General features: G+C 40.4%; 1 protein-coding gene across 1 annotated transcript; it reads left to right on the top strand.

Moving 5' to 3' along the window:
* The first annotated feature begins 103,553 nt into the window (after positions 1 to 103,553).
* Positions 103,554 to 407,561, top strand: LOC137661900 (VPS10 domain-containing receptor SorCS1-like). Its single transcript, XM_068397663.1, has 28 exons — positions 103,554 to 104,198; positions 199,541 to 199,608; positions 238,951 to 239,050; positions 289,895 to 290,053; positions 305,047 to 305,120; positions 321,282 to 321,346; positions 330,765 to 330,883; positions 333,816 to 333,905; positions 338,928 to 339,107; positions 343,556 to 343,702; positions 350,231 to 350,333; positions 350,807 to 350,883; positions 352,114 to 352,205; positions 353,189 to 353,296; positions 354,321 to 354,438; positions 356,221 to 356,351; positions 365,036 to 365,149; positions 366,168 to 366,339; positions 378,088 to 378,274; positions 383,024 to 383,157; positions 385,077 to 385,200; positions 386,192 to 386,304; positions 389,435 to 389,566; positions 400,019 to 400,118; positions 404,272 to 404,377; positions 404,552 to 404,712; positions 406,048 to 406,166; positions 407,485 to 407,561. The coding sequence occupies exons 1-28, from the start codon at positions 103,554 to 103,556 to the stop codon at positions 407,539 to 407,541; spliced, it is 3,795 nt and encodes a 1,264-aa protein (XP_068253764.1). The 3' UTR covers positions 407,542 to 407,561.
* Positions 407,562 to 576,716: the final 169,155 nt, after the last annotated feature.

Genomic DNA, 576,716 nt, shown 5'->3' with positions numbered 1-576,716 from the left:
ATGCAGCTGGGGAATGGCTGGCCAAGAGATGGGAGACCTGAGGCTTGGATCTTCGTGTCTAGGCTAAGGATTTCTGTGACCTGAGTGTGGAAAAGTTGTTCCCACAAGTTGAACGTTGAAGTACATAAAATTGAGCAGATGGTTTCAGCCCTCACCTACATCACAGATCTCTGTGTCTGAGAACAGCCACCATTTCTGGCACTTATTGCAGAATGCCCCAAGAGAGCCCAGAGTGGGCAAAGAGAACAAATTACTTCCTCACTTACAGAAGTGGTCCTTAAAGTTCAGTGTTAAGAAGTGAATGGGGAAGCATCATAGGAGAGATTTTGCTGCTCCTGTCTATAATAAGGTTAAAAGGTAACTTGCTCACATTCTTTAAGTATCTCCGGTGGGGATATCTAGTATATAGTGCAGACGTAGGAGAGTGCTCATTAATTTTAGACAAAGTCATAACAAGAAACAGTAGCTGGAAATTGAAACTAGATGAATTAAAAATGAAAGTAAGATCTTTTTTATTTCTGATTTATTTATTTTCTTAACAGCAAAGATAATTAACAACCCTGTCTGACTGCTCAGAGGAAAAGGAAGGTTTTCCATTGCTTTCAATTTTTAAATTGCAATGAGATTTCTTTCTAAGATGGGAGTTTTAACCACTCCAGAAGTTATTGAGCTGAGTAGGGGAATTCCTAGGTGAAGTGTTGCCGTTAATATTGTCGAGACTTTGAGGCTGCAGGACCACCATGGGTCTTTTTGGCCTTCAAAAAATCTATAAACAGCTGTGCATAATATAACCTTTCAAAGCCATTTTGCTGAATATTTGAGTTTTTATGACATTTTACCTGCACATTTCTGTATACATGTACACCTCTTTCAGGCTATTTGTGCAGTGCTCTTAAGACCAGTTTTAACTGTACCATAAACTACATTCTCCTTAACACCGCTGCTGGAAATGAGTAAAATAGAGGGAAAAGCACAGATTGTTGTGGCTCTGATTGTAATTTCTCCTCAGACCTCTCTCTGAGACTGTTTGAACTCCTCCCTAACACATAGCAATGTGTCTTAAACCCAGTTCTTTGTAGGAAGATAGCATTCAAGTCTCTGGGGCTTTTCTTAGCCTGTCCTTATTGTCCTTGTAATTCCTAGACTTTCCTTGTATTGTCCTCTCCCTGTAAATCTACAGGCTCTTTCAATTACTTTTTCCATTCTCCATGGGCTCATATTTCCAGCCTCGGTCCAGTGAAGATCTAAATGATGTCCTTGCACATGAATCAACTGTCCTCACTTGATATCATCTGCAGGTGGTTCTGGCTTGCTGCAGAGGATGAGCAGAGCAAAGAGCTCGCTAGGGCTGGAAAAGGGAGATGAGATAAAACAAGGGATCTATTTAGCACCCATATCAGGCATCAACACTCATTTTCATAATGAATTTGCCTGTGTTCATCATCACTGCAGCCTTTCATTAGGAGGATGACATTTGAGATTTTTGTATCTGCTATTTCTGTTACCCCAAGCAGTAGGTTGCTCAAGGAAAGATCTCTTACTTTAATCACTGAAGCACTGGGTTATGAGTGGGACGGACTCTTTCTGGCAAGACAAGGAAGGGGAGAGAATTAAAGGAAAGCTTGCTCTGCCTACAACTTGTCAGCTTAGCACTAATATATGTGCTCCTGAACTCTTCTTAACTCACTTCTTTATTGATTTATTTGTATATGTGGTACTTCATGATGAAGGAATACTGTCCACCCTCCCTTCTGAAATATGGTTGCCTCTGCAGTGGAGCGTGACAGGTATTTAGCACCAACCAGACAACATGGCATTTCAGAAGCAGAGGAAGGGGAAAACAACAGATTTGGCCGAAGTATAGGGAAAACTGAGGAAGTAGAAACATTGCAACACCATTTGTGGAGCCCATCTAAACAGCATATAAACACGGGTACCATCACGTGGCCCAAAAGGTTTTATATGTGTCTAGCTTAGGGAAGTACCAATCTAGGCTTTTTAGCCACATGCTTCAAGATTTTGATATTCCCAATTTACAGGAAAGAATTCTTCTTTCAGGAAGGGTGGTGGGAGAACCTGCTAGGCTGTGTCAACAACTGGCTTGCCTGCAAGTGCTGTCCCTTGGCAGCTGCCACAGGACTATAAGTAATCGAAGTGAAGGAACAAAGAAGTGCAATTGTTTTTCCTTGCTGGATGGGACCTATCTGATGAATCTTTGATCATCTGCTTTGTAGCATGAAGAGTTAAGAGTGGAAAAAAATGGTGGTTATATGTAGACAGAAGCTTCTAGCAGTGACTTAAGACACATGCATGCACACAGTGTGGCTTGACTGGAGGTGAAGAAGCACTGAGGCTCTGCTTCGTACACTTCAATTTTTCCTGCCTTTGCAGGCGTAAGTACCATAGGAGGTCTCATGTAAATTGGAGACAGAGAAATGATTATCTGTTTATCTTGCTTTCCTTTCAGAGTGGTAAAATGAAATCAGCAGAACTCTCCCTGCCCCCTCCTCCTCTCTTCCTAGCGAATAAACCTTGTTTTAGAAAAATTATAATGCATTGTGGATAAAGGAAGGTGACCCTAGGTATTGGATCAGTTTCCTTCATTAGCAGCAAATCGGCATGTAGTGATTGCTGCTTCTAGTATCAATGCTGGAGCATTTAACTAGTCAGAAGAATTTACAGATGCCAGAAGAAAAAGCCAGCCATGCATATAATACATTGCTGGAATCATAAATAGCTGAGACAAGGGATGGTTATTGCTTAGTTCAATATTGTTGTTTAATAGCAACTCTAAATACACTCTGCTGGGTTTAAATATTGTACTATTAACTCAAGAGATAATGATCTTCCCAGATTGAATGAGGGACAATCATATTATGGCGTGATGCATTTCTTTGAGCTCCCCATATGTGAGCAGGGTAATTGAGGGGACTAGCAATTCAGTAAGCCATCCTGAGGGTCAAATTGTCTCCTTGTACAGTCTGCCCATTCCTAGAGAGGGCAGAAGGACTTACTCCATGAACACAAAAGCATTAGATGACTCTGCTTTGTATATTTGTAAAGCACCCATTAACCCAGTGTCCCAGCCTGTGGATATTATCAATCTCTAACTAATTATATCTGTTCCACAGTAGTAGCTTCAAAGGTAAAAATTTATCCAGGCATTTCCCTCATCCTTTCTTAGAGGTAACTCAATGAAGAAATGAGTTGTCTTCATGTTGATCTTTTTCTTTCATGAGAGAGAGAGAAGAAAAATGAAAAAGGACTCAGCAGAGAAAGGAGCTCTGTTTCTTAAAGAGCAGTGATGTCCCTAGAAAATGTCCTGCCCTTAAACCCAGCTGAATAGTTCAGTGAGAGCATAGATCACATAGACAGTTGGAGTGGAAGTTTTTGTGATATTTTAGGAATACATTCTTAGCTGGCCAAACAAAAGAGGAATCTGGAAGATGAAAGAAATGCCCACAGTTTACCTTTGCTTGCCACAGCCTATTCACTTTACTTATGCTGTACACTTGATATTAGTGTCCCTCGTTTTCTGTTTCTCATGTTCTCAGTTCTTTTGTTCAGTGCTGTATTTAAATGTTTCATTTGAAGGACTCAAAGTTATTGAGGAGAGGAAATTACATATATTTATATACATATATATATGTATGCATACGCATGCACCTGTATATGTATATACACATACAAAGTTCTCAGTAACAAGGCCAAATATTATGTAAACTTTTCTGTTCCCTTCTGAGATTTAACCCTTCACCTTCATTACTCTTCTGCTTTAAATTCAGAACCTTTAGAGAGCAGCCTGATGTTATCTAAACCCACACAGGCTACCAAAGTCTGGCATCAGCAGTCAGGAGAGATGTGCACCTCAGTTCTGTTCTCTTTCCTCCAAATGACCATTTTAATTTGCATGATAGACACTTAAGATCTGCAGAAACTCCACACAGACATATTGCAAGAGGATTGTGCTGGTAAGTTATGTGAACCATTTTAAAACATTTTGTTTTAAACCCCAGAACTCTGTGAATCTCTCCACATCACAATTAAATGTAATTTACCTTAGCTGTTTCATGCTCTCCTGGGTAACGGTGGCAAATCAGGAACTATCCAGCAAGGACTATAAACAGTTGTTTAAAGCTTAATTTATACTAATCTATCTGTAGAACGACCTCTGCAAGTCTTGCTTATTGGGGGCATTCTGCACTTGTACCTATTCACAGGTTTTGGTTTTTTTCTCACTTTGAAGGTCATTTTCAAGGCAGGTTATCTTTTAGGCCTCCTCCTTCATGGAGATGAGGATTTACTTTTACTGCTTTCAAAAACAGTTCAGATGCTTCTGATTTTCTTGCTGGTATCTTTTTAGTTTCATCATGGGAGTCTTGCCACTGGATGGATGCGCTGTGATTTTGAGTCTTAATTTTATTGTCTAGGTAAAATGAAGGAGAAATTTGAAATGTTTTCCACTTGAAGTGCAAGGGCACTTTTGATTCACAAGCCTGTTGCTGCCTGTGAAGTTATTTGCAAAGTAATGACTGCTAAGCTCTGGTGGATATATCCGTGTGTAACTGTTGGGTATGTAAATCTTCACATGATCATCAGCTATAGGATATTTTATGATACAATAGGAGAGGAACATTAAAAGTATAGGAATGTTGGTGTGTGAATGGGAAGGTTGAGAGATTCAAAATGAGTGGCTTCTTTGCAATCACTTACGAATTCTTATTGAGATTCCATTGTTCTTATAACATAATTTTTTTAATTCAGTAGTTTTTAGATTTGTCTTGATTCCCAGATTGAAGAATGGCTGTTGGTCTGGGATTTTGGTTTATTCTACTGAAATCCTAAATAGAATAATAGAATGTAAAATAATAATAGAAATAAAACACAAATAAAAACTTATACTATTGCCTCATTATAATGTTTTTGAGGGAAAAATGAAATCGGTCAGATCATTGGAGGCTATATTAATTTGCCCTAATTCAAGACCCTAGTCATCTGTGTCTTCTTTGCTTTGAATTTCTTTTTCCTTGGAAAAATCTGTCCTTTTCCCCCAAAAGCAGAAAGAGACTGAAATTCCCCAAGGCAGTATAGTTCATAGCAGAGACCAGGGAGATACTCTAAACTACTTGCATACCTTTTTTTTTTTTTATAAAAAAGAAAGACTTGTTCTTTATTGAATAACTATAACATAGCATAATATACAGGATCATAACGTGAAGTGACATCAACCATCCTCATAACACATAAAACAGAAATTATGGGAAGTTACTGAAATTGCCATAGAACGTATACTCCTTTTTATGAATGGCATAACCATTTACACTGAAAGATATGTCTGCCTTCCTGAACTGACATCATAAGGTTACATGCCAAACTGTTTTGTTAAATTTTTTACCAGAAATAAAGCAGCACATTGTTTTGGAAATGTCTTAGTTGTAGGATTCATTAATTTTTGTGCTTGAAGAAACCTTATCCTGCCTGTCTCTAAGAAGTAAGGATTTATCTCTGGTTTTTGAGGGGGAAGGAGGAAAAAACTGAGAGCGCAGTGTTGGGGACATAAGATAAAAGTTCGCAGTTATTGGGTTAAAATAAGGGTGTATTGAAAAGAGGAGGGTACAACTATGTATCAGATATTTATCTGCCATGAAATGATGCAGTGTCACCGAGAGCAGAGTACCAACAGCAGCACAAAATGACAGGTTTACCTTGAGACCAGCTGCAGGATGCAGCTGCAACGTATGATATGGAAAAACAATGAAACATTCTCGAGTCATTTTAATACAAGAATCAAGAAGCAACAAATGGAGCCAGAGCTGGGTCTATTTGTTGGTGGAGTAGTCGGTTGTCTAGTAAGGCCAAAACCTCTGGTGAGGGCAATTATAGATATGATGTGGAGAAGAGAAGATGTTCTATTGTATTTAAAACTAGAAGAAAAAAAGATATTCTGAGCAAGTGTACTTCCATTGGTCTGATCCCAGCTGTGCATACAGGTTTAGAACATATTTGGAGGAAAAATCAAATAAAGGGCAGGATTTAAATAGAAATCAGGGCAACGAACAACCTAGGTTTGCTAAAAGTTGGTCATACTAAGCAAAGGTAATTTTTTTTTTTTTTTTAATAAACGTTCCTCTATAGAAGGAAAAAGCAGATCCTCTAATTTTCCTTCTTCAGTAAAGAATTTGATGCAGGTTTACATGAAGAGTTGTGAATTAAAAAGAAGAAGATAGGGCTGAAAAATTAAGAACTGGATAAAAGAGAATATTAAATGGGGAAAGCTTGGACTGGAAGTAGGCTCCTAGCCAAGTTACCTAAGGATTGTTCTTCGGCTCAGTTTTGTGTAATATTCTCATTAGGGACTTCGGTACTGTAGGAATTTGTTGATGAAATTTGCTGATGGTACAAAATTTTAAGATAGTACAGAGGAGTGTTGGGATATTCTTCAAATGAACTCTGTGACCTTCAAGGGGAAGCAATAGAAATTGAATTAAATTCAAGCTAACAAAGGGCAAGTTCATACACTTTGGGATTAATCATAAGATTTTTCTCATTTAGGTTGGGAACTCTGCAGTGGAAATGACAGAGGAGGAAAGGGAAATGGATTAGTTGAGCATAGGATGACTGTAAGCCCTCATCTTGCAGTACTTCGGAAAAGACAAATAGGACCCTTCAACATATCAAGATAAGTAATATCCAATGGAGACAGAAAAATCTGAATTCCATGGCACAAGGCAGTGTACAAAGCAAATCACTACAGAGTATAAAGTGATGGTGATACTTTATCTGGAATAGCATGCTGAGCCCTGGTGGCTCCTAGAGGAGAAAGCCACAAGGGCTGGAACAGCTGCAGGTAAGGTCTGACAGGAGGGTGAGTTAGGGAAAAGTGACATAGGCTGGTTTGGCAGCCATGGTGGAGGCTGAGGAAGACCTGTGTACATGGGAGGAGGTCAGGAAAACTTGTTCAGGATGGACTTGCCCTGTGTGAAGGGCACATGGACCAGAGCTGTTGAAGTTAATGGATTTTTCTATCCATCTGAGTACAAATATACTGCCGTGCACCTGCATAGCGGATCCAACAGACAACAGCGGCAGGAAACGCACACCCTGCTGGGGTGAGACTGGGGTGTGCTCTCTGCTTTCCTCTGATCCAGGTTGAGTAATTCTCCCATCTGGATGAGTAGGGCTACTACAAGCACATTGTACACCAGGAGACAGCGTTCGTGCCAACTGCTGCACTGAGTGATGTTAGGCTTGGATCTGCTCCTATAATATGCCATTCCAACTGCTGGGTTTTTTTTTTTCCCAGTGGTTTATGCTATTAACTTTCATCCTTGGGGCTAATCATGGTTCTGCTCTAAACTTCTGCCTCCAACATGATAAGTCTCTGGGTGCATGCTGGACTCAATATCATATTTCTGGTCAACTGTCAGACTGTGGCTGGACTCAGACACCACATATGAACATTTATACACCTGGAAAAAGCCTGGTTTTGTGTTTAACTACACTTTTGAACACCATGAGTCAGCTCTGTTTTGGGCTAGCTGGCACCTCCTAAGGTGTCACAGCACTATGTCAAACGTTTCAATTAGGGACAACATAATCTCAGTCTAAGTCACCTCTACTGCTAAAAGTAATTAAACATTATCAAATTAGTCACAGCTTGATGACTATCAGCCTCTTGCTATAATTAAGATACAAGAATTACATGAAAGTTTCTGCCTACTGGGTAGGCAAAATTTACTGCCACTTGATCTTTTTTTGGATTAATCGTTTAGACTTAATAATAGGATAGAATGCAGTGAAGAGAGGTGTCAAGCATGGTATATACGAGAAATTCAGTTGCACAAACACAACAGAAGGACTGTCTGCCTCCACAACTGTACTTCTAGAAAGAATATAAAATGGGGTTATAGAATAGGGCTCAGCAATACAAACTGTGGGGGGAAAAAAATCATATTCTCTTCATGAACAGCAGCTTGATGCAGAAGACATGAAGGATAATTATGCATTTTCCTCTGGCTCTTTGAAGGCTTCAGACTATAGAAAAACCATTGTATGATAGTTTAAGTTGAAATAGGCCTCTGGAAGTGATGTCTTGTATTAAGTTCTTGGTACTAGATATTAAGAATCACGCAATAGGAGCAAGTTCTGGAGGAGAACTGCCCAACAGGAAGTAAGAAAGAACTGTGAAAAACGGTTCAAAATGTGGGTTTGTCCTGTCTGGAAAAGAAGAGACTGAAGGGGACATTATTAAAGATTTGGGAAATAAATGGATTGTTATAAAACTGATTGTTGTTATATTGACGTATATATGTATATATACTGATTGTTGCCCAGAGACTGTTGGACAAGAAGCAGTTGGCTGAAATAGCAGGAAGGGAGATTAGAGATGTATATTAAGCTATGAATTAAGAATATATTATTAGACAAATGTATTTCCAGGGTAGTCCAGGTAAACCCTACCGTGCCTCAAAGCAGGGAAGAAGGACTTCTACTCAGAGAATTTTAGGATTCAGAGCAATTTGCAAAAATGAAGGACATGGCCAATAAAGTAATGAGACTGACATGTATACTGAAAATGTTATACGACCATAGGAAACTTGAATGATTTCATTGCTTTCAAATGCAATGGAATTCACAAAGCCTGGCAGAGACTCTGATCATGAAGGATTTTGGATCTTTTTTACTTGGAAAATTGTTTGTGTCCTTTCTGTTGTTCATTAGGTAGGAAGCTTGGTGCTCTAATGCATGAAACAAACATGCAGACAGAGATCAAGTGTAAAAATCTATTTCCAAAATGGGGAAGTATCTCATTGATTATCAAGTACTGTGTGTTAGCTGAATTAGGATGAAATACAGCTGCAAATAGTTCAGGAAGGATAATTGTCTGATGAAATCAACAGAAGCTCCCACCTTAGGTAACTCTGTTTCTAGTAACTTAGTCTTTCAGGCTGCTGTAAATCTTCAGGAGAATTCTGCATCTTTGGCAAAAGTCAAGGGAATGAAAACACTGTGCACAAGAGTGTATGCCTTACTAGTTCACTGAATCAAGTCTTAGAGCTATTACAAAAGACTCCATAGCTTAAAGAAAATGCCACTGTTTTGATTGCTTGCTTTATTCTTGGAGGACTTGTCTTCACTAGAAATCTGTTATAAATTCATCACATCTAACTACAAGGGAAAAAGACATAAACAAACCATTTTTTCCACCAGGTGAAATTCCTTTTTAACTTGGGGGAGAGAAGTTAACGGGTATGACAGCTAACTGTGGATGAGAAAACTGTTTATGGCATCTTCTTTGTGGCAGAGGTTTTTTTTCTAATAGGTCTAGAAGTTCCCTTACAATTAACTTGTGGCAGATGACTAACTCCCACAGACTGCATCCAACATGTCCCTCTGCTTTTCCAGGTGAAGGTGCAAAGGATTTTTTTTTCTGATCTTTTATTTTTCTCCTGTGGATATCTATATTTGATATCTGCAGTGCTTAATTCACTTGGGAAATTTGTGCAGTAACTCAAATCACACCCTGAGCTTACAAATGGCCAGTGTTCCTCTGGCAGAGCCAGATACGCAGTGCCTGCTCCTCTAACTATTTATTGTAGCACTCTGTGGCACATAAAGCCAGAGAGGGGAGGTTTGGCTGCATACAGATTAGGTTTTCTCCCATTTTTCTGCAAATGTCTGAGGGGAAAGTGCGTGTCAGTGTTTGCCCAAATGTTTAGAGATGGTTGATTCAGATTCATCCCAGTACGTCAGGGCACATGGAGCAGGGTGGGAGGGTGACGGCGGTGCCTTGCGGAGTGACTCCCAAACAACACAACCGGGCTTCCAGACCAGCCAGCCAGTGCTGACAAATCCTGAAGGCGACCTAATGATTTTTGTTAGGGAAGGGGCTGTTGAATAATGGATTTGAAACTGGACCTCCCATCTGTTCCAGATTCATCTTCCACTGAAGCTATAGAATGAGAATGAGCAACTGGGCAAAAGCTTCATCCAGCCGTCTGGAGATCATGTCACCAAGCCAGACGGCAGTAATTTAACTTTTCTCTCTCTTAAGACCAGTATATACTGGCAGAAATTTATTGCTTCTTCATTACTAAGGATTTACTGTATGCTTCGTTGTACTTGTGGGGGAGGCAATATTTCCTGCTTTGTAAATGTGACCTTTCCTTTCTAGGTATTTTCTAGCCAGCTATATTTTGCTTGTATGAGATAAATGTGTGGAGCATTACAGAGAGGACAAAGTCCCAGTGGAGGATTAATAAGGATTGTCCCGCATGGTGAGGAATACTTAGCTGTGTTATTATCTAAATCTTCATATAGAATACTTTCGTAGGGCTGTGATACAGCACCAAATGGCTGTAGAAAATCACCAGATTGAATTGGGGGGAGGGAGGGTTGGAAAGCAATGAATTTTAGGAAAAAAATAGACGAGATACTTAATGATTAAATTAGTGATGCTTGCTTGGAGATAATGACACTTATATCCACAGAAGTTCTGGCCACGGCAACTGTAGCCGGGGACCTGGGGCTGCGGGAGCACAGACCCCAGCATGACATGGAGCGTGTACCAAAGACCAGTCTGTTTTCAAGTGATGTGAGCACTTCTTGTTTTGCAAAAGGGCAAATCTGCACTAGATTAGCTCTAATTAGCCTCCTGTCTCTATGGTTGCAACTGAGTGATGTGGGTTTTTTATGCTGTAAATCTCTTTTTAGTCTGTAAAAAGTCTGTCATTTATTTTCAAAGCAGCTGTGCTTTTCTGATAGATAGAGAGACATCTGTTCTGGTTATTGTATCAGTCTAACACATTCATGATGGCTTTTTCCACCACCTCACTATGCTATCACCTCCTTTCCTCGTGAAAGGAAGCAAGAGGGAAGGCATCTTTGATCTTTGGAACCTGTTAAGGCTAGGGATGCTACATGTATGTTCGCTATCTGAATTAGGTGAAAATACAAAACACCATTTTATGAAACACTTTAATAACTTTATTGTCTGGAAACAAACAGGCTCCCTACGACATTCAAAGAAGTAGGCTAGGAAAAAAATTTCAAATGAAGCTTATGTAGAGTGAACAAGTTACTTATTGGAAAATTGCTCTCACAGAGTGCCTGATAATGGTTCCTAATCAAATTGGAAGGATATGTTATATTGGGTGCACAGGGAGCTGCCTTAGGACCGGTACTAATAATTATTTTATTAATAATTTATTCATAAATTAAAATTAATAATTATTTTATTAGCATCTTCTGTGATGGAGGCAGTATAGATTACTGATGGTATGAAACCTGGGAGGTCTGCAGATGCCACAGACACTGAGAAGAATTCAAAATGAACTTCATAAATTCTGCGTGCAAGAAAAACATCTGTGATTCAGTAAGAGCAAATGCAAAGTATCCCATACAAGTCAAGGATTACCTGGCTCAGCAGGCTTTCTGCAGAAGTAGATCTAAGGCTTCTATGAGGTTACAAAAAAGCAAGCACCAGGAATATCATGCCAGTGCAGAAACCCCAGAGAGCTTTTACCTAAATGTAGAGGAAGGAGTGTTGTGAGCGACATGCATTTAAAAAACTCAGCTGCAATTCTTCCTTGGCTTTTGGGCTCTACACTTTGAGAAAAACAAGGGAAAACTGAAAACAGTTTTATGCATAGTCATAGAAATGATCCCAGCATCTAAAAAGAGCCAGACATACGGATTATGGAAACTTCACTGAAGTTCTAAAACACAGCACTAAAGAAGAGGTTAGAAAATTCAGAATAGATGTAAATATAGTAATTTTCCAATACGATCGAGAAACAGACCAACTGATCTCTCAAAGTTGTGTTCAGCCATACTACCTCTAGGTCAATGATTTTCTGGTTTTTTTCTATGTAACTCGAATTTTCCCCACCTTAAAAGAAAATCAGGATTAATTTTTTGTGCTTGAATTTAGAGTAAAAAAATTGTGTCTTTCTGTGAATGAAAATTAGCTAACAATCCTAAAAACTATTTTGATCAGAAAACTGGAAGAAAACCATACAGCATTTTAGAAAGTATCTATACCATCGATAGAATAACACAGGATGAGAGTGACTGATACCCAAACTTCAGGAATTAAAATGTCAAACCACACCCAGTGTGCATCATGTTATTTGTAGCACAGTGACACCAAGAAAATGAAGAAAAATCATGTCACTAAAACACAAGGAACTGTAGAAACCAGGTTCGAATGAAACCTCTTGGCCATAGAGTAAAGGAAGTCCAGTGTGAAGGAGGAGAAACCATGATTAGACCAGCAAGCTCAGCAGTGCACAAAACAACGTGAAGTGATCTGTCCCTCTGCTTGCCTTGATGGATGTGTCCGTTTGGCCTTTGCATTTGGAGCAACATCTGCAGGTGAAGCTGCTGCAGTGCGGGCTATCAATCACACCCCAAAGCTGCTTCAAATATTCAGCACAGTCTCAGCTTTTGGGGTTTTCTAATGTCTTGCTATGCTCTTGGAGAAAAGACGATAAGATAAATTAATTTCCAACGTATTGCTTGAAGCTACATTTTTTATCAAATAACTTTTTGCTGTCTATAGCTGCTCTTCCTACCTTCACCTATAGAGGCTCAGTATGATTGTGATGCTGAGACAATTTTGTGCCAGCCGACGCAGGAATCGCTTCACTCCTTTCATTACCAACACAGCGGCATCTGTTTTTCAGACCTGACGCCAGAAGAGAAATGTATTCCTCTACTTAGGTATCCTGCAGCACCAAGATCAATTATACAAAATCCATGCTCTTGGGCTTTAAAGACTGTAGATCGTGGGGATTTTGGAAACTAGATTGAAGCAGTTAAGTGTTGCAAATTTCCCCTCTTAAGCGTCTGTGCCTTGATATGGCTGCTTAAAGGATTCTTTGGCAAATGGATTGCATTTCCTAGTGGGATTTATGCTGTGAATAAATAAGTTTCTATAATCAACTACTGATTCTTCTGCAGTCTTCATAGCCTGCCTTTCAACTAAATGCACATGTATATAAAATTTCTTGTCCATTTAAAATCAACTAAGGCATCGAACTGGAATGAAAACCCCACACCTAGTTAAAAAATTCATCAATTTTTTTACTTTGCTTTGTAAATGTGTGAATTTTGTTAGTGCCTTGGCCTGTTTAATGCTAACTAGGTGTCAATCAAGTTCAGAGCTGACTTGCCAGTGGGAGTGCTCTGGAAGTGAGAGGTAGTATCTTGGAGCATCTTGCATTTAAAGAGTCCCATCAGCTTTCCAAAGATGTCTAACTTCCTTTTAAACTGATTCTGTCACAAATCCAAACAGCTCTCTTGTTCCAAACAGAAGCAGAACTAGGGAATGCCAGCCTGGAGGGAAGGGAGCTTGAGGGAGGGAACTCCCCAGGCTAGACAATGAAAGATCTTTAGGCATTTTGTTTAGGTTTAAGTTGATAGTCGAGCTTCCAGAATACTGATAGGTTTGGCTTCGGTTTTGGCACGCCTTTCAGGGGTTTTTGTGGTTTTGTTTTCTCCGACTTTTGGAAGACCTTGACACTTTATATGCGCCCTAATAAAAAGGAACAGAAAATCTGGTCTCTTATTTGGTCCTGAAATGGAACGAAAACTCTTCTGAAAATATTGTTTTCATAGTAGCAGGTGGTACCAAGCTTAGGGCTGGGGAACCTCCGCAGTTACAGTTTCGAGTCTTAATAGCTGTCATGGTTTAAACCCAGCTGGCAGCTAAGCACCACACAGCTGCTTACTCATTCCCCTCACAGTGGGATAAGGGAGAGAATCAGAAGAGTAAAAGTGAGAAAACTTGTGGGTTGAGATAAGACAGTTTAATAAGTGGAGTTATTAGGTACCAAAGCCAGTGCAGGTTCGGTCACTGTTGCACTTGCACTGCTTCTTGTAAGGCTTGTACTCCATTGGTTCAGGTGGTTCCTGCTATTGTAATTCCTATAATCTATAACTCAAATAATGAGTTACAACAATTTAAAGTTGTTTCCATTACCATCTCCACCCTTGGTGTCTTTGGACCAGACCATAGGGTTTACATTGCAATGAACTCCTTCCGTTGCCCCTGCTCTGGCTTGGACTTATGCACAGACTGCAATCCCTTAGGGGTGTACCTGCTCCAAGTGGAACCTTATCTATGAGCCACAGTCTCTCCAGGGGTACACCTGCTGCAGCATAGACTTATCCACAGCCACAGTTACTTTGAGGTGCAACTATTCCAGTGTGGCCCTCTCCATGGGCCACAATGCCTTCAGAGATATATCTGCTCCAGCATGGCCTTACCGATAGCCGCAGTCTTTCCAGTGGTATACCTGCTCTGTCGTGGGCTTATCCATGACCACATGCTTTGGGGTGCTCCGGCATGACCTCATGCACAGCCACTGATTTAAGGTGTGCCTGCTGCAGCATGGACTTACCCACAGCCATAGATGCTTCCAGGTGTACCTTATCCAGTGTGGACTTATCCATGGGCCACAATCCCTTCAGAGGTAATACCTGCTGCAGCACAGACATAACCATGGTCACAGATGCTTCATGGTGTCCTGCTCCTGCGTGGACTCATCCACAGGTCATAGTCCCTTCGACTCAAGTTCACACTGGAGTTCCAGCCTGTCCAGTATAGCAGCATACAAGCAGCAGCAATGCCCTGGCCATCTGCCAGCCCAGGGGCATGGCCAATGCTTCCAGGCACAGCAGAGTAAGGCCTTGACTCTGTGTAAGCACTGCTGAGCAATAACTGAAACATCTCTGTATTATCAACACTGTTTCCAGCACAAATCCAAAACATAGCCCATACTAGCTATTATGAAGAAAATTAACTCTATCCCAGCCAAAAGCAGCACAATAGCTTCTGACAATAGGACTGTCTGTGAGAAATACTTCCGCAGGTTGCATGCTGTGCACAGTTGATGATGCACAACATTGTGACTGCACCACTACTCTTCCTTAAATTACCACCTTACCACTCTTTGAGTCTTAGCCTAGTGATGCCAGTGCTTCTGTCAGCTTGGGGAGTTCAGTGCTTGCCAATGAGAGAATTATCTGTGAGCTCGTTAGTGCTAGTTCTTTGAACATCTTGCTCTTGAACTGCCAGTTGTTACAGGATCCGCTCTGTTTTCTTGACAAAGTTGGAGTAAATAAATAAATACCCCATCCCTGGCAAATACATACTCACACTTGATATCTGCTATTTTCCATAGAAATTTTTGTTCTTTTACTTGTTTACTTTTCTTGTTTTCCATCCTCTTCCCAATCCCTCCAAATATCAATTTCACCTAGAAATAAAGCTTTATAGATACATTTTCCTAGGTGCATCTCCACTTTGAAGAAGTGAATGTTATTTTCTTCTTCTTCTTTCAGAAAATGAAGCATCCACTTTCAGTTGTACCACTGTGCTATGACCACATGCACCAGGTGGTGTTGAAACTTCCAAGCTTAAACCAAGATAAAGTAAGGGACACAAACTGATCTGCCAGCTCAGAGCCCAAGAACAAGATTGGTATTCAGTTCTGGTCCTGGCAAACAGACTGTTGCCATTTCTGATGGGAGCAGGATCAAGACAGAAAATAAAGGGTTTTCATTCCATTGGAAAGGGATATAATTATACAAAGATGGGAACTTAATTCTCCTCTGTTTTATCTCCACTGACTTTGGGTTGATAGGCTGGCTTTGTCTTGCTTTTGCCTCTGAATGTTTTGGCAGCAAAGATCTCATTCTAAGCCCCTCCATGTAACCACAATACTTCTGTTTCCCCAAATGGTCTATTACATTAGTAGAAGATAACTACTCCTTTTTCATTAACTCACTTAATACTGCACTTGATTAAGCACAAAGTGCCTGGAGCTTACACACACACACACACACACACACAAGTGTATATATAATCAGCTCAAGAAACCTGATCTTCACACAACATTTTCTATTTGACTTTCATTAACAGAGACTGAGGCATTTTAAAAGGCAGGGAATTATCAGTTGTCACTACTCTCTCATAGTAATTTAGGAGCCACGTAGCAGAGCTCAGGATCCCTTCTGCAGTGAAATCCAAGCTGTGTTGCCAACTCCTAGGGTAAACTTTTAATGGGGAAATGGTAGGAGAACAGCACAGAGGTTGCAAGTAAGACAGAAGAGTTTGAGCAAGGAAAGGAATATCTCAGTTCACTGTCTGAGCCACCTGACAAGGGGAGTTACTCCCTTCCCTTTGCATCCCTTCTATTAATACAACCCCTTAGCAGCTCTTCTCTGTCAGTTTCCACAGAAAATCTTAAAGCTTCTGCCTACTTTCATTCTAGTCCTTGCTTACATCTTCATATGGTTGCCATCTTTAATGGAGCCAACTCTCACAATATTATCACAAGCCTGTGCAATTTAGAGTTTGTCTTAAGTCCTCAGCTGGAGTCCAAGGTTCTGGGAGCAGTTTTAGTTGTATAAAATTGGTCTAATTTGGTTCACACTTTAGAGCTTGTGCAAAGTGTGCTGTGCAAAGTTTTACAGAGCTCCAACAACTCGGAAATGATCAGGCTTCATGTAACTCCTTTGAAAGATGGGAATAATGTAGCTTGGCGAGACAAGTTCAAAAGCAGATGGCTGTTTTCAGACAGAAGATGAACTGAGGAGACTGATTTTTATGGAGTGTGATGGAAGCTTCCTCTGTCCTGTATCTGCTTATGAGGATCTTTCATCAAGTCTGGAAAGTAGATGAATGGTATTGCCTAAGTAGAAGTGGTCTGAAAGCTGAGTTTCAAATACCTGAGACAACCTATGACCTGTTGTATACCCTGATGAGTCACCAGCCCACCTTTCCTTCGCATAACAAGAGGGTTTGGGGTGGGTGTGTCTTTGTCCAGCTAGTGTTGTCTGCAAATGAATTCCTGAACTCCTTGTTGCAAGCAAGGTGTGATTAGGTGGTTGAGTTGGCATTGGCACATCTAGCTGGCATGCCTGTTTAAATCCAATCTGCTTTGGCAGCAGTACCCCAGCTACTGATGCCAAAGAGGTGGTGAAAGAAGCCTTGAGACTCAAGAGGCCAATGGTGGAGGAGGAGCATCAGGTGCCAGGAAAAAGAAAAAATAGGAACAATAACATCAATGAATTCTTGATGGCAGTACTTTGTGTTCAGTGATTAATGTAGCAAGTACTGCACAATTGGCATGGACAGGAAGAAAGTCACAAATAACATTTTTGACAAATTAAACTCAATTTTCCCCAAGTGTCTGCACTCATTTACAGTCCCAGGAACTGCTCTCGTGCAAATAGCTTCCTTCTTTTTTTAACAGGGTAGATTCGATCAGCATGTCTGCTCTTGAAAGATAGTTATTAGGGCTGGCTTCCCCATCCCAGTGAACCTGTAATTTCACAAATAACACCTATTGCAGCTTCATCTTAGGAAAAAAAGGGAGAAAGAAAAAGGAGCTGGAAGAGGGCAGGGAAGTAATTTCTATCAAACAATGATTCTGGGCCAAATTCTGAGCTACTGAAAAACAACATAGTAGCCAAGGGATGGCACTGTTGCTGGCTGTTTCTGTGTCTTTTTCCTTCACTGAGGCAATAGGTGCTATGATTTGTCCAAGCTACAGACAATGACTCCAGACTGGTCCTCAAGTGTCAGTCAGGAGCACTTGAATTTGTCAGAAGAGATGATTCTCCATCCTTGGATTATTTTGTGTTACCTAGTTATTTCTTCAGGTGGCAAATCAAGCTAGGTTGGATTTACTGAAACGTGTTAATGCTAAGCGCTGTCTGGATGGTCATGAGGTGGAAAAAATCAATGTCTAGCAAATGAATTCCTTCCAGCTTCCTACAACTGGAAGGGGAAACTGCTAAAACAGACCTTGGAGTGGAAGATTTTTCTTTTCTTTTTTTTTTCTTTTGCCATATCTACTCTCCATCTCAACTCTATCAGAGGAACAACAGAATACAACTGCCACAGACACAGGAGGAGCATCTCTGAATCTGATCTTGTCTGTACAAGCAAGGTGGGAGATACAGGTTTGGACACTCTCTGCATTCGTACCTTTGCTCTTCACATCTGTGTTCACAGTAGTTTTTGATGAAAACAACATCATGTCCCTCAGGTAGTGACATTATATCCTGAGGTAGTGGGATTAGTTAATGCACAAGTTTTGGTTTTTTTCTTTCCTTTCCCACACTTTTTTTTCCTGCTGTTTGGACTATACTAACCCCCGCAAACCTGCATGGCTTCTATTCCGAAGCTGCCTTGAGCCCAAACAACTCAACTCATACGTGGAGCTGGCTTATGGTCATGCAAACCTATCTTTACTTCCCCTGTGATCTTACATACACTATACACTCTATTTCATGGCTATAATTTGTGCCCGTGTGTTGTAGTCATACTGCCTAGGAGACTAAGGCTTGTTAGAGTTGTATTATGTGTTTGAAATCACTGTAACTGGCTAAGAAGGATCTCAAAGCACATATCTAGTTCCCATCCATAATATATCCTGGCCTGTTTCTCTGATATCTCTCAGCCTGATGGGCATATCCTAACCTCCAAGGTAAGTTTTGCTTTACAGACACTGTCTGTAAAATAAGGTATTGCCATAGGAAGGTATAAAACCAGGACCAGAAGAGACTTTTATGTCACTCAGTGCTGTCCCCTGTTATCACAGGCAGCCATACCATTTAATTTATTTCATAAACTTATCAAGGGTTTTCATCCTGAAAGTAGTTTGGCCTTTCTGGGAGACCCAAAAGGGATTTGAAAGGGCAAAGTATATCCAGAGCATTTGATGATAGTGACCACACAGGCTTTAGAAAGCCACAATGTGTATGCTGTTTGGCTTTGCTCCTGTGCCTTGAATGCAGCTGGATATCTTCCCATTAGAAACAATAAAATTAGGGCTTTAGCGGGAAAATCCCCCAACTTTTCAAAAACTTTGTATCATTCCTCTCTTCTCCCAAACATACAATATTAATAGAGATTTTTTCCAATGGATGCTTGTATGTTTTGACCTCCATGGAAGGACCTCCAAAATAAGAGCTCTTTCTCCTCCCTTCCCCCCATAGTTAAAACTTTTATTTGACAAAGAACACCAATGAGTTCCAGAAAAAAAAAGACAGGCGTAAAATAGCCTCTGGGACATAAAGGAGAAACTCGTTTTGCTTGGAGCAATTTTTTGGGTTGAGTAATAAAGAGGAACATGGAAATGTTGACGAAACAAGAAGTAAAATAGTATTCAGTAGTGTTGCCATCACAAATTCTCAGCATGAGCAAGCTGATGTCGTCTGCTATTTACAGGAAATTCAGAAAACAAAATGCTGAAATTATTCCTAATGTGCATTTTTAAAAACATCAACAGACTCTTGCATGGCCGCTAGTTGAAGGCAGTGTCATGACACACAATTTCCTTCTTCACGATGTTTTCCTTTTCTTTTTGAGTTGTTCCGTCCTTGTTTCATATCTTAGCATAGATGCTGATTCCAGATTTTATGCTGCTCCACCTTTTGGTCTAGTTTTACTTGAAAGGAGGAGAGTGGAACTTCTTACCAAGTGTAGGTTTGATTTTAAATATCATGGAAGTCTGTTTTTTGCCTATGATGCTGGGAGGGATGGGGAAGTTGTATGTGGTATATGAGAGCTAAGGAACACATAGACATCATTTAATCATCAGCATCCATCTTCCAATCAGTTGGTCTAGCCATGGTTTTGTATGCACACAAAATTTGTGCTGAAGTCAGGCATGAACATTAAGAGAGATTCCCCAGCTTGTTCCGTGAATATGAAACGTTTATATGGGTTAAAGGGATGCTTTTAGCTAATCCCTCTCCTCTCCATGCCTACAGGAAGCAGCATATGGAAGAAGTCTGTTGCGTCAGCGTTAAGCTGTTAGTAGAGTTATGAATTTTTGGTACCTTTTACCTTTTTAGTTCACAAGATGACTGTAGTGCCTAGTTCTTTAATTTTCATAAGGAATCAAATCCCAGGAGCCTTAAAGCCTGGGATGACAGGCAAAAAGGCCTCAGTCCTTTAATTTGTTGCCCTTCAATTTTCAGACAGAAGTAGGGGAAAATTCAACTCTGGTTTACCTGAGGGGGAACCTTCCTGCTTTGCTCAAAAATGCTGAGAAGGAAATATTAGAACAGCTCAAAAATGCAAGTGTTTATATGAATAATTAGTTTCATTCTTGTCACATCCACTCCCTTGGCAGACCTCATGAGATACCCTCTAGTTGTGAAGCTCTACTGTTCAGATCTCCCTTTGGCAATGTGTGGCCTTATCAGAGAAAATGTAGTTTTGAAGAAGTTGAGACTATTCAAGACACTACTGTGATTGAGAATATTTACAAACACGCTTTTGATATGATTGCTCATAACTAGGGATTATAAATATGCCCCTTTCGTCCCTCTGTCCTCTTCTACCCCCACACTGGGGGCTGTTGCCAAGTCTCACACTGTATAGCACCATAAATATATTTAAGGCTTTCTTTCTTTGGGTTTGTGGGCGTTTTTTGCAGGTTTTTTTTGTTGTTATTGTTCTTTATTTTTTCTGAGTGAAAAGACAACAAGCACTGGAACCTCTTCTGATAATTAGGTCTGGAGAGCCAGCCCATCTGTTTCTGTTTATATGCTACCCAAAAAATGTCTGTTTTAGCAACACTAATCGCCAGCAAGGTCCAGAAGTCCTTTTTAGTAATTACATACTTTCAGTCTTTAGAAAACACATTTAGTAGCCAGCTGACCCTAGTGGAATACCATGTTATAGAGGAGATCTTTGCTAGCAGTAATTGGCCTGCTGGAAATTTCCCTTGGGCAAGTTTAAAACACATCTTCTTTATCTACAATGGAAAAGAAGTTTGTCCTATTATCCTCCCAGACATAAAGATGTACTTTAGCCTCACAGAGAACTTTGAAAACATTTCCATTAGAGAGAGCTCTGCTTATGTATGGGAGGGCTCAATATGTTTAGTAAGTATTACACAGAGTGCATTTGCAGAAAAATGGGAATTTTGTGGCTTGGCAGTTCATGTATTTCTCAGTCAGATCTGCCATTTGCTGTTAAATGTCTAGACTCTTTGCAGCATTTTAGTAAATAATTAAAATACTGGGTCTGACTCTCCACTCTATTTCCAGCCTTTATAGCGGTGAAACTTTATTTAGAATCACAATTACGTATATCTGTCGCTTCCTGGAGGAGGGGGTAAAGCACAGAGAGGATCTGGCTGGTAAGTCAAACATTGCTAAAGAAAGTTCTGGATGGGAATAATAATTTTTAGTGTTCGGACAAAATTACGGTGAAGAGGCAGAAAAAATTTCCTCATCAGCTCAAGGGTAAATGATAATATCAGAAGTGAAACCAAGTTACTCTAATTTTCAGCATCAGATTTTAATGAAAAGAGTATTCTTTCCTTCTGGTATTGTCACAATTAGTTTCTAGGGGGATAATTAGAATCAAACATGATTGATTTCAGGTAGGAAAGCAAGCAGCAGGGACAGATGAACTTCTGAGCCACAAAGCTCTTTTTTTTTCTTTCTAATACCATTAAGAATAATAATTAAAAGGACGCATAGCTCAGCCTCCTTCAAGATATGATATTTCAGCAGAAGTGTCCCTAAAATTAATGTTGTACAAGTTTTCCACCAAGTCTCAGCAGCTATTAACTTATGATCTCTCTTTTTTGTGCTGGCAACCAAATGTGTGATACCTCCATTAACAGTAAGACCATCCATAAGAACGACTGGGGCAGACAGGCGTAGGGAAGCCTACTAGGACAGGGAACGTTCTTGCTGATCGGCTATTTCTCTCTATTCCTCTCACATCACTCATCTGAATGCAGGTTGGGGTCTGCTCTGATGGAGGGGTGGGATGGAGACACAGGTCTGAATGCTGAGGACCTGCCCTGTTTGATTTTCTCACACTGCCTGGCAGATGCAACAAAATCTTTCAGTCATGACACTGCTGGCCCTTCAAATGCCCGTGGGATGAGAGCTGCTCTGGCACTGCCTCAAGAACAAGTTATTGTCAGCCAACATAGTTCCAGCATTTTCATCCAGACTAGCATCCATAACAAATCTAACCCATTTTAGCTTATGAGTCACTCATGAACTCATCTTCCTGATGGCAAATGCACACATTTTCCCTAAGCATCTGCGAAAGAAATGACCTGTCTACGGGATATTTCCATAAAACTCCCTGCTGCTATTTTGCGATTGACTCTCTAAGTAATGAACTATAGTTCTGCTCCTTGGTAGGATGACTGAACACAACACAAATAACGCATTGCTGGTGAGAAATTAGTTTGAAAACGTCATTTGAAAGATGTCAGACAGACATTTTTTTTGGAGTTTTTTTTTGGTCACTTAGGGTGGCTGAAATCTTTTCTTGGGGAAATGTTACAGTGCTTTGTTGTGACACAGCATCTTGCTCTGAATTTTTTTTTCTGATGCCTTTTGCCTTGCCCAAATATTGTCCTAACTTGTCATCACATATGTGTTAATAACACGGTCAAGAAGGTTTTCATGTCATACGAAATGTTACAGCTATTTACCTCTTTTTTTTTTTATCATTGCTTTTGAAATAAAACCTTTTGCTTTCAGTTTTTCAAAAGAAAACCTTTCTTCCGTTATTTTACTTCACTTAATGAAAAATGTTGAAATATTGTTATACTGCTCTGATTCAGAACTGAACTGATTCAGGAATCTTCCATACACATAGACACCCATGACAAAATGGGAATTCAGTTGTTTTAATAGCACTCTTGCTCTGCTTCTTGCCTAGCATGCACCGTCTTTCAGTGGTATAATATTCAAGAAAACATGTCAGAGAAGCTGTTCACTAGGAAGTAGTGTGCTGCAAGAAGGGTGCATCTGTAGAGGGAAATGGTGCTGAAAAAGTATATAGATCTTGCAGGTATTTCAGGGAGTTTTACCTTGCATCAACTTTAACAGTGCCCCATGAGCTGAAGGCTTATTACCAGCTGGAGTGGCTTGGTTTCATGCTAAAGGAGTCTAGTTCACATGCTCCAAGGCTATGTGGTGATGTAAATCAACCTCTAAGTGGGGCTGATCAGGAGATTAACTCTGTTTTAACAAGTTATTGCAGATGCAGTCTTAGATACTGCCTTCTAGCGACAGACCACTGCTGTGGACACTTAGTCTTCTCTTAATGTTTTACTGCCTGAAAATGTTCTTTGCAAACTTTGACCTTCCGGTTATACAGAGCTTGGTAATAAAGGGTGTCCTATCATGCTTTCGTAATGATCTTGCATTTGTCACACAGAAAGAAAAAAAATCACCATTTATTGTTATTAATAGCAACTGTTGACTGTGCAATGACAATTGCAATGTGAATTACTACGAAAGAGGGGATATCCATTATGGTAATTGTTTAGAAAACTGTAACATGATGGAAGCTTTTGTTAAATAACTCTGAAGGCAAGTTTAGAGAGTTTTATCTTGCTATTTTTAATCTAAATAAGTGTAATTTCAAGATCAGAGACCAAAAATCATACCATTAAATTCCAGAAACACAAATTGTTTTGTCAAGTTATTAGCAGAACTAACAATTTGATATTTTTTTTGTAAATGCTGACATGATGTTTACATACTTAAGTGATTTTACTCTGCAGGAAGTAGTTTAATTCAAACTCTTTTTAGCCCCACAAACTGTCATCTTAGCGAGATGGTTTATTAAATTTACCTGAACATGAAATGAAAATGTGATTGATGTGTTCTTATTTGATGTATGTATAATTTCGTGATGCTGGTGAGAACTGTGTATTTTGAACATCATGTACAATGAGAATTCAGTTGCAATTAAGTTAAATAGAGGATGAGGAAGCAGTTGATACAGTAGATATTTCATTACTAGTTAGCGCTTATAATCTCAGAAATGGTAATTAACCTGTGAGGAGCTGAGATATCTCTAGCTATTGAAATTGAACTGTCTTTAGGGAGAGTAAAAGAGAATTTATCCTTGGAGGGCAGTTTCTGAAGACATTGACTTTCTGCCATTTCTTCAGAGAAGTCTCTTCACATTTACAGTACTGCCTTGTGCTTTTATGATCCCAAAAGTCTACTAGAAGAAAATTTTAATTGGAGCTTACCAGATCCTTCTAATTTTATGGAAATATTGGCAATACTAGCCTGATAATGTCCAGAAGCAAGGCCAAAGATAGGGTAGTAAAGTTCAGCTCTACTGAACTAAAACTGATGCTGCAGGTTCATCTCAGAATTAATCCTTATTTCAGTACTTAAACACATGTCCCTTTCATTTCCTTGATGGCTGAGAAGAGATTGTAAGTCACTACTCAGTTGCGTTGAAGACATTTACAAATTAAAGTCTTCTAGATAAATCTTGTAGGGAAAAGGATTTAATTTCAATATAAATGACAGAAATGAAGGAATTAATGATTTGCACAACTTCTTAAATAGTTAATGCAAAAACTTCCTGTAATGCAATGTTCTGGCTGAAAATTAACATGCAGAAATCCAAGACAATTTAAAGCAATAGTTCCCATAGCTACTGTAGCTCATCCAGCAATCCAGTTAGGCAGTCCTTGATAAAAGTGCATCTGTCTGTGTCTAATTTGGAGTTTTGGAAATGGGCGTGTTAACCCCTCAGTGGGATAAAGGTAGATACATAACTTGGGACATTAGTTGCCCACACACTCCTTCAAAAACCATGGAAGTGACTCAGCTAAATTGTACCATAAAGGTAAAATTCTATCATCACCTGGACACATTATTGCAGAAGAAAAGGCTTCTCACTTCAAATGAAGGAATCTCATTGGCTGCAGTGAGTTTGGGGAGGGACCCAGAGATGCAGTGGGGATTTGCATGCTGCAAGTGGGCACATACTGTGAAGACCTTCTTCTAACCACAAACATCCTTTCTCTTGGGCAACCTGATAACACAAGAGTGAATAAACACCAGTTAACATTTCCCTGCCTGTGATCAGAGAAAGCCATCAATTCAAAACCAACTAACTGCAGCAGTACTGGAAAAAAAAGAATTAACTGTTAGATGTGTGTGTTTTCAGCAAAGGCATCTTGTGAGCATTTGGAGACAAAATAAATCTTACTATCCTGATGATAGTCTCTGAAAGTCTCTGAAATTTGGTGGTCTAGATAGTCCAGGGGAAATGGAATCTTGTATATTTGACAGCATAATTATTATGCTCTGTCAGATTTATACAGCTCTTTCATAAGAAACACTTAATACTTCATATGAATATTACTTTTCCCATCAAATATCACTTTAGAAAAAGTTAATAATTTAGGGCTTTTATATTAAAAAATGGCTAATTCAACAGATGCATCTGATACCATCATCAGACATTGCATGAAGGGCACTAAAACTTTTCCCTTTTGCCTTGAAGTGAACCTGGTGTTTATGCCAAACTCTCCCAAGCTTGATGATCCTGGATTTCAAGTGGTAGTTTAAAGCTACCCTACAGAGGATAGATGGTTACTCCCTTCAGTATCATTCAGCCCTGAGATTCATGGCCAGTTTACTCTCTTTACACTTCCTTTGCCCTGCTGTATCTCTGACCTCATTAGAAAAAAACCTATTCTATTTATCCTTCTCTTCAAGTTTTGATTTTCAGGTTTATCCCAATATTATTGGCACAAAAAATCATGTGTAATGTGGGTCACACCGTCAATACGTCTATTACTTGGAGAAGTAATAAAATCAACCTCTAATATAGTTCTTTTAAAAACTGGAAAGAAGTGTGGGTTTCACTGTGAACATGACAAAGTTTCTTTAACTAGTTCAAAGACTGAGTATTTTCCTGATTTAGAAGCAACAAATAATTCAGGCTACATAGCATAAAATGGAAGACTTGTGGAAAAAAAAAAAAGAATTAAAATCTTTACAGATATAATTTGATTTTTTTTCATTCCTAAATGCATGCTGGGTAGAAGCCTGGATGGAACTCCTTTCTTAGAGACAAATATAAATTAAGATGCATATGTTTTACTGTGCATACATATACACACATGTATTTTCTTAAGCCAAAATGTATATATGTGTAATATGCCTGTACATCAGCTGCTTTTCACCTGATTTATCAGTCATCCTGAAGAAAACAAAGTGCTGTGAAGCCTTGCTGTTGTGGGACCAGATTTGGAGGGAAGAAATATCCAACAAGTAGTGTTTTAGGACATCACTTGGGTTCAAATCTCAGTCTGTGAAGTCAGAGGGAAATCTGGATAAGACTGAGTAAATAAAAGATTGTTTCTGAAGTGCCTTCCATGGGAGCTTAAATATTTCATGCCTGACTTTGCAAATGTTCTTACTCCATCAGGGACACCATTGCCAAGGTAGTCTCATTGATTCTCAAGGAAAAAAACTGCAACACCACTTCATTTTTCACTAATCTATGGAAGATTACAACAGACCCACTGCAGCACATTAACTGGAATTAAGGGTTGCATGTAGCATCTTTCTACAGCAGTTCCTGAGACACCCATCAATCTGTGTCTTCTGCTTTGCACAGGAGATGATAGACTAATACAATACAGAAGCTGTGCTGTTGTCTGCCTCAAGCTGAATGCCACCAATAGCCAAACGGACTAATTTGATCAGCCTGGGGCAGGGGGTTGTTGCTGCTTTTGAAAAATCTAAGTGTTTTGCATGACAGGCTCATATTTCTGCATGCTTGTCTCTTTGAATCTCAGAAGGAGGCAATGTAAATAACACATCACACAAAAGGTAAGCACAGATAGCTGTGGGAAGTAGTAGGTTTTGGTAGACAAGACTTCAAGAGGTATTTGAAAGTGTTTCTCTCTGTCTACCAGGTAGGGAGTTTAGGCACTTACTTTCAGAGTACCTTGCTCGGTACTTAAAATTATGTGCAACTTGAATTTTGCTGTGCTTTTTTAGGATTCATCAGCTGATACAACAATGGAGTACAATGTCTAAAATTCGTAGGGGTATGAATCACCTCTCTGGAGATAGCTCGCTTTTAATTCAGGAGTAAGGAATAACTTAGAATAAGGATCTTATCTGCCTGTGGCGAGTGAGGTGACTTTCCCACTTCTGTCCTATTTGCTGTTAGCACAGAAACCAGCACAGAAAGCTGAACTTTGGTAGCTGCTGATATATAAGCATAGGGAAATCTGGTTCCAGGTGAAGTGAAACTCAAGGAAAGAGACGTTGTCAGCTCGTAGAGGCAGTATTTGCCATTACAACTGTGTGCATGCATGCTGGTTCTTATCTATACGGGACGAGTGGCAAGCCTGCCTTTGGAGTACACTAACCTCCCATCCACCCCACAGTGGGCACTGCCGGTTTATGCCCCTCCAGAGACATGCTGGATCTTTCAGCATATTACAGTGCATTTCTTATTGCATTGCTTCACTCCAATTAGAAAAAGGATAGTAGCTGTGAACAATCAGAAGCATCTGGGCAAACATAACATGCAAATCCTTAGAGAAAATTGCTTGCCTGAGTTGGAGTTGAGGGAGATGGCACTGACCTTGCTATGTATCCTTTTAAAGATAGGGGATCATCAAATATATAGGTTTGCTTCAGATACCAGCAGTAAAAAAGAGACATTCTTCCAGAGCTATGAAACACATTTGCCAGGAGACTAAGCAGCACATCAGCCCTTGAAATATGTGGTCTAGTGAGTTTCTTAAGGATATTTGGTCCACACAGAAAACATTCAGTCATCCTAATCTTCAAGGATTGAGGAAAATAACTGTCAACATGTTGAGGAAAACTGCAGAGTGAATTGAGCCCATCCTTCTACCTTCTGCCTTGGTTGGACAGAAAACCGCTATTAAGAAGAGTCAGAGAGGCAAGTGCTGATGCCAGTAGAGGGTCTTTGCCACTGAATCCTAACCTGGGATACATCTTTACTAGATGGTGTTTTGCTTTGCCAGGCCAACGGTTAAATCCACGTCACTGATAATAAAGAAATTTCTATAAATATGCAATCATTATTGCTATGCTGACAACTCTTTTAATATCCTGTTATGGTTAACTGAAATGCTTGTCTAACACTTGCTACATATCTGCTTTAAACATTTAATTCCTTTACTTTGTATCTGTTTCTTGATCGTGCGATGCATAGGTGAGGCAAAGGATTAAGCAAATGCTGTTATTCTGGAAATCAAAAGCTTTCACCTCTTCCTTCCCCCTCTCTCCCAAACCATAGGCAGGTATATAAGGGTTTTATGTTACTCCATAGATACAGTTTCTAACACAGAGAAATCAAATGTTGTGCTGATAAAAAATGTGATCTTCCAGAGCACAGCTTAAGCATCAGTGTGTTTCAGTAAAGGAACATCAGTTTCTACAGCCAGGGGTACCCGTGTGTGTCACAGAGACAACACATCACTGGAGTGTCTCTGTTGTCCAGCTGACTGACTGGGATTGCTCTTTTGGGGAGGAGGAAGGAAGGACAGAAGAAGTAATAGGTAACAGCCAAAGTGGAGACTTAGAATGGGCATTTCTAGTAATGAAGTATACCTTTTTGTTGTCAAGAAAATAACTTTATTGGATGGCAAAACAAATGCTTAGCTAGCATCCAGCTACACCAGTTCAAATAGAAAAAAAATATTTACAATATCTGGGAGGCATGGAATAAGTGAGGTTTTGGAATATTATAGTAAAATCCTTTTTTCTTAATCTTCCTTGGTATAACACTTCTACTTTATACTGCAACTTTTTATATTTTCATATTTTTATTATGATTGTCTGTATTATAAATCTACAAGGGGACTCATAAGGGTTTGTCTGTACTTGAACTTGCTTCATGCTAATACACAAGGTGAGCTGGCACTTTTTCTTGTCTGCTTCTAACATCTGAGCATATGAAAACACTTGTAGTTCAGCACATTGCAGTGTTATGTCGATATAACACAGACTTTGGTTGTGGTGACCTGCTTACACATTACCTTCAAGTAACGGAGCAAACTCAGTATGGTTATACTTTTGTCAGGAAAAACAATCACAGTTGCACTTAGACTAATACCACAAAGTTACAGGGAAGTACTTTTCTGCTGTATATTGGATCTGTAACCAAAAGCTTTCACTGCTTCCTGAATGCAGAGTACCGTGTTGCACAGACACTCTCAATTAAATGTATGCATTGGGTAGTTTTCTCCTGAAATACCGTACCGGTTCTTGCCATATGATTCCTTGGTAAGCCTTCTGTGAGACTGTCCATTTAATGGGTTTGTGCAGTTAAAGCTTGTTTCCTTTAGACCAAAGCAAATGTTATAACAAGCAATGCCAGACTGACAGTGAGTTCTGGTCTGGAACTGTTTTTTCAGCGATTGCAAGTTACTGGCTGATACTGGTCTAAACTACTTCTGGTCAAAGAACCAAGGGGTAGTGTGAAATCATCAAGCAACTAACCATGTACGGCTACTGATTTTCTCTTTTTGATTTTCCCTTTTCTTTTCCCCCTCTGGTTCAATAGCTTTGGATCTGCTCAGGGACAGTGTGACTTCATGGAGGAAGGGAACATGCCAAACCAAAAGAAAACAAGAACTACCGTGGAGATCAGTGCAGAACTCCCCTGGGTTTTATTAACTAAGTAAATGACTTGCATGCCAGCAGCCAAAAGGTAAATTCTCAAGTCAGAGATGACTCAAAAAAAAAAAAAAAAAGAAAAAACTAAAAAACCACACAGGAATGAATAATCGAAATTTTGCAACAGGCAGATGAAAAACTGGATTCTAGATTAACTCCATTGGCTGCAAGTTTGGAAAGCAGCTTAATATAGATAACAGCAGAGTAAAAAAGATGCAGCAATGTGAAAAAAAAGGTATATTTCAGAAGAGAAGATGTTGAAAGCTGCATACTGAAAAGGAAAGAGACATGGGAGTTTAACTGAAGGTAAAAAATAAAGTAAAAACATAAAAAGCCACCCTGTGTTCAGGTGCATTTCAGGATACCATAAGTATTTTAAGTAGTCTTGTAAGAGAAATGTGGTATAAATCAAAGGAGATAGTGTTATTGCTAGAAGGCTTGGGGAATGAAGACCTTGCTCACAGCAGAGTGTACAGATTTGGTGACTAAAATTGAGAAAACATTTAATCGCTGTTGAAGGGAAAGCAGTACTGAGCAATCACAGATTAGTCCTGATTTCTAAGATTCAACCACACTAAAAAGAGTCAGACTTATTTCTCCCTGCTAAAGATAAGAAAGACCTCCATGGGGACCTACATATTTCTGATAGAATCACCAAAGAAGCCTGAGAAAATGTGATCCAATTACATTATTTAAATAACCTGCAAGTGGGAACATTTGACCAGATGTGTGGAGGAAGGGAATTTCAAGTGAAAGCCTTGGATTTCAGAATTAAATTGACAAAACCAGAAAATTATTTTTTGATGGGGAGGGTCAGAGAGAGAAAGAGATCAATGAATCTCAAGAGTAAAAATGAACAAGTCTTCCTCAGTCTAATAAACTCTTACTTATCGTCCATAAAACCACACAAATTCTCTTTCCTAAAGCTGAATGATTTCTTTTCCTTACTGTAGGATTCTGGGAGCTGAGATCAACTCCACGAGGGACAATGGCTCAATACTTGTACTGCAATAATTGATAAATGCTTGAATCTAATATTGGTCTCTATGATGCCAAGTCGTGTACAGGGCAAAAAAGGATTTTTCCCTCTCCTAAAGGTTTTATGAGCCACAAAATCAGAAGTTTATTCTCAAAAGGAATTTGTTCCTATATCCCAAATTATTCTGCTTAAGGATTTAGGCTGAACTTCTCATACACTTGGAGCATCATCCAGTGCTTCTAAGATACCATAAAAACATGATAGAAATACTGTAAAATGACTGCTAAATGCAAAGACATCATGTCTGTCATTGGATCTGCAAATTGTTAAAAGCTGGGAGCTTATAAAAACAGAATACTGTTCTTATATTGTCTGCTTATACTCTGTTATAGAGACCAGGTTGTTATTGGAAACACAACACTCTGCAAGATGAACCTTTGCTCCCAACCAATACAGATGCTCTTGTGCTAAGCTTGATGTATATGAAGAAACTTCCTGATCATTTTGAACTCTCCAAGGTGGTGAGTTCTTAGTTTTTCCACAGTCCTTATTGTGCCCTAATTCACCATCTGGTGCTAAGTATAATGATACTTTTATCATTTTCTGGTTTGCACAGGTAAAGAAACAGCTATGCTATAAGAGGTCTTTTTCTATGCTTCTTTAACATAAAATGTATGAGCTTTGTAAACTCTTCAGTTTGGAAGAAACTTCCCCTTCATATGGGAAGGAAATTTGGCACAGGATTCTGCATGGTTCTGTGGAAGTCCATGATAACTTCTCTGCTTTAAGCTAATGTGGATTGCATTTGTGCTGGTTTCGGTGCAAAGGGAAGAGGTATTCTGATAAGGAAGGAATGATGAGGGTGATCCAATAATACATGTGAAGAGGCTAAATTTTGTTAAGATAATTTTTACTTAGGAGGCTGGTTAATGGACAAAAGCTTGTCCCTAATGGTATTCTGGTCTGTGATTTACCCTTTTTCTTTATGAGTGACTGAGGGAGAGTAAGGAGCTATGTTCCTAGGCTACAATTGGCTTACAGCTGTCTTCAACCCCCTCACATGGCATCTTCTTTGGTGTATATGCAGAGCCCAGAGAAAGCCTGATACTGGTGGTCCTTTCAGAACCATGTCAAATACCTGACACCTTAAAAGTCAATGTCTTTGATAACTTCTCTTGGAGAATGTCTAGGAAAGTGTCAGTGAAGAGGATTACCACCAATCCGCTGTGGGGTCTCATCCAGAACTGAAATCCGGTTAAAAAGTTGAAAGACCAAAGTTGAGATGTGAACTTCTGATCCAGACCTACCGCTTTTCTTGGTGCCAATCTCCATTTCAGCTCAGGTTTGTTTGAAATCAGTCCTCACACATTTTGAATGTGACCTGAATATAGACGTTCATCACTTCGTGTATTACACATTTGAAATGTATTGTTACGAGTTTTGCACTATTTGTTACTTCATGTGATAAGTTTCCCCTTCAGTGGTCTTTACTAGTAACTTTAAAGCAGTAGGGTCTAGTAAATGTTTGCAATCCAGAGTATCAGTATTGGTTTCCAGTTAGGAGGGTGCTCTGTTCTGAAAATTTTGGTTTGAGCACTCCTGGTGATCATTTCCCCAAGGATACATCATCTCTTTTTTTCTTTTTTTCTTTTTTCTTTTTTTCTTTCTTTTTATCTTTTGTCTTTTTCTCTTTTTTCTTATTTTTTCATTTTATTTTCTTATTTTCTTTTTTCTTTCTTTTTATCTTTTTTCTTTTTCTCTTTTTTCTTATTTTTTCTTTTTTATTTTCTTTTTTTGGGTGTGTGTGTGGACATCTATAGCTCAGTACGAGTGTGGAGGGAGTGGAGGATAGAAATGTAATCTGGAAGGAGCTGTGAGGGCATGAAGAGCCTGGTGAGAAGTGACTGGTATCATCTGTTGTTGTTGTTTCAAGCAGCCATAGCGTAAGTGACTTGTGTTTCTTCTGAAAAAGTTCCTCTTGTCCCATCTGTTGGCCATATGGGTGAAAAAACATGGTTTTCAGCATGCACACACCTACTCACTGGCTAACAAGCTGTCCTGGCCTAAACACTGCTGCTTACTGTGCCATAGCAAATTGTTCTTCTGAGGAACAACTGAGGGAATCTCTGCCTGTGAGGTGGGCTTTAGGAAAAATCTGATAAAAATGAACATATGCATCAATCTGTTTTGAGCAGGTGGGATCCTTTAGCTTGCCTCATTGCTCTTTCAGGGGATAGAGAGAGGAATTGTGCTGGATTTTCAGCCAACTGGATCAATTGAAGTAGTTTTCTGAGAAGTGTCTGTCCAAAGTCTTGGTATAAACTAGGCTGGCCACATTCCACGTTAGAAGAAACCAAAAATGGGTCATCTCAGAATTTACACTGGATCCATATACATTGATTTAGTGCACTGGAGATGTTGCTTTTAGGTGGGAGTTTTCTTTGTGTTTATACTTGGAGCCTTTTGATATGCACTTGAGTTCAGTGCCAGTGCCCTCAGAGTGGTTTTCTTCCTGGTTGAGCTAAACTTGAAGCCCATGCTTAAGCGCTATCAGAAGCCCTGTGCGTGCCAGGTGGATCCATGCCCTCCATCAATTAGCTCTCTACACATGCATACTGCACACCTGGGAAAAGCAACTGGCAGAAACTTCACTGCAATAAGCACAATGCAGACATACAATCCAGAATCATAATGGATTTCAGCAAATTAAACTCTGGTCCTTCCTTCTTTCCATTTCACCAGGCAGAAGACGTACCCACTGAGACCAGGGCTTTCTGGAAGAGTGTGTGGCAATTCATATGCCTCAGAGACAACAACCACAATCCCTAATTGTGTGCCTAATGAATGAATCTGAAGACCTGATCCAAGTGTTATGGAAGTACTAGGGGAAAAGCGTTTTAAAAAGTTCTCACTAACTTGGCTGGGTTTTGCTCTTGAGGTTTGACCTTGACCTAATTTAGTGGTGTCACTTTTCTCCTAAGTATCAAATAGTGCTTTTCACAACTGATATTCTTTGCTTATTCTTTCAGTCCAGACAAAGAGTATATTCTCATTTATAGGGGAAAAGTTTGCACTCTCCTAATAGTGACTTTTTATAATTATCATGTATGGGTGTAATGTTTTTAGGTAAGTTGTTCTCACAATATGATAATGTCATGGTGGTGGCCTTCAGAAACATCGCAATTTTAAGCTTGGGACTCACTAAGTCATTCCATTCTTTACATTCTGCAAGTCAGTGGGAAAATTTTTTCTGGTGTCATGCATCCAAAAGCAACAAAGACTGAGAACAGAGTCTAAAATCTAAAATTTGATAGTGCTTGGAACACGAACAACACAGCTTGAATATGAGGTTTGGGGCCCAGCAAAACCTTGACTATAATGATGTTAGCTTGCTTCAAAAGCTGTGGGAATCAAGAAAGACTTCCAGCATGAAAAGTGGTTAATGAGGAAGAAGATTCTTCAGCTGATGCCTGTTTTGAGAGTGGGAGTCTACTAATTCTCTCCCTGACTTTCTTCAGCTGTTTCTATCTGTGTTTTGGAGTGTGTTTTCTTGCTGCATCCCTCAGGTACACTGCTGCTTTTTTTCGAGAGAAAGAAAAGCAAAGTATCAGTCTTAGACTTTGCAGTATGCTCCTTACTCCACAAAATTACATATGGAGGCAAGACCTGGAAGGCCCTGGATGGTAAGTAGTCCGAATCATTCGTTATTCTCTTAAGCATAGGTGCAAACTGCAGGTGCCTGAATCCAGCAAAAGGTGCACTCATGTATACTTTAAATACAGCTCTAAGTTGCTATAAAATGTTAATGTTCCATACCAAGGAAGTATGGAATAACATATGAGATAGAATAACACTTTGGTGACTCTACTTATCTCTGGGCTTCAAGTGCTAGCTTTTACTGGGTTACATGAAATTTCTTGTGTGATTAGGAATCTATCTGTTACTGTTGGAAGCCATTGTTTTGCTGAGCCTATGTGCATTAAGTTGTTTTCCTTGCTCCTTTTTAGTATGTGCAGAAGTCTCTTGCTAGGACAAAGGGAATGTTGCTTATCATCTGCATTATTTCCAATAAATCCAGAGTTCCTGTTTGCTTCCAGTCATCCTCCAGCACTGTGTAGGTAGGTTGATACTTTGGATACACCTGAACATTCCTCTTAGAAAGCAAGGTGTCTTGAAAATCCCAACTATCAAAGGTGGGTGAAAGAACAATGTGCTCAGCTAGCAAAGAAAGTCTTCATAATATTCCCCTGTTAATGACTTTCTGTGAGTTGTATCTTGGGAGTGTTCCTTCAGCCTTTCATTATCTGCCCGTAGCAGAACAAATAAATTGTTCTAAAAGCTCAACTTAAAACCACGCGAGAGAAGGAGGAAGATGAACACCACCACACCCTGGCATTGTCTCTTGGTCTGGATTTTCATATTGAAAATCACCAAGCTACTTTTTCTAAGAGAAAAGTTATCATTTTCAGAGTCCTAATGACAGTCTGTAGGCTGACATGACTGCATTGAGAGGTCATAGCAAAATCTGGGATGGGTTATGGTTATTGGTTTCTAAAAGAGAGGAAACCAAAATCCATTTCAGGACGCACAGGAGCTCTGGCCAAAAGGCATTTTTTACGCTCTGGTTACACTGCAGACTAGTGCATTCTTCACAACGAGGGAAAACATTTTTCTAGGTTGTTAACCAATATTATGAACGTATTTCCTTTTGGTGGAACGTGAGTTTTTATTGCTATTACTCCCTAACGCACAAACAAGACTAAGAAGGAAAAAAAAAAATCCCATCATAATAAAACAGATTTATTAAACTGGGGCTATTTGCTTACAGACTGCTGTTGAAATTAGAAAAGGCCTTGTTTCCTCAGATAAACTGGTTCTGAGACATACCTTTTATTAAAACTTAACACCCACACAATCCCCTCTTGCAGTGGCATACAGAAAAAAAAGAAAAAAAAAAGAAACAAAGAAACTATTTAAAGTGAAAGTAACTATGGCTTGCACACTACCTTATCATACTGAGAGGAGGACTTTCATGGTAGAAGAATCAATTAATGGCCGTCTTTGATTACCTGCCCTCGTTGTTTCTTTGCAGTCCTGTGTCCTAGTATGCTCTAATGTGGCTGAGATGTTCTGTGTGGGTATACTGCGATATTTCCGTTTAGCATATATAGTCCCCAACTAAGAAAACATTAAAAGTCTGTGAATGTCCTGCCACTTCTACATGATCTTGAGCAAACCTGTCTGTATTTTTTTTCCTAACTTACCCCTCTTGTGTGCCTGGTCTCTTCCATCTCCCATGTCCTCTGGAGGCTAGAAAAGAAGTTTTTGTAAAGCACTTTTCTTACTTTATTCAGTTCTGAACTTATTTCATGCCAAATTTTTGTCTGGTGGTTAGTTACAAAATTAGGTATTTGTTCTTGATTTAGAAAGTCTTTGCATGATGAAAGTTTTGTCCTTGTGTTGTGGGTGCTTCCTGGTGGCAGAGATACCCTATGCATGTATTTGGAGAAAGATTTGGGATTTATGAGTCCAGTTTCATTCTTTGTAACCGAACAAGTTAGCATCTACAATGGGCTGCATAGATGACAGCTGATGTGGCCTGGGTCCAAAGGCAACCTGTGTCTGTCTTATGCCTTTTTGCCCCTAAAAGTTCATCAAAGTTGGAGGCAACTGATGTATGTACTTTAGGGGCTCTCCAAATCTCTACCCAAGCCACCTAATTGAAACTTAACACAGGTGAGCACATGCTCTTTTCTTTCCAAAATCCAGATGCTTCTGCTTGGGTTGCATGGTGTTAACTATCAGAGTTATCTCTTTAGTGAACTAGATACTGCAGGGCCCTACAGGACAGCAGAGGTGTCATCCAGGGATGTTAAAGGGTTAGAGGGGGATCTATAGAGTGAGAGGGTGAGGCTAAGATTTGTCCTTATGTTTGGGGAATGCCAGGAGCACATCATACTTTTGTTTAGGAGATGACAAAGACCACAGAATTTGCAAAGTGCTTCCCCATAGCAAGAAGGAAGGAAAAGCATGAACACAGGTTAGTATATGTGATCTACCAAGGAACTAGACAGTAGACATGCGAGAGAGGACACATCTTTGTGACTAGCTTGTGCCCTGGGGAGACCAAGACGTTTAGGACAGTGGGAGACTCTTTGTAAGAGGCTTTAAGAGAAAACATGTGCTCTTATAATAGCTGAGCCAAAGAAAGGCCACTTGATGAACTGATCCCATGATCCTTTCTAAATTCAGACAATTTTAGGAAACAATCTTTCACCTGTCTTTGCAAGTAATTACTGTGAACTCCTAATGGCTATTCTGGCTCACCTGCAGATTAAAAGCTAAACATAATCATGATATTTTAGGTGAAATTGTTTATTTGCCTTGAAGTGAAACCTTGACAAACTTTGTCTTTCTTTTGAGATGGGCACTGAGTGTCTTGTAGTGTTTATGACAGGTACATGCTTTCCAACTAAGAAAACAGGCAACAGGCTCCTTCATATATTCATGTGCTTCACAATTTTAGTGGCACTTATCAGAAAGCAGTGCACAGAAAGCCCAGTAACAGATGACAGCAAAAAATCTCACTGCTGAGTTAAATACCTCTCTACCATCTGGAAAGACACAACAATAGCATGTCAGTGTTGACTCTTTATGTGCTTATGTGTGTTGTGTCACAGACACTGACAGCAGGTCTCTTCCAGGTGGAGATTCCCAGCAGAAGTGTCCTGAAGTTGGGGAAATTGTACTCGGATAAAACAGGTCTGAGAGAGAGCACAGGGGTGATGTGGGAATGTGATAGCAGACATGATATGTACTGAAGGTTGAACTCCAGCACTGCTCCTTTCACACCTGGATGGCCCTTTTTAAGGTCACTGACTGACTCCTTTTGGTTTATCTATTAGTACCTATTTTATTTATTTCTTCTCCACTTACATAGTGTGGCACACTTTAAAAATAACAGAGTGACTGGGTCAGGTGGAGGCACCTTGGGGGAAGGAAACTGCTCCGTCCCTCAGGAGCAGTTGAAAGGTAGTCACAGACTTCATAGCAGGGCAGGAAGAAGAGACGCCCTCAAGCAGCTGCAGAGCCAGGAGTGCTACTCAGCAGTGAGGAGAAGTGGGCATGGACCTACAGACAAACATCTGTGGTTACAGAAGGAGAACCCTCCCAGGGAGCAGACAGGACTGCTATAAGTTCATTGTGCCTCAGAGAGCCACTGAGCTGACAGCAGCCATACCAGCAATTGGCTTTGACCTGCCCTCCAGCATGTGAAACCTTCCAGTCTGTAAAACTTTCTACCACTCCTTTCTCATCAAGTCACCTTGAGTTGCCTCTTCTTTACAAAATTAATTGCTCTAATAAAACCTGTTTTTTTGGTTTAAAAGCATTTAGAGGTACTCATGAAGAAAAGAGTGAGGTGGTTTGGTTGATGGGATGCTCTGCGGCTCCACTTGGTACTGAGGGGATTTTGGGTAGGGGTGGTGGAAGGGAAGGAAAGCTAAATGTTTCACTGGAGGGCTGAAGAAGGCATCTGTGAGCTGCAGCTCCGCATTGGCAAACCACAGGATCCTGCTGCAGTCATGGGGAATCACAAAAGTTATTCAGAAACTTTCTCACATGGATGACTCCTGGTTGCTTTTCTTAAAATGTGAGTCATAAAGTCCTTCTTGAGATAGGTACCAATCACCATAAAGAATGTCAAGAGGGTGCAGGGAAATATTGAGATCACTAGGCAAAGAAAAAACAAACTTAGCTTTTTTGAATCATACACAGTCCTGCCTGTCTTCAGATCCAGGTGATTTTTATTCAGTTAGAGATGCAGAGGGGAAACGGGGGAGAGAGAGCGCTAAGAAGATTTTGGCATGGATTTGGATCGTCTGTCTCTAGTTTCCAGCAGTGTGTTGTCACAGATGCTATTTTATCACTCTATAAGGCAAAACAAAGACAGGCCGCCTTTCCTCCCCCGCCCCACCTAATTTTCAGCAACAGTTGCTGTGCTTGAATCCTGCTCCCATTTTTATGACAGTGAAATTTCCTACCTCCTTCTGGCTAATTGGTGCTCTAGCAGCAGGAGATCATGTGTGGAGGCAGCAGAATTCCCTGCCTGTTCAGCATCTGTAGTCTGCTCACATATGTCTGCTCACATATTCAACATGAAGTTTAAATGTTATAAAAATGAGTCTAGATAGTAACTGGTTGAAACACGCACAGGGATATCAAAGCTTGTATAGTTTCATGGTTTCACTTAAAGTTGCCAGCCTCTTAGAAACAACCATGAGGAACATGCTTAAAAGAAAGTCCCTTAAAAATGTATGTTTAAATTTCAAGGTTGATAACTGTTGATACATCACTGAGACAAACACCATGCTCTCTGAGAGGCTATTTCCCAAATGAAGTGTTATGTAATTCCAGCTTAACAAATACATATATGTATTCACACTGTCCAGAAACTTTCTGTCTTTTAGTGTAAGCTCAAGAATTGCTTTTTATCATCTTTTCTGTGTAATGTGTTCTTAGGATCCTGCAGATATTGAGGACTGACTAGGTAGGCCATCATAGCAACCAAGCAATCTCCTTCCTTTCTTCATGAAACTGCTTCTTCCTGGGCCCCAGGCTGAGTGTTGTATGCAAGAGAAACTGGGGAATCCAGGGTTTCAGTCTGAAATCATATTTCACCTCTGATTTGTAACCCCCTCAGCTACATCCTCAGTGCACCGAGATCCACCAGGAACATCCTCTCAACCCCCTGTCACCTTTTCTCCTATTAATGGGGAAGGAGCCATGACAGGGGACAAAGTGGATTCGAAAGCTGTGCTTGTGGGAATGGTTTATAGACAAGGTGATGGATGTCATCTAATCACCCCACAATAAATTCCTGCCTGCTTCATACTGTGTTGTTCTATTGCTGTCCTCTCTCATTCAATCCCATTATCACCCAGGGCATCCCTTTCCCCTTCTCCTGCTCTCCCTGCTCCTGAAACCCCAATCTGCATTTAGTAAATAAAGGGCAAAATGAGTTCTCATCCACCCGGCTGATACTTTGGGTCTGAAATGAGAAAGCCTCTGTTGATGATGCAGCGCCCAATTTAAAGCAATATCACCTGTCAGTTTGATAAAAGGCATGGAGAAAATATCCCATCTCTGCCAAAGGGGGAAAAAAGTGTCATCTGCAATAAATGTTAACCTTAGAAAAAAAAATACACAAACAAATGGCTAGGAATTGTTTTTATGGTTCTATTTGCTGGGGCTAGTCCTCAAAACATAAATTACTGCTTATTTATGACTCAGAATGGTCAGGAATGAAGATTGCAGGCCAGCAAAGATGCAAACTTGCTGGTGGTGCTTTTTTATCATTGCCACTGAAATGTGTGGTGTGAAAGGTGCATTTGCAGAACCTTGGGCTCAGCTCTCTTGGCCCTCTGATCTTTCCTTCTGCCAGAAAATGAGTCAGTATATTTATCTTTTATCCTTGCCTTCCTGAGCTTTTCCTCATGTTTCAGCCTATAGAAATGCAAAGTGTCCTGCTTGTTTGTTTTTTAAATAAGCATTTTGCTTAATGCTTCAGCTCTTTTACTGCATGTGGTGCTGCAGCAGAGCTGCTTTAAGGAGAATGAACGTGGGTCTGGAGTTGGTGCTGTTGGTTTATGAATACCCTTTTCACTTTCAGTTGCAGATTATGATACAAAAGGCTTTACTATTTGAAGACGGTTCACTATCCCATTTGAAATGCCATCCATCAATGATTGCTATCCCATTCCTACAGTTTGGAGGGTTTTCCATCCAGATGACCAGCAGCACTTTCCCTGGCCAGCAGAGCTGCAAGAGACTTGTCTGTGGATGGCAGAAGGGGGGTGAATGCTGGTGAAGGTGATGTTGTATAGCAGGACGTCCATCACGGAGCTGACTCTCCTGGTCTGGGCCCAACTGACCTGTTCATTTAGCCAGAGTGTGCAGCCAGGGCAAGAGAAGCACAAAAAGGTTCTGGGACTTGTCAGCTACAGCAGGATTTAGTCAGGCCTCCACTACTTGGCTTGGCCAGACTGTTGCAACAGAAGGCAAAGTATCTATGAGATATAAAAAGAAGTATGTGGTGTTCTGCGGTATATGAAATCATCAGCCAGGAGGTTGTCATCTCCCTTGAGCTGACTAAGAAAAAGATTGCAACAGCTATGCGTAAGAAAACGTGTATCAATTGGAAGGTGAAACAGTGAATTTCATCCTAACAGGTGACAAATAAATGTGTTTCTACCGAAGGATGTTAAAGGATTGAATGGGAAAGAGATCCAGTCTATGTGCCCTCTAAAGAGAGGATAATTCAACCTAGAGTAATCCCAAGTGTATTGGCAAGGCTGTTTTGGACTCAGGCACTGAAATAATTCTTATTACTATTTTCTTAGCTATTAGACTGCAGTGAGGGCAATCTAGAAGCTTTTACCAATATGAAATGGATTGGAAACTGGACAGAAAACCTTGTTATATTTTAATGACAACATCTTTAGGAACATTTTGTAATCTGGAAATAGTCAAGTTCTGTACAAACATTTAAGTATGAGGAAAACAAAATGACACTTTACTTCCAAACCCTGTGGGAATTTTTCAAAGAATAGAATGAGTATGGAAATAAGCACATATTTCTTCTTCCAGAAGGATGCTGTAATGAAACAATTCTCCTATGATTTTGAGGTAGGCTTTGGAGCCATCAGTGAAGAATCTTTCCTCAAGATATCTAGCACAGGATTTGCATTTGGCCCAGGATATTATAAGCCCAATATGCTGGTGTTCTTAAAAGTTTATGGATACAATCAAAAGCTTATATTTTGCTGTCTTTTGGTAGTCTAAACCTAGTTTTCATTTGCCTCTTTGCACCATCACAGAAGGGTGTAAATATAATCCGTTTTATAATCGGAGTTTGATCCTTCTGGTAGCTCAGTGCAGGATTATCTAAAAGTTCAGACATTATGCTAGATGTAAGCCAGCCAAACTCCCGTTTGTGACTTCCAGTAATTCTTCTTAGCCTGGATTCACTATCAGTTGTGCTGCACCAATTGCCATTGCAGAACCTGATCCAGATTTCACTGAAATCAGTAGGAGTCTTCAAGATTCAAAGAGCTTTGAATCAGATCCTTGTTGTAGGTACAACTAAGTTACATTAAACATTTTACTTCAGCTTCAGTGCATAAGCCATTTTCACATTTGCCTTCACTGGGTCATGTGTTTTCTGTTTTAATTCCTCAAAAGTCAGGATTTGGCCAGTAAGGAGGGGCAAATTTTTCCTGTTAAAGAAGTGTGGCAGCCTGAGGTTGTCGCACCCTGAGGAGCTAAAAAACTGATGCTGGAGAACACTGTTAAGACATCTGTGAGATGCTGGGCAACATATCAAGGAGCAGTAAAGACCATATTGAGGTCAATAACACCTGTGAAGATAGGCTGAAAGTCATGCAGCTCATGGGAATGCCTCACAAAGTAAGTTGCCTGGTGTGGGGAGGGACCTGTGGAACCTGCGAATCACAGGGAAGTGTTAAATATATTCATGGCACTCTTACCCTCAGGCTTTAAGTTTTGTTCCAAAGTCAGTTTGAATCTGATTTCATATGAAGGCTTTTACTCAATCTGTAATGCATTGTGATATCCAGCAGGTAGAACTCATTGAGGAAAATTGCTTCCCGCAATGATATATGATTCATTCAGTCACATCTCTGAGCTATTTAGGGGAAATTATCCATGGGATTGTATCATTAGTTTAAAAAAGCTGCCTCAATTGTTTTTCTGTCAGGATAATTTTAAGTCACACAAGACTATTAGTTGAAAAAACATATTTGAAAAGGAGTCTAACTCCTTCCATATTGCTCAAATCTGGTTTCCAGGTAATATTTTCCACTTCATTTGTAACCACTCTGTTCTCCATCCCTCAATAGAGTTCTGTCTCTGGGTTGGCCAGTGACTTTGTCTCTGGATACAGCTACCCTCTGTTAATTAGGTACTCAACTTTCATGGGCTTGTGCTTCAGCCACTGGCCTTGTCTTGCCCTTGTTACATCAAAAGAAACACAGCTTTGAAAATTTCCAACCACAGTCCTAACTAACAGCAAAATCCGCGAAATAACAAAGTGCTAGCAAAGAAAAGCACTTGTTTCCATTAATCAGTAATGTGAGCTGTTTTCAGGGGAGTTTGTTTAATCAGAAGTCTCTAGAGAGAGTCAGAAAGGAAATTTAGACTAAACGATGAAACTACTCAAAACTAGAGATACTGAACAACAGATATGATTGTTGGCGCATTGACCAGTTGAAAGTTGGTGGAAATACCTAGTTAGAAAGCAAATGGAACTTTCTCCTAGTGAAAAGTTCTGTACATCAAAGAGAAAAACTGAATTAATAATAATGGTAAATAGCAATGTGACCCAAAGACTGAAGGAAAGGCAATGCAGGCAGACATGAAGGCATGAGGGGAATTCCTGGGCTACCTTTGGCAAGATGCTTTAGCTTCTAGCAATAAAATGAGGTAGTATGGCTATGTTGCTCAACTGGGGTATAAGGGAAAAGACACAATGAGTTTGAAGGATATAAGTACTCTGACAGTAAGTGCTCTCTGCTGCATCTCAGAATGTAGATTCTGTCTTTAGCTCCAGACTGTTTATTGAGCCTTTCATGGTGTGTTTTTTCCCTTGAAATTTGGATGCATGCTAAGACAACACAGCCAAGCATTTTGCATGCTTGCTTAATCACAGTGATCTTGAGGCACGTGGCAGGACCTGTAGCCTTAGCAATGCAAAAATGTTTTATGGTAACTGCTGTAAGGGCAGATATTGAAGAGGGATCCCTTTATTTCATCCATAGCAAAGCAGGATTTAACTTTTCTTGTGATAGGCCAACTGTGTACACTTGCTCTTTTATGAGCAACAGTTCTTGCTGAGTGTCTTCAGGTAAACAGAAATAATTCCAACATTTCTAGTCCCAAAATTGCTCTTTCAGTTTGAATTATAAATTAGATTTTTCCATCTGAATCCATAAGAATGATCCAAAGTGGTGTGGTGTATATTCAGTTAGCAGAAAGATGTAGCTACAGGTATCATCATAGACCACGTTTATCACAAAGCAAGAAACAGAGCTTTTGGGGTTTGCTTGGTCTCACTCACTTTCCACCAGAGGGAAGATAAGACACTGTCATGCACAACTGGCACTATGAATGCTTCTTGAATGAAGTTTGTGGTAGAACTGCAGCACTGATGTGGAGTTTGAAACACACCCTAGGAGTAAGTAACTGATGCAAGGAGCATTTTCTTGTGCTTTTTTAATTTTTCAGCAAAAGATACTCAATAGTTAATAGAAATGCATTCTTCTCACCCTAAAAGAATTCTATGTAATCAGACCACAAAAGATAGACTGTATTTTAAAAATTTATGCAGGCAAAAGTGACGGGCTTGCAAGATGGTGGTTTATTTTCTGGGAGGAGTCTGGAAATGAACCATTAACATCCTCCTCCTTTCTGTCCTCTAATGTAATCCCTCAGCATTTAGGAGGATCAAAAAAGCATTGATCATATAGGAAATGTCTTTCTGAAATTGGTGCCATCAATCAGAGAAATATCCAGTGACAAAACGTTTGAAAGCATTAAATTTATATGACCCAATGGGCACATTTGTAGAACTATACACGAGAAAGATTTCCAGAGCTAACTCCAAGGTGTGTTTCAAACCACTGTAAGTTGCCAAACAAATATTTGGATGTAAATAATACCAAGGAATGGTTAGAGTCTGGAGAGACTCTGAGACCAGAGACTGTGGAATCTATTTTATTAAAGGACTTCTCCAAATCTCTGGATTTTTTGGATTTGAGTTAAATTTAATTTTTGCAACTTAGGATCTTCTCTGATTAGAAGCGACGGGATGTAAATGCTGTCTGTTCAAAGTTTGGATGTTATGCAGCTGGAAAGGAAGGTTATCCAGGATATCTCCTTCCCTAGACTTCCCTCTCTCCTGTTGCCACTTAGCATTACAGTAACCTTAGATGGGACTCAGTTGCCTAAACAAGTACATTGTGTCATTTTAGATGTCCTAGGACATCCTACCTACTTTCCAACTGCCAGAAAAACACATGTCTAACCGATGAGAAAATCATACCTGACAGTCCTGTGTATGCTTAGCACATCAGCATTTGGGCAACTAATTCTTAACTCCTCTGTCAGTGCTGTTGGAATTAAATCCTGTCCCTCCACATACAAAACCTACAGATCCTGATAAAAGCACAGTTCCCTGTCCCCATAGCTGGTGGTGTTAGTCAGTAAATAGCAAGCTGTTACAAGGGAAAAAGTCCTGCCCACAGACAGAGAGATATTACAAACACTAAATCAGAACGTCCCTTAAATAGATGCTCTGAGTAAAAAAAGCAAAAAATGTCAAGACATACCCAAATCTGTGCAACCTGGATGTTACCAGTCACATCAGAGTTCAGTTCAGCTCATTCAGGCTTTTTGGCAGCCTTGGGAAATTTCAGCAGAATAGGAAAGCTTACAGAGAAAGCACCAAAGCACAAAGCATATTTTAGTGGGGTGCATTTCAAAAAGAAGTAGATGAAGTTTCTGCATAGTTAAGAGAAAAAGGGAAAGTCTTCGCAACAACAAAATGTTATCAGAGGACAAACAATCATGCATTATATTCCTGTTCTTTGTTGTATTCCTCGCAAATCAAACTTATCTGTCGGTCTATTGTGTCCCATCCTGGTCACTAATGTTGTAAAAAATTTCAGTAGAAATAATTCTATAGGAAGAACTGTCCACAAAAAGAGGCCATTTTTCAAGCTCGTTGTTGGGACAGACTTTGGGGAGGGCTGGCTATTTCACATACGCTGTCTGTGAGCTCATTGAAGAATAGGTACTGGGAGCCTGATTAATATATGTTTTATGCATTACTAACAACTGTCTGCTGTAGATTTTGCCTCTAAAAACCATGATACATTATTTTTGTGTTAAACTAAAAAAGCTTAAGCACCATTAAGTAGTGATGTGCCTGGTGATCTTGAATACAAGGATATTTGGCATATAGTACTGATGGAGAACAAACCCCATCATCTTTCCATGACTTGTAATTATCCCTTTTCAATGATTTTCCTGACTGCATGGCTTTGTGAAAAGTTATCCACCCACAGCTCAAAAAGGCAATCCCCATTTCATCCTGCAGAGGTAAAATCCTCCTCAAGAGATCAGGACTCCACCTTGGTTGGGGTACCTTTGCATTAGCAAGAAGAGTGTGCTTTGCACAACTGCCTACTTTGCTGCATCTCAAAAGGCACAAACGTAAACAGTAATTATATGTATTCAGAGACAAAAATTATCCACCATGAACATTACTGTTTATGAGAAAAGATGAATCTCTGATTCAGAATTAAATGTAATATGAGTCTGACTAATTGAAACCCATGTGTTTCTAATAATCATACCTTCCCACTTTCTGAAATCAACATTGGAGTTTTTCATTCTTATTGTAAATCTAATTGGGCCTTTGTAAATAATTACAGAGTTCATGCTATACTTTGTAAGCGACACTTATTCAATGTTCAGTCATGGTGGCAGTTTGGGATGAGAAAATGGCTTCTGAAAAATGGTGTAGCTTACATGAAAGACATTACCATAGTAAAAGTAACTCTCAGAAGTGCTTGACAGAGTGCGGATGACTTATATGTTTGGAAGATGCAAGATGTATAGTGACTGACTTGGCAGGACCCAAGGAAAAACGTGATAAGTGAACACCAAATACCCAGAGATGCTACAAGTGTTGAGTGATAGCAACATTTCAGAACAATCCTTCTCAGGAATGGTGTCATATCCTCTGATATATACTGAGCTGGTGTCTGGCTTTGCTCTATACCACAGAAAATATGCAGACAATAAGAGAAAATATTAGTGTGTGTGCATGCATGTGTGAGAGAGAGCGAGAGAGGGAATACAAACCACTGACCTTTAATGGATGGGGTCAGAAGCAATCAACTTCACATCATAAGATCAACTGAATGTCAGAAGCTTTTCAGAGTGGCAACACCGTTGGAAATTCCCCTTTAGCTCAATTTTTTGAGCTTCATAAGTAGAATGACTTCTACATCACACCAATATTTCTTCAAAGTTCCTGTGAATCATAACATGAAACACAACGGTAAAGTTCCTAGAAAATGGTGGCTTTGTTCCAGAATGTTTGTATCTGGAGAATTTACAAATATCAATCTCATTTTAACAAAATGGAGATAAAATTCTTTTTTTTCTTTGGTATCACTAAAATTCAGAGATCTCCTCCTCCCATCTTTGAGGAAACAAATTGCCTATGGGCCACATTTAGTTATCTTGTATTATGACTAGTTTTCAGTAGAAGTAAGGTGTTTCATGTTTCTTATACACAACAGAAGTCTGTAAACGTACAAATGTTTGTCCAGTCCTTCTTGTTCCATTTCACTTTCTTCCTCTCCTAGGATCTGATGTTCTTGTATTTCCAATGCTTCCAAGACATTTGTTTCACAATGCATTTGTTTTTAGACTCTCAGTTATTTTTTCTTTTTACATTTTTTTTTTTTTTTTAACATAGGAATTGTTGAGTAAACTATTTGAAATTCTGGGCTAGGCAATACCAAAACAGAACAAAATGGTATCACCAGCTTTTCGCACTCTGGGTCTTGCAGGACTAAATATGCCTCTCTACCCTTTTTTCATCAGAACCACCTTCAATTCTGGAAAAACTGCTGCTGTGGGACCAACTAGGTACTGCTGAAGTATTTTCGTAATGGAAAAGTTTTCTGTGAGGAAATGGGGATCTGACTAAGCTACTGTATTTCGCAGACAAATCTTGATTGCATGGAACTTCTCTGTGCTTCATTTCTGAGAGGCTTGGGAGCAGTGCTTCAGCTTCACAATATAATAACATGCAATTCAGTTAGCACAGTCTAATCCAATCCATTGCAAGCACTTTTACAAAGGCATTGTGGTATCACCTAGAAGTTTTAAACTTCTGCTTTCTGGAAAACCTCAAAGCTTTAACCTTTTGGTCAATTTCAAACCCAAATGTTTGAAATTCTGAGTTTTAGTTAGTTGTGACATGGGTGGATGAATAGTATGCTGAGGTTAAGTGAAATTCTGGTGCCTTTAGAGTTTATTTACAATCTGTTGGTTACTAATTCAACACTGAATTTTAGAATCATAGAAATTGCCACTTGGACTGAAGGGAGATATAGTTAGGTTTATGATGCAGGTTTAAAAAAAGAAGGAAAAGAAAAAAGAATGATTGAGATACGATGTACCACAGGTCAGACTGACATCTCCTATTGTCGTTGTCAGTTTATTAGATCATTTGCAGCTGGAGGAACCTGGGAGCCATACCAATGTCTGATGAATATTTAAGGAATCCCAGCAGCTCTCTCAGCTCTCTTGCTACTCTCTTGTATTTGCCTCAATTGCTGCTTACAATTATTGCTAGCAATTGCTCCATGGGGAGAAGAGGAATCAGTGCAAAAAGAGGTTGGAGAGCTGAGAAAGGAGCTAACAGGCAAACGATCTTGCTCTTTTGTATGTGATGGTGGTGTGATCCTGCACACCAGTTAATTCTTGGCTGGATTTTCGGCTGGGCTGCAGTTTCTCTGGGCTGGTTCTCGTGATGCTAGAAAGCTCCTTTCTTCCTTTTTTTCAGTATATTTGTCTGCAATTGGAGCTGGAGCTCAATGTGCAGGTTCAGAGAGAAACAAAGGGATTTTTTCCTGTGTTAGTGTCTGTTCAAAGTATCTTCTTGGGGAGGCATAAAAAGTCAAGGTGTCTGGAAGAGTTTTTCTCATTGGTTGGGCTGCAGATTCAAGACAGTTAAACAGCCTTGAATTAAAGACATTCTGTGAATTTTCCAAGGGCAGGGTCCTGAGCTCCCAATATACATCATTTATCTGTATTTTGGGACCCAAGAATGCTTCTGATTTTGATGACTTCTATCCAAATTGCAGTGTGCCCTGAACATGCATTGTTTCTCCATACATGATGTGCATGACATGTTGGTTTCCATAGGAAGGAAGTTCACACATGGGGATCAGAAAGGAGCCAGAATTATCTTCCTTCAGCTCCCCTGCCTGGAGCATCAGGGGGCTACACTCTCAGTGTGTGCCCAGGTTTACTTTTTTATTTAGATGTAGCTATGATTTCTCAAAATTAATCCCTGGAAATTTTTGTCACAAATCTACTTTTGATAATCCTTCTATTCATTTTAAACAGAATCAAGTCATGATCACATGCATCACAGCTTTATCATGCAATGGCTGCTTCTATAATCTACAAAAACCTCAGTCTTCTATAAGCTCTAAAGACCTCAATGTTTAGCACTGTTTACGTTATACAACCTGCTCTTCCTCCACAGCAGAGCTGGACTACTCCCTCCAGAAATTTGCTAAGCGCTCTGTGCAATACCAAGCAGCTTCTGGCCAGAACATGTTCCTTTTTAACACTCAGGTCATAAAGTGCATATTAAAAGGACATTAAATCCAAAGAAATCTATCCAAAGCCTCAAACAAGCACTGGATAAGGCCCACACTAGAGAATATGCTATATAAGCATGCTCATAAATTATTAAAATTAAGATAGGATCTATCATTAATAAGTAAAGTTCAAGGACAGCCTTTATCTTGTTAAATTATCCAAATTTTGCTGTCTATTAGCATACCATTTAGAATGTAAGAATGGCTGTAGGGCTTTTTTTCACCCTTCTTGGTAATGACATGTTATGCAGAATAAAAAGCCTTAGCAGCTCTTGTAAGATGCCATAATAATGCTGGAATTATTCTTTGGGGGAGGTGGTTGTATTAAGCAGCAAGTAATTAATGGTAAATTGCACTGGAAATTCTTGGAAAAAAGACAAATTACATACACTCTTGTACTCATACCCAGCAAGTCCCATGTAATTAACAATATTAAGATAAATACGAGAGGAATTATTAATGATGAGATTAACTTCACATCATAGTACAAACAGATGTATTTCATCTATGCATGTGGTAGGAATTGAGAGTTAGTTGTAATTGCTAAAAACATCTGACATTATTGCTTCATGGAAATTCACCACATAACTATTTATTATTATGCAATCCCTGACTTTTGTATTGTGACTTCTGTCCACACAGATCTCGAGTCACAAGATCAGTTTTACAGGGTGGATTGAGGGGTATTTTGTTGAAGCTGCAACTGCTTGAGAATGTGAAACACTCATTCTAGATAATGTGGATCAGACCCTTAGTAGGCATGAAGTTGCAGTGACCAGGCAATACATTATAAATTACGAGCAGAGAAGGGAGACAACCCACTTAGCACTATATTCACCCCAGGTTCATGAGTTAACTCACCATTAAAAAACAAGAATAAGTAGGGAATTGCCAGAGAAGACAAGGCAGTACATAACAACAGAAGGCAATGATTTCAAGTGGGAAGTGAAGAAGGGTAGTGTACCCAGATGAAATTTCAAAGGCAAGAGATGCAAACAGCAGAACAGTTTCCTCATTTGAATTTGTCTTCAATAGTGGTAATACTTGTTCTAGTGCATTTGTTCTGTGTATATGGGATCTTTTAGACATAGGAGGAAATCTGCAGATTATTCTTAAATTCAGAAAACCCATTTTCAATTTCTAGCTCTAGTTCAGTTTCTTTGTGCCTCAGTTTTCCCACCTATTACCAACTAAAAGCTTGATATCCATCCTCAAGCACTTCAAAGTATGTTGAAAATATGGACTAAGGTACATGGTTTTATTCTTGTTTCCAGGAAGAATCATATCTGCTAATACCAGCTGAAGGGCTATTGCCTCAAGGGAAGGTCCCTGTCTCTCAAATCACTAAGACCATTTCTTCTGTGACCTTCCTGGCCCATGATTTTCCTGCCTCCCTAAGGATCTGCTTGAATTCTATTTAATTCTGGGATCTGAGCAGCTATTACAGTAGACTTCACCTGTGTCCACCTTGAAGCAGGCCCTTCACATATGGGTTTTTAATTTGAAGATGAACAGGACATCACTTTGGTGCCAACTGAGAACATTTTGCTTGGTAAAACCGTTGCCAGGAAGCAAGAGAATCGTGTCTGCTTTAGCACAAAGGCATAGGTGGAATGCTTATAAATCCTGCCTCATTTGACCTCACTGGCACATACAGAGGAGCAATCACCAGAGCTTCTAGGTTAATTAGTCAAGGCTCTCAGAAATGCAGATTCTTAATAGCTTCAGGTGCCTTTTGCCCTTCCTGTACGTCCTGGTTTGAATCCAGCTCAAATCAGTAGGGATGGAGGGATGCAAGTGACTTCTGCCTGCTTTGTTCAGCAGTGGCAAAAACTGGTGACCTCAGCTGAGCCTCCATTTCATTAGGCACTTACAGGTTTAATATCAGAGTAGTAATTAGCCTTCTCGGTGGGCAGGCTTGGACTGAACGTGTGTGGAAACACAGATACTCAGATACTAGATGGACCCCTTTAGGTCATGCTGGAGGGACTCTGGTCCATGATTGACTGGACACTTCAGGTGTCACAGTGTGCTCTGTACTTGCTCTCATTTTCCATTGCTTGCTGTCTTGCATGTTCCCTCTCTGAGGGAAAGGGGAATTAAAGGATATCATTTTCTCTGTCAATCAAGTAGACTGGTGTCTCTCGTGAGAACCCAACTGCACTCAAAGTTATTCAGCTTGTTTTCTAGACATAATAATAGAAAATTGTTCTACTCTTTAATTATATTTCCCTTTGACTTATTTTTTGGGGGGGGGGGGGGGGGGGGGGGTGTAAATATAAAGACACTTTGATGCTTTTTTCAAGGTAAAATAATTATCTCCTGAAGGTAGAGGTGCTAGACTGTATGTCTCTCCATGGATTTTTAAAGCTTTGTTATGGGGTATGTATTTTCTGATATATCTGTGCAGTGCCTGACACGAAAAGATGCTGCTCTTGGTTAGGGTCCACAAATTGGTCTTTGAAGGGAGCATAAGGGTACTGTATCATCACTTAATGCAATTTTACATATTTTCATGTGTGTACACTGCACTTCTGTCAAACTACAGCCCTTTATTAGGATTTGACAATTCTTTACGCAACCTGAGACAAGGCGGGCACAGAGGTAGGGAACTATTAGAGGAAACAGTGAAGACCATGGGAGGTAAGAGGAAGCAAACTTATTAGAGAAGAAAGGACCTTTGGGATACATTTTCTGTTATTCTTCTCTTACAGTATTGAATTAAGTTGTTAAAACCTATAACTTGAAGGTTATAGGGAGGAAGGCATGCTCCCTGAGATTGTTTAATGCAGTTTTTCACCGGTTTGATTTGGAAACAAGATGATTTTTCAGCTCTCTCTGGTGGTTACCTCTCACATTTCTTTGCTGCCCAAGATGGTGCTTTGTTTTCTGTTAGGTTGTGGATTTCCATGAATATTTTTAGTTTCTAATGTGCCTGACAACATAAAAATGAAAGAGTTTGGGAACCTCCACATAAATAACTGACCCCTAGCATTCTTTTGGGAACTCAAAAGGTTTAGACTTAAAAGCCCCCAGGAAATACAGAATTATTCATGTATGACCTCCACAGTGCATTGAACTCTTGAATGCTTACATCCCTCAAGCCTGGCTTGATGTCCTCATCGGTAATAATGACTGAGAAGATGCCGAGAATAATGATTTTTTACTGTGTCCACAAAAGTGCTGCTTTAGCAACTGTAACTTCTACTTTAAAAGAGGATGTCATCAAGGCAAAGGGCAGCTCTATATTTTTCTGTGACTATAGCAGTACCATTACTGTCCAGAAAAATGACACAGGAATGGATTTACTGTTTTAAGGGCTCCTCAGTAAGTCATTGGTTTCAGTGGAGAAGTGTTTGCCTAATTTATTGAGGAAGCAATCAGTCACCAGAAAATACATCCCGTACATTAAGGTAAGGCTTTGGGTCTCTGCCCAGCTCAACCAACTGTCCTGACAGGTCTCTGTAAGGGTAACCCAGACTACTAGTCCATGACATTAGGTGGGATTTTTTTGGTTAGCGGCTTCAGAAGCAGCATGGAAATGCTAGCGTGGGAAAGACACAAGCCTTGAGAGACATCTGAGAGCACCATGCACAGAGAAAGGGATTTGATAGGTGTGTCTGCTGTGGAGAGGACAAGGAGTTGTGGGCTTACATTGCAGAGAGAGAGATCCAGGTTAGGCTTTAGAAAAAACTATATAACAGGAAGGATCACTACGGTTTTGAAATATATTATCTAAGTATACTAAGTATAGTTTAGTCAGTCACTGGAAGTTTTAAGACCAGGCAGGATGAGGTATGCCTGTGGTATGCCATTATGGTAGCTTGAGAAGGATATCACTATGTCAAGCTTTTTACACACCTTAAATAAACATCCAGAGAGAAGGAGGATGCCGCTTGTCTCTACCAGATGTCATCATTCACTGTAGTGAATCCATAGTTAAGGCCACACAGGGCATCCTATGATCCCTGCAAGACTTGTTACTGAGGTTTGTCCTAACTGGCTCCCATGGCTGCTTTGCAGCTCTCTCTCCTTGGTGTCAGCATTTCTCCGTCCATTCATTTGCCATAAGTGGTAGGTTCAGGAATCATAAACAGTCTTGAGTCCTTTCAAATATTTTCTGGAGGGCAGGATTTGGGTATAGGTACTAGATGGTGAATTTAACTACAGGAGATGAAGAAAAGTTAGTGCACACTGACCTGATCCTGCTCTGTTGTTCTTGCCCAGCAATATGTCAGACCACCAGAGAAATGTACTCCTTGCCCTTGGTCTGAGGGGAACAAACAGAACAGCTACTAGCAAGTGACTGGTGCAGAGTGCTTGCCACCAATCCCGCAGCATGCTCAAGAACAATAGAGTTTACTGCAAACTGATCAGCTCTACAGTGATCATTTCGTAGGTGACCTCTGCTCTTATGAGAGCTATTTACTTCTCATTCAAAAAAAGGCTTAACTGCAGCAGAATAAATAATAGGATAAATAGCTTTATAGGCTATAATAACAATCTGATGAAAACATTTCCAAGGTTGAACATTACTGCTTCATATGTGCCTTTTTGATTGAATGTCCTGAATTTGTACTTTAACAGACAATAGTAGAAGAGGAAAGAATGGAGTAATAGATATTCAGTATTGCAAACTTAACTTCTTTCACTTCACTGATTTTGATATTTTTAACAGTCATCTCTGAAATATTGTTATGACTAACATCAGCTTTCATTAAAAAGAAAAGTTGATTTTGACCCCTCATAGTCACAATGAAAAGGGAACTTGTGAGCTGTGAGCAAAAAGCTACAAGGCACATTCTTTTTTTAAAAAAAACACCCAAACAAAAACCAAAACACCAAACTGAAAACCATATTTTTCTTTAACATTCCTCCTTTTAAACTCATGTCATGATTTTGAGACACATGATTCCTTGTTGCTGAAAACATTAGATTAAAAATACTGTCTATGTCAGCAGGCAAAGAGGTATCACTTCTAACTGTCAGGTCTGTTCTGCAAGGGTGTTGTCACACTATCGATTTCTTTTGAAGTCGGCATCTTTACTATCAACTTTCCTAGCAGTGGAGATATTTCCTGTATTTTTTGTATCCATCCTGCTGGGATCTGGAGCAGCAGCCACAAGCACAAGCCCTTACCCTTTTTATTTGTATTCATGTGCTGTACAGCAGCTATATAGCTGGTTGAACAATTTCTGTAAAAAATGGAAAAAAGGACATTTTTAAACTAAAAACTCAGTTTTCAGTTAAATGCTACATTCCTGTCAGGAAATGCATCTGCTAAGTTGGGAAAATGTAATCTCTTGGTCAAAACATTTAAAGTTCAAAGTCTTAAATAGTTAAACCAAGAAACTGTGTTGCCCTGTGTGCAGAGCCTCCAACATGTCTTTCTCTTCTCCAGGGTGTGTCTCCACCACTTGCTCATCTCCAGTAACTGTTCCTGCTCTCATGAGCACCTGATAGATCGTTTCCTTTCCAGAGAAGCACTGATGGTGCATCATAGAAAATGCATTATCCTCAAGATGCTTCATTTACAAAGGCATTTGAGGCATTTCAGCTACAAGTCCCATGAGGTACCATGAAAGAGCTCGATATCCTTCCCAGTACTTTCTGTAATGGTTCCATGGTGCACACTAATCCTTCCAAGTAGGTGTCTTCAGTCCTGGGATTTTCTTTCTCATTCTATTGATCTCATAAAGTTATTTTTCAAGCTTCCTTGACATATTGTAAACCTTATCTACTCTTTCAGGCTGTTGCTGGAGGCCAGAAGTTTGAGAATGGTGAATTTCATTTTACAGGTGTGAGGGAATTTATTCGAACTGATTCTTACTCAATTTTGTGTCTTGTTAATTGATGTTTTATCATTCTTGTACATGCATCCGGAGGGGATCTGCATTGGATCCACTTTTTGTGGTATGAAAAATAAATAAAATGACAAAGAGTCCCTGAGGACTCTTTCATCCCTTTCAACAATGGAATCTTCTGTAAAAAATGGTGTGGATTCTTCAGGGGTCACTAATTTTTGCAGAGGTCTGGTGGAGATCCCAGGAGAGACCTCACCTTGTCAGATACATCAGGTGTTAGTTTGACCCTGGGCACATACCCTTCGTATATGGATGTCCTAGTAGTATTTAACATTTTCTAGTGCCATCTCTGGGTGGGCAGAAGCAGAACTGTGAGGGAGAGTCTAAGAACATTTTTCTTGGAAACAGCAAGATGTCATTTCACGGCTTCTCATGATGGGCCGTACATTGTGGGACTTCTTTAGAGGAACTTGTGGTTGCTTTCTTTAAAGAAAAATATTGAGTGGTAAGAGGGCACAGATTTGGTTACAGAGCACATGCTTTGTAGTATTTAAAATTTTTCCTCCATGGCAGCAATAGTGTTACGAAGCTATGGATTTGCCATAACCAGACAGCTTAATTAGCAGGACTTTACTTCGATCTGAATCTAACTATGAAGGGTCAGGTCTCCATAAATACACTTTAAAAAAATCATACTGATGCTGATAGAAGCAAGTATCTGCTAGACACAGTCTCCATCCTCCTAAATGACATCAGTTCATATCATGCATGTAACTAAGTGTTAAGATACCTCTCAAGTATTTTATGGCCAAAGAGACCGTTACAATTGATGATTTATGCTGTCAGTAAGCATATGTATTTCAGTAAGCTCACCACATCCCTTTCAGAAACATTTTAGACAGTTGCTGCTTATTATGAGTTGTTTTTACTATTATTAAACCATTTATAATGTGGGGGTGAGTAGGAACTCAGTATGGACCTTTTCCTTGAAAGCTTTTCTTAAGGGATCATTCATAGTGTGTACATACAGTGCCATTTAGTAAAGGTTCAGTTTAAACTAATATTAAACTCCACGCTTCTTTTTAACTAGTCAACTGAGAAAGGAATTTTACACAGATTTTGCAGATGACTGAGGTTTTTATTTCCACAGCATGTTTTCTCCATTTTCAACTCCATTTTTTCTGTTTTATTTACTGGAACGTATTTGCCTAGTCAAATCCTAGACTGGGTATAGAAATCTCTTGCTGAATCCCCAAAGAGCTGATTGGTGTGAGGATGCTTTTGTTTGAATAAGCACCATGTGTAAAATAAAAGCTTTCAGTAGTAATTTCCCTTTTGTGATTCCAGTTGATATGACCAGCACAGCCTTATATTGTGCACATTGTGAATATTTCTGAGAATTTTTACAAAAATACGCTTTGTTTGAATGCATCCAGGGCTCGTCATTTTTTCATTTATTTCTCATTTTCCTCTGACTTGTTTCTGACTTCTGATTTCACTCCTCAAGTTCCTTACTTTCTTTTCCATGTTGATAGAGGCTTCTTATGAATTTCTATTCCTTCCACATTCCTTCCTTCCTTCCTGCTCCCCCCAGCTCCAGGTTCCTTTTCTCCTCTTTAGTTCTTTGATTGCTGCAGGGGGCTAAGGTTATAATTTAGTCAGCTTGTTCTGCTCTGCTGCCTAAAAAAATCCTCTCTCTTCCTAGACAGTAAATAATTCTTGAGCTTGCCTGCCTGCCTTTTAGCTTACTCTTTTTTATTATTATTATTGTTCTGGAGTCTTGTCCTGCTGCTACATTGTCCTTTCATCGTTCAGTGGAAATGCCCGCCTTAATGCCCGCCTTCTTCTGACCTCCTTGCTTTCCCTGCTTCATGACTTACACTTCTGGGTTGTATGTGACGCAATAGAGTGAGATGTCTATTGTTAGGCATTGCGAAGAGATGATCAACCCCAGGGCCATCTCTTCAGCAGCTCTATAGACAGTGATACCTTCTCTACATTTCCTGTGTCTCTAGCTATAATTTGAAAGTCTGAATTCTCATTTAAAACCTCAAGACCCTGCAGAATGATAGCTGTAGTAAATCAAATGTTGACTTGTTTTAATGAAACGTAAATGAGAGCCAGTAATGGGCTAAAAACAACACGGGAGATGGAATGTGCATGAGCAACAAAGGACCATCTGAGCAGTGGGTCTGCGCCACTGAAAGATTATTGCAGTTATGGGTTAATTGATCCTTTGATCATGTACCCTAGTGGACATTTTTCTGGTGAATCACCATGCAGTAAGTTTGTTTTCAGGATGCCCATTACAGACGCTTTTAAAAATGCTTTTGCAATTAAGGGCAACAGATCAGTGCTCAATTCCTGAGTCTGACATAGATACCTCGTAGGGTGCTCAGCAACTCGTTTAAAATCTTTATACTTTAGTTCTATAAAATGGCAATGGCACTAACCTTTTTGCTGACCTTGACCATTTAGATTGTGAAGCTTAGGAGCTGTCTGATTGAACAGTACTTAGGCAACAGACCTCCTGGTGCAGAAACTGCACAAAACCTTGAATGCAGAATCTGAATGCCTCTTTTGGTTCGTGACTTCACAGTGTGAAGAATCATTGAATCAAAACCTCTAGTTCTGCAGTAGAGATTTTCATGCTCTGCATTTTAGCTGGAACTCAGATTGGGATTTTAATCTTGCCGTTGAGACTCGCCTGGAGTCCTCATGCCAAAAGTAACTTCACTGATACACACAAGACACTGCTGGGGAGCAAGGACTTGAGAGCAAATGTGAAAAACTTAACTCCAGGATGCAATAACCATCAAGCAATTTTTTACACTTACAATTAAAAGGTACATCTTCTATCCCCATTTTTTATAAAGAAACATAATTATCCACATGTACCTCTATACCTCTTCTTACCATCCTAAGGAGAGACACTGCTTATTCATTAATAAAAAGTATCCTCAGCCCAGAAGCAATAAGGAAACTAAAACTGAAAGAAGAAATCTTTGCACATCATAGAGAACATGTTAAAATTCATAAACCTAGAAGTTATACAAATTGCAGAAAGAATGGATATGAATGTGGAGTCATCAGCGTCTTCCTTCTATGAACAGGTTTGGGAGTCTCAGGAGCATTTCTAATATCAAGAAACTCATGTTTCCAAAACTGTACCTGGCACTAGATGGCTGTCTGGTTGCCACAACTGTAAGAGCAAATTTCAAAAGTGTGAAGCACAAATGCAGGCATAGCCTGGGGAATCTGATTGACTTGAGCAATGTAGGCAGTCTGCTCTTCTTTCACACTTCACTTTACCTGACCTAGCTGCTTCTCCAGAATTACAGTTGCTTTTAATTCAAGAAAGTGCAGCAGAGGCATAAAGTGGAGTTTGTTTCAACCAAGCCTTCAGTAAAAAAAACTTTATCCTCTCCAACTTCAGGGAATAAAAAATATTTTATAATTCCCAATTTTTAGTGAGGGTAAGTACTACTTCTTATCTACTCACTGCTCCCCATTCTTTATGCAACAAAAAAGGTATCCATTCACTGTAGTTGTCCCAGCCTTATTAGGACATCAGCCTGACTCTTTGCCTAGTGATATTTAGAAAATTAATCTTTTCCTTGCCAATATCTAGTACAGAATTTTAGTATTTCCCAAATAATCACCAAGGCTTTGTATGAGAAAATCTGAACTCATACAGAAATACATTATCTTTCACACATTTATGTAACCCACTGACAGTGTGCGTAAGACCTACTCTGGTATTACCGGTTCTTATAATACTGAGTTCAATGTCTGGCTTTTGCTATTTAGTGTTGTGCTTCTAGCTCTTGAGGTTGTTAGTTCAAATTTTTTTTCATGCTGTATAAGATGGCACCATCATAGATTTGTGCACACACATTTCTGTTTGCATACATGTAAAGAACTTTTTCTCTAATATATAGTGTACTAAAGAATAAAGAATATACTTTATTAAGGCATATGTCCTCCTTTTACATACTTACATAGACATACAGAGCCACACATGCACACACTCTCCTATTGTTAATGTGTTTAAGAAAAAAAATCTTTGTGCCATTCACTACTATTTGGTACCTCTTGATATTTTTTAGCCTTTTCAAAAATCCCAGGTGAAAAAGAGTAGAGATGGAGGTTTTTCTTTTAAGATAATAATAAAAAGTGGAAGAGATTGGAACAATGTAGCATAAGCATTTCTTATTTCATTCTCTCTTGTTTTCTTTGTAAGACTCATTCAAAACTGAACCATTGATGGGTAAGTTAACATGGGTAGAAATGGATTTTAAAATGGATTAAATACCAATTTGAAGTTAACAACCTAAGAATCAGCCAAATCCACAGAGATTATTGAAACAAACATCAAAAGACACATTTCAGGACAGATAGTGCTAGGAATTAAAAAGAGAATTTGTTATTGATTCTGGGCTGCCTTCTGTGGGAGTCCCATTATTGCTCAAGTATGAGTGACTTGAGATTTTCCTCACACTGCTTTCTTCATGTGTTGTATCTTCACAGTCCTCTTATTGCTCCTTCCTATTTCTTTCTCAAAAATGTTGATGTTTTCTGGTGGGTAGACTGCAGTGGAAAATTTCTGGGAACCCTCTAGAGAAGGCCTGATCAGCCCAACTGGCAAGCTCAGCTGAAAAAATATCTCAATCCAGGTCAATAGTTTTTATGAATTTATCCTAGACAAGATATGAAAGACTTCCACATGATGGACTATGAACTTCCCAGAGCTGATGAGTGAAGCAGAACTGTTTAGGCTTCAAAGTCAACAGACAAGCACTGGGCATTGGCCTTTTTGGGGGCTTCATTTGCACAGTACTGTGTGTTTTAGATGACTCATAGACCTTGCAGTAGTGTCACCAGAGAAGAAAGAGTGATGAGTCTTCTTCCTAGGTTTCAAAAGACAGAAAACAGAAGGGAGAAGATTTTGGAAAGTGATTGCTGGCTAAGTAGGGAGTTCTGTAAAACTTGCGCTGTGCTTTTTTGTTAGCAGCCACCATTTTTTCATCATCTCCTCCTATCTCAGTAAATGGGGAAATGATCTTCTAAAGGTTGTCATGCTGGCCAGGCTGATTAGGAACAGACTGAAGAAACAACATAGAAGGAGGGAAAAGTTCAAAGATGCATTGTTTTGACACAAAATTAAGATATTAAGAAAACAAAAATAAAACACAAAGAGAATTAAAAAAGACTGGACTGTGTAATTATCCATACTCCAGTACTGGGAACTTTGGTAACAAAGAAATGTAATTTTCCATTTATGAACCCAAATTTGTTAAGAGTGTTTACATGCTGAAATTATGAAAATCACTATTTATAACCAGTTTAGGAAGGCTGAAATTGGCAAAGTTGACTTTCTCAAGAATATCATCATCTGTGCCATTGACAGCTTTGAGAATGATCTTTTATATTTACAGATCATATTAAAATACTCAAAGAATAAGACGGACATTTGTTGCTGCTATCGACTGCCAATCACAAAACCACAAGAGAACAATGTAAATGCTTCCTTAAAGATCTCTGTACGGGGTGGAAATTGTTATGGGAAGACCAGCATGTTCAAAGTTTTACACTGATAGTACTAAAATATCCTTTGTAGCACACAACAATTATACTGCATTCCACACTGGGGAATTCTGTATTACTCTTTATATTCACAGTCAAAGAGAAACTGATCTGGGAACCATGAGTGAGGTGTGTGTGATCATGTCTTCAATGCAAACAGAATAAATTCAAAATCATTTATATTTATACCTTGTGCTTTAAAAAGGTCAGATTCTCGGAGACAGAAACAATTATGAGTTAAATCTGCAGGGAGAAAGCATTTAAATGGAAAAATGTAAAAAATAATTGGGACTTGTTTACAAGCATTTTACTAAATGCCAAAAAGTCACAATCACGTACTTTGAGGAAAACACTACGTTGCTTAAAAAAGTCCCTGAGTCTGCTTAGAATGAAAAGGAAAATAGTCAAATATGAATGTGTGTGTATACATATATGTATACACGAGTGACAAACAGAAGGAAAAAGACACATGTAGAAACTTGTAGTCTGCAGATGTAAAGATAACACCAGCATTTTAATATTTTTTTAAGTATGTCAAAAACATGAGAAACATAACAATAGCATTGTTACATTTCTGGGATTTCTCATTAATACTGGAATAAAGTTTAGTAAGATTTGCTATTCCAGGTCTCAGAGTCAATGAATATTAACACCAGAAGACAACCACAATGAAGAAATAATTTCAACTTGAACAAAAATCTAGGTTAGTGTCAAACAGAACTTTTAAAACCAGCAGATACAGATAGCTTGCAGCTAAGAAAAAGAAAAGCAGTAATCAATGACCGTTAATATTGATTGATTCTAGGAAGGCAGAGAGTATCCCAGAAAACTTGAATAAAATCACCACAATATCAATACTTGAAAAAAGAAAACAAGTTAGTTGAGGTAATTACAAGTTTGTCAACCCGCCATCAGTTCTGGGCAAAATAAAGGCATGTCTGAGACATGATTCTAGTAATAAAAGAGTTAATAAGGGGGAAGTAACAAATGCCAATTGAGGTTTTTATGAAAAAGGGTCTTGTTTAACTGAATTAATATTATTTTTGAAAATGAAATTTCATGTCTGTTTTATCAATGTAATATTGTTTATACAGTAGACTTCTCTCAGACATTTGGAATGATACTCCCATGATATATTGATTTGTAAGCTAGAGTGACACAAAATCAATGGAGCACACATTGAATGCATTGAAACCTTTTTAAATAATGGATCTCAAAATCTAATTACACAAAGAGAATTTTTGTCAAATGTCTGTTTCCCACAGGGATCTGCTCAGACCTACACTGTTTAACAAATATATCAACAACTTGGAAATAAAAATTAGAATGTAATTATGGTTTAAGTCTATAAATAAGACAGGCTTAGGGGACCATGGAAGGGAACAGATTGCTGAGCGATCTGGCAGTTTGAAGATATCAAGAAAATAGTAATTTTATATGTCTGAAAAATAAAAATATAGGATATGCACATAGCATGGAAGACTTCTGAAAGCAATGGCAGAAAAGAAGTCATGGGGGTCATAGTCTTCACACCCACTGAGCATGGTTCAAAAAGCTAGTGCAATCCTTGAATGTTTAAATGTGAGAGAACTCAGTAGGAGTATTGAGGTTAAATTAACTCTGCATTTGGCACTGGTGAGATTGCTGCTGGAATACTATTTGGTTCTGATGTCTACACTTCAGATAGATATTGATGAAATGGAAGGGATTCAGAGAAGAGCCACATGAATGCTTACAGGCTTGGGAAACGTGCCTTGTTGTGAAAGACTCGAGCAACTCTATTTAGTTATCAAAGAAGGCTTAGAGGGTGACCTGATTGCAGTATAAATATATCTGCAGGGGGAAGGGAAAGGGCAGAAGGAATAAATTTGATAAGGCTCTGCACTGTAACAAACAGAGGTGAAACAATGACTTGTAGTTCAAACAAGACAAATTCCAACTAAAAATGAAGTACGAATTTGAATAGTGAGCAAACTAACCACTGGAACAACTTGCTAAGAGCTGCAGTAGATTTCCTGTCACTGGAAGTTTTCAATTCAACAGTGGATTTATCTTTCCTAAAAAAGAAAAGAAAAACCCAAGAAAAAAGCGCTCTGGTTCATGGATTTGGAATTAAAATGAATAGAGTGAAGACCTACGCCTTGTGTTACACATGTTATGCTAGACAATCACTGGGGTCCTTTCTGCTCTTAAAGAAAAAAACCTATGAATCTTTTTCTCCATACTGACTTCAGGGGATGAAATTGAGTGAAGAGAAATAGAGCCAGAATATAAAGTAAAACCCTCTAGCAGTGAGTTCCATTGATTTCGGGAACGGTCTCCCAAGAGGAGAAGTGGGCAAGGGGCTTACTAGCGTATTTAAAAGGAAGTTGGTAAATATAAAGGAAGAAATATCTCTACATTGAGACAGTAACCAGGGTAATAAGCTCAGGCATCTTTTCTTCGCCTGTTTTTTACACTGTTGAGTATTTAACTGAGCCACAGGTGGAAATGTAACATAGCATCTTCAAAATCTGCTGTATTCCCCAAAGCTGTCAGTCCTAGATGTTTGTCTGTCATGATAGGAGAAAAGCCCACCTTTCAGGGCTCTAGTGGTGACCACTGTCCTCATCACTAATTTATAGCTTAAATTGAGAACTGAAAGGTGGAGTTGGTCAAACACCTCCCTAACAGAAATATGAGCAGCCATGGAAGAGACACGAGGACACTGAGAGTGTTTCTCTGCCCTGTGTTGACTGGGGGTTTGTTTGAAACCTCTCCCTCTCGTCATGCTCCTGGTAAATCTTCACATCCCACCCTGTCCCAACCTGTTCCTTTTAGCATTTTTTTCCATGTGCTGCCATCTCTTACTTTCTGAGGACAGCCTGACTTTTAGGGGGACACTAAAGCAATGTCTGAAGTGTGTTGCTCTCAGTTTATATCTCAATAGGTAAACATGAAGGAAGACAGGCTATTTCAGTTAAAAGTAAATATTCCCGCAAAAAGAAATGGATATAAATTTTCTACAGCCAACTTTCTGTAGTGGACTTGCATAATCTAGAAGAGGGAAAAGCCTAAATGGCTTTAAGATAGATCCTGATATTTTTATTACCTACAGTATCAAAGAACTGATGTGGCTGAGATTCTTTCAGTTTGTACATTTCTGTGAAACTTACTTCCATTTCTAACTTTACATTACATATTCCTCTACATCAGGGGGTCTCTAGTGGCTGTGTATTTCTTATACAGTATAAATCCATAAGTCTAATGCTCTCTGTCATATTTAGAAACTCACCACTCTCATATTCATGACATGCAAGCATCTGTCGCTCCAACCCGCTCATAAATCCAAGTTCACTAATAGGACTCCTGCATGTTCCTATTTATCAAGGAGCAGAATGGTGACCCTGGTCATAGAAGTAAATGGCAGTGATGATGCAGTTGCAGCTTATAAAGTGGTAAAAATTCTGGTGTACCAGAAAGCTGAAATTTCAAAATTAATAAAAACTCCCCAAACCATGCATGTTAAAGGTATTCTTTTGCAGTGAGAGGAAAATTAATTTCCCTAAAAATATTGATGAAGAAACAAACATATCTCTTTTCCCAAACCCAGTTTATGACCTCAAAGCCTGAAAACATGTTCAGTTTTTATAATCCCCACAATATAAATTGCCAGACCTTCAGCTTTCTGACTGCTAGTTTTTCTCTTGGAGGAGAAAAAAAAAGAACAAAATTATGTGTTAGACTAAAAGGCCATTTTTCTCTGGAAAAAAAAAAAAATCAGTGTTGTTATAATCCATGTTCAGGCTTTGACAGTTGTCTGAATTTTAGGGATTCTGAGTGTTGGTGGCTCCCTTCAAAAGCAACAGGACACCTGTGAGTAGGGACTTGAGATTTTACCTAGGACTGAGATTTCCTGAATGAAATTTATTAATGAAGTGCTGAGCAATATTTGCTATGTCACCAATACTGGTATTCTTTAACCCTGGTCTCTTGAGCTTGCTGAGCTTCTGCTGGCTTGTGCTCCAGGGGAAGTTACAGTGTTTTTAGTTCTGCAGCTAATTGACTGAGGCTACAGTATTAACTTGCTGTTGATGAGGTTTAATTGAAAGTGCAGGGCTTGCTGCATTAATACCATGTTCTGAGCATAAGCAGAGTGCTCACCACAGCCGACTGCATTGTGGGCTGATGCCAGCTCTCCTTCTATCCCAAGCTAAAAACACATGGTTTTTATGAACAACAAGGAAACCCAAATAACACTGAGTAATATGTCAAGGGAGGAAAAAAAAGTAAAGGCTTATAGTCTTTGTATGTGTGAATAATTATTTTCTTCCTTTCAGAGCATGTTTAAGTCACTTCAGTGTGGCAGGTTAGTGGGTCACCTTGTTCACTAGACCCCAGCATTTGGACTGGGTTTGGCTTCTGCCGAGAATCAGTGTAACACAATACCCAGCAGACAGTGGTGGCACTTAGGTGTGGTCTTGAATATTTTTCCATCCCTTTTCTGAAGAAAAGTGAGGCTTTACGTACCAACAGGCCTGCAACAGTCAGCTTAGGAGCATGGCTGGTTTCAGGCTGCCTGCCCAGGAGGTCTGTTCTGTGGGGACATATTGGTTTTGCTGCATGGTAACTCAGGAGCTTCTGCCCTGTGCAGTTAAAATGTATGTGATTTGCATCATCTCAGTGAGAGTTAAGCTCCTCAGGGAGTAGGGTGTTGCAATGTGGAGTGCAGCAATGCCAAAATATTTTAAAAGTCTGAGCTTTAGCCAATTAATTTTCAAGGACAGGGTAGTCTTGACTAGCTCCCAGTGTCTCTGCAGCAAGCACATCGCTGACTCATCAAAATCTTCCCAAAGCCAAATTGATTTCTTTTTTGTCACTTTTTTTTCTTTCTCTTTGGCCACCGAAGTCAAACAAACAAGCAAGATTTGCCCTCACAGCAGGCAGCTTATGGTGGCTGTGCGGCAGCGCCATGGTTTGGAAGGTGACTTTCCTCTAAGGTGGCTTTTCTCCATAATGCCATGGACAAGCTTTGCAGAGCTTCCCCAGGGCACCCAGGACAGTTAGAGCAGAGCCAGGAAAGATTCCCTTTGATCACTCACCTCGGTCTCTTGTTGCTAAGTGTTTTGTGTGATGCACATCCATCCTGAGTCTTGCCCCTCATGTCCTGGCACCTCTGGTGATGTTTTGGGGATAGATCTAAATGTAGCCCTCTCAGCCTTAATCCTCATATTTTCTGGAGTGATACAGTGAAAAGCTGACAGCTTATGGTAAGCCATACTGTGTTTTACCACCCTTGTTGACTGCAAAGAAAAGGAAATTAAGGCACTGATCATATCAGAGCTTGCACCCTTCTCTTTGTCCTTTTTCACAGGGTATCCCACCCTTATTAAGTTTGACTTCTTGGAAGTTATTCTGTGATTCAGTCTGGACCCTGAGCATGCTTAGAGGCAGGTGCCTACCACAAACCTTAGAAGCAGACCTGGAGTTTAAAGCTTGTACATAAGAAATATGTCTCTGTTGAGCCCAGTTCCAAGGATGTGAGACACTTTCAAAGCACGCATTACATTTAGATTCATATTAAAATATGTTCGTGTACTAAATATTTTCCTTTACACTTAGTATCTATGCACTATATATAGTTCAAAGACTGTCTGCATAATTATGTACAATTATGTACAATTCTATTTTTAGCTCAGGAAAACTTATGTTTCTGTTTTCCTGATTACGCCAGCACTTATCACAAATCTGCTTCACGATATGCTTAAAGTGATACTGTGCTCCAGTTTCTGGACAGTAAGAAAATGCTCAAAACATTAATGCCTCAGAGACTAAAGCATGGGAAGGATCATGGAGGTAAGGATGGGAAGATAAGGATAAGGAGACTAAGGATGGGAAGAGTCATGGAGATAAAATTTTGTTAATAGTCCTAAAAAGCAGGTCCCTTCCAAACAAGAGTGAAGAACACTGCTATTGAGAGGAACCTGCCCTCCCTTTTTCCATCTATTTTCCAGGTGGCAGATTGATAGAGGTGTTCATCCTCCAGCTGTAAATCTGAAGTCATATCCTAGTGCACACTCACACAAAAATCACTTAAAAAGAAAATAATAATAATCCTATTTGCTGGATGATTAACAGTGAGCAATATCATTCTGTGCTTTATATTTTCATTGAAATTCTTTATCTCATAGCAGTAGGGACAGAAAATATATTTCAATTATACAGCTATGCATGTCTTTTTTATTAGGTGGAAATGTTTTAATAGATGTTTCAATTATCCATTTATTGATCTTAATGTATTTTTAATATGCAGGCACCAGTCTCTGTTAACTGAGATATATCTGCTTTTCCCTAGCTGAGTTCTACAAATTAAAAATAATTCTTTCTCTGTTCCAATAGGTAGTATATGGTGGGCTTCTGTCTTGTGGGCAATATCTGCTGTGAGCTGCCTTTTAATTTATGAGATTAATCTATGCTCACAAAGGGAGATCTGAATGTGTGAGTAGCAGAACTTGGCTATACACTGCAGGAGAAACAAGATCAGAGAAAAATGTTGACCTAGGACTTTTTGCTCTTTCATGAACTATGTGAGCCCTGGTTTTGGCAGAGAGATGTCCAAAATGGAAAACAGTTTTTTTAAATAAAAGCGTTGTTCGCTACTTGTGCCCCCAAAGGAGATTTCCCAGAGAGTTTTAAAGAAAAGAAAAAAAAAAGAGTAAATTAACCTTTGAGAATCTGGGATGGACCTCCTTTGTTGTGGTCTCTATAGGAGGCCACAATCGTCTATAGGATCTCTAAAGATCTATCTGAAGATCCTTACTTGGGAACAGTGACATCCTATGTTTGGACTTTTTCGAATAACAACACTTTTCAGTGTTTGTGATTACACATACTTAATTTAGATAGCTGAATGTGGGAGGATTTGCTTCTCATCCTTTCCAAGTGTGCTTTCTCCACCTGTGGGGCCTCACTGATTCCCGATTTCAAATGCTTTGTATCCCAACAATTCCACAGCGAATGGCCTCTGGACCAAAATACACCTCCCATGAAGCACTAGACATCTACCTGCTACAAGCATATCTAGTCATTTGCAAAAGGATTAAAAATCAGTGAGGAATTTTCTCTTAGCCTTCTACATTATTTTTCAATGTAGATATTTTGGTCATTTGAGCACTGGGATAACAGGGAACCTTCACCCTGTGATGACCTGGCTTTACTCCAGCAGTTGCTATTACATTTTGTGTCTTGTTCTCTTTGCTGGTCAATGGGACTCATAATTCCTGTTTTGTAAAGTGTTTTCAGATCACCAGCTCTGTGAAAGGGCTATAGATTGATTGTGGTTATTTCCTGTGGTAGGGAATATCCTTTGTGCTGGTGAAACTGGGACCTGATTGTGTTGAAATATCTTTGAAAAGATCATTTTTGATAGTAGGGGTAAGGACATATTTCCAGGAGTCCCAACATGGGACACTAACAATGAAAACAAAAATGTAATGAGATTTGATGCACAAAGGCAAAACACAACAAGAAAACCATCCAAAGACGGTATTAATTTATTCACACAGGAGTCAGGAATCACAAGCAACAGTAACAATAAAGAAAATAGTGAAAGGAACATGGCTGTGCATCTTCCACTTTCACCTTGGCAGACAGTGAGCAATGAGTGGAGCCAAGGAGGAAATGAAGGAAATTGTAGGTGCAAATGACAAACTCAATATCAGAATAAATATTGGAGATGTTAGAAGCGCTGAGCATGAAGCTGGAGGGTGGTAAAAGACATTAAAGGTCCTTTGAATGGCACAGCAACCAACACAGTAGTAATTGTGACATTTTTGAGTGTGGTGAATTTGCTTAAGTAGATGGAGAAATTGTTTCTTGTTATTACTTTTTGTCCCCTTCTTTTCACTTTCCAGAATAATGAGGACAAAAAACTTGGGGGAAAAAACTTCTCATCATAGAGAAAAGAGATGTCCCTTATCTTTCATCTGCTCAGTTCCAGCCTGGAGGTTGCTGTCAAGTATTTTTGGTCTCTAGTTACGCCTCTTTAAACAGGGAGTGATTCATCAGGAGAGCAGGGTGGCTGTAACCATCCTTTGCCCTGTGTGAATCCACTGGATAACCACCATGACACTGGGAACTACGAGTCCATCATTAGGGGGTAGCATTATACCCAGAGGGGCTCCAGAGAAATGAGAGATCTTCCATTTGCAACCCAGAGCACTCAGGAAGCTGAGGGAAATGACATATTTTTCATTCCCATCAACTCAGTACTGTTAAGTTGATACACCTGTCATCTATCCTAGCAGCAGGATACTGCAACCAGTTTTCTTTCCTAAGCCTGTCATCTCCCAGTTTGTATCAGTTTCAGTTGTATGCTGATTATTATTATAGGGCAGAGTTTATTCTTCCCCATGCTGATATTTTATGGAGCGTTGACATGCTTTGCCACCTCAGTGCAGGACTGGCTCATGAGGCAGGGAGTTAATATCCTCATTTATACTTACATGAAGCTGGGGACACATTTCTCTTCACGGAAATATGCCAGCAGGGTATAAAAATGATAATTTTCCTACACAGTATAAAAATGATCTTTCATTGTTCCGTGAACTTGGGGTTCTGGATGTAGAATGCGAGAGCGTGTTCTTGCAAATTGAAAAAAAACAAGCTCCAGAGAACTTGCTCTCATCTCATACTAGGGAGAAATAAGAGCTAGTGCCCCTTATATAATTAGTTGACCCACAAGTGCAAGGCAAAAGGTGAGAGCACCAATACATGCATCTATAAAACAGACTGTTTTATTAGTGAACTGTCATAGTAGCGGTCATAAAGATGTTTGCAGAGGGGAAAAAACATGTTGCACTTGATAATACACTAAATTAAGAACCGAGAAACATGCAATCCATTCCTAACTTTCAATTTGTGTGGCTTTGGCAAATTTGCTTCCTTTCTTTTAACCTGTGTCCATCTATCTCTGCAAGTTCCTTTGTAATCTCCAGGTTCACCAAACAAAAAATGAAAAATATACAATTTCATTGATGATCTCTACATTATGCTATGATATACATAATAATGCATTTGAAAGGATAATCATGCCTTTGTGTTAATCCTCTTGTAAGAAAAACTTGTAATCTCTCAGAACAGAACATATAGGCTATTAACTTGTTCCTACATCAGTCTTTTGACAGCAGGCCATGAAGCATTAACAAATAGATATATTTCTCATGGTTTTGTGATTAGTTTTCCCAAACTTATTAAAAAAATGTATCTTCATGAGAAGAGGTGAAAGTTTTAAAACAATAAAACTTTCAGATCTATAAAAATGACATGTATAATTGAATATTTTTAGGGCTCCTTTATTATGTAGGCATTATAAAGATGACAAGATATAATGTCTGTATATAGTGGTGGAAGCATTTGTGTATGTATCTGTGTGTATGTTAAGCATACTAGTGCTTTTCTAGAGGGTGGCAACACTGTGCCGTTAGATCTCCAGCAATTAGCTAGAAGGGGCTCTTAAAAGTGACAGCAGTGATTCACACAGAGTAGACAGCAAGAGCAGAAAAACTCCAGGATTCAGCTAATTATAAACAAATAAATAAAAATTACAGACTGAGGAGAGAGGTGAAAGTTTCAGAAAGACCTCAGAGACAGACACCAACCAGAGATACCGAGCCTGTTGCTGCATCATGCATTTACAGAGGAAACTGGTGGATATCTTCTGCTGAAGCTCTGCCCAGATGGAGGGATGGGTGTGAATAAGGGAAACATCCTCACTGTGCCTGTGAGTGCCTTGTGGATTTAGGCATGCTAGCTGGCACTGGAGTGAGCCTCTGAAGAAGGACACTTCAGGTCTAGAAAGAAGATAGGATCTCACTGATTGTGGAGGACAATCTTAAAATAAGCTTATAAGTGTTTAAGCACTACTGAGACCAACTTCTAACCATTGCTAGATGAAAAATTGAAATGGCCTCTTTTGGCACAGTCAGAACCTGACAGAAGGGTTCTCTATTTCTGTGCCACTTAAAAAGCTGCCTTTGCCCAGGACAGGAAGACATTTTTGATGAGTGCTTTTAATGAGTAGAGTTAGAAGGAATAATTAAAAGTGAGGACCCTTTACCTTCTGCAGAGTTATGAACTCGCTTTGTATTTTGACGATACTTGCAATGTCATTGTCTGTACTTTGAATATCAGTTGTTCACTGTGAGTTAATCTTAACATCATTGTCACTTCTGCCAGCACCTCCTTATCTTTGGGAGAGTGCTAGAAACCAAACTGCCTACTGCTAGCACTTCTTCCAGAAGACCAAACTCTTTCTCCTGAATAGGAAATTAATGTCTGTATTTTCCTTTCCAAGACAAATGTATGTCAAACTGGCGATCTAAGAAAGAAGTCCATTGAATTCTCACTGAAATCCATGCCTCTGCATCTAATGATGTTTGGAAGAATGTCACCTTGCTAGAATTGGCTCTGTGTTGACTTTTTCCTTTCTATTGGGAATGGGCTGCATCCTAATTTAAGAACCTCTATAATTGCCTTAGCTGTCATCCCAAATGGTCTCTTTCAAATTCTATGATCAATGTGAACCTCCTATTTCCAATAAAGGAAGTTCTGAACTCAAGAGTGCCAACCAGAATGGATGAGCAAGAAATCACAAAGCACTGAAAAAAAAACAAAAACCAAAAGCCAAAAGCAAAGGAAAAGCCCATGTTATTATACAGCTACAGTAATCTGTGGCACGTGTGGTCTCTTCTAATTACTAACTAACATAGAAGCTTGTTTATGGAGGGACTGCAGACAGCAGTTGCTTACTGTCAATGCCTTAGCAATTGTAAAACTAATTATACCCCTCCCTAAATGCAAATAATTAACAGCAAGTATCTTCTCGGCCTTTTATTCATCTGTTTATCATTTTGGAAATAACAGGCATATGCACATCTGAGCAGGAAAACCAGGCAATAATTACAGAAATCACAGATGTTCCAAACAGTCTGCGCCAGGGGAATTTCTCCCTGGAAGTCTGCAGAGGTTTTGCCCCTATTTTTTACAGCATCTGTTAGAACAGTTGGATTTCCCAGGCATAATGCCCATTGCAAGGTCTCTGGAAGTATTATGTTCCTGGGATAGGATTCAGTTCCATATTAAGACACATTCATTTAGGTGTCTGCGTATCTAGATGTTCACTGGGTGTCTCTGCAGCCAGTGGAGATGTAGTCACTACAGGGAGTGAAGAGAGCTGTTCAGCTGACTGAATATAGGTGTAAACTTCAGATGGAGCTGAGCACCTTTCCATACTCAACAGATGTTATTGGCTAGATTCCCATCAACTCTAATGGAAATATATGCTCTTGACTCATACGTCAATCCAGTTCTGTTGGAAATACAAGCTTTGAGATGTTAGTGTATTCAAGACATCCACATGCAGCTGGTACAAATCCAGACCTGCACCATCCTGGAGCAGCAGCAGGAGTCCAGGAATGATAGCACAGCACAGCTGAAATTACTCCACCTGGTACCAAATTCCACCTCTAATCTGGAACCGAATACCTCATCTAGGGTTTTACCATCATGGCCTTGGCTCAAAACACTTGAAATGGTATTCATCTAAATACCTACACTGTAGATGTCTGCCTCTTAAACTGGACATCCTCTGCTCCCTCTGGAGTCCATGGACAGAAGGGGGTACTTTGAGAATAAGTTTTATACATCCTACTCTGAAGGAATATTTTAAAATAAAATAAATCATAATCTGGAAGTACCTGTTTCTCTCCAGGGTTTATAAACAGAGTCAGTTTGAAAGCCAAGATGATTTTCATCGCACCAGCTTAATGAAGCATTTATAACTGCACTCAGTGCCTAGGTTCCCATTAAATCAGTGGCACTCTTCTAAGTGCAGTCAGTCGGGTGTGATCCATCAATTCATCCACAAATTAAGAGAGGTGTCCACTCAGAATGCAGCAAATAATTTCCCAAACTCCAGGGGTGATACTGAGCATTTAATTGGTTATAAAGAGAGGAGAAGGTCTCTCACATTGTACAAACTGTGCTGTCTTATGAATTTTGTTACTGTCCTGGTTTGGCCTAAACCAGGCCGATTTTCCTTTCAGTGATTTTTACTTTCAGCTAAGTCTCCTCTAACTAACTGCATGTTTTTGCAGACAGTGTCTGCTTCCAGGACTGATAACGCTCGAAGTTTGTAGTTATCACTGAGGCACCGGTAGGGATGTTGTGCAGAAAGGCTCTTGCTGTACTTATTCTTGAGAGAAACCAAGGTCACTGCTGAATTCCTCATTGCTTACGAGTGAAGAGCCGAAGGGGGGTCGCAGCTGCAGTGGGGAGCAGACAGGGCAGGTGACCCAAAATTGACCAACGAGGGTATTCCATCCCATACACGTCATTCTCGGTATAAAGTGGGGGATCACGAGGGTCTCGCTCTCTTTCTGCTATGGCCGGTGTCCAGGGAGGACTCCGTCTGTTTTCCTGCTGCCCCCGATCCCGATCCGTGCGTTCCTGAATCCAGCTCTCGACCGTCGCTAGGCCCAGGCTGGGCCTTCCCGGAGCCTGCCCTGCAGTGCCGGTGGTGACGTGGCTGACTTCAGGGGAGCTCAATCTTGGTTTTGTATATATATTTGTATATATTTGATTATTTCTATTATTATTATTATACTTTTTTTTCATTATTATAGTTTATTAAAACTGTTTTAATTTTCCAACCCAGAAGTCTCTCTCCCTTTTCCCTTTCCCTTTCCCTCTGGGGGGAGGGGGGGGATAACAGAGGGCATCTGCCGCAGGTTTAATCGCCAGCCCAGCTTTAAACCGTGACAGTTACACAAGATCTTCTTGAGCAACTAAGTTTCACTCATGTCACTGGAAGTTTTAATACTCTTAAGCAGATGTTAGGAGCCTAAATACTCTGTACTAGGGTGAGCTGGAGGGTGCATCTCCAGTCTCTGCCATTAATCACCAAATTGCAATGGCTTAGAGAATGAATCCCTTAACTTAAACAAGACCAGAATAAGGAAAACCTTCAGATCCCTACCTATCCAGTAAAATATATATGCTCTTCTCCCTCTTCCCTCTTCCCTCTTCCCTCTTCCCTCTTCCCTCTTCCCTCTTCCCTCTTCCCTCTTCCCTCTTCCCTCTTCCCTCTTCCCTCTTCCCTCTTCCCTCTTCCCTCTTCCCTCTTCCCTCTTCCCTCTTCCCTCTTCCCTCTTCCCTCTTCTTTTCTTTTTTTATCTTTTCTTTTCGGTGGATTTTTTTTTTTGTTAGGATCAAATACTCTTTGGAATCAGAGGCTTCAAGAAGGCATAAAATTGAAAAACAACAGGTTTTTAACCTTCTGGTCAAAGCACTTAGATTGCAAGAGATTTCCACTGTATATTTTCTTGTGGAGAAACAAACATTTGTTGAAACTTTTGTTGTGGTTCATCAGGGCTGAGCACCTTAAATGATTATGTTTGCATTTGAAGAGTAATGCATGTTTGAGTGGGTCTTCACAAGCAACTCACACAGGAGCATAGGTAGGATATTGTTGAAGAGGGAGGACTATCTGTGCCACTTGTGAAGAAGGAAAGGGTTAGATGAGAAGGTGCTGCTGGATTTCTCCTGTAGGTTTTGGATTGCATGGAGGGTTTTCCAGCTTGTCGGGCAGGCAGCCCACACCTGACTGGGTTCACCAAACACAGAATGCTGCAGTGAAAAGCTGCACAGGATGCCTGCACGAGTGGCTCTAAGGTGCTTGCAGCTGCAGGAGCTCTTTGAGAAGCCTTTGAAGTCAGAGTTTAGAAAGAAGTGGTCTGTCTGCCCACTGCTTTTGCCTATGGGAAGGAAACGTTTAAACCAGCCCGGGTGTATGGCCATGGAGGAGCAGGAGATGCCCGATCGCTGTCTGCCGTAATATCTTTATAAGTGTGTATTCCTGTAATCTTTTAAATAATGTATGTATGTAAGGAAACCTGAAAAGTGTGCTCTCAAAAAATTTCACTTAATGGTCAGAAGGAATCATTCTAATGTCCATCCTGTTTGCACCAATTTTATCACTGTAGGGCATAGCAGTTTTGCAAAATATATACTTCACTGTATAAGTCATTGGGAATTTTTCAGTTCTTCAATGACTTCAGTATTGCAAGGCTTTTTCTTGGATAGTATTCTACTGGCACAAGATTTAGTTTAGTTACAGGTAGAATCCATTACACTGTTCTCTCTCTTTCTCTCTGGCCGTGTCCCCCTCTGTATTGCCCTGTATTCCTTCATCTTATTATACCGAGGCTTGATTAACAGCAGTGATGTTAATGTACTTACATATTTACGGTCTATGCCAAACTTATACGTTAAATACACAGCATAAAAGAAGGAATCTTGAGGATGAACAGTAAGTATGTTGCTTCTGGGAAGGGAGTAAGACTGGTTTGGAAAGTTGTCCAACAGGACACTGGGGACAGAGCACATTAAAAAACACCAGGGGTGTTTGAAGGGGAATGGAAAAATAACTGATTTTTTTAAAGAGCTGACTACTTGCCCCATGAAAAGATTTGATGCTTTCAGCTGGCATCCTCATCTTCTAAAAATATGTTCCAATTGGTGATGCGTAGTTGGACAATTTGCTCTGAAAATTAGGAAGTATCATGTGCAATAGTAAATTGCAATCATGATCCCTGCAAATTAACAGTGACTCAGAATTCATCAGGTGGCCATCAGTGATAGGTACCAATTCCATCCAATCCTGGAGTCAGTGTTGTGTCCTTTTTTTCCTGTGCTGCTAATTTAGATTAATGCTTTTTATTGTGATACAAAAATCGGAGATCTCCAAACCCCCTTGCTTTCTAACTTTCCTCACCGAAGTGGGAAGCTAGGTGCGGCTGGGTAAGGAGTCCGAAAGAAAACTCAATAACACCAGAGTGTGTTATTAAGCGGGCATTCTTTATTGCAGCGCTGGGCAGCACTGGGGATTATCCACCATGAGTGCTCCACCGGTTTGGCAAATTTTCAGAGAATATATACCATAAAGTTATACATAGTCATAGGATTTCTGAGAACTCATTTACATAACCATGAGATACGCAAATGTCCATTCGCATGCGCAGTCGTTTTCTCTGGTGGTCGTCAGGAGTCTTCAGATGAAGGCCGGTGGATCAGGTAGGCCACATCCTTTGAGGTTGCAAATTCCCTTATCTCTGTCTTCCTGTGCATCCGCTCATCCCAAGGCCCAGCCATCTGAAGTGAGACTATCCTGGAGCCTCCTTATCTTACAGCCATTACCACTCTTCAAATTGTAAAAGCTTCCCTTTGTTTTGTATATCTATGTTAATCGAGTGTCTAAGGTATTTTCAACATCCCTTGCTCTGGGGACCCCAACTGTTTCAATTGTTGGTTGTCAGCTTTGACTGAATGAACAGTAAAGTTACATTTCGTTTCCCCTCTTTCATTATGGCACTTGGTGAGGGAAAATATAAATTAATTTGCATGTTTTATTGGAGCATAGAAGTATTTTTTTGGCTCTGGTTTCAAGAACAAGCATAGAGAGCTGTGTAAAAGCACTGATTGGCTAGTGATTGTGTTAGTGTAAATTCTCTAATTGTCTGTTCTTTCTGTCTGTGGTGAGTAGTTCAGACAGAAGGTGTTTTTCATTGCCAGTTTATCACTTTCTAGGATTCTGTAAACATCTGCAGAAAGAACAGTCACATTCCTGCAAATAGATCTTTTTCACTACCTCAGCTTCAGTTCTCGCTCTGGATTAATTTCTCTCTTCTGTATAATCTTGATCTTATTCTTCCTGACCTACCCACAGAGAAGGGAAGAAAGCCTGAGTAAGAGGACAGGTATAAGAAGTCAGTGCATGTGCAAATTTAATTGGCTACAAGGAAGAATGTCAGTCCTAGTAGCTGATCAATCCATCAGTGCTGGCAAATACCCTCATGGACTTCTATAAAGAATGAAAAATGGACAGCACAGGAATGTCCTTTCTAGGCTTTTTCTAGCTGAGCAGGGAAACAGTTTCCCCCTTCTCTCCTGCACCTCAAAATGTCATTCTGGTAGACATTGTAATGCTGAAGGACAGCAGCAGTGTTTGATGTGGTCAGTCAGAGACTCCTGGATGCTACGGGGAGTCAAGTTCAGTGGAAAAGCCAGTTAAACTGCTTGAAGTAATGCAAGAGCTTCAGACCCTGAAATCACTGTCCCTAGCAGTGAGCTGTAGGTAAGTCAGAATAAATTAATTGGAGAGATGTGTACTTTCTGCAGAAAGAGTGGAAAAGATATTTCAGGTCTGCAGGCTGTAGAGCTTAGGAAAACAGAAAGCTAAGAAGAGGACTAGCAAGCAGATAGTAAGAGGAAATTTGGGGGGGATAAAAACTATAAACTGACAGGCTTTCTGATTTCTGGTAGTGATTTTTGACCAAAGACACTACTTACTTTTGCTTATTGCTACACTGCTCAGGAAAAACAGAGACTGGGTGCATGCTGTTTAGAATAGAAGAGTATACACTGAAGACAATACCAGTCTCATATCTCTGGTGATTTTCTTTTTCTCTCAGTGCAAATGAACCTCCAGCACACCAGATAATGGATCACAGTCCAAAACACAAGGAAAATAGATCTGGCTTGAGCAGATTCATTCTCATTAAGCTATTTTTTCAAGATGCCAAATGCCTTCAAAAGGAGCCCATCCCCTGATCATCTTGAAGTACTGGAGGCCAGGGTTAATATCTATGCTGATCTAACCTGAGTGTTCCTAAATCCCATTTTAAAAAGTGTTTTCTTAAAAAAAATGTATTGTAGCTCTCTCATTTTCAAAAAAAAAACACTAGACATTGTGTCCAACAATATTGCCTGACCAGATCTGGACAGTCCTGCAATGGAGACACTGCTAATCATTGCCTACTCTGCACTCCTTGAGAGCCCTCGCGCTAGCAGCGCTAGACATACCTGAAATGCTAAATTAGCAGATTTCCTCACTTTGTGGTAACCTACTTTCTGTGAACTCTTTCCATTTGTTTCCTGTTCCCTGAAACAAATTAAGTGTTGGTAAACATCGCTGTAACAGACAAGGTGACAAAATGCAGATGTCTGTTGTGTCTAAGCACATGAGATGCTCTGCTAATTATACAGGGCTGTGCAGTAATTCTATAAATGGCTGTAAGGGCAGATTTAGGGTTATTGGGTGTTGAAGCCAAAAGTGAAGCGATGAGCCTGTGAGTGCTGTCTATGGGACAGGCAATGAGACATGGCATGATGTGGCATATACTCCTCCCTCTTTTAGGGTCCGAAGAACTAAGAGTGATTTCAGAGAGTTAAAATGTCTTCTTTCCTTGCTGTAGAAGTGCAGAAAAATCTATTGCAGCCCTTAAAGGAAAAGCAGCATGTTCCCATCTACTTCAACCAATTGATGAGGAGTCTGCAAGACAGGGAGGGATATATCCAGGAAGAGTTCAAAGTCCCAACTACTTTCTCCAGTGCATTTATTAAATCTCCTTAGAAGACAGTTTCTTAGTCACTTTGGGATTTTTCTCTGCAATCAGGTCACTTTTGTCTCTGGTCAATGAGTTTTGTTGTTACTGGAATGCAAGCCATCAAACCTGTCTGGTCTCTTTTCTCTATAAAAAGTGAGCCTGTGCTTTTCAAAGTACAAACCATCAGCCTTAAATCAGTACTTTGCTAAAAGTCCACTGGCAAGAGCATTCTGGAAAGTTTAGAGATGAAAATGGGAGCTACTTATAAAGTTATTTCGTGAACTCAAGTTGATATAAGGCAAATAATTCAGGAAAGGATTAGGTACTTACATGAATATGAATAACATCAGCAATTGCACTGGTACAGAGAAAATTTACAGGGGTTATCAATCCTTATGCTTCAGAGCATGGGGCCATTTCTGGGAAGAAATATTTTCTTGCCTATACAGCCCTTAATCCTCAGAGGTCTCAATGTATGACACCAGCCTTTAAAGCATCTCTGAGTGCTTTAAGGAAGGAGAGGGTCACAACAAAACTAAGGGTGAGGTGGAATGGGTTTCTTTAAGAGGTTAGAAAGGCAGAAGGGCTGGCAATTCCCACTGATCTCCACTAGTCCTGAAGCAGGGACTTAACAGTTTGACTGTTTTTCTAGGAAACACTGAAGTGTGAATTGTTGCCAACTGAAGGGCAATAACTCTTTTCCTAGTGTGGTGAAGGTCTCTGCCAGGTTTCCCTTAGAGTTAAATACAGGAAATATTTTCACTTCCCACCTTTGTCCTGGTGAGTATTTTACTGAGTCACCACTAAATCATGAAGCATTGGGAAGGAATCCTCCCTTTCTCCAGCTGTACACACCACCACCTGAATTACGAGCTCCACATCCAGATAGTGGCTCCTTCTGTCCTCTTCCCCCTACAAGGCTACACTCCCTGGGGAAACAAAGAGTCACTAACAGTTTTCACAACTGTGGTGTTAAATCAGTACAGCAAAATTTATGGAAAGACTTAGAGAAGCAAGTTTGTACTTTAATGCCACTCTAAATAGTAATTTTCTATTGCCTTTCTCAGAAGGGAGAGAAGAAGGATTTATCTTGGGTGTAACTGCCAAGCTATGTAGTGCTGCGTTGGGAATTCGTCCCTTGAGATATTGTCTCTACTTGACTGAGGGGGTCTTATCTTCAAATTGCTTGAAGTACTTGTTCCCCAGCCCAAATGATAAAGTAGAGCTTTAGGCTCTGGATGTCTTCCAGGTTTTCCAGTAGGAGTATTTCATTGCCAAAAATACAATCCAACCTCATGCTTGCCAACCCTCATTTGCCTTGATGTCTCAAATGCAATATCCTAGATTTCATCAGGAGATTCCTATCTGATATGGGAGACAGTGAAGCCAAGGGAATTGTTTTGAATTCAAACCCTCTTAAGCATAGCATCATATCATGGTGAAACCACCAGTTGAAATGAAGACTGACAGTTTAATTTCTTGAAGTACTGGAAAGAAAAGACATCTGCCATGATGGTTACTGGCTTCCACAAGCTGATGGTAATAGACTGTGAGGCCCTTTACAGCTAAAGGAATTAATCCTTTTTTTTTCCCCTAATATATCCATCATTTTCTGTATGAGAAAGTGTGGTTTTTTTACAGCCTACAGCATGGCTATTTTGTCTCCCTATCCCTTCTCTGTCTGCCTCTAGCCTCTGCTTTCCACGGATTTTACAAGTTTGCCAGTCTAGTCTATCTTGTGATGAGGCAGAAGTGGCTTTGGCTAACGACAAAAAAAACTTGAAAAGTTTTGCTCAAAACTTTGTTTTATTTTGTTTTGCTTTGTTTTAAATAATCATGTCTTAGTTGAATATGAACAGGAGACTTCTAAATAATAATTTTAAAATAATAATAATAAAACAATAATAATCCTTCTCCATACGACATGGCATGTCATAAATGGCTGTTTTCTTCCTTGACTCAATGAAAAATTCTGGTATCTTGAATCTGTGACAGAAAATCACCTGAAAGGTAAACAAAGGGGGGATGAAATTTGGGATCAGAAAAAGTAACTGAGAATTTCATAAGCAGCAGAGATTTTGCAGTGAGGTTATGTGTGCATTTGCAGTTATTGACTCTTCCACCAGAACAGCAGCAGCCCCCTTTACCCACCCCGGTCCTCTGGGTGCCTGTGGCTTCCTTGGGCCCCTGCCCATGCTACCTTGCCAGCCCTCCTTCCCAGCCAGGCTGTGCAGCAGCTGGGTGCTCCTTGCCACTCTTCGGATGCAACCGGTCCTTGACGTCTCACGTCTTGGCCCAGGCAGTTCAGTGAAACTTATAAAACTTTACTGTTCCTGGCACTTATCTCCCTCTTTCAAATGTGGTTGAAATTGGCAAGTGTGTTCAAAAGTAATTAAGGGAGGAATGACGGACAGTTTGACAAGTTACCTTATTTCCTTAGGAAATCAGGCTAAAAAAATAAAGAGGGGATTGTCATGTAAAAATTATAAATTTTTCCAAAACAAAAACTTCCTTTGTTCCCTTGAGCATCAAAGATTAGCAAAAGCTGGAGGAATTTTAAACTCCAATTTAAACTTCAGTGCTTGCGCTAGTGGTTTACTATTGAATTGTCAATTATCTTGGTCTTTTTAATTAACTCTGCTTTTGGGCTCTGGTACAATATTTATTTACTCCGTTTTTAAAGAAAAAAAGGGGACATAGGACTTAATGGAAATAAAACTGTCTTTCCATGAAGGGAAAAAACCCATAAACGTAATTTCATCCAACATTTGAAGTTTGTTTTTTTTTTAAGGTTTTCCATTAGTGTGGTCTGGGAAATTATGGGAAAGTGATTGTTTTCTAATATATGCTGTAGGGTTGTTCCTTCCCGATCAATACATTATTTGTAGGCTTTTCTATCAAACTTATTTGTATGGTGTTTTTATTCTTGTTTAGTGAAAAACAGAAGGTGCAAAGAGAAGCGTCTGAGACAGCCCATGGTAGGTGTGTGTAATTCTTCAGATGGATGTAAGGTCCAAAAACAAAGTCACAACAGTCCTCAGACAGAGGGCAGAAGAAAAGACTTTGCTGTTTAAAGGTTTGACTGCAGGACAGAAGACCTTAGTATGATAGTATATAAAATGCAACAAACATTGATGAATTATCACACTCCCTGTCCATGCAAATGCAGAAGTATAGAGGTTGCAAGTTGGTCATAAAGTGCAAGAGAGACAGAATAAAGGAGCTCTCTTCTCCTTTGGCTTCAGCTACAGAGTTTGCAGGGTCATCTTTCCCACAATACTTTTGTAACACAGTGAATGTGAGTACTTGACTTACATGCTGGGAATTGGATTGGAGAGCTACAGAGGTACAGATTGATCTGAGAAGCAGAGCATCTGTGTATTGAGGCTATAACCTTTCATGTTCTTTATGGATTGAGAGAACAGGATTTTCAAGTACGCTGTTTACAGGGTTACATGCAGAATACTTAAGCAGAGACTGAGACCAGTACTGCATGAAATTGCACACAGATAAAATTAGACTTTATGCTAGAACATATCTGCCTGAGATTTTCTTTCCCCATACCAAAACAGTTGAATGTTTGCCTGGAATACTGGAGAAGTGGGATCTCTCTCAGAAATTCCTCATGAACTTTCTGATACGCTAAGATGAAAACTCAAAAAATCTAGTGTTGAGATGAGATTTTGCAGAATTAGAGCCAACAAAACCAACATTTTGGCTGCAGCATAGGACCTTTGAGATGTTTTATTTAGTAATTCTGTGAAACTGGATTCCCAAAGGTTTGTTTATTTTTTTCCTCTCACTGTATGATTTGCAACAGTATTTTAAAATGTTCTGTTATGAAAAAGCAATATTAAGAAAACATTCTGCTTGTACTACATTTCAAAACTTTTGACCACTTCTTAATTTTTGGACTCTTTTCTGGATATTGTTCTTTTTAAAGTTCCTAGGGATGAAAAAATAGCAAGCAGTATCTTGAACTATTTTAATAATATATGACTGATGACTAGACACATAGAGCCTTTTGTAGCTCTTTAATTGAATTTTTTTTTTAATTAGACCATGTCTTTGAACAATATCCCAAATCACAGCTTTAATCTTTACCAAGAGACAATTTCCTCTCCTTGCACTGTGTTAGTGTCTTTCTGTCACCAGCAATAAATAAGTAAATATCAGTAACCTAACTTTTTATCATCTTGCAGTGGTCCACTGAAATCAGAACATCCTAGAGCCATGAAGCTAACTGGTTTATCAAAGAACATTTGCAGAGGGCAGTCAGGTTCCAGCATTTTCTTCTGTGTCTCTTCCCTTCCATATGGAAATTTATCTATAGTCAAGCTGCCTCCAACATAATTTTGTAAGGAAACAGACAAGTCAAACCCATGCCTGTAGGGTTCTTGATAGAAATTATGACGTGCCTGCTGGGACTCCTGTTACAAAGAAGGAAGAAGGAGAAACTCTTATCTTTTTCTTTCATAATGAGTCCTTATTGGATCATAAGCAAAATTGAATTCAAGATCTTCAACTACGGAATTAGAGGTATAATTATTAAGGTACAAACAGCTGTAAACTCACGCATATGTCTTATATAGACTAATGTTTGGGAAGGTGGAATGCCTAATATTCAAAAATAGCCATTTTCACATCTCCTAACTGCTGTTATCAGCGAAAAGAGTGATAACATTGAAAAACTGGAGAACCAGGGGAGTCATTAACATAAATATACTTTATATATCAACATGCACGGGGTGTGTGTATTTACATCTATACATAACATATGTCTGTGGGGTTTATATGTATATATATGCACACATAATGCTCAAAAAAGTGATGTAGATGTTGTGCTATGGAAATTTAGGAGTCTGGGTATGAAGTCTATATCTTCAGATGGACCAATGAGATTTTCTTGTTCACTTTGACCTCTGTACATCTGTATAACTGGGCTTCTACTGTGTTGCATCAAAATGTGTGTCCTTATGAGCTGGTGAAAAATTGTGACCTCCATGGAAATGCTAATGGCACACACGCAATGTACAGCACTGGAGATAAAATCTGCAGAGAGGGGACCTTCAAAAGGCAGGGTGGAATAGGGTGGGGAAGAGGAAACACTTGCTATAGATTTGCACTTTGTTTCAGAGTTGAAACATTTTTGAAAGGTCAAACTGTGAGAAAGGACAGAGTCACCAAAGTGAATTATGAAATGATCATCATGACTGTGCTTTTCATTGCATCCATGGATCGTCTTCCAGTTTATATCTGAAAGCTTCAGCCACTCTGAACTGAATGGTAAAACAAACAGTTAAGTGCTCAAATCTCCTTGTAGAGCTGTAAAAAGCATGACGGTGTTTCTGTCCTCAGGAAGTAGAAGTGAAGAGTAAAAATGTCTTAAAGTAAGAATTGCTTGCAGTCAGTATAGTTTGATATCAAGCTGCAATAATTGCAAAGGCTTTCTCAGGAACAGACAGGTCTTTAGCATTTGTCTGTGCTGCCTTCCCAGGCTCTTTTGACCATTTTTTTGGAGCGAAATGCCTACATGACTGTGCTGTGTTTGAGTTGCTTTGGTAGCAATATGGGATCCAGCTACCCTGCTTCAGGGTGACCAAAATCACCTTTTAGAGAGAAAGAACTTCTATTACAGTGATTTTCAACATTTCCTTGAGAAAACTATTTCCTTGTCCCTACTTTCACTTAGAATTGCTGAACTTCCAAGTCTCCACATCTGCTTCCCACAAAGCTGGGATCAATATGCGATTGCTACTGCTGGTTCTGGCCACTGTCAATGAACCAAAGACCTAGAAGACTTCTTTTTTCCTCTCAGTTATTTTTACTGTCTCCTTTTTCAGATAAATAGCAGTGGTAGCAGGAGAAGGACTATTTTGAGAAGCAGTTGGCTAATGGTTTAAATATTTGTCTGCACCATGTCCCAGGATATCATCTGTGTACTTTCTCCCTGTCCTTACTCAGATTTGCAATGTTCTCGTAGCAGGTGAAGTGCTGCTTTGGAGGTTGCCAGTCCCTGAAATGGCTAAATCAAAATGCTCTAGTGCATTGAATTTTGGCATTATTATTCGGTAAATCATGTATCTTCCCCTCATCTGCTCCCTCTTGATACATCTTGTTATTAAACAGCCGTTGCCTCTGACACCAGATAAATGCAGCCCGGATATCCAGGCAGAGTGAAGCTCACCCAGGAACAGAGGTTGCTCTGGAGGTAACCCTCACCAAGCATGTGTCTCCAGACACATTAACAACACTGCACCCAGAGTTTATCAAGTGCCAGAAGTGGCTCCTGAAGTGCTATCAGATATGTTTCTAACTCCATTAGACTGTAAAGCAGAGAAAGAGCCAAATCCTGGCAGCTGTAGCAAGTGGGCTGGGAGAGCAAAGGCAACACAAGCTAGAGATTAAATCCAGTAGTTATACACCAATGCAAAATCCCCTTAGCTTTTCAGTGAATAATCCTCTGGTCTGCAATATTAATTCACCCGTTTGGAGAACCAACCAACAAGGATCATTCAATCTACTCATGTGTTTCTTCAAAGCTTGGATCTGATTTTGGATTGGGGCATTGTTAACTTCCTATAACAAACCCATGGTATTTACAGAACTATTTTATTTTGGTTGGGTCAACCTGTGCCATGTCTGGAGAGGTCCCCTCACCTCGGCAGAAAAAATACTTCATCCTTTAATATTTTTCAGAAAGGAAGGACCTGCTGTGAACCTAATGGTTGTTCAGTCAGTTTGGGTTCTTTTACTCCATTTCTTTTGATGGTTAACTCAGCTCTGCCATGTCCTTTCACTCTGCAACCTAAAGCATGCTTTGCTTAAGAGCCGTGGCTGTGTTACCCTTTCAGAGCAAGCTATGATGCTTGTGAAAGTTTTTCAATCATGCTCCAAAGTCCTTCGGGACAGGTAACATTGGTTTATTAAGCAGTTTTCTGATAATTACTTCATTTTTACATCTCTGTGACTAACAACACACCTTGATGAGCTCAATGTCAGAATTAGTGGGGAAAGGCCTATGCTCAATACAATTTGGCCCATTTTAAAAATAAAATTGCTGCCCTTCATGAAAAGCTGTTTGTTGCTTGCAGTTGCTTCTCGCAAACACTGACAAGTTGGTGGGATTAGTGGGATGGTTTTGGCAAGGTAGCTCACTTCTTCAGGGTCTCCCACCCCTTATCTGTCAATTTCAGCAAGTTTTGCTAAACTGGCAGCATTTAAAAAAATAATTTAAAAAAGGGGAAAATCCAGTGTTCAGAGGCAGCGAAGCAGAAAGCTGAAATGCAATGGCTTTTAATTTTTTGTCAAATTTAAGATCTATTATTAAGGGTAAAAAACACAAACAATGACTGCCCAAAAAGGAGGAAGAAAAATAAAAAGGAAAAAGCTTTCCTTGTCTTAAATGTACCTGTGTCAGTCTTCCAACCTGCGAAACTAAGAGTCAAACTGTGCATTGAGAATAGCAAAACAGGCCAGCAAAAGAGAAAATCTTTGGCAAAAGACTTTGCTGAGTTCTACACAGCACTGATTTGGAGAGATACAAGGACATGGGAGATGATGTTTTAAGACATATGGACAATTTTCTGGTGACAGTGTCCCCAGGTACCATGAGGCTTAGTGATCCAGCTGTCTACTACCTCTCCGTGCTTCTCCAGTTTCTCCTGGAATAAATGGAGGCAGGTTTTGCTCAAAAGTTTCATGCTGTTGAATTGGTGTAGCACCTCAGAAAGGATGACCATGCCAGAGTCCTTGAGCTCTGTCAGATCTACAGTTCATCCTCAATGCCTGCAGCTGCACCAGACTGTGTATGACACAGGTACAACTCTGGAGGGTTTAGATCCGATGGAGTGGAAGATGAAGCCAGTGATGGATCCCAAATTACGTCCTGTACCCAAAGCCTCCAATGCATACTGTGAGTATAACCCTCATACAAACACGGCTTTGGGTCCATATTCAGAGGAACCAACTTGCTGGTAAAACAGGCTAGGGAGATCATTCAGCCTGATGGTGCAGGTTTCACAGGTGGTACCCAAATGCCACCAGCTTGGACATCGGTGTAAAACTCCATCCTGATTTCACCTCCTCGTTTCTCATTCCATCCTGATAACTGGCATATGTTCTGTTTATCTACAATAACAGACAATTTCTTCATCTGTTGCCCTTTTGGTGTGCGATGGCTATAAACCACTGGTTACAAAGCCTGAACGTTTCAGAATCTAGTGACATTTAAGGAAAAAGATTGCCAAGCCCTTGAAAGAAACACACCACTGAAATACACAAAGAAGCAAGCGCAACTTCCTTGCTGTTAAAGCGATAAAGAAATTAACAGCACACCAGGTTCCAAAATCCCACTGCTGTTTGGAGATATCTCCCTTTTTCTCTTTTTTTTTAAACTCTTCTCTCCATCCACAATGTATAAAGGTAGCTGCAGCTAAAGGGATGGCAAGATGCAGAAAAGATATTGCTTCCCCTGAGTTGAATGAAGCGGATATTAATCTTTTATTTCATAAACTTCAGGCCTGTTATTACCCTAAAAGCGTGTTCCATGGCATTTAATGTGACACTGATGAGAATACAAATAAGGGGAAGTGAGGGAGATGGAGGACAGGGAGAGAAGAATCAAATGACGTTAAATGTGAGGACCTGAACAGTGCTTCCATATCCATTGCCATTGAGGAGAGTTTAAAAGGGCCATGAAACCGCAGAGCATCTGAATTGTGTTTGGGGGCAGTAAATCAATTTAAGCTTCAGCAGTGAGGGAAAACATACCATCTGAGGAAGGTGAGAAAAGAAATTCAGGTTATGGAGGCATGAAGGCTTGAGTGTGAGCTAATGAGGCATGCTTTAGCTGAGTGTTGTGTGGAAAGTCAAGGTATAAATGCCCTTGAAATTGGGATGATTTGGAGTGAAAAAAAAATGCTTCAGATTTTCTAAACTTTCACCTGGAAGTGTATGAAATGCCAATTAGTTTTATATCATGTTTATCCAGTGCTTGGCCAGATTCTAGCAGACGTGCATAACTTTAAGTAGAGAAATGTTCTTGGTCCTGAGTAGTGAGAAAAGGTTGGGTCACTTGTTTTGTTTCTTCTCTGATACGTGAGTAGCCAACAATTGGCACATTCGAAAGAAACCAAAAGAGGTAATTCCTTGTACAGGGTGTGGCTATGAAATTCCTTGCTGCAGGACATTGGGGATATGTAGAGTTTGCACAGATTCAAGCAGAGACTCAACAAGTTCATGAAGGGATTCTTACACGTATAAGAACAATGTTTGGTTTGGGAAGCCCTTGAGCTGTAAAGTGCTGGAGGTAGGAGAGTATTTTGAAGAAATATTACTACATGACTGTCCAAGGCTTATATTCCTTCTTCAGCATCTGCTTTTTTTTTGCTTTCAGGCATGCAATCCCAGGTGGCCTTGACTCACTATGTTCATTGTGAAGACTACCAGCTTCAAGACTGGAGTCACCATGATTTTGGGCATGATTAGAGATTATTCTTTGGAGCATGAGGGACCCCATCAGTTTACCCTGCCACATGCACACCCCAAGATGATTTTTGCATATTGCTTGGAAGCTGTCAACCTTCCTCCTTAGGCCACAGGAGGCAGCTCCACAGGCAGAAGCCAGAATGGGAGAGCAGGGCCTGCCAACATCATGGTCTTTCTGGAGACCATTCTTTCATTGTAGTAGATATTTATGTGAGGCCTTGTTCAGTACTAGGCTGAGCCAAGGCCAAGTGTGGTTTTTTGCAGTACCGGAGCTGGACTCTTAGATGACTTTCATGAGGCTATGTCCCAGGGGAAAACCAGAGTGGCCCCACTGGAGTCAGTCTTGAGCTATCTCAGCTGAAGATGGGACCTACGATGCTGTTGACACAGATGGGCTCTGTATCCTGCACGATCACTGCTGTAGTGATTGCACAGGATAAATAATCCAGCTGCAGTGCCACAGGGTAACAAGCTGAGCATTCAGCTAGCTCATGAAGTCACTTCTTTCTCCAAGCTACAGCCTCAAACTTTATTGCTGTGAGGAAGTTTACAGGACCACAGAGACAGAAGAAAGTAACCATCTCTGAACTGAACATGGAGGAGAAGTAGTGGACCCAGACTTGAATGCAGTCAGAGCAATAATGTCTTTCTGTTCATCACATTTTTCCAATGTGATGTAACATCAGCTCTTGAGAGAGTAGCTGAGGAATCCGAGAAGTCAATTCAACAGTCTTTTGAGAAATCTGTTTTAGCACTTTCGAGAAGAGCTGCTGTGAACAGGATGTAGCTGAAATGGTGATAAATTACCTGATACTGCCGTAGGAAACAACACTGCAGGCATCCTCTTGACAGCCCTTCCAGACTCCTTAGATGTTCCATAAATATATTAATTTTTTGAATTAATTGCACCATATGTGATACGTATTATCAGTTCTTAGTTCATAATTTCAGCTCAGGTACCCTGTGCTTAATTTGTGTACATGAGCATATGAGGGAAAATAATCTCATTTTCAGTTTATTATTCCAAATAAGGATTCAGAATGCGCGCATGAAGATTGTATGTGATTTTCCACAGGCATGACACTTTTGATATAGTTCAATATATATTTTGATATGAAACAAACTATTACAACAACTCAACATTTGTCAAAAAAAAAGCTATAATACTGTCTAGAAATGAGAAAACAGTGATATAAATTGCAGCAGTCAGGGTATCTATGTTTTGATTTTTGATGAGATGCAAAATTGGCTGAAGTTATTTCAGATTTCTGCAAAAGATGACTGTCTTGAAATGTCAGTATATGATGAGAGTTTTCAATAGCTCTTCAAGTGACACAAAGTACTCTCATGTCAACCCTAGAAACTCCAACCTATGCAGCTGTTCCTACGTAAGGAATTTCCTTCACAAAGATAATTCATAGCTGAGGACCAAAACAGTTCTTCAGGACTGTTAGAAAGAGAGAACAAGTTTCAGGAGATATCACAAGTCTGCAAAGCAATGCCTTTCTCAGGTCTTTTCCTAACTGAATGCTCAGTGGAGGAAGAGGGGATATCTGTTGCCATGTTTTGAAAACAACCAACATTAACAATGTAATCTGAAGGCTTAATCCTATAACTTTTTGGCATGAAGTTTTGCCCCAGCCATGTAATTTACACTGATTTACTGTGGGACAGCTTTCAAATCCTCTGTATACAGGCGAACATCTCTTAACACTTGGATAACTTGGACTGTAACTTTTTGTGGGAAGGCACTGAGGTCTTTGTTCAATGCTCAGTTTGGAGCTCCTTAAGGATTTCAAGAAGCACAATAATAAATTGGAAAAAATGGTACTTTATGATGTTCAGGCACACTGTTGGTTTTGTGGGGAGCTATTCTTGAGAAGTGAAACAGTCATGGAAGCAGTTTACTCAGTGCCAAAGTGGCACATGGGCAGCGAATGAGTTCCTTCCAGATTTGTGATTATTTGCAGTTTTGGTACATCACATACAGTAGAAAAATCTTCCCATGTATCTATGCACCCACATTTAATCTTGTGCTTAGGATGTCAGATTTTTGAACAGTAAAAACCATCAATTCCCAAATAAGAAGAGCCATCCCAACACTTGCAAATCATTCCACAAAAGCCCAAGTTGTCTGTTTTTTCCCCTGAAAAGCATTCCAACAGTGGAAAAAGACTGAAGAATTCCATACTTTTTTTTTTCCAGATTCAGGAAGAAAACATCCTGAAATTCTCTACAAAAGCTTGTCTTTTGACCATTTCAAGCAAAGGCAGGAAGATCACCAGAAGTGTCCTGGTTGTGTAAAGAACAGCTGTAATGACAGCATCAGTAAGTCACTCTGCCTCTCTCTCCTTTAGTGGATGGTGTTTCTGTTTGCCTGACAAACTTTCTCCTTCCCTCATCTATTCTTCATTCCCTTACATTATCCAGGGAGCAGACCCATTTTCCTTAGAGGAGAAGATGACTTGTAAGCTAGTAGCAGGACAGAGAGAGATGGACCAGGACATGATGTAATTATCTCCATACTGACAGTGATCAGCACTAACCTCCTCGATGGCAGAGGTAAGAATTCCCTGGGTGTATACTGGTACGACTTAGACCGGTCTCCCCTTCTCATCTTGACATCTGATAGTTAAAGGCCTGAGATGTAAGCCTTAAAAGTCTTTGCAAAAATTGTTTTAGAGGTATGTGTTGCAAGTTTTAAGCCTATATATATATATTGTCAGCAGGGCTATACACACTAACTGAGTTCTCAGCTTCCTGTGGCCATGAGTTCCATGGTGCCATTCAGCAAGAAAAGGAGTGAAATGTATGCTGGGTGTGACTTTGGGTGTCTGTGATTTATACTGTGTGCTCATGAGAGCAGGAATTGATTTATGCCATCAAAGCTAATAAAAAAAAAACCCACCACTTGCTTGTGGGATGATTCTGCCAGCGCTCAACAGGTGGCAGAACAATTTTCACATAACTGAGATAGTATCTTTAAAAAAGATTCTTCAGGAAATAGAAACAATTTTATTTTATTACTTAAAACTTGATTCTGCTGAATACTAAAAGACCTATCTAATAGCAATACATTTTTAAAATAATGAAATATTTACAGCTGGAGCCTTCAGCTGAGGAACAGTAGAGTACGTTTATTTTGGAGCTCAGTAAATTATATATATGTACCAAGAATCAAATTGATGCTTTCAGTTGATCATGCTAATCCAAACAGGCTTTCTTTATGCTTTTTAATCTGGAGAATTTGTTTTCCATTCCTATGCACATAATTATCAAAGCATCTATTAGACACTATTAATAAATCCAGGCCCTAAAATTTGTCTCCAGACTCTAAATACATAGTATGACTGCAGAACATATCATTTCTCTGCAGAAGCTTGTGGTTTTTTCACTCTCCCTGGGACCTTGCTAGACCCTTAAAGGAAAACTGCAGTGATAGCTAAATAAATATTTGCTAAATAAGAACATATATTTTGAAATTTATGCAAAAATGTTGAGAAACATCTGGCAAAATTTCCATCTCTGTACAGTAGTAACGGGCATTTGAATTTTTCCATAAGCTTTGCCAAGTCCAGGATGGAGAAGAGCAGGATTCAGTTTCAACACTTGTTTCCATAACTTGTATACAGGGTCAAGTCCCAATGTGGACTTTCTACAGCCAGATTCCCCTGAGCATTTGGGAGGAGAGGGACAAATTATATGGAAATACAGTGGGTGCTGTTGGCCAGACAAGCTCTGCTGCTGCTTGAGCTCAGTAGAGTTCATGCTAGCATAACTTAATAATTTGAAAAGGGCAACTTGCAAGAAAGAAAAATAAAAATTCAGAAAGCTTAGAAGATTTGAAAACTCAGATAAAACCTCAGAAGCCTGTTAAAAAATAAGGATCTCTATTTATCTGATTATATGTTTACCTGTGTGTGCACATATTTTCTCAGAAATGTGGTAATTTCTCTGCTTCCCATCAGCTTTCCTATTATCAGTGCTCGTTGCTGTGGGTATGTAGCATGAGCCGCAGGATCTAACACTTGCTGGGTCTCACAGGAGAGCCAGTGGCATGACCCTGAGATGCCTGTTGGATTTCTGCTGAAGGCTACTCCTGGTTACATCATTCCGATGTAGCTGTTCAGCCAATGGTCACTAAGGGGGACTTGAGGGTGGCTGGATGTGATGGTACCATTTTCACTCATTGTTTGCTGTTGAATCTGGTGAACCTCAAATATGCTAAGCCATAAGAAGGAAGAGGCATGGACATTATGACAGACAAAATAAAAAAGAAAAGTGGAAAGACAAGGGTGACTCAGCCAGAATCAAACTACCAGTTGTCACCAGTCCCAACCAGAATCCCAGACCTGCTCTAGGATTTATGGACAAGCATCCTTATCACCAATACTGCATTCAGATAGCTTTCCTCTCTCACACTTTCCTCCAGCACTGGAGCAGGGGCAGCCTTTATTAGATGCACATGCTTTCTGCTTCAGCATGAACTGTTGGATCCTCACCACAAATACTTCATAGTCACCCCAGTAGAGTCCACAACAAGTTAATTCCCATTAGCCAAAGAAATGGCCTGAGTTGTTATTAGGGTCTTTCGTAAGAAGTTAAATGAGAAAAAATATCACTAGAAAAAGTGCAGAAAGCCAAAAGCTTGGTATTGCTTAGCTGGTTCTTTCCAGCTGGATTGTTCGCTAATGCTGAACGTTAATTGGAAAATAACAGCATTCCTGCCTGCTTTTAGAAAATCAATATGCATTTTTTCTGTCCCACTCTCCCTATTCAGGTTAATTCATTACCGGGATATTTTTAGACAACTGAATAAATAAAACCAACCTTTTTTCTGTCAAAAATTAACAGCTATAACCAGCCAGAAAGACCTCCCTAGTGCAGTCCTTTCCCTGCCTTCAGTGTTGCTCACTGTTGTCCATGCCAATCGCCTGCCCCAAATCACTTGTCACCGCTTCCACAAAACTAGATATGCATCCTATGTTCCTTTGAACTGGCACAAGCTGGAGGATCAATGGCTCTGTTTGGCAGGGGCTGAGCTGCTGGACATTTTACATCAGCCACAGCTTGGCAGCGATGCTTCAGTACACAGATGTTAATGCCAGTTCACCATTCCCCATCAACCAAGTGAAAGAGCAAGGAGGGAGAAGAGAGGACCAAACTGGGAATGCAAAGAGGCGACGTCATATTTCACGGACGATACCTCACAACATAAACAAACAATAATTCTAGCAACATTGTTTTGCCTTTTTTTAATACATAGTCCTGCTCAAATCCCCCTGGATCTAATTAAAACTTTGTTGGCCACCCACCAATCAAGATAATTACGTTGTCTGGCAAAAACAACAGCAACAAAGACAAAACAAGATTGTGCAGAGAGATGTACCTATGTGGCAAAACAAAACAAAAACCAGGAAAACAGTTCAGGCCCCATGCCTTGTTTGTTTACGTTTTCCTCTCTTGGAAACTGCAAAAAGAACCAAACTATATAAAAGATGCTGAGTTTGCACCTCAAAGAGTCCTTCATCAGATGTTCAAGACAGCAAAATGCCCAGAGTGTGTCAATGAGGATTTGAAATCATGATAAGAGAATCTTGTAGGAGACTGAGGCACCATATTAAATATTAAGATGAGCTGACTGCTGGGAGAGACTGAATCAGAAAAGAAGCTCTTACTGCAGTGAAGGGGGAGATGCTCAAGATGTGTTATACAGAGCAGTTGCCACTAATAAACCAGGACTTGCTTAAGTTCCTCCCAAACAAGATCTGAGATCCTGGATTTATTTCTTATTCTCTCAAGTTCCCTGGCTAATAGTTGGCTTATTCCATGACAGCAAAGTTATGCTGCGAATGAACCTGATCCAAATCCCATTGAAATCAACGAAGAGACTCCCACTGATTGCAATCAGACTTAAATGAACTGAAAAGTACACGAAGACTTGGCCAGACTGGAAAACAGAAACCATTTTAAAACAGGATATCAAGGAGTCTTGATAAAAATGTTAAAAATGACTTTGGATTGAATGAAGACAAAAGTGAAACACACTTAATATCTTTTGAACAAACATTGTTTCAGACAGAGGAGAAAATCAGAGTGATTTGGACTTGGACTAACACATGCATTTGGAGGGCTCCAAACGTGGGCAAGCACAGTTTTGGCTTGCACAAACTCATAATTATTACTAGTTGCATGAAAATACATCCAAATGGAGTTTTTCCCCTTTGCTTCTTGATATGAGAATAGATATTAAACACACGGAGCCATCCCCATGCATACACTCCCGCAAATACATGGAATCTCAGGGAATGCTTGCAACGAAATCGGCAGAAGCACCCTTATTTCATAAATCTGATTTTTCTAGAAGAAAGTATTTTGAATGAAGATGAGGGGATTTCTTTTTTTTTTTCCTAAGGGATTCATTGAAAACTGAAATAATTTAAATTAATTTTGAAATTTTTTTCATAGAGTCCCTTTATACATATTATCAACTTTAATCCTAAAATAAGTTAGCATTATCAGGATCCTGTTTATCAGTAACAAAGATCTGTATATGAGTTTTATACAGTTTAATCTTCCAGGTGTTACACCCACTGATGTCCCAGATAAATTACTAAGAGCATTGGGCAAGAAACGAACCCAGTACCATATTTATAGAAAGAAATTATTTTATGTTGCAAGGTATTCTGGCAAATGTCTCAAGTAATTAAAGCCATGTGAATAACTGATTTTTTTAATTCCCTGGCCAAACAGAATTAAAAAAAGGGGACAAAAGAGATTCAGAAATCAAAGATTCATTTCAAGATGAATGCAAGTTTGTTCAGCTTGCAAAAAAGTATCTCCTTTTATGTGTGTGTGTATATATATGTACATATATATTTAAAATATACTTTTTTTTTAAAATCTTGCAAGTAAAATTAGCTCCAGAATACCATTTTTAGGAAAAAAAAAAAAGCAAAACCCTTCTTTTTTCAAAGTGCTCAAATGGGATATTTGAATTTGACTGCTTTGGCTCTGTATTTTGTGTTGGAACACTTCAGATTAGATTTTGAGCCAGTTGGAGCCTTGTCTTCATACTGTTCTCCATAGTTAAGAGGACTAGTCTTTTTTTCTTTTTTTTTCTTTTTAAGAAAGGAAAGAAAACAAAGGAAGAGAGTTGATAATCTCATATAAACCCATGACATCAGGAGCTCGCAATTCACTACATGATTCAAAATGAGAAGATTGACAACACAGAAATATAGATTTCCTTTTCTCCTGATTTTCCACTCCAAATCCTTCCTTCTGATGCTTTAGTCAGAATACAGGAGTTTCTCACCAAATGTGGGACTGACGTGCTGTCTACCATGACTACTTCTTCTGTCCTCATTAGAGGGTGTATTCTCTCTGTCCCCTGAAGCTACAAAATAGTAGATGGATGCCACAGATCTGAGAAGCTGTTGAAGAAGCTCTCAGGCTGGAGGGAGAAAAGGTCAGAGGAAGTTTTCCTCTCTTCATCTGCCTTTGTTTCTGGCCAGGTGGATCCTACGAAACCATTAACCTTCGAAACAGCTGCCCCAATGAGCAAGGTGTCTCCGACTATGCATTGTAATGTTCAGATGTGGATGTCTGTTGGAAAGTATCATGCTGGTTATCAACTAGTAGAAAAACTCATGTGAGTATCCTCTAACTTGTTTTAGGCTGAAATGAGTTGGTTTAGTAAAAACAGTTTTAACTGATGGCCAGATCTATCTCTCTTGATTTTGTGCCATGGGAGTGTGTGTATGAAAAGCTCTGCTGGTTGATCTGTGAGTGATGCAGCTGTCTCCAGAAAAGCGTTCTGACCATGACTTAAGAAATGATGCATCAGTGAAGCAGGACAGAGTTGCCTCATAGAAATTTTTGCCTGGTAATTTTTTCAGTTCTGAAATAAAATACTGTCAATGAGCAAGCTCATATCTTCAACCAGCCTCAAGAGTTCTTGTTTTTTCATTTTTTTTATTTTTCTTGCAGTAAAAAGGCAGGACAGAAGAATAATCTTTTTCCTCTGTCTTCTCTTACGGCAGAAATTTTATCTTCAGCTGTACCTGGAACTTCTACTTTATCAACACTGCTGGCTAAGAGAAATCAAGCAAGGTGCACAAGCAAGAAAACACCATCTGTAACGATGACAAACTATAAACAGCATTCACAGGCCATTAGGTTTGTAATCTTTTTCTCTTCATCATTATTCTCTTACCTCCATTAAATTCTTCCACAACCAAGTGAAGAAGCCAAAGGTGACAGTGGTAGAATGATAGACAAGAATTTTTATTGTCCTGTCGATACAGATAAACCCAGAGCTGATAGAATGTCAGGCAAACTTCCCCAGTGATGACTAAAGTTCAGTAATCTCTGAAAAAGGGAGAAAATACAAATTACTTTTACGCCTGTTAGGCTTTTAAGAAGATTTATGTTACTGAAGTACCCTGACTCTATGGAAGACTTTTGAATGATATTTATTGTTCACAGGAAACTGTTACCTGCACTTGATCAGTCTGCTTCAAATCACAGATTTTCAAGGTTGCAGGACAACCAGAGGCACCCCACAGTCATGATTCTCTTGAGGAACTGGAAGGGCCCAGAAGATGGGAGAATGAAAATGACTCAATGGACACAGCTAAGCAACTTGCAACTAATTTTGAATAGCTGCAAAGACTCTCTGTTGGTCATGGAAAGGAAGGTTTGCATCTCCACACAAGATAAAGAAGAGAAAGGAACAGGCTGAAAGCCAGATATAGAACAGATACATGTCCAGTGGAAAATCAGAGAGAGTAAGGTAAAGCCCAAGTTTTTTAGTATGGCCAATTCTAGCATGTTATAGTGCAACAGTTCCCGATTGTTGTTTGCCAATGGATACCACCACCGGTAGTAGCACTACATCAGACCTAGAACTCCAGTTTATCCCACTCTCAAATAAATGCTGGGAGTCCTGTAGGACTCTGCAAAGGTTTGGCAACAATACTTGGCAACAATACTTACGGTAGGTGGGATGAGACCCAAGAGGATGAAATTGTCTGAGTCCCCACTGGTTTGTTAAATTAGTGCTGGAGATACAGGCACCTAATGAAAGGAGAACTGGACTGGTCTCTGGAGGAATCTGAATTTCACCGTAGGATGGTATCTAAACTCATGCTGAACCTGGGAAGCATACATCATTGGAACAGGTTACTGGCTTTATCTTGGGGAGAGATGGGATTTATTCCTGCCTTTAGCTGTAGACATGTCTTCTTCTTGAGCTTTTTACCTCTCAGGGATTCAAACATTCAAAGAAAAGTTGGTTGGGAGAGACCAACCTCCCACTTGATGCCAGGCTGATATCATTACTAGATCAGGTTGGTCATAGCTCTGTCTTCCTGCGGGAGATTCTGCAAATTAAAGAACTTGTCCTGGAGTGGCACTGTCTTCCTGGGTGAGCTTTTCCTAATTTTCAGTCTGAACATTTTAAACACCAATTTTGTCTTCTCTTTGTTTTAGCATCTGCCACAACCAAGAAGAGTTTGGCTTCTTCATCTTGTAGCTCCCTCTCAAGTAGCTGTAGGCTAATATTTGATTGTCTCTTAGCCTCCTCTTCTCCAGGCTAAACAAGCTCAGCTCTCAATCTCTCCTTGTAGGTTGTGTGCTCACCACCTTGGTAGCTCTCCACTTGGTAACCTTCCTCAGTTTCTCCATCGCCCTCTTGAACTGGGGGCTCACACCAGAAACAGTGTTCTATGTTCAGCTTCCCCAGTGCTAAGAAGGAGGAGATTACAATTTCCCCTGATCTCCTGATGATGCTTTGCCAAAGGCAGATGAATACGCAGTTTGCCTTATTTGCAAAGAGAGACCCCAGTGCAATCCCCTGACCTTTTCCAGTCGGTTGATTCTCAACCTTTGAGATTAGTCATCCAGACAACTTTCAAACGTTTGTCAATTGCTTTGACCTGCCCATACTTCCTCAGTTTACCATGAGACTGATGTGGGAGCCAGTGTTACAATAATCAGCTATACAGTAACAGAAGACAATCAGGTTGGTCAAGCATCATTTGCTTTTGCTAAAGCCGTTTTCCTTTTTCCTGGTTACGTTCTTGCCTTTCATGTGGTTGGAAATGTCCACAGCGTACATTTCAGTTGTTGATGGCAAAAACCTTCTGGGTATTATGGGGTTGCTTTAAAACAGTCTGGATGAAATGTGACAATTGCTGGGTCATCCCTGTGGTTATCATTCAAACTGGTGGTAGTGAATGGCTTCGCTATGAGATATACCTCAGGCTTCCTCCTGCCAATGTTTACTAGTCTAAAAGTTGTTATAATAAAGCTCATTCTAGCTCTGAGCTCCAGCTCAGTTTTTTCCTTAGCTGCAAGCTCTGAGCACTAGCTGGGTACGTGCAGTCCTGATATAAGTGCAGTCCTTGCAATTTCACTTTACACTCAACTAAACTATGAAACCCAGCAGAATCTAAGACCAGCTTTTCAGGGCAGCTTTCCAGGTTTCTTAGGCTTCAAAAGCTGATCAAGAGAGAATGCCAGCTGGGAATTTCAAGCAGAAGATTTTCTGATCAACTGTCTTCTGTGGCTTGGGGTGTTTTCAGCTCCTAAATCCCATGGTCATCCCTGACAGGGAAGCAGCACTCAGAAGCACAGAGTGGGAATGGGTTGATGTCTCCAGATCACAAGGGGAGAGGATCACTGGACCAGTGAAATGCAAGACCAGCACAGAGGAGCAGATGTCACTAGAGAAGAAACGGCATAGGTGGGATTAAATCCCAGGATTTATAGGCATAGTGGCAAAGAGGGCTGGGTTCAATGTCAGTGTGGATGCAGTAATTGTGCAGCCACACGGGTATTGCTTCAGCACATGATTGGGAGTATAAGCTTATTTGGGGAGGTCACATGCTCCCTTCCTCCCACGGCAGATCCACTCTTGGTTTACCCCTGAAATCATCATGCAAAGCTGGCCCAGAAAGTCTCTGCAGCTGGAAGAGTGTGAAGGAGGTCTGGACCCAAAAAGCAAAATGCAGTCTCACGCCATGGGTATGAGCTTTGCTGTCTGTGGTGGGAGGGTGTGAAAACCCTTTGGATCCAGAAGTGGAAGTGAAACAGAGGAGCCAACATGAGAGATTTTCCAGAGAACAAAGATCCAGACAACTCCTATTGTCCCCAGAGAGAGCTGCTGACTGATAAGCATCACTAGATATTTCAGTATATATTTCGGTATAAACAGTGCTTTAAGGAAAACTGGCACCAGGTATGGGTGCTGAATAGCTTCCTACACTTCGAGGCAATCGCACTGATCGAATCTGCTCGCCACCCAGCTCTCCTCGCCAGATAAATTGCTATCTGAAATCTCCATTTGAGGATTTAGCAAAGTGAAATTGCTCTTTAAATTACAAAGTGGCAAAGTCTTGCACTTTTTTGAGATTACTTTAAACCTCAGTCTTTGCAACAGGCTGCAGCAAGAGGGAGTAAAAGAACAAAAAGCCCTTGCTGTTAATATTTATGGCAACTAAAGCAAAATCGCATCACATTTGCAGATGAATGGGAGCCCCTGTTAAAAGCTGCAGCAGCTTAATTTTGGGATGGCACTGGTTTGGGGCTTGATTGTCTGGAATAACAAAGGAGAGCTTTCATGTTTATTAATTTAGAGGAATTATTAGTGTTAAAAATAAATAGTTCAATCACCTTTCCAAAAATAATCTAAGTGAGGGAAATTAAATTCAGTGGAAAGAAGATACAGATTTTACTTCAGTTCCAGATTTTTTTCAAATAATTTTTGTGTGCCAAATGCATTGCCCCTATAGGAGGTCCTAGGATTTACTTCTGGTAATACCTATGTGACAATTATCTAAATATTATTACTAAACAAGCCACATAGTAAAGCCAATTATAGGTGAATAATTTTCACTTGGTCAGTGAAATAAGAGGCACTTGGCAACAGTTGTTTTGATATATATAATTAGTCTCTATTTTATTTAAAGAATGAAGCATCCAGAACCTATTTAGAAAAAAAAAAATCTCTTTGTGATATTTACAGTTGAGAGCCATAATTTTTTTTTCTAAGGGAAACTGCAACAAGCCTTATTGTTTCCTGATTTGTAATTATTTTTTTTCAAACAGAGATTCCTTTTGGAGGAATTATGCATAATGTCGAACTACAGTATTCATCACTCAACGTGGCTTGATAGGAATCAATGGAGCAGTGTTCTTGGGCCCCCTTCATTACACAGTCTTTACAGAGAAAACTGATGATTTAAAATGAGTGTAGATTCACAAATCCTGATTATACAAATTTATATAATTTATATAATTATACTAGGGAAAGATTATCCTGCTTAGCCTAAAAGACATTCGAGTGCAAGGTAGACCAGGCTATGTTATGCCCCTGCCCTATATTGAAAACTCAGGTGGTTAAGCCCGCCCAAATCTGTTTCTTTCTCTCCATCCTCTTTGATTCCTCTTTCTCCCTTTCTGCTCCATCAAAGTGCAGGCAATGTTGTCAGTAGTCCCTGAGGTGCTTCCATCATGCAGGGTGCATTGTCTAGCACGTTTCAGGAGACAGGAATCCTGTGGAGCCAGGAAGTCTCTCAGGGCTACATTTTTACAAGTAGTCTCTGATTGAGAGTGTGAAACACTCCGGAGGAAAGGAGTGTTTCTGCAGCTGGCAGATTATTGCAATCATTGTCATAAGGATGTATGTCCTTGACCAAACCCATATTTCCACCTGACTCTGAACCTGCCCAGTCCCAAGGGAAGGCCTGTGTACTCATCTGCATTTCATTCTGTCCCTGCTTCTCTTCCCAAGGCTATATAAATCCTTAGGAAGATGCTTGCTCCACTGCAACAGCTACCCAGAACTGGTATCTACTTCCTTCACTAGATTTCTGCTTGTGCTTCCTGACCCCAAAAGTGAGAACCTCCTCAAACCCTCTCATGTCTGTGCAGATCTCTGCCTTGTCAGTAGTTCCTTCCTGGCAAAGAGGAACACTCCCTGCCACTGCTTATCCTGATAAAGGCAGAGGCTGAAGAGGCCAGCTGAGACCTGAATTTTTTGTTTGCTCTCATAGCATCATGTTTTATAGATTGTCTCCTGTTCCATGGAGGGATTCACTCCTCTCCCCTCCCTCAAGCAATGTTGGTCACGTGAAAGAGAAGAGCAGTCTCCTGATCAGGTAATGAAGCAGCTCTGATGGAAAACACATTCTCATCAGGGGCTGGAGCTGGACATGTGGTGTAGTCTGCTATTGAAACGTCAGAGCAGGTGTAACCTCAGGTCACGATGCCTACGAGTGCAGCCTTTCCTTTTTCGTGAGCATGGCCATGGAGTTTGTTCACTACGCACCAGGTCTTCTTTTTGGCTGAGTATGTGAATTCAGCCCCTCTCCAATGACAGCACAGGGCTTACTGTAGCTCTCAAGTCAGAAAGCTATCCCTTACATCAAAAGACAGAGGATTATTCTTTTGTGCCAAAGACTCTGGCTTCTTATCTCTGATGACTCAATCATCACATCACCTGTGGCAGAAAGGTGGCTCGCAACAAGATTAGATTATGGCGATTTAAAATGTCTCTCTCACATAAGTGCAGACTATGAGTATTCAAAAGCACACATAATCAGATTGTAAAATTGACTACCACAGCATGCCTCAGACACCAAGAGTATAAATAAGGATTAGACAAATTTAGGGAAGACGGGTCCATCTGTAGCTATTAAACATAACGGATCAGGTGCAGTTTCTGCTGCTGAAATCTCCTAAACTGATGATTCCTGGAAATAGGCATCAGGGAAAGGCTCGTACTGTACGTCTCTGTCTTATATCCACCCACAACAAAGGTTATGATGGAAAAAATGTTTGTGGTCCTCAGGTTGGACCCAGCATTTTCTCTCCATGACTCTTGTGTGCATTTGCTGAAGAGCTCTGCAGGTGTAGTGTGCTCACAGTGTATAAGGTGTGCTCTACCAGGCACATCCATATCACTCACTGGTCACTCATCACAATCCAGAGATAATCATCTGACGAAGTGCCTAAGCTAGATTGTTTCTCTCATTAGCCTTAGCCACTCATTGGCATGCAAATCTCTATTACAATCCCAGGAGAAATTTCCTCTGACCTCTTATTAATTTCCTTCTTCCAAGTTCTTTTTTTTTGCCTCGCCCACTCATCCCTTTGAATTTCATCCCTTTAGATTAAGGCCTCTTTAAGAGACTTGCCCTAGGAAGGTGTCACTCTTTAGTGCGTCCTTTGGGATAGACCCATCTGGTCAATCTATTGTATAGAAGACAAAGGACCAGGTTGATAACAAGGTAGCTCCATCTCCAATCCTTGCTGCTTTGCTGATCGCACCGTGACTTAGTTTCTCCCATTTATACAACAAGAGTAAAATTCAATGGCCTTTATGAAGAACTTTGGGCTTAGTAAAGAAAAGGAGTTAAGTGCACAGTGTTAATTATTATTACAGACAGCCTGTAACTAATAGTAACCATTTAGCTGGGAGATAAGGAAACAGGTATGCAGTTAATTGGTTTACAGTGGATTTAGCTGAGGTCTGGTGGTTACATTGCAGACAATCCATCATTGTTGTAAGCAGCATGAAGTTATGCCCAGCCTCTATTATTGTGAGTCTCCCTTTGCCTGTGGTCTTGTGCTAATATCCTCAAGACGTGTCACCAGTGAGCATGTGAGTAAAATCTCTAGAAGAATGTGGAACAAATCTGTAAATCTCTTTCTAAAATGCCCTGCCAAAAATACAATAAAGTCTTCCATGTGAGGAAGGAAACGTTAAAAACATTAATTAAAAAACAAACTCTCCTCGAAATCAAATGGGAATGACTGAGAGCAGGAAGACAGGGATGGAATAAAATTCCAGTAGAAGAGCCTTTAATTCCTTCCAGTCTTAAAGCCTGTGGGCATTTGCAAATGCCTGTTAAAGCTCGGGCCCCTGTCCTGCTGCATGGGCAGTCACCAGCGGTGCTGCCTGCAGTAAGGGACCAGTGGCTCCCATGGCCAGCAGACACCAGCCTCTGCAATCAGTGTTTGGTGATCTCCTCTGGCCACCACTAGTGACTGCTCCCTGGGGAGGAGATCTAGTGAGAGAGGAGCACAGCTCCGGGGGGAGAAATTGCTGGTCCTGAAAACGTGAGATGGCTAGAGCAGAAATGGCTTTTTTTCTGCTCATAAACCAGTGGTGGTGAATCTCTCAATCCCCCTCTCCCAACACCAACTGCTGTAATTTTATTTCCAAAAGCTTGTCCCTGTCTCCATCAGCATTTCTGTGACTACATCTCTGCCATGCCTGAGTGATTTATCTAAACATCAGCAGCTACTGTAAATGACGGTACAGCGAAGCAAAGGCAGAGGAGGGAACCGAGGGCTGGAAATGCGACTTTCCCTCTGCAAAATCAAGCACAGGTACCTATTTCCAGCAACTCCAGTGCATTTACATCAGTCACAGGGGGAGAGAAAGAAAGGGACATTTCAGAGCCTACTCAGACACTTAAGGCCATTTAATTAATCGAATTAAAATATTGCCTCTGGAAAGAACTATAACACATGTATGTATGCTTATATGTATGTATTGCTCCTTCACTTTGCATATTTGCTTCCAGTCCCCGTGCGGTGGTTTTAGTATGTTGGGGCTCGGAAGCAGGTTTTAGGGGTTTGAGCTGATGGGAAGCGCAAGGGAGGAAGGGATCAGATGGTGTAAGTTTAAAAGTTAGGGTAAGTCCTTCTTGGAGTGCGTGTGTATGCTGTGGGTGCGTGGGAGAGTGGGAGTGAGTAACCCATCACTCACGAAACACACGCGGGGGGTCCTGGCGGGGCGGCTGCGGGAGGAGTGTGATGCAGAGAAGCGAAGTGAGAGGGAGCGAGAGCGAGCGAGCGGGAGAGGAGCGAGCTGCGACTTCCACAGAGGCAGCCGGGAGAAATCACCAGCCAGGATTTGCTCCTCTCTCTCTCTGATTTCTATTCAGCTCCTCCCCCGTGTGGTTGTGGCTTTGCCTTCCATCAAAAGCCTGATCAGCAACGCCAGTCTTGGGGGGAAAAAAATAAAAAGAAAAAAAGAGGAAAAAAAAAAGAGGAAAAAAGGAAAAAGTGCAAAAGAAGGAAAAGAAAACAAGGAGAAAAAAAAAAGAAGGAGAAGGAAAGGAATCTCCCCTACCCCCCGGCTGCGTCTAATACAGCAGAGCCTGAAACTTTATGGAGTTCTCGCTGTGTTTACCCCGCGGCGGGTAAATCGGCAGCATCCGCTGCTCTCTCGCTCCTGCTCTTTCTCCCTCGCACTCATCAGCAGTCAGCAGCGATGGAAAAAGTTGTTGGCTGGTACCCAGCCTGGCACGTTGCGCTCCTGTACTGGACATGGCTTTTCCTCTTCACTTTCGGCTTTACCGGTGCAGAAATAACTTGCAGATCCTGCCATTCCCAGGTGAAGCCGCAGGAGCAGCATCCGCAGCAGGGATTATTAATGCATTTGAGGACCGACAGAGGAGAAAAGGAGCAGAGGAGGTTCCCCGGGGAGAAGGGAGGTGAGAGAGGGCAAAGGGCCGGGATGGAGGCGGAGGATGCCGGGCTGCAAGCGACCCTCGCCCCTGCTCCCGCGGGGCAGAAATCCAGCGGCTGGGAGACCCGGAGATTGACGCGGGAGCCCGAGAAAGCGGCCGGGGAGAGCCGGCCAGGAGCGGCGGCGGCGGCTCCTGCCAAGGACCATCCTCTCCGGGGCCAGGGGCCCACTCCGGCGGGCGGCCGGCCGGGGTCGGGCCGGCGGCGGCGGGGCCGCAGCCCGCGGGGCGCCGCGGGACCGGGCGGCGCCGCGGGGCGGGAGCCGGGGGACGGCGGCGCCGCCCGCTTCGGGCTTGAGGAGCTGCGGCTGGGCAGCACCACCTTCGCCCTCGCCGGAGACTCGGCGCACAACCAAGCCATGGTGCACTGGTCGGGGCACAACAGCAGCGTGAGTACCGCCGGCGGGGCGGGGGCGGGGGGTTTGCTTTTGTCCTTGTTTGCTTTTTTTTTTTCTTTTTTTTTTCCCCCTTTTTTGGGGGGGTTGGGATAGGGGGGTGGGGGATGTTGGGTTTTTCTTCTTCGAAGGGGGGATTTTGCGCCTCCGGGCGCCGCGTATTGGCTTCGCTTAGCAGTGTGCAGTGGGGCAGAAGTGCTTCAAAAGGGCCATTCTTCTGGAGCAAAAAAACTTTCGCCGCCTGCTAGCTGAGCACAGCCCCCTCCAGCCCCCTTCCCCCTTACCCTGGAGGCACAGAGGGATAAACCAGAGCACAGCCCCCTGCACCCTCATCCTGGAGGCAGAGAGGGATAAACCCCTGCCACCGCCCCCGGCGGGAAGGGGAAGGGTCGGTCTGGGGGGGATCTGCCCTTGCACTCATGCCTTCCCCCCAGAGTAATCCCCGCCGGGAGCCTGGGAGGCTCAGCTGCAAGCAAGGCCTGGGAAAGCCCCTCTGGTGCTGCTCCTCCTCCTCCCAGCCCTGGGGACCCACGTCAGCCCAAGGGCTCATCCCCAGGCCCTGCTGATGGGGAGATACTGGAGGGCTTCAGGACTTCATCTCCGAGGTGCCTCTGTGCAGGGGCTAAAGCTGCTTTTTGCTTTTCGTCACCAAGGTGTTAAAATGAGTCAGTTCTTGTCTCTTCCCCGTAACCTGAACCATTCTCATGAATAGCAATAGAATGGCTCAGACATGAGCCAAGCAGAACAAAACCAGCCAGAGAAGTAGGTGACTGGTTTCCAGGCTGGAGCAATAGTCATGGCATCAAAATTACCAAGTTAACTTGAGTTCTGTATGCCTCTAGCTTCTGCTGCAGTGGTAACCTGGAGCCAGAGGGCTGAGGCCTGGGGAAGGCAGAGTGAGTTGCCCGACGGGCTTTCTGCCTGCCGTTAACTCTGCTTATGGACTAGCAGAAGTGGGGGGATCTGTCTGTCTGAATGCTCCAACTTCTGTCACTTTGCCTCTTAGAGACAGCAAGCAGAATGCTAATAAAAGAGAGAGGGATGCCGGCACGACGTGGTCATTGCCCATACAACTCCGCAGGAGAAAGGGGGACTTGGGCTCTTCTCCTCTAAGGTGTCTGCAGCTGTAATGTCAGAAGGCTTCTGGCTGCTTGGCAGAAATCCTTGGTCTCCCTTTCAGTTTTTAGTACTAGGAGCCTGGTAAAATGAAACAATTGTCTAATCATTATGAATTCCTTTTGGTATAGATCGTATTGAGGTATATCACAGCCACTCAATTTAGAATTACAGTGGATGTCATAAGCACCTCACTGTGGGGTTCAGCCTTAGTTAATTGGGACATGATTTTATGGTCTCATCAGGAGGTTTTTAATCAATTAATTGACAGAGGAATACTTGTCATCTTTGTTTTGAAGGACTTTCCCCTTTCTTCGTAACTCAGTTAGACTGTCTCTTACGTAGCTGTGCTAACAGAAGCTGCCTTGTAGGAACTCAAGTCTGTTCATACAAATTGAATGGAGGCTGACACTGGTTTAAAGTGACCCATTTGCTAAGAAAAGGCTTCTGATATAAAAAGTCATCCAGCAGGCATCAGTTTTACTGGTCTATCACTGCAATTATGTTTCATCTGTACATTTATCAAGACACATATATTGTTATTATTTATGTGTTTTATTATACATGTGCTTAGGTAAACATATACATGTGTGTATGTTTCTGCCCACTGTGGTAGTAGGGACTATTAATGCTAGGGACTGATTACTTTCTGAGTGTCTTGGTGTACAAATGTATTCAGGGAGCTGTGGGGAAATAATTTGCTGCTGTCCTTCCCAAAGAGCTGCGGGTTACTTTGTGTACGAGGAGATTATGCTCCCATCTTGTTGCTGGGGGCTCTGGCACTGCTGGGCTATCTTGTGCTGTGATTGCATCTGCTTCAAAACACTAAAAGAAGCTGGGCCCCAGCAGGACTTGGATACATGACAGGCTTGTCTGGGCTCAGCTGAAGCAATGGTGTGTGTTCAGTGGGTAGCCCAAAGTGGCACCGACCCAATGTCTCTGCATGGAGGCTTTGGGCACTCATCTGTGAAGGAGCTGGGAGTGGGAGGGGGTTGGGGTGAAATGCTTCCTTTAGGGTACAACATATGTAGTTCTGCCTGCACGGGGATCGCGGAGGATCCCATGGTGCTGCTTGCGAGGGATGCTGTGTAACCCCAGTGCCCTGGCTGTGCTCCAGCAGCGGTAGCTGCCGGCTTCCTGCCTGTGTTTCCCTGCCGTGCCAGGGGGATGAAACACACCTCTTCACATTTTCATTCTTATGTGCTCTGTAAGTGCTGCTGTTAAATGGCTTTTGCCTTTCACCCAGGCACAGGGGCACTATGAAGATGGTCGTAGTTTGAAGCATCTGTGTGAGTACAGGAAGAATCCAAAGCAAAGCTCAAAATATTTGAGATCCCTTTAGACGGAAAAGCTGGAAAAATAAAGTACTGTCACCACCATTTTTCTTTTGCAATGTACCTTATTCTGACAGCCTCAGTGTGGTTCCCTGTATCCTTATTTTGGTAGTAGTTTGAATATAATTGCAATGCTTCTGACGGAGGAGAAAGGACCCCTGAATGGATTCCTGATTTCTGTAAGGGATTGTTCTCGGTGTTTGCAGCCTCTCTCAGGCTTGGCTGTGATTTCATGTTGAGTGTGTGCACCATCTAACTGACGGCATTCTGCTCTGAGGATGGACTCACTGTATGCTTGGCCACAGCTACAATAAGAATAATAAATAATAGTCCAAGTCATCCAGGTGTAACTCCACCAACATAAATTGTCTTACACCAGGGATTATTTTGGCCCATCAATGACTTTAGGTACTCCCTGGACAGCTTACACTCCAGCACAATATACATAGCTGGACGTTTGGAGTGTACCCAGCTCGTATCTGTAGAGACATGTTTCACATGTGCACTAATCAATCCCTCCTGTCTGCCTTGGCTTTTTCACCAGTGGAGTCAGCAGGAGCTCCCCAGAGGACAGCATAGGTGTATGGAGTCTGGATTGTCAGGTAACCGATGAGGATGAAATTGGGAGTGTATCCAGTGTTGTAATAAAATAGAGGTGAGCCTCAGGCTTTCTCTGACTCCAGTGGAGGTGAGCAGGGCTACCCAAGGCTGTCTGGCATCTCCACAATTCTGAGCTCTTTCAGTCTGCAAAACAGAGAAGAGCAGCTGCAGCTAAATTGGGCACTGGAAGTGGTCTTTGGCTTGTACTAAGTCCGAGACTGTTTGGGAATGGTCCAGGAAGGTGTTAATTGGTCCGTGCCAGCACCCTGCCTAGAACCATTTTGACAGTATAGTAACAGTATAGACTATTGAGTCTGTGAATGGGTCCTGGTATTGCTTAATTTACCTGAGTTTGATACATCCTGAGAGTCTTTCCACTGGCCTCTGTAGAAACTGGAGTAAAAGATCCTATGAGATAGTCTTCCTCAGCTTTCTGCTACAAGACACACAAGTGAGATCTCCTGCCTTCTTGCACTACTGAGAAATTTCATCATCGGTGTGGAAGTTGGCAGGTTTCCTAGCTCACAGAGTTATCAAACATGCTTCCTGAGGTGGTGTATCCAAACACTGTAGATGTGGAATCTCCATAGCTCCCTTAATGCTCTGCCATAGACTAGGAGAAAACAGCTAGGAAAGATTTGTGCATGGAGCTAAAAGAGAGACTTGGTTTTAATGGAGAGAAACAAATCTCTAGGAGACATCCTTTATGAGTTTTTGGGATACAGATGGTTCTCAGAGTTTACAAGAAACCAAGACCGCTTCTGTCCTGGGTTGGCTTGGAGTGAGGTTAGTGCCTTACTTGTTCCTTTGAAAGTACCCTGGAGAAACAGCAAAAAAATTGGAGGAGGTCAGGAGGTAAGGGAGTCTGAGCAAGAGCCTTGAAGCTATAGCCTGTGCTATAATGCGGTGGTGTGAAGAAAAGCAGCATGGGTTTCACATGCACTTAATAAGGCAGTTTACTTTTGCCTTGCTCTGGACAGAGTGCTCTCCTGGGCTGGATTTTGTTGTAGATCTCAAAGTGTTTGGCAAAGAATTTGAGCATGTACCATGCTGTACACCTGGGGATTGGCTTTTACACGGCCATGATACCTTTAAACAGGTGGTTCAAACTTCTGTGATTTACATGGCTGGAAAGACAAAGCTGAGCTTCTCCTAGGTCCTCCACAACAGAAGATCCTCAACAGATGGATGGAGATGGAGTCTCCATGCAAACAGTCATGGCCAGACAGGTTTTATGGCCAGACAGGTTTTTTTCTACATCCATAGTAGAAAATCAATACAACTGATGGGTCCAGTGCAGGATAAAGCCTGCAAAGTCATAATTGCTGTTGTCAGGTGATTACATGAGACAACAGGGGAAGAGTTAAGTCTCTTATGGGAGAGCTTTTAGGCAAGATGAGACTCTACATTAGGTATTACTTGGAAGATTTTACTTCATGTTACTGGCAGGACAGACTGAGCACAGGTAATGCAGAATGCACCTATATATTTTGAACGCACTGTATTTCCTCCCTGTATTTCCTCCTGGACAAAGAAATTGTGAATAAACTGTTGTTGGATTTTCAGTTGAAGCATTCAAACCTACTTTATAAATTAGGAGCTTCAAGAAGGGTACAGGGCTGCAGCAGGTACTGCATCCTACAGCCACAAACTGATCAAACTGCATCTTAAAAACAGTTGGGTTTCTTTCAACCCACCCTCCTATTGCATTCTTCCTTTCTGGATAGCTGTTCCAAGCCTTAGTCTTCTGGTTGTTGGAAACTTCTATCTGATTTGTGTTCTAACATTGCCATTGGGCAATTTAGATTAATTTTTTTTTTTCATTTGTGCATGTGCCTTTTAATTAAAGTTATTTTCCCTCCCTGGCACTTACGCCCCCTGGAATTATTTTACAGGCTGTGATCTTCAGCCTCTGGTTTGCTAAATCAAGCAAGCGATGTTCTTTCTGTATCCGCTCATAAGACAGCTTGTGGAAAGTGAACTGTGAATTTCTAGGAGTCAGGTTCCCAAGAGCTCGAATTTGAATCAGATTTTTGCTTTTGATGAACACAATTCCATGCAGATGATAACGCATGCATTCCCTTTTACAAGAGAGACAGTAAAGGCATGGCAAAAGTATCTTCAATTGCCAGTGTTCCTCTGTTCAGACCAGAATGGGGATCAAAATCAAAATGTCACTTTTCACATCTTCTCTGAAGCTTCTTTGCTCAGATGCTGTGTTCATGCAACTGGCTGTAGTTGTTACCCTCTGTCCTTCCCTTGCTGGCAGAGCTGCGGCTCCAATGTAAAACTGCTAGGGACGGATGAAGAACCTGTCAACATCATCCTGTGAGTGACCAATATCACATTGTATGACACTGCACCCATTGCTCCTTTCCTTCCACAGCAATTGCATTATTGTAAAGGGGGAGTTTTAAGGAAATGATTATGGCTGTGGGGCCCACAGCCAGCTGCATGGTGAGACCCATGGTGAGGAATGACCCCACTGTCATCTGCTTTGCATTTGGATTGGTTCCCAAGGTGCAGGAAACAGGTCCCAAAAAAGATTCATCTGAAGAGGATGCCTGCATTAAAATGCTTCAGTGAGATGTAGTATGTATTGCTTACATATTACAATATATAATAGTATTAATAGTGTAATGCACCAGATGCTGAGACTGTTTCAGGCTAATCTCTTGCTAGAGCTAATGAGAATATATTTAGGAAGGGCTGAGTAAAAAGTAAGGAAACAAAAATTGGGATTTAAACCAGAAAAAAATCAAGTCAAATTAAAGTATTACTAAAAGTCCCCTGTATTTCAAATTTTGGTCTTCTGAACTAGATTTGCTACTGTGTAGATCACAAAATACTTTACATCCATTCTAGATATGAAGCCTCCTTTAAAAATAAGTCTTCAGTGAGAGAAAACACCGGAAAATTTCCTGTAACTTTGAGTAGGACTTTATTTCTTGAACCAGAAAGTTTTGAGGGTTTTTGCATGTGTGTATGATTTGGCAAAAATGAGTCAATAGCTGTAGTATTTCTTCTGTGTTACAATCCATCTCTAGATATATTTCTTGGCTGGCTAAAATGTAGGCTTTTCATATACAGAGTATGAAATGGGATACGTGGGAAATTGTTAATAAGAATAGCTGTGCACTGAGAAAAAGCAGTGGGTGAAAGAGAATCCGTGAGGAGTAGGAGAAAGGCTCGTCGTTGTGTGAATCTGGTCTCTGTGCACGTGTTTGGGAGATGGTGAGGAGCTTCCACCCCGGGGCTGACAGGTGGGATAAGCAAATCCCATCACGAGGGGAGATTAAGGAGAATAATGGAAGAGCTCTGACAGTTGCAACCGGCATTCATGCAATATCGAGAGGCCATAAACTGTATAAAGCAATAGGGTTATAGTTTTCAATCTTCTTAATACTGTACTTTATAATAGAAAAGTGTTTTCTCCCTTTTCTCTTGACTTCAAATAAGACTTTTGTATTTCTCTGACCTGGCAATCATGACGAGGTCTGTCCAGAAGGGGAAGCAAGGAGGTCAGAAGTCCTCAACTCATTCTGGAGAGGTTAGAGACCATTCTGACCCGTTCTGTTGTGCTATGGCTTTACATATGAAGGGCGGCAAGATGAGCGTTGGCCTTGGACAATCTTGCATCCTCTGGGCCTTTCTTACTACGCGAGACTGAATACAACCCTCACATTGCGCAGAGCTCCAGTGAGGCAAGTGAAACTGCCCCATCAAAGACCTCTTCCGCTGGAAAATGCTGTTGTAGCTTGGACAGAGCATTTCATACGTTCACACTTTTGATACCAAGGCTCCTGAGAAACAGCTCCAAAGAAGTCAAAATCTTGAAAATTTAAATGTAACATTTTTTCATTGTTTTGTTTCAAGGCAGCATTTTTTGAATGGATTTCCAGTTCTTTTATTATATATTTAGAAATGATCCAGTAACACAAAAACCTTGATTCAGTGTCCCACACAGAGGCATCTAGTGCCATTTGACATGGTCTGGCCTCTAGCTGCTGCTTCACAGGGCAAGGGCATCGTGTGGGTCCTGTGTCCTACCTGACACCCAGGCCTGGGAATGGTAGAGCATCTCAAACGATATTTTCCTATATTTGGGCAACTGATATTATCATAAAATCTATTTGTACTGGATCCTATTCATCCAGAACCAAAGCTACATTCAGGTTTTCATTTCACAGGAGAAGAAAAAAATCAGACTGACACAAGGCACTTCTTTTCCCTAATTTTGTTTTCTGTCTGGCCAGCAAACCAAAAAACCAATGACTCCCACAGCTCTAATTGACATTTCTACATTAAATGAAAATGGGCCTTGACTCGAATTCAAATGGCAGCATTGGGTGATGGACTAATTATTTTGGAATTTTAAATGCGTATAAAGTTGATGCAGTAAAATGATTTTTGTGCCACTTGCAATTTTTTTGTCTGTCTCTTAAATCAAACAACGGTTAATATGAGAGCCCTTAATCCCTAATTCTCAGTGCTGGTAACATAATAACACTTCTACTTGGTACCGCACTTTTTCTTCTTGGGGAACATAAAAGGAAAGTACTTTGAGAAAGAACAGGTTATTTTAGGATGTGTCCTAAAACGTAATTCCTTTCTTTTAGAAGGTCTCCAAGCACTTAATTTAACGTCTCATCCCTAAATAGGGGAGTGATGTTCTCCTGTGATAGCACACCGGGACTCAAAGCTGCCTCTGAACTTCTCCCCTGCGTGCTGCCATGCCGGGGACATGGTCAGGGCAGGCTGTGCTGAGGTGCCTCCGACATAGGCGAGCAGGGAGAAGGCTGAGAAAAGAGATGGAGATTTAGGTGGTACGAGGGAAGAAGGTGGGATGTTGGACCTATTTCTGCTGCTATGGAGGGATGTGAATGCCAAGTATCCCCACCATGAGCAGCCCATGCTGGGGCAGGGCCTCCAGTGCTCTCCCTTGGGACGTTGGACCTATTTCTGCAGCTATGGAGGGATGTCAATGCCAAGTATCCCCACCATGAGCAGCCCGTGCTGGGGCAGGGTCTCCAGTGCTCTCTCCCTGTGCTGTGGTTAGGGGCAGAACCACTTCTGTAGGGGCAGGAAGATGAAGGGAGTCAGAGGCCTTGTGATGTCTCTTTTCCTGGAGGGAAAACTCAGAGATAACCCAGATGAGACAAAGCCCACCTCAAGTGAGTGGCTCTGGCAGGATGAAGGGATTGACCCATGCTGTGCTTCTGGGAAGTGTGGCTGAGGAACCTTAGGGCAGGGTGAGGAGACCACAAAGTGTACATAAGGCAGCTAATTACATGATAACAGCAAACACTACCTACATTTACTCCTAGAGAGACTGCCCTCATTTTTTTTAAAAAATAAGGCAGCTCCCCCCCTTCCCCCCTGCCACCCTCCGCCTAGATTATTGCATTCCCTAACGCAGAAGCAGCAAGGTAGGGAAGATACTCTTGGACTGTCTGGGCTGGCAAAAATACTGGAGTGCATCTAGTACATAAAGATATGGCTGGTGTTCAGAGAGGGTGTCTGAAATTCATTCATCAAGACAATTTTCAGACTGCCACCAGGAATACTCCCCCCGGGCCCTGTGTATCGCTTCCTGCTGCCCCTTGGAACCTACGAGCCCATTTGCAGTCTTCCATGCTTTGCACAAATATGTTAAATCAAGAGATGAAGGAGAAGAGATGGAAGGGGATGATTTGCAACTGCCATTTCAAGGCAAACATGTTCCCAAGGCGTGGAAGGTCTGGGGGATTTTTGTGTGGAGAGTGTTCAGCTACACATGGGAAGCTCTTGATCCCTTACAGCACGGGGGTCCCAACTCAGTGTCAGTGCTCACATCCTATTTGTATTAGATTTTATATCACCTTTGCTGGTGATTATTTAAGGACAGCAGTGCCATGAGCTCTTGCAGCTCATTTTCATGCAGGCCTTCAGGAAGAAGTGAAGGGCTCTTTAGAAAAAATCAGGCTATTTAGATAACCCAACAGAGACATCCTATGTCTTTCGCTAGATGTTTCCCTTCCTCCCTCATGCTCACCTACCCCACTACATTTAAGGTTGAGAAAATAACTCAAGGGAAATATTTTATATAACAAATGTAGGCTTGTTTTTGTCTTCATAAATTGTCCCTGCTCAATATGTGATTTTCTCAGGTGCACTTTTTTTGGGGGGGGGGCTGTAGTAATCGTAAAATTCCTGATTCAGAAATCAGTGGGAAATTCCTCAGTAATGTGGGAATGGACCCCATTTAATCATTTGGAATAGACTTTGCATGGAAGATTTTTATTTTAAAACCAAGGTATATTTTCAGTAGATGAAAGAGGTCGTATGCTCCATTTTTGTGTGTATGACTGCGTCAGTATAAACCTTTAGAAAAAGCTTAATGTTCCCTGTCTTGGCCAAGAATGTTATCAGTACTGTTCACTGAATATTCTCTGAAAACAGGCCTAGAAGCGAATTCCACTGAATATTCAAATGAATATTCGAGGACCTTATTTTTCTGAAGAATAAACTTATGTATAAGTGTAAATATATTTTTCTGGTTAAAAATCATACTTTTTGATGAAAATCAAGCTCAATATGTCAAAGAATATGATGTGGAAAATTAATTTGCTTTCTGTTGAGTTTTAGTTCAGGTTTCCAAGAAAAAAAGTACTTTTCTATAGACGAAAGATAAAAGCTTTAAATTGATAATTTTTGGAAACAAAATCAAATTTTGGGAATGGTTTTCTGGAAATCAAAGTCAGATCTTACTTTGATTATATGAAACTTAATAGATCTTTTTTTAATAGGAGAGGGTAAACAGATAAATAAAAGATACACTAGCAGAATAGCAGGTGCATTAAACTTAATGCCGAAATGCATAGGTCTGTGGTGAAATGTCACTAGTTAGAGGAGTTCTGAGGATATTTATTCCCTGAGATGGTATTCTGGCTGAGGATTGCACCATGGAAAGGGACCGCACTACACCTCCTCCACTTCATTTATGTGCATAGTTCCAGCTCCCGTAAATACATTAAGCAGGACAGAGCCTGGGCCAGAGATATGGAGAATATAGATCTGGGCTTAGCCTGGATCCAGTGCCCTAGCATCTCTACAGTAGAGCAGCTGAAGTTTAGTAATAATATTTAGGTTATTGTAACCCAAAGATGCTTTGATGCAGAACTGCAGTGTTTGGGCAGGTGCATCTGTTTCTCCTTTTCTGTTTGTTTATATGACAAATGACCGTTTAATTGTGTATCTCTTGGAAAACAAAATGAAACAAACCAAACCAAAACATTCTCCAGCTCATCTTTTGGATGAAAAGCTCCAAGTTCAGTGTTGCCTTCCTTTTTATTTTCAACTTTTATAAGTTGACACTTGGTCTTTCTTTTTTCTTCAGAAACTTCTCATCCACTCCCAAACAACTCATTTTAAAGCTGTTAAAGGAATAAATGTGGTTGATTCCAGCTGTCTCTCACTGCAGTCTGTGCCCGTGGCTGTGAGCTGGGCTGGATAGCAGTGCCCTGCCATCCCACCTGTGATGGAGGGACCTGGACCATGGACACCTACGGGAGCTGGAGCAAGGACCCCAGCTCTGTGTTACTGGGCTGTTGGCCAGGGTCCTGCCATCTTTTCTTCCACCACCAAAACACTGGGTTCTGCAATCACTGAAATCCCTGTTATTTTCATCATGCTACAGGCTGGGATCCCATCAGAAAGACTCAGCAGCTCCCGTGCCTCCCTCTCCCGTGGGAGCGTGAGTTCTTCTTCCTCCCTGCAAACCCTGGTGTGCTCCATCCTCCTCCTCCTCACCAGCCACGCACGGCCCTGCCTGTTGATGCTGTTGCCTGGCGACCGCTCTGTGACAGACAGCTTGGAAGGAAGCGATGATTAAACAACCTGAACTGGCTTCTGAAAGCAGCGATCGTTATTGTAATGTGACAAGCAGTGACAGCTGAGACAGCAACACATTGGGAGTGTGATTCCTAAAAAACCAAAAAACAATAAACACACCAGGAGAGTGCCACACACACCTGTGTGTGTAGGTGTGTGAGTACTGATGCCTTCCCTTGATGCAGAAGGGCCAGGGAAGGCATGTGTTTATTAATGAAAGGTGAGCATAAACCTAATAATTTTCATGATGAACAGGCCAGCCCATGAGCCAATGCAGCTTGTGTCAACACTGTCAAACATCTCAGCTACTCTGGCAGGCCAAGGCCGCGGTTTAATGGGATGCTGCAGCTGCAGGTGTTAGCAAGGGGTGTGCAGAGCCAGCAGCCCCTTGATGACTGCCAGCAGGAACATCCTCTGCACAGGGAGGAATGTGTTGAAGCTTCAGTGTGACGGTGGTGGTCCTGCTGGGTCCACCTGCCATTTCTCCTCCTGCCTTCCAGATGGACAAGACCAATATACGCACAAGGATGCAGGGTGGACTCAGCCCTGACAGGAAACGAATGTAGCTGTACAATCACAGTGTCCAGCTTGGGGTATTGTGCATCACATCTTCCAGCATCAACTGCGAGGCTCCTGCCCTGTCAGCCTTACTTCAAATCTAAGTGACACCAAATTTTGTCCTTGCAGAACAAATCTGAAAACAAGACCAGGTGCACCTTAGACTGGGTAAACCAGGACACTGAGAAGAAATGGATCACTACTAGTTGAGAAATCGTAAGAAAGCCCCACTCATGAATTAAGAGAATGAAAGTTGTGGGGTTTGGGTTTTGGTTTTTTTTTTGCAACATCTGGATTGGGGCTCTGTGGACTTAGTCATTAAAGTTTCCTTAAGACACAGGTTCCTATAGTCTCTTCCCTCTTACACTGTCAAAAACTTCCTGAAAAACTTCTGTAGAAAGCATATTTTTTCTCTTTTTCCTCAGCTTCCTTTGACTTAATTCCTTGTAATGCAGCTCAGAATTAGACAAGGAGCTGGGATTGCAATAGGCCACTTGGATAGCTGAGGAGCTGCTGGACAGGATCATAGCTGAGGTCTAACAAAATTCAGCATCCCCATGCTACAGAGACGTGAGCCAGTTTTGCCACCATTTGTCTGAAGCCCAGAAATAGTAGATTTACATCCCTTCCAAATTTTTTTCTCGTTCTTAAGTGTAACAGGCTCTAGAGGACTTAAGTGCTGTCACTGTCCAGGACTCATAATTTAAAGCTTGTCTTTATGATTTTACCATGCACACAAGATACAGGTACACACAAGAACCAGTGGAGCAAATAACATATTCATGCTGATGGTTTGTCTGATTTGTGCATGGATTTGGAGGAAGAAAGTGAATGTTCCTGTTGCTTCCCACTTGCTTCTCAATCTCCCCTTTTAGTTTTATCTGAAGTTAGAATTGATTGCATTTCTGCTGTTCTCACGTCCTATTTGGTTACTGGTCCCTTTCAGCCCTCCTCAGGGAAATAGCACTGTCTTAGCAGGTTCATTACATCTGTATTTTCACCACAAAGAACAGCGGGGGTAAGGTACAGCTTCCATGCAGGTGAATATCAGCTTTCTCTTAAAGCACAGTTAACCAAAGATATTCTGATGTTTCTTTGAACTTCTAAAGTGATGTTCAGTGTAGCAAGTATTTCCAGGAAATGTTTGTGCTCTGGATTATCTGCCTATGCTTTGATGGCTGCTCATGTCCTCTTAAAATTGCTCTCAATGTGTGTGCTTAGTACAGCATCACTGATTTTCTTCAGTGCTATTCAGGTTCTTAAGGCAGGTTTATCAGTGAAGCATCTGAGTGATGGCTTTAAAGAGAAATAAGAAATCAAACCCCAAACTACTTTACAAAGATCCTTCAAAAAAGAGTTAAATCACCAGTTCTCCTGTCAGATTGAAAGAGGAAGAAACACACACAAAGAGAAGAAACTTTCATTGCTTTAGTTGCTCTATTCTTTCCATCTCTCCATTGTGTCTGGCACCATCTCAGAATGAAATAGTTGAGGAGGAATGTTGAGTCTGTGTCTGCGCTCCTTTTCTGCTCGTGTAAATCAGGATTCACTTAGATGAAGCCAAGAACTGCTTTGTGGCAAGCAGAAGGAGAATCTGTCTCTATTCCTTCCTAATGCTGAGGTATTGAAAGACCAGGCAGAAGGAATCATTTCTGGGAAATCTTCTGTTTGTCAAGGTGGGTTTTGTTGAGAAACAAAGCTTTATGAGCAACTAAGGGAAGAGATACCCTGAGAAATTTTATGAGGAGCGGAGAATATAGTACAAAGGAATCAACATCTCATAAAATGTTACTCAGGAAAACTGTACTTAATCCTTTATATAGAGAGCATTTTGTTTAAATAAGGACATACTGTATAATTAAACAGATGGAGATCTTCACTGGAGAGAGTTCAGAGAAAAGGAAAGAGGTCTGTAATTTAGTGCTCCTGCTTAAATATATGGAATTGCGTGGTTGACATTTGAACTTGGATGGTATGATATGAATTATACGTTAAGCCATTAGTAAATCTGTCCTTCTAACAAACTACTCAGATGATCCAGAAATACGTTATGCGGTAGCAGCTGCTAGAAGATGAAAATATTTCATCATAGAAATACATGGTATAATGAAGTATGGGAAATGAATGCAGTATCACAATAAGGACAAAAGGAGATAGATGACATACAGTTCTAAACATTCACCTTCTGTGTTGAGTTTACAAAGTACAGATGACATCAGTAAATTAAAAATGCCACTGAGACACATAAATCATTAAACATGAATATTAGAGCCTCTTGGGAAAAGAAAGTTGTCAGAAGAATTTTCCATTAGAAAATATAGTTTAGGCAAAATCAGAAAATTCCTTGGGGGTATGTCATTTTCAGTGACATTTGCTGTTCTAAAATATCAACCAAAATTGCCTGCATTCTGATAGTGTCAAAAACCGTAGTGAGAAACATTCCCATTTGGCTTTTGCTTTGGCACCAAGATTAATACAAGATACTAACGCTATATCATGGACACATCTTTTATACTGAATATATGAGAATATGTGGAGTATACGGGACACTACATAATACATCATCTTATTCTCAGGAGGTGTAAAAGTTTGTTGCTCCCCCATCCTCTTCCACCTTCCCTTCTGGGAATGGGCCCTATGAACAAGCTCTATTCTTTCTCCCTCCTGGAGAGATTTTGTTTCCAACTGTTTCCTCTTTGCTACTTCTCTGTAGTCGCATGGTGGGTGCCACCAAAGGATTTTTGCTGAAGGTAACAAGTTCTTTGGGCAGTGAAGCTCCTGCAGGGAGGCAAGTCCGTGGGTGGTCTCAAAGGCAGTACAATGTTCTCCTTTCTGAGCCAGTACTTGTGGGGATTTTATCACTGACACCCCTGGAGTGGCAGGAAGCAGATCTCTATATATGTTTTAATTAAAGTTTAATGGTATGACATTATCAAAAGGAAATGCTTTGATGCTATTGATTATGAGATGAAAAATGTTTACCAATACTCATTTTCATGGTCTTGCCTTTCCTTCTTGGGACTGAAACCAAACTTCAGCCTGTCTGAATCCCTTACAGAACAGAAATGGTGGCTTCTGACACATTCAGATAGAGAATATAGCTTGGAAAGTGGTTTTTAAATGAATCTCAGCAATTTTTGCTTTCTGTAAAATGATCCTCATTGGCTGCTATAAAGTTAAGGTGAAGTTACCTTGAATATTAAATACTTCTTTTTGTTCCTGAAACAGTCTCATCTTTACTAAGGATAGCTCTGTGGAAAGTCGGAAGTGTGGCAGCTTTGCCATTTCTTAACTAGCCAGAAACTCAAGGGGAGAATAGATTGCAAGAGGAACATTTGAAAACCCAAAAAGCTATTTTGTACTGTTCTGACCCCTTTCACTGCTGAGCAGATTGACAGCTGAGATCCTAAGGTATGCGATTTCCACCCAAGCAGGAGCCTCCTAAAGGTGTTAATTGCTGACATTGTTTTAGTGCAGAACAGAGAGAGGTCTTCTCCCTGATAACTACAGATCCTGTACAGCCTTCCTTTTACAGCAATGAAATGCTTTAAAGACAAATATTTGATTCCTGGCTCAAAGAACTGACAGTTTCAGTTAACCATGATCTGGGAGGCAGATACAGCCACTCCACTGCAGAAACAGTTACAAGGAATGCTCTGCGTTGTTTTATGTAGCACTCAGATAACTTGATTGCAATGGTCTCTTCCTTAGGCAGGAGGTAGACTAGATAATTGGTTCTTCCTTAAATGCGTGAACAGGCAACAAGAAGCAGCAGAAACATGAGGTTAACAAATGCATCGATAATGTGATTGCTCGATTCAGCCCAGTAAAGTTTTTTTGTTATTTGGATAATTAACTTCTAAAGGAATATAATCAGGAAGATACAGACAGTCACAAACACACAAGAGATGAGCCTTGATTTTACGGTGTGGTGAGAAGCAGCAGAAGGCAATTTGAAGGAAGCTCAGGGTGTAAATTGTCCCTTGAAAGGCAGGGCACCCAGCTGGCTCTAATTCCCTGTCTTCCCAGGTGGAAGGAATAAGTGATTAAGGAGGAGGAAGATATATGAGAGGTAAGAGGAGAAGGGTGAGGGTCTTTTGTAGGATTGTATGAAGTCGTAAGTAGTCTGTTGAAGAACACCTTTTCTAGTAGAGAAGCTGACCTGTAGTTCTTGCTAAGCTTTGGAAAAAGATGATATTGAGTGACCTCAACAACTGAAGAAAAACACTGTGGTCTGAAGTGTTTTCTAGCAGTGGAGAGGTGCCAAGGAAGAAATGTGACCTAAGCAGGTAGGAAGCCTCTCTGTTGGGGGTGGGGGGGGGGGGGCAGGTTTGTGGGACATAGCCTTGAGAAGTGAAAGACTAGGCAATAGAAAAAGTAGAGACAAGGTGAGGTTTGTGGACTGGGGTAATGTAATCAGAACAATCTGTTTTAAGGGTGGTTTTAGCTCCAGAATTGGCTAAAAAGAGACTTTAAAGAGGAAAGAGCATTTCACTAGTCAAGATGCAGACAGCTGTATTGATTTCATTCAAAAAGAGGAGCATGAGCTTTTTAAGAAGTGTGGATTTTCTGTTGGGAATTTTGGACTTAAGTGATGTAGAAGCACTGACTAGTAACAAAGAGGCAGAAAGAGGATAAGAGCCAGGATAAAAGCAAAGAAGCTTGATTATACACTGGTGAATGTTGTGATGTTGGTGAAACAGCTTGGAGGAGGAGATAAGGTGATAAATTGGCAGATATTAACATTGATAGCCAAAATTTAATACTCAGTGGGCAGAGGCAGTTGCTGGAGGGTGGGATATAGATGGAAAAGTTTACCTAAATGTAGTTTTCCATGCTGTGACTTTCCCTGCACACACTGTGCTGTTTGTTCTCTGTGTCTCTGAATGAAAGTCATCTCTCTCAGTTACCACCTGTGGATGTTTGACATGAGCCAGCCAGCAAGTTGTCTGATGCATCTAGTTTAATTGTATTTCAATTCCTAGAGTCAGAGCTATAATATGTGAACAAGGCCCTCTTAAGGGACGTAGGTAATTACACAAATTGGTGTGGAGACATTTTGCCAGAAGAGATGTATTTTGTTTACCTTGTTGAATTTGGCAGGGAATGGCCTTGCTGTTTGTAGAGGTACAAGTTCTTACAGGTGGAGAGCTGCTGTCTGGGCTCAGAAGGGAGTGAATAATTGGGGACTACAAAACCCTGTAGCCTAGTAGCTTATGTTTTTAGAAGGATGATGCAAGCAAAACCAGAGGCCTTTATACCCTCCTATGTCTTTGTGACAAAAGGTAATACAGACAAGGGATTGCCCTGGTCTCAGTGGGGAATTTTTGCCTTTTGAGAATGCAGCCTTAGTAACAAGCTCTCCTGTGGCTTATGGTGCAATCACAGCAGAGTGTTTGTAGCCTAGCTTGGATTTGAGGCTTAGACTCGAGGTGCAGTAGGCTGTCACAGTTGGTCCAAGGAGGGGCAATGTCATACGTGGCTCTTAGCTTGCAGCAAGTTACCTGAAGTGTACCTGTATTTACCTTAGCTCATGCTGAGAGGCATTTAAACTGAATTGTCTTTTAAGATGAGGAGCCCTCACGTGGACAGTTATCACAGATGGGCTAATGTGTGGCAACTCCTTGAGTTGTAGTAGTGTGAGATACTTCATTTCAATCCTCAGATTTTTGCAGCTGAAGCTTTTGCATGTCTGCCCGCAGAGCCTTGCACTATGGCATTGCTTCTTGTTTTATTTTAAGCTGGTGTTGGCAGCCTGTGGCAAAGGGTTGATCTTAAATGGGTTGGTATGTTATAAAAGGCACAAAGAGGCAGCTTCTAGCACCTGATATCCTGCAGTATATCATCTCAAGGGGGCTGGGAGTCTCTGGCCTCACTAAAAATCACAACCCCCCTTATCAGCTGCTGACTCCCTTTGGCTTCTTTCAAAGATAGTTTCTCCCATTCCCATTGATTCCCTGTGCTGCCCCACCCTGCCCCAGTCATTCCAACTTCTTTAACTTGTGAAAGTGAAGCACAGCTTGGCTTGTTTCTCTTGAAGATCTGCCAACACCCACATTAACCCACAAGTATCTTCTTTCTAGACAGTGTTTTGGCAGGAGACCTTCTGTCTTCATACTGCATAGTTCCTTCCAGAGAGCAGAAGGGACAGATCTTGCACTGCTGTTCATAGGTTTACTTAGAAGATTTTCAAATATGTGCCTTGAGGTCAAAAGATTTTTGAATTTTCTACATGATTTCTATTGTATGAGATGTGAAAACAAATCTGTACTTAGATGGACCACTCTTCTTGTTGACCTTTACTAAGGATGTGTTTAGCTAAACCTGTAGTCTAGTCCTTGGCATGTTTGTGTGCACTGAAAGGCGGTGGGGATGGCTACTTCCATTGTTGAATGATAATGGATGGATGATAGCATCCCAACTGCCCCTTTTTCCACCTATTACACCAGCACCACTGCTGTCGATGCCACAAGACAAATGGTATTACCAACCCCATATGTAAGAAAATGATAAATTGTGCCTTCCCAGAAGGTGATGTAGCTGTTGACCTACCAAGGTTAAGGCATAGCAGTTGCATGGGCCAAAGTGTCATGCAGCCAATGTTGCAGTTACTCCAGATACCTCAGTCACAATAATAATCTGTCTGCTTATTGCTGATCTGCTGGGAGAGCTTATTGTATAGAGCTGTGCTCTGCTGATATAACAGGGCACAGTAGCTGCTCAGCTGGCATAAGCTATTGGACTAACTGGAAGTCACTTTCAGAAATCAATTGATTTGGGTCGTCTTAATTTGCTTCTGGGCTTTGAGTTTTTAGGCTTTCTGTTACTTTTTGAGAATGAGTAGATCTAATTTTTTTTTTTTTGGTTCTGATTGTGTTGAAAGGGACCATCTTGATGGAGCTCTGGGATGATATCTTGTGCTGCATTTCCATTGAGGTGCCAGGCTTTCCTTGCCATCCTCTTCAGGTTGGGAACTGACTTGTTCAAGACAGGACTTAGCACTTGTCCTACCTTTTAATCCAATTCAGCGTACCTCTGACTTCTAAAATAAATCTGAATTGTTCACTTTGGAATAGAAAAACAGTATTTTAAGGTGTGTGGGAGAAGTGCTTATTCCCAGCTCAGTCCTATTATCAGAAGTTAAATGTTCCAGCAATCCCATCCATTATGCAAAAGTGGGACATCACAAGAACCATGCAGCAGTCTTGACAAGACTCTTCCAGCTGATGGTATCCATTGCCACTGAACAGTGTTTTGCCTAGCACATGCATAAGCAGAATGCAGGTCTGTCCACATAGGCACAGCTAGCTGCAACCTGCTGTTGATGCCACTTTTGTTCCTTCACACAGAAGGTGAATTGTAGCCAGGTTAAAATATTTCACTAATTAAAAAACATTAAATGATCTCCGTCTACCTTCTCCCCAATGAACAATGCAACTGAATTATCATTAGAACTTGTACAGAACTTTTGATAACAATGGAGCCATTTATATTAAATTCAGCCTTAGTTTTCTTATTCCACCAAGTCCTATGATTGCATTCATTGTATTTTGAAGTCATAGCAAGCTTCCCTCTCCTGCTATTCACCTGATTTATTTCAGCCCCAACACACAGCTCCTAAATTCTTGTTAAATTTGTTTCTGAACAAAAGGGCTAAAATCAAAGTCTCTTTTAAATGAAAGACATGAGGCAGTTATGGTTCCATTCATTTGCTTGTATCTGCTGTATCTAGAGAGCTATTGTTATGCATGCAGTACTGGAAAATAATAATACTAATAAAAAATAATAATTCTCCCACGGTTTGCTGTCAATAGCAACAATCTAAAGAGAACTAAAGCCTAGAGAGTGAAGGATGATATTTCAGTTCTGCTGCTAAACTTTAATGCTTTCTGGATGCAAAAAGAGGCTGAAGACAGATGGGAACTAGAGGGATCTGCTCTGTCTCTGAAGCCAGGTCCTCAGAGTGGTGTGAATGGGGTCATTCAGCTCCACCCTGGACCCTTTCAAAGGGGATATGCCAGCTGCTCCATGATGTATGACTTAAAGAGCTGCTCTAAAGGGGTGGTAACTTATGTGGGGACTCTGCCTCCTCATGGCCCTACTGTCTTTCTACTCTTTCCCCAGGAAACCCTTTTCTGACTTGGGGAGATGCAACAGCTGAAGTTCTATCTCTGTCTTGAGCAGGGCTTGAGCAGGAGTTCAAGAGCTTAGAGAGAAGTCTGAGTGAACTCAGTGTGTGTGAAAGGGTTTATAAAGCTGCTGGAGGGTCACCTGTGACTCTGGCAACTGTGTGTGGATGATGCTGAGTGTACAGGAGGATGTTACTGCTGCCTTTATTCCTTCCACATATCACAGATTTGACTGGCTTCTGAGAACTGACCTTCCCCAAAGAAGAAATTAAAAGTCTTGCTGTTGGCACCCACTTTGAGTCAGATCAGGGTCAGCAGTGGTGATGGACATTGCCTTGTAGGAGTTGTGCTTGTCTAGGCTAGGTGGTTGGCTTCACTCTTGGGAGCATTTTTATCAACTGAGATAAGTAAAAACCTATGGAATCCCAGGTTCAGTGAAAAGCGTTGTTATTTAAAACCTACTACCTCTGTGTTAGTCTCCTCTGAAAACAGAGAACAAAAAAGCTGGGCAGGTGGGATTAGTTTTCTTTCTCTGATAAAAGCAGATTAATTTTAATGCTGGCTAAAATTGCATCCATTTTTTCTTGGTAAATGAACCATAAGACATATTGTCAGAAGTGAGCCTTCCATAATGACTGTGGTTAATATTTTAGAGCCATTTTCTCTGTGGATCAGAGCTTAGACTCAAGCATGTGAGAATCAGCAATATATGCTGTACATTAGCTTGATTTCTATTCATTTGCAGCTCAAGAGTATTCTTCCCTTCCCCCATGCTAATTTTGGAATCCCTCTGAGTTCTGTTCTGTAGAGCAAGGGATTTATGGCTGATTTCATACCCAGGTATATGTGTATTTACTTTGGGAGAGCTGGCTTGTAGGCAGAAGGGAGGGAGGTAGGACAGTTCATGTGCTTGTGGATCTAGGCTGAGGATTGGGAAATCTTGGATCAGTTATCTGCTCTGCTGCAGAGTTCCTATGTGTTTTCCAGAAAATCCCTGTAGCTGGTGGTGACTCAGTTTCCTATATTGTAGCATGCTTATTACTCCTTGCCCTGCTTCCCATGGGACCCATGAATCTAAATCTCTTCAAAGGCTGTGGTGCACTAAAATACCCTGTTAATAAGCTGCAAAGGTAGAGGGTGAAGATCTCCTAGTGCTCATTGGCAAAGCACCTCTTCTAGTTGTATGTAATTCTTTCCAAAGGCTCATGTTTGATGTTGCTTCTGCTCACTTGATTTTTGCTCTCTGAGCATGACAATCTGCTTGAACAGAGCTCAGCAAGAAGCATTAATTTTAATTTATGGAAAGTGTCCACTGAATTAGATAAGGACCATTTCTGCAGTGGTTAGTTTCATGAAGCTCATCTAAGCAATTGCTACTCCTGTCCTGACCTGGTCCTGTCCCCTCCTGGTGCAAGGAAGGGATGAGGATTGTGTTTTGGGAGCAATAGGGAAAGTTGGACCTCAGCAGGGGATGAGGTGGCTGAGGCTGCCACAGGACCATGACTGTGGGTTGATGTGGCTGGTTAAGTTTCACAGCCTGAGTATTGCCTGTGGGAGTGGGAAGAGACTAGTAAGAGGAGGTTATTGTGCACAGCAGTTCCAGGAGTGTATTTTTCTCCAGACTTGGATCTTGTGGAGTATTTAATAAAGTAGTAGCCTTACTTGCTGAAGGACAGCTGGTTGTGTTGTGCAAATGCGAATTCCTGTGGTATGAGGAATACTGCATGTACCAAGGCACGTGCCCTGACTGTCTGGGTCTACTGGTCTTCTGTGTTTTTTTCCCCAACATTTGTTCCATACTGCACAGTACAGGGAACACTGGGACCAGCTACGAAGTGCTCAGAACGTTCATATGGGGTAGGGAAGACCAGCTGTGTATCTCAAGACAATACCCCTTCCTGAAGTGCCAGGCAAAGGATGGCTTTTGTCTCATGTTTTGCTCCTGTGCTCGCCATTTTCTGCAAAGAGAGCCTTTGGCCAGATGCCTCTGGTATTGTCCATGAGTACTGCTTCATCTGGAGAGAACACGGATGACTGAATGCAGTTTCCATTTGCTGTGTGCTCCCCAGGGATGTCTTCTGCCTGATTTCTGCTCTCACTTTCCTGGAAGAAAGCATTACATTTCAGACCATGGCACCTCTGCTGTTAAAACCCCATCTGTGTCTGACTCCCTGGGTTTCCCATGACTTTCTAGTCCTAATGCATAAACCAGTGCAGCCAAGTAAACTATATAGTGCTTAAAAATGACTTGACCCTGTCATTTGTTCTTAACATCTGCTTCTGCACTACTTGAGGTCTGGAACAAGTGCATAGCCCTTGGGGCTGACAAAGCTGTAGTTGAGAAAATACAGCAGGAATATTAAAGTTTTAAGACAGCCACTTGGGAATGTAAGTTGAGACAAATGATGCTGTGGATGTAGGATAATGGCCTGAGCCTAGGATGAGAAGTTGTAGGACAAATGCAACAGTTCTGGTGTGCTAAAAAAAAAAATAAAAATAATTGGAATCAGCCAAGATAATAGTTTTCCTAAGAGCTCTTGAAACAACTGTAATTGTTAACATGGCAATTATTCTCAATAAAGTAGTTTTCTTCTACTTGCACATTCTGTTGTTTTGCTTTTTGCCTAAATTAGGGAAGTGAATTTCTTTCTTAATTATCCAGTTCTCAAGCCCTGATGTAGATTTCAAACACTTTGAGGTATATTTAACCAGATCCTTGTTTATGAAGTTGATGGGGAAAAAAACAAACAGGGAAAACTGGAAAATATTTTTAACTCCAACAAGTCCTTAGTGAAAGCATACTGTTCTACTGATTGATCACCAGTAATGCTAAGCAGCTGTTGTTCCTACAACTTGGGTGTTGTATTCATTCCAGAGGAGTGACAGAAGATGAAAGCTGTTATTTCTGCTGCTGTTCCTTGATAAGCCAGTATGCTTTTCCCTGAAAGCCTTTACCAGTTTAACACTTTTCATCCTTACTCCCATAAGGAAAAGGGTGCTGCAAAGAGTCAGGAAAGGTTTCAGGAACTTAACGCTTAACGAAAGGAAACTGGAAAGCACCAGCACTGTGGTTGGGGTGAGCCAGAATTCTCATTTCACATCTTTATTATGGGAATCCCTAGGGCTCCTACAGGGACTCTGCTCTTTCCTTTCTCTGCCCTATTTCACAGCTCTCTCACTGCAGTATTGCCACAAAAGAAGCCCACCTTTTTTATTTACTAATATCTGAGAAATTATCAGCACCATCTATTGGGGAAACAGAAGTATTGGTTTCTTCACTGATTTGAATATGCAAAAGCTTGTGGTTTTTTGCTTGCTTTTTTGATTTCTAGCTATAGTTTAAAGTGAAAATATGCCTAGACAGCCTGCTTGGTTTTTAACTTATAGCAGCCTGGAGCCTGTGCTTGGGGGATTGTGCCTTGTTTCAAAAGGTACCTTCAAGAAATGCAGTGAACCATTTAAAAGGGGGCAATCAGACAAAGATTCAATTGTCAAAATGGTACCTTGGCTGTGGGAGGTTCTGTCACATCAATAGGACATGGGCAACAGCCAAGAAACAATTTGCAGCTGAGGAGATAAGCATGTCTAGTGCCTTGAGTCAATCTAGACTAGCATGTCTGAGAAATTTGGGTGAAGAATGGGATATTTGACCTTCCAGATCTTTTAAGACAAAGAAAACTCTATACTTGAAGCAAAGGCAGAGGAATTATTGTTAGCAGAAGACTGTCTTCAAGGCACATCTCAGAGTTGGAGAGTAGTCATGATCCGAAGTAATTTCAGGACAAGCATGGTTTGATCAGTGCTGACTCCTGATCAGATTAGTGGCCTCCCTAGCATGTTTCAGGAAATTTGCAAGTGTAAAGCCTATTGAGGCATCTAGTGTGAAATTATTTCCTAACTCACTTATTCTGCTACATTATTGGCTTCTCCCTGTTTCTCCGGTACTCCCACCCACTGCATTTTTGTGCTGTTCCTGTAACCATACATCAGCGGTGCTTTTGCCTTCCCTGCGCTTCTCTTGCAATAAATAATTTCTTGCTAGGCGCACTGTGCCTGCAGGCCAAGGTTCAAATCCCACTATTGATAAGCAATGATAATGCAAGAATATAGTACGTAATTGTCTCTTAAGTCAACAAGATCTGATCCCTGCTGCTCTGGGAAACACTTAGCCCCTGCGCTGATAGACCAAGGTCTGTTTTACTGCTGGTTTTAAATGGTTTGCCCTACAATATTTGTTGGAGAAGACTTAAATCTTTCTGATCTGTCCACTGAAAAAAATCTTTCCTTAATGCCCAGCGTAATTATATTTAGATTTTGTTTATCCATTTGCTGTTCTGACAACAGAGTCTTTTAATTTTCACTCTGTGATATTTACACTGCTGTCTTCTATTTAGAAACAAAAGTCCTATCCTTTTATAGTCTCTATTTTGCTTGGTAAACAAGCAAAGGTCTTTTATGGCATGGCCAAATGATTGCAGCAACTGAATTAGCATTTTAAGAAGTTGAGGTCCCACGGGTAACTCAATCAGTAAAAGTTTAGCTTTTTAAAAATTGGACAGTTATTATTCTGGACTCTCAGGATAGCTATTGGAGAGACCTAAGTACTTTCTATCTTAAATTCTTGTTTCAGTAGTGTCACGGTTTAAAGCTGGGCTGGCGATTAAACCTGCAGCAGACGCTCTCTGTTAACCCTCCTCCCGCACCCGAAGGGAAAGGGAAAGGGAAAAGGGAGAGAGACTTACGGGTTGGAAAGTTAAAACAGTTTTAATAAACCTATAATAATGAAAAAAAAAAGAGTATAATAATAATATTGGAATAATCAAATATCTATCAGTGATAGCTGATAAGACAGCTAGATTTCAGATAATTAACACCCTAATATTCAATGACTGTTAGCTAGATGAATGCCATTCTGAGAGTATGGGAGGATTAAATAGAAGAGGAGGGAGAAAATAGAGCTGTATTACCTTTGGGAATGTGGACTTGTTATAGATATGAAAGTTAAGACCTCTGCAGGTAGTGTAAACTGGACAGTTTAGGCTTTGATCCCACAGGCTAGAGGGAATTGCAGTTCTCCTGAAATGCAAACTGCAGAATTGCTTATGCAGTGACAACCTCCAGAGCTCCTTCACTCCAGTTTCAAGTGATCCCAGTGACAGGTTTCCACACGTGCTTCCCTTAAGAGGTGTGTGCTTGGTCTAATTGATTGACCTATTAGCAAAGCAAATTTCTCTTGCTATTCAGCCAAAATTTTCCTTCTGCTTAGTTTCAGCCCATCACTCCTAGTTATGCCCCCTGTGAGCCTGCATGACATGGCTCTGCCATCTTATAACTTTATTGATCTTGGCTTTGTCCAAGTAATTCTTAACTGTCTGAACTTACTACTGGCAGTACTAGGGCAGTGATGGCACTGGGGAGAGCTCATTTCTTGGCTGTCTTTTATCCATGGGGCTGGAAGAGAGGAATGCAGTGAAAGAGTTTGGTGTTGCTCAGTGAACTTTATTAATGGCCATATGGAGTGGTGAAAAGTGATTTCTGAGTTTCTCCAAGTCTTCAGATGTTTGAGTTTGCACAGATCTGGGGGGATATTGTGTGCAAATATCCAGGCCACTGGATGACAGAGCAGGTGTCCTGAAATCAGAAGCTACCTCATAAGTATTTGGCATCTGGAAGATCTCTCATGGGTAATCTGCTGTAAGTCTAAGTCAGTGTGTGAGTGTGTTTTGTGGGGACAAGGGAAGGATAATGTCTGGGGAAAGTGCTTTTCTGCAAGTGTTTAGCTGAGGGAACCTGTCACCATGTGGAAAAGAGGCATTGTGACCCCCAAACTTTGTACCCTATGATCTCTTCATTTCAATGTCTGGTCTGGGTTACATATTCCAGAAGCACGCTCAAGTCCCCATGAACTGGCAGGGACAATCACCGCTGGACTTGCTCACACCCTGTTTGGATCTACCTCGTACTGGGTAGATCTCTACCTCACCATAAGCTTTGTGCGGGTGAGTTTATTCTGCTTGTGGGGGTGCTGGTCAGCTGAGTGGCTGAGCAGGAAAAGGATCAATGGTGCTGCTGGATTACCAAGTTTTCATGAGCATACCCTTTCTGTGCCTCAGGTTCCTCATGGATGCAACAAGATAGATCTATTTCCCAGAGGTACCAGAGTGGAAAGGGAGAGAGTAGTATTTTGGTGGGATTTAATTTGAAGGCAAGATGTTTTGGGCAGCCTGCTTGTGCTATTGTGAAAACTGCTTGTACATACTTCTCTGTACTCATAGAAAAATAGATCAACAGGGTAGTTAGAGGGGCACTATTAATTAGAATTTTAAAACCAAAACCACTGATGAAATTCTTTCCCATGTAGGTGAAAGTAGGGAGCATGTGTGGGTTTGTATACACTGGGAAATACAGCCATTCTGTGGAAAAACAGCATACTTGTCTGTACTGTTACTTCTCCATCGAGTCTGAAACACAAGCACAAAACCGTAGTTCTCAAGCCTTAGGCACTACACAGTATTTAAAAGCTGAGGTATCAAACACCCTGTTTTAGGATACGAACCCCCTATCAATGCAAGGAGAAGAGCTAAGCCCAGCAAATTGCAGCAGCCTGCTGCTGAAATGCTAGTGGACGCTCTGAGCCACCCACACACCGCTGTGTGTTCCCAGAGGCTGGCTGTGCAAGTGTATTAATAAATGTGAGCTGTGCACCTTTCCGCTGTGACTGCAGAAGCAAAGCCAAGCCAATTATTTGCCCATCAGAGCGAGGTTACAGCAGCCCTTCTTCCCTTTTCTTTGTCTATTCTTTTGGTTTTATATTGTTTTGCTGAGACTGTGAATGCAGAGATGATTAATTGCTTAGCTGACCTGATTCTGTCTATATGTGGGATCTGCTTATATCAAAATGCACTGGCCCAAATGACTACAGTGTGTCAAAGTGTGGTGATTAAAGAATTATAAAATACTTTCTGAACATCCTATTCTCAACTCATTGTGACTTTGGACAGAAGCCCAGACAAGGGGGAGAGAGAAGGGAGAAAAATAAATAAAAAATTCTGCGAGAGGGGCTTCTGCAATATTTTGCTCCTATTTTATTGAGGAGAGAAGATTGATAACAAACATTAGTGAGACAAAATTACGGTGATTTGTATAGATTCCCAGGTGGACAAGTTTAACATTAATAAATTATTATAGCCTGCTCTATCACAGAACTATTGTGCTGATCATAAAATGAAAGGGCTTTATATATAGGCAGGGGAGTGTGTGTGTGCTCTTATAATATGGATGAAAGCATCTAATTTTCCACTAATGGTTCAAAATCCTGTGTTGGGCTGGAATAGTGAAGTGTTTAACTTTGTGCTAATGCTGTGGATGATTAATGTGGGAGAGGATGCACCTGGCAAACTCTTATTTCAGGTGCCAAAGCAAACCCATTGGATCTTGCTGAAATGACCCCTAAGCCACCAGTGCCTTAAACCCAGCAGCTCAGGTGCCCTGTCTGTTCCTGTTGAGGTTGTCAGCAAGCTGTGCACTCCTGTGGCTCTTGTAGGTGTAAGTGTGGCACTGCACATCAGAGTTGACAGTTTAAGTGCTTTCTCCCTGCTGCTATGGAGTCTGTGCTGGGAACCAAGCAAAAACAAAAACGAACTAAATGGAAATAAACATTTCAGGATGAGAATCTTTTATATGGTGTTCTTAAAATGTTTCTTTGGGGTTTCTGTAATGCCTGGTTTTGTTGTATTACAGATGATGGTGTGTGATAGGCCGGGTAATACTGCCTTGTGCTGGCTTCTTACCAGCTGTCATCTGTCTCTGCTATGGTGGGAGAGGAGCTGATGCTCCCTACTGATCCTGGGACTTTTTTTTTAATGATTGCTCTAGTTTACAGCAAATATCTCCTGGTTTTGTGGCCCTAAAATGGTAAAGGAAAAGCGGAGATTAATTTCACCATGATGCAGCACCATCCCCTGCTGCCTCTGGCCAAATTGCCACTCAGGTAAAGGGAATCTACTTCCATGCTTAGGCCTCCTGTATACTTCAATGCACTCATTAATCTCCTCAAACTTAGTGTATTTAACTTGTCACCAAGGTAAAAGGGAAGGCAGATTTCTGGTAATGGTATTTACCCAATAAATTCCTGTTGGCTTCATGTTTCATTCTCCAGTGTTATAAACTAATGTGGCATACTGGACATCTGCTTTTCCTTTAAACCCTGTAGAACAGATGAACTGCTGTTTTAATTAATTCTAGGGGTTTAAAAATGATTAATTTTTTCTTCCAATATTAAATATTTCAAATGCTAATGTTATTTGAAGTAAAGATAACATTTACTGCAAAATCTTATTTGTTCTGACAGCATTGTATGTTTTAGTCATGTGAGATGAAGAAAACACTTAAACACTATTTTCTTCATTTTATTTTGGCTAAAACTCCTGTTTCTGGTTTCAATTAAAAACCAGTATCATCCTAACCCTGTTATTCTTTTTGGATTTTTGCCCCTATGCTTTTCCAGTTTTTCTACTGTAAATATTTAAGAAACAGAAAATGCAACAGCAGTCCATATTCCCCTTTCTCTGTGCTTTCCACATATACTCTAAATGCTATTTTGAAATGCGATGTAAAGAAACATTCTTTTTTTCAAACAAGGTCAAAGGAAAACTCAGTCTAGAAATCAAATAAATCAAAATTCAATCAAGAAATTTCAATAAACATTTTCAGAGAAGGATTATTTTTCTCTGTGATGTGTTTTCCTGGGAAAAAAAGCCATTCTCATTACTAATAACAAAAGGGACTATCAGAAGGGAAAGTGATATTGATACTTCACTTAATTTCTACTTTTTTTGTTTGTCCTTTGAGTCAGATGGTTGATTGATGCATCCAAGGGCTGGAACTCTAGATGCTTTGGTTCAATTTCCTGTCCCATCATAGCATTTCTGTTTGGGATCAAACAAATTAATTTCTCAAGCTGGGATATATTTTAACCCAGGCTTATCCTGCAGCCAACACACTTTCCTTACTGTGCTTCAGGTTTTTGAATCCTATGGAGAACAGTGCAGCATCTGGCTCTGGCAGAATATATTTATCTTTTTTGGTCCTTTCTCATAAACTATTCTTTGCTTGCTGTGTGTTCTCTTATGCTTGAGTTCACTATAATATATGGGTGTCTTTTGTCATGTGTTGTGGACCAAAGAAAGTCAACTGAGAAAGGATGTTGAAGGAGTATGTGTCTGTGTACACTTCCAGCTTTTCCTGAGCATGAACTATGGGCTGCAGCGTTGGGGGGGTGTGGGGAGGGTTGTTCAGTCCTGCCCATGCGCAGGATTGGACAGAGTCTAAGAAACTATTGAAGAGAATCTCAGCAGCAGGGGAAAATCTACACAAGCATTCAGATTTGAAACAATAGCTCTCATTACATCCTTCAGGTTTTTTTCCTCTGCCAGGTAATCTCTATTCTAGCAGACCAAGTGATCATGTATTTCTGATTCCCTGTATGCTGAGGGAACTGATCTCTCTTGGTTAGAAACCAAGAATGGAATTAGGGCACCTGGTTTGGCTCATAGCTTGCTGACCCTGTTGGGCAGCCTCTGGCAAGTTGCTTCACTGGTGTACATTTGTACTGCCAGTTCTTTGAGGCAACAGCTTTCCATGGGATGGCTATGTTTATTTTGGAGTCTCTGGGTCAGTGGTTTGCATGCCTTGCTGATCACTAGGTAAAAATACAGAGCATGTAGTACTCTGGACTGGCTGAATCTTTTCCTTCCTCCCAAGGCAGGCATGACTGCTTCATGTGGCCTCTGTGTGGTATACCAGTCTCCAGGAGCCAGAAGTTGGGTACCACTGCTTTAGGTGCTGCTGTTAGGCATCCATCATCCCCAATTTTGAGTGCTATCTGTGCACATTCCTTTAAAAAGAAAGGGAGGCTGTGATGGGCGAATGAGCTCTGTAAAGCCATTATTTCCCCCAAGAAGTAAAGATTAATGTTTCTGCATAGCCTTTGTTTTTATTCAGGCAGCTTTAGAACAGCTGTGCTAAAAGTGAAACAATGGGTTGTCACTTCTAAAATGCTGATGCTGTAAAGACAAGGAAGGAAAGGAATGGCAGGTGTTTATCTCCATGTTTATACCAAGTTTTAGTGTATCAATCACTTGGTGCTATCAAGACTTGTGGAGGAAAGATAATAAGATTTATTGGTGGTTGTTGGGATAATCCACCTGGTGCATAAATATGTTAGTAAAACTCCAGGGAGTCTTGGTCTATCAAAATGAAATAGGCAGAAAGGAGCACAGGCCTCCCAGCTATGGAGCAGCTGAGCTCTTAGTGGGAGGTCAGTTCTTCATAATCAATATGAATTACACAATGCTCTTGGTGGCTTTTTTTTTTCCCCACATTCAGTGAAGGACTGAGAGGCATAATTAAGGAAGCAGAGATGTGCAGTGGAGGGGGAGTAAAAGGCAAGGAATAAGATGTGGTTTGCACATTTTCCATCCTCTGGTGTTAAGTCATCAATGTGACCATGGCAGTTGGATGTGCAGCAAGCTGCTTGGGTGATGGTGGAAAGGGGAAGTAGGGGTTGTGACAGAGAAAAGACTCTGCTGAAGAACTGAAGTAACCTATGAGCTGTTGAATAATAAGAAAACAGCTTGACTTGGATTATTTACTACTCTTTAATTATCAGTAGAAGCAGATGATTCAGAGCATCTTAGGAAAGGACAGCTGGGTTTTCCCTTGCTTCACTCCAGAGAAAGAGGAGTGCTGTTTCCAGCTAACTTAGTTTTGTTTCCTTTGCACTGATTGGCCACTTCTGATGCTGTTGGTGTAATTTTGAAATGAAACACAAGCTATGATCATGATGTGTGTATGTAGTTACTAGCTATACAGGTGTTGGTCGCTTGGACAATTGATTCTGCTTCAAAGTTACCTGTCATTTTTGGCTGACATAGTTTTGCGTTTTGTATGATTCAGAGCTGAGTGATAAGCACTCATCACAAAATTGGTCTGGAACCAAGCCCAGTTATCTCATGATATGCAGCACTCTGGGATTCATGGAAAAACAAATCCCAAAGAATGACTTGAGCATCTGTGGACCAGGCAGAACAAAGACAAGGCAGGCTAACGCAGGGGCTGGTCCTTGTTACAGGCAGATACAAGTGTGGACTCGGTGCTGCAGGCTTACTCCTGCACTGTAGGAAGCAAAACATGCAACAGTTTCAGCTATGCTAAAATGAAAACTACATAGAAAACAGCTTCCCTTTCTGGTGTATGGATGGAGATGCATGCATGCCTACCTGTCCAGGCAGATAAAACTCTGCGTCCAAGAAATAGCCAGAAGTCCATGAGTTAAGCCACCAGCATACATATACAACCCAAGAGAGGCCCCTGAGGCTTGAGTTTTATACTCACACCTTTGAACTGGGACAGCCTGCTTCATAGCAGAGTGCCCCAAAAACCCCATATTCAGAGCAGGAGGAACCTCAGGAAATCTCCAGTCTAATCTCCCACTCAAAGCAGGACAGTTTGAGGTCCAGCCAAGTAGATCAGAGCTGTTCCCAGTTGGATCTTGAAAACCTCCCGAGATGGAGACTGCATAACTTCTGTGGGCAACCTGTCCCACTGCCTGACTGTCCTTGCAGGGGAAATGCTTTTCTCTTGTGTCCAGGCTAAACCTCTCGTGTTTCAACTTACTCCTGTTCTCTGGTCCTCCCACTGTGCCCCACGGTGACGAGCCTGCCTCCTCTTCTTGGTGCGCTCCCTGTTGGCTCTGGGGGTGACTCTTGAGCCCCCCAAAGCCATCTCCTCTCCACGCTGAACAGGGCCTGCTCCTGTAGCCTTTCTGCAGAGGTGCTTCAGCCCCACTGTCCAGGCAGCTCTGCCCTGAGCTTGCTCCACTTTATTGAAGGCTTCCATGCACTAGGGGTCCCAAAACTGTACATGGTATCTAACAAGTGTTGATCAGAGGAAGTAATCACTTCCCTCGATTGCTGGCTGGGCTCCTGTTTCTACACCCCGGGAGGCTGCCAGCCACCTTTGCTGCCAGGGCATGGGACTGGCTTGTGCTCTCCTTGCTGTCTGCCAGGACCCCTGTGCAGACCCCAGCCGCTGAGAATTCAGACTCTTTTTACAAGAAGCAGATCATAAACACAGTGTGGTTCCTGAACTTGCTCATGTTAACATGTGTCCAGAAGATGAGGTTGCCTTCAGGCACCCTGATGCAGAAGATGACTCTTTTTGTGCACTTAGCAACTTGCCACTGTTTGAAGCACAAGTGTGGTTTAATAAAAAACAAAAGACCCCTCTTAACAGCCCTGAGTGAAACGTTCAGTGCTTGGAGTCAGTTCCAGTCTAGGGAGTTTTTTATTCACCTCTTTTCTCCTCTTGAACAGGATGTCTTTAAGAACACATTTGATAATCCCGGAGATGTCTCTGAGTCTTAAACAGCAGCTACTCAATGGGATTGTGTATTTGCTTCAACATAATAAGAAATTCTCTTTTGCATCCACTTGTTACTGACATTGCTTAGAAGTGACACTGCATGTGCTTCCTTCCTTTTCTCAAAGATGCTGTAAAATTCTCTAAGTTAAAAAACAATCTTCCCCTTAACTTCTGAATGGCTGAGCTAGGTGAGGATTGGCTGCAGCGAAGCCATCATCCCTCATGCTTAATTGAACCAGTGCATTAGACTGAACAAATTTCACTTCAGTAGTGTTAAAGCTCCATGGGTATGTTAACTAGGGTTTATCCAACTGGGGTTTTATTACTTTGTAATTAATTTTTATTAATGCTTTAATAAAAAAAATACAAGACTCGGAATGGGCTTGATGTGGTGTGTTGGTTGTTGTTTTTTTTTTTTTTTTTTTTAAACACTGGCTTGCTGCAGTTGCCCTGCTACAGCATTAGCAATGATCTCTTCCCATCAGAAGAGACTCTCCTTCCTGTCATGAGACCAGATAATGAAGGTGATGTGCTCTGCTTTGCCTTTGGGTGAATGGATGTGTCTATAGCTCCATATCTGTGTGCAGGGTTGGAACTCAGCAGTTCAGTTCTCTGGTGGGCTACAGAAGCTCTATAGCCTCACAGAGCAGAAATATTTAAATAGCTTGACAAGAGCCTGTTCTCTGCTGTCAGTCATCCAATAGTTTGCTTAGTCCAGCTATAGATGACTCCATTTTCAGTGACTAATTTATTCAGTCTAATAGAATCAAAATGTATTTCTTCTCTTTTGTTTTCTGATCTGTTTCATCTTTATAATTTGTCTGGCTCCCCGTATTTACTCATTACACAGGTCCTTTCCTTTCTTTAATTTCATCCTTTAGCTATTTGTATACCATGCTGTTTTCTTTGCTAAAACTATTATTTAACCATAGTGATGGTACCAGCAGTACTACTTTAATGAACAATAGATTTCATGGCTGGAGGTGTGTCCTTCTATAGTTCTGATTTCTCATGGGGACTGAAATTATTCCATGCAAGACATATCTGGTATCTTGTTTTAGTTATGCACAATCCAGCTTTCCAGCTGCTGGGAGAAGCAGATTGTGACTAACATTTAACATCTTTTATAGCACTGGGAGATGTAGTTAGGAAGATACGGTTTTAGGGGGTTTTTTTGAGTGCTCTGGAGCTCAGAAAAATCGTGGGGCTGGAAACTGAAAAGAAAACCATAATTTGGCAATATAGACCTGATATGATGGAATTAATTAAAATGAAAATGAAGTCCTAATTATTAGGGACAGCTGATTGAAAGATGGAGCATCTTTTTTTTGTTACCACTTTCCTGGACATCTGCAGAAGGAACTCCATCTGCTCTGAGTTTCAGGACTGCATCCAAGGTCAGACTTGCTGCCCTTATGCACAGCAAGTCAGAAGGCCCTGCAGGCTGCTTTCCAGATCTTGGGCATGGGGTGGCTGAAGCTAGCCTGCCAGTCACTGCCTTCGGAGTAAAAGGTGGGTGAGCTGCTGAGTGCCTGATGTTTACAAGTGCTCTTGCACCCAGCTATAAAGTCTAGCCTAGATGTTGCTGTGGTCAAGAGAGGTTCTCCTCCCCCTCTACTCTGCCCTGGTGAGGCCGCATCTGGAATATTGTGTCCAGTTCTGGGCCCCTCAGTTCAAGAAAGACAGGGAACTGCTAGAGAGAGTCCAGCGCAGAGCCACGAAGATGATTAAGGGAGTGGAACATCTCCCTTATGAGGAGAGGCTGAGGGAGCTGGGTCTCTTTAGCTTGGAGAAGAGGAGACTGAGGGGTGACCTCATTAATGTTTATAAATATGTAAAGGGCAAGTGTCATGAGGATGGAGCCAGGCTCTTCTCAGTGACATCCCTTGACAGGACAAGGGGCAATGGGTGCAAGCTGGAACACAGGAGGTTCCACATAAATATGAGGAAAAACTTCTTTACGGTGAGGGTAACCGAACACTGGAACAGGCTGGCCAGAGAGGTTGTGGAGTCTCCTTCTCTGGAGACATTCAAAACCCGCCTGGACGCGTTCCTGTGTGATATGGTCTAGGTAATCCTGCTCCGTCAGGGGGATTGGACTAGATGATCTTTTGAGGTCCCTTCCAATCCCTAACATTCTGTGATTCTGTGAAAACCAGAGCAGAGGTACAGCTGAGTGAATGTGCTGTGTGACACAGTGGTCTTCAGATTGAGCCAAAGCAGGAGGAGGTTCAGGACAAGTCAGGACTTGGCAGTTTCATCACAGCGTGCCAACTGACCTCCTGTGCAGATGGGGATATCTGGGTTTTGTGCTGTGAGACTCCTGTAAAGACCTGCAAATGTGAATCAAATTGAGTGCCTTTATTAGAGAAAAAGACCACAAAGTCAGCACTCATGGGTTCCCTTGCCTCTCCTCCTGTGTGGTCATGGGTAATGCAATTAACTGCTCAGTGCTTCAGTGCAAGCCATCTGTAACATAAGCATCATGATACTTACCTGCCTCTGAGGGCCATTTACTTAATTAAATTGCTGAGATCCTCAGGTAAAAGATAGTTTAAACAAGCAGTTTTGTGTGCAGTAGAAGTAATGGAGCTTGGTTTCCAATGGCTTTGTCTTGTGGTTCATTGCCAGCTCTGATTGAAACATTCCCCCTGGGCCAGGACTTCATGAGGGTTTTCTTTCTCTTTCTAATTCTCTCTCCAGGCTTCACAGATGTTCAATAAGAGGTAAGCTTGGCCTTTCCTGTAGAAAGGGCACTCCCAGGGGATGTTTCATGAATGTCTCTTTTCTGCCCAGCTGCCTGCGTTTTTTAAAAATTTTTCTGTGTTACTGCAGCTGTAAAACTTCCTCCAAGTCAGCCAGTAGGTTCAAGTGGTGCAGCAGGAGGGGAGGTTTGCAGACACACTCACATGCACACTCATGGGGCAGCTTGCAAAAGCCTTGCTTGCTTTGGAGAGCATGTGGAAACCAGAGCATGATAGTGCAGGCCTATTGCTTAGAAATGGTGGAAGAGCCGAGACAGGCAGTGGGGTTCAAGTGTCCCTCTTGGGCACTGTTAGAAAGAGGTGTTGTGATCAAGGCTCCTAAATCACTTGGACACTTTGCTTATCTGCTCCAGTGTGATGCTGTCCTAAGGATGCCCACATTCCTTTCTCCTTTTTAGCCATTCCCTTTGCATCCAGACACTTTCCTGTAAGGAAAGTGTGGTTTATGGGTTTTCCTCAGTGCTTAAGGCCAAAGAGAGCCTGTCAAAACCAGTTAGCTGATCCCAGGTTTCTTGTGCTGATAGCTCTGCTGTAACTCCCCTTGCTGTAATTCTTTCCTGCTGACAGGCTGCCTGTTTGAGAGGAATTTTGTAGGATTTTTTCAGCTGTTCTAGCTTTTGTGCACACTGCTTTCTGGGGCTCCCACAAACAGACTGGAGATAATGCAGATGCACCTTGGCACCCCACTTTAAATTAGGCTGGTGAATGCATTGCAAGTCTAGGAGAGCAGCTGAGGAATTGCTCACTGCAAAGAAGGGTGGCTGAAGAGAGGGCTTGAGATGGGGATCAGGGAATTGGGAATTTATCTGGTGGCCTCTATTTGAATGTGAATGTGTGTTGAATACACATCACTACATCTGCACCTTTAGGCAGTACTCCTGCTGTGGTTAAGATTGTTATCAAGTCAGCTCAGGCGTTCACACTCTGCCTGTTACAATCATAGTCTGGGTGAAGCACAGTGAGAAACTCGTCTGAGCTACATTTTGTTTCCTTGGCTCCTGCTCAGCTCAAGCTGGGAATAAACTGACTCTAGGGTGTAAATGTGGAGTAACGTCACTTACTGGTGGAGGAGTCCATGGGTGCAGGAATTACACTGCAGATGCAGAGCCTGGCTTTTGGGCTTGCAGCTGCAGAGAAAATGAGCAATGAATAGGCAGTTAATTGAAAACTAAAGTAGCTATTTACTGACAGTATAGTCTTGCCTTTTCTCCTATGTGTAATCTGCGTGCGAATCACTCAAAGTCAGCCTCTTTGACCCAACTTGTTTCCAATATTTGTTTGTTTTCCCTTTTCCAGCCGAATTTATATGCCATGTTTTGCCTTTTTTTTTTTTTAACGCCAGCTCCTTGTCTTGCTGATCCTCGCTGTTAAACTGCTGCTATGCATCAGTGGAGTAAAACTGATTCTTTCACTGAGCCAGTTAAATTCTGCTAATCTTTGCTCAACAAGGAATTGCAACTTTAGAGAATAGGGATGCAGGAAGGACTACTTGGATAAAGAAGGATTTACAGGTCTGTGCAAAAGGAATTTTAAAATTCTTTTGGGATACCTAGAGTAAAGGTTGAGTCAGGAAAAGAGGTAAATATTTGTGGCATCTCATTGACTGAATGGGGCTACTTAAGTCTGCTTAAATTCTTTGCAGGGCTGAGGGGTTTATTCCTTGAAAGAATAATGTGGTTAATAATAATGCTCCTACTGGCTGAGTCACTGACTGGTAGTTTGTACCTGCTCAGCTTTTTCATATTTAAATACATGGTCTTATGGATATGTAGTGTCAGTGCTTTCATTTAGAAAATCACCTTGGTCAAAAACGTAGAACAGGAAAGCATTTTACTGAGAAGACGAAGTTTTCTCATGTGGGAGATTACAGAAAACAGCACAATAACACTTTAGTATTCTGATGATGTAGCTGCTGATGGCCTCTGTCTCTAAAAGCACCCTATAAGCTAATGCAGAATGTGATTATCGAGCAGAAGCCCTGACAATTGGTTTGTGTGTGGATACGGTATTGACAATATCCTGAACACAGCCAATATAGGAACTGCTTGGGATCGTTGCCAGTAGAGCTGACTGTAATTTCTTTCATTAATATTAAAATGATTAGCAGTATGTGAAAAGGTGTTTTCCAAAGGGTTAAAAAAATTGGGGGAGAACTGAAATGAAATATAGCTCTTTGCTGCTTACTTAGAAGCTTCATGCCTCATTCTCAATCTGTCTACAGACAGAAAGTGAGGTCGAGAAGAGCCTTCCAGCCAAGTTGCCAGAGATGGAGGCAGGCAGGGCTGTTGCCACAGAAATCCATGAGTGTACTTAAAAGAAGTTGTGTGGCTGAGAGGAAGAAATTGGGGCACTCTACTTCCATCAGCCTGCTTGGATGCCACTTGTCAGCTTCACTATGCAGGTGCTGGTTTGACTTCCCCCCCCCCCCCCCCCCCCCCCCCCCCCCAGTAGAAAATCCCTTTTAGATGCAGAAAGGAGAGAAGGAAGAGGATCTGAAAATGATCTATGGAAAACTCATTTTAAGAGTGTTTCCACGTGCAAATTATTCTGACACAAAATTCCCAACCAGTTAGTAATTTTCTTCAAATATTTGAAGAGCAGTCAATCACAAAGTATCTTAGGGAAGGGTTAGCTTTAATGAGGCTCAAAGTACATGATGAGGAAGCTTAGAACAGCTCTTTAACTGCTTAATATCTGGACACCATGCTAATGAACACTTCAGGAATGCCAGAAGCACAGCATAGACTTCCATTGGTATTAACATTGAAGAAGTATCCAGGTCTTAATACAAGGACCCAATGTGGTAGATGCTAGGCAAGGGGTGGTTTATACTTGCAAGGTACTCATGGTTGTAAGTAAAGAAATGAGGATGTAAAGGGAAGTGAGCTGGGAGCTAATGTGGGCAGGGTGACTGATGTGTACTGGGAAAATGGCTGTTGAGCCCAAGGAATCCCAGATGATGCTCCAGGTAAGGGGGGAGAGGTGAGACAAAGTGTCAAGATGTTCACAAAAATGCTGGAAACCTGACAGCAAAACAAGACAGAGATGGGCTATTTAAAGTAGTTCTAAAAATGGATCCAGTGATGTTTATGGCAGCAATTTCATTGCTTGGAAACACAGGCTTTTAGTATCTAAGCTTTGTGCAATATATGCAGTTGCGTCTCCAGGGACTTAAAAGCAGCAAGAATTATTTGGATTGCCTGCATATATTTGTATTGCTGTTCAGAAGCTGACTTTCCTTTTGTTTGTGTCGTTTTGATTAATTTCCTCGATTGAAACTGCACATGAAAAATGTTTCAAGCCATTTAAGGGGCAGGCTTTTATTTGGTAGAAGCATTTTGCAATTGGTTATTAAATCCCTTTGCTGTCTTAGAGCTGAGCCTCCCTTTGGCTCTGCAGGCTGGACAGCTGGATTGGAGAGTGCCAGATTGCTCACCAAGTCTGGAAAGATGAATGGGGAAAAAAGTTTTCCTTGTGAATGAACCCAGTAACTTGGCACAAAACTTTCCCTTCTGACTTGCTTGCAATGTCTCTGCCTTAGAAGCAGTAGAAACTGCTTTGTATTAATTTGAATTTGGTTATACTTGGAGCAGGAATAGCTGCATTTAGCAGTGGTGTTTATGTCAGAGAAATAACCAGAAGCCTCAGAACAGGTCTCTGCTGTGCTCAGAGCTGTACATTTACGTGGGAGTTTTTTCTCCAAATTCAGTAGCCTTTAGATTGTCTGGCTGTGTTAAGATAATTGCTGAACCCTGCTTCGTGCACGTATCCCGGTTTGGCAATGGATGTCTGAGCTGGTGGCCCTTGGGAGATGTAGCCCCAGTCTGCACTCCAGGGTGATGCAGGTTATCTGCAGATAATTTGGTCATTGTGTTTAATCTAATTGCTCTGTGCCATAAGTGAGATTACTTTGAGCCTTTGTCTCAGAAGAACCATGCATCTTTACTTTGCAAGGAAGAAAGCTGGAAGAGGTCAGGTCTCTGCTGGTGACAGTGCCTGACTTTTCTTTCTAGACAAACCAGTTTTTCTCACGTGGTAAATTGCCTTATCTTCTAGGTCAGAGGGTGGTTACCCTACAAAACAGTGGACTTCTAGCAGTGGGAAGCGGGCATTGACTGCTGTGTCTGTCCTGAGAAATACCTTGTGGAGCAGAGATTGCCCAGGCTGGCAATCTTAGTGAGGTTCAGTACAGACCCGCTTGGGTCTGCTTGCAGGGATGAGCCCTGCCCTGCATCCCAGAGAGGAAAACAGCACTCAGAGGCTAGTCTAGAGCTACACTGCTTCTTACCTGTGTGTGCTGCTGTGGCAGGAGTCAGCAGGGAGTGGGGAGCTTGGACTACCCGGACTGCCCTGACTGCCCTGTGTTTCTCAGATGTTCCTCATGAGCTTGGTCTTGCCCATGCTGCTGAGTCCTTCCCATGTTGTTCCTTTCAGCTGTGTCCTGAGTGGGACCCCTTTCAGTAGGTTTAACCATCCTGCAGGTAAGTCTGTTTTGATGGTCTGAATTTGTCTGACTCTGCCAGAGCTCAGCCTCGTGCATTTCAGCACAGAACTGCCATTACCCAGGCACCTGGGATCTGCTGACCTGCTCTAACTGGAGCAGCTAATCTCATTGTGGGGGGAAAAAGGCCACAGATGTGCACTAGAAACTTAACATAAAGCAGTAGCTTTTATTAAAGTCTGGTCTTGCCATGGACTCTTGGTTACCAGGTGGCCCACCACTCTGTCATGTACTCATCACGTAGCTGCTGTGTGGGATCTTGCACATAGGGAAGGGAAATACTTTTGGAGAGCTTATGAGTATCTAGTAGAACATGGTATTGGGCAAAAGTCTGGCCAGCTTTCATTTTCTTTATTGTGGCAACTTGAGAGAGAGACTAGGATGGCTCATCCTGCCCAAGATGGGGGAAATGAAGTGCTCTGTTCTCTTATTAAAATAAGACCTCTGGAAAGTTGAAGTGATGCAGCATTTTCTAAAGATGAGTGCTTCTTGACATAGTATACAAAATAATTAAAACCTCAGCCAGTTAAATTAAAAACCAACCCCTAATTATTCACCAGTGTTCTAACAAAGAAATGAAGGTCAGTTGTGAGGAAGTCAAGACCACTTGACAGCTTGGTAAAGCTTCTGCTGCACTCTGGTAGAAGAAATGCCTCATTCTCTAAGAACACATTTTTATTTTTTTTTTTCTTTCTGGAGAATATACTTTCTTCTCCATAGCTCCAACTGGATGGAGCTCTATTGTAGGGCTCAGAGAACCTGAGTTCCAGTTCTGCATGTCTGATGGCAGAAAAGAAGCTGGTTTGTCTTTGTGCCTTGGTTTTCTATCTATGGCAAAAGGCCATGACCCAGCCTGGAATTATGTTGGGACTCCCGCTGGAGAGCTGTGTTTAGGAACAGAACAGGGTGCTTATTTTACTGTGTATCTTAAAATGAACTTAGTATTTGTAAAAGTGCTCAAGCTTGGCTAGTTTGGTCCTCTTCAGGGACTGAGTTGTACCCTTGGGGGAGGACCACTGCTAAGGTCTTGCCAGGCCAATATTGGCCCCCATGGCCTCACATATCAGGAGACATCTTCATACAGGTAACACCACTGTGACAATATCAGTGGGGTAGAAGGCTCAGTGGGAGCTCCTGGAGGTATGTGCCATCCTGAAGCTGGTTTGAGCATTCAGTGGCCCATCAGACGTTCATCCATAACGGTGGTCCCTGCAAGGTGGGTGGGAAGGAGAGTGGTTTAAGGAAGCAGTGTATTGCATTGTCAGAGGAGGAGCTAGGTTACTTGGCTTGACACCTCACACTGAAGAGAGCTCTGCTGTTATGGTGATGTCTTCCACAGCCACCTATGGGTCAGAATAGGCAATGCTGTATCATCTGTCCCTTTGGGTAGCCATGCAAATTTAATACGAGTGCTGATCATCCCCAGCCTGAAGAGCTAGGATTTGCAGTTTTGGTTTGAGAATCTGACATGTCCCCTTGAGTTCCAGTGCTTCCAAATCTAAACCTTGTTCATTCAAACTAAACCTTCGAATTGTTGATCCTAAGCTGCTACAAATCCCACCTCTGTTGATGGGGAGCTGGCTTGGCTCTGGCAGATTTGGCCTTAGTTTTGGATTCTGTTCACACGTGTGCAGCATTAACAGCTTCAATCAATGGAACAGCTGAGGAGCAGAGGTTACTGTTTCAGCTGTCTTGCAAATCCTATATCCAAAGCATGTAATGTGGTGCTACAGCAGCATTTGTGCGTGGTTTTTTTTTTTTTGCCTGGAAAGTACAACCTACTTCACAAAATGTTACCAACAAAACAACTGCTCAGAAAATTGGCCTGTAAATATCACCTACTGAATGTGACAAGGAATTTGTAGATGCTGCCTGTGATATGTACACCTTTCCTGTGTAAGATGGGACTTCAGCTTGCTGCAGGTAAGCTGCTGTAGCCATTTAAAAGGAAGGTTGGCAATAAAACAGGAGCAGTCTGTACAGTGGGAGCACGATCTCTGGAGACTCATGGCCTGGTTGTGCTTTGCCCACAGGCCTTTGGATTGTAAATATCACCACACAGAACCACCAAAATAAACTTTGGAACTGAAGGGATGTGTGGCCCAGGTGTGTGCAGAAGACAAGGGGATGTGCAGGGGGGTGATCTGCAGAAGGAAGAGGAAAGGGGATGTTTGGACAGAGGAGCAAAAAGTTTGGCAGAATGAGCAGAGCGGGTGAAATTTCAAAGAAAAGGAGAGATCCAAACCCTGAGATTTATACCATTTAATAGAGATTGTTTCCACTGTACCCCAAGGATTGGCTGGTAGGGTTTTAAACTCCTTGGGGGGAGTCAGATTAGACACTGGAACAATTCCTTTAGGTGATGAAAATCCACAGACCAGGCAACCTGTCCCCAGAGGGCTTGCATTAAGATGAGATCAAGAAAAGCAGTGCAGTGTGGGGAAAGTGATGTACCCAAGTTACTAGCAGAGTTGTGAGCAGTCCCTGACTCCCTGGCTGTCCCATTCTGCACCCAGTCCACCCTGCTTGTGAGGCAACTCTTTGAATTCACCACTGTAGCACTGAATGCTCTTTCTGAACTCTTGGCAGAAAAAAAAAAAAAACAAACAAAAAACCAAAAAAACCACAAACTAAAATCTATTTTGCTATTTTAAAAGAAAAAAACAATCTTGCTTCTGAAGCTGTTCAAGCGTTCATTTTCTGAAGATACAAGCAGCCTGTTTGTTTAAAAACAGAATGAACCCCCCACTCTCTTCTTTTGTTAAATGGAAACCAAATAGCAGCGCAGTACAAATCCAGCAGCACTTCATGGTAAGAAAGGGCAGCTCAGTGCGAGGTGCTGAATAACGCTAAAACAGCAAATAAGTGAGCTGAAAATAGTAAGCCCAGAGAATGCATCATGTGTTGGACTTTTCTCTTGCTGGAGAAGGACTAATTATGTGGGGAAATGTGCAAAAAGGTATTTGTGCATATTTGAGGAGCGCTGCTTAGTAAATGGTTTTGAACCAGGTCTGCCTCACTATTGGGGCTGTAGGGAACTCAGTACAGTGATGGAGGGACCCAGACTGGATGTTTGTCAAAGCCATTTTTAACTGCGTTTTGTTCTCTCCATGTATGTGAAAAGTGCTAAGTTTCCAAAGAAAAATGTAGTGCTTAATAAAACAAAAAATGGGGAAAAACACCCCCAAACATAACTAGAAATAAATGCCCTCAAAATTTAAATTTTTGGCAGAAATGGTTCAATTTGAAAGAATGCCAAATTACTCCTTGAACTTTGTAGTTCTTGTGCCTTAAGATCCCCTTCTCCTGAGGTCTGTAGTCATCACCCCTAGGATGGGCTTGTGAGCTGGCCTTCCATCTGTTATCACACTTCCTACCATTACATGGGGCTAACCTTGTTATGGCACATAGCTGTTATGCTTTATGATGATGCCAGCGTTTTTAAAGTCAGTTACCTCTTTTGCCACAATGCTTATGTTGAGTATTGCCAATAGCTGTTTTTCCACAAAGATATCTGAAGTTCAAGTGAGGAACAAACATCCTTTGAAATTCAGTCCTCATTGAAAAGAGTATAAACTTTACTGTTGATGCTGACGGCAATGTGGTTTTCCACTTGCTAATCTGAAAGTATGGCACCAAAAGAAATTATTGCTTTCTCAAAGAGCCTGATACAAAGCTCACAAAGATTGTTGGAATTATTCTTGTCTCCTAGTGAGCTTTAGCTCAGGCCTTCATTAGGTTAAGAGACTGAATGAAACATTGCTGAGTCTGCTTCTCACTTGAAACTTTCTTGAAATACAATAGGAAGTTCTCCACACTTCTGTTTGTCAAGAAGATGGACCCAACCCAGGCTACTTCCTTAAATTTATCATTGGCAATATGTTCTAAGTTCTTGGTGGAAAGTCTAAATTACCTTTGATTATGGTAAGATTTTTTTTCAGCATTAATTAAATATGGATGGAAGTTCTTCCTTAGTAATTATTCCTTGGGAGAATTATTTTAGAGTTGATACATTTCACAAGAAATGTTTCTAAGGGGTTCAGTCTTGGCAGAGGCAGGAGTGATGAGAGCAAAGAGGGACAAAAAGTAATTTTATCACTTGATAATAAAAAGCTTTGTCTAATTTTCAGAGTTAAACTTGCTGTGTTCTTAGATACTGCTGAATTAAGTGTTTCTGAATTAAATATTCACACAAAACACTTGGGTTTTGAGGAGCTTCTAAGTAAGTTCAGTGCACAAAAGGCCCCTATTTGGATTTGTTCTTTGCATTGTGACTGTGGTCCAGGCTTTGTGTCCTGGGCTTTGCAGATACCAGAGTCAGACCCTGTCTTCCAGGAGTGTGTAGTGTTCAGAAAAAAAAAAAAAGATGCACCTTCACTGTTCATTTTTTTGGCAAGAAAATGAGTTCACATGGAGTTGTGGGTAGTCATAGGTAGATTGCAATGAGTATCCAAGTTCATGTGAAATTAGGCTAATCATTGTTATCATCCTCTGTAGTGTGGATAACACAAAGGCAGTGCTGTCATCTTTCCTGGAGAATTACAGGGAAACTAGATGGACTAGGCTTTGACAAAAAAAAGCTTGTTGCCAAATAGAGAATAGAGGAAAGTTCTTCAGAATATGTAGTATTTGATTTAACAACAGGCCTCGCTTCTCTTTCTATTGTTTCTCTAAGTGTCTTCTGTTCTCCTTTTCTGTCTTCTGTGAAGGTTAGTGTGCATGGCACTTATTTTAGTAATCCAATGGGAGGTTGTTTTTTCCTGTTCTTAAGTCTTCTCTGATAAGTTACAACTGTGTCAAATAAGGCTGCTTCTGCTTGGCCTTTATTGTATTCTAACGGCACAGAACAGCATTCAACTTCATGATAAAGAGCAATTAATGACTCCACACAGCTCCCTAAAAAGCATGAAGTAAATGTAACTGTCCTCATTATGTTGATTGCAAAGCTAAAGGTATATCAAAACTTTCTAGTTGAGGTAATGAGGCCTTAATATCACTCTGAGCAGTTATGGGCTGAAGGAAGAGTTAACCTTTTAAGAGAAGTTTCTTGCTAACATCAGTGGGAACTGGGAATTCTTTTCAAACTTAGCTTCTGTATGTTTACGTTTCATTGACTCTGCTCTTGCTGCAGTGTTGATATTGCTGAATTGTCCAAGGCTGTGAGAAAGGCAAGCTGAGATCAAATCCAGAGAGTCTGTTTCCTTGTCCTGTGCTGGGGTCTTGCTCTTTCTTGACCTCAAACCATTTTATTGATCTTCGAGTACTGTTGTTGCTAGACCAAACTCTATATTTAAGCTGCTGCCTTCTGCTGATGTGCAACTGGTTTAGAGTTTCACGTAGTGTGGGTTGAAGTAGTAATCCTAGAACAGGGAAACCTATCAAGTGCAACTATCAGATATAAATATCCAGCAATGGCTCTGCAATGCAAAAGTGGTAATGTTTTTTGTTTAGAAATATTCCATTTAGTATTTAATATCAGTCTGTATTCAGCTGGGATATGTGAGATTTAGCTAGCTGCAGGTTGGACATGGAGTCTGTTACAGACACTACGCCAACAGACGAGTGAGAGCGCCCTTTGGAGCTGCTTGTCTTTCTGCCATGAGTGTGACGAGTGTCTGTGCAATGAGTTCAGGCTGGACAATGAGCATTTAGAGAACTAAAATGATCTCGGATGAATTCTTTCTTAAGTAACAAGTAGCATCTACTGTGGAAAATGAGTAGTGACTTCTACACTCCAAATGACCCGAGATCTCTTGGAGATCATATCCACACAGATCTTCCCTGAACTGCTGACATGATCCTTGGAGACAGACTGTTACCAGTGATTCTGTTAACCGTGAATTTTCACATGCTCTTTTGTTTCTTCCTGAATGTAAAGTGCAGGGGAGACTTCTTTCTTAAAATCTGCAGGTATGGTGGTTTTCACATAGATAACATTTTTGTGTGGCAGTTTGATCTGGAAACTGAGGATAATGTTTTCATACTATCACAAAAAGCTCATGAACAGTTAAAAGGCTGTGCAGACTGCAGACCTATTCTTGCCACATCTCTCTTGACAGGTGAGATGTACTTCCTTTTTGACCAGCTGTTTCAAAGGTTTTTATTCACATAGTGAATAGCTGAGGAAAATCAACTGCATAAAAGACAGAAAGAGTTTGACTTCACTCTTTGATCAGGAAGAGAAAGGGCCCTTCAGTCACCATCATATCTAGATCCTTGGAGATCTTTCTGTAACAGAGTCCAACTTAAATCACCCGCTTACATGAGGAGTCGGAAGAGAGGGGTCATCAAAGATCTGCCACCTTACTGAGGTTTTCTGTTCCTATTCTCATTATTGAGGCTGACAGCAGTCCAAAAGCAGGCTATACATCTTCAGGCTAGGGATGGTACTTTTCCAGCATCCCATAACACTGCCATGTAAAGGTAAATATTAAAGATATTTGAAATAGAGTCGGCACTTGTTATGAATAAGCGGTTTTGCTCATTTTTTAAAAGCAAATCCATGCTTGAGGTGACCTGTGATAGACTTGCTTGATACTGAATCAAAAAATCCTCTCTGCTGAAAAACTGGAGCTATCATAAACCTTGTCACAAGTGTCAGACTTTTTTTTTTAAAAAAAAAAAAGGCAGCAAAAACTTGTTGTGCTAACCCTGCTGTTTACTCTGTTAGTACATGGTTACCTAGCAAAAATGTGCCCCAGGTAAGGTGGTTTTTAATGCAGCACTAATCCAGACTTGTAATATTCCATGTATTTAAAAAAAAGATTGTATTTGATATCTGAAGCATGCAACTGTATGCTTGTAAAAATTAACTTATCAATGACATATTCTTTCTAAATATTTTTTTTAATTTTAAAAAAACAGCCTTCACTGCCTGAAATAAAAATACAGTACCTGCTAGTCAGGACTTACAAAGTAAATTAAACCTGGCATTGGGTCAAAAAACATCACCCTGGACTGATAAATTCTTCAAATTCAGGTTCTTTTATTTCTAGACATAGTAATCAGAAGGCATCTGTACTAATGTAGCACAGTTTCATAGATATATTGGAATGAGATATACAAGTAAAATATACCCTTATGCTGAGTTGTAATAACATCCACGGGGAGTTTCTTGCTTTAGATATATTGATTTATAAACATAATTATAATGATATGATATGTGTAGAGGAGACCTTGGAGTTGTGTTTATGTAGCCAAGGGTATGGAGACATACCATAGGACACACCTGTCCAATCAGAAGAACTCAGGCTTTGATTATCTTATATAAATCACATGGTAACAATTTGCAGGTGAAGGATGCCTGGCTACTTGGTGAATGCATTGCAAACTATCTGAAAAAGCTGTTCTGCTCAAATTGTTGAGAAGGTGAGATGGAGATCACCTTGGGGAAGGCCCATGACAAGTGTTTTGCCGATAAATACTTAATGTGCCAACTGAGTGCTACAGTCTCTGGTGCTGCTCTGTCTGCTTAGCCCCAAAGCAGAGAGGTAAGTACTATGGAAGAGCTTTCAGCAGTTGCAAGGAAACCATTTTAAGCAAAGCAATATCTCTTTCCCTTCCTATCAACCTCACTTCACTCTGAGTACTTGGAAGAGCAAATTAAATTCACTGTAGTTAAATTCTCCTTTTGTAGCAGGGTCAAGAAGGGGTTTGGGACTTCATATTCATGTTTGTTTTAATTGCCAAAATGTCTTCTGTACAAATCTATTTGTGGGAGATGAGGAAAAGGTGAATAAGGTGGTGATGTCCATGTGAATTGAGGTTCACAATCCTGTAGCTCTTACTGTCATAACCAAAACTTAGTGAAAAACCCATCAGAACCAATGGGCCATTGTGACTCAAAGAATTTTCTGAACCCTCAGAGTTTTTTCAGATATACTAGTACCTTTTCCCTGTTATTAGTAAAACATAATTATGGTAAAACCAGACACCTTTACATTATGATCACAAATGTATGCCTTTTCACCTGAGTACTGAAAACTGTCAGTTTTCCATGCTCTTGTCTGACCAGGAATAGCACTACAAGGCCAATATTGAGCTCAGAGTAACTGCTTCTGTTAAGAGACTCTCTTGAGTGTGCAGAAAATGTCGTGGAAAAAAGGGGCATTGTTTTGGGAAATCTTAACTGTCTTCTTTCAAGGTATCGCCAAAACAAGAAAGTCTACTTTTATCATTTCCTATTGAAATAACTCACTTAAGTTGCTAATGGGACTTGTTTTGAAATATGTTCTAACAGACTTCTCTAAAGGCTCTGCTTCCAACTTAAATACTGCTCCAAAGCCTTGTTTGGTGTGACAGTAAGCTGACCGGCCAGCAGGAAACAAAGGGTTTATCTGGCATGGATTATGTGAGGGGCATTTTGTGGCATACGTTCTTGGGGATGAGGAAGAAATATATCCTGAACACGCTTCATATTTTCATTGATTAGTTTTATTGGTCTCAGAGGCAGGTAGCAACATGAAAGAACTGCTGTTTATTAAAATGCCTGTAGCAGTATTGCACTTTCTAGCAGTACTGAGGCACAGCTCTTGATTTGTAGGCTGGATTAGGGTGTCTCTTTTGCAAACTGCATTATGCCAACAAAATGTTTACCAGGCAGAGAAATGCTGGGGGAGAATGATTTTCCATTCTGGTGTAGAAATTTGTAGCTGCAATTTAATTTTTCAAAAGCAAAGGCTGGAAGTACAGAAGGAACTATCTCGAAGCCGTGTGACTTTCAGGAGGTATGAGCGCCTGCCCTTTTTCAAGGCCAGTCCTTTTCAGGCCTCACTGAGGTGGGTAGCCAGGATCACTGAAGACTTCTGAGTCTTGAACTATGCACAGGGTATGCAAATGTGGCTTCTGTGTTACTGAAGATTTCAGGTGACTACTCTAGGGCTTCTCTCTCTCTTTTTTTTTTTCTTTTTTTTTTTTTTCCCCAAGAAAGAAACAAGGGAAAACCAAATCAAACAGTCCTGCTCATCTCAAATGAGGCAATAGTGCTAATTACAGTTTGCAAGGTACTATTTTCTTGGAATATAGGGTCTGAATTCATACCAGTTAGCAGCAGTATCTTTTTGGTGACACTAGTATAAATAAAGCAGTACCACTAGAGCCCTAGAGTTTCCAAGGGTCTGACCAGCAGAGTTGAGGGGGGAAGGGATAATGTCTGACATACAAGGAATTGAATCAAAGTTCTTTATATTCAGAATTTCAAGCCTGAAACATACATAGGTTTTTCATAAAAATATCAGATCCAGTGTATTTGTTATCAGAGGCAAGCTGCAATATATCACCCTCTTAGTGAGATGCTGTTAGCCAGATCTCAGTGTATCTATGTTTTCTTTCCAATCATCTTTGACTTTCCCTGTTTTTTTTTTTTTTTTCTGAACTGACAGTTCTGTCCACCAATTCTATAATTACTGTCTATCATTTTAAGTGATGGGCTAAGGGCCAGTATCTAAGGTCAGGGCCATGAACATCTGACTTCCCTTGAGAGTAGAACTGGTTGAGTAGGAAGAATATTGATTCACTGAGTAGATCAACCAAAAAGAAGGAAATTTTTCAAATGCTTTTGACCTAATAGTGTCTAACCATCTCTACTTGAGGCAAGTTAATGAAGGGGTAAATCACATCTTGTATGAATCATGCATCAAAATACAAAATGAGAAACTTTGAAAAAGCAGCCCAGAGGCTAGCTGCAGACAGCTGAGAGCGTGTCTTAGCCAGAGGTTGGACTAGATTTATAGAAAACTTCTAGATGTATAGAAAATGCAGAAATGAGTGAATTTGACTCCTAGTTCAGAGTGGAAACTGATTCACCTCTGTGGCTACTTTAATGGATCTACGTCTTAAATAGGAGCATATAAGTGAAAGCAGAACACACTGTTTTACCTAAAAATGTATGATCTAATTCACATACAGGGAAATCTGTAATTTATTCTTCCCTCAAATGGTATCTTTTAAGAAAAAATTATCATAGTTCATTTCCAGTTATTCCTTCCTCCTTTCCCCCACATGTGTAACCCTGAGCAACTGAGGCTATTACCCAATGGTTAAAAGTATAAATACAAAATATTAAAAACTTCCCAAGCTACCCAAAGAACATTGCAGATGATGAAAAAAGCACCCCTTCCTACCCCCTAAAAACAAAACCAAAGATGGTTCCATCATGCCACTTGTGACTGGCATTTAAGAAGGTCCTAAGAGAGTTCAAGTGCCTGTCTCCCATCTGGTGGAAATCCTAGTCTGGATTTGATTTTTCTGTGTTTATCTGAAATCAGTGTTTCATTATCTGAAACCCTTGTATTCTGTATTTGTGTCCCTGATCTGAATGAATGATGTGGAAATGTCAAAGCAGCTTTTTGTATGATGAACAGTAATAGGGAAAGAAGAAAAACAGTGATCCAAAAAGACCTTTAGATGTCTTGTCTGAGTTTAACTTTCTTGGCAAATCTTAGCTACAAATAACATAAACAGTCTGCCCTCCAGAAGGAAAAAAGTACCATGCAAGAAATGTCCTAATCTTCTGGGTTATCCAATCTCATACTTTTATCCTTGAACATGAATAATTTATACTCAAGAAGTTGGTTTCACTGTGACAGGCAAGCATTTGTTGAGAAAACTTGGTATTGGTCCTTTCAGAGGTAGCTGAGTGCTTCCTGTTGCCATTTTAGAGAAGAAATAGATGGAAAATGAAGAAAAGCTCAGGCTTTTGTAAGAGAGTCTAACAGAAATGCTTCTACTTTCTTTGATTTTTTTCATTTTTTTTTTTTTAAACTCTGTTAGGAAGCTCATGAATTGCTGTCCACACTTAACCCTTTCAAGATAGATGAGCCAAAAAAGTGTTAGTCTGGAAGGGTTAGAAATAAACACTGATCTTGTCTTTGCATACACTGAGTGGTTTTATCATTTCCAGTTTTCTCTCTTAGTACCTCTTTATCTCCTGTTGTCTGTCCTCTCTTTCTCACATTTGTAGCACACCATCTTTTTAATGAGCTAGTGTGGAGCAGACAAAGGGGTCGAAGGCCAAATCTTAGTCTTCAGCTTGGGTGGAAAAGGGAATAATGAATCCTGAAAAGGTGAAGCAGTCAGGTGCCCTGGAAATGAGGTCAGAAGGATAATGAACAAAGTGAGGGCAGTTTTGATAAACCTCTCTAGGAGAGGCTTCTGACAGCCAAAGCCACTTTTCCAGTGTGGCATGGCATGGCTGTGCTTTTACACACCACTGACTGAGGGGAGTGTACAAAACATCTTGAGCAAGGCTGCATCCAGTTTTCTTTGTCTGCTCAGGTTGGATGTTGTGTGGAGAGAGTGAGCACATACCTTAAAAGGCAATGTACAAAATGCTGGTTTTCTGCATCATAGAAATAGATGAATTAGAGGGTTTTGTGCTTTATTTCACTCATGCTCCTGGAAGAGGAGAATGCCACAGAAATATTTTAACACTTTGAATGGCTCCTGTTATATGGTCAGGCAGTACAGGAGGAAGCTAGGCCATGATTAGGATGGGATTTTCAGTAGCTGTGTGTGCAGGGGAAAACAGAAGTGGGCTGTGACACAAAAACTGCTGCAGATAACATTTCCCAAATGATATCAGACTTGGGGTACACTCAATAGCTCAAGCGCAGGGCTGCCATTCAGAGGGGGACCTAGACAGGCTGGAGGAGTGGATGAACAGCAAACTGATGAAACTGAGTGAGAGCAAATATGAAGTCCTGAGCCTGGGATGGAAAAAACCCTGCAGTAATATGGGCTGAGGACAGCCTGGCTAGGGAGCAGGTCTGCTGAGAAGGACCTGGGATTCTTGGATGACAATGAGCTGAATGTAAGCCAGACATGTGCCATGGTAATGAGGATGGCCAACAGCATCCTGGGGTGTATTAACAGGAGCACAGTCAGCAGATCCAGGGAAGGGGGTACCTTCCTCTCTTCAGAAATCAGATACTGAGGTTGGCCAGGGTTTTCAGAGGGAAGTACTAGAGGAAGAGCTTGTGAGTGATATGTTTTTAAACATTTAGCCCTGACCAGTGTGAAGGGCCACTTCCATTATCTTGGCAGAAGCACTTTGGTAGAGGAAATGGAGATGATCAATGGGTGCAAGACTGGGTGCAGCTGGGAAAGGCTGCTCTAGATCCTCAGAATGAAGGATAATCTGCTGGCTGAGCTGCAGAGCCCTCAAGGGAAAGAGGAGGAGCTGCTATAGGAGGGGTCAGGCACATAAATTAAGAGAATCACTGGCTGGTAACTGGCCATGGTAGTGTTTTTTTATTTGCAGAGCTGCCCCACAAAGTGGAGTAGGTCAGATACCTCCTGGTCGTGCCCCTCGCAGAGGTGCCTGAGCAAATGTAAAAGGAGCTGTACATACTCAATAGGGGAAAGAAAATTGACTCCAGCTGCTTCTTGGGACTGTCCATACTGGTTTGAGGGTTGTCTTGACTCTGATGCTAACTCCTCACTATGTCTTTGGGCAGCAGGAAGGATGCTTGGAAAAGAGGACAGAATCATATACCTGCTTGATTAGGCTTGTCTCTATATCTCTCTTCCTAGGGAAGTGGAGAGGTTTAAGGGAGATCCTCAACTGCTGAAAAACTTGAAGGTTTAGACTAGCTGGATTAAGACCTGCTAGTGTTCACAACCAACCAAAGGCTGTAGCTAGCACTTGCTAACCAGTCATTTCTGACTCACTGGCATGAAAAAGGTCAGGTTATAGGTAAATCTATAGGGTCGCTTTTATCCTGACTAGAATTAGGTAAAATTCATCTCCCCAGATCCAAAGGATGATGTAACAACCCAATTGGCATCATCATATGCTGTCAGCATGAGCGTTAAAAATGAAACTAGCCAAAGCCCTTATGGCATAGGTCTTAAAATACTTAATCTATAACAACAGAGAGCAAATGTGGAAGGACTAGCAATAAGGAAGGAAATCAACTTTCTGAAAAGGATCTAGCAATTCGCTGGCGTCAGTATATTACAGGCACAACTCTGGTAAGAGCACAGCTGTCCAGCTCTTGAGGTATGCATACCGCAGTGCCAAGCAGAGGTACCTGGAGGTAAAGTGCCCTTTGTAGCATGATACTGAAATTACACTAATTATTTCTGCTTCTTGAAAGGGCTAATTAGCTCAAGAGTAGTGTTATGCAGAAGGGCTGGACAGCTAGCTGCATCTTTAGTGGGAGATGTTTTGTCTTTGCTAATTCCCAGCTGGAAAGACTATACAGTGAGCAGTTATCTTTGCTCATATTGTGTATTGTTGGTTATTTATTTTAATTTTTGGGGGTGATAATGGCCTGTTTCTGCATACAGGTGTATGGTTTCCTGGGAAAAGCAAAAATCATATTGGCTGTTTAGGTAAATTAGAAACAAGTTTAACAGTATGGCTAAGTAAGCATTAGAACAAGTTATCTAAGGATATGGCTCACGGAGCCTTCATTAAGATTGGTACTTTTCTACAGGAGATTTTCCAGCCCAAAGGAGCTGTTGGGTTTAATGTGAGAGTCTGAAGGATGATCTTTCATCTGCATTATAGAAAAAGCAGATACCACAGTTACAATAACCTTAAAGGCTATGAGTCTGATTAAATTGCAATGGTTCAGTAGACAGTGAGAATCTCAGTAGTCTCCTGTCTGTCCAGTGCTGGTACAACTGAGGGCTTGGCTAAGGGACTGTGCAGGCTTCTGGAACAATCAGCTCTAATCTAAAAAAAGAAATAATGTTAGATGAGAGCTGAAAGTTTTACATGGTTTTTTTTCAATTTCTTTTTCTCTCATGGCTATCAAATGTGAACTCTTATGCTTTTCCTTCTCTGTCTTTGCTATGGTGGTCTGTTGCTCCTGGATAACTCTTTCCTGAGTGGCTTTTGCTGTCTACGTCATTACCATGTCACGATGTTGCATTTTGACAACACGTGATTGTGGAGGGAGAAAGGTGAGACCTTGGGAAGGATGGAGTAGGTTAGGGAAAGAAATAGGGGGCAGGGGGACAATAAAGAAATGTAATGAAATATGAAGCTTCACAATGATAATTGTTTTCTACCTTCAGATTTTGCATGTACTTGAACCAGATGTTTAGTGATTTTTTTGCTAGCTTATGGGCTTCAGATAGTGATTTTGAAGGGGTATAGGGACACTGGCTGTGGAGCTGAGGTGACGGCCTTTGAGCTCCAGGGCTGATGAACAGTGATCAGTGGCTTCATTCCCTATTTTATTAACTTTTTTAATGCCTTAAAACCTTACCTCATGTTTTAAATGACAGGAAAAAAAAAAATTGTTCTTTGTGCTGATGTTTTCCTGTAAATTCTGATTGAAAGTACTAACCAGAAGGCAAAAATGTTATGTTGCATAAACCAGTAAGAAATACGGGTTTTAGATGTTTTATGTATGATTTAATTAAGACAAGTATAGATATTTTCATGAACGGAAACAGCGAAGAGCTCTGTTTTGGAAAAGATATGACAACTTAAAACTTTTAAATTTCTCTTCTTAAAAAATATGGAATCGTAGAAAAGTAGGTCTGGAAGAGCTCACGAGAGATCATGTATCTCATCTCTGCCCTGTGGCAAGAGCAACTCAACCTGAACTGTTTCTGACAGATGTGCATCCAGCCTCTTCTTAAAGATGGCCAGGCTACTGAGAATAGATGCTCCACAGAAAGTCTCAATAACCTATTCTCATGCCTCATTGCTATTGCTGTAAGGAAAATTTCTCTTAATATTTAGCTTGCATTTTCTTTATAAGTATTGCAGGTTATGATTCCTCTTGTGCCCCCCATGAACCTGGAGAACAGCTTGTTCCCTCTTTGAAACAGTCCTCCTCAAACCTGGCCTAGACAGGGTTAGGATAATGCATTAGCATGGTTTTAAACACTTAAATTCACATTCTTAAAAAGATGTAGTATGAGAGAAGAAAGAAAAACACCAAGAAATGAGCTGGCTTGTATAGGTCAACAAAGCCAAAAGTACAGACCAACCCTACTGACTCCAGATTTGATTCCTTGCCTGTTGCACATGTCTGTCTTCCTTACCTAAAAAGTCCTGAGGCACGCATGAGGGATGCTTGTCACCTAAAGCAACCTATTTTAGGGACAGTCCATTGGTCAGTTTTGAATCCAGGTGCTGGTGGTTCTATGCAAGCCAGATTGCATGAGATTTCAGCAAGTGCCCTTTGTTGCAATAACTGATAGATGGGATATGGAAGGAGGCATGTAGCCTATATATGGTGAAGAGAAGCACTGAAAAGAGAGGCTGCTAAAAACCTGAAAGCTGTCTCTGAAATCCCATCATTTTTTATTGCATAATTAAGCACTATGCTGACACATCCTCCCTTATGATTCCCTTTAAGTTGGAGCATCTGGCCCAGTGTTGCACAAGAGCTTGGTTTTCTTCTCCCTATACAACGGAGTTTTGATTAATTCATCATTGCTTCTGTTTGAATAATACATTAAAGATGCACTTGAGTGTTCTAGGAAAAAAGTAAAAAAAAAAAAAAAAACCAAAACAAACTCAAAAGGAACTACTGCTCTGGCTTGTGAAAGGACATGCTCTTCAAATAGCAAGAAAGGTAAATGTGTTCCTGATCAGCCTGTATTTCTCTTCCTGATTGTTTATTTTCTGTGCATTTGACTTGGTGACAATCACTTGCATCAGCAGGCTGTTAAGGCACAAAAATGTGAACTTTAATACAATAATATTAGAGTGGTATCTATGATTAATAAACTTTTTGAGTCAGTGTTTTGCTCTACTTAAAAAAAAAAAGAAGGAATCATGAAACTTGCATATTGTTCGCTGCTGTCCATGATTATTTGTGGCTTCACAATACCTGCTTTGTGCTGATATGCTCACAACAAGTTGAGTAGTTGTCCTCTTAAAAATCCTACTGTAGTTTCAAAAGTGCAGGGTTTGTGTTTGCTCAGCACTGAACCTGCTGCTTCACAGCAGCTATTGCTGGTCCCATGTTTCTGTAGGGACCTTAATTCTACCTTGTGCATATCCTCCACAATCTGGAGGCAACAAGGCAAAGCTTCTGAAAGCACAGAGCGAAACTGCTTTGTATCTCAAGGCCAGGCTTTCCTGGCATTGTGCTCCTTTCCCGATATCTAACCGTGGTTGGGATTTTCCAACGAAGACATCATCCAGCAGTTGTTATCATACTGCGTGTAGTCTTTAACATGGATTCTCAGTTCTTGAAAATCTGGATGTTAACACTTGGGCCGGGATTTTTCAGAAATGTGCAGGGTTGGCCTAAGCTTGCCTTAAAATAATTTGAGCTTTCTGGAGTTGCTTGGTGTTTTCTGTAGAAAACCAGAGAAGCAGCATGTTGATGTTGGGTCTGGCACGTTCTGTGTATCTGATAAGCATGACTTTCTGCAGTCCTGTTGTATTGACGCTTTTTAAAGAAGTCTTAGTAGCATTAAGGGCAGAAGATATCACATAGTGCTGAGTGCTGAAATGAGAGCCAGTGCCTGGGTAATTCTGATTGCTGGAGAACTGGGGTGTGGGAAGAGGTCACTTACAAAAGCCTGGCTATGCAAAGCCGAGGTGGCCCCTGTACCTAACCTCGAGAGGCGATGTTCCCTTCTCCCTTAGGGAAGGACCATGGCGAAACTGGGACCCAAGGCAAAACTAATGCCACTGTTCCTGTGTGTCTCACACGTGGTGACAGTAGCATGGTACAGGATATGGCTGTGGGCCCCATTTGGATCTGCCTTCCTAGGTGACTGCACAGGAGATCTTTCCAGTATTTGCATAGACCCACTCCTGCTGTTGGATGTGATGCTCTGCCAAAAGCCCCTACTCTGAAAGCCAACAAAGTCGAGCCCAAATGACCATTGTGATCTCACTAGATGGAGCGGAGGCACTGCTGGATTTTACCCACAGAGGCTCTTGCAAGAGCTTTGCTCCCCCTCCGCCCCCTTTAATCCATTTTCAAGCCTAGCAGTGCCTCATGTTTACCCAGCAGGCCTGTGTGGAAAGGTCAGTTTTATTTCTTTGACCTTTTTCAGCTCAGTAAACATTGGCAGCTGGGGGTCCTTGCTGTAGACATGTCAGCTGCAGTGAAATGGTGTTGCAGGTAATGACATGCATACAGAGCATCTCTGACCTCTGATGTTTGCCCATCAACACAGTAGTCATCCAAAAATCTTAGCCCCTGCAAAAGCATCAAGACTGATTTTCTTTCAAAAAACTTGAGTGGGTTTTCTTTCCCTTTCCCTTCAGCATTGTTTTGGTTTATCCCCTTTTTGAGTTAAGATCTTAAATATTCATAATCTTAAAATCATAGGTGAACTGGTTTCCACCAGCGTGTAGCCCTGGGTTTTATCTCCGATGTGTTAGTGCCAGTTTAAGAACGTTTCCCACCGCCCCCTCCCCCCCCCCGACAATTAACGTTTTCCTTGCTTAATTTCTTTCTTAACTTTTTCTCTGAACTGAGAGACTGTGTCTGGCACCTGCACAGACTAATGTTTTGGTGAGGGTGGAGGGGAAAGAGAAGAACAAGGTACCCACTGAAACTTGGACTGTGACCTTATAACCAGCATCAGCCAGAACCAATTATTGAAATTAATGCTACTGCTGTGGAAGTACAGAGGTAGTATGAGCACCATCAGTAGTGGAGTTTTGTCCCACTTCAGTTTCAGAAGTTAGGCTCCAGCATCTCTGGTCCCTCATTGGACCTTCTTTCTAAAATGAAAGTTAAACCGGTACCTGTGCCTCTGATGCCAAGCTTAATCCATGGCCATGCATTACCATCCGCCACTGCTACAAATCCTGTATTCACAGAATCACAGAATGTTAGGGATTGGAAGGGACCTCGAAAGATCATCTAGTCCAATCCCCCTGCCGGGGCAGGATTGCCTAGACCATATCACACAGGAACGCGTCCAGGCGGGTTTTGAATGTCTCCAGAGAAGGAGACTCCACAGCCTCTCTGGCCAGCCTGTTCCAGTGTTCAGTCACCCTCACCGTAAAGAAGTTTTTCCTCATATTTAAGTGGAACCTCCTGTGCTCCAGCTTGCACCCATTGCCCCTTGTCCTGTCAAGGGATGTCACTGAGAAGAGCCTGGCTCCATCCTCATGACACTTGCCCTTTACATATTTATAAACATTAATGAGGTCACCCCTCAGTCTCCTCTTCTCTAAGCTAAAGAGACCCAGCTCCCTCAGCCTCTCCTCATAAGGGAGATGTTCCACTCCCTTAATCATCTTCGTGGCTCTGCGCTGGACTCTCTCTAGCAGTTCCCTGTCTTTCTTGAACTGAGGGGCCCAGAACTGGACACAATATTCCAGATGCAGCCTCACCAGGGCAGAGTAGAGGGGGAGGAGAACCTCTCTTGACCTGCTGACCACACCCCTTCTAATACACCCCAGGATGCCATTGGCCTTCTTGGCCACAAGGGCACACTGCTGGCTCATGGTCATCCTGCTGTCCACTAGGACCCCCAGGTCCCTTTCCCCTACGCTGCTCTCCAACAGGTCTGCCCCCAACTTGTACTGGTACATGGGGTTGTTCTTGCCCAGATGCAGGACTCTACACTTGCCCTTGTTATATTTCATTAAATTTCTCCCCGCCCAACTCTCCAGCCTGTCCAGGTCTCTCTGAATGGCTGCGCAGCCTTCCGGTGCGTCAGCCACTCCTCCCAGTTTTGTGTCATCAGCGAACTTGCTGACAGCGCACTCTATTCCCTCATCCAAGTCATTAATGAATATATTGAATAGAACTGGTCCCAGAACCGACCCTTGCGGAACTCCGCTAGACACAGACCTCCAACTGGACTCTGTCCCGCTGACCACTACTCTCTGGCTTCTTTCCTTCAGCCAGTTCACAATCCACCTCACTACCCGATCATCCAGACCACACTTCCCCAGTTTAGCTGCGAGGATGCTGTGGGAGACCGTGTCAAACGCTTTACTGAAATCGAGATAGACCACATCCACAGCTTTACCATCATCTATCCACCGGGTAACATCCTCATAAAAGGCTATCAAGTTGTTTGAGCAAGACTTCCCGTTGGTGAAGCCATGCTGAGTGCCCCTAATGATCCCCCTATCCTTGATGTGCCTAGAGACAGCACCAAGAACAAGTTGCTCCATCACCTTTCCGGGGATGGAGGTGAGGCTGACTGGTCTATAGTTACCCGGGTCCTCCTTCCTGCCCTTTTTGAAGACTGGAGTGACATTCGCTTTCCTCCAGTCCTCAGGCACCTCTCCCGTTGCCCACGACTTAGCAAAGATGATGGAGAGTGGCCTAGCAATGACTTCCGCCAGCTCCCTCAGCACCCGTGGGTGCATCCCATCAGGGCCCATGGATTTATGGACGTCCACGTTGCTTAATTGGTCCCTGACCCAGACCTCATCAACCAAGACAGATTCCTCCTCTATCCTGACTTCTTCTGAGGCCTCAGGGGTCCGGGGCTCCTCAGGACAGCCTCCAATAGTATAGACAGAGGCAAAGAAGGCATTCAGTAACTCCGCCTTCTTTTTATCCTCTGTCTCCAGGACCCCCACCTCATTCATCAGGGGGCCTACATTGCCTCTAGTGTTGGCTTTACCTGCAATGTATTTGAAGAAGCCCTTTCTGTTGTCCTTGACCTCTCTTGCAAGGTTTAATTCCATGGAGGCCTTAGCTTTCCTAGTTGCCTCCCTACATCCTCTGACAACAGACTTATATTCCTCCCAAGTGGCCAGCCCCTCCTTCCACGATCTGTACACCCTCTTCTTCCACTTGAGTTTGCCCAGCAGTTCCCTGTTCAACCATGCAGGTCTCCTGGTACCCTTCCTTGACTTCCTACCTGTTGGGATGCTCTGATCTTGAGCTCGGAAGAAGCAGTCCTTGAATGCTAACCAACTATCTTGGGCCCCCTTACCTTCTAGTACCCTGTCCCATGGGATTTCCCCTAGCAATTGCTTGAAAAGGCCAAAGTTGGCCCTCCTGAAGTCCAGGGTTGTGATTCTGCTAGCTATTCTGTTCCTGCCACATGAGATCCTGAACTCTACCATCTCATGGCCGCTACAACCAAGGCTGCCCTCAACCTTCACCTCTTCAACCAGACCCTCCTTGTTAGTGAGGATCAGATCCAGCAGCGCTCCTCTCCTAGTTGTCTCATCCACCATTTGCATCAGAAAGTTATCATCAATGCACTGGAGGAACCTCCTGGACTGGGGATGGCTGGCCGAGTAGGCCTCCCAGCAAATATCAGGGTAGTTGAAATCCCCCACAACAACCAGGCCCTGTAATTGTGAGACTGCTCTCAGCTGCCTGTAGAAGGCCTCATCACCCTCCTCATCCTGATCCGGTGGCCTGTAATAGACACCCACAACAGTATCACCCCTGCCAGCCTGCCCCTTAATTCGCACCCACAAACTCTCAACTCGCTCCTGATCCGCCCCTGGACAGAACTCAATACATTCTAGCTGCTCACTCACATAAAGAGCAACTCCATCACCTCTCCTTAGCGGCCTGTCTTTCCTGAACAGGACATAGCCATCCATGACCACATTCCAGTCATGCGAGGCATCCCACCAAGTCTCTGTAATTGCCACTAGATCATAGCCCCCCGACCGAACACGGATTTCTAACTCCTCCTGCTTATTCCCCATGCTGCGTGCATTGGTGTACAGGCATTTCAGGGAGCGAGCTGGGCACACCGATTTCATCCCAGATTCACCCCCATCATCAGCGGGAATGCTCATGGGAACTGATGAAAAGCAAGTTGTTGTGTTGCGTTCAAATTGGAAGTGCTTCTAGATGGAATGATAGTTACACAGTTCCCAGTAGACAAGTGATGTTTTTCTACCCATCCCATGCAAAGCTGAACCTTACTTACTGCCTTTGATTTCTGATGAACATGAATATCTTTACTGACTGAATTATATCCAATGTTCAGTCTACAGAGTGGTTTTCATCTTATGGAATGTTGTGAAGAATTTGTTTTGATACATTTTGATAAAATGTTGACAAATTTTATAGCTAGATTGGTACTGCAAAAAATGTAGGAGTCAGTGTGTTTCTGGGTGAAAGCCTCGTCTCTGTATCAAATTACTGATCTGTTACTAAACTTTCAAAAAGCTCAATAACCTAAAAAGTAACTTCTGGGTAATGAGAGGAAAACTCCTGGGTACTCTGAGTCCTTTTGTCCCTTGTTAATACCTCATTCTGATTGTTGCATTTTTAATATTTGGATTAAGACAGTGACATGCTCTGATCATTTCTGTTGAATGCATGAACATCTGTGTTTTGCTGTGGTTTTGTGTTGTTTGCTGTTGGGGATGAAAGGAGAGATCAAATGGTTTGAAGTTGGCTTTTTCTGGTTTTCAAAGTTGCCTTTGTTCATAAGCTACAACTCAGGAATGGAGCAGCAGTTCTAATTGTGACTGACAAGCGATGATGGGAAGGAGAATAACGTGAGTGATGATATGTTAGCTGTGCTAGCTCAGCAGTGAGGGGGGAAAAAAGGTCTTATGATTGCTCCTTAAAAATGTCCATGCTTTACCTAATGGAGGGATGAGGTTGCAAAAAGAAGGAACTTCGTTATGCACTGAGCAATCTGAATATGCTGCGTGCAGATTAGAGTGCGCAGATATTTGGCATCTGCAGCCTGGTGACCCGAGGGTGAGGACGTGGGTTCTCTGACCTGTGCCAGCTCGAAGTGGTAAAAAGTGAAACCCCTGTGCCTGTGGATTATTGAAACCTGAACAGAAGCCAACATCCTTTTAACAGGTCACAGTTTGTAGGCTTCCTCCCTTGCCCCTTCTCTCTTCTCTGAATATTTTGGGATTTCATATAGTAACTTGATGGTTATTACCTTGTGCCATTAAACAATAATGTCAAGGAAAGGCTGTTCCACCCTGTGTATGTAATGATATATGTTTGAAGATGAATAGCTGGCAAGTATCAGTGTCTAGGGAGAACTTGGAAAGCTCAGGGTACCGAAATGGGTGATTAAATCATCTGAAAGTATGTACAATTGATTGCTTGCTCTGTGAGTGAAATACTTTTGCAAGCCTGATGAATATTGTTTCATGCAATGTGCTGTGTGCAGCTGTCTAAAGGTTTCTTCAAATACTTCTCACATCTCTCATGCTTGTTGGAGGGACTGTGCTGTCAGCTCTGGAGAATGGAAAGATAAATCTCTGCTACACTTGCTCTGAACAAATACCCTTTTAAAAGAAAATACCTCTCCTGTGTTTCAAGTTAGGCAAGAAAAATCTGCCCTACTGTAAAACCTAGTGCCTGAGCTCCTGCTGGGCAGAGAGGAGATGATACAACTTCCAAAGGATGAGCCAGAAAATGTCTTAAATGTTTTTGTAAGAAGGGATGATTTTTCCCTCTAGAAGTGCCTCTCTTAGCATTGTTCAGAGAAAGTGTCAGGATGACCAATTTAAATTAAGTTTAACTTAATTTCCAAGAGATTAAGTCTACCCTTAGTGAATAACAACCTTCCTGGACGTATAATAATTTCACTTAAAAACTAGATTGAAGGAGAGGAGATGGTAAGTACGCTGTCTCCCTAAGTCTTGAAGCTGGGGGTTTGGTGCCAGAGTCCTGCACAATGCAGAGACTGGTGTCTGCCTGCCCAATCTGCCAATCCCTCCTCATCAAAGAGGTTGCTTCTGTGGTCTGCTTGTTAAAAGTCACGTTGGTCTCCATTTTTTTCCCTTCTCATGCTTAAGGAGATTCTGACTTAACGTTGTATAATGTGTCTCAGCTTACTTAGGAAATTCTTAGCACTAAGATGATAATCACTCTAGGTGTTCACAAAAGACCTCTTTTCACTCTGCACATGTTGTTGCACCATCCACTGCTGAAATGACGTAGCGCAATGCTGCTGCTGCTAAAAGAGGCATGAATATGCTCTGTCCCAGTGCAACAAGCCCAGAACCTGGGGGAAGAATGGGATAAAGATGCTGGTGGTGTTACATAGGGATAAATTTGATCTGCTTAGGCCCTGTTAAAACAAAGGGAGGAATTTGTAGAGGCAAATAGCAATTACCTCAATGGGAATATGGCCAGAGCATTGGGATTAACATTAATGAAAAAAAATGCAGTAGGATGGATCTTTAATGATTCTTGGGGTTAGGAGCTTGGCTTTACATCTGACCTGAAAGGTAACAATTCCTGAAGCATGACACAAGATAGCTTTGCTTCAGTATTAGATGAAAAATGCTGCCCTGTTATTTTGCAAATAAAAAAATTCTGCTGGCTTGACCCTACACTGCAGAGTACTGGAAGGGTACACAAAGTGATTTACTGCCATACCTTCTTTGACCTATTCTTGTCCCAGCTGAGAGCAGGACATATATAGTGCCTTTGCTCTGTCCTGGGCTCACAGTTGCGCTGTGTTCTTATGGCAATGTTCCCTATGGGCCTGTTTCTAAATACTGTAACACGGCCAAATCTGGTCACACTTGTGGATGTGTAATTCATTAGCCTTTGTCTGTGCTCAGTGGCTGTAGAGATGACTTTTACCACCATATCATCAGTATAAAACCTATTTTGCTCCCACTGTCCACCCGCTACAGAGATATACCAGTTACATTGCACTGTACTGGGATCCTGCTGTTGCAATTTTCCAGACCTCTGTGGGGAAAAACAAACTTGCGAAGGAGCTTATTTTTCACACAGGGAAGTTCCCATTTAATATCTTTAAGAAGGTAATGTGTAGAAGAGCCTCAGCTTCACTAAGCATTGAACTACAAAACCTTCTCTATTGAAGGCTTCCTTGGACTTGATCAATTAATTTGTGACCTCTCTAAGCATGAATATAAATGTTGCTCAACTGATTAGCCTGTTTAGAGCACTTCAAAAGCCTTGATAAAACTGGTCAATGCAATAAATACCTAATGAGCACTGAGCCTCCTTCCTTGGCAAATAAATAAAGCATAGCACAACCTCTAGGTAATGCTTTCAATCAATCAGCATAAATCCTTCTTTGGCTGCAAAAATGAAGCCCAAGATGATAAAATACAGTGGCTTTGGGTGTGCTACACTGATTATATTATTTCTTTTCCCCCACAGTAATAAGGACAAACAAGTCACTTTCTTTCCTCTTCCAGTTTAAATGCAGTCTGCTGGTAGGTTCACATCCTCTTCTAGTTTGTAGTACTTGCAGCATTGCTATTTTAATATTTTAAAGGAACGTGGCCTGCTGGTACTGAGTTTATTGGACTATATCACTTTCACAAGGTACAGTCAGTGATGGATGTCGAGACTCCAAAAAGGAAGCCTTTTATTTGCTTGTGATCCTGTTGCCATTCCTTGACTCACACCCCCACAGCCACTTACACAAGTGATCTTGTTGGTACTACCAGGTTTATTCTTGAAACACTTATTTAGAGGAGTAATATATCAAAGTGTCATGTCAGCAGAGGATGCTGTCTTGATAATGCTGTAGGAAAATATTTAAGAGAATGCTGAAGAGTATTGTTGGAGAATGAAGAGTATACCTTAATATTCATCATCCCCCTGGTCTTGTCTTAATATGGCTAGGAATGACCACTATGGTGGAGGTAATCTAGAAGCAATAAAGGGTTCTCAGCATGGTTCATAAGTGATCCATGGTACTTCCTATTCCTTGTATTGACCTTCCTTGGTCATTGCAACATGCACTGATGCATTTTGTTCTTTCATAGCAGCTCAGGCTTATGGATGGTTTATTGAAATCTGGTGTGTGTTAAAATTAAACCACCATAAAAGTAGCTGTGACCATTCCTGCTGGTGATCTGAAAGATCTCTCTGCGTTGGTCCAGCTGTTAAGGACTCTAGCAGTGAGAATAAAAGGATTTGGTTTTGAGCCAAGTGTTTTATATCCCATGCTTGTTTTGCTTGTGTTTCTCTAAATTCTTATTTTAGGGTGTCTGCAGCACACTGGCTCAGTCCTCGATATTCCTGTGACAACAGCAAAAATGTGGAAGTTTTTAGGTATATACCTAAGGTTAGACCGCAGCCTCAGCCTGTTCCCCTGCAGCCACCTGTACATTCACAGTGGCACAAGCAGCAGTAAAAAAAACTCCGCAGTTCCACGGAATGTGATTGAATAAGATGTTTGTGAAAGCAATGAAGTCATCCTTTGGATTTTTTGATGCCTAATATTGACTGTGAACCACTTGTTTTTCATAAGCACAGAATTTGGCTTTTCTCTTTTTCAGATCCTACTGAAAATTCACTTCTAACATGCCTCTTCCTTTGCTAAATTTAACTAAAATTAACAAATGTTTTCTCAGACAAGTAGGTCCTGTTTCAGGTATAGGAGCCTCTTAAAGATTGCAGGTAATGTCTTGAGTTTTACTCAGCATCATAATATATGGACTATGAATGTCAAATTCTTTAAATCTTTGAACCTATGTGTAATATCAGTAGTAAATTTGCAAGGCTTTTTCTGGCAGCTTTTAGGAGATTCTATGACTAATCCAACCTACTGCAATATGACTAATTAAAAAAAGTAGCAGACTTCCAGGTAAAGCTGGAAGAAAATAGTCATCTTCTCCTGAATTTTTCTTGCAAGAATGATGTTGATCTGGTGAAACTTTCAAGGTTTCTCAAGTTCATTTGAGTTTCACAAAATATAAATCCCTACGCATCAGTAAAACAAAAGCTTTATCTTTAAAAACAAACAAAAAAATAGTGTTTGAATATGAGGGGACAAACTTGTTTCAGGTGAGCAAATTACTTTTTTCCCCACAAAGTTTCTGCCTCAATAAAATACGTGGAAAAAATGAGGGGGAATGTCCTGCATTTTGCGTTGACTTAACAAGATTGTTTTTCACACACACATATAAATTTTTATAAATGTTTTTATGTACATATTACAGGTATAACTGTCTAGAAAATCTAGTAATTTTGTAGGTCAGCAGTCAAGCATATCTGTCTAAGAAAAGGAATCGTGCGTAGGCTGGCGTGGGTTTTTGTTTATTCTTCTGATTGCACTGAAATTAGCAGCTGGAAAAATGTTTGAGGGGTTTTTTTTTGTGCTTTGCCCTTTTCCTGAGAAATCATAATGGTTAATAGCCTGCCCTTAGATGGGCTGAAACATAAGTGCCAAAATGTTCTTTGGCTAACAGAAAGTAAAGGGAGAATAAAAACCTGTCACATAATTTGTAGTCTAATGATTAAGTTGATTCTATTTACTGTACAATAGCTTGTATCTATTCAGGCAAAAGTGTACCTTTAGGCAACCTTTCCTGTAGCTGGGGCAATTTGTTTGTTGGGGTCAGTAATGCAAAGACTGTCATTGTTTGTCCTGACCATTCTGATGCCATCTTAAACAGGGTCTGAAATTCTTAAATGCTTAATCCTTAAGACTGCAGTTCAAACAGAAAATTTAATTTTAAAGCATTTATTTTATGCATTGGTGTCTTTTTGCTTAGTTTTGTGCCAGTCTTTGACAAGCACTGCAGATATTTGAGTAACTGTTTCCTTCTTGCATAACACATCTTTCTTGCTATTAATATTATGACAACTATTATCTTTGTGATTAAAACCCATGCAAAATTGCAAAGCAGTGCATTGTATAGAGAGTAGCCTTTTTTCCTCCATAATGGATGTAAAAGTAGTGCCCAAATTCATTATGTAGGTAATGGCTTTTGGGCCCAGAGTTTTGGCCGACATCTGAAATATAAATCCTTCCCAACTCGCTGTCTGTACCAATGATGCATTTAAAATTTACAATTTTCTGGATTCACATAAGCCACTTCTGTTGAAGGCCACCATCTGCTAGTGGCTGTTCTTCCTTGATGGGAAGACCTTTTAGTCAGGAAGATGGTTCTATTCCAGATTTACTGAAGATTTCCTTAAAAGAACATTCTAGCTGTTTGGGACATTTTGAAGACCCCTTTCCCAAAGCCAAGGTTAGTGTGTCGAGTTGTTTGGTCTCCAGCCATGATAGACAGGGAAAACAACCCAGAGACTTGTGACTACTGTACCTGTTTGCAGGGGTTCTGTCAGCAAATAACTTCAAAGGAATGTGGGGTTTTTTGGCCAGCCCTTGGAAGACATGACAGGAGGAGGAGAACAGGTGTCTATCTCACTCTCCTAGAGGCTTCTGGCAGAGGTGGAGTCCTGCAGCATGTGTCTTGTTATCTGAACTCTCTGGCATGTGTGTTCAGAGTAAACACATGTTTCCTTCTAGTAAACAAGCAGGTCCCCAAAAGATGTTATGGTCAGCCCTAGCAAGCTCATGCCCAGCATGGGCAGCTATCCTGACAATAGCAAAGCAGGGTTGCTGCCACAGTAAAAGGAACACACATGGGGATAATTTCCATCAAAGGTTTGGAGAATTGAACTTGTTGGAGGTGGAAGAAGTAGGGAAAAAGTTGTGCTATTGAAAATCTCCCTTATGGTGGTCCGCAGACAGTCTGATGTCTGACAGTAGGCAGTAAGGATACCAGCACTGTGAGACCTACTGAAAGGGTTAATGTGGGGTAAGATTTCCTGCTGGAGGATGAGATGATAATTTAAGGACTTGCATACCCTTGATGTTCTCACTCATAAATCAGGTTTGAGCCACTGTTCCAGTTTTTGATGCTGTCCTTGGAAGAGGTGGTCACACAGTTGCTTAGGAGGGTGCATAATGGTTTATGACTACAGCAACTGAAGTCTTCTCATGGAATGAGTTCCCAGGAGATCTTAATCATACAAAGCTAGTATTGCTTAGCTAGTCATCATGTCGTGCTGCCAAGCTGAGTTACATGTATTGCTGCAGCAAACGCCTGACTGATTAACTTTAATTCAATGTAAATAGAAATGGTGTCAAGGATGTATTGTAAATAAAAAAATGGCTCTGCCTTTGAAGGCATTAGTGGGGGACCAATGAGCCAAGATGGCATGACCACCACATTCCTCAGTCTGACAGGATTGCTGAGGTAACGAGTGATTCGCAGTTCAGCTATGAAATAGTGCAGCAAGCTCTGGAAGCTCTGAACAGAAGGAATGTCTCTCTAGAGGTGTGGGTGTAAAAAACAAACAAAAACCAAAAAACAACAAAACAAAACAAAACCACCAACCAAAACAAAACACTAGAGAGAGGCCAAAATGAAGAGGAAAAGCAGTGATAGAGGAGTATGAAGTGAGGTTCCTGAGGCTGATGGAAAGCCTTGGTAGCAGAGTTGCTGTCAGCACTGCAGGCTCTGCCTTCCTCTAGTGATTTCAGAGCGAGCTCAGGGCAGTTTATATCCTGATATCACCCAGACCTACAAAAGAAAGTTTAGTGCCTTCTTCTTTAGCCGATGAGGGAGCTGAGACAGGCTGAAGAGAATTATAGAATGGTTTGGAAGGCTGAAGGGAATTATAGAATGGAAGGGACCTTAAAGATCTTCTAGTTCCAACTCCCCTGCCATGGGCAGGGACACCTTTCCGCTAGACCAGGTTGCTCAAAGCCCCATCCAACCTGGCCTTGAACACTTCCAGGGAAGGGGCATCCACAGCTTCTCTGGGCAACCTGTTCCAGTGTCTCACCACCCTCACAGTATAGAATTTCTTCCTAATATCTAATCTAAATCTACCCTCTTTCAGTTTAAAACTGTTCCCCCTCATCCTATCACTACATGCCCTTGTGAAAAGTCCCTCTCCAGCTTTCCTGTAGGCCCCATTCAGGTACTGGAAGGCTGCTATGAGGTCTCCCCAGAGCCTTCTCTTCTCCAGGCTGAACAGCCCCAACTCTCTCAGCCTGTCTTGCAAGCACTACCCTGAAGGGAGCAGGGAGCGAAGCATGGTCTGCCCTGTTCCTGCAAAGCATGCTCGTCTCTGTAATTGAGGTGGTTCATATTTTGTGCAGGCAGAACCCAAGTGTGGCACTCCAGCTGGGTGTGCTCTGTTGCATATGCCTTGCTTAGCTTTGTTTATGAGGGTTAATTCTACTGAATTAAAATCAGCAAAATTATTTTCTGTAACCACATGATACAGAGAGAAACAATTAGCTGCAGGTTTATATTGCTGATGAAATCAGCTGACAAACTGCTTCTATTCCTGTAGCAAGGAAGTTGGGCTTGTTTATAGTTTACACCCCAAAAAAAGAAAAAAATCTAAATATACATGTAAATGAAGTGAATCACTTAAGTTCCTGTCAAGTTGCCAGTTCAAACCTACTTACTGTGGGCAAATATCTCTTTATCATCTGAACCTGGTTGCTCACTTTGGACTTGGTCCACAGACCTTCCTTTTTGCCTTTCAGGCTATATGTCGTAAGCAGTTGATCACATTACAGCCAATAAATTACTTCAGGTTGCAGCAGGTCATCAGATTTTTTTTTTTGTAGGTTATTTTTTTTTCTTTATCCAGAGCATTCTGAGAGAGAAACACTGATGTGAATATTCATAAGTACTGAAAGTAGGCAAGTGAGAAGATGGACCTGTTATTTATGATTGAGGAAGAAACTGTAGCCTTGCTTTCATCATATAGACTTCTAGTAATTTGCATAGCAGACTGAAATCATTTAATTATGTGGGTTATATGAGGAAAAGGATGGCTCTCTGGCTAGAGTGCTGGGTTGGAGTTACGAGCACTCTGTTCTGTGCTGTATACCTTGTTTGACCTGGGCAAGTCATTCTCCTTTAGTTTTTTCTACTTGTGCTGAATGGAGATAGTAATTACCCACTTCAGAGGAGGGCATGTGGCTGAAATTAATTAATGTTTATAATGTACTTGGTTTCCCTGATGAGGTTTGTAGCTCTGTTGCTGAGTGCAGTTATTTCTGGGTTTTGACTTGTGCGTCTGCATGTGGCATACAAAGGTTGGCTCCATCAGAAGGGGTTGTAAGATGCAGTCTTAAGAATAAAATTCCTTGGCTCTTATATAAATGCAGTTAATCACTAAAGATTTTAAAGCATTAATGCAGCTGGTACTGGCTTTGCTACTGAAATGTAACTGCTCTGTGGAAAGCAAGGAGGTAAATAACAAGGCAGAAGGTTTATGGTGTTTTTTAATGGGAGAGGTAAAAATACTGGCCCTCAAGGATAGCCCTTGGAGGAAAGACATTATTAGGACACTGAACACAGCTCACCTAAACCCTTGTGGATATAAGTGACTGAAAAATCTAGTCACCTGACTGACTTCAATGCTAACTTGTTGGAAGAAACTGAAATCTTGATTGAGCCTCACATGCTTTTGTTACAGTATGTTAGTAAGTGGAAGATGTTATAAAACATATCAATAGATATGCTAAAAATCATATCAATAAATATGTAATAAATACTTAACACATCTTGGTGTAATGGCCAGAGGATTTTTTTTCAGCTGGATTTCTGTACCATCTTCAATCTCTGCCAAACTATTTTCTATCAATTACACAAATCCAGTGAAACCTAATAAAATGCTCCAGCCTTCAGAATGTTTGCTGGAAAGCAAAGTTATATAAATCTGCTCAAGAGTGAGGTCTTGGTGAAAAACATACTGTGGTGAATGAGTTGCCTTACAATGTTGAACAAAACTTCTCAGTGCGAGGGGCTCACTGACAACAAACCTGCATAGGCAACTGTGCATTGCAACCAGCAATACTTAGTTTTAGCAGCAGGTCATGTTAAGTAGAGGCTTAAATCTTGTCAGTGCAAGGGAAATTGCCCTCGGAGTTAAGCATATTTTTATGCAGTTTGCTGTACTGGAATGATATCAAGGAGATGTTCCATCTATAGAATGTGTTTAAGTGCTTTGCTGAATCCAGGCCATAATGGCCAAGATCTTCACCTTTCATTGTTATGATGTGTAGCATCTACAAGGTGAATTACTACTTCTCTGCTTGAAACACTGAGATTTTGAGCCAGCCTTAACTGTAACACAGATTTTCAGATGGGTGCTCTAGCATTTTTCATAGAGTCCCTTTGATGCTGTCAGTGAATCCTGCTTAATTCATTTACCCAAGGAGGGCTCCACAGAACTCTTGTTTTCTCATCCTGGAGTAGGTTTTTATTTTTTCTAATAACTTCTCCCTGAATTTTGACTCTGATTAGCAATGTGCCTGCATTTTAATAAATGATCTTAAAAAGCTCCCTTCTGTCTTCCCCCAGCACTTAATTACAATGTGTAAATATGCACACAGCCCTATTACTGATGTTAATCCCAATGCCGATAAAGCTGGATAGGAGAGAATAGAAATTAACTGGAATAAGGATAAGCACAGGTCTTTCATTAGCCCAACTAAAAGTAATCACAGATCTCTTGCTGGTAATATACATCTTCCAGATAGAGTACTAATTACTTCTGCCAGTGCTGTGCTACATCACAGATAACTTTATTGTAATCCTGTAGTGATCTAATGCTTTCACATACTGGTTTCTGCTCTTGTCCCTTTCTCTCCTTGATAATGTGACCTTATAGATTTCAAACCTTCAAACTACACCTTGTAGTGTCAAGGCTGAGGAAATCTGACAAGGTCTTCCCCCGCCCCCCGCCAAAGTTTTCCTCCAACGTTTGCCATAAAGTAAAATTGTACAGAATTCAGAGAAATAAACTTGTATGTTACATGTGTCTAGGGTAGTGTTTTATGCAGCATCCAGTATGGTTGCAAATGTGTCACTGATGGATAAATCAACTACTCCTACTCGAGGAACCTGAAGTGGTTCCATATATGTTTTTTGTTATCTATGGATCATGGCTGGTCTTTTCAAACCGTGGTACCTAAAATTAAGCTCTTAAGTCCAAAGTTAGGGCCAGACTCTTGTCCCTCGAGTTCTTTTCAAGGGATGCTGAACTCTGTAAATAAAACCCCTTATGGACTTCTAATCAGTAGAATCAAATTCTGCTTGAAATGATTGAGAGTTGTTGGGATGTGGCCCATGGGAACCTGTGGAAGTTGTCTGTTTTTTGGGATTGGTTGGTTTGTTTTAAAGCAGATATTTTTGTTTAGTCACCTTAAAGGCAAACAACAGGGAGAAGGGAATTGTATAGGTTGATTGAGAAAGACAATTAGGGACATTAAAAGGCTGAAATGTCCTTCCCTCAAAATGCTTGATATCCAGTTAAAATCTTTTGTTCGAGATAGATCACCAGACTCAGCATGAAGTATTCATCATCAATGTGTTAATTAGCAAAACTGAAGGAGCTTTCAAGCCAAAGAAGTAATTTTTATTACAAAAAACCTGCCAACATAGGCTGTTTACATGGAATGCCTCCTATATTTTTGCTATTTTTTGAATACAAAAAGAGCAAACAGTTCAACTGAAAATAGATCAATGAAATAACTTCTTGTCACTGCATGTTTAGTCCAACAAACATTGTTAATGAAAAATGTGCTAGCTTGTACTGATAGCCCAGTTTGCAGTCCTTTAGAATACATCTCTCAGGTAGTGCTAGCTTAGAAATACCAGAGGTAAGCAGGTGAGCAAGTGCAGATGTGTGGTATTGAGCTATGAGCCTTGTGGATATGCTCATCCTAGTACCATGTCATGTGTTTGTCTTATCCCCTCACCTCCAGCTGGTCACCTTCATACCACACTGGGTTCTGACTCAGGAGATATTGTGGGCTTTGAGAATTTGAATGGCCCTTTCAGCTTTGAGGGTATTGTATTGTGTGATGTGCCAAATCCAGTCAGCACAGGGTTTTGCCCCTTTCTCCCAGGGGAGTACTTGTGATCATGGTTGGCTTGATGATCTTAAAGGTCCTTTCCAATCAAAACAGTTCCATGATTCTATGTCATTTTTCCTTCTTGAGATGTTAATTCCCACCTCTGTTGCTAACGCAGTTACGCTATTAGTGAGAAACATTTGTCATTTTAACGTATTTTTCGCCTGCAGATAAAAGCCTTTCTGTCAGTTTGTGTGAATGATTTCTGCAAGTACTTGTGCGTGTGCAGATGAGGAAAGTTACCAGAACAGGAGGCTGAAGAGTATGTGCTGAGATGTAGCGTGTGAAAATCTCACAGGGACTGACAAGGTCTAGAGATGAGTGGTCTGTTGTCACTTACAGCTTAATAAAAGGTATTGAAGTAAATACTGGTTGTGATTTGGTGCCCCAGCTTGGTGCTCTATTGGGAAAAAACAAGTCATAACAGCTTAAGTAAATTTTTTGCCTATGTCCATGACTTGTTTAGCTTGTGTGAAGGTGATCTCACGTGCTTGCGTTAGACTCTCACTGTTTTATGGACCTGTCTTCCTTTTCTGGCTGCAACAAAACACTTTCTTGTGGTTTCCTGAAAGCACAGCAGGGCTTAGTTGCATGACTACTGCTTGGTCATAGCATCACACTCAGTCTTGACTGCTTACTTTAAATAAAATGGTGCCTGGTATTTTATTCTTGTTCCAAATCAAAACAAACAATTTGGAGGGATTTGCATCTAGTTTGTAAATGATTTACTTCAATTACAGTTTATCACAGCATTTACAAAACTTGCACACTGGAATGCAATTTAGTGAATTATTAAAGACATCAATCTTATTCTGTGATAAACATGAATGCCTAAGTATTAAGAACTGAAAGAAAAATCATAAAAGCTGACTTGTATTTTAACTAATACCAGTAATTTAATATCAATTTTTGTCTGTGTAGTTAGCATCTGTATAGTGGTTGCAAAAACTCAGTCCAGAGGAAATATTTCTGAAATTGTATGGGATTTAACTTTTACATAGCACCATATTAAAATTGTCTATTCCAATTCTTATGAAAGACTTTAGGACTTTTCATATAAAGCAGTTACAAACTGTGTTGCTTCTTTCCTGGCAAAGGCGATAATATCATCAGTAGGTAAGGTGTGAGCTTGCAAAGAAACAGATGAGCAGAAAATAAAAAGCTGGTTACTAAGAGACACCTGTTCAACAGAGCTGTGTAACTACAGAACTGTAGTTTTCTGGTGTGAGACCTGGGGATAATTCTGCTGTAAGGCAGGGGGTTGGAACATCTGGCTTGAGATTTTCAGTTCACAGTGAAGATTGAGTTGCTTACCATGGACAAATCAGTTGTGCTCAATAACCATGGGCAGTTAGATAATGTCCTACCTTGCACTGTGGTGTCTAAAAGAAAACTGGGAGCAGATGGCAGATGCATGCCTGTCTTGCAAGCAGTGGGCTGAGTATGCAGCTCTAAGATATCCCCTCCTGCGTCTTTTCATGCCAGGCAGCACCCCAAAACAGCTCCATTTCCACACAGCTTTTACATTAAATAGCCAAAGGTTATAGACTTCCTACTGCTCAGTGCATGTAAGACCACAGCTCATGAAGTAGAATCCAAGCTAAGCACTGCTAATGTGCGTGTGAAAATATATTTGGCCGTAAAGATCATAGACATGTCTGTCTTTCTCTGATACTATGAAGTGTAAGGCCTCTTCTAAGAACCATAGGCTTGTGTTTTAACTACTACTGCATTTCAATCTAAGGATTCAGCAGAATCTCCCATATGAGACTCCTAATGCTTTGGTGGCTAATGGAAATAATTCACCTATCCATCTTAATGTGCAAGTGATGAGGCTCAGGTAATGACAGCATCCCGTTTGGAGAGGATGACAGAAACTGGGGACTTGAAGTACAAACTTATGGTGCTGATATTGATTTTTTTGAATGGCTGATTTTTATTTCTGTTGCTTAGATTCTAGACTAACAAGGCTGCCTAAAAATGACATTCTTGTGTTACTCCTACAGCCCTATGAATGATGCTGCAGGTCTGAAGGTAGTTTGCTTGTACAGACAGTTGCATTCTCAAGCCTTGCTTTGGGAAGAGGGTGCTCTGGCACTGCTATACAGATTCTGGGGTGATTTCGGTCTGAACCAGGGAGAAAAATTACTTTTGCTATCTGATTTTTAGGACTGTGATAAGTCTTGTGTCTGCTTTACAGGCCTAGAGCTAATAAATGTCAGTGTTATAGCCAGTGAAAATATCATGGAATGAAACACAAAGAAACAGTCCACAAATACAGTTTGACTTTCTGTTTGTTGCTGCCCCATTTTCCTTGAACACTAGCACTTAGAAACTCTTCATCTCACCTTATCTTTTGCATGATGCCTGAAGAGTTCAAAGTCACCTAGGAGATGTGATACGCTGAGTTCTTACCCGCTTTATATTTTTACATGGACATCTCTATCCTTTTGTTTCCAGCTATCTAAAGCTACATCCCTTCAAAAAGGGAGAGAGGAAAGACTTATTTGACTAGGTTTTATTTTTTTATTTTTTTATTTTTGTTCTTCTTTGAGAAGCAAATTTCTGGGACTTAATTCCTTCCTGCCCTTGGAAAGACAACAGCTGGCAATAGAAGGTGACTCATAAGTGTAAATGACAGGCTTACAGAAGCTAGATTTGGACAGAAAAAAATGACACGGTCTTACAGTTGGAATGAAAGGTGAATCTGTTTTTTTCATGTCGCTTGCTTTATTTCTTTAGTACCCTGCATAAAAAGAGATGATTTGTCCTGTAAGTAGAAAACAAAGGCGAATAACATCACTTCTGATTTAACGCATTAGAGAAAACTCAGTTCTTCAGTCACAAATGTTTTTAGTTGCCTAATTCACTAGTGAGAATAAGGGAATGAAATGCTGCTGAGGGTCTGGGTCTCTGTTACTGTAGTGCTTGGAATAACTAATGATACCTTGGAATAGGTGACTGTTTGAAATGTTAAGAATTAGCTCACAGGAGAACTGATTGTGAACCCCTTGCTGCAGGGGATTTCGCTGTGTTTTCATGTTTTGTTGGTTTGGGGTTTTATCTTGAGTGGGAGGAGGGGAAGGATGGAATAATTCTAAAGAAAATGGGTAAGTGGAGAAAACAGCTGTTTGGAGATTTTTAAAGCTGTTGAATAATTCAATTTTATTTTCTTTGGGAATAGTGAATGAGACCGTGCCTTTTTAATGTAAAAATAGACAAGTTCAGTTGAGATTGAACAGTGCACTTGAAGGGAGTTTAGATTGCTTATTTTCTATTCTAGCCAAATCATCAGCATTTAAAAGCAATTTAAGAACTTGCAGTCATAATAGTCTATTTACTTAAGAAGGAAAAAAAAAGAAATTAAATATGGCATTTTGTTTAGTAAGTAGAAAGCATTTTATTTAATTGCAGAGCAGTTGCCTTCAATCTAGAGACTGCTGATAGGGTGCTCGCATAACTGAGGCTATAAGTCTATGCTAAAAGTCCTTTCCATGTGTAGATATGTTTATATATTGTACTGGTAGAGTACTCTTCTAAACATGTATTGCTGTGTTGACAACACAAGGATTTGAACTGCTTTGATAGAAGTAGTGCTGCTGTCCCTTGACCGAGTTAGACCAACGCAATCAATATAGTTGTGTTAAGTGCTTCTTTGGAGAGCTGTGTCCATGCAGGGTCACATTGCTGGTTAGTGTAGGCAGGCAAGCCTGCTATTTTTTCCATCAAAATCCAGAACATATAAATGTCTTGATTTGCACCTAAAAAACCAACAAACTTGTCAGTTTTGAGTGGTAACGCTTGATTTGAAAGCTTTTCTCCTTCCTTTTGCATGTGTTTGGTGTTTTGTTGTTTTCTTTTTTTTTTGTTTTGTTTGTTTGGGGTTTTTTTGTGGGTTTTTTTTTTTTTAGTTTTCTTATGGGGGCTTTCCTTCCTCTTCCTACTCCATTTTCCTATACTTATTATTTATCTTCTTTTGTACCAAGTAATATAGGAAAGAGTTTTGGAAGGGCAAAGCACAGTGAATAAATTTTTTCTATTTTCTGTAAGTGGTAAGACTCATTTGATATGAAATACAGATTTTTGTTTCATACCATCTCGGCCTTTTGCACGCCCCCCCCCCCGCCCCCAAATCCAAAAACTAAACAAGCCAAAAAATACTGAAATCTTTACTGTGAAATTGTTGGTTGTACATATGGAAGGAGGAACTGTATAAATCAGCTTTGCTGGTCATCTAGAATTGAAGCAATAATTTGCTCCTGTATTAATGCAAAGTGTTTGTCACCATAAAACTGGGTCCCATTGCTATCTAAACACTGCTTTTTTCAAAGTACTTGAAAGCAGAAATCAGAACTTTAGTACTTGGGAAGTGAAAAAGAAGAAAGTGAATTTGTTATCCAGCAAAACAGTAGTATATCTAGGAAATAAACACGGGTCTCCAGAAGACCCATGGTCTACTGCCCTTCTTGGCTACTAGTCTTTCAATATCAGCCACTAAAAGCTTTAGGGCCAGATTAAAAATAATAATAATAATTGGAAATGCAGGTCACTGCATAAACAAAGTGCTCATGCAGTGCCATGTCTAATTTGTGCATGGAATTAATGTAATTGCCAGTGCAAGCTGGGTAATTGGGTATGGAAATTATAACCATGCACAAGCTGCAACAAAAATCAGTTGCGCTTTATTTACTTAAAGTGGCCTTTTCCACAACAGCCTATCCTTTAGTGCAGATGAACACAGTGGGACCGATCATTCTTTACTGTGGCAATGTGGGGTTTCAGAAGTCCAAGGATAGCGAGCACAGTAGGTCTGGAAAAGAAACTGAATATTGGAGAGGTTTTCCCATAAACAGTCAGTGCTGTTCAACCAGGAGCTGCTCTGTTCCCTCCTGATTTTTTGCCCACATCTTCCCAATTAAAAGAGAAAAAGGCATTTTCCTGAGTAACTCCAGCTTGTGTAACTTTTCACCTGTGAATTATGTTGGCATTTTAATGCTTCCTATTGAACAAGAATGAAGTCAAGCATCAGTGTGTTGCCATGCTCTCACCTGGCAGTTCTTACAGGGACTAACCCTCCTAGGAAGAGCATGGCAGGGGTTTGCAGGGACACTGGGGGTGATTACCAGGGCTTTCCTGGGTGCAGTGGCATCAGGCTGCCATTTCTGTCATCCCGTGTTTCCAGCACTGCTGTGGATGGCCAGGCTGAGCTGTGCCTTGTGCAGCTGACAGCAAGGATTGCGTTCAATTTGTGCCTTTCCCTTTGTCAGGTGTAGGGTTCCTTGTCACTGTACTAGTTTGACATGAGCAATCACTTTGCTTTCTGCATACAGAGGGAGAAAGGAATAGGGAAAACTGTGAGGAAGCAATCAACGAAGAAACTTTGTCTCTGTGTTTGACTTCAGAGTGTCTGCCTTTTCCAGCGAGAGAAGTATCGGTGAACCAGAGTTACTGCCCCTTCATCTGTTTCTTCTCAAGCAAAATGTTCTGGTTCACTTTGTGCTGGTATTTACTGCACCTTTTCAAACTGTGCTAGAAACATGAAGCTAACACTAAGTAACATGTTTTCTGTGAAGGAAATTAAAGCCAAAGGACCTGAGTGCTTTCTTTGGGAACTAATGTGACATTTTCTTTTTCAGCCTGGTTTTGCTTTAATCATCTTCTAAAATGCTTACATTCTTTTTTCTATTGAAGGAACTGGTTTAAAAAGAATAAGGATAAGACAGTTTTTATGGAAAGATTTTACTGGTTTAACGACATGTCAGTCAGTTACAGCTGAGTAGTCTTTAATCTTTAGATGCATTTGTGTAGTGATAATCCCTTTTAAAATGATAGGAAGCTCATTACTTAGAGCTGAATTTTATTTTGGGTTGTCATGAGTAAATCTGTAGAGCTGATACCTTTTCATGCTGGCTGTAACTTACTCCAGACAAAGGAGGGGCCACTGTCTGGTAATGCTGTGTCTTGGTATTACATCTTCACTATTCAAAAAAAAATTCATAATGACAGCTTTTAGGTTCATGAGATTTTTTCCAGATGGAAGATGTATATGTTTGTCTCTGCTTCATGAGATTTTTTTTTAAGTCATAGTTTCTATCTTTTTAACAAATGGGAAAGAACCTTTTTTATTTCATAAAATTGCACATAAGGCCCTGCTGTAGTGTCAGGCAACTCTTCTTAGTACAGCAGATATTGCAAGACCTGTGATAAAATTGAGGGAGCTTTTTCACAGTGAAGGTACATACAGTGTTCCTTCCCTAGTCACCCTTCACTGTTAAGCATGTGTTTTCTGTGAGCATGGGGCAAACAGCATCAGTGTTGTCCTTTGCAAATTAGCATGTGGCTTTCATTATTTGTTTTGATTAGTTTAATTTTACCAAGTTCAGTATTAATAGAATTTCTTTCTTTGTTTCAGTTTGGGATGTAGCCTTCAAACATATACATTAAACTTTCTCTGCAGTTGAAAAAAAAAATAAGGGAAAGCCCTTGGAGAGATTAAATTTTCAGGTCTCCTGGGCTTAGTGTAGTTTGAGGGGCAGAAGAGTGCAGCCCTTGGGTATGTCACCTCTTTCATTTGGGCTTTCGCAGTTGTGTGTGTTTCTTAGTGAGGCAAATCTTTCAGTGAAGGGAATTGGAGGCAATAATTAATGATGTTCTGCTGCTTCCCACTGGATAAAGATCTGGTCCTTGGAGTGTATTACCCTGATTGTTGGAATTTTTCAGTATGTCTTGCCTTCCCTGAATGGTATCACCAACTGGTGGAAATTATCAGTGCTCCACTGGAAACCTATAGACTGATACCAGTTTGTCTCCTGCCTCTTTAATCTCCTTGCAGAATATACACGGCTAGTTGTGCTTATGGTACATCACCGAGGTACTAGATTAACAGCAAACCAAGGGTAAAGGCTAATAATCTGCTTTCCCTACTGAGCTTTATGGAACAGGCAGATGAGGATAAAGGTGTGGTAGGTGATGTGATGAGAATATTTTTCTTCCATAAGACGTTATCTATTCAGTTGCTTGGGTAGCTCAAAGGCAGAAATGTGGAAATACCATTCTTCCTGAGAACAGGTGTTGAGCAAGCAGAAGAGATGGTAGGAAAAAATTGCATGTGCTTCCCTGGAGGTACATGTGTCAAATGTAAAACATAAGTCAAAGGGAATGGAATATAAAGCTTCATTCCATACCTGTGTCTTGATAAATGGCTGACTGTAAGTGTAAGACAAATTAGTTTAGTGGATGGGTCAGTGAACTGGTGACAGGGCTGAAAGTTTTGGTTAGAAATAATTCAGAAGGGTTCTCTGCTGTAATAAATGAATTCATGATATTTCTCTAGTGTTTTTGTGGGGTAATGGCTTGCAGGTGAGATAGGTATGGAAGCAATGTCCAGCATTGGGGCAAAATCCAGATCTCTAAAACCCCTTCTTAGTCGAGGCCAAGGGCAGATTGGTTTGTTATAGGATGAAGTTTAATAAGGTTGAGTAGAAAGATCAGTGGACTAGAATTTGGGAATGCAATGCTGGAAAATCAGAAATGTGGTGTAAGTGGGAGAGAGAAACTTATTTGGCTGTAGGTTTGCATTTAGAAATAGTTTCCTTTGTAGGAAAGGAGTATCTGAGGGTGGAGAAATAATTTTCAAGCTGTTGAGTGCTTCTGAAATTAAATCTCTAAACCAATGCTCTAGTGCTCCCAGATTATTTTGTGACTTGCCAGAGCTTCGAGTGTCTGGATCCTTTGTGAGACTTGAAGGGATGAATCTTGCCAGTAGAGCTTGGGAATCAATACTTCTGTATTTGTAGGAAGGAACTCGTATGATGTTAACGTGTTGTAGAAGAACACCCAGCAATCCTGAAACCCCAATGTTTTCAGTCTAAAACATTTGTGTTAAAGAGTCTGAACTCAGAAGAGCTCAAAATCTGTTTCCTTCAGTTTTCGCTGTCGCATTGGTACAGCTAATGAAACAATACACTTCTCTGCAGTGTGTTGAGAGGAATGAGCCATTTTTCTACACTACACCCTTCAGGCAGGTTAGTTAATTTTGTTGATAAGCACTAATAGTATTTTTTTTAAAGTTACAGGAATTTTGAAAATGATAGCTAATGCACTGCTTTCCACTTCTAACAATCTTAATAAGGGATATGGCAAAATCAATAAGGAGATTGGGATGTGTGGGCTAGTTCCAGGATCAAGATGATACCCATAAGGAAATCATCCTTGCACCTGTGTGGTGGTCTGCTTTTGTTTAATGTAAGAGCTGGGAGTTTAGCCCAAAGCATAGCAAAAGGATTTGAAGGAAGTGATGGAGAGACAAAAGAGGTTACTCTTTTTTAGTGATGGAAGATACTCTCACTGGTAGGAATGACCAAACCAGTGATGTTTCTTATGTCTGGAAGTCCAAAAGGGCATCAGATTCCACAGGAAGATTTTAATCAGCATTGTTCCACCTGGAAGACAGCACTGGTCAGAAGTCATAAAAAATGGTCAGTAATTTGGGTGCTGCAGTTCTGGTAATAGGCTTCCACCCAGTAGCCTTTTGTTCTTGGTTTTGCCCTCTGCTGATAGCAGAAGACAGGAACTAACTTGGCTTTTTCACTCCAAAGAGACTGCATGAAAACCCCAAACTTAAATAGTTTGTGTATAGTAAGATGAGAATATCTCCCCTTACATCCCACTTGAACAGTGAATGAGGAGAAGGAGGAGAAATGAAGATGAAGGTTGCCAGTCACTTGGGACTACTGTGCCTGTTCTACACTTTCTGCCAAAGCCTTGAGGATATAGACAGAAGGCAGCTTAGGTTTGTTTATCCTTCAGATAATAGGATCTTAGTCACACATCTTAGTGGGTTAATAAGATTTTTGTGCGTTGGTTTATAATATGTTTTGACTTCCCCCTCCTTTTGAGTTAGCTTCCTGGTAAAATGTGTGCCAAGGGAAAGAAGATGGGAGGTGCAAGTTACCATCCTGCCTCTTAGTTTTAAGAGATGAACCCTCTGCAGGAGATATGCATGTGCTTTTTATTTTATAACTACGAGGCAGCTAAAATCTATCAAGTTCTCTTTCTGACAGATAGGAAGGACTTCAGGTCAGAATGTCTTGTAATTACAAAGTCTTGATTGTTTTATCCTTATTTTATTCTGTTTTATCCTCCTTTTATCCCCCTCATCCTTCCTTGTCTTGCTCAGACTCCTGAATGGGTGCAGTTCCTATCTGTCATTTCTTGGTGAAAAAACTTCCACCTGTTCCACCAGATCTAATCTCTCCCGCTTTTCTCCAGCATGGTTAAAAAAATAAGCAAGAGAAGTATGAGACTAGAGGTTTGCAGGGGAGGGAAAGGTGTAGAGGGCAATGAGGGCCTTTTTAAACATTAAAAACCTTCGGATTTTTTTTTTTTAACTTGAGAGGACTGTCATTTTGGCCACAGTGCTGCTGAAAGTATCTCAAGCCTCATACCTTCCATAAGGATATTTAGCGTTAATATGTCTTGACATATATAGTAGTTATAAATAGCATGGTCCATTAAAAGGTGGAATCATTAATTTCTGCCGGACTCCTTCCCAAAGGCATGGGAATGTGAGCTGAATGTGCTTTGAACCCTGTGGAGGTAAATATCAGATACCCTCTTCATATCTGGAGGGTGTAGTTTAATACCAAGAGCTGCCTTTGCACTCTGTCAGTGGGGAGTCTGCAGCTGGTGCAGGTAACTACTGAGCTAGCTCATGGGCAGCTGATTTGATCTTTTGACTGGAGGCTCAGTAACAAGTTTTTTGTCCTTCATGGTTCTACCTGTCTTCCAGTCCTGTTACACTCTTCAGCTTTTTGTATATGTGTGTGGTTTTGCTCTAAATAAGATAAAGAGAATGATTTAACAATTTTATCTGGAGGAATTTTCCCTAATCAGGTGGATAAGTCTCCTCACCATAATACTGATTTCAGGCTTCTCAGATGATAGACTATGAATCATATCTTGTGACCAGAGACACTTGCATTATTTTGACATAATAGACGAAATTTTAGTCTTTCTATGGGGATATGACCATACAGCTCTCTTTAGTTTTGTGTAATCTGCTCCTTGAGAAAGTTTGCATCAGTGCTACAGGTCAGATGTTCTCAGTTTCCCAAAGTATTATTTTGCCAGCACTAATTTCATTGAGATCCTGGGTGGGAATGTAGCAAGAGGTCCCACTCAGTGGGTGCAGCTTTCGAAAGTGCAAACTTTATACATTGTTGTTACATCAATGCTTGTGCTTGTTAGCATCGTTGCCCCAACTGCCTGTCAGAGTTGATGACACCAATGGGAGTTGGTTCATCTTTAGCTGGTGGCTGCAATAGGATGGGGGGGGGGGGGGGGGGGGGCGGAAATAAGAGGAAAAAGGAACAACCTGTAATTCATGTACTAATGACAGGGTGATTCTGTGCCCCTCCCCCCCCCCCTCAAAAAAAAAAAAGAACTGGGGAAAGAATCTTACTTTGAATAGATCTCACTTCCTTTAAGAAGTTATTTTTGACTAAGTCCTACTCTTTTTGCTGAAATACAATAGTTTTCACTCTGACAGTATCAACCTGTTCTACAGAATATAGAGCCCCAGTGAGAATAGACCTTTAACAGGAATTTATATCCCAAGTCTGAAATGTGCACTTTGTATCTGTTATGATCCCTGGGTGCCTGTTAAGGGATTACTTACATCTTACCATCCTAAGTTTCTTTCCATAAACAAATGAAACCTTTGAGTCTGGGGTTCAAGGAATATGCTCAGATGAAACATGGTTTAACAGCTCTTTGGAGAGAAAGAGATAAGGTGGGAAAGTGAAGAATTGATGACCTATTAACTGTTTCAATTTCCCACCTTGAATTATTGACAACATGTGACATTACAACCTTACAAATTACTGTCTATAAACAGCTCGGAAAATATGACCTTTGCATTACAATTGGTCTCAAGATGCCTTCCAGCTTATTACAAACAGCTGCTGCTGGCATATTTTGTTGCAGCTGGAGTGGGAGAAAGAATGCAAGGAATTGAAGAACTTTTCTTATACAATCAGACAAATCTCAGAGTACAAAATGTACTGGGTGATGCCTGAAATGTCTCTTTTTGAGACTGGGCTCGCTCCTCTGGAGTTTTGAGGTCATCTGATTTTCATTAATAAAAACATCCAATTAGTTAATGTTAGTTGTCCTTATGTTCTGCCCTGTCTCTTTCTAGAGCATAGTGGTAATTCTGTTCATAGATGCTAGAAAGCCCTATGTTACTTTAATTCCTCCCTCTTCCTTGACTGTGGTGACCAGTGAGTGCAAGCTGAAAGGATGGTTTGTCTCATTTGTTCATCACAAGCCAAGTGCACTACATTCTTGACTTGTTTTGTTGTTCGTGTAATTAACACACAAACTAAAGTAAGTGTTGTGCTGAATTTGGCCCTGAGATTTCTGCTGATTTGGGAGAAGCTGAGAACACAAGGACTTGATTTTGCATTTTTTCTTCTTAGAACTATTGAGGAGTAACAAATGACCAAATTAGTGTTGGCAGCCAGAGAGCTCATAAGGCACTTTCGGAATCCGAGGCCTGAGCCAAATTAATTTCTAATTTAACTCCACTAACAAAGCATTGCCATAAGGTGAGACCTACCATCATACGGCGTGATGCATTTTATTGTCATTTGTTAGTGTAAGATGCGTAGGGAGTGCTGCGAGAGTGTTTTCAAGGGAACTGGTATTTGGAAGAATAGACGTCCCCAACACAGCGTAAAACACTGCTGAATAAAAATAATTTTTGCATCAAGTTTGTTTGTTTTCTCACTTTGAGAAACATACCTGGTGTCTGTTAGTATAGTGTTGTTCATCACTGACTGAAGATCAGTTGAAAAAGTGTATGTTCCCATCTGTGTTGATGCAAAAAAACAGTAGCATTACAGGAAGGGGAACAGAAAGCTTGAATGTGACTCATGCACTGTTAGAGCTAGACAGGGAGGAAACTGGGATTTAAAGTTAGAGCAGGTCGGTTCCTTATTGAAGTCTATCTCTCAATGTGTTAGAGGACAGGGAAGAATAAGTAAAGACCCAGGAGTTCATCAGAATAAATATTCCCTCCCTGCCTTCTGTAACACACTCTTAAACTCTGCATGCTTGATTTGTGTAATAAAACCAACCTACATCACAGAGCTGTTGTTAGGAGTGATCAATTAATGTTTTCAGGGAATTTTTGGGACCTAAAGATGAAAGGCACTTATGACCATAAGTTTCACTACCCCTGCTGCCCCAGGATGAAAGTTTTACTTTAAAGATTCAATTTCTTCCCAGGGGTGAGAGGGAGGTAGTCTATTATTCACGGATATCATCCTTCTCTCTTGTAGTTGCCTTGTGGCCATGCAACATCACTCAATGATTCTGTCAAGTAGTATCTTTTGCTTGTGACAGTGCTAAACAGTGCTTTATTGCTTGAATACCCATTGCTTTCATGAAAGTGTTTTGTTTAAACAACAGTAAAGTGCTAAATAAATTATTCATTGCATGCTAATTTTTCCCTTTTATATTCTGTAGTGAGTTGCAGAATAAGCAATCTGGGTATTGTATATACCACATGAATCCCAGTTTTTTGGTTGTGTGTATCCCCCCACTCCTAGTCTTCCTCCAGGACATGGTTCCTTTCCCAAGGAAAGACCTTTAGTTTTAGCCTTTCTCAACTTTGTTGCCTTTTGTGATATTTTTCCTCTTCATTCTTTCTTTAGACAGAGTTCAGTGAATTATGTTCAAGTGGAGGCTTGGATTACTGGTTTAGGAAATACTGTGTGTGTTTGGAGTTCATGGGTATTTCTAAATCCTTCAGAAACTTCTGTGTCTTAGTCAGGAAGGCACCACCATAAATATAGCTTGCAAAGTAGGGTCCTAATGGCTGAGTGGCATGTTTTCATAAAGTCTCTTCTTGCATGTTCCCTCTTTTTCTGAGAGTGTTGTATGCTGCTCTCTTTTAGCTGCCAGTGGCTATGCTGGAGCACTAGTTTGCACGTAAGATCAGATGTCTGAGAAGCTCCTCAGAAGCAGTTTTTTACTTGTAGATACGCAGGCTTTCCAAATTTACCTCAGAAATGGCTTCTCAGCACTTAAAATCTTTGTCCCTTGGCAAAGCCTGGAGCCTCCTGAATGTCTCTGTGTGTTTCAATAGCAAACTCGAGAGCAGTCCAGGCACAGAACAGCTTAGTGCTTTTCTCCAGTTGACCCTTTCACCCTTTCTGGGTGTCCCCTCTAAATCACTGGCAGTAACTGTGTGTTTAAGCAAGAGCTGCTGATTGACAGCAAATATAATAGGGTGTAAGAGAAGAAATTTCCTTCCAAATAGTTTAGGGCTTCACTCTCCTCTGGTCTTAATTCTGAAATAATCCCCAGAGGCCTATGTGGGTATTCAGTGAAATGAATAAACAGAAAACTGCATTTCCCTCTTGAAACATGCACAGAGCTCTCATGCTAATGGCTTTTAAGCATCAATGCAATTATAGTGTGTAATCGATTCTCACTATACCAAGTTTTGTCTTCTGAAATGAAACCTTGCCTCTTTCTTAGCTATTTGCCTTTGTATTAAAACATTTCAAGATGACAGGCAGTTTTTTCCCATGGTTTTGTCCTCCTTTCCCCTCTTTCCTGCCTACTTCTGCCACTGGAAGAAAATCTATTATTACATTTACTTCTGAACCTGAATATCTCTGCTTTTTTTCCTATGGTAATTTACTCCCTGGAATTTCCTTTTACTCCTTTTAATTTATCTGGTTTGGAGATTTTTTTTTTTAGTTCATTAATCACAGATTCTCATTGAATGAAAGGAGAATTTGTGAAAATGTATTTCAACATTGGAAAAAGGGCTTGAAGCAGGGAATTAATTCCTCTTTATAAGTTATTCAGCATGTCAGTGGCTAAGGTGTTTTTCTGTAATGTGGTAGGCCTAGGTTTGGGTCCCTTTTGGAGCCAGGAGTAGCAGTAACTCAGTGTCTTGACCTTTTGGGCTTCAGCTACTACAGAAACACAGTTTTCTTCTCTCTGCTTTGGTGTTGGTAGTATTTTAAATTCTTTTTAGACTGTAATAAACTTCTGTTTCATCCTGATGACAAGCATGAAGACTGGGGCTATCTTTAAAAGGTTTGAGGGAGAGAGGTGCCTCATTTTGCCTCTCTTTTCTTATAATTCATATTGTCTCCTCTAAAAGCTGTCATTGTGCCAGGGGCCTCGCTAAGCTGAGTATAATAGAAACTGCCATGCATCTTGCTCTACTGATTGAATTATACAAGACTAAGAAAGGAAATACCAGTATCCATGTTTGGTAAACATTGAATTTTTTGCCTACAGGTAGTTTTTATAGATACCAAAAATATTAATAACTATAAACAGGTTTGAACAAATTCATGAGGGTTAAAGCTACCTATCATAGCTATAAGAACAAAAGAATTGTCATACTTGGCCATGTTCCCTCTCCAACAGTGGCTACAATTGCATGCCTGGGAAAACTTGCACTAACATTGTGCTAGATATAGTTTTATTTATCTAATTGACCTCAGTGCACATCTCTTCTCTGAACTTCTCCTGTCTCCCCTTGAACCAACGTTAAGTTTCCAGTATCTACAAAATATGGTGGGAAGGAATTTCCCAACTCATGTATATGTACTATTTTTGAACCTCCCAGTTTCACTTGCTGTCCTAGGTCTCATGGACTGAAAAGCAGTGAGTAATCAGTTCAGGACACTCGTGACTTTACAGATGTCTTTCATATCTCCTTTGTTGTCTCTTTCTTGGATTGAGAGTTGGAGTCATTTCTCACTAAAAATGGCCATTCCACATCTTTGATCATGCTTGCTTTCTTCAATCCTTTTATTATTAGGCACAATATTTACAATAGTTTATGAATTAGAATGAGTGTAATCTGCTGATTGCTGAAAGTTAATAAGGGGAAGAACCACTTTCTACATGGACAATTTTTAATGATTTCTCTCTCAAATTCTGCTATTGTCTCCTGTCCCAGATGGGATAGTGGGCAATATCAGACTTTTTTTCTGTCCATTGAAGGATGCAGAAAAACAAAGGGATTTTTACTTTACAGATTCTTCATAACAAAGACTGTGGTGAAATGGGGACTTGGTAGTGTAGCTGTGTAACCATGTGGCTGTGCTTCTGTATCATCACACTTTTCTTCTCCTCCTTCACCAGCTGATGTGTTTATATAAGGAAGCCTGTTGATCTGCAATCCAGGTGGAAAGCAAATCATGAAGACTTCATGTCTCTATAGTTCCTGGTACTTGCATAGTTATTAGAGACCCTGATACTTGCTGACTGGTATAAAATTGCTAAATAATAATACACAGAACAAGATTTGTACCACTAATTTGCCCCAAATAATGAGTTCTCTAGAGTTTGTCTTTTTTTATTCATGAGCAGCCTGTAAAATTCTCATTCATGAATTATTCAGACTTATTTGTGAATTTATTTGAAAACATTTCCTCACATAGCTGCCTCACCAAACAGCTCATTGAGAATATTCCTGTATTCTGGTTGTGTTTCCCATTTTTTTTTTTCCTAGTTCTAAAGTTCTGTACTGTGTTGGGAAGGTAGAGATGAAGAAGGGAACAGATAGGTGTTGCCCAATTATTTCCAGTCTTTGACTGAATGGTGTATACTTTCAAACACTGCAGTGTAGCCCAAGAAACATGGCTTATTAACACATAATGCATAACAAAGCTTCAGGTCCTTTAGCTTCCTGCTCAATTATAGCAGACCAACACACTTATCCAAACTTAGTTTAGTGCTTCTTTGTTGTTGGCTTATGTTCCTGCTAAGTAGGTGATGGAAAGGATCTCTAGAGTTCAATAAGGGATTAATGGATCACTGCACATTGAGGTGTACTTAAACTGTCTTGATTGTGGCTGGATATTTGATTCTCTCTTCCCAGTTAGCAGGCAGCATGGTAGTTTCATCAGGAGAGTCTTGGATAGTTACACCATTACCATTTTTTATATAGCTACATGTATTACAATACCTTACTAACAAAATACTGTTATACTGAAGACTGCTCGTGTTCTGTGCCTGTGTGAGACAGTCCCTGTAGGAATGTATTTGGAGGAGAACAGCCACATACTGGGCCAGCTGTTTGAGAACTGGGACTAAGCACGTAGCACAAGACAAAGATAACCCTGAGGAGAGAAAATGAGGAGTCAGCAGTTGAGCAACCAAGAATTGAGGAAGCAGCCGAGAGGAGCTGGATGAGTAGGTGGAACACTAGGAACTAGAAGAACCAATCATTAAAGAACCGCTTCATTGTGTGGACCAATCATCAATAAGCTGAGAACGCGTGCTTGCCATGTGGACAAGGACTTTAACCAATGAGAATGTGTGGTTGCTGCGTGGTCGTGAACAAGGAAAGAAAAATTGTATAAAAGGGACAGCTTCACATAATAAAATTGGCTTCTGCTTGATTCACATTGGATTGTGTGGAGTCCAGTTTTTTCTCCTCAAGTCCCTATGCCTAAATGTTTGCAGCTCATAACAGGGCAATCAAACTGCACATGTGGTGTGTTGAGTCCCAGAAGCTCTGAATGTGTTGCATGCTCCTTGCATGGGTGGGGAGCACCACAGGGGAGAGGACTCCCTGGTTGTGTCTGCTCTTTTCTCAAATTGTGGCACACCCTGAAGATCAGGTCATAGTGTAGAGTGTGTAGCTGGCACATGACTGTAACTAGAAGCTTTCTATCATGTTAGTAGTTCTAATACAGGACTAATGTTCATGAAGACCCATCTCAGTTGTCCTGTCCTGGAAATTAATATGTTCCTAAGGCTGTGGCTTGAGACAGAAAAATCTGTGGTGCTGGACAAGAAGTCAGGACAGAATAGCATCCTGAAGGCTTTCATTGTGTGACAGGGAGAGGAAAACATTCCTTGTTTTTTCTGGGAATTTACTGGTCAAAAAGAGATGTCTGATCACTGTGCTAACAGTCTACAGAAGAAATGGATTCTCAAACTGATTCAGAAAGCTCCTGTGAGTGGTTTGCAGTTAGGTATTAGAAATATCTTATGAAATATATAATTTGCATCACTTTCAAATGATTTCAACAAAATGTTGAGTAAGGAGCAGTCTGTACACAAGTAATGTTCAGAGCTGATGGTGTGTGTGGGTCAGGAAAGTGAACTGTTGACTAAATGTTTAGTTCTGTGGGTTATCCCAGGACAGCTGCAGTCTTGACTGGAACAAATGCAAACATACATGCAAAGCATGGAAGTTGGAAAGCTTTAAAGCAGAGGTGCTGGTTTTGCCTTCATAAGCGAAGGCCTGTTGCAATTTTGAAATGAGCACTTGAATCCGGTAGGACCAGTCTTTCTGGCACAGTTTTAGGTCAGTCTAGAGGTAACATTGTAAAAATCAGAGCTCAAGGAGTTATTACGGTGAACACCTTTAAAAATTTGATTGTGTTCTGTTCGAACAATCTCTATCACCATGGAGCTATGAAAGTTGTTTGTTTGACTTTAGTACACTGTGCTGTGTAAAGTGGAAAGCATTTTCAGAGAGAAGCTGGGGACTAGTGGTGAGAATACAGCTGATAAAATGTATCCAAGATGAGAGCGCTGTTGATATAAATGAGATTGAGTTGGAATATCACAGACCACTTTGCACAGTGGGTCTTCAATAACAGTGATAAAGCCTTGAACACCATGATTGTTCCAGTCCATGTCCTTGTTTAGCCTAGCTTGAATAAGTATGGACACATTTTAACATAGCGCTCACGTAGCATTCCCAGGAGTAAATTTGCAATTGTCGGTGAGTAGCACAAAGCGTTACAGATCCCTGACCTAGTGTGCTGTTAGCTGGCTTAGGCACTGGTTTCTGTGTAGCTGTGGCAGAAGATAGTTTAGCGTGGGCTTGCTTGCTTTCTGGGCACAGATCATTAGCAGCAGCAGAGTCACACAGCCACAGAGAGTAGCCTGTGTCTTCCTTCCCAATGTGTTACGAACCTGATCAGCAGCAGTGTGCAGACTTTCATTCAGTACCTTCCTGGCCAGCTAGTTTAGCACTGTTTGATGAGAGTAAGTATTTTTTGCCATGGGAGAAAGGTCAGGTAAAAGGTAATCCTTGCATTACATTTGGAACTGATGCTGCAGTAAAGGATGAGCTTTGGCCAATACCCTATGGGAGCCTTGCTAGATGCATTTGTAAAGCAGTTGAAAACAAGGTCAAGACAAAGATTTAAGCCAGTACTAAACCTGGCTCAGAAGAGCAAGGAAGGGTGTGGTGAGACAGCATGCACCAGTTGAACATGAGCCGAGATAGGTCCAGGAAAAATTTAGCCATGCTTACCCTAGAATTTCTCCCAAGATAGCAAAGAGCCTCCTAGGGCTTAAACTGGCAAATGCACAGAGCAGTCTCTTCTGTCCAGCCACTGATTTCCATCTTGAAACCTATAGATGGGCCTTCACATCCCAAGTCTTAAAAAGCAATCACGGGTCAGGAGTGATTAGCAAAGTGCGTTTTCCTTCAAAATGATGTTTTGGTTTGAAGAACATAATGGTGTCCAAGATGCAAATACCCTGTCCTTCCTAGAATAGCCACTGGGAACTGGTTCACTTTGGGAGATGGGTAAGCCAGGTTTAAGTATCTCTTTTGTCAGTCTGTCTTTTTCCAGGTGAGTGTGCTAACCCACCAAGCCTTCTGTCCATTTCTTGCCTGCTGGGGCTTTTCCACTTTGTATAAGTAACTCAAACAAGATGTTTTTAGGGCTATACCTCATGGTTAGTGCACTCACTGGGGATGTGGTAAACCCTGGATCAAACATCTTTTGCTCTGAGCTATCAATGCTGTGGCAGAATAAACCACCTCAACTGCTAATCCTAATGAAGAACTGACTTTCTGAAGCCTTGCATTTCTATGCAATAGGAAGGAGTATCTGTATTCACAGCGGAGCTAGCATAAGACTGGATTTTCAGCTCCTTTTCATTGTATCTCTAGTTTACTTGTTCTTTTTTTCTTGCTCTTGTTAGCTTGCATTGATTAGTAAGTGGTAAAGAAGGAAGAAAAACCACACAGTTTCAGAAAACAAAAACAAAGGAAGAAATAAAAGTGAGACAGTATTTTTCATTACTGTGCTTCACAGACCTTATTCTGACATTTAGAACAACAGGATATGCATGTCTGTTCATTAGCTTCCTTAGCCACTGAGAAAAAAAAAAAAAAAAAAAAAAAGAAAAAGAAATGATCCTAAACATGAACTAACCTTTGCAGGCTAAATAACAAAGAAATGAGAACACCAAAATCATGGTCTTGCATAGGTTATTTAAGTATCATTATGAAGGGAAAAAAAATACTAAGATCTAGAGCAGAAAGAACTAACTTTCTGCCCAATGACTTGTTTTGCGCATATGTATGTTTGAGCAGATCTGTTGCTAGTATTTGAACCACAGTGAATGACACAAGGAGACTGCTGAAACTAGAGATAGGCTTAAAGATAATCAGGAGCTGATACATATCCATGAAAATAAGAAAGCTTCCTATAGGAAAGCCTTTATGTGTTTTGGAAATAGGATGTCTGCACCAAGTGGAGATAACTAAGCTATTACCCAGAAAACTGGTGCATATGTATGTTGCAGCATGGTGTCAAAAACAAATATTAGCTTGGAAATGTTAAGACTTTATCCTAAATCTGTGAAGAAGCCAGGATATAGCAATATTGTTTAGGGTTCTAGATGTAGCTAGTCTGCAACTAAAATGCATATTTTGATGGGCCCAGGGATACCTCTGCAGAAGAATTGTTAGAGCTGTATCAAAAAAGTATGCTGGAATGCAGCTGCGTTTTTTCTCCCATCAATTCCAAGAGAAGTACAGCACTCTAAAATTGTGTGAGTTTTACTGAAATTTCTAGGGGCAGAAGAAAGAACAAAAGAGACATTTCAGCTCTCTGAAAGTGAAATATTTTGATTTCTTATATTGGCACTTTTAATTTTTTGTCGTTTCATATTCTTTTTGGGATGTTGGTTACTTTTTTTTTTTCTCTCAAGTGAGGAGATGAAAATTCTCAATGGAGTTTTGTTTCATTGAAGTTTTGGGATTTGTGAATTTTCCTCAGTTGGAAAAAAAGTAAAAATCTGAGTAATTTGTGAAGAATAATTAACACCAGTAATTACACAAAAATTAGCCTGAGGATAATTCTTGGGTTTTACAGATGGGGAAGGTGTTTCTTGATTTTTGTATGATGTTCCTCAAGATTACATTAACTAGTGGCAAAGAATGGGGGGAAAAAACACACTGTTTTTGCTATTTACTATTCCCAGTTTCTATGCCTACTATCTTAAGGTCTGCTTCTAAAACTACCAGATGTCAAAATATTCATTAGGGGAAACATTCATTAGTCATTTACATCTGTTTCCTCTGGCAAGCAGAGGAGGACAGGGCCAAGAGAAGACAATAAGGCTTGGAAAAAGATATAAGCAACTATCCAGATGCTTTGCAGATCTAAGGGAGGCTTAAAGCCGAGGCTATGTGCAACTCACACATCATATGGAAGGTCTCCAAGCAGGTCTTCATGCAGGCTGGCGCTGAACCTCATTAAGTTCACTGATACCTTTCATTGGGAGAGTAGTTATTCAGAAAGGCTTTATGTACGCACCTTTTCCTTTTTCTCTCCCTCTTAATTTTTATTTATTTAAGTAGGGGATTTACAGACATGTTCAGAGGGTGCTGTGAGGGAAGGCAGCAGCACAATTCTGTATCTGGAGCAGACAGCTGCCCTGCTGTCACTGACAGGCATTCCTGGGAGGGTGGGGATTGAAATTTAGCACTTACAAAGCCCTAATTGTTGCAAGCCTTTGTAGAGCATATGTGCCTGCTGCAGCTCCGCCATCTCATGCCTCGGCAGGCGGCTGGTGCTTCACACCTTGGCTGCCTCCTCAAAGAGGGACCCTCCAGGCTTAGAGGGAGGCACCTCCTGGATGGCAGTGGGGTTGTACGTTTTGGGGGACAGAGTGGATATCCATGGCAGGGTGCCCTGGGGAGCAGAGGAGGGGTCATAGCAGTGATATGAAGTGCCCTGATTGTAGCAGGGAGTGCATGTTGCCCTCTGGGCCCCGGGCCGGGGCAGGAGTCACCATGGGGCTATTTCAGGAGGACATGCCACTCAGTGCGTGGAGGTCACCATGGATCGGTCCCCAGTTGCCACAGGGTGGGTGTTGCTGGGGCACATGGTCCAGGACACCTGGAAGGGCCTGGGGGTGGCTTGCTGCTGTGGGGCCGTGGGGCAGGGCTGGCAGGGGAAAACGTGAGGGGAGCCACGGAGGAAATTGGGATCCGGGGATGGACTGGGGTGTCGTGCAGGAGTTCAGGGTTGGGCCTGGCGCTGGTGGGAGCGTTGAGGCAGGCCCCTGGTCTCTGCTCAGGGAGCCTCAGGGCTGCCCTCTGCACCACCATGACCAGGCCCCTCATGCACCTCTGCAAGGGGCAGCGCAGGCTGGCAGCTCCCCCGTGGGCTGGCAGGGCAGGGCCTTGTGGCCAGGGCCTGCCCCAGGCCCAGCTGGGGAGCAGGGCAGGCCGGGGGCAGCCCTGGGCATCAGGCACCTCTCTAGGGATGCTTTTCCACAGTCTTCATTTCTCTGTGGAGGTGTTTGTGTGGTGTCACTGAGGTACAACGCTGGGGTGTCTTCTCCCCACCTTGTCTTCTGCCTGATGGGGTTTCCATTTTAATAGCCTGAGTTTGCAGCCAGTTATTTATGGGTAGCAGGATGAGGCTCTCATTTTGGACGTAAAGAGGTAAGTGGGCATAGAGGAAGATTAAAATGGGAGCAGATAGTAAGGGAGGCTGCTTTTCTGGATGATGTTTGGTGACGGTCAGCCCTGGTGAACAGCTGTTTTTTCAGGGGCCTCTTCTGTCTCCCTTATCAGCTGCACATGACTTGTGTTCATGCAGATAGGAAATGCTTTGGGCAGCCTCTCTCTGTGCTATGAGGGGTTTTACAGAGTTGTGCTGTAGAAACAGATGTCTGTGTGCTCTGTCTCCTATACCTTTCTCTGTTGCAGTAACTATGTGCTCACTTATGCCCTCAACTCCCACATTGCCATGCTTTTTCTGGTCTGTTGAGTGTATTGGAAAGAGGCAATTCCTGGTGTGGCTGTTTCGGGGCTGTCAGCATGTAAGAGGTGGGACGGCTTTTGCCTTCGAAACTGGCAGTGGTGAGGTTTATTCCTCTCCCTCAGTGCAAGCAGCCATGTGGCTATTCCTCTGCTACACTGGTGCCAGCTTGCACAGAGCTTATAGGGACTGAATTTCCTCCAGTCCTTTGCTTCTCTGCCAAATTGGTTGAAGTTGGTGATGTTATCAAGGGAGCAGGGGATGTGTATTTGTAAGCCTCATTTCTTAGGAACCTAGGCTGAAAATAATAATGTAGAGGTGTATAGATCAGGGGTTTTGTCAGGTAAGAAGTGTTGTGCCTCTTTGATTTACTGCTGTTGTAACGGGATAGAGAGGAGGAGAAGATATACAGCAACCTGGCAGGGAGAAATGCAAAATAAATTAGTAGCAATAGTAGTGGTCTGGTAGTTTATGTCCTAAATGTAGGTCTTGTTAAAGAAGCCCATCATCTTGAAAGTCAGTATTTTTTTTTTTTTAAGATATTAAAAAAAGAGCAGGCTGAAATGTTTTGCTGGAAATTATTTTTGCTAAAATTGCTTTCCTCCCCCCCAGTAAGATAATTTTATTCTGGAAGTGTCTGTTTTGACAGGAGGAAAAAGCTGTTTATCAAAAGAGCTAATAAAACTCCTAAACCTGGAAACACTTCCATTCTGGCTAAATCTAAGACTTTGCACTGAAGTAATAGAAATGTTGGTTGTTAGAGACATTTGGAGGTCCCTAGTTCAACCTCTTACTCAAAACAGGGTTATCACAAGCTATAGATCAGGTCAGCCATGACTTTGTCTAGCCAGATCTTTAAAATCTTCAAGGGTAGAGGCTTTACAGATGTTCTGGGTAGCACTGTCCCAGTGTTGAATTATTTTCCTCATGGAGATTTTTTCCTGATGTCCAGTCTGAGTCTCCCAGGCCAAAACTGGTGATCATTTGCTTGTGTTACATCATTTGCTACAACCAAAAAGAGTTTGACTGGAGACAGGCCAGTGGGTTATCTGTGCACCACAGCTGTGAAAAAGATCAGCAGTGTCAGTGCTTGTGAAACAGAGCAGAAAGTAATCACTATTTCTACTGCATACAGCAGATCTCATCTTGTATCCTGAAACATTGTCTAGCATGTCAGATCCTTCGCACTGCACTCTGCCTCCTGGGGTTAAGGGAAGAACCTGTTGGCAATATCATGCAGAGGAACTGAGCATGGTTTGATGGGCTCAACATACATCTCTGCAAATACTTCCCATGTCAGTTTAGGCGAATACTTTTAACAATTCATTCAATTATGTTAAGAACCCATTAAAGGAATCCTAAGCCCTCCCTGGGGTCATTTTGATTCTATGAGATTGTAATTGTTTCAGACTAACTGTGATTTCTTCTTTTACCTTCAGGTGATTCTAATTCTGACAAAGCTGTATGACTACAACCTGGGAAGCATCACAGAGAGCTCTCTTTGGAGGTATGGAGATAAACTGAGTTAATAATTACCACCTTACTTAAATAGGAAGAGCCTGATACAATCCTTTTATTGAATTTAATTGGATTTTTAAAAATGTGCTGGAAGGTTTGTAGCTAAACCCTCTCTCACACTTCTATTCTTTCATTCTCAAGGACAAAGAGGCTGAAGTCAGATTATCTTGTTTCAGCTAGGTAACTTACTTCATGGATGTGCTATCATTTGATTTCCCCTTTCCCATCTTATTCAGAATCAAATTAACCACTTGGTTTATTTTGAGAACTCAACAGCCTTAAGTCCTTGTTTATAATGAAAGTTCTCATGGCTGTCTACTGCCCAAATGATCCTTATGAAAAGTCAGTGTTACTAAGACTGGGGTAATACCTGTGAGTGGGTATTCAATGTCAGTTTATTCAGAACTAATAGTATTAGTACCAGATAATTGATTTCCACTTGTGTAATGTTGAGTACTAGACTGATTTATAGGGAGTGCCTTGATACTTCCATAATTTCAAAGCATATCATGCACTCTGTGAACTGAAGGAGAGAGTTGGGCTATGGTCTATTTCTTAAGGCTATTACTTGCATTCAGTGAGAGCAGATGATGCTTCTTTTTATATTTTTGAAAAATGGATCTAAGGGGGGTGTTCACTTTGTGTGTCCCTAGTGGTACTTTCATGACCTATAACGGATGAAAGGGAAGTTTTCTCGTGGTTCCATCTGTGAAATGTTGCTCGGAAGTCTAGGGGTTTTGTGTGCAGATCACTGATGTAGGTGGACAGGCTAGCATCTTGATACAAGAAAACTTTGGATATTTGAAACTAAAAAGTCTTGTTAGAATGAACTTGTTTTGTTAAACTTGTTGAGGAAAGGTTTCCAAGGATGAATTTTGGGTCAGAAGTAGAACAAATAACCTTTCTGGTCAAGCAACTGCACAGGATTTTAAGAGAATGAGAGGAGAGATTTGAGATGGAGTATATTCTGAACTCAGGCTAGTGCTCTACCCACTGACCTGAAGAAATGAACAAACAAAACCCCCAAAAATGCCCCAAAACAAAAAAACAAGCACGTGAAGAAATGCAAAACTCCTAGGATTTATTCTGAACAGCAACATGAACACTCAAAAGTATTAGTGTTTTGGGGGGCTGGATAAATGGTTTTTCATCCTGCTGGGGAGGGAATAATCAGCTCTTTCCATTTCATATACATTGCTGCTATGGCTTGAGATCAAAAATTATCCTATTTTCTCTACTACCTTTGTCTTTACTATAGTGTGCACACCATAATAAAGGGCCTTTCAGGCCTGTGGCTTTGACAATGTTTTTCTGAAGGGGGTTTGGGCTAGATTCTTTGATTTCTCAGTGGTTTCGAGAAAGAATATTCATAAATGTGAAATGTATTATTTTTATTTCCTCTTACTACCCTCAGTCATTTCAACCTGAGAAAGAATTACCTCTATTTCATCGGTCGTTGAGGAAGGTATGGTGTTTCACCATGTGGAGACACACCACCTTCCGCGTTGCTGACGGTGTTGAACTACTTTATTCATGTGATGCTATGCAGGATTGTGTTGAGATACTGGTTTAGGACTGAAAATAGGACAGCCACATTAGTGTGGAAACACACTTCTTGTAGTGTATGAATGTAGGCACAAAATCGTGCTGATGACCTTATGCTGTTGTCTGTTTCAGAATTGGTTTCTGTGGAGCATGTCACAATGGCATAAATTTTGCCCTAATTAAAAGAGAAGGGACTCTGGGGATGTCACTGAAGGATGTACCGGAAGCTGGGGCTTTGGTAGTGTAGCAATCCTAGAGACAGTGAGTGCAGTGCACTTTTCTGGACTTCAGACAGTACTAATGTCAGAACATGATTAGCATCGTAGTAATGGTCTGATTGTTTCCTCTAGCCCAGTATCCTATTACCAAAAAAGCAGTCTAAGAAAGAATATATGAACAGGATTATCATATCTGACACTTCTCCTAGTATTCTCCTAGCATTCATTCTTAGGGTTGAAGTTTTGGGTCCTTCCTCAACCTTCAGTTTAAGGTCTGTCAGGGTCTGGATAATTTTTTTGGTTTTAGTATTTACTGGGGGATTAATATCTCATGAGCTAACTTTCTTAATATCTCTCGGAGTATGTTAAAATTTTTGGTACCTGTGACATTTTAGAGCAAGGAGTTCCATAGATTATTTGAGGAACCACTTGTCTGTCTTTGAACCCATCAACTTTAGGTTCACTTGGCACGTGTTACTTGTGAAGACTTGGTTATAGTTGCATGGCCAACCATCCAGAATCCCTGGGCAAATGCTTTGGACTGGGAAATGTTGAAGGAGAACCAGGACAGCTAAAATCAACCCACTTACCTTTGCGGTGCTCCATTATTCTTGATCGGCTCTTCAGTGCTCATGACTGCTCTGGAAGTTGCCAGTGTGCTTCATTGTCATTCTTTGATCCTGTTGCCTTACATAAGCCTCAGCTGGTTACGTTGTGCTCTGTCCTGAGTCTGGCTCTACTGTTAGATCACTGCTCAACATGCAGTCATGCCTTCAGGTACTAATAATAAATATCCCTGTGAAGATCCCAGGAGAGCTTCTCTGTTCTTAGTCTGATGGAAAGAAATGACAAGATGGGCATACCTTGTTTTTTAATGCACCTGACAGAGAGCTTACTAGCTGTTGCTCCTCCTGTCTGCTTAAGTGACATGTTAATTTAAATCTCCCTGCTTCTTTAAAAAGGACAGAAAAAAATAAATTGAGAGGTGGGGAGGAACATATCTTACGCTTTAATTTATTTCATGCCTCTAGGTTTGATGCTGGGGCATGGAAGAAAGCATGGTCTCATGTCTGGTTTGATTTCTGATGTCAAGAGTGTCTGAAGGGCAGAGAAGAAAGACAGGTAGTTCTGCAGGTACCCACAACTGAAGAGGAATCTCTGCCTTGAATACATGACGAAGGAATACACCCTCGCCTCCTGTGCAGAGTGTATTCTCAAAAGGTTGATGAATGATGAGAGGCTGTTTAGAAGCATGTCACAGACACGAGTCATTTATGCTATAGCTGGTTATAAGCATGTCTGTCATTCGAAGGTGTAGTTGGGTGATTTAAGCAGTCTCGTGACTGATGGGAACGTAACCATCTATAACACAACTATGCCATCGCCTACAAGATATGAATCTGTCTTCTTTAAAAACACACTACTGCCTGCTAGGATGGCATTTCTTTGTAATTTTTCAGCCAGTTTAACTACAGCTGGCTGCAGCACTAATGGACGGAGATCACCCTTCTAAAACTGCCAATGAATTATGAGACCACCGGTGACAGACATGAAGGGGTGAAATACAGTAAGAGAAAAGAGACAGGGAGAATCTATACCATCTTCTAGAGTGCGAAGGCTCTGTGCTCATCGAGCTTTGGATGGCAAGTGAGCTGCTGCTTCTGTGCACAGTAAATGAGATTTTGCATCAGGCTGGGCCTGACTTCAATTGCCCTGTTATCCTCTCAGCAGACTTTTTCCACAGTTTTTGTTGAGGGCTTTTTATGTACTTTGTTATTCTTTTTATAGAAGAGGAAGAAAATGGAGGAGAAAAGATTATCTGTCACTGAGCAATTAACTGAGTGTATTGGATTTATTTCTCTTCCTCTCCTAGGTATCTCTCAGATCACAAAGAGGATTAAGCTGTGAGAGTTAGGAGATGATGTTTTTTACCACTGGAGTAAGATAAGCTTACATTTCCAGTAAATAAAAATGTCAGAACAGTGACTATGGTATCCATGAGCTGCAGCCAGCGGTGGAGAAGGACTAATTTTTTTTCTGTTTGTGTAGATATGCTCTGGAAAGATGTGCATGCAGGACACTTTCCCTCAGGGCCTTGAGAGGCTGACAATCAATGAGTGCTGCCATTCACCTCTTTATCTTCTTATAGCTCTGTATTTGGTCAGGAATGAATAATGTCATGGAACTTGTAAAAATAGCAGTAATTAAACTTTGCTTTTCAGCCAGAAAGTAGGAAGATGTAGAGTTTGCTTGATTTGAGAGCATTTATGTTCTAAATCGAGATCTGTTGCTCTATAAGTTCTGGAAGTTATTGACGATACTCATACACTCTAACACTGTACTTGAACTCTGAGGTCCCCAGTTCAGGAGTGCTTAACGCTTCCAGCCTGTCCTCCACTGCTCCTGGTTTCTGCAGTAAGGAAGCTTTAGCACATATGTCATAAATGAATCTCAAGGACTCTGAAAAATACCTATGCCTCGTAGATCTCGCTTTAACATCACGTATGTAAAGCAAGGGATGCTAACAGTTGCTTTTTTTTTTTCTTTTTTAATTCCTGGAGAACTTTGAATAGATTTAGCTAACTGGCATCTGCAATAATTTGATGATTGCCTGGTGATAAATATTACAGAGGTCACAGCAAGATAAAAATTCTGAGAACTACAAGGCTCTGTTTCTATCTCTTTCATCACCTTTTTGTTTAACCTTGAACTAGTGTTCTAACCCCTCCATCCGTTTACTAATCCACACTTTCCAACACCACCACTGCACATCATCCTGCAACTCAGTCCTTTCAAGAAGGGAAATTGGGTGTGTAAGCCAGAGAAGAATCAGAACCTCAGAGCATCTCCACCTCTCAGTGTAGGAATAACCGTCATTTATTCCATGAGAAAACTTGGTGAAATAAGGAATTCACTGTCCTTACTGTGTTGTTATCCTCTTCTGCACTCAGCCACTGCTGGAGACAAGATATTGGGCTAAGGTAGACCAAGGTACTTGGTAGTAAGGTCTAGGTACCACTGTGTTATGTCTGTATGTTGGGTAGTCCCATAATCATCATTATGCATGGAAGTGTTTTGATGAAACCACTTACTGTTGGAGATGAGTTTGTGTTAGTATGTTAGATAATGAAAAGGAGCAATGGAGCAACAAGAATGTGTACTTTCCTCTTGCAGCTGCTGTAGGGATAGAAGCCTCAGGGAGAGAGGTAGATGTAGATTGAGGATCATATCTGAATACAACCTTGCAATATTAGCCAGATGGTCTCTGTTAGGCATCTTTCTCTCCCTTGAATCCTGTTGTTTGAAAAGACTTGGTTGTGAGTTGACCCCAGCTATGTGGTTATTAATACTATAGATGCTTTGAAGCCTCACATATTTATGTTTCTGCATGCAGTTTTCTGGCTCCTTGCTATTTAAGAATGCCCTCTCTACTGATCATGGCTGTAGCCACCCATGCCATCTTCAGTATTTTTGACGTGTTTGTGGAGACTTTCTTCTCTAGACTAGAGAGTTCTTGCAACAGGAGACTTGAAATATTGTCAGGATTTTCTTAATTCCTTTGAGGGAAGTTTCCAGGATATGTCTGTTTTTATATTCATCATTCTCCAGCACATTTTATGCTGCTTCTTTACTTCTGTTTTGCAGATGGGCTGTTCTTAACTCACATTTATTTTCTCCCTGCTGAGCCACATTAATAAGGTCATAACTTGCGGGTTAGTGACAGTGTGCTCTGCAACAGCAGATTAGGGTCTTTTAGCTGAAGTAGGTAGGAAAAGCAAATCCATATGAGAGGAACTGACAAAGTGAGGGGAAGGAAAGTCTCATTAAGCACATTTTAACCAGCAGTTTTGTGGGAAAGAGGAACTTGAAAAGGACTATTTGAAATTCTTTTATCTATAAATACGATGTGTCAGTTGCTCAGTGTGAGTAAGTCACTTTTAACTGAATATCAGAGCTTGATAAATGCTGCTACATTATCTCCCATGGGCATTTAGTGAAATTGTAACAGTGACATTTCCTCGTGTCTTCTGTTTTAATTTTTTTCATTGTTGCTCATGCAAACATATGAACCACTGGGTGCTCTGTGTGTAGATGCTGGAGGGCATATGAGGGGGGGAGGGAAGAATGAGTTTGCACACTCAGCTATTTGCATAGGAAGCAGTATCTTTTTATGATTTGATGGCAGCGGGAGATCTGCTTGCACTGGAAGTGGGCTTAGACTATGGATTTCATGCACTGAGTGTGGAGCATAGTGCAGCCTTTTTCCTGTGTGATGGGACACTCTATTCAGCCGTCAGAACCCCTAAATATCTAGCAGTTTCTATAGCTATCAGTTTTTTACATGAGAGGGCTCATTTTACCCTGGTGACTAACAGTAATAAAAACTCCTAGCACAGTCAGCTCTTCTGTTTGGTTGCCAAAGTTTCCTGGGATGTTTTGCCTGCTATCAAAAAGAGCTTCAATAAAGCTGGAGAGAGGGGGGAAAAAGCAACCAACCAATCAAACAAAAAACCCACCCAAAAAGCCAAAAGAGATCTACCTAGGAAACAACCCACAGCAGATGCTTAAATAGATCCCAGTTTAGCAGGAAACTTAAATCTTACTGAATTTTACTGCATTCTTACCTTCCCTGAAGAATGGGGGCCAGTATAACCCTTGCATTTTGTGGCATAATGTCTATTTGTTTAATCAAGTGAGTTCTGTCTTAACATAGCTTGAAGAATCATACCCTGATATTTTGAAGGATCAGATTTGGTTGAGGATTTAGTGATGTTCTCCTCATTGCCTGGTCTGCGTGGATAAAATACTGAGCACTAATGACATCGCAAAATTAAGTATACTAAAAATGTGTTCTCTGTTGCAGCCAGTCATGAAATGTAGGAGTGTTATGAAGTAAATCAAAAAGGCCCCCGATCCCTTTTCTGCATGAAAAAACCTGTAAATCAAAAGAATGAATATTAATGCTGGCATATTATCAATATACTGTAAATAACATAGGCACAATGTTCATGCCACTTTATAGACATACAGTGTTTAAATGCAGTTTTTCATTCTTGTTCTGCAAATTAGAAGATGAACTTGTACATCTGGTTTAGACTGTACCTGTTTGCACAAACGTTATTGGTAAAACATAGCAGAACTATCTCTTGTTCCAGTCCATGGGGTTCATTGTCTGTTGTGGCTGTGTAATAACTGCAGACAAGCTAGACTGCAGCTGATATGTAAGAGGAAGGACAAACAATACAGTAGTTACCAGTTCATAAACAGAAAGCAAAACACCCTTTATATTCTGATATTTACATCCCTTTCGTATCTATGCAGTCACTCTTACTTTTGCAAAGCTGAGTAAAATTGTACTTATCTTTTCAGAGAGATACATCCTCCACTAATCACAAAAAGGAAAGAATGTATTTGGAGCTGAGCTTGTCTAAACAAAAAAACTACTCCAGCTGAGTGAGTTAGACTAGCTTGAGATCTGAACTCTAAGGTCTTCAGATCCCAGTTCCAAATATTTCTGCATCTGCACCTTGGGAATTATCCAGGCAAACATGTGAAGTTTATTGTTACTACAGAAAGAGCCAGACGTGTGCTGGTAGGTCTCTCCTGAAGGACTTAGTGAAACACCTGGAAACTATGTGCTGTAAAAATGCATATTTAAATATATATCAATGGTATGTTTGTTGTGCAGCATAAACTGACTACTGTTTACACCAAAACATAGTGGTTTGCTTGGAAGTGTCCTTTTTTTCTGATTTTTCTAACCTACCAAATAATAATTGGACAGAACAGAAAAGGAGAAATAAAGCCCACAATTAATCAACCTGTGTCTTCAGTAGTGATAGCAAAGCCAGCTTTTGAGTGTGATCCTGCCAGCAGCTCCTGTGCCTCAGAGCACAACGTAGTTCTCAGCAGCAGCGGGCTTTTCTTTCTTGTGTCAGAAGCTTAGCGGTGGGGGAAAGGGAAGTAGGACATCAGTGCATGAGCTGTTCATTAGGAAGGCCCAGGGCCACTGGGTGAGACTCCAGATCTGTGTGTGAGTACTAGTACTGTTAGTGAATACTGTGCTTTGCAGGGAGCTGGAGCAATTAGGGCAAGGAAGGTTCATTTTGCCTCTTGTCATTAGGATGTACTGTTGAATGCCTATGTATATTCAGCGCTGAGAAGGTTTGTGCTTGTATGACAGGGACAACTTGAGGGAGACTTGATTCCTGGTGAGCAAGGAATTAGTTTGCATCTCGGCTTCCCCTTATGAAGGCTCGGAGGAGGCATGTGGGGATTCAGGAACTTTTCTGTCCTGGCTGACTGCCTCCCCCTGCTATCGCACCGAGTCATTTCACTGGTGAGAAGCATTAAGTGGTGGATGAAGATGTGTTGTGTCGATTATGAACGTCACTTGTAATGCACTCTAAACTGATACAGTGCTTTGCCAATGGGAGATAAAAAGCCTTCCTTCTCTCTTTCACCCATTACTTCCTTCTACCCTTCAAATGAGCTTCTTCTGTAAGAAAGTTGCACGAATTTCCCTAGCATGCATTTTACTGTGTGCTGTGTAGCTGTGTGTGAAGATAAAACCTCTTTTCAATGATCTTGCAATCTAGATAGATAGAGAGATGCTGAGTTGAAAAGTAATAGAAATTCAGAGGTGCCACATATATTGTGTATTAAATGAGTTCATAAGGAGAGGTTGAGAGAGACTGATATCCAGTCTTCCCCAAGGCAAAATTCTTGAAGAAAGACAGTGGTGTTGGTTCTACTAATTCGCTTTTACTGCTGTATTTCCAGACTCTACATACGTATCTGTGTATGTGTTCCCATTCATTTTCTTCTGTTTTTCCTTCAAGCCTGAGCTCCTGGAGTCAGGTGTCTGTTCACAATCTCAGCTTTTCTGTGGTGGGAGAAAGCCCCACTTCCTCATTTTCACATGGTGAAGAGAAAATTGAATGGCTCCAACTGCTGTACAGATGGGAAAGCCCAAACATAGATTCTTCACACTTGGTTTCTTGAGAGCTTTTTTTCTTCATTGCTTGAAGTATCTTGGCTGAAAAGACAAATCAGGATGGGGAGGAAGGAGAATCAGAATGGGGTGGATTCCTCCGTGAACAGGACACGTAGATGCTGCTTTGTAATACTGAAGGCTGAGGTTCGGATCACAGCTCTGATCAGGCCAAGCAGAGCCTTGAGCCTAGCTTTCCTTCAAACCAGCTGAACGTTGAGTGTTGGCTTACATGATTATACTGTCCAGCAATTAAAAAAAAAAAAAAAATCTCCTTTCTGTTCTGCTGTTGAACAAAAGCAAATTTTGTTTACTTTTGATAAAACTGGAAGTTTTTGCTCTTTCATGGTGATAACGCTACAAAGTTGCTTGCTCTCCTGAGGCAGAACAGGAGGAGAGGAGACATTCCCTCAGAGTTAACTGGGAACCAGGTATTTCCCATGTATAAGGGAGAAACACAGCTGAGCAGAAAGGACACAGACACTGGAAGGCAGTCTGAGGAGATGGCAGGTTCCTTGTCACTGATTAAAAGCTGCCAGTCTTCCCCAGCAGGCTGTGACTGCTGGTCTTGAGTCCCTGTCACGGTTTAAGGCTGGGCTGGCTATTAAACTGGTGGCAGATGCTCTCTAACCCTCCTCCCTGCCCCCCAGAAGGGGAAGGAAAAGAGAAAAGGGAGAGAGACTTACAGGTTGGAAAGTTAACAGTTTTAATAAACTATAATAATGAAAAAGAGTATAATAATAATAATAATAGAAATAATTAAATATATACAAAACCAAGATTGAGCTCCCCAATGACGGTCACATCACCACCGGCACTGCAGGGCAGGGTCTGAGAAGGCCCAGGCTGGGCCCAGCGACGAACAGGAACTGGATTCAGGAACGCACAAATCGGGATCGGGGGCAGCAGGAAAACGGACAGAGTCCTCTTTGGACACCGGCCATAGCAGAAAGAGAGTGAGACCGTTGTGATCTCCCTGCTTTATAATGACAATGACATGTATGGGATGGAATACCTTTGTTGCTTAGTTTTAGATCACCTGTCCTGTCCACTGCTCCCTGGAGGTGCGACCCTTCTGCAGCTCTTCACTCGTAAGCACTGAGGAATTTAGCAGTGACCTTGGTTTCTCTAAGACTAAACACAGCAAGAGCCTTTCTGCATAACATCCCTACCCGTGCCTCAGTGATAACTATAAACTTCGAGTGTTATCAGTTCTGGAAGCAGACACTGTCTGCAAAACATGCAGTTAGTTTCAGAAAGTGCAGTTGCTTAGAAGAAACTTAGCTGAAACTAAAAATCACTGAAAGGAAAATTGGTTCTGTTTTAGGCCAAATCAGGACAGTCCCTCAGAGATTTTTGTTAAGCTGCAGGCTTTAAAATCTGCACAACACTCAGCTGCCAGTCTGATGGGCACTGTAACCTCTGGGGAAAAAGGGTTTGCAGTCAAAATCGGGCCAGCATTGTCCTTCTATGTTTTGAATACAAAACTTTTTTAAAATAAGCTAAAAGGGAAAGAGGAGGCCAGAGAACTGTGTGCTTAAATAACCCTTCTGTGAGACAGGAGGATAAAAGGAAGCTGTAGGCAGGTCTAAGCTCCCATTGTGCTTTACCAACAAGTCACTGTGTTCTTACTGATAATTCCGGTGTGTTTACATTGTCCCAGGCTGTCTCAGCTCTGAAGGATCAATCTAGGAGGATGAAAACCAGACATTTTTGGTCTTCTCCATTTATTTCTGTCCTTGCTTCTAGGAAGCAACATATCCTCTGTTTAGAGATGTGGAATGAGAACCACAGCTTTGAGTCTTGGCCTTCTTACATGCAGCTTTGGGAAAGCTTCTTCAGCATTGCCTGTGTGGGTGATGTGGCTATGTTACCTGTCCATCTGCAGTAAATGAGCTGAGAGTTTTGGATGAAACTGGCTAACAAAAAACAGTCCTGGAAGAGTTAGAGCAGAAACATAGCAGCATAAGCCTATAAGCTCCATCCATGGATGAAGCCTAACAGAGATTTGGCGTATGCTTTACCAAGCCAAACTTCTGATATATTCTCATCCAATACCTAACAGGACCTTGAGAAACTCTTGGATATCTTTTCAGGCAGGGTGGATTGACATCTTTGTGTCAATTTATGACATCTTTAGTTTGGATTTTGACCAAACAGAGGCTGCTCCTTGCAAAAGGGTAAGAAATGAGATTCAAAGCCGTTCCTTTTAAATAGTCAGTTCTCTTTCCAAGGAATGAAAATCAACACAGATGTTTTGTGGTCATGTACTGTGTGGCATGGCTGGGAAGAGCTACTAGGTGGGAGAAGCACTAGAGGCAGCAGCAAAATGAAATCTTTATGAACCTCACTTGTAACAGTTATTTCTTTATGAAGATATGAAACAACCTTTTTTTCCTAAATGTGTTTGTAGTGTCTCAGCTCCTATGTTCTTGTGTTTTCTGGGAGGTGAGGGAGGCAGAACTACAGCCTTTTTTCCTCCTTACTCCACAGTAGCCCTGCCCAAGTGGAAGCAATACCCTTCCATACTATAGAATAGGTAACAATGTGAAGTTTTTGCACAGTTCTTGCTCAAAATGAGTTTTCCTTGCTAGAGTCTTCAAGAGGTGGTCTGCTTTTTCCTAGCCTGCATCCAGCAGTTCCCAATAAATGACAGCTATTATCAGTGTTAAACTCTCAGTAGTAAACCTACTACCTTTGGGATAATTTTTCTTTCTTGCCCCCCCTAGAGAAATCATCTGATGCCCTGAAACACATGTTTTGATGACTTACCATATTAACATTAATACCTAGTTAAAAATGTAAATTATATATATTATAGACTATTAAATTATTGGCCCTTTTCAGTAAGCACGTCTGTGGCTCGCAAGACTCTGACCTCCTTTTGCTGTGAGCAGTGTGCACTGACTACAGGCATTGTGGAAATATAATTTCTCTTCTCTTCCCTGCCAATGCTAGAGTGATGATGTGCTCTCTTGTTATGAGGCAGCATAAAATTTAGAGGCTAGTCACGATGAAGGTAGCAAGAAAGAAACGTAGACCTCAGTAAATTTCCCTTCTAAGTGTTCCCTTTTCAAAGGTAAATGGTCTTATTCTTTGTAATATCTCTTTGTATGTTAACAGCTTTCACAGTGCTAACTCTTTTGTAAGAAAAGCACATTACAGTCTCAGTCTGCTTTATCTCTGGTAAAGGAGCCAAAGGAGGAAGAAGCCAATACATTTTTTATCTTATCTTTGAAGTCCACCACCTACTCAGCAAAATGTACTGTAAATTCAAGATGTGTATGTTACTCAAATAAGCAAGTGTGATGTCACAAGTGTTTTAATAGCCTTTGATTTATTTCCCTAAGTGCTTTATTAAGATGATGCACAACAGTGTTTAGAAGCCAAATGCAGTCTTAGGAGAGTCTTGGAGGAGTTATTTTCAATCTCCTGACTTTTCTTCCTCAACATAGTAACTTGTTTGATTGGGGCAGAAGGACCCTGGATTCAGAACAGGGATTCTACTGCTTATTTAGTGTTTCTTTGTGAGTTAATCAGCCCAATTTGTGATCTAAGTAGGAGTATGAATGAACTTACTGTGATATGAGAGCAGCGTGGTTCAGAGAACAGGATACTGGCTGGCGTTAGGAGATTTGTGTTCTGTTGCTGTATGGGTTTGTGGCTATTAGATTGTGAAATATTTGGTTAGGCATAATCAAGAATCAGCAAATTCATGTGTATCAAAAGTCAGCTGCAAGGATTCCTCTCCTAGCAAGATATTTCTAATGACATTCTGCAAGGTTAGTTCTAGGTGCAGTGATAATGGCATTTTTGCCATTAGTCTGGTAATAAATCTGGTATAACTTCCACGTTTTGAGACAGGCGGGGTAGTGAATCATAAAGAGGCCTGTGGTAGTCACAGTGAGCAAATGGATTACTTAGTAAGCTGAGCTCACTTGAAGAAATGTATTTTAGTCCAACAAAGCATAATAGTAGGACAAGGGCTGAAGGTTGTACTTACAGTACTATATACTATCTACTTACAGCATGGTGAAGAGCTGTGGTCAGACAATGCATAGGAGCTGGAATAGGCAGAGAACTGAACATCCAGTCCCATGTGACAGGGCCAAAATGGACTGCTTTGATCAATGGCTGGTCAGCCTAAGGAGCCAGGAGTTGAATTTGTAAAGAAATTAAAACTATGAGATGTTTATTTTAAGACACTGATTTGGCATGAAAAACTTTGTGACAAGGTACAATTTTCAACAAAACTCTGCACCCACGATGGGATTTCTGGGCAGAATTGAAAGAGGTATGGAAAGTGCAACAGTTCATTGCACTGTTTAGGATGTTTCTGTGCTTCAGAAACAATCTAAATATGCCTGCAAAGGATGCCATCTGTGGCCCAGAAAGTCACAGAATCCCAGCTGCTGGAGACTGGGAGAGTATTTAGAGGAAATATGAATTCGTGCTTCCTGAGGTCTTACACAGATATCTGTTGTTAACCATCATCAGAGACAGGGTACTGAGCTGAATGAACTTCTGTTCTGACATGAGATACCCATCCTGATGTTGTGGTAGCGTAGAACTCTGTATAGGTAAAGGTACTAAGTGGAAGTGTTGCTATTGTGATGTAGTTGCATCTCAGCTAAATTTGCTTATTTCCATTTTGCTAAAAGAATTATTTTACATTAATTTATTCCAAATTACCTAATTCAGCACAAGGCTAACTTGGTGAAATGTTGATTTGAATTAAAGAATGGACATAAAATTAAACAGATCTGAAACATCCCCCTACGGTCATGCATTTAGCAAATGCTTGAAATTGCAAATGAACCAAGTTTTGTGTCTACTTATATGAATAGTGACTTGTGAGGTGAAACAAAGGAAAGAAAATATACATGAATGGTGGAATAAGGTGCGGCAAAAGATTGTTCAGGCCAGGTAAAAAATGACAACTACTGAAGAGAGGTAGGGGAGGAAATCTAGTTTTTGAAAGAAAGAAGATTAGACATGGTTAAGGTTAGAGGGGGGTTGCATGAGGAGTTAGCTCTTCTGCTTGTAGAAACTGGTATTAATTCACTGACCTAAGTCAAACTGCACCACTTTACCACTTTCCACTAGCTCGTTGATCTGCCTCCAGAAATTACTTCTGGCCACGATATGAAAGTAGCATCACCCTTCTTGTTAGGCATTTCTTACTATTGATAGTATTTTGATAGCTGCTATTACTGCTTTGCTTTTTTAGCATTCTCAAAATGCAAAGTAACAGAAAAGGTGGTTGAAAGTACAGTAAGTGTAGCTATAAAGTCTATTCAATCTGTGTCCCATTAGAAATAATGGTCAGTATTGTAATAAGTGTTAAATTCATTGTCCAGCCCCTCTATTAACATAATTAAAAAGGCATTGGGTTTGGCAGTTGGCTTCTCTTACATTCAGTTGCTCTTTATCATTTCAGAAGAAACCTGCTGAGTCAATTGGTTTGGAAAGAAGATGGAATAAACCTCTCAGAGTAAACCAGGCTTGTTAATTTGCAGAATTTTCTGTTGGAAAATGCTTGGAAAAAACTTGTATAGAGATATAATAGCCTAGTTTTGTGTGTGTGGATTATCTCTGATGTGCAGTAACTCCTGGAATGTTGGTTAATGCTCTGAAGAAAAAAAAAGGAAAAAAAATGGGGTTTTTGTTCATTTGGTATGGGAGAAAATGAAAGATCTAGAATTATTCATAAAATGGATTCCAGTGACAGGGGAGCTGCATGTTGCAACTTTCTTCCAACTAAATCAAAATCCAAGTGTTTCTCATTTACTTGAGGGAAGGTCTGAGGCTATTTACTCTTCTTGTAACAGCTAGTGCTCTAGCCTTTTTTATTATAAGTAATCCCATCAAGTCAGTAAGAATGACCATTGAATAAGGGAGGTCCATTTCAGTTGTATAAAGGGCTATTTTGGATCAAATCAAAGACCTGCTTGACCCGGTACCTTGTCTTCACTGTGAACCTGCAGCAGATAAAGAAGAAAGGGTAAAAGAACAAGGCCAAGCATGTATGATACTTTCCTAATGTAGCCTTCCATTAATACTGACTTCTGGCTCCAGGACTTTATAAAACAGCAGAAGTGTTTAATAGAGGTATTTACTAGCCCTTGGTGGGTGTGTTTATGTTGGGATTATTTTTCCTTCTTAGAATATATCCAGCATTTGAACCAATACAAACTTTTAGCATCCAGAATGGTGGACAGCTGAAAAGCAACAGGTGGTTGTTGGCCTGTGTCAACTGCAGTGAGAGCTGAATTAATGCTTGACGAGTGAGAAGTTTTATGTGCCTTTAGCCATCCAGTTTCTTTCCCTACACCTCTTTATATATGTGAAGTCCTGCTGTGTGATGAAAGCAAATTCAGCTAGCTGTATTTTATCTTATAAAATGAACTTGCCACTCCCCATGTTGAATGGAGTGCCCTATGGAAATGAAAAAGCAGTAAATGATACGAAATTGCACTTGTGTGTAGCCTTTAGGGCAAGGAGCTCCATATGGCAGACAGAGAACAGTGTGCCTTTTGAGTTTTACTAATTGCTCTTTAAGCATTGCCTTATCCTTTTAATGAATAGAGAAAGTAAAAGGGATGACTTTGGAAAGTTCCGTTAAGCAGTACGGAAAAATTCTGGTTCTTTAGTAAACTTGTGCTGTATAGATTTGTACCATGCTGCTTACTTGAAAATGGAAGTATGGAAAAATGAAGTGGTGGCCCTGGATGATCTTCAGCTCTGTAGTGCTTCCAGGTTGGCCATATTGTTCCTACCACCTCAGAAATATTTTTTCTTCAGAGAGGTGGCAATGACCTTGACTCTGAAGACCCAGCTACCTGGGACACATGACTCAAACATCAGTGACTCCTATTTAATTAGTGTGCCTGAACCTACAATGAGGACCTTATTGGCTTGTTGATTAGTTTAATTTTTGTGATCGAGCCTAGTGATGACTGCACTGCCCTCTTCTGGTTAAATGTGATGTAGAGAATTGAGTCTACCTGCTCCTTCCCTGTCTGATAGATCGACTTTCCATGAGAAAGAGCCTCCTGCAAAAGTACCTGCAGAAACCTTGAACAGAAAGCAAAAAGCAGAGGGAGTTAAAATTCTAGCAAGCTGTGTCCTCTCTGTTCCGAGAATGAAATCTGAAAGGCAGCCTTAGCTCTGTAAGGCCTAGATGTTCACCATCTGACAGGATGAGCCAGCCTCTACTAATTGCAAAATATCTTTTCCGTGATGGAGGGGAAAGTTGGGGAAAAGGGGGATCATGTAGTTATTGCCAGCATTACACTCAGTGGCTCCAGGTAATGTCATGCATGGGGTGATACCAACACTCACTGTGTCTGCCTGCCTTTATGCAGGAACTGCCCGCCTCTACTGAAAGATTGAGTATTGATACCTATGTTAGTAACTTTAAGGACCTACTCTTGATGGAAGGATTTCTGTTACTTTGCAAAACACAAAAAAGGCCATTGCTCAGTCTGGCACATAGGGAAAGGACAGATGAGATGTGTGGTGTAAATCTGGCTGCATAATTCTATTCATTTTGGCACCTGTATTATTTCACATAGGAACTGGTGTCTTCCAGCTGCACCTAATGAGCTCAAATCCATCCAGGATGCCAAGTGAATTAGCAACATCTCACATGCCTTAGAGCCTTAATTTACCTGTGTATTTAGCCTACAATTGATAGTCATCATGTCCATGTCTTAACAATATCTCACTGGGCATTGTCATCCTGTCCTCCCACATAGGTTTGTCCCTTCCTTTCCTCCCTCAAATGCTGCTTCTCTGGCCTCCCTGCTTCTGTCCTTTCCTTTGTTAGTTTCAAGAAGTTTTATGTCTTGCTCTGAAAGCTACATGATGCATTTATATTTTCTGACGTAACATCACATAAAAGCCCAGAATTTTGCTAAATGCACATGTCATAAACATTTGTCTTCTCAGTCACTAAACCTCTAACAGGCTTTTATGTAATTATATATGACAATTATACACACTCTCTTGTAAACTGTCGTTCAGTCTGTGGAAAAGCTTGTACAGATTTCAGTAAGCTTTGGATCAGGCTCATTACCAGTTTTTTTTTCATATTCAAGAGATTGAATGTTGTTTTCTGCTTTTTGTCTTGTCTTTGCCAAAGTTCTTATAAATTGAACTGTATTTTTAAAATGGTATGCTGCTTTGTTTGTTTGGGCATCTACCAGTAATGTGCCTCCTATGAAAGCAGCCCTTGCACTAGGACTGTTGCAGCCGAGTATCTAGCAAGTCAAGTGGATAGAACAGACAGGTGAGCCGAATGCAGTGGGGAAGAGTGTTGCTCTCACATCAGGCAATGACTCACAGCTTGCTGCCCTACTTCTTGGACGAGTTCACACCATCTGCTATTGGCATCTGATTCCTAGGAGAGATTTGAAGTGTGTGAATAGGGGCTAAAGTTAATAACAGAGATTAGTGAACCCAGGAGGCTCTATGGAGAATCAAACTCAATTGCCTCAATAGAATGATTAGGCTTGTTGTCCAGGGGACTGGAGATGCTAAGGCAGAGGTAAATTCTAAGGAAGAATTTAACTGAGGCTAAAGGCCTCTTTCTTTTTTTTTTCTTTTTTTTTTTTAAATATCTGATTGGCAGCTGCTGTACTGTGTCAGAAATTAAATGAGTGCAAGTGGGTAAGTTTGATGAATGGCCAGCTAAGGCTCTTGTCCTTGCTGATGTGTTATTGGGATCCCTGTGCCCTCTCTGGGAGACAAAAAGGAAAAAATTCATCAGGCATCCCACAGTAACTGTTAGACTCTCCTGACCAAGCCTAGCCCTTGCTCCTCTGTAGCAGGGTGCCATGGCCTCTCTCGCTCTGTGGTTCTGTGTAGTGGGTGCAGGTGGTTGCCCTGATTTTTAAGTCACCAGCTGTGCCTGGTATGTGGCAGAGACCTGTGGGAGATCAATCTCATCTGCTCAGATCATGAACTGGCAGTAGTCCTGCTAAAAGGCCCAGGCTTGCTGCTGCTAATTCGCTGAGCTCACAGAACAGTTTGTTCAGAAACTCACCTATATCTTAAATATCACTCTGTAATGTCTAAATGCAAAAAAAAAAAAAAAGAAAAAAAAAAAGGTAAAGATAGGATAAACTGCCAAGAGGCCTAGATCCTTTGTAGGAACAGGGCTGGCAGCCTAACTGTTCTACTGACAGAGCCCTGCAAAAATGAGGTGGTTACACTCCAGGAGCTGAACTTGCTGGCCTCTGAATCGAACAGGGCTTGAAAGCACTATCAGCTGAGTTAATGCCCAGTGGTACAGTAAAGATGCACTGTTAGTGTTGCCTTTCTGCCAGAGTCGACAAGTGATAATGTCTTCATTCAGCATAAAAAGACTAGGAGTGGGTTTGTCTGGAGATTGAGAACAGAGATCTAGTTCCAGTCCCCAGGCAGGGGTGTATGTGATTTACTTACTGTTTGTGTTCCAACACTGTCATTTGCTGCACTCTAGGCTGACTCTCTGGGATTAATAATTTATCATGCTTAGTTACCTGTGCTTCCCCTAAAGTAGACTCTTTTCTACTGAGTTGCCCACCAGCACTGCAGATCAGATGGTGTGTCAGTTGCCACAAGAATCACTTCTGCCTGTGTTCACTCCTAATTTTCTAAAGCAAACTTTACTCTTAGCTGCTGCTTCATATCTTGTATCTTTTTTACTCTGTCAGCCAAAGATTTCTGCTCCAGCAGGTCCCAAAGATGTGGTTTCTTAATTCCCTGGTTCATTTTGAAATAATTCCCCAGATGGTACCAATCACTGGGATGAATGTAGGTGTGCTGATTAGCTGCTATGAAAACTGTCTAATTAGCTGAGCTGGTATCTCCCTTCCTGAATACCCAAAGGAGGTGTTTTATTTGAAGGTTTTATTTAGATGAGCTAGAAGTTAATAATTATGTGCAAGTCCACTGATTGAAGACAGTTCAGCCTCTGATCTAGCTCAATAGCCTTAATTCATGGAGGAAAAAGAGGCCTCGTGTTTCAGGGGTGACAATGCAATCACTAGAGTTTTTCATTTGTCCCTGTCTGTTTCCCTACAGAATAAGATTCCTTTTCCTGCTCACCTTGCCACAGCCCTCAGAAGATACATTTGAGCTCCTTCAGGCTCAAACACAAAGATTTTACACCAGGCGTTTTGCCCTGGCTGTCCATTTCTTTTGGATAGTTGAGCACCATGACATTTCAGATTTGGTGACATGAATTAAACATCTCCTCCCCTCTGAAAAGAAACTCAGTAAAGTAGGACTGGGACCTAATCCACAAGAATTTCCTGAAGGACTGTAAATGTCTGGAATGTAAAAGTGGGAATGTAAGAGTTTCATAATCCCAGGACTAGCCATATTTCCACTTTCTGGCCAATAAGAGCTCCCAGTGTTGATGGCTACATCTGTCCTGCAGAATTCAATTATCTTCCTGAGTCTTGGCCTAAATACAGTTTGTATTCTTCCAATGTGGCTGAAGAAATTTGGTAACATGTGCTCTTTTCTTTTGGTGTCTGTAAACCACGGGTGAATACAAAGGTAAGCTTCCTCAAACTGAAGTTTGTTTGTTTAAACAGTAAGAGGAAATGTTTAGAAAAGATATTGTAAAACTCAAGGTGATGAAAGCATGTCTGGCATATCCAATGGTAAAAGCAGTTCAGGGCAATTTTTTTTGCAGCAAGGGTTTTTGTATCTGGTGCTGCAATGAGAAATTTTGGAGTGTGCTATTTCTCTCTCACCCTCAAGTTCCCTATTCTACTCTCCTACATCAGTGACCAAGCTATAAAGCCAGTCTTGGGACAGTAATCCCTTCTTTGGTGGCTGTTGTTTACAGGATTTGGGAATGTTTGTCCCACTTAGATGCCTTCCTGAGGGATTTTCAGGGTAGTTTGAACTAGTTTGGATTGTAACACAGTTCCTCTCTTGCAGACACAATTGCTTCTTCACCCTCAGGTCAAAGCCTGTCCTCTACCTGATTCTGTCAATGTCCCTTAATGATCCTTAAGTGCCATTTAAGAGGTAGCTTTTCCTGAGCCATCCCTTCTCCTTGCTCATTTCCTCCATTCTCTTCACCAGCAGCTTCCCTCTTAAATACCACTAGTCTATTCTTAACAGCAAACACCCCACAAACCAAGCCAGAACAAACTGTTACAGAACAGCCCCACATCTCCTATACACTATTTTGAAATGTCCTTTATAAAAATTGTTAGCAGCTCAGGAATCAAATAAAACCTGTAGTTTTTTAACCACTAATAACTTTAGGATTTTTCCCATTAAGTCTTAATATGAAATAATAAAAAAATCACAGTAGTTTTATTTCATTCTCTCGAACAGTTCTGTTCTACTCTCATAAATAAAACATTCCTACAAAACTACACTTGCTTTAATATTCTCACACTGCCGCCCAGCCTGAGTTTCTTGACACTCAGCAACCTCACGCGGTGTTGATAACTTCATGGGACCACTTCTGTGCTGTGTATGGTTGAGTCAGGTTTCCATTTTCAAAGTAGCTTTACTTTTTTCTTGCATTCACACATTTCTCATACAAAACCTAGCTCACTTTCTGAGGTTTGTCATGGTCTTCCCTCAGAGCCACAGCTGGCTCCATTGCTGCAAGAAAACCTGTCCTGTCATCTTGTGAAATATATTCTCCTGATTCGTGTCAGTATAAAACAATACAAGGGTAGCATGATGAAATGTAACCCTCTTTGTATATGTAACCGTTCTGTCTCTTCCTTGTATGACCACAGACGTAGGGGAAGCAGGATGGTATGTATATAATTCCTGTTTCTTACAAAAGCCACCTAACAAATATTTTAGTATACCAGCTTAACCGGCTTTGTTGCTAACCGCATAATGATAGATAAGAGAAACCTGAAGAAGACCCTAAGGGGTGGAGAACACCCGCGCTGAAGTAGATATGCCTATTCCTGGAAGTGCATACGCTGAAGAAGATATGTCTACTCCTGGAATTTATTTACAAGGATCAACCTTTTCTTAGAATAGGTATAAATATGTATTAGTATAAGGAACCAATGGTGTATCACATGGTGGGAAAAAAGGAGGAGGAGATTTTAAGAAAAATGTATAAAAAAGGGAAACTGAATATGAGGGGGTGTGCGTCTTGGTGGAGCGGAGACTCCTGGCGCACCCAGTGCTGTTTGCTTATCTCTATTTGTTAATAAATTATAAACTTTAATCCTATTGGGACTTATTCATTTATCACAATCTTCAGCTACTGTTTACAATCACCTGACTGAAATGTTCTATAGGTACAAGAGTTTTCCTTGCAGAACCTTCTCTTTGCAGATTTTGTTTGCTGATCCTTTGCAATGAAGCTAGAAGAGTCAGTCCAGTCTTAGCTGCACCCTATATCAGATTTTTGTTATCAGTATCTTGCTGATAATTGAGATTATTCAGGCCATTCCCTTTCCTTCCATTTTATGGACCAGTAGATCCTTTTTTTGTTACACTGGAAATGTGTAGAGTTTCATTTTTATTTTAATGAACTGCTGCTGGGAGAGTCCTTCCCTTTTTGAACCCAATCACTTTGTCAGCTTGATTAGTCAAATTGCTGATGAATCTATTACTCTCCATAATCATGAGTGTAGTTGCATTATTAAACATCTCTTTCTGTCCTACACACAAGCAGAGTTCAAAGGACTGAAGGACAGCATCACCCCACAATAATAAGTAGTACAGTGGCTCAGAGAGCTCTCTTCAGATGGAGAGGGCTCCTAAATTGAAGTTTTGTATCATTCAAGAATGACTGTATCTCAGTGTTTGCCTTGCTGTAAAAAGATTTGATTGAAACCAATTTTAGTGTGTTGGTTGCAGCAATAACAGCCCCAAATGTTGTTTTAATGCTTAGCTACAAATGCATCAGTACTTTAGCTGTCTGTTTTGCTATATGCTGTTCTCTCCTTCCACCAAAGCCTGGACCTTTCACATCTCAGGTGGATATCTTCCCAGAACTAACTAATCTGCTCCTTCTGACGTTGTGCCAGGAAACTCTGTTCAGGAGCTTTTCTCAGAAGTTTTGCTTCAGCAGGTTGGCATTTTCTAAAGTGAAAACATGTGTCTGAAACATTTCCAAGTGACCCTGCAGATGACTGAATTGGATTTCAGTTTTATCCCTGAACTTTCAATGTGTGTGAGTTTTGTTTTGTTTTTTTCGCCAACCACCCTTTCTAGGCAGAAGCACAAGCCTGTGAAATAATGAAGATTGTTCAGGCAGTGACAGTACAGATGTCAAAGATACTCTTTGAGGCCTCTCCAGGAACTCCTGGAGAGCTTGAGATGACAGGGGAAATTTACACCATGATGAACCTACTTAGCTGGCTGGAAAAATAGGATTTCTGTTTTATGCGGAATTTCGCATTTCTGAAACTGTAGTAAAACATGATAGTGAAAAAGAATGTAAAACTTGTCACTAAACAGATGATGTCATTCAGCTGGCTGGCTAAGAAGGTTGGATGTGTCCCTGGAGGATGTTTTGATTCTATCCAGAAACTGTCATCTGGTGTAAAACTGGAAATCTTATGGAAAACTTTATTTTCAATGAAAAAGTTTACTGGGACACATTACATTCTTGTATGGGTGCAACAGTAACAGGAGGTCTTAATCTCAGTGACTGTTAACAATGAAAGGCTCATCAGCAATGATGCTACAAGATCTCATGTCACTATGTGTTCTCTAGAGGTGCTGGTTCAAAGATCCAAATGCTATAGCTTATTTCTTGCTATTTATTTGTGATGGTGCTAGCTGTCACCAGCTGCAGGGTACAGAGAGGGTACAACAAAGGGGTCGCTTTTCTCCCCTTTATGGGTTGAACTTTCTTTGGGCTCCCACAGAATATTTTTCTGCCTCTTAGCAGGATAAGTCTCGCTGCCTCTGAGGAAGTGTGAACACGAGGACTTTTAGCACAACAAGATTCTGCTGAATCCGTAGGAGCAGGCATCTTCTGAGTCTGCTGAGCAACTTCAAAGCTCAGATGTGTGATTCACATCAGTTAAGTGGCTATGCACTGCTTTTTGCATGACAGTAGATTCATCTTGAAGCTCTTGTAATTAGTGAAACTCAAGAACTGAGGTCTTGATTCAATAACCGTACAATAGTAACAGGAATACTGTTCTGTGCCCAGTTTTGTTCAGTCTTATTTCAAAAAGAGTATGTTAGAAGCAGGGAAGGTTCAGAGAAGAGCAGTAAGGATTAGGCCAAGTTATGGAGTGATTTGTGTGGAAGGAATGATTGAGCTGACCAGGAATCTTTGGTCTGGAAAGTGACAACTGATGGGGATGTGTTGGAGACCTGTAAAATCATGAAAGTCTCAAAGAAAGAAGGCAGGGTCCCTCTCTTTTCTGTTACAGGAATTAGATGCCATAAAATAAATATATCAGAAAGCAAATTCAGGACAGAGGAGGTGTGTTAATTGCCTATGCTACTGTCAATTTGAACTCTCAGTGGTAATGTAAGATTGGAATTGGGAAACTTATCTGACTTGATCCTACATTATAAGTTGTAGTGGTATAAACCTGGGAACCTGTGACTTTGAGGTGGTCCCCTGACAAAGACTATGTAAAACTTGAGAGATTGTACTACTGAGGCTGACTCCAGCAAGGGTAGAAAATTCTCCCTCTTCCACATAGTGGTTTGACCAGAACTCTGGAGAAGTGCCCTGGTGTAAACATGGCAAAAAAAATGGGTACTGGTTTTCTGTCCCACCCAGACCAGGGAGGCAGTACCTGCCACCACATGTGGTCCACTCAGGACTTGTGGTAATGTTACTGTGAGGCCTTTTAATGAAGAAAATATTCTGTGGAAGAGCTGCTTGGGTCACTGCTGCAGGGCACTTGGCTTCCTAGGCTGGAGACAGGACCAACTCCAGCTATGGGTGAACTGTGCTACTGCTGAGGTTGCCACTGAGACAGCATTACAAGTATCACCTCTCTGCTTACCTTGCCACTGTTCTGGAAAGCTGAACTGCCTCTGACAGGCCTAGGAGCAATAATAAATCCTTATGGGATACACACGCAATAACACCTGTCTGTAGCACACAAGGTTGTTCCTACTGCATTCCTGTTGCTGCAGCAATTAGAAATGAGAATTCTGACTTGTCAGGGGCTTGCCTAAACTCTCTCAGCTCTGCCTTCTCTGCTTTCTATGTTGTGGTCTGGCTCCACTCCAGCCCCAGTCTTTGAACTGTGGGGCAGGAATATTTCAGTTTTACCTATGTGTCTGTGTATGGAGGCATCAGTGAACCTTCTCCCTTGGGCACCTGACACTTTTCTGTTTTGATTGACATACCTCCATTGAAGCTGGCTTGAAAAGTGTTTGCACTCGAAACAAGTGGAGCAAATTCTAATTTGTCTGGAATGGGCCATCCTGTTAAATGTTAAACTGACCTTTTCAAGAGAAATTTACTTGATAGTTCTAAGTGAAGCCCCGCTTTAAGCTAAACCTGTCACTACAACATGATTAAATTCACTTAAATGTACATCAGTTGCACATATTAATGGAAATTGAAATCAACCTAAATGGTAACCATAAATTTTAAAACAGTAGGAAGAGAATGGAGATAGAGAAAACCACACAAGATGTGAAGGTTAAGGTGTTTTATTCACCCAAAGATGAGATGGGCTGAACAGGGAACTTTATTCTGAAGCAGTGAAAAATCACTGGCTACTTTTTTGTGTATTTACAGTGCTCCACTTCTAATCCACTTGAAGGTGGATTTGGTGCATTTTTGGCAGGGATTTGATCTGTAGAGACATAGAAGAATTGGTCACAGTTGTCTGGTCTTATTTCACCTGCTACTGGACCTTTAAGCAACAAATTACCAGATTTCTGGCAGCTTGTTTGATAGATGGTGGAGGCACGTGTGTGCATAGATAGTGCTGAAAGTGGGTTTCTGGGCATACCTGTGATACAGAAATGCTCCCCAGTTGAACTACACATTTAAAATCTTGCGTCCATTCTTGCCTTCTTCCCTTCCCCACCATCCAGAATGACAGTTCCAGTGCTTGGCTATTGTGATAACTGTTACTTAAAGTGTCTGTTCTAATTGGGCCCTAATAAATCAAAACTAAATTGAAGACCTTCCACTTATGGACACTTATCAGTGACTTTCCATCACTTGGGAGGACAGGACTTGGCAAGCATCTCCCAGATAAATGTCCAGGGACTTATGAAGGTTATTTCTGAAGGTGTTGTCTTTATGTAACTGGGCAACCTTTGTGATTCAAAGTGCAAACTTGAACCTTTTGTAATTAATAAGTCTTGTTTTACCAGGCTTGGCTTCCATACAGGTGAAATTTGCATGGCTTTTTCCAGCTGTTTTGGGTCATAGAGTACTACAATGTGGCACTAAATAATACTCCATACACATAGCCAGTTAAGTTTGTCTTTGGATTAGGAGCTAAGTAGGCTGCATTGCCTGCAGCCTGGAAGTAAACACTAAGATCTCATCTGTCCAACATATGATGGATTATTTTCTTTTCCACTAATGCTACCTCCACTTCCTCTGATAGGAATATGAGTGGGCACGTAGAATATATACCACCACATGCCCACTCTCCAGTAGGGGACACGTTGCAGCCTGATTGAGTCCATTGCACTAGTAGTTGTGTGATTGTGTTAGCATAGAGCAGTAGTATGCCTGGAAGTGGTGGACTCTGTTGGAGGTAGGTTGTGATGTTACGCGTAAATTTGGGGGTTTACATGGCTCTTGGGGGTCAGCGAAGCTGAAATGTGCTGACTTTCTGAGCACGTTGGAAGGCACATCTTTTTTAAGGGAATTGGTAGTGGCTGAGGATGATAGGTCTGTTATAAGAAGGTAGAAGGACTTCTCAGGTACTTGGCTGTGTTCCTGTTGGTAGCATTATTTTAATGACTGGATTGTATAATTAATGTCTTTATGCACCCACAGCTTTGGAAAGACATTTCTTATAATTTTAATTCCAAATAAATTAAAAACAGATGGCTTGGTTGGGGGGGCGGAAATCTTCTGGTCAAATTCAATTTTTTTTCTTTTTAAAGGCACTTGAATATAATTGTAATGGATGAATATGGCCCATCAGTAAGGATTTTAGTATCAAGGAATCTTTTCAAGGTGTTTCAATCTGCAGCCTTTATTTTCTCACAAACAGAAAATATAATTAATATAAGATGTTTTTGCAATGCAAGACAGAAGGGTAACTTGATCTTGTGCAAGATGTTTCTGACACGGAATTTACAGACTAGCTTTAACTTTCTTTTATCATTTACCAGCAACATAAAAGCAAGATTCCATTTTGTCTGTAGCTGGCACTGACCTAGAGATGACTTTCAAAATCAAAGAACTAGAAGAGCTGAGCTCATTTCTAGACTATCAGCCTGCAATTCCTCTACGCACAAATGCGAGTGTATCAGTTTGCTAATAGACTGCTTGAACACCTCACCTTGACCACATCTTGCTCTGTTCTTAATACATAGCACGTGCTCCTGACCAATTTTTCTGCAGAGTGATTGGGAGGATGCATTCTCCTCAGGCCTAGGAAATGGTATTAATCTTCTGCTGTGTACTTTCATTTCATTTCCTGTAAAAATCCATCTTCTGCTACTGGAATTGACCTAAGGTTAGATGTCAAAGGAACAAATTACTGTCGCTTGCTTAATACCCTAAGAGTAGCTATAAATAGCAAGCTTTATAACCCCACTGATCCTTGAGATACATAGTGATAAATATGCTTCTACCAACCAAGAAGAAAAAATAAAGCTGCATGGCTATGGGTGATGTATATTATTTGAAGCTGACACAAATGGTACAGCTGCATCATTCAAATGGTTTTAAAAAGAAAAAAAGTAACCCTCATTGTATTTGCCTGCTTTAAAGCATTAATTAGTAATTCATGGGGACAGTAATCCAAGTAATCCACTAGCACAGCTTTTAAATTCAGCAACAACAAATTCTTTCTTAGGTGATGTGGTAGAGTAACAGTCTAACTAACAGCTAGACTAGGGTAACAGTCTAGCCAACAGCTTAGCCTGTTTGCAGCTAGGACTCAGAGAACTAATTGAAATCTCAGTGGAACAGTATTCTGCTGGGAAAGGCAGCATTAGTCAGATAAATCTTTTGCAATATTTTAAAAAAGAAATCTTGGCAGAAAATGTCAGAATGATTTGAAACTGAAAGTTTTGATTTTCTCCTTGTTCCATTTGAGCTTTTTTCCTGTGGGATGACAGCCAGACTGTATTATAAAATATTCAATTGAATGGATAATGATAACGCTGATAGTGGTGGGATGAAACACTCTGAAATTTTTTTTTTCACTTAGTCTTTTTTTCCCCTCTATTCTTATTCTATCCAGATTTTGGGAATCTTGATAGTTTAAAACAGGGAAAAAACCCTTTTGTTAACATTGCCTAAGGAGTGGGAATTCCATCTTCCAACTAACTTATATTAAAATTAATGCACGAAGCATGTTTTTAGCTGGTTTTAAAATGCTACTGGTCCTTGGGAGTTACTCCATTATAACAACTAAGGGGATCGGACAATGATTTCAAAAATAACGTCTTGGGCTGTCTGGATCTTTTAAGCTTTCTAGCTGTTGATTTGCACTGGCAGGATGGAATGAAGATTGCATATTGTGTTGCAAATGCTTGGATGGTGCTAGCTAGAAAGCCTTTTCTGCAGGGTATGTACTAAAAGCCAGAGAAGACCTGCAACGTTTTTATGACACAATAAAACTCCTCCTTGCTCTTAATTGGAGATGGGCTAAAGCCGTTTTCTGGATGTATAATATTACTATGGATACTAACATAGCTCTGCTGAGCTAGTACATCAAACCCTGTAACTGAGCTTAACCTGCTGTGAGGGCGTTTTTGCCTGGCAACACCCATCTTTTCAACAAAGCTGCAATGACCTCAGTGTTATGATGGGATGGGGAGTGTAGGACATGTATGGTTGTCTCATCTCACTGATTAATGGAAAAGCTTCCTGTTGCTCTGCCTTTAAGCTACAAAATCCATTAACCACCCATTGGGGTGCCTGAAATTTATTCTGGCCATTACCATCAATTAGAAAGTTAATAGTGTGATGATTACTGGGCTACAGTCCTAGCTATTTGTGTGATTTACACCAGACCGGAGTGGAAATGGGAAGATGCAATGCTCAAAGCACCACTTTATAAGCAAAAATTTGGCATTAAGGCTGTGGTGATGTCAGTGTGCCCTGTGTAAACATACGGCGAGAAGAATCATTAGTCATTTTCAATTATTCTAATTTAAAAGTCATCTTTTAATTTAAATGTAAGAAAGAACAACTTTAATGTCCATCACAGCTAAGCTGAATTTTTTTTGTTGATGACCATAAGCCTTGACAAGCAAGTCAGGTGGACAAGGAGATCTTCCAGACTGGTGCTCTTCTACTTGTAGTCCACTGATCCCCCAAGATTTCCCTAAGGTAGCAAGGAACAAGCCTGTTGCTAGTAGACTTTCATTCCTTTCTTCAGAGTCTGCTCCATAATGCTGGGATGGCAAATAGAAAAATATTGAAAAACAGTACTTGTGGACTTAGGGAAGGAGAAAATGCTTGGAGTATACATAGTCAGATGCACAAGTGTAAATTATGTATCAGTTTTTGGTATATATTAATTAGCTCCCCAAAATTAGTGGTCCTGCTGGAATTACTGGTCCTTCCCACATGCATCCAGGCACTGTGCCATGAAATGGCTTGAAGAAAGAACAGGAGAGACTGCACTAGTGTTTCAGCCAGAGCACCACTAGTGCTCTTGAGTCTTTCACTGAAAGGATCAAGTGGAGGTCTTGATTTGATGGCTATCCCTTTGTTTCTCACTGCAGGCTTTCACCTAGCATTGGAATAGAATAGTTGAAGTGGTTATGATTGCTAGCCTCCCTACACTCTTCTTGACTTTTGCTCCTTCTGTCAGTGAGGGACTGGAGAGGAGTCTTTCAGGCCACAGGAAGATGGGGAGATTTGAGGGGGAGGGCTCTGGAGAGTCATCCTCTCTGCTGCTCAGGCAATGGAGGTGAAAGGCACAGTTCCTTCTACTGCCACCTTACCTTGCCCTCAGGGGCAACAGCCAGTCTTGCTTTCTTGGGATCTGTTAGCCAGGCAAAATAGGTGGTAAGTCCACAGTTATTTTGCCACGAATGCAGTCATCTGCCCTAGACACCCTATCTCGTTTCCCGGAGCTAATCCTGTAAGTGGTCATTTAGCGCAGCAGTGTTTGAGTGGAGTTCCAGAGTGTAGATGTGGCCCACAACATGGGGTTGTCTACAGAAAACCCCTGGATTTACAGTCCATTCCTGTAAAACAGTGCCTAGAAAACACTTTCAGGGCAGAGTCCAGTCAAATCTCAGTGCATTATTTTTCACATAAAAAGTTAGGAATTGTATACTTGAAAGAAAAATCTTCATGTATTGCATTCTGACAGCAAAGATCCTTCCAATTTCCTGGAAGCAGCTGCTTCCAAGCCAGAGGAAGTTGATCGCTGATGCTTTCCAGTTCCATGTTTATAGTGGTGCATCTCTGTAGTAAATATTTTGGATTTACAGGATGGTGTGGTCAGGGTCTGACCCCTGATCAGCAGGCAGAGGAGTGCAGAATCTGAATACGGATTTTATCAACTGTCAGAATCTTTTGTTCTCAGCCTTCTGGCAGGAGAAACCATTGTACTGTGCAATAAAAGGGGGATTACTGGCCAGACAAGACAGGGAAGACATCTAAAATTAGAGAAGCAGTTAAAGGGGACAAAAAAGTACAACATTCCTACCTAATCCAAATTTAATCTTTTTTTCTGCTAAAGTGTTCGATCTTGCTCTTTTCTTTGGGTATCCAACCTTTATGCAGCAATTTCTCTGAAGCCTGGAGGTAAAAAAGCCCACCTCTACAGTACGGTGGAATGTTACTTTTGCTAAAAAAGGCTGTGGCATCAAAAACTTCAATAAGAAAAGCCCTTTAATGCCTCTGGTACAGCACAGGTGCCTCTGGATTGTTAAACATGAGAGTTTGATCTGAGTTATGCTGTCCTATGGCTAGCTAGTTCAGTAAGATGGGAGGATCTGAAGAGAGATTATGCAACGGGATACACAGGTCACCAGAGCTGAAGCAGTTAGATATATCCACATTGGTGTTTTGGCTTTACCTCATTTACTTTTGATTCTTCACTTTTGATGATCTATGCCACAGACTCTCTCTTCCCTAGGTTTTCATTTCCATGGAATTTACTAGATGTCTCTGAGAAGAAACTGGGTGTGAGCAACATGGACTAGTTTGTTCTAAGGGTTGTTCACCATAAACAATACAGGTGTGATTGATCTCTGCAAAGAATACTGTACTTTAGCAGAGTAGATGTGAACTAGTCTTTAGCAGTTCACAGAGAGACAAGGTTTGCATCATAGCAAGGACAGTGTGGATCAATCCAGGTGGAATCACTCTGATTTCAGGACAAGAGTGCCTAAGCCCATTCAGCACAGTTGTTCTAAGTTTTCAGGTGATAAAAAAAGCACTTACAGGACTTACAGGGCCTCACGCTCTGCTTGGGAAATTGGAGAGACTTCTAAGTTTCTGCTAACTTTCAGTTTTGCCAGCATGGTCAGCATTCACGTGCTACACAGATTATTAGAAGAATTCTTCTTTTCCTTGCCCTTACATTCAACAGTCTTGCTGCTGCCTAACATTGTTCATTATGGTATTAGTAAGTTTGCTCTTCTGTCTTGTTCAACTGGGAACACTTGCATGTTCATCATAATTGTCTGTTTCCCTTCACCTTTCCCCTGACATAGATAAGAGTAAGAAACAACCTCACCCTGATTACACTGCTTCCCTTTATCCTATACAACCGATCTTCTGTCCTGATGGAAGATTTCTACAGTCATCATGCCAAGACTTCAGAGACTATTGACCAAATTCTAGTTAATCTTGACAGAGGGATTCAATGCCTCAGACACATTGAATTACTACTTGTTTTCCTAAAACTTTCCAAATTTCAAAGGGTTTTCCTTCTACTTTGCCCTGTGAAAAGTACAGAAGATGTGTTGTATGGTAAAAGGTGCTGCTTGCTGAAGCCATAATGGTTGGGTTGTCCCAAAACCCGCGTGTGTGCTCAGCGCAGCCCCAGATGATAATAAGAGTGTAGATGGCTGTAAAATGGTGACCTATACCTACAGCTTGCATCAGCAGATGGAGGTTTAGCCACGTGGCTACAGATTCTGGCAGGCCCTTTACTAGATATGTGCAAAGGGATGTGGATGGTCCTTACTTTGAATATGATAGAGACAGACAGAAGGACAGGTATTCTCTGCTTAGGTTGCTAACCTGAGTTACTCTCAACTGAAATAGCAGTGAAGGCAAGTTTTTTGATGGCTTCTGTAGGTAGGAAACTTTATTTTGTGATGAGAAAATTCTTTCCATAAGGGAAGAATATTCAATATATTCATTAATGCCTTGGATGAGGGAATAGAGTGCACTGTCAGCAAGTTCGCTGATGACACAAAACTGGGAGGAGTGGCTGACGCACCGGAAGGCTGCGCAGCCATTCAGAGGGACCTGGACAGGCTGGAGAGTCGGGCGGGGAGAAATTTAATGAAATATAACAAGGGCAAGTGTAGAGTCCTGCATCTGGGCAAGAACAGTCCCAGGTATGAGTACAAGTTGGGGACAGACCTGTTGGAGAGCAGCGTAGGGAAAAGGGACCTGGGGGTCCTAGTGGACAGCAGGATGACCATGAGCCAGCAGTGTGCCCTTGTGGCCAAGAAGGCCAATGGCATCCTGGGGTGTATTAGAAGGGGTGTGGTTAGCAGGTCAAGAGAGGTTCTCCTCCCCCTCTACTCTGCCCTGGTGAGGCCGCATCTGGAATATTGTGTCCAGTTCTGGGCCCCTCAGTTCAAGAAGGACAGGGAACTGCTAGAGAGAGTCCAGCGCAGAGCCACGAAGATGATTAAGGGAGTGGAACATCTCCCTTATGAGGAGAGGCTGAGGGAGCTGGGTCTCTTTAGCTTGGAGAAGAGGAGACTGAGGGGTGACCTCATTAATGTTTATAAATATGTAAAGGGCAAGTGTCATGAGGATGGAGCCAGGCTCTTCTCAGTGACATCCCTTGACAGGACAAGGGGCAATGGGTGCAAGCTGGAACACAGGAGGTTCCACGTAAATATGAGGAAAAACTTCTTTACGGTGAGGGTGACCGAACACTGGAACAGGCTGGCCAGAGAGGTTGTGGAGTCTCCTTCTCTGGAGACATTCAAAACCCGCCTGGACGCGTTCCTGTGTGATATGGTCTAGGTAATCCTGCTCTGTCAGGGGGATTGGACTAGATGATCTTTCAAGGTCCCTTCCAATCCCTAACATTCTGTGATTCTGTGAAAAAAAATATACGTTTTGGTAAACTCATATAAAAATTCATAACTTCATTTCTAGTAAAAGCTGCAGTCAGAACTCAAACTGGAAGCCAGACATTTTCAAAATGGAGGCTTAAATCTGTTTTAAAATGCACGTTTAAAATGCTTAACAAATACCTTAGGGGTGGGTGTTGAGAGGATGGGGCCAGACTCTTCTCAGTGGTGCCCAGTGACAGGACAAGGGGCAATGGACACAAACTGAAACATGGGAAGTTCTAGCTGAATATGAGGAAAAATGTCTTTACTTTGAGGGTGCCAGAGCACTGGAACAGGCTGCCCAGGGAGGTTGTGGAGTCTCCTTCTCTGGAGATATTTAAAACCCGCCTGGACGCAACCCTGTGCAATGTGCTCCAGGTGAACCTGCTTTAGTAGAGGGTTGCACTAGATGACCTCCAGAGGTCCCTTCCAACCCCAACCATTCTGTGATTTAAACTGTACTTAATTTTGTATTTCTTCCTTTTGACATTGATATTAAGGCTCTTTCCAATCCTTATTTACACACACAAATCTTATGCTGTCAGGATGGAATGGGAACTTGGTGGAGCCTGAGGGGACTTGCATTTGACTGTCACAGACTACCTTCAAAAGTAGGATTAGTTATCTACTCTTTCCCTCTGTTTCCTCCACCTAGACAGTCGGAACAGTAATGCTTGTCAGCCTGCTGAGGGCCTAATGAGAAAAAAGTAATCAGAAACGTGTTCACTTAGGGAGTGAGACATGTGGGTCCCTTGAGTTTTGAAATATCTTCTTTTTCATTACCCTGGAGATTTCTTTAAAAGCTAATTTTAACCTGCCAGGGTAAATTTGAAGTGTTGTAGTGATGTGACAGGTGCAGTGCCATTAGAGACATTTTAAAGAAATGCTAACCAACTCTTTGGCTTCTCACTGCTGTCAGGCCACTTAACACTGCCATCTTGAACCAAACTCTTGTGAAGGCAAAAAAAGCCTCTCAAACTAGCTTCACTTTAGCCTCCTTAAATCAAATGAGTTATTGCTAAAAATCAGCCAAGATTCATTAATAAAGTGAGGAAGAGGAGGCCAGGGAAGGCATAAAGACACAGTATGGCTGGTCCTAAGCTGCAGAAAGGCTTTTAGCAGGGACAAACATCATCTCAGTGTTGAAAGGCCTGGGATGCTCAGTGTGATACAGGAGTTTTAAATAAAAATCCCGTGTTCTGCTTTAAAAAGTCCACAGGAAAAATTCCCCAGACTTTCTAATGTGATGACCTATGTGCAGGGGGGAGGATCAACAGCAATTCAGAGTGCGACCTCAGGAGAGAAACTTGTACTAATGAGGGCAAGGTCTGCCTCTTTGCTGCATGAAAACTGCGTCCAAGGACACAGGATTCACAGTGTTTACATCTTGCAATTGTTCTTGAACATGGAGATTTAAAACTCCCCTCAAAATGTGTCAGTCTCTATGAGCTAGGCAAGCAGTTCCCATTAGAAATGGGCAAGGCCTTAGGGAATTACTTATGCAATGAGTTAGAAAGACAGCCAGTGGTGAGAAGTGTCCAGGTGAAGCAAGGCAATTTGTAAAGCAAGAGTAACTTTCTATGAAAATAAAAAATGGGATTAAAAAACAAAACCAAAAACCAAAACAAAAAAAAAAGTTCATTCCTGGGAGAGAAGCTGAGATCAGACATTATTGCTTTCTAGGAAAAAATATCAGGGTTATAAATGAAGGAGTTAAATCAAAACAGGCATCAGACCAAAAGTGCCATCTGTCAATGGCTTGTGAAAGGCTTAATAGGAACAACATGTGAACTTAAATGGTTAGTTGTTGAAGAAGACTTTGACATTACTAGCTTTTGTGAAACTGGTGGCATGGCAAAAATCAATGGGAAACTTTAGTACTTGGCTATAAAACCATAAAAGAAAGAGTTTCAATTTAAGTGGTGATAGAATAGCACCTCAGTCTAGAATGATCCTCAGAAAGAAACAATGCAAAAGTCAACAACTCTACAGCAGAGTTTACAAACAGGCTTAAAACATTGCACACAGGAATACAAATACACTCTAGAATTACCAGCTCCAGTATTTTTCACATTCAGACATGAAAGATCATGTTTAACATCTTAATTATTCCTTTCTTCAAAGACTTGTTCAGTGAGAGCCTTTTGTAAGCACAGCCTGTGATTCCACAGTTCTGCCTTCTATGATCTGAAAGCCTTCTATGCAAAAACCTGCTCATGTAGAGATTAATACGATAGCAACTGCCAAATCTTGTGCTCAACTAGCTGGTCCCTTTGGAGGCAAACCAGGTGGCAAATGTAGTTACGTGGGAGGTTGGAACAGATGATCTAATAGTTGCTGCTGTTTCTTACTTAAAACACCTGCCTTCTGCCAGAGGTGAATTCATGTGCTGAAGGAGAAACAGCCTAGAGCCCATCTCTTTGCACTGCTCCTGGTCATGACAGGCTGCCCTGCTCAGCTGCTCCCTAACCACTTTACAGATGCTTCTGGTCCTGCCTCCCAGTGCTGGCTGCCACTCGGACAGCAATTAGAGCAGCAAATTAAACTGTGGAGGAAGGAGAGTGAGGACATGATACATAGACAGTTTTCTCATGGAGGAGATGAGGGAAGCAGTCACAGTCATACGTGAAAACCAGGTATAACTGGTGAAAAAAGAAAAAAAAAGTAAATGGTGCCAACTAAAATGATTGCTTCTTAATGATGTGTGTTATAACAAGGAACATCATCTGTTAACATATGTTAACATATATCATTTATGGGAAGAAAGCTGCACTCTAACAGGCAGGAGATATGATGTTATACAGCGTGAATTCTGCATGTAATGTGTTTTTTTTTTTTTTCTTGTGGGGTGTTCCAGGAAGATCTTGTTGCAAAAGAAGCCTTGACCAAACAATCAACTGGTTGATTCTTCAGGTCTTCAGCAGCTTATTTAAAATAAGTATAGACAACCTTAAATTTGTAACAAAGGAGAGTAAACAGCAACTTGCTAGGGGTTTTATTTAATCTATGTATTCAAACTGACAGTGCTCTGAATTTCAGTCTGCGCTTCTTGAGAAAGAAGAAAATTTCCATAGGGTTCATGTTACTGGTTGATTCAGAATGCCTATTATAATTGTGAAATATTGGTAGGAATGGATTGAGATATATTCATGACGGTGGGTGGACTAATGGAATTCAGTGACTTTATTTAAAATGTGCAGGAGTTTATTACAATACTGTAATAGAAATGTCATTTACCCTGACGGGAGAAGAGAGAAAAGCCCTGTCAATGAATAATAATGAAGTTATTTAAATGTCAACTTTCTTGCAAATAGTTTGCAAAATATAAATTATTCTCCATGTTTCTAGTTTTGTTTTAATTTATTACTCAGGGAAGTCAGAGCTTCAGTGCCACAGTTTTTTTATTTTTTTATACTGTCAAATGAACTAGTAATAATTAAAATGTTTATCGGATGTTTTCAGAAAGCATTCTGATTTACTGAAATACTAGGGAGTCTGATTCTAAACAGCTACTGGTAAAATTTGGGATGGATTTAATGGAAGCAATTACAATTAAAACGGTGAGACAGGTGTGAAGCTCAGAACTGAGTCTAAATACTCTGTTTCTGAATATTATTATTTTACTAAGTATCATCTGCATTTCAGTAACATCTACAATGTCCTAACACACCTATTTTTTTTCCATATCTGGTTAGACTTGCACATATATCAAATATCTCTGTAGACCTTCCTATTTCAAACTCATTTGGACTTATTTTGACTTAGCCTGTAACTGTACCAAGCTAAATCAAGCCAAAATGAAGCAATTTACACAGGGATGTAAATTAATTTGATTGAACATGTATACCTCCCTCCTCCCAAACGATCTGAGAAACTATTGCAACATGCATGTCTATGCAGAGCTAATAAAACAGGGCTTACTGTTCACTCAGTTACATATAGTAATTTCAGTAGCTGTGGCTTTTCAGCAGATGGTTCAGAAGGTACAGAGTTTCGTTTTTGTGTTTTCAGCTCTACAGGTCCTGGGTTTAGTCCTTTCAGACGATTTATCCAGGCATTTGCTTGCTTTGCTCACATTATACAGATGCACTAAAACTGAGTTCTCTCTACAGAGCTTCAGAGAAGCAGCCTACCACACAAAGTGTGGGAGATGTTGGTTGATACATATCCTGGTTCAGATAACTAGGATTGAATTTGTTGATCCTACACTGCTGTTACTGCCTGCACCCTGCTGAGGTGCATCTGTCTTCTGTGACGCTTCCAGGTTAGGCTGGCTTCCTGGATCACCAAACGGCTGATACGTTTTCATGGGTTGGGAGTCTCGTGCTGCTTTAAACACCTATTTAATAAGGCAAATTAAGAGCCTGTTATCCAGGCTGCTAATCAATGCCTGCTTGTATACATATATGTATGTAATAGGAATAAGATGAATGCAGGTTGGTGGTACCCCTGAGTTAGATCCCAACAGAGGCTTCATGTATACACAGTGTTTCATTTGGTACAATTCTTTTGTTCTGTTGCTCTGCGTGTGTGTATCTATCATCATTTCTTTGTGTTAAAGCACTTCTAGGTGCCTATCTGCTCTTGTATAACATTTACCTCCCTGTTAAAATTATGGGTAATTGTGAAGTGGTGTAAGAGAAACAACTTGTGACTGGGCAAGTAGAAGGATTGGCTATTGCTAGTTTAGAAATGATAATGAGAGTAATATTTAATAGTAGCTCCTTTGATTGCTGGTGTATTTGTTAATCTGCAAAAAAAATTATGTTTTTCTAAGCTTTCTAATCATAGAATCATAGAATGTTTTCGGTTGGAAGGAACCTTAATGATCATCTAGTTCCAACCCCCCTGCCACAGGCAGGGACACCTTCCACTAGACCAAGTTGCTCAAAGCCCCATCCAACCTGACCTTGAACACTGCCAGGGAGGGGGCAGCCACAACTTCTCTGGGCAACCTGTTCCAGTGTCTCACAACCCTCACAGTAAAGAATTTCTTCCTAATATCTAATTTAAACCTACCCTCTTTCAGTTTAAAACCATTCCCCCTTATCCTGTCACTACTTGCCTTTGTAAAAAGTCCCTCTCCAGCTTTCCTGTAGGCCCCCTTCAGGTACTGGAAGGCTGCTATAAGGTCTCCCTGGAGCCTTCTCTTCTCCAGGCTGAACAGCCCCAACTCTCTCAGCCTGTCTTCATAGGAGAGGTGCTTCAGCCCTCTCATCGTCTTCATCTTTAAGTTGCTTTTATAGATGTTGACAGAAGCACCCACTTCCATCTGTATGTAACGTTACCTGTAAATAAAGCTATGAATGCAAAATAATTGCCTAGAGATTTGAAGTAAGAAATGGCTGGCAATTCTGACTAAGATTACCATTTGCAATAAGCCTATGACATCTGTTTGCCTGTTCTGTGGCTGCTTTTCTTTGGGCAGACCGCAAGAGAAATATTAATTTCTGAAAAGGCCGGGTGGTGAGGTGGACAGGGTAACCAAAGTAAACCAGCAGTCTTTGGCAGGGCTGTGTTTTCATTCTGCTGTGCCTCCCTTCACCTGAATGCTGGAACATCTCAGAAACAGTCAGTAACAGGAATAACTGTAACAGTATCCTCCTGCTCAGTCCACTGAGGAAATAGCTGTGTTAGTTTACATTGTGACCTTATAATGGGAAAGATCAATCTGTAGATGAGAATTTGATGTTAATGTTCTAACCAACAAAGGTCATATATGCACACAGGGGTGCCTATGTTTATTGGGGGAGGAGGAAAAAGCTATTATCGTAGACGATAGGTCAATTGTTATATGTCCAGGACAGATACATGCAAATATTTTGATAAATATTGATAAATATTTGATAAAGTTCATGGACAGAAAGACTCAACTTTAATGTAAATCCACATTTTAGTGGAATTCATCTTAATGGGTAAAAACCCAAGCTGCTGCCTTCTTGTTTTATTCATGTACTGATTGCAATATCTGAAATCCCAGAAGCTGTGGCATGAATATAGGTGTGGTACCTGATTCAGAAATTTAACACCCTCCACATCCTGGAAAAAAAAAAAAAAAAAAAAAAAAAAAGTAGACTTTAAGAGTTTTAAAATAGCTTTGTGAATTTAACCATTGTTTCCCAGACAGGAGAGAACCTGGAAATAATGAGGACCTAGGGTTTACTTTAGAATTACTGGTTTAGGAGTGATTAGCAGAAGGGAAAATCCATGTTACTGCTTGCAAGTGAAGTTCCATATGGACCCATCTGTACATTTTAAAGACAAGATGCAGATTTATTATCTACAAGAATATGTTATACTTTTAAATATCTCTGTTATTCAGATACATGTCACTTTTCTGCAATTTGTGGATACCAGCTGTACTGGTTTGGGCTGATTATCTAAATCCCCTGGATATTAGAACATAATTCAGGCAAGCATGAGCTGCATAATGAACAAAACCTCTGCTGATATTTAATCTTGGTTCCAGTCACATGTTAACAGTAGATGTTACAGGAACTCTGCACAGTCTTGTTTGTTCACTTGTTTTGTTCTTTCCCAGGACATCTAGTCAGTGTCTCTATGGGCAACCTTCACATCAGAAAGATACTATTTTCTCTATTGAATGATGGCTCTTAAAGCAAGAATAAAGCACGCGTGTCCATGCTGTCTGCTAGTCCATGTGAAAAAAAACATACAAATTGTAGATGTAATGCTCATGTAGTTAGATTTTCAAAAGGACATCAATGTTTTTCATAAAAACCTGAACTCCCATTTCACTGAGCAATCAGCTGGAGCAGCTACTTTGGAATATGCTGAGAAAAGACTCATCTTAAAATTAGTCTAAGCTTGGAGTATACAATGAATGGATAACTTTAGTCTCTTGCTGTCTGCTATGTGGCATTTCTGACAATCATTATCATCTTCTGTATGCAGAATTTAGCATTTCTTATTGAACGTTTATTTTAAAATGCTGGGGGAAGATGCTGGTTTGGTTTTTCCTAATCTAATTTAAATGCAAATTATAAGCACTCACATGATGCTGTGTATATATAATTAAGTATCATTATATACTACATGAATCATTCAGAAAGCTCTAGAGAGCCATTCTGCTATGTAAAGCATGACTTATATTGAAAAGCCGCCAAGTGACTTGTGGTTTTGTGATTAAGTGTTTGTACTTATGAAATCTCATTTTGGATTGTAGGTCAACAGATTATGGGACAACGTATGAGAAACTGAATGATAAAGTTGGTCTGAAGACTATTTTGAGCTACTTGTACGTTTGTCCAACAAACAAACGTAAGGTAGGTGATAATGTGGTTGGCTCATTTTGACTCTGTGATGCAATTTCTGTCCTGGAGATCTCTCCCAGTTTCCTTAATATCTGTTACTATTTAAATGGCCAGAAACTCTCTCCTTCTGTGTTCCTCCCCTTGAAAAAATATGTAGCTGTACCAAAATATAAGCCAGCTTGTACCACCTCTACTACCTACCAGTGTCCTTTAGGGAACATACGTTAGCAAAAGATGGCCATTAAATGGATAGGCATAATAGGTATCTTGCTTTTAATTGTTTGCTTACCTTCCGGATGGTGATGATTTTGTTGTCTGAAAGTGAGAGAAACTCATTAAAATGGCAGAAATGCATCTACAGTGGCCAGATTGTATGTAACATTATTTGTCTTTTAAGTGCTCCCAATAGTGAACTGAACAGGATTTGACAAATTCCTACAGAGAAAATGCCTTTCAAAGCCCAGAAGGTTTTAATCATGCAAACACCCTACTGACTAACAATTTACTAAGAATTTGTAATGCTGACATATTTGTAAAAGGAATCTGATGCTGCCTTTGAGATACATTTTTGACAAAGATTTTGTAATTTAGAGGTATGTAATAGGAAGTGACAAAGCACAGCTCATAATGATGAGGAAGAGTTGTATTCTCACATATGCTATCATATGGATATGCTAGTAAACAGTACCATGTTTAAAGACTCTCCTTCTCATGCTGTTTAAAAAAGGATTTAACTCTGATATTTGTTGATAGGCAATTACTACTACTGGTGTTTTGGTGTGAAAACTAAAAAGTAGTGTAAATCATCCTGAAATTACTAATAATTTCATTTCAGATTTCCTCATATATTGGTCCAGAAAAAGATGAATGAAAATAAAATCAAAACATGATTAAATAAATGGCAGTGCTAGCACTGTTGTCCTCTTATTAGTTGTGAGGCAACAGTGCACATGCAGTGGGTAGAAGGCCCCAGCTCTTAGTCTACTAGAGAGAATATGAACCTGGCTAGAGTAGTTTTATCTCCTTGCTTTCTGTCTTACTGGATAGTTCAAGCTACTCCAGGCAAAACTGAATTGCGTCAGCAGAAAGTGCTAGTGAAGACTCACCTCTAAAGGAAGCTGTGTATATTTGGGCAGCTGAGGTCACTGTGATGCTGTTTTCGTTATACTGAATCATTTATGGATTCTTTAAGACAGACTTTGAAAGGAAGAGGGAACTATCCTAACCAGAGAGGACAATGCTTAGCTTTTTTCTCTTGTAGTTCATGTTTAACTCTTTGTTCAAAAGAAACAGGCACTTCTAGGCATGAGTCATTTGACCTGTTAAGAAATTGACCCTAGGATGATACAAATTGTGTCTTAATGTCACCTACTTTTTCTCAAATTGACTGTAGGTGGAAGTCTGTGCTACCAGCTGAGGTGTATATAGGTATACTTGATCCTATCCTCTACTCCCTCAACTGAGCCTGTGAATAATGTTTTGTTCATAACCAAGGAATCTTTGATGTTCAAGGACCTTCTTCCTTCCACTGGTAAAACAGTGTTTACAAACACTGTAAAATAAAACTAGAGTGGACTTTTGGGATCATGCATTCAATTTCCTTGCTACAGGCAGCTGCCTCATGTGGTCCCTAACAAGACAGCTATCAAGCACTCTCTTAATGGCATGCTGATTAATGGATTGTAGCTGTGGAATTCCAGTCCTTACCAACTCTAATAAATTTAGATTTTGCTGGAAGACTCTCAGAAAAAAATAAGCTGAGTACCACTTAACGTTTGTAATGCCACCTGATTGATTCCTCATACATACCTATATTGCTATGATTATACAAGACTAGAAAAAAGGTGTAGGGATGGAGAAATAAATGATCTTAATTAAAACAAGAAAAAGTATGGGTTCACATCTCCTGATGAAAGTCAGGACTGGGATTAAATGATCCCAAATTAGTGGAGAGATGTCATCTTATTGCAGCTGACCCCTGAAAAAGATACGAAGTTTTCACTAGAAGCTAAAGAATGAAATTATCAGATCACTCAAACGTCTGTCAGGTTTGAGGTTTGAAAGGTTGGTCTCCTGGCACAGAAGCTGTGGTGTGGAGGGTATATACATAATCATGCCTGGTGTTTGTTGGAGAGTAATAACACTGTTCTCTAGAACTAAGAAGGGTTTTAGCTGGGCAAAATCTGCACGATCCCTTAGCTATTGTGGTGCAGAGAAACCTAAGAAGAAACTAAGGGTTTTGCAAGCATGTTGAGACAACATAAGTGCAGACTGGCTCTGAAAATCCTTTACCAACTCTGGCTGCACCTTCTCACTCCCTCCCTCACACTGCCACCCTTGTTTGTGTAGCCATCTGGTGTGCTGGATCAAGGACTAATCTGCCTGAAAACTAATCGCTTTCCAGCTCAAAAAACAAATAGATGAAAGGAAAAAGCTTTCAGGTGGAAGGGTGGAACTGTCTGTTCTGGCAGTAGACTGCACTAAAGTTGGCCTTTAATCAATATGGGATAGTGCCAGAGGAAAGCTGTAACACCTGGGATGAAAGGACCTGTGTAAAGGTCTAAGACTGAATTTTCCAAAACTTATTTCAGCAGGAGCAGAATTAGACTTCCAGGGAGAACTTTTGGAGGCCCTGCTTAGGCTGTCTATTTCTACAGAACACCAGGCCATTCCTCCAATGAATGTTTAAGCACCTAGCTAGTCCCCTATGATTAAGAGGGCATGGGGAAGGCAATAGATATTATATTTCCACACTAAAAATACTTTTGCAGTGAAAGCAAAAATATTAAAACTCAGGGTCTTTATCATACCTGCTATGGAATGGGAAGCAGAAGGAAACATTTACGAATTTCGCCACCAAGATAATTTTCAGCAAAAATCTATGGATCCTGAGACCTGACATCCCCTTCCCCCGGGCCCCGAAATTCTGATAACACTGTGAGAAACTCTGGTTAGTTGCATCTTGTTTCGCTGATGTGGGCTGGGTGGGGAGCTGCAGCATTTTTTTTAAATGTAGGACTCAACTGCTCTAAAATCTATGAATTTTATAACACACATACTGTTTGCGTGAAGGGTTTATACACTGCTGCAGTTAATACTAGGCAAATGCTAACAGTGTGTTTTCCCTAAATATGTTATGTGTGGTAAGTGATTTTTTTGACTGCACCCGCAGCCTTCGATGTTCTTTGTTCCGCAAGGCATTCCTTAGCAGAGAGAAAAGACTTCTTCAGTAGTGGGAAAGAAATGGTGCATTTTTTATGTTGAAGCTATTGGACAAGAGACCTTGCTCCAACAGTGATTCATTAGTCGGGTCAGCATGTACTTAACTTACTGAAGCTGCCTTCTTAAAAACAAAAAATCATTTTAGCACATGCTTAACTTCTAGGAATAGTCCCATTGAAACAGAAGGTAAACGTTGAACTTCGCTGACTCAAGACTGACTGCTTCTAATGAAAAAAACAAGTGTATCCTGTACGTAGTCTTCTTTGTTCCTTGCAAAGCAGAGCAGTTGGAACAATGAACTGTAGAATGAATGTAATTGGATTTATTCAAACAATTAATAGATTTGTTCATGTATTTCTGTTTATTTTCACATTCTGGAAAAGAACAAACAGCAACATGTGTTGAATAAATTTTGTTATAATTTATTTGCTCTTTTCTATCTAGAAGAAAAAGTCTATAAATACACAGGATTTGCAGAGCTTCCCACAGTCTATGAATGCCAATTTCTTTCTAAAAGCTTCCGACTTCCAATTCTTGTCTCTTTATTGAACAAAATTAAATCCTTTAACGAGACATTGCAGGCCATGTTGTATTACAGAAGGGTGCTTTGAAAATAAAAATGAGAACAAATTCAACTATTATTTACAATTTAAACTGATGACCTATTGCTGCTGCTTGGTGTTTTTCTGAATTACAGTATTTTCTTACAGAAATTACAGAAAATGGTGAGTAACATAGTGATGTATAAGCCTTGGCAATAAGAGAGGTGGAAATCCTGTTTTTCAATATTTTCTCTTTTCATTGAGTTACTGTACTACGTGGTTGTATGACTGATGACACAGATCAGAGGGAAAAAAATTGTAATGCATGGATCTTGCTGAAGACACAGAGCCTGTTTGAATATTTGTCAACAAGTCTCCAGAAGAGAGAGTCCTCAATGTGCGATAAATCCCTAGGCTTAAGTATGTCAGCATTGGTTTATTTGTTAGGTGGATAGAGTCTTTTGTGAGGGGAAATAAAATAATTGAAATGCTTCTACATGAAGAAATAGTGTTTGGGAATAATGGACTGGTGGGTTAAAAATTAAACTAAAATAGAAATCCAAGGTGATATCTTGAAAATCCATTTTCGCAAAAGTTTGTCATTCACATGCACTAAGTTTTATGGTCTTTCTTTATAAAAGCCTTTCAAGTACGTTGCTTTTAAGCATTGCATGGAAAATCATAGACCTATGCAAATAAAAAGTGAATGAGTGGTAGTGGGGACTCTGCAAGTGGTTTGACTAGAAGTTTCCTTTGACTCAAAAAGTGCTGCTGGCTAATTTATACACTGTATCCTTGTACGCAGCACACTGTGTTCCTTGCAAAGAGCCAGTCTGTGCAGCCCATTCACGCTTTGTACTTTCAAACCCTTTGTATCAGTGTATTTCCAGTTAATTAATAAAATGCTGGGTGATAGTATCTGCCAGCAGCTTTTATGCTATTAATAGGACTAGTGCATCAGATATTTCCTATGGGTTTGAATTTTTGTGTTAGTTTAGTTTTGTTTTGTTTTCTCTCCCACTTTCTTTCTGCAGACCTGCCTTGAATTTTCCCTTTATTCCTCCAACTGTTCAGATTTTAATTGCTGTGCAGTACAGTGTCCTCTTTTCTTTCTCTCTAAAGAAGAATGGGTTACATATGTCTTCCTCTTCTTTTATATATAGTGGTCACGATTAGCACCTTTATCACAGCATGTTAAGAGCTGTACTGTGTGTGTAGCTCCAAGATAATGGATATTTATTGTAAATATAATTGCATGGATTTCAATGCTGGCTAGATCCCTAACTACTTCAAATTTATTTCTATTAATGAATTTTAAATGAAAGGAAATGAAAGGAATGGTAACTCAGTCGTCTTTCTAGCATTGGAGGGGGTGGTGGTGGAGAGAATAGTTGGCAAATGTGTCTGTCAGTCAAGACAGGATCTACCCTTATTAGCTGAAATTAGAATGATTGAGTGCTACTTTGTATCCTGTGTGGTATTAGGGGAGTGGATTTGCTTCAGGGAGGGTTGTGGTTTAGGAATGTAAACTGCTCAGTTGTATAAAGGGTAAGACTGAGAACTGCATGCTTTATACTGGCCTTTGCACCTGCTCTCCTGAGAGTTGGCAGAAATGTCCGTAGAGATGAACAGCTCCACCTGACATTGCTGTTTTTCTAGAAGCTGCTACCCTCAGTTGCTGCAATCGGATTGGGAACACTTCTAAAAATCCTCTGTCTGACCTGTCTCACCATGGAAGCTTTCTGAAGTCTGATGTGATGACAGGTCTCAAGGAAAAAGTTATTTCCAGTGGTGTCCTCCTTGTAGGCCTCTGTAAATCTTAGTGTGAAGACTATCACTTTATATTGGAGAGGTCAGAGCTCAGCAGAGCTCTAGGCACACCTCACTGTAGACTGAGCCAGATCCTGTGGCTGTCAAGGGTTGGCATCCTTAGCAAATTAGGCACAGTGGGAGACCTAGGGTCTACAGTCAATCAGTCATGCCAATAGCCGAAAGTGCTATTGCAGTCCACTCTGGCAGAGATAAAAATCAATTATTCTGTTGCTCTTCTCTTTTCATTTGGAAGGAAAGGTCCTTGTTAGCTGCAGGCTGTGAGTGCAGCCTTCAAAGAGGCAGTCATAAGAGACCAAAAAGGCATTGTCTTAGAGATGTGAATGGTGGTTTGGTTTTTTTTTTAACTGATGTAGCGCGCAGGAGATTTCAAGGAGATGTTTAGTTAAAGTATTTTCTTACCTTTTGAAAGGCAGGAACCACCTTGTACTGAAGTGTTTTGCAGATCGAAACATAAATTTCATCAAATGAAAACTTCTGTTTGGATTAAACCCTGTATAGCATAGGAAGAAGCCCCCAGATTTGTTTTAAATATCTCCTGTGCTATGGCCATAGATAGTGATTCTTCATAGCCTCATCTTTTACTTCAGTGAGAATATTTTGGAGAGAGGGAGTCAAGAGAATGCGAGGTGGGATTCATCCACTGGTTTTGCTAATCTGATAGGCAGTTTGGGGTAGATAGCACTACACATCTCCAGTGGTCTTCCAGTGGGAGAATATAGAGGGTTCTTCCTCACTTGTATCTTTTCTCTAAATATGGTGGTCTGCATCTGTTTCATTCAGCAGTTTTGGCTTAAGATTTCACCTCCTGATCAGAAAAGAGTTGAAATCCTGAACCTACAAGGGTCAGCATTATTATCTTGGACTACAGGGGTCGTTCAATGAACTTCTGATAACACTATACACATGTAAACAGTTCACTACCCACAGGAAGAGGGGGATGTCTTACCCCTCGAATTAAGAAATTTTTCATTTTCTGCAGTTCAGCAATAATGATGGAGTAAGCCTACTGCTATTACAAGCCAGTATCAGTGGTGACTGGGAAGTCTTAATATCCTTATCATAATACATATAGTACAATTTTCACTTCTGCTTATAATATCTTTAGATTCAAGGCTAATGCTTCTACCTGTGTGCCAGATAATCAAGTATAGACTTGATTTCCATTTCAGAAGACTGTCTTTGCCCTACACCCCATATGAAAACAAGGATAAAGCCAGATTTTTTTTTTTATTAGTTTAGAAAGGTAGATTGTTCCTCATAGCTTTTGGATATGATCTAAAACAGCTGAAGTTTGGTAGAGTTTTACTGGAGTCAGTGAAGACCTGGAAAGTGGCAGTGACTGAAGAGCTGGTGCTGTATTGTTAGTCTTTAATACTGAGTTAATGGGAAACCAATAATTAACAAGCATTTGGTTTGTGTTAATAAAGTGAAGGCATAGTCTCATCTTTTGAAGTCAGTATTTTGAATTTTGAAGTGTCTGGCAGCATTCACTACCAAACTTTCTGATTCCTGGCTATTGTATATGACAGCTCTCACAATAGCCATTACATGCAATGCCCTTGACATTATTCTACATCCATATCTTTTCTTGGATATGAAGTGAATCAAAGCCCATTTATTCCACTGCTGCTCTTGTAAGCCTATCAAAAATAGTAGCAGTTTTGACATTTTTCCCCTCAAAGTAGTACTACAGTATGCTGTTGTATCTTACAGAAGTCTCCAAGGGCACACTGAGTGTTGAACCTAATGATAGGGAAGTATGAGCCATGGAATTCAGCTTTAGAGCTAAGTTTCATCCAGGCTGAGGAGGGTTTCAAAGGTGTTCTTTCCATTCTGACTCTGACCCCTGTTTTCTACAAAGTGGATAGTTAAAATTTATGCAAGATAATGTCTTGTTGAATGTCCTTTAAATTTTATCCCTTTCTAATTCCTCAACCAAAATATTCTGGAACAGATCATATCCCTTTTGGCAAGGGAGGATATATGCCAGCCGCTTAGAGAGCAGAGGAACAATATGTTGTTAGTTGCAGCCCAAATACAGGCAGCTGGGATTGATAGTAGTGCGAGAATGTGTCTGACTACAGAGCAGACCTGTCTTACTGTCAAACTTGTAGCTCCATCCATTTCCATAAGTAAGACAGGCTGTTTAAACCAGGAAAAGAGACAGTTGCCATAATATTTTTTTTTTTGTATGAAAAACTATCCCCAAGCAGTTGAAAATCAGCTTGTTCAGGGTACCATAAAGTTAGACTAAAAATATGTACAGCAGGATTGTTTTAATTTGCCTTCTGGATTTTGAGCCATTAAAGATACTTACCTAAATCTCACTTTTATATCATTTCACTGCTGTGTTGTGGTAGGAACATACTACTTTGATCATGAAATGTGGAAATTGTCTTGTTACTATATGACTTCAGAAGTTGGCCTTAAAGGGAAAAATAGCATGATACTGTGGCATAACCATGTGATGGCTGGTTTGTTGAGGACTGGAACTGGTAATGTAAAAAAATAACAAATGTGTGAATATTGACCACAGGAGCTCTGAACTCAACCCTTCCTTGCCAGGCCTGCAACAAAGTCATATGTAGTATCTGTTAATAAGCAGAGAGTGTAATCTGTAGGGCATGTTTACCAGCAGATTGCAATTACTTACTCCTTCTGTAGTTTAGATATGTTATTATGAATAAATGAATGACTAAATGACAGGATACTTGAATGTTATACCTTCTATCTAGCTGTACTTGGAGTACAAGGAGAAGAAAGTGAAGAAAAGAAACAAGAAAAATATTCCTGATTATGAAAGTTCTGATTGGTAAATGCAGAGAGAGGGGAGTGATGGCAAAGATTAATGGGTGAAATTAGAAAGTTGTCTACTGCTAAGAAAATGTAGAATTTGACTTGTATGCAGATAGCATGAGAATTAGAGACCAACAAGTGATGACTCATCATATAGAGAGTAACAGGTCATTCTGGAAGTAGCCAAGCTTGTTGGAAAAAATGGGAATAATTCAGTGTCTGGTATGGAAAAGATATTGCAAAAACTGTAAATGACTTTTTCCTTTTAGTGCTACTAAGTGAAAGGTCTAGGTTTCTTGTTGCAGGGACAGAGAGATTTTCCAGAGCCAGAAGAAGAAAAAAAATCTTGAGTCACAGATAACACAAAACAGACAATTCAAGGGTCAAAACTTACTGAAAGTAGGACACTTTAATCCATATTTTTGTCTCTTGAGTCTTTTGATTCCCATTTTTCCAGCTCTTTCTCATTAGTAGCAAAAAAAAAAAAAAAGGAATTAAAGCATTTAGGGAAGGTCGTGTAACTTGGGGAGCAAGGAAAGTACAATGCCTACTACACCTTGGAGAATAATGGCATAGAAAGGCTGGTGGTAGGAACACACAGAATTATCCTTCTGTTTACCGTGACTTGGATTTCAGGTAGGTACACGTTTCCCACAAATTTTCTACCATGTTAAGAAGTACTGAATCACGGCCAATGGTTCTTTAAAGGTAGAATTTTTTTAGGGATAGGTGACAGCAAAGGAGAGAAAGCTGTTGAGGAAGTGTAGCAGTGATAATGGCAATAATTGGAGACAGTGCTGAGGGTGGTGTAGAGAGATTGACATTAACAGAGTAGACCAAATTATGTTCATAAAGAACTATCGGAGGAGTTCTTGCTGTGTATTCTGATACAAAGGATCAAGCCCTAGACCACTGTTTCCCAAGCTTTTTGACATTTATAGAGAAGGGTAATCAGACCATGGTGAATGTTCAGGGCACACTAGTACCTTCACAGTGTTTTTGTGTACGTTTACCAAGAAGGATGTGTGAGGATTTAAGAGAAATACTTAGTAGTAAATTTTGAGTGTGGCCAACTGTTCCTGTAAATTTGGGAGCAAATACATTGTTTTGTTGCTTTTTCTTAAACTGCCACTGAAGTTACAAAACTGGAGGTGGTGGAATATTTTCAAAAGGTAAGAAATGTTTAAATTAACACATTATTTGACGAATCAAATTTGCAAAGTGTTCTATTGCATATAGAATGTTATGAATAATGGATTTTTCTGTTCAGAGGAAGAAAAATTTCATATTGATTGAAAGTGCTTATTTCCTATTCAAGCCATTCTTTTTTTTTTCTGCTGACGTAATCCAAGGCTTTTCTGTTGTGAAGAGATTGATGTTAAATTGACAATGTTTTGGGGGTGAAAAACTAAAATAATTTTGTTCTGAAACATTTCCACTTTTAAATTCTTAAGAGAGTTACCAAGATAAATCTTACTGAAAACAATGGAGCTTAATAGTGATACTTAAATTACATTCTTAATCACTTTGCTGATTCTTTTGTTGTTAAAAGTCTGCCCTTAACAGTTTCAATACCATAAAACACTGCATTCTCCTCTGCACTTATGTGTTTAGGTCTCTGTATGTCTCTGTGGACACATAAAACCTCTTCACAGTCTCCAGTCCCATATACCTAATTTTCTCATCAGAGGAAATAAGGAGAATTAGAAGGGAATTCAGTGGACAACAGATAGCAATGGAGAAAAGAGGGGAGATCGGTACTAGAAGTTTAAGTAATTTACTATAGCTGAGCAATTTAGATGTAGCAAGAACTTTCAGATGTTAGTCCCTTGGGAGGACAATCTTCAGGAATACACACAAAGAAACATGAGAATAAACTGTGGTCCTTGCATCCCAAATTCCCTATGTGCAGGCATTTCTCAGGGTTTTGTTTCTCCTGCTGAATGATGATCTCATGATTCTTTTTTCAATACAGACAGACCAAAGATACATATAGAAAGTAATGGGATGTATTCTCCATGAAACTGCCCAGTTAACAACAGAAACAGCCTCATTTTTTGATGACTAATCTTCCTCCAAAATTAGGAAGTATATCTTCAGCAGACAAGATTAAAAGAATCACCTTTCCCTGTTTTAGAGCTCCTTTGCACAGCAAATTGCACAAAGTTTGAATGTTGTTTTGGTGTGTTGGTTATTTTCAGCCAGAATATGTTTTGGGTTCTCTGCCTGCATCTTGAGACCCTTGGTCATTTATGGATTTTGTGTTAGTAGGTACTTTAGAAGAAATATTGTCAGTCCTAGTTTATGAATGAAATGAAATGTATGTTTTGCTAAGGTCAGAAAATAATGAGCTGCAAAGACAAGAACTGAACACAGGATTTTGCTTGAAATCCAAGCCGTTAAGTCATCTTTCCTCCTAATTCAAGTAATTCTGGAAGATCTGATCTCCTTTCACACCATTCCTTTCTGACAGGGAATCCCAAACTGCATCCCATCCATGCAAGTTTGTGCCCTTCATTTGTATTGCTAAAAAAGAAATCTTTTCACCACAAAAACAGAACAGAAAGGAAAGAAGGAAACAGTCAAAGCCTGCTTGGGAGGAGAGTAGCACTAGACTATTGCAGAGGGATAGAGGAAGCTTAAGTCAGTCATCCAATGTAGCAGTGGGCAAAGTTCATAAATCATCTGCTGCCCCAGATCCCTGTGTGTCTAACACCGATGTGCACTGCAATATTCCTTTTTTATCTTGAAAATAAACAAATTTCTCCCACATCTTTTGAAATATGTCTGACATTTCAAACCTTGGAGCTGAGAGCTATTTTCCAAGTCACGTCCCTTGTTAAAGTGTACCACCATTCTCTTTTTATAATATCTTTACCAGCAAAACTCTTCTGTATGTTCCAGGTTGCCAAACATTTCCTTTTGCTAACTCTTCAAGTGTGTTACTGACATTTACAAGCTCTCACAGGAGCATTCAGTCAATTACCACCAAAGACTCCCATTGTTACAAGGAGACTGACCTTCCCCCTTGGGCACCAATTAAAATCTATTACTTTTATTCCCATAATGCTTGCTGTAATTGCAGCTCTGGCTCTTTGCCAGGTAGGACTTGTTGGGTTTTCATCTCCTTTTCTTTATTACTGAAATTTTGCAAAAGATAGGAAGAGTGAAAATTCCAAAACATGTATATACTTTGGGGAAAACAACATTATTTTAATGAAGCTTTTAAAATAAACTCTCTTTCACTTGTCAGGAGTATAAGAAAAAAACCAAGTGAAAGAACAGATATGTTTCACATGATGTCATGGCTTGTTTGCTTCCTCTTTTTCTTGTCTTCCTTCAGCTAATGTGCTCCAATTACTCTACGGCAGATATTTGCCAGCAACTGAAGGACAAAAACGCTGTGAGCCTTGCTAGTACTTAACTACTATGCTCTGAAAGTTGAGGGGAGAAAGGTGGGAGAGCTGTGTACCTGTCAAGTCTTTTGAGCCTCAAGGCCTATCCTTTCTTGTATTACAAACCACTAGAAACAAAGACTGTAAATACTGCATTACTAGTAGCAAATCTGCATATTGTGGTTAAAATTCTTGATGTAAAATTATTCTTTCATGGTGCTTATTAAATCTTTCCACCAGCTTATGTTTCCTCTTTCAGCTGGAATTTGTGAGGGTAGAAGCGACTGCTGATCGAGTATGAAGTATTTTTCCTCTATTGAAGATGTCTATCTGGAGACCTAGTCAGAAATGTGCCAGAATATGTTTTTTGTGAAAAATCAAGGTTTTGAAAAATATGTTCAGGTGTCTGCTTTTTGTCATCTCTTCTTGTTTGGGATCTTTGAGGTGGTATGAAAACTTTGTATGTTCACCCTATTGCCAAACCCCTCAACACTTCTTAAGGAAAAAGTTATATGTCACAGAAGGCAAGTCAGTTTTAAGACCAGCATAGTATACAGGCTTACGGTATAGATGGTTGGGTATAAAACAGACATTGTAAGTTGGCCAGAGGTTTCTAAATCATTTACGATGATGAAGAGTTCTGAAAAATCTACTGTCTATCAGTTTGCACAAGTCTAGTTACAAGAGAATTTGACTTGCTTAGAAAACGGCCGTGTTGTGTGTAAGCCAGTATAATACCTGCCAGCATCTCCTTATCTGATAACTATAGAGCACATTCTGGTTCCTTTTGCTTCCTGTTTTTGGTATAAGGCAGTCTGGCTGCTTGATAGCTTGTTTTGCTCAAGTCTTTTAATATTCTGGTAAGTTAGTGGACCATACTGTGACATTTTTTGTGCAGAATGATTTCTGTGCCTTTGTGTCCAAGTCAAATAATCAAGATCTTTATTTACCAGCTGGCACCAGATAACTTTATACTTGGTGTCTTAGATAAGTCACAGGTGATTCTAGGAATGTGTGCGGGTAAGACCAAGAATTAATTTTTGCTTCACCTACAAAGCTCTGTGTGGCACCTTGGACTAACTAGAATTATGAACAATGCTTTTCCTGGGCCCATATTCTTCCTTTAGTGGAATTTGAGAAAACATTTCCTTCCTCACAGGGACTTGAAACTGTCCTTTCCGCTCCACACCTTCCCCCCCCACTGCTAGATGGGATTTAAATGAACCAAGCCTGCGAACAGCCACTGTGTAGCTTCACTGTTGAGAGAAACAAGAGATAAATCGTTCTTCTCTGGCCCAAGGAGGGTCCCAGATCCTAGGAAATAGTTGCTTGTGGATTTTGGTTTCACGTGTACCTTTTATCTGAAGGTTTTCATCTCTCTGCTGATTCAAAGAACCTCTTTTCTGCCATCTTCCCTAGAACAAAGAAATACTGTGACAGTCCTTTACACCATTCTGAACTTCTAATGCTCTTTCTGTTGGTTTGTTTGCTTTTGCCAGTTCCAGAAGGTAGTTTTAGATGTGAATCAGGCTGAAGATTGATTTTTATATCTAATAAACCTGGAAAAATAAAACTTTCTAAACTGGGGACTGAATTAACTGCAGGAACAGATTTGTCAAGCCCTACTAGATACTATTTCATATATTATGGGGAAAATAAAAAATATCAAAAAGTAAAAATAAAAAGTATTTTATAGAAGGGTTTGAAATTTCCCTAGGGATAAACTAAAACCCCTACCTGTTTACTTTTTGTTTCCTAGCCATTGTAAGAGGTACCTAAAAGATTATGACTTCAAGGCAATCCCCCAGGGATAAAGGCAAACTTTCTATCATCTAAAGCCAGCAGGAGGAAACTAAGTTTGCATGATAAAGAGGCAGTTTATCATCTGTGCCATTATGTGCTTTAACATTACAAATCCAAAGCAATACCAGTTAATTATTAAGTCTTTTTATATGGGAGATAAAAGCAACTTTGATTCATTATAGCCAGCATAAAGAGAAACTGAAATATTGAGCCTTTCCTGAGAAGGCTAAGAGGTAGAACTCACCTCAGCCTTCTCACTTGCTAAAAGTTTCCTTCATAGCTGAAGAGAACCATTGAAGATGGTGGTGGAAGGGGGAAAAAAAAGGTCCAATAACCTCTTTCTAACAAACAATAATAGAACAAAATATGTCATAGGCTTTACGGGATCAAGTAGCACCTGACTTGAGGTTATTGGTGTCTAAAGAATGTTTGACTTTGGCCTGAAGCTTGTAATCACATTTTTGTTACAGAAGCAGTGTCTTCACCTTCTGTGAGCCTTTGTAGCTGGGTTAATCTGATTTTGGGTTTTTGCTTAACTTCCACATTGTTTTCTCTGATACCAAGCTACTTCTCTGACAGCCAGGAAAAGCCTGTGTGTAGCAGTCCTCTGGAAACAACTGTCTTACTCTGAGAAATCTCCCACCCTGTCTTCACACTGGAAATACTGACAGGAGGTGTCATTGACTGCATTAGGAGGGAGGTAACAGATAATAGAGGTTTGGACTCGGCACCTGGGTTCATGCCATACTAAGATATTTCCATTAAAGCATTTTTAGATGTCTTAGGAGTGTACATATCATTTTCCTGATTTTGCAGGCAACCTGAAAAGTAACTCTGAAACATGTGAATTGCTGTGTATATTCCAATGAGCTATTAATTCCAGTTCTAGGTAATTAGAAAGTCCCTCTTCAGTTTTAACCTTATCATGAGTGCAGGTATATGCTAACTCACTGACATCACATATCTAAGCTGATAGGTAACCCCGATCCTTTTGCTGTCTGTCCTATGGGTCATGTATTGCAATAAACATATTCCCTTTAGAACAAAATCAAGTTGGAAGGGTCTTCCTTACAGGCAGAATTTGGACAGGAAATTAAAATCATCTGAGGTGAATTTGGCATACAGGTAAAGCCTGTAGCTATAATCACTAGTTACACTGGATAGGCGTACTTTCCATCCCACAGTATCTCTGCAGCGCACATCCTCTAAATAAACAGCAAAAGAAGTTTTATAAAAGCATTTCTTTCTCTGGTTGATAATGATCAAGCAGTGTATGTTAACTGGCTAGCAGCATGTACTATTCTTGTCACAGCAGAAACCCACAAACCCAGAGACGGCAAAGTAAGAAAAAAGGTGTATGTATTATTTCTTTTTAGCTGTGTCAACCTGCCTGTTTACTTGACCCTGTAATTAGGATTGTGCCATTAGCTGATCAGATCGAGGCTGTGGTTACAGGTGTAGAAAACAAGGGCTAGGAATAAAAGAAAAAAAAAAAAAAGAAAATGCTGCAAAGCACTAGCAGAGTTACGAGTAAAGAGGTGAGTAAAAAATGTCTAAGGTGGCTAGGTCCTTTCTGGGAGTGTTCCAGATTTCAACACTTGTCTACTGCTCAGTCTGTTTCTGTGATATTACAGCCCCTAAAATCATGCTACATACACCTGTTCTTATGTAAGGATGGCTGCCTCCTCAGTCAGTGTCTTTCAAGAATGAACTTAAGCCCCCTCTAAGGGTGAGATTTGCAAACTTGCTGAGCGTGTGCTAAAAGGAAACTCGGTGAGAAAAACCACTTCTTTGTGTGGGCCTCAGGATTCCCTTGCTTTCAGTGAGGATGGTCTAAGCTAATAGTATGTGATTGATCATCACCAAATGGTTGATGTTGATCAGAAAAGTCAACCATGAAGTGGCTCTTTGAGGATGTTGATGGTATTTGCAATCAGGCAGTACGAGTTTGACTGGTTTTTGCACCTTTTGGACAACAAATGCAGTATGACAAGTTTGCGTATTCAGTAATGTAGCTTCATGGGGCTAAGTCAGGAGGACTGAAGGTTTAGATTCTTTCTTTATCTAGCTCCCTGAAGACAAGGTAGATATAGTCAAATCTATATATAGTTATAACTTGCTAGGGCACCTCCATCACAAACCCACCCATGGGTTGATGAGGAGGATCTCAACATGACTAAAGCTTAGGCTTGGAGTATGCTCTCTTGTAGCTGATACCTACAAGTGATAGGCTGGTACAGCCCAAGGGAGCTTTCAGCCAATTCAGCTACAACCAAAAGGGGCATAGACTTCAGTATGGGTTTACAACAGCCTGTCAGGAACTTGGAGTGCTTTTCTTGTGTGGCTAAAACCTGTGTCACTGCATCTCAGCTGATGTCACTGTTCAAGTTAACTGAATTATATTCATATCTGTAGGAGTTTTACCTCCCCAAAGCAGTGGGGATGTGGCTTTAAGAAATGTTAGAATTTTTAATAATCTGAGTTTATTTCTTTACCTGCTTCCCAACTTGCCGCATAACTTTGAAAAAGCTCTATTGGTGTTTTGCGCCTGGCAGTGCTAGCTCTTGACCTCTGCAAAACAGACAAGTACTTCACTGAGAAATTCTCAGAGTTTCTTAGAGTGAGGTGCTGCGTAAGTGCAAACAATTTTTATTAATAGTCAATTCATGTGCATAATAAAAAAATAGGTTCCCACTATAAAGAAAGTTATATTATTCAATATATCTAAATTACAGACACAGTAAAGCTGCATGTATAGGTTCTGTTTGGAATTATATAAATAGGTGCTACATTATACTATATACTCTTGTACATTATTGCTTTGTGAGAGATATACAGTCTGTTCCACTCGAGATGGGAAAAACATATCTTTCAGTAAAAAGCCATTTCCTAGGCTATATGCACTAATATTTTATGAAAATGTGAATAAGTGAAGCAGATTTATCAGAAGGATAATGAGAAAACAATATTATTTTTGCTGGGATGGAGGATAGTTTAAAAAGTAAAAATCAAATCCCTTAACAGCATCTCTATAGGTTATCTGCTTTCAAATTCTAAGCAGTGGAAGGGCTGTTCTCTCCTTAAAATGCAAAACCTCATCAAAAAATAAATGTCTCATCCTTTTGAAAAATCCACCCCTAAATGTCATGAAATGTTACTCTGTAATCCGTTAAGTCATTCACACTGAAGGCTGCTGTGGTCCAGTTTGAGTTAAATCTGAAGTGAAATTAGCCCACATGTTTCTTCCTTCTGGGTCAGACTTTCATCCCACATGGGTTCTTTCCCAGGAGTTCTCCAGGGACAGGGTGGTCATGATCAGAGACAGCATTTAATGGTGATGAGTGTGTAATGGGAGAAGTGATTTTCAGAGGCACAGAGGGTCAGGCAGGTACCCAGCTCTCAGTGAGTGCCTTCAGTGAATACTCTTTATATGCAAGTCTCCTTTTTAATGTGTTTCAATCCAGATAAAATATTCTACCTTGCTGATTTGTGGACAGCAGCAAAGATAAGTTTTTCCCCTGTTTGAACATGTGGAAAAGCCCCTTTCCCCCTTCAGTCTGTGAATATTTGTAATTATGTTAGTCACTAGAAAGTGGATGTGTTTTTTTGGCTATTTTTGGTGCTTTGGTGACCCAAATGAGCAGTGAATCGCTCTGAACTAGGCTGACAGTCTTATGCATGACTGCACAGGAGCATGTCTTCCTTCCTTCTCTGGACCGTACTTCTTGTACATCAGCCTAGTCATTGGTAGTGTCTGGGGCCAGGAAAATCAGTCGACCTGATGGTTAAACAGGTTACCACCACATTGCAGGGGATTGAAAGGGTGAGAAGCTTTCAGCAGTCCCCCAGTAAGTGAGAATATGGTGGGTACAAGGGTAGGTTAGTTTCACCCTGGCTGAAGCTGCCTTCATTCCTCTCAGACCACTGGAGGATCCAACATGGAGAAGGGATATCCAGACCCACTCCTCTTTAGCCCTGTGAGGGCAGGCAGGTAGGAAGACTGCAGGCAGGCAATCCTTGAGATTTTAACAGTACATTGATCACAGCAAGCTCAGCCTTCATCTCTAATTTCGGTTTTCACTTACTGATATCCCTCTGTGAATAGTTTGGCAGGGAAAGGTGCCACAATCTTCCTTGTCCATTTAGCTCTTTGCTTCAAGTTGGTAACAAGGAGTTCATTGACTACTAAGCACAGTTTGTGCTGTGACTGGCACATGCACAGTAGAGATTCAGAGCCCTTCCCAAATTATTTCATGTGAACCATCAAACAATGACTGAAGAATGACTGTTCTCATCACTCTGGGCACTGGAGGTATTCTTAAGTGCTACCCACTGTTATTAACTCCTAAGGCCTTTTATGTTCTTCAAAATATTATTCTCTTTCAGCCATGCTTCTTGGAAAGTGCGCATTCCACCACCTTGGTCCCAAAACTCATTTACAGTACCAGAGCTCTATGAAGTCATCACAGATCATAATGACCCTGGTTTAAGTTGAGCAAGTGAAGTGTTGAAGATATATCATTAGCTTCAAACCTCATGTTTTTCAGACACAGATGATCGCTGCCCTCCAGACCTCACTTACCCAGTTGTGAGTCAGTTCTGTTTTCCTTCTCAGTAGTCTTGGGTATTTTCCTTTGAAAGCAAGGAAGGAATCTTGGCATCATTCAGGGAACAGAGAGAAGACAAAAAAAGGCCTGTTTTTTTTGTGTGTTTGACTTCTTTTGCTCTTAATGGCTGATTGCTCCTCTCTTCAAAGACTTGCCAAGGGAAAAAAAAAAATATAAGTGAAGAACTGAGCTATAGCTCATCACTGCTACATCATTTGACTGTCATTTTTTAAAATTTCCCCAAGTAGCAAAAGCATTTAAAAGGGGCTTGGCACCAAGCAGCTGGTACTGTTGGCACACAGCAAATTGTGCTGCTGTTTAGACAAGCAAGCTGGGGTGAGAGAGTGCTCTGTGGGGTGAGAACATGCATTTGTGAGGGTAGATGTGTTTAATGTGAAGTGTTGTGGATTTGTTTCCATGTTTGTTTACATATGGACTGAGAAGAAGAATCTAAACCTACTAACAAGGCGGTTTTAGATTGAAAAGAGTTGTCCAAAGTATCTGTAGCTTGTATTTTTCTGAAAGACTTTTCACTGTCAATTCTTTTTTGATCAGTGATGTCCCCCCAAAAAAACCACACATAAACACATGCAAGCAGATCTGAAAACATCTGGTAGCCAGTCTCAGTTGATATAAGCTAACAATGCAAAGTGTTTTATGGACAAATTATCTAAATCTGTATGTTAAAGGATTACTTCATCTGCTCCTGAACTTAGATTTGATCAGTATTTTTGGAGACTGGCTTTTCTAAAGCTAGAAAAAAAGTGAAGTATTTCAGAAATTTCCTTCTGATGAAGACAAGAGTTTCCTTTTTAGTCATGGACATTTCTAAGAAGCAGTGAAATAAAAATAAACAAAAATGTCTCCATTTCCATTCTCTATTGTACCTGAAGTATATCTTCTTCTAGGGCAGAATGTATTTGGGCCTATTTAACAGCATGTAGTGAAACTGCAAAAGTGTTTGTGAGGAAAGCAAGAAGGAAATAATCTCTTTCTGAAGCTTCAGGGGAAATTTAAGCAGAGAGAATGTAATTAGCCAAGCTAAAAGTGCCTGAGAGAATAGAAATTGCCAGCATTGTTTCTGCACAGTGTTTTGACAACTTTAATAAATGCAAGTGGTCAGCACAGTGGTTTTAAGTATAGTCTGGAGGCCTGCAGTAAAAAAAACCAGACCCAAACCAACTAACCAAGCCCAATAACTACAACAAAATTAGAGGTACTTTTTTTTGGGGGGGGGGCGGGGAAACACTTATTTAATATTTGTCATGAATATGTAATCCACAGCCAGGATATCTGGGGAGGGTAAGTATATTTTCCAGTCATTCAAAGGGAAATTTCCTTATATTTCGATGTTCTGTTAGTAAAAGCATTTATTGAGTCTTAAAAGCTGCATTTAGATAAGACTGTATATGTGAGAGAAACTTCTTTAATATGCCCACCAATGTTGTTCCAGACTCAGCAACATAAAGAAGGTAGGTTTCATCTCTGCTACCCCACCACCTTGAGGTGAACCTTGCTTCTTGCAGTATTAAGAATATGCCCATTTAAAAACAGTATATTCTATGGTCCTGAAATGTCCCTATGCTATATGAGGATGTCCCATAATAATATGCATTAAAGTAGCTGCAAGAAAAGGTGGGATAGGAAAGCAGGAAAAGTAAAAAGGAATAAGAAAACCAAAAGTTCTCTATAGAAAAAGATTTGATTATTAGACTATAGCCTTGTTAAGCTGAGTAATAATCAGAATAATTAACATGTTTTGCTCTGATTTTAATTGTGATTATAGGTGGAGTAATTTGAAAAATATAAATTTGATTAACATGTTAAACAAGATCCTTTATCCTTTTACCCTGCTTAAATTGCAGTTACTAATTTAGTACAATATTAAGATCTTTGGTGAAAATAAGAACAAGTTCCATTATAAATTAAAAATAAGGGTGTATAGAGAAGAGTTCTAAGCAAAATAGAATGAAAACTTGGAAAAAAAGAATCCAGGCCTGTCCTGGAAATGGTTCACAAGCTTTTAAATGCAAATATATCGAAGCTTTTTGTAAGCTGTGGATTTCATTTGTAATCGCTATTCCACTGTTTGAAAATCAGCCACATAGGCTCTCACTTGGTTAACATTCATTTTACTAGTCTCAGATCTTGATCTAAAATCTACTGAAGTCAATAAAAAGACTCACTTTGAATGAAAAATTAAAGTATTCTTATTAGCATCTCAGAAGAGCTTCCTCTTTACAGTATCCCCCCATTGCAGCATGGAAAACCAGAGCACAGCAAAATGTTTGGCAAGGAGGTGATTTTCTTTATGCGCCTGCGGACAAGCTGGGCTCGCAGGCAATGTATCAGACTTCATCAGATCCTCTAATGTGGCATTTCAGTATGTGTTAGAACCTCTAAACATTTGACATGTTTTGGAGGTTACCCCAATAAGTGTAATTTTTTAATATTTCACTCAGATTTTTACTCAAGCCCCATATATAAGCCTGCATGTTTAACATGTAATTAATGTATTACTTTAATATGCTACTGAAGTACCATTGTGGGTTTCCCTACTGGAGATTGGTGCGTGGTCTACTGTATTAAAAGTATAAATAATATGAAATATATACCAAATCATCCTGGTAATTTTGTGGTCAACAATGTAAACGCATCAGGAAACCCATACTGCAGTCAACAGATAATACCCTGTGCATAATTCCTAGGTTGTTCTTTTTATACCTGACATCCACCATAAAACTTAGTCAAGGGTAACCATTTGTGAAACGGATTTATGACGTCTTGCAGAATAATCTCTCTGCTGATGCTCAAAAGAAAATACCAGTGACATCATCTGAGATGAGAGCTTTTAAAATGCTGTCCAGCCAAGCAACTGGACCTCAGTGTTCAGTATGTTATCCTGTTTACCTGTGTGTCCATTCACACATTTAGGCGCCTTTTTAGTGGCTTGTGTGTATATTGAAGTATCTAATTTTCATATATGTATTTAGAATTTCTTTTACATCTGAAAGACATTTGTTGCAATTATTCTGTCTATATTAAGTTCAAAGTTGCTATTGTCTTCTACATCCAATGTTATGTATGAGACAAAAGAACTACTGTGCTGTATTCTGCCCTTAGCATCCATGTCTGAATAGTCAAGACCAGACAACTGATGGGAAGACTAAAAAGGTCTAAAAACATTAAATAATTTGTCTACACCTGTACGACCACTGTTGAAATCAGAATTTGAATCCCAGTATAAATCTTAGCCTTGTGTCCTATGAATTGAATCACATGTAACTGCAATTTCTTGTGCTTTAATTTTTCCTTAATTATAAATAATAATAAATTACTTTTTATCAAACTTAGCTGGAGTATTTGTGGATGATGTATATTAATCAGTAGTTAATGGCAACTTGCAACAATGGCAACGTAAGTTCTGTATTTGATAGATGGCTTTAGTGCAAAATGCTTCTTTTTAGAGTTGCTTTGCCTTTCCTAACTCATGCAAATGTTCAAGGTGCTGTGAAATTCACTGCGATCTACAAATGGTGACACAAGCTAATTCTGTTTCTTCTAGACTGGCAACATGCACAATGGGCTTCTGTTTTCAGGCTTTCAGAAAGATGAGTGATTGCTTGTACTTATACTTTCAGAGACTGACATCTTCCTGTAGTTGCTTGGTTGGGTGGGTGTTTTGATTCTGGTCTAGTGGCCACACTGGGCAAAAGATGTTCCCTGATTAATTTTGTGTTAGGAGCTTCATCCTAGTTCTTGAGCGGACCGTGAGAAAGAGCAACTTTTAAGTTCTGCTGAGGTATAAGCAGCAGCCAAAACCTACTTGTCTTTGATTTTCTTTTTCTTCCTAGATGTTACTAATATCAATATGTTGTGCCCAAAAATGAATGCTAAGTTTCTAATCAATGCCTAATCAATATGCATTGATTGAGATAACCTCAGAATTCCTTGTAGGAGAAATGTATTTACAAGTGAGGACATCTGAGGTGCAAGATGCCTACAAGACTATGTGAGAAATCAGATACAGCCATGAATACTAGTTCAGAGTCAGAAAAGATAACATCTTCACTACATTTATTAAACCCTTAAGGGCATATTCATGTGTAAGTGGCTACAGAATTATCCTTATACCCACTGAATAATCTAGTCTGTCACTCATGTCATGAGTTACTGCTGCAGAATGTTGTACATGTATTAACAGAGTGGGTACACTTACCTTTTTTTGAAGGATCACTGAAGTTTAAACTGTCAAATGACTGCATAATAGAAATGTAACACAGACACTTTCAACGTATTCTGTTGCTTCAAACCACTTTGCAGCTTTGCTGCATTTTTAATTGAACTCTTCTAGTGAGATCACAATTATTTAATTTACTGTCTATTTACTGCTCAAAAACAGGTGGAGGAAAAATACATTTGTGTACTTTGGTCATCGAACATTCACTACTTATAGGTAAACAGACACATGACTTATCTAATAATACCAACTAAATTAGGTTGTCAACATATATAATATGCAGACCTAAGACAGCATACATTTTTATTATTCACTGGTTATTCTCTGAATTTAGTTAGTACATTTTTTGAAGAAAGAGCAGGGTCAGGCATGACAGGGCTGTGATCCTTATGTAGGGTTTTCTGTGTTATAATCTAAGTGATAACCATATTCCGTGCACTGCAGACTACATTTGATAATTCAATAGGTGATGTTTGATCACTATCCCATAAGTGTACAAAAGATTTTTTTTTTTTTTTACTTCATGAAATACCATTATTTGGATGAGAGGTTAATCTACTGTTATAAAGTACCCCAAGATTTTTTTTTTATAAACCATAAAGCAGATAAATACTATTTTTTTTTTGCCAAAATTAGAGAGGTACTATATTCTACATTAGGGGTCTAATGGTCTCATTTTAGAGGGTAGATGGTACAAAACGTTTCTAATCATGAGGGATTTTATTCAAGTGAGCTGTAACGTTTTTTTAAATTCCGCCCGTCAAAGCATTTTATTACTGTTGATTTGTTTTTTCATTCTATAATGAGAGTGAAGAATGCTTGCCATCCTGGAATCTTCTGCACGAATGATGCTGGAACATCAACAGCCCTAACACCTACGTTTGGTCCAGAAGGCATGCCAAGGGGCTGGATCAGTGGATGTGAGCGAGCTAGATGGATGGTAGAAACTGCCTACCAGTTTGCTAAAGAGGGATATTTAAGACCTAGACTTTTGCAGACTTGCTAAGAGAACTTGAGCACTAGCACTTCCTGAGTAAGGTTCTTGATACTTCTAGACCTTTGGGTCAGCAGGCGGCCTTGTGATGATGCCAAGGCTCTTGATGCATCAGTGTAGCAGCTCCAAGGGTGTCTGTGTTTTGTCATTGTTTTCACCCTTTTCTGTCCCTTGGGTCCAAATCAAGATGTTCCCCAGGCTGACTATTGATAAACCATCTTCTGACAATGGACATTCTGTTGCTCTATAGTGTGCTGAATTTCACCTGCCAGGAAAGCCTGAAATCTGAGTATCCACTGATTCTAGTAACAGAAAATGCCAGTTAAAACAGCTGCTAACAATTTACCCAGTGCATTTTAGAGAGAGAGGTAAGTAAAGTGTGACACTGATGGAATACACATATATACATACGCACATACAATCATACATGTACAGATATATATGTACCAGAGGAGAAAGGGTGGACTTCTGCATCCTAGTGACCAGCTATCCCAGTCCTCTGAGTGATATATCAAATTTTCATCCCATAGATATTATAGGGTAGAGGAGAGGGAAGCTCTGGGATGGTTTTGCAGTTGTGAGTTTGGTAATTGCTTCCAGTCATTGCAAGATAGAGCTGACAGGCTCTACAACAGCACGGATATGGTTTTAGAGAAGTCTCTTCTTGATCATTTCCTCCTAGTTAGGGTTTAGACTACCCACTGGACCATGAAGCAGTATAACACCATTTCTGACTGCATGCCTTTGAATTTCTTGCAGTTGAATTTCTTGCCACTGTTCGGTGTCACAGGTCTACTGGGTTGATATTCTAACCTGCAGATGAAGAGACCCAAATGTATTATCCTGCTTGCTACTATTTTGCTTTACTATAGATTTTATTTGTGTCTTTTGAGAAGTCACTGAAGTCAGGATCTGTGAAGGTCTATAGATGCCTTGCTCCCCTGGCTTCACAAGAGTTAAACAGAAGATGAGTTCCTTCTTTCCGTTACAGTTTGGGCCAAAGTCTGATGCCAGCCAGCCTAAATTTCTGACAAGGCGGGGACACAGATGGAAAGTGCTCTGAAGGTCTCCTCATTTCTTATCTCTCCTCAGGGTTTGGGAACTGTGGCTTTTCTCATCAGAGAGTTGTGTAGCTAAGTATTAACAGCTAGGAGCTACTCAGATACTGCTGAGTAGCTCCTAGCTGTTAATAGATATATTAATGGCTGAAAGCTATGAATACATACATTCATAGATATATATAGCTGTATTCTTTACTATTAGTTTAGTAGTGGTTTGCCTGCATTCAGCCACACTCAGGTATGCACTGAACCGTGCTCCCCTCTGGCTTCCCCTTTGTTGCTATGGAGTGAGCCGCATGCCTGATGTTCTGAACCAGCAAAACTCAGTGTCTGCCTTGCTGACTTCTGAATAAGTCACTGCAAGTGCCAGTCTATGGGGACACTGAGTTCTTTTCTATGAATCAGGATTTATTTTCTTTTGAAGTGTTAATACTGGAGAGGAGGAGGAGATGTCTTCCTCAGCTGCCTTAAGGAAGTCATTTAGTATATTAATATGTTGCTATGGATTAAGAGGACTGCTGAAGGGCAGAATGGCAACCTCCTCTTTGATCCAGATGACTGGCTCTGTAGGTGGTGATCATTAGAAAGGAGAAATGTCTTGATCCATCCTATGATTCCAGCTGTAGGGAGCCATAAAGCTTGTTTATATTAGGCCAGGTTTTCTACGCAGGTTGTGTCAAAGCCTGGCCAATTCATTTTGCATTTGTATTTCTAACACATTGCCTTTTCTAGCTGTCAACAGGGCTAATGCTCTTATTCGGGCTTTCAGCATCTCATGTCTCAATTACTGCAATGTCCTTTCTCCTGGCCCTGACAAACGTGGCATGGCCATCTCTGACTCATTCAGAATGCAGCTGCAGAAACTAGACACCTAGCTTTCTGCTTCTGCCACATGACACATCTTTTTGAAGCACTCTCCAGCTTATTACACTAAAAATAGGGCTGCCGGCCTTCACTTTCCAGATCTCACTACCTTTGCCATACCTCACTGCATATTAGGAGGTTGACTGCTGCCTGTGATTAACCTGTGATGCTAGTCTTCACTTCTGCTTGCAACCTTTTCAATTAAGTGCCTTGATATGGTTTCTCAGTGTGCTCATCATGCATGGGAGGAGATGCTTTCTAGGGAATGTCCACTACCCCATGCCAATACTTCAACAAATGAGGGTTTTGGTTTTTTTCCCTTTTTCTTCTGTTATTCACACAAAACCTTGATCATAGTTGGGTTTGGGCTCACTTTTGCCTGCCTTTAGTTTGTACTTTACAGGTACTGTACTTTGTAGATCTCTGCGGCAAAGACCACTGTTTTGTTGATATTTGCATGTTAATTAGAGCAACAGACTCCTGGACTATGATTGGGCTGCTGAGATGCTGAGTTATCACAAGTAATAATTAATGAAGTAGTTGGAAAGAGCTATACGAAGTAATGAACCAGACAAGGAGCAGACAATCGTCTGTCTGCTGGAACAAAAATTAGAGAACAAAAGATTGTAAAAGTGAAGGAACCGGGGGGAGGGAGAAAAGAAAGGAACGAGTTGAGATGGGGAGGGATTTAGAAGGATTAACAAGAGGGGATTTACAGAATCACAGGTAGGGGGTTATTGCAAATCAAGTTGTTATTTTTTTGTTTGATGGGTGCACAATGCATTAAATCATTTGCATAACATTCCCAGGCCCTCCAGCTTAATCCTTACAGTTCTGAAAGATTCTTTGTTTGAGGGGGATTAAATTCTCTAAAGAATTTAGGGCCAGGTCTACAAGGAGGGTTAGCACTGACTCTTTTCTTCTTTTGACTGTGGTGGGAGTTACACACATAATTAGGACTTAAATATTTAGCCTTCTGTGGAGTTAGGACTTTGTTCTTTTTTATTGTATTTATGGAAGGTTGATATTTCATTTATCTGAAATAAGAGATGGAAGAAACATAATTTAGGGTCAAAAAGCTTGTTTGATTTCCTTCTGGGCTTGAGTTCTGTGGAGAATTAAAGATTTTATGATTCATTTTTATTAAAATGCTCAAATTTGCAAAACAAAGTAATGTTTTGGGACACATGTTTTTAAACATTTCATTTTTAAGTGGTTAAAATAAAACATTTAGGCTTTCCTGTTACTTTTTTCCCCTGAAAATGTTTCAGGTGAAGCTAGTTACTGAGATTGCCAAAATATGTCGCTTTATGGTGGTCCTCCTGAAACCTCAGGTTTTTGAAACACACAAAATATTTGCAACAAAAATGTCTATTTCTGCTTGTTAGAAACCAGAACCATGTATCAGTCAACATAGTTATGAGACTCAGGCTTTTACTTGAATGCCTTGAATAAACCATGTCCTGCATGTAGCTTTTTGAGAATCTATCACTTCACCTGCTTTCTTCCTGGGTTTGACTTAGATATGTGGCATTATCCCTGTTTGGTGGGCAATTTTTACAGAAAGGAAAATATGGAATTAACTAAATTACTAGTAAGTCAAGTGGGCTGGTCTGAATGAAATTTTTCTTGTCACCATAGTATTTGACAATGTTTTTGTCTACCAGCTGCTATTCTTGTCCTTGCACGTATACCTGTGTTTATCTGTAGGAGCAGACATGGCTCTCCTCTAAAGAGAGGACATCGTGTGATTCTTCGTGTCGTATGACACAGGATTGTTCTTGTCTCAGGGGAATTGTTCACTCTCATATATCCATATTAATTTCATCCACATCCAACTATTTTTAGAGGGGAAAAGGCAAGAAAAGCAAACACAAAAAAACCTTGCAACTCCCCTAGATATTCTTAAAAGCAACTCCAGTGAAAACCCTATGAAACATTATTTGCTAAGTCAAACCAGCTCTAAATACTGTCAGAGAGCTGGTTGTTACAGCGTCTTTCAAATCCTGTCTGTGTAATACTTGCTCTACTCTGGATTCTCTGCTAATCCTACACCTGCTCTTCCTAATTCCACCCTATTTAGGGATATAGGCAATACATTCTGTTTACTGGTTTGTTAATATGTCTGGACATGGGCTACGAAACCTGTACAGGGTGTTTAACATTTGTCTGAGAATACATATGAAATCTGATGAAGCTGTAATGGAGGGAAAAAGCATTAAAATAGACTTCTAAAATGCAGCTTGGTCATTCTAAGATCTGTGTAGTGCTGGTCTTGCTCATTTTTAGGTAGTGTTGGGGGAATTTCTCAGAGGAATTATGTTTAATGTCTTCAAATGTTGCTTATATACATAACTATTAACTGTTTCTTTAGTAGCTGAATGCTCAGGGGGAATGTCTCAGTGCTGCAAATAGTATCTGCTTTTGGAGGGGTTCTTTTCATTAACATTGAAGATCATGTATTTTTCCCCTTTAAAAAAAAGGAAAAAAGAAAGAAAAAGAAGAAAAAGTTTACATACAATGAAGCTGCTTATACTTACTTAGAAATGTATTTAAGGCCTAGCAAGTTAGAACATCTTACATGATAAAATGTTGACCAACTTGTAAAACAAATATTTTCTTCTTAAAATGCTGTGTTTGCACACAAATGTTTGTGTGTATTTGCACAGACACATTCTACTAAATATAGGAATATTTATTATTTGGAATAGGTTAAAATTATTTTAACTTCTTGTTATTCTATTAGCTTTTTGCATTTTACAAAACAGGATTATTTAAAAATGAGGTCAGTGTGGCTTCCTCGCAACAAGGTTTTCAGAAACAAAAACTCATAAAGCATATTCTAGAAAGAGATGTGAGGAGCCAGATCATCAGCTATCTGACTTCTAGTACATGATCACAGATACTACGAAATTAATTTCCACAATGGCTGTAGCCTGAACCTCTCCCTTACATGTTGGCTTTAAACTTCTTTACACTGATTTTATACTTGAGTGACAGTATGGATTTATAGTCTTAGGCATACAGTTATATAAAAATAATTTACTAGGCTGATAGGTGAACTGGTAATGAATTGAGTGGCATCAATGTCCACGCTTGTCCTCTTAACCTTTGCAATGCAAAGTGGCGGAAGTCAGTTTAGGTCAAAGCAAAAAATGCTTAAACTAAGTCTAATTATCCTGCATGTATCAGGGATAAAAGTATGTGCATAGACAGGTAAATGTCTCGGGTAACATGCAGTAAGTTGTTAAGCTGAGAGGAATTGACTGCAAGTCTGAAGATTTACTCCTGACTTGTCCTAGTGTAACCAAGATCAAAATGGGATGATGATTCTTTAAAAAACCATGAAAATTGTGACTAGTTTTTATGAAGTATTGATTTTTAGTGTAAATAGTTATCCTTGAGAATGGACCACTAAAATGAGGCTGAGTATAAAATTTTCCCCTTCAGAGTAGCAGAATTTTAAGATCTCATATCTCACGATTTATAGGGGACAGGGTGGGAACTGAAGCTGGATGAGAAACAGCAAGCAAGAGGCCTGAATATAACATTAAGAGTGTCTAACAGAATATCTAACAATTTCTCACTTCTGTAATCCTGGCTCTTGCATAACATCGTCAGTCTCTTCCTTGTCATCTCTCATTGTAAAAATAATTTAAGCTCTCTGGGACAAGGACCTCACATTTTATTTTCAACTGTGGTGCCTCTGAAGCTGTGTAAATAGTGCTCTAATTGGAAGGCAGAGAATTCCATGTTTCCAAAGGTATAAAACTTTTACTTCTAGGCTGGATGCCCTTTGAGGTATTGAGTCCTACATCTGTCACTACCCCGTCGATTAACTCTGCTATTTTTGGCACTGTTCTAGAGCTTAATGTCTGAGGCCTTCTGATGTTGAAGACTCATCTTTGGTGTATGAAGTAAGAGTTAGAGTGGAAAGGAAGCAAGGCTAGATTGAAAAGCCCCTAATTCTGATCTGAAGAAGAGCCAATTCTTCTGGGTCTAAAAAAGAATTTGGGGAGATTAAGCAGTAGTGATGCAACTTGACATGATGATTTGCTTCCAAAGAAAACCTTTGTCTGATACGAATCAAGATAGCCATTAACCTGTCAAGTAAGGGACAAAAGAGTCTTACAAAGCATGTTTACCTTGCCTTTTGTAGGCTCGTTACTAAGATTGCGAAGCTATGAGGTTGTCATTCTTGACTCTCTCTTGTAATCAAGACCATAAACTTGTCAGGAGAACAGTTCAGCAATAAAACGAAAGGTGAAATTCCACTTCAGCCCAAGCCAGTCTGTGTCAGGGTTACTGCAGGTCTCTAACGTCCCCCTTCACACCCTACTCAGTAGTTATGTTTCCCATTTGTTCTAGTATTAGCATTATGTGCCCTTGCAGCGGTCTGATTCAAGCTGATAAACCAGCAAGCAGGTTGAGTAATGCAAGAGGAGGCGCAAGAAAATCTGCAGCTAGAAGCAGAGGAGACAGGACGATCCTAATACCTGTGGTTTGTGTCAGGCTATATTGCTGTGGCATTAGATTTTCTGAGGCAGTTTCTAAAAAAGCTGTTTCTCTCTGCTGGTCCAGAGAGTCCAGAGCTGTCTGATGTGAAGCATATGAAGACATATGAGATGTCTGATGTGAAGCAATGTGACTACTCTTCTCCCCATCATAACCCATCAGAGAAACAGGCAATGAAGCCAAAATAAACTCAGAGTTCAAGTTTCTTTATTCTTCTTCCATACCTGTTCTGTCTTGCTAGTTGATGTGACTTCTGTGAGGGGGCCTGAGAAGAAAAATGTCAATACGGACAGGACACACTGAGCTGGAGTTTTCTTAATTAGCCTTCTTCTAACTCCCTGAAAGACCCTGGAGAGAAGACCGTGTCTAGCGACTACATTCACAGAGGTCAGTGTAGTTTTCCAGTGCCTCTTAGGCAAAGCACAGCTAAATGTGGAAGCTGGCACTGTTCTCATGCTTGGATTTTGCTCTGGCTCTTCTCAGAGCCTTAATGTAATAAAGTTGAAATCATTGAGTTTTCTGGAGTTCTGCCATTTTACTCCTATCTAAAGTCTCCCAGTGACTTTATTATGCAGGAGAACATGGACAAGGCAGATCTGAGTACAATAAAAGGGGAAAAGCTGTGCCAAATCAGCACCTGAGTCAAAGAAGAATTTAGTCATCTGACATCTGTTTTACTTGTCAGGTAAAAAAAATTATGTAATTAGCTCAGGTACATGCCTACAAAAAACTACAAATGTGTCAGCAGGATTACAAAGCTGTAAAGCTATAAGGTTTACATTTTTCTTTGCAAGTGCTCTGGAACTTGGGGGAATATTCACATGCTCACAACTGCTGACCAAACACTTAGAACTTAAATAATTTTTCAAGAGAATGCATATAATCAGATAGCAAACTTCCTAGAGAGCTGGTTAGCACACAAAGTAGACTTGCTTTTTAAAAAGCAAGACTCTCTTTGTTGACAGCATGTCTATAGGCTGATTGTTCCCCAAAGAAGGTACTTGGCCCATAAGTATGTGAGAGGAAAGAGGATGGATAGATAGATAGGAAAGATACTGCACTCAAGCATTTGAGGTTTGGCACAGGCTTTCTTAAGTCTTTTAATGAATGTGCCATTTAATTGCTTTGTGCCTTATCTTTCCATGATTAAAAGTGAAGGTGAGAACATTTGCTGTACTTATGATATTCAAAGGATAACTGAATGAATGCATGTGAGGTAATTAAATTTTCTGGAGATCATTGGCCCCATAGAAATCAAAGGTAGATAGATGTAATTATCATTATGAGATTGATGCAAATTTGATGCCAATTTTTTCTAAAGTAAAAATAATTTAAACTTAACAAATTAGTTATAGAAATATTAATTGTTTCTCTACTTTTGAATGTTAACAATTGGCACACCATTATCTATTAGAATTTGGGAAAATGGGGAAAAAGACATCTCTGACACTTTTTTGATGGATCAGCTACAATAGAATAATATCATGAGAGCTGATTAAGGAAATACTTTTCAAATAATTTATTCAATAAAAAGCCTTTGCAAAATCTGCTATTTATCATGTTCCTAGCTCTAATTCAGTGAATTCTGTTTTTTATAGTGACAGTTAACTGATGAGGGTGGCAAATACTTTATTGGAGACTGAAGAAGATTAAGCAATTATGTGAAAAAGAATGTCTTCACCAGATTCAATAATTATTACAAAATCACACCACTTGTAATCCTGAACACTATTTGATGACCCACTATAGTCAGGAAGAACATCTTTTAGTTTATTGACGTGACAATATAAATCTATCATGTCTTCATTTTCAGGGACCTGGGTGTTCAGCATATGCTAGTGGTGCTTTTAGGCATTGCTTTTATTCCCTTAGAACATAATGTAGCCTCAAGAGAAGGTTTCTCCTACTAGTAGACTAAGGGAAGCAGAAAATTCAACATGAACTCTGTCTCTCTGTGTGCTTTGGTTTTATTCACAGCCAAAGTATGGCTTTAGATGGGTTAGTGCATAATCTAGAGGATACACTTTTTTGAATGAGCTATTTATCTGTAACGAGTGGGCTTAATAACATATTTATGAGCAGGGGCGGTGGTTAGAGTTGGTTGCCAAGACCACTAACACTCTTGACTTTTTTGCCTCTGTCTGTTTCTTTCTGACTGCCAGTCCTTGATTGTTTCTACTTCTGGTTATGTCTCTGTGAACAAATTACTGTCAAACACATTGGGCTGTCAATTTCTAGCATGCTAACTATGGCACAGTAACTGTCCACATACTCAATCTTACAGTGTGATAAATTTGATGGTGCTTACACCTTAATGAAAGTGAGGAGAAATGTGTACACATGGGCAACTAATGTACAATAAATAAAGTACGGTTATCTTGTCTTCTGCGAATTCACTTATATAGCCATAGTTTTTACTTCATTTCTAGCTGCTTTAGTATATATAATTTTTTCATCTAGCCACACACGTGGAGTCAAATAAAACTGGTGTGTTTCATCGGTGTGATCCTTATGTTTTGAGGATCTTAGAACCTGCAGTGCACGAACAAATATAATTGACACTTTTATGACTCGAGCTGACTATGACAGCAAATGATCCATCACAGTAGGGACTTCAGAGTGTTGTTTGGCTTCACCTCTGTTCTCCCCGTTTTTCACATCAACTGTATTTGTTGTGAAAGGCTTTTCACTGCATGTAGTTCTGGTACCTTTGTCTTAACTGAGTCTAAGTCTGTTCTGAAATTTCAGTTTAAAATACAGTCTTCCTCTCTGGCCTCTGATTTACCTAAACCCTTTCTGTAGTAAAGTTATTGGATCCTATTCCTTCAGCTTTCCGCTTTTCCCTGTGCTTGTGTGATCTCTCTGTGATGTGTCTGGAACAGGTTCTTTCCGTCACTGGCTTATCACTTCTTATTTTCTTTACTTATGGAATCTACTGCCATCTGAAATGATGAGATCAGTTGCACTGTATTGTGCTGTTGCCCCCTATGGCAGTGGGGATAGTAATCCCAGTGGCCAGAATGGCCTGTCATTTGATTTTTGCTTGCGAGTTGACCATGGCCAGAGAAAGCTTAAGAAAACATGTTGAGTGCAAATGTAGAACTACTGCTAGGAGCATCCAATCAACTAACCTCATCTGCATCACTGAACAACTGACAGACCTGGACATTAATAAGTGTCTATATCTGGAGTATATCCTCCAGGAAGTAGTGCAGGAAAATGCTGGTAATACATGATCCTGTTTGAGGCTGCCTGAATAGTAAGAAACGGTAGCTTTGCTCTCACCTAGTATCCATTAGGCATTATAGAAATAACAAAGAATTAATAGGCAACTCAAGAGTTCTACAGCATAGTAGCTGTAAGCATCTAAGCATTGTGATCCTCAGAGTCTTTAATGTAGGGGTTGGAAAGAGCAGAGACAACTGACGAAACATATATTGGATATTAAGCAGCAGGTGGAATAACAAGAAATGGGCAACACTGGAATTTGCAGTGGCTGATGATATAATCATTCCTAACTTATTTTCCCTATCACCAGAAGCAGTCCCAGTACAGTCTGAATTGTGTCGTTAGAAATACTATTGATCAAGTTCACATTAGCAGTCATTGGCACTCAACAGCCATTGTTGCATGAGTTGTCTGTGGTGTTGAAACTGATAATTGGCTTCTGATAACAAAAATGCATCTCCATGTTTGAAGCCAGATAGTTGATTGAGTTAAATTTGTTCCATACTCTCCAAAGTTAGGAGTGAGCTATCGCATGGTTTAACATCCCCAGCTGTTTGAAGCCATTAAAGCATTACAGGCTGAGTCTAAGTTTCCTTTGTCATCTCATGAGTAATAGCACTGCTTGAAGTCATTAGTGCCTCAGCCTTTCAAACATTAATTGGAATTTGGTGAGCAGACACCCAAATACCTGACATGAAGTATGATACAGAAGGACAATTCATGCTTTCAAAGAACTTTGCTAAGAGTAAAAACAGAAGGTGATTTTTGAGTTTGACTCCAGAATGACATCAAGTCACTAGAGCAAAAATACTACAAAATCTTGTGTCTTCTTCAAACAGTCAATTTTAAAACTGCTGCTAAGTATGATTCGTCTCTTTCTTCACTATTGCAGGTTTACTTCTGTATGGTTTTGGCAATCAGTCTGATGATGAGTATGATTCTGATTTAGCAAGATCAGCTGCATAGCGAGGAAGGTCACTTTAAAATACCCACTGTCTTTTATTCCATTTAAAAAAACCTGAAACGAGACTAGGTTTTTATGCCCCTCCTCGTATGCTATATTCTAAGTAGAAAGATAGGTTCTGTTATAGCAACATTCATACAAAAGTCCAGCAATGCTTTGCCCTGGCTTGGTTCTAGTAACTGTTATAGGAGGGCAATTAACTATTATGTCTATTGTGCAAGAAGACTTCTTGCAAGCTCCACAGCTGTGTGACTGCTAAAAGCTTTAGTTGCACTATTAAAAAGTGAAGAAGGGGTATAGATTGAACTTTCCATCAGGATGTCTCTGGAGACACAGACAAGTGACATACAGTCTTAAAGAAGGCTCTATTTGGAGGTGATAACATTAAAACATATAACTTGCTGCAGTACTTCTGCAAAATCAGTTCTCTAAAAAAAAAATGGAACCTACTTTTGTTCTCATTGATGAAACTGTGCACTGGGTGGTGAAGATAGAAAGGTATAGTCTCAGTTGGTTCAACCTCTGATAATGCCATTAACTTCTTAATAATGCTCTGTTAGCCTCAGCAGGCTTTTGCAACAGCTGAGGTTCTCCCTTAAAAGCTGGTTTTCTGTCTGTGTCTGACTAATTGATCGTGCCTGCCATGGTGGCATATGAATACAAACCAAGAATGCTGATCCTTTGCTTTAGACATTGTAAATGTAGACTAGAACATGAATTGAAGGTGCAGTAGTAACAAAATCCCAGCAGATTCACAGAATCACAGAATCACAGAATGTTACGGATTGGAAGGGACCTCGAAAGATCATCTAGTCCAATCCCCCTGCCGGAGCAGGATTGCCTAGACCATATCACACAGGAACGCGTCCAGGTGGGTTTTGAATGTCTCCAGAGAAGGAGACTCCACAACCTCTCTGGGCAGCCTGTTCCAGTGTTCGGTCACTCTTACTGTAAAGAAGTTTTTCCTCATATTTATGTATCATACTCATTTTGTCACTTTTATTTAAAAGCTTTGAGGAAGTTACTTGTTTTAGAAGAGGGCAAATTGCATGGAAAGAAAAGGGAAAGACAAGAGGGTCAAGGAGGAGAAGCATCAGCAACTCTGGAACGGAGTCGTAGTGGGATAAGAGCACCTTGCTTTCTACATTGTCATCCGTCTTGAATGTCATATGGTATGTGCAAGGAGGGAAATGAGGCATGGGGCATCATTTCCTCATGAATAGTTTATCCCTCACGCTCTTTCGACATCTCAATATGACCCAGAACAGCTTTCAGGTGCATATGTCTGAATAGGCTCAGGAAGGCATCTCGCTGAAAAGTAGCTATACTGAGTCTCTGTCAGCTGAACAACGATGCCCTTGCTTAATGTGAGCTGAACACTTACAGTGAAGTTGCTTACATATCACAGATGGTCTGTGACACTGTAGTTCCATTTGAGACCCAGCATTGTATTAACCAGAGGGTATAGCAGAACTGAAAAACTTAACACGGTAGCTACCGAGGTGCATATGTGAAAGACCATGTAAGAGTGTTATAGAGTGACTCTACACAGTAATTCAACCATTATACCAAAACTGGTAATGAAAAAAAGTCTTCTGTGTTATTGCTTAGCAGACTGTACTGAATTCCCTTAACAAAAACCAATACAGAAAGTAAAAAGAATTATATATTTTTGGAGGTGGAATTCTTTTCAGGCACGCTCAGCATGGGTAATTTGAGTTCATCAACTGCAGCCACAAAAATAAAAAGCCAAGCTAACAACTTGCAAGCAGATGCTAATTCCCCAATTGTTCATGCAACATGGAACATAGTTTGAAGTGATTATGAAATTAATGCATTAATGCAAAAAATACTTTGGAGAGAAGCAAATCAGGTAAACGTGCATAGAAAGAACTAGCTATAGACAATTTGTGAAGGTGTACTTTAGTCTCAGTCAGAGGGAAAAATTAAAACTTAACTAAGGAGAAATTTTAAAAAGCATTTCAGAATTACCATGTGAGAAACTAAAATGAGACAAAGCATGGAGCTTCAGCAAAGCCAATGCATAGAGACTGCTTTGAATTAGAGACACTTTGGAAGTGTCATGTCATATATTTGGGAAAGGAGCACTTGACTATGTGAGTAAGGAAGAATTTCCAGCTGCATGAGCACATATCCTGGATAAAGATGACTGTGTGAAGGGCAGGATACTCAAAGCCTGGAAGCAGGTAGATGGTAGAACAGAACTGCATACCATGAATCTGGAGACTTTATACTGAAGAGTGAGAATTGGAAAATTAACAGACAAGGTTGGGAGACTCGGTGCTGTCTTTGGTATTTTCTCCTCTAAGTGCATGCTTGTCTCCTTTACTGTAGTTAGCAGAGAGAGAACCTACCCTCCGTTGTCCTTGTTCATAGCCCAGAGCTGGAGTTTACCTTTCCCACATTGCACCAACTTTATTCGCAGAATCTTTGATTTTTCTGTAACAGTCTTTTGAAATTAACTTCAATGGCACAGGAGGACAGGCTCAACGTGCTGCTTGAAATGTTTTGTCTGGTTTAGTGAGAATCTATTTGTTAAAATTACAGGAGATTTCATTACTTACTCTTACCACTGCCAGAGAACTCACCACAAAGTAGTTTCTTTCTGGTTTTCCTCCCCACCTTGTTTTGATGACCATCATAGCGTAGGAAGATTATCCTGATTCACACCTTCAAGAAAGAGTTCCTGTCCCTGCACTCATTTTTTTCCATCTTCACACCTAAAAATCAAGAAGTAGCAGAACCATGTGTACCATGCCAAAGTTTATATTGATACAGCAAATGTATGCTCAGGTATTATCATCATCTGTTGCATAGATGTATGTTGAAGGATAGATAATTACTTGAAAGCGATTCCATTTAAATCTAGTCAGAAAATATCACTAAGAAACATTAGATAGTATAGCCGTCTCCTAAGAGAAAAGAGGTGTAACTCACAGTGCAGGAATTGAGCTGTCAACTCTCATGATTTTGTCAGGAGTCTTATGATATGTGTCTTTTCTGAAGTTGTCAGCTGGTAGAATCAATTTTAAATTGGAAAGAATTTAAATTTTTGTTAAAGCTTCTAGACCTCAGAGTTCCACAGAAAAGCTTTAAGAAGTAATATAAATATTACCTAATAAAACCTCCTTTCCTCACCCCAAGAACAGCGAAAAGGTAAACAAAAAACCTAAATGAAATGAGATTTTTATTAATAACTCTTTGGAGCCAGCTTCTTGTTTTTCAGGTAGTTAAGTTTGAAAATACTGCCTGAGTCTTTATAAAATATATCAGCAAAATAAATGAAAAAATTCTTCCACAAGCTGAAAAAAAGTTTTTAGTTTTGCAGACAATTTAGTAAACGTACTGCTTTTTTACGGTATATGTTTTCATTTTCTTTCACATAAGTTCCTTACAATTTCAGGGAAAAAGAAAAGTCTGAAATGTGAACTACTTTTTGTCAGAATATTGATAACTATAGTGAAAAATTGTACTTTTACTCCCCTTGCCCCCTCCCCCCCCCCGCCTTCTACCACCCAGAACATGTATCTTGGAGAACAACTCAATACTCTGAGTTCTGTCTTGTTATACTTTCTATTAAGGTTGTTACCAGCTGCAATAAAGTCAGTCCCAATAATTTTGCCAGTTACGGCAAAACAGATGATGAAAAAATAGCAGTTTCTTACCAACCGTACCTGGTTCAAACAGCTACTATTCAGTTATTACTGGGTTCCAGTGAGTCATTAGCACTCTTCTTGCTGGAGGCACCAAGCCCCACCTGAGAACTGATGGACTGGTTAAACTACTTTGGATAAAATCATCCATGTTTATTGAACAGTTTCAACTGGTGGATTTTAGGTGAAATAAGATGAGAGCATTTGTAAGGAATGGAGGGATAAGAACCTTGTGCAGAGAGATGGAGATGAGCAGGTACAGATAATAATGTCCTTGAGACCCAGCAAGGCACCTCTGCCAAGAGTCTGAGGTGCATATAGCTTTGTGATGTCCCCTCCCTCTTGTTTCTTCACTTTGGGTATTCTACGAAACACAGGCAACAGTAAGAGCCTCTGAAATATTAAACAGCACAATGCCACTCAGGTGCCAGGGTTGGCCAGAGGCAAGTGGCATGGTTTGAAACAGTTGGCTGTGAAACAAAGTGCTTAGTGAATTGACCATCTGCAGAGACCATCAGCAGGTCATCAACATTGCTATTTGAAATTGTTTACTATGTTAACATTTTTTAAAATTCATGGCTGCAGCTTGTCACCATTCCCATCCCTTCTCTTGCTTTTCTGAAATATCCCTGACACAAGGAAATGGATTCCACGTTGATTCCACACTGTAATAGAGTTCTGTGTGGTGGAGGCAGGGTGAAGGCCAGGTAGATCTGAAACACATCTTTGTGCAACCTGATCTAGTGAAAGATGTTCCCCTCCATGGCAGGGGGAGTGGGCTAGATGATCTTTAAAGGTCCCTTCCAATGCAAACCATTCTATGATCTCTAGTTATCATTGCATGCACTGACATAACACTGGGGATGCAAGAGGTCTCTTTGTGCCAAAACGTTTGAGGAGAGACCACGGTCTTGTTGCCTCTTGTGGCAGGATTAGAGTGTAATGTTCCTCCCTTCTACCCCTCCCAATTGTTCTTGTTTGTGGAAGGCTGAGAGAAAGCAGGAGATAATTTATTCTTCCTCTGTTTTAAAGGGCTGAAAAGTGTACGATTCCTTACCAGTCAGTCCATTTATCCTCATTCCGGTAGCCAGTCTGGTATTACTGTTCCTCTGATGGCACCTCCTTTTCCATGCATCTTCCTGCTTACCATAATAGTGTGTCTAGGTGAGTCTGAGTCTCTCTTGTAGTGGCATAATCATCCTTAATGCAGCATTCTTTATAGAGCAGGTATATATATATATCTTGGGATGGAGACTGACTGCAGACAATGAACTATCTGAAAACGTCTCTCCCAAGAAGAAAACCTTACTGTAAGGGGGTATGAAAGAGGTGTGACTAGGGGAAATTGAAAACTAGGCATCACGTGGAAAACAGAGACATAGAAGATAAATATCATGAGAAACTTCCTTTATAACAAGCTTTATTTACTTTGGACTAGTCTCACTGTACGCTTGATAAAAGATTCATGCAAAGATTTGAGTGTTCATGCTGCCTAATAAAAATAAACAGATCAGAAACTCCTGAAATGATAAATCTCTCAGGCCATGTAAATTCCTGATTCCTTGTAGCTGGGGGATGAAACGTATTGAGCAGCTGTCTGGACATCTTCACAATGTATTAGAGATTTTTCCTGCCCCAGGCTATCCCTATTTATACCCCGATAACGGGGTATACCCCACTGTCTATATGCAGTGAACATGTGTCTATTAACGTTCCAGCTCAAGGTGTATCAGTCACCCATGCTGTTAGGCTGTTTTCAATACCTTTCAGGATTAAGTTCAAAGCACCTGAAGTTCAAGTATATTTTAGGGTATATCACAAGAAATTAGGAAAGAAGATCATGTGGATTGTGAATTTATCACTAACTCGCCCTTCAGAGAAAAACTGCTCCCTTATTGTCCTTCTTTTTCCTGTCCCTTTTGTAGCTCTGCTTAGGTTACCATACTTTTAGGCCAAGAGTCTTCTCTTGCTTTGATTAGGATTAACGACCCTTAGGGCCCAGTACTTGGGGCTGGAAGACGCTATTGTTCGTAATATGCTTACAGTGCAAGTGGCTTCTTTCTTGTTGTGTCATTGATTGATTAGTGGAGTTTGTCCAAGTAATTTTCCCTCTTGATATGTGCGCTTTCCTCCTCTACCACAAAGTTGGTGTGAAGATTAACTAATTAATCTCATGAGATTCTTTAATGAAAGGAATGCCTCACTGAGCGACAGAACAAAGTACAGGCAATATGTATGAACACAACTCATTCCAGATGTCTACAAAGCTGAGTTTTCTTTTCTTCTCTGAGCAAGTAAGACTGTAAGACTGTCTCAGCTTACTAAACAGGGTTTTTTTCCCTTCTCAGTACAATGCAGAACATCTGTTGCAAAAGAACAAATGATTAATAATTGAAACTAGATTGCATTGTCCAAAATAAAGTGCCTATAGAATTATAGCTTTCCTGATTTTTTTTGTCTTTGTTTATTTCTCCTCAAAATATAATAATTGATCATTGTTATGAGTTAGATTTTATTCCAGAATGGAAGTTTCTACTGTGTTTTACTTAAGTTTTAAGTAATAGATTTTCAAGCTGGTTTTGCTGATAAAGGTTTTTATGTCAAATGTGTGTAAAAGAAGAGAAAGCCATGTGTAAAAATAATAAAAAAGGAATAGTAAAATTTGATTCCATGTCAGGCTACTAAATTAGACCCAAACTGGCTGTGGAATGAAGAGACAAGAATCTAGAATTTGATTTGAAGGAGATTTGAAAAACTGAGAAGCTTAATCTTTTCATGTTCCTTCCCCCAGAACTGATTCCTCCAGAACTAATGTTTATGAGTGTGATTAGGAGCTGAGCCTGACGAGTTCTATTTCCAGCACTGCTACAGGATCAGGGCGGGTGAAACTAACCTTGGTGCTTTGGGCTCATACAGCACTTCTACGTTCCACAGCTCTTGCTAAGTTAAGATGGACCTTTAAGTTAAAAGGAATGTAAAATTGAAGATGTTCTTATTTGTTCTAAAACTGACATTATAACCGCAGATATTTAAAATTAAGATTAACACTGAATGGAAACTACACAGATTCAGATTGGATAGGCTCAAAGAGTTTGTGGAATCTCCATCCTTGAAGGCATTTAAAAATTGACAAAACAAAGCCCTGAGCATCTATCTGTACCTTTGAACCTGGATCAGTATGGAGTAGGAGTTTGAAGTAAAAGACCTCCAGAGGTCTTTACCTACGTAAATTAAATAATTTAAATTATAAATCACTTCCTGCAGTAATCTATTAAGTTATGTTAATGAAATGTTTTCTTTATTGTTTTTAGTATTACATTTCTGTTTCTGCATAAGGATGACGCAAATAAGAATTTGTTTCCTTTTTTACAGTACTCGACACTAGGTGCATTAGCTCAAGTAAGGACAAAATGTAGAATCTGTATTTTCATTTAATTCTTCAGTAATGGAAATGGAAGCTGCGTGTTAAAAAGCTAAGATTTAAAAAGTGTTGCTAATCTTTAGGGACTCCTTTCTCCCCCATCTTGTCTTTTTTCCTCTTTAGTTAAAAGTTATTACCTCAAAGGAAAGGCATATGTTTTAAGAATTCACCCTAGCTACTGGGATTGCAGCTTACTCTTGGGAAAGTTAAGGTCGATGTTTCTCTCTGTTCCTAGTCCAGCCCACAAGCAGTGACTCAGCAGCACACAAAAAACCTGAAGCTGTGGCAACTTCTTCACCTTTAATGGAAAAAGAAATAGTTGAATCTTTTCGGGTCTGGTCTAAGGTGAGGCACTTTTGAGAATGGGGCTTCTGCCAAAGCTCAGCCACAGAGAAAAAAGGCTGTAGGTAGCAACCTGTCCACTTGATGAATGTCTCCATGCTGATGAGCTGCGAGTAATGAACGGGGCTGTGCATGGATACACTGCCCTCTCTTGGATTTTGATAGAAACAGGATCAGTCCCATCCCACTTGGTGCTTCAAATGTTTTCTGAAGTGCGGAGCAAGGAGCAGTTGTTATTGTACACTGTTCTCACTTAGGAAAAATCTTCTCCCCCGCATCTCTGGACTTGCATTACATCTCCATTCATATCAAGTAGGATTAGCAGAGAGAACAAGTGAATCATATCTGCACAGAAGTCTCAGCCTAATGCTTGCTTTTCATGAGTCTGTATCACATTGATCCAACCCTATATCTGGGACTTTGGTGGTATGAAAATTCAGATAATGTGGAGAAACCACATTAAAGTGGGATTAGTCAAAGTAGAGAAAGCTAAGCAACAATAACAGCAATAGTTCATTAATACAGTTAATACATTAATACTGATTTGGGTTTGCTATGTTCAAGATAGAGAAGGTCACTAGTATTTACTCACTGGCATTCAGACAACAGTCATATTAATGAAAATCTATTGTTGTGTACTATGCTTGAAAAAGAAACATTGAAATGCCAGCTGACTGTTAAGATTATGATTATCACTGAAAATCATAACAGTAGTTGTACTTCTGGAAGTGTTCCTAAACACAAAAAAAAAGAAGTTTTTTTAACATCAATGTTCAGATATTTAGAGAGTTAAAACTTTTTCATTTATTACAAAATATTAATTATTTCAGTCAATACAGGAAGGGGGAACAGTAAGCTGCAATGACCTTTTATTCACCTGGAACAATCAGAAATAAGTTTTGTAAAGGTTGCAGTTACTAGTCAAAAACTTTTTACAAATTATTAAAACAAGTCCATTAAAAAACATCTGGATAGGACTCCAAATATAGTGCTCAACCAAAAATGGGCTAGAGTCAAAAAGCAGAGGATTACACAGTTTATAACACAAATGTTTAAGGCCGTATTTTTCTTAAATCCCGTAACAGAAGGAAGACATCGTTGTTCAGCCAAGGTAGCAAATCAATGGTCTTATTCAGTACATAGGGTAATAGGACTGCTCTAGTTTCTAGAAATGTAATTTTAAAACATGCGTTTGCTAAGACAGCTGGTGGTGTTTTCCATTCGATGCATACAGGAATATTCTTTAAAAACAAATGAAATGTCTTTTCTTGTTTATTTGTTTTTTTCTGGTTAACATATGTGTGTGGTGGGGTTCAGTGGCTTTTCAGTTCTCTTTGCTTACCCACTTATAAGCATGTGCTATAAAAATGAGTAAAATTTCTCATACCTTTAGTATTCTTAAACCTTTAAACAGGACACTTTGTGCAGAAGAGCTACTGACATCTCGTGTATTTTGTGATAACTTCCACATGTAGATGCATGCTGTTTTCTGGCTATGTGTAAAATGGGGAGGCAGATGTATTCCTAAGGTAAAAATTTCTTCTAAAATGTCTCCTCTTTCTTTTGAGATTGTTTTGGACTTTCACTAAATAATGGTATTATTCTGTACAACTGAAGAGGCAATCATCAGGTTTTTGGAAGTGAGTATTTTTATCCCTGTCTGAAGCTTGGATAAGGGGGAGTTATACAGTGTTTCTTTTATTTTTGTAAGTTGTTGTTGATATATACATTAACTTTTTCTGTCTGGTAAAACAACACCAGATGATTCCCACAGATAATAAAAAACAGAACTTTCATTGGCTGCTTTCTTTTGTGGTCACCTTTGGCCTGTAATGAACTTCTTCACTAATACAGAACAGGTAAATGGATTCTTTTTTCCAGCCACTAGCCGGCTTTTTATTTAAAACCACATTCATCCAGATGCCAAATACAATTCACAACAATTCTTCTGTTACTGACACTGTACAATCCCAGCTCTCAAAAATATTGGCAGGTGATAATTTTTCCCTCTTAAAAGATAGTCCTTTGCCATCTAGTATTCTGCTGACAAAAGATTGTCTTATCATTCAGTAAGTACTAAATCGTTCATGTATCCAAACAAGATGAATTCAACATCTGAACATTTCACCACATCATTTCTCTTACCTTTAAACGGCCAAGAGTTGAGGAAGATGGTAGTATCCTACCAGTTATGAACCTCCTGTGGGTTCTTGGGGGAAATGACACTAGAGTTTCCACTTTCCAGATCTGGATTGAGTTTGAATCTGAATTACGCTGTCTAGTAATCATAGTTGTAGTTTTATTTGGGGGAGACTTGGAGTATGTTACCCTCCATATCAGCTAAGTGCAGACTCATTTAATGAGTTTGGGTTATGCATCTTTGTATGAATAAGAACCTTTTTATTCTTAAGTCACTGAGTTATAGTTGCAAAATAACTTGTCCACAGACTTTTCCTTGTATTAAAGTTGTCATTTCTACTTATTTCTGAGACCGTTCCAAACCAGGTCATCATTCAAAGGCAATATTATTTTTTTTCTTCAGTGTTGAAAGTGTAATTTTGTCACTGAACTCTTTTCTTTTCCTACAAAATTACTGCACTTTCTGAGTTAACAAGAACTTCTGGCAATAAAACACTTCCCAGTGCCTTGATTGAATTATTGGTGTATTATTTTAACGGCATCTTAATGAAATTGCTCAGCAACTAACCTTGTCTTTTAGTTGGCATTAGAGACAGCTTCCAAACTGTCAGCTCTAGCTCATTTCATGTTTTCATTTAGGTCTCCTCTTTCTCTGTTACTATCCAAAGAAATGCTTAAGTTATTTCTTTTTGGTAATTTTGTCCCTAATTTATTTGCTCTTGCAACCACTTACTGCTTCCAGCAACTCAGTCCTGTAAAAGGAGTTGGTATAATTTGTTTTACAGTAGTGTTGCATTTTTTTCAGAATGTCATGGCCAAAGCAGTCCCTTTCTTTGTCTTGTTTCATTTTATTTCTTTTTCTAGGTCTTGAAGAAGCTTAAGCTAGTTAGATTAGCTAAAAGCAGGGCACGTTGCTTTGAAATGTGTGTGTGAATTGCTGAATCTGGAGAATCAGGTTCTGTCTTTACACAATCTTCATTCCTTGAAAATGGTAATCCAAATTCAGAAGTGATATGTAAAGTGGCAGAAATTACATTTCATTGTGCTGGGACTCTCTAGCACTGATGCTCTTGCAATTAGTTACCATGTAAAACAGACAAACCCCACAAACCTCTAAAAGTATGTAACTGGCATGCAGAGAAGCTGGAAAAAATGCAAATGTTTAGAAAATTTAAGTAAGGAATGCCCTGCTTTCGTTAAGAGTAGGACATTTCTGTTCTTCCTGGCTGGTTTCCTCTTTTGCTGTATTTCACTCATGTTTTCCTGTGAGAAATGTTACTTGTTCCATGTGGGTCACCAGTGTTGAGTCTATGCATGAAGCATGTAACAGGTGAGGAAGGTGAAGGTTCTTTCAGCAGATTTGACTCGATTTGCATTTCATCCCTATTTCTGGTCAGGTGGTATAACTCAGATCTGTTGATACATCAGAAGTGATTGAAATAATACGTGAATCTATGAAATATATTTGTATTTTTTTCATACTATTCTATTTCACTGATACTATGCTCTTTCCTACAAAATGCTAGGGAAAAGTTGGTCCCGGTGGAGATATGAGGGGCAGTTGTATAATGATCACAATTCCAAAAAGCAAAACCAGAATCCTCTTGCAAAGCATTCCTGGGTTTCTTTGTGAGGACAGCAAAAGTCCACATAACTGTCAAGGGCAATCTACCATCAGCAGAGTTAACATGAAAAAAGAGGTGAAAAAAGAGTGGTCTGTTTGAGATCTCAAAAGTATGTTTTGTGTTCATTTGTCACTTCTAGGAATAGCAAATGAAATTCCTCTCTTTTCAGGGGATGGATGATTAATGGATGCCTTGCATTTGGTTGCAAAAGCCTGTGTCGACTTTATTGAATTTTTTTACAGAGAAAAAACCCGATTCATCTGAAACATCAGGAAGCGCAGCATGTGCTTGCTGTGCTTGGTGTGAGTAAGCAGATTCTGATCATTGCTGAGCACTGATCTGAACAGAGAGCAATTACTTTTGCTGGAGAGAAGTAGTCTTGACTTATCCTCACTCTTCATTGTTGTTTAACATAAGACAACAATAAACCAGACCAGAGGCACTCTAAGGTTGGTCTGACTTTACTAAAGGCTTTTTCTGGAAGTGAGAGGCAGTTATGTATGCCTCTTTTTGCTCCTGTGTTAATAGCTTTATTTTGTGATGGTAGAATCAGAGGTAGATTTTAAACTGTCAAGGTAAAAATGATGGGCCCAGTTCTTCGCATAAGAAGTTGCTTGATCGGCCCACCCGAGCTGATAATGTTATCGTTTATCATTTTCATTCACTCTCCAGTGACGTATGTAAGAACAGCCATGCTAAATCAGACTGAATCTTAACCAATCTCACTCTCTGTTGAGAAGGAAGTGCCAGATCAGGGCAACTATATAATGATATTTTCCTATATATTTTCCCAGAATTCAGCAATCCTGTGGTTAAGATTCTTGAACCAACAGTGACATTTTTGAATTGATAGATCTTTTTTTTTTCTCCAGGAACATAATCTGTTCATTTTTTCTCTTCATATAAACTTTTGACATCTACAACAAACTATAGCAAGGAGTTCCATGATTTAACCAGGTGAAAAATCATGGCCTCACCTGTGTTTTTTATTTCACTCTTGATAATTTCATTTGATGCTCATGAGTTTTGTATTATGACAGAGTGAATAATTGTTCTCTGTGCATTTCTAGGCCATTCAGAGTTTTGTAGACTTTGGTCAAATTGCCTCTCATTTGTCTCTTTTGGAAGTTGAATAGTTCGTTTATTTGCTACTTGTATGAAAAATGTTTCATGGTTTTCTTCGATCACCCTTATAGCTATTTTATGTTTTCTACTATAGCCTTTCTTTTTTTCCAAGATGGAGGATGAGAATAGCACCCAGTGTTAAAGATGTGCAACACTTTACAGTGGCCTTAATAGCATTATTTGTTATGCTGTTTAATTCTTTCCTAATAATTCCTACTGCTGTAATTGAGTTATTTTGATAGGATCTGAGGACTGAGCTTCTATTTTCACAGACCTCTTCACTGAAAATCCCGGACTCCTTTCCTGAAAGGAAATATCTACTCAGAGCCTATTGTTCTCTCTGTTACTCTGGGATTGCTTTTCTCCATCTGTATTCTTTTCCTCCATACATCATCACTGAATTTCACCTGTCATTTTACTGCTCAGGTACTCAGTATTTCAAAATCCTTTTACAGATCTTCATAGCAGGGTTTTTTCATCATCCTGAATACTTTACTGCAATCAGCAAACTTTGTCTCCTATCTTTCCTTCCTTCTTTCCAAATCACTAATGAATAAATTGAACAGCACAAATCATTGGGGAAATTCCAAATGAACACTTCTCTCCATTGTGGAAACTGAAAGATTTTTCCCTAACCTTTGATGCTGATCTTCCAACCATAAATTAATGTATGGAAAACCCTTTTATCTCACAACAATTTCAGATCCTCAAAAATCCTGTTAGACTTCATTGGCTAGGTTGTCTTCCCCTACAAGCTCTAAAAACCTGAATAGATTTAAGGTGTGATTTTCATGTGCAAAAGCCATGTTGATTCCTCAATGACGTCCAGAATATACTTGTCCGGAAACCAGTGTTAGCTGGGAAAGCAGTGATATGTTGTATTAGGGACTGTAGAAACAGAGCAAGAAGATCACTCCTTTGAGGAGGTCACATTTAAGGAAATCCAGCATGCCCTTTACAGTGAAGTCAGAAATTATAAAAATAGTTTCTTTCTAATCTCTTCTCTTAGATATTCTTAGATATTAAAGTTTATGACTTTTAAACTTAGATTCACTTTATTATTTTTACTGGTTTTATTTTCCATGCTTTTCCTGTTCAACATGTGTCCACTTTTATTTTCTGTATAAGCCACTGCATCAAGTCAATGGGTAGTAGACTACTTCAAAGCAGAAACTGGCTTTATTATTTCAAAGAAAATTCTAAAATGTATTTACTCTGTTTTTCATATGCTGCAACAACAAAAGCATTAAAATTAAATATACTTTCCCTCCTTTCTCCTTTATGGTCTAGGCAACTTAGGCAATAGAACTAAGCTAATGTGACTGCAACTACATTAGCATGTAGTGCAGCTCCATGGAAGTGGATTTGAAGAACAAAGTAGTTGATGTTGAGATGACATCTATCTGCAATATGGTCATTTTGGAGGCAGAGAGTCTGACTTCAGAGTAGTGCTAACCTGATACTCTGAGCTAAATGTCCAGTAGTGGTTGGAGCACATTAGATTGACTCCTGAAATGTATATTCTGGTTTAGTTTCCTTGAAAGGGAATTCAGTTCCTGTGCTCTGATATCACTGTGCTATGAGCCAGAACACAGTATGTGAGGATTTGCTATAGAGGTTTCCCCACAAAAGTTGGGAGATGCATTTCAGAAGCACACTCCTGATCTGATCGGAAAGGTTCATGTAGATACACACAGCACTTCCCTCTCATTTTGACAGGTTTTTTACACAGATATCAATTTCTGCTTTTTATCCAATAAATGCTACCTTATGGGCTTGTAACTCTGATTATTTACATGCAGAGATGGGATTTCTTATCTTATAAGAAACATGGTACTCTTACTGTGATGTGAGCAGTGACTGCTTGGTTAGCTCAAGCTTGTTTTGTTTTATGGCATCTTTGGGAAGTCATTGGAAACGCAGGGTACAACAGTGGAGCAGACAATGCTGTCCCAGCACTGTAAGTTGGTCTCATAGTAAGCAATCTGACTAGTGGCTAGAGAGTCATCCGTCAACTCCCTCCCCTGTCTCCAACTCTCTGTATGCCCTTGCATAAATCTGTAGCAGTTCTGCACATCTCTGCTACATCTAAAACACTATTGCTATTGGCATATGTAGCAAAACCAATGTGTCCTGAAACACCTCATATGCACAGAATGGCTGGTTATCACAGTGCAACAGCTAAGGCTTCTGGAGACCATAGATACCTGAAAACACAGTAGTAATAGCCCAGGGTGGTGGTTAGCAGATTAAAGCAAAAGTCAGCAGTGCTGGCAAGTCTGTTTAGTCACTTAACTTTTATTGATTGAATGAGGAATTAGGTGCTTCAGTGCCTCCACAGTTTGTCCCTCAATTCCCTTTCTAAGAAATGGAGATAAGAGCGCTTTCACACTTCAGAGGCGTGGCCTGACAGAAAACGTGTTAAGGCAGTGATGTGCTTGGATGTGACAGTGATGAGGTCAGATGAGTTCCTTGTGCAGGTAGAAGGAAATATGTGAAACTAGAGTGGTGCTTGATTAACAACTTGCCTTAGAGGCACAATCCAACGTCAATGACAAGAGTCTTATTAACTTCAGGCAGCTCGGATCAAGCCCATTGATTTATGCTTGTTTCTGCTTTAGTTGCTGTAGTCCAAATTAACGCTGTGCTGTGATATTTTCAAATACCAACATAAACAAAATCCACTCAAGAAGGAAGCCATAAAAATAAGAAAATTGTACCGCCTGAGTCATAGTACTGAATTGATAAATGTTAGCCATAGGAACATTGACCCAGAAATTAGTCTGGTAAGAAAAAAGAACCAGCTGTTAAACATCACAGTTAATTTTTGGCTTCAGAAGCTGGATAGGTTACTTAGTGACAGTAGATGATCTATATATTGACGTTTTGATTATTAGTGCTTTCTGTGTAGCTTCTGTCATGCAATCTTCGGTTTAGAAGTCACATCAATGGTATGCTTGATGTATATGAAAGTGTTAAATGAAAATATCAATGTTTAATTTTAATAATGCATGATTTCATCACAAGATTTCAAAAGTAAATCAGAGATACAAAAGGAGACTGTATTTTACGTTAGAGATATAGTGTGATAACATAACTGGTCTAAGATCACTCAGGATATTAAAGTTCAGGGATTTTGAAGATCCCCGACCTTCCAAGTCACAGGCCAAATTGTTATGCTATCAAGGGTTTTCTAGAGATAGATAAAAACCTCTGGCAGTTACCCAATAATGAAGGATATTTCTCATATAGATTATATGTGCCATTACACCTTCACATACAAATAGTTCTCTAGTGTCTGATGTCTATCAAGATTTATGGTGCCCTATAATTCATAGGTAGTGAGTTTCATTTAGGTAGGCAGAGTTAGATACAATGTAAGAAAGAGAAGGTAATGGAGTACATGATTTTTGCAGTGCCCAGATGGGCATTTGCTCTGAGAAATGCCAGGTGTGGATCCTTTCATTTCAGGCTTGTCTAAGAACAGATCAGCGTTTGCCATTTGCAAAGCAACAGCATCACCTGTACTTAAAAAAAAATTAAAATGCTAATGATTCAAGGCTTTAATACTGTTCCAGGCAAATATTCTGCAGAGCTTTTCATGTTTGTCATTCATGGTGCCTCATTCCCATTCCTTAGGGGAATTTGTTGCTTGCTGAAGTACTGGAATGATCGCTTTCTACTGCTCGAACCTATATCTCATTATTCTTTCTGATTTATCAGCAATGCAGACCAATTAATACCACAGTTAATGGCGAGAAGTAGCTACTACAACTGCAAGCCGTATATCTTCTGTCACTCCTGAACTAACACTCTTGGACAAAGCTAGAAAGCAACTTTGCAATGAGGGATTATTTTTGATACACTACCGAATCTATAATTCACAGCACTATAGAAACTGGAGATGAAAAGAACCCAGCACGTTATCAAATGTGTTCTCCTGCCAAAGCAAGATTCCTTCTTGCAGGCAGCAAGGTTATAACATCTCAGGCAATGAAACTGTCATCTTCTCTGAAAATTCTGCCAGAGTCTAACACAGCTAACCATTAGAGATCATTCTGTGTGTGTCTCTTTTTTTCTGAACACCTAACTTTTTGTCTGCCACTCCAATAGATTATTCATTGAGACCCTAGCAGCCACTGTGGCTGTCTGATAACTTAGTAAGTTTGCACTCTGGTGTTACAAATTTCAGGTTTGATTTTCTGATAACCTAAGCATAGCTTCACTTATGTCTGTTTTAACTAGTGGTAAAGTCATTCTGCCTGTTTAATCATCTTATGTTTATATACATAGCTGAAATATACTGTTTTCCTTACTCAAAATTGGTTATGCTTAGTTTTGATATTACATTGAAACATTTTGAAATAGGCATATTTAATAAGCTTATCTGAAGTTCATAGCTGCTTACTTATTTTTCCATCTGACTGCTCTTCATCACCGGATTTTCATCTTTTCCTTCCATATAGATTATGCTGCTGACTGATCCAGAAGTTGAGAACAGTTTATTAATCAGTTCTGATGAAGGGGCCACCTATCAAAAATACCGTCTGAACTTCTACATTCACAGTCTGCTCTTCCACCCCAAGCAGGAAGATTGGATCTTAGCATACAGTCAAGACCAGAAGGTAAGAAACATTGGCAGCATTTCACTTTATTTGCTTAGGAACCACCTAGGATTCCTCCATCTCTCTATGTAACTGCTTCAGAGCATTCAGGACAGTCTTTGAGGTATTACCAGGACAGTCTTTGGAAAGAGCAAACTGGTATTCAGACTGAGAACTTGGAAATACCAAACTGGAGTTCACATCCTGACATTTTGATGTCCTTGAATAAAACTGGAAAATAGACCAAAACAAATATCGAACTGGTATTTCCAAGCAAGAAACATTAAGTGAGCCTCACTGTAAAGGGCAAAGTAAAGGACATGGGCACTTACTGTGTTCTTGGGGCCTAGCCCTCTATGACTGACCTGGCAGTCTGCATTCAGTCATCAGTCCTTTTGTCAATATCATGTGACAGGCAATGGGCAGAGAGGACAGCTAGGATCCTTCACGATAGGAATAATGACCTCTAATGAGGCTTTTTGTCCTCTTATTTAACAGTTCTCTTGCTCCATTGTAGCACCAGCTCAGAGAACAGTATAAGACACTCCTTGTTCCTATCTGGTTGACATAGTTTCAAGTAGCCTTTGATTTTCTAAGAGAAAAGTAGCAGTGAATCGATTTCCTTTGAAGTCCAGTTCCTTTAGTACAGGTAATCCATCAGCTGAATAAATATGCTGTGAGATTTGCCTAGATTTTTTTGCTGTCCAACTTGAGACAACAGTACGGTACTTGATTGTAAGAGACCTCATTGTTAGAACTTTTTGAAAATCAAGCTCATCAATAGTCACAAGTCGGTCATATTCCAGTGAGGGACTTTATAGAGCTCAGTCCGTTTAGTTTACCAAAAAGCAGATTGAAGGAAAACTATATTATTGTGCATAAATATCTCCATGGAGGAAGACAAAACATAGGAGTAAGCATTTTGATCTAGCAAAAAAAAAAAAACGTCTAACAAGAACTGATGGCTAGGAGTCAATGGCAGATAAACTCAACTGTGAAGTAACTAGCCATTGGAGCAAACTGCTCTGAGAAGTGGTAGATTTCAAAGCTTGACATTTTGATGGTTTTGAATAAAACTCAAAAACAGACAAAAACAATTTTGCTGAACTCCCTACAGGGGTAAAACAGTGAAATATCTTGGCATCTAACCTATAAGCCTTTATACAAAGTAATTTAATGGTCTCTCTTTGTTTTACATGTGATGAATCTGAGAATCTGAATCTAATCAATAATCAAAGTATTGGCTGACTTGTTCAGGTTATACATTAATGTAAATATCAACATAAAAGTTTGAATTCTGTGTTTTCCATCTGTGTGTTTGAATTCATTTTACAAACATTAAACAACTAATTTTCCTTTAGCCTAAATTAGGTTTGCTGTTAGTATTACTGTAAGTCTGAAAAAATAAAGTCATAAGGAAGCTAAATATGTAGCTAAGGTCACAAAACAATCTTATGGGAATTTTTGGAATAGAAATTCAGTCCAGTATCCTTCCAGGCCAGTAAATCTTTCCCAGCTACAGGAAGTGCATCTTGCCTGCCTAATTCTTCCTGTAGAGTCAATTGCATGCAATATTTTTCCCTCACTCCTTTCACAGCATTTTGTAGAGTGTACTATGGTTATAATCTGTTCCAGAGGAAGGTGCAGATTAAATTATTTCTGGGTGTTCCATATGTAATTAGAGAAGGTCAAAATGTTTCCTTTCGCTTGTGGCTGTTGAATTCTCTGGACTGATATGAAACTGAACAGAATTTGGTGTCTGGTGACTTTTAGGACCCTTTGGAATGAAAGTTACTGTGTGTTGAGAACAGAAAATTTATTACATGAGAGTAAACGAAACTTTCAGTGGTAAATTTGTCAAATAAAATTAGGATGTAGTAGAAAAAGAATTTCAGCTGTTGTGGTTGTCAGCCTGCTCAGGAAATAATTCTGAATTAGACTCCATACACCTAATGCTCATCTAATTTATAGCAGATGGCTACCAGCAAGTGTATTGTCACTATGCCATAAGAAACTCCCACTCTTCTTCTATAGAATCGTAAAAAACAATCCAGATATAAGAACAAAGGGCCCTTTTGTGCATTAACCTGGATTTCTGGGGTTGGTGTTGGAGATGTGTATATGGGGTCTTTTGGGTGAGAGGGTGCAGGCTGTACAGTAAAATTTCTTTATGTTATGGCATTGATTAGCAAATCATGTAACTGTTGGTAATTCAATACTGTAGTTGCAAGAAAAAAAATCATGTAGCACAAGGTCTGTAGATCTGTATCAATTAACTCTAAAATAAAGTTTTGAAAGTACTCTGTATGAGTATGAGTCACGGGCCTAGTTCCTGCTTTAAAGCCTAATGAATACAGTTCCTGACTTCAACAAGCTTTGGCCGAGAACCATAGAGGGTAACCAACAGGCAGAGAGTATTAATCAGTTTGGACTAAATGAAGTGTAACTCAAACTCAGGGTCAAGTTCAGCCTGTGGCTACATGTGAATGACTCCCATTGGTTTCATGTTTGTTTCTGCCTTCATACAAAGGCAGAATTTTCTCAGAGTAATTAAGAGGTCCTGCAGGTATTTAGATGATTGTAATGGGAGCTGTGGGGTAAGTTTGAAACAAATGACACTGCAGTTTGCCATTTTGCAATCTCACACTAAGGCCATATTTAAGGAAAGAGAACCCATTACTCCTTGGATTCCAGGCACGATGTGCACACTAAGAGTCAGCCGAGGAAGCAAGGGAAACATATCTGCATGGTAAGGAATTTACATTTTGATATCACTGACTTTGATGCCACTGACTGAAGAGTCTGTGAAGGTTTTGTTGATAGGAGCCGTAAGTTAGATTCTGACCAGTTAGGATTGTTGCAGTCATTTAATTTTGCTTCTGACAGTCAGGAGGAAGGTGAGAATCAACTAGAAAACAGGTTTACATCCTTCTAGCAAGCCATGTCATTGTTGCCATCCATTTGCATCTTATCATTGCAGCAGGTGGGACCAGGAGAAGCAGGAGGTGAATAGAGCAAGAGCTGGAGAGAGAGGAGTCCCATTGGGTCTGGACTGTTCTGGCTCTCGGAAGTTGTCCCTCTGATTCAGGACTGATGAGGGCAAAGCCAACAGTTAGTGCATGCCTATCATTGCTCAGTTGTAATGAACAGGAAATGGGTCACATAGCATCATCCCACAGTCTCTTCACAGCCCACTGAGTCTATCACTATGATAAGTACTACAGAACTTTTTTTATTTGGTTGAATAGAGATTTACTCAATGGTAGGGAAATCTGTGTTAACTGAAGTCATTTTGTGTCCCAGTTTACTGGGTGTTGTGTGTGGGTGAATGTGGTTAATTACTGGGGTTCAGCTGACGAGCAATAACTCATTAAGCTTCAGTGACTCGGTTGGTTTTGTTCACGTATCTCTCCCATGTGTTTCTGCCTTGGGCAGCAGACTTGAATTACCACTGCTGACAGACCAGTCCCTTGTTCAGTCATGACTTTTTCCTGCCAGTCTTGAGAGAAAAAGAGCAGCAAACCATCTGCCGCCTGCACTAATTGCTTCATGATTGCATTCATTGTTGTGGCTGAAAGTACAGTTGTTACATGGCTGATTCTTGCCACATAATTGCAGAACTACTGCATGCTTCTCTGTTTTCTGTGTAAGAGAAGTTACAAATCAGGAGGAAACTTCAGACACAGTAAAGCATTGCTTATGAGGCAAAAGCTTGTTGGAGGTCTTGTACATGTCAGCTCTTGTGGGTTTAATCAGCTTGCTTTGCAGGATGAGGAGCTGTATTTTATGGGAGTATTGCTTATGTATTACTATGTAATCTTCAGAAGTGGTTTGCTGTGTAATCAGAGGGTGGGATGTAAGAGCCTCTACTTCATGTGGAGACATCTTCTGCTATTCAGATGGGTCAGACACACAGAGGAATGGTAAGTAATCAGCCATGAATAACAGAGCTATTTGGAGAGACGAAATATAGGTGGAATTGGGAAACACAAGTCAGATGGGCGAAATGCAGGATTGTAATTGCCCAGCTCAGGAATAAATGTGCAAAGGCACTCAAGCACTGAAAGGCAGCAACAGAGGCTGAAAAAGCAGGTTTAAAATGGAGTTGTTGTTGCTTCTCCTCTCTTCTCCAGACTAAAGGAGCTTTGTCAACATAGCACTAGTAAATGAAGAGGTTTAAATTTTCTTTCCCCCCCCCCCCTTTTTTTTTTTCATTTTGGCCTTTTCCAAATGTCTGATTCCATCTGTCTACCTTTATTTACTGTGTGTGTCACGCAGATCAATGAGTTAGGGACTGATACTTGGCTGTATAGCTAAAGTGCTGAAGTTCAGCAAATCAGGATTCTGTTGCTTGTGGGACAGCATATCTTCTATCATCAAACCATGTCATCTGCTTCAGTTTCCTACGGTAAAGGAGGTCCACTCCTCATGCATTCAGGTGGAAGAGAAAGGTGTTCATATATCAGGGATGACAGAGGAACCGCTTAGAATAGAGATAAGGATATGTGTATGGCCACAGGATGTCTGTGTGAGAGAACAGGCCAGGTCTTAAAAGTACATTCAGCCCCATCTATCCATGTGTTTGGTCTAATGCTTGTGTCTGACAGTAGAGTATCTGCCATAGATGTATCTGGTATTCACTCTTCAAGATGTGACAGACTATACTGGACACACTTCATCATTCTAAAACCTTTCATTTCAATGCGTTAGGATCTAACTTTGAGGATGACCCTGCTTGGAAAAGAGTCAGACCAGGGACCTCCAGAGGTTCCTTTCAACCTAAATTATTCTGTTTCTATTTACACCTTCTCAGTTTCAGTGATAACAGTCACTGCCTACACAGACCAGAGAAGGGGGAATAAAGTCCGGATTTATTTTATCAGAAATTGCATCATAGTTTTTTTAAAAAAAATGCCATTAACATCAAACGACATCATTTTGGGGTGAGTTTTTTTCCACGCTGCTGACAACATTTAGAGGACTATTCACGTGGGCTAATGGTAGCTGTGGGAGGCTAATCCCATCTAAAATTAATGGAGAGGAAAAAAATGTTCTCTAGAGTGGTAAGCATTAGCCACTTTGAATCATCCTCTGGAAAAGCTATGGGTAGATCTGTTGTTTCTCTGCAAGATTTTCTGTGCTCTGCATAACTCCCTCCAGTTTTCATACTTCCATGAAAAAAATTACTTTTTTTTCCTTTCCATCAGAGTTGGACAGTTCATTGGATTAGGAATAAAGAAATGTGCTCCATGTCACTAGGTCTGCCACTGATCTCTGTTATGTTGAGCAAATGCCTTCACTCTTCTGTAGATGACTCACCTCTCCCTTCTCTGTCATTTGTTTTGACCGTACTCTCCAATGTCTCCAGTTTCTTATTATACAAAGTGCTTGTCAATACTAAATTCACTTGGAGCCATAGGTTTTAATATAATCCAAATGATAAACAATAATTTATTTTTAAATTTCAAGCTATGCGTATGTGCATGAAAACTCTGACAGTTTGCCCTAAATTCTGCTGTGATAAGCCTTTTCTGTTCTGTTCTCATTCTAATATGATACACATTTAAAAAAAAAATGCATTTATTTAATGTAGTTATCTAAACATTTATGAACCTACCTAGTAAATTTACAACACAACCGAAAGCAAGTGCAGGATACCCTGTTACCTAATGCAGAGAGAGTATTTTTTAACAGAGAAGGGAACTAACCTTGAGGGCAACGTACCAAGTGGAGTTGGATATCTCCAGCCAACTGAGGTTGGATGTCTTTCCAAATGATACAATCTAGTTCAGCCATCAGTTGTTGGCCTGAATAATTCTGTAACTCTGTACTGCTTGAGTTAGCGGTAAAGATTCTCCAGCATCTGTTAGGAGGAGAACAGTCTAACGATACTAGTGGTTCTTTCTGGATTTAAAATGTATATGCCAGGCAGATTCCTTTAAATATCTGCTGGTAAAAATGTTTTTCCTGCCACTTTTTTAGCATATGAGTTGAATGCACTGGAGACATCATGCTAATACAGGTAGCAAGAAAGCTGAGGGTCATCTCCAGGATGCTTTGATCTGATGAACACGCACAAAAGAAATTGATGTGTTACAACCATACTGAATGAGTCTACATGACAGCACTGTGTGGCTCATTAGCAAAAGCATCGACAGAGACCTCACTGGTATGTGAATGGGCTGTGAGGCAGGTATACGAAAGCTTTATCACTCTGATGTGTTTCCATCAGCATTCAATAAACACCAATTATTGGATATCTGTATTGATGGCTTCTGTGTGGCATGATTAATGCATTGCTGCAACTTAAAATGTTCAAAGGCTATGCAGTGTCCTATGACCTTTATTGCTTCAAGAGTATGTAAGCATCTTAACACTGGAACCTACAATTAGATCAGAGACCAGGGAAGTAAATGAGTTTCAGCCCTGTAGCCCATTTTTGTATCCTGGATCATGAGTCATGCTCTATTCTAGCAAGGAAGTACCATGCACGATTTCAGATCCTTTGTTTATACAGAACATACTATTCTATTAAATTCAGTGTTGGAAGAGAAAAACCTAGTCCATGGCTTTTCTAAATGAAGAATAGTGTGATTCAGGGAATAGCGTACCTCCCGGCCTTTGACTGCTCTGAAGAAGAAATGCCCTGTGCTGTAATTTCTTCAAATTTAATGTGCTTTGTTTGATACCTAAATAAGCTGCACTGGATGCATGTTGGGAATGTGTACATTCTAGGTCCTGTTCATTCTTTCTCACTGTTTGGGATGTGTGTAGCACCACTGTGTAAACTTCTTTCCCACTGTGATAATTTTTTATCCAGCAGGTAGATCCAAGGAGATAAGGTTCTGAAAGATCATGAAGGACTACTGTATATACCTATATAAGCATGTTCAATCTTAAGTCCTTACCTGGTGCACTAACCCCATCCTTTTCTGCAGACTGCATAGAAAGCAAAAGAAATGATAGAGACTTAAATTCAAGTAGTGCATCACTGAATTGAAGCAATCCATATGATGTCTGTCCTATTGCTCTTTGCTTTCCTGAAGGTTTTAGATTAGTTCTAAATATGGTCTTCCACATTTGAATAACATTTGAATAATGCCCCTGTGAACAATGTGAATAATGGCTGAAACTTTGTAGAATACTAGAATTTCTTCAAATACACCTGCAGTGGTAGTAAAGTACAATTTATCAGCAATAAACTTATTCAGTATAAATGAATGGGGATAAGAAGGACTTGCCTGTATTTATTTCAAATTACATTGTTGCATTGTACATCTTCAGAGACCGTTGTCTTTATGCAGTTTGACCCTGTTATGTTTATAGTTCAAGCTAAACTATGCTTTTGGAATGCTGTGTTCTTTGGTGAAATTGAGATAAATTTAAAAAAAAAAAGATACCAAAGATGAGGAAAAGGTGATTTCTAAAAATCTTTATATGGTTCATCAGTACAAAATCTGTGGTTTAGGTGCACTGGTGTTTTAAGGATTTTTATGTGTGCATAAATTCTATTTGAAGGGGTGAGGGTGAAACACCATGAGCAAGTCATCTCATAGAAACACCAGGAAGTATAAAAGGCAAGAAGTCAGCAGATGTGAAGAAACTATCAGGAGGATTGACCAGTAGGAACCTTCTCAGGGAAACAGAGGTGAATTTGAATTAAACCCAGTGCTTTTGAAGATGTTCTGAGCTAGTTTTCCAGTTACATATATTTTTTTAGGTCAATACTGCAGTGTAAGTTGAATTGCTTTGGTCAGGTCTGTGTCCAGGAAGAATGAGTAGAGCTTCCATGGAAACTAGAGGTGAGAGAAGGAGAGCTTTTTCTTTTGTGAATATAAGAATACCAAAGTTGGTAAATCCAATCAACATATAAGCTTAGACTCCATGCTGTATTCCATTATAACTTGTTTATTGGAAATTTCTTAAGTAAAAGGAAAATAATGGGAACTACTAGCTTGCTCAAAGTATTTTCCTCATGTCACTTCCAGCATGCAATTTAAATCACCTTTTCTTTAGCCAGATTCTGAATTTCGTGTGCATAATGTTTTTTTGCACGAGATGAAATCAGTGCGTAAAATTGAATATCCTCATCAGCATAGGAAGCACATGGAACTACCACATGATTCAGGATCAGTATATGAAGAAGCATCAGAACCAAATATTTAATCAGAATATCCGATTAGTTTAAATGCTGAATGATGACACATCATGGGCACTCTGAGTCAGTCATATCTGCAGCAATTCATATAGGCATTAAAATGAAGCTGAAGCTACAAGGGACTCCACATGTGACCGAAAGCTTTGGCTAGGAAAATTAATCTCTTGAGAACAGACAGGGTGATGGTAGGTCTTGACTTAGCATATGACCCTTCAAATGGCATTTTGTCAGAATTGGTGGGTCATTTAGATTCTCAGTAGCTGATAGGTGTAACCTTGCTTTCAAAGTCAGATGTTAAATGAGGAAATTTGTCGTCTTGGATGTTGTATAGATTACTGTGAATGTAAGTTTTTGGTATGGTGAGTGTGATGAGTATGCAGGTAGCAGAGTTACCCACTGGCTCTGGGGAGTACAGAGGTGGTTGGAGCTGGGGAGGAATGGGGACTGCTCTATTTAAGACAAGTTTGCATTTACTAGCAACATCTGGTTGGTGCCGTGCTTTCTTACCCATCAGGGTCAACATCCAAATAAACAATTCAACTGCCTCATGAGAGCCATATTTTTGGCTGGGAAAATCTCAGGGAAAATCCAGTATTTGTGAGGGAAACAAGTGGTGCACAGTACAGTTTTATTAAAGTGCGTGTCCAGATGCAATACTTTATGAAACTGTTAACAGCTCATTTTGTTTGTCCTAAAGATGTGAGTTATGTCAGAAGATCTCAACTTCGTAATTCAGTCAAACCCAGATAGACAAGCAGGGTCCTGTAGGTCATAATCTCATACCATCAGTGATTACATCAGAATGAATCAAATTTGTCTGATGCCTAGTGAACATTAGGCATTCAAATCTCATATTTCAGCTACTTGTTTTGGAGTTTTTAAAATGCATATAGACTAATAAAAAAAAAACAAAGCTAAATAAGACTGCTAGTAAATTAAAGAGAGAGATTAGTCTGCAGTTAGTGTCGTTTGTTTTAGCTCCATAAAAGTGAGTGAAGGTCTGATGCTTTACAGAACTTGTGAATCCCACACGATCCCCTTAGGAGAGGTGTTTTAAGGATGAGTCTGTATATTACACATTAAAGTTTCTCTATAGTTTTTCAGTGGAGATATGCAACCTTTATCTGTAAAATGGTGAGTAGAATGCGTTCTTTACAGTAAGTATTTATTAGAGATATTGCTCACTAAGACATGTCCATTGGAAGAACTATCGAAGGAGCTGATTGCCTTCTGAATCCTTTTTTGGTAGTCCAGTTATTTAAACTATGTATAAGACATATATATATATGCTTTAAATATATAACATACAAGTTAATACCAACTTCATTGATATTATTGCTGATGTTCAAATGTGATAGTATTTCAGTTCAGAGACTTATAAAACATAAGACATTGATGAACAATGAGAAGAATGGAATCAATGTTATCTAAATGTTTTCTGAGTCCTGTGAATTATTGAAAGCTGGTTTTGAAGCCAATGTAAAGTGGAAATCTTATGGCAGAACCATTGTTTTGCCTTATCCAAGGTTTCCAACAGTAGCCACCTTGTTCCAGAGCAAAGTACAAAACTCCTGTATTGCTGTGCTGCTTTGTGAATGAAAGCCAAAACTATTAGAAATAATATGGGAAATTAATCTAATTTCCACCATTCCAAATAGTGGAACCCTTTACTGAATATCTATGATGGGGAAAACTTTGCCTTACACTTATCTGCACTTACAATTTTCCTATATTTATAATAGCTACTGAGAGCCCCAGCGATATTTCTGTAGTGCAACCACATGCTATAACAGATAATTTCTACTGTAAAGATCTTAGAAATCTGAGTGAAGGGAAGATGTGGAGGAGGTACAATACATGGGCGAACCAGAGAAGAATAAAATCAAACTAGTCAAATGACGGAAGGGGCCAGAGCTCTTCTACAGCTGTGAACTAGCACATGGGTAGATTATGAAACAATACAAGTGTTCATTCTGTGCAATACAGGGCAGAAGGGCAAAGAAAGATGTGTGGCGGAATATTTCCAGAGCCATCAAAAAAACCCAGAGGGTTTTATGAAGCTAAGACCTTGAGAGCTTTCTGCTTTGGAGAGATTTTCTAGAGGTGAAGAAAAATGTAGAGTTCTTTTTCCTCTTTCCTAGTGTCCACTTTCCTTTCTAGAAGTGATGTTGCAGTCTAGACCAGTTGAGTCAAATACAATTTCAGTTATTCGTCGTGAAACATTTGGAAAAACATCATTTTTTCTCTCTACGTTTTCCAGAATTTAGTTGTTTTTTATAGTGCAAAGTGTCAAACTAAAGTAAATAAACCAATCAGGTTTGACTAATTTCTGTTAAATATTTTACTTTCACTAAGAATTTATACATATATCTTCTTCCTCTTCATCAAATGCTTTTGTTTTCTTAACTACAAACATTTCTAAAATATTTTATTTTTCTTCTGCATTTTCATTGGATTATAGGAAAGTTATCCTTAGTTTACTAACAATTTGTTTTTAAAAATATCTATGTATTAAAGAATGTTTTGACTGTCTCAAATTGAAAATGTTGTCAGTGGATATAGCCCAAAATGGAAAAAAAAACAAACCCTCAAGTCTAAAAGTAATGCTGGAAAGATCAGGAAATTAGAAGGGAAAGAGAAGATTACATGGTAAATGTATCCTGCTGTTTCCCAGATATCCCAAAACATTTTAAGATAAAGCTTGTGCTATCACTATGAAATACATGAGCAGCTCTTATGCTTCTCACACAGGTTGGTAGACAAATAACAGAGAGGGTGAGTAGCATACAGATATTGTTTGATGTAGATAAGGAAAGAAGTTCAGTTTTCAGATGTCAGCTTTCCCTACTCCAGAAGACAGTAGTGTCATGTTGTGAGAAGGCTCTTTCGATAGCTGGAGGATTGTCTTGCGGTTCAGAGGGTTTATTTAAATCCCTGCTCAACCTCAGAAGGTATTTGTAACCTTGGGACAGCCTTTTCTTTTCCCTTGCATTTCTGTTTTCCCATCTAATAGAGGCAGGTGGTAAATTTCTACTTCACAGAATATTAGGATTTAAAAAAGCAAAACAAAGCAAAACCAGACTGTTAATGATTGTTAAGTACTCAGGTATTGCATAGAAAAATAAATATACAAGAGAAGAGGAAGCAAGAAGAGAATTATTCCCTGATGAACAAGGGTCAAATCTGAGAGATCAATACAAGATTTGTACTTCATAACAGTTTTGTCTCAGTGAAAACAGAAATGTCAGATCACTACTCGACCCTCAGATGAAAACATACATTGAAATTGTAATAGGTTCCTTTTCTATTTGTGGGTGAAAAAGGAGTGTAGCAAAGAACATTATCTAATTTCAGTCTAATAATGAAAATTGTCATCAGACGGCAGTGCTTGCCAAAGAAAATAAAATGTCATCTCTGAAGGGACTGCATGCACGAATCTGCCACAAGATGTCCCAGGAGAGAGAGGACTTTTATAATAACAACAAAATATGATGCTGGGTTTAAAAAATATCCATACAAGAACTATAATTGCTAAATGGGGAAAAATAATCCCAGCTGTATCATAACTGATACTTGACAAAACCCTAGCCTCCAAATATTTCTTTTTTTCTGGTCCAACTAAATAATTTCAGTCTAAAATGAATGGTAATTAGGATAAAATATCTGAAAAAATTCTCACTGCAAAGGATTTTTTTTTTCTTTTCGTGTGGGGGTGACACATAAGGTGGGGAATTCCCCCTTTGCTAAAGATATGTTAGTGCTGCTTGTGCTGCTGTGAGTCAGTAAAGGCCAAGATTGGTGCTGAGATTATGGCCAAGGAGGAAAAACCTTCTAAAGTCTGGTTAGTAAAGTGTCTGATCAAAGACAAAGAGAGCTTTGGGCATGGGTTCCCAGGCAGATGATATTTCCTTTTGAGAGCTGTTGCCTTTTCTCACGCGCTGTCTCCAGCTCACTGGGCACTCTCTTCTAATCCGAGAGGCCAGTCCTGACAGTAGAACTGCTATATCCATTTCCTCCCCTTGAAACAACCTTAGCAAGTCTTGCATTTCTCCACTTTTTGCCAGAATCATGTCTCATTCAGGGCACATGCTAAGAGAGAGCAGGGCTCCCTGTGTGCTGTGCAGCAGCACAGCTTCTGCTCTGCTGTGGGAGTTGTCAGATGCACCAGGTGAACAGCCCCTCTGAAGAGTTGTGCTGAAAGAGCCAGAAGGAAGCTGTGACTGTGAGGCTGTTCAACCAAATGGGACTGCAGGCATGGAGGAGGATGCTACACAAGCATAGAGAAAGCTTTTGCAGGCTGTGTTTAATTCATTCAGGATACTGTTACTATAACCAGCAAATTCAGAGAGGGGGTAACCTGCTGAAAGTTGTGCTCAGGGAAACTAGAGAGTGAGTAGTCTGAGAGATACAAAAGGGGGAAAGCAAGATTTACTGTGATGATTTCAGCCATCTGAACATCAATGTCCCTGGAGAGCTTACATGCTATATATTTCTGGTTTGGAAGCAGAGGTGTTTGCTGAGTTGTTTGGATTGCTCCCTGTTCTTAATTAAAGGATCATAAAATCATAGGACAGTTTGGCTTGGAAGGGACCTTTAAAGGTCATCTAGTCCACGCCCCCCTGCAGCAAGCAAGGACATCTTCAGCTAGATCAGGTTGCTCAGCGCCTCATCTAGCCTGACCCTGAATGTTTCCAGGGATGGGGCATCTACCTCCTCTGTGGGCAACCTGTTCCAGTCATTCACAACCTTCACTGTAAAACATTTCTTCCTTATGTCTAGATCTACCCTCTTCTAGCTTAAAACCATTACCCTTTTTCCTATCACAACAGGCCCTGCTAATAAGTTTGTCCCCTGAACTTTATTAAAACTTAAATTACTCGTATATCAAAGACATATTACTCGTCACAAAAGAAACTACTTTGCCATGAAAGGGAAAACATTGACATCGAAGAGATAGATTGACAGTAGCTTATTGTTACTATGTTTTTAGTTTTGCTGCAATTACAAAGGCAGGTCTAGAAATGCATTTTGAATGTGAAGAGGGAAAAATACCTCCTGTAATGGTAAAGTTCTTGATTAGATGACCTCAAACCACATTACAAAAGTCATTGTTAAATGTCCCAAAATATTTTCTTTAATTTTCAAAAATGAAAGTTTTCCTTAGTTATAGTTAGGGTCCCTTAAATTTTCAAATAAAAATGTATTTAGAACCTTCTACTTAAGGAAAAATAACAGACTCACCACTGAGGTTTTAAAAGGGGATACATTTCTATCCACAAAGCTAAACTGTTTTTCCTTTTCTTACCCTTATTATCTTCTATCCCCTGTGTCTTCTTCCCTTTCTCTTCTTTGACAATGTTTAAGAGAAAGGGAGATGAGAAAAAGATACGAATTTCCGGGTTTCCTATTTTAATGTAGATGTCAATGTATACACAGTCTACTGATTACCAAAAAGCTGTTGTAATTAGTTTCTCCATGTCCTTCCAAGGTTTTACAGTAGGGAAACTGAAGGATATAGGGGTTTGCACTGGGAATGTCATGAAGGCTAGGAAGTAGATTCCAGGGGTTTCTTACATCCCAGTCTCATAATTCTTAAAATACATTCAAATCATCTTTCTGATCAACCAAAAGCTTTAAATCAGCCTCTCTCCTTCTCAGTCATTCTCTCAGGCATCCATTTTTCTCTTCCCTGCCAATCCACTGCCACTACTAGTTAAAAAAAAAAAAATCGGTCAGGGTTTGCACATAAAGATTTTGATTGTTTGCATTTTCTGCAAGATCCCTAAAGTGGTGGCTGGAAAAGGCAGATCACAGTTCAAAAAAGGGTCTAACATCTTCCTTGCCAGAAAAGGGCACTGATCAAGTCTATCAAGCAAGGGAAGGAGGGCAAATGGGATGAATCTGCAAAAAAAGTATAGGGCTGACTGCTTCTCAGTGCTTCCACATGAGAAATTTGAAGTTAAATAAGCAAAAGAAAGACAGAACCCAAGTGATCCTCCCTTCCCCTCTACTATCCTTCTGAGAATTACCTGATGGCAGCATTTATGGAGAGCAGCTGTTTGTAAGTGTTCTGTAACAGTAACATTTGTATATCATTCCACAAAGACATGTCTAAGTACTTATAATATCTGTAATATGCCTTTTTGCTGACCTTTCTCAGTCTGGTTTGGTATTATCATGGAAAGATTTTCTGAAATGGTTGATGTATTTGGATATTGTTTGTGTAACAAGACTAGGAGAAGGTGTCACGTTGTTTGCAGGAGGACAGGAGCAAAGTGAGAACCACGGGTTTCCATGGTACAAGTAACTTGCGCTATTTAAACTCATTCAGTTCTGCAGGAGAAATCTGGACAAGTTAGAGCACTTTTTTGCTGCCAGATTGAACAACCTCTCTAGGGATGGCTACTGGTAACTGGAAAGCGAGCGACCTTCCAACATAATATAAAGGCAGGCAAGTCTGTATATCTGTTGTCAGAGCTAGGCTATCAAACTGCTGTGTTATACTATACACTTGGTATTCACCACAAGTTTATAAAAGTAAAAGGCAGCTTTCCCATACTGCATGATTTTGTTATCTGAGAGTGCCACGAAGAACTAGATGATGAGTTTTCAGTCATGGCAGATCATCGGGTGTATCCATACAGTGATCCCTCAGGTAATACCAGTTGTGTCCCATGTCACGCAGCTCGGTATTGCCTCTACCAATAAAAGGCTCCACGGACACTTTTCAGCTGCCCCAGATGTGTCTCTTTGAGACTGGAGGAAGTCGAAGTCCAAGATACAGGTTTCTTCAGATTAATTTCTCTATTATCTTTGTATTTTACTGTGATTCATAACTGTTTGCTTTTGTCCCCAGTTATTCAGTTCAGTGGAGTTTGGCAGAAGATGGCTGCTTCTTCATGAGGGAGTTGCACCAAACCGGTTCTACTGGTAAGAGCAAAAACCTCTTCCTCATTTCCTAGACACAGCTCCCCCGTACATACAGAGATGTTGAAATGGGGGCTTGAAGGCAACATGACTGAATGCAGTCTGCATTGCTGATTTGTTGAGATTAACTTTGAACTGGTATGAAAAGTGCATTATTCCTCCCGTTATTTGTTTATAAAGTACTTGAAAGTGGTGTCTTTGATCTAAGGATGATGCACAACTGAAATATACTGAATAATATTCTGAAGAAACCATTGGTTTGAGAGGGAAGAGTTCTGCAGTTTCCTGTGAACGTTTTGAGTTCAAACGCGACTCTGTTCAGCATAAGGTTGTTTGCTTTTGCACCAAATACAAGGAAGGGATCAATCTGGTCCTGCAGCCAGTGAGGGCCAAAGACTGGAGTTGTGGAGTCTTTGAGGGTACTAGCATTTCTGCCATGGGTAACAGTGGACATCCTCCAGTGGCTGGTGTTATGCTTTTACCTTCTGTAAGACCTGCTTCAATCCCTGAAAGTGAGCAAGCTAATGACCATTGAACTACGCACACACAGAGTTCTTCTTTATGAGCTTGAATCACTGTGCAATAGTGCTTCTAAGCAGCCGTGCAAGATTTCCAGTCAGATTTCAAGCTGTATGGATCAGCCGTGTGTAAGTTCCTCTTGCTGAATCTTTGAATGTCAGTTGGTTACAGCAATGGCAAAACATTTGCAAGTTTGATGTCAGTTACCGTAAAGAAGTATTATAGCTCTTTGTCACTCATGCAAGCTTAATTCTTTGCTGCATTAACTTATGCTGTACAATTTATATCTAAATTCACTTAGGATCATAGCCTACGTGGTTTTCATAGAATCTGAGCATCTCACAGATTATAATATATGCGATGTCTGTAATGGATGATTTGGCTTCAAACACTTGTAGTGGCCACAACCACTGAAAAATAACCCCTGGAGGTAGATCCGAACTTTATTCTGCAGTTCTTCACTACTAGCAAATTTCTTTGTATTTTGTCTCATCTTCAGTTTTATTCATCACAGATTTACCCAGTGATTCTGGTGTACTGATTGTCTTCTCATGATTCTGATTGCAGGCAGAATTCTTTGCATTTGCTTTCCGTAGCAGTGATTTGCATACCCAGTGTAAAGCTCTGTAACCACAATTGCAGTGAAATACTTATCTGAAACACCTCCATGCTGTCACACAAAAGCAATTAGTGTGACTTCTACTTATGTGGAAAAGAAAGCTGAGGAATGAAGGAGGCACTGGACTGTTTTCCTGCAAATATGGTTGTCATAGTCTAAATCAAAGATAAGTTTATTTTTTTATATTTCGGCTTACTTCTCTTTTTGCTTACACTGGTGTAAATCTACGAGATTTCTTATCAGCTCTTTACGGAGGCAATAGTCCACCTGTGAGCAAAAGTTGGCTCATGTCCTGTGAATCTGACCTTTAAAAGAGAAGCTTTTGATAAAATAGTCATCTTGAAATCAAGAGGAGCTGAACCAGATGATTAAAATGAGACCCTTGTGGTAGCTTCTGAATTATAAGTTTGTGCCAAAACCACAGGTTTTCAACACACCAAGATTCAGGAGTGGTTCAGTCAAATATTTTCTTTTAATTTATGAAAGAAGTAAGAGCTCTAGGTCAAATTTACTTCCAAAGTTGAATTTAAATTTAGTCTGCAAAGGATATACCAGTGATTTTGTTTGCTGCTCCTGCTTTTTAATCCTTTCTCAGAAGCTGTGTTAGCTGAAGATTTTGCAAACTAAATTCCATTTTTGACTTAAACTTGTTTTCATGTGAGCGTCTGTATAGACAGGCACATATATATTTATATCGCTCCTATTTATTTCCTACAGGACTCCTAACAGGGTTTCAAAGTGTCAGATGCAAACACACAGCCCCACACATCTCTTGTTTTTTCTGGGCTAATAAAAGCAGAAAGTCCTAGAAATGTGGGGACCCGGTCTTTGAGACATCCAGCAAAATTGTACTCACTGAAGAGGGTTAGAGAGCCAGAAAGAATGTCCCAGTTTGTGGATCCCTGTGTCCTGTACTGCACTGTAGACTTTTAGAAGTTTCACATCATTACTTGCAGTAGTGGTTTATTGTGAACTGAGCTGATGGATGCCTGCAATAAGGATAATGATGAAAATGATCATTTTCCCTTTCTGTGGAGCTCAAACACTGAAGGCCTCTTAGAACCTAACAGATGAGAGAACTTGGGTTTGGAGATTCAAAGGCAAAGAGTGAGTTGAAAAGATGAAAAGGTGTTCCAAGCACCCATCTAATTCCCTGCAGCCATAAACAAAACATGAAACTGCAAGCCTGGATTTTCACCTTGAACAAAATGCCCCTTGCATAACACACCTCAGTGTAAGCTAGACTGTACTTCTACTATCAAAAGTAAATATAATACAACTTGTGGAGACAGTGTTGCATCTCATTCTGACTTATTTATTATGATCGACATCACAAAGAAATACTTTTTGCTGCAATTATATGGACACTGTCTGTCCTCAAAACCATCCATGGTAGAAAACAGAGCTGTGCGTGTGTAATTGAGAACACGTACACCACAGAGAGCAACACTGGGCTTTTCTGTGCATTTCCAGTTCTGTGAAGCCAAGTACCTGAGGACAGCATTGGCACTGAAGTGCTGAATCAGAAGGGCAGCCCTTTGCACTCAGAGCATGGCCACTGCTGACTCCCTGTGCAAGAAAAGCAAAAGGGAACCGGGACATAAGAGGGCACAGATGTACAGTTGAAATCCAGACTTCTACAGCAACATCCCTGTAGCCAGTGCTGATGTGCAAGTTGGGTAGAACCTCGCTCAGTGCCCTGTGTTTTTTTTCTTTTTTAAAAAATTATTATAAATTTTGGCTTGGAAATAGCAGAATCTAATCAACCTGAAAAGTCAGAAGACTGACTTCCAGTCATTCTTAAGAGCAGAAGTGAATAGTGAAGGAAAATGTCCCAATGGCACAATTTTTCAAGGAAAGCAGACTAGGGGGATACTCTCTCTTGTTCCTAAATCAAATGGTTTTGAAGGGATCAACCAGGACACAGCTGTATTGTGCAGATAATGAGGGCTATAATATCTATGGAGACTGATGGCTATATTCCAATATCTAAGGAAGGCTGAGGAGTTGCTTTAATACAGACTGCTTCCAGGACTATCTAAACTGGGACTTTTCTAAAATCAGAAAAACGCAAAGCAAAGCCTTTGGCATCAGGCCCTCTTGAGGCTGCATTTACTTAACACTGCTTATTGTCACAGAGAAGGAACATCTGGAAGACTTTAAAGACTTTTAAACAGATTTGAATGGTTGACAAAAGCAAAGATGCATTTTCCTGTTTGCACTGATTAATTGCCATTTTACTCTGTCATGGTGGTCTTGTAAATAGTTTGTGGGTCACTCTAAGTCTTGTGAATAAACACCACTGAGCTTGCTAGTTTCAGTCTTGAGAAGGCTTTACCTGCAAATGCTGTCAGAGAAGCTGTAGTGTCTTCTACAGCTGCATTTCTTATATCTGTTTCCAAGAGAATTTTCTTTTTTATTTGCTTATTTTTGGCTGCTCTGTGAAACATCCCCCTCCTACTACCACCCCAGAGAAATTTAAACCCCTGAAGAACAACATTAAAGCAATCTGCTGATGTCTACTGCATAACTCTGAGAAAACACTCTGTGTAGAGACAACTCAGCTCCTTGTAGCTCATATGTATTTTGTATTCTTGCATCCTCTAGTTCATTAAGAGGAGCCATTAACATGAAAATACAATCTTTGTTTATTCAGAGCTCCTCTGTTCCCCCTTTTCATTCTTCCACCTGCAGATCTAAGTGATGCCCTGATATCCACACTTGTGATGAAAGAGATTGTAATGTCATTGTGGAGGAAGATATCAGGTGAGGGATGAGCAGATAAACTGAAACCTTTAAAATAAGAGGTGACTGGAGTTTTCTCATCTTAAAAAAGAAAAGAAAAAAGAAAAAAAAGGAGGAAAAAGGGATCTGTAATTCTCTACCTCATTAAAAGGTTGTAAGGACACATTTATGATGGGCTATTATAAAAATGAGATCTATAATTGGTGTAATTCTGGTATCTTATCACATATCTGTTTGCATAATCTAGGTATGTGAAAGTGATATACTGAGGAAAGCATATTCCACTCAGGGAGTCAGCTGTATGTGTCTGAGGGAAACAGGAAAGAATCCTCACTGCATATAACCCCAAGGCGCTGAAGTTCTGCACTGTATCAACATTTTTCATGGCTTTTATTATTTCTCTGGCAGGTTCTTGAGATTTTGCTGTTAAATGTACTGTGACAGAAAAATGCATGAAAATTATCAAGGTGCTTAGTAATTCTGGAAATGTACTCTATGAAAATACCCTAATTACTAGGAAAGGAGTATTCTAAGCAATATTAGTTCAGCAGGGTAATACAGAAACAGCAAGTTAATATACATGGCTTATTGCTGATAGCACAGTGTTTACTATAATGTGGTTGGCATTAGGGGAAGAGAATGCAGTAAATGCTAGTTAGAAGGGTTGAATAAATGCTTTATCTAAATACCTCTGGGTTTATTTTTGTGATATTTGCTGATTTTCAGCATACATTCCTATGGTGGAATTTTGCTGGCAAAGGCACTGGTTTGTAGTGAATACAAATGTGAACAAAATTAGTGAATCAGTCATACTGGGAATTACTTTACTTTTTTCCTTGCTTTTTTAAAGTGGTCCAGTCATCCAGTCAAAGTTAAATAGTGATACCTTCTGACTTGCAAATCCAAACATTCATGACTACTAGTTGAAAAAAAAAACTAGTCAAGGTGCACATAGTTCAATATGGCCAAAATATATATATGCAGAAATTGCTCATTAAAAGCTAGATTTTTATTCTGGTCCTCAGATCAAGTCATGCCTTCAATGAGAAATTATTTTCTGAAAGCCAGTAAGTCAAGGTATCACAATTAGAGCTGGCCCTAAAAATATAAAAATAAAAGGTTAAAAAGCTCATTAAAATATCTGAAAATGTAATGTTTTTAAATCAAAATGAGACATTTCCTGAAAAGATTCTCAGCTAATGCTAATCATAACCCAACCTTGAAAAACTTGGAGGGAGGGGTGTGTGTGTCTTCAAAACTAGCAAAAAATGAGAAATAGAAAAACCCAGCTAGAAATTATATCATCAAGTTATAATCATTAACTGTATCAGTGCTATTGGTTTTTTTTGTTTTTACTTATTTAGGTATTGCACCCAGACAAGCAAGTAGGAGAAATACAAAAGAAATACCACTCCATACTTCAAGAAGATCAGAGAGCTTTAATGATAATAGGGCTGGAGCACCTCTCCTATGAAGACAGGCTGAGAGTGTTGGGGTTGTTCAGCCTGGAGAAGAGAAGGCTCCAGGGAGAACTTACTGTAGCCTTTCAATACTTGAAAGGGGGCTTACAAGAAAAAAGGAGAGACTCTACTGGTGGAGGGACTGTAGTCATAGGACAAAGGGTAACAGTTTTAAACTTAAAGAGGGTAGATTTATATTAGATATAAGAAAGAAATTCTTTTCTCTGAGGGTGGTGAGACACTTGCCCAGATAAGTTGTGAATGCCCTATCCCTGGAAGTGTTCAAGGCCAGAATGGATGAGACTTTGAACAACCAGATGTAGTGAAAGATGTCCCTGCCCATGGCAGGGGGTCAGACTAGATTATCTTTAAAGGTCCATTCCAACCCAAATGGTTCTGTGATTCTAAGATGACTGTCTTAATTGGACAAAAAGTAGAGCTCAGGGCTTTCATGCATTACATAGGTCTAACAGACTGATTAGAAGTAAAAAGATATCATAGTAGATCTCATTTCCATTAAGGTCGTGTGTCCATGATGTTAATGATTCCCTGAAGAAATTACAGGAGAGATATCAGTTTGGTAAGAGATGTTGCTATGTCTCCACTCTGTCTTGGTTTTTACTGAGTATGAGAAGGAGAAGAAAATGGATGCAAACATTGTAAAAAAGCAGCCAACAAACCTTTCCCCTCAAACAATACAAAGATATGCATGCACACTGAAAGGGAGAAAAAGATAAACTGGTAAGCAGCTGGGATGACAGATTAGTTAGATAGGGCTATATTTGTGTTTCTTTTATGAGCAATGACAAAGAAAGTTAATCTTCAGAGTAAAATTACAGAATATATATCTTTTTCAGAGGAGGCTAGAGACTGTATTTTAAAAGCTCTGAGTGTATTCATTGGAGCAGATGAAAAAGCTGAAAATCAAGGGGAAGAAGTGTCAAAGCCCTGTTAAAAACTTCGTTATATTCAAGCAGTTGGAGCAAGCCGGGCAAACTGTCCCAGTGTTCTTGTCAGATCTTGGCTTGGTGAGATTTGCACTCTGACCCAGGTGGGTTAAGGCAATTTGAATGGCATGGTATCTGGGCTGTTTACAAGTGATGCTGTGTATTGCTGAACAAGACCTTTTAATCACTGCAGGGCAACTGCTGGAGCCTGACAGGGAAGATGCCAATCAAAGGGCATTGTGACAGCCTGTCCAGAAAATCATCCGCTTGATCTAGCACACAAGCTATACCCGATGAGTTGAAGTGTACTAGAAATTTAATTAAAAATGTATATATTTCGTAGCTTAAATATGGTGGAGATGGGCACATGCCAGAGGGGCACATCACAGAGGGACCCATGACAGTTTTCAGGAAATCTGAATTAAGCAACTGACGGATGGGGGATAACAAAAGTAGTGAATTTTGCTTGATGTCCGTCTTTTTTTTTTTTTCTGAATTTAACACCACACATTTGCTTCCAGTTTAGTTTGGCTTTGGGAGAAAGTCAGACTGAAGGTCCGAGCTGCTATAACACAGGCTGCTATTACCTTGGTAATATTTTTAGGCAGCTTCATGGCTGCCAGCCTAAAGATGCAGATGAGCTGCAGGCAAGCAACACTGACAGGGACCAGACTGCAGAGCAGATCTGCAACTGTGCCTTTCCTTGGCCCTTACCGTGCTGCTGCTGCTAACATTACCGATGGTGAGTAACACACATTAGCACACTTTGTCACCATTCAGTGCCCTTGACATTTACCGTTTCCTCAGCAGAAAGGTCAGTGTTACATCCTGCCCAGCCACAATGCAAGGAAGCATACTCTTGGTTGGCAGTGTTCACTAAAGATCCCACTGGCATTTCAAAGGATTTAGTGAAACCCTCTGCTTACAGTTCTCAGACAGCTGGACCCTGATGTACCTCTATCTTTTTGCTACAAACGAAGGCTGAAATCTCTCAGATTTATTTTGGGAATTAGGATTTTATTCCTGTCTGGCTTCCAGAGATACAAACTTGCCAGCCCTATGTGGGTCAGCAAGGACGGAAAAAAGACAGGCAGCATCCTCTTTCTGTTGCTGTTAAAAGCTCATTTAGACTCTTTAGATTTGTGATACGTTTTAGTTCTTAAGAAACTGAGATCCAAAATACATATCTTTCTTGCCTGGACAAGGCTGAGAAAATTGCTCGAAGTCATATAGCAGAGGTTGATACCACTCTGGTCCTCTGAGCCTATAATAACCAGATCCTCTGGTCCTAGTAGTCTTTTGGGAGAATGTGTTACTCATAATCGAATCAAGATTTGTCAGAGCAAAATATAACTCCTCAGTCCCAAATCCTTAGTTTGGCGGAGTTCCACCACGTAAGAGAAGAATTATTCTCAACTCTATTTGATTATCACGGGGACTCTAAAAACGGGGGTAAAATAGTAACTTGGATGTTATCCTAAAAGTCATAACTGAATAGGATCTTATCTGTTTACCTGACTCTGCCCTCTTCCTCCCCTTAGAGTCTTGTCCTCCAGTTGTGAATAGGGAGAAGATGTATATTCACCTGAATAAGCCTTTTGGGACTGAGAGGCCCATTCTGATTGATGCATGCATTGGTTTGTTTTGGTTTTTCCAATTCAACTGATTTATCTTAAAAAAATTGTCCAGAGGTACTTTATAACTGAGTAGAGACTCCCATGAGCTCCAACTTCTCTCCCATCGTCCGCTTCCCCCCTTAAATATCTGCAGAAGTAGGCAGGCATACACATACCAGATTCAAAAGCTTGATTTGGCGGTTACTCAGTAGCAGAACCGTGCAGTGCTACGCAGGACCATGGAACATGTCAGTCCTCAACAGGCATTGGACTAAGAAGCTGATTTCTCTATACACCTATAAAGGGCAGCCCTTGAGAGGTTGAGGCAGTTGCATAGCAAAGTTATCTGTGGATTTATCTAGATCTATGTCAGGAAGGTTTCACTGCTATTTTCTGTTGTATGTTTAATGAGCAGCATACTGTGTTACCGGAGTGGACTTTGCACTCTTGCTGTCAATGACTTCCTGGCCTCCTCTGGAGCGCACTGACTGCGCCACGGCACTACAAGATGCTGGAAACATGCATCTTAAAACAGTGGGAAACAGTGATCCTATTAGACTGTACCAGCAGAGAGGAAGTAAATAAGGTGGGTTTGGTCCATTATATCAGGGAGCTGAGTTCAGAGGCTGTAACTAGAGGGTACCTTCCTCCTTCTCTCCCTTCAAGCCAGTATGATGTCTTAAGTTTACTGCAATATATGAAAAAGAGGTGTAGGACAGGAGGACTATCTTAAAATCAGGATCTGATTCTGGTAACTAAATTTTATCCACTTAGCTCAGATCCTCATTTTAAAGCATTCCTCCCACCCAGCATTGCCAGCAATAGACACCTACCTCCCTGAGAATTCACATCCATCTATTTCAGAGTTTTAGTCAAGTTTCCTCTCTGGAGCTTGCCACAGAGCTGTGGTGTTATTGCAGTGGGGGAGAAGGCTTGGATTGCTACTATCCTCAAAGCTGTGGGGTATGTGGACATAATGGGGTGGAAGGCTGTGGATAATCCTGCTCTAAGGTTGCACAAAATGATAGTGAGAGTAGAAGTGACTCCCCGTGGCCTGGAAATCACACCACTACCCCCATTTACCTACTAATCTATTTTAGCATTAGCAGTAACAGCCACCTGTTTTTCTGGGAGAGTGTTGTGAGGTGGCACAACTAGGAGGAGTTGAGCTTTACTCACTGCACTGCTGTTTTTCCGTTAATTCTAGCAAAAAGGTGACAAAGTAAAGCATGCCATAGGATGGATTTGGCCTAGTGGCTGCCAGTTGAATTGCACAAAATTATATCATTTAATCTAATTGGACAATGTGGGAAATAATAGTGCAGAGATGTAGCAGGGAAAATCTAATTAGATGATTGTCAGGGGAAATTTATTGGCCAGGTATAAAGAAATGAAGTGCTGATTTATGACTGTCTGTAATCTGGCCCTTTGTTTCTAAAACGTGTCAGGAGTATAAGACAGTTAAGAGGTGTTAAAGCTAGAAAGCAATCTTTAAAGTACGTTCAAGGAATAGTAAAATACATAAAACTTCACATCATAGGGACTGAACGAAAGAAACCACAAGAATTCCCTCCCATGTTAAGCTCCCTGGGGCAGATTCACTGACCTCTGCAAGCAAAAAAGGAACAGAGATTATCTGCAAAGTCCTCATGGAGTCAATATAGTAGTAAAAGAAAAAGGAGCCTAGAGGACTCAGGCTCTGTTTTTGTCTCTGCCACATAACAACTGTGTGGTCTTTGTCAAATCAATGAGGTCCTTGTGCTCTTGACTAATCAGTGGCGTTTATCTATAAAGCTGAGAACAAAAATTTTCCTCAACTGCTATTTCTAACTTGGTCTGCTGGTCTTGTACTTTTCCATAGGTCTTGAACAAATCGGTAGCATGCAGGGAAGGTTACTTAAAGGTTGATTGTCAAGTACTTTTGTATCTTTGGACAAAAAGCTCCCTGTTCAGTGCTACATGTTACTATTTTTATGAATGGCGATTAGGATTTAGAGAGTTATAGAAGCATCAGTGGAACCAAAAAATTGATGCTACCAAGGACTCCATGAACATCATCCACTATTGTTGTTTTCATTCTGTCCTTTAAAACAAAACCAAAAACCTGCCGTTCACTAAGTTGGAATAAGCTGTCAATTTTTTAACATGAAGCGGCAGGATGTGTCCCAGTGGCAGTGGGGGAGCTGATTTTGCATTGGCAAGATTTACAATAAGGTATTCGCATGAGTGCTGAGGCTAAAGGAAGATAAATCCCCAAAGGCAAATTCTACCAATAATTGAATTACAAAGCCATTATCATGTGCTGAACAGAGAAACTTTATAGCTCTATTGTGACAGGATAAATCTCGTTAGAATATTTATGTTCATAGGACAACTTTGGCATGAGGATCTCTGAGAGTATACTCTCTCTTCCACCTGTCAGTTGTAGCTAATTAGTCTTTCTGTGTAATGCAGTACATGTGGAGACGGAGATGTGCTCAAATTGGGGCTGGGAACAAGAAATGCTGTGAAGGTCAGGAGACATCTCAAAATAAATAACACGTTAAGCACAAAGTCATAGGCAGAATGCAACTAGAGTCTAATGTCCAGAAAGAGAATCAGGACAGGTTGCAGGAAGGAGAAGAGAGGGCACATAGACAAACAAGCATTTTTAGTGATGAGGGGTGAAACTGGGTTTTCCAAGTGATGTGTCACTATTCTGTTTGGTATTGCATTGCAGCCATTGCTAACCTACTCTGAGTCAGTGTCAATAAGCTCAGAACAGCCAGAACTGTGGGGATCTCATTCCACCCACCTTAGAAGAGTTGTTCTGATATCTGTCAGTTATCTGCCATCCTTTGCTGCATGAACAAATCATACCTCTTCCCCGCAAAAAGAAGGTGAGGGATGGTCATAGGAGTCCTGGTTCTGCACTTGTTCATTTCCTCTGAGACATGGGAAAGCTGCATGGCATCTCTGTCCCCATAAAAAGAATGAACAATGTTCGCACTAGTTCTCTCTGTGAAAGGGCATGGTAGCATTTCTGTTCTTCCAGCCTTTCATTCTGGGCCATTTGCATTGAAGATTCTCTAAAATAAGGTTCTCTTTTATTGCTTAGCTTAGAATACCTTTGATCTTGGCTGCTGTGAGCATGTATGATACATGGAATACATGTGAAAAGTTTGCCATCAAGTTTCTTGTGCATGTGGTCCCAGATATGGTGTAACTGTGTCTGAAGCCAAGCATCCAAAATCAAAGGCACCCAAAGCTACTTTCCGGAATGCACAAGCCCTTGAGATGGAGCCCTTATTGTCTGGTGCTTCGAGTTCTTTGTTTATGAAAAATGGTCGGTTGAAATTAAGTACACCAAGTGGTAGCTTTTGCTGTCTTCGCAGTGATGCCTTTTTGCAGTTCCAACTCGTCTGACTGCCTTGCAAGCCTCATCTGTTCCCAGCATCCCTAAACAATTACTTTTGTCCCTAGAAGTGAAAAAAGATAGAAGAAGTGGAAACCCCAGGATAACAGGGTCTCTATTGAATTTTCTTGGCTCAGAAGAGCTGACAGGCCAAGGAAGCCAAGGTTTTAGAAATGTTTCAGAGAGATGGCAAGGGGTTGGTCACTACAGGAATATGCCAACTAGCATTTGCTGTGCAATGGGCAGTGCCAGGCTGCTTTGGTTTATTTCAGCCTAGTTCTAAACCAGAGGACGATTCGGGGTCTTTTCCCTGCGCTGCTTCTCACAGTGGATGTAGAATCTGCATTCAGAGCAATTACTGCGCTGCAGCCACTGATATCGATTTGTGAAGCTCTCAAGTGCAGATGACTACTTAGCAGGCTTGATAGTGATTAAAATTTTAGGAAGCAACTTTGTAATAGGACTGTGGGAGTCCTACATTTTTCATAATATGAGCATCTTCTGTGTAAAGGCAGTGGGGTCACTGCCTTGCACCCCCTTTGGCTTTTTTAAGTCCTCATTTTCCCAAAATATTATTTTTTTCTTTTTTTTCCTCTTTTCCTTTTTCTTTTTTCAAAACATCCGGACAATTATACCAACAAAATACAGAAGGCTAATCACAAAAATACAATAGGCACCATTCAGTAGAAAGTGTTGCAAGCATATCCCTGGTGTGCTGAAGTTTCAGGGAGTATTACAGAAAGCCTGAGATTAAAGGGACGGACAAAGGGCATGCTGGCATTTTACAATAAAGTGAAAACATAGACTGCAGCAAGAAGAAAAGTTTGTGGATGTATGAGCTATTGGTCTTTGAGAACGGATACTGAAAGGGAAGAATAGAATTCAGAAATATGAGAAGAAAGTGCTGCCAGCATAGCTAACAAAAGTTACTCAGAACAGGGCATGGCAAAGTTTTGGACTGCTGTTTATTTTTAGAGAAATTTCTGAGAGAAGTCAGTAACTGAATGGGTCCCAGAGTGCTGTATACCTGTACCCCTGTTCTTTGCAGGGTGTTTGGTTTAAAAGCTATCGAATGTGCAGCACTTTTCCTTGTTTAGCTTGTGAAGTGTACATTGACCAGGTTGCATTGACCATGCACACAAAAGATAATGAAGCAGAGTGGGCAGTTGTATCAAGTTAGAAACACTGAGTTTGAGGCTTTGGTGTTATCTAGTGCAAATCCTGCATGTAGTTTTCTTCTTCCATGTGTACAGCTTGTATTTATTGATCATTCTAGTGTTGGTATAAGAACCTTCAAATCCAGTCATCAGAACTGGAATTTCTTTGTAATCAGTTAAGTTTATTCGTTTTGTTTCATACCGATGCCATGGGCAACACTGATACTTAATAATACTCAGGCTTGTAGAAGTACATTGTCCTACTCAGCTTCTAAGGATGATCCTTTTTTTCTCCCAGCTAAATGAAAAAGCCAAGAAAACCCACTAACAGTGTAGTTGTATGCTTGGTAGTGTTGTGATAGATCTGGTTGACATACTAAAAATTTAAGATTTCTGATGTATATTCCACAGTTCCTATCATCTTGTTTCCAGTAGATGCTTTAAGAACTGATTGTACTATGCATGTAAAAGGATATCTCTATCTTCCTACAGAGTGCGTGTTCTCAGGTTCAGTGCAACCAAGAGCATGGTATTTACCTCCTGTATGTGCTCATTGTGGTCAATATTGTATTTCTGAATGTCTCCTAGGCTTTTACATGACATATCGTAAATAATAAAGCTGAGGTAAGCTATATAAAACATTACTCTCTCAGAGAGGAGGTGGCCCAGGACATTCTCTTTCCCCTTTACTTACAGTCCATAGTTTATCTGTAATTCATGTTTTTAAATGTAGGTAATAAACATATTTCAGGTCTGTTGTGTTACCTGCTTTGGGACCTTTATGTGATCACATGTGAGTGTCTGTAGTGTAGGTGTCTAGACATCTTGTATTCAATGGAGAGAAACAGCCCTTTCTAGGATAAAGTTTATCTTCTCATGAAGTCATATCTGACACTGTTCAGATGAACCACGGTGCAAAACTGCCTGTTTTTCCTCACTGCCTGCAAGGAGAGTTGAGTGTGATTAGCTCAGAGTTAAATATCTATAGTGTATAACTGGGTAAGAAAAATACTACTTTATGTGGGTTTTCAGGTGGTATGGAGCGATGTATAGAGAAATATCACAGGGCTACCATGGAACAAAACAGCGTGGTACAAGAAAATGTGACATTAAAAAAATTCTGGTTAGTAAGCTCTCAGCAGAATCCAGGTGGGAGTGATATGTTTCTGGATGTCAGCTGTGTACAGCTAATATTGATTTGAGCAGATATGTATTTGTATTTTGCCTGTCCTTTGCGACTGATTGTTCATGTTATTTATTATGGGCCTGACTGTGACCTTATGCTGTCACAAGTAAATTAAGCCAAAGCAATGGAATGTGTATTTTCTAAGATAGGAAGAGAGATCTAGCAGATAGGAAGACCTGGATATGGCTCTTACTGCTACCTCAGATGTCCTGTTTGACTTCAGGAACTCCCTTAGATTCTCTGGGCCTTAGTTTTCATCTTTGTCATCACATTTCTAATTTGCAGGGGTTAGGAGATATGAAAAGAAAGGAAGCCTTTGAGTAGATGAATAAAGTTTATCACCAGTCGTGTTTCAGTCATCCTTGTTCTGTTCATCCTTGTTCTGTCCATCCTTGGGACAGTTGATGGCTTAATTCTACCTTGAGTTGAAGCTTCTGCAGTCCCAATACTGATTGTCATAGTGTGAAAATAACTAATATGCAGGTCGTTAAAGCTGTAGCCTTCTAACTTTCAGAGCTTGGTGGGTCCACATATATTTATATGCTGCTCTTAAGACATTTAAGAGTTTGATGTAAATTATGGCTCGTATCACAAGTGAAAACAACAGTGACAATCACATTCCATCCAGATGTCTCATTCTGAATTAACTGTCTTTGCCTGATGAGATGCAATGGAGGTTTTTCTTGGGGTCAGAATAGCACTGTGAGGCGGAAACTCACAAAGCACCTGACTGTAGACTCACAGGCTTTAACTAGGGCAACAAGTTCTTTGCTGGATGAATACCATTGTTCTGTGTCTCTGAAGAGACATAGTGTTCAAATCCGTGGAATATAATCCTTGTTCCGCTGGAGAGTTCACATCCCCACAGGGCTGAATCAGGTCAGGAGGAGAAATGCACTGACAAAGCCGTACTGTGTCTTCTGCAGTAGCCCAGTTCCAGGTGTGCTTAAAGCCTGCTTGAATAAACAAGAATAAAAAGGAGATATGCTAAATTACAAGCTTAGTCTTTCTGCAGTTTTTTAGAGCTGTTTGTCACTGGCATCTATCTTGAACTGAATTGTAACTAGCAGGCCCAGCATTTTGGCCCTAAATCTGCTGATGACAGCAGGTAAAGGAAAAATGCCCTAGGAAGGTACTGCCTTCCCACCTACTTGGTGTCAATTATCAGGAAGTAGAGATTTTAAATGGAAGTTGAATGTTTAGGAGAAAAAGACCTTGCCATAAATTTTCTTTAAAATGGAGAAGAGGTGAAAGCAATGCTGGCTCAGAGTCTTTTCTGAAACTTTCCAGTCCCCAGCAGAGGAGAACAAAAAATTCCAAACGTTTTCCAGCTAGAGAATTGTTGCAGACTTTGTCAAGCAAAGCTACGGATTAATCAGGACACAAATAGTCTTGTTATTGTTAACATTTTTATAATGGTTATTAGTTAATGTGCATGATGATTAAGGGCTGGAGCTGCCTCTGATTGCAGTCAGTGGGAACTGAATTAAGGTCTAAATCACTGTTTGAACCTCGCTTTTGATTTCCTGAAAAATAATGAGGCTTTGAACAGAACAGCATCTAATTTGTCTATCACTGGAAATGAATGTTTCTCTTTCGTCATGCGTCTATTAACTTGGAGGTCAGGCAGCTAACAAGGAGCTGGTTGTTTAACCCTTAACCTTAATCTAGGACTAAAACTTGGATGATGGGACCAAGACCGGAAACAAGGCTGATTGACAGAGATGCTGGTGAGGCTGCTGTACAATGGGATTGGTACATACGTGCAGTCAGGACTGCCATAATTCAGACTGTCCATCAAACCACTGTCCCAGGGAGCTGTCGAGGCCAGCAGTGCCAGTCCAGGGGAATGTCAACAATGGAAGCAAAGCTTGAGTCCGTAAACCCCTTATTTGCAGTGCTCAATATCTTTATGTTGTTGCAGGTTAATTCAGAGTGAACAAACAGTCATTTTCTGAGTCAATCTGACTTTTTTTTTTTTATTAATGGAACATTATTTTTATTAGCTCAGAAGTGCTGAAATGTCTCAGGATGAAATGGGTTTTTAAAATTTCTTAATGAGGGAATATTGATCATTAAGAATGTCAATTAAGCAAATGTGCATAAAATGTCCAATATAAAGGAAGAGCTATAATTAGTATGCTGGCAAACACTCTTATCCCATCAATTAAAATCTTCTGTATCCCACCCAGAACTGAAAAGCACCCTTCTGACCAAAACAGGAGACACATCAAAATGTCAGGCGCCAACGAGAACAGAAACAAGTCTCCAGGTGGAAAGAAGTGAAGTGAAGGGGTCAGAAATAAAGAACTCATAAGTACAATGGTATTGATTCGATAAAATGGTATCAAATTTTCAAGTTTATTTTAGGGAAAACTCCAAAATGTTTTCAAAATTATCAGCTTTTGCTTGTGAGTATGAGTTTAGGTCCAGATAAACAGGTTCTCCTGTGGAATTAATATCTCAGACATTAATCGTATCTGTTGTTTTTAATGCCTTTGTATCAATCTCTCTCTTACAGGTCTATGATGGGGTCTGGTAGAGAGCCTGATCTCGTGCATCTAGAGGCAAAGACAGTGGATGGTCGTAAGTACATCAGCTTCTGAATATTGTGGTATTCCGGACTACCCTATTATTCTTGTAACCACACAGTATCATGATGGAAATCTGACTTCTCTTCAGTGATTCACTCATTTAATATGAGGGGTTTGACTGTTCCAAGGCAGGGTCACAAGAGAAGTCTTTTTCAGCAAGGCAAAAAAGTTGGGATTAACAGGCTGTGAAAGGAGCCAAGAAGACAGTAAGGAAGAATAGGTGATAAGCAGTAATTGGAGTTAGTATATACAGCACTTTTCTTCCTGTGTGATTTTTGTTCATGGGAACATGGCACTGGAGAGAAGTTCCTGGGTCACAGAGTCTAGCCACTGTTGTTTCACACAGTACATAATATCACCTTGTTCATAACTTTACAGTTTTAACAGACCAGGGATACTCTGCCTTAGGTCCTGCCTTTGAAAATACATAATTTCTCTTGCATTAGAAACCTTTTCATGACCAGCTTAAGTGTATTCTTCACTGTTATTGCTTATCCTGTCATTGTCCTTCACTTTCATCAGCTCCTCTCACTCCCTGCTTTGCCTCTTGAGGTGCTTTTCTCCATTCCAGGAGCCTCCTTTACCTGCAACTCCAAAATATTCTCCTAATTGGCTGTAAATTCTCACCCTAAGCCACCTGCTGGTCTTTTCTCCTCCCACCCATGCTTCCTCAAGGTTTATCTTTGAGCTTCACTGCCTTTATAGATCTTCCTCTGTGGATTTCTTTTCCACAATACTGGATTGCCTCAGGCAGGCATCAGACTGAAAGCCTGGTTGCCATAGATCTCATCATTGTAATTCCATATTGTTTCCTCTGTAAATAGCAGCTTTGCTGCAACATAACAAGCAGATTTTTACTATTTGCAATATGTAAGTATTAATGATGCAGTCAATTAGTTCCTTTAAAATGGATAAAATTATCCCCTGAATTGTACCCCCAAATGCAGTGGTGTTACTTAAAATGTGTATTTGTGTCATTTGAAACTTAAAAACTGTCTGAAAAGGTAACTGTAAGGTAATCAGTTTTTTAACTCACTGAAATGTAGCATGAAAGAGAATTTTTTAGAAGATTAATTTTGAAAAGAAACAGTTGCGATAGAAACCATAAAGTTTTAAAGTTCTTTCCATTTTAAGATATGCAAGATTAGTAAAAGTAAAAGAATGTATCATGTCTATTTCTTATCATTTCTGGGTACATGAGGCTTTCTATTTCTTGGGACATGCTAAATGAGAATGAAACAGGACAGTGTCTATTTCAGCACAAAATATTACTGTTATAAGGCATTAAGAATTTGAGGTCATTGAGATGAAGCACTACAATTGATGTTTAAGGAGCCATATTCCGGTGGTGCTTTTGAGGGATGTTCAGCTCATAGTGGGCAGAGAAAGTGCCATGCTCCAAGTGCCTTGAATGGTCTTGAGTTCTTAGGCTGTAATAAGAATAATTTGCACAGCTATAGCACATTTCTGCAAAAGACTTCTTGAGTGCTTAACAAATTAGTAAGCTTTATTGCAGCTCTTAAGGTGGAAACCAAAAAAAATAGGTAGATGAAACTGGCCTCACTGAGGAGCCAGGCATATTAGTAAAGAATTGTGGAATTACAAATTATTGCTCATCAGCTGAGCTCTAGTAACTGATTCTGCGCACTTATGTTGGCTTAGTTGTGAGGCAGCACAGCTTAAGTTTTTCTGTTTAGGCAGTGACAGAACTTCTAATGTAAATATAGCGGTGGTATCAAACCTTCAGCCAGTAGTGACCCCTCTTGCAAACCAGTCATTTGGGTGAAACTTCTGCTCGTGACTCAGGAGGTCCCCAGCTCAGCTCACTGGCAATATAAGAAAACGTGTTGGATTTTCAGTAAGCACATACTATGTTTTGCCAGTTGTTCCAGGGAATGTTGGTCTCTGGCAGAGGACTACGGTGGCTAGCTGGAAGCAGTAACCTTGGAACATATCACAGCATTTTTTGCCAGAAGACATTTGGTAGCACTGCAGATCACAGGATTTTGAGACTGAGAAAGGCTAAGAGCGTGCACAGGGTTCATTACTCTAGTTACTGTGACCAACTTTATATATTCCGGCATTTTGGCTACTAGAGCTGCCTTCTAAGTACTAAACCAGTCTCCTTTTCCTGGACAAAGTAACCATGACCTTCCAATGGATGAACTAACCTTTCTCCTCTGGAATGAAGCACGCGTGTCACTGCCAGTGGGGTGAAGGGGTGAAATGTGCTGAAGTGAGAAAGATACCTTTTTTCCAAGCTGAGGATAATTTGCAAATAAATTTTCTTGGGTTTCTTTTTGTTGTTTTTTTTTGTAATGTTCTTGCATTTGCTTATTTATACTTTGTTTGGAATATCTCTTTTGAGAGTTAGCTAAGTGTAAGAACTCAATAAAGGGATTAAATTTGAGAAGGTAGACTGCCAAAACAAGGCAGGGAGAAAGAAGGAAAGACAGGGGAGTGGTGTGGAAACAACCACGCAATCTGTACAATAAAATAAAAGATCCTGAAGTGGAAATATAAGGGCCAAGCAAAAAACCTGCTGAACTCAGTACAAATAAGAAAAAACACCTCATTCTTGTGCTGGTATCTTTTCCAGCAGAAGCTGAGTAGTACAGCTGGAACTTTAGGTGAGAATTAGATATGTCAAGAGAGTACAGTGTTAGCCCATCTCCGTGGCAGGGTTGTTTGAGAACATCTATCAGCAACAACCTTAGTATTGGGCTTTCCCTGCTAGAACACCAATAACTCTCTCTGCTCTCTGATTATGGTCTGTCTGTGCATTTTATTTATTATGTTTATATACATAATGTAAAAGGTTTACAAGGACCAAAATAGGAGTCTCTTAACAGGCATAAATCAGTATAACTTCAGTGGCATGTTGATTTACACCTGCTGAGGATCTGGCTAGCAATGTTGTACCTGAGTGCACATTCTCCCTACTTTTTTTTTTTTTCCTTGTGATCTCTCAAAATCTAGGCTCCTCCTGAACACACTATGTCTCATCAAACTAGGGTGCAGGTAGGGACGAACAAACTGAGTACAGGCTGTGCAATTTAGTTGTATTGATGGAGACAGATTTGCAGGGCTAATCATTGCCATTTATGTTTTTAATCCTGTTGTGTAAATTTTGGAGAGCACCAGGCAAATTTTTATCTTGTCAAATATGATGGTTTTGTTTATTTTTAAAGGCTTCAGGCCCAGTCTGAGTCAAGCTGGGACTGAGAGCACAGGGGTAAAACTGATTTTTCTGGTTGGAAGAAGTTCATATGAACCTTATCTCGCATTTCCATTTGTACGCTTGGGTGTCCCTGGTGTTCCACTTTGATTTTGGAACAGGATGAAAGGCAAGCTAGCAAAGTCAGCAGGAATTGTGAATTTTTTTTGCCTGGTTTCAGGTCAACACCCCAGTAAGACAATTAATCCCTTACAGTTCTTAACCACACGTTACGCTTCTCTTTGTTACATTCACCACCCTAGACAGCAGGCAGAGTGACTGGTGGAAGTTAAATCTAGATTTGCTCAAATGCAGCTTGAAGTGCTTTCAGAAGGTGCATAATCTTAATGACATGTGGGTTTTAGATTTGTAAAGAATATACAAGTTCTCAAAGAGCCTTAATTAAGAGGCTTATCTGATTTGAGCTAGGGAAGATTATCCCAGTAAGGCCCGACTCAAGCTAATTGACATGGGAGGTAGTTTTTATTCAGGTAATGCCTAATGAGGAATCCAGACTGTTGGTGAGAATTAGAAAGATGAATTCCTACAAGGCATTTGGAGACTAACTGGGTACCCACTAGCCCTCCAGAGAATGTCAAAGCTGACTCAGAAGATGTCTAAGTGACAGTTTCTGTAGATGCAGGTCAAGAAAACCACCTGTTACGTTTATGAGATATGCGTTCGCTTATGTAGATAAATGCCAATTGATTTTGAGTAAAGTTTTTAATTTACGTAATTTTTTTCTAAAGTTTGGATGAAAGAAGCTAAGAGGTTTGCTGGCAAAAATTCAGGGAGTTCCTGATATTTAAGAAGTACTTTTGTTTCCTTTACTTTTCTTCTGCTGTCCTGATTTACACAGCAACTTTTCTTACTGAAAGGTAATTTAGGTGCTGCTGTGATTGCAGATAAGACCAAAGCCTCACCTGGGGTCAGCAGGCATGCTCTGCTTGCTGATCAACAGGAACTGAGCATCTGGCCAATAATGTCTGAATCACAAAGTTGTGCTAGGACTTTCATTTCTGTTTTCACAGAACGTTGCTAGGAAGAATAAAATAATCACCGCTGTGGAAAAAATGAGTAGGCAACCTAGCCGGACAGTCTTTTGCTAACATAGCTAGAGTGGTGAATTAATTTCCATAGTGCCCTAAATCTGTGCAGTGATTTTTTTCCTGATCGTGATTAGTATTTGTCCTGGAGAATGACATCTGTTAGTTTCTTTAATTATATCCTTATGCCAGAAATGGCAGAGGATATACTTCCCCATGTAAAGAAAGATTCCTGACTGACATACAATGAAGAAAGAGTAATAGCAGGATAAAAACAGATTTGTGAGTAGTTAGTAAATAGGATGGCTTCATTTCACTGATCTTCATTACTGGTTAATTGCTTTGCAGTTGCTGTGGCCTGGAGAGTTGTGAATATATTCCCATATCATAAATATTTCACAAATCAACATTCAGACCAAATGAAAATTGATAAAGAACAGTCATTTTATGTGTTTCTCAAAAAATGAGTAGAAAGATGAAAGTATGGGAGAATGTTTAATTAAATTGTGGAACTCATTGCTATGGGAGGTTGTGGATGCTGAAGGTGAACCTGGACTACCAAGGCACCTGGAAAATTCTTATAACCTTTTCTAGGCTTCTGTTATTAGTCACTGTGGAGAGGGGCTACAGGCCTGGGTCTTCCAGTGAGATGTTACTGCCATGTTCTTATGGTTCATTAGTTACAGGACGCCAGTCATCCTTCAAAAACAGAAACTATCCCTAATGTCTAAACTGCTCAGTAATGAACTGGGATATTTCATAGTAAATCTGGAAGACAAATGAGTCACAGATTATGTGGATGCTCTTTGCATGAATTCCTGATTTGTCCTTAGTGGATTTATTTGTAGAGAGAAGGACACATTCCTCAATGAATTAAAGACAAGAAAAGTAAAAATTATACATTTGCAGTGAAGTACAGTGAATATTTTATCTGACTCTCCTTGTGATCAAATAAGGTTTTCAAAATATATAGGTGCAAGCTTAGACTAGAAAGCACTGGGTATTAGGGTTTGATATGTCATCTAAAATAACACTCGGCAACAAAGTATCCTGAAGCAAGTCCTGCTCTGCTTTAGGGGAAGGGATTTGAAACTCTCCTATGTACTTTTGCAGAGGCTCACCACCCTCCAGGAACCACCAACGATCTTCCATCTCCACCAGCTGAGCCAAGAAATGTCTCTGGGACAGGCTGGATGCATTTCCCTTGAGAACATATTAGCATGGAGCTCGAGCTAAACAGAAAAGACTAAAATATTTCATGGCATGGGGTCCCCCTGGCTCTAAACTTTTGCTATGTGTTAGCATTTGCAATTCTCTTTCACCACTGAGACAGATTAATTTTGTCAGAGGTTTCCCTTACAATGTCTCCTCCATTCTTGTCTTCTGTGACTTTTCTTGCTTCCTCTTTAGAAATAGCTTCCATTCCCCAAGAAGAATTCTACTCTAGGTGTCTAAACCTGTCAAAATCAAAGTGTCTGGGGGTGTAAGAGCTGGGAGTTGCTATGTTCTTCTCCCCAGGCACAGCGTGACTTTGTTGTTGTATATTAAAAACAGCAGCTGTTGTTGGAGGTGAGGTTCTGGAAATGAAAAGCATAATGTCCTAATTACCTATGGCAGGGGAAACATCTGTGCAGGAAAACTAATGAAATTAATTCCAGACCTTAGCAACTGAATACATTAATTGACATTAATTAATGCTAAATTACAAAGCTCTGCCAATGGAATCACATAAAATGTCCATGAGAATCAAATGCCGAAACAAAATCCTTGACTTAATGTGAGCAGAGCAAAACTTTCCCTAGGAAAAAAGGAGGGATCCAGGCACTACAAGAAGCCTGCTTTTCCTTCTTCCTGTCTCCCACAGCAGAGGGAGGTTTTCTTGGTGTGCACATCTCAGGGTTTGGCTGTTTGGGAGATTAGCTTAAGCAATTTCAGTGCTCTGCCTTTTAGTAGTTATTACTGGCATTTTAGAATTGAAGCTGTGGAGAGTTGCACTGTAGAAGTTCACAGGAATTGCCTTAGTAAATCTTCATCAATGGTACAATCACTGCTGCAGAGACTCCTGTGATCACAGCAGAAGTAGACGTAGTTCCCATTCCTCCATCAAAACAGGATCGAAAAAACTTCGGTCACCTCTAATGGATGTCAACCTGGCCTGCTCTTTAAAATCTCTTGTGGAGGAGATTCCTTAATATTCTTTGCTGTCTGGTCCCAGCAGCACCCGTCCTGTTACCTCCCTGTACTCTCAGGATAGATAATCCATTTGCATGGGAAGTAAGATGGCACTGCAGTGTCCTCTTAGTGTCTCCCAGACAGCTGGTGTGCCTGTGGAAGTAGAAGGAAACAATGCTGGTGGGGGGAAAAAAAAAAGGAAACAAGGTGGGAAACAGAGGTCTGATCCTGTATAGCTCTATGCTGGGTGATTTGATCCCATGTGTGAAAAGCTACCCAGTCTTGCCAACAGCTTAGGGGGTGGTGGAGCCAGCCATTTCAACTGATGCTGGTTTGTTTAAGCTCAGGATTGCCAGGCTTTTCACTCAGGAACCTTCTTGAGACAGAATGAGAGACCTCCCCACCTGGAGTACTGCATCCAGCTCTGGAGCCCTCAGAACAGGAAAGACATGGACCTGTTGGAGAGGGTCCAGAGGAGGGCCACAAAAATGATCAGAGGGATGGAACACCTCTCCTATGAGGAAAGGCTGAGAGAGTTGGGGTTGTTCAGCCTGGAGAAGAGAAGGCTCCAGGGGAGACCTTATTGCAGCCTTTCTGTACTTAAAGGGGGCTTATAAGAAAGATGGGGCCAAACTTTTTTAGCAGGGCCTGTTGTGATAGGACAAGGGGTAACGGTTTTAAACTAAAAGAGGGTAGATTTAGACTAAATATAAGGAAGAAATTTTTTACAATGAGAGTGGTGAAACACTGGAACAGGTTGCCCAGAGATGTGGTAGGTTCCCCATCCCTGGAAACATTAAAGGTCAGGTTGGATGGGGCTCTGAGCAACTTCATGTAGTTGAAGATCTCCCTGCTCATTGTAGAGGGGCTGGACTAGATGACCTTTAAATGTCCCTTCCAACCCAAACTATTCTTTGTGCTGTGAATGTGGGGGTAGGTATAGGGGGCTGTCCTTTATAATACAATGAATTGAATTAAACAAGAGGAGTGGAAATTGGTTGTATTGCAGGTGAAGAGATGCATGTCTGTTCTCTGTCTTATGACAAGGAGGGGACATACTGCACCACACAGTACTGTTGGGTGGTGGAAGAGGCTCTGGCCCTCTTGTCCCTCTCCGTCCTGGGAGCAGAGGGGACACGGCTGAACAGTTCTGAAGGGGAACTTTCCTGAGCACACTGGGATGAGCAGGCTGGGAGTTAACGTCGTTCCCTGCCCTCTCGTGGCTAATGTGGAAAAAATCATGTCCCTCTGAAGGGAAATGCATTTCAATCATGCTGTCTGGGCTATATTAATTAATGCTTTGCGGTGAGCTGTGAAAGCATAAAATGTTATAAACTGCAGTGACTAATAATACTTAGCACTTTATACATTCCAAGAACTCTGCAAATGCCGGGGTAAAATCATCCCTCATCAAACTTTCCTGAAGGTTCGTTACCCTGCATGTCTGTTTCAAGCAGAAGTCAACAGCCCTTAGAAGCAAGGAAAGAAATGTCAAATGATAGATTTTAATTAAAACCAAGATTAAATATGAGATGGTAAAAATTCATCCATTTCTATTTCAGTGTAAAATGCTACTTCTCTGATCAGAAGGTGGTAATTATATCAAACAAGGGGCTGCGCATCTCCAACAAGGAAAAGGATTAGAAGTTGTTCTAACATTAAATGCCATGTAGTGTTTCTGTCATGTAAGTGCTAATGCTAAAATGCCAAAATCCTTCTTCCTGTAAATCAGCTTTATCACTAAACAAAGTACAACTTCTTAATTGATCTGAAAGAGCCCAAACTGAATACTGAGAATCTAGTTCTGTATTCTAGGATAAATTACCACCATGAAGAAATGCAAATTGTTTTTCTTCAGGTGATGGATTATGAGATGAGCTGCCTGCAGTGCTTCAGAATAGGAGATGAGGACATCCCATACAGTGACAGTGGATGAGATGTCTTTAGGGCTGCATTTAGGCCATTTACTTTGAAACATACAACTAACTGAAACTGTTAAGGCCTCTAGTTTCAAGACAGTGTAGAATGATTGCCTAGGTCTGCCAGAGTGCATCTACCTAGACTGTCAACAGAGAAGTAGGTAAAAACCCTGAACAGGAGGTGGTCTGAATTACTTTCCAAGGTGATCTGAATTACACTGCAGAGTGTTAGTGCTGTAGGAAATACAGAAGTGCGCCATGCAAGGGGTTCTCAGTGGTGACACTATGGGGCAGGTGTCCTCATACTTGTGTATGCTCTGGACCTTGGCCATGTTCTAAATAAACTCTGCATGTGACCATGGAGAAGCTGTCATGCTCTACAGCAAATCTCACACCATGGGGATGACAGGGATACTGTAGAGGCTCAGCACAGAGCATGTCTGTCCTGCAGCATAGACACAACTCTTCAGACCCATAGTTACTTTGAGAGTCACAGGACTTAGGCTGTTTGTTGCCTCTGTAAAGGTTCCTTCACAGCTCTGTTGTTCCCTCATGAGTTCCTTGCTTTAAGCTTAAGCCTGGGTAGCATCCAAATAAACTCAGCAGGGCAAGTAACAGTGCTGAATGATACGCCCTTGACTAGGTTTCTGTCAGACCTGAGCCCCTAGCATTACATTGTGCCACCTTCAAATGCTGCTTCTGGTCTACTTCCAGCATGGAACCACAACAGTGGCATGGAGTAATCAGATCAGCTGTGCTGAGCTCTTTCTTGGTATAAAGGAGCAATGTATAGCTCTGATGTAGTGTGGAATGAAAGAAATAATGGGAGGCTGAGGCAGGTGAAGAAGGAAAGAACTTAAAAGAAGAAAGTAATTAAGGGTGGATTTACGAGGAGTGTAAGGGAAAGAAGTGTTGTGTTGCGTTGAACGGATGGTGTCACTTCATGTCACATGAGGCTGGGAAGCAGAAATGCTGCCTCAGCAAATAGGTTTGAGACAGTAGGAAGAATCTGTGCTCAGGATCTCAAGTGTCTTGATTTTATTCTTTTCCTTTCAGATGCCCAGTACATCACCTGCAAGATGCAGAACTGCAGTGAAGCCACTCGCAGCAAACCCTTTCCAGGCTATATTGACCATAACTCCCTGATTGTCCAGGATGATTATGTCTTTGTTCAGGTGCAGAACACCCTCTTCTCGTATTTATTCTGAATATATTATAAGAAATATATATTCTAAAATAATATAATATTTTATGTTATATTATTCTATATTATATTATTTTCTCTTCCATTCCATTGTATGTGTGTTAGCTCCCAACTAATCAGACAACACTGGATCCAAATAATAAAGGCACTGAGTGGATTGTAGCAGTTCATTACAATGCTGGCAGTGTTCCTTTTACCTCTAGTATCTTGTCACTGTAGGGTCATAGAGTTCCTGCCTGGAGCATCCACCATATGTACTGGAGTGCTCTGTACCACTCCCTGCAATCTCATCAGCACTCTAGGATTACTACTGTAACCTCCCAGCTTGAAGTGATGTGTCAGTCAAGGGAGCAGACCAAAGGGAGTAGACCAAAGCTTTCTGAGCATGAGAGGGAAATAGAAAAAGAGGGAGGGAGTCAGAGGAAGAACCAAAGAAGAAGTAATCAGGCTTTATTGTTGCGCCTCAGTTGTGATTATAGTGAAAAGGCTGAAGATGAGATGTACTCAGCCAAGCTGTGTTCCAGGTGAGAGCTGGTGAATAGATCTGAACTACTGTGGGTTTCATTAGGCTGCTACCAGTGTCCATTTAATAACAGCTGAAGAGTACAAAAATAACAACAGAATTGCAGGGAACATGGAGGTGAACTGGAAATCATTAGGACTAAAATGGTCTTCCAGACAGTTTACATTCTGCCACGCTTGGGGGTGGAGGGAAGAGAGAGGACTGATACATTAAATTGGGTAAGTTCATTGCTAATTACCTTCAGTTAATGAACTCAGTGATAAACACCAGTCTAAATCATTCACAAATAAATCTGTGACCTACATTCCAGAACAGCTTTTGTGTAATTAGTGTGTCTGAGGCACAAATGGAATGTTTATGTGGTAAGGAAAACAGGGGCATGCATCACTTTTCAGCCATGCTTTCTCATTTCAGAATGACTGTGTGTTTGTGGCTCAAGTGACACAGGAGCTGGGGAATTTCTCTTCATGTGTGAATTGATTCATTACTTCATCACTGATGCCTTAATTTTGTGCTCTTCAAGATTGTTAGTCTTCTCTGTTCTGACCTGATGTTACTACACACTGTAGAGAAGCCAGCTACTTTGCCTCATCTGAAGTCAATGCTGGGGAGATTCTCTACCTTTCTGGATAGCCCTTGTATTTTGATGCATTTCTCTTTCTGTCTATAAATTGTTGCATAGTTCCCAGTGCTGTGAGATTTTAGCTTTGTTCCACCTCCGTGCTAACTTCACAGTGTAAGAGGAGCATGTGAGGAGAGGCAGCCTCTTATGGTGTTCCCCTTAATGCCCAATGGGACTTTACACAACTTTATATATTCATGTTCGTAATGCAGTTTGAGAAGGTATCATGTAATATTTGGATTTGGAAAGCTTCTATTTTAATCCTTAAACTTACTGGGATTCTTAAACAGAAATAAAAATAACAGATCCAAGAGATAGTACTTGCCAAACACTAATAATTGACACTTACAGGTATGAAACAATAATATTGTAATCCCTGGAAACAACCTCTGCTTTGTTCAAAGTAGTCAGTGAATTCACTGTTGGCTGGTAATTTAAAATGGTTACGTATGCATCTGGATGAATCTGGCTAGCGAGGAACAGCTAAATAACATGGCTGGTACTGGACCCTGCCTTATCCCAGGCACTGTTCTTCAGAGGATGAATAGCCCTATATCAAACAGTAAAGTCTTGGAAGAATAGATGAACACCCTGAGCACCCTCCCCTAGCCTTCCCTACCTTCCTTGATCTCCGTCTAGCTTTTCTGCAACTAAGGCATTTGGAATGAGAATTAGTAGGCTCAAAAGCATGAGGATAAGGGAATATGGGTTTATTTCTCCCACTACACTGTGTTTTATTTACAAACTCACACTCTCATAAACAATGCTTCTCGTCTTCCTTCCCCTAACTTTTGCCCAATTCTCTTAAAAAAAAAAATCATTGAAGAGCTTTAGAATAACAAATTGTTCTTATTTTACTTAATCTGGTATGAACCTACCCTGAGTGTATCTTGCATTTTAAACTACTGCAGTGCATTTTAAAACACTTACCACTAAAGAAAAGTTTTGATAAGCCCAGATATCAGGCAATTACAGCCAAGTTCTGCATGGAGAATCCCTTGGAATATTTGTTCTTCAGTATCTTTCATCCAAGGATTTCAAAGTACTTTACAAACATTAATTATACTTCAGCAGCACTGGAAACCAGATAACATTGACAGCTTTTTCTCTTTCTATTTTTTCCCCTCTTTAATAGGTGGTAGGAAATGAAACCTCACATTGCTCTAACTCGGCGTTTTCAAAGTCTTGCCATCAGTATTTAGGCACTTAAATAAATGGCCAGATTCACCGAAATACCAAGTCAACTGATCTTCTCCTGCCTTCGAGAGCTGTGAATGCTTAGCTGGTTTTATAACAGATATATATGATGGCTCATACAGGGACACACAGGAACCCAAGCTGGAGGCAGAAATAGAAATCAAGTGTCATGTCTGCCAATCTGCTGACGTAACCAATAGCCTATGCAGCAGATCTGCAGATAGCAAAGAACAGATTGTTTTGTGGTAAAGGCAGAGGAGAGCTGTGGTATCATCAGGTGACATAATGGCCCAAGTGAAGCCGGGACTTCACTTTCACTGGACTTTCACCTGAAATTCTGGCCTTTGTCTCTCTTTGCAGAAAATGGGATTCCTCTTGCTTTCTTTTTCAGCCACTGTCAGTTGGATCAATGTTTATTCATCAACTGTAATAGCACTGCAGTTTTAAGCCAATGCTACCAACTCTGTGGTATTTCTCTTGACAGCTTTTGCTTGATATTTTCCCTGATAATAAAAATTATTTTAAAAAATCCTGATTATAACTCTCCTGCTTCTCTCATAGTTGACATCGGGAGGAAGACCTCATTATTACGTTTCTTATAGGAGAAATGCATTTGCACAGATGAAGCTGCCGAAGTACTCCTTGCCCAAGGTAGGCTGCTGTTGCTGGAATGCCCATATGAACCTGCAGATATTTTGATTGCACGCAAATTCTTGAATCCAACACAAGTAGCTGCAAGATTACATGTAACGAATGAAAACATCATTCTTTAACATTTTCAAGCAAGAAAGGACTGAAAACAAAGTCAGCACTTTGGCTAGTCAAGGACATCAGCATGAAATGTAGACAGATACCACAGCCCATGTCAATTAGCATTTCTTTATGGCTAGTTAATTAAGTTTTGGAGGGGACTCTTTTTTTTTTTTCTTTTTTTTTTTTTTTTTAAGTCTTAAAATTCCCTTTTTCTGTCCCTGTCCTGTGTTGGTTGCTTTTTGTGCTTTGCCTCATTAGCAGATTTTAATGGGAACCAAGCAAAGAGATGTCTTTGTGTGTCTGCTCCATATCTTCCCTAATTAAGAACAATCGTGAATTAGCATTGGAGCTTGAAAGGCTATTGCTGCCTTCTGGAGCTGAATTTTTTAAGAGACCTATATAAAATGTTAGATCCATTTTGAAGAAATCACCATTTTGCAGCCGGGCTCCTAATGGCTTCTTATCAAAGACACAGGATTTTTTTTTTGAGGCCTTTTCGTTCTTGATATAGTCTGGCTTAAATGAAATTTAAGCTCACAGGTAGCAAATGATCCTGTGGATTCTATGTGAGGTCTAACATCTGGAGACAAATGAATTCCCAGAAATTAAGCAAGGATTGTCAAAAGGGAAAAAAAGAAAGTGCAAGGTCAGCCTGTTCCTAGAATTTGAAAGGGCACCAGATTTTGTACATGGAAATATTCAAAGGAATAATTTGGCTAATATCACAACTGGCTGTCTTTGTTTCCTCAACCCAACTAACCTGTTTATAGTGGATTGACTGGGTGACCTTCATATAACCAGACTGCAGCTCAAACGTAGGCCTTCAATGCCATACCTTACCTACTCTGCTGTTGTACCCTTTGCTCCTGTTTACATCACCTGAAAACCCATCTTACAGGACATTGAGGACCCTACCAGAAGCCATGATATCTTCTTGGCTCTGACACAGGAGACCTGTGGTCTGCCACAAAATCTTCAGTCATGTTTAAAGATAGTTTGGTTTGAAACTTCCTGTCCAAGCAGGAAGGAATTGCTCTGTCAATTCAGATCAAATTTAAACAGGTGTTATTTGAAGTAGCCCTTAGCAAAGGAGTTGCATTTTTAGCATGGCTATTGTAACACCCAAGTCAAAACCATCATTTACAGCTGATTTAGACCATCTATAGAGACTGCTTGCTTTGAACTGGTTGTCTCCTTTAGTCCAGGCTTATTTTTCCAACTGTCCACCTTCTCAAAGAAATCTCTGGAGAGCCAGGGAAAATGCACTACAATCACAATGTGTTTTCAGAGAATAGGAATTGGAGCAATACATTCGTGTTATTTGACCCAAAGAAAAAGGCAGATATTTAAGGAGATAAGATGCTTTGTCACAATCTCGGAATATCTTCAAAGACCGGAGAGCTACATTTGGCTTGGAAGGAGCTACAGGGGAGCTGTGGCTGTCTAAGGAGGCTGCTATCAAAGCAGGATAGCTGCTTTTATTAAAAATGCACAGTGTTATACTATACAAGGAATTGAAACAAACAGCTTCTTTTATGCCTAAGTTCTTTTTTATCTCCTCCAGCTAAGAAAGGGGGGCCAAATATGGTAAACAGTACTAAGCTACTTCTGGGATGGAAGATGGAAATATCAAGTTTCTTGTCTCTGCATGTCACTCTTCCTAAACTGGAGGAGTGTGACAGCAGGCAGCTTTGGCAGGTGATACTGCTGCTCAGGCAGGAATGGCCTCCAGCAAATCAAAACTAAAATATTCTTCTTGTTGGCATTAGTAGCCTGGTAGCCAGTTTGATTAAAAGCCTAAATGAACTTTAAACTCTCTCCCCTACAAGAAGATGCCTGCATATGTGCATATGGGTTGTGTTAACCCTGTAAATGGTCTTTATTGAGACTTGCTAATTTCTGCAGTGATGTTGATGTGTGGGTTGGTACTGCCTATTGTGTACCACAGCACTACAACGTGGACTCTGTCACAGACTCTGTAATGTTACTCACGATAATCACCTTAAATGTACACACAGGGTACCTATACTCCATTTTAGACCAATGCACTGGGCAGGCATCTGTGAATACTGAAGCAACCCAAGCAATTTCTCTTTTAAAAAGACCTGTCCTTAACTGTTGCTGGGCTGAATACTGATGAGATGGGTGCGTGTGGTACCTCTGTTTTGAATTCATCACCTTCTTTCAACCTCAGGATGCATATCCTGATGGAAGACGCAATAACCACAAAAAAAAATCCTTAAATACAGACCCTAAGAAGAGCTGACAGTCCCAGTAATTGACAGGATAAAACAGGCATTACACATCCCTGCTATTTAACTTGCCAGGAGAAGTTCCCCAACCAAGTACAAAAAGGGCAATTGAAGCATGTTTAGTAATTCAGAAAGCCTTAGCTTTTAGTCATGTGAGTAGGCATCTGATCAAACCCATGCACAGCATCGTGCTCTTACTTTTGTCTTTGGAAAGGCAAGAGAGACAGATACAGAACTGCATATTAGTGTACTTCCACTATTGGCTGGAACAGATAGAGGAAAGCTCAGGCTCTCAGTAGGCAAATGCATGGGGAGCCCCTGAAGATGAAAAGGACTGTTTGAGAAAGGTGCCTTGCTTCACTTTCCTGTCCTCCTCCCTTTCTGTAGGGAGGCAAGATGAACATCTGCTGTAGTGGTGGAAGGTGCAGTGAACTTCTTGCTCCATATCAAGATGAAGGCCATCTTTTTGTATTATTCCTCCCTCCAAAAAAACAACCCTCACCCTGAAAAAAATAAAATAGAAGTGAATATGTTATGCTGATTAATTTTAATTTTCCCAATGTGGAAACCAAAAAATTCCTGATGTTGGTCAAAGACCTCTTTGTTGCCCGTGTACTGATCCCTTTCTGTCAGAGCTTTGCATTGTTGCTGCATCTATTGGACAAGGCCATATTAAGAGGAAAAGTTAATTGATCCCCAAAGGCAAACAGTTGGAACGCTATCTTTTTTTACTTTCTGCACTACGTATATTATGCCAGTTCTGCCTCACTCTCTGCTTCTCCAGGCTTAAATTCCTTCAGCTTTACTGGGATCTTCTTTAGACTTGCATCTTAGAGCATGATCTGATCAGAACTCAGGAAGCATCTAGTGAATAAGTTAACTTATTTGCTTCTTAAGTATTCATGAAATTGTCTTTAGTTTTCCCCGGTGTTGATCAAAATATCTTTTTACCTCTCTCCCCTAGTTATTACAAAACTATTGATTAAAATGGTAAGTTAATGAAACTGTACATTCATCAGACAAAACAAGTTTTACTTATAATCTCTGTCTATGTTTAAATAGAGAGGTCTGCCCATGTGTATGTGCACATATGCAAAAGTTTAAACTTGAGATTAGAGCTGTGCTAGCCGATGTTGCCTGAAGCACATTGGGAACACCTACTCATGTAGATCTACCAGCAGATTGACTAGGGTGACAGTCTGAAATAAGGAGCCTCTGACAAACAGCTGCGGCAGTAACTTCTACTAGCGCAGCTGGAGCTAAGAGAGGGTATCTATTCACAACACAATTAGTAGAAGGCAGTGGGACTTATATTGCCTTTCCTGTTGCCTCAGGATTTAAGGCAATCTGTTCCTTCACAAAACCAGCCCATCTTCTGGGATACGTTTTTCTCCAGCGTGAAGAAGCAAGTAAATCAAGTGAATATTCATGCACTCCATACTCGGATGTGGATCTGGATGAACAAACAACTGTTCTGAATCCTAACTTCATGGTGAATCCACTTTCAGACTTATAGATCAGATTTCTTCATTATATTATTTTTCATCTTTACATTACAAGGCTCCATCCAGAAGTGTTAATTCCCCCTACAAAACCACAAGAAAGTGAATTGTCAAAGACTATTATTAACAGAAGGAAGAAGTAGCATCAGCTTCCAAAGAGTATATTTTCTGATAAAGTTTCCAGTTTTGCATATAGAAAGCCCTGGCTGAGATTCACGGAAGCAAAATAACTTTGGGATATCTGCCCAAAACAGAACAGCTGAATCTTCTGGGAATCACCTGGTGCTAAGAAATCTACATTTCTTTTCCTACCTCCGCAGATTTTTATGGCACCAAAGAACTCAGGGTGCCTGTGCTGGGCAGATAGAGCCTGGGAATTTCATTAGAACAATCTCTCTCGGTGTTTTTTTCCATTGGGTAATAATTTCTCCAGGCATTGAAAGAGGGAATCAGGTTTAATAGTTTCTGTTTTTTCTTTAATTATGCAATCTTTTCATTGCTTCCTGCCTGCTCTAACATACAGAACGAACAGTGTAAACAAAACCTGACTCATAACACTAGTGATCTAACTACAATTCTGCTCTTTACATCTAGTGAGGACTAGAGTTCTCTTTGTGTTATATTTCTTTGTGGGGGCTGTTTATCTGGCTGCAGATACTAAGCCGTTAGATCCTCGTCGTATCAGTTCCCAAACATACTTGGTTTCTGAATCCTAGGCAAGAAGCAGATGTTTCAGATGATGCTTTTTTCTTCTTTAAAAAAAAACCCGCGCATAAATATCTGCGATTCCACAATCACAAGTGGAATCACTCAGGTGCCAAAAACATAAAACCCACAAATAAACAGCCCCCCCTCCCCTCCAAACAAAGTACTCATTAAAATGAAAGTGTTGGTGGGGTGGGGAAGTGCTGCTGTATAACACTGTACTGCCAACGTAAATGTTCAATTAACACCTCATCAGTTAATTACTGCTTTGAAAATCGGCAGAAGAGAGCTGACGTAAAATATTCCTGGATGGAATTATCCACTTACAGGAGTATTGTCTACAGTTTCTGAGTAAACTCCAGCCTAAATATATCCCTTGCTCCTACACAATTACTTTGATGCCCTTGGAAATGAGAGAGCAGAGCTCCCTCTAGTAACCTTCCTCTCTTTTCTTTCCCCAGGACATGCATGTTATCAGCACAGATGAGAATCAGGTGTTTGCAGCTGTGCAAGAGTGGAACCAAAACGACACATACAATCTGTATATCTCCGACACCCGAGGGGTGTACTTCACCCTGGCCTTGGAAAATGTCAAGAGTAGTCAAGGGCAGGAGGGGAATGTGATGATTGACCTCTATGAGGTATGTCATGACTCCAAACATCTCATCCCTGTCTCAGGAGCTGACGTGGTGCTAGTACTGTTTCCTTCTTGCACATCAGTCTCGTAATATGCATGTGAACAGCAGAGCCAAAAAGTGACTAAACATATAGTTCTACCTTCCTTTTACTTAAGGGCCTCAGTGCAATCAGCTGAGATTCAAGGCCAAGTTTTACACAGGTGTTGAATTTAGGCCCAGCCTAATATTCTGAACAGATTCACTGCTGTACTGTCCTGTAGGTTCTCAGGTGAGGAAGAGCTCGTGGCTCTTTCATGCATAGGAAGATGTGCATCAGAAGATGTAGTGGAATCGTTCATTCAGTCCCAAAGAGGAACTCTTTAAGTTTCTCAGCCGAAATCCTGCTGACTTGTGTTGGTCCAGCCTATGGCTGTGAAAGCTCCCAACACTCTGAATAGCATCATTCTCCATTTTTTTTTTTTGCATTTTTGACAGCCTAATCTCTTGTTTTAGAAGTAAGGAGAGACAGCAGTTTTCAGCTATCTTTGTCGCCTTCCTCAGATTGGACTATTCTGGGAACTGAAGAGATTTTAGATATGCCCTCTTGGGCTATCCCATGAGCATGGAAACTCTCCTGCCTCATTTTGATGTCCCTTTTACTCCTGACCCTTTTTCTGACAAGTACATTCTGCCTAAGCTCACCTGTAAAAGGACAATTTACATTGTCTTCTATGACAACTGATCCTAAGAATAGGACTTTTAATGTGCCCTTGTGCTTCTCTTGCTCTGCTGCCTGTTTTACTTCTGGAGACAGCACTCAGCTAAGAAGAAATTCAGTCCTCAGCTGCTGTTTTGAGGGTCAGCTTCCCTTTTCAGGTCTCCTCCAGGGGATTTTCTGACCATTTAGAATAAAGGCCATGAACTTGATCTGAGTTCCTTTGAAAATGAAGATGCTTCCCATATTTCCCCATCACTGTCTGAATATTAGCTCTGCTATGTAGTTTGCCCTCAGCTGCCCTTTACTTGGAAACCACCTTGAGTTGTCCAAACAGAGAGCCCAAGTGTTGTACATAAATGCAGATGAACTGTAGGAGGATGGGCATTGGCATTTCAGTCATTTGGAGATTTTTGCTATTAATCTTTCTGCAGTGTTGGCAGCCCATAGAAAAACTGTTGCCTTTTATTACTGTCAACTTGAGAAGCGGTTTCACTGTATTATGTAAAGGTGTCCTACATGCCAGAGGGAAAGAAAAGCCTTTGTTTTGTTTTATTAGGCTGACACCACACAGTAACCTGGATTGAAATTGATGGAATCAGACTTGTAGCGTCATATCTGCTGATTATCTAGATAGAAAAAACATTGTCTGACACTGAACCTGGCACAAACCTTCCTTTCAATTTGATGTTCTAGCTGGAAGGGAACAGAAAGCCATCCAGTGTGATTCACCCAGTAGTGTTGCCGCAAATGATGAATGCTCTAGGGGTAAATGGAGATGACTATGAGAGAAGATAAAAAGTCCGTAGATAAATTAAAAGGAAGTGGAGAGATTGCAAAATGAGTCCTTCTGTGGTGACAGTGGTATGTTTAGAAAAGCAGGATTATTTGAGAAGATGCCAAAGACCTGTTTAGTGTGCATGTGTCTGTATGCATGTTTGTGAGATGTTAGAAGTAGGTTGCATTGTAGTGAATGTGTTTGTGAGTGTAGATTCCTAAACTGATTCTACATTAAGGATAAATCTGCTCAGTGCTGCTTAATGGGGAATTGCACTGGCCATGAAGAGAAAATAGAAGTTCTTTTGTGGTGCCTCATCATGTTCTCCCTTCTCTTCACCTGTAAGTCATCAGGAGCCTTTCACTCGGAGCCCTCTTGGTGTGTGGGCTCTTCTGCTCCTGAACCTTGTAGAGGATGAGGAGACCACTCCTAGAGGGAGACTATTCCCCCTTCTGCATGTTGGACAGAGCAGGATATGAGAATAGCTCTTCTCTCCGCTACCTTCCAGTGCCACCTCATCAGCAGCACACTGGACTCAGCATTCAGTGGGTCTGCAGTCACAAAAGGGCTGTCCTAGAGACCATCTACTAGAGCAAGGGAAGAGCAAGAATCACTGGCCATTTGGTCTGAGTGCCCTTTCTAGTTCCTGCACCTCTCCAATGATGTGGTATGGCTCTGCTTGGCTCTGTATTTGGATAGGTCTGCAGCAAGACAATCCTGCCTGTGGGAATCCACGCCTAAAGTGATAACAGACTGTGAGGAGATGTGTCTATAGCTATATGCCTATCACTCTGGAACGTATTTTTTTAGCAGTATGCATCTTGGATGAAAGTATATGTTTGACATATGAAGTTGGTCATGGGGAGTGAAAAATGTGTTTTCAGTTGTATGTTTGAGTGTCTTGTATGAATCTTTCTGAAACTATAAACAGCATTTGCATCTGCACACAATGCATTCGGGGTGGTGAGGGTTGTCTACAAAGCCTGTGTGGGAGCTGATTGAGTGTTTTTATCTCTGACCACTAGTGGCCATTCACTTACTTGCATGAGTCTTTCTCTCTTGTGATTTTATGAACAGCAGGGATGAACAGATCATTGTGTGTGTGTCATGGTTGTGTGTATGCAATAGATGTATCTCTTCCTACTGAGGGCACACAAACATGTATAGTGTGTGTGGTCTTTTTTTAAGATAAAGTTGTCCAAGACTGACAGTATAACTTACACATTGGTTTCTTGGGAAAGGATTCTGAGTTCCAGCCCATGACTAGAGTCATAAAAAGAAAAATTCACAGGATTTCAGAACACATTTATCACCTGTTATATAAAATGCTCTTTAATCATTTATGGCCAGCATTTCCCAGGGACTATATAATACAACTATTTCAGGACAACAACAAAGAAAAGTAAAAATGGAGCTATAGGCTCTGGCCTCTAGTAGTAAAGGCAGAACTATGTTATTTTTCCAGCCCTGTCAATTCATGCAGTATCACCAGGAGACAGAATACCCTTGTCTTTTCAAGGTGCATTTTTACTACAACAAAGAAATCCTGAATACTTAGTTGGGTGGGACCAAACAATCCAGCTAAGAAATTGAAAATATTATCTTTTTATGCTTATATCAACAATAAATTAGTTAACTACTTAAAGACTATTGCCTATTAGAGCAAGTCATGTCTAAGTCTTTACGTAACTTCAGATGAAATTCAATGCCATTGCTCAAGCAGGAAAGTGTTATTCCAAACGACTAAGTACACCAGTGTACTGTACCAATGCACTGTACACTATTAGTGCCACAGCATGTGACTAAAAGTGCAATAAGGTCGTACTCACTGGGAGCCGTAGCATCCAAATCCAGCCACATAATTAAATCAGTTGAGCTGGAACAAACTCTGAATCTGCTGTGTAACTATTTGCCACATGATGCTATTTAAGTAATAATCTCTATGAATAAAAAGTCTTGATGAATGATTCTGTGTGCTAGTTCTACACCATAAGAAGAGATGGGGTAGATGACTGAACAGACTTGCTGGAAACCAAGAAGTTTCTCACTTTCCCCCTCCTTCACCCAATTTCGCTTCCCTTTTTATTGCAGCACTCAGATTGCAGAATGACAGCCTAACAAATTCATTCGCAAGCTGCAGCAGCTATTGGGCTATTGATTTTCAGTGTGCTGAGAAGATGGGAACATTCTGCAGTGTGAGTTGTGGTTTGAGGTTAACTTTTTTTCTCCCCACTAAGACACTTTTGGGCTTGCTTCCAATGTGAGTCTGTTAGCATCACATCTTTGCAAAATCCTCCTGCAGGACTATGGAGTAAAGACGTTGGGTAAAACACCAGGAAAAATGAAAGGATGAGAATCTCATTGCTAGCTCTATAACTAACATTCTGGGTGGCCTTTCTTGAGTCACCAGTGCTTTGGTTTCCTCAAAATATGAAACCGTAATAAAAATACTGCTGTGCCCCAAGTTATCCTGTTGAAACACTGGTAATTATGAAACATGTTGGGATCCTTAGATGAAATGTCTTAAGCAGACTGTATGAAAATAGAAGCAGTGAACTGCAAGTTTATGTGTGTGTTGCCATGTTCTTTGCAAGGCCAAAATTGCTGCTGTTTCCTGCTACTGCAGGGCAATAGACAAATAATTGCCCGGTACATATTTCATCTTTTGGGGGAAGGATGCCTACACAGTTGAGAGATTGTCACTTTACAGATAATGCTATTGATATCTTACCATGTTCCCATACTGATTTTGAAATATAAGCTTTCTTTTCCATTTGTCACCTTTCCACCTGTGATGGTCTTATCTTGTCCGCAGCACCTCAGTTTGCCTGCCTTTGATGCTCCTTGGCAATTCTTGCCCTGACATCTACACACTGACACAGCCACTAGACCCCTGTTGGGTTTGACAAGGCAAAAGAGACACATGCACAGAACTTGCATCGGCTTGATCTATTTTTCAGCCATGTCAATTTTTCCTAGGTAGCAGGGATAAAGGGAATGTTCTTGGCTAACAAGAAGATTGACAACCAAGTGAAAACTTTCATCACCTACAATAAAGGGAGAGATTGGAGTTTGTTGCAGGCTCCGGACACTGATCTGAGAGGAAACCCCATTCACTGTCTCCTAGTAAGTACCTGGCGGGAAACGTGGCGGGTAGTAACATCCCAGGACAATCTTTTTCTACGAGGTTGCACAAAAAGGAGAGGGCAGCTCCTCTCTCCATGCGGTGGAGCAATACTGCATATTAAAAGCGCAGTATGTCAGGCTTGGGCTGCCAGGTGGTCTTGTAAGAGCTGGCATTGTAATTTAGCTTAATTTAATTTCTGAAACAAAAGGAAGCATTGTAGTTCAGCTTCCTTCTGCACAATTGATGGTCTGTTAAACAGCAGGTGAAGCTGAATGCCATTTCTGCGCAGTTGGTTCTCTGGACACTAGATGGGAGGAGTGAGCTATTGTAGCTCAGGAAATTTCAGGGACCTAATAACTTCAGACAGTCTCAAACAAAAGGAGAGCTCTGATTTCTTACAGGCTACTCTATTGGCAGTATTAATATTTATCATTTTCTCTTTGAGCCCAGACATGTTCATCCAAATATATGTATAGCTATGTGTTAGGTGTATGCGTTTATCTGTCTCTGTACTTATTGATATAGATAGACATATAGCTAAGTCTTTAATCATCATTACATGCAAACATTTTCCAAGACTGAAAGTGAAATATAAGCAGTGTGAATAGAATTGGAGATCTCTGTCAAATTGGAAAGCTTAGATTGATCTCGACATATTTTTCAGCCGGTATAATCTATACACAGTAGTGGGATAATACTCGGAACCCCAGCTTTTGGGATTCTCAATGGCTTTTATATATATACAAATTCTAACATGGTTCCAGGCAGAATCAGGGGCTTACACTGCTTTTCCTCCTTCTGTCCTGTACCTGCATGTTATTTTCTATCGAAAGAAAAAAGATTGTTTCTCTTTTTGAGGTTGTAAGTTTTTTAGAATCTGGATCAGCATTATATTTTGTGCATTGTGGTATATAGCTGAATGTTGCACTAGTCTCTTAACTGAACCCCATGCATTATTGCAAGAGCAAAGAATAAATAGCTTGATATTTGAAGCTGTTCAAATAATTGATTTTTTTTTGATTGAGCCAAAATGCAAGCCTTTCATTTTCTCTCCAGTTTGGAAAAAAATAAATAGAGAGGACTGGGGGTCAAACAGAAGAGTTATTTCAGAGCATGACTAGATTTGTTTGGATTTGATTTCTTCTTCCAAGTTTTTAAAAATTGTAACTAAGGGCATTTTAAAATTAAATCTTTCTGTAAGATGAAAAGATGACATTCAGAAAACTTTGCAGACGTTAAACAATTGAATTTTTTGGAAGGGGCTATGTGTAGAAGCCTTTGTGTTTCAAATAGATTGTAATCGATTTTTAACTCAAGTGAACATATTTGGTAACAAAAACACACCTTGACTTTTTCAAATTATGACCAGTTTCATCTGGTGTGTAGTTTTAAATGAAATGAATTGTGTTCTCAGATGCTCATGAGTATAGTAGCAGAAACAGTATGGATGGGAAGGCTTAAGGGAGCCATAATCCCCTCTCTCCATAAGAATAATCCAGTCCTGGTTTATACGCAGTCATACAATATGAAGTGGAAGGGGTTGTATGACTGCATATAACCCAGGACTGGATTATTCTTATGGAGAGAGGGGATTATGGCTCCCTTAAGCCTTCCCATCCATACTGTTTCTGCTACTATACTCATGAGCATCTGAGAACACAATTCATTTCATTTAAAATTACACCAGATATGCCTAGACAAGCTGGAATTCCCTTGGAGGTGGTAAACTTGAACAAGCCAGGCAAGGGGTCATGACCAAGGGCAGAACTGTGGGTACTTGTAGGGACACAGTGAGAACTGACCCAGAGGAGCTCTTGGTTCTCTCTGTGGATTGTGATTACATCCTTGTAGCTCCACTGTGCACAAACTGCTATTTAAACTGGTTCGTTTTTATTTTGTTCTCTGTGCAACCATGTAGTTTCCCTAAGAATTTCTTCCTTCTGTGCAAGGTCAATGCAGGCTTGTCACTGTTTTCACTGGAAAGCAACCCCTTCTTAAATGGTTTGTGACTTGGGCTGGGGTAGGCATCTCAGGTCCACGGGCATCTGTTGGAATCAGTCCATGATTTCAGGGTGGTAAGGGACAATTCCTCAATGGACTTAAACCATGTAGCTCAGTCTTCGCCCTTCCAGAAGGAGAATGGGAAGGAACTTAGTCCTTCCCTGCGATAAGGCCAGAGGAATGTTTAGCCATGTTTATTTTTCCTCTTCCCTTAACCATCAGGTAAAACAGTCAAGAAGCCTCTCTCATTCCCTGAGCCTGTCTGGGTACTCCTTCATACTTAGATTGTCACAAGCTAGTGGAATGGTAGCACAGCAGGGATCATCAGCTGAACATACAGGGTCTCAGGTGCTTGACTCGCAAATCTGCAAGAAAGCAAACAGATGAAATCCGAACTAAACTGACTTGTTAGGTCTTTTACAGGAACAGGCAGCTTGCTTGCAAAAGAAAGGGAGGTACAGAAAATGCACCAAAACCACAAAGTGAAATAACAATCCTACAAGAGAGGGCCAAGCTATTTAAACATCTGATTTGAGCTTCACAGTTAATGATGGGAGAAGATGAAGGCAGAATATGGAATGCAAGAATTCAGTAAATGATAGAGAAAAGACCACAGAAGTTGGGAGTGGTAGGGAAAATTTTCGAAGCAAAAGCACTGGAAGTGTTGTATGTTCCTGGAAATAAGACAGGGATCCATAATGACATTCTGCTGAGGAAAAGCATGGAGAAAAGGAATTGTCCCCTGTTCTGAGGCAATTCTATTCCTTGTCAATGTGACATAGCTGTAGTATTTAAACAGTTCACTAACTTTGCTCACCTCTTCAGCCACACTCTGTCTACCCCTGCATCACCAGAAGTTTTACCTCCTTAAGTCAGTTGCTCCTTTTCCTTCTATGTATTACTGTTCTTTGCATGATCTTGCTTCTCCTTATGGCATAGCTAAGTGAATTCTTAATAGTCCATCGTACATCTAGCTTAGCTCGCATCCTTGCTCCACGGCAGATACTAATGCTTTCACACTGCTCGTTTTCAGCATAATTGTCTCTAGCAATAGCTGGGGACACAGCAATGATGTATGTTCCAGCTTGTTGGCAGAATGGGATCTGCCCTTTCCCAGAGTGAGGGGATGGTCTCCAGCCAGTGAGAGCAGTGCTGTGTTCTCTGTGCATCTGGTCTTTAAACATAAGCTACAGGAGAGTTAATGCAGAAGTAAGTACATAGCAGCTAAGTTGGCAGCTAAGGAGGTTAAGAGGGAATCTGGTTGAAACACAAGGCAAACCAGAGGGAACCATCCTTCTACTGACAGTACGCTCGAGGTGTTTTTTTCAAAGCAACTCAAAGAATTTCTTTGCGTTTTTTGAGAGATGGCTCTGAATAATGAGGACAGAGGAAAGCAATGAAATTCCGTCTAATCCCAAGGTTTTATTTTTCTTGTTTATACCACTTGTTTTCTAAGCTGAATACACTTAATCTTCATAAAATAGCTGCCAAGGTATTATATCCCAAAGATGCTGGTTTTGTTAGATACTTATCTTGTGCGGTGAAGTGGTTAACTGAGGAGTAATTCTGTCTTGCAAGTTATGGGTATCTGTCTCAGAGTTAATCAATTAGCTTTCAAGGATGGTCTTGTGGTTAAAACACAGGACTAAATCTCAGGAGAATCTAGATTCAATTTTTAGGCCTATCTCAAATTTCCTATGTAACCTTGGGCAAGTCATATATTTTCTCTGTGCCTTCCTTCCCCAGACATCTGTTTATTCCCTCCCGCATTTTGTTTGTCTTGTCTATATGGATTATACGGATTTCAGGACAAAGACCCATTTCTCATAAGGGGGGGCATTCACACCATCTACTACAGAATAATTTAAGCATCTAAGTGAGGTGTTTTGAATATCTCTCCTGAAAGTGCTTCTCTCTTCATTGCTCCTTGCTATTGCAGGTGAGCAAATACTGTGACTACCACTAGGTTTGTGAATGGTGTCTAACATCATCCTTGTGTTGTAATACTTTGCCCCACTCCTGATCAGAGACAGTCACTAATAGCTGTTTCATACATGTTGTGGCATTGGAGATTGTTCAGGTGGTCTTTGCAGAACAGCCAAGATGTGGGTTTGTGTGTATTTATGAGAAATTTTACTAAGGACTGGTGAGCCTCCTGAGAGGGGAGCACAAAAGTGCTGGCTTGAAAATATTAGGAAGCAAGTAATGAACTCCAGGATGACTGTAAGAACTATGTCAGTGAGCAAAGCAATGGTCTATGTCACTCATGCTTTATCTTCTGCCTAGGTTATAAATGCTCCATGGCAGTGATTGTCTTTCCCTTGGTGTCTGTGCAGCACCTAGCACAGCTGGGTACTAGGCAGTGACAAGGAAACAGAATTGGTGATTCTGATGATAATAATGATTTCAGTAGCCTGTTGGTAACAATAAGAAGGATAGAGACAATTGATGAAAATTCTAAAAAAAAGCTGAGATGTCTGTGTATGAGTTAAGCTGTGGGAGCTAGAGGAGGAACACAAAGGGACCAACAGTATGATAGAAGACAAACCAGTCTGGAAAAATACCTCTCAATGAACTATATAAGGATACAGATGGAGCAGGTGTACATAAGGAATGGAGAAGAGAATGCTGCGACAGTAAGGACGAGAGATGGCCATGAGCAGTAACTTTAGGTGTTTGGCTAGAGTGGAGAGGTTAGTTTTTACACCATACCCAATTGTCACTAGAGACTATAAGTATTACTGCACTCCAAGCAGTAAGAAGTCATGTCACTAAAAATACCATCTCTCTGCTTGGACAGGTGACCTGACTTTTAATATTTGAGATATTTATTCCATTTCTGTGTACTATATCTGTAAAATGAGGCAAATTTGAAAGAAAACCTCTGGTAGCACAAAGATTTGAGTCTAACGAGGTCTAATCTATGTCAGTTCTGGGGAATTGGCTGAGTTGGTGCCGTTAGCTACAGTCTTCAAAACACTTAAGTGGGATTGAAGTATGTTAGTTTTAAATTTATGGTCTGTGTTTAGTCTTTTCACGACGTATAAAAATGTGAAAGGGAAGAATTCATGCTCTTGCAATGCTTTTCCACTTCCTCCATGCATGTCAGCTCGATTTGGTTTCCACTCCCTCCCTGTGCCCCCCGGTTGCTCCAGCGGCTGCCCTCACAAGGCTGTCAGTTAGAGTTAGGCTGCTCTGTACATTCCACTTGGCAGGTTGTGTTCCCTTCTGCACCACCCCGTGTCCCCTTTTCCTGTCTCACATAAGTGAGATCTCCCATCCCTCCTCACCACCCTCATTTGCCTTGCCAAAAAAACCCTGCCCTCCTCCAGAGGGAGATTTTCATACCTTGAGATGGGATGGATCAGTGGCCTTCCTCCAGTGACCTATGGGGCTCGGTCTCCTGCAGAAGAAGCCTACAAAACTTTTGGGGCTGCAGACTTAGCCTTTAGGCAGCTGGTATTAGACAGAGAGACCTGCCTCCTTAAAGCCTGAAGGTCCTTCTGCATAGCCTCTCCTGGTCATCTTGCAGAGCCGTGCAAGCTGAAGCATGGGCTTTGCTTTATTTGTGTTCCTGTGTGATGTCCCCCTCAACTGGGTCAGTTTACTTCGCCGGTATTTTTCCACCTCCCTTCCCTTAGCATGTTTCCTGAAGGACTCTTTATGAGGTTTGGAAGAAAAAAATACTGAAAATAAAACCCAAGAGAAGGCAAAAATTATCAGAAATTTTCAGAAATTATCAGACTACAGATTTGGAGGGAATTGCAATGACAACGTTGGAAATCTGCCTGTCTGTCTAACTCTCTTGCTCAGCTGATTTATTCTGCCCCATTCCTGTCCTATCTGAGTATCTAACATACAAAATCAATAACAAATAGCTGAGGTTTCCATAGATGTATTTGTATTGAAATCTCAAAGGTCACATCCAGGCGATGAAGCATTGTATTAAACTTTTAAACTAACACTTTCCGGTCCTGGTATTTCTCCTTAGTGCAGTGCAGAAGAGAGTCGTGTCAAAAATACTGAGGGTCAAGAAATGGTATGACACTGTCTGAATTAGGTTGTTTCTCATGGCTAGGGGTGTCTCAGCACCACACAGATAGGGTTATATTGCTTCTTGTTGCAGATAGCTTGAGCACTGCTGCTCTGAGAGTCACTTCATCATATCTGCAGCCTTTCTTGCTTCTCAAGAGACCTAGGAGTGAGGGGAGCTAGGTAGTCCTTACCATTACCTGCCCTTGCAAGCCTGGTTGCCTCCTTCATGAGTACAGCCTCAAAGATCTTGTCCTTGTGAGAGGGTTTCAGTCTAGTGAATCAGTTTCCCAATGGGAACGGGTTGCGTTAGAAAATTATAGCGAAGCTCTCATAAGAGAACCAGAACAGTGTCCGTGTCTTTCTAAGGATGGCTGAATGCAGTGATTAGGAAGTAATACAGAAAGACACTGTATATTGCTAAGTCTGTAGAAATAGCAGCATGCACTTCATGCTGTGTCTGCTTTTTACTTTTATTTCCCCTTTCTCCGTAGCCCTATTGCTCCCTTCATCTTCATCTGAAGGTCTCAGAGAATCCCTATACCTCAGGAAACATCGCCAGCCGAGAGACTGCCCCCAGTATTATTGTAGCTTCAGGTATGAAACATTTAAAGATTGCCTGTGTATGATGTGCAAACGCTGACAAAATCTGGAGTTTGTGATGCGTGTGGAGGGTGTTGAGAGGCTTGTGGGGTGTCACACCACCAGTAGTGGGAAGGAAGGAAGGCTGTCAAATGGAAGTTCTTATGGACCTTCAACTTGTCATATGTTTTTTACGGAAACTGGGCTTTGAGACTGAGGAGATCACTTCTAGTCCTCTATTCCTATGAACGTTAGATTCAAACCAGGGCATTTCCTTTGCCTATGGAGCTGTGTAGAGCTGTATGCGTTGGATCTTTTACATATATTTTCTTCAAACTGCAAGTCTCTCCTTTCCCTTCTCCCTCTTTCTCTTTCCAAAACTAAAAGTTCTATAATTGCAAAAGGTAAATAAATACATTTACTCCCCTGATTTGCTAATTTTGCTGTTTCTTAGAGTGTTGCAACACTAATCAGTGCTCATCTTGCAGGTAATGTAGGCACTGAACTATCAGACAAAGACATCAGCATGTTTGTTTCTTCTGATGCTGGGAACACTTGGAGACAGGTAAATGACACAGAATCGCAGGTTTATGATAATCATAGGAAACTGTCATAGAAGTAGATTGAAATTTGTTGCTTAATTTTTGCTTCATTTGGTTCAGAGTAGCTTTTTGCAAATGTATACAAAAAAGAAAACTTTTATTCCCTTCTGAGAGGTAGAGAGATGCCCAAAGAAAAAGACTGAATATGTCATTAGACTTCATATAACAGAAAATTATTTTTATAATTCTACTCAGAGTTTGACTTCAGTGTAACTCTGTAGCAAAGCGTAGAACAGATTAAAATAATATATGGGGAGAGTATGTGTTTCCTTTTAATGTTGTACAGCCCTTGTACTGATCAAACCATTTTTCTCTTCATCCAGAGAATTAACACTTGCACTAGTCTACTTCTCCCTCTTTTCTTGTGGGACTCATTTCACCTAAGTTGAGTTGTCCAAAGTTCAGTGTCCATATAAACTGATAATTTTACCTTGCTCTTAAGTTAATGGAGAAAAAGACAGAATTCAGTTCATCCTGTTCTGAAGCTACCTGCCTCTCCATTAATTACAGAAAGAGACTGGATGATGAAGTTAAATCAAGTGCCTATATTTAGTGAAATCCCACCTGTTAACAAAGTATTGCTACCCTTTAATGTGTTTATCCTCAGAAGAGGAAGTTCTATTTTTCCTATTTTCTGGATAAGACATCAAGTCATGGAGAGGAGTGACTTTTCCAGACTGACAAGTGCTGCTATGTAAACTGGAGAGCAGATGTTTGCAGAAAGCCAATACAAAAAAGACACAGGAAAAGAAAATCTTTTCTAAATATTTGATATTCTAAGAATCTAATTATTTTACAATGTTTGACCAGCCCTCATTTTTCTGTCTACACCACTTATGAGAGATAGGACCAGGTACGTGCAAACACCTAAAGTTCTTCTTTAAACAAAAATCTGTCATTGAAAGGAGGGAAAATGTTGATCCTTGCAAAAATTCGTGTTTCTGACTTTCTATCAAGCAGAGGCAGAATGCCTTTTCCAGGACCTGGGAAAAGTTTAAATAAAAAAACCCCACAAAACCCCCAAAAAATAAAAAACAAAACCCAAGAACTGTCTCTATACAGAATGCCTTCCTCTACTCAGTAATTTCCTTAGCACGTACCTGTCCTCTGTCATGATCGTACTTAAAGAACTATGACATTTTCTTGATACTAAGGAAAATAGATTTAAATATATGCTTTTTTTTTTTCCCCAGATATTTGAGGAAGAGCACAGTGTTCTGTACCTGGATCAAGGTGGAGTACTGGTCGCCATGAAACACACATCTCTGCCTATCAGACATCTCTGGTAATGACTGTGTCTATGCTAAATGTCTGCTGTCCCTCTTTTCAGATGCCAGGAAGTAGGCAGTTAGGCTACATTCAGAGTTTTTTGTAACTACAATCTAGAAAATATCAGTTAAGATACTGGCAAACATTAACTCAGATAAATCTTAGAACTCCTGGCAATTCCAGCTTACATAGTTTGGCCAGATTTTATATTGTCATGGTAATTCCACAACTTAGCTTCTTAGGTTTGATTATTTATGTAATATGAACCTGGATGATGGCTTTGTCTCTTATTAAGTTACCAAAGTACTCTTAGTTTTCAAAATTACTGATGTACTTGTCTTCTGTATGACAGACAGCACTTATGAACCAGAATTCTGTTGAATAGATTCAGGGTTATATAGACAATAAGGCAAAAGTGTCCCCCCTAGTTAGCCCTCTTGAGTTTATGTGGTAGGTAAAATGTAGTTTTTGTGATGTTCTGCATGAGTTACTTCCACTACAGTCAGTGTCATATCAATATCTGAAACAGACCCAAGTCTTAGGAAGTGATGAATGGTTTCAAGCTTTCACTTAGACCCACCACGGGGAAGACTGATGGTCAGAAGAGGCAAAGCTCTTGTGCTGCAGAAATCTAACCTCCGTAAAATGTCTTATGTTGGGGACCTAAAAATAAGATGCTCAAAATCACTTGTTTATTTTAAAAAAATCCTAGCCCTGTGCTACATTTTGCCCTTAAAGTATCAATCTGTAACATAACCTTACTAATTTCCACCCCTTAAGTATTAGCCATGGGTTAGCAGTATGATGCCAAATGAGTTTGATGAATGCTCTGATTTACGATACTTCCCAAAAAAGTACTTAAAGGACTGAAAATGCAGTATCCAAGAACAGAACCTGCTTCCTACTTCTCCATAGCAGCTGTAGTGGACAGGAGAATGTCTTCAAGTAAAGTAGGAGGAGAGTAAGGAAAGATGATACTAATTCTGCTTTCTCCACTAGGTTAAGTTTTGATGAAGGGAGATCTTGGAGCAAGTACAGTTTCACATCCCTCCCTCTGTTTGTAGATGGAGTATTAGGGGAACCTGGAGAGGAAACTCTCATCATGACGTAAGTGAGCGTACCATCATGCTAACATTGATGGGAACTACACCGAAAAGAGCTTATGAGGGTTGTTTGTGATATAATAGCATTTCTGGTTGGGGACCAAACCGAGTGCTATCTGAAGCCAGGGATATGCAGCTTTCTGTTGCTAAATCATCAATGTTTATTTGTGATATGATTGAGGAAATGACAACATGGTTCCTTGCAAGCTGCAAAAACACTATCACTTGGCTTATCAGCATGAAACCTGACTCTTCAAATTGAATGTGGTTTAAAGCAGAGTTACTCTTGACTGACAGGTGAATATCGGAAAGAAAAATGGTGGGGTATTTTTATAGCTGTGTTTTGCTGCTACTTTCTTTTTTTTATCTGAGAGACAGAAAAATGAAGACATTCTTTTGTAGAAATGAATGACAAAATGTTGACTGGGTGCTGACTCATGAAGAATTACGGTTAGTTGCAGTGTGGTATGCTGAGCTCTGCACGGTGCATAAATCTGGATTCACCCTACCAGAAATTGTGACATTTTACCTGAGATAAGATTTCCAAAAACAGGAGGAAAATTCGGTTTCTGTCTGTAAAAAATGGACTGACCTGTAATAAACAGAATATGTGGCTTGAAAACTAACATGAGTTAATAGAGATGTATGAAGAATGATCCCTTCAGGTTCTGATTTTAATTCATGTGGAAGGGATTCCCAAAGCTCATAACTGAGATATCAAACTCCTGTAGGTATAACTGTCTCCAGCCCCATGTCAAGTCTTCTCTGTATAGTCATTTTGGGGTTTGGCATAAGCAGGAGGATCTTGATCCACAAAATAAAAGCTACACGCAATTTTTAAGAGGGTTGTTGGTATTTAGGAGCCTAAGTCTGACTCTCGCTATGTTGGTCAAGTGAAAATCAGTAGGACTTGCACTCCTAAAGCAATTAATCTCTGTTGGAAATTTGTGGGTGACTGTACCTCTGTAACTACCAGACTCCATCTGGTGCTACCTTTTACTGTATGCTCTTTCTGCTGTATTCTGTAGAGTGTTTGGACATTTCAGCCACCGCTCAGAATGGCAGCTGGTGAAAGTAGACTACAAGTCCATTTTTGATCGGAGGTGTGCAGAAGAGGACTACAGGCCTTGGCAACTCCACAGCCAGGTGAGAAGCAAGGAGGTTGGGATCTGATCTGAAGTAGCTAATGATCCTGCAGTTAAAAGTCAGCATGATCCAATGTCTTTTTCTCTTAGGTTGGTGTATCAGATTGTCCCCTGCTAGATGGGTCTGTTTTGTTACATAGGCCTGTTAGCCTCAGATTGCACTCTGTGAGCCCCGAGGGCTGGACAGCTGCCTTTTGGGTTTTATTCTCCATGCAGGCAATTAGCTCAGACTTATCCAGAGCTGAGGAATGCAACAACAGCAGAAGCACTGCCACTGAAGGAGGCCTGAACTCCTTCAGTCTTACATGTCCCATCTGATTTCCCTGTTCTTACCCCTTGTCTCTTCCTCCATCCTTCTGTGTCCTCACAGCCAGTGTCTTAAGACCCTCCTAGCTGCTTTGACACTTGTTTCTCCAAATTCCTGCCCTCTTAGCCTCATTTCTTACTCACTTGGTTACATCCTTTTTCTGTCTCTCTCAGCAGTGGTACTTCTGCTGTGGGAGAGGGGCACTTTATTCCTCAGTCTGTTAGGCCCCCATGCTCTGTCCCTTGCATCATAGATGCAGCTGCTGCATCACTCCTGGAACCATTGCTTAAGTGCCCAGCAAGGTAACATGCTCCACACAGTGTCTGAGCCTGCCTTGGGACACTTCCCAGCTCTGCCAAGTTTAACGCAACAACCTGTGTTATACCAGGTTAGAATAAAATATGGCCCAAATTTTGTGGTTATATAAACACCACAGGCTCCACTGAAGTCTAAGGGGAAAACACCCATTTATATCATCAAAGGTTGTCTTTCTGTATATATCTTGCTGGGCAAGAATTTAATAATGAATATGAAATGAAAGTAGTTTGACTCAGACGAGCTGCTCCCACAAGGCACAACTCCACACTAAAAATACTGGTTATGATTTAGATCCTTAGATGTTGAATATCAGTACAGCTTCCTTGAAATTCAAGGAGGCACAGCATTTTACACCAGTTGCCATTTGGGCAAATCAAAGCCATGAAAAGTTTCTCTTTCCTACAGCGATTTTAACAGCTAAAAGGTAACAAGTGAGACCCCACTGTATTAAGTTCTTTACTTTCTTCTGCTTGCATAAGCAAAAATGCCAAGGATTTGCAGTATATCTTTGAGGATGTTGGCTTTGGAGCTTGCAGAACTGTTTTTAGGAAGGCTGATGTGGACTCTGGCCTTTTGATTTGATTTCCATTGAGATTACAAGGCTGAGCCTTGTTCCCTGGATAGAAATATTTAGCAGGGTGCTGAAGATAGGAGTAAAAAGACAAGGAAATGTTATCATCCACATAACAAGTCAAACCCTGTAAAACCTGAACTCATAGTCTGTGGAAAGTATTTACATATACACATACTAGTAGTTTCTACTGAACAAAATTATTGCCAAAGAGATCAGACCAAAGAAATAGACCTGCTCTGTGTCTCAGATTGCAGAGGGATCAGACCGTGTTTTCAGTTGCTGTGAAACCTAATCTCTAAATGAGAAATAGGCCTGAATCAATTGCTCATTGGCTTTGGAACAAATTCAGAACTGAATCAGATACATAAGTAACCTCAGATCATTTCTTAGTGTGTATTGGAAAAGCTGTTTTAGTTTCAGTTAAAGCTTCAGTAGCTTTTAATTAGCTTCGGTATACTGACATGGCATTTGGCTTCCCATCCTCTTCTCTGGAGTCACAGCTCCCATTGCACAGGCTTGGAAAAACTGGTGATACAAATAGCCTCGTGGGTGTCAGAGAAAGATATTTTTGGTTTTGTTTCCAGGGAGAAGCTTGCATCATGGGAGCAAAAAGGATCTACAGGAAGCGCAAGTCAGAGAAGAAATGCATGCAAGGAAAATATGCTGGGGCTATGACCTCGGAGCCATGTGTGTGCACAGAGGCAGACTTTGACTGGTGAGCAATGGGCAGAAGAACTGTGTGCTTTCTACCACACCAATGCAGAGCTCACTAGGGAGGCTGTAGGCTTGCAGAGAGTAGATATTAATAAACATGTAAGTGGCTAAATAGGTTGCTCCCTGATAGTGCAGGTCTGTCAACAGGAAGAAAGTTGGAATAGATATCTGTAATCTGCTAAGGCTCCCACAAAACTGATGCTGGACAGACCATTTTCCAGGTGACATCTGAGCTCTGTGCAGCATTAAGATAAAAGGTCCATTTAGCACATCAAACCTCAGCAAAGACCAGGGGTGGCTGTGAAAGTAGTATGTAAGACATATATAGTGTGCATAATAAATAAAATAAATTCTTCATACATATGCACACATACATCTATGCATATATGTGTCAAAGTAAATATATGCATATGCAAAGTAGGCCTTCAGAAATCAAGTATCTAGGGACCATCATGTTTGATAGTATCTAACAGACACTGCCTGCATGATTTGGGTTAATCTCCTTCTGAAGCCTTTTCTCCTCTGCTGTATGCTATAGGAAATAGAATCCATTGGTGAGTTATGAATGGCATGATAAAATGTTCAGCTTCTAGTTTCATTTCAAGATTCCTGCTGACTCACAGCAATTTGCACAAAAAAGGCAGGGAACCACATTACTGAAATCTCTATCACCTGTTTTCTCCAAGTCTGAGACAGTCCTGAGTATCCTAGAAAAGAGAAATGGTGGCTCTTTGGTAGTGCTCGTAAACCCCCTTTGTGCCTCACCGAGCTAGATCTATGCCATGTTATTAATTAAACCCAGAAGCTGCAACATATACCCTGAAGAGGTTCATCTCATAAATATTTTGTTTCTTCCTATTTTGTTCACTCCAGGACCATGGAAATTTACAGCATTTCCCTTCTCACCCTCCCATAACTGTAGTTATATTGATTTTTCTATATAAAATCACAGAATCACAGGAGGCTTTTCCATATGTCAGAAAAAGTAAATCTTCTTGCACCAAATAATAAAAATTATGAGCATACTTGGGCACTGATTCTCTGAATATGATTTCCTGATGATTTCCCCATCTTGCAGTGAGTTCTTTGCTAGGGAGAAGATACCTCAGTTCTGTGTGTAGTTCATCATGTAGGTGCCCAAAGGTCCTGGATTTCAGCTGTTTAACATATCTCTGATAATGTAAAAAAGACAGCAGCCAACCAGGAAACAAAATGAATAGGAAGGAAATTCCCTGAAGATTTTGACCTTCCTGTAGAGCATGCAGTACAAAGCTGTGCCAAGCTCATGCCCAGGCTCAAAAAAATAACTGATGGGATTCACTCATAGTCAGTCTGTTAGTGGTTAAACCCCTTACACTCGTAAGGGACACACACTCATTAAACACTTTGATAAAAATTTGCTTTCCTTCCAGAACTACTCTGTCTCTGAGAATATATGTTGTTATTTCATTAAAACTGATTGTGTAGTTTGCTACTGCAATACTTCGTTGCTAGATACAGAACAAAAGTACCACAGTGATATCTGCTGGGGGAAACATGCTTTTCTTTCTTTTACATTCACTTTGCGGAAACTTTCTGCCAGAGGTCTGCTGAGTTGTGAGAGTATCTCTAAGAGAAAGCTTGGATAGTTGAGGATGTACGACACACGTTCACAGTTCACACGCACCAACAAGACCCCTCAAATCTCTTGGAAGAGGCAGAATTAGGACTTTGCAAAAGTCATCTTGTCAAAAGTAGCCTGAGAAAAACACCCTTAAAAACACTGCAAGTCTCTGTGCTGAGCTGACAGATAGAAAGCCTTCCTGAGCTAGGAGGACCTTCCTCCTTCTGATGGAAACAGTTTTGGTTTAGAGCAGACTGTTGTGATCACCTCCAATTCTCTCTGAGCTCTTGTTATTCCTACAGTTCTCAGATCTGGATTTTTACTTTATCCATTTTATCTTGCTTCACCACCACCTCTGAGGAAAAAAGACTGAAACATTGCTTTAAGCATCCAGTTCAGAAATATTTACCAGCAATATTCATAACTTATTTATCTTCTTAATACAGTCCGGAGCATAGTTTTACATAGATTTGCCAGAGAAGGACAGAAAAGCCACAGGGAACAGAAGATGGAGGTTTATGAAGGAAGGAGAAAAGAGATGGCAAGGAAAAAGCAATTCTGTTGGCTCTACTGAATTTCTCAGCCCAGTTTTATTGTGCTAAGAAAGGCAAAGCTGCTGCTGAGCCATAGCATTCAGTGCCTGCCTTGTTGAACTCTGCACTAGGCTTCACTGCTGATGCACCCTGCAGAAGCTGATCCAAAGAGGCCTTTGGAGGAAAATCGGTGAATGAATTCTTGTTGTGGAAGGATGTCCTCTGGGGAGTCCTTCCTGCAAACGGAAGAAGCACTTTCATCATCCCCTCTGATGATATTTCAGCAGTGCTTTTGAATTCTCTATGTCTCTTTTTTGCTGGGCAAGGCTCTTAATTGAAGGAGATTGAAGGGGGCATGTGTCCCCCAGGCAGGGAGAAGCCCCTTAGCTGACTGCACTTGATTTTGCAATCTTGAAATAAACTGGGCAGCTTTTTATATCAACATCTGTGGTTACAGGACCCAAACTTGGATATAGAATTAAAGAAGACAACAATCCCTGCTCCAATCAGAGTAGGACTTTCCTTGCTGTTTAAACACTGAATTTGTATGGAGAAAATTTTATTATCTAAGCTTGTCAGAGTTTGGAGTAAAAAATATATGTGTGTGGTCAGGTAAAGTGAAAAAAAAAAATGTTATTTCTGTTAATCCTGCAGGTGCTTTTTTATCAGTTCAGGGGAAAAAAATGCCAGTTATAAAAGACATAAAGCTTTTATAATGTTTTTTCTGCTGGTAATATGATAGAACTCCAGGTTCATTTTGAATCTGTATTCAGCCCATGTTAGTTCTTTCTCAGAGAAAAGGGTACGTTTTTTTATTGTTTTACACAGCCGCAAAGCTGAGCAACGTTAGAAATGGCTGTAGTTTCTCTAGCCTTGGGAACCTGAACTCTTCTGACAGTAGCCGTCTCTTATCATGGGCTACAACCAAAACTAGCTGGGTACAGGGCTGAAGCGGCAGGTATTTGCGCTCCGTGCAGGGGCTGAGGCTCACAGCCAGAGGGCAATAGTGCTTCAGGAATCGGGGGGGACTGGAGATGTGCAGAAGCCCCCGGCAAATCTGTCCTAGCAACGGCCTAGAAACGAGATTGTCCTTCTTCATTTAATTGATTTGGGTAAATGGATGACACCGTTACTTGTGCGTTATTAAAGCATTAATTTACCCGGTTTTCTCACATTGTGTTCCTTCCTGCCGTTCGAGCATTATTGAGGCAATATCTCTTCGGTAGAAACACCTCTTAGACACAGATGGAAATCTTTGGTAGTGTTCATCCTTCAGCTACCTGTCTCCCAGGTGCTTTAATAGAAACTTCGAGTTGTCACACTGTCAGTCCTTCCTCTGAACCACCTGTCATTAATACTGAGGATTTCTCCTGTCAGTATTCCCATATCTCACACCTTCGTGGGAAGTATGAACCTGTTGATGCTGGTGCTAGTGGCTTTGGATAGCCAGAGATGCGCAAAGGAGCCTTAGTGCATCTGAGAATCAAGCCTATTTGTTTCACTGATGATATCAGCAAGGATTTGGCTGGCTCTTTTGTATTGTCTGGCACTTAAATTACAGACCTACCTCTGCTAGGTTATGCTAAAACATCAGAGTCCTGCATCATGAGAAACTGTCCTGACAAACTGCGGGGAGGCAGAAGGCAGACAGTGAATGTGATTAGACTGTTGGCTTCATCTGTTACCACCCATTAGTTTAAGACGGTCAGTTCTGAAATACATATACATTTGCACCCTTAGGTTAACTAACTTTGCTTTATTGTTGAAATAGGCTTGGTTAGCTAATTAATAGTAATTTGGAATGAATTTTAGTTCATTTTGAATGCTTGTGGAAAATGCAGATTCACTATGCAAAGTCTACAGTGCATCTCTGCATCTTTAGGGGCCTAGATATCTACTAGGCATGGATTTACTGGAAAGATTCTGGGGATTTTAGGTTCTCTATTAACATAACCTGGTAAGGCTTTTACTGCAAATACCATGATGCAATTATAATAATATGCTGTCACAGATCCATAAGTCAAACTGCAGTTGAATCCTTCCTTCTCTGAGATAAATCCCACGTCAGATCCTGTAGTACTGGGAAGCTAGCTCAACTCCCCTTTAACAGAAATCTACACTTATACCGTACTTCAGCATCAGACAATGATATTAAGTGGGGAAAAAAAACCATATGGTAATTCTTCACCACAGCTGTGGACACAGTTACTTTTTTCCACAAGGGCTTTTGGAAACTGTAGAACAAAGGTGACTATAACCACAGATACCTCGATTCCACCCCATTTAATGTCTGAAAAGTTTGCAAAGCACAGCATACAAAACCACAAGTGGCATTTTCAGTTTCTGGGGTAGCTGACCTTAAAGTGAAGCTGTTTGTTAGTGTTAAGGAAGTCCTCTGGTTACACGTTAAGTCATGTCTTGATTTGTAGCAGGTATGAGCATGGCAATCACTCAGCTGACTTAACTGGTTATTTCTATGTCTTAGAACACTGGGATTTTAGTAATTTTGCATGGATTTACAGTTCTTCCATGAAAGTATGTTTGTCAGGTCTATATTCAAACTATAAACTTCCTTAAGAAATTTCTTTTCCTTTGATTATTACCTGTGCTGCAAATAATCTTAGGGGGATTTACTATGAGCTTTGAGCAGGGATACAGAACTTCTGGAATGAATTCATATCTGTCTATGATTGCAGAGGAGGACTTGCAATCCTACTTGACTAAGACAAATGGGATTCCAGTTTAAACCAGTAAAGGTGGTTAGGGTAAAACCATCATCAGTGAGAGCCAGATGATAGGCTTCATACTGATAAAACGATCCCTGCTGGTAAATGTGCTACTCTTTTTTGATAGGTACATTATCTATTTCACCTGAGTTCTTTTCAGGCAGGCACAAAATATCATCAATATATGCAAATTCCAATTCCCAGTTACCAGGCAATGACTCGGCTAGCTGATTGCAACCTAAAGCTGATGCCTTCCCTGTCTCCAGATTTTGCTATACTGGCTTGTGCTATGGCAATCCAATTGATGCTAATGCTTGTTGATTGCTACAAGACCTGTTGTGCCAAATTGTAGGCAGCAATTTGTTGTCAGCATCAGTGTTCTGCGTGCACCAGCCTGTAGCCAAGGAATTCATTACATTCCAAGGCTGCGGAGGTGAACGGGTGGCTGATGCATCTGTAGAGAGATACGGAACAGCAATTCATGTCATTTACTGGGATGATATTTCTGTAGGGCCTTAATGAGCCAGATGATTTGCAAGCCTGAAAACGACACCGTGGAACTTCTGTGCTTAGAACTATTTCTGCTGTGGAAAATCCTGTAATTTCATTCTCTTGACTGTGAGAAATATGATCCAAGTATAGTCAAGCCTAGTTAAGTCAAGCTTGGCTTGTCCAGACACGCAGGTACTAATAGGAACAAAAATTATGGCATGAGTCTAGACATGTGTATAGTAAGAAATCCCAGACTGATACTACTTTATCAAATTCGACTGTGGGTACTGATACCCTTTGAGGCAGATTTCACTCTATTATTTTGTTTTGTTTTCACCTAACTGATTACAGAACATTGTGTGTGTACAATGTTGCAGCTTTTTAATTAGAGTGGCACATGACAACTTAGGAATACGGTGCTGCAGAGGGTTGACAAATGAATTACAAAAATACAGGAGTCCCACTTGTGTGTAAATATTTGTTTTCTCTAAGCAAATCAGAATGGTGTTATTCTTCATTATAGAGTGTATTTTGCAGCTATAGTGTTCTTATTCCAACAAGGATGATTAGAGAAGCACATGGCAGTGGGAGAATATGCTGGCTGATGCTTCCAAAGCAGTTAAGCAGCATTCAGTCACTAGCATCTGAGTAAATAGATTGAGGAAAATTCAATCAAAAAACTGACGGAAAGACCATTTAGGTCATCTACTTCATTGCTGTTTCCTAGAGTATGTTCTCAATTACTTGCTGTAGATATCCCAAGCACCACAGCTGCCAAAATGTTCCTTTGGAACAGTCGTGCGGTCTAATGGACGTGTAGGAGTTTTCCCAAGTGATATGAAGCTTTAATTTTCTTTTGCTTAATGTCATCTTTTTAATTTCTCCTTTTTTAGATTATGTCAAAATGTTTTTTTTCTTGATTCAGAAGGAAAAGTTGCAGGCAAAAGTAAAAAGCTGTGACAAAATTCTTCTCAATGTCCTGCTTTTGATAACAAGTATAAGAAATTTAACAAACATAAACAGCAATTTATTTAACAAAAATAAATTGCAAAATATTCTCTCCTTTTTTTTTCTTTGTCTCATATCTTAGATCAGTACCAGGCTTCTTAAAATTGTTTAATAGTGATTTGTTAAATTTTTGTTTTAAGGCATCATGCTGTGGTCCAGAAAGAAGACAACATTTGAAAAAAGTCTTCATAATGTTAAACATTCTTCTTGTTGTTAATATTATTCTACAAATATAATTGATCACACTGCTGCCTATTAGGAGATGCTGAATCCAGTAGCTTGATAGAACTGAGGCTGCTGCAGCTCTGTGTCTCCTGACCCAGGCAGTAGCAAGATTGAGAGTTTGTTCCCGATAGGCACACATGTGCATGTATGCACAGGACGTATATGCATATGTACATGGCAGGTGTCACAGATTAGCACAAACAGAAAACATGACACTCACAAACACCAGTTGCCTCATCCTGTTCCCCTCTCTGGTTGATCAAGATGAAATCCCATTTATGGAAAATATGTGCACTGTAAACATGCTTATAACATTGATCCCACCAGTACCTGTTCTTGGACACCCAGGTCTGTCCAGTATGTGGCCCCTGGATGCCTTGTCTCCCTAGCTACTGGCAGCTGGACATCCCCAGTTGCCTGATGCATAGACATGCACACACTTACAGGTCTCCTCATGAGCAGGTCCAGACCTATGTGGCTTTACACGAGTAGCCATTCCCCGAGACCTCTGGGTCTCTTCAATAACCAATTCATGGACCTGATATCCAGCCTAGACTTATGACCACATCAGTACCTAGGTCCTGAGTCTTTTATCGTACTCACTGGCTTGTCTGGCTTGGTGCTCACCTGCACAGTGTGCACACACTCCAGTCACTCCAGTTGCTGGCAGTGCAGGCACATGGACCCCTGTGACCCATGATCTGAGTCCAGTTGCTGAGACTTAAACCACCACACATACACGCACACAGAACAGATAGCCCCTCACCCAGGAAAATAGAAATGGAGAAGCCAGATGCTCTTCCCTGGCATGTCACAATGAGCCCTGCATCTCTGTGTGCAGTAACCCCGCCCAGTGATCTGCAAAGTGATCTGGGAAGAGCCTCTCCTGTTGATGATCTGTTAGGTCTCACCTCAGCCATGGGCTGATGGCTTTCCTGTGACAGTCCTGGGAGGAGCTGGGGCAGGGCCTCCATTGGCTCTGACCAGGTTGTTGGGGTTCCTTTGTCTCCTGTTTTTCCTCTCTGCTTCTTTATGTATACAGAGATGAGCCTTTAATCACGTAATCTAATGCTGCCCTGATCCTCTTTTCTTAGAATATCAGGCTACTTGAGACCAAGACATTAAAGGTAATAAGCAAAAAAAGTTCTCTGCAAAGAAGTGCCATTTTAAGATCAAGAATAATGTTGCAACTGGAATATTGGAATGCAGATGGTGGACTCTGTATAGCAGTTCTCAGAAATGGCGTCCCATTAACTTCTCTGTTATGGGCTATGGAGAAAGCTTAGTAGAAGCAATAAGAACGATTTTCCAACCAAACAGTTCTCGTTACTCAATGGCTGGAGAGTAAAACCACATGTGAACAGAATACTGATTGAAAAGGTTTTTTGTTTATTTGTTCCACAATAACAATTTTTGTAGAGTCTTTGTTTACTTGGAATGAAAAACAATTTGAACTGTTGTTTATTTTTAGTGGAACCGAAGCAAATTTAGTCATAGCTAAACATAAATTGGTACAAAAGATTACAGTTTGACTCATTGTTTCTAACACACGATTTTTGGTAGCATTTCTTCTTTCAAACAAAAATAGAATTGAAGATTGCAACCGCCTTTTCCATTACTAAATACACTGTTAATACCTTCAGCTGAGGGCTTTCTCAGGGCTGTAAATTTTCCTCTACAGCTCACGTGATATAGTTTCCAAATACAATTAACCGTTTAACGCTTTGGTTTTCTAAGATATGACTGACTCAGCAGTGATTGAACTTAGCTTAGATCTCTGGCTTTTATTATATTTGAGTCTAGAGCTGAACCTGAGAAGGACTGTTAGACTGCGGAGGGAGAACAGATAATGCAATAGCTCATGAACTACTTGGTCTGGTTCTGCTCGTTTATACTGGGACATATGTAAGGTCTACCCCCCAAAAAAAAAGCTGAAGTGGGATGAAGAGTTGGTTATTATATCAATAAAAATCAGAAATCCTAGTAAAGAGATTGAGGAAAATCAAAACTTATATCAATAGTAGAGAGTAAGAGCTAATACCTGTATTTGTTCTTTTTTTTTTTTTTTTATGTGACTGTTTCTTTAATGTTAAAACAGTGATTATGGATATGAACGTCACAGCAATGGGCAGTGTTTACCAGCATTTTGGTATAACCCATCTTCCTTGTCAAAAGACTGTAGCCTTGGACAGAGTTATCTCAACAGTACTGGGTAAGTGGCACACCAGACTTTATTTAGGTAGAGCACCCATATGGACTTTAACCTAATAACAACTAAAGATTGCATTTACTATAGGTGTCTTAAAGCTGTCTGAAGCCCTTGGGACCTTTTCTTCACCAAGTTTGTTAGGGTGCACAGTCTGGCCCTGCAGATCTCCATCACGTATGGTTCAGGCCTTTCCCTGAAAAATGATGCCTTAAAGAAACTTGGGGGAGGGGAACTGTAAGACAAAGGCCAGATCATTAAAGTCTCTGAAAAGACTTCTGTTAAAATCACATGGGATCAGGTGAGGCAGAAATAGTGGAAAACAAATCAGAGGAAAAAGATGAAACTGATGTTATATGTGAACTGAAGTAATAGATGGGCAGCTAGCCTGAATGCTAATTATTCTTTGGCGCTCTTGGTAGTCAATGGAAGATGTAGTTTAAGTTAAGATACTGACCTCAAACTTCATTTCTGATGCAAGTGATTAAAGCAAAGGAACCCAAGATGTGTTTTGGCATTTTGTACACTCAAAGATAGGCAGAATTTGCTTTTTTCTTCAACTCTCTTATTTCTGTAGCTCTCGAGGGTGGCATCTTTACAGAGTTGCCTCACAGCTGATGAGAAGTGGAGAGCATGTGAGAAAAGCTCTTAAACTATGCCTAGTAGTATAATAATTGAATAGAATTCTATATTGTATGTGTATATCATTTATTTATAACTTTATAGTAATTTAACATGTAACATAGTTCATCATATAATTTTATGTTTTAAGCAGTTTATTAATATGTGGCATATAGGTGTGCTATGCAGGAAAATACTACGTGCCATTAACAACAGTATTAATTACTTGTATGTTAGGCACATAAGGAATGCTTGACTGAGACAAATGCTCAAATATATTTGGGAATCTGTTTTTTTCCAATCCCCTTATTCTAACGAAACCCCAAAAATGCCTTCCTGTTCCCTGTTAACTCTGTTATCCTCCCTGTCAGCGTCTTCCACAGATTTCTCTTTTCCTTTGCAGATACCGGAAAGTTGTTTCTAATAACTGCACGGATGGTGTAAGGGAACGCTACACTGCAAAACCACAGCAATGTCCGGGCAAAGCCCCACAGGGCCTTCGCATAATCACATCTGATGGCAAACTGACAGCCGAGCAAGGACACAATGTCACTTTCCTGGTGCAGCTGGAAGAGGTAGGCTCTATTTTTATGTTGCATCCCAGGCCCCATGGGTGTGTTTGAGTCTGATTCATGTCAGACAAAGTTTGCAAAGTGGTGAAGAGGTGAACCAAGAGAGTGTGGGATAAAGTCACTCAGCTTCATGATGTAGCTGGGGTGGAGTTTGCTTTAAAATATAATGGATGATGTATGGAAATAATGAGATTGGAAGAGTATTGCGGTGCATAGGGTAATAGCTGGGAAAAGTTGGTAAAAATGGGGAACTGGTTTGGCTTGGGAATTTCACAGTAGAACTGGAGAGTGCAGGTTTGAATTCTGATCCTCAGCCTTACCTGTGTGTTTGACTTCTTGCCATGTTTGAAACTGAATTTCCATTTTTACTTGCCACTGACTTTCAACCAAACATGGCTAAAAGTAGATGTGCAGATCTGGCCCCATCGCACAAATTGGTACATATTATTTAGGCATTTGTGGATGAAATCTCAAGATGTCATGATGAGCATTAAGTCTGAAATTGATTGCAAATGTGAAGGTGATTCAGACTCTGAACAGAGCCTCTGTTTTTGTTACATCTGTAACTTAACTTGGTTTGTCGCTGTTCTGCTCACTCCATTTCTGAATCCTTAGAAAAAAAAGTCTAAAATCTTTTTCCCTGTTTTTCCTTCTCAGCACTTCTTTATCTCTGTTTAATTGTAGGCTCCTAGACAATAAAATTCACAAAGTAACTATTTTCTCTTTTTCCCTAATCCAATTTGATTTCTTTACACTTTACCCTTTTTCCTGTGTAGCTGGCCAATAAATCCTAAAACAGCTATGCTTTTACGCTAGGGCGCAATGTACATCCCTTTACAGCTTAGAGCATTCATGGAAATTACTTCTGATCCTCTCCATAGTAAATGTCATCTGTAGTGAGGAAAGACAAATGAGAATGACCTCTGGAGCCGAGTTTTGTAGTGGGTGTGTTGGTGTTTTTACATCTCTGTTATTGATGCTTTCCCCAGAAAACAGGTGTCCTGATTTGTAAAGGCAATAACATATAATAAATCATATCTAACCTGAAGCAGTTGTTTGACCTGAATGTTCATTTTCTCCAAAATGTGGTCACTTTATTTCAGCAGTGACAGTCATACAGTGTTGCTACTGTAGATGCTGTCATAACAGTACAAACATATAATTTCATCTGGATAAATTATTGATTTCTGTGTTTAAAGACGAAGAATAAAAAGTCCGAAACAAGATTCAAAGTCTTCAGGCTTTAAAAAAAAAAAAAAACAAACAAGAAAGGTGCTGTTATATACCCCCAAAAAAGTGTTCATTGCCTCATCTTTCTATTCTCAGCAAAGTTTTAAAACAGATTGAGAGGAGATGGATAATTTGAGAAGTCAGTCACAAAACTATCAAAGAATTATGCCAGTAGTCAGAGGGAGAGACAATCACCTACAGTGTGGGAAACTCAACAACAAATGTCCTGCTCTTCCTTCTCTGAGCATTTGAATTCACGTATCCTGTAAGAATGCCCTGACCACTCTTGTTATACAGGGAACTTCTGTGAATCGTTCTGTCTTTTCTGTTGATTCTGATCTTTTTTGATAACCCTGCTTCAGTATTCACCAGAGTTTGAAAGCAACACCTTCTCCATTAGGAGATGAAGTCTTTTCATGCTGTGTATCAGGGAGTACGTAAAGTATGTTTTGATGAGTGAGTCAGCTTCTGAGGAGATCTAAAGGGGGGCCTTCTTTCAGTATATCTGATAAGGAAGAGGTTACGAATTGCTCTGAGGGCTTGAAACAGTATTGATCAACCTCCAGCCGTTCTGATTACTCTCCCTGCTAGATGAATCTTGACCTCTTGTTCCTAGATTTGTCAATATAAAGAGTTTACAGAGCAACCAACAACAAAACTTTTGAGTGAATTTGACCCAATCTGACAATGACTTTGGGCTGATGTTGCAGCAAAAGAAATGTTCAACAAAGAAGAAAATTTGCCCAGCTATATGCAAGCTATAGGAGAATAAACTGTGGTTATAGCAGCATAATATATACACTAAAGCATTTACCAAATTGTTTCACTAACAAAAATCACACCACTCACTAGAAAAGTTAAACAACCCAGCAAAAGAACAACCACCCTTTTATAGAATAGATATTGATTTCACAGAATCACAGAATAATTGAGGTTGGAAGGGATCTCTAGAGATTGTTTAGTCCAAACTCACTTCTCAAAGGGAAGTTTCTTTCCCTTACAAACAAGGCAGAGGTATCACAAAACAAGAACTTGCCATTTTCTGTTTATTTCTGTCCTGCACAGCTATACAGCATAGTACAATCCAGGATGTTCAGCATCCACAAAACCTGTGCCACTCCATTTTTGCTGAAGAGAAGGCATCAGGCAGGTTGAAAAAGGCTGGATATGTCTGTGTACGCATGTGCGGTTTTTCCCAATGGCATATGAAGAAAGTGTGTCCTATTCAATCCTTGCGCCCCGGGGTGGTGGTCAGTATTTTTAAGTGCTTCATCCTGGTGAGGACTTTTCCTTTAGCTTGTGTCACAGTTAATATCTTTTAGGTTGTGAAAAAACAGCAGCCTTTGCTTATTTTGTAGTCTCTTTGCATCTTAACATCTCTTGTATCCCTCTGAGACGGTTTATTTGAAGCCTTCAGATCTGCAGAACTGTTCCATACACTTGCAGCCTCCCAGCTCTCTTTTTTCATGCCTATATTCCATTTGACCTGCAGGAAAAAAAATATAAGAAGCTGGTGAGCCAAGATATGAGAGTTTGTTTGAGATTTGTACCCCTATGATCTTTCTAGGGCTTTCTGCTCCAGGTAAGGACCCACCTGGGTCTGAAAAGAAGAACGGACTGCAGAGGCAGGCTCACTGGAGGCCCTGAAAAGTCACTGCATCTCTGTAGTGGAAGGGCTTGCTAAGAGGAGAGGGAGAGGCAAATGGCAGAAGTAAAGAACTGTTTTCACGCAGGTGTGGGATTCAGGGGCAGGAACCACAGCCCAGGTGTTTCTTGTAGGGCCTGCTTGTCCCTGTGGTGATGCTGAGGCCCGGGACTGTGTCATTCTGACAATGACATGATGTCAGTAAAAGATGTCTGAAGAGAAAAACAAGGACAAGGCATTCAGAAGTGTTCTGCTATTGAAGAAGACACAAAAGAACAATAATCACTGAAGTCTGTGCAAGTGAAGAGGAGGCAGGCACCAAAACCAGCAATGCATAGCGCATTGCTGATTTCTGAGAGCTGTGATTCTGGCCCAGTTTCTCTGACTCACAGGAAATTTTCCTGTGAAGCATTTAAATCTGGCAGCATATAAATATCTTTAAAAGCAAACCCAATCAACAACTCGTATTTAAATGATCTGAATGTAAGAATGTTTTCCAAAGTAGTCTAACTTTCCTTTCACCTGTTAGGATTTCTGTATAACTTCTTAAAAACTGTTTGCAAAGTCACCTTGCACTTAATATGTTTGGTTCCATTATTGGAAAGGTTTGTCCAGGTTAGTTCTCCTATTAATCTGGGTATAATCATCATGATGTTCTTACCGGGTGACAACAGCTCGGAAGCATCAATATCTCCTTTTATAATTATCGTATGTCCCATTGTACAAAGCATGATGGAAGTGGTTAATAAGCAGAGCACCATACTTACGCTGGTAATTTTACTCTTAAATTTCTATTGAGCTAAGCAGAATAACAACAGCATTTCTGTCACTAAATAGCAGCACAGGAGAAAACTAGTTATGCTTAAAAGCAAATTTTCCCAGTGGCTCAAAATGCTGCCAGTTTAAAGGTTAATGCTTTGTCCTGGCCTAGGCTGTAAGCACAGACCCATAGCTGGTACCTCTTGCTCTGCAGCATGCAACAACAGGGTTGTTTCTCATCCTAAACAACCTGAATCCTTATTCTATTTTTGCACAGCAACAAAAGAAACCCCAAACCAAAAATTACAAAGCCATTTTTCCTACTGAAATTCTTCAACCCAATGTCCCTGACATTTTGCTGTTCTGTTGTAGAAAATAGAGGAATTTTATGAAGTGGGTGTTGATTCTGCTTGCCTTCCTCGTCACATGGTCCTGTAGGTCTCTTGCCTGTCACAAACCCAATTGTTATTTGTGTGTTTGAGTTATTTGTATGAACATCAGACACTTGAGCTTGCTCTAGTGCTTCAGCAGAGACACTGAAAGTTGCAGCCTCCAGAACAACGCTGTTCAACACAATGGCTTTCAAACTTCTTTCATCTGATTGCTCATACATCTGTGCTGAGGAAATGGATGGTAAAGACATTCAGGGCAGAAATTTTCAGGGCTTTGGCTGTTTCATTACAGATAATTCACAGAGAAACTGCCTTTTCCATTTTATTTTTTTTATCTTGATAAAATGACAGCTGAAAGTCTTTGACATTCCAGGTTTGCTTCAGTTCTAGCTTGACAAAGTCATTCCACTGGGAGTGGATTTTGGCTTACTTTTGACTACTTGCTGCTGCTATATGATGTTTGGTTTAGACTAATGTGTAGGGAAAGCTCAGTTGTTCCTACAACATGTTCAGACCATGGGCTAGAATTTAGGCAATCTGAACTCATTTCTGAACCGTGCTCTGAGCTCTTTTTGTGTGACCTTGAGTAAGAAACTGAACCTTTCTGCTTTTTTATTCCCTCATTTGAAAACAGAGTTTTGCTTTCTCTCTCATTCCCTCCATACCTTTATGTGCTGAATGCTCATAAGGCCAAAGAATTCTCTCTTATGTGAATACACAAATGGAGCCCTGAATTTCCTAAAGACTACTATGGTTTTCTGTAATGACAATGTTTATAAATGGCTGTACAAGGCACATTGTGTCTCAGGTACATTTAATGAGCTTGGGGACCCTGCTGGGGGGACAGTACCGTTAGCATTTCCCACCTCAGCACTGTTGTGCAGTGCAATTCAGAACTCAACTCAGCTGAAGTCTCTGGAGATGAGCTTAGCATTAGGATTTTGATTGTTGATATACCCAAATTAAGATGCAAAGTTAGTAGTACTTAAAAGCATGATCTGTATTTTTTTATGGTATCCTACTGTGTTCCCTCTTTTCATATCACAAGTTAGTAATGATTACAGAAATATGAAACCTTCATCCTAACTTTCAGCTAACATGCTGAATCATGGCTGTTTATCTTACTACCACCACCACACTCCTGTTAATAACACACAGACGAAAGATCAGTACATCACCTCCCCCATACCACTGTAATCTGAATTATAATTGCATTTTTTGTGTTACTGATGATGACAAGCTGGTTGGGAGAAATCAGGGCCTTTCATGCATTTTTAAATTCACTGCTGAAATTTCATGAAAATGTATGAGAGTTGACCTTGCCTTCATGATGACACACAGCACTACGGTCTTCTAATGCATCTCCAGTCACACAAGTTGAATTATTCTGCATAATCCTGAGAGGCTGTACTTATTGATTCCTGTGGAGCAAAGGAGATGTAGTCCTGCAGAAAAAGCTCATAGCTGAGTCTAGCTAGCACAACTGGCAGTCAGAATGAATGATTTGATTAGTACAATTAACTGTTTTGGTGTAGAAAAAGAAGCACGTGAAAAGTATCAAGCTATTTGGTCCAATAAAAGACACATTTCTATTCAGTTTCTCATTTTGAAAAGTTAAGAGCACCTCTCTTAAAGCAGGAATTTGCACGTGAAAGCATGTTTTTCTGTACTTAATCAAGTTGGACTTGAATATCTGTTTAAAAATAAGCGTATGCTTTAAACAGAGCTAGACTAAATATATCCCATGCATAGATGTTCAGTTGCAACAGAAATATCTTTGATGGATGTTTTCTGATGGTGACAGGAAAATGCCAAAGAAGGAACAGGGTTAATTTAAAGAAAGCACAAAACATTAATCCATGAAGACAATCCAACAGCAGTGTCTGTCTCTTGCAAAGGATAATTAAATCAATTATCAACATCTGTAAGGAAGACGCACAAGTCAGTGCATAATCGAAGACTTAAAAATTAAATTCAAAACATGGGAACCAAAATTAAAACCCTTGAACTGTTTTTCATTGTTTTATTACTTCCATTTAGATACAAATACTGGAAGTCAATACGGAAAATTCATTATTACAGCCTTCTGGGCAAGATTCAGACAGAGTGTTTGACAGAGAATCATGCTAGATGGGGTCTCACAGCTCATACACCAAAATACTGAGAGCTGCATAAAAGTAATCAAAATGTAAAAATATTGTTGCAAGCTGTATGGGCTGTTTTTTTATATACCTTGAGGCAGGAAGCTTCACAGAGGTTTTTTTGGAAGCATCCAGGTCTTGTGTACGCTCTAGACTTTTATTCTTTTGTCAAGATACAGGAAAATTGTGCATTTGGCTTGGGGGTGGTGGGGAGGGGAAGGAGGGAGGAGAATCTTTTGTGTATGCTTGGAAACCCTCTGGATATTTAATGAGAAAATCCCTTAGAAAAGAGTAAACTTCTGATTTACATTTTAGTAACAAATATTGTAGTAGTAAAGGGCATAATATGAGGCCTTGGGAAACTTGTTTTTAATTTCCAGGGCTTCTTTTCAGGCTAAAAGGTGTACTCATGTTTAAAGCTCATCATACACTTAAGTCTTCGGCTGGACTTAAGCCTTTACCAAGATTGCAGTGTTCCTCTTCAGGTTATATCCAAGCTTATCATGTTGCATATACCTAGTACAAGGTAAAAAAAAAAAGCCACCAAAAGTACTTTCATTTTTTCAGCTGTTGTAACTAGTTGCTGACTAGCTTAGTGTGATGAAAACAGGAGCTGAGTGCAGAGATATCACCACAAGCAGCCAACTTGGCAAATTTCTCCCTTGATGCCTAAGAGCACTGGCATTAAAGACCCCTTACAACAAAGGCCAGAGAGGCTGCCCAAAGATAGCTCAGTGCTGATTGCACCCAAGTGCTTCGCCATGGCTGCAGAAGTAATGCAGGAAGTTTTGTGTTTGCCTTAATCGAGCTAAAAGCTTCAGAAAAACCCTATCATGTAGTATTTGGCTTGTCAAAATGACAAGGAGAAGCTGGAAAAAGCAACAGGAGAGATTTTTGCAAGATATATGTATATACATCAAATTGTTGCAAAACAAAACTTCTCTTGGTAAAACAGCTGCTTGCAAATGGGTCTGGAGAGCTGCCTGAGACAGACAGCTGGGGTTGATGTAGATCAGGTGTGGGCTGTATGGGAAATGTTTTGATTTTGGCTCACCTGCTTTCTCTTCCTGTCTTATTCTGCCCGTGCTCTTACCTGACACAGATAAAACATTAGAACAAGTCAAAACACAGTCTCTTTGTTTTCCTGACTTTTTTCTCCCCTTACTAAGCTAGAATTTTAAATGTCAGCTTTTCAAAACGTGGCATTTTCAGAGAAGTTTTATAGCCTGGATCTTCCTGAATGGAAAATATATTTCCAGTTCAAAGGGTTTTAAAACAAAACAGGAAAGGCCAAGACAAATGAAAAAGACTGGAGGAACAGCAGCTGAAGCTCTTCTCCAATTAGATTTTGAGATGTCTCTGTCAGCATCTTTTCTCCCTGGGGAATTTGGAAGAAAAATTGAAATCTAAATCTTGCATGCCTTAGAAATGGCTCCCTTCCTTGGCAGCACCTGTGGACACCATGGGTTTCATGGCTATGCAAAAAATGAAGACGAGAAAAAAAACTCATTAGAACACAGATTTTGACACTTGCAGAAACAGGGCTGTTCTAAAATGCTGTCACCCTTTTCATCTTCCTCTGCTACCTCAAATATGCAGAGGAATATACCTCGATCTGAAATATACTTCAACTGTGTGACCTTCAAATATACTCAGAGATGATAAAGCCAGCAGGGTCACTATGGTGGTGCAGTTTAAACCATGCAAACAGATTTTGTCCCAGGAGTATGGCTTTACTGAAAAACGTTCTCTTTTTTAGTAATGAAAGATGATGAAAACTGTAGCAATGATGGGCCTAGAGAAATTGGGAGAGCATCTAAGGGTACTTCAGAGCTCTCTTTGGTCCAAGTTGTCACGGTTTAAAGCTGGGCCGGCTATTAAACCTGTGGCAGACACTCTCTGTTAACCCTCCCCCCCACCCGAAGGGAAAGGGAAAGGGAAAAGGGAGAGAGACTTACGGGTTGGAAAGTTAAACCAGTTTTAATAAACTATAATAATGAAAAAGAGTGTAATAATAATATTGGAATAATCAAATATATACAAATATATATACAAAACCAAGATCGAGCTCCCCCGATGTCGGCCACGTCACCACCGGCACTGCAGGGCAGGCTCCGGGAAGGCCCAGGCTGGGCCCAGCGACGGTCGAGAGCTGGATTCAGGGATGCACGGATCGGGATCGGGGGCAGCACGAAAACGGACAGAGTCCTCCTTGGACACTGGCCAAAGGCTCAAGCTGCAGAAGCAGCCCGAAGCAGCAGCAGCACCCAAACACAGCAGAGGAAGCAAGGGAAGGCAGAAGGGGCAAGAGAAAAGGGTGAGACCCTCGTGATCCCCCCGCTTTATACTGAGAATGACGTGTATGGGATGGAATACCTTCGTTGGTCAATTTTGGGTCACCTGCCCTGTCCGCTCCTCCCTGCAGGTGCAACCCCCCTTCGGCTCTTCACTCGTAAGCAGTGAGGAATTTAGCAGTGACCTTGGTTTCTCTAAGAATAAGTACAGCAAGAGCCTTTCTACATAACATCCCTACCGGTGCCTCAGTGATAACTACAAACTTCGGGCGTTATCAGTTCTGGAAGCAGACACTGTCTGCAAAACATGCAGTTAGTTTCAGGAAGTGCAGTTACTTAGAAGAGACTTAGCTGAAAGTAAAAATCACTGAAAGGAAAATTGGCCTGGTTTAGGCCAAACCAGGACACAAGTCCAGCACCGTGCATGAGAGAATATATTCTCTCTCTGAAGGGGATTCAGAGCTGAGGAGCTCATGTATACTCACCTCTGTCTATGGAGGCGTATCCCATTTGATGCCTTCTGTTGGCTTGGTCAGTCAAGAGTGCCCAAACCACTGCATCATGTTTGAAACTGCACGTCTTTCAAATAACTCAGCTCAATGAAGGACATAAGTCCTTACTTAAGACCATCTCCTGTAGCCCCTATGGTTCCTAATGGCTCTTCATGAAGACTGGCACTATCCCCTTAGTGTGTGTAACACAGGTAGGAACCCTTACCTCAGTGATTTGTGTCTTAAGAACATAAGCAGGTGCTTAAACTTCTAGTAAGGCATCCAATGAAGCATTTGCTAGGAGCTTTGCTGAAAGGAGGCCTTAGTAGTTTGCGTTGCTCAAGCACCTTTCTCAGGTTTGACAATATGTCATTGAAAACTCCAGATGTTACCAAGTTAATTACTAAGAGAAACTTGGTTAAGAGCTACCCAAGGGCAACCTGGAGCTGGGTTAACATGCAAGATCCCCATGTTTCTTTCTAAAAAGATATTTAAGTTGGCCTTCTCACTAAAGTATCAGCACCTCGGCGTTCTTTTGCCCTTGCTGACACTCTTGAGAACAGGGAGTTGCTGTCTGTACCTTCAAGACACCAGGAGGGAAATGGCGTGGGATATCTGGAGGAATCCCCAGACATGGGCCTCTGTCAAAGATGTTTTTCTCCCCAACACCTTCAGTCTGGGATCATCCAGAACAGAGCAACACAGTTATTTTTGTCTCATCCATTTGGAAGCAACTGAGCTTCCAGCAGGGTGCCAGGGCAGTGTAACGATTACAGCTTCAGCCTATAAAAAGAGAGCATCTTGGAAAATTTCTCTCTCTTGCCATTCCCAGGTATAGCTCTGCTCCTGCCACCTTCCATTCAGGCAAGCCTCCACTATTTCTGCCTTCACAACAATTTATAAAAAGACTGAGAGAACATGAAGAATATAAAGCTTATGTTACAATTCCCTCCTACACATACAACTCACACACACAATTTCCCTTTCTGATGTAGAAACCTGCCTGATACCAACCATTTACATGGGTACCTTTCATTCCAGTTGGGCATCCAGAGGACTGTTTCTCTCTCAGGGGGAAAGAAAAAACAAAGAAAGAAAAAAAAAAAAGGACAAGGAAACCAAACCAAAGTAAATTAAATGTCGTTTCAGCCAATTTTATGAACTGCCCTCAGCTATTAATTTACCAGCATTCTGCCAACCAGTGGCAGCTGCTTCAACGCGCCAGCCCGTGGCGTGAGCTGCTCCATAGCAACAGCCAGCAAGCATGAACATACCCAGCATAAGCATCACGCAGAGCCACTGAGGGGGTCTTTCAAAAGGAGCAAGAATGCTTAAAGTTAACACAAGGTACTGCATCTTACCTGAAAGGGAGAGGATCTATAGCAGCCACGGTTGTTACACAGGTCAGTGTAGGCTGTATAACTATTCAGCTGTCAGAAACTGCCCTTACCATAGGCATATATGGAAATTACAGGCATATGGTTTTAGGGAGATGGTTTAGTGGTGGAGTTGGCAGTGCTACATTAACGGTTGGACTTGATGAGCTTAAAGGTCCTTTCCAACCAAAATTATTGAAACAAAATTAACTTATTCATATCACTACCTGGTGATATAAAAAAAATCTTACAGGTGTGTAAAAAAAACTAGTGTGTGAGGCAGAGGTTCTCTGGATTTTTTTTGTTATACAAATGTGACTCACTTCTCTGTCTTTTAAACAGGCTTGTAATCAAAAAATTGCTTTTTGTCTGTAAAGCAGAATAAGGAAATGACATCACTCCCCTCTTTTGGGTTTTAAAAGCCTTTTAGGGCTGGGTGACTCTGACTTTGAGTTTTATGAAGCTGCATGCTCCAGACTGGAATTCAGCTTCAGGAGTGCAAGACTCACACCTGTTCTGGGATTGTTTCACATTAGTAGATCCCTGATATCTTTGACTTTTGGTTTGTGGTGATTTTTTTGTTCGTTTGTTTCCTAACTGTGATTTTTATTTATTTATTGTAATTTATTGTAACAGTTTTGAAACGGGTTAGATTAGCAGCCCAGGAGACTAATGTCACAAAATGGCAGTCTGAGTTATACCACAAACCCACCTGCCATAACTCTAGGCAGGAGGAGACGAGTTTAATCAGCTCTGTCAATTCATTAGCCCTTCCTTTCTGAGGCACACACAAAGGTTCCCACTTAGAGTCAGTAGTGTTGGAAAATGTTCTGAAATAAATACAAATCCAGCTCGTTTTAAATCGGACCACTGAGCAGGTCATAAACTGCTGTAAGCTGTCATTATTATGTGAGGCTGAAGTGGTTCTTTTGACGCCCCCCCACTTTGATATAGTTGACCCTTCCCCGAGGACTTCTCAGTTTTATCTTTCTACTTTTTGTGGTTTTAAATACAAAAGCTCATGGTGTGGGTTGTTCCAAAGACTCCTGAGGCAATCTCAATAGCTACCCATGTCCTGAGCACTTGCTGAGGTGAGCACCATTCGCCACTACAACCCTGCTCTTCACTGTAAGGAAACCCAGTATATTTTCCAGAAGTTTCCCTAGTCCCCTGGTGATTAGGAAAGCAAGGCTACAGCACACACCTTGGAGGCCACCTCCTTCACAGTGCAGCTGAGTCAACCTCAAAAGGGAGTCACTTTCTCTCCACTGATGACTGAGCAAGTTGATGAAGTGACCACCTTTCCTCTGGTAACATCAGACCTTGTTACTATCCTCCAGTTGGTCTAGGCCACCCCACTGATCCAGTCTCTCAAAAGAAAATCAGAGTCGATTCCAACCATTTTTCTTTTTTATTATCACAGGGAGACCTCCAGAGATCCCTCATTCAGGTGGATTTTGGAGATGGCATTGCTGTGTCATATGCCAATCTCAGCTCAACAGAAGATGGGATCAAGCACATCTACCAGAATGTGGGCATATTCCGAGTGACTGTGCTGGTGGAAAACAGCCTGGGATCTGACAATGCTGTCCTCTACCTGCATGTAACGTGTATGTATGTTCATACTTGTTGTTAGCTTCTGTCATTCTTTAAAAAATTATTACTTGTCCTTAGAGATGACATTTGGGGCTTTGCAGCTGGGAGCAGAGTGATGGCATACGATGAGTGTTTCTGTCCTGCAGCAGAGGACTCCAGCAGAGGACTCCAGACTGAGAGGAGCCACAGGCAATAGTGACATTTGCTTTTTAAACGATGTTCAACCTCTAATTTTGGGTAGTCTAATTCGGGACACCTCAAAGGAGTGTCCAGCTCTTTCTGAAATGCACCTTCATTAGCGTATTTACAATTCCAGAAAAACAAAGACATCAGGATCTTCAATCACTTTTGAAAGTCTTGACTTTTACTTCGTACATGTATTTTGCCCTCTAATATACAAAATACAACCCCATCTGGGATGGAAACCAGTGCATTTCCATCTTTCTGTTGTCATAGGAACCAAAATCTTGGTGTTAAAGAGTATTACAAGAAAAAATACTATCTTCACATTGCTCTTCTACGGTTCATTTTAATCTTTTTATACTTCAGCTGTCTCTGATATACAACTGAAATGTATCTCAAGTCTTTGCGTAAAACCAGCAATGTGTTCTTTCATATTTATTCTAGCACATGGTTATGGACCCAAAGGGTCAACCTATTATTGAAATTTTGTAACATCCCTAATGGATTTTGCTTGGGGCCATTGTTTTCTTTATACAATGGGGGTTTTATTGTCGATTATTTATGTTTTCAACTGTGTGCCTCTGTGCCAAATTTACTGAAGAAAAGGAAATTCCAAAACTTAGTTATGCTTACAGAAATAGCACTTATCCTCTACCAAATTAACTCTACATATTGTCTAGATAATTTAGCACATTCCATAAACTTTAACTCTACTTTTGGAGTTACTTCGTACAGCATGAAAGCAACTGCCTCTTTAGGGGAACAGCGCAGCTCTTTAATGGTGCACTGTCATACCAACAGATAGGAGAAGTGGGAGGTATAGCTGAGGGAGATAGGAGGTTTATGAGGGAGCACCAGAGAAACAGGAGCAAATGTCTCCCTGAATGCCCCTCTTCAAAAAGACCTTCGATTGCCAATTATAGTGTACCATTCATGACTCCTGAACCTGGTAGATCCCAGTCTGTGGCAAACTTTTATGTCACGTAATCCTTCAGCAGCAGCATGTCTCAAAAACTCATAATACCTTGAAAAAATAACTGTACTCATTAATTAACTTATTTTGAAGCTTGGGTTTTTGATTTGTGAGCTTAGCCTATATCACTTATGTGCTGAGGCTGGTGAGTCAAGGTAAATTCTCATCTTTTAGACATCTGCTGATTCGATTTTTTAGTGAAGTATCAACCTAAGTAGGGTAAAGAAAAGGACCTCTGCTCAGAATAGCAATTTATACACTTTTGTGTAATTTCTTCGGTTCTGGAGTCATAGTCTAGTTGCTCCCTGCGTGTGCTTGGGTAATTATCACGAGAGCTGCTGCGGGCTCTGAATGCAGAAATCCCCTTCCCACTGCTGCTGGTTATGAAATTCAGCTCAACAGGAACCATGATCTTTTTTGTTGGGTTTTTGGGTTTTTGGGGTTTTTTTTGGTTTTGGTTTGTTTTTTTTTACTCTTCGTAAAGGTCATTGGAAACAAATGGAGAAGTGTTTCGGTGGTTGATATTTCGCAGGAGATTCTGACAGCCTCTTGCAAGCAGGGTTTGTAAGCATTCGCTGTTTGACAAGAAGTGATTCCATGGGGACCATTGCACACCCTCGGTCTATCTGCAAAGTAATGAGGCCACATGAAGCAAAAACTGCTTTCTCATGCAACAACCACAAAATGGAAGAAGGCAGGTGTCCAGCCTTCACTCTCACTCATAGTGGCTTTCTAGTTTATAGCAGTTTTAATCCATTTTCTTGAGACATTGTAGGCTTAAGAACCATTGTGATTGTTTAAGCAGTATAAGAAATAAACAGTACTCAGGTATGTTTGTGTGACTTAGCAGCTGAAGGTGTATGTTTCTGTGTTGTGCATAAGGACTTAAATACTGTGTGATCATTGCAGCCAGGCCCAGATTATATGTGCCTGACCTCCTGGAGAAGTGACAGCTCTAAGGGATCTGTCTCGCCTTTCTTACATGACAAGAATTAGGGACTTCAAAACCGATTGCAGACCGAGCATGTTGCCACTCAGACTAGCAATAGATTTGCTGAGGACAGAGATGTACAGTAAATCCAGTCCTCTCCAGAGCCTAACACCCAGATCCACAAAAGCTTGTAAATCCTATTTAAATGCTTGCATTGCCACTCAGCGCTCTGCTGAGTATTCCGCTTGAATTTGACCTGTGGGGAGTTTTGTAAAAATATCTGTCCTTACAATAGACACACACAAAAAGAGTTTTACAAGGGCTACTGGCTGGGTGACCCCTTGTTACAGGGTTGATAAATGAGTGTGTGCAGCCAGATCTGGGCCTTTCAACACTCTTCCCTACCCTGTGACCAGCAGCCTTGCTGAGGGGAAAACTGCGGGCACTGAACCACAGCACTTGTGGTCTCAAAGATCAGAGTAAAATCTCCGTCCTGTGCCCTCCTCATCCTGCTGCAGCCGTGGGGTATCAGTGCCTTTGCTGCAGTTGGTCCAGGGATCCAGAAGTTCAGGTTATTGTGAGGCAGGAGCATTCTGGGGCAGATGGACAGTAAATTGTATATAAACTGCTTCTCCAGCCAACAGACTGTCTCTGAACTGTCCTGACGGGTCAAAATTTTCCACTGGAAAGTTAGTTATGCATTTGTCTGAATGCTTCAGAATAACATCACCTGCCCAAGTGAACCTTTTGAGAAGCTTCTTCCTTTCTGTTGTCTGGGACTTGTACACAGTTTTTTCCTGGGGCAGGTGAAGGTCTGGAGTCTCCATTGCCCCACAGGAAGCTCAGAAATGAATTCTCTTGAATTCTTTTCAAACTTACCTGGGCGAAAACAGTGTCCTACCAAGGTAAGGGCCTATCCAGAGTGAGCTATCCCCATCTGCTGGCCAGATAATAGTTCAGCATTTCAGCCACTTTGACCCATCAGCTATTTGCACAGAAATTCTAAGGCAGAACTGGCCTGCTTGAGACATTCTTTCATTTTCTTTCCTGGCCACCATATGGTGGAGGTCCGAGGACGTGCTGGGCACTCTCTGCAGTGCAGGATCATTTGAGATGTATTCAGAGCAGCTGTGCAGTTATGTTGGAGTGTATTGGACTTCATATGGGCTCCATTGTCACTGCTGTCACCGCAGTCAGTGTTACAAAATTTATTCTTTTAGAGGGCTGTGCTGACACTGGGCATTTGGCAAACATCCCAAAGGATACCAGAGCTGCAAAATATTTAGCCTGGGAAGCTGCTGTTTTTCAGGTCTCAGGGTCTTGCTGAGAGCAGGCATGGCCCAGTTACGGAAGGGTGTCTGAGCAGGGGAATGCCATTGAAATCATAAGGGTGAAATTCTGGCTTCTCATGAATTTTCAAGAAGAGCATTAACTGCTGATCGTAAAAAACAAAATGAGCCATGGTCTTGTCTGTAGCAGATTTTGGTTAGTCTGTTCATGGATAACTCTTAATTGGGCTGTGTCAAGTTAAGTTGTGGCTGTGTCTACAACCCAGAGAAAGCTGCATTTCAGTAGTAAGTCAGGAACACTGCTCCTTGTTTATGCTGGCAGTGTTCCTGTTTATACAGTCTGATTTGGGAGAAGTTTTCCATGTGTGTCTTTCCCTGCCTATGTGTGCTGTATAGGGGTACAGGGTGCTTGCTCCAAAATGTGTGGTGTTCCTTTAGGTTGAAAAGCAAGGTCTAAGTGGTGATACGAGCATGGGTTATGTCCTGAAAAATCCTTTCCTGAAATATATAAGATCCTCTAGCAATGTATCTCAACTCCATATGGGCAGTGCAATTGATCCTCCCAGGCTGTGGTCTCTGCTTCTCATCACTGGGGAGCTTACAGATGTAGGACATGTAGATGTGGCCTTAATTTGTTTAAGAAACCCCATGTCCCCATGTTACCTGAGGTTTCTTTCTTTCTCTTTCTGTCACTCTCAGGACAATTGCTTTGTTTTCTAAATGAACATTCAGAACACATTTTAAAAAATAATCTATAGGACAAGGTGTAACAACAAAGGCCCATCTGTCTCCAGAAGATGAGAAATGTGTAACCCTGGGCATAATGTCACTTGTCGAATGAATTATGTTCAGTTTATACTAAAGAAATAAAAGAATTTATTGAGAAAAAGAAGTGAGTATAAGGTAACATTAAAATGAAGGCGCTCAATGAATAGCTGCCTTCAGACAGAATTTCAGCTGATATAAATAGATACACCACTGCTGAAGTTCACCAAATCATAGCAGTTTGTATCAGCAAAGATGCTTCATATCACTGAAGCCGTTTGTCCTGCACATTCTTATGTTTTCCTGGTGAAGGCCGTTTTCATATAATGGGGCTCTGCCTCTATTGTTTAAGCTGTATATAATGTCCCTGAGTATATTACGTTCATTCAGTAGTGTCCAAGTTTTTCAGCTCCAGGTACAGGAGTAGTTGCCGTTCTATGAGGAACAGATTTAAGCTTGCCTCTCTAGAAATGCCACCAAGCTGAAACATTAACTGTCATGCCCCACAGTGATTTGAAGGACTTCTCTTCCTTAAACCAATGGATATCCCCTCAGTTCCCTTCTCCCCGAGGCTGACACTTCAGAGGGAGGGAAGACTCACCTGCTGCTTCTGTCTCTGCAGGCCCCTTGGAACATGTTCACTTATCTCTACCATTCGTCACCACAAAGAACAAGGAGGTCAACGCCACAGCAGTACTGTGGCCAAGCCAAGTGGGAACACTTACTTATGTCTGGTGGTTTGGGAACAACACGGAGGTTTGTATTCCCTCTGGACTGAGATCAAAATAATACTGAAGGAGCTCTCTGACTGAGGAGGGAGGCAGAAAGGGATCTGGGAATGCTTCTAAGTAGTCACACATGCAAGAAGACTATAAACTAGAGACTGAGAGACTAATGGTTCTTTGATGTACCAACGTTGAAATGTAAGAAGTGCTTTGTCTTTGTTGCTGTGACTTAGCTGTAGGGTTTATTGCCATTTCATGCAAATTGCCAATAGCTTTCTCACCGCATTTACATCCAAGGTGGATGTAGTGAACCAAAATCCAGAAAAGATGCTAGCATGTTTAGCCCCGCTGCCCCCGCCCCGCTCCCTTCAGCAACAACAAAAGCTTGGGGTTTTTTTTAGGAAACTAACCTTTCAAAATGAAGCTGTTTATATCTGAAACTGACTTTACATAGCCCTAGAGTTCAAAACTCATTTCTCTGGTGACTAACAAGGGAAGAGACTGCCACCAGTTCTGTGTCTCCTCTTAAATATGCTGAGCCCAGTCCTGAGCTCCCACACTCTATGCTAAACCACATGTGCAAGAAGACCTTATTATCATGTGCTATCAGTGGATAAAATGGTTCCCAACACACCTCGCTGCCTCTGGGCTCTGCTCAGATATGAGAACAGCATGCACCACATTCTGTTGCCTCTGTGTTTGCAGTGTTGGTAAGTCTGCACAGGCATTATAACTATCATTTTATAAGTCTTTGTGGCTGAAGTACCCAGAGACCCTAATTAGTCTCTGAGGGGAGAGATTCTTGTGCATTTTGTAGAGCCAAGAGGGACCTTCAACCACGCATGGTTGTCTGTCTTCTGTTTAATGTGGATCAGAGGGTTTCATCAGTACTTTCTGCTTTATTTAACTCTGTGAGTAAGGCAGGAGCTGACTTGTTGTTTTGCATTAATAATTTCGCACAGATGATGGAGAATTCACTACTACTCTTTATTCTCCCCCAAGTCTTCCCCCACAGTTAATTATCCTGAGCGTTAAACACATGCACCGTGTGAGAATTTATCTTGCTTCAGTTTCAAACTGTTGGATCTTGTTATGCCTTTGTGTGTAGATTAAAGAACTCTCTGTACTATCAGAAATCATCTCCCCCTAGAGGTACTTACAGGCTGTGATTGTCACCTTTTAACCTTCCCTCTGATCTGCTAAGCTCCTAAGTGATCAGAGTTGGTCTAACTCTGTTCTCATTGAAGTGAGAGTTTTACTACAGCCTACAATGGGAACAGTTTGACTTCATACCAGGTGCTTTGAAGATCTCACCCAGAGTTCATTAATAAGCAAAAACAGAAGTTAGGGCAGAGACTGCTGAAAGGGGGCACAACTCATTGATGAACTGGTTTGCACAGAGAAGCGAGCTGAGGGGATCTGTGTCCTCTCTGAACACCATCACTTTCCAAAAATGACATCTCCATGTCTAAGGATAACATGGGAGAACAACTGAGAAATCTTAATTTGCCTCCTTGTTCTATCACAGCCTCCTGGAGTGACCTTAAACAAACCACTGACAGCTAGATCTGGGAAAGGAGTGTGACACCCGAGCAGTGAGTCTTGCAGGCCCTCATATTAGGATGTGGGTCTTTCAGAGGAGTGCAGCAAAGATGGAGACTTTAACATGGGATCCAGAACAGCCAGCATGCTAAGTGGGAAGGAAATACTGGGATCTTAAAACTTAGCTCCTTTGGAAATTATAGTACCTTACTTTGAGCTTCAGGAGGACATCCCCTTGTTGATCCCTGAAGATAGGCTTCCATGTCACAGGATGCCTTCTATGTCTTAAGTTTCCAAGCTGAAACTGACTGCACAAACCATCCCAATAGGCTAGAGAGCTGAACTCATTTTTGTTTTTCCTTTCCAGACAAATTAACTTAATTTCTCCTTTCCTGGTTATATTTACAGCCACTGATCACCTTGGAAGGGAGCATCACATTCACATTTTCTGTGGAAGGGATGAACACCATCACCGTTCAGGTCTCAGCAGGAAACACCATTCTTCAGGATACAAAGACTATTGCTGTGTATGGTGAGCTCTTCCTCCTTCATTTCACATAGGATTTCCATAGTCAAGAGCTAGAGAGCCGGGTTAGCTGGCAGCAACATGAGGTCTTTATTCCAGGATGCTTTGAGTGAGATTATAAACTTCGTTCCAGTGTTATCAGTTCAGCATAACATCTCTGAAGGCCACTGACTGACATTAGTCCAGACTGAGATGACTGCAGAACACTGATCTCCTTCCCAGCACCCTCTGCATCTGCTCTATCACTATTTGGTCATCCTACATGATTGTCAAAACGTTAGGTCGTTTTGCAAGCCGGTTTTCCCCCTTCTTGGCCAGTAGAGGCCTCTTCACTCATGGAAAAGCTGCTTAGCTTGAAAGGGAAGTCAATGCAGTGTGCTGCAGTTCTGTACAGAAATCTGTACTGATTTGATATTATACTCAGGCCTCAGAAGCAGTTAAGGCATACAAATATTATATAGTGTAGATATAGTCTAAGAACCACTAGGAATCCCAGTTTTAGCTGTTTATACTAAGCACGTGGTCTTAGTGATCAGTGTGGGCATCTCTGTTAATAGCAACAGAGATTAAGAAGTACTTTTTCCAAGCCTAGTCCTCTCCCCACCTTTATCCCTGTCTCCTTCCAGTTAAGATTTCAAGTGTTTGGTGCATGTCTATGAGAGTACAATCACAGTTTCTTTCACAGGGCTTGTCTGCTTCAGAAGTCAAGATTAAGGTAGCATTTCAATTACATTCCCAACACAGCTCCCTTTTCAGTGCTGTTCGTCCACTGAAGTAAGGCCTGATCACCCTTTTCAGTTCCGTGACACTCGAGCAGTGAATCTCAGATTCTCTGAATCTCTCAGAGACACTGCTGGATTCTCTGACAGTCTGTGCATCACCTGCAGATTGATTAAGCAAAACATGAGCTGAAGCAGGTTTCCTTAGGTTCTGCCCACTTGTTTGGCACTAAAGCATTTCACAGTCTTTCCTCACCACCACGTCATTGTATCTGCAGAGCGGTTTCAGTCCCTGCGGTTATCGTTCTCTCCAAACCTGGATGACTACAATCCAGATATCCCAGAGTGGAGAAGGGACATCAGTAGAGTAGTCAAGAGAGCTCTGGTGGAGGTAAGCAATGTGCATAACCTGCATTTCAATGGTTCTAATTTCTGCTTTGTGTCTACATTAGGACTTGATCAGCTGTTCTCTCAAGGTGTCTCTCTGTTTCTACCAACTATAAAAGGAGGCTAGACTAGTGTTTGAGGCCAAAATCCTAAATTTTAGGGGTGAAATTATCCTATCCTATGACAATCTGGTGCTCAGAGTCAGCCTTCAGTTTATTCTTTTTAATGACAGTGGATTATATGGAATATTTCTGAGAAAAGGTCATATAGAAAACAAATTACTTATACCTACCTATAGACGTACAAATGTCTTTAGTGCTGCAGAGCAATTCTTACTTCTTCTACTGCTATTCTTATACAGCAATGGAAAGTAGTGCTATTTAACAGAATTACGAATATGCTGCAGGAAACTTAAAGGACCAAAAAGAAAACAATTTTTACTAATGAGAAGAGCACCACAGTAAGTCCTTTATGTCTTTCATATAGCAGGAGGTTCATGGGTCAGGATTGGATGCTAGTTTTCCCATCAACACTATGGAGAAGCTCTGAAGTTCGTTCTTTAACTGCGGAACAAATGTCGTAAAAATATTCTCGTGTGGCTGAAGATTTGGATTTCAAACTGAGAGACTAAGAAAAGTTAGAAGAGACAGCTCGGGTTTCTCAGCTCAGCTGAAAAATAGTGAAAGGAACTGTTTGAAACACGGTTTCTTCTTTTTTTTTAAAGATACTCAGATTTTGAAAGGATACAAGGCTTGTAGATGTTATTAGCAAGCTTATATGTTCATTTGTGGCATCATCTGTGCAAAAAGACTGGAAAGACGCTGTGCACTAGTCGGGTGCACACAAAGTTGTCTGGATTGTTTCTGAGATTTTTTCTTCAATTTCCTCAAAAGACAGGAGGAGAGGAGGAAAGAAATAAAAGAGAACATTTTTATGGAACTTGTTCTTCTGACTTATTTATGTCTGTATCAAGTATTCAAGGATCCATTTATCTTCAGGATGAATTTTCAGAATATAAACAACTCAATAAAACAAAATCAAGCCATAAAAAAAGGGTTATAAACCTACAGTACCAAGGCTACATTCCAAATGCAGAGCAGTGAAAACACAAAGAGTCTTTTTGTTGAGTAAAAAAAAAAATTAAAAATTGATAGCTAATTATCCCTCATTGTATAGCTAAATGAGTCACCTTAAACAAGCCTTTGTGAGAAGTTCCTGTAAAAATTAAAGACAAAACCAATAGATTTCTACAGCAATTAAGTAAACTGTATAAAAATGAGTTGAATAACTAAATAATTCAATAGGAAATTATAGCTGTGCTATAGAATTTTTATGAATTTTTATTAAAGTATTACATTCTTACTACGGAGTACCATAGACTTGGATAAAAATTCTGCATAAGAAATTATAGTTCTCTACTAAAATCTGATCTTCTCTCTAAGTAGGGATAATTTCAGATTATCACAAATTACCCTATTTTGTATTATGATCATAATTATTTGCTCACATCATTCATTTTCTGAGTCCTGTCTCTTGCTTTTGATGAAGACTATGAGATTGAACTGAGTAGATCAGCCAAAAGCTTCCAGACAAAAAAAAAAAACATTCACAGCCTCAGAAAATGAAGACTTTCCATTAACTGGTAATACTGTGTCATTTCTTGACATCTTAAAACAACCTGTCAGGCAAGTACAAATAATGCAAGCCCTGGCTTCATAGAATACTTGGAAAGAATATATGAGACCTTTCTATTGTTATAGTTTTTTTTCTAAATCCACATGAAAAAAACTAACAGCAACAAAACTGTGTGCTTTTCCTTGATGTGCAGTGGAGGGGAAGGGTTCCCTTTTCATAGCTCCACGTGGCATTCCCTGGGCTGTCAGCAGTCATGCGTGGGATAGCCACAGAATTCACTCAGGTAAAGGTGATGTGTAATCGGTTTTGCTGACTCTTTGTCCTCTGTCCATCATTTCCTTCAATGAGCAGCTGCTCCAAGCCTTTCCTCCTGAACTACTAAGGAGAAGAATTCATGAGTTTTAGGTCCAATTAATGTCTGAGAGGGTTGCAAGTCCTGACTGCAGGGGAATCTCAGTGCTGCATACAGCTGCTGTGGTCTGCCCTTATATCTGAGGGCACTATTTTTTCCTTTAAAAGTGACCTGCTAAATTCAGCTTGGAATTAGACCTACTAAATTTCAACTTGGAAACTTAAGGTTTGAATCAGAACTTTGAGATTTAATTGCATTTGCTGAATAATCCACAACACAAAGAGGCAATGGAGGAAGATTCAGCAAACTATGTTTCTCCTCCTTTTGGCTCACAAAACTTCCTGAAGGCCAAACTAGTTCCTTTTCTGGAGAACTCTGCAATCTGATTGTGTAATGTAACAGCTGAGCAGCAGCTGAAACCCATGACCAGAGATGACCCTGGTAGTGATGCCTGTGGGGTACTTTTTTCTGAATTTTGGCTAATTTGTGTTGAAGGGGGATTTGGGTTTGCTGAAGATTTTCAGCCAAGACAAAAAAATAAAAATTTGCAGATTATCACCATCTTTAACACCTAAAGAAAAAAAAATGGTCCTCATTAACTTGTGGAATTGACCCAGGATGTGAACTATAAGAATTTGTTTGGCTTTTGGGATTCAAACTTCATTCATCATCTTCTCTCTCCCTGAGCCTTCACAAGGCTTTTAAGATGTTTTGGCAAATGAAACTTCTAGACTGCAATTCTGCCACCATACCTTGCCGTTTAACATGCAGCTTCTTATCATTGACTAAATGAAGAACCTCAGGGACTGACTTGGGATAGTCAGCTTTAAAACAGCTAAATTTACACAAAGCAAATCATACCATACGCAACTGTTATTTAGGAGTTCCTTTTAGCATGTGTGATTATCATTGTTATGATATATGCAGGAGCCTGCATATTTTACTGGACAACATGGTAAAATAGCTTAGATCAGGAAATTATTAATCCTTGATTTTTTACCCACAGTTGATTTTAACAAGATTCTCCCTGTCGTACAAGATATGCCCTACATCATTTGTATAAGTACTGTGATACCTTAGCAAAGAAGCTGTTGGCATTCAGTGCCATCCCCGCTGTTTATCTGTCCATTAATTGTCTATGTATCAGGCAACAGGTATTTCAAGCAAGCATATTCTGGTCGCAGTGCTCCCTGGTCTGCCCACATCTGCTGAACTCTTCATTTTACCATATCAAGATGCCACAGGACAAAACAAAAGAACAGCAGCAGACCTAGAGCAGGTATTGTGTCCATTACTTGGAGAAATGTATGTTTATGCATTTGTATATATATATATATGGCATTTCCAAGACAAGTTAGAACAAATAATTGTGGTACAAACTCATCTGATTCACTGGGGTTTAAATGATGACTGTGGTACATGCTACATCCTCTTTGGGTTTTTTTTTGGTTGGTTTTGGTTTTGTTTTGTTTTTTGTTTTTTTTTTTGGTTGTGGTTTTTTTTCCTCCCAAACACTGGAAACAGGCTTTGGAACTGTATTTAGGAATGAAGACTCTCATTCTAGGTTCCCTCAGTAACGTTACATTGGCATAAATTTGTATGATGTCATGTCTCTCCCTTAGAAGTTCTGTTCTACTTCATGTAAGTAGGAAGAAAGCAGGAAGGATTTAGGAGGCGATTTCTGCCAGCATGAACTGAAGTAGCCTCATAAGGCAAAGTTTATTAGGCTGTCAAGAGTGTAGAAAGCACCGGAGGAGAGAGCTGGGTGGTAGAGCTGGGCAGAGCAGAACTTCATTACTTTAAGGAGCAGGGATGGAGCTGGATTATCTGCCTGCCCTCTTCACGATGCTGGCAGCAGGGTTCAGCCACTATGGATTGTTTTCTCTGTGCAAGGCTGAAGCAGGTTATAACTGGAGGACTATATCTCCCTGCAGACCCAAAAGGTCCTGCCCACCAGGTGGGCCTAGCATGATTGTGACTAAAAAACTGTGCTGGGCAAAAATCCTGAAGTATCTTTCAGCTTATTCCCTCAGATTCCAGGAGCAAAGATAACTAGCCCTGAGTGAAGCACCACTCTACCTCTGCCTCTCCATACAGCATGTCCATGCCTCAAGCGTACCCTGTATTAGTATGGGCTATACGAGCATTGGGGTAGAGGATGTCATCAGTTCACAAATACCAGCATCAGTGCTATGGTGAAATCCTCAGCATTATTGGATGCCTGCTACTCCACCGAATGGCGCAAGGGTTTTAGCATTTCTGTTTGGATTTGTCTCTCAATTTGTGAATGAGTGAAATCTTCACATCAGTGCATGTATCAACAGTATCTTCCCCTTCTTGTAGTCGTGTTTCCTAATAGCCTTTTCATCTGCCTGACCTGTTATTGGCTGTTGCAATTGCCTCTTGCAGTGGTCTGAAGCCTTGTTAACTTAGCTGTGGGCCTCAAACCACTAGGTCACCCATATTCTTAAGCTTTCTGTTGCTCTTTTTTTGACAAATTACTTTCCTCTGCAATTTTCAACACCCATTTAATAAACAAAAAATATGGAGATTTACTGCTCTGCAAAACCTTTCCTCCCTTTCTCCTTCATCACCAGTCTCCTTTCTTCCATCACAAATTGGTAAGGAAGCCAGTCCATAAACTTTCAAATTTACATCTGACCCAGCTCCACTCCAGCACTCAGCAGCTTATTGTATTATGCCCTCGTTTGTCCCTTTCTTTTTCCCCCTCTGTAAAAATGGATTCTCTGTGCCTGTGAAGAAAGCAAGCCCTGGCCCTTTTTACAGAGAAGAAGAAATGTCATTTCAGTGAAACTCCAGCAACTTCTCTGGCATCCTGCAGGGTCCAAACGGTAACCTTTGGAGAAAGAAAAACTATTTGCCATTTGCAGCCAGCTGTTTCTTGTGGAGAAGTATCTCCCCTGCTCCCGTAAGGATGATCAGAATGATTTTCCTACTAGTCTGTGGGTACTGCTTTCCCCTTCCTAGTTACTCCAGTAGAAAATGGCATTGTTTTCAGTGGGAACTGCCTAAGGAGGGCCCCAAAAGGTGTCTCTGTCCTCAGCTGTGAAGCATATTCTGATGCTGTTCCTATTTTGTCATCCATTTGGCCTGTAATCCTTCACTATCCCTTTCCCAAAGCATTTCAGAGCCCATTCAACAGCTTCTCCCTGTGCCTGTAGTCACTGGGATGCGTACTGGGAGCAGATGTTTTTGCTGATGACAGCTTAAGTTGCTTCTTAGGTACTTTATGATATACAGTGTTCTTTTCTGGTAGGAAGAGAAATCTGTTTTGTGTTTGTGAGCAAGCAACAAGCTATTCAAAGGCATGTATTTGAGTTTGTGTGTTTGCAGGTGCACACCCGAAGGAGTTGTAGTTCTGGATGATTTTTTCTAATTTGAAAGAGAAACTTCAAAATGGAAGTAGTTTGCACAAACACTGCAATGGAATAAGATTTCTTAAGGAAGCACTTAATTATATAGGTTCCTTTTTCATGGTGTCGTATCACACATGGAAGCTACTCTCAAAACCTGAGACTTGTGGTGAGCCTGTCCAGAGACACAGTGACAAATAGTTTCTGTCCCTGGAAAACTTGCAGTCAGAACAGATCAGATGGAGAGGAGTTACAGAAATTAATGTTTCTGTTCTCCAAAAGCCCTTGTTTTGGTACCAAGGGAGGGAAAACCTAACTCATTCTCAAAACCAAAAGTTTGTGAAACTGAGTGAAACACCACAGAAGGGCAAAAAACCCAGCATGCACACTGTAGGCACAGATTTACCAGGAGAATTAAGTATGCTATAGCCCCCTCCTTCTCTTCCCATCCTATTAGAGCCTCCTAAAGTCAGCACGTATACTTACGGTCATATAACATGGACGTGGTGATACAGCCCTGAATCCACCATATTCACGTGCCAGGTACCAGAACAGAGGCAAGGGACACTCTGTGGTCCTGATGTTCTGCTCATCCAACCTGGGTTTGAAAGGGAGGAGCCATATAAATCATGCAGGTGGTGCTAAGATTATGGACTTTTGTTAGCTAGACCAAGCAACACTGAGAGCAGCTGATGGACTGGGAAGAAGGGAAAAGTGATAGAAACAGTAGCTTTAAGCTACATCTCCCTGCATGAAACTCCTGAAGTTGCTGCAGACCATGTTTGTCATATAGTACCTGTAACGTTTTTGGCAACTTGCTTAGCCAAGCAGAATTTCATCACCTGAGCTAGACCATTTTTCTGCCATGGGTAACAGTGAAGGCTGTATATGGTTTCATAGACTTTGAACCAGTAAATCTGATACATATCTAATGACCATGGTGGGGCTTGCTTTCTTGCTGTTTCCCCCTGTGGCAGATAAAGTTGGTCTGTTTTCATCTGGTACATACTCATTTGGCTTTTTAAGCATACCTTTGGGGGTCTCTGTCCAGCCACTCTGTGGTCTCTAGGTACATAATTCTCATTGACTTCAGAAGCAGCTAGATGTCCACTGTCCCTTGAAAATCTAGATCATAGTTCCCCATTTGTCAAAGTCTATAATACTACTCTGTGCCACTTGTGTTTTGTGATTCTAAACACAGTAAGTCATGAATTGTTGGGTAGAGTAATAGTGGGACTGAGGAAGTGCATACGTTGTCCTATGCACTGCACCACACTTAACAAATACACGTTTCCATGCAGTTTTCCACAGGGACAGTGCATTTGTGTCTCATGCTCTTGCTGTGACTGTGGCTAGATGGTATATGTCATTTTCTCCTTGAGCTGATGTACCACTCTCATTTAAGTGCCCCAAATTATTTTTTTGTGTACACACAGTACCAATTATTGTCATATATGTTTGCAGATTACATTTACAAACGTGAACTCTGCATTCCTGATATTTCCCATGGGAGACTAAAGTGCCTTTAAAAAAGTTTAACTGCTCTTGACAGCTGAAAAAATAGGCTATGTATGAGGCTGGGGAATCTTTCTCAATGTGCAGCATGGGACAGTTCCATCTAATACATAAATACAGAATTTTTGAGGACCTCAGATTACTTGATCCACTCCACTTTCTGTAGTCAGTGTAAATTATTCTTCACAGCTTCATAAAAATCAAAAGGCCTTTCTGTCCTGCAGAATCCCAAAACATTTTGCCTATTCAAAAAAATTTCGTGTTCATGACCAGACCGTTGTGACTTTGCTTTTTTTTTTTTTGAGTCACTTGGTTCCCCTACTTCATTTCACAGTAACTGAGGACTACCAACCTGCTTAAAAATGTAGAAATAATTGGCACTTGTAAAACACTGCTGTTTGATTTACGTGTTATCACTGCAACACCACTAAAAAATCCCAAATCTTGCAAAAACAGCCGCCCAAAATTGCCATTGGCCACTTGGGCTGGCGTGCAGTTGTTACATCATCTTTATGGATGGGCTTGGTGAACGTGATGATGACAGAATTCAGATCTGCCACTTAAAAGCACCAAATTATTTCTCTTCAGTGAAGGGCAAACCTCTAATTAGTAGCATTGCAAGTAATTTTTGAGTAATTTTTAGCACTAATCCAATTCAAAATGAATGCACATTAGGAAGATAGTCTACTTACAATTCAGAAGAGGGCAGGGATACAAATACACAGATAGGATCACTTGATTTTTTTCAGTGTACAGTTTTACTCTATAGGAGAATTCTGAAGGGTTATCTTTTTTTTTATACATTTCACAAATTTTCTTCTCTCCACATTGTTTGCTAGTGGAGGCTTTTTGTCAAACAGGGTGTGTCTCCTGTTAGTCAAATGAGATGTAAGCAGAAGATACATGAGAATGCTAAAGTGATGTTTTCCTATCAAGTAAAGGTTTCAGTGTTTTCATGCACTTCCCTTTAGTTCTCCATTTGCATTCTTTTACCTGGCCTATCCAAAATAACCGTAAAAGCAAAATGCAAAATAGATGCAAGAGAAGCTAGTTAATGACATTGGAGGCCATTAATCTTTTCTCTGAAAAGAGCTATCAGCAATGTAGCAAGCATGATGGAGTCTTTGGCAAATGGCAACACCAGCTGGTTGGTAGCCAGCTGTGCTCAACATGTTGCAGCTGTGGCCAGTATCTGTATCCAGCCAAAGAGATGGGAAATGACATGGATGACTGAATATCAAATGGGCAGTGATGAACTGAGAAGAAGAAATACCTCTGGAGAATATAACGCTATGGAGAGTGGCATTCAGGAAGCCTGTATCTGTATATATCTTAGGATTCTTTCCTTAAAGCAGGTTTAGTTTTACTTCTGTTTCATTGTAGCTGATGGAGCTTCTATCTTTTTTTATACAGTTTTTTTCACTCACCCTCCTCAGCTTTAGTGTTTTAGCATATTTATTTTCACTACTTTTATTTCCTCTGATGTATTTCAGATGACCTAGTCACCAAAATATTTTAGCAACAAGATCATGACAGTGAACACCTTCAAATCTTACAGAAAATGGTGCCAGTCAGTCCTGGAAAATAAATTCCAGGAAGAAGGATAAATCATCTCATGTTTACTGGGAGAGATTTTTTTTAACTTCTATACCTTTGTATGCAGACCAAGTCTTCCACTGGATGCTTAGAGAAGGTTGTGCCAGTATTTAAGAAGTAAAGGCAGATGGGGAGAGAATGGAACAGTATAAACCAGAAGACTTTGTACCAAGGGCTTTTTTCCTTAGCCAGCTTTTCTTGACCAGCTGCTTGTGTGCTGTAGAAGAGGTTGTTTATATATCTTGTCTTAATATCTTTGAGTTAACTCCTGCAATGTGACTAACAGCCCTCTGGCCTTCTCATCTTTTGCTCAGTGTACAGAGCAGCCCTTGATTCTCCAGACTCCTTCTGGTCACCTTTGTTCATCTAAAGGGGGTCCTGGCTTTTATGTCCAGCTTCTCTCTGGGTTCATATCTGCTGGTCAGTTCTTGTACCAGAGTAACCACAGGAATGTCTTCCGCCTTGTGCTCTCATGGTACCTCTGGATACTAACGGCAGCTCAAATTTAGCATCTTTCATTAAGAGATGTCAAGAAATTCCTGCTGGACCCTGTAAGTCAGTGATTATGCTCTTTTTGGTGCTAAGGCAAGCAAGCTTTAGAGCCTTCATGTGAAGTAACCAAGGTTATGCAGAGTGAGAGGCACAGTTTAATCCGCATTTGCCCTGACTCCTGATTCACTTTTGTGATGCTGGTTCAAGTTGCTTCCTTCCAATCAATGTGCATAATTCTTTCCTTAGTTCTTTATTGATTTACTCAATGAATTGAATAGAAGTGTAGCACTCATTAGTTGAGATCCTTATGCAGTATCTATACAATTATCTAGATTCTTAGCTAGTACATACTGGCACAGTTGAATCACGTTCAGTTAGTCTAAACCAATTTACACCAGAGGTTTCAAAATTCAATAAAGGTATAGGGAAATGCCCTCTGAGTGATAATTCTGTTTCTTGGTGCACATGGTTCTTTCATAGTCCTAATTCTGACAAAATGCTAATAGAAGCCAAATTAATTTTTGTTTTGTTCCATTTTTAAATTGGAATCTCTTTTTTTCCTTCACAAATTGTCTGTTATTATTATTCATTATGTGTCCTTTGATGAAAAATGATACATGAAGAATGGTTTCTATTACTGAATTATTTTTGCACATCATGCTTAATTCTGCAAATGAAGCAGATAAAGTCAATGAGGCTCAGTTAAGGACCAAAACTAATTCTGAAAGCTAATTATTTTCACAAGAGAGACTCTTGAAGACTATAAATTAGGAGGTTGCTATTCTAAGAAGTTTTGTCTTCAGCTGAGTTAGTTGCATCTCCAGGAGGGAGAGAGGAACAGCGACAAGCCTGAGGCCAACCTGTTCCCCAGCTGAAGGTATAGCTGTTCAATTGGAGTTGCATAGCTATTTTTGAAACAGGCCAAAGTACTTTGATATTTTCTTATCTGCTTTTTCAACAAAAATGCATCCATGGTACCACTTTGAATGCAGAAATAAAGGGAGGCACAAGACCCAAAATGTTTCCCATTGAAACCTTTTCATTACCTCAGATCAGCCTTTGTGTGGAGATTTACTTCAAAGACACTTTATTAATGTAAACAAATTATATGAGTCAGAACCACTCCTAGGTTAAAGTCTGATAACCTGTGATACACCGAGCTAGAAATAGACTTGATACAATAAGAAAGGCAGAAGAGCCACTTCTCCAATCTCAAAATAAGTATCCTGAGTGATCTGCAGTTCACAGATCCCCTTGGGACCATGTGAGGACCAGAAACATCGTCAGGTCCAACTTTGGAAAGCAGTGTCCGATCCCAATGTGAATTTAGCCCTTTAGCTGTGTGTAACGTGCTCGTTGACCTCGAATACTGGTTTGTAAGCCATTGTGTATGATTTCTATTTCAGATAATTTTTAGAAGTACAGAAATGCATTTTTCTCCCTCTTTCTATACTGTCTATATGTCTGTTTCAAAGAGAATCTGACTTTCCACGTAAAGAGAAATGAAAATATTGTACCAAGCAAGCAAACATTTTAAAAACATGTCTGAATGCATCTGTTCTTCCCTCAGAAGTGTGTGTCAGGAATCTCCAGAGCTGCCTGAGGAAGGCAGATGTCTGATTCTCACAAGAACTTCTGGTGCTTTTGAAGGTCTCAGGCTGTTACTAATTTTTTGACTTGTTCAGATTCCATAAAGACCCAGGCAAAAAAGCTGCACCCAAAAAGCCTCTGGGAGAGCATATAATTAATTGAGCCAAGGAAATGTGCTGTATACTTTGAGCAGTATGAACAGTTGATGCCTGTTTTGACACTGCATATAGTGCTGGAACAGTGATGGTTATCTCAAGCTTCTCCTGAGATACTGATGGTTTCAGGCAGAAATCATTTTATTCTGAGTTGCATTTGTACAGGATGTAGTACAGTGAGGTCCTCATTCATGGTCAGGTAACAATGCAATACAGTAATAATAAACTTCAGTTGTGACTGTCTCTCTCTGCCTTTCTGCCTTTCTTCCTTTTTCTGGGGGGTTGCACTTGATGATCTGCAGAGGTCCCTTCCAACCCCTAACATTCTATGATTCTGTGATTCTTACTATTTCACTTTTATTGCCTCTCCCCTTCCTATCATTCCTTTCCATCAGCTTGCCAGACAAGAATATTGGTTGAGCTTTCTCTCATGCACTCAACTTGCCTGCTGTGAGGCTGCCAGGGCACCTCTCAGCTGTAATGTCCCTGTCGGTGCTGCTGTTTTGCCCTCCTCACACTGCACTGCAGGAGTCCTCAGGCAGGCCAGGTAAGATCTCAACGTTCCTTCATGTCACTGATGCCAAACAAAGTCTCTGGTCCCTTCTCATGCTGACTTTCTTGAGGTTCTCCTATTCTTCCATTTCTTGCCCAAATCCTCGATGAAACCATTCTCCCATACTACATAGCAACATTTGCTAGCTGCACTGTCAGTTATATATCACAATAAGCCTCTTTTTGTATAGATGGCATCACATATCGTTTTTACCTCTACTGTTTCACTGACCAGTTCAGTGCAGCTATCACAATGTGTTGAAGAGGAATAACACAATGTGGTTGGCTCTTTTCTTCAGTTTACTGTCTTATGGTTGCTTTTTTCATAAGCTCAGCTGCTCCATCATCAGAATCTCAGAGAACAAAGGAAGATAATTCCTGCAGGGATATGGAGAAGAGTTGTTAGGTCATGTTTGGGACTGGAAATGGCCAGGATAATATTTTTCCTGTTATTTCCACGAGCCATTAATGTACCTTGTTTATAGCATATTAATCTGCATCTGTTGCTCCAGTTTCAGAGATGAAGAACTCTTTATAGTTGTCAATCTTGGTTATTAATATGCTCAAATTCTTAAAGAGGGATATAATTACTTCCCAGGCTTTCTTCATGTAATGCACATCTTTGTGTCACCATTCCTGCTGCTCTGAGCTCAGCAGATGGCTCTTTGTAAGCAGGTGGTATTTTTTCTTGCTGTTGCAGGAAATATATTTACTACTTATTCTGGCACTCATGAAAAAAAAATGTAAACTTTAAAGAGATATATTTAAAAAATATAAATAAAATGCCTGTAAGTTATTGCCAAATTGATATCGGACCAAAGGCACCTATTCAAGTGATCAGCAGCCAGAAATGAAGTGTACAAGCCAAGAGTATTGAAAGAACCATTAAGAATGTTAAAAAAATAAAAGAGGCAGATAAATCTCATACTGTGATGAATGATAGCCAAGGAACATCTAATCATATCTGGGTAGCATTTACTGAAATAACTCAACCAGACAGAAATGAAGAACATAAAAAAGATGGTGTAAAAATTATTGGAATGTTCTTTTTTCTGACAACTTTTCATTAATCTTCAAGAAGGAATAAGGATTTATTTAAAACAAATTAAATTAAGTGGTGAGCACTAGACTACAGTTCCTCTTGATCTTGGTATAGCTATAAAAACACAATGTTCTCAGCAACTGCATATTAAGGGTTGTGGGGTGGGGGCTTTTTTTTGCAGTTTTCCAGCCACCTCTCCCTAATAAACCAACATGCAGAACAATGGCTATGTTCAATTGGAAAATTGCTCACTGCTATAAGAAAATGTGAAATACATGAGACATCTAGTAAATGAACATACAAAAGACACACAACAAACTATCAACACCATCTCTACAGGCTTCCATTCTTTAATTAATCTATCTGGATTTTTTGCTTTTAATGGCAACATGCCTAAACTTCTTGGATATAATTAAGAGTGATATGGAGAAAGTGGCTCTGTGCATATTGTGACAAACTGACTTAAAAAAAGGAAAGTTTACCAACAGATTGGACCAAAGGTTGGCTTCTTCACTGTACAAATACAGATTTCATGGGGTCTTAGCAAATGCTTGTCTTTTCCGTTGTGTCCTTTAAGGAGGAATAGCCTGCTTCATTTCTGCTATTGTTGTCATCAGAGCTCTATTGTTGTCATCAGAGTTATGGCAAGATAATCTAGTGACCTGAAAGCTCTGTGGAATGTCTCTCCCATGAAAGAGACAATATAACAGCATGTTCTCTCTGTGTGTAACCTGTAAGGATGGAACATGCATTTTGTTTAAGCCACACTCTGTAGTCAGTAAACGCTTTCAGATTCGAGCTGGTTCTGGTACGTACTTAAGGATTAGGGAGCAGCTGGCTTGAAACTCAGAGCTGGATGAAATGAAATTTGGTTTTAGGACTTGAAATTTAAGTGCAAGCTGGGATAAGGACTTAAACTATCCATTTTGATTCAGATATATCACGTTATGAACATGCTCTAAGGTCATGGAGCTGGCCACTCAGCAAGCAAAAAGTTACATTATGAGAAAATGAGTGTTAACAATTGAAATGCTTCTCTTTGCTTGAATAGTAAATGGAGTTCACTGATGTGCTGTTGCTGGCTGGTCCTGCAGACACTTACACATGTCAGTGTAATGTTCCTTTGGGGCTCAATTGCCTTTTGCTGTTGGGCAGCTCCTACAGAGGTGTGAAAGGGCAACTTGTTGCTATCAGTCATCGCTCACTGTACGCAAAACACTGTGGACATAGTACTGGCAGATGTGTTCATCTTTCACAAGCTCCCTCTTTGTAAAGTGATAGGAAATTGTGCTTGGAAAGTCTGGTGCTCTGCAAAATATTTGCTTTGCATGCAGCTCCATTTCCTACCCACCTATTGGCAATCTAAACCAATGATCTAGAAACAAATGTGTTTCTTATTTTCTCCTTTGTTCCAGATTTCAGAAACACTGATACAGAAACTGAACCAAAACCTGGTCCATTTTGAGTTGAAGCCGGGGGTTCAAATCCTTGTCCATGCTGCCCATTTAACAGCAGGTCAGTATCCTCTCTCTGTGTATACCCTCTCTGTTGCTCTGTAGCACAGCAAGCAATATATTCCTTGATGGCAGTAGTATGCTATCAGCTGTATTTTAAACACTGCTTATTTTTATGTCACAATAACAAATCAGTGTATGAGCAGACATTAAAATGCCTGCTCCACCTCCCATTTCTTTATCATGCCAAAAAGATACAGCGGCTTTTGCATTTACAGCTAATCCTTTTGTTTACTTATGTGCAAGTATTTGCTGTTGTTGGAAATGCAGTATAAGTAGCAGTAGAAATGTGTACTTCTTGGCTCTCTCTGAAATATTCAACAGCTAAGCAGCACCATGGTGTATTCAGCCTGGATCACACAGTGCAAAGGTTACTTAGCTAGCCTTGGATATATTCAGATATTCTAGAGTCAATGATCATTCCAAGCAATTAAGCACAGTTCAGAAGTTGATCAGCGGTCTGAAAAGTCTGAAAAGGCAATTCGGAGTTTAACTAATCCTGTCTCAAAACGAGCCATCTCCAAAGTTCTGATGTTTAATTACATGCGTCTCTATCTATTCTGTATGCTAAACCCTCATTTCATAGCACAGGCCCTATTTAACTATTACAAGAGATGGGATGAACAAATCCGTGCTCAGGATTCTTGGGAATTCCATTTCTCCAGGAGCTGCTGATAATTCTGGTCAGTTGGTATCAGCTTCTTTTGCTAACTTGCAAACTAAAAGCCTCAGTTCACTTGTACCAGCAAACTGCTCTACAAAAAGCGTTTTATGGTCTGAACAGGTCTGCCTAAGCTGGTGTCAGTCCACGTGCTGCCTTGTCCATAAAGGGAAGGAAAAAGAGACTGATAAGAAAGGGTGTAATGCAACTGCATTTAAATCCTTCCAGAATAAAGCCTTGATGTTTGCAATATTTCATTTTTCCTAAGCAGAACTTGCTAATATCTGCCCTGGGAATATTGCTGCATGTTTCTGCTTTCCATTAGCTGTGGAACAGATGATCAGATGCTTACTTTTAGACATGTTAGAACCAAAAGCATAAAAAAGCAGAGAAACAGCACAGCTGAGTAATCTCTAAAGAAAAAAAAAATGCAACAGCTTGAGAAGTCAGTTTGATTTTTTTTTCTCCTGTAGATTGTAAAAAAAACAAGGTAATAGACATATGACACAGAAGAATTGTGTGACTTTACATTTAAGATTTAAATTAATATACATTTTACATAATAGTTGTTATCAGAGAGGCAATCCTTGGCCTGAATTTTCAACGATGACCAGTGATACTTTCAGAAAATGCTCAGTGCCCATCTCTTAAAAGAAACGTATCTGAAAGCATCTTAATGTGAGCTTCAAACATGGAGTTACCTGCAATTGCTCGTAATTTTTGAAATTTGTTTCTGGGCATTTACTCTGCCAATGCACATGGCTGTTTTCCATTTTGGTCAATGTTCATTAAAGTCAAGATCAAATCCCAAATCAGTATTTAGACATGAATTCTCTGGCCCTGAATATCCTGTAGGTCTTTTCTGAAAAATAATAGTTAAAAAGAAGATCACATTAGATATTCCTGGGAAAGGCTCATCTTTACCACTTGCTACTGAAGGGACATTCCTGATTCATGTAGTGGAAACAGATGATGCTTAAAATCACATCTCCAGCCCTGCTTTTAATACAAGATGAATCTGGATCCAAGTTTTGTGCTGTATGTAGGAGCCTCCTGCAGCTTCTTGGAGAGGCATTCTGGGCATCTCTGCGTGAGGGAGTGCACAGGGTCCCCAGCTGCTCCATGCGTGCTCAGAGCTGGCTAAAAGCTGGGTAGCTCCAGTCCCAGAGCCAGATAGTTAGTGGAGGTACTGTAGCACTTTTCTGGGCTACTAAACTTTGTCCGCTGCCCTGAATGAACCAAAAGGCAGGCTCTATCAGAGTGGCATACTGCCATGCTAAAGAACAGTATGGCCTCCAACCACGTGCTGGCCTGTTTCTGGCTAGCTCAGGCTGAAGCAGAGGATGCTCAGCTCAGACATACTGTTTAAATACATGATCTTTGTGCTCACTGAAAATGCACATTTTTTATTTACATACACACCAGGAATGAGTACTTTTTGTCTGTAATAGATGCAAACACTCGTTTGTCCTGCAAGGTAGGCATGTTCTCATGCCTCAGTGCACAGGTATGTTCTGCCCTGTGTATGTGCCTGGTCACGCACAGCAGAAATTTCTGCAGCAGAGGAACTGCAGGGAACAAAAGTGCAGGTATCTAAAGTAGCATGGTGTGGATATTCAAGCAGAACCTGGAGAAATGAGCCTCTGTGTGTATGTGAGCATCATTCCTTGGAGCACAGAAGAATGACAGGCCTTGGGCTCACACATTTCACACCTCCATCTTCTTTGTTCAGGCCACACTAGAGGAAGGATTAATTTATGGCAATTTTGGACAACATATTGCAATCCATTCATCATGTTCATTCCTCCTTCTCATAAAAGAAGAAATAAAACAATGTCTCCAACCTAACAGACAACAACCTCAACTCTAAGGCAGAGTAAAATATGCCAATATTCCTCTCAAAGCAGTCAAATAGTTGTTTATTACCAGACTCTCAGCGCAGCATTATAACAAGAACACTGAGTGATGCTGAGGCTGAATCGGTTGGAGGGCCACTTTGTCATCCCACAGAACTGCAGAGACCCACAAAATACAGATGCAAAGGACACAGAGTGGAGGTGTGTGAGGAATTCATAATAATGGATCATTTCACTCTGGTGCCTCACCTTCCTGAGGATAGCCTGCTTGATGTGGGAAGGAGAAATTTTTTCACTTCTCTTTGTAAATTTTGGCTTTATCAGGCTGGGTGTGACAGCTGAAAACGAGTGTGTGTGTGTGTTGTGTGTGCCTGAATAAGAGTAAGTACTTGCTTACGTGTGCATGTTTTCTTGTGTCTTCTGGCTCTGGTTTAGGATGGGTCTGTTGAGTGCATGTGAAGAGAGGCAAGAGAAGGAGGATGTGTATGGCAGCAGTTCAAGTTAACATTCACTGCTTTGCAAAGGAAGGCACTACCTACGCCTTGTTCTGTATGTGATGCCAGATAGAGACAGACAGTGAGGATGTATCTGCTGTGTGCATTAGCTCTGTGTAATGGCACAGCTACAGCTGCATGTCTGTCTACAGTGTGTTTTATTACTGTCTGCAGGAACAACTGAGACTACTGAACTTCTGTGTGTCCCTTTGTGGATGCTAGATGTCTTTGTGTGTGTGTATATGAGTGATGGAAACTATTTAATACAATTTACTTTGTATTTCTGGGAAAGTCATGCTTCTGGTTGTTTTGTATGGCCTTGTTTTGCAAGGGGCTATGAAAAGGTGGGGAGCAAAACTCTGAGGAGAAGCACAGAAAGACTTTTTGTTTGATTAGGGTTGCTTTTGTTTGTTTGGTTTTTTTTCTTGAACTTGTGCATTCTCTTGCATGGAAGACTTGTGTGAGAGAGAGCAGGGCACCAGGGGGAAGAGAGTAGAACATGTTCGGAAGAGTAGGAAAGGGATAAAGGAAGTAACTGAAAATGTCAGAGGTGTGAGAAGAGCTTGCCATGATAAGGCATGGATGCTGAGGCAGGGTCAGTGAAGGGCACTGCTCTTCTGGCCGGGAAGGAAGAGGAATGAGCAAACAGAATACATTTGGTGAGCATTGTTGCTTCAGTAAAACTGAGGAGCCAGTTGCTCATTATTCCCTATGCTTTGGAAGCTACCCAAACTAGCTCTAAGCAAAATAGAAAGTAAACATGACAAGTTAGCCTGTGGGTAGCTCCAGGATTGTCCCGAAAATGCCAGTTTTGGTACCCAAACGACCTCATTTGCAACTACCTTAGGTAACTGCCTGCAATATGAGAGAGTACGTTTCAGGCAGTCCTCTGATAGGCCAGAGAGGAGAGGCCTCTAAGGAGGAAGCTATGGGACTTCACATCAAGGGGTAGGTTGAGCACCACAAGTGGTCTGAACCCAGGTTTGTTCCCAGGTGGATTAGAAAGGGAGAGAAGCCCTAGAGACATGTGGACAGATGAGGCCTCCTACAAGTGCAATAAAGGGAGAATGAACTATGTTTTTGGAGGGAGCAACTTTCGCTTCAGGCTGGGGGTGGCTCTAACCTTCTCCTCCTCTCTTGCAGCTCCCCTGGTGGACCTCACTCCCAGTCACAGTGGTTCAGCTATGTTGATGCTCCTCTCTGTCGTTTTTGTGGGACTAGCCGTGTTTGTAATCTACAAGTTCAAAAGGTATGACCCTCCCTGAGCCATTTCCTTCTCCCCATTCCTGCCGTTCACTGAGATGTTTGGGTTTTGTTTTGCTGGGTTTTCTTTTTCACAGTGTTTTGTTTCTTGGTTTGTAAAAGCTGATGCTACATCATCTGCCAAAGTACCCCACAATGATGGTTTCTGTTAATGTTTTAGGAAGATTCCTGGCCTTAATATATATGCACAGATGCAGAATGAAAAAGATCAAGAGATGGTCAGTCCAGTCAGTCAGAGGGAAAGCATACCTAATGTCCCTCAAAGTGAGCTGATGAGCCCTGAGCAACTAGTAGATGAGAAGTTGGAAGTCCAGCCCATAGGTAAATAATTTGCAGCATCCCGCAGCTGGTCAAACTCTGACTTATAATTGGCTAACCCTCTTCTCAGCCTCCCCCCTTCCCATATTCCTTCACACTCCTCCTGCCATCCTCTTCTGCTGCAGCATTAGTTTTGCTACAGGAAACCTTGCTAACTCTCCCCTCTCCCTCACTGCCATGTGATGAAAGGGAGTGGAACAACTTTAGGCTTTTTCTCTCTCCTAGTTGCTCTATGTAGATCCCCTCCCCTTCTCAAAAATCTGCCGGCACTTAACTTGGGCTATAAGGCAATTTAATTTATTTTGCTGGGGCTGATGTAGTTGCGGGGCTAAACCCCACACATGAGGCATATCCAGAACTTCAGCCACCGTCACCTGGAACACGGAGGTGAGCAGGTGATTCGGTAAGCCGGATCTAAAAGCTAAATATTCGTTGGTGTTTTAACTGCTGTGGCCTTTGTGCTGTGCCAGACCTTGTTGCCAGCAGAAATACTAGCCTGGCTGATTCCCAGGGAAATCGAGAAAAACTTGGGATCTCGGCATTGGACAGTGGGGTTTGCTCTCAGGCTGATTTCCCCCACAGGCCTCTGTGGTTGAAAATGTGCAAAGCAGGACCTAAAGTGAATAGATTTGAAGGGAGCGTGCTGGGATCAGTCACACGTTTGCTCGTGCTTGTATGTTTTCTGTTACCCTGACTATAGTAAAAGTGTTGGGATGGAGCAGGGAGGTTTCATCCTGGGGACATGTTCTGCTAAAGCCAGCATTGCTCGGAATGCTGAAAGAACCTCACTTGTGAGGTGACAGTTCTGCAGGCCCGGACCCAGAGGTACAGTACAGGACCCCTGGAAATAAGGACATGGACCTATTTTAGAGGAATTAAAGTTTATAGCTGTTTTGACTTAGACAGGAGTGAAGCATAACCATAACTGAGATCCCTTATTTGCACAATTTCATCAGCTTAACCAAACCTTAGATCCCACCTGAGGATATCCCTAAAATGTATGGGAGCGCTTGCTGAAGCAGGCTTGGAGTCATAGCTACTGCAAAGAGGGAGCAAGGGGAAGGGCAATTAAAGGAATGAATGTGATGTGCTAAGATTGTGGCCTGTGAAACAACCTGGGAGGAAAAAGAAGAAAGTCTCTTGATGAAACTGGTGTCTAAGCTGGAAGCCTCACTGAAATCAATACTGATCTCTCCTCACCTGTTCACTTAAGGAGAGATCTGGTAGCTATTAAGAGCTTTCAAGCAGCTATTCATTAGCAGACCTGGACATCCCTGCTTAGCAGAACACAGGATGGAGTGAGGGGACCAACCTTCCCATGTGGTGTTCCCCATACAGAGCAACTCCAGGCCACAGTCCAGAACCCAAGGAAAGGAAATGCAACCAAGGTAGTCTGGACAGAGGACTTCCAAAAGGCTTGTGGATCACCAAGAGGTTTCAAGCCAAGACCCGGAGCGGTGGGTCCTAAACTTTAACAATTCTTTTTTTCATTTGTTTTTCTTTCTTTTTCCCCCAGAAGCCTCCAAGGCAAAATTGATGTAAGATGCTAAGGGAGAAACACCCAATTTCAAGCCAGGAAATCTCTTCCTAGAGTTAGATGGGCTTTGAGCTTCCCTTTTCTAAAAGAATGTAATGTCTGTCATTCACACTGTTCCAGAAGCAGGGAAACACATATTTTCACGGGTCACTTGGGCTGAAGTGGCAAGAGTCAGTCACCTGCTAGCTCTATGCAAGGTAGCTTCAAAACTGCTCTTGCTGGTGCTGGAAACTAATCCCTTGAAGCCTCTAGGATAAGAGCAATCAAAAGCCAGTTTTGGGGATAGGTTTTCATTTGGTGCAACTGTAGCGTTTCTGGCTTTCTACAATAGCCAGCATTTTGTGTGTTTCTCAGCTGTGCTACTCAACACTGTTTTGAACCAGAAATTGGCATTTTATAACTCCTTGGTTTGCACCTGTAACTGCTCTAGTGAGCACAAAAGGTAAATGTGTGGGATACACAGACTCAATTCTCTAGCAAAAGGAATCAGTCCAACAAACTTCCTAAGAGTGTTTTTCCATCCTGTCAGTAAGATGAATGAGGAAACTGAATCAGAGCTCATTGACAAAATGAAAAGGTCTGGACCTAGGTGTGAACAGAATAGAAAGTGCAAAGGCTCTTCACTTTCCTATACAACTACCTCATCTGTTTCTGGAAATCAGCAATTTCTTTTTTAATGAGTTTTCTTTCTTTTGGGAAAACAAAGCCAGCCTCTAATTGGGTGTTTCTCTTTTGTATGCTTTTATGGAGGCCAGGTTTTTTCAACCCCTTTGACTAACATTCAGGGATTCTTCCTTGGAGGAATCTGAATAAATGTCCCTGGATCATTTCATTTTCTCTCCGAACTCTGGCAGCAAAAAAACATATTTTCTGGATGTGAGTGGTTTAGGCTCTTCTTTTGTAAATGCAAAGCTTAAGGTTATTTATGAAATCTCCAGTACCTTATCATTGCAAATGAGTTACACATTTTCTCTGAGGACCTCAACCCCTCCTTCCCTTCACCCCTCTGCTCTGGCCTCTCCCTCTTCTGTTCAACATGGGTGAATCATCTTCATTAGCAAAAGAACAGGACAATCACCTTCAGTGTTTTGAATGATGAGAAAACGTTTCTGGGAAGACCGTGTCAGTCTGGAACAGCTGAATCCCAAAAGCCAGCAAGGTGATACTTCAAACATCTTCCTTGGCTAAATGCACTTGTTATTTACTGACCCTTTTATTCTGTTGTTTCTTTGCCACAGGAAGTATTTCCACAGCTGCTGAGCCCCAGAGCACAAAAGAGATCCCTACCTATGTAAATGGTTGAATTGAGGACACCGATATATATCTATATCTAAAAAAAAAAAAAAAGAGAACTCACTGCATTTGGACTTTTTAATTCTTCAGATGACAAAGGGTTTTTAGCTTTAAGCCTGTGCATGTGGACATTATACAGAGACCATAGTGGAACTGCATTGTACAGGTGTTCAATTTTAGTGGGGGGTGGGGGGAGAGGAACTGGTACCACTATTCGCTCCTGCGGCCCTTCCCCTCACCCCTCCACTCTCTCTTTTTTCTGATCTGTCTCTAATTTGTAGAAAATTCATAATGGTATAGGCCAAGAATATGCATGGGGGTCTCTTTAGGGAGAGGGGTGGTCTAGGATGTGGGGGTAGAAGGGCTGAGGGAGGTGGGAGGGAGTGTTTAGGGTTCTTGGCTTTAGATTTAACTGCTCTTTTAGCACTTTGGGCTGTGGGAGGGCTAGCCGCCCCAGCAGACTTTCATAGGACACACAAAAAAATCACGCTGGAGTTTAAAGGCACTGAAAATATTCTTGGTCAGTCTGGTTTATGTCTTTTTTTGGACTCTGCCCTTCATTCCTCTAGCTGCAGCTGCTGCCTGTGCCCTAGGGCTGCAATGAAGACTGAGTGCGAATGTGGGTGACCCCAACCACAAGGCCAGGCTCTTAAACAGCTTTTTTAGCCTACTCACACCAAGATATCCCACTGATAGCACTGTTGGAAGATAACTTTTTGCCTCCTAACCTTGAATGGAACAGAACAAGCATGCATTACAGGCAGGGAGGTCTGTCCATACTGCACTTGTAGGAGGTTATTGCCAGCATGAACTTAAATTGTACTTTGTACCAGCCTTACACCTTCAATTTTGGCTAAGAGAAAGCCCTAGTAACATCCTCAGCTGCATTTAGTGCTGATGATTGGATTTGTCTGGGGAAGTCCCAGGAGATCTTTGCCTTTTGGGAGTCACCCCAAGGCCTGTCAATTTTTTGAAAGACACCTTGTCCATAGAATAGGGAGCAGGGAAAGGTCTATGTGCAGTTTCCTATGGCCTTCTTGGGCAGAAGAAGGAGAATAAAGAGGATTTGCCCCGCTATTGTTGCCATGCATTTTGAGCCCCAGCACCACAGGATCACTCTTGTACAATATTTGATTTCTTACTAATAACATAAGCTCGTATCTTATACTGCAACTAGAAATGAGGCTGCAGGACATGTTCACGTAGACTATGCAAGGAAACAGCAGGAAAGCAGGCTTAGCATGCCTCGAACAAGTCCTCCCAAGACACTGGGTATCTGGCTGAAGCCTAACCCGTGGTCATCACAGCTGTTGATTTCCAACCCAACTCAGGTAAACCTAGCACCAGGATTTTGGTTTGAAGTGAGAAGAGAGAAAGACAGTAACCAATGTACACTTACTTAACTGTGTTAGGTGAAGGCAAATAGAGGCTGGTTCATAATCAGTGTAGCACACTTAGGAGGCACCCTGATTCCTTGCATGAGTGGGTTTTGTTCAATAGACATTGTGCACAGCAACCTGAGTCAAAAACAGGAGAAATCAGCGTTGTTGGCATTGCCCGGAGTCCCAGGGTGGGGGTTTGGTGGTGGTCGTGGGTTTGAATTTCTGTCACAAATTGGGCATGAGCCCAAATCAACCTACTTGCTGGCAAAGAAAAAAAGTGATATCAAGTGAAAGAACATTAGACACGTAGTAGTTAAAGGATAATCACAGTACAGTCGTCTGCCTCTTTCTGTAGTTTCTCTGAAGACAGGTAGAAATGCAGCAGTTTGTATGGCTTTGCTATTGTCTTTGCAACTACAGCTTTAAGACAGATGGGAAAGTTTTGGCAGCAACTGTATAATACTCCCCACTGAAGTCCAACATCAGCCAACTTATTTTTATAGTAAGCCAATCAAAAAGTTTTCTTATAGTGTTGGAACTATTTCTAATTTTAAAATTACTTTTTTTGATGTACTTTTTCATCTTGTTTTTCCCTTTCGTTAAATACAATGTAGCGTAATGTATAATTGCTATTGTTTATTGCTTTTACAGTCATATTTATTAAACAGATTATGTCTCTAAGTGAAGGCCCGTGGTTTTTTGCTAATTTTAGCTCTCTGTCCCTGACTGGGATCACTAACAGCATTAAAACAATTGGAAGCTGATAACTTCAAAAAGAAAGGGGTGTTCAGTAGAAGTGGGAGAGGGTGGTGATAGTGTGCTTCTGAAAATACAGTTCCTAGAAGCAAAATGCCAATATGAAGGTAACTTTCTCAGTCCTCAGCCAAAGTGCTTTATAAAGTGAAGCTTGGTACTGTTATCTCCATTTTATGGACGGGGAAGCTGAGAGATGCAGAGGTTCAATGCTGTTTTTCTAATTTCCAAACAGACAGTGGCAGAGCTCTGCACCGCTCCCTGGAGCTCCAGCTCTGTTCCCTGCCCATGGTTATCTTTCCACATACACACTCTCTGTTAAAGATTCCTTTAAAATAACTTTTTTTTACTACCCTTTTGCCAACACTGATAAAGGAAAGTTTAAATTATTTGCATTACTGATTAATCAGGTTTTACATGTGAAGAAAATGAAGCATGGGAAGTTTCTGTCAGCTTGCCTGGTATAAGACTTTATATACACACATAAATAGTCAAAGATCTGAGGTTCAGGCATTGTCAACAACCAAGGCCATGGTATTGCATGTCAAGTCCAGGAATGATGAGTTTGCTTATTGAGGAGTGTGTAGTTTTCACATCCTGGGTAAGTCCCAGCATAATTATAATTGCCAGCCTGCAAGGTTCAAGAGAACACTGCAGCACTTCACCTTTCATTCAGGCTGGATGAATGGCTGGCACAGCCATGGCCATAGTGCAGGTAACTCAGAGATGTGTGTGTGGACGTAATCTGCTTTTATAGTTTAAGTGCCTACCTGAATTAGCAGGCATCTGTTCTGGCCAAAACGGTAAATCTGGTTTTGGCAAGAATCTCTCAAGCATTTTCAGGTTATTCTCTTCAGCTAATTGTGTGTCCTGAGGCAGAGAATGATTGTTATTTGTAGGTGTTGTTTTCTGGTTTGTATGACAACACAGCGATTCACTGCTAATGGCTGAACACTGAGACAATAAACAAAGAATATACTAAATACTAATAAAATCCAATATGAATTTTCTCTGAGGATATTATCGTACCTTGAGAGAATAAAAAAGTTCATTATCCTTTGTCAGAAAGAGCAGGGAGTTAAAATATAGTTAAAAACTCAAATAAAATATTTTCCTAATTTGATGTTGATTCTCCACCATCATCTTAACTGCCATAAAAAACAGACATAGGGATGGGACAGGCGTTATACTTCTCCACAGGACATTTGGGCTAAGATGCTGGATTGCCTTTCCTGGAAATCGGTAGGTGTTAGTGCTTAAATACTTTTGAGGATCTGGGCCTCAAACACTTGCTTGCTGTTAATATGTGGCTATGGTTAATTGCTTAAACTATTGCTTGAAAGCAAGATTCTTAAAGGACTTGCTGAAGTGCTTATGCAAATGAAGCAGGAATTTCCAGTGACCCTAAATGAACCCTGTCTTGGTCCTGTCAACTTCTGCTGAGAATTTCTGACAATTGCATTTAGTCTGGTACCTAGAGCTGATAACAAGGGATTAGTATTTTATCTATCTGTGTGCTGTCATTTCTCATTGAATGCAGAATTTCTTGCCACATTATATCTCTAGGTACCTTCAGTGTTTTAAACATTACCCCTGATTGCAGAGCTACCATGTTCATGATGTTAAAAAAGAAAACTTTATTTTCCTTCAGTTAATGAGATGCTGTCCTTGCATTTCTCCATGAAACAGAATAATAAAGCATGTGAATAAATAATACTTGAGCTAGAACAGATCCTTTTAGATTAGAGTGTTGATAAGATCCTGCCCATAATACCCAGAAGAAAAGACTGAAGTCAAATTGTTTTCTGATTGGTAAGATCAAAGTGCTATCATGTACCAAGTCATCAGCCTAAGAGATACGTTTCATCTGCAGTTTTAACTTTAGCTTTTTCTTTTCCTTTATTTCCTACTGGGGAGATGGCTATCTATTACTGTTCGCTGTGCTGAAAGCAGGACCTAGAGGACATCTGTGTTGTTATGTATTTCTCAATGTGAGAATTTCAAGATGACTTCCTTGTTGTTTCATTGTGGTACAGCCACCACAGTGCTAGGTGCTGTATGCACGTTGGCAGTAGAGGTGACATTGTAGATAGATGGATAAAATGAACAAAATAAGGGAACAAGTTTTCTCACCTCTGTATTGCAGATTGAGTCTCACATTGTAATCTTGGGTCATTTTGACAAGTGGACCTTAACCAGACCTTCTCTACATGAAAAAAACTTAGCACTGCGTATGAAAGCTCTGAAAGAGATGGATAGTCCAACATCTAAACAGCCCAACTCAATACAGGATTAATGACTTGAGTCCTAGGAGGTACAGAGACGCATGGGAGACCAGTCAGCCTTCCAGGGCAGTCACTCCATGCTGTGCCAAGATTTGAAGTTTGTGCTAATTTATGTTCTTTTCTCTAGGACTTTTATGAGCTTTTGTTAGCTGAGAGAGTAGCTTGACTAAAGTACATCCGGTCAAATATCTAACCCTGACTCTAAGTCCTTAGAGAGTAGGGCCATACCTGGGTTTGTATAAAGACCTCCCACCAAGCTGTAATAGCCCAGCCATGTGTAAGCAGAATAGGAGCCAGACAACTGTTGGATTTCCTGAACTTCTCTGAGGCTGTAGCACATCCAGCCACTGTGGACACAAGTATCAGTAACAGTAGCCAAGATATTGCTTATGTTGTGCTTCATATTCAAATTAATCATACAGAAGGATCCCAACCAGAATCATTAGTCTGACATGAGATGTGCTCTATCTACCAAACTACAGAGGAAATAAGCTACAATCCCAAAGTTTTGTAGTTTTTATAATTTATGGAGAAGCCCTGAGAGACAAAGGTGCAAGAGAAGGAACGAAGCAAAGCTGTTTAGAGTCACGATTGCCTGCCTTTGGTACAATATAGATGCAAGGAAAACCCCTCCCTTTTTGTAACAAAATCCTTTTCCAGCCTTCCCTAGACAAAAGTTGGATATGGTGGCATTTCTGGGACTGCAGATACCCTGGCAAATAATTGCTCCCCAGCCCAAAAGCATGGGCCACTTGTCCCATGGACCATGTCATTCCTTCTTGTGCCCCCCAGAGGCAGCTGGAGGGTAGAGCTCTGAAACACTAATTGGACTGACAGCTGCCTCTGCTCTTGCTGCTTGCTGCAAAAGGATGAATAATGCATACAGCACATTTAAATGTAGTGTTACAAAGAGCTTTAAGGGAGAAACCCTTTGATTATTAACCTTGCCTGCACAGGAGGAACATCCTTATTTTGTCACTGCAGAGAAAAACTGAACTGAGGGGCTGAACCTTTATCTCCACACCGGCAGGGTCTGGGATGCAGCATGTCTCCATTTCTCTGCATGTGCGGTGCTTTCCAGACTGGGGGTCCCTCCTGGGGCTAAGGTAGTCTCGGTACAGAGTCCCGCTCTTGGCATTTTGGCTGAAGCTGGAAACCTTCCTTAGCCTCTGTAGCACATAGGATATTCCACAGACTGCACATTTTATGTCTGATGTCCTTCCCATTTATGCCCTGATGTCACCTCAGGTGAGTGCACGAGACTCAGCACTGTAGAGAAGTGGATGCTGTACGTCATGTGGAATATTTGCACCAGATGTTTCACAACTAATAATTCTTTTTCCCACTTTCCACGCCTGCCTAGTCCCACCCAGGGAGTGTGAGATTCTAACCACTGTAATCCTCCTTCATGCTCCCCTGAAGCTACAGCATGTCTCTAGCAGAGACCTGAGGTTTCTTCCCTTCCTTCTGTGGCTTTAGGTGTGAGGTGAAGCTGTTTGGTCTGAGCTGCAATCCCCTAACCATCTACACCTATATGTGTCTCTGGAAAGTGCTTGTTCAAGAGATCCAGAAGAAACACTAATAAATGTACAACCAAAATCCTTCTTCAGACCTTGCTGCAGAGCCACAGGGCTGGAGAGACTGAACTCTGACACCGATTTCTTGGAACAGAATCTTGGAGTGGGCTGTTCACGGAGTAAGTTTTCCCCTGCTGCCACCTTGGCTTGTGTAGATAAAAGTGTTTTCCACTACAGATGAACTTGCAGGAGTATTGTTTGGTTAATTATTTATGTTCCATCAGTGACTAGAGGCCCTGGCACTACTAACTGTCACAGGATGAAAAACAACTTGTACCCAAAATAATTTGCAGCTCAGGGAGGAAATTTTCAAAGCCACAGAAAGCAGTTAGTTTCCCAGCCAATGTTTACACTTTGAAAAACATTTCCTTAATGGATAAGAGAGAGGTCCTTCCTGCGTCCAGAGGCTTTTCTTCCTCACTTGAAGACTTAAGATATAGCAGTCAGGTTATTAATTTCACTTACCATCACATTTAGCTAAGCCTGAGCCAGGGTCAGAGCCAGCGTGCCTGTCTGACCTTGGATGTGGCTGCAGTGGGAAGCTCCGTAGCTAGGCTGCTGACGATGCTCCATCAGAAAAGCTGACCTGCCCATCCGCATTGACTCATTTTTCATTACTGGATTTTTTTTTTTTCCCCCCATGTCTTCATGCCACATTGACCTGAAAACTTACCGCATTGCCTGCTGCTATGGGCCTTCCTCTCATCTCATAAGAGTACCCAAAGACTTAGTCCACAGCCTTCAGCTGGCCTCTGTGTTTATCTGTAAGACAGAAGCACTTCTTTCCTTTTCAGAGGTTTTTAAGGTTCCTGAGCTCTTTGATACAGTTACAAGAAGAGCTCATTTATTCTAAGGCACAACCAGGGTCACTGGAGTTAACTTAAGGGGAAAATAAACACTAGTTTATTTTCAGCAACACTTTGTTGCTGAAACTCCTCGAGCGCTTAGTGTATGATATATGAAGCTTACATTTAGCAGCTCTTAACAAAAATCTATTTTGCTTTCTTGTTCATCTAAACATTTTTATTAATTAAAAGCAATGATTCTTTTTCCTGTAATTATTGCACCCTTTTTTTCTAATTTCAAAGAATTTTCTGGGTTTAGGGGGAGAAAATTTACCTTCAACCCTTAGTTTTACTTGAACTTTTCCTTTATCTGTATAATACTTCTCCTAATTATCCTTTTTAATTGAGATGATAATGCAGAAGGCAGCAAACATTATTTTGTTGACTTGTTTGAACTAGATTCTAGGAATAGATGATTGTATTGGCTCCCTTTTGAAATTCTGATTTCCACAATGTGCATAGCAAGATACTAACATGCATTTTTCTCAAACTTGCAGAAGAAGAAAGCCCCAACTCTTGAGAAACAAATAACAAAGAGAAATTATGAGTATTTCTAGCTCTGGAGTTGGATCCCATTACTGTCTTTTCCCTAGTATTCATGAAAAATTATGCACAAATTAAATGACAGAGAAGCTAAGACTTGAGCACCTGGGGAAATAGTAATAATAGTAAAAAGCCCTCTTTTTTCTCCTTTTTCTTTTTTTTTTACTACATGACGCCTGAAAGAGCATTAACATCACGTCTACAGAGAATCTCCACCAGCTATCTTCAAACACCTGCTGGTTGGATTAACTGGACATTAGCTAGCCTTTGGTTTTGACATCTTTGAATATTTCAGTGCTTTTCCAATGGACTGTAAAGTGTACAGTTAAAAGAAGACTTTTAGAAGCATACAAAGGACCCCTTGTGTGAATTCTAGTCATATTTTTCAAAGAACCAAAAAGGCTTTCTTTTTCTTGAAGAACAGATGAATTTAAAAGATTTGTTATAAGCCCAGCCTTGAGAGACCATCAGAGCAGTCAAGGCCCATTGTCATACAGAATTTGGCAGCAGATCTGAAAGATGAAAGTATTTACCTTGTGAGCATTTCCAGTTGCATGGACTTATTGCTTTATTTACAACCTGATCCTGAGTGCTCGAACCCAAGATGGAAAAACTGTAGGAGTAAACTCCACTGCTCAGGTGCTGCATGATGTTGGCATACAGGCATCCGCAGAAAGAAAAGAAGGAAGGGGCCTCCAGGGAAGGAAGCTGTCCTGGGAACCTACCTTTCCCTCCTGTAATCCACAGGAATCCCTCTCCTCATTGTCTTGCCAAGTCTTGCTCTAATGCAATGGCCTGAGGTGGCAAGGAACCTGATGTGGTGGTTCATGTGGTCCCTTCCCATCCTACAAACCTACGCTGTCTTCTTCAGCCTCCTTTATAATGGGCGTCATAGCTGAACAATTCTCAGCTGGGAGAAGGGCAAAAGGGAGGGAATGGAGAGACATGTGAGGGTAGAGAGTTTTGTAGCAGAGCTGTATTTCTGTGTGAAGATTTTTGGCATTGCTGCAGCCTCAGCATAGGCAGCTGAGTCAATAGGTAGCTTTGGGAAGGACCAATGCCATTTTAGATGATAACCATTACAGTGAAGCAAACCCTCAGCTAAGGTAAGGTGGTGAAGGCAGTGAATCATACAGAGAACAGCTCCAAGTCCAGCTGAGGAAGTTCAGCTGAAATTGTTCTCAGGAAAGCTCTTTTAGCCAGAAGGGCTCAGAGGTGCGCTCCCTGTTAGAAATGCTGCCTGGAGTTCAACGCTGCATGTTCACCGACCAGAAACTCCATCTGCTAATAAATTGCGCTACTAATTTCTCGCACTGCTACAAAGTCTCCTCCACAAAGCTGTCCCCAAAGGCTCCTGGCAAGGAGACTCCTCCCCTGTCTCCAAGCTGACCCTCATTTATTGCCACCCTTTTTGCTGATTAATTGCTAAGACAACAACACTGAGGAGTGTTACGAAAAACCCTCTCCACGTACATTGGAAATACCTCATTGCTGTGTTTTTAACACCAGATATCTTATTTTTTCAAAAATGAAGTGACATTGGAGAAAAATTAAACGAACCCCCAAACAATCTGTTACATTATTTTCTTAAAAATATTAGTCTTTATTAAGAAATCAGCAACTGTATCTTTTTTTTTAGTAAAACAGTTCCCATTTTCATTTTTTCTAAGACATCTTAAAGCCTTCTAGAAGACACTTACAAAATAGGAAAAATAAAAGCCCAGTTCCCTTTATCAGGAGATGTTACTGATAAAGATTGCCAGACTGCCTCTCCTTCTGAATCTTGTTCAATACTGAAACACCAGCACATTAACAGTTTGTAGATTTTAGATAAGTAATACCATCACTATAAATAATATGTATAAATGCAGCCAGAAATTTCCTCCAAGAAGAAAACTCTGTGAACACTGAGGATGATTATCAGCAATCTTTTTGTTTGTTTGATTAGAGTTCTCAGTTGTTGCAAATGTAGTCATGATTATCATATTAACCAGCAGACACAGTAATTGCCAAAAGACAAACCTGCAGGTTACTATTAAAGAATCCCATTCTTAATTAAATTCACTAGAATATTTCCTTAGCCTGAAGACTCATAAGTAGATCTTGTTTTTAAAATCCCTTTCAGCCAAATAACCACTTAACTAATTTCAAATTAAGTATCTTAGGGTATTTCTCAGGGAATTGCATTTGAATATTATTATAATATCATCTAGGGAAATGTTTTCTTCCCAGCTATGAAAAGAAAAAATAAAACATTCTTTTCAACAGGATTTTAATTTATTTATCTAAAAGTGAATTCAGCACTTGGCCACCTTGGAAACCAGCATCCTTCATTTACCCACAGACTGTAAGCGCTAAACCCTGTTCACATCATTGTGTCAATGTACCTAGGCCATAATTAGCAACATCTGTATCTTTGCTTTTCACAAATGCTCCATCACTGCTGGGAGACCAAATTGGTGTTCTCTCTTTCAATGAATAGTAAATTTTTCAAAGAATTAGGTTTTTGGGAGAGGAGAAACCACACTGTGCAGTCATTTGAGGGAAATTCTGCCAGGTGTTTTCTTCAATTTTTTTTTTTTTTTTTCCAGTTTTAATTTAGTTTTGAATATGTTGGTTTCACCAGGATGGAACATCACTGTTTCTCCTCACTGAGCTTTTTTATTCACCAGAGCAGGAAAACAGTGAAAAATCCGTCTGTCTCTATTGCTGAGGTGCTCATAGCAGCCAGCAGTGTTTGCTACAGAGGGCCCAGCAGAGCTCACGGGAGTCTGTCCAGCCATTCCCTGCTATTTTGAAGTGCAGCAAAGACAGTTTAGCGCTCAGTCTGAGCTCTTTTCCAAAATAATGAACGATACGCAGAATCTTCTGGAACTCAGTACTGCATGTGCTAGGGTTGGGAAGCCCCTCTGGGTGAGCTCATGCAGCTCTGCAGACACAGTACTCTGCTGTGGGATGCACTGGGGTCAGACCTTCATCGGTGTGTTGATGTGGGGAGCTAAAGGGAAGCGCAGATAGGTTCCCACAGTCTTGTTTTTCTCTGGTATGGATGCTCTGTTTTCCTTGACTCTTCCATCTCCTATTGTGGTTATGCCACAAGACACCATCCAGAAACAATGGTTCAGGGTTTTTTCAAGAATCATAGAATCATTTTGGTTAGAAAGGACCTTTAAGATCATTGAGTCCAACCACGAACCTAACACTGCCAAGTCCACCACTAAACCATGTCCCTAAGCACCACATCTACATGTCTTTTAAATACCTCCAGGGATGGTGATTCAACAACTTCCCTGGGCAGCCTGTTCCAATGCTTGACAACCCTTTCCGCGAAGAAATTTTTCCTTATATTCAATCTAAGTCTCCCCTGCAACAACTTGAGGCCATGTCCTCTCATAGATTGTTACCTGGGAGAAGAAACTGACACCCACCTCACTACAACCTCCTTTCAGGTAGTTGTAGACAGCAATAAGGTCTCCCCTCAGCCTTCTTTTTTTCCAGACTAAACAATCTCAGTTCCTTCAGCTGCTCCTCATAATACTTGTGCTCTAGAAAAGCCTTTTTGTAAAGATGCTCCTATGACAAGTGGACTTGGTAGGCAACCCAGGCTCATACTGATTCTGACTTATCCGCCAGGGCAGTCAGGGGACGAGGTAGGAGCTTGTCTTCATTTAGCCCACACCCAGGGCTAAACAATAGCAGTTTTTCTCTCACCCAATGTTCCTTCCCCAAATGAGGAAGGGAATTGGGAAAAGGAGGGAGATTGGTAGATTGAAGTTAACCAGATTTAATGAAATGAAGAAATCAATATAAATGACAACACAAAACAGACAAAAGTATACTCATCCACAGATCACTGGTGGGTTGCTCCAGGAATTACAATGAGGAAGAACAAGAAGGAAGGAAAGGAGGAAAAACCCCACCTCTTTTCAGCAAACCCTCTCTTTTATAGTGAGCTTGATGTCAATGATATAGAATACACCTGTGGGCCAGCCAGGGTCAGCTGCCCTGGATTTAACTGCTAAGGGCCTTGATCACCATGGCTGGCCACAAACTGAAACCAAATCCCAATGAAACCAGGACAGAGCTCTTGCTGTATCCCCTTTCTCAGCCTGCTCCTGCTTTCAGCCAGCAAAGAGACAGTGAAGATGGAGTGACTGTCTTGAGCACTAAAAAAAAACCACAAACCAGAAAATTTCAGTCCAGTTCCTGCTTTGAGCTTAGTGATGTCTAGCTGAGCTGGGAAATTTCCTTTAGAAAGACATCTGTTCTTAATTAAAGCGCTCATGTCTTTTTGGGATAAAGATTCACTTTCAGAAGAAAGTGGATTATGTGAGAAAATGAAAAGTATTCTACAGGGTTCTGTGGAGCTTTCTCATGATGGAAACCTCATTCAGTAACCTGAACCTAATGAAAACAAGCACAGCACTCCCCTTTTCTCTACTACTGCAGCTATGCAGGAAAGACGAATCCTTGGAGAAGGTCTGGAAGCCACCAGGACTTGTCTGAGTTTGAACACAAATGGTAATGGCATAACATTTTTTTCTATTTAGTCTAATGACAGGGTAGGAAAAAAAAATAAGTTAGTGGAAGAGCAATTTGGAAGTTGAACTTTAGATCCCATCTGGGTCGTACCGCACTTGTTTGGGGGTTGGACTAGATGATCTCCAGAGGTCCCTTCCAACCCCAACCTTTCTGTGATTCTGTGTGATTCTGTATTCACATCCAGAAGGAATCTGTCAGTGTGAATTCACTTGCTTCTAGGGCTGGGCTTTTTTTAAATGTCCTGGACTTGTAAAAAATAAAAACAAAAAATTAAGATATAGGCTGGAAAAAATGGTTTTTTGCTTATGAATGCCATTTTCCTGCTTTTTGAGCAATGTCATGTAATCTCTTGTAAGCAGGGCATTGGGAAGGAAAAGGCTACAATAATCACTACAAATCCTGCATCCCCAGGCAGACTGCCTACTGAGAAGTCGTTCCACAAATTAGCCACAGAAATCCTTCTTTCTGGGAGGTGGCGGTGCACTAAGCGGTATGAGAAAAGCACTGCTTAAGTAATAGGATCTGAGAACTGACAGTCCTACTTCTACTTCTACAGTGGCTTTTCAACCCATTTTCATGCCTATATGAAATACTCACTCCAGCAAGTACCCTCTCATCAGAACAGCGTAGTGCAACTCCCAGGCCAAAGCACTTTATTTACCTATCTCTGAACCACTCTGAAGGTGAAGCACTGCTTTATAGCACTTTTCATGGTATATATTGTGCTTTTCTAGATCAGAATTACCACGCTGCTTTTTTTTTTTTTTAAATCCTTTAATTAAGTTATCAGGAAGAAATTTCAGCAAGCCGAAGAGAGAGAGAAAACAGAATGGCTCCATTATGAAATGAAAATAGATCTCACCCTGCCAAATTTCCAGCACACCAGGCCTCTGCCCTTGCTTTGGAGGAAGCTGAGAGGGTTGCGGTGGTACGTGCAGGCAAACAAGAAGTCTCCGGGGTGGTATTGCTTTAATCACTTCAGCGAGTAGGAAAATCAGGCTGCGGTAAATTGTCATATACCGAGCTTATGAATAAAACCCAGTGAAGCAAAACCTGCTACATGGGGAGACGCTGTTCCTCTCTGGAAGTCCTTTCAAACTTAATGCCAGGGGTTTTAGCTGAGTTTGTATATAATTATACTACTTAGTCATGACAACAAAAAGAAAGATAAAAGAGTCATTGGGCCCAGAATTGCAGAGTCATGTACATCCCATAGGAGTGAGACCTTCAGCCATGACTGGATATATCTTGCCAGCTGGGGAAAGACCAAGGAATTTCTGGTCTTCCAGATAAAGTAACTTTTTTGTAAGGCCTCAGTTCAACAAGGTCTTTTCAGTAGGACATGACAAGCAACTGCTTGTCACATTGATGGTGATTCCTAATTACTTCTGCTCCAACAGACAGATCATGGACAAACCTCTTCTCTCAGCAAAGTGAGATGATCTGCTAATTATAGTCTGGATGTTAATGTAACCTTTGGCCTAACTCAGGAGTGCTTTAATTAGGTTGCTTGCTCTCAGACCTTCAGCATTTGTATTTTCAGTACAAATTGCTGATCCTTCTCTGTTGCTGTCTGAAGTGATAGGCTGTGGTGCAGCCATAGGGCCTGGTAAGGTATGGCCACAAGCTACAAGCAAATGTGTTAATAAGCAAGTGTGACATCAACAGGAATGGGACCGAGGGCTGGGAAAAAGTGAGGAACAGGCTAAAATCCTACCTCTGTGGCTGTCATTGGAGGATTGCCAGGATTTTGTTCCCATTCATCATCCATATCATCATTTAGAGGGCATCTAACGACTGCTCAGACAGGATATTTTAGCTGTCCACACATTGCAAATGACCTAGAAAAGGTCAATTGATGTCCTACTGAAATCAGCAGGAACTGATTAAACATGCAGCAATTGTGGCGATGGTATTGGTTGGGAGAAACCAATGTCATTCCACTGACAACTTCAATAGAAATCTGACGATTTTCACCAGAAATCATCCAAATGCTCTTGAAGTGCACTGGAGTTATGCCATTACCTTCAACGAGCTTCTAATCAGAGCATATGTCAGGACAAGGCATAAAATTAGTGTTTTATTCTTTAAACATGGAAAAAAATTGTATTGAAAATTCATTTTGTTTCACTTAGATGTGATTCCCCACTACCACCGCCCCTCCCTTCATTTGTCCTCATGACTTTCGTTATCAGAATGCCAGTGGAATAAAGTTAACTCTCTTTGTTGTAGTACCAAAGTTACAACTGAATGCTTGGAAGCTTAACAAAGGTAGAGATTAAAATGAAACAAAACCTAAAACCCAGAAAAGTAAGACAAAGGACTTAGCTTAAGCACACAAAAAATATTGATAGAAGACTTCAAACATTACCTTAATATTTGCAGCTGACAATTTCAGCAGCAGCATCAGAAAAAAAAAAAATTAAATGGTCTCTTGCTTTGTGTTTGTAAGGCTGGATGTGAGGTGAAAGGGAAAATAACACTATGAAATGCCCTAATATTCTTGATTTAGATGAATAGGACCAGAATACTTGGAGTGATGAATATAACCAAGAGATGGCAGCAGTTCATGCACTATTCATTTACTTTATCTAGTTTGCAACGTTATTTTCTTCCTATAAGGTACAAGGAAATTAAGTTGTGTTTAGCTTATGATGCAAATTGTTGCTATTATTATTAAAGGAAAAGGAGGGACAGAGACAAAGGAGAGAGGGAAGAATAGTCTGAAGAAGGGATTTGGAAATTTGTTTTAGGCATGCATCCAAGGACTCTTTTTGACAAGAAATGATAACTGTTTGCTGAATAAAAGAGCTAAAAACCAACTCCAGGTGGAAATCTTTTATGGTTGTACATACTATGCAGCTACACTGCTAACTGGTGAAACACATTTCCTGTGATCTGCTACGGTTCTGGGACCATAAATCCACATCCCATTTTCACAGGCAAGGATAACTGCTACCATCTGGAAAAAACTTACATTTGCTTTGAAGGCGGGATGCTCTAAATGATGATCCGGTGAGTAGCTCCAACCTTGCTTCTCCGAGGAGGGAACTGCTTCAAGCACAGAAGTGGTGTGCTAAAGAGAGAACCACAAGGCTCATGTTTAGTTACAAATGTACATCTAAAAAGAAACCCTCCTGTACACTGAATCACTGATTTTGACTCAATCATGCATACTCAAAGGCATCTCTTTCTTCAGGACCACATCTTGTAGGGGCTAGATGCTTTCCAGTGGCTTCCATCTTTTTTATTGATGAAAATGTGACACCTGTAAAATCTAGCAACTTTTTTTGGATAGGCAATAGAATTAAAAAAGAAAAGCTGAAACAACCTCATTTGTGAGGGTGGATTACTTCAAAGAGAATGTGGAGTGGATGAGGCATTGCTACAACAGTCAAAGGAAATTACTGCAATTATTCCTCACATCTTATAAAGGACTGAGCAGAGGGCCAAAGACACACTCCAGCTCCCTGAGTATTTCAAGGAGGAAAATTTTGCATTAAGAAACTGAGTTAAAACATCTTTAGGGATTCAGTAAATGTTTGGTGACTTGGGAAAAGATGATTGCATCAACAGAAAACTTAGATCATAACTCAGTAGTTCAAACAAATACAGATAATCATAGAGTTGCTTACCTGACAGGTAGATAGCTAGATAAATATACAAAAAACCCTAACTTATCACTGCTAGACTAAATGCCTTTGCATTGTGATCAGCCTAGTCTACCATCACTGTCTTTCACAGCATCAATAAATTATGCTTTGCTCCCTTCACTGCATCAGAGACAAAGCAATAGTCACAACAAAATCCAGAATGCAGATATTCTGTCGTCTCAAGTGGCTTTAGGTGTGATTTAACCCCAGTCTGCAGTCCGGATGGGTGATTGCTGAGTATTACCCAAGCACCTCAGAGCTTACAGGCTGCTCCCCTGGACAACCTGAAAAAAAAAAAAAAAAAAAAAAAAAGGCCCTTTATATGTGCCTGCGTGTACACAGGAGCACATTCCTTTAGCCCATAGATCTTGCCAGCATGGTCCGGACTGAAGCAGAGTGGCTTAGAGCTACCAAAGTCCTTGAGAAAGATGCCAATACAGGAAGAGCTGTCTGAGAAGGTCTTGCAAATACTGATACAAACATAAAACCAAGTTCTCTGAGTACAGTCTACTCTTTGCCTTGATGATTGGATTTGGATTTCAGGGTGCAAAGTGCTCCTGTGTCAAAAGGAAGAGAGTAGTGCATATCGCATCTCCAGAGTACTCCAGGTCATAATTCAAGATCAAGATTTTGAATCTTTCTAGGCCATAGCCCAAATTCCCCATCTTCAGAGTAACCACTTTAAAAACAGAGGTAATTCAAAAGAAAGGATACAACAATAGTAGATTCCTTTCTAAAAGTCTTGAATAGTGCCTCATGATTATTATTCGCTAACTCTAAGTGGCTGTTCTTTCAGCACAGCGAACATTCCTGACTATTTTTCAGAAATGGCTATTTCTTCCACTCATGCCATTCACTGTCAAGATAAGCTAATGCAAACAGTATGCATTTTTGCCCTACAGCTAGGTGGTAAGATGATACAGTTAAATAGTTTCAAGGACTTCATGCACATGCTCTTATAAAATGACATAGCACAACGTGAAACACTCATCTCTTCACTTGCAACTAAAGAAAGCAGTAAAGCATGGTGATGCTAATTATAGTATATTTATACAGAGTACATTTCTCAAACAAATTCCAATGCCATTTAATTTTTTTTTTAAAATCTGAACATGTCAAAATTTATATTATGAATTAATGTGCATTTAAAAAATGGTGCCAAATTAGCACTTCAAAATAAATTCAATGAACAAGGCTCTGCCAAATCTACTGAGGAACTTTTGTGTCATCATGAGTTTCCTTCATAAGTCATGTGGTATCCATGGATGCTCATTTACAGTCAATAGGCATTGTCAAGCTACAGTTATTTTTCAAAACGATCATGGAGCATAAATTCTTAACTTATTATAGAGATCCTATGCACTTTTTTTCCAGTCTTCCACTGCTTTGATTTTATGCTAATGTAATGCCATTGATTCTGTTAGGGTCAAAATGATATAAAACTATAGTCACTTCTTGTTGGAGGGAGATTGAAAGGAATTGATTGAACAGGTCAGTCCACTACTGGAATAAGACTCCTAAATGTAGAAGTGGCAGCTTTGCTTGTTGTAGTCCAAAGTCCAGCTGGGGATCCAGGCCTGGAGCCATCAGCTCTTCAAGCCAAGGATAGCTTCTTACTGTGTCAGCAGCATCACGAGTACAACAGGCCACTGATCCTATCTATCTGTAGCTTTTACTGATACCTCTAGAGCCATGAAAGATCTAGAAAAGACTTAGGACCCTAGGACTGACACACTTTCTGTCTACAGTGCTGGCTTCGGCTCAGGAAGAGCCTGGCAATAACATTTTCATGCTTGTATAAAGTTTACTTTATAAAGTTTACTTTATAAAGTTTACTGCAGCAATGAACTTTCTAGGGGCAGCTTCCAAGGTTTCTGAGATATCTGTTGGAGAACCGAGCATTATCACCTTAAAGTCTTCTCAGTCCATCCAAGCAATGAAAGGATGCTGAGAAATCCTGGATGTGTGCAAAGCATTCCTGTGAAGACCTTGGATGAAATTTATGTGAAAAGTGCAAACCATGATTGTAACAGTAGAGTAAAAATGTAGATAACATGGGGGGAAAAGAAAAAAAAAAGGTAGGCAGGGAGAGATGCAATTTTTGAGTACGTCTTTTCATATAGTCAAATCTGTGTTAGTGCCAGCAATGTAGAAAGTCAGTGGGTGTCTGATTATCATCTCCTGAAGACAGAAAAATTGCCATTGTACCAACATTTTTTTTAAATCAGATGAATTTTTAAACAATAATTGAATATATATATAGCAGCTTTGACTGACTTTTTTTTTTTTTTTTTTTTTGTTTCCCTCCACCTGGCTTTCTCATTCAAAAGCTTCTCCTTCTCATACCATTGGCAGCTTGGAATATGAACAATGTGTTTTGTCTTCAGCTTAAGTTCAGTATGTGTTTCTGAACTACTTGGTGGGGGGAATCCCTTTGTAATAGCTTCTAAATAAATTCACTATCATTTTAAACTATTAGAGGAATTTAAATCAAAATAATTAGGATATTAAAATATCCTTTGTGCATTTCCAGTCATTGGTTTATTGCAAATCTGGATCTTTTCCAAGGAACAATAATAGACTGAATACATTAGAATGTTTCCTTCCCCTTAATATGAAACCATTTGCTCATGAAAAGATGACTGATAACTTGCATTAAACACAAAACCAGATTGATTTGCAGACATGCTTGAGGAGGGGCTGGAAGGAAAGGAGCATAATTGTCACATTAACAAAACATTACACAGATACACATTCACACACACTAAGTATATTAACCAAATAAAAAAAAGAACACAACATAAAAGCTTTCATAGCACCTCTTCTCACTAGTAAAATATACTAACCCTGTGCAATGTAATTGCTAAATACACCTTGTCATGGAGAAAGAGAGATATTTGGAGAGTCTGATTGCAAGTGCTCTGAACCCATTCAGAATAAAAGCTAGAGCAGGGTATAGAGGGAGATAAATGTAAGCTGATTGCAGTGTCAGCTAAGTTATTGGCTCTGTCTTATTTCTGATCCCTCTACCATCCTTCTTCACAAAGTGAATTATGTCTTCCAAACTGTGTAGCTTACTGGGACTAGGGAGCATAAATAAGCTTGCACTGTGCAAGTCCTTGGTCTATGGGAATTGCCATGCTCTTCTCTCTGCCACAGAAAGTGTCTGTCTCTGATAGTTGCCATGTTCAGTCTCAGGGCAGACTCAAGTTTCCAGCCTTATAGATCTTTGTTTCAAGCCCTGGTGTAGTGTCCAGGGTGGCAAATGTTAATACACAGACACATATGCATCCATGGGCCCGCTTCTGCCAGATAGAGAGAGCAGGGCCGCAATCAAAGCCCAGTCCTGAGCAAAATACAGGAGGGTGAGCAGTATCACTTGAAGAGATCACTGTGTATTTCTGTAACTTCTCAACACCTTTCTCGGTTGTAGTTTTTTTTGTTCTGCTTAAGTCTGGGACAGAATTGAATTTACCATAACCTCCTATTAGCTTTCCTCTTCTTTCTTTTCCTCCCTCCTGAAGAAGATAAGAATTGCTGTACTGGATCAGATTAAATGTCTGTCTCAAATGGTATCTATTTACAGAGTATTAGGGAAGAATATAATAAATTACATAAATATTGTAATCTGTGGTACATTCCTCTACATTTCTGAAGAGAAAGCAAACAGTATACCCCTTTTCTGTTCACTTAAATGTATTTAGAGTCACTTCTTGGGCCATCAGGCATTCACAATGTTGCAGAGTCACCCGATGTGTCTGATGTACATGCTACAAAGGAATCTAGCTGCAAAGGTCCATGCACCTTAACCTCCTAAGGCAATCAGTCTGTGTGTAACTAATGTATCCCAGCAGACACAGAAGGGGAATGAAGAGTGTTAGACATAGCTACAGCCTACAGAAATGGGGCAGAGAAGAATTCTGCTGTAGTGAATTTGAAACAAGGAGGAGCATTCTTGAATCAAGTGAACATGATGCTGCCAACAAAAGACTCCAGTGAAAAAACGTGTATTACAGTGTAAAAAAGAGAATTCTGAGTAGAGATCAAGATTCTGTATTTCCTCGGCATTTGATAATGTTGCAATCACTGCAGGAATATTATGTCCAGGACTGGTATCTGCAATTCAGGAAGGATATTGTCAACTGTTCTGAAAAGAGGAATGTGTGAGGTACTGAAAAACATGCCCAAAAGACAAATATTTAAAGAATTTAATCTATTAGTTTATAAAAGAGATGGAGTAACTTCATCCCATTGCATATGGATTTCAGTGGGGAGGACAAGTTTACTATTGAAACACAAGCCGATAAAGCTACAGTAAACCCAGGGATTAGAATCCAAAATTGAACAAACAATCTGTGTGATAAGATACACATTTTTTTTAATAGGGAAGATATTAATCATTAGAATAATACAAGAGCTTTCACAGTATCACCAGGTAATTCTGATTACCATCAAATACTTACAGATTTTGCTTGATTTTTTTTTTTCTTTCCTAAAAATATTCTTTAAAAAATAGCTTAAACAGAATGTAGTTCAAGCATGTTGGAATATCCACGTTATACAAGTAAACTCTTGGAAGTTCACTTTGTGTGCCTTCTGGATTTTATAACATAGAAGCTGATGACTCCTGAAATACCTAAGGATGTTCAGCTGCACCTAGTGGAGCACAACTCTATCTCTGCAAACATATTTCAGTGCCAAGGCAAAGCAAAACCATACCTGATGCAGTGGGCCATTGATATTTGAAAGTAAATCCCTTGGTTTTTAATTTATATGTCCTAAGATCCCTGTTTAAAAAAGTGTTTCCTTTCTCCTAAGTCACTGCATAACTCCCTGCTAATCCCCGTCATTTACATTGAATATTAGCTTTATGGAGAATGGTACTAATTAATCCTGCATAGCTATAATTTAGTGGCTGAGCTGCACAACAGCATGAGAATTAGCATGGCACTGGGCGCCAGGTTATCAGATTCATTTTCTGAGTAAGTCCTATTATGTTCTGCAGGATGGGCACAGCACACAACGAATTTAATTACACAGCCTTTCAATCAGCTTTCTTGTAAAGCCAGAAAACTATCTTCTAGCCCTTTCACTTTGCAGAAAGCAATGCTTTCTCTGAGGCCACTCTTGCATGGTATTTGACCAGCTAATTGCTCTACCTGGACACTAATTATTAGTGGTAGCTAATGACTAATGACCTTTCCTGCAAGGTCATATCCCAAGATGATACTGGAGTCTATAAACATTCTCCTAAATTGGTACTGACCAGTAGTAAAGATTATGATTAACAGCAAACAGTCCACTTTCTGAATAAAATATAAATGAACATATCACAATAAAAACAATATTACACTGATTAATAGCATAAATAAGTAAATAAATATAGTCTTCACTTCACTTCACGATGAAGTGTGATGGTGTCATACAACATTCTCTCCAAAGGGGCATTAGCCTTAGATGTTGTCCATTAAAAGCCCTGCATTATATTGCCAGCTCTGGCAGTGACTCACTCAATGAATCACTCCGACTCTCTCTGCCTGATCCCCCTACTGCTCATTTTTACTTTTTTCAATGTTGATAGTAAAGTAGTTTTGTTCGGCATCCTGACACCAACACCTCCAGCAGAGACCTGTCCCATGAGGGTGACTCTCAGGTTGTTTCTCTGCTGTCAATGGATACAGAGAGTATTTTGAGGGGGTACCTCAGATCTACAGCAGACTGAAGGATCCTTTGGAAGGATGCAAAGTGGGCTCCTAGTTTTGATGATTTGGTTAAGTACTTCCAATTCATTAAAAGATCCTGGCTTACGCATACTTATTTCTCTCCTCTATCACCTATGAAAAAAGGGATGGCAGAGTAAGGGAGACTTTTAGACTTTCTTACTGCTAAAATGTTTCGATTATAGAGATACATGACTATATTTCACCAAGAAAAGAAAAATGCAAGCCCAACCAAGTGAAAACATTCAGAAGTGAGAAAAGCAACATGGACTACAAAGAGAATGCTGGAGATTCTCCTTGTTTCATTATTTATATTTCCCCACAGTGACAAAAAACCACATTCCTATATTCCATATAAAATATAATGCACTTAATTGATCTAAGTAATTTCAAGGTTGCTGAATAGCAGAAGCCTCCAGAGTGGAATATTCTGACATAATGATCACATAAAATTGCTTGAAGTGTTTTTAATGTCATTGTAATTTCTGAGTTTATTTAATAGTTGAGGGGGAGAGAGGGTAACATTAACAGTCATCTGCGTGGCTTGCATGACTGTATATAACGAATGAGACATGCGTATGCCACAAGAGCCATCATTTTAAAATAGCTGCAGTAAAAATGCAGTTATACTGAGCATTTGCTTTAGGCCATGACACAATTTAATGAGGATGATATGGCATTAGGATTCAGGACACCTCATATTTGTTTCCAAGTGTTTGACCTTTTAAGGAGTCAGATCACTTCTTGATTCCACTGATTCCTTCCTCTTTCTTTCTCAGCCTCATATATTCAGCTCATAAAAATTTCAGCCAAGAGCTGTCCAACTCACATGTCCACCATAGTATGGTTGTAATCCACATTACGCCTGCAGAGTACACGGTAAAGAGAATTCTGTATTTATTTTTATTTAGTATGTTGCATACAGCTGCCTTTCATCCCTAATCATCAAAACTTTGGTTAATTTCAGATAATTTTTTTTTTCTCATTGGCCTAAGCCCAGACTCACTCACAGGTGAGGGTCAACACATGCACAGGCCAAAACTGCAAAGCCACTATGGGCCTATTTTGAAGCACAAATGGGTATTATGTATGCAATCTGCATAGACACTTTTTTCAGTGCAGGTGGCCTCACTGGTTTCAAAACACTGATAGATGGAGTAGCAGCATGTGTTGCTCTGTTGGATACCTTTATTCTCCCCAGCCCAGTGTTTGCCTACTGTGGAAGTCTTTTCCCCAATTATTTCTACCAACACTGTTCAGAAATATTTTGCAATATTAAAACAAGAATTAAGTTTTTAAAGCCAATTCCATGTTCTTCTCTACTCCTTCCACCTCTCTGCTCTGTTTGAAGTTATTTTAATCTCCTCTCAACCTTGCCATTTTTTTTCCTATAGGACTTGTCTAATTTGCCTCATTTCTAAGTCATGATGATATCCTCAAGACACCAATTCATAACTTCCTCATGTTGAAATTGTTCATTAAAATCTAATTTTTACCATCTAATTCTGGCTTTTTAGCTAATGAAATCAGACTAATTATAAATATCCATCTTGCAACATTGCATATTGACATTTGAATATAAAGACTTGGAATGGAAGAAAAGCACCGCTGGAGAACTTATTTTCTTTCCTCTAGCTGCAAAGGAAATCAACTCAATCATAAATATATAGATTAAAATACTCTCATCTAAGTTCATTTCAATATTAACTTTATACTGCCATTAAGGTTTGCCTGAGCATGAACCATAAGGGACCATATCTAATTTCAACATCCTCACATGAGATATGTTTGGTTTGCTCAGATCCATTATTTAACAAAGAGAACTGAAATGCTCAGAAAGAAAGGTACAGCTCATGCTGTATTTGATACAGAGTTCGACAAGCGCTTTAACATCTTCCAAAAATAATAGAATATATTGAAAGAAAGAATCACTCAGGAGAACTTTTAGTACTTTTTTCTAGTCTTATTTTAGTTGATGACTCTGGACTAGATTCATGGCTGAATTTTACAGGATCACATCGTATGAAGTGTCCCTGTGACACCAAATAGCTATCCCACAATCTTACAAGGTTATAAGAAGAACTTAAATTTTTGGCAATCCTCACTAGAACTTATAAACACTGATGGATATTGTATACTGATGCAACAGTCTGAAAAAATGTATGGACAGGGGAAGGACAATCAGACTTATAATAGGTCAATATATTATCACCACAGGATGGGGATCTGATCCTGCGTGTAATTCTGCAGTTACAGATCGTTTTGAAATACTGTGGTTTGGAGAGCTGGATGTCTGTTCTGCAGACACGCTACTTTAAAAAAGGCTTCAGAAAACGATAGGTAAGGTATTGTAAGGATGATCAAGTACGTATGTTTTTATCAGAAAAAAAGTGATTTGTTGAAACCAAAATGATTTACCTAGTATGATCCATTTTTATAAACTTCCTATAGATCTCTGCCCAGTTTCTTGCCAAACTGTTTTGTGAAATGGGCGGCTGCTCACTTATTGTTTGCGCTCCAGTGAGGCAGCCAAACTTCAGATTGCCATGCAAATGGACCCTGCTGTGCTTCCAGGTCCTGTGCCACAGAACCAAGAGTCTGGATGAGTTGAAAGCCCCAGCTCGAGGCAAAGCTCATGTCCTGACTATAATCTGCAATTTGAGAAGCAAGGAGGTTTCAACTCCACTGCAACAGGGACTTGACTTAAAGATGATGATAAGCGGAGAAGTTTAACTGCTTTTTTTGGGTTCTAAGAGCTTAGACTCCTAGATTTGTCCTTCTTCTAATTTTTCAACATTGTACAAAGAAATACTTTGATGTTCTGTATCCTTTTATTTTTTTTAAATTAAGCAGTAGATATAGTTGCTGAAGAGAGAACTGCAGGGAAGAGCAAAGACACTGGACAGAACTTCTGCACTCAGAGTGCCTTAGCCACAACAGATGTTCTCTCACTCCATATTTTACCCAACAGCTCAGAAGTTTGTCTAGTGAAGGCAGCTAAAGTCATCGTTGCCACTCTCCACAATGTACAATTACTTTGATTCATGCAATCTGCCTCTGTGATGAGATGTATCACAGTAAAGACATAATAACCACTAAAATAACTATTTATTTATTATGACTAGCTGATTCTAAGTTCATTTTAATCAAAAGCTTCAGTATCAGGTGGTTTGATATCTCTTGGCAAAAATACTCTTCTTGGCAATGAAGCAATGAATTCATAGAAAAGACACAAGAGAGACTTGTTTCAGGCCCAACATCAGTTAAAGAAAAGTATGACATTATGTCACTTCAGAGATAATGGAGAATGGTGTGATTCGGTGGCAGGAATGAGAGATGCCTGCATGTAAGAGCATGTTCAGGCAAGCATTCCCTGGGAATGAGTATAAGCTGATCCTCCAGAAATTCACAGCTGCAGCTTTTCACGCTGGAATTGTGAGCATCAGTCTGCAGCTTTTGAGTAATAGGTCCTCATGAGCTAACTGGTGGGCCGCTGACATTGGTTGGCACCCAGGAATGCAATGACTCTGCGGTTATCATTCATTAGCTCTTATGAAAACAATGTAAGATTTTAATCTTGTGGCAGTCAAAAAAGAAAGAACCTAATACTTTATACCACGTGAATGTTTGTTCTATTTCAAAGCAGGGGAATGTTGAACTTCTATGGCAACCTGCTGGCTCTGATTTTACTTGGAATAATGCAGAAGGGTTATTCTGGAAGTCAGCTTTCTTTTGGAAATAAAAAAGGATCTGGCAATTACTGCAACTGAGTATTGACATGAACAGAAAAAGGATCAAACAAAGCAGTCTTACAACAGCTATCATTTGCCTCTATTGCCAATTTAGTGGCATTAATGTACTGCATACACGCATTTCAGAGAGGCCAGTGGTAGGCAGCACATGACTTTTTCAGAAGATGTAAACAACAGAATAAATATTTTGAAAGAACTGATCTTGGAAAATGGCAGTTGCAATATCATGGGCATAAAGCTAATGAAGAGAGGCTATGGAAAATAACCTGGACCTTGGAACACCTTTGTTTTCAACCCAGTGCTCAGTCAAGGGGCTTTTGTATCAGGGAGGCCCAAGTGTAAGGATTACCAGGGCAGTTAAGCCAAATCAGGTTCACACTGCAGCCTAGAGCTAAACAAGGAGCTGGTATAATTGTCTGTTGTCTTCCTCTGGGCACCGAGATCCAGAACCAAAATGAGCAGATTCCAATATGTTGACTTGTCTGTCCCACCACAAAACACTAAAGAAGGGTTAATATTATTCTTGACAGACTCAAAAAGGCAGCAGAACTAAGGGTAATTGATTCTTTAGGGCACTCCTAGTTTCTAATTTTCGTTTGTATTATCTGAGCCACTGTCTTTTGGTACCATTGGTGCAGGGTCCAGATATCCAGCAAGTTGCATAATTCAAGAAGGAATTATGAGGGGTTTTTATGTAATTTATCCTTTTCTTCCATGATCTATGATGCAACACTTTATGTATAATATAAATAAACCATCCCGGTTCATCAGCCTTTTCCCCAAGCTTAGATAACCCACGCATGTGAGTAAAAGACCATGAAACAAAAGAATGTAAATACACTTATTAAGAGGCCTTGGCTGGTTTCATCCCACCTGACTGTAGGCACCTAAGCAGAAAGCCTGACTGGGGAGTCTGGTCACCTTTGGCACTTTATGTCTTCAGTGAAGAAACACGGATCGATCTGAAGAGATATTTTGATCTCAGGTGCAGCACCTCCTGTCAAGGCTTTTTTCCCTGTTTCTTGCAGTGGAAGTGCATGATGTCTGGGCATCTGACTTAGAAACCTTAATTCTTGCCTAAAACTGGGTGGGAACTGATAGTCTGTGTTTTTTGCATTATTCCCATTCTCTAGCATATTATCCCTATTTTTCTCCCTGTGAATCTTCAAATTCTTCCTCTACTTTTAACTCATTTCTGTCTCCCATTTTCTCTGTATATAGTATTCCTTCCCTTTGATTCGCCCTTCTTGCTCATTGCACCCTCAGCTGTTCAGCTCCTTCCTCTCTCTGATCATGTATTATGTATTTAAGTGGACATTGAATTAACAGTCAGTTTTCCCAAAGTTGGTCTTGAAGAAACTAAAAACTGAACTGGAACTTGGCTACTGATATCAGATTTGGTTAATACTATTAACTGAAAAGAAGACGATATTTTGAAAATGTATATAAAAATTACAAATTTGAATGGCAATTTGAAGTGCAATTATTTGTTGAAGAATGATAACAAAGGAGCTTTAAAGCTAAAAAATATTGTCCCTTGAAAAGAGAGTTCTAAATTTTTACATGACAGTAAAATAACACAAATCAAAAAAAAGAAAAATCTCAAGAATTTCAATTTCAAGTTAAACAAAATACCTCAGTGAAATTCAAAATCAGTATTTTATTGTTTTTTAGATTTTGTGGTTTTACAAATTTTTTTCCATTAAGCTGTGAGCAATTTTTTAAATCTTTTTTGGTCTACCACAGAAATGAAAGTTCTAATATTCACCAAACTCTGTCTCCTGTTCCTTCTTTCCCTTCTATTTTTGAATCATCAATTTTCTCTTTGTCTGGCTGCCATCGATATTATATTGTCTCTACATGGTCTAGTCCAACCTCTCACACAATAGCACTCACTGTTCTGTAAACACTAACAAATTATTGCTATATTCAATGGAATGAAGCAGTACTGTTGAAAGAGATTGAGGGCTAGCAACAGCAAATCATAGATGAATTTGCAATGTGATAGAGCAGCAAAAGGAAGGGCAATGCAATCTTAGGCTACGGTCAGTGAGACATTACATTATGGAGAAAAAAAAAAGCCAATAATTTTCCTCTGTACAGCTTGGCTGAGACTGCACCTGGAATATTATGTTCAGTCTGTGGCACTAGAGAGATATCGACAAACAGGCATTCAGAGAGAAGTGCTGTAGCAGTTGATTTACTGGGGAAAGTTTAAACGAGCTAAATAAGACAGCTGTGTTCCTCTGGGCGGCACAGGACAGAAAGCAGCACAGCTGAGAGCAAAGGACGCGCTTGCCATGGGGATCTGGATGTGAAGCTATCTTGTAAGGAAGGTCAGATCACTGCAAGTCTGCATCTACATCTCACCTTTTCCTTCACCTATTCCCTCAGCATAAGCCTTTCTGAAACGAAATTTTCTGACAACCAAGCCACATAAGCAAATTCCTCCTTGTCTGCAGGCAGAATATTTACCCTCAGAGCAACAAAGCTCCAGACCATCTGCCAGAGGTTAGTAATCTCTGCCCAGCTGCATGGGCTGGACCTTTGGGGACAGTTCAGTCCACTCCCTTGCCTGTCACAGCTGGGAGAGGTAAATGCCACAAACGGGTTAGGTAAAAGGGCTATCTTATTTCAATTTCCCACTTTCACTCCGAATTTGGCACAAGATACTCAAAGAATAGCCTACAGCAAACAAGATTAATAATGGAATTAAATCAACTGCGCAAGACCCAGCCAAGATCAAGGTCCAGATATTCTTTGGTCATGCAAATATGTACTGTGGAAAGCCTTGAAATATCAAGAATTTAAGCAAACATCCTGTGACAGTGTGTGGTATGTTTGTATCAGATTACACAGAACTTTACATGATGCTTTGAGAACTCTGCACTGCTCCTGACCAAGCTATGTATCGTACTTCTGCAAGCAACCAGCCCCCCAAAAAGACAGATTACACTTCACCAGAAAAACAGCAGGCTACTGCCCTAGTCCCAGGGAGTTTCCCTCCTGGTTTCTGCAACACATCTAGGGAAGAGTAACATTTTTGCAGGTGTGAAAAAGGACACGATCACGCACTTAGCACTTGGCTTATTTAAGGAAGCTTCCACTCTTCAGTGCTCTTGATACTGCACTTTTTTGTCTCTGTTAAGACTTTGTTCTCTATCTTAATTTACTTTGCTGTGCATTGAGTCCCTGAAGACATACACTTAAGAAGCCAGTAGACACCTGGTGAAGCTAGAGAAGTGTGGTGCAGTGAAAGGCAAGCTCTGGGGGCCAAAGGCTACAAGTTCATTACCACATCTCCAGGGAGAGCCCATCTGAGAGGTATGAACATGGTCCTGTGATCTGCAGGCCCATAGAAGAAACTAACATCGAGGATTTAATCAGACCTGACTGACTTGAAGAGAGCCCAAACTCATCTGAATGTCCTCAAAAGAGATGTGTGGTGGTAGCAAGGGATACTGACTTAAGTGTGACAGAAAGGACATAAAACTGTTGTGATTTCACAGGGAGAAGATGTATGTAGGACATTTTATTAGGAGAAAGAGGAAAAATCAAAGTCTCGTATATACACCCAGGAGTTATTTGAAGCTAAGAATTAGTTGTGCAGTAAGAAGTAGAATTTGCTAAGTGGCTCAACTATCATTTAGGAATCTACAGTGAAATGTCTAAGTTATTATACAAATTAGACCAAGACAGAATAAGGCATTCTGTTTAATCATAAGATTTTGGGGGGTGGAAGTCTTGTATTTTTGAGCAAGTCTGAATATTCTATAAAGTCAAATCTCCTCACTTAAATGAAGGTATTAAAATAGAGGGAAGAAAGTGAAAGAGGTCACGCTGTTTCATCAGGGTTACTTTCAAGTAGTTAGTCACTAACTCATTGTGTTTTTCAGAGAAAAATGGCTCAAGTTTCTCTTGCAGCTAACTCAGCTGCTATATGGTGCGAGAAGTGGCTAGTTAAATGACTTATACAAACCAAGAAAGGTCAGGATTTCTTGTCAACATTTCTGTCTGGGGGATAAGTATGTTTCCTTTTTCTCCGCTCCCAGAATGTAATATCTATATATGCTCTTAGTGACATTAGTTGAATAAGTGCTTGATTCACCAATTGGTTCACAAGTGGAGATAACTCTTATCTTCACAGGCAGAAAAGGTGTCTGCTAGGAGGAAAAGCTACAGTTCATTTCAAGTGTTAATAACAAGAAGCCTGAAGCATGTGCAATACTATTCCCCTCAAGGAACTTTATGTGTTAATTATGGTCAGTTGCCAAATTTGTGAGTATTACGTTAAAACTGTAGTCTTCTAGTCAGCAAGATGCCTATATCTCAACTCAATTATGCTGTGGAAGGATGAAAAGATAATGTGATTCCTTGAACTTCTCAGATCATCCTGACCTCCATTGCTTCACTAGAAATAGATGGAGTGAGAGAAATACTGATTTCAGCAACCTGAGTCTTTTATTCTTCGTATTCCCAGCAGTTTGAGAGGAAAAGTTATAGAGGAGATGAAACCAGAAAGATGAACACTGCTTTGCCACTGGTAAGGCAGTCAGTGAAGCTGGCTTCAGACCTTTTTTTCTTTTTTTTTTTTTTGCAAGTGAAGTTCACTGTGTGAAGTACTGCACAAGACCTGAGCATGCTTTGTCTTTTAAAGGCCTGGTCCAAACTTCTATGAAGTCAGGGTAAACTGTCCATTGAGTTCATAGGCTTGGGATTAGGCTTTAAAACTTCTGGCTTAAAGCCATTATTTCAAGATCCAAACTCTCATCCAAAAGTTCCTGAATTTTAGAGAAGCTTCTGTGAATAATTCCTTGGGGAAGTGTCATTATTTTTAATCAGTTTTTGGGATGCATAAAATAAGCTGTTGTTGATTACATGATTTATACGTGCTCTCCATAGACTTGGAGGGGCTTCACGCATTATTTTACAGTGTTTATTGCTTATTATGGAAACTACATGATAATAGTGGTTTCAATTATAAGCCTATTAGGCAGGTAATTGGCAACACAAGTATACTATAAAGTTACACTCTGCTTGCTTCAATACAAGTGCTGCGTTGTGTTTTTAGGCAGGCAGTGCTGATAATCAGTGCATAAATGATTTCCTAATTAACTGCTGCTGTCAGAATGCCAGTTTCACTCAACAAGTGAGTTGGCCAAAAGTTCATTTGTCTCTTCCCTTTCCCCTCAGATGTATCATCTCCTGTGATGAGAAACTGTTCATCTCAACAGGAGTCTTGCCCAGATCATGGCAGCAAATGGATAGTCAGTTGTACTGTCAGCAATTACATCTGTTTCAAGTTCATAGCTGCAGAAGATCACTGAAAACAACAGAGTGACAATGCTTGAAAATGGATTCCAATTCTTACCCTTGAGAGGTGCTTCTAAGGGAGTCATGGATATTCAGTTCAGCCTGATGGCTCTCAGCGAGTTCTCAGGACAGTTGCAAATGATATCTGAGCTCTCAAATGCCTTACAAGTTTTAACTCATATTCCTAATGCATCAGAAAAGTCTTTTAGTGCTTTATGGGATTACAGTGAGGAGAGATCAAATCCTGTGAGAAAGGATACACACACACCGAAAAAAAAAAAAAAAAAGGTGAGGAAAATACCAGGACAGAATCCAGGTGTTCTGGATGTTGTTCTCTCTTTGAAGTAAAAAAGGTGATAGTTCAAAAAAATATTGATCTGGGTGATTTTGCAGCAAAGGTCTGAAGTATGCCCCCAAAACCAGTGGTTAAAGGTTGACCAGTAAGGAGTGACACATTCCTCCCTTTTGCCAACTGAGGCACCGAGATGTCTGAACATGGATTCCTCCTTCAGAAGGATACACAAGGTTTATAGATGCTTTCTCTGTATGAAAGGCTGAACACAAAAGAAAAGCAAGCACTGTCCTCTTTGAAACCTTTTAACCAAGAACCTGCCTACAGCCTATTAAGAAACAGCTCTATTTATATTATCTCTGAAACTTTCATTATACTCCAGCTATGGTAGAGCTATGGTGGAGACAATAAATAAGATTCTAATTTTTCTTAATTATTCTTAAACCTTTAGGCTTCCCTAGACAGCTACACGACATAGAAACTGAACATCTCAAAGAAATTCTTACAGGTGCTTTCCATCAAATCTTACCCTAGTTTACTCATGACCAACTCAGTGTGACCATACGAGCTCTTATTTGGAGTCAAATTTCTGATCTCCCATCATGAGATAGCATAAACATATTTTGCGTTCAAATGCCTGAAGTGTCTGCTGTGGAGTTGGAAATACTGTCATACCAGTTCAGAGAATTAGCAAATGATCATTTCTGTCTGGCTGACACTGATCTTGTTGCTTTCATCATCACAGATCACTGCAAGTCTCCAACACGTAGCATGTTCTGTGTCATTTCACTCAGTTTTACTCATTTAGGTGTGCCCTCCAGCTTTTCTGGAAGGGGGAGATGCATGAAAAGCCTCCTCTCACAGTAACAATTTCTCTCTAATCTCTGAGCGTAAACTGACTTATAATTGCAGTTTGATCAATTCTGTTCAGAGAGGTTCTAGGAAGACAAATGAGGAAACAAAATTTGTTTCATCTTTGCCTTCAAAATGTTCCTTCTCTTGTAGCAGCTCAAAGTGAGAAGGTGGCAAGAAATACTACTTTGATATTGCCAAGGCCCAAAGAGTATGAGAATTAGAGCGTTTGTTGGATAACAAGCACAGTAAAGAAGACAAAAGCCCCTCTGGTCCTTGTTCACCTATGAAAAACAAAATGGCATCACTGATGGGAAACATCTTTCCTGACTATGTGCGATTGAATCACATTGCCTATTTTCCTACCTGGAAAGGGCTTCCAACACCACCCTTGTTGGCCTGGAGAAGAGATAGGACATTCTCACCCAGTATCTGCTCCTCTGTAAGAGCCTCCCAAGGGGTGGAAGGGTAAAAGGAGGGAATACACTAGTTAATAGCTAGTTAAGAGGTCTCCTTTTAATGGCCAAGGAAACAAGTCTAACTCACAGGAGGCATTTCTGACAGACAGATGATTTTCTGCATTAGCTGTATTTTAAAGTTGTCTGTTTTCACTATTCGAGGTTTCTAGGTGCAATCACCATTACTAATAAAGCAAAATAATGTGGCGCTATCAAATGCAAGTTTACCTGCAATCCCAGTTATTCTGCTCATCCTAATCGCACCAATCCTGTTATGGCATTTGATTGACAACCAGAAATCAGCTGAATATTAGATTTCCTACAGTTCACTAGACTGCCAAGAACCTGGTTTCAACTTTTTCATGAAAAAAAAACCAATTCCAGTTATGAAGCCCTCCTCAAGATTTCAGTCTTTTGGGGGGTATGTATGCAACAGCCTGTCTGTAACATTTTTGACTGAAAATGTCCTTGAATGAGGAATTAATTTTCTCAGGTATTTTGAACATTCCCAGCACACTGGAGATCTTACTGTAAATAATTTTATTATTTATTATTTCTTCTTATTCTTACTATATGCAGGTGATGGAGCAACAGTATATGCCTGCTTTCCCTGAGTTGTTTCTTTAAGCTTAAACTTTGAGCTCCAAGCTTCAGGTTTATAATTCAGCTTAATTTAATCCTTAGATGCTGAAATAATGTTTTATTATTTGAGGTCACAAGATTATGCCCACAGTCCATTTCAGGTATTTCTGTCTGGGAGAAAATTATTTGGCACCAATGAATGAGGGGAGATGGTACTCAGTACTAGACTGATAAATATATATTGCAAAATGGGAGGTTCAGCCAGAAACGCTTAGGAAATGAAACCTGGCCATTTCACGCCATCTACTTAGAATGGCAGTGTTACTGTTTATATGAGAATTGAAATTAAGTTTTCAATTGCTTCTAAATTAGGAAGTGCACATGCACACACACATGCACATGCACAGAAATTAATAAAACCCAGAAACAGAGAGGACAACAACAATGGGATGCAGAAGGGTTTTGATTATTTCAGCATGTGGCCTAAAACGTGGCAGATTCAGCAAGATACAGATTTGCATAATGTAATGAGACTGAAATCAAAGCATCAGGAAGACAGACCGAGTGCTAATTAACTAGATACTGCAGTAAAAAACACCAGGATGGCAGGACAGTACAACGCAGGAAAACATTCCAGGGACAAATGGATAGCGGTGCTAACTGCATTAGAAAAAAACTCTTGGCTAGAATATGCTAGAGCCATTGCTACAAACTTTAGCAGACCACTCAAAAAGATTAATGTCATCCTGAAGTTGTTTGGAGCTACAGGTTCCTGACAATTACTAGACTGGCAAAGAACATGATCAGCCCTTCTCTGAATGGAGCCACCCCAAATCTATAGCTTAGTGCCACAGCACTAAGATGGAGAGCAAGAAGTCCTCCATCCCCTGTAGAAGTGTCTGCTGTTTGCAGCTTGCCTCATTTTTGATCTGTGTATGCAGGCCACTGAAGATACTCTGTAAAGGACTCCATACCCTCTTTGTTTGGTGTTCTGACAGCATGCCATGGCTGGAAAGGAAGAGTTTGGGCCTCTTCCCTTATTCTGAGGATTAAGATTTGGATTATTGTCTCTTGTGTACAGCATCACCAATCACCCAGAAAATCCTAATAGTTTCGTACTCCTTTTTCCTGCCTTCAGGATTGAATAACGAGAGTTAAATTGATAAAAAGCCATTTTAATAAAAAAATTATCAATATTTAACAGCTGGAATAAAACTTGAAAATGTATGTGTGTCTATTTTACATAAAGGTCTGCAATTCCCTATCAATAATTTAGGCACATGAGTTTCTTTAGACACCTCCAGCAGTTATATTAAGCCAGTGGTTGATTTCTTTATAAGGATTGAGTGGACAGCTGTGCAAGGGGAGAGTAAATTCTGGAGGACTGCTATGCCCCCATGTACCGTGCTCATAAAAACGAAGAGGAGCAGAACAACACTCTTCCCAAGTCTGAGGCCGGCTGCAGAAGCTTCTCTTGAACTCAAGCAACAGTAATTTATGCTTTTAGCTCTGACACACTCCTCTACAGTGTGCCAGCTAAAGCATAAGCCATCACAGTGGTGTAGTCTTCTTTTCTCAAGAGGAAACCTAGTCCTCCCCTCAACAGCCTGTTTAGAGGGAACAAAGCTCACTTAGAATCCTCAAGATGAGGACATTTTCTGTGAAGAGCTCCAGGAAAACTTTAAGACACTTACTTTTTGCTTTCATTAGATAAGTGGTTCTTCAATGAGAGTATTAGGTGAGCAAGAGAGGCTTCTGAATCCTGCTTAGCAGCTAGAAACAATGATGAGTTAATTAGATGTGTTATACTGTTGTTCTAGCTACTGCCACCTGACTGCAGAACTGTTCGAGCAGTAAAAAAAAGGTTATTTGCAAATGAAATTCTGAAATCTGAAAATGGAAAATCATAGGTAATAGATGTGATGAAAATATTTTGACCATCTTATCGGATAAAAAGGAAAAATAAGTCCCAAATAATTTATGCAGTAGGTGATAGGCATATTAGTTGAGCAGGCTAGCCAGAATCTTTTCCTAGCTGTTGTGAATGACCACACTCCACATACCTAATTCCATGTGAGGATATTCCTTTTTCATTATTTTCTGTGGAATATCTTGCCTCATTGCGACTGGCTCTTATACATGGAGTTTACACGCCCTTTGAAGATCATTTAGAGGAGAACTAGAACAGATGTTTATCAATTGGATAAGAGAATAAATTAATCCCATTCTGAAAGTTTTAACTAAGTCAAAAGGGAAAGTGAAAAGAATTGTTCTCTTTGATTATTAAAAGACCCCTGAAACTCAGCAATGAAAACTCTCAGATGCTTACGTTTCGGAAGTTTCTGAGATGTAAAAACTGAAATAGTCTTTTCTGTCCATTACCTGTGGACTGGTGAGGCAACAAAGACCATGCGAAATAAAATATATTAAGCCATTGACTCCCTCCTGGAATACTGTTTGTTAGAAACCCAGGTTCATCTGTAGACAGACAAATGGGCGCACTGAGATGAAAAAGCCATAAAAGGAAATCATGTTGTGCTGGGAAGAGATAGGGTAAAGGGACCTCTTTTTCTCTCCTCTTCTTTCCCTTCCTTCCAAGCTCATTGGTATTAATATACCTTGATACATTGAGCTGTCCCACCAGACTTAGAGCTGCTTGCTTTGTGTAATGTGATCTAGCGCATCCCTAGTCACTGCCCCCAGGGAAATAGGGAAGGTCAGAGGTTTCTGTATACTTGATAAAAATCAAAGCTGTGAAATCCATCAGCTCCATTTGTTTGATATCAGTGACCGATCGGAACTGGTGTTTCTTCTTCCTCTTCTAATTTCACATCTGTACTTGCAATCAGAAGATACATATCCTTCCCTGTTCCTATTCCTCCTTGGTACTGACTCATTCCAGCTACATCTGCCTTCTGGAAGCTGCCAATGGCTTTTTCAGAGGTGAAGGCTGGTGTGTAGGGAGTTTCTACTCATAAACAGTGACTACCTCCTTTGAGACAGGTTCACCTGGTTACCAGAATGAACTGTGTCCCTGAACTATGTCAGCAGGCATGGGGGAAAAATAAATGTCTTCTGAGTACATGGATGAATGCATACAATGCTCTTAAATTATATTGAAGGTTTCCTCTGGCTTTGGCTTTCTGCTTCAACTTACCAGGTCCTTCACCAGCTGGTAGACATCCTTCAGGTAGTAAAGTATTGCCCATGGCCATACATTATCTGCGGTATTTATCATATATACTTGAATTCATCCCTGCAAATCTCAGGACTAATACAATACTCAATCATGCAGGCATATACAGAAAATAGGAAACAGTATGGAGCTGCCTCCTTAGGGAAAATCTCAATATATCAGTGCACAGTTATTAACTTCATTTGTTAAGGAATATGTCATGATCACAGCTATACTGTAGGGCTTGCAGCACCCATTGGTCTCCCAAGAAAACTCAGTAAATAATTGATTTTAACTATCAGATGCCAAAAAAATATCTATATATTTGGATTTGATCCTGAACTATTATTATATTAATGTTATGCAGTGAGAGAAAAAGAACATGACAAATGTAGTCAAATGACAGGTATAATCACCTCTAGAGAAATAGGGTTTTGTCCTCTGTTTTGGGGGGGGTATGTCTTTAATCCATTTCTTACCCCTCCTTTGAATTGCGTTCCTGGCAATTTTCAACATAGGATATAATCTAAAAATTTTTGAAAATGTATTTATTTGTTTGAAAACATCTGACTAAATTGTTTTGACTTTTTGGGTGTTATTATTTTTTCTTTACTTCAATTATCTGCAAGATTTTGATCGTTATCACTCGGTGTCACCAATTCAACTAGCCTAAACACGCAATTTATGAAGAAATATTCTCTGGAAAAACAATAAAAAAAATTTCCACCTCAATGCAACATATTCCCTCTCAGTCAAGGAAATTACACAGTGTCACTTAGTTTGATCCCATATTTGTACAAAACATACTAGCAATCTTCCTCTCACACTGTCCAAGTAAATTCTACATTCACATGAAAACAAATTGTTAGATTATACAGTATATTAGATTAACATCCTAAAAAAGTACAAATCCCAGCAGGGAACTAGCCCTTTCTGCTAGAAGATCATTCTAGTTTGCTCCCAGGCATTTCTCACTCAGCAAGAAATTCAAATAAAATGTCAGTAAAGTTCGATATTTTGAGATGTAGCTGACAGGAGAATTCTGGCCTGTCGGGTTGTGGTGGGTTTAAAAATATTTTCTGTATTGCAATTCATTGTTAAAAAAAAAGTAAAAAAAAAAATGGCCAAGTGCCATCAGTCAAAGTTTTAATATGATAAGAATAATTATGTTCACGATCCATTGAACCTGTGACACATTCTCTATAAATGCTTCAGGGAATAAGATGCAATATTGTGATGGTAAAACCTGTATCTGCTGAAGGGAAGAGTTCCACTAAAATAAAAGGAAACATTGTAAAGAAATAGAGTATTCATGAGGTAAGGTATGGCACGTAAGCATGATGAAATGCTAATTTATGTCCTTCACAGTACAGGCCTTGCTGCTACAGCAGGAACTAATCTTCTCCTGCCAGTGGAAAAGAGCAAATGCTGGAGACAGATGGCACCAGGTACCACACCAGTGATGAATGTACCTCTTTTGGAAGAGATCTGATCAGCCCTGTGCCTCTGCATCAGGAGGTCCATAGCTGCTCTCTCCCAAAGGACTTATCCTGACATGGTGCGATGGTTTCAACAGAGATGAAATTTCTTCCTAGTTCTCTGCAAGATCAGACCTGCAGTTAGAGAGAAAACGTACAAAAGCACAGAGCAGCAGATTCCTGTTTGGGAGCTGTTGGGAAATGGACACAAGGAGCTTTGAGAAGTCCTGGGTCACCCTGAGACAGGCCAGGCAAGTCAGAGGGTACAGGGACAGATTCCCATCAAGGTGAAGGAGACTGCAGAGTCCCTTCCTCCAGCTTCTCTTCTTCATCAGCATTATGGTTGCACCCAGTCCTGCTGGAGCTGGGTGATGGTTTTATTTCTAATTTTTAGGCAAATGGTCAATTCACTACCCTGATTTTGTGTTGAGGAGCAGGCCCATATACTTTGTGTATTTTCACACCCAAGACATTCAGATTTGGTAAAGCTAGACCATCTCATACCAGTGCTTTCTAAATGAAGCATTCAGATTCTTTCTTTCAAAATGGCATGTTTAATTTCAGAAAATGTCTTCTTTGAGAAAGGAGAATTTTCCTTCATAGCAGTAGTTTTTCAGTCTGGCCGTGAACCAACTCGCCTCATTATTCACTCAACTCCAGCCTTTTGCAAACACACTGGAATCACACAGAATAAGATCTATGACATATTCTTTCTACCCACATGGGTATGGTTTCTGGGCATTTTCAATCATCTCTTTGATTTCTTCTTCAGTCTAGTGAGAACTTTTCCACTTTTATACCCTTCACACGAGCAAAGTGAGAAGGCAGTTGCTTCCAGTGTATGGTTAACAAGAGGGATATGATGGGAGACTGGATGCATTATGGAACGACAGGATTCTGTCTTTCCTCACTTCCTTCTTTTTGTTAATTCTGTTGGCAACTTGAAATCCATGAGGTAAAATCTTGGGCAGTTTGGAACAAGATAAGAATGACAAGATTAAAAATAGAGCCTTAAATGCTGTTCAGTAGTTTGGGAGCATGCTTCATTATAACCTGAGGAGGAATTCAAATAGAAAAGCACAGCTGCTTTGGATTCCTGTCCAGAGAAACTACACAAGCACAGCTTGCATAAAAATAAATGCTTTGCATATTAAAGAAATGGTCTGTTATTTGCCATAGAAACATTCTAGTCTTATTCTTTCTTTTTTAAATAATCTATTATAAAGCCTCAGAGTTGTTCATTCACATTCTTGTTGGAATAATTTTCATGCCTTTGACCAATGAATGACTGTAAATACTTGCCAGGACACAGATATGAGAACATCAGCCACATGGGTTATTGCTGCTGGTCATCTACTAACTAATCCCAGAGGGCCAACAACACATCAGTTTCTCGTCCCACAAGCCCAACACAACCTCTGACTCCTCCTTTTCCAAATGCCATAAAATTATAGATTGATAGTATCAGAAAAAGAAGAAAGCACTATGCATCACAGGAGATCTCAAAGGCACAACCAATGCTTTAGGCCTGCAGGATGAAGAAATATTTTAGGAGCAAATAGCCAGATGTTGATGAAAAATGCAGTATTTTCCACACTAAAAAGACAAAGAAAAATCTCCAATGGCCTAAAATGCTAATCTGTCTGAGGAATTAATTTCTTTCTGACTCTAGCTCTGGAGATTGTTTTCATCATGCCTGTGTGAGCAAGACACATCAGTCTGGCCAGCAAAAAGCTTTTTCTTTCCATTAGTGCTTGTGACAGTATCTTCCCTCCTGTGTTCATATCAGAGAAAGGACGGTCCAGCCAATGCAGAAATGGAATATTGAGCAAGTTTTCTGGCATAAGCAGGTGCACAGTCTTGTTTTGTTTGTAAAAGTGTGTAAGAGGTGTAAAAAGTGTCTTAGAGAACATATAAGTGACCCCAAGTGGATCCTAGAGTGAGGAAAGAGAAACCATCAACATGAACAATGTATTCCACCCTGCAAATGTCTCCAGATGTTGACAAGTGTCCGCAACATCCCTCCAGGACCAATGGCAGAATGAAACCACTGATCTCAGCACCCTGAGGAGCAGGGGAAGGGGAAGCATAACACCAGAAAAAAAGGTGGAAACCGGGAAGAGTGTGCATAACAATTCCTACTATATTATTATTTCTTTTTTGGTAATAGATCTGGACTACTAATGATAACACTGTTAAGATTTCTATTATATTAACAATAAACTCTTGGCTTTATATATATATATATATATATATATATAAGGTGTGCTTTCTCTTTGCCCATAAAACAAGATTTTTGAGTATATCACTTCTCATAATGCAGATCCTTTGTAATTTGGAATCCTTTTTGGAAGTAGAAAAAAAGGTCTCAAAATTCCCAGGCATCGAAGTTCTAATGGGATTTTCAGCCCAAGAACAAGAAGCATATAAAAAAAGCTCTTGAAAATTCTATTCCCTTAGTAACAATTAATCTAAGTACTCCTCTACCAATTTCACTGTCTGCTATATCACACTAAAATTTTATTGGATGCATACAAATAATATCTAGTGTCAATTTGGTGTGCTTAAAACTTATCATACTACACAATGTTTAACAGTGTATGTTGTGTTTTTAAGGAAGTTGTATGAAGCATAAAATTTTCAAAGGGGAATGAGGTGTTTAATAAGATGCTGTTCAGTATTACAACTTCTGGTCAAAAACTGAATATTGGGCAAAATATGATTCTTCAGCAATTTGGATCTTGACATCACAATTATACATTCTTGACATGTATTGTTCTAGGCCAAGTGTAAGGTTTGATGCAAGAATTATCAGGTGACTTTCTTTGGGTTCTGCAACTTAGGAGTTTAACAAGAACAGACTTAAAATCTGTGCTTCTGCAGATCACATACTGAACTAGCAATATTTACAGAGGATGAACAATTCTTGTGTTTTGATGAAATAAAATTGCTTGAAACTTGAGAAACATTTGACAAGGTTAAAAAAATGGGCAGTATAATGTCAGTGCAAACAAACGCTAATGAATATGAAACTCAGTAGTGACAGATTACAAATTCTGCCTCCACGACATTGAACCCCAGAAGACCTTAGCTGTTTCTTGCTGTGAACGCCACGTTCCTCAGCACAAACCTTAGCATCTCTCTTTCAATCTCCTCTCTCAGCCAAAAAGGCAAATGTCACAATTGCAGAGTGCAAGGAATTACTTCTACACATTGCTGAGTTTTAATTTCACTGCAAAGAAAAGCAAAAGAAAATAATGATTTAGCACCCCATGGACACAGAATACTAGATATGTTCCTAAAATTCTGGAATCCTGATGTATGCTGGATTAATTCACGTAGATGAAAGCATGAAAATAAGCAAGGTGCCCCTGTAGACTGGGATGTGACACAAGCTCTCCTCATAGAAACTCCACAAGATTTTCTTCCCTGTGCCTTTTTCCTCCTTCCCAGGTATATTCTACGTGTGCTACTTTTATTCCTCCACATCTCCCCACTTGGGAAAGTGCTGTTGGAAGCTTCTAGGACAGGAGAACATGGGTAGATGCAGCTGGGAAGAGGTGACCAGCATGGAGTGGCATAAGGCTGGTGCAAAACTGAACTTCCTGTGCTTAATATTTTCAGGGCTGCTCTATGCTCAGACCAGTGGCTTGCAGCCACTGAGTGACATCCCCTGCTCCACTGTCAGTGGGTCTGAAGCCAGTACTGTTGGACCTGATATACACTCCAGTTGAATAACTATTTCTGATGCCTCCATTTTGGTGCTGATGGAGCCAAAAGGACAAAGCAGAGAACAAGTGGGGCATTTGAAGAACAATTCATCTTAGGGAGCCAGAATGGACAACTCCTTTCTTTCAGAAATTCATGTAATATCTCCTTTGTCAGGAGTGGAGAGTTACAGAGAGTAGCAAGAAGTTAGATAGCACCTTGAATCTAAACTTGATTTTTTCTCCAGACATAAATTAAGCTGTAAACTCACCCAGCCAGAGAAATTAGTTGAGGGAAATGTTGGAATTTCCAGACTGGAAAAGAAAGCTGACATCCCCACGCATGCATGTCTTGTTTCAGTTAAGCAGCTCACTGTTCATAGTCAAAGCTGTGAGGAAGCAGATATCCAGCTTGTCAGTAACAAATGACAAACGTGTTTGCTTCACATGGGGATGTCATTTCAGTTGGGGTTTGCATTCAAAATTTCCAATACTATTTCTATCCCCACTGAATCCCAGTGCCACCAGAAATGTGTATTTCTTCTGCTGCATATGTAAAACCTAAGCAGTGCTAGAATGAAAGGCAAACCCTTAAGCACTGCATACTGGTGGCTTGTTGATGATTCCTTAAGCTCTTTCCTCTCAGAGATCAGCCCCTGCCTGAGAGACAAATAAATTATCTGAATGGACAGTGATCACCCTTTGTGGGAAGGAAGAAGTTTTCATAGGTCTTCAGGCTTTGCCCTTGTCTTGGTCACAGTTACAGACTCAAAAACTCTGCTGAACATTGGAGAAACTAGTATACCTCCTACATATGTCGCTTGGTTGTACTTTATAACTTAAACTTTTGCTTTTCAGGCTGAGAAATTCTTCTCACACAAAACCCCAGAGTTTTCAAGTGCTGGAGCATCCTGTCCTGGACGACACTGATGTAATCAATTAGCAAAGCTCCAAAAAAACCACAGGTCCCCAAAGAGGGGGAGAAACAGGGACAAAGAAAAGACACCTTGAAGAAAACTGCAAATGATTAATAACTTTAAAATGGGGGAAATGAGATTATATCTAAAAGCTCCCTGAACAGAAGGCAGAGTTTAGAGGAAGATACAGTTTTGAGATATTTTATGATCAGCCCCTTCCACAAACAAATATATCAGCACATATAAACACCGAAGTCCACCATTTATGAAGGCATTCTCCTTCATTCAACACAGGTAAAAACCTCAGCAGGAATACTTCAAGCAGTTCTCAGCAATGAATGGAAAAAATGTTTAGCATCTGACAAGAACCCATAAAAAAAATACACAGCAACCCAAAAACATGGCTGTAAAGGAAAAAGCAGGTTTGAGAATTTTGAGGAGGAAATAGAGTAGCAGTCTCTAAAAGTTTATTAGAAAAAAAAGGGAGAGCATATTCTCCAAGGTGAAGGTTAACACGTGTGAACTGAGTAAGTGAGATTCAGGCTACCTTTAGAGAGGAACTTTCTAACAGAAAGGGAGATGAAGGATTGAGATGGACATCCTGGGAAGGTGACAGCAGTGAAAGTCTTTTAGGGTAGACTGGACAACTCTTCATTAGGATTAACACTAGCATAGATGGGTGAAGTAAATGACCACCTGAAATTCTTTCCAACCATGTGACTTTATGAAATAAAGTGTATTTGTGGGAACTGAGCCTTTCAGTTTGGCATGTGCCTGACTAGTTTTGGATATAAGATGAATTAAAGGCTGATCTTGTGATGAAGGAAAGAGAGAGGTGTTTAATTCTTATCTTCCTGGAAAAATATCTGTTCACCTTTCAAACTTGGGTAATTTAGGCAGACAGAAGATGTATGATAAAATGCTCTGTAGCAGGTAATTAGCAGAGGAGCTTTAAAACACATTTATTTCTGAGTCATGCATTCAGGACTTCCATAAAGAACAGTTTGCAGATCAATCTTTAAGCAGTCATTGAAGTGAGGAACATTTTCTTACCTTCACAACACTGCAACTGAGAGTAGCTCAACAGAAGACATTAATATTTTTCTCTGTATCCACCTTCTCCACTAGATCTCTTAGTAACACACATCCCATCACACTAATGAGTTTAGTACTGATGCCTCAAAAAAGGTGCGTCTCTAGCAATGGGGCACAAGAGAACATGGCTGATGTAGCTGGGCTGAAACCGCTCCAAGGGAGGTTTTAGCTTTGGGGGTCACATGGAAACTGAGCCTCCCTTGTGTGTACAGTACCCTTTCTTACCTCTCTGATTAAATGATCATGTTAACTGAAACAATCAAAACTTATAATTCCGGCTATTTACCTAAAGGAACTTTTGTAATTTCCTAATGTCTTCCAAACAATCACACCTCAGAAACAGGACCTAGCACACTCAGTATTTTCTGCATTTTGTTGGCCTTGCTCCAGAGAGTTAAACAGCTCATAATGGCAGCAGGGGCTTCTGAAGACCTCATGGATGTTTACAACGGTATGTGATGTGCAAATGCTAGAGCTAGAAATAACCCACACAGTACAACTGCCTAACATTATTCAGAGATACAGACTTGGTCCCAAAGTAGTACAGTGGCTCTTGCATGATGCTGTCTCCGAAATACACTGTTCTGTTTCTGCAGAAGTCTAATTAGTCCCACTTTCCTAGGCTGACTGTGTGATCTCCTGTGCCACTGCTACCCCTAGATCATCTCTCTTTGCCTGAAGCATATATGGCCTAATTCAGGTAAGATAATGTTATCTCAAAGGAGAAAGGGCTAATGCAAAGCCTTTAACATCTGTTCACTTCAGTGAAATTTGTGTCCTAATAACAGTAGCAGAAATCCAGCTGAGGGGAGATCTGAAAATGAAACGGAGTGGTTCAAACAGGAAAGGATACACTTGGTATAAGAGTAATTTGGAATATATATGTGAATATTACTCCAAGCCTTTAGGAAAAAGATTTGTGAAATGTACATGAAAGCAGAATATCTCTGAGAACATCTCCAGGAGGTTGGCAGAGAATGGGATTCATTAGATGGGATTTCATTGTAGGAAAATAATGAAAAACATGAAAATAGTTCAACAGCAAGTCTGGCAGTGTACCTATAATTTCTTGCCACTCAGCCATAAGCTGAGCATGGAGCATCTTAATTTACTGGAGAGATTTTTCAAAGTAAGAAGTACTACTACAAGATTTGGGGCAGCAAGATTGAACAGTGTGACAGACACTTATCATTGTGCAAGTCTGATGGTGCAGTCTTGTCTCAGCTTAAATATGGTCTTTATAGGCCTTTTAAGAATATTGTAGCACATTAAAATGTACTGTATCTACCCAGTAAAATGTGTGAAAAACAGACAATACTTTGTTTAAACACTTTTGTATTATTAAAGCCTGTGAACTACCATAACAACCCTGCATTGCAGACAAAGTCTGAGGGAAGCAATTGATCAAGAGTGTTAAAAATATGTTGAATGCCTGTAGTTACCAATTTATCACATCTACCCCCCTGTTCTTTTTTGTAGTGAAATGAATGATGAACCCATTCCAAATCATCAATTCCCATAAAATGCATACCTCCAAGTAGGAACATGCTAAAGGATTGATGAAGAGCACACTGGGCCTGGATACGTTGTCTTGTTTGACATTGCTTATACAAGAAACCTTAAATACACAAATTGATTGATTTGTATATTTAATTAAAGCTTGATTTAATTTATCAAGGGGAGAATGCCAATTTGCATTCATCAATAGATAAAGTCAGGTTAGAGTTGAGCTGCGGGCTCAAACCCTGTTTTCATGTTGCCTTTAATGTACTCTCTGTTCTCTTTGGTTAGTTTTAAAGGCACAGCTGAGACCCTTCTCTTCCTTTTTAAATGTTTTCTGAAACATTGAGGTGAACAGGACAGTAATGCCAGTTACCCTGTGATTGTGCAAGACTTGCACAATCGGTGAAGTTGCAGGTCGATTAGTTTTTAGACCTCACTACTAGGGCAGTGATCTTTTTCACAGCCCTGGAAAAGTCTGCCTAATCTCTTTGCAAAGTGAATTAAGGTGGAGCTTGAGGATTTTTACAGCAGATGTGAGACCTAATGCCTGTGCTATCTCCCAGTTGTGCATATAGCTGGAGATATGCAGCCCATGACACAAATAGGAGTTGTGCATCTAAATACCATAGTAAGCTTTAGAAGTTTGTGCCCTTTTTATTCCTGTTCCTTCTTTTGACTGCTCTTTCTCTCCTTCATTTGACCTCTAAATCCCTCTGTTTCTTGGGGCAGTAACTCTTTCTACCAGTAACCATGAAACCTTTCCTAATTCTGCCCCTAATCCCCTGAATTGACCCTGAGCCTTTGTCAGCTCAGGATCAGTTCAGGAAATCCTTGCTAGGGAAAGGGACCCAGTCTTTACTCATCTCCCTGACTAACAGAGATGGGTGGTATTTCTACAGACATCTCTCAGATGAAAGCCTCATGAAGCTCATGAGGCTTATTCTCTGATCTGGCTTCTGCTAACTGCACAGAGACAGGTTAGCAGTCATCTTGTACGCCTGCAAAATAAAATGTCCAAACTCAAAAGACAGGTCTCCAAGTCAGCTTAGTTTTCAGCACCTGTGTTTTCCACTGATTGTAATGAAATTTCAGAAGAGCTATGCTCTTATGAATTTCATTACACTTTCCATAAAGTGTCTCTGTAAGTGAGAAGTTGCATAATTCTGAGTCTAATTTCAGACTGATTTAAAAATGCAGTTCTGCTCTTCCTGCAGCTTTATTGGCAAAATACCTTTCTGAGCTGTGTTTTCTTGCTTTTTCATATATAATTAATTATAAAAGAGGCTTGTTATTTAGAGGATAAGATACTGTAATGTGCAGATGTCACATCTGTTAGATAAGGGGACAGTGAAATCTGAAGCACCACCTGTAAGTGAGTGGAATGCCAATGTTCAGTGGCTCTGATATAATTAAACAGTAGATTGCTCAGTCTGATCAAGAACACAGGAACAGAGAAACACTATTTAGAAGAGGCTGGATTGTTATCACAGAGCCTGATTCAACAAAGCACTTGAGCATGAGTTTAAGATTAAGCACACATTTAATTCTTCCTTCTACTGCAAAACATGTTAAAGTGAACGTATGCACACTTGTCTTGCAGAATATCTAAATTATATTCAGAGAAGAAACTTGCAGGGCCCACTTCACTGAAACCATCTCATAATCTTTAAAGTATCTATCTTTACAATCCTCCTGTGACAGAAAAACCTGCTATTATCTTATTTTTTTAAAATCCAAACAGGAAGTTGAGGAACAAGAGAAAAAAAGATTAAGCTCATGGAATTATTTAGGCCCTTGGTACCCAACTGATTTTGATAATGTGAAGGCACCTAGTATGCTTAGACAATTTTGTGACTGTCATTAGGAGCAAAGTACACTGAATTATTTTAGCAAATATGGGCCAAAAGTCCTAATCCTGAAAAGTGCTTTGTGATGTATTGGGATCCCAGTGATACCAATAGTAGACGCACGGCAAAGCAGCTGAGATTTCTTCTTCAAAGAGGTCTGAAGTAAAACATCACATTTCCTGATGTAGAGCAAGACACCTTAACCATGCATCTAACATATCCATGTTTACCAAGGCTATGGTAAACAAAACACTCTTAACATCTGAGTGTTCAGTTTTGACTGTCACCAAGGTGTCCTTCACAGACTGTCAGGTGCTTAGACGTCAGTCTGAACTTGGTCCAAAAAAATACACCAGATAAAATTATACACAGATTAAGTCATCAGATATTGCCAAAGTATTTAAAACTCCACTTAAACTGGTATGATAAGATACAGATAGCTTGTTTCATTAAAAGAAAAAGAGATTAAAAAAAATCTGGAAGCTTTGGGAGAAAAATGTGTACCATTTGTTTAAAAATGCAGTATTACAACTGATGATCCAACATTTTTTCTCCAGAGCTGAAGAAATTTAACAAGATAAAAATAAGTCAGAGAGACTTTCAAAAGTACTCTGATACCACAGTGGAAATGGATAGGAAAAAAAATAGAGGGAAAATGTTGACTTCATTAATATGATAAACTCCTAAATTAGATGAATTTTGTTAATGAACTAATTGCAAAATGCCACTTTTCTAAATCTTGGTAAACACCCCTTATATGAATCACTCTTCCACAGTAGTTGAAATCAATCAAAGTTTCAGAGATGAAAGAACAGTCCTTTGGCTGAAAATTCTTAGGAATTTACTTTAAATGTCCAGCATCACAACACAGTGCACTTTCCAATTTTGTTCTTGGTTCAATTTTGTTCTTAGTTCCAAGAAACCTGCCAGAGGGCAGGAAAATGCATCTGACTTCCATTAGCCTTTTCAGTAGGACTGTCATGAATTTCTTCCCTGTCCTCAGGATACATCAACAGGAAGACAGACCACTGTATGCACAAAGTAAAACTAATCTGTTACATAGAAGAAAGGTAATTTTGCTCCAGTTCATTTGTCTGTGTGCATAATTTATCACATACCAATGAATTTGGCATGGAAGAAAAAGAAAAGAGTTGACTAAAAATAATATGAGCTGTGTTCTAAAAGCAGCGAAAAGTTTTAATTTCCTAAGGAGCTCATTTAATCCAGGTAGATGAATGTGCTCTTTGATAAACTAATTGAAAAATAAATTGCATTTGCAAAATCCTGCTAGCACAAATCCACATAGAAGAGGATTATATTCCAAGGAAAATATGTGAAGCATATTGGAATAAGAACTGCAATGACAAGAACACAATAAAGCAAAATAATATTGGGAGTAAATACAAAAAGCTTTGTGATGAAACACCGATTGCAGAGCCCAGAAGAATGAGCTGAATGGCTGTCTCCAGGGTTACTGTTTCTTTCCATGAAGTTTATTTTAGGGGTAGAAAATATTTAGTTGCAGGTGCTGCCTTCTAGCACTGTTTAGAATTGAGACAGCAGCAAAAGGATTAAAACACTTTACAAGAATTGTATGTCTAAACAAGCAGAGACACTTGATGCAGTCCTTCTGGTTACTATTATTATTATGACAATACTTATAGACCCTGTCATTCTAAGTGCTGGCTTAGATTAGTTCTGCTCAGGAAAAACATAGACGAAATAAAGCAGTAATTGCAAAATGTGGTTTTGTGGGAGCAGAATTTTTATCCGCACAGAAATACCCCATGCCCACTTCAGCTGAGATTTCGTTGGGGAAGGTGTAGGAATATGCAATGGAAACATGTAACAAAGCTTATTTGATTGTCCATTTCAAACTGAATTCTAGGTATGTATTTTCCAGATTTTAAATGTAACATTGAATGCTGAAATAACTCGTGTTTTTTCTTTGTATTTTTAAATCCGTGCAAGCATAATATAATTTCCTCCCTTTCTCCCCAGGGTTTTCTGGTTTTAGTCTTGATCAGAAGAAAAGTAAATGTCATTACCTCAAAGCCCTTCGTCCTGACACGTTTCTAACAGTGCTGCTCAGTCCTTCCCTTTGAAGGTTAGGAACATTAGACAGAGGAAGGATGTGGGTGAGGCCAGGTTACATGTACACATCGTGGGTCAATGGCAGAAACAGGACCAGAACTCAAAACCCAGTGTTACAATACTGCACCAGAGCTGACATGAACAAGAATAATTTTGTTTCCAAACACACAGGGACACACTCTTAATCTAAATACACGGTGAAAGCAATACCTTATTCTGTATCTAAACAAAAGAAAGCATCTATCTTTTATGGAAATATATTGATATACATGACACAAAGTAGAGCAATACCCCATGTTATTTACTGCAGTTGCTTAATGGTCTTCCACTAGAAAGAAAAAAACAAGCAGAACCTCAACAACAAAACCCTCTTCAAACTAAAAATAAACTCAAATTTATTAGAATAGCTCAAAAACATAAGTTCCTGACACCTAAGAGATGGTCAGTGGGGTGGAACAGAACATAATTTCAAGGACAGGCTCTTAATCTGTTTCTCAACAAGATGGTGTACATATCAAAATTGCTGCCAGTTCTCTTGGATGCCTTAGCACCAAGAAACACTGGTATGACTATGCTCCTATCTGAATCCATGCCAAAAAGACCATCAGCTTCAGTAAGACAGAATGCAGCTGGGAATAGGTAATAGAGTGAAAGGCTCTTTGCAGACAGACGTAAGCTCTCCGTGTGTGCACTCTGAACTTGGGTGCTGAATAGTTGCTGGACGCTCAAGCTAATAAGCCTTTCCAAAAGACAGGGTGTCTTACTTCAGGCTCACCTGTGTGCCACTTCCCTAAATCTGATTTGCACTGCTTTTTTTTCAGGTATTTAGAGCATAGACAAAGAACCTAGCATCTGTCTGGAAAAAAACATGTAAATCTTAAGAAGCAACCATAACCTCAGTTGCTTGAGTGGGAGCCACTGGAATGGCAAAAGAAACCTGTCCTTGTGCTGTCCCATAGATAAGTAGGTGACCAGGATTTTTCATTTGCTACAGTTTAAACACTGGAAATTAAATCAGAGTCAGACTAAAACCTAACTGGTGGAAGCTAAACAAAGGCAAGGCAACAGTTCTGTTTGTTTAAAGGCTGTAGGGATGCAAAAGGAAATCCATTTGTCCCAAGGCAGGTCAAGAACTTTCAAAAAATATTTGCACTTTTCCTTTGTGTGTAGGGTTTAGTATGACTTTGTGTAATTACTGAAGCATGTAGAAGAAATAAACTTTCAAAGAACTCTCTGTCACCAACCTTTCTGAACTGCTTCAAAGCACTAAATCTGGAATCTATTATACAGACACACATCAGCTACACCTTCCAAAGCTTAGTAGGCTGGGCAGCAGAGACAGTTGCTTTCTGTTTCTATGCCTAGCTTGGACAGTAGTGATGGTTTTGTAATGCAGAGCTATCCAGCTTCATGCTGGGGCTGCAAGTTCCACGTGCAACAGAGCAACTTGGCTGTGACACTGTGGATCTCAGGGTGAGGCAGGAGGTCCAGCTCCTCAGATGTGTTGCTGGGACCTGTGCAAGTGCAAGTAGTTTGTTAGTATTTTGTGACCTAAATAATTTCAAATAAATGGCTGTACTGATGTTACCTGTCTATACAGCTGGCACTAAACCCAGTGTTGTTGGTTCTAATGAATTATGAAGGTGTGATGGGTGCTTGTTATCTTTTTGGCTCTCCGTACCCTTCATGGAAAAAAGGTGGAGTGAGGCTCTTAGCACAAGAGAGTTTTGAGAGAAGCCATCACAAATGAAGATTTAACAGTGAGACCAAGGACTGAAATATCTCTTAAAACTTCACTGACTGCAAACATATGCTCTCAGCAGGAAGGTGAGCACATCCACGGCCCAATGGAGCATCCACCACCATACAAAATGTAACATTGTCTCCCGCAAACCACATGTACGCAGATTAACCCAGAGTTGATTACTACCTTCTCTGTTTCAGACTTTATTTTCTTCCCTGCAGTTTCCCAATACCTGCTATAGTCCATCCAAATTGCCAGCCCGATGCCAAAGGACACTGTTCTACAGCAGGGTGTGAGGCTCCTCTCCTCACTGCAGCCGGAGGTAAGGATTTTGGGGGGAGGGGGGGCACGGTGCCGGGGTGGGCACAGAACAATGTATTTGCCAGTTGTGGCTGTGCCTGCCAGCAACAGGAATTACCCTCCTGCTGATAGCAAAGGAAGGGGGAAGTCACCCCCTGAGAAGAGAAAACTTCACCCCTTCTCAGTGGCTGGAGACATATTGTGCCCATGTAGGGGAAGGAAATTTCACAGATTCACTGACTGCTTTTGTCCCTTGGGCAGCAACACACAGAGGTGGAAATCAGAAGGAATTAATGTGAGAAGATAAAAATGAGAAGGGACTTTGAAGAAGGAAAAGAAAAGTAAGGGACCCTCCCAATTAATACATAGGTGTTTTTCTATCAAACAATGCTGAACATCTACAACAATCCTCCGGGTGCCCTAAAGAACTTTTATGTGACATGACAATAGACCATTAATTATGGGTTAACAAATACCAGTTACATTAGTGTATAGACAGAGGCAATTTGATAAGAGGAACAGCACCTATGTATTACAGGCAGAGGGTAGATTGGACATTCCTTTCTGGCTGGGTGACAAGCAATTCCTCTTTCCCCATTCAGAGAATAAGCACTTTTCAGTTGCTAAGTTGTCCAGTTTGGTGGTCTTTCCTGTCAGAAAAGAATCAATCTTTAAATGCTAGATAAAATCAACAGCTTGACTTGGTCACCATAGTTACAAAGACACATATACTAATGAATGTCTCAAGTTTTGGATGTCCAAGATGAGATATCAGATCATGAGGCAAATTATTCTCCTGAAAAGGAGCCTCCAACTTATATTTCCAGAGTTGGGAACAGAAAAGTCTAGTAAATTCTTTGACCCAGTTTTGTACAAATATGAGTTGCTTATTTACACTTCTTAATTCTGTTCTTTCATAGAGTCATGCCGTACTCACAAGATCCTGTTAAAATATTCAGTGCCTTTCACTCAAGAGATGGCTGCATTTCACAGGTGAGTGAAACTATCACCGCATGCAATATCTGTAGAGCACTTGCTGAACTTCTGTAAGCTTTATTATTACTGATTCAATCTGTGTAAGAGGAAAAAGGGCATACAAATGGCACTTAACATGGAATAAGGAGCCCTTCATAAAGCTATTAAGAAATTAATAATTACAGGAAGACAGATGTAATTACATCCAGAAGATCAATGCAGCTTTTAATGAAGAAGAATTTCAAGATCCTAAATACAAATTGAGATAAGAAACTTCTGAGGCTCTCCCACACACCCCCTGCTAGATATGTGTGACCAGGGAACAAAGGTATTCCAATGTTGTTACACAAAACAAAGCAATTCTGGCATCCTACTGAAAACATTGATGAAGGTGGTTTGAGCTGCTAAACTATGTCTTCTTTGATACGTGATTGTGCTTCATGTTTACAATTGGTCCTAGTAAGAAAACCTTTAGTGTGCTCACTGCAAATGGGGCAAATGATACGAAAAGTTGCCTCCTGTTCAAAACAGTTTCTGTTTTTCAGCTGAGATGAAAAAATCTTAAAGGCTCCCCAAGACTCAAGGAGTTGTAAAAAAATCCTTCCCTCCCACCCTGCAGAAATCTCTATGTAATGGCATGATAGAGAAGGCAAGTCATCGTCATCCCTTGTGTGTGAGTGAAGCTAGGAGATAATGAAGGACACTTGCATGTTCAGTGTCTGTGTGTTAGGGTTGTAGCTTGGTCAAGGAAGAGGAGGGAGAATGTCATAGCTCCTTTGCTCTCCTTCATTTTAATCCCCTGGGTTAGGTATGGGCAAGCAATACATGATCAAAAGAGCAATTTCATTGGGCAGGAACTTCCCTTTACCTCCTATTTGCTGTGGGGAAAGTATATAAAGGGGAACAATAATAGCTGACTCCTGTATATAGTGGGGAATTATATGGGAACATAAGCACAGAGGAAACCAAACTGAATTAGCAAGTCCACGCAAGGCAGTAATATTTAAAATAAGCCCACAAAAACCAACCACTCCACTTGCATCCAGCGCGGAAGCAGATGCCCTTCACACAGGCAAATACACAGTACAGTGAACTGAGTATTTCAGCAAAATAACAAAGAGAAAAAAAAGTCCCCAAACAAACCAAACAAACCCAGAGCATCATAAAAACAGAGCAAGGAGGAATAAGCTATTGGTAAAATCCTAGGGCCTTAAGAAAGAGTTGAAGATGGTGATACAGGGAACAAATGTAAGCATCAGCTAGAGAAAAAGGCAAACACAAAAGGAAGACCTTTTTGCCAATGAACTCTGGAAATTCTTTCTTGACCTTTTCTTTTTCTGCCCCTTCAGCATTCAAGTACGTCTCTGCACTGTCCTTTCCTTATGACTTCTCCAAATCCCATATTTGCACTTCAGGAAAATTAACAAATAATGCTATACTCGCAACATATCTCTAGTAGGTACAAAACTTAATTAAAAGCAACGCTTTGTCTGATCAGTGGGGGAATTGGAGAAAAAAAATAATCAAACTGGTCTTAGCACAAAACAGACATCGAAGAATGGCTGCAGCTAAAACACTGCAGAGCAACAGTGGAAAACAATTCTTCACTCACTAAGATGGGTGGGTGCTACCTCTGCTCCAGATTTGCTGCTGTTACAGCTCTGCAAGCTTTGCAGCAAGCACCTCAGTTTGTACCAGCCAAAGATCTAGCTTACAGTGGAGCACATTTGAAGGAATTTCCTGGTCAATATCTGTCTGAAGTTTGTTTCCCAGCACTTAATCAGAGAAGTTCATTTGTTGTGATGGCAAAAATAAAACCCTCCTCTAAAGAGAACAGAAATCCTCTATTATAAAATTACTGGCTTCAGCAGTACTTTTTGAGAGAGCAGGGAAAAGGACAACCTCTCAAGAGCTTTTGAGGATTAGTGGGGATTTAATAGGAAAGGCACTGTAGACAGCAACTTGTGTCAGTAATTTGAAGACCTGGATGGTCTGATGCAACAGGACAGAAGAGACAAGAATCTGACACTGAAAAAAAAGATTTACCAACAACAGACTAGAATCATAGAATCATTTTGGTTGGAAAAGACCCTTAAGATGATCGAGTCCAACCATAAACCTAACACTGCCAAGTCCACCGCTAAATCATGTCCCTAAGTGCCACATCTACATGTCTTTTAAATTACGAAATAGCAAGCCCTTTCATAAGGTCAATACACATATCTTTTCTGATCTGCTCCAGATCACTGTTACAATATTACTTCTGGGCATACATTTGTCAATCAGTAAACATGCCAGACAGTATCTTGACTTCGTTGTAATACACTGTGTATCTGGCTATGGGGTTCAGCTTGGAAAAACTCCCTGTTCTTAAAGCGGGAATACCCTTGAAAACAGAACTTTCACTTGAAAAGAAGGATTGCTTCGCACAGTATCACACATGGGCACAGGTTGTGTAGAAAGAGGTGTGGAATGCCTAGCTGGGAAAAAGGATGTCTAGGACCTTGTCTGGTCCCACAAAAGGTCTTACACAGTATAGGTCTAACCCTCAATAGCTAAGATACGTAAGATGATTATTGATAAGAATTTGAAATGCAAAGTTGCAAAGGCATAAGAGATGTAGAAAACATAGCAATTTAAGGACAAGGTTTTCAACCCACCCGTATTAGTTTCCTCTTAGTGATGAGCTCTTCCCATTTTATTTTCAGAGAAGCCTTTGCCTGGCCATGGATTTTCAAATAGGACTCAGTCATAGGTTGTCTACCATAAAAAAAAATTATCAGATTTGATAGTCTCCTGTCTATAGTATTCCCAGAATGGGATGGGGAGGGATTAATCTCAGGAACAGATCTTACAGTGTGGCTGTACTATCCACTGGGTTACCAGGTCAGAGAAGTCCCATGGATTATTAATATACCCCATAATTTCCTTTGCTTTCCTTATGAGCATAAAATAATAAAAAGATATTTCAGCTTGAACAGAACATTTCATATGATACAGAAGAAATGCTTTTCTGTTTGTGTCAGTGATATCCCCCCCTCAATTAAATGTTATCAGAACTTATTTTTCCTCTGATTTGTTAGTGTGGGTATTGGATGAAAAAATCAATGACTCATTTCAGCACACAAATAAGTGTCCTCAGCACTTTTTGTAGGGTAATGAATGTATTCAGCAGGATATGAGCTCCAATGACAAGTTTTTGGGTTTTGTTGGGTTTTGTTGTTTTTTTTAAACATGTATGATGTATGAGACTTAAGAGAAATGTGACCATCTCAGCCTGCTGTTACACTTTGCTATCAGAAACCTGTCTGACATGCTTCTGTGAAGTGGATGGAAAAATCCCCTCGAATTACTTTGATTTCCATTTTCTGTTCCTCTTTTAGGTCCCCCTCCTCAAAAAAAGGACTGATACTGTTTGGGCAGTAATGCAAAACTTAGAAGATTGTTCACTAACAGTGAAACATACTGTATTTGAGCAGCCTCACCCACATGAACTTCTGAGATAGGGATAGGAAAGAGCCAACGATGCACCTCCAGTGCTCTGTCCATTGAGTTACTGGGCAAAAAGAGCAAAGGAAACGGGCAAATCCAATTCAACTTTGGAATTCCTACATGTTCAATTAAGTCTGCAGGGATAGTTTGTGTTATCATGGAAGCCAAAGAACCCTATGTATCCTACGTGTGTCCAGGACCGTTAAATTTACAGTCCTCTTTGCATTAGCTTTCAAATTACTTTACCACAAAGGGATAGCAAAAAACGAGGCAACTTCATTGCAATTCACACCAGTACCTAGCCATACAGAATTGCAATGAACATTGGGTCCCCAAAACAAACTCAATCTCCAGCAAAATCCATTACAATCGCTAAAGATCAGGTCCTGCAGAACATCCAGATTTTCTGTGTGTGTGGTCTGTCAGCCTTCCTACTGTGCCAGACTTCACAGGAGCCCTATATGAATCCCTAGGCTCTTGGCCAGGACAGTCCCATGGCAGGCTTTGGGAGCCTACCATCTTCCTCATTAGGGGTTGGCATTGGTTGGTCTGCATTAGTGCAACTGAAGATGCAAGTCTATCTGTGTGAGGTTACTCATAACCTGGGCAAAGCTGGAAAGTATTTCGGGCAAGTCCAGTTTATTCTTATCTGTAGCCTTAATAAAGCATTGGCCTGTAGTGGCTGAAACTGTTTTGAGGAGCATTTGAGCCTGTTAGAGACAGTGTCCTAAGAGCGCAGTTTCTCCTCTAATTTATGTTACTGAAACAGGATTTAAATGACTGGTGGTGGACTGAATGGGCAATTGTGCTCCTCACTTTTAATATTTTACCTTACAAAGACGACTCTTCACTACTTATAACATCTTCAGTGCACTGGGGAAGAGAAGACATCCTATGACAAGTATTACTAGCCATGCACATGCCTAAAAATGTTATATAGATTAATCAGCTGGAGTTTCTTTGCCTATGAAGACTTTTTTTTTCTTTCATTCATATCAGAAATTAGTATCATCATCTCTTTGCCTTTTCCCTCCACCAGATTGTTCAGGACCTTTTAAGATTTCTCTTACTTCATTGCCAAAGCAGTAATATATTAGCCCGTGCAACGTAGCTGAAATGTGCCCATCATATGGATGGTAAACCAATTTTGATTCCTCATCACCCAAACCATCATTTTCCCCCCATTTCTTTTCTCCTTCTTCCTCTAACACCCCTCTACCACTCCCCACTGTACATCTGAAGGAGCACTTTGACAACCATAGAATTCATTACTCAAGCCAGCTCCTGTAGCTTCATAATTCATTCCCCTTGTTACTCACTATTGAGTCACGGAGCAGAAGGTGGGTGTCTTGATCTTGAAAGCAGGACAATGATACAATATATTTCCATCAGGTGCTGGAAGAAAGGTTACAACCTGCTTCATACAGAATTCAATTAGGAATCACAGAGAGGGGAAGCAAGTTTGTATTAACTCCTATAGATGCCAGAATGCTTTCAATCTATTTCTGTTTCATCTTTTTCCTCTGAAAGATTTTTAACTAATCACAACATTAGATTAGTTCTGTTAAAACAGTAGGCAATCAATTTCACTTCAATGCCTGAGGAAAGGAATTTAAAGATTCCCAGATGTTTCATGGAAATCGACAAAAAAAATTCAACTGAGACGCAATTCTGACACTAACTAAATTATCTACCCAAGTGTTTCTATTACACTGCTAGCTAGGCATTTTTATATCATGAGGCATTTCCTATTTGTTCAGTAGGAAACGTGGATAGACTCAAGCAGACAAGGTTTCACCTGTTTATGCCTTTAAAGGCAGGGCTGTACCAAATTAAGGTTAATGCTTGGTATTCTCCATTTGGCTTTTAGTTCTAAATATCTGGGGAAGAGACCTTACTACAAAATTAATTTAATATCTCTGGCTTTAATGCCAGTGAATGCCAGGAGGGTATATGAGGTCATCTTCTGTTGGAGATTATCAGCTGCCTCCTTAGAGAAGGGCCAGATGCTGATCTAATGCTATGGTAAAGTAGAAAGTGAAATTTTTGTTCCTTGAAACATTCTGAACCATCACCATTTTATCTCCTCTAATATTTGGAAAAAATAAGAAATAAACTTTCCTTTCTTTTCTTATTTGTCTGTATACATATGTACATGGGTATAAAAATTAAAGTATCTGTACAAAGCTGATAAATGCATATGTAGAAAAGATACATTTGGAAATGACAAAACAATTTTACCAAAAAACCACCAAACCATTCTTATATTCCCAAATCTAAACATGTAATTTATATTTGCTGTTCCAACAAATTGACCTTTTGAGGCAGTTTGACATTTAACTGCCTTCCTTTTTAGCAAAACCTTATCAGCTTGGAGTGGTAGCCTGATTTTCTGATGCTACTATTTTTCCTGATGAGTCAGGAACCATCTGGAAGAAAATCCATGCTTTGATGCTTGATGGAGATCATTTCTTGTGCATGGATTTGTGTCACGTATTTATGTTAACATTACCTTATCTATCAGTTACTTTCCATAAAGTTCAGGTTCCAGAAGTTCATAGGGGGCATTGCTGAATAATTGAACCCATAGCCTCCTTGTGTCAGTCAACAATATTTTTGCTCTAGCTTCATATTCATTGTGGCTGTGAAGAGAGTTAAGGAGAAAATGAAGTTGAAGCTACATCCTCTGTGCAGATGGCACATATTTGAGGGGTCAGATCCTCTTGCACGACGTGCTCATTGCTTCACTCATTTCATCTAATGTCTGCATCATGTCATTACTCTAAAGTGCAAGATCTTCACCGTAGGAGTTATTTGAAGTGCTTGGAAAAGGATGGTCTCATGATAAAGGCACTGAACAAAGGAGATATTTATTTCTCACCTTCCATTTCAGATTCTTGATGGAACAGCAGTGAATTCAAATGCCGTTGGTGGATGTCTCAGAGAGCTGTGTTGTAGATTGTAGACTGAGAAGAGGCTTCTCAGCCACCAGATTTGCTAAAGAGATTGGTCAGGCTGCCTGCTGAGGGCCATTTCGTAAACCTGAGGTCAAGACCTGGAGAGCACATTAGATGCATGGTTTAAGAAAGCAGTGAGAGAAATTCTATGCAATAACTTGACCCAAAGTCTTCTGCCAAGTAGCTGATGCACAGTTGGATTTCAACTTGCAACTTCGAGCAATTGGCACTGAAACAATGCAAGAGAAAAGTGCTGACAGCTGCCCATTCTGCCTTTCTACCAGACTTCCTCACCCTCTTAGCCAAGGCAGCAGAACGAAAGGTGTGTCCACCTCTGAGCCACTGCAATTCAAAGCTTTATGCATTCACTTCAGGGTCCACCTGGAGAAGTGCCAAATATGTGGAGGTTATATCCATCCCTCCAATGGACAGCACAGGGTTCACAGGGCCAGCTCAAGATTTCTCACCAGTGGAACTAAAAGCGAATATTACCCCTCTGGGCTGAAAACTAATGCCAGCCCCCTCCTGTCCTTGGAAGCAGAGAGGAAAGAGGAGGAAGGAAGGCTGAGATGGAGGCCTGGAATTAGAGACAGAGTGAGCTGTGTTGCCTGTTATTGCAATTCTCCTGAGAGTGAGGTGAGCAAGATGGTGAGAAGCCACGCTTGGCACAACCATGGGTCTGCACGCCCCAGTCCGGCTCAGCAGCAAGCAGGGATTTCTGGAGCTGTGCCACAGCAGTGGAGCCACCGCCTTCCCAACAGCCCATCCTGATACCTGAGGAGCCACTGCCTGCTGTGCCGCCACCTGGTCCTGCACGCTATGTTTTCAGGGGATGTCGCGCTAGAGCTGGCTTTAAAGTAGCTACCAAATATTGCAAGAGTGATAAGTGAGGCAGCAAGAGCCCAGCAGAGACCAGCTAGCAAAATCTTCATCTTTCTCCTCAGTTCCTCTAAGCTGTGTGGGGCTGCAGCTGGCCTGGGCACAGCAGCACTCCCCTGCTGAGGCTGCAGAGCAGGCAGAAGAGAAGGAATTTAGCCCCTTTGGTTACAAGATGTAAATGAATATAATCCTTTTGCTTGTTCAAGGTAGAGGCATATATGTTCCTAGGCAACCATGGCTTTTGGGGGAATTTTGAAACTGTTCATTCCCTCTCCTAAGGCATAGACTGGTGCTTGATAATTTCAGTTTCCTATTGAATGTTTATTACTATTTTCTATATAGTGCTGTCTAGTGCTTGGTACAACTGGTCCTAAGTTCAGTAAAGAGTTTTGTGCACCACCACTAATACAAACTATGTCTTAGCAATAGTAATAATGAATTCACAGTCCTAGAAAGCAGAGATTTCCAGCTAAATCCTAATAAATTCAATAAACCTAAATCTGGATAATCTACTGCGCATTCCATTACAATACTTGCCTGCCATGAAAAGCAAATACTAAAACCTGCTTACTAAAAACACCCACCCACCCAGAAAAAAAAAGAAACCAAGCTGTCCTTCCAAGGAGATCGGTCCTCCTTTCTTCCTCCCCCACCCACCCCTGTTAGCTTAACAGCAGAGAGAATACGTGAGAATTCAAATTAGGTCTTCCTTGGAGGGATGTAAAGGACAATCCAATGAATAATGCTGTGGGAGTGATTTGTATTTTCCCTCAAAGCGTGAGCTGATTTGTTATGAATAGAACTCAGCCTGCTGCTCTGTTGAAAGACAAATCCATGTGACTGCTTTTCTTTTAATGCATTTATTGTAAAGAATGATCCTGCATTTGATTGTGTGACTGATCACCCTGACACATACAGCTGATATTCTACCTGTGCAATCATAATTCTACATGTACCAACAAAAGAAAAGGAAAAAATATGAGCCATGTCTTAGCTGACTGCCTTACTTTCATTTCACTAGTGCAAAGGCCATCTGATTCAAATTCTTTAAAGACACATCAGTTGAAAAGAAGCATTTTGGGTAATCATTTTAAGATTGTGCTTGCAGTGTGGTTGAAAAGGATAGTATATGTGGATTTCGACTGGAGAGACCACTTATTGGAAAGGTAAAACTTGGTAAAAATGTCTGGGATTACATAATTACTTTTGGATGTTCTTGTTAATTAATGAAGCTTGTAATTTTCCTTGAGTAACCAGACATAAACAAGATCAAGTTTTATATTTCAGGGCAGAAACTTACTGTCCCTGTAGGACTGGGTGAATTAAATCCTGATATAAGAAGTCATCTCTATTCAGAGTGCTTAAATACAGTCTTACATCTCAGGATGTGAATGGAAATTATTTAACACAATATAGTGAAAATAAAACTTGTATTGTCCCTACCTCTGCTTCTATAGACGACTGTTTTATAACTGAAACAGCCCTTCTATACAGTGACTTCTGTGGCCAGGGACAAGACCCAAAAGAAGGTGGTTCAGTGCACAGGTAGAGTTTTCCTGCCATGGATCTGACCCACAAAGGAGGAATGTTGCTGAGTTCCTGTTCTGCAGGGGACATCAATGTTATTTCAAAAGGGTTTGTCCTCTGCAGAATGGAAGAAAACCCACTGGAAATAGCTTGTGCTTTTAGACACCTGGGAGAAAGGACATCGGATAACTCACCCAGGGGCCGACCCGGAGCTGGAAGAGGAAGGAAGTCTTTAAACAGGTGAAAATAGCAATGGATAGAGAATACAGCATAATACCTTTTCCTCCTATCTTCTAGGCATTAAACAGAGATGACATCTTGTTTGTTTCTGAGGATTATCATTCACCTGCTTCCGTGTCATCACTCTCCCAAATCAGAGACAAAACTGGGAAAAATGTAACCACTAAAACTGGCCAGAAGTGACCAGTGATCAAATCTTAGCAATGTTGGGTCCACGTTGGGTTCAGATACTCACGCTCAGAGAAAAGTCAAAGTCAGCCACCATTTTATCTCAGGAAACACTTCCTTCTACATCTGTTTTGGTCCTGTTTGCTGCATCACTACTACCTGAATGAACTACCCAGCACATTCAAAAGCTACTCTTTCCCATTCATGATGATTTCTATGGACCATTCCGGTATCAGTCATTTGAAAGAGAGCCACAGTCTCATCTGACAGTGTTATTTTAACCATGTTGTTTCTGATTTTTAAGGAGGGATGACAACACCACTGTCATGAGCATTACATGAGCATCACATGCAAACAGCCAGTGATGGCTTAACTGTGCTTTTGCAACAAATCTAGGAGCAGTAGCATGAAGTTATACTGACCTGTGAACAAAGACTCTAATTGTAATTTTCCAGGGATATGTTTATACTGACACAAAGCTTTGAACAAAGCATTTAAATTACAGAAAAGTTAGCTAATAGCAGATTACCACTGCTACGACTACTGCTAACAATATTGTTGGGAGTTGATTTTACACAGCACATCACATTGCCTCCAGCTATGAACTCAGATTGTTCACCCACACCAAAGTTTACTGCCACATTCATAGTTTAGGCAAATACCTCCTATTAATTTCAAAGGCATTTAGACATCTGAATAATTTTTGAGGTTCTGACCCATAGATAATTTTGTAGGAGATGAAGCTAGAACTGGATATGACTGCAGCCATTTGTCTGTTGAGCAGTGAAATGGTTAATTGGTGATAAGTGGGTCAGGTGTAACAAGAAAGATGCGAACAACACTTGCTAATTTTTTTAAAGGGGAAAAATCCTTTGGCATTAATCCCCATGATTCATAAGAAACAGAGGCAGGCTGGCAAAGTTTAAATGATTGAAAATGATGCCCGTGGCCTTCTGCAAAATCTGATTACAGCTCCAATGATCGATGGGCTGCCATTAGCAGAAGGAAAAAGAAAAGTTCAGAAACTGAGCCAAGTAAATCAAGAAAGACTTTTCAAGTTTACAATGAACACTTCAACACAATTCAAAAAGTGTTCTAACCAAGATTTCATTTTCCGTAAATACATGTTGCCTTCAGAATACGAACTATTAATTTCCATGAGTCTCTTTTGAGCCAGGCTTTCATTTGGCATGAAAAGGTGCCCAACTTTCCCTGCCAGCTTTTCAAGGCTTCCTTTGATTTACTTCAATGACAATGGGGGACTTCAGCTTCTGCATCTCAGGTCTGGCAGAAAGTCTGCTCTTTTCAGCTATAGATGGGTCAGATGCATGAAACTTTGAAGCTCTCATTGTGCATTTGCTGATTTTTTTAAAATTTTTTTTAATACCTAAAACCATTCTCTTTTTTTAAACAAGAAAACTAGTTTAAGATTCATGAAAATATGCTATGAATTCCTGGCATGACTGGCAAACTCGCTCCACTGCAAAATAAAAAGCAAAGTGAAAAATAACTGAAAATCTGAAAATAAACTTGTTCCAACATTATAAGCAATGGAATAACAGGTGTGACTGGTTCACTGACTCAGTGGAGAGAGAAAGCTGCATTTATGTTAGGAAAATATTTAATAATTTTTAAAAATCAGAAAATTAAAAAGTAGGGGGGTTTTATTTTACACCAAGTAAAATATTTCCTTTTGGTTTTGAGCTTTCAAATATTTCAATACTTGTTTGTTTTTTTTTTTAGAATGGAGCATGTCTCAAAAAAAAAAAAAAAAAGAAAGTCTTTTGATTCAAAATGTAGTCATTTTGTTTGACAAGGAAAATATTATTTTCGTTTACTGAGAGAAGAGGGACATCCTGCCAGTCACACTACTGTAGAGAGAAAGAGTCTCATGTAAAATTACAGCTCATCTATGAATGTTTGTCCTAGCCTCAAATCAAGACCCAGCTGTACCATTTTGTAATTTTCCTGTAGCATCAGTATCTCAATGCCTTTTCTCTCAAGAGCTCTGAACTGAAGCCTCAGCTCTGACAGAGGCTACTTGTGCAAATCGGGGCCGATCCAGCCTCTTTTTTAATTCAGAAGAAATTATCTGCAATTTGCAAATAATATCTTCAGAGTTATACTGAATGCCACTTCCTTGGAGTTTTTCACCTGAGATCAGAAAACTTTCTACAACATCTGCTTTTTGCTGATGACCAGAACGTCTCTGAGGTGTTACAGAGAAGATCAGAATAGCTCTCAAGTGCATTTTTAGCATACTTGAGTCTACTGCCAAAGCCTAGGCAATGTTGTTGCCATTTTTCCCCTGGAGTATGCTGGCCATACATGAAAAATCGCAAAAGCACACGTGTCACCAAGGTAGCATTTGAGAATTTTTAAACTAAACCAAACCATGTAAAGCAAACAGAAGAGCAACAGGCAATCTCTTCATTTACTAGGCCTCCTAGAGAGCTCTGTAACATAAACAAATGAATTATGGGTAAGTTGATTTCAGTTTGGTTTTACTCACAGTGTAATGTAGTTTTTTGTTAATTAAGAAATAGAGCATAACCTGACACTATTTGGGGAATAGGATTAGGAAGATGTGATTCTATGTTAGACTCTTTCCCAGACTGTTAGAGCAGCAAACATTTTGATAAGATACCTGGAAAGCCTGACTATAACAGCAGTATAACCTTCATAATTATGCTATTGTTGAAAAGATGGCAACATAAATGAATACACGATCAATCAAATCTGGCAGTGTACAGGAATGCGCATAAGCATAAAGGTTTAAGACTGATGCAGAAAGCAGAAGAATAAAACTGAGCATTTAAATAGTGTTCTTTGGAACTCCATATGCAAACCCTTGTGGTATTCTTGTCCAGAAAAACCAGCGCTGGATTATTGGCATAAAAAGAACAGCCCATTTCAGGGAGTCGAAGGGCTGTGGTGAGCCCCCTTCTCTGTATGTTCACAGCACATTGTAAATCCCTCTCTCTCTCCCAAAGCATATCATCCCTCCTTATGCTGATGAAGACCCAGGCCTGATAAGGCACCAAAACCAAATTCCATGTGAGACCCCTTACCTTTCTTCCTCTCTGTACTTCATGGCTGGACCATCCTTTGCTGCATCGATCATGGGGACCCAAAATGGTGTCTTACAGGCTCAGAAGCAATTTGTTCCTCCACTCCTGCAGAAAGGCCTCTGGGAATGGGAACTATCCTCACCATGAGATGCAAGATGGCTCCTTCTGCAAGAAAGCCACCAGAGGGAGTGATGCCATCAGATCTGCCCTTTAAATAAACTTATTTAGGATTGCTGGAGCAGCTTGGTGTCAGCTCACTGGAAGATAAGTACTGCTTGTTGAGTGCTATTTTTAATTAAGCAAAGATAGCACTCCAGCAATCATGGAACTGATGATGCAGCAACTTGACAGCTTCATTATAACTGAAAACATATTCCTAGGTCTGTCCTGGATTGCTCTTCAAGCACCTGTGTAACAGCATCATTACCTCTCATTTCCAAGGAGACTGAGATTCAATTCGGTTTGGAACCACGGAAGCACTTAGGCAAGAAATTGTGGCAGAGTCAGGACCATTAGCTAAATGTGCAGGACTGAAGTTTTCTGGCTTGTCACTATAGTCTTTTGTGACAGTTTACAGGGCATAACAGAGTGACCCAAAGTGACCAATCGAGGCTAGCCTGTTCCTGCTGTGATGATCTAGTACAGCACACAGAGCTTGGACATAGAAAGCTAACAGTAGTTGTCTATGAGATTCCTTAGTCAAGATGACACCATTGTCAGGTTATGATTTCCCTGCCTCTGAAGTATTTGACTAGAAAAGCTCTCAGTCTTGAAATACAAGATTGGTACAGTTCCTTTCAGGTTTATCCACACTGGCTCACAAGGACAGCCCCAGAAACACACTCTGGACCAGCCTTACAGGAAACAGTCAGCCAGCCTAAGAAGTGTAGCAGCTACACTTGCCTCCTTTATGGAATATTTCAAAGGATGCTGAAAAAATTATACATAGCCAAGTATGATATTTTGCCACACAATCTTTGCTTAAACTTGCCCTCTGTATACTACATATAAGTACAACTACAATTTCTATTTAATGCAAATGTTTTCTCCTCTCTTGGCATAAGGGATTCCATAAATGGAAGAAAAATTCAGGGCATTTGAGATTAGGGCTATAAAGAACCTCCACACTTGAAATAACCCATCCCCCAATCTGTTTTAATTTAAAACCTGCTTAAAACCCATTTTCAAGTTTCCAGAGCAGTGATAAGGTGCTTTAACACACATGAAGCAAATGAAATTATTTTGTAATGAAAGTCTTGTCATACATCATTAGGATCTTCCTCCTACCTATAGGGCCATTTAGGAAGCTGAATAAATCTACCCAGCTTTATAGCCGTAAGATACGGTGCATTAAGTTTCCTGGTCCCAGAGTGCCTGAAGAAATCCAAACACCGGTATTCCTCAAGTCCAGGAGATTTTATTTTCTAACTTCCAAATGTTAGAGATCCTCAACAGTAAATCCTCAGTTGACAACCATGAACAGAGGTCTACAAGCTTTAAAAAGACATATTTATCACAAAGCACACCAAAAGATGTGAGCGCTGAATTGACAGTGAACTCAAATCTATCACCTCCTCATATTCACGTTGCTGGTTTTTTCAAGGCACAGAAAGCTGCAGTATTGGAGCTTGCTATAAACTGCAGGCAGCTGTAGTCAGCTCTCAGATCTCACAGCCTGGGGTATCGGACCCCCCATCACCCTGACCAACAGTGTGACGCTCCCAACATTTACTGCCCCCTGAGCTGTGAGACCACAACTACTTCTGGGGCTGCAGCACCAGCTGGGCCACAGAACTGCTCAGTATTAAGAAGCTGGTAATGGTATCCATGGAAGCATAAATAAAAAGAAATACTAGAGCTTTGGAGCACTTATATTTTAAATGAAAATAATGGAAAATAGACACTTTTAATAAAAGTATGAATGACTGAAATTCCATTCTTTTTTCTGAAGACACACCTCTTGGATTTACTTTCTAGCATCCCCAGCTGTATCTAACTTTGAATCAGACCTAAATTATTTTCATTCCTATTACACTAGCATCATTTTCCATTATCCCAGTGGAGAGGATGTAATCAAACTAATGCATTTATCAAGTTTGATGCTGTTTCTGTGTCATTTTGCTTTTTGCTCTGCTGGAAAACTGACAGTTGCTTTATTTCATTTGTGTTTCTACTGTAGCTAGTTGAATAATACATTTTTCAAAGCCATCTGATTCCCTGTTAAGAGGGGAGAAAAGGGGAGATTTCAAATGGAGTAAGTTTTGTTTCCTTTTTGTAGTCAGTTTGTTGTAGTTCAACAAAAAAAAAACCCGCAAAGATGTGACCCACTCTTTGCAGCCAGTTGAACCTGATGGGTTGCCTGCTCTGGTATGTGGGATCTTTGTGGGGCCAAACACATAAGCTGGCTCAGTTTAAAAGTACAGTGGGACATGGATAAAAGACCACCACTTTTGTGGAGATCAGTACCAGAAACATTATTAATTAGCTTTTCATTTGTGACTTCCATCTAGAATTTGTTGCTCTTTTTGCTCATACTTATATTTAGTGTCTGCAGACTTGCATGAATACAGGCTGAGAAAAACGTTGTGACAGAACCCAAATCACTGTTTTTCCCTTCTTTCAGAGAGTCACTGGCTTACATCTAACCTAGATGTTATGATTAACTTCCTACATCATTCACATTTTGTTACAGATACCACTGCACTGCCAAACCACGGTATGAGGCACAGGTAGACTGGGCAGCACACAAAGTCAGGGAAGGAAGACCACAGAAATCTTTGCAGAGTTCACTCACAGGATGATTTAGGTGCACCGTTCCATGTCTGGATTTCCATATAGACAGTATGATGTTAATTGATAGGAAGACAAAAATACTTTCTTAGCCTTCATCCATCTAGTTAAGATATCTCCTCATCTCTTAAAAGCCAAGTCGTCTGAAACTGGCTTGCATTATTCCTTTTTTTTCCCCCCAGGCAAAAATAATCACTCTCTATGTGCTGGAAGAGTTACCTTAATGTTTATATGAACACTAAGATTAAATCTAGCCTCAAAAGAGGAACTGACTATAATGTGTCCCACCAGCTATCCATCCACAAAGGCAAACTAACAGAAATAAACAATGGAAGGAATACAGGACAAGTATTAAGAAACATTTTGTCATAATCAATACCTGAATTTCTAGAAGACCTGAAGAAATGCTTGTGCACCGAAATGTTTGTCTGTTTTTTCAACTATACCATCTAGTCTAACAACTGAATTCCTTCTACTGACAGACTTTGTTTGCCTACACCATCACGTGATCTTGGTTACAGCAACACTATTATTTAAGCTCCTAGAATATTCATATTTACCTAAATTTTATGCTAAGTTGAGCAAATCTTGAGAGGGAAAAGGCTCTTGAGAGGGAAAAGGCTGTCTTATCATAACACAGATGGTCTCTAAGCTGGGTATTAGTACAGTACTCTTACTGGCTTGGAAAGCTGGTAAAGCAAGGACAAAGAAGAGGTCAAAACTCATTTAAAAATTACATTGAAAGTTTACATAGGTATTTGTGAGTCTGTGTATTTTAGTCGTTGAATGCAAGGCAACTATCATCACCCTGCTCTCCAGAGAGGCAATGTGCTTAAGAGTTGCCTTTGAAATCTTGTAGTTTACTCTGATAATAAAAGCCCAGCATTTTAAATGTTAAACCTTAAAAGAATTCAGTTGACAGACTTGTAACAACTACACGAGACAAAAGGCATCTTGATACAAGAAAGGGAAGATGAGAACATACCTTTCTTGTCACAGCCATATGTCATGTCTGGGCAAAGCAATTAAATTCTCACCTGAAAAACAAAACCAAACACCACCTCCAACCACCAGAATATAGCATGATAGACAGGAGAGGAATGGAGAGAAAAGTCTCAGTCCCATAAGGACGAGGAGTATGACAGGATCTCAGTCATAGTGCATCAGAGCAAGTCAGGAAAGACAGTGCTCCTTTTCCCAGGCTTTATAGATCCCTCTCACAACAGGTGCTTGTAGCCAAGCTAATAAACGGAGAGGAAGAGGAGAGAGGCAGAAGGAGAGGGATGAATGTTGCTATCATTGCCCAAATGTTTTATTACAGCTTTGGCAATAAACATGAGCTGTAAATCAAGATTCACTGTGATGTACTAAAACAGGCTGCTTATGAAAATTTAGGAACTAAATCTTTTATATTCTTGTTGTTTAAAGCCTGAGAAGAAAGGATTAGGAAAGAGCCTGAGGAAGGTTAACAAGGCAGTTTTGCAAATGTTTATAAGGAACTCCTCCTGAGCAAGATGAAAGCATGACTGTATCTGTTTGATTATCAAACAAATCACAGCCTCCAGCTGCAGCACATTATGCTTTTATCCAGGCTGGGCCACAGTAACAGATGAGAAATCTCCTTCCAAAATGAGGACGACATAATAGTTTATTGCTTACCTGGTGGTCTAAAATGTCCCTCTTTTCTAAAATACTTGCTAGATTTTACTTTGCCTGTATGTTCCCATCCTTACCAAGCCCCTCAACAGTGGCTGAGGCTGCCTCTTATACATCAGTCTGGAATGAAAATGCATTGCCTTAATAAGAGGTTGTTTCTCCTAAGACTTTCACTTACATAACACACACTTGTGGAACTGGTTAATGTAGCTGCAAAACAGTTAAAGTCTGGTCAGTTTGTAGCCCACCTCTTATGACGTTGTTGTACTATGGTTGGCATACAAAGTGAAGAGTTGATGTGACAAATTTACTAAAATGGATGATAATTAAGGTTTATTTCCCATGGTACCAGAGAAATGACTCAGAAAAGCAGGCCATAGTGTTACAGGGAATTCTGAGCGTTAAAAAAAGTCTGTTGGCTAGCAGTTATATCAGGAACAAAAAGTTGGAAATGAATCAACATTGACTCAACTCCCCCCACTATGTTTGAACCTGTGTGAAGCCTGCTTCCTCTGAGCTATCTAAAGGCTTCAAGATGACATAAGAAGGTTCTGTTACTGGGCAAGGCTCCCCACGGTTGAGAGGAGGAAAAGGAGACAAACCAGCTGGTCCCACGTAAGAAGTTAGCAATGTTACTTTATGATATCAGTCAACACAGAGAAGATAAGAGTCTCAGCCTTCACCCTGATCACTGGTATCCTCTGATTGTCCTTTCTGCAGGGCTGCAGAGAACGACATGCTGCCGAAGCCCAGACGTAACCTTGCCAAGTAATCGCAGGAAGCCTGAAGCCACTGGCAGGTGCAAGAAAGACAAATGAGCCTAATAAACTACTAAGAGAATTAGTGCTAGACTATTAAGCCCAGGTCCCTGGTGGTATGTAGGTATTTAAAAATCAGAGTGAGTTAGGAGTCTAAATATATGTGCAGCTTTGGTCCTATAGATTAGATTGTCATACTAGAAGTTTCAGGACTGTCAGATGGGCTCTGGATTCCCCTTGGAAAATCAAATGAGAAAATAAAAACTGAATCTCCATAGAGTTTTCTTGCTGCAGAAACCTCCCTTTGCTTTGGCAATACAGCTTTCACAACAACTGGCTTTCGTCTCTGAGATTCCAGGCATCCCATACACTCTCCCTAGAAATTCCAGGCTGCATCCTTTTCTGGCAGAACTGTACCAGTTTTTCTGGCCCGATACTTTACTTTCTAGCCTGATTTTGGCTATTCAGAGGAACAGTAAGAAAAAATATTAGTCTCATGAAGAATTTATAATTTCAGCTATGCAGGTCAACAAATGTTCCAGAAAATGCATGTGGACGTTTGTGTGGTCTTACCAGAGGAATGGTTGGGGAAAAGATTACGTAAATAACAAAAAAACAAAACAAAACAAAACAAACTAAGTTAGGTGACCCAGGTCAAGTCCATTTCCTTATTTATTTCCCTGTATTGTTCTAGTGTTTATTCCAGGAGAGAGGAAAATAAAGGGAGAGGGAGAGGATAAGAATAAACAGAGGTAGTTTATAAAAATGTTGTAAGAATAATGCTGTTCCCATTATCACAAAGCACATCTGTCAACTCTATCCATTTCTTCTAGATGAGGTGGAGAGACCTCTGACATTTCAAATGCATCACCCTAATCAAATCCCTATCCTCCTGAAATGCTTTCTGAGACTGCGTTATAGGTCTATAGAAAGCCATGAATGAATAATACTTCGGAGAACAATAAGTAAAGTAGCAGGAACAGAGCTGAAATAACTGGGTTCACCAGCATTAAAAAGTGAGGGAACCATTAATCCCTCAAGATGAAGTATTTTCAGCTCTACATCACTGAGATCTGCAGGGCTGTAGGGAGAAGCCACTCAATGTGTTCCTGTTTGCCACCACAGAGCAGTGAAATTATCAGCACTTCTCACTCTGCTGCGCTGCCCGGCTGGAGAGTCAAACACCAAGTTTCATGAAAGGCTGAGGGGCCTTTAAAGGCAGTCGTCAGTCTCAGTTTTTTAGCCAGAGGGTTTATCTTTCTTCTCTCACAGACCTCAGTAGCCACTTTTCAACCTCTCAATCACAGTTTCCCTTGTTCTTAGAGTCAGCATTGCAGAAAAAAAAAAGGTATGTGGCGATGTAAGTCATGGTCCAGTACCTAAAACCATTTAAGAGTTACATTTGTTGGTTCAATTACAGGCACTGTAACTGGCTTGTTGCGTGATTTTGTATTTCTCTTCAGACACAATTCACCTCATTTGAGCTCAGCCACCAAAACAGGGAGTATCCAGTCTGAACCAGAGACCTGGGCTTCTGCAATCAATGAGGAGAGGTAAGCACATGCAGAAAGCAATTCTTCCTGTCTCAGGACTCACTTAAGACTAAGTCATTTGATGTATATTCCCTTCCTTTGCCCCCTCCATTAACTATGAATAAAGTGAAGAGGATAAGTTTAGGTGAGGATTTGTTTCATCTAATATAGGTGTCTAGAAGTTAAACACCTGTACTCCCTAAATAGTCAGTGAGAGTAGTCGGAATCCCTACGGGGTAATTTGTTCCTTCTGTATTAAACAAGGACCTTAGGGTGGAATGAGGCACCCTCTGGAAGTCCTTGTTTCTGTCTGTTGACTGTTGAGCGAGTCTAAGCATAGATTTCGTAACAGTTCTTTTTGGGTGTTTACCACACAGGGGCAGCACACAAATATTTACATTTCTGTTATAGTTAATGTAATTTATATAGAATAGTGTCAAGAAATTAAAGAAATATGGCATCAAGGGAGAGAAAAGGAGGAATATAAAGTCAAAAAGAAGCAGAAAGTAGTCTAGAATCACAAAAGACCACCAATGGGACTCTGAGACATCATTTAGTCCATCCCTATGCTTAAGTCTTGATCAACAAGAAGCAGTCATGTAGCAATAAGGAGTTTGTTTTGACCAGATGCAAACATTGCAATGCTATTATCCCAGCTGTTTAGAATCTTGGCACACATTTTTCTTCTGCCTCTGGGAGCAGAGTATCCCAGATTTCAAATACGAGAAAAAAGGGATGAGGGAGGATCCCAGCAAATGATTTCATGCTCTGTGGACACATTGCTTTCACTTGTAGTACTATCAGAAGACTAAGGATTTAGGGTAAATGCACTGAAATCTTCTGGTCGAGGTACTTTGTGCTATTGTCTCTGCAAAAGAGAAACAAGTGAAAATAGTTTTCTGCAAAGAATTTAAAGCACGAAGTATAGTGTATGACATCAGGAACAAGTTCCCGTGGTTCAGATGAATTCATTAGCAGGATCCCAACTGTAGTTACACTGATTTAAGCCACTTAGGATTCTGGTTCAAAACACCTTCCTAACAAAGTAGTGTTGGAGTAAAACTAGTAATGGGACCTTCTCCAAGAGGAACTCACAGATAATTTACAACCTTACAACTGCTGATCAAGGCTTAGATAAAAGTCTAGATCATGAGCTTGAGCAATGGAACTTGCTGGAAAATTTGAGACAAAATAAATTTTGATGGAAAAAGTTCTATAAGTCGGTACTTTCCTACAGAAAAGCAGGGGTGTTTTTCTTTTTTTCTAAACTTAATCTACTAAAAAAAATAATGTATTTTCAGACTTCTCAGAGAGTAATATTTTGATTAGCTGAACTGTACTAACACATTTAGTACCATTTCCAATGAGCGGAAGGCAGTCTAGGATGTCTCAAAGCACCACAAGAGTCATAATGGACCTGTCTCAAATTAAATTCTTTCCAAGAGGGAAGTTTCACCTCCTGGACTATACCTACTATGATATAATGCAAATTCTCCTCTAACAGTGTTGCAGTAAGGGATCCACATGATTACAACTCCATGTTAAGAGGAGTTTAAATTGGTTGATATATCACTGGAGTTACTGCTCTTTTAAAGATGAATTTCATGACAGCAGGTAGAGTTAGATGGACATAATCTCAATATCAGAGCCCCCGTATTTCTGAAAAGAAAGGGTCACTCCCTTCACTCACCTTCATGCAATACTTCTACAACATGGATTATATAGGAAAAGTTGAGGCTGAAGTTTGCCTTCCTCTTAGGAGGTCCAATGACACATCCTCCTCTCATACTGTTAGGGTAATACATAAATCTTACAAAATGACCTAAAGAGCTGTAGGAAGTGCTGCTTTCTCTTTATCTTCTTCTGAACGTTTGATCAAGACAGCTGAAAAGGATGAACTCAGGGTATTTATCAGTAGGTATGGCCACTGACCAAAGACAAGGATAGCCAAAAAAATAATCCCAGCCAATGGCACTGAGCCGGCCATGAAAGAGTAGTTTTCCTGGTGTCTGAGCAGAGGGTAGGGTAAAGACATTTCCATGTCAATTTCCTTTTAAGAGCAGCAGCAGCAAGAGGTCACTTGGGGTGTTTTAAATGGAGATTATCAGAATATTTGCAATTACTGGTCTTAGCTACTATGGTTTAGGAAATTCCATTTATTTGGTGGTATAATGAAGTAAGGATGCTCACATCTCAACTGTGGAAGTGGTGCTTGGCCCTAAACACTACTTTAATCACAGCTTTAATATCTGGAAGGACAGAAATACAAGGAATAAGTGGTTACAAAGCAAAACACTCCTTGCATCAGGCAAATGCAGCATAGTAAAAGTAGTTTGTCACAGGACTTCTGTCATCATCATGTATGAACATGCTCTCCCTCAGCACTGTATGTGTACAAAAGGGAAACAGCAATCCTCTACCCTACGGTTGGATCTAGTCCCATGCAAAACTCATCACTGTCAATTTTAAACAAATTCTCATTCTGGTTTCCACTAGTTTTCATAATAATATAATTCTGGAAGTCTTTTGACTACTCTATTTATAAAGAAAAGAAATAATTTAATCATATGTTACCTCAGCTCTTGATGGATGAGGGAAAACACCATTTGATCTCAGCTCAGTGGCTGGAAGCCCAGCACATAACTGATAGCAGAACCTCTTATCTGGAATAGCAGCAAAATGGGAAGGTTAAAAAAAATAATAAAAGAAGAAAGCTTGAGGAAAATATAAGGAATTCAGAACTTCTCCAGGGTGTCCCTGAATCCCTAAGATACAGAAAGCAGCTGGATTCATCTACCTTTTCTGAGGGATGATATTAATTGTTCTCTGTGAGCTTCCCAATTCTAAAACAGGGTGTGGAAGACCTGGTGGGATCACGATTAGATAACATCATGTAATCATAACAAAACTAGTGAAGTATCCACCTAACTCTTTAGGTCCAGGGTAAAATGAACCATCAACCCACTAAGGAAAATATAGCCACAAATATTAAGGTCTTGGACATACAACATCTTTTCATCTATCTGCCACTGGTGCAAAAAATCTCCATAGTCTGGGCTTCCTAGATGGCCTAAAGATTATCCAGCAAGTGGGATAGCAGCCTGAGTAAATGCAAAACATCATATTCCTGTTTATCCAAAAGAGTTCACCCCTGGGATCAAATGTACAGAGCGTGGTCCTGTGGTTACAGTGACTCAGAGGCAGTCTGAGTTCCCTTCAAAACCTGTGGACTCCCTGGGTGGTACAGGCAGGCCATTGCTCCTCCTTCAGATATCTGTTAGACAGGAATGGTAGTCCTTTTTTTGTCCTGTCTGTTTAGAGATCTGTACGACAAAGATTTTTAAGCATATGCAGCACTCTCCTATTTGAGACTTATTTTTAATGGGTGCTCTAGGTACTTATGGAACAGGTCAGAACAAAGAGACTACCTCCACCCTTTGCTGCAGAAATGTTTCCTGAATTTCCCTGCAATTTCTCAGCTGATGTTGCTGCTCTTTATCATTACCAAGATGCTTCTAGTAAAGCTATTTTGGCAGAACTTGGACAGTGTTATGTATTAGATTGTACAGAATATGACAAAATAGGCCCTTTTGACTGTTCTCCTGCTAAGCCTTTGCACCAGAACGATGCTCTACAGACAACGTGCCACCTGTGGGGCAGTTTAAACTGGCTCACTGTTACATCATTTTAGTTATGACCTAACATGAGGCTGGAAGCTTGGTATAACGGAGTGTCTGATCTCTCTGCTCTCAGCCACTTAGCCTCTAGATCCACCTCCACATCCTCATGGAAGAAGGGAGTTGCTTGCTGGAAGAAAAGACAGAGGCCTGAATGGTTACTGGAAAATTTTATTTTATTATTTGAAGGATCCTAGTAAGGTAACTTACTAGGTTGTGTTTACAAACTTCTCCCACCAGTTGGCTCATTTTGAGTAAATAAAGCTGCTAGGAAGATGGGGAGGTGAACCACTCTTGTCTAGTCTTTTTCGTTTCATTCTGATAGATGTACCCAAGAATGATTTTTGTTTTCATTAAACATTTTAAATACAAAAAAAAAAAGTAATCTGGGGAAGGAATTTTTAAGGGAAAGAGAATTTTTTGCAGAAAACTGAAAATTTTTGCCTTTGTTTTCTGCAAGTCATGAGAAAAATCAACTTCACATTAAAACCAACATTGGAGGAAATATTTGAAAACTCCACATTAGAGAAGATGTTCTTATATTCTTTCTTTGTTGTGACTTCCCTCATATCTTTCCCTGTGCCCATACCCAGTCTTAGAGAGTTTTCTATGTACATTTGTTACACACTGAATTCCTCATTACAATTGGGGGGAGGGCGGGCAGGGCAGGGAATGGTTAATACTCTTTATTTTAGGAAGCTGCTCAAATACTAATAAAAAGTAAGCTTATAGATCTACATCTCCATAGGAAAAGGAAATCTGGTTTTCTTACCTCTTGCCATCTAATCTGTTCTCAGCCATTCTATGCTCATGATGGTAAATGCACTTTTTCAAGACTAGAGCAGTGAAAGGAGCCTTGTTGAACTCAATGTGACTCCCCAGCTGTAACATTTCTTTTGCTAATTCTCTGGAAGAACAACCCTGCAGCTCCTGACAATAATTAAACAAAACCCTGAACAAATTCCTGCTGTGAAAACAGGATCAGACTCTACTCTTCACACTGCTAAGAGGAGGATTACAAGCTCTTGTCTTTATTTTTTAGATGCATTTGTTTAAAGCTCGCCAGTAAGCTGTGATGTGAGTGTTGTCTCCCACTAATTTTCATTGTGCACTGAGCAAAATGGTGTCTGTCCTAATTATAACATATTACTTTGCACATGGAGAAGTAGTAGTTTTAGGAGTGGTCCAATCCCTCACCTTTCTCTTTTTGCTGGCAAAAATTGCTCATGGCTTTTCTCCTTTCTTTGGACCTTGAGTGAGGCAGAGGAAAGCAGGCACACAGTTCTTGGGGGCTTAGTCTGCAGGTGTTGTGCTCTGCAAAAACACTTGGTCTTCGGCTTCCAGGGATCCTGCTCCAGTGGTCCAGGACAGGGAAAGTTTACGTTAGAGCTGAAGATTGGAGGAATTCCTGAGCCATGAACACCCACTCCTTGGCTCCACTCTCTGTCAAACTCAGACTCTCCCACCCTCAGTCCTGTGAGAAAGCACAAGATGAACTTCATCCCTGGAAAGCCCGTTTTGTTCTAGATCCGGCTGTTGAGTGTTATCTCATGCACAGCCTGCTGGCTCTCCTGCCATGTAATACCCTCAATTGAAAACTCTTCACATGGATGAATAGCTTTGCTTTAATTTCTTCTTATAGTCAGTGCCACCAAAAGGGGAAGAAAATGCTGTCAGAGTGTAAATTTTTTCATGTCTCAAATGTTTTTGTCTCGGAGAGAAAAAAGCAAACCAAAAATCCACCCATAGCAAAGCAGAAATAATTAAACTTCAGAAGTCAGAAAAAGCACATGGAACATCATGGAGAGAAATGTCCCAGCAGCGCCATTGAGCTGGAAGACTCCAGTGCTCTTGGGTTACCTACCTCTGTCATAGTATGTCAGATTTCCTCGCAATCAAAATTCAGGTTTCTGAGGTGGAGCTGGTTTGCTGCTATCAGAGAGATCCTGCAAGCTAAGTACTGTGTGACCTGATGAGGTGTAATGAGAGAGGAATATTGTCTTTGCCATCCCTTTCTGACATATCTGAAAGGAGAGTTCAGCATTGCCATCACCTCTTACAATGCTATTTTCACTACAGGACCCTGCAGTTCATTTGGCATTTTATGCTGCACTGCTGCTGTCTTCTCTTGGGCAAGAGGAAAACAAAAGTTTTCCACAGCAATTTAAAGATTTTCCAGTGAAGCAGCAAGGTGATCATTTGTAACAGGGTAAGTCAGACCACTCTCAGTAGTAACTAACCCAAGACCTCTAGTGCAGATTCAGACCAAAGCTGAACTTCTTTTAGACACTGTGGAAAGTCAGTTTATTTCACTGTGGAAAGTCCCATTATTTAACTTGATTAGTGTGCTATACTGGACAGTTGAACTGGGACTTTTACAAAAGTACCTGAGTGACTTCTGTAATGTAGAGAAGAAAATGGAACAAATATCTCCTTCCAAGCCCAATTTAAAGACCCTTACTTGCATACAATTGTCAGCCATCCTCCTAATCCTCTAAGATGTACCATGAGCTGGCTGCCTAGGGACTATTGCACTATTGCTGAGACATGCAACAGCTGGCAACATGTATTCACCTGGGAGGCATGTCATATCCTTGAAGATCATCAAGGATGTCTCCCATGCTCTGTAATGTCCATCAGCCCTCAAGATATCTTGCAATTGTGGCCTATTTTTGGCTCTCTCCTACACACAGCAGTAAACCTGCTTTTCCCACCACTGTGGTGGGATCTTTCCATAGGTAGTAAAAATCCACGGTTTATAGGACAGATTCAGAAATTATTGCAGATGTCATCTCTAGGTTTGCCCTTTGTACATTAGAAGACACCACATTTCACCCAATTATTCTGTGTATTCAGTTAATTTTAACTCTGCCTTCATGAGCAGCTTTGCTCTTGTCCACTTCTGCTGATAATTGGTTTACAAAATCTGAAAAGGACTGCCTGTCTGAACACTTTTAATGTGATGGTGTTTAAAGTCATGCAGGATAGCATAAATAACATTGAGACAACGGCTAATCTAAATTGTTTCACTTGCTTTATAAGAGCTGAGGAAGATTGACACAGGCAACCCAAGAACCCAAGTGGGCAGTTCTCCACTGAAAGGCAGTAACTCATTGCTGAAGAGGAGGTATGATTAGTGTTAGCTAACAAATCAAGAAATCAAATGCAAATTTTCATTGCATTTCGCTTAGCCCATTTCGCTTAACACATTTTGTTTGAATGTGTCTTTATTATTTTGTAGTCACCCTTAAATTTTTTTCCAGTCTAGTACAATACACAAGAATTATTCAGATACTGAGATGCAGGAAGGAAGTGTGAGACAGAAGGGGTTCCTCAAGTTAAAACATCTTTGCAGAAGTTATTCACTTAGACTTGTCCATCTAATACAAGAGTGGATACCTGCAAGACAAAGGGTGGTAGTGAGGGAAGGGCAGATATACGTAAGTGTTTTAAAGAAGAAGAATCAAACTGAAGAAAGTATCTGCCCTCCAATAGATTTTTAAAGTTTATAAGCTATTTGCAGAAATAGGGAAAATATGAAAGTGCTTTCTAAAGGCAATGAAACTACTCTTATAGTTAAAGTTAAGTGCATGGAGCAAGCTTATGACTGCACCACAAGAGCAAGTCCTGTTTGAACACAGTGGTTGAAAGGCTTTGAAGCCTGTCACTGAGGTTAACTAGTGGTGGAAAACGGATCTGAACTGCATATATGCCAATAGGGAAGGTGGAAATAGTTCCCAAGAGTTAAGCTGATAAAAATGACTCCAGACACTGGGTAAAATAACCCTACACTGTAGTGGCAATTTAATGGAATTGCATGAGACCACCTATTGTTGGTAATGTTTATTTTACAATTATATATATATATATAGGTATAAGTATTTTATTGCACAAAAAAAAATATGCTCTTGCCTCATATAACTGGCCCTTTATCAAGCACTGCCAGACAGCTGCACGGAGAATACTGAATAAATAATATACATGGTATTTCTTAATTGCCCAGACACCAACAATAGAAGCATGAACTCAGAGAAAAAGGAGCCACATGGCAGGAAAATGTGGTGACTAGATCCATAAACTTCAATTAAAATCCCTGTCAGAAAACACTAAAAATAATAATGACATCATTCAGTGAATGAGTCTCTCATGCATTAACAATTCCTGATGGCAGCTCCTGGGAGAAGAAGGGAAATGATGGAATCAAGAGCAGATAGGTAGCGCAAAACAAATTCAAAATGCCACCCAGTCGTGCTGTATGGATAAGACTTTCATCAATGCCACCAAGCCCTCCACACTGATCACAGCAGAGAAGGTGGCCCCAGGTTCCAGTGGCTATTAGCAGTTTGTCCTGAGTGTGAGGACAGAATTATGTATCATGCCCCCCTTTACACTTCTCACTGCCCCCTCACATACACTTGACCATGCCATTGCTTCCCAAACTCAAAACCTGATTCTGATTTGCATTCCCTGCTTTGACAGCATACAGTAAATCCTACGATGCTTTGCTTTTACTTTGTATGGCCTGTACCGGGCATACCAGTTATTTGTGCTTCAATACAGAAGAATTCAGTGACATACAGTGCAAAGTACTGCAGAAAAGGTATGTCACCAGGCTACAAGTGCCCTAGTATTGGTAAGGTGGAGAGAAAGCATCTCTGAAGGGAACATATGGGACTAAGACCATTTGGTCCATGGTCTTACAAAAGGTTTTGGCACATCACAAGACCACAGAAAAACCAGTAGGGCAAAGAGGAATTACTCCAAGGATCCTCAGCACCTGAGCTTGTATAAACTAATGAGTGTGTATAAACTAATGTAAGGCTTCGTTCAGGACCTGAACAGGGCAGAGAAACCTGAACAAAAATGAGACTACAGGAATGCAGGCACTTCTACTTTTAGGCTGAAGCTGTGATTTCATTTTCTGCCTTTGTTTCTAGAACTTTTTATTATAAATTTAAGGAAAGATTATGCTGTAATAAAGAGGTTATTCAGTGGAATTAATGGCTAGTAAATTTAGAAGAGATTAACAGGAGAGACTTGCTGTGCCGTGTGTCATTGGCTCATGTTATAATTCGCTGTTGTCTCACAGGAGGTCAGCTAGTCAAACACAGTAGCTCAAATCTGGGAATGGACTAATAATATATGACCCCTACCATAGCTTACAGTTATGCAGGCTTTAAGCATGAGCAATCAATTTTCATACTTTGGAGAAAAAAGCTGCCAGCTTAAAGAGAAGGCGTTTGAAACTGCCTCCTCCATGCTACTGATGCTGAGGGCTGAACGGAGTTATCCTCTGATTTGGTGAGCAGAACCACAGCCATGACCTGGTCCTTCATGAAGTCACCAAAAGTTTTCTTTTGATTTTCCTCAAGCAGAAAATCCTCTCACACATGCACATATTGATTTCAGGCTCTTGAAGGGTGAGGGTGGTGCCGAACAGGAGGACAGAGAGACACAAGAAAAGGGTAATCTATTGTTTTGCCACCTTAGGCAAAGGCATCTGTAAATGCCAAGAAATCAGACTTGATAAGCAGCTATTGCTGGTCCAATTTCCATATTTTCCATGGAAACCTGACCAGTTGCCAGACTGTACTTGCCAGTGTACACGTAAGTGTTGTGTATGGGAAAGGGATATTGGAGCAATCTAAGCTCCTCAGGGGCTTACTAGCCCCCTTACTAGCCACTAATACCTTCATCCTAATCACACTCCCATCCAGTCAACTAATTCTAATGAAAAAGAAAGGTGGACAGAGGTAAAGACTGCACAAAAATCATAGGGTGTAGAAGTACATGTGAGCCCAGCTAGTTTTTTGTAAGGAGTACTACATACATCAAAGTAACTGGGGCTCAGCCAGCACTGTATGTCCCACAAATACATTTATGTGAACTGAGGTACCCCCTTTTGTTCAAGTGACAGAGCACTAGAAGAAAGGTCAGATTTATGAATTTCTATGCTGGAAGGCTGCTTGCTGATGGTTTAGCAGCCATTTTTAGAATTATAGACCTTTGTGTACAAGTTTTGGACATTGAAACATGTAGAGAAAGGACAAATCTAACCTACACAGGGAATTATTATTATTTTTAATAGAAATTAATTTGCAAGGAGGTTCTACCTTTTGGCTCACTTGTGTGACCAAAACAGACCAAAAAAAAAAAAGCAAGAATCATAGAATCATAGAATGGTTTGGACTGGACGGAACCTTAAAGATCATCTAGTTCCAACCCCCCTGCCACGGGCAGGGACACCTTTCCACTAGACCAGGTTGCTCAAAGCCCCAGGAACAACAGTTATTGGAACAGAACAGCTCAAACCTGGCAAGGAAAATCAGCCAGTTTGCAGGGCTGACAGCTAGTCAGCCAATGAATAGGGCTCTCATGGCAACGAATCCCAAGCAGTGATTGAATTCAGCACAGGATTTCTTTCTCACTTTTGAGTCCTAGTTTATAGACCTCAGGACAAGGTTTGTTAAATTAGGCTATAATTCCTCCATTATAAAATGACATCTTAATGGTTCTGATCTTTTGGAAGACTTTTAGCAGATTACGAGGTGATGGGATAGGGGAAAAGATCTATTGCATGCTCTAAGTCATGTGGTAATCCAAAGGGATTTATAGACAGTACTCTTCACTACTTGTGCTGAACAAGAATGTGAATTATTAGATTCTGATAACATGAGAATCCTCTGACAATACAGTATGAGCCTGACAAAATGTGAATATTGCTAAAAAAAACATTCGGAAGTAGATTTTTCTCCTTTTCCCATTAGTTACCTTTAAAGGAGTAGAAACTTGGTTTTGTATAATTTTTAAGTCCCTTTAAACAGTTTTTGTTCAGAGCTTCCCTCTGAGTTGAATGTCTATAGATACAGCTAGTTGGGAATTTTAATTAGAAATGTTTTTCTAGCTGTTGGAGTGTGTAAAGCCACTGAAGTTAAAACTTTGTGCAAGGATATTAATTTCCGTTTGGACAGGAAGGTTTCTAGGATTTGGGAGAGAATTTTAAGTCAGGATGGGGGAAACCCAAATTCATGGCCTTGTTCAACCTAGCTCAGACACGACACTGGGCTTAAGGGTGCCCTTAAACATGCTGTTCTGCTGCATCTGAGCTACATTAGTGGCTTTCCACTGCTAATCCATTGCAAGGAGAAAAAATCCTCTCCCAGACTTGCCAGTGAAACTGAATATGTAGCCAATAGATACTCCATTTTCATCAGAATTATCTAGGCTATGAACAAACTACAGTTTAAAGAGTTTGTACATAATACAGTGTAAAAAATAACTACTTGTTTGTCTCTGAAATATTGCTTAATACATCTTCGATTAGATACTCTTATGAACTTCATTAATACATAGCTCTGGATTAATTATAGAAATATTTTCATAATAACTTTAGGAGGTAGTAAAAAATTATTAACTTCATACACCAGAGAATACAAAGGGATTATATGATCAGTCCAAGGTTATAGATTATATTTGTGGGAGACCCAGTAACAGAACAGCCAAACCCTAACTCTTCATCTTTGATTCACTCTCCACACTTTGTAAATCTGCTTTCAAGAGTTTTAAAAGAATTGACAAGAATTGATCGGTGTAGCCAGCCGGTCTAGGGAAGTGATCGTCCCTCTCTACTCGGCACTGGTGAGGCCGCACCTTGAACACTGTGTCCCGGTCTGGGCCCTGCACTTCAAGAAAGATGTTGAGGTGTTGGAACGAGTCCAGAGGAGGGCGACCAAGCTGGTGAAGGGTCTGGAGGGTCTGACCTACTAGGAACAGCTGAGGGACCTGGGGTTGTTTAGCCTGGAGAAGAGGAGGCTCAGAGGTGATCTTATTGCAGTCTACACCTACCTGAAGGGAGGTTGTAGTGCAGTGGGAGTCGGCCTCTTCTCCTGGGCAACTAGCGATAGGACAAGAGGACACAGCCTCAAGCTTTGCCAGGGGAGGTTCAGGTTGGACATTAGGAAGAATTTCTTTACAGAAAGGGTTATTAGACATTGGAATGGGCTGCCCAGGGAGGTGGTGGAGTCACCATCTCTGGATGTGTTTAAGAAAAGACTGGACATGGCACTTAGTGCCATGGTCTAGTTGACATGGTGGTGTCAGGGCAGCGGTTGGACTCGATGATCCCAGAGGTCTCTTCCAACCTGGTTGATTCTGTTGATTCTGACAAAAGAATTTATATTCTTAGCCGAAACAATTTATATTTTTAGCTGGAATGGTAGGGAAATCCTAGAGCAGAAATACAAGCATGAGGGGAAGTCCAATTGGGAAAAAAACAGTTGTTATTTCAATAATAATTTCATAGGAGAAAAACAAAACCCAGTTAAATAAGCTGGATATACTTTTATTCCTTTTTATTAAATAAAATCACAAGTTTAGTTCCAAAGGGGTTTGCTCTTCAGACTGATCTGAATTGCTAGACAAGCTAGATTCCCTTAAAAGTTTGTGTGGTTTTGGTACATCTGAGTGCTAGGTCACCTAGTAAGTACGCAAGAATTTGGGCCACATACAGAGGTGATATTTCTCATACCTGAGAAAGTTCTAAAATATCCTGGAAAAGGCAGAGCAAAAGCTGGAGATCAGTAGTGGAAGCCAGACAAATTCACTCTCTTAACAGGCTTTGATTTTTTTTTTTAACAGTCATGATAACTAATCATTTGCACAATTTACCATGGAACAAAGCAGATACTCCATCACTCGAAAATTTTAAATCAAGTCTGAGTGTTTTTTCAATGAGATGTATTTACTAAGTTGGCAGCATCATGCTTCAGCTGGGGAAGATTCCTGCCCTTTTAAAATATATGTTTTTATTTACTTTAGATGTGGAATTACTGTTCTCACATGGTAGTTGCCACAGAGCATAAAATCACTTCAATGCTAAGTTAGCAATTGGAATTACACCCTTTGTGTCATGCTTTTCATTAGTCATTACTCATTGGAATAGAATCTTTTTTAATAGTTCTTTCACTTGATGAGACTGATTTTCAGTGGAAGAAAAAGCAGCTGTCCCCAGCCATGCTAAATTTGAGATTATGACAAGCCATAGGGCTGTGTCCAGAAAGCACAGTATGCTTTATCTCACTCTGCTTGGCAATAGCTCAGTGCTACAGTCAGCACTGTATGGATTGCCCTGTAATATGTCTACAGAGTACCTAATAATCTGCAGTGAGTCATAACAAGAGGCTTCTTAACATGATAGTTTTAGGATCAAAATTAGGAAATTCGACAGGGTTAATAAATAAGAGGGAGACATTCACCTCCGTACAATAATAGTGTCAAGTCTATTTAGAGCTCCATCTTATATGCTGAATTGAATTGTTATGAAGGGGTGAAGTGTAACACATTGTCACTCTTGAGTGAGGGTCTGAGCTCTGCATAGCAATTGAGCAAGTTGATAGTTGTTACTTGACTGTCTCAGGCCAAATGCATCTCAGGAGGCAAACCTGGGAATGGTAGATGCTCCCCTGTGGTTTCAGTCCTTGTATTTGGGCTCATGTCAATGAACTTTACAGACCCCAAGTGGGAGTGATGGCAGCAGGACAATTACATCAGTCTCTGGACTCAAGGGATTGCTGTGTTGCAGTTGCCCTACTAAACAATCCCTCCCAGTCGCAGCTCTGCCTAGCCTCTCCCCCACCTTGCAAGACACATTGCAATGTCCACAGATTACCTGTTTAGTGTCAGACATCATGTCTGGCTATTTGTTCCAGGCTTTGCTTCTACTCCCTGCTTCCCTTGCTCCGACATCCCCCTTCCTGCTGAGGCAAACCCACCTCCACTGACTACTCCGCTACCTTGGCCATTTTCCCAATCTGGGCCAATTTTCTCACAAACCTGTGAATTTACCGTTTTTTCTGTTTTTCTGCTTCTACAGAGATGCAGAAGTAACCTCTTTAGGCCATTTCAAGTCCAGTCCCACTTTGTAAAGGGGAATAAGACACTGGAAGTGGGAGTAAATTTGAAGAGTTTGCTCATGTCACATTGACTGTCCACAGTCAAATATACAAGGCTAGAATGTAAAGGCAAAATGTGCTTCCATCACTTTACTTCCTCTCTCACATAAATGTTCACACAACACTGGGCTACTTGTTGACTCCCTGAAATATAGAGTTTGTACCTGGTGGTGGATAATAAATATCCCCAACATTATAAAATAAGAGTGGTCCTTGTCTCACTCCTACTCCAAGCACTTTGCAAAATCAATGCATTAGGCAATGGTGGTTCAACAACTGTCTAGTTAAACAAAATGACCATCAGTCTCTCTGCAATTGGGGCTCATGCAGTTTCCAGCCCATTCTGCTGAGGAAGGAATCCTGTCTAAGACAATGATATTTGTTTCAGCATTATTTTGAGTTACATTGCTGCTCTTCAGTATTTCCTGAAGAGTAATGTGTATATTCTGCAAGCCAGTAGATAACAGTGGATAATCCTGTCTGGTTGGATTAGGAATTTTTCACCAAAATCTGTTTTTTACTTCAGTTCCCCAAACCTGATAAGGGTTATGGGATTAGGAAGACTACATGACAGTGCCTGCTTCTGCTGTTCCTACCTAAGTTTTGATCAGCTGGCCAGCTTCAACTTAATTTGATGAGACAGAGGACTCCTACACTCAGCATTCCCACAGGGTGCAGGTCAAGAATATTCTCAAGGGACAATTATGTGGGCCCTGAACATCCATACAAGTCTGGTTTGTATAGATAGGTTTTTTCATATCAAGGAGGGAAACCAAGGGCATTCAAGTAGTCTAAAGGGAGATAAAGCTATTGGCTGGGGGGGGGATGCGGGTTGTAGAGGATGTAGTAGGAAATCCAATGTAATGCAATCAAATATAAAGCTCACAATAAAAACAGGCCTTGTTAGGCCATTTACTCATAGGAACAACTAGTTCATTGCAACTGCTGGCTTCTGCAAAATTGCTGTTTCATTTGGGGCAATGTTATTAGTTACAACTATTTTCAATTTTCCCCTTGGGCAGGAAAGCCAAATGAAAACAAAACATTTTTTAATTTGGGTTAAATTTGCCTAAGCTAATGGAAAGTGTATTTCACATAAATGCTCCTCACATTCTCCTCCATGGAACTGATTTTATAGCCATGCTACCTGTCTCATGAACAGTCACTGCTGCTGAGATTTCCCCACATATTGCACTGTTATAGCTAAGACAATTTAATTTTGGATGTATTCCAAACAAAAATTAAACATTTCTAAATGGAATTATGTTCAAAAAAATTTGTTCCAGTGAAGAGGTTCCATGCTTTGTCATTTCTTCCTAATTAGGATAAAAACATGAATAAAAATATTAGAATTTTATGTGGGAGGAGAAATCCAATTTTTGAATTAGCCTAGCTGTGGTTATATAGTTACTTAAAAATCACATCTTTGTATCTGTGTATTTATAATTTCATAACCTACATCATCCTCTTCAAATTAATCTCTTGATAGCAATTAATGAATGACGCCGTCTTACAAGTGAGGAAATATCACGAAATGTGTTTCTGATGCAAACTCATTGAAATCTTTGGAAACTCTCTTTGACTTCAGTGGCCTTTGGATCAGGTCCCTGGTGTGTTTATCTAGCTTGAAAATGCTCCCAAGGTTGTGCTGCCCTGAATGAGAAATAAAGTAATTCAATTCCAGATATTATGTAGCTTAGCAGAAGGGGAAAAAAAATTGAGGTCATGGTGTGGTTACGAATGTTTTGTTCTTTTTTTGCTGTTTTTTCTCAGTGTGGAAGTAGGTAAAGCTTTCATCTCTTCTGGGCTAGCAGTTACACAGTTTAGATAATAGGAAGAATTTCATTTAATTAGTTCAATGAATTTTGCCTCATTAGAAATTCATGCAAATTGTCACGTTCTAAATCCTCCCAAGATTGCCCTGTTTTTTTGAGAGGTGCATAGAAAGGTTTTATCCATAGACTGTTGCGTTCAGCTAATTACATTAAGAGCTAATACAATTTCCTTGTTTATGCTGTTTGTACAGGAAGATGATTGTCTAATCCTTTAAGCAGTACATTTAATTTTGGTTTCTATTTCAAGTCTTTAAATTGTGTTAACTACTGCTAGTTCTCAAGGCAAATGTAGTTTAAATCTTAAGTGTTTACTTCTGAGTAGCTTCAAGGATGAAGGTGCTCTGGTTTAATTTCAGACAAAGAGCATCTTTTCATGCCCATTGGTTCTAAGCTGGAGGGCAATGGTGGAAGCAGGGGAGAGGCAACAAGAAAACTACTTTTCTAAAGCAAGTTCAGGACTTCATCTGCAAAACTGTCACACAGTGGCTGGCTAAATTGTTCATTGCTACACTGCAGTCATTATCACTAATTATCTGTCTGTCTGTCACATATGTCTAATCTGGCCATCCATCTCTATCTAAGTATTTTTAATTTGCATTTGGAATTACATAATGAAATTATACTCAATCTAGCAAATCTATGTACATTAATTACATTTCCCCTCTTTGGAAGTTATGTTACTGTTGTAACTTTGAAATAATATTGGTGAAAAGAAAGAGTCTAAAAAGTCTTGAGAAGCAGATAAATAAATGTCACTGCCTAAAATTGCATGCAGATAGCATTGTCAGGCTAGATTTCCTTCTGTTTTTCTAGTTTTTATTAAAAAAATAAATATGAAATAAAATTAGGGATGCTGACAATTGTCAGTATTGAAGCCCTGGAGCTTTGATGGGAGTTAAACACCCCTTTTTGTTATCAACCTCTTGTATTTCATCATTGATCCTTATTCAGATTCTATGCATACGTTACAAAGATTTGTGTGGCAATACAGTAGAGAGTGGTGTCATCACCCAAGAGGCAGTAATACTCCATTCTCTATGACATTTCCCATAGGTCTTCTCTAGAAGAACTTTCAGCCCATGTTCCATTATTTCTAGGCAATTCATGACAGGTGACATTAAAAGCAAGTTCTTATAATTTCTCCAGAAATCTACATAATGTAGAAATCAGAATCTCCTCTGGAAAATTTGTAGGAAGGGTGTAAAAAAACACCCTGAAATCTATTATTTTCTACTGTGGCCTAAGCATGATTCTCAAGTGCTGATACACCTACCACACACTAGATAAGATACTACCTCCAGATATTAATAATGGACACATCTACACCCAAGCTAGCTGAGGATGTGCCTTTAGGACCTGCTGTAAGAACAGAGACATGTAAATAGGGAGATTAGACTTCAGCTATAGATCTTGTCTTAGATGAGTTCAATTAAATAATTTCCTTTATTTCCATTTCTACAGAAGAGAACTGGTCTTCTCTTTCCTTTATCTTGCATGCCTATTTAGGTGATAGACTTTTCATATCAAAGACATATTCTAGGTTGGACATCAATCCTTTAACTTAGTTACACCTGGAATCATAGAATATCTCGAGTTAGAAGGGACCCATAAGGATCATTGAGTCCATGATCCATCAAGTCCATCAAGTCCACCTATATACTCTTTCTTCATTGTGGCTACAGGAAGCACCATGAAGGTCATATCCTTGGTGGCTTAAATTAAGTTTTTCGGTCCTCTACAAATTATTAAATTCTCATGGGATAAGAGAGGAAATTCTTTTGTGTTAATCAAGAGAAGATTCAAGTGTATAAATATGATGATAATTTTTGAAGGAGAGTGCAGAAGTTACCACGGGATTCCCATCAGAATCTGTACTGGGACTTCCACTGTTTAACAACTTCATAAGTGATCTGGAAAAGTTAGTGGATAATGTTGGAGCAAAGTTTGCTGATAACGAAAAATTTGGACAGACAAAACTAAGGTAGCTAAAACTGGAGCAGAACCGGAGGAACTATAGAGTGTGTCGTGATACTGAGTGAGATGATGAAAAAACAGTCAGTGAAAGTCAACAGAAAATAATGCACCTGGGAACACTAATTCTAGCAGTATATATTTAATGATGGGCTCAGCAGGAAGGTTCTGACAAATTATCTTGGCTGTGGCAAATCTGAGTGCCTTAAGCCTGCCCGCAGCTAATCATATCCACCTCCTCATTTCTGTCAGTCATAAAAACCCCTATGTTTTCTTGTTTAATGGTAGAGTTTTTATTACTTTTTTTTAACTTTCAAGTATTTCATAGACCTGGGTCAGAGTTCAGAAAGAATAATTAAGGTGGCAAAGCCAGAAAGAGGTAACTTCTAGTGGGGGTGAATCAAAGCACATGGAAAGGGGTCATGAAGGGAGTCACAAAATAGATTTGCTGAAACAAAAATTGTTCATAACTCAGTAAAAAAGTTATGGAATATGTGTGGACATTTCCCTGAAAACATCAGATTGGTGATGAAAACAATGGAGTAATTATTAAGAAAACCATGAAGAACTAAACAGAAAACCCTATTAAACCACTGCATACATCTAAGGGGCACCATCATCCTGACTCCTGAGAGGAGCTCTTCTCATTCTATGCCAAAAAAGGGGCGCACTCAAAAAGGCATAAAACAGAATGACAACTTAATCAGGAAAGTTAGAATGACAACCATGCTAGGAGACAGTAAAGAGCCTGGAAATTTTCAGCTTCCAAGATAGATGACAGGGATCGTGGGTATACAGTCAATTCTCAAAAATCACATGTTACGTAAAGACAGTGAAAAAGAAATAATGAGTTGCTGCTTGCCACAGTCTATGAGCAGAGGACACACACTATTATTATCGTGTGTCAGAGCTAATAAAACTCGGAACTGAAGGACATTTCCCAATAACACATAACTAAATCGTGGACCTTGTTGACAGTATTTTGTAGATGGTCAAAGTATTGATGGATTAAAGTAGAAGATGAACAAGATATAGCTTCACTGGCATCTGTTAAATTCTTTAATGAGGGCATAACTTCTAGTTCAGTGTTGTCAGAAACTAGAGGGGTACATTACAAATATTTTCAAAAGCATCCAGCATCATCTGCTGTTAGCAACCAAGAAAGAGACTGGCTGGGACTTTACCTGACCTCATGCAGCTATTCTTATGTTGTGTTCTTTTTCTTATGCCAGTACTGGAATTATCTTAGTCATTACTGTGCTATATTCACGGAACACTGAGCCCTCTATCTGGATCACAGTGGTAAGACAGGTTAATATTTATCCATATCATGTCATGTAAACTAAAGACACTGCATTATAATTATCAACATGTGTTTTATAGAATTGTCACTGTCACCATCATCAGAACATGCCATGGCTGGTTTTTGTCTGTTGAAAGAAAGAATGATATCTATATTTTATGTTTTAGCCAGTAAGGAGTTTTCATATTATCACTTTTTCAGAGAGGGAAACAGAAACAGGAAAACAAAAATTTCTCATTAACTCCATTTCCCATCAGTAAAAACAGATGACAAAAATGCAAGCTAGTGTTAAGAAATGCTATTCAGAGCTAGTTCAAATTGTTGCACCTTTGTTAATGATTTCGAGGCTGAGATAATGATTCACACCTTGATATTCTTACATCTTTTTCTTACACAAACACAAAGCTGCAAGAAACTGTGATGATGCCAACCCACTCATCTCATGTGTAAGTCATATCTCACCTGCCCTTGAAAGAAGTAGCTAGAGCAGACTTTTTTCTCTGCCAGTCCTCTGAGGGAACTCAGCCTTACAGGTGCAAAAACTACTGGATGCAATCCTCTTCTCCACCCAGGCCAAGAATGCATGAAAACTGTATTAGTTTAATGTTTTTAACCTGATCATTTCCATTACAGTGATGGACAGCAGAAAACAGAGTAAACAGAAATGTGCTCATCTTCACAGAGGATCAGGCTGCCAGAACTCAGGCCCCAAGTTATCCTGCTAGACTATGGAGGAGACAAAGGAGGACTTTAGCTCATTCTTGCTAGCGACAGCTCACCAGCAAGGGAGAGCTGACTTTCAAGCTCCCACCTCTGCCTCTGATAATCCAATTCTAAATCAGAATTTTAATGAGCCACAGTTTGTTGCAAAAGACAACAGACAATTTACGTCTTTGTAATCTCTTCAGGACACAGTGTAACACAGCTGAAATGCACTAGCCAATATTAAAAAAGTAGAATCTGAAGCAGTAATTCAGGAAGTTATCTAGGTGTATTACAGGTGTAATGTGTCCTATCAAGGTCACTGCACATTTACCTTTATTTCCAAACTCTTTTGGACATGTGGTTAAAAAATATTGTCTTAGACTGGTCTTGAAACTCTGACTAAACAGTTCAGTTGACACTCTTTTTTCATATTCTTTTTAAATGGGCAAAAAACTCCCCTCATTTACACTGGAGTATTGTCTTGTAACCTCTAGATACAGAATTTTCACTTTGGTATTTAAAGTACAAAAAATTGCATTGCATTTATATGTAAATCAAAATTGTAGCTGAAAAATATGGTGCCTAGTTTGCAAATTCAGCTCAATAACTCTCTAAATTCAGGTTGTACTTTAAGTTGACTGCTTTATCCTTACTACCTACATCACTAGTGTGAATATTGATACAGAAAGGAAATTCTTTAGAACTACTTGGGCAATTGTTGGGATTTTTCGTCATTAAAATTATATCCAAAGATAGTTTTCATTATCAACAATTTCTGAAGACATTTTCTTTCACATAAAGATGAAGGGATGAAGGCAAGAAGGGGAATTGTTGTGAGGGTTCTGATGGAAACTAGAAAATTTTTAGCTAAAAAGTTGATTTATTAGAAAAGCAATAATCTGTTTTGTTAAAAAGACATTTTTCTTCAAAATCACTATGTTTTTATTGATCTGCTTCAGTGGTTATATACCATATTTCAATCCAGGGAAATGGACTCTATAATACATCATTACTTGAGGCATATGATATCTCTTCTGAACACAGGAAACAGATTGATAAGGTTAGCTCCTCACATTCCAATGATTAACAAAGCTTTTGGCAACCCTTCCTCAATATCTGAAGGAGAAAGTTAATAAATAAAAGAAAAATTAAGAGGCAGGCAGAATTCATGTCTGGATTGAAGACTGCAGACGAAAAAAGACTTGTGCTTCATTTGAGCACATTTTCCTTGCAGACTTGTCCCTCAGTGACAGTCCTGTCTTAGTGTAAAGATAGCAGGTTATAATTTTCAAGTGAAATTAGACTGGATATGTACTCTAGATTTTAATATTTTCCACACGTGCTTAGATAAAATATATTATACGTGTCAACTTGAAAAAGCTGTAGAACTGCAATAGTCAAGAAGCTATCTATCCACCTGAATTGCTAACAAAAAATAAAATTCACCTGGTCGTAGAAAATCATTGGTATCTCAACAGGTTGCACCAGAAATATAAGCCATTTTACCTTTATTTGCAGGAACATTCCTGTTACTTCAAAAGGACTCACTGCCACAGCTAGTAAGTACTACATACATGTTCTGATTATGGCCTCATACTCAGGGTAAAATGTTGTCCAGAACCAGATACACCGGTGTTCATACGGTTAAAAGGAGTTCTATAATCTATATAATAACAGCCCCCACGCCAGATTCAAGTCTGAGGGACTGACTGTGGTTTAGCCGTCCAGAGACGGCAGCTTTTTGCAACACCAGGAAGAACTTCTCCTGCAGGAAGAACTTCTCTTGTGCAGAAGTCAGCTGAAAAGGGTAAATTTACCTTTGTCAGACTTGACGCCTACCTGAAAGCCCAATTATTTGCAAATGCCTGTATTTGCTGGTGAATGATGCTCAGGCAGAAAGCGCCATGGGGATGTGCACTCCACAGCTGTGACAAGCATCTTATCTCTGGCCTTGATCCTCAAGAGCTACCCAGTAAAGACACAAGAATGAGCTTTTATTCTGGGAAGTGGCAAGGTCTAAACTTTTTTCCTCAAAGAAGCAAATGGCCTGTTAAAAGCAATGTTAACCTTAAAAAAAATTTTACTTTCCCTGTCAGGGCTCTGGTCTCCGTGACCTATTCACTCCCAGGAAGATCCATGACTGAACTCAGCAGATTAGTGCTTCTCTGACTACAGAGATCATGACAATGCTACAACCCGACTTAAGTGGGATCAGTCAGCACACATTCTAACTCAGACCTGGGTTGGGCATGCAGGATAGATGTACTTTTTCCATAAAACTATTCAGGCAGCCTCTGGCCTCAGTCCCAGGGCTGAGCAACTGCCTGGTTCACCCTCATAAAACTGTGGATGAACACAGTCCCAGATGAAACTAAGATTCAGGTAATCAGGAGATCCAAATTTTCCAGATGCTCTCACAATTGCAGTCAAAGTTACCTACTGAACAGTGGTGGAGAATCAAGTCCTCTTTCTACCCACTGAGCATACCATGTGCAGACACCATTGTTACTAGCCTCTACTTGACACAGCATATTCAAGAACCAATTTTACTGAAACCATCTCAAAACAGTCATTTGTGTTTCAGAAGAGTGTTAAAAGCCACACAGACTTTCAAAGGACCTTGTAGAAAACACTGTATTAAAAATCCATTGTAGGCAACAGTCTCTATCCTAGAAATCTAAATAAAGATGGGAATACACATGTATATGCATATACACGCACATATATATGGAGATATACATACATAGGCGCATGCACAGATGTACACACATTACTTCTGCTCGATACTTGAGAAACCAGCAAGCTGAGGGACCACAAGGTTTAACATAATCCAAATCAAAAGAGAGAGGTAAGGAACCATGCATTTCTCCTGGGTCCTGAGTCAATCAACCATAAAATGATTCAGAGAGGTCACTCCCCCAGGTATGCTCTGTCCCCAGGGAGCTGATACTAGATGTTCTGCAATTCCAAGCCAGACCTCGCCATACACTTATCCAGCCTGCCTCCCTACCCCTTTGGGGACAGCCATCCCACACAGTAGCTGAACAGCCTTCCCTGGCTGTCAGTTCTGTGCCCTGGATCACAGAGATCCAGGCATTTCTTTTCTTTTTCTAGTCACCACAGAAGATATTATGTTAAATCAGCATCAGTTGTAGAGTTTCATATCCTGACACATCCTGGTGTGCCAACAGCTACAATCTGAGACCCCTACCTCAGCGTGCCTTTCAGTGAGACTAAATCATTCCTGACAAATAGATGCCTGCAGTAGCTAATGAAAAATGAAAGGACTTGCACGACATAAACAAGGTTTTGCAGAAGGAACTTATTGACTGACTTACAGAATTTCTCTCCTGGTTGAGGATTCTGGGGTTCAGTGCATCAATGCTGAGTGCTTCACTCATCACCTTCCTAGTTTCTTATTCAACTTTATTCATTTTCCTCTCTCTCTCCTTCGTCCTCCTTGTTCCTCCTACCCCTAATTTCTGGTATCAGAATGTCTGAGAGTCAAAATTCAGTTTTTTTCTTCCATCTCTTAAGTCTTCAGGAGGCTGAGACCTGCTCAGCCAGAATATTTTTAAAAAACACTGCTGCCAACAAGTCTCAACCAAATGTATTCCTCCCTGGCTGTGTTGCAAGTAACTTCCCCCCTCCCCCCATTTTGTATGATTTTCATGAAAGTCATCACAGGAGCGATTTGAGAAGGTCATTTTCCACACAGAATTAGGAAAATATTAGGTGACAGGAGAGATGAAAAGTAATGTTGCATGAATACAGGCTTCCCTTTTTGTCTGAAAAGGACCTCCACAAAATATGCATACTAGAGTCTCCACTATTTCCCTCCCCTTGTGAAGGCATCATGATGTTTGTTGATTTGTTCTGAATGCCAGTCAAATAAAAAATCATGTATTCTACAGAGCTCAAATGAAAAAAACACCTCCCCCCTAAAAAAATCCATGAGCAAAGCCTGACATGAAGTGAGCTTAAATTCTTTGTTCTGTAATTGCACTGACTTCACACTTTCCACTGGACACGTCATTATCACATACTGCCTGTGACAACATGGTGGGAGCTGAATCCTTGGAGAAAATGTGCATTTTAGGAAGGGTAGTGCCCAGTTTTGTTATTTCCACACCTGCAGAGAACAGTTACAATTCTCTCTGTAGTGCCTTTTTTATGATATAAATGACAAGAAAAACCACTGATTTTGAGTAGTGCTTGCAGGCAGTCAATACTAGTGATGAAGCCTTTGAAAATCATGTTCACTGCTTGTACCACTGAGCTACAGTCCATGGGGAAATTAATGGCCTTTCTACACTCTTAAATCTGAGTAAAACAGGTGTCCAGTTCTGCCCACTGCAAACGAAAGAAAGAGAATAATAAAACCCGGTCCACAAAAACAGGATTTCTGTGGAAAAGGAGACTCTTAAGAGGAAGAACAGTCCTGTGGTTTGAGCAGTAGCCTGGGTTTGTGAGACAAGCACTAGCTCTCCAAACTGACCCTCTGATTTTAGGTGACTGGGATTGTCAGATCTATTTAGATACTTTATACCACTGTTTTAAGGACACCAAACTATCTGGTGCCTCTGGACATGATCCTTCAGGTACATTTACCTTGACAAATTAGCATACTCTTGATTTAGCCCCAAGTTATCTTCTCCCAAATGCTCACCATCCACAGGGGTTGAATCATCGCTTTCAAAAACAGTACCCAAAGCACCATGTGGTTCTCAGACTACTTGCTGCTCAGAAGAATTACAGCAGGGAGGCAATAACACCAAAAAGACTCTCCTACAGTAGGTGCGTGTCGAAGCCTCCCCAAGGCTTGCAGACATGCTTTGTCCCAACTAGAGCCATCCTTCAAGCAGTCTCCTGCAAGAGGACCTTCAAAAGAATTTGTCTTGCTAAAGCACCCACATACAAAAGTCACAAAGATGAGGCTTGAGGTGAACATACATCAAGGGGACACCACCAGCAGACAGGCTGTATCTTTGTAAGCAGATGCTTCCTACCAAACATGCTTTAAATCCAGGTCTTGGAAGATCATGTTCCTCAGCCTGAAGTATTTTACAGGCACTATAGGCTGGAAAAGGAAAGGCAGCAGATGTGTTTTGCTCAGGCATGAAAAACGAAGTGCTTTAAGGGTGTAAAGGAAGAAACAGCTGCTGATGTCTATGCGAAGGGTATGGTGGTCTCAATTCCACTGAGGTAGTTGGTGGCAAGAAATGTCAGTGTGGTTGTGCAAAGTGGCAAAGAAAGGCAGAAAGATTCCATAGACTGTCAAAATGGGATAGGTCTTATACCACAGCAGCCCCATGACTTTGCAAGTGCACAACCAAGGCCTCATAAACAATGCCTTGGATGTGTTCCTTCTGTCTGTCTCAAAGGGGTCATGTGAAAAGTATGCATTTTAAGGGTGCCAAGGTACACTCACAGAGGACTCATACACAGGTTGTATCCTTATTTGAAAGGAGTGTGTAATTCTCAGGAGTGGTGCATTTTTTCAAGAGCTCTTTCTAAGTGGTAAGGGAGAACAGGCTGTTACTGCATGATAAGGAAGTTTCTGAATGATAACTTAAAGATGATCTCTTAAGATTTGGAGCAACCTCGTTATGCCTGCTTCTAAATGACTTAAATACAAGTTTTAATTATTCCTATCTCTATCTTGCCATTTCTTCAAGAAGCCTTTCAAAAAAACCCATACAGCTCATAGCTGAACTGAGGCCTTGCAACTCACAAAATGTACTTCAACTTTGGTTGGCTGGAAATAGGTCTAATCCAATTGCTTGCCAACCTTCACTGGAATAATAATACTGAACAAATAACCCCACAGGCAGTATCACATTGCTTTTCCTGCCAATCTCAATTTTAACTTTATTGTTTCTTAATGCCATAGGCATTGTCAGAGAGACTCAGGACAATATGTTGCCAAGAGGCATGAGTTGAAGAAGAATAGTCTGAACTATTACTCTTAATCCTAGTTTATACATACCTGTAAATATTAGTTGTAAAGCATAACCAGATACCTGTGGGGAGATTAATAAGATTTGTATTTCCCTACTCTAAGCAGTTAATGTGCAAGGTAGGAGAAAGACAGACAGGCAGACAGACAAAGACAAAAAGAGAGAAAGATCGTGAAAAATTAAGTGTTGTCTAATGTTTTGGGTCTTTTTCACCTCTGTTCTTATCATCTGAATGAATAGATTTTGCCTGACATTTATCTTATGATCTTGATTCTTTCTTGATCCTGAGAAACACTTAGCACAATTAAAAGAAGGGCCACATGAACTGTTTGCCAAGGCAAAACCAAAGGCCAATAGGACACTGTAGCCAGAGGACAAAATATGGCAGCTGAGACCTTATTTTTCCTCCTCCTCTGAGAATTCCTCACTTATAGTAGTGAAGTATATTGTACAAGGAGGGAAAGTCTGATTTAACACCAAAAACCTCACACAATCCTTTCCCTTCACAGGGTCAGCAGTTGTGAATTCCGCCATGAAGGAGCCTCAGTGAAACAGCTCGTTTCACTTGTTGAGTCCAGAATGAAAGAAGGAAGGAAAAAACCCCAGTCTTTTTTTTTTTATATTGCACATGCAAAAAAGGAAAACTTTGTGAACTGCTCTTATGTCCTGGACTAGATAGCAATCTCTATATATCAGCACTGATACCTAGTTCAGTGCTTCCTAGGATTGTGTTTGACTGACAAACTCGATTTTTTCCCCATTCTTAGTTTCTAAACACATACATTTTATATGCATTTTTAATATATTTTGTGTTCTTGATTCCATTCCAACATTAAGACTCTAGTTCTTGAATTCTTTCTGTAGGATAACCTGACCATCTGTGTTAACAATACTTTCCATCTTCATTTCATCAGCATATTGGCCTAAGAAGTGGAAGTGTATTAATACAAGGTTATTATTGAAAATATTAGGTACAATCAATTCTAACATGTGTCCTTTATGAACTGTATTAGTTACCTTTTTCAAGCTTCATATACCTCCTTGCAACACTGCTTGTTATCTTCTAATTTCTTATTCCTCCATCATAATATTCCTTTTTTAATCTTCCCCTTTTCTTTTCCTTTTCTATTTTGTTTTTCCCTGTTTGGAACCTATAAAATACTTTTTTTAAGACAAGAACAACTGTCTTTCCTAGAAGGGAAATTCCCTTATCAAATAAAGTTATTGAGTTAGTCTTTTGTGATCTGCCTTTGGAAATCCATATTTTACTTGATCCCATTTTTCAGCTGCTTTGACATCGTGAATTACTCTTTCTACCAAAGTGTTTTAAACATTTAAAGGCTACAAAAAACTGGCAAATGAGCCTGCATCATCATTTTCCACTTCTTAAACAAATATGCACTCTTTGTTCTTCTCCAGTCTTACACTACCACCTCCTAACACAACAGACTAATGAAAATAGCTTCCTGTAAGTTAAAATTCCTTGGAAAAATTAGTCTCATTCATGGCCACTTCCATGTGGAATGATACAGTGATGTTTTCCTGTTTTGAACCCAATCGAATCAGACTTATCCCAAGAAAGAATGATCAAACCTATCAACACAAGAAACTTTGCATCTAAATTACTGAATTTTCATATCTTGTTTTTAACTGATTGATTAGACAGTTGAAATGAATCTTCTTTAAAGTACTAGAGAGCTTGAGGGTTTATTAGATTAATCTGAGAAGAGGAACGAGTATGATGTGCACTATGCAATGTCTTTCAACCTCATTGCCTGCCTATTAGGCTGCAAGAAAAGAATATTTAAGTGTCTGTTTATTAACCAATTGACAAAGAGGCCTGATTATTTCAAGGAGATAGCTTTGCACAAGAAAGAATAAGATGAACTGAAGAGTAACAAAATGATTGATTCATTTCCTTTGGGGGAGAGGAGGGAATAAAATAAAATAATGAAACATAAATGTGTCAGATCCATTTATACAGGATTGATATTTAATGTATCTCCTTTTGAAGCTGAAATCAATTTTTCTTAAGAGGTATTATTAAAAGGGAGATGGGATGTAACCTTCCATCAATATACCATTATTTTAATACATCTTAAAAAAAATGAACTTTTTTTCCTGAAGTGTGCTAGTAAATTGATTTATGCAGATCTAAGCAGTAATTATGAAATGTGCTTATCTAGACACCTTCTCTTTCTATTGATCCTACATATTATTCTGATGAAAAGCTCATAATTCATAGCATTCTTGATGTTTAGAATTGTTGGAATTATTTATAACTTGCAGTCCAAGGGTGCTGCTGATGAAATGGAGTTTGAAACTGATTTGCAATGCACTAAATTGTCTGTTTTCAGGCCCTGAGCACAGATAGTTACAGCACGCTGCTTTGCAGCCCGCAAATGAAGAATGCAACACCACTGTGGAAAAAACAAGACCAGTGTGGGAAAAGGAGGTGCCAGTCTTTCCAAGGGTTTCAGATCAGGAAAGTGGATAAAGCCAGGAGATTAAGAAACTTCTAGAACTGTTGCAATAGACAAAACAAGTATTTTGACAGTTGCTATGAAAAGAAACTTAAGATTAAGCCTGTCCTAATACTCATCTGCTAGTGACAGTCACCTCTTTCAACAACCTGTGATATCTTAATTTATTCAGAGATTTTCTCTGAGCCAAACCATCTGCTGAAGTTGTAACTGCTACTACAATTAGACATTGCTGGGGAAAAAAAGAATAGCCATTCCTTCTCTGAGCAGCGAGGACTGAACTGAAGGCTTCCAGTCCTTATCATAATACCTGTTCCAAAAACACCTTCTCACGGTGTCGTTGCGGGGGAAGACGCTGTGTGTCAGTCCTGAGAGCCCTTTCCTACTGCTCTGCTGTCACCTGGAACACACACAGGAGGCTGCGCAGAGGAGGCAGCTTCCCCTGTGTGGGTTTGCTGGGAGGGAGGGGTGTGAGGACAGGGGAAAGAAAACAGACAAAATGTGAGAGGGCAAGTGATTTGGTGAACAGCTGATACCACTCCCACCACAGCCCAGTCTGGGGGTATGTGAAACAGGGGTGAAGTGTCACAGCATTTGGCTGTTCCTTGTGGTGCTACTGGGATTTGACTGTTCCTACATGTGCTTTTCATGGGGATAAACACCAGTATTTGTGGCCCTGCTCTCCCAGTATCGACTTCAGGAGCTAATCGGCATTTCTTTTTTCTTTCACCCCATCAGGGACAGCTCTTACCATAGATTCTTTGGATTCCTTCTATATCTGCAAGAAGTTTGTGTGCCATGACAATTTGAAGAGAGAGTGGCATTTATGCTAAACACATTGCCCCCTTACCTGATAGCAGTGACAGCAGATCTAGTCTGCGGGAGGAACGTTCCCAGAGACACAGCTATGGCAACACAACCTGACAGCCATCAGAATCATTATAATTTATCATTATGGTACCAGCTAATAGTTTCAAGGACATCTCAAAAGCCCCTTTAATGGCAGATTTCTAGTCCCATAGCAGGAAGAAAGGTAGTCTAAATTACCATGGAGATTATACTGGTAAATTCTTGGTCCACATCTAAACACAGTGATGCACAAAACAAAAATTTTATTTGCCTGCCGTTATTACCCCTTTTAATGCTACATTGGATTAGGATGAGGACATTTTTCCTCATCCAGATGGACCTCTCAAATGTCTTTGGTAGACCTTCCATTAATATGCATCTTGGTGTTATCCAGAATAAAATTATCATCTGCCACAGGCTCTGTGAAACAAAATTGCAAGCCACAGATGACCCAGAGGCTGTAAATTACCCACCTCTCAATTAAGTAGAACAAAACAGGGCATATCCAGGGAGCTGTCAGAAACACATGATGCCATAATGAGCTACAGCACTCTGTCCATAACCAAAGACAGCACAAGGATATTCTAAAACAATTCCATAAAGAAGTGCATGAACAAGAGCACAACTAATTATCAATACTAAACAGACTCATAGCATTTTAAAAAACCTAATAGGATTTCTTAAACTGAAGCCAAATGACATCCCTATTGGCACTGGTCTTCACATTTGAAGATTACACTAGATCTTAATATTAGGAAATTTCAGCTGCTCAGCAAAAACAAAAGTCCACTAACAGGTAGGAATCCCAAGAGTCACTCACATTTCTATTCAGTGTGCTATCACACACTCATCAAAACAGGTGTTGGGCATGGCATTTACAACAGGAATTAAAATTCTAAAGTAGTCAAAATTGCCTTTATTTAAATTCAGTTATTCTTTGTTGGAAAGAACTGAGCATCAATATCAGAATTTTCCTTAGATGTGACTATGTAGTTGAAATTTCGTTTAGGAAAAAAGTAGGAACAAAAGGGATTATACTGTTCTTTGTCTCATCATGACTTCTTATTTCTAACTCTATTTTCAGAAAACAGACATTCAAATAAAGAGAACAAAAGAAACAAAATATGTTCAAATAATTCTAAAAACTTAAGCTGAGACTGGCTTTCACTATCAATCTCCTGGGCCTTTCAGATTCATTTTACAGAATAATTCAATGCTACACTGACTTTATCCCTGAAATTGTTTTGTGGAGCTCCTGCTTCTTTACAGTGACCAGTTATTTCTAATCCTCTGTTTGATCTCCCTGTTTTGCAAGCCCCAGTGTACAACCTGCTCTTAGCTGATGCTAGTCCCAAAATAATACACTCAACCACCCAAATTAATACACCCAAAGCTGACTAACTCAAGCCCAGCACTGGAGGGGGTACCCAGACATTGACCTGGAACATGGCTTGCACCCAGAGGGCATGGAACAAGATGGTCCTGGACTGTGAAAAGCCTATAGTTTACCATTAATTTATTTTGTGCCTCTGTCTCTGTCCCTTCTTTCTAATCAGATATCAAAGCAGAAAACTTTTCTCCTAAATTTAGATGCAGTCTGTATTTGTCACATCTTTAGCTAACAGGACTTCATTCTGTAAGACAAAAGGAAGTTGGAAGTGAGAATACAAATAATAAGCATCAGGACCTGACCTCAATGACCAAGAGACTCAGGGCATTGAGTGGGCAAGAAACATTGACTATGTTTATAAAGTCAGTGATGTTAGTAAGTTATTGCACTAGGATTAATTTACTCTTCCAAAATCACTACTTTTCTTTCTTATCCTTCTCTCCCTTCCAAAGACACCATAATAGGAGTCTTCGGAACTGTGTGATCAACTTAAATGAACGCAGGTTCCCTCAACAACTTAACCAGAAACATGCTCTCAACTTCAAATAACATTTTTTTCATCTTGTTTCAGGGCTTCTAACTCATTTTTTCTCCAGATACAACCTTTCTCTAGTGCTTGTTCCTGGTCACAGTGTTTGCAAATTCCTGGAAAATGAAATGGACAGTGACTTCTTCTCTGACATCGATCCAGCCAGCTGTGCTACCAGCTGTCCTTGCTTATTTGAGCTTTTTGAGGGAGAAGGAGAGGATGTTTTTGAGCAACATGATTCTACAAAAGCTCACCCAGGAATATGGCAATGAGAAGATTCACTCTCATAGCAAGGAAGCAAATTAAAGGATGAGCACTGTAGACTGAGCCAGAGGCTGGGAAAGTTGATGAGAACTACTCTTCCATTGCCTACTGCTTCCTGCATTTTGTATTAGGTCATTAATGATCTTCAGTTGATGTTGGTTGAATAGTAAACTAAAATATCCACTGAGCTTTAGAGCCAAACTGCATGGAACTTATTATTTTAACAGATTCTGTACCTTACGTACCATGGGGAATCAGCAAAGAAAGGAATGAAACCCCTAACTTAGTGAAAGGAAAACCCTTAGTGAAGTGCAGGAAACCTCTCTCAAAAGGAAAGTTGTAAAAAGGCTTGAGATTGCAGATCTACGGCCAGTGTGGTCCTACAAGCTTTGGCATAACACTCCAAAAGTGGTTTGTAAGATGTCATCTAAGGAGAAGGAAACTTCTCATAGAGTTTAGAAAGTTTTCTTTAGAGCTCAGCCCTTAGGACAATTAGATCTCAGAGCACCTCAGGGGGCTGCTGCCAATAGAGGCTTGATTTGCTGTCCGTCATCAGCTTGCTGGATTTTCTTGGAAACTGTTCCTTTCAGGATAACTCATTATTTTACAATATACACTGAGGTGATGTGTATCTGTGAGAGCAAATAGGAAAGGATATTGTGACTGAAGAGATTTGGTACAGAGTTTTGGTAAAGTACCTTTCTGAGTTTTGGGATAAATCGCTTGTATTTCAGGGGCAGAATCATATTGGTTTTAGACCATCCTTCTTCCTATTTAATTTCTTTGGCCAGAAAAGAATGGCCAGATTTGAGGGATCTGTTTCATTTTGGCCATTACAACCTGGCTACTGAATAGCCACCAACACAGTTGTGTATAAGGACACTGTTCACCTTCATCTTTCCTTATCTTCCGAGGACAGTCCATCCGGTAAAAAGAAATGGACCTGAACAGGAATACCAACACCTTGACATTTCTGGGAGCTGGGATCTCAAACTAACTTTTGCTGCTCTTTCCACATCCTGTCTGTCTCCATGTTGTGTGGAAATTATAAGGGCATTGTCCTTTAAGCAAGGCTGTATTGAAGTCAAATACATAATGCTAAACTATTATGGCTGCTGGGAACTAAAAAAACTTGTTTCTCACTCAGTGTTAATAACAGCCACAGCACAGTGAGCACACTTGTACATAATGGTGTTCTCACAGAGTACACCAGACACTTGTCACAGATGTAGATGTCATCTAGAGTCAGGGAAAAAAAATCAAGTGAAACAACAAATGACACCTGGGGAAAAAAAAACAAAAAACCACAACTTCCTGGCAGAAACCTAGCATTAGATTTCAAAGGTAGTCTAAAGTAAAGAAGTGGCAAGAAGTCTTTCAGAGTACTGAAATATTACCATATATATAGGGAATATATTCCCATATATTTCAAAAGCTATCAATGCACAGTGATGAAACCGAGGTTTGCCTTCTCCTTGGGTTCCAGTATTCAGAAGCAAATGAATCCTAATTTAGCTCCTTGGTCTGTGCATGGTGTTTTCTATCCCCATGTCTCCTTTCTCTCTCCTCTCCCTTTGTGTCTTCTGCCTCCTGTCTTTGTTTCTATTGTTGTTTTTGCCTTTGCTCTCTCCCTAGCGATACTTGTGCTGTAAATAGTACCTGGAAAATCACACCAAAACAGCTTCTTAACACCACAGGAGATATGGAAAGGAAAGCTTTCAGTGTAGGCAAACTGTTTTTGCCATCTCTATAATAGGCAGAAATACAGACAATCCCTCTTGTAGAATACGTAACATGACTTGCTAAATATGTGTTTGATTCAAACTTCGTTAAAATACACATGCATAACAGTGAGGGAATCCTGTGTTCTACAGTTTATATTTACATGTTTTAAATTAATTTAATTCAACAATAGTTTATTATTATTAAAAAGTTGTGAGCTTTTTCTATTGGTTAGCTGTCTGGCTGGATTTTTTGTTGTTTTGTAAAGGGTTTACAGCAAAAACACTCTTACAGCTTTTAAACTGATGTTAAAGAAAGACCTCACAGAAAATAAATATTATCCTGGCAAACAAACACAAGTATTCATATGGACTTGTCTGAAAATCCCGTTAGTCTAGTCAGGGAGCAATATAGGACCATTTTACCAGGGCTGGTGCTAGATTCAGAACAAAAGTTGTTGGACAATGTTATTGGCTGAACAGAATGACTAAATTAATATCTGTTTGAGGCATTTGTCAGGTTATGAGATTTTCCAGTAAGCCAGAAAGAAAGGAGATTTACAAATTATTCATTACAAGTTTTTTATTCAGCTCTATAGTAGCCTGACACTTAGTGTTACCTTCATACACAATGCCCTTTGTGACAAGTTAATTTAGTACTAAATCCAGCCCCATGGTGAGTTTGCCCTGCACCCAAAAATTTATTCTACATTACTTTATTAAGGGAAGGGCCTCTGTCTTTCTCAGCATGCTGAGAGCATCATAGATACCTCTACTGCTCCTGCATTTTAACATTAAACAACATTTATTCAGGATAAGGACAATGTGTAGAGACCATTCCAGAAATGTTCACAGACTCTTCTCCCCTGACCTGAAACCAGTGCATTTTCCTGGAGATATCATGTAACCAAATGTCAGCCCATGCATGCTAAGGTGGCATGATCCCATTTTCCTATTAGTCACTAGCTGAAGCACTTCATTAACGAGTCACTTAAAAAAACGGCCCCTTATCAGACTCCTGATGGTGCGAATTCACTAGGAATGAGCAGAATTGATTAATTCAGGCCCAGAGATATTTCCTAAAGCCCTCTAGCTGCCTTTTAGCAATTTTACCTGCATGCACCCTGCTGCAGAGCATCTCCTCTAGATACTTTATTTTTCTCTTTTTCTAATTTAAATTAAAAACTTGGCATTGATAACTCAAGTATAATTAATCTAAACTAGGTAGATGGTTTAAACTGGATTCACTGTGGGACATGGATCCAAGTCCAAAGAGAAGTAAGGAAACACTGAAAATGGAAAAAGCACACATGTAAATGTATACGTGGGAAATTTCCAGGAAACTAATCTGGTTTTTGACTAGCACTAAACTGGCTCTTAAAATATGAGGAAGAAACCCTGTTTATTTAAACAAACCTAAGAGAGCACCTTGATTTCTGTGGCCATAGGGCATATAAGAAGGGGACAGTATAAGAGACAATGTGTGTATTGTGCTGCAGCACCTGTTGCAGTGGGGGATTTAACTTCAAGACTACGCTGTGTCTCTCTCCATAGGTCCTGTTCTCTCCACAGAGCAAGGCCAATTTGCATCGTGTGAGCATCTCCCCTTTCTATTTTGTTCAGGATTTTCCTTCCTCAAACAGCTCGTGCCAGCATATGCTCCATTGTAAACAAATCACTAGTTCCAGCTTATCCCTGTCTTACAGAAATTGAAATTACCTCAGCTTTCTTTAAGATGCAAGTTCAGCTGTGCCTCTGGCTTTGGATATTTTATTGCTGTATATGATTCCCTCTGATTCCCAGTATGTTCTGCATGCCTTTCCCTGCAACTCAAGTATGGTTATTTTGCTTGTCTCTTCTCTCAGGAATGTTTTTTTTTTTTTTTCAAGCAGAGCAACAGTTTCCTCCCTATCCCTGCATCTCTCTGAGGCATAGGGCTCCCCAGACTGTGCTCTCTCCCCTATTCTGGTTGTCTCATGTGAGAAGACTGCTAGCTTTACTAATTCAGCTAAGATGCTCCTTCGGTAAAATCTATCATCTGACATATTCCATGTTTAACATCAAGCTTTATGTGAGTAGAAGGGAGGCATCACCAGATCCCCAGCCACAGTGATCACCAAAGAGTACAGCTTCATCCTGTTATCCATCATGAGGAAAAAATTTCCATTGGATTTTGTAATGTTAAATAAGACTGTTTGAAAGCACCATAATAAAAGAAAGAGGGAAATAAAGCAAAGAGTAATGAGAGAAGCAATAAACAGCTTTCCAGAGAAGCTGGGAAAAAAAAAGAAAAAAGGGAAAGAAGAATTGATGAAGCAGAGATGGAAGCAAGGCTGCTCCAGATGCTAGGCATGCTCCAAGAGAAGAGGGCTGCAATAATGTGCAGACTGCTTGAAAGGGCAAAAGTTATTCTTAAGCTAAAGTACTCGTCAGCTAGAGGAAAAGAGAGAGAGGATATTAATTAACTAACAGTAACTGATTCTAACTTAAAAGGTAGTTTGCCCTTCATCAATTTACAGGAAGCAGATAAGAAGAGAGGCCAGAAGACAGTAAAAATTCAAGATATTTTTAGTTAACTCAGTCATGCATGTCATCAAGGTCTTAAAAAAATAACCTTAAACTATCTGGGGGACTCACTGAATGAATCTTCAACAATTAGCTTGAGAGACCATGGAGCGCAGAGGAGATCACCAGATTGATTAAGGGCAACTGAATAACTTTTTTAGGGAAAAGTATTACAAACTGGTCACGCTACCTCTGATAGAATCTGGAAAATCTGGAAAGATTTTGTAACAAAATATTACACAATTTGTTTGCAAGTACCTGGAAGGTAATAAAATAAACCCTGTTGCCCTAATGGTTCTATCAAACCTGGAACATATCAAACCACTCTAAATTCCTTGTTTGTCAGGAATATCCTTGTTAGTAAAAAAGTAGCAGGCAGTATATTTAATACATATAGACCTTAATGAAAAAAGACCTTCTTTTCCTCAGTCTCATATGACATCAGTGACCTAAGGAAATATGGTCAGGTTAAAATTATAAAGAGACAGATGCACAAAGACTTAAAAAAATCCTTTTCAGAAAGCAGTTATGACAGGTTTGCAAACAAAATAGAAAGTGATCTGTCCCACCAGTTCCAGGTGACACTCTTCTAAATGCCTTGAACAGAGAGAGGACAGACTGAACTTTCGTGGATGCCTCCAGGCTTAGAAAGACTGAAATTCAAAATTACTTCAACCACTGGGCAAACTAAGCTAAAATTAGCATAATGAAATGCAGCAAAGCCTCCCTTGTTTCAAAAAGGGTTGGTAGCTGAGCTACTATATGCTAAATCAGCTGCTGCAGTTTTGCTTCCAAGTCGTGGGCACACATACGTGCACCCTCGGTGAAGGTAACACTCATTAGCTTGGACCTGGCCTCTGCTAAAACTTCTGACTTGGAGACTGCTGTAGGCACTACCTCTTGATGGTAGGTCTCACAGATATGACACAAAACCCCATTGCAATACCATGTTTCCCTTTACTATCCAAACTTCCTACACATCTCTGTAGCTTCCCTGTCCCATGCTAGCCTCTGTGATTTTGAAAATTAGCATCAGTTCTTGGTTTCTTACTATTATATTTGAGCATCTTCATTTTATTTTAATCCCATTAGAGAGATACTGGTGCCATGGACCTCTTCTAGCAAACTCAATACCCTGAGGTGTTTCTGCTTGAAACTAGTGCTTATGAGAGGAGAAGGATGCAGAACAGATGACCCCATACATAGCTTCTACATACACTGATGCACACCAGGATATCTCCCTTTTCAAACCAGAATTTATAAATGGTTTCTAGTGAGGGGCACAAACTAGATTCTACAGTATTTCAATCAAATTGAAGTGATCAGACTGAAGTAGAACAATTTCTGAGTTTAAAATCTGAAGAGCCATTTTGATTCAGTATTATCTTTCTACATTTTCCAATGAAAAGGCCAAATCCTAAAGTCTTTCCTTACTGTTTAATCTGTCTATATTCAGCTCCAGCTGAAGCCAACAAGAATTTAGCTCTTCAAAGAATAAGTATAGATTATATCCCTGTTAAGAAAAATTATATAAAATACACTATGGGTGCATGATGTGCTAAATATGACAGTTCAATAGCATAGCACACAAAGAGAAGATTTCTTTTTTAATTATGCAAAAAGGAGAAAATTAACATCCAATTGCTTTGCCAGCTTCCTTAGATTCCAATCAGATCTGCCATACTAACAAGAAACTTGTACTAAGAACATTTCTCCTTTTTAGCATGCGCAATGTGACTTCACATCAAAAAGCAGCAGGATCTGCCAGTCAGCAGCACATTCCTACGGGGAAATATCACACATAGCTTTTTTTCTACAGTGAAACACAGGCTGAAGGGACTCAATTGTCATATCGGTTGTTATCACCTATAATTACTTTTAAAGATTCATGTCCTGTAATGATCCAAGACACTCCTGTTATCTCTTTCCAGTGATTGATCTGAAATATCTGTCATCAACACCCACATGGCTAAGAGAGCTATTTTGCTCAGGAATGATATGGAGAGCAGACATTGTCATTGAGTTACAGTATGTTATGCATGCAAAATCAAAAATGTCACACAGCAGTCTCCAGCTGAAGATTTAATGGCATCTAATCTGAAGCCAGTAGCATTTTGTTTTGCAAGGTGGCAACATAAACATGTTTGTTTACAAGCCTGCTGCTCTGCAGGTCTGATGTGGCAAAGCATCAGCAGAGGATGACAAAGTGGAACCAGTTTCTGATGCCTCCGTCCCCTGCCAAATCACTCCTGGTCTGATAGAGGACAGATTCAGAACCTGCCCCCATTTTGCTAGTTTAGATAATCTGTTAATTACTCTTCCTGTTTATTACTTCACAGAGTCCAAGCTCAAGAAATTTGATAGCATGAAGAAACCTCCCATTGACCTCAAAGCATTTGTAGGACAAGCTTTTGAACAGAGCCAAAAGTCATTAACCTGTATGTATTGAACTTCTTTCTTTGCTTTAATGAACAAAGCATGGCAAGGTGTTTGTAACATGTAATTAGTAAAGACAAGCTGGCTTCTCCAGATTAAATAATAACTGAAGGCCAGATTGTAAACTGAACTCCTTAAAGCTATTTGGATTTGCATTACCTCAGAAACTAGCTCTGGCACAACTTTTGGCTTCAGATGCAAACCAGACACACAGCTTAGGAGAAATTGGCATTTGTTTCATTATATCCCCATTCCCCATTTCACATTACGGAGAGAACAGGACAGAAAAATCTGGAGTTGATTGTTTCTGGCCTGGATGAAAGGCTGGAGCAGGGAAGCTTTGCCTCACACAGGATTCACTGTCCAGTTTCAAATGGACAGGTATGAATCTGATGAGTTTTTCAGTTACAGAGAGATAGTCAGAAATTGCTAACTATTTGCTGCTAAGAATCAAGATTATTTTTTAAAACTGACTGATTAACAAAAGAGAAAATTAGAAAATTCAAAAACTCCAGAAATGTGTCATTTTTATATATATGTGTTTGTTAGTCTGTTTGTGTGGTCATGTGCATGCATTTGAAATTTTCTTTCAGAAAGCGAGAAATCATGAAATGATGAATGGGAAAGTTTCTTTCTAGTTCTGCTTTCTCTTTGTTACTGTGTAGGGAAAACCAAACCAAAACAAACCAACAAAAATTTAGAAGACGTAGGTTAAAAGTGGAAATACTTTGGATTTTATTTTAAATTTTTTTTTGGTTGGAAAGTATCAGTTTTACTTGGGAAATAAATAAAGAAAAAAAAAATCAACAGACTTTTCCCTGGCACTGTTTTTCTCTCCTCATCTCCACTTCTAATATATCAAGTAACTTTCTTTAGAATTCTACACCTCTGAAGTCACAGGGAAATATTACCTTTCATCTCTGGGGTTCCTCATAGGAGCCCTGAATGACAGGCAACTGCCACACTGAAATCCACACTTGCTTTATCCATCACCCACCCTAGACTGCTGGAAGCAAAAAAATCCAGTTCATATAAAACCTATGTAAAAGAACACTATACGACATTTTCTATCAAAGTTAAAATATTGAGAAAATGTAAGACTTTAAGGTAAGGAGCTCTTATGTAATTGCTACACCAAGTATACATTTCGTATATGAATCACAATATTGCATATTAAAAAGAAAGTAAATATCAATAAAAGACTTCTGAAACAAATATGTTTTTATCAAAATTCAAGGAGTCCTGCTACAGCGGTGTTTCCATTTTAAACAAGCCTTCCCCAAAGCCTTGCCCGAAATGCGTGATGTCCCTCCAAGTGCCCAGCTCGCCCTGCTGTTCCAGATCATTAGCGTGATCCCCACTGACACGCCGTATGATGGTGAACGGCCCCACTCCGAGCCACGAGCAATACCAAGCTGTTAATGATGCCCTCAGCCCAAAACATGTATTTTAATGAATGCAGTGGGAACTTTCAGTTCTCAGCATGCAGACATCGCTGGCAAACAAACACTAAAGGTTGTGTTTTGCTGCTGTACCCCAGAGAGGCACATACACATTCACACATACATATTCAAAGACTAACCCACGTTGAAGTGGGAATATGCTTTGTTTTATTCTGCAGATTCAAAGTGGCTGCAGAAAGCCACCTGAAGAGGTCAGAGTAGCTTAGGAAAGAGAGTACAAATAGGTCTGACAACATGTAGCGGGGAGAGGGAGAACTCTTTTTTGCTGTATTCTGGCTTTGATGTTTTAATATTTAATATTATTGTAAGGAAGTCTGAAATGCAAGGGCAGCCTTTTGTAAATATTTTTAGGCTATTGAGTCTTCTCAGTTCCCTACCGCTAGGTCAAATGGTGTGGAAACCCTGTAGCACCATAAATGTCCAGCATGTTAAGCAAGAGCAATATAAGCACATCCTTTCTTTTCCCCCACTCCCTCTCTTTTCTTTCCATTTTATTTTTTTATTTCAATTTCAACTGTGAATGGACCACTGATCGATAGCCAGCAGTTAAACACCTAATGAAGGAACACAGACAGATCAAATTAACTGTTAGTGGACACATGCACTGAGGGTTGGCCTCTCTGAAAACTCGAGGGTCAGCTTTCCACATTCCCACTGTTGAGGCCAGGTATTCAAAACACATTTGACTTTTCTGAAGCCACCAGCTACACAGCAAATTTTCAGAAGTGATCATCACCCAAAAGGGACAGAAAAAGAACAACTACAAATTCACTTTACTGTGCATTTCACACAATGGGCAAAAAACCATGGACTAGATAGGCAACAAAACACACTACAATTTTACTCCTCTTAACTGAAGCACTTATAGGTTGAGTACACGGAGAAGGCTCTAGTCCTGTCTATGTATCCGAGGCTTCCTTTCCTCACCTTCACCACTTTTTTCCCTGCTTCTGGCAAGAGTCAGTCCAGAAGTAACACCATCTATTCCCTCCAGTGCCATTCCAGGTATTTCCAGGCAGGGTGAAAGGATGTCAGGAGGGATCATCAGCAGAACTGATGAAACAATCAAAAAGTATAAAATACCTTTCTCCACCATCTTTCCCATGTCTGGTGTAAATATGAGGGAACAGTCCTTCCTCCACAGAAGTGATCACGAACGATTTATTGCAGCAAGGGGAACCTGTCTTTGTATTTGCCACTGCCACGTTCTCCTGCAGCTAGGAGGAACAAATAATTCTGAGGGTTAAAATGATCACAAAGCTGCTATTCCTTCAAACAAAACAATCCCAGTGAAATGGATGCATGGTATCCGAGCTGTTGTGCCCTATAGCCAGAAGTTTCAGTTAAAGTCCTCTGTATGAAAACAATGCAGATAACACCTTTCCCTTCACTGATGCTGAGATATGAGGCACACATGAGAAGAGAGAACTTCAGAGGAATCAGATTGCTTATGGACAGTGTTGAGTCCTTTTAAAACTAGAGATTAGGGGACTTCTTATCAACTGCTGAAAGCAACTCAGGAAACAAAGGCTGTCAAAGGAGTTTATCCTTCAAGCAGGCAAAAGCAAATGAAAAGCAGTTTCCAGACAAGATGAGCAAGTAGATGGGTCCTGTCCTCCCTGACTGAGCGGAGCAGGAGAAGGAAAAAAGCTATTTTGTTTGTATCAGGCATATTTATTTTCTCAGATGTTGCTGAAATACGTATCTTCTCTATTCAACGGAAACAATATCAGTAACTGTTTGGTTTTTATCATTTTCCTGTTTCTCACGGCATAATCCCTAGTGATCACAATGTTTTCCAGGATGCAGACCCACAGAAAAACATACTTTTAGTAGTGTACCCTGAACAAACACGAAGACTTTCCTGGCTCCCTCAAACAACACTGTCACATTGACTGTTCATCAGGCACAATAGAAATCCCATGTTTTATGGCTGTATCCACACTAACCAAAACTGACATAAAAGGGAAGCTGCTCTCCAGTTATGAAATTGTCATATGCACCTTGATAAGAAAGCTTTGTTTCCAAAAGCATGTGATGCTAGTAGGGAACAGTACTTGTCTTTGCCAATAAATGTTTTGTTTGTTAAACAAAATACAGTGGGAAGCTTCTGGTGAGACAGCGTGGTAACAGTCACCTTAAGACTGTTTTACTTTTTAGTGCTTCTCAGGTTGCCTAACATGCTGAAGAAAGGTACAGTCAAAGGCTACTCTCCACATGAACATTCAAGTTTCTTTAAAAATCAAATATTCCTGAGCTTTCTCAACTAAAGATAAAAGACTGGAAAGTAAAAGGGCAAGAAAAAAAAAAAACATTTCCTGATAGGACAAAGACAGATTGCCATGTCTTCCTGCCATTTGGGGTCAAACTGTGTTGTCAATGTCCTTAAGGGTCAATGTTTGTTATTTATTTGTATTAGAGGCTTATTTAGACATTCTCTCAGCTCAATTTCTGAACAACGAGCAGCCTCTCAGACATTAAGAAGTTGTTCACAGGGTGATTGCATGATTAATACATCAGGCTGTCACAGGAAGTATGTGTCCATGCATAGTGGGACTACAGACATAAAGAGAATAAATAGAAGGAAGAATCAAATATTGAAAAATTAAGTTAACAGATATTTAACCGTAAGTGAAAATTTCTAGGGATGTGTTTCACAAGATGCTTCATGCATGATGACTATTATTTCCCAGGAAAGATTTCGGTGGTCACTAAGTTAAAAATAATAATAATAATGGAGGTAGTGGGGTTCAAGAAACAGTGGACACATCTTTTCACCGAGTTTTCCCACAGTGCACAAGAGAAGCTGTGAAGAGCCTATAATTGCAGAAAGCAGACAGAGGATTTGTGATGAGAAGCAGCCCTGTTTCTATTCACTGTTAATTTCTTGCCTGAGGCATATCAGCGTTTCGGTTTGACTAATCTTGAGTTTTGCTCCCTCTTCCCACGCCCTTCAGCCCCCAACCCAAGCACCCCCATTTTTCAGCCATGTCTCTCACCTCCTTTTGGCCACCTTCCCCATAACCTGCTTTGCTGCAGTCACCACCAGGATATGTTCTGCTCTCTCAGACAAACCAAGAGGACATGACTTGCCCCAGGTCACTCAACAGACCTCAGCACCGTAGAAGGTTCATCACTACAGCCTCCAGATCTCTACACGACAGCTGCCGGGGCAGGTAAGGACAGTCTGTGGCTAACAGGCCATCTGGCAGCATCCCACTTACTCATTCACAAATAGCACTGTCACTAGGAGAAAATGCATGCTGCTTTTCTTAGCCTTTTCCAACACCGGATATTACTTTTCAGCAGGGTAGAAGCTGCTGTCCCGTGTTGGTAATCGAGTCAGGCTTATAAACAATATGGAAAAGAAGGCTTATTGGGATTTCCAACAACAGTCACAAAAATCAGTGAAAGGTTGTTTCTGTTCAGTGTACCTCATGTTAGGATCTCATTTAAAGTAGGGAATAACCTTCAAAATTCTGGTAAGCAGAAGTGGGATTAATGTCACCCAACACCAGAGGCTGATGTGTAGACATTTGTCTGAGTATTTCCAAGATCCATTTAGAGTTAACAGGCAAATGAATCTCCTAAGGCACAGCTCTTCAGGAAAAAAACCCCACACAGATATTTCTAAAAGGCCAGATGAAGATGTGCAAGAGTCTGGAGAAGCCATTATTTTATTTCATTGACTACCCATGAGTCTGGGGAGACTAGCTCAGATGGAGATATCTGTACTGTGAACACACACAATTAAGAGACCTAACTCATCCGAGACTTTCTCCCACTCACGTATTTTTTTAAATCAGGTCCCAAGATCATATCTTGGACTTTTGATTTTCAGAATTTTCAACAACCTGAACTTAAAAAGCAAACTGCAGAATCAACTTCTTCCCCCCAAACCAGCTCTGGATGGTTCAGGAACATGGTGCTTTGACTTCTTCCTCTGGTTCAGTCACAGAAAGTGAGCAGAGAGAGACTTCTGTACTTCTTACGTTGTGACCCTCCAACACTTACGTGTAGATGTGGAAACAAACAGCTAGGGGTTTTATTTTTAGAGCTTTCCCTTTCGTAGTCTACTAGCATTTGGTCATATTTCTCACATACAATCATGTGTTGTTTGTATCCTACACACACATACAAACCTTTCCACAGAGCAAGAAAGTTGAAATACTAGTTTATTTAGAATTAAACTGAGTGTGGCTTCAAGTTCTACAAATCAAAGCTGTGGCAGCTTGTAACCATTGTCCCACTTAATGAGTTAATGTCTGCACAGAGTTTTGAACATCTCAGACATTGTATAAATTGTGTGTATTATTATGAATTTATCTGATTTCATGACAAGCTGTACATTTCATGGTTTTCAGTTTTGATGCATCTCTAAGGTCTTATCTGAATTGAAAAGAGTTCCAAAGAAAGTGATCCTAAAAAACTCTCTAGGCATGGATGAAATTTATCCTAGGAAAGAAAACAGGAAGAGAAAGCCAACCCAAGTCAACAGTTCTGTTCAGTTGCAAAAACAGCTAATAGTACCTCTCTGAGCTGCACAGGTAAAAAGATTTTCTTGCCATTACACATGCAATATATAGGCAATTTTGTTGCATAAATAATTGCAAAAAACTTATTATATTCACCATATATAGCCAAGTATTTAAAGTATTTTCCTTTCCGATGTGTCAGAGAGTGCCCCAAAAAAACTTACAGATCCTGCAGCAAGCCAGCAGCTGTAACGTCAGGTCACATGGTGACAGCTGGACTGACTTTTGATCAGATGGGCACCCCAGGGGTCTCGTCATCACTCTTATCCACACTGTCCCTCATCAGAGCTAGTCACCAGATCACAGGTCAGGCTGACCAGTTGTGTTTCTTGCTCCCAGAGAAACAAACTGGACTACAAACACACACGGTAGTATGAGGTGAGAGCTCGTTATGCAAGTCCCAGTCTGAAGTGAGTGTGACCGGTCAACATGCTGGCAAAAACAGCATTCACATCCCTAATGAAAAAAGAAATTGAGCCAGCAAATACTGAAGTGTTGAGAACTACAGATTTAATCTTGCTGTACTATCCTTGCACTTTCTCATTGCGGCACTCAGTTGCACATAGGGAAGAAATGTTTTGATACAGAGATAAATATCTTTGTGTTGAACGTTCTCCATGTCTTGCGATTCCTGCATTAGCATTTCATAATGGGGTACCCAAACTCCAAACACCAACCAAAAAAGTGTACTCAAAGCATTTTTTCAGCAACCTTTCATCTTCTGCTGATCTTTGTAAATAAATAAATGAATAAAATGCTGATGGTCCTTGCTAATCTGGCAATATATTCCAGCCTTTTACTTCCATGGAGGAAAGATGATCAGAAAAGCATATAATGTATGTCAAAGTCTGACACTGATCGTCTTTGCCTTGACTCCTTCATTTACAAGATTATGTTTGCGTGGCAACCTTGATGGAACAGCATTAAATAAGATAAGCTACTAGAGTCTCTTAGAATGCCATGACAGTACGTTTTTGTGAAGATGTGACTCAGAATATAAAGAAGCAAAAAACATATTGAAAATCATTCCAAAAATATGTTCTGGAGTTATTTACTTCCTAGTTAAGGCTAAGGATAGAGGAAAAGATATGGAAAGATTTTTTTAATCTTCCAGTCTTGGAATGTAGTTTGTTAAATATTCATCAGTGGCTGTACATTCATATTGCATCTCCTCACTGACTTAGGGGAATCTATTTCTGAAGAAGTGGCAGAGCTCATACATGTTCTTAGCCTCAGGCTAGCTGTCTCTGATTTTGGGGAGATAGGAGTACGTACAAGTCCCATGCTTCAAGAATCCCACCTCAATCCACCCTGTCCCAAGACTAGGACAGCACAAAGGGAACAAAGATCCCTGTTTTTCCTTTTCATTCTTTCTTACCCCACTGAAGAAATAACAAAGTTGAACAGAAGGGCCAAGACCTCCACTGACTCCGAGAGCTCTGCAACTTTAAAATCTGGAAACTGAACAAGATGCATTTTTTCAAAGATGAAATGAGGCTGTGGCTCTGTTTTAGCAGACAGGAAGCTGCCACAGAACCTTCTGTCTCTTCTACGACAGGGACGTCCAGCTCCAGTCTTCTCCAGCCCATAGAAGACCAGTACCCAATTCAGACCCAGGTACACCACCACTACCTTTCAGTCTTCCTTCCTCCTCATTTTCCAGAGCAAAATCAATGGAATATACCTGAATCATTAAGACCTCCTGTGTCCAGGGAAGAAATCTCCAAGACAAACACTTTTCGAGATTTCCCACTCATTACTGTGGTCCCTGTTATTCAAGTTACTGAAGCTTTGCTGCCATGTCCTAGTTTATTCTTTCAAAAGGGCAAAGGTTGTTGTTGCACAGAACTTAATTATTTTAGGTCCTGTCCCAAGGCTGCGTAATGAACTACTCTAGAAAATGAGGACTGCCAGAAACAATCCCCTCTTCTACTCCATTTTAACACTCTCTGTGTCACATTATAATTCTCTAATATGAATTGAAGCCACATGTATGTTTTTCATTAAAAAAAAAAAGAAAATTTTCCTTTTCCTTCAAATCATTATCAGAATAAGACAAGAAGTTATAAACCACGTAGGAGGCTGAAAAACAACACAAAACCAATGAGTCACATTATTCACTGGAATACTGATAGATACACAGCTATTACTGGAAAAAGCATGATATGAAGTTCTAATTGAAACAGAAATGCAGCTATTGCTGAGGTGGAACTAAGTAGCAAAGTATATGTAAATAGTAGCAGGAATGAAGGTGAATCACTGAAAGTGAAGGGCAAAGAAAAATTAGGTTCTGCCATTACCCCAAATGGAAAAGTCTAGTTTGGGAAGAAGACAGTGGAGAGAGATTATCATAGCTGGTGGTAGGCAGGGGCGCAGTATTACATCCATCTGTCAGATAAACACCATCTCCTGCAGAGGCCTCCAGTTCTGCAGGCTAATATCTTAGTTCAGCAATCAGCTTGAGAGAAGAGAAACAACCTCTGCATCACCTAGATTTTCCCTTCAGTTCCTCCATTACAAGGAGCAGACTCTTTCTGACTGAACTTAAACATGGGAGATGGGGTGAGAACACAGCATGAGCAATTAGAGCTACAGAACCTAAACTTTTATGGTCTGCATCTTTGCTATAGCAAAGATAAGATTTAAAGGCTCAGAGGGTAACTTAGTCTTTTTGTTGAGGAAGAAAATAATTTTCTTGCCTGATATAATTCTTCACACAAGGCCAATCTACATATACAGTTTTATTACCATACCGTATACGGTTCTGAAGGAATCAGAAAGCTTACCTATCTGGAAATGATCAATATCTCCCAGTTTCAGAGTTGGAACTGATAAAACTTAAAAGGGGAAAAAAAAAAACAACACAAAAATCAACCAAACAAGAAACTCTGAGAAGAATCTCATGAATTTACTACCAGCTGCTGTATTTATTTACCCCCCACTATCCTCTCTGCAATGCACAGGCCTCTAATGCAGGCACAGGAGACACAAATTGCAGATTACTCTTTGACCCCTGTAGACTTCAATCAATAGAATCACATGTGATCTGAAGATTAAATCTCTGAGGTTTTCATGCATGTGAATGAGAGTGCAAATTCCAGTTCTATTGACAAGGCTATAATCCTGTTGCACAACTGTATCACTACAGCTGAAACAGTATTAATATTGACACTTGACAATGGATGCATCAGTGGGACGCGGAATAGGACACGAGTTAAAATGGAGCAAGTCTAATAATCAAACCAATAATGCCGTAGCACTGGGTTATAAGTTATAAGCTCTATATATTACACTTTGGTTTTCATGCTATGAAATATTTTACAGCATTTTTCTTGCAACACTAAAGTGTAAAGAAATTTTAAATAGCTTGAAAGGACACAAACCTAATCAAACCATAGATTATGCTGTAAATCCACCCAATCATTCTCTTAGGGTAACACTGAGCATCAATCAAAGTTATATTATTCGTTTATGACTTGCTGTATCCAATTCTTGAAGGCGTGTTGTTTCTCTGTTCCAAAGAGCTACTTTAATATGGAAAGAACTGCTTGTAGCACCAACTAGGGTAGGTTCACCTAAGAACAGACTTTGCCTATGGCTCTCAGTGGTTTATATGGGAGTCTCAACTTCACTGGAGTATGAAGACCACAAAAGTTGCTTGGCTGTTCTAAAGGGATAATTTCTAAAGCCCAATAACAAAGGTCAAAAAAAAAGAAATCAAGCTGAAGTGGCTCATCTTGATAGTGGAGCTAGATGATGTTGAGAAAGTGTGAAGTATCTTCTGTTGTTACTTACATCATTATCATGATCAGAGATAAACCTCAGAGAGAAAAGATCCACACTGTGGGCTGAGCAGTCATAAGAAGCACTTAAAGCAAGGGATAAAGTTTGAATCAATCTTCATCTTTCTCTGGCTGCTGCTAACACCTCTGACAAGCCTAGACTGATCTTTTCACTTCTTCCTCATCACATACAACTAGAAGCACCTGGGTGAGAACAAACCCTAGGGCAGAAGCTCATGTAACCTGGCCTGCAATATACAGGGCTGGAGTCAGGGAAAAAACCAGGAACTTTGCACTGTGAGAGCAATGCACCTGTAACTTCCATCATTCAGATTCAGCCCTGTGAAAAGGATCCAGCAACATGAAAGGTGAAATGATATGATGACCAAGCAGATCCAGCCAACTCATTAGGCAATGCTCCATAGACCCTTTTTAAAAAAAACTTTAATTTTCCACATTAAAAATGAATTAACACATCACAGGAGTATATCCTCTAAAGCCCTGACATTAGTATGCATTTTAATAGCTAATTAAAACACTTTCACCTCTTACAATTGCCAGTAAATCCCAGACAGGACCTTCTTCTTGAGCTCCAAGCCAAGAGAGAAGAGAAAAAAGGAAACGACAATGTGCCGCTGCTGCAGTTGTGGATGAGAGGCAGAAGTACAGATTTTCATGTTGCCTTTTACTAAGGACACACTATGGGAATCTGACATTAATTTCAGTCCAGCAGTCTTTCAGAAGAGTTATTTCTCTTTCTGTCCTGGATTTTTGGGTGTCACGCTCAGTCACACTAACTTTTTATTTGATCATTATTTTCAGAAGCACAAAGGCAGAAGTTCAGATATGCTCAGCTTTCACAGCTCCCATTGTCTTTAACTGCACTGCAACCAGACAGGGCATTCAGAATAAGATAAGAAAAAAAAAAAAAAAAAAGAAAAGCCATTTCTGCTTCCTCTCAAAGCACTATCTGACATATTTTATAATGTTGTTGGGTGATGATGACAGTTACTCATATTCCAAGAAGACCTGAAGATCTATAGAGGTGTCCATCTGCATTAGCTTTGTGGAAATTCTTCTGGAAACTCCTCTGGATGCTCTCTATGCATAGATTTCAAATCCCAAGAGAAGGGAGCAAAGAATATGATGTTTACAGAGTTTACAATGAGAGTTTGTTTTGACTTTTATCACTAAAGCTCTGTAGTTAGGATAAAGTCTATTTTCCCCATGCAAAGGAACATAGAGCAAATATAACACCAAAGGTTTTACAGATGAGTTCCCGTGATTCAGCAGAACTATTGCAGTTGGGTTGCCTGTGGATTCACATCTTGAAAGGAATTTCCTATATTCTTTGTGGCTACTTGTACTATCTAAACAGGTAAAAGAATTTATGTACTTACTTAAGATATTCTCTTTTCCATCATAATCTGATCAAAACTGGCCCATGAGTTCAAAGGTAAGCAGGAACACATGCATGCTGTGCTAACAAGTCTAGTTTCCTTAGCTGGGAAGGAGCTGATGCTATACCAAAGGCTGTATATAGGGTACTGATGTGTTCCGGAGTTTTCATGTGTGAACCTTAGTCCAAGGCACCTGCATACATCAGGCTTGGAACTGCTGCACTAAACTGATCTTTTTTTTTTTTTTTTCTGGAAGCAAATGGATTCCCAGGGCAACATCTGCAGCAAAGAAAGGCAGATTTCCTGAGAATCAGGGCTGAACATGCCCATGCAGAGAGGGCATAGGACACAATACATAGTGAGGGAAAAGCATACCTAGAGCACTGGTCCATAGCTGGCAAAAAGCATCATTGAGCTGACACCATTTAGTTTTATATCAGGCTCAGACAAAACCAGATTTCAGGTGGGAAAGACAGGGTTTTAATTTTCATCAAACAATTAGCGCTGCCTGCCTCTTCCTTAGACTCAGATAAACACTCTTGTCAAGAGTGATTAAATAGAAAAAGGAGCCAGTACTAGAATCTGTTCATGCCTTACACTGCAAAGAAAATTTAGCCTGTAAATCAGTGCTGTGGTGCTGCAGGAAAAGATATGGTTGAGGGAGGAGAAGATAGAGAACTTCAGATGCTTTGGGCAAGAGTTTGGAGAGACATCCTAAAGTCCTGGTACAGAAACCTATTACTGTCTGGAGCTAGTGTTGAGCTTTCTGCAGCTCTGTTTCCAATGAGGTAAAAGACTGAAGAAGGCATCAAACCTCCCATGAATTGCAGAACTCCACTCTTTGTGTCTTACTTCCAAACTGGAAGGATTAAAGATACAATCTTGAGGCAGGTGCAGTGATGGGAAATGCTGGAAATTCTGCCTGTATTGTAAAATGCAAAACTACTTGCCTTGAGATGCTCCCTTTGAAATTTCCTTGTCACCAGAAACTAAAAAAAGATTAATTTTGGGGATCCCATCTAGGTTTGGGAGAGAGAGCAAAAATTAAATTCTCCTTCACAACATGTTTCTGCAAGTGTGTTTTTTATGATGAATCTAGAAAAAAACAGCAATGCCCCAGCCACAGGATCACATTGCAGAATTCCTGGGGGACTGCTCTCTCCCCAGGGAGAAGGGCTTTTCCATTTCACTAAGGTCATGGAGGAATTAATACAGCTACACATAAACACTTAAAATAAAATTAAATTAAAAATCAGCTCCTTCTCATGGCTATGCTGCATCTCCACGAGGGGTCTCTGCAGACGTGGCTACAGCAGCGAGGCGTGGTGTGAGCCCCCGGCAAGGGTGAGCGATGCGATGGGTGGCTTCGCAGCACCCATCATAAACTCTTTTGAGTAGCCCTGATGTTCCTGTTGTTCCTTTATTAATACTTCCTCCTACTAGTATTTTGCTAATGCAGGACACCAAGGTGCTTTTTTGATGAGACAGCCTAATTCAATCATCATCTTGCAGGATGTTTTACTTTTTCTTCCATTCCAAATTTCAAACAATTAACACTACAGGCATTGTGTTCACACTCTCCATGTTTCTCTGCCTGTGCACCACTGTCAGAAAATGAGCCATTTTCTATAACATAATTATGAAAAATACAGAATATAAAGTCAAAAGAGACCTCAGGATGACTACTTCACTCACACAGCTTCAGGAAGTAACAAACAACTCTGTGTAATGCATTTTTTATAATTATCAGTGCAAACAATTCTTTAATACTTGCAATGCTGGAGATTTCCAGCGTTCCCGGGGAACTGATTTCCATCCTTCCTATTAGAACACGGTGTCCTGGTTTCTCACCTGTGGCTACTCTGATACCTTTTAAACCCATGTGTACTTGTAGACTTGACCATGATCACCAGAAAAAGCTCAAACCCTTCTTTGGCCACATGGCTAAGGGCATGCTTTGCTCTTCCCTGCTAACCACTGAACTGCTCTCACACCAAAAGGACTCCTGTTGTATCAAAGCCCAGTCTATCCTGTGCCTGTTTACTCACTGCAATGGCCAACTTCTCCCTTTAAAAGCTGAGATATTTTCTGTATATATATATATATACATAATATGTATATTTTGAATGTATGCACTTTAGTAAAAGACTTGTGGCTTTTGTATGAAACTGGCATATAAGCAGTACAGGCACTTAGATTTCTCTTGCCTGAATAAATTTTGCAATTAATTTCAGTTTATTTCATACTTTGAAAAACTACACTGAAACATGTAAATCAGAGAGGTATTTTCCATTATTTTGGTTTAAACATTGCTGAGTTTAGAGAAAAATTGAAGTCTTTCTCTTCATCTGAATCAGAAAATCATATCTCTGTACACAGAGGCCAAAAATCTATGTCCAATATTCCCAAATTATGCTTAACCCCAGACCTCAAACACAGCTGCTTTCTGTGGTACAGAATGGCTCTTCAATGTATGCAAGCTTTCCTGAGCACAGATGGAAAGGCTCAGAGTTTAATGCTCTTATTTTCATGTTCATATTTTGAGATAGAAAGCTGATCAGATAGAGGTGAAAGGTTATTTGATGCTTTCTTAATCCAATCAATATTACAGGTCTCCTTATCTCTTCAGTGTGTCACTGGTCTGCAAAAACATCTTAAGATATAAGACTCATCCCACCTCAGCTAAAGTAAAAGGCATCCCAAACCCTGGCAGTGCTGAACCTGAATGTTCAAGGTCTGCAATAGATTCTGGTTCAGCAAACTCCAGTTTCCTTAGTTCCCAGCAAAAGAGAGCCTCCAGAGCCTCACAGAAAAAACAAACGAGCAAACAAACAAAAAAAACCCAAACCCCAAAAAACTACAAAAAGTAATTGAACAAGCACTTTCCTGCTTTACTGAATTTCTATCATATAAAGCATTAACCATTTATAATGTATACAGCCTTCCCCCTGAAGACTACCAGAGCCTTTTGCAAGCATTTTATGCAAGATTCAGTTGTAACAGTGCTCAATTCCATGTTTATAAAGCTTGACAACAATTTGCTCCAGATTTTATAATAAACTCTTTGTGTGTATGAGCACATATTTTCCTTGCCTTCTAGTAGCTTTTTCTTACAGGGCTTTTTCTTGCAGCAGCGGCTGAGGTTGGTGTGGGGAGAGATCGGGCCGTGGCGGGCGGGCGGTTTCCGTGTGGTTTCCGTGCTCGGGGGGGGGGGGGGGGGGGGCGGAGCAGCAGCCCGAGACCCGCCTGGACCCGGAAGTTCCCGGCAACAAATCAGGAGAGGAGGGGGCGTAGCACCACCCCCTGTGATTGGGTGATAAAGAGCCTCCTGGAGGACATGGACTAGTCCCTGCCCAGAGGGGAGAGGGGGAGTCAGCAGTGACTGTGTGTGTGAGTCAGCAGTGACTGTGTGTGTCCCGGGGCGGAGGAGGGCACAGCCCCAGGGGCGTGGCAGTTTGCGCAGCAGTTCTCGCAGGCAGGGTGGCGAGCAGGGTAGGCGGGCAGGCAGGTATGGTTTCCACCCGGCGGGGCCCTAAGTCCCTTGCGGGTGCCAGAAAAGACATGGCAACCCAAACGGACCTGCCGCAGAAGCATGCGGAGGTGCAGGTGGCAGGCTGCAGGGAGTGCCAGAGCCTGGCCCTGGCACTCGAGGGTAACGGAGACCTCACCTGTTTGAGGTGCGAACAGGTCGACGACCTGATCTCCTTGGTGGCCCTACTCAAGGAGGAGGTGGAAAGGTTAAGGAGTGCAAGAGCATCCCAGGAAGAGGATGGCGGGCAGTGCTGTTCCCTGCCTATCCTGGGGAAAACGGTCGGGCCTAATGCTCCCTGGGTAGTGGAGGATCCTCTTCCTCCTCCACAAGGAGCAGGAGGAGACCTAGGACGGCTACACCAACCTCAGCCGACCTTCCTCCCCTCCCCACGTCCCCCTGCAGAATAGGTATGAGGCGCTGGAGCCTGAGCGTCTTCCTGAGTGTCAGGAAGATACAAATCTAGGTGAAAGACCCTCTATGGGGCTACGTAAACAGAAGCAGCCGAGTAAGAGGGTTGCAACCAGCTCCAAAAAGAAGAAAAGAAAAGTAATTGTTATAGGCGACTCCCTGCTAAGGGGAACGGAGGGCCCCATATGCAGGCCAGACCCGACTCACAGGGAAGTCTGCTGCCTCCCAGGGGCACGGGTAAGGGATGTTGCCAGGAGGATTCCTCAACTGGTGAGGCCCTCTGACTACTACCCACTATTAGTATTCCAGGTGGGTAGGGATGAGATTGAAGAGAGAAGTCCCAGGGCAATCAAAAGGGACTTCAGGGCCCTGGGGCGTTTGGTGAAGGGGGTAGGTGCGCAGGTAATATACTCTTCAATTCCTTTGGTATTTGGTGAAAATAGGGAAAAGACTATGAAAGTACAACAGATTAATATGTGGCTAAGAGACTGGTGCCGGAGGTGGGATTTTGGGTTTGTTGACCACGCGGCGGCTTTCATGACACCGGGCCTGCTTATGCCGGATGGGGAACAGCTGAATCAGAAGGGGAAAAGGGTTATGGCCCAGAAGCTGGCAGGGCTGATCAAGAGGTCTTTAAACTAGGTTCGATGGGGTAGGGGGATAAGACCAGGGCAGCCACAAATGAACCTAGGGGTGACAGGCCTGTGTCGGGGGCAAGGCCGCTAGCCCAGCTGAAGTGCGTTTACACCAATGTACGCAGTATGGGCAACAAACAGGAAGAGCTAGAGGCCACTGTACAGCAGGAAGGTTATGATGTGGTTGCCATCACAGAAACGTGGTGAGATGACTCTCATGACTGGAGTGCTGCTATGGATGGCTATAAGCTCTTTAAGAGGGACAGGCGAAGCAGGAGAGGTGGTGGGGTAGCGCTATATGTTAGGGAGTGCTTGGACTGTGTTGAAATTGAGGAAGATGGTGAGGATGACAAGGTTGAATGTTTATGGGTAAAGATCAGGGGGAAGGTCGGCAGGGCGGACATTACGGTGGGAGTCTGTTATAGACCACCCAACCAGGATGAGCAGGCGGACGAGGCGTTTTACAAGCTGCTGTCAGAAGCCGCCCGGTCGCCAGCCCTTGTACTCGTGGGCGACTTCAACTTGCCGGATGTCTGCTGGAAATACAACATGGCAGAGAGGAAGCAATCTAGGAGGTTCCTAGAATGTGTGGAGGACAACTTCCTCATGCAAGTGGTAAATGAGCCCACTAGAGGAGGGGCCCTGCTTGACCTGTTGTTTGTGAACAGAGAAGGACTAGTGGGAGATGTGAGGGTCGGCGGCCGTCTTGGGAGTAGTGACCATGAAATGTTAGAGTTTTCGATAGTGGGGGAAGTAAGGAGGGTAAGAGTAGAACTCCTGCCTTAGATTTCCGGCGGGCTGACTTTAGCCTGTTTAAGAGGCTGGTGGACCGAGTCCCTTGGGAATCAGTCCTGGAGGGCAAAGGAGTCCAGGAAGGCTGGACATGCTTCAAAAGCGAATTGTTAAATATTCAGGAGCAGGCTGTCCCAGTCTGTAGGAAGGCAAGCCGTAGGGGAAAAAGACCAGCCTGGTTAAACAGGGAACTTTGATTAGAACTTAAGGAAAAAAAGAGAGCCTACTTGCTCTGGAAGAAGGGTCGGGTAACTTGGGTGGTCTATAGAGACGTGGCCAGGTCGTGTAGGGAGAAGATTAGAAGGGCCAAAGCTCAATTAGAGCTCGATTTGGCTGCTACAGTCAAAGACAACAAAAAAAGCTTTTACAAATACATCAACAGCAAAAGGAGGGTCAAGGAGAGCCTCCACCACTTGCTGAATGAGGAGGGTAGTGTAGTGTCAGGGGATGAGGAAAAGGCAGAGGTGCTCAATGCCTTCTTTCCCTCGGTCTTTAACGTCAAGACCGGTTGTCCTCAGGAGACTCGGCCCCCCGAGCCTGAAGTTAGGGACGGGGGGCTGTGTGAACCTCCCAGGATCCAGGAGGAGACGGTTAGTGACCTGCTGTGCCAGTTGGACACCCACAAGGCTATGGGCCCGGATGGGATTCACCCTAGAGTAATGAAGGAACTGGCAAATGAACTTGCCAAACCACTCTCGATTATCTACCGGCAGTCCTGGTTAACTGGAGAAGTTCCAGCTGACTGGAAATTAGCAAATGTAATGCCCATCTACAAGAAGGGTCGGAAGGACGATCCAGGGAACTGTAGGCCTGTCAGCCTGACCTCGGTGCCAGGCAAGGTGATGGAACAGATCATCCTGAGTGCCATTACGCGGCACATGCAGGACAATCGGGGCATCGGGGCCAGCCAACATGGATCCATGAAAGGCAGGTCCTGCTCGACCAACCTGGTCTCCTTCTATGACAAAGTGACCCGCTTAGTAGATGAGGGCAGGGCTGTGGATGTAGTCTATCTAGACTTCAGTAAAGCATTCGACACTGTCTCCCACAGCATCCTCCTGGACAAACTGGCTGCCCAGGGCTTGGATGTGTGGACTCTTAAATGGGTTAAAAACTGGCTGGATGGCCGAGCCCAGAGAGTGGTGGTGAATGGGGCAAAGTCCAGCTGGCGGCCGGTCACTAGCGGTGTTCCCCAGGGCTCAGTTCTGGGGCCGGTGCTGTTCAATATCTTTATAGATGATCTAGACGTAGGGATTGAGTGCACCCTCAGTAAATTTGCAGATGACACCAAGCTGGGTGGCAGTGTCGATCTGCTGGAGGGTAGGAAGGCCCTTCAGAGGGATTTGGACAGGTTAGATAGATGGGCCGAGACCAACGGCATGAGGTTCAACAAGAACAAGTGCCGGGTCTTACACTTCGGCCACAACAACCCCATGCAGCGCTACAGGCTGGGGGAAGAGTGGTTAGAAAGCGGCCCGGTGGAAAGAGACCTGGGGGTGCTGATCGACAGTCGGCTAAACATGAGCCAGCAGTGTGCCCAGGTGGCCAAGAAGGCCAATGGCATCCTGGCCTCTCTTAGGAATAGTGTAGCCAGCCGGTCTAGGGAAGTGATCGCCCCTCTCTACTCGGCACTGGTGAGGCCGCATCTTGAGTACTGTGTTCAGTTCTGGGCCCCGCACTTTAAGAAAGATGTTGAGGTGTTGTAGCGAGTCCAGAGGAGGGCGACCAAGCTGGTGAAGGGTCTGGAGGGTCTGACCTACGAGGAACGGCTGAGGGAGCTGGGGTTGTTTAGCCTGGAGAAGAGGAGGCTTCGAGGTGACCTTATTGCAGTCTACAACTACCTGAAGGGAGGTTGTAGTGCAGTGGGAGTCGGCCTCTTCTCCCAGGCAACTAGTGATAGGACAAGAGGGCATAGCCTAAAGCTTTGCCAGGGGAGGTTCAGGTTGGACATTAGGAAGAATTTCTTTACAGAAAGGGTTATTAGACATTGGAATGGGCTGCCCAGGGAGGTGGTGGAGTCACCATCTCTGGATGTGTTTAAGAAAAGACTGGACATGGCACTTAGTGCCATGGTCTAGTTGACAGGGTGGTGTAGGGGCAGCGGTTGGACTCGATGATCCCTGAGGTCTCTTCCAACCTGGTTGATTCTGTGATTCTGTGATTCTGTGAGAAGAGGCAATGTATTCATATTGACTGCAAAAAGGTCTCATCTCAAACAGTGTGGGCTTTGACACCAGGCAAGCCATCCATCTCCTGCCTCTTTGTTTGAATATGGCATTCGAGGTATTATTTCTCAGCTTTTGCAAGCAAAGAAGACAAAAAACAACTAGTGGGACCAGGATGTGAACATCAAGCTCTAAAAATATCCCAGAAAAAAAATAAAAGCAGATATGTCCCTGTTGTCTTTTTCCATCAAATTTTGTGTGTTTCTTGTGCACATCATAATAGTTTGCATTCTATTTTCGCTTTGCCTTTGTTGATGTGTTTGCATACCAACGCTGCTCTAGCACACTGCATGAGTGAGTAGGAGCCACCTTTCTCAGGAGACTTAAGGTAGCTTCATGGGTACGTTAAACTGCAATTCCTTAAAGCAAGACTTGGAAGCACAGAAATGGTCACTAAGAGAAATCTGGCATGTGACGGGTATCTCATAGCACCACTGAAGGTCTGACATATAGTGAAGTATGGTCAAGTTGATCTAGCATAACAAACAACTACCCAGGGTAACTTGTATTATTCATATTCTTTACTTTTGAGGATAAAAACAAGTTTAACAACTCTGTTTAATACAACCGTTTTGGAAACCTACAGCTACTTCTGAGTAATGGATCTATATTAGACCTCTTTGGAACCTTATTGAAAGAGCTGTTTTCTGGTTCATTTCTATCCTTTAAAGAAGGTTGTGGGAAGATCTGTAGAAAAAAACATCAGAAAGGAAGTACCTAAACCAAATCAAAACACACCAACCCATCAATTCAGTGAAATAGGCATTGAAACATTTTCCAGGTCCCAAGTATGCCTCACTGGGGACTTTCTCTTCCAGTTTGCAGGTGAGCAAATGCTACTAAACTATAGTCCACATGGATTTTAGTTCTATCTATATAATCTAAGGGGATGAGAATTAGTAGTGACAGGGCTAATTATGGTACTTGAACAGACGATTCTTAATTGCAATAAATCAATGGCAGTAAGGATGGTAGGAAATAAGAGCTGATGGAAGGGACTTAAAACGGAAGAGACTGAACTATCCTTTTAAAGTTTCCAGAGCATCTGTGACTGGTTGAGGGCAGGAAGTTTTTTCACAGGGGAAAAACAAAACAAAATAAACAAAACTAAACTAAACTAAACAAACAAACAAACAAAACCACAAAAAAAACACCACCACATGCAACTTCTCTCTTTTACGTCGCTTGGAGTTATTGCCACAAGCACTTTGCAGACATGAAACTGAGATGGGTTGCAGTTGTTATAACTGGCTGGCTCAAAAATTCAATGAGATATCTAAACCCTGAGAGAACGTGAATATAGAAGACAAAGACTAATTAAGAATATGATGGGCTGTATTGCAGCTCTGTTCTCCCCGAGTGGTGTGATCTCTGGACAGATGGTCATCTGAGCTGTCCTGGGTCTCTAAAGTTCCAGGATTTAGAAATGTCTCAGTAAACAATTCTCTTCAATGGTTTTTTTCTTTTCCTCCATAAGGAGCTGTGACAGACAGTTTGTATGCCTTAAACAACTTGTTTGACAACTCTGGCTGGAGGAGCGTATGTGTACTACAGAGACCTGCAAGTCTGGCAAGAGATAAGGGCCTTGGGAACAGAACAATACCCCTGCTGTGCCTTAATTGTTGTGATTTACAACTCTGGCTGAAGGAAGAGATAAGTCCTGCGGAGGCCGGATGGTATCTTTTCCTTGGGACCAGCCTACATGTGCAACAACTTTGCAAGGCATCAACCACGCTTGCGCAGAAGCGGGGTCATACAGCGGACACCACAACTAGGGGGGATCACGACGACCAGACACCCCTTGGGGGACCACTGACTCATTTCGAGAACAATCTAAGACTACAAAGCGCAGGCGTCCCAATTAGCATGGGAAGCGAGCAGAGGGGGGAGACAAGAGGGATGTTACCGCCCTCTCCTATCTCGCATGCAAATGACCTAAAGTATTTAGACCTTTTCACTTGGGATGCTGGTGCGCGCTCCCGCCCGCCACCTGAGGACCGATCCTGCAAGCGATTTACTGGAGGAGCAACTCTGCAAGCAACTTACCAACTCTACAGACAACTTACATCGCTGGATCCAAGGGTGGTGATCTCACTTTTCCTCTCTCTCATAGTCTCTATCCTCTTTCTCTTTTCCTTTTCTCTCTTTTCTCAATGCCTTTAGAAACCCAAGACACTTACAACCATGCAACTTTCCCTGTATTAATAAATTGTTCTTAATTTCATACCAGTTATTTGGTGTCGTTTCACCTTAATTTACTCCAAGGGATTTATGAACTAGTTGCAACCAGGTTGTAACAGGAGCCTAATAGAACTGGTCAAAATATTTCCAACTCAGTTATCTCTCATCAAAACTGAAATGTGGTCATAAGAACTGCTTGATCTTAATTTCCTCCCCACCTGGTAAAAGTTTGGGTAGAAAAGTTCTGGAACAGATTACTAGCTGATAGCAGAACATTTTATTAAGTTTCGTCCTTGTTTCTGCTGCACCAAATGAGGTACAGTCTAGCTTCGAGTATTTTCTTTGGCCAGCTTTGTCACTCCCTGCTACACAGGTACAGTCTCTTGGGTGAGTGAATCTGTAAAGATTTATGATGGCTTCATGTGGACAGCAGTGGTAGAAAGTAAATAGACACTATCATCTGTTGTTGCCATAGAAGGGGCAGAGCTGGAGACCAGAGCAACTCAGGTACCATAAGCTAATCATCAGCTATCCATCCTCCCACCCTGGAAACTCATTTATCCTTCAGAATTGGAAATGATCAAATCAAATTAGGGAAGATCAGCTGGCAACACGAAATTTGTCTCTCCCATTTAGACTCCATTTAATCTCGGTCCATGGTTTGCCTTGTTTTCTTTCTTGTTTTATTCATTTCCCTCCCTTCTTGTCTGTCTCACTCTGAAACAACACTGCATGTTACTCTGACAGACGTTTTTATTGTCATGTATCCTCCTTGTTTATTGACACATGGCTAGACGGCTATTAGAAAGGAATTAGAGAATTAATTACGCTGAAGTCTGCTCCTGCACACAACATTAAAGACTATTGCCAAAGTTAAGGTCAGAAAAACAGCAGAAGGAAGTTCAAGTGGGTTTAATCTTTCTCCACAACATTAGGATTAGCCATGTGAAGCAGTATATTCCTCTGTTTAGGAGAGATGATAGCGAGGGTTGATCACTGCTGAGGGTCAGACTTAAAGGTTCCCCTCAAGCAAGGCATCAATGAACTTCACCATCAGACTCCCCAGGCTGGTTCTCACCCTTCTACTCATCATTAATGGGTTTGTTGTGCAGAGCATGACAAGGTCAGCCAGCCATGGAGGATAGAGATCTTTCCCAGCCTTGCTCCCATGTCCATTTTCCATTTGTATTTTTCAAGATTACCTATGCCTTAAGAGATTGTCCAAACCCAGAAATAACATCTAGAATCACGTGACACTCAGGAGGTCTGTTTGGAAAGCAAATTCAGAACTGCATCACTACTGGCTTGGAAAGTTACAAAACCTGATCTAAGAAACTACAAAACTGAACTTTAATCCATTTTTTCTCATCTTTCTCTGCAACATTGAATGGTCTTTTAGTGCAAGAAGAACGTTTCTGTCATTAAACTCTCATTAGCCAGCATATATCTTTTTAGAAAAGTATGAGTTATCAATATGTTAGCAGCTAGACTGAGATTTTATTTTGCATGACCCAAATTTGACCATGACACATTTTCCCATATATAACTGCATAATATATCCCCACAAAAATAACTCCGTTGTCTTTTACCTTTAATACCACTTCTTGGAAATACAGAGGTCAACAATTAATAAGCTCATTAAAACTTACAAGCTGCTTTGACTAATATTCCTTGTCTAGTTCCTTGAGAAATGTACTGTATCTCCCAGGCTAATGACGACAAGGCAGAGTTATTTAGGTGTTTGTTAACAAAGCTCATTTGCATATAATTAACTGAAAAGATCCCTGTATTTACAACACAAACTCTGCCAATCTCTTTTGCTAGAGTGTTTTATGTAAACAGACTAACTCCATGCCAAATTAAGAAAACAAGTTATGTTCTTTCAAAACTAAATTAACTCAAAGGGATACAATTTTGGAGGCCATCCATAACGGATATAAAGTAAAGTGCACATTAGAAAAGAAACTGTGCCTTCTTTCAAATGCTGTTTATTCAGTCATGTGGGATTTTTTTATTGCATGCTCTCATTCTTTTAACCAATTACATTGTTTTTAGACATTTAAACAAAGAAAGACTTTGTCACATTGGATTGCTCTTTCCTCTGACCAACTTATGGGAAAAATGTGTACCATTTCAGCAAAGCCATGCTTTTTCACAGATGTCTTCTATAAAATTACCTGTCACACACCCTGAAGCTCTGAATATGAAAGGTTTTATAAAATAACTAGTACATGCAGACTGTAGGGTGACCAGACCTTCATTTAAAATATATTCCAGTTCCAACAAAACTAAAGGCATGGGCCTTTTGTCATTCACTTCCCATTTTGTAGGCTTTTCAACACACAGGTCGTCATGATTCAGAGGGACACTTGAGGGAGCATTTTAAGACTCAAGATGATCCAAACAAAACCACACCAAACTAAAATGTAACTATCCAATGAGATCTTAAAAATTAGGGTCATAAGGGGTTGCATAAGAGCATAACATAGTTGAAAGTAGGTGAATTTGTAGATCAAATACTGGAGAGGGACACAAAAGCCCCTAGTTCATGACCTGGCTACTCTACAGGATCCAGTGAGACCATGGTCATATCATTTTTCTAAGGCTAAGAGGTAATAGAATAAAAAAAAATTTAAAAACTATAACCCTATTGAAACCTTACCTACATCAGGTTATATAAAAACTGTCTGATCTTGATGATTACATTCAACTTCCAATCTGACTCTTCTACAATTACTCCGACTATTACTTCACCTTCCCACTTTATAGCCATTTCTCCCATTTATTTATTTATAAAACAATTAATAAAAGAAAACAAAAGACAACACATTGCAAGCCATTTCCTGCAGGATACAGGAAGTTTTAGGAAACTTTCCTGAAGAACTTTATCTAGACTAAGGAAATCTCAAGGAACTTGGCAAGGCATTTAGGTCCTTGAATAAATAAAACTCCATATTAAAGCAAAGACAGACAGTGGTGAGCAACAGATTTTCAAACCTTTCTCTCCTTTAATTGCTACTGTAGCAGCAGTATGCAGCATGAAGAAGAAAAAGAACTTAATAAAGAAAAGCTCATGGACACATTAGCACTTCCACTTATGGACTTGTTATGTGAGATGTTAAGTTGTTAACAGGGTCTACCCTCTGTGGGGAAAAAACAAAGAACAAGCAAACTAAAAAAAACCCCAAATCATCAGTAACAACAAAAACAGTGCATCTAATGTTGTTTGATTAGAGCTGAAGAGATCAAAAAAAAAAACAAACCACAAAGGAGCTAGAGGGGACCAAAGAGGGGAGTGGGAGCAAGGTGGAAAGAGTGTGCTGAGTTTGAGGATCTTCCACTCTGCTGTGCTCATTTAATGTCTTCATTTCAGAGAGGTTGTTTTCTCAACAGTCTCTATAGTTTATATGTGAGAAGCTCAACACAGCCCTTTGCTTCTGCTGACAGCCTGCTGGTGCATGACTGAGAAGTGACCTATTTGCAAAACAAGAAGAGAGCAGTAAACTGCAAACTAGCAATAGTTGGGGAATCTGTCACGGTCTCTCTGCTACTGGTCTAAATCATACCCAATTACCCAATGCAAATAACAGAGAAAGGCAAAATATCCAGCAAAAAGTCTGATTCTATCCAAGTGAAAAGGCTCCACACCAAATTAAATCATTTGAAGTAAAAAAATTAGTAGCATTAGTTTTGACTTTGGAATGCCATGAGGAAGTCAAAAGTTTCCTAGGCTAAGAGGTCTGCTCCAAAATAGGGTATCCTATACAATAATTTATTATTGTTTTAAGTGTATTACAGCTGATACACTGCTAATTAGGATCATTCTAAGCTAGTGTGTGAGACAGTACCTTGGTGACTAGTCCTACTGAGTTGAGTATAAAAGCTAGTGGTATAAAAGGGACTGACCAATATAAGAAGAAGTCTTCAATTATAAGTATAATTAGCAGCCAGAACATTGATTATTCAATGGTGCTACGCATAATCCCACTGGAAAGAAATCTGAGGGAGAGACTAGAGAATGGTATTAAAAGATAATTCACCATTTTCTCCTGACCTAGATAATTCTTATTTTCCCTCCTACAACTTTTTATACAACTTTATCACCTCATAAATACTGCTCAAAAAAAAAAGAAAAAAGAGATGGCACTAAGGAAAGTATTTAAGGTGTCCCTGCCTGTGGCAAGGGGGTTGGAACTAGATGATCTTTAAGGTGCCTTCCAACTCTAACCATTCTATGATTCTGTGATTCTATTTCTCCTCCTACTACTGGATAATTCAAGTCACGCACAGATAAATGGACATACATGAGTTTTATGCCAACTGTCATTTTGCTGGTTCATTATTAATAGTAGGATACTTATTCTAATCACAATCACTACTCTCTAAACAGAGTGTACAAAATACAATAAATATGAATCAAGCCATTTGCAAGAATTTACTGGTGGAGATGGATGAATATTCCTAGAGAAAAAATGTCTGGCACAGTAATGCATAGACCAGGTGAGACTGATCTCAGCCTCGGCATCTTGCGTCTGAAAGAGCAAGACTGCTGTCACCAGGCTTGTTCCAGGTAAAACTGTGACAAAGATCCATTCTCTAGAATTCTTCCACACACATAGTTTGTTTCTAAAGATAACTTTAATATGGGAAAATTTGTGGCACCTTAGAAAAATGCAGCAGTTCATTCAATGCTGTAAGAACAGAGCTGTGGAAAGGGGCCCAGATGTAAAAGGATCAGGCCACAAGGACCTGTCTTATAACCTCCTTTGCACTGACCTGAAACATTGATGCTGTGTTTAATGGTGTGGGTAGGGACTCCACACTAAATCTAATTCAATTGATGAACAAAAGGACCCTGGAGTGTGCAGAACCATGAATGGAGCCTGCATTTTAGGCCATTCGCTCTGCTTGATTGTGTTTTTCCAAGGCTTTCAGAGAATTTCTCTTTGGAAACAACGGAAGAGTGAAAAAAGGACTTTTCTTCCTAATGCAAGGTGAGAGAGTTAGATAATGCACCTCATTAATTACAGGGAAATCGTCACCACAGCACATGAAGCCAAAGAAGAGGCCAGACTGACTTTTTTTTTGTATTATTGTTCAGCCACAGTGACAGGAAAATAAGTAATAAATCAGAATCAGAGTGCACTTGATGGGTTTTTTTTGCAACACATCTTGCTATTGTGACAGACTGACACTAATTAGCACTCGATGCACAGGGGATGGATTTCCGTGGCCAACGGATCTCATTAACCGCTGTGAAATTTTTATGCCAAGACCAAGCACGACAAAGAACAGAGACCCCAGCAAATCGCCTGTCAGCAGCTGTAAGCATCACCACAGAGCCATGGGTCCATAGATCAAAGGGCACAAACAGAGTCCACATAGCCAGCTGCCTAGATTTTCATGGATTTATTAATTTATTTTCTCATGAAGGCAGAAAACCTGCCAAAGAGAAAAGTCCAGTGTCCACAATTTCTCACCACTGTTTGAGTTGAGGCAGCCCATGGAGAGGGAAATTGAGGGCAAATCAAAGCTTGTGGCACTGCTCTTTCACAAAGCCATCTATCACCAGATGTGCCATTCCAGGGGTGACCCAGTTTGTAATCACCTTGTGGGCAGGGGATGGAAAGACACATTGTGGACTTTCTTCTTTGCCTAGCTGCCAATTTGCATTAAGCTTCTAAGAAATTGATTCTTTGAGACTTGTCAAGCATGGTTGGAACTGCCCAGCAGCTTCATTAATAAAAAATGAAGGGCAGGAGAGAAGAAGAGTCAAGAGAGATATGAAAACAACCATACCCACAAGCACTGAGTGACTGCATGAGTCCTTTAGGAAACCGGGCTATCAGCCTCCTCTCTCTGGTGAATCCCTTCAGCTGAGCCCATCTCCTGTCCCCATATGCCCACTTCCCATAGGCACTGTCAGAAAGGTCCTGGGCACACTACTGAGGGCAGAGGACTCTACTTCATGGCCAACCCCCTAAAAGTCAAGGGGATCACTGCAATAGTAGAGACTCCTTTGATCTAGACCTTTTTAGGTCAACTGAGACCCAGCAGCCAAAAAATTTCCCCCAGCAGCCTGAGCTTTACCTAAAACCTCAAACAGCAAAAGAGCCAACAACATAGGCTCTCGGGTGATCATGTGGATGGTGGGGTGTGATTGACGCCCATATTTGAACTAACAGGGAACCCATGGCAATAGGCTTGTCTCACTTCAAATCGTACTGCCTCTCGGATGCAGGCACAGTGAGCAGCTTTATCACAGCCATTTAGGTGACGATTTGTTCCCCTGCTAACTGCAATGAGTGAGTGTGTCCCCCCATTACGTAGTGTCAGTGGGAGCAGCAAGGCCCTGCTGCCTGTACTAGATGTCCCCCAAGGCCGTTGCTGTGGCAGGCATTTCCTAGCCCAGGGACCATGCACTTGGCAAAACATCATCTCCCATTTCCTGCAGCCCTTCTAAGAAGCAAGGAGCCAGCTCTGCTTAAAAAAAAGTCTCAGGAAGAAGGAAAAACTGTCAGCATGCTTTGTTACACCATATTATGAGCTGGTGTAAAGGCTGGCAGGTCCTTTTGTTTATGGCAGCTTGCAGGAGGTAAAAATTCAACCAAAGAGTAAAACACCAGGGCTATGAGTGGATCCATTTTCTTAACCTGCCTTCAAGGAATAGAGTGCTTCTTAGCCTAAAGGTTTGTGCTGAGTGTATAATTAGTCTTTTTTTTACGGGTGTCTTCTGAACTGAAAATAGGAAGAAGCCTTTTTCTTAAAAGAGGATCATTTCATGTATAAAGACTACGTAAAGGGGGTTTCTTTTAGCTAAGATTTTTTTTTCTTCCTGTTTGCAATTTCAAAAAGTAATAACAGATCAGAATCAGGTGTTCAAGTAGCCGCAGTGATCTAATTGCTTTCAAATTTCTCTTTCCGCAAAGATGTGAGTCAAGACACGGCGTTTAGACTGCGGGCAGTAAGAAAAGGTCATTAGTACTTTTTCACTTTTTGTTTTTGAGATTAAAACCAGGTATGTTTATTCATATTCCCTTTCAGATATTCCTTGGGTTATTTTAAACAAGCAAGAGAAATGTCTTTTTATGTTTATGGTACAGCAGCCAAGAAGGTAGAGGTCTGCTGTCTACCCACAATCTTCCAGGCTCAGCTGAATACTTCATCAAACAGAAGACAGTTTCTTGTGTACAGAACTGGAGTATCTTGGACCATGCTGTTTCTGGTCAGGCCTGTGTACGTAGCTTATTTATTTATGGCATTTTTAATAGATGGAATGTCAATATTTGATGATGTCCTACAAGTGACTGAAAATCAAGAACATGAAATACAAACACCTACTTTTAAATGATGACGGGGTTATGATATCCATAAATAACTCATTTGGTGGCCAGTTGCTGCTTTCTGAGATTGAGTTAAACAAACAGGCACTTCAGTGGATTTACAGCACGTTTACAGCCGTGTCTGTGGGAGCAGAATCTGACCAAGGGATTTCAAAGTGGAGTCTAATGAAGTTATCCCAGAGCAGTGCATGAATTTTTAGCTCCTTAGAAAATGTATTATTTGAATAAATATATATATAATCTTTGGTTAGAAAGGGACAAGAAAATTAAATTTAGATAGGTGTGGCTCTATTTTTGGTTTTGGCTTCTTTATGATAAACAACAAAGGTCTAGGTTTACCTCAAAGAAATTTGCTCTAAAAACAGAAAAAAAGCTTTGAAAACTTGTGAAATAGTATACCTGAAAATAATTTTCTGCAGCTGAAGACTTCTTTACAGTTTATGCCTTCGTACTTTAATAGGTGGGTAACATTCATTAGACTTGTTGTCATTATTGTTTAGCTGTTTATTAAACAAAAATTGTTTGTTAGCCAATAGGAAACACTCATTTTCTGAGAGATGAACTGAGATAAAGGCCACAATAGCTAAGTATCTTATCTGTATATAATAATAGCCTAGAAGAGTTTACTGCCTAAAATGACAGAAGACAAAATATAGAGGTAACCCTAATATCATAGTTTCACAGATGTGGACTGATTCCCAGAGAAATAAAGTAATTAAGTGAGTCTGGAAGTGCAATGACTGAACATACTTCTCACCTATCCTCTCTCTCTAGCAATAAGACAACTCCTTTGTTCCAGCACACTATGAAGAGTATAAAACTCTGTAAAAACCCACCTTCTTTTTTTTTGTGAATAACTGGACACTGAGGAGGTAAAAGTGTGAGAACACAGAGACAGCAGACAGTGAATTAGATTTTAGGGCAGCTAAAGTTAAAACTTCTAGGAGATTTTATGTCAAAACCCACCAAACTACTAAGGACAACTTAAGAGAGACTGCAGTCACTTCTAATGTAAGATATCATGAGCCAAAATTCAGATTTTGCCTGACATTGTTTGATTCAGCACAACCATATTAACAAATTGAGTATTTCTTTTCTAAATCCCAAGTTAACTTTTTCCAAATATGTTTGTGTGTGTTTGTAGTTTAAGAAACAAAACCAACTATATTAGTACAAGTAGGTATATACATATGTGCGTGACTAAATTTAACAACTGAATTTTGTCATTTATCTGTTTCTCAGCAATAAGTAGATGTCATCTCTTTCTTGCTTGATTGCGCTTTGTTACTGTTTTGTGAATATCTTTCTGAAAAGTACCTTAGTCATCTCTGACTTTTCTAAACCCTGTAAGTTGTTAATGAACTATTTGTTTCTGCAGTGAATTTACCTGATTACTTCACATTTTGCCTGTGTGTATGTGCCAATAGGACATTGCAGATATGCCAGTTTTACCAATATGACAGTTTAATGTGTAGATCTCAAACACCACTGTAAGGTTGTATTTCGTAGCAGGTAATACAGGGATGTGGATGAGATAAGAGAGATGACTAAGAGCTGGCAGCTAATTAATAGATCAACCATGAGAGAGTTGAGGTCTCTTGACTCCCAGATTGCTGCCAAAATCTTTCCAATAGCTCTATGAGCATCAGCATCACAATAAAGCACAAACTAAAGTACCAGTCCTTAAATGAAGGGACATGGAGCTTGCTTAACTAGCAGCATCTCTTTTGTCCCATCTATAGATTGTACATTCCTGGGAGATAGTCAGCTACAGTATCATTATTCTTATGTGCAGTATCACCCTCAGTGAGGGATGAGGACTTCACATGACAGATCCAGCATGTACCCTGAATATAAAGATGTCCCCTGACACAAAGATTTCTATTAAGGACATGAAGCCACTGAAGAATCCTGCTGGCAATATTACAGGAGTGACAGCAATTAAGCAGAATCCATCTGACAAAGAGCTATCAAAAAAAAAAGGCAATTTTAATTAAAAGCTGGAGCATTTCACAGCTTTGCACAATACTCTCCTATCTGGTTCCTCTCTGTGGTAGTTGCAAATTACAGCTACCCCTTCCCTCCATTTTCATTAAATGTTGTTAACCTGACAAAATCAGCTCCTCTTATTTTTGTTTTTTAACAGTCATTAAAGAAACACAACTCAAGTGCTATTTAGTATTTGCCAGATTCACTGGTGGTTAAATATAATAACTCTCGTTAGACATCCCAGGGTTAACTTGATTAATTAATTTACCTCCTTTAGAAAATTTCCTTTTGTGCTGACAAAAGATCAAATCACAGCAGAAAGGGTCTCTTCTCAACAGGGACAAGCACATTGTCAATGTATCAAATGCAGTTGGTGGTGGTTTCATCTTAAACATAGCAGTGGCTGGATGAATAGCCTGTTCTGGGGACACGGAGCCCATGGCATTGCTTTCCATTCTGCTGAGTTGCTGTGAACCACATGGCTTCACTCACAGCAATGTTGGAGAGCTACAGGTCTGCAGCAGCAGCTTTGTCCTCTCCTGTGCAATTGTTCACCCCCTTTCTTTCTCAAGGGCATGACCAGAAGCGGGAATTTCCCCCAGAGATGTGACTTTAGCAGAGTTTAACTCACACTTTTGCTGAAAGACCTTTCACTTTCCAGACTCGCATCTCCTGCTAATGTTCAGAACAGACACGGCCCATTCTTTACAAAACAAAAGAGATTTTATTTGATAAATTCAACACAGTATTTTGGGATGGACCCTAAGGCTAGAACAGGAAAGATCAGCCCTCATGAATCACAGCAAGGGTCCATGCAGACTGCTCTCCTGTCTCTGACACTGGCCAGAAACGTAGAGAAGAGCAAAAGAGCAAGATAAGTGCAGAGAGTGCTTTCCCAAAACAATCTCCCATCTCTAACTGTTGGAGGGCTGGAGTCTTATTGAGCCAGACACAGTTTCTATGTATTTAATAACAATCACTGGATTTATTTTTCATGAACTTGCCCAGCACAGCATGAACTTGTGTAGTCCTTTGTCTCCCATAATGTCCTTCAACCAGGAGTGGGGCACACTTCAGAAAGTGTCATTGCCCTCAAGGATGCTGGGCGGGCAGGTGGGCTGTCAGCAATGGTCTGACTCTTGTCTTTTTTTGTTACACTGTGCAACTGCGACTTTAATGCCTCAAATTCAAATACTACCTCATTTTGGTATTGCTGAACTTCAAGCATATAGTTTAGGGAGGTGGGTTAGGAAACCCAATTCAAGCAGAATGGGAGAGAGAGGCAGAAGCTGATCCAGAAAGCCTTACAAAGGATTTAAACTATGATTTAAAGTAAAAGACCCTTTCTATTTTTCCAAATAAAGTTTAACCACCAGGGAGTATGGCAAGTTTGATAGTGGCTCAAGGAGGAGCCCATCCTCTCCTTCTAACACGAGCCATGTGAATTGGTCCCTCTGTTTCAAGCTCTCATTGGTCTTGCTTTCACATAAACTTGACTGGCCCACCCACCCCATATCCTACCTCCAGCCATGGCCAGCAGCAGATATTGTGAGCTGCCTCATTTAATTTCCATGAGGAGAGTCAGTCACAGCATCCAGCTAGACTGAGATGCAATTTATGAACGTCCCAGGGCCTGGCTCAGTGAAACTGCTCCCAGGCCTCTGTTTACGATGCCTGTGAAACAGGGCCCATGAATGAGATACTTTCCCAAAGCAAACTTCTCCCTTTAATTTCAACCTTGTCTTCCTAAAGCTTCTCTGATATTGCCAGGCATCCTGCCAAACATTCATTCCTGTGCCTGTTCATCGCACACCGGTGAGCTTAATGGTGTTTTTAAAGAGGTTAATTAAATACTGATTCTAAGGTTTGGTGCATACAGTCACTTGTTCAGAGGAGAGCTAATTTATGTGTCTATATCCTTAAAAATCTCTCTTTTTTTTTATTCTTCCTCCTTTGCTTCCAGATTTTTTCCTGGGTGGATTTGTGTAAATCACTCTCCAGGGCCAGGAATACCATCTTTGGTTGACTTGATTTGATAGATCTGTTTTGGAGCTCAGAACACCACCATGGTAAAGCAATATTTTCTGCAGTAAATTAATAGGAAAATGGAAATAACTAATAATAAGGGAGAGGAGGTTTTCATTTTTGAAAAAGCTCTTTGCCAACATTACTACACCCTGAGCTGAATTACTTTTCCTGCCTAGCTAGTAAATCCAGCTTGATTGCATTTACTGAGGTTGGAAGTTTTGTAACTGAAGGTAGGATTTAGCCAGGCAAAAAAGGAAGCTTAAATATACAACCTTACATTTTCATATCCCCTCCTGTCCCTGATGCTCTATAATTACAGCTCCTACATCCTTTTGAAAGTGCAGAAGGCTTTGTAAATGTTCATTATTGTTATTACCCACTTCACATGCCTATTCCACATGCCTTTTACAACATACAGTCCCCCATTCAGCAAGTTATATAAGCATATGCTTAACATTAGGCTTCTTAAGTGCTTTTGTAAATAGAACTGTTAAAGCTGGCTGATGCTTTTATCTAAAATATTTACTTTAGTGTAGACAGAGGTAAGACGACCTCTGTTCAGCTGCTTTAGTGCTTTAGGCTGAAAGTTAAGGCTAGGCATCTACCCCAAACTGATCTTTGTGGGGAAAGAGTCAGGAAAATGGATTAATTTGATTAAAAAAAGAATATGAAAAAATGTCTTCCCCTTCACAGACACATGCACATACACACAATTGCTCACTCTTTTAGTTTAAAAAATAAAATAGAGTATCTCTGTCAACCACTTAGGTAGTAAATTATGGTGACCCCAACTTCTGAAAAAGGCACTTGGATTTTTGCACAGTTACTCTAATTCCTGCTCAGAGGAGCTGGGGATTCCCCTGGGACAGACAGAGGATGATTTGGTTCATGGCAAAACCAGTTATCCTCTTGGAGTGCTTTCCTGCTGAACAGAGAGCCTCAGCGCTCAGCCTGGGGCCTCAGATGTGAGTTACAGGTAGGCAGGCTGAACCCAGCTCTGAATGCATGAACACTCAAAATTGGTAGCTTCATTTATTTTTAAAATGAAATTATGAAAAATTTCCCCATGCCTCAATTTCTTTTCAGTAAAATGGAGGAAAGTGTCTCTTACTCCAGAAATGTGGCATGGAAATAAGCACTTTATAGTTTTAACCGGCTCCAATATTAAATAATTTAAAAAAACCCCTACCTTCATGTTGGTCTGAAAGGAATGAAATTATACTTGTTTGTGCAACCTTCAGCTAGTGGTTCCTGATTTACAGTCAAGCACTCCAATTTTTCATATAGGATTTTTTTATCTATATACGTTTGCACAAGTAAGCTTGTCTATCCACATACACACAGAGCAAAATCTATCCAAGGAAATAAAAAAACATCCTTCATCAGAAAGCAAGAGACAAACACAACGTCCAATTAAGGGTAGAGCCATTTTTCTCTTTATCTCAATCCTTGATGTGCTTAAATTTTTATCATCTCAGATGATGTTACAAAGGTCTGGTTTTACCTAAGGTGTATGATTTTTATTTTTACACACATCAATGTCCCAGAGAGACAGCAGACACTGAATTTCCTGGCAGTGAGTAACTGGAGGCTGTGTATTATCAAGCCTTCCCTCAGCTCCTTTCTGCTCTGTTTTGCTGGGCTCCAGGTACCAAAGTTGTTCTTTTTTTCTGCACTTTTTCAAAACCTCTCAAATTCAAATCCATTTGGTGATCATGTGCAGTTTGCATGTGATTGAGAGGGTCAGGCCTTCAGCAGACTAAAAAAAAATGGGGGTCACATCATCTGGGGACTTAACAAATAAGAATAACACGGAAAGTCAGTGGCAAGCAATATTAATAATTCACCTGTCCATCACTCCAACTAACAATTGGAGGAAGATCCTCTCTCCTCTTGATAGATAGGCAGAAGGATAAGCCCTGTCTGAAATAATTAAAGGAGGCAGTATATAACAAGCTTTCCCCATGCTGAGAGTGCCAAGAAAGAGGCTGGTCACTGATATTTAAACACATATTATCCTTCCATCTTCCTGTCATTTTGTTCTGCAAGCTGTTCAGATTTGTCTGTGCCAGTAAGGCGGCTGTGAAAAGCAGCTGAGCAAACAAAGAGGAAAATCAGTCTGAGAACAGGATTTGGATTTCAAAATCTGTCCCTGGATTTTTTTTGCCCTATTTCCTTTCTTCTTTTTCCTTCCCCTCCTCTCTTTCAGACCCAGAATCCCATTAACTTTCAAATACGCCAACACCCAAGCAGAAGAGAAGCAATGCAGGCAAATGGAGAAAACGTTGTTATGTGAAAGAGAACAGAGATTTTTAACAGGAGGAAAGCAGAGCCTCAAATGTTTCTAATCCCCTCTCAAGGCAGTGTTTTGAGCACTGGTGGGATTAGTTATGTCTCTGTATGCCCTCCCTGCTTCACCCCTTCTCTGCGGGAGCTCTTCAGGGCTCAGGCACAGAAAACAGTCGAGCTATTGCCCGATGCTCCAGGATCACTGACTCCAGCTGTCTGGTGATACAGCACATCCCAGATGTAAAGTTAAAGTTTTCTTGGGTTCTCGTTAGATGTTGCTTCCTTCTCTGCAGAGAGGACACTCAGACTGGCTGTCACTGTAGTGGTGCAGGACATGTGTCCCTGGAGGGATCTGCCCCAGATCTGCAGAAGGCTGATCAGAGGAGCAGTTTTCCCTCTGAAGAGATGGGGAGGGGGGGACTCAGGAGACAGAGGCCTTTGCTAAACAGGAGACACTTCAGGATTTATATCAACCTGGAATAATGCCTAGATTTTGTTTGTGAATGATCACAATGGCACATGAAAACGTGTAACATATTAGAAATGGCTGAACTTAGTCTCCTTCCACTTGGACATAAACTGGGATCCACAGAAGGCAAAGGAGGTATTTTTTCAGCCTTTCTCTATAATAGATTTCCTTTAAAGCTTTAACATCAGGCTGGCTATGGAAGAAAGGATGGAGTTTAACCCACCAGCTACAGCTGGATGGTAAAGCAGTCCTGGCTGTTAATAAAATAGATCTACATGACTCACCACAGCTCTCATGGAGTTTGGCTAATCTTTTAATTTCTAACCTTTATTATTCTTGACCAGCCACTTCAGGTCTTAAAAAGGCCAACCCTCTACTTGCCCCCAGGATGAGCTGATGCAGGTAGGAGAAACCAAAGGTGGCAAAGAACTTAGTATTCCTGGCAGATTTTTTTTTATTCTAACCCTTTGTAGATTTTGAAAGTGTTAACCTGTAATATTTGGCAGCTCACAGCATCTTTTTAACATGCTCCAAAACTCAGGCATATGTCAATTAAGTCATATTCATTTCACCAATAGGAGATAGGGATGTAATCTTGTTTGTAGATGAAAATTCCTCCAAAAGAAAAGAAATGCTAATTGACTTTCTGAACCCCAAAAATGCCATGCTATGGGAAAGAAACTATATACTTATAAACTCATCCTTAATCAAAACAGTGCTTATTTGATTTACAGAGAATTATGTACTTAAAAAACTTTCTAAGGTGAAATGAAAAGTGATTGAGGCAAAGTCAAAGCTTCCTTCTAAGACTTCTTTCTGGACATCTTTCTCTATATGTACACATGGAGGCTCCTGACATTTGTAACAGCTGCCAACCATATCAGCCCCAGTTTAGAAAGATTAGTGATAAGATACCTTAGTAATAACAACCAGCAGCCCAAATTAGATTTGCGAGAATTAAGTGATCTTTCGATTTCACAGTCAGACAGAATGCATTGGTTTGGAAAAAATCAATTCTTTTTGAAGCAGATTCAAAATTCTGGAGTTCAGGAAGTTGCTTTGTTTAATGTGAACGTTCTGATCAGAGGAAAAGAAAATTCATTCAGCTGACCTTAAAATAAATCCAAGAAAAGAAGCAAAAATTACCCATGTGTATTGGATTATCACAAAAATGTGATTTTCACCACATCAAGCCACGTTAAAGTCTATTTTACTTTATTAATAGCAAGGCATAATTCTCTTTAAAATTAGAGATTATGGAGTGTCTTATTAGTTGAGTTTTATGTTCAAACTACACTGTAACCATTAAGCTGTCTCTTATTTTACATTTCAAAGATTTAAATAAGATACACAAACACAATCTATGTTATTTACTTTAATGGAGTAGCTTAATTGCTCCCTGAGCTTTTCCATATGCATTATAAATTATCACAAGACACAAATAGAGAGCAGAAGGCGCAGCCACATAGATGACACCATAACCTTCCAGTGACACACACTGCCACTCCTCTGCATTGAGCACTTAACAGCATACATTAAATACATAGTGCCTCAGACATAAAATTGTTTAAGTCCAGGGCAAGTTAGAGATTTATTTTTAACAGGAAAAAAAGAAGATGGTCATCCTGATTATGCAATTGTGACCAAAAAGCTTTAAAATGAAACTCCGATTAGTCACATTTTTATTGTTGTTACTCCCAACCCATGTAGCTGGCAAGAAAGCCACGGCACATGATCATTCTTCGATACATCAGAAAGATGTTACAGACCACAGCTAGCTATACATGTACGGTGGTGGGAAATGCACCTCATTATTCCCTGCCAGGAAGGAATAAATCTCTCCCACTGGAGCTGAGGAGAATATGCACATTGGAGGCTTTCTAAGGAAAATTTGTAGGAGGTGAATGTTTGCTGCACTGGTAGATAGAAGGTGGAGGAGTTCACATGCTACTGCTCATTCTGGAGCCCTCATGCCCCAGAGGTTAAGCATGAATGTCCCTCCGTCTCTGAGCAAGGAGATGCACCTCTGAGGTCAGGGCTTTCTTGCATGCCAGTGAATGAAATGTTAATGCCTTTTGCCTATGCTTCTCATGAGTTCCCTTAGATCTCCCTTTGCTTTGTTTCTCTAAGGAAATGACACACAGACCCATGCTGAGGTCTAAAACTGATAATAAATTTTAGCTCTTCATAAATGGTGGGCTTGATCACATGGAACAACCTCAATTACTCAAGGGAAAGTGAAGACAAGTTTTTCCTGCATAGTCTGAGTAAAGCTAGTTAGAAGAGGAGAAAAAAAATCCACAAACAAAACCGCTTTCCTTAAAGGAATCATCTCCTATTGTAAAACTCAACAATGCTTTGCAAAATCAGCTAGATTTCTCCAGAACTGCATTTGGGATAAGTATGTGCATGCATGTTCGTGTGTGTGTTGGGGAGAAAAGTCTAACAATCTCAAGGCATCCTCCTTCAGCAGTTTTGACATTAAATAATTTGATTGTTCTATCAAAAGAGCATTCTGCTGAATTTAATTTTCATCATTATATTTTAACTTCATATGATTGTAAAAGAGAAGGGAGAGTAGAGGCAGGTCACTGAAGCTTGTTTGGATATACAGTGTGGAGTCTCTCATGGGTTTTTTTTTCAATTCTATTTTATAAAGGATTTTTTTTTAATACTTTTTTTTTTATCCACTAAGGATAGGAAAAGAGCAAACATGGAAACCTTGACACCGTCACACAAACAGTGAGCTCACCTGAGAGCTGCAGAGCTTGGTGGATTTTAACAATCTTTCTCCACAGACTACTACCCCCTGCTGATCTTCCAGACAGGTGGGGAAGAAGCTGCATCCCGTAGTCTGAGGGGGATGAAGAAAGACTACAAGGCCCTAGGACGGTTGGTGAAAGAGTCTGGGGCACAAGTTTTTTTTCTCCTCCCTCCTTCCATTTTCAGGTGATGACGTGGGATGGAATAGTAGGATTCTCTCTATTAATGCCTGGCTACGAGACTGGTGCTACAGGCAGGGCTTTGGGTTCTTCGATAATGGCTGGTTTTATAAGACACCAGGCGTGACCGTAATACATGGGAAAGGTTTATGTCGTAGGGGCAAAAGGGTTCTGGGACAGGAATTAGCAGGGCTCATTCGGAGAGCTTTAAACTAGATTCGAAGGGGGACGGGGTAGTAGCTGGGCTTGCACCACTGGGGCAACGTTCTAGTGTTGAGGTAGACCAGGAGGCCTCCCATCCCCCTGGGGTGAAATCAGTGTGCTCAGCTCGCTCCCTGAAATGCCTGTACACCAATGCACGCAGCATGGGGAATAAACAGGAGGAGTTAGAAATCCGTGTTCGGTCGGGGGGCTATGATCTAGTGGCAATTACAGAGACTTGGTGGGACGCCTCGCATGACTGGAATGTGGTCATGGATGGCTATGTCCTGTTCAGGAAAGACAGGCCGCTAAGGAGAGGTGGTGGAGTTGCTCTTTATGGGAGTGAGCAGCTAGAATGTATTGAGTTCTGTCCAGGGGCGGATCAGGAGCGAGTTGAGAGTTTGTGGGTGCGAATTAAGGGGCAGGCTGGCAGGGGTGATACTGTTGTGGGTGTCTATTACAGGCCACTGGATCAGGATGAGGAGGGTGATGAGGCCTTCTACAGGCAGCTGAGAGCAGTCTCTCAATTACAGGGCCTGGTTGTCGTGGGGGATTTCAACTACCCTGATATTTGCTGGGAGGCCTACTCAGCCAGCCATCCTCAGTCCAGGAGGTTCCTCCAGTGCATTGATGATAACTTTCTGATGCAAATGGTGGATGAGACAACTAGGAGAGGAGCGCTGCTGGATCTGATCCTCACTAACAAGGAGGGTCTGGTTGAAGAGGTGAAGGTTGAGGGCAGCCTTGGTTGTAGCGACCATGAGATGGTAGAGTTCAGGATCTCATGTGGCAGGAACAGAATAGCTAGCAGAATTGCAACCCTGGACTTCAGGAGGGCCAACTTTGGCCTTTTCAAGCAATTGCTAGGGGAAATCCCATGGGACAGGGTACTAGAAGGTAAGGGGGCCCAAGATAGTTGGTTAGCATTCAAGGACTGCTTCTTCCGAGCTCAAGATCAGAGCATCCCAACAGGTAGGAAGTCAAGGAAGGGTACCAGGAGACCTGCATGGTTGAACAGGGAACTGCTGGGCAAACTCAAGTGGAAGAAGAGGGTGTACAGATCATGGAAGGAGGGGCTGGCCACTTGGGAGGAATATAAGTCTGTTGTCAGAGGATGTAGGGAAGCAACTAGGAAAGCTAAGGCCTCCTTGGAATTAAACCTTGCAAGAGAGGTCAAGGGCAACAGAAAGGGCTTCTTCAAATACACTGCAGGTAAAGCCAACACTAGAGGCAATGTAGGCCCACTGATGAATGAGGTGGGGGCCCCGGAGACAGAGGATAAGAAGAAGGCGGAGTTACTGAATGCCTTCTTTGCCTCTGTCTATACTGCTGGAGGCTGTCCTGAGGAGCCCCGGACCCCTGCGGCCCCAGAAGAAGTCAGGCTAGAGGAAGAATCTGTCTTGGTAGATGAGAGCTGGGTCAGGAACCAATTAAGCAACCTGGACGTCCATAAATCCATGGGCCCTGATGGGATGCACCCGCGGGTGCTGAGGGAGCTGGCGGAAGTCATTGCTAGGCCACTCTCCATCATCTTTGCTAAGTCGTGGGCAACGGGAGAGGTGCCTGAGGACTGGAGGAAAGCGAATGTCACTCCAGTCTTCAAAAAGGGCAGGAAGGAGGACCCGGGTAACTATAGACCGGTCAGCCTCACCTCCATCCCCGGAAAGGTGATGGAACAACTTGTTCTTGATGCTGTCTCTAGGCACATCAAGGATAGGGGGATCATTAGGGGCACTCAGCATGGCTTCACCAACGGGAAGTCATGCTTAACCAACTTGATAGCCTTTTATGAGGATGTTACCCGGTGGATAGATGATGGTAAAGCTGTGGATATGGTCTATCTCGATTTCAGTAAAGCGTTTGACACGGTCTCCCACAGCATCCTCGCAGCTAAACTGGGGAAGTGTGGTCTGGATGATCGGGTAGTGAGGTGGATTGTGAACTGGCTGAAGGAAAGAAGCCAGAGAGTGGTGGTCAATGGGACAGAGTCCAGTTGGAGGCCTGTGTCTAGCGGAGTCCCTCAAGGGTCGGTACTGGGACCAGTACTATTCAATATATTCATTAATGACTTGGATGAGGGATTAGAGTGCACTGTCAGCAAGTTCGCTGATGACACAAAACTGGGAGGAGTGGCTGACGCAACAGAAGGCTGCGCAGCCATTCAGAGAGACCTGGACAGGCTGGAGAGTTGGGCGGGGAGAAACTTAATGAAATATAACAAGGGCAAGTGTAGAGTCCTGCATCTGGGCAAGAACAACCCCATGTACCAGTACAAGTTGTGGGCAGACCTGTTGGAGAGCAGCGTAGGGGAAAGGGACCTGGGGGTCCTAGTGGACAGCAGGATGACCATGAGCCAGCAGGGTGCCCTTGTGGCCAAGAAGGCCAATGGCATCCTGGGGTGTATTAGAAGGGGTGTGGTTAGCAGGTCGAGAGAGGTTCTCCTCCCCCTCTACTCTGCCCTGGTGAGGCCGCATCTGGAATATTGTGTCCAGTTCTGGGCCCCTCAGTTCAAGAAGGACAGGGAATTGCTAGAGAGAGTCCAGTGCAGAGCCACGAAGATGATTAAGGGAGTGGAACATCTCCCTTATGAGGAGAGGCTGAGGGAGCTGGGTCTCTTTAGCTTGGAGAAGAGGAGACTGAGGGGTGACCTCATTAATGTTTATAAATATGTAAAGGGCAAGTGTCATGAGGATGGAGCCAGGCTCTTCTCAGTGACATCCCTTGACAGGACAAGGGGCAATGGGTGCAAGCTGGAACACAGGAGGTTCCACTTAAATATGAGGAAAAACTTCTTTACGGTGAGGGTGACTGAACACTGGAACAGGCTGCCCAGAGAGGTTGTGGAGTCTCCTTCTCTGGAGACATTCAAAACCCGCCTGGACGCGTTCCTGTGTGATATGGTCTAGGCAATCCTGCTCCGGCAGGGGGATTGGACTAGATGATCTTTCGAGGTCCCTTCCAATCCCTAACATTCTGTGATTCTGTGATTCTCACGCTTTCTCAGTCAGACAACATGACTGACATCGAGCTTTGGTGGGACTCTGGGTGGATCTAGTTCCCTGGCTCTGCTCTGTTTCCAGGAATCAGGACTTTGCAGTCCTTGCAGCTGGTTGCAGGAGCTGATTAGGAAGCCTCTGAGCCAAGGGAAAGATCTCTTTTAATATCAGGGAGCTTTTGAGTCAGATCCTATAATCAAATATTACGGTGATGAAGGTCAGAAAATGTAGATAAGCAGACGAGAAGATAGATCACTAGAACTACTTCAATAACTTTTTGAAATAACTAAACCAAAGACATACAGAAAACTTAGATATTACAAAAGGAAAGAATCAAGTTTGCATCTGTTATGTGAGATATTGTGTTCAGTCATGTGCCTGCTCTTTAACCATATTATTTCCACATGCACATTGAGCAGATAATGTAAACCTCTTGGTGTACCCAAATCAAAGCTTTGTCACTTAACATAATGAAGATTTGTTAGCATAACAGTCCTGGTAGAAGACTGATTATCTGCAAGGCCTGGTGAAAAACTGTGACCTGCTAAACCCTCATTAATTTATTTTACTATCATTTGTTAGCATTCACTCACATAAAAAAGAAAGAAAGAAAAGTCAGAGTGACTTTGGATTTGCTTGATTCTAATACGCCGCACTCTACTACCTCCTCCACTCCTGTGATTTGCCATCAGCTCATCCTCCTCAGGACATGAAAGAGCATTTCCAAGCAGCAGAAACTGCCTTTGATCAATGGAGTTTGTGTTGCTTGACTGTATAGAAAAAGTCAGCAATTCACAAAAGGTCTCCTCCACAACTGCAAATTCTAGTCCTTCTCTGCTGAATTGAGTAAAAGTGCCATCTGCCTGCCTAAAACCAGAGTAGGTTTTTGTGTTTCTTTTGTTTTATACACACTTGATAAAAGCAGATATGATTAACGTTCTCCCAAATGGAAAAACATAACTGATCTGAGCACTGCTAAAGATTTAGATCCAAACCACTGATAAGTTGCAAGTGGCTTTCCAAAAAAGTCTCACAGGAAGTGGTGAAGTATAAAACTGGGACTGCTGTGTCAGGCTCAAAGTCTGGCCCACCATCTTAAAAAAGCTTCAGGGACACAGCCAATCTGTGACTTATCTGATTTAACAGGTTAATCAGATTGTTATATTTTGTCATGATACTTTTCATTACCTAAGTAAAAGCCCAATTTCCTTTTTGAATTCTTTTTCTCTGGGATGTCTCACATCCGTGATTTCCACAGCTTAATTTTGCATTATAAGAAAGAATCTAAAGTTGGATAGAAGTTTCTCTTTCTAGATTTTTCTCATCTGAACAGCTAAAACTGTCTTGAGATAACCTGGCCATTTAGCAGCTGCTTGGTGCTATCAGCTTAAGTTGAGTAGTCTCAGTTCTCTATTTGAAATTCTATACTACTTGTGATCAATATTCTTGATGCTATTATTAAAAGGACTCAATCAAGGAACAATTAGGTCTTAAGAAGAAAAAAATCCTTAGATTTGACTGGAATTTTTATGAGGAAATATCTTTCCCATGGAAATAACTGACTTCTTAATAGCTCTACAGATTGTCATACAAATGAATACATACACTGAATAGTCCTTTCTTATGTCTGTTAGGTAGCTGGGATCAGTACTGTTTAGCAACAGTCATGCAGCAGAACTACTGCATAAGAAAGAAAGAGTGCTCCAGTACTGGTAGCTAAGATGTAGCTTAGCTCAAATACAAAATACACAGTAAGACCAGAAAGGTTGAAAAGAAAGACTTGTGCTATAACCAGCATTATTTCACAGTCAGCTGTCCTCAGTGTTGGGATTTAAAGATTTCTCACATCCTAACTGCATCTCAGGGTTAGGTCTTTCATGCACATGCTAGGTCAATATTTTCTCCATGAATATCTGTGGAAGCCAGTGAAACCATCCATTGCTACAGGTAAGTTATTAGACCAAGTGGTCTACTGACCTGTACCCCAAGAAAGAAATTTTTCCACTGTGGAAGCAAGGATCATATACAACCAAATGCAACACTGAGAAAATGCTGTACACTGAGTCCTTCCAAAGGTGCAATAGACAAATATCTTCATGATGATCTTCATCTTCATGAAACATATGCAGAACATTTATAACACACTGTGACAACAAGCCTTGAAGGATTAATTTTTCAGGTTGCAAAGGCACTGTGTGATCAATCTCAAACTACAGGGGAGTGATACCCATTCTTCCGAGGACAAAGACGTTTCTTATTCATAGATGGGATAAGATGAGAATCTTGTTTGGACAGAATTTAGGTAGTGCTAAAAGATACTACTCAGAGATATTTTCATTGCTGATACATTGATATTTTTTCGTGATGAGGTTATTTAAATCCCTGCAACAAATTGAAGCAGTCTTTTTGAAAGAAACTCCTTCCTTTTGTGAATGTTTATACACTGGCCAGAAGGAAACTTAGAAGACTATGAAAGCTCTGCATCTTGAAATTGGTATCACAAGAACTGCTAGCAGGCTGCATGCTCTGAGAAGCAAGACTCTAGTGTAGTATCTTCCAACAATCCATTTCACCACTGGTTTTACAGCTCTGATATAAAGGGCCCCAACTGAATTAAAAAAAAAAAAAAGAAAAAGAAATTGAGTCCCAAGCTTTGAAGACGCTTAAAACCCCTTCTCTAGGGAGGAAAGGTGACTGAAGAAAAACAACACCTCCCTGCCCCCAATCTTCCAAAGCCAGCAACGTTATGAGCTTTTCCTCTCATGTTGGCATGGGGTGATTCATAGATGAATTTATTTAAGACAGCGGGCAGATGTAGGTTTTGCAATTCTCTGTTATCAGTAGAGGTGGAATAGCTTGCCAGTGATATTATCTGGGCAAGACCACCATACTGTCACCAGTGTCTATGCAAAGACTCCAGATCAGCATTCTCATGATAGATTTATATTTCTTCTAAAGTTGGGACCTTGATTCTTATTGAAGTCTTGGCTTCCTAATCATCCACTGCCATTGCATTGAATGTCATGTATTTTAAAACTCTCATTTACCCCCCTCTCTCTTTTTACTGATTTTTTATCTACATTTGAAAAGGTATGTAGTTTTTGAACAACATTAAGATTGACACCTGGCATCCCTCTCCAGTGCATAACGTGTCATCCTGAAAATGTATCATGTCATCACACAGAGGAGAAGAACGTGCTAAAATGGGACAGAACCATTTCCTTCCTTGGCTCACTGCTTACACCTTTTCCCTTGAGTCATGAGAAGTTCCACATCATGAGCCTACAAGGTCAAAAGCAGGAAAATTCTTGAGCATTTCCCAGTAATAGGGATATAAAGCAGGAATAATCTTTAAGTTACACTAATGGGGTACTTTTTTTTTTTTTTAAAGCCAGGATGTTATAACCATTTAATTAAGATAATAATGGGGCACTTTTAAAAAAGAACAGAGCTTGCTTGGTATATATCATCTTGGAAAATTCCCTCTCTTACCCTCAAACTAACAGGTCGTATTGGATGTCATTAATTCAGCTAAGTAGCTCTAGGGCACTCTTGAACTTCAACCCAGAGCACAAGGGAGCAGAGGCAGGCTGCCAGCTAGTAACTCTGGGGAAGGAAGAAAGAAGGGGGGAAAAAAAAAAAAAAGAAAAAAAAGAAAGGAAGGAAAGAAAAAAAGGCCTCAGTTACAGACAATGATTTTGATCTAAGTGAAGATAGGCTGCCCACATGTGTTAAGAGTTAAGGACAGCAAGAGAGAGAAGCACTTTTAAAAATATATTATGCTGGAGAAATGCCTCTGGATTCCTCACTGACCAAATTGGTTTTGTCAGGCTGCAAGCCTGCAAACAAGTCTCAGAGGCTGAAGGGTATGCTTTCTGGAGTGTAACTCCATCTTCTTGCAAGGACAGGATTTAACATCAGCAAGCAAAATGTTAACGTTCATCCTCAAGCTTGGCATCTTCAAGTAAGAGTCTGCAGAGACCAAGTCTATCCTCCATTGCCTCAGCAGTAATCACAGAAAGCCTTGAAATTTTGGGTTCAGTTAGCTCTGGAAACTGATGGCTGCCAAGTCATTCTCCAAGAGCCTACTCAGGAGAACAGTCTGGCTTTCAAAAGTCCTAACAATGACATACTTCTGTGGCTTTGAAGACTGTGGATGAAGAAGAGCTATCCAAGTGATGAGTTGAGGAAAACGTTAGTACTCCTTTCCCAAGACAATTGTTTTCCAGTCATGGTTGTGCTGAATTCAACAAAATGGTGAATACAGGCAGACATGCAAAGTGGGAGGGATTAAAGCGTATATACCAGTCACTAAACTTTTCTTAATGAAGGATAAGTCTGCTAAGGAAATAATGAATGAATCTCTCCTCCTTTAAAAAAAAAAAAAAAGTGTCTACCACTTGATGGTGGCAGGTGGTAGCAAAATCCAACATAGGAGGTAATAAATTGTGTTTTCACATTTCTACAACTGCTCTACAAGGAGAATTTTTAAAGGGGGGCACAGGTTCATTTCTGACCTGGTTTTAAGCTTGGCCATAATTCTTCAACCTCTATGCACAGATTTAATCTTTACTGACATCAGCTTTACAGAGGGAAAGATTTCATCTACTAGAACAACAGATCACCTCAAACAAGACTTATCCAGGTTCCTAAAGCCAAAGCAGTCTCACAACTAATATAAGCCTGTTATGCTAATAGGTTTCTCAGTGTTTCATTTAATCAGCATGGATTGTTTAAACAGGCCTGGATTTATAATGAAGCCACCGAAGTACAAATTCCTTCCAAAATAAATAAATAGAGAAATTAAACTCCCTGGGGAGAAGTAAAATTGTTTATTACCATCCCTGTTAGCAAAGAGTAGCCACCTGTACACTTAACAGAAGGTGATCTCTAGCTGCAGTATGTCTGTCTCATAAGTGCTTCCTGGATTCACAGAATAGTACTGATTGGAAAAAAAACCACCAAAACAAAAACAAATGCAGCCTGGGGAAGCTCTAATAACACCTGAAATCTGTCATTACATGATTTATTTTCCTTCTCCTCAACGCAAAGGAGTTTTGCCCGATATTTATTTTAAATGCATCCTAACGTGTCTCAGCTGTGTGTTCTCTTTTGGGAACAGATCTTGTGAATTGTTATATTTGAACCATGAGAAGGGAAATTCTACATGCATGATCATTCCCTAGATCTTTACAGGATTGAACCCCAAGACAAATGGTGTGTTAAAGCTTACAGAAGAGGGAAAACAAAAGACAAAGAGAATGTGAGTCTTTTGAAAATGAAATGGGAATGAGACTGCCATAAGCAGCAGCAGCAGCCTACCCACATCATTTATTTTTAGCACTCCTAAATCCACTTTTGCTCATTTTGAAATTACGGTCCCTATATTATACAATAAAGAATACCAGATCAAGCATCCCTTTCTACTTCCTCCCAGAACAATACAGAACAAAAATTATGCTAGATTTCAGCTAGGCTCTTTAAAACCTCTTACAGCAGAGAAAACAGAAGTGTCTCTGAATTATCCTTGTCCCTTGAATCAACCACACTGACAAGATGCATCTACTGCCTTCTTCAGAGAATATAACAATGCCATGGTCCCCCACACAGTCTTACAGGCCACTAGCAGCAAATATCACTGAATACCTTTCCTCTACCTGTCAACACCATGCAATCTAGGCAAATATAGTCCTTTTTTCTGCTGCAGTGACCACTGTGGCCTGAAGATGGGATGTGACTTGGAATGGGCATATCAAAATTAAATGTGTGTTTACTGCCACTGTAACATTAGCAGCTCTGTACCCTCTACGTTTTTGTCACCATTAGTCCACCTCAGAGCTGAATATCTACCTGTATGAAAGGAGGAGACTAGGGAAGCTCACAGAACGGAAAAAAAAACAGAGAAAGGTGATCTTGCAGACAAACATGTTCATCTCCAGACACTGATAGTGCTTTCCCATTGCATAAATTCAGTCTGGGTCTCGTACATAATAAGAATTGCAGCCTTGTTGATTATAAACTCTTTCAAGTTCAACAAAATCAACGACGCATTCACTTCTTACCTCTTTAGCCATATGCTCATGTGTACTGTCACCATCTTGGTCAAGGCATAGATCAAGCTCTGGTATTAAATGCTGCAAGTTATCATATGGATTTCCAGCAAAGAACAGAGAGATCAGAAAACAGCCAATACCTTGCACTGTACATACATCCAATCTCTTCTGGACAACATTTTAATACAGCTCAAGCTGTATTTTTAATTAAAAAAAATAGCTACAAGCCTCCCAGAGAATGGCACAGAAGGTTAGGAAAAAAATGTACTCACTGCTGCCACAGGGCACAAGTGTGGTCTGCATGTGAGGTATCTCTCTGTAGTACTTTGCTTACAGGTGAATTGCCAATAGGCTCCACTCCAGATTGTATACTCCACTAACAGTATTTTGTAGGACCGATAGGGAAGATACGAATGTCATGTGGTTTCCTCTGTGCAGCTTTTTAATTAAAACCTCTTAATCCACACTGCTTACCAACATGAGCATCTATGCCCTGCCTTTGAAGCAAGGCTAACCACCACCCAACACTGGCAGAGCTCTGGGGCCACACAGGGCTGGTAGCTACTTTCCATCATCACACATGCCCATGCGCTTTTTCATAAGCCATGGACAGACCAAAATAACAAGGAAAAGAGGTATAATCCAACACTATCCAGCATCAGGTGTCCCAAACTCAGATCTTTCAAAGCAGAACTAATGAATGACAGGCTGACAGACAGTAACAAGAATAGTAAGCTCATGGATAAAATGGGATTGCTAATTCAAATCAATTTTAGTGCCAGAGAACTCAGCAATATCCTGAAAAGTTGTCAGGTTAAACACAGAAATATTACTACAATCCCTTCTGCTTAATTTTTTTTTCCCTCCTCTGTGATACCAGATTTTTTCTTGCAATGTACTTTCTTACTTTGTTATTTGTAAAAATGTTTGAATTATATTATTGAGCCAGATTGGCATGAGCTAAAATTGCCACAACGTAGTCAACTCTTTTATTACCTTTGTGAAATAGAGGTCTTTTGTTTTCTGTTATGTTTTTTTTTCCCCCAAGCAATAGCTCCTTGAGTTATGTGATTAAATACATCAACCTTGTCCTCTTAAAAAAAAAAAAAAAAATCCACTGAAGTGTTTTGAGCTTGCTTGACCTGTAGAAAAAAACCTTGAAAAGAAACAGTATCAGCAGAAGGCTCATCCACTTTATACTAGGCAGAGATAAATTAAAAGAGACTTTGAATCCATTGTCACATTTTAAAACTCATGATCTTTAAGCCATTTTATGATAGAAGCTCCTCCATCATCTGGAAGGTCTGTGATTTGCAATACCAGAGTGTTACAGCTACAGTCCCAGAACTAATCCATATCCCTGCCCCTTTTAAGGGGCTTGTGACCTAAAGGTTGCCAGTAACAAATGCAATATGCATTGGGGAGCACGTAATGGATGAAACTGTGCCTGTGGAAGGGAACTCCTCTTTTGTCCTGCCATTCAGCCTCTGAACATCAGCCTGTCTTTTTGCAATCTAATCGTGTGTATAAGGTTAAATACATGCTACAAAAGGTGAAAAACTCCCTGGGACCAGTTCTAGTGCTAACTTACACCAAATGCAGACCCAACTGAATCAATTAGGTGCAACTGCTATTCAGGATTTTCTGAATTGACTGTTTCCAGGACATTTTATCTTTGCCTTTTGTCACAGCTGTTGTATACAAACCATTCAACCAGATCTAGTGTTTTAGTTTTCAAATTACTTATTGATTCATACACAAGGAAGGGGATACAAGGGGCAGATAATTTAAAGCTAGAAATATCTCTTCCACTCATAAAATGACACAGATTCTTTTTTAATGGATAACAGAGAAGAGTAAGTGGTATGCTGTGATGTTCCTCTGACTGAGACTTGAGAAAAGTATTGCAGTGAACTTCTATTTGAGAATGTCAAAACTCAAGGCATTTCAGCTAACTCAGGTGCTTAGTTTGCAGAAAAGGCCTCTTCTCTTGCATCCAGGGCTCTTAGACTACACTAAGAACATGCAGGTCAAAGCAAGTTCTTCTTGAATTTGAAATTTTTGTGTTTGTCATAAGAGCTGTTGTGCCTTTTTGTTCCTCCCCACCAGGAAAAGTATTGTTTTCTGTGAGAACTGTAAATTTTCAGCTTCCCTCCAAAACTATGTTAGATTTGCAAATTTAGAGATGCAGTAACTGAAATATATAAGAACAAAAAGCACTGGAACAGGCTGCCCAGAGAGGTTGTAGAGTCTCCTTCTCGGGAGATATTCAAAACCTGCCTGGACATGACCCTGTGCAACATGTTCTAGGTGAACCTGCTTTAGCAAGGGGTTGGGCTAGATGATCTCCAGAGGTCCCTTCCAACCCTAATCATTCTGTGATTCTATGAAAAAAACAGCAGCACCAACAACAAAAAGACTTTTCAGGAGAAATCAGTACAGACATTCTATTGCCACATGAAACCAGCCCTATGTCCAAGATGGTCATGCCCCATCATGTTCAACATTAGTCTTTGATCAAATAGGTTCAAATCTTAGATAAATGTTATCAAAATAACTGTTGTTTCATTTATTCATTCAGTCCCATTTCTCAGAACAAATAATTAAACATCAGAGAAGGGTCCCATAGACATTTGTTGTATCCTGGTAACTTCCTTCAAGCCAACTTTTTCATATTCAGTGATCAGAATAATATTCTTGGATATATAACCCTGCCTTATACAGGTAGGATAGCCAATACATAAAAAAAAACCCAACTTGTTACGGTAGAAGGTGCTAAATGCAACAACTGCTTTTTATCCATTAATGAGACATTTACCTCTATGCAAAGAGCAGCTGGAGAATCAAAGATCCCACTAACCCTTCAAAGAATTGAGTAAGATCTTGCTTTCAGGCTCAGAAAGCGAGAAGATCGTCACTCAAGGGGTAAAAGATTGTGTAAAAGGACTGAAATTGCAGGAACTGAAATATATAGTTGCAGGTAACGTCTTGGAGGTAGCAACAGGTTGGATGGGAGAGAAGGAGTTGTGAGGAAGAACATTACAGGAAGAAGGGAAGATGCTTCATCTGGCGTAGAGCTCACTAGAGTCACACAGGTGGGTAATTCTGCACAAAGAAATTGCCTACCATTGTTCTTCCACACACGCTCTACTCAGGTTAATAAAAAAAAGAAATATCTAAAGCCTATTTGACTGATATCACCAGTGCTTCCACGTCGGAGAAATAGCCCTGCAAGCCCTAAGTGTTTGTCAACTCATAACAAAGGGAAACTATGTCTTTTTTTAAAAAAATAATTATATAGAAATAAAAAGCAAGATCATTCATCATTCCTGCTATAACCTTACAAAGCCTCTGTGTGTCAGTTCATACAGTAAAAAATAACATAGCTTTTTTACACTTTTAAATTTTTTTACTCTTTACTGTTCCCCACTACCGAAAAAGCTACCTTGAGACCAGAACACTCAAAGAGAACATTGTCTTTCCTATTTTACCCCCGCCAAGTAAAGGCAGTTGAAATTCATTTCTAAGTTTTACTACAGAAAATAGTTATTAAATAATTATCTACAAGATACATTTTTGGACCGCTAGTAAATTTCAACTAGCTGTATATAGTGAAGTTATTGTTCATTAATTAGCAATAAATGTACCCTGTATTTTTATAAGCAAGTACAAGTGAAATGTGAATCAGGTGACTCATGAATGTTCGTTATATATCCTTCATACCATGGGAGATGAGCTGAAAGATTAAAGCTGGGACAGACAATCTTCTGATTTCCTGCCACCCACTTTGATTAAATGTGTCTTAAAAACCAGTAAGGAGATACCTACCCTCATGCAGAAACTTCCTTAAGCTTAGCTGCATGAAGCAGGTCTTTGAGTCTGACATTGTCCCTCTGCAACAGAATGAACTGTGTGCTAAACAAACAAACATACAAACCCACAAACAACCAGACCTGAGGGATCTTACATGTTGAGGAAGAGGCTCACAACTGATTTCCCCCAAGATCACCCGAATGTCTGCTTGTTTCTGTTTCCGCTCCTGGGCTCTGTGGCTTCATGTTCCGGTGGATCAACAGATCCACTAAACAGCCATACAGAGAACTGGAGCAGGGCAGGGCAGTGGTGCATCCATGTGCTCATGGGGCTGCACATGCACCATAGCAGAGCCCTGCATGTGCCCCTTCCTGCTCACATGCCTCCAGATGTGCCAGCAACACACAGCGTGCCAAGGTAGCACACAGGAGATGCTTCAGAGGCTGCAGAGACAGTCTCTCATCTTGACACTTCCTTATGTCTTTAGTCTTCAGTTCTTTGATTCCAGGTGACTTTTGCCTTATCCATGAAGAAGAGAAGGTTGTTTCATCCTTTCAGCCTTGTTTGATCATTCCTTTGCAGCTCATGGAAAAGTGTGGCTCCAAAGTCTCAGCTGGAGTTATTCCAAGTGGCCGGATAGCTCATGCAAAACTAGGAGTATTTCTACAGTTCCCACAACATTGCAAGCAGAGCACTAGGGAATGCACACCCTGTTTTTCACTGCTCTCATGTTTTGCCTCACATGAAGGGGAGGACAAAATATGAATCTTATTCTCTTATACTAGGAAGAGATAAAGCCCAGAGACCAGAGGTTCAAGTTCTGCTAAATTACATTGTCTCTGAAGAAGAATCTGCTTCACACTCTACCACCACATGAAGGGGATTTTCCAATTCAATTATTAGATATTCCAGTCTCTTTGAAACACTGGGTGTTGCTCAGCACAAGAAGAAAGCTCAAGTACCACGGTGTATGACAACACCTCCAAGGCCCTTCCAACATGCAAAACAGAAATCTTGGAAGACTGTTTAAAGAAGCTAATTTGAAGATGATGATGACAAAGACAAAATTAACTCTTATCATTAAAATAGACTTATAACTTATGTTTCAGACTGAGTGAACTGTCAGCAAAGCTTAGTCTTGAGGGAAGCAAGTGGCAACACTGCACTTCAATGTATATTCCCCCTTATACAGAAAGTGTATCAATGATGTATAGCAACATAATTCTACAATCTGGAACATTAAAAAGAGTCACTCAGCATTAAATTTGGATTGTCTACCTGCTGATCAACATCTGCCAGACATTACATGGGATTACACTAATTTTCCTGGTTTTTCATCCCTAATTTCTCACAACGCCTGAGTATTAGCAGTGAGAGAAGAAAGATGTGGAGGTGAAAGGACCGGATTATCTCATAAAGCAACTCTCAGTCTAAGCATGCTCAGAAAATAAGAATCTATTGTACTGAATATCATATTCTGACCTCTCTGAAAGACTCAGATGGAGCGTTCAATAGCCGTATGCCTAAATTCTGAATGTGCAAACCCTGCAGCCCAAGTACACCTAAACACATCTTTGATTAGCTGAAAATGCATTTATTTTTATACTAATACTTTGCAGACAGCTTGTAAGAATATCAATGACCTTTTTTTTCCTCCCTCCCCTCCCTATTTTGAAATCAGTTTCTATTAGAGAGACAGATTTACTGGAGAAATAAGTGCTTCACTTGCATTTAAACCATGTAAAAGACAGATTGACTGTGTTTTTAGACACTTACATCAAAGTAATTACAGCACTATATACAGTATTGGATTCATTAACAGGCTCTAAACCAATTTTTATATACTATTAAGTAAAAGTAGAAGAAGAAAAGAAAGGGAAACTACAAATTAAACCTTACTACTTGCCTTCTTTGTCAGATAAACTCCTCCCAGCTTTTGTCTAAGGAACAAAGACCCCTGATAAAGGGCAACATGAGATACATGATGGAAGAATAGATAAAATGTTGGACTGGGACTCAGGAGGTTTGTGCAGTGTCTGTCTTGCCAGGGATTTCCTATGTGCAATGGGGTAGTTAGCCTATGTATTCATGCAATTAATCCTGTATTCAACATGACAAAGGTAGGATTTTCTTTCTGCCTGGTCCCTCCAAATTGCAGCCTGTTTGGGGAGGTCAGGATCTCATTCCAAGCATTTATTCAGTGCTTACAGAGTAGGACATTGGTTTTGCTTAGCTACCAAGATGTCAGGATTCTGCTATTTGAAGATACAAATAACAGTACGAGAAAAGGTACTTTAGAGGGTTCAAAATAGCCATAGCATAAACAGGGCAAAGTTAGTTAAAAAGATGGTTATCGAAGAACATATTCAGGTAATGAAATCTCCAACAGAGAACAACTGTGTTTGTGAAGTTTCTCAGGTGTCCAGATGTGACAGCATATTTAAAACTACATTGGGTAACGTAGCTGGAAACATTGTGGAAGCACCTACAGCTGTGGGGTTGATGTTAACTAACACTTGAATGAACAAGTCAGGTGGTTACAAGAACTACAGGCTTACTCCAGAAAATCAGACACAGTTTTTTTCTAAAATTAAAAACAGTTACCTGTGAACAAAGTTAATGCAAAAGAAGCGGGTTCTCTATTCCCTTACGTGTAACCTTCATCCTATGGCTTGACAATTGGGAAAGCAAAAGAAACTTCCAAGAACCAGTATGCCTTGAATGCTTTATTTTGTCTACTTTACACATTAATTTCCCAAGTGTTTCCTGATTCTTATTTGGTTAACACATTAGGGTATCTAAAGCTTATTTGCTACACAAATTGCTCATTTGCAATCAAATTTCCATCAGTATTTGCTATCTTATTATCATGGTTAACATCACTTTGCACTTTAGTATTAACTAGAGAGACATTCTAAAAAGCAACTCAGTGTTATAAGTTGAGAATACTATGGCTGTGTTTTTCTAACAAAGAAAATTTCTGTAATGTCACTGGGTCATTCCAGTTATCAAATCCCAGCATCCCAAAGGTTTATCAAGCAACAATCTCAGGCTTGCAGTTTCACCGTTTGCATTTCTGCAAAGCTAATTAAACCTCAGTAGGACAAAGCTGGAACTGCATCAACCAGACTAAAAGTCGTTTTCACCTCAAGCTCAAAGCCACATCCATCCCACAGAGAATGGCGTGGCTCTATGTGGAGTCCACCCATGCTTCTGGGATGCCATCGGGATAAAAGCCCCCGGATGTGCTTAGTACTGCTCCTGCCTATGACAGTATAAATTGATTTGTCAAACAAACGGTCAACAAAAGTGAAAATCCTCAATGATGCAGAAAGGTGAGAAAGGCTAAGACCGGGCCACAAGAGACGCAGACCTTTTGGTACTTTTGGCTGTGACCAAAAGTAAGATGCAAGATCCACTTGTAAAACTTTCATGGCATGTCTGTCAATTTATCAGGATTTCCATCTGCATCAGCAGACTTGGACACTTGGAGACCTCAGACAGTGGTGGAGGCCTCAGTACCACCCATCTCTGCTCACTACCTTGGCACTGCTCGCAGGCACAGCTGAAGAAGACCCTCACGATCCAGAACTACATATCTTAATATGGGCTTATTGTAATCATATGAAACCCTTTTTGACCTTTCTTTTCCCTTTCATCTCTTCATGACAGACTGCCTGGTGTCAGCTGCTCCACTATTCAGGTGCATATATGTGCTGTAGCACAAGAATATAAGTGCAGTCCTTTCTAGAGGTCAACATTTAAGTGAGTAGGACTCAGTGTAATTCACATCAGGGCAGTCCTTCTCCAAGGCCTGAAGATTCAAGATGTATGAATCTCAGCTGATACCATTAAGACTCTTTGGTCTCGTCTCAGAACAGTCCTTCTGAGAAGCTGAACTTATACTCCCGGCTTATGAAAGAAGCTGAAGAGAGCAGAGCTGTCTCTTTTGTTAACAGTACAATCTGAAATAATTCCTGAAGCAGTATTATAGCCTGTACCTTTTATTCATTACTGTCTTTTTTTCCCCCAGTGTAAGGCAACTTAACTTTTCTCCATGCCCACAGAACCTCAGCTTGTGATTTTTCTATACATTTCCCTGAATATTCCCAGATAATCATACCATCCTTTTGGTTAGACTTGCTACTGCTTTGACATCTGACTAACTTATTCCTCCTTATGCTACTTCCACGATACATGAAGCTTTCACCTTCTCTCCCTTTCATTGCAAATGCCCGACTGCAAATTGAGGAGAAGATATGATGAAGAATGATATATCTTCCTATCATAGTAGGAAGAATGCAGTGGAGAATCAGCTGGCTAAGAATGAAAAGCTGAGTTATAGGAGGAGACAGCAAAGCTATTGAATCACAGATGAGTTTGTGTAACCTACACTTTCAAAAGTCTCTGACAAAGATTAGTTTGAGGTCTCTGTGAACACAGTTACTAATTCTGGGTTTACTAGGAATATGGGTTGTGAGACTTAAAGCTATCTAAAGAATCAATGTCCCTGATAGCCAAATGACAAGGAAGTTAAGAACCAACCTCATCAAACTCGGCTTTTAATTTTATCCCCCAGGCTTATCTTGGATAATTCAAAATTATACAGATGGGATTCCTACCCAAAAAATGTATTTCTGAGTCCAGAAAGAATGGCGGTTGAAAAGAAGAAAAGATTTGAGAAGGGTGTGATTCTACATACATTGAACTGAATTTTTCCTGCAGCTATTAAGCTTACAGCCAAGAGTTACTGAAAATACAGCAGTCAGTGGAAAGATTTACAGTAAATTATCTATATTTTGAATTAAGAACTTCTAGATACTTAATAACAATTGCAAAAGTGTTATCTCTTGGTAAAATGCACGTTAATCTTTCTCTTTCCCACTTTTAGAAGGATCATTCCCTGGTTATTATTCAACTCTATGTTCCAGCAATTTTCGGTCCTATCTCCTCTTCTACCCTCAATTTCTGCTGGCACCAGAAGAGAGTTGCTTGTTGACTGGCTATTGTTCTCTGTGAGTTTTTGCTGGCATAAGGATAGTTCCCCTGATCCGAGGCCGCCAAGCGTTTTTTGAGCCTGCCGCATCACCAGGCTTTCACAGTGTCTGAAGTGGTTGGAGGGGGACAAAGCAATCAAGAGCCTGAGTATGGCTTCCTCCAGGGGTGACCTGGCTCTCCCCCATGCCAGCCAACCCTGAAAGGCTCCCCTGGTGCTCACAGCTGCGTCTGTAGGACCTCTCTCTAGCACTCACCCTGGAAGCCTGTGGGTAGAGGGAGGAACAAGAGCCGCAGTGGAGCCCGAGGGAGCTGGAGAAGGGCCCTCCTTCTCTTGACTATTAATTCATTTTCCCGCTCTGCTCAAAAAAGTGGGTGTTGGATGTGCTGGTAACCCTACATACTTACTAATTAGTGACCCATTCACCTTGAACTACAGAGCTCACAGCTGCCAGCTGCAGCTTGTGATAGCTTGAGTATGTGTTTGATGAACTCTGGAGACATTTTCATCTGTTAAATACAGAAAAACTGAACAGCTTCCCAGGACAGGCAGTGCAGCACAGAATCATATGCTTGTCAAGGCCATGTCTGAACTCCTGACTTCAAACTAATAGAGCTGCAAAGTTAGTGAAACTGTGCAATACAGCTGGCTCACTCCCAGGCTAATTTCTCAGACAAATACCATGTGGCAGAAATTAGCTGCTACATTGGGCATTAAGTACTGCTTTCACTGGTTTGATGACCAAGAGTGTGCCATAAAAACGGTGCCAAAAGTCTGCCAGTTGGACTTTGGTATAGTTAATGTCTTTGTTTCCATATTTATGATGCTTCTACTGTAAATACTTTAGATGTCAGCAGGTTTCTTCAGCACTAAGAGGAATTAAAGAACAAGCCAACTACTTCCAAGGAAATTGACAACAAGGGAACTACCACTGGCCATTTACACCAGATTTTAGAAGATCAAGCTGAATATACATTTTTCAGGCATTTACTCACTATATATCTTGTATTTGACCATTATATGTTTATTAACATGCAATTACAGAGTTTCCACTGAGGAACTGGTAGAGTCACCCTGTACTCGGGCTTTCTAGAAGAAAATAAATTGGAAGTTATCAGCAGATTTTGTGCTAATGTACTACTGAAAATATTATGAGATTAATCTCACACTTTGTAATTACAAATAGAGGTAAATGGTTAGCATATTTAGTCAAAGCATTGCTTTTGACTGCTTCACCTGCTTTAAAGAAAAAAATAATCTATTTATTATTGGAAAGATTTGTATGAGTATAAATTACATATTCTGATTGTTAACCTTACTCTATAACCATGTTTACAAGGTAACAGGCAAAGGAACAAGATGTTTGATATCTTACCTTCTTCCATATCCTCCTTTATCTCTTTATTCAAAGCTGTTACTTTGGATTTTCTTTCAAGCTTCCAGCTTCACCAAAACAGGCCAACTGAAATATGAATACTTTGCTCTTCCTCATAAAAAGGGATTGGGATTCTTTTGCATAGCATCCATTCAGAAACATTACTGTGTGCTAATTAGCTCATGTTATGAACAGTCACTTTGGAGGCTTAGAAGTATGGGGGAAGGTTTACTTCAAGAAAAGATTAACTGTTAGTTTATATTAATATATAAAAAATAATAAAAAAAAGACGTTATGACATGGTGTGTAATTAACTGGATTAGAAGCAATGGTAGAGGGTAAAAAAAAAAGTTTCCACAGTGATTTTTTTTTTCCCATCCTGGAGTATCTAGAGGGGGAAGAGGCCACTAAAAGATTTTGCTAAATTGTTAAACGTGAAAAAAGTACAGAATCAAAGTAATATGAAGAAATCAGAATCAATATTTTATTACAATTGCTAATGAAATATTTACCAGACTAATTTTCTTACACACTCTAGAGTAATTAAAAAGATACAACCCTTACATTAACACCTAGATTAACATGCCTCTTCTTATATTTGTGTTTGTATAGAAGTCAACCAAGCAAACTCATCTGCAATGAGAAGATTCTCATCTATGGCTTCTGTTTAAGCCTTTTGTTTCCATGGTACCTTATTTCCACTTTTGACTAATCTTGGAGAGCGTTCTGAGGGGATTGATCCAATGTCCATTGAAATGAATACATAGCACAGACACTGAAAAGTATGAAAATCAATGCAAAGACTTTCATTAACTTCACAGTGCTTTGGCCTGAACTCATCACTCTTTAATGACAACTATGAAGAACTGCAATAGGTAAGAGATTCTTAAATACAACGTTGACCATGTAAGTATGAAAAAGAAAAAATAACTAGTAAAGTCTGGTGAAAATAGGATGTTAGAAAACACCAGATTAGAAGAAATATGTTGAGAGATATAAGTGGACTCCCAGGCTTGGCAGTTAGTGAGGTAGCACTCATCTGCACTGACAGTGACCAATGAGGTGAAGGGGGAAGGTAAGAACATCTGATGCAATAGAAAGTCTCTTCTGTCCTACTCTGTTAGTTTAAGATGCAAAAAATGACACAAAAACCTTTTTATCACACTGTACTCACACATGTATTTTGTGCAGATCACATATTTTAAAGTTACAAAAATATTTTAGAGATATTAGCTAAACAAAAATAATTCAAGAGCATGCATGTTCTTCTGCTTGTATAAATGGTTCCCATGAGTGAAATAAAACTAGGCTCAGAGGGAGTAAAAATACCCACAACTAATCACTGGAGACATCTGCAGACATGATTTAGGATGTTTACTTTCTATAGAAAAAACATCAAATACTTTGAGTCAAACACCAGAGGATCTTCAAGAGTTCGAGGAACTGTTTGTCATTAAGCTAAAACTACAAATTTCACTTTTTTTCAGTGGCATAAAGTTTGAGTTTCTGCTTCTACAAGACCACTGCCTGTCAGCCTTCATTACCCCTTCAGGCACACGGCAAGATCCAAGTAGGAGTGATTTGGCAATAAGAGTGAAAACTGAAAATATTTCTCTAACAAGCTGGTTTCAAAACTCAACCTAAAAGGATCTAATGCATCTGTTTGAAACTGCAACAGAGCTAATCGACTTCAGTGGGGGAACCAGAAGTGAAACAAAAAAAATGCAGGAAAAGTCCAACTTCACTGATTTTCGCTGTCTCTGAGAGCTGTGCTTGTGACATGGAAATTATGTATCGTGCTCACCTGCAGTCATTTGCCTGCAGGCACATCAATCATGGGAGTAGGATCCAACCTGTGATGCTCAGAGGATCGTGATTCTTATTATTTATTTGAACGCCCACAGTTGTATCTCTTGGATACAGGTCTGCACCATTCATGGCTGCCATTCCAATCCCTTTCTTTCCTTTGAGATTTCAGTCACACAAACATCTCAAACCCACTCTACACAGTACTGAGAACCATAAAAATATAGAGCAATTATGCTAGAGCTCCTCTTTCAGAAAACAATACCACTAGAGGAAAACATCTCCTACACTACACCTCCAAACAGGTGATTAGTATGTTCTTCACAGAAGAATTTAAGAGCCCTTAGGTATAGGGAAATACCTACCTGTAAAGATGATAATACACTCAAGTGCAGACAACACTCAATCTACTTTTTTGACCTCATTAGAAAACACAGCCTCCCATAGTACCAAAGTACCCGAGTACCTACTTCTCTGCTCCTTCCCTTTCCAGCCCTGTTTATCTCCCTCTATTGCCAACAAAAGCTTAGAAACACATTTGGAAAGAGGACTCTCCATGCTGCCTTTAAGCATTTTCTTTGACAAATTGTTCTTCTTCTGGCTTTGCAAACATGCAGGCTGCAAGGGTGATGTCTACATAATTTTGCACTTTGTTTTACCCAACAAAGGCAAAAGCAGAGCTTGGATTAAAGCAGGCAGAAAGCAGTATTTCGCACACCACGTTGTCCCTACTCCTTTGCCCTGCTCATTACTCACTAGTGTTGCAAGAGTCTTCTCCTTCACAGCTTATGCAAAATTCAGGAGTAAAAAAATCTTCCTGCCTCAGTTTCACATTGGTTTTCTTATCAGAGTTTTCTTGTCATTCACCTCTTGTTATCTCATCTTGAGATAAACAAACTTACCAGTGCAGCATACCAAATGGACATAACAATACACCACATTTAGCCTCCATAATGTAAATATTACTTTTACTATAGATAAAAAAATATCTCTCTTGAAGAGGCACAACCCACCCAGACGACATGCTTACTGTAAACATTTCTAAATCCCCAAAACAATCATTGTGAATGTAATTATGGCTCTTCTTTGACATAAATTATTCCCTGCAATATGCCACAGGTAGAAGAGAACTTTGGGGGACATTAATTAAGAAGCAGGTAGAAACAAAAGTGAAGCAGACTTGATTTTCCTGCTCTTGACTGGAAAGACAAAAGCATTTACTACAGAAATATCTGGTGCAAAATGCACCAGATTTATATTGCTGTAAATCTTTACCAAACTAACGAAGCTAGGGGACACTTCCAACACAGCATCAACACGCTTTGACAGGAATTGCTCATAAAGTAAAGTGTAGGAGCAGAAACTGTTATTTTAAGGTCCCCAAACTCCCCTCCCACGAGGCAGCAATAACAGAAGAGATGCACACACCTGTCCAGATGTGATCCTTCCTCAGAAAGGCACCTTCAGCGTTGCCCAGGGATGACGCTGCTCCCTACCCTCAGCACTAAAGGCAGTGGAGGTTGCAGCCCCAAGTTTATTCAGGCTGCTAAATTTGCAAGGCATACTTGTAAAAGCCTGGAATCTCACAAAAAGAAAAAACAACAAACAAACAACAAGGGGCTGTCTGGGTTATGAAACAGTACGCTCAATCTACCCACAGTGGATGAGTAGACAGGTGCAAGAATATTTGTATGCACAGGCGGGTCTGCCCGCTTCCCTGCCCTCCAGCCATGCCAGCCTGCCTGAGCCAAGCCCTGCTCACCTCCCAGGCACCCTCAGAAGAGAAGAATTTGGTGAGTTCCTGATATTTCCCCCATCAAACCTGCGGCCAC

The sequence above is a fragment of the Nyctibius grandis genome, chromosome 4 (genome assembly GCF_013368605.1).
Source record: "Nyctibius grandis isolate bNycGra1 chromosome 4, bNycGra1.pri, whole genome shotgun sequence".
NCBI classification, from domain to species: Eukaryota; Metazoa; Chordata; class Aves; order Nyctibiiformes; family Nyctibiidae; genus Nyctibius; species Nyctibius grandis.
The sequence above is the reverse complement of the archived record's forward strand: the minus strand, read 5'-3'. Positions and strand labels throughout refer to the sequence as shown.

Coding starts and splice junctions, on each gene's coding strand:
- LOC137661900 (XM_068397663.1), top strand. CDS start 103,554: ATGGAAAAAGTTGTTGGCTGGTACCCAGCCTGGCACGTTGCGCTCCTG. Junction 305,121..321,281: donor GCACCAAACCGGTTCTACTG/GTAAGAGCAAAA, acceptor TCTCTCTTACAG/GTCTATGATGGGGTCTGGTA. Junction 383,158..385,076: donor GGTTTGGGAACAACACGGAG/GTTTGTATTCCC, acceptor TTATATTTACAG/CCACTGATCACCTTGGAAGG.